This window comes from Epinephelus fuscoguttatus, linkage group LG9 (genome assembly GCF_011397635.1).
Source record: "Epinephelus fuscoguttatus linkage group LG9, E.fuscoguttatus.final_Chr_v1".
NCBI lineage: Eukaryota > Metazoa > Chordata > Actinopteri > Perciformes > Serranidae > Epinephelus > Epinephelus fuscoguttatus.
Window position 1 is genome coordinate 12,630,281 of NC_064760.1, and position 576,716 is coordinate 13,206,996.

Sequence of the window (576,716 nt, forward strand, 5' to 3'; positions counted from 1 at the left end):
CAAAGCTCAAACAGCAACTTTTACTGCAGGATTCCTCGCCGGTGACTCAAGCTTTAGCCATCTGAAGGACATGCACAAACATCTGTATTTCAAGAACAGCAAATAGGGACGCCCTCTCTTAAAAATGACCTGTGATTGGCCAAAGTCTCCCGTCACAGGCTAAATTTTCTCAAGCCTGAAAACAGAGCCAAGAGGAAGAGCAGTATTCTCTCAGAGCACTTAAATTACAATGCAGATTTTTGCCCAGTGACACCAAAATAAAACTTTCTACCCCAGCTTTAATTTTCTGCAAGGATGCAAATAAGTGTATTTCCTAAAATGTTGAACTGTTCCTTTAGCAGCATTTGTTTAAAAGGCAGTCACTTGAATTAGGACATTTTCAGTTAATTTCTTGAGTAGCACAAATCTTGTAAGATTTCCTTTGAGTTCTGTTCCTGAACTCTGTGCAGATCTTAGGAAGCAAACATATTTTTGCCCTCCTTGGCACTGACTTTCATAGTAACTGGCTACTCTTCAACCTCAGCAACGGTTTTGGAGGAACACACTGTTTTCATCTTTTTCCTTTCACATTGCTGCTCCACAAACCTTAATAATCAGCCAGTCTCTCCAGTGTTTATGTTCATAATAACAAATCAAGTGTGTTCTGATGTAATGAGGTCTGATGTTGAACCGAACTTCCTGAGTGCATTCCTAGCCGATGAGAGCAGCTGCTATATTTGAACGTGCTCATCTGACACCTGTGCTTCTTCATTTTTAGACCTTATAGCCCCTTTAACTAGTGCAGCTTAGGTGTTTTTCTCCATTTAGCCATAAACATGAAAAGTTTTTTTTTCCTGTCACACTTTCAGGTCATTGTAAACATGCAAAGTAGCTGACACAGAGTACAACCATGTCTGACGATGAAGGTTTTTCCTACATGCAAATATCATGCTAAACTAAACTAAAACCCAAACTTTTTGGTTGAAATTTTCACGTTTCCACAATCAGACTTAATATATTTTTCAAGCTGCACATCAGAGTTCTAGAAGCTTCATATTGTTTACCAATGTACAGGGTTCCTATGCAAGTATGGAAAGTATGGAAATAAATTTGATCAATTTCCAGGTATTAAAAAGTATGGAAAATGAAAAATAAAGTATGGAAAAATATTTATGTTTCCAGACTATTACCACTGTTCTAAAATACTGTTTTATAAAATAGAAAATTAGGTATTTCCAAAAATAATTTAATCAATCCAGAACATGTTTTATGCCAGGCCAAGCACAGTTTGTGTGAGAGCAAATGTCTCAGAAAACATCCTGCCCCTTTTACCTGATTGACAAGTGATATGTCCAGTCAGCTGCCCCATGACCCTCCTCCAGCCCCCCAGGTATCAAGTTTCACTCCAACACTGCACCTTCGACAAGAAGACGAGTTTCATGTGGTTCACAATGGGTAGATGCAAGTTTTTGGATGGATGGCTTGACAATACCGTATATAAATACTGGTTGGCCAAGGATTCCCAATTCACACACAGAGCTAGATGCAAGCTTTGTGTGAAATCATGTGACATCGCCAACATGGGGGAGAAGGCGATTCTGAGCCACATGAAAGGAAAAAACACTGACGTCTCGTTACTGCATCGCTTGCACCCAGAGTCCCAAACTTTTTGCCTCAGCCCAGACATTGAACTTACCTGAGTTTTTATTTGCATGCCATTATGGTACTTGGCTACAATCGCCTATTAAGAATAATTAAATATGATGTGAAATATGATGCACTGATATATTTACTCAGATGTTGCATATTCTCTGAAAAAAAAAAAAAAAAAAGCTGAGAAGTCTGGAAATTAGGGTATGGAAAAGTATGGAATTTTGAAATTCCAAATGTGTAGGGACCCTGAATGTAATGCAATGACATTCGTGGAAAATGTAAAATAATACAGTATATTCAAAGAGACTGACCCAAATTTTGTTCTTATATAAATGAAGACAGAAACGTTCTCAAGAACAATATCTGACCTTTTTATTAACTGTCATGAGTGAAGCTGACACAGCTGCTGTTTTGACGTTTCACTGTGTGACAACCACCGCCTGCTTATTACTCACAGACTCACAGAGAAAACACAAGATAATTTTTGTCTGATTTTATATGATTGAAAATTACCTTCAGCAGAATTACTTTCTCATCAGCAGCAATCACTGGGTTTTGATGAATAATGGACTCGGCACACTAGAGCAAAGACAGAAACATGTGGTTGTAATTGAAAAGGAAAAAAATAAAAGACAATTATTGATCGGAAACTTGAGATGATGATTGTGGACAGCAGTGATGAGGGCAATCGAAAATTCTCAGTGACAATCTCTTTAGTTTGAGCCACTGTATCTTCACTGTTATAAAACTGAAGGAACATTTAAGAAGTAAAGAAGGTTTATTCTTAAGGAAGAAGCTTTACTATCAACTGTAAGGTGGGTTTTGTGCATGTATTTGCATACTGGAGAGAGGAAGGCAAAAGGTTTGTGAAGTAGGTACATGCAGAGATGAGACCAAATAGACTTAATGTTAAGCAACTGGAGTAACACAAGGACATTTTGTTTTATTTTGCATTTTTCATAACATGTTGCTGAAACCATGTAGGAGGTTGTAATTCCCACTGGGTACCAGTAGAGGTTAATAATAGCTGTTAATCACTTAATGCCCCCTTTTAAAATGTGTTCATGACACCAGAACGTGAAGAGGCAAACAGGGCAGATAAAAGAAACAGATGAAAAACTGTGGTCCTGTTGGTAAGAGGACACGCTGTAGAAAAAGTTTCTGTATTTAGATTTCATCATTCAGAAGAACATTGTGTGTGTGTGTGTGTGTGTGTGTGTGTGTGTGTGTGTGTGTGTGTGTGTGTGTGTGTGTGTCTCCACAAATGAGCATTGTTAATCTTGTTGTGACACAATCTGGATTACTGCAGCTTCCGCTCTGGTTTCAGCCGTTTACATTTTTGGGTCATTTGGTTTGTCCTCTTTATTTCTACTTGCCTGTGTTTCTTCCTGACTTACTCGGGTTGTTTACCTCCTATATAAACCTCTCTCTCTGTTTAGTCTTTCTCATTATGTAGATCTTTTCCTCAGTTTACCAAAGAACAGAAACCCATTTAAATAGTCCAGCTGTTTGGGGAAACAACATCCACAGCCCACAGTCAAATCACAGACTGTATAATTAATGGCGGTAGCTACTGTGACGTCACCTATTGGTTTGTGGATTACCGTTTTCAAGCCTCGAGTTTGGCATTCAGGCTGTCACCATTTTCTGAAGATAGAAGTGATCATATTTGGGCAAGAGACTGGCACTGTGGAGGAACAAGGGTTGGATCTGACTGAGAAGCTGAGCACACGTTTGAGTGTGGCCCGCCCTTTATTATGCATAACTTTAAGCCTTGATAAAATGCAAATGGATGAGTTATATACAAATTCTCTCCCCGTACAGTTGTGATGACTGAAGAAATTAGGTATAGAGACCAAAACTGTTTCTTATACCAAGCTGTAAACATGTTTATTTCTGCTGTAAAGTTGGGCATTTTAACTTGAGGGTCTATGGGGATTGATTCGCCTCTGGAGCCAGCCTCAAGTGGCCATTCAAAGAACTGCAGTTTTTGGCTCATCTGTGTTGGCTTGTTTTTTCAGTCCTGGAGGTTGCCACTTGAGTCAGCTCTACCAAACAGTCAAAAAACACCACCTACCTATACCTCATTTAAAAAAAAAAATTCTCAAGACAAATGTGGTTATGAGTGTTTACATACTTCTTTCGGAAGTGTTTTTAATCCATCACCTGACAGCTGCTGTCTGCAGTTTCCTATTTACTGTACAGATGTGAGAGTGGTGTCTGTCTTCCTGCTAATCTTGAACAAGCAAATGAATTAGCCTATTTCCCAGTATGTCAAACTATTCCTTACATTGGCAGTAACAAAATCACAGAATAAAAGCTAATAGGTCAAAACTGTTGAATGTACGAATCTCACAACAGCTACAAAAGACACAAATGTTCTTTACAAGCAACTCTTCATACAGACCATATTCAACATGAAATGTCTTGTCCACATGCTTTGTTGAGCAACATGGTTCATGTTGGGACAGCACAGGTTTCCAAGTCAAATTGTAGGCTTTTTTTTTCTTATTGTACAGAGAACACACGGATAACATCTCTTCCTGCATCTGTTCACCGAAATCTTTCATCCGCCTTGGCAATGACAGAGAGGATCAGGAGGTGGGGAGAGATGAGGAGAAGGAACACAAAGGCAGACAAAAGAAAAAAGGTAAAGAACAATATGTGTGGATGCTGGAAAGATAAACTGATATTTCAAAATACAGTTGCATATGTTTTAAGTGTGTTTCTTTGGGTCTTTGTAGAGCTTATCATTTCATTTGTGCCCTTAACTGTGTGGTTACACAAAAATTGGCCTTATTTCTGATTTAATATAACAAACTATCAAAGAATATCCCCAAAAGCCTCTTAACTTTCATGAGCTGTGTCAGTAGAATATTTAAAGGAGGGACCCCAAAAAAACAAATTGTACATTTGTAGAAGTTACGCAAGCCAGATACATTGATCAAGTGATTTGTTATTATGTACGATTTGTAGACTGGATTGCATTTATGGCAGGTTTGATTTCCCCAGTGTGTACAGTCTGCACATAGACTGTACACAAATAATGGACATAGCCACAGTGATGCCAACCATTTGTTTGTGGATTCCCATTTTGACGCTTCAAGTCTGACATTTTGACTGTCACCATCCTGCATTTTTGAAGCCAGAAGTGACAACACGGTCTCATCCCAACTCATTAAATACAAAAGCTTTGTCAGTGGACCTACAGTACAGGCCAAAAGTTTGGACACACCTTCTCATTCAATGCGTTTTCTTTATTTTCATGACTATTTACATTGTAGATTCTCACTGAAGGCATCAAAACTATGAATGAACACATGTGGAGTTATGTACTTAACAAAAAAAGGTGAAATAACTGAAAACTTGTTTTATATTCTAGTTTCTTCAAAATAGCCACCCTTTGCTCTGATTACTGCTTTGCACACTCTTGACATTCTCTCGATGAGCTTCAAGAGGTAGTCACCTGAAATGGTTTTCCAACAGTCTTGAAGGAGTTCCCAGAGGTGTTTAGCACTTGTTGGCCCCTTTGCCTTCACTCTGCGGTCCAGCTCACCCCAAACCATCTCCATTGGGTTCAGGTCCGGTGACTGTGGAGGCCAGGTCATCTGCCGTAGCACTCCATCACTCTCCTTCTTGGTCAAATAGCCCTTACACAGCCTGGAGGTGTGTTTGGGGTCATTGTCCTGTTGAAAAATAAATGATCGTCCAACTAAACGCAAACCGGATGGGATGGCATGTCGCTGCAGGATGCTGTGGTAGCCATGCTGGTTCAGTGTGCCTTCAATTTTGAATAAATCCCCAACAGTGTCACCAGCAAAACACCCCCACACCATCACACCTCCTCCTCCATGCTTCACAGTGGGAACCAGGCATGTGGAATCCATCCGTTCACCTTTTCTGCATCTCACAAAGACATCGTGGTTGGAACCAAAGATCTCAAATTTGGACTCATCAGACCAAAGCACAGATTTCCACTGGTCTAATGTCCATTCCTTGTGTTTCTTGGCCCAAACAAATCTCTTCTGCTTGTTGCCTCTCCTTAGCAGTGGTTTCCTAGCAGCTATTTGACCATGAAGGCCTGATTCGCGCAGTCTCCTCTTAACAGTTGTTCTAGAGATGGGTCTGCTGCTAGAACTCTGTGTGGCATTCATCTGGTCTCTGATCTGAGCTGCTGTTAACTTGCGATTTCTGAGGCTGGTGACTCGGATGAACTTATCCTCAGAAGCAGAGGTGACTCTTGGTCTTCCTTTCCTGGCTCGGTCCTCATGTGTGCCAGTTTCGTTGTAGCGCTTGATGGTTTTTGCGACTCCACTTGGGGACACATTTAAAGTTTTGCAATTTTCCGGACTGACTGACCTTCATTTCTTAAAGTAATGATGGCCACTGGTTTTTCTTTAGTTAGCTGATTGGTTCTTGCCATAATATGAATTTTAACAGTTGTCCAATAGGGCTGTCGGCTGTGTATTAACCTGACTTCTGCACAACACAACTGATGGTCCCAACCCCATTGATAAAGCAAGAAATTCCACTAATTAACCCTGATAAGGCACACCTGTGAAGTGGAAACCATTTCAGGTGACTACCTGTTGAAGCTCATGGAGAGAATGCCAAGAGTGTGCAAAGCAGTAATCAGAGCAAAGGGTGGCTATTTTGAAGAAACTAGAATATAAAACATGTTTTCAGTTATTTCACCTTTTTTTGTTAAGTACATAACTCCACATGTGTTCATTCGTAGTTTTGATGCCTTCAGTGAGAATCTACAATGTAAATAGTCATGAAAATAAAGAAAATGCATTGAATGAGAAGGTGTGTCCAAACTTTTGGCCTGTACTGTACACGTCAAAATATGACGTGTTAGGTACTTTCTTGCATCAGTTTTGGATGCTCTGGGACAGCAGGTCAAAATACACCTGTTAAATGCATTGTGTCTTTTCAAAATACACTTCGGTTTACAGACAATGTACAGTTTATTTTTGTTACATGCATACAGTCTTTTTCAAAATAAAAAAATAATGCTTAAATTAGGCAACAAAAGCATGTGGTTAGGTTCAGAAAGAAACATCATGGCTAGGCTTCAAATAAGTATGGATGCTGCTAACATCATGTGACCTAAGTCAGCACGATAGCATACTACATATACTAGCACACTATGTTGTTATTTAAATAACTCCATTGACTCTTGTTTTTTCACGAGAAATGAACAGTGGGCTCTCAGGTGAAAGTCCTGAGTTTGCTTGACCCATCCACCTCCCCTCCCCACCCTCAGTATATGAACTTTCTCTCTCTTTATACTGTGGTAGTTGCCATTCAAGCCAGAAATAGCCACTGGCAGGTGTGTTTCAGACCGCCAAAAAGGTGCCTTTGTGCGTTAGTGTTTGATGCTGACATCGACTGACAAAGCGACAGCATTTGATGAGTTTGGTTGTCACCCACTGTGTCAACAACTACCGCCAGTTGGTGCATATTGTACCACTGCAAAAGGTCCCTTTGTGCGTCAGTATCTGACGCCAAGATCACTGATGGTTGTATGTGATGAGTTGGGAATGAGAACGGGCTGGAAGTGACCATATTTGGATGAGATGGTGGAGCTAGCCCTAACACCAGCTGCTAGCTTGTTTAGCATGGCACATTAAACGCTGCAGTCAATGGTTAGTTAAAAACTTAACATCTGACTGCACAGAGGTTGGTTTGTACAACCAAACACTGAACAAAACTTTTTTAGGCATTCAAAATCTTGCAATTAAATTTCATGAACTGAAAATACACTGAAATAGCGACAGCTAAGGCTATGCCTATACTATACTATGTGAATCTGGGGTTACGGTATGGTTACGTAACCTAACCAATGTTGTTGTTGTGGTAGCAACTTGTCAATGGATGGCACCCACAAGGGAAAATTAACTATAGAGAACGTTTTGTTTTGTTTTGTTTTTTAATCAGGCTGTAACATGTTTATTTCCACTATAAAGTTGGGCATTTTAACATGGAGGTCTGTGGAGATCAACTCCTCTTTGAAGCCAGCCTCAAGTGGCCATTCATTTTGGCACCTCTACGTTGGCTTCATTTGTCAGCCCCGGAGGCTGCCACTTGCTTCTGCAGCTTCATGGAGCATTGTTTAATTTGTGAAGGAATTTTATCTGAAATATGATTTAGCAAAGCTCTAAGGCTTAGTTTGATTCTATCAGCAGAGAAAATTTGCCAGAAAAAGTTTTGACACTTTTTCCCCTCCAGACCACAAACATCGTCATTTCTCAAAGCAGGAAAGCAGACAGTGAGGCGGCGTTGTCGACTCAGGTACTAGGTCAGGAAATATAACACTGTAACATTTGTATTCTCTATTCCTCAGAGGCAGACAGGGTCATCTTTTCATGTTTTCCAACTCATAAGTAACAGGAAACATAAACAAAAACAGGTTATTTTAGCTGCAGCTGTGCTTGCAGCTGAATGTAATTCAAAGCTCAGGGCAAGTTGTGACAGCTCTCGTGGGCTGCACTTTCTCACAAACCCAGATTGTGTTTCCACCTTTGGCTGCGATCCGATCTCATTCATACATCATATCATATCAGTGCATGCTGTGTGTGTTTACACTAAGCATGAACTTATTTTACCTTCTCCTGATAAGACTTTTAGATTCATATCATATTATAAAAGAAGGGCTGGGTGCTCCAAGATGAACTTGGCTAAGACTTAAAGGGGAACATATATTCATAGGTACATACCAATAAGTTTTGTAGCCATGGGGAGTACTGCTCTGCATGTGAAAACAAAAAGCAAAATGTGTGGCTCTAGAGGAGCTTAATCAATTCTGAAAAACACAAATGGATGGAGGATGTAAAGCCTGCCTTATAAAATTGGCGACCTATGTAGACTTTCAAAGATGTGGTCCTTTACCAGGCAGGGAGAGTCTAACAAGAGACCGAGACTGAAACATACTAGGCGCTAAAAGTCAGTCTACCACAGCCTCTGTTGCCTCAGTCTCATTGAACTCAGTTTTATCTGGCAGGAACATTGTGCTCTGTAGTTTAAAAAACATTTAGTGACAAAAGCAGAACCTATATTTTTATGTGATAACAGCAATTTTACAAGTTAATTGACCTTTTTGCTAAGCCCCGCCCCTTTGTGATGGTGCGACAAGCAGTAGGAGTAAGCTCACACTGTAACTAACTGCACTCCCTGAAGAAATATTATCATATTTATGGAAAAATGAAAGAGTGATTCCAGAGAGAAGCAGACAGAGGGGTCTACAGTCTGTGTTTGAAGGATATATCCAGGATGTCAAACTGACTCAGCAGCAACAACAGGTTAAAAAGACAAAGATAGTTAGAAGCTAAAGCCAAACTATAGGCTACAGATCACAGTGTAAAAGTGAACCACCACATCACTGCTGATCGCCACACAAGACAATGAATATAAAGGGAAACTTTGATGATATTGAACCAGCTGTGTGGCATCACAGTGTGTGCAGATGAACAGTGTTTGGCTGGTTGAATATCAGCAAAGTTTCCTTGTTTTCTGCATTGTTTCATGATGCATTTTAACCATCTGGGACAGTCGCTCCACAACATTGTAAGTAAACCACAAACAGAGCTCTGGTTTCCAGAGTTCTCAGGAAGTTGTGATTGTTACAATGGAAACACAGCTCTGAGGAAGCCAGGGGGCAGGGTGGATTATCTTATTTGACTTTGCTGCAACTGTCTAACTCAGCTGGTCTGAATTTATAGACCAGTCTAACATATGTACTTGAAACTAGATCCCATGGTCAGGTCACATTAGATCTATAGATTCAGCTCACTTCAGCCCACAGAGATATAGCTCTTCTGACTTAATGAAATGTCACTCAATGTTGCTCAGGATAGATAAGTTTTGATTGTATTGAGGGCAAAAGACTTTCTTAAATGTATTTAAGACACAAGTTGTGTTTTTTGGGGGGAAGTTTCTCTGGAAGTTTTACGAGTCCTGACAGAAACCTGGACCTCATCAAGGCTGAACAAATCCAGAACAGCTACAAGCCAAGAGATGAAATATGACATGCTCGGAGTTTATAAAGTAATGACTGGGATCGTGACAACAAATCGTTCTGAAAAAAATACTGCAGAGAGGTCCACTCCTCTGTATGTCCTTGTGTGTGTATATATGTGTGTGTTTGGAGGCTCTCTCTGGTTAAACATGTTACTTAACACCTGCTGACTGTGAGATATGAAAACTGACAAACACACAAAAATGCAGAAATCATCTTTCGATAAGGTTCGTGAGTGATTCATGAAACGCTCATTTCACTGATCACAGTGCAGGAGCGGTCAGGTGCTGACATCTCAGATTGGTTTCACTATTAAAATATTTCTGCTTATTGCGCAGATTGACGATTGTTTTTCCTGATTGGAGAAACCAAACTTAAGACCTTCAGAAATACCAAACCAAAAGTAGCTTCATCCATATGTCTTTAATCCTTGTGATAAATGCTAGCTTCACTGCTCCAAGTATTCGCCACCACAGCTTTTACTGGAAATGACTGGAGATGTGTCAGATGGTATTGATTAGTTAAACAAAAATAAACTTACATCAATACAATGTCAGGCTGAATGGTAATTCAGGCAATGATAATGATCTATGCATGGCAGTATTAAGATTTTTTATTTGTGTTAAGGGTTGTAATAAACACTGCAGGTCTGTTAGTGATCGGGAGAACATTGTCCTGTTTCAAAATTAGCTTAAAGATCATTTAAAGTAAATCTTAAACTATTTCATTAACAATGATTTTCAGCTTTTCCTTTTGTTTAATATTAACGTCCTTATTTAGTGCTGTTCCCACTGTACTATTTTCCATGCTCCATCGGCTCAGCCCAGCATAACCTAGATGTGAGTGGAAAGAGCAGTCCGTTTTTAGAATATGGCCTTAATATGGTGTATAAATTACATAACATCAACATAAGCCAGGATCAGTGTCATGAAATACCTCAAAATAGGACACATCCTGGGACTGAACATATGCTACCTTCATGGTGAATTTGATGATGGTGTGGTCAGTTTTTCCTGTTGACTTCACATCCCTGTCATCAGGGACCATTACACACATCAACTCACTTACAGACATGTGAGTGTGTAAAGGTGTCTTTGAGACCCGAATGGTTGCATAATGCCAGGTTCACACTACACAACCTTCAAAGTCATCAGATCACTGTACTGTTCACACAACTTGCTGGAGTCTTGAAGTCGTCGTGGTTTTCACACTACATGGCTGACCAGCAACAAGGCGTCACACACCACAAGATCTTTGACCAGGAGGAATACCTGATGACGATGTCTCGTCTACAAACTAGGTTTTGTCACAAAAACACACGAGTGATTCAGGAAATTACATAATACCATGCAAGAGACATGGGTTTTTGTTGTTGTTGGCACGTGGTTCACAAAATAGCCTTTACCTTTGATATCATCTATATCCTGTGTCCTCAAGGTGCGACAACAACTTTGGTCAGTGTTACAAATGCAACACATACAGTAAAGTTCCTTTTGTTACAGGCTACTCCTCCCCATTTTTTCTGTCTTGCACTCTGATCTGCTGTAGCTCACCAACAGGTCCAGATATTTAGCCCACTAAATTCCTGGGATGTGTCTGTGATGCATTGGTGAGACTCTCAACTTGAATCTTTGAACAGTTCACACATAGCACTCAAGTAGTGATTGCGAGCACCAAGGCTGTGCCAACTTGCCTCTGATCTGGGGCATTTGTCTGGGAGCTCCACAAACTGTTGGCAAGTAGAAAATCAGTTTGAAATTTTTGGAAATACACTTATTTTCTTCCTTGCTGAGAGTTGGATGGTGCTTCTTGTACAGACTGAACAAACAAGATGTGTTTTTTAGTGAGTTGTAGCAGCCCAGTGTTCAGAAGAAAATGTTGGCATTGTACGTTTCTGCAAACAGCAGCTACATTTGTACGTTTCACACACATCATGTCAAGGTTTGTAAAGTGAAGTACGTGAACTGACTTTTCATCAGGAGAGACGAAGGTGCTGGTGTGTGGTATGTCACATCTGCAAAGCTGCAGACAGCTGTTCAAACCAACAACTAACAGAACAGTTTGTTGTTTGCTGAGTCATTGCTGTGTTTCCAGCAGCTGTTTAGGCACCAAACTGGGGTGCTTTTTAGCTCTCTAACCTAACCACACTTTAACCACAGCATTGTTGAAACACAAAGAAATATATCCACTACATATACAAATATAACCTAACTGTGGTTTGCAGAAACCTAAAATGCCAGCATATAGACTGGCGATTGGGTTGGCTTTAGATGTGCTAGTAAGAGGATATTGGTACATTTGGAAATAGCCATTCTAGTTGTTTCCTCCTGTTTTCAGTCTTTCTGCTAAGCTATGCTAACCAGCTGCATCGAGTAGACCCATATTTACTTGACAGATATGACAGTGGAAAGTGACTGTGTGTCTTTCCAGAAATGTCAGATTATTCCTTTAACCCTTTGGGCCCTAGGCATTTTGGGGGTATTTTTCCTGCCTTCACTTTAAAGCTCATATCACAGTCATTATAAAGGCTACATACACATGCCCATCTGGGCTATCCAGATTTGCTATCATTCCATGTCCTTCTATGTGCCTGTATTTTATATTCATTTTTATATCAATGAGGGGAAAAAATCTATATGACTAAATTCCTACATTTTTACATGTAACTCACCATAGCAAGTTGGAAGTTGACATACTCTGCCATATATGAAGAGGGGAGACTCTCTGAAATCTGGCAATATAAGAACCATGATGGTGGGACATTCTGTCACTGCACAGTTGTCCAAAACATGTGGTTTGTGCCAGGCGGACATGATTGCCAGTATTTTTTCATTATTGCAAGAAATTCCATTGACTCATTCACAAGTCAAAAATGTGTTTTATCTGAAAGAAACATGCAATATTTAAAGATAATAGAAAAATAGTAATAATATTATTCCTCGCTATATGAAGTGACTGATAACAAGATCTGTATAATGGATTGTAAAGAAATTTATTTTGTTTTGTTTTCTCCCCGTGTCAGCGTGGGTTCTCTCCGGGCACTCTGGCTTCCTCCCACAGTCCAAAGACATGCAAGTAGGTAACTAGGTTAATTGATAACTCTAAATTGTCCGTAGGTGTGAATGTGAGTGTGAATGGTTGTCTGTCTCTATGTGTCAGCCCTGCGATAGTCTGGCGACCTGTCCAGGGTGTACCCTGCCTCTCGCCCGATGTCAGCTGGGATGTATGGTATCACTGCAAAGCTCTGGTCCTGCTCTTTCATGTGATATGCGTGGCATTTCTGTGCGATGCTGCGTTTGCAGTAAAGTGTGTGCAAAGCTGTATGAAAGCTCTGTTATACATAATTTTAGTGTAACTTTATCTTTTTTTTTTCTTCGTTGTGAAAACATTGGACTACCGACAAGTGCTTGGTTTTGTCGGAAAGCTCTGGTTCCGGTGTTTCACGTGATATGCATGGCTTCTCGCTATGACAAATGAAATCAATAGAGAAGAACAGGTGTGAATTTGGACGCACTATGTGTCATTCTGGCCCATGGCGTTAATTAACTGATGATTGATTACTTTTTTAGTCAAGTCCTTAATTTAGAAATCACTTTATTCTTATTTCTATTCATCCTCATGTTTTTTTTTTAAATCCAGTTTTACACACATTTTTCATCCACTGTGTTTCAGTTTAACACAAGCTACAGACTTTGCGACTCTGTTCACAGAGTATACTTTACCAGTCTTAAACCTTTTTGGTGTTTAGCTCCATTGAGTATCACTGAGCTCAAAACCCCCTGAGAGTTACAATCTTACTGTGTTTCCTCCTTTCTGTTCCACTGACTGTACACGTATACACCCTGTATATCAATGTAAGAGGTATTTTTAGTGATTCCAGTTTGTTGTAGCTCCTACCTATCCTGGCTCTGTGTCTAATGTATCTCTACAAAACACAATGTTTCTGTTGTTTCACCATGGTGAGCTCTCACGTACCTTCAGCCCTGCGGACATTATGTGCACTCACATACTTTCCTACAGAGATATATGTCACAACAGATCGACAGTGAGAGTCTCTGCTGAGCACTAATGGCCTGTCTGTTTACGTGCTAACTGACGTGGATATAAGGGATTTCAAGTAGGACTCTCTACATACACACACATACAAGCTCTTTCTGTATAACTGCTCACTGTCTAGAGACCACGTTGAATTTATGAACAGTTTGTCTTGTAGAAGACGTGCAAATCTAAACAAGCTACAACTGATGGTATGTTTGTCATCTTTGGTCTTTTCATGTCCCAGCAGGTAATTTTATGTCGCTGTGTGTAGCCTGTTTATAATATTCACTTAGACTGGAGACTGTTTAAGAAAGGATAGTCTTTTTTAGGAATGCACATTACTGGATTTTTTGCTGATATCCGATATGCTGATATATAACAACTTATTTGGCCGATAACTGATATCAATTAATATACACATTTTCTGCAGGGCTCCAGGCTGCTATTGCATTTAGCAACCATGCAGCTTCACTGCGATTTGCTCACATATACATAAGAAACGTGTCTTTGTACGTGCAGGGCTTCAAACTACGACTATCTAGTCACATTTCTTGACCATGTTGTATCAGTGCAACTTAAAAAGACTATTAATATATGAACTAGAGAGCTGTTAATGTGTTTCCAGCTCACAGTGAGTAAATCCTCATGTTGAAAGGCGCAGCAGCAACAATTTAAGTTTCTGCTAATTGACTGGAATCTTCAAGTTTACCTCAAAAACATCAACACTTCCAGTTCGAGACGAGCCAGGTGCTTCAAAGTAAAAGCACAAGTGGTTCCGCTTTGATTTTTTTCAAATATAACAACATACTTTATTTAACTTAATTACAGCAGTATTTTATTTATCTTTATCGGAACAGTATTTTTTAAACTTTATTTAACTTTATTGTAACTGTAGTTCATTCAGTAAGCCTGTATTTTAGTCATCTACATTCGTTTAGAGGATATTTCTAAATATTGAGATATATGTCATGTATCAGGATATAGGCTGAAAATATCAATAATTTTTAAGCCATATCGCCCAGCCCTAATGTCACATGACTAACTTTAACATTAACGTTAACATATACTTAACCACAAAGTTTAAAACAAGACACATACCCCAGTCTCCTGGGTCAAAGTCCTGTATTTGATTGACCCATCCAGTGCCCCTGAAAGGCCAGTACATACAAACACTCATTTAAAATGCTGACGGCTGCCGACATTTTTTCAACCCATTTTTAACCAGGTAAGTCCCTGTGATATTAAAAAGAAAAAAACATTAAAATAGATTGGTATAAAAGATATAATAAAACATGAAATATGATGGGGGTTTTTTTTTTTTACATGTTTTCTGTTTTTTATTATGTTGTTGTTTGTCTATAACTTTTTTGTATGCTGCTGTCTTGACCAGCCCTTGTAAAAGAGATTGTTAATCTCAATGGGACTTGCCTGGTTAAAAATGGTTTAAACAAAAACAAAAAAATGAAAACATTGTCAGCAGCTGTCAGCATCTCAGACACATGAGGCACCCCTCAGTGTCTATATGAAATGTACTGGTCTTTCAGCTAACTTCAGTGTAAACCCGTACAACAAGCTGCTGTATTTGACGCCCTGGGAAATGAGAACAAGCTATAAAAATATAACTCAGGGCTTTTTAATGTCAGGCCTCACAGTTCTGAGCTGGAGTCAGTTTTGACTTCCTCATGATTTTAAATGGAAATGTTAATGTCTGGTCTTTCAGATGTTTGATATGTAGTCGTGTGAGTGTATAAACTGTGTACAAAGTGAATTATAGAGGCTGCACAGTTGCATATAATGTCAGTAAATATTCAAAGTGATGGTGACTCAAATGGAAATTACCACAAGAGGCAGAGAAATTGCACCCTGGAGGAAAATAAGAAAAAGATCCAACCTCCAATCAAACCCACCCTGCCACCACTATTTATCCTGATGGCAGTACACTTATGAAAACAGCATGATGTGAACATGACAGTTCAAACAGCAATTACATCCCTGCCAGGGGGAGTTAGCCTCGCCCTCCACCCCCGACCTCAGTCACCTGAGAGGTATTATCCCCTCACACCTGCCTGTGTCTTTGCCTCTACGCACCTTTTTGCATACCTTTCTGTCTGTCTGTCCATTTTTCTGTGTGTTTACTGGCTGCTCAGCTACTCACAGACCTGCACACACTTTTAAGTATCTGCAGAATCAATGATGGTAAACTGTACATACTGGAATATTCTGGTCTCACTGGTTTAATTATTCCTTCTGGGATAATCTGATTAGGGGAAACAGCAAAACACAGCCACTGCTTAGCTTCCCATTATTACCAGCAGTTACTTCCCAGCATCTGCACACCTGTCTGTACGCAGTGTCCCTACATGCCTGCATTACCTAAACACCTAGAAACCGTCATTATTTCCTGCAATTACCTCCAGCACCTGTATGTCCGCCAGCTGACCTGTGTGCATGCAAATCTCAAAGTTGTCTTTCTCTCACTGTCTTTGGACTATTGGAGGGAACAGAGGCACCTGAGAGAACCCCAACGAACATGCAAATAAGTGAAATGCAAAGTAGAACTCTACAACAGATGCTGGGTGTTGACCTGAAGCTAATATGCAAAAAAATATGTTTGGAAAAAAGGAAAGTCTTGTAGATAAATCCAACATTTCATTTAGAACTCATGTTATATGGTTGTACATGTTTCCATGGTTTAATACGCGATTCGTTAAGATAGAGTTTCATTTATTCAAAGTCAGTTAATTAAGGGTTTTATTTTTAGGCATGGTACTAACGCTGATCTTAAAAGCCCCATAATTTATTTTAATGCTTTTCTGCCAAACAACCAGGTTTATATAATTTTACTTATGAGGAGTTCTTGTTTGCTAAAATCCCTTTCCCACACCCACGCCTCTAATCTTAACCCCCAAACTGCCCCCAGACGTGAGGATTAGCTGAAATTCCCAGACTTCAAATGACACAGTGGACAGACAGTAATAACAGGTGTCAACCCCCTGAGGTCCAAGCCTCGATGTCCAGAGGAAATCCATCTTTAATAAGAACACAGAAAAATTCATGTTTAGAGATTTAAAAGTCTTGGTTCAGTTTTACATGTGTTATTACATCTTTTTAATTCTAACAAAAGTGTTGATATTTTATCTGTAATATGTAGCTGTTGCAGGTTTGGACGATTTGGAATTTACTACTCAAGCAAAATGTAAATACAGTTTGTTTTAAATGGATCATTCGCTTAACTATATTATTTTAATATGAATTAAAAAAATATGTTATTTATTGTGGACTGTTTTGGAATGCAGATCATTACCTACAGTATGTATACATGATTGTTAATAATAACAACATCACAAAGCAGAGACGTTTTCCATCGTTCCTCAAACCAACCAATGATTTGCTTCAGTTTACGTTTTAATTTAAAGCTGCACTGTGAAACTTTTGTCTCCGCCCTCTGGCAGTGACAGTAATAGCACACTGTCGACACCTCCTTATGACGTATGTCTGCAGGTGAGCTCAATGAATCTCTCCCCACCCCCAGGAGCTCTCTTTAAGTCTTTTTTTGACTTCTAATTTTTTCTCTGAATGCAAAGTGTCTTTAATAGCTGGAGCATTTTCCACCACAGATTATTCCTCTATACTCATGGTTGACAGTAAACGTATCACTTCTGTGACGTCTTCGAAATACAGAAAGCTTTTCCTGGCAGCGATAGGCTTAGGGGCGGTACACATGGCGTGTCATTAACCGCCCGGAAAACGCAAGGTGGGGTTATGGGTGCTACTTTTGTGTTTCTTTTTGTGAGCCAGCTTTCAAGAGGTAGGTAGGTTGCGTAAATAACCAAGCATTGTATTGTTGTAAATGTGATATTGAGAGAGCATCGATTGTTTTGAACATTGTTTGGTAAGGGCTTGAATGTAATGGATGTTCATTTATATGTAAACGTCCCAAACTCCAGGTTTAACATTTTACGTTAAGATGTATCACAGTTTTCAAAAGGTAGATGTTTCATTTCAGAGTACTGTGTGCCACCAAGATTTTAAGAAATCTGTAGAAATCTGTGGATCGCGTCATGTGGCACAAAAAAAAAGGAAGCAGGTACTCTTTTTCCAAAGGTCAAGGTTTTAACAGTATCTCTAACATCATGTACAAGCTGCCTCTGTGTCTGTGATAATTAAATTATTGAAACATTTCCTTTCACACTGAACTTGTAGCCGTGTTGAGCTGTTTTGCAGCAGCTGTATTTGCATGCAGAGACAGTTTATAAACTGGTGGTTATAATCAACCTGTTTAGTTTGTGTGTGTGTTTTAGTTACAGACTACAGCCTGTACTTATATATTGAGACACTCAGTCTGGCTGCCAACACACATCACTCGTCTCACTAATATTCCCTCCCTTTTCCCTTCTCACACTTTGACCACATATCATTCCAAACTAAACAGCCCCAACACACTTCACACACCCTCTGCCATGTTTGACTTTAGGGTAAACTATTTCCCTGTGAATTAGGTCTGCACTTTCGCTGCTGCCAAGTCTACTAAAAGCCATTACATCACATTACTGTGTAGGTTAGACAAATGGAGTCCAGGTTTATGTAACCAGACGTAGTCCTTTTCTTTGCGACAAATCCAGCCAGGTTGAAAGAATTAGAGAGGAGAGGTGCCGGCAGCGTAGCCGGACTATTCTGACGTTGACTTACACAAAACAGCTGTCTTATCAGATAAAGGAAAAATCTTTTTATTCTGCAAAGTGTCCAAATACAACGTGTTTATTGACAAATGACTTTGATCTTTTCTGAAAGTCATAGTGATGTCTCAGGCTGGCAAAATGATTTGATTTGTTAGGTTTTCTGTTATTTTATTTTAGCACTAAATTAAAACAGTTTTGAATATTCTCTGTTTTTCAGGAAACAAATTGATACAGTGGATCTTTGGGATTGTTTAAATCTGTTAGATAGATCCTTTTGCTTTAATGAATTGGTTACATCTGTGACAGGTGCTGTACGGCTGACCGGCAGCATATTACAACAACACCAAAGGTTATGTCTGGCCACGAATCATACCAATTCAAAAGGTGGCTTTTGGCGTCAGGTGACTGACGCCGAAATCACTGACAAAGCGACGGTATTCGACAACTTCGGAATGAGAACGAGCTGGCTCATCAGCCTTTTGTGGGGGTCATAAGTGAGTGTTGCCTCATCTGACGAGTTTATTTCAAGTAAAACCTGAAGGCATTGATTCTCAACTAGGTGTACTTCAGCTGTTACAACAGGTACATGGAAAGAAGAGCTAAAATAGGTTGATGCTTATCGTTTACCACCAATTTGAGTCATGTGTAACACCTCAACACACAACCCAATTGCCAGAAAAAATGTTGACATTTTACGTGTCTGCACATTACAGATACGTTATATTTGTAAGTTATTATGTAGCAGGTATGTTGAAACTTTACATTTTAATATTGTGGTGATTAATGTTTGCTTAGGTTTAGGCAAAAGAAATTGGCTATGGTCAGGAAAAGATCATATTTTGGCTTAAAATACCCAGTTTTGATGGCACAATCCCAGCAGGAAACACAGCGATGTTTTGGCAAAAAACAATTGCTTTTTGTGATACAGTCCCCAGTAAAACACAGCGATGGTTCGCCTACATTGCAAAAACTCAAAATCTTACCAAGAATATTTGTCTCATTTCTAGTGAAAAAAATCTCATTACACTTAAAATAAGACTCATCACCTAAAAAGTTACTTGTTTTTAGGCAATTTTCACTTGTTTCAAGTAAATTTTCACTTGAAATAAGTAGAAAAAATCTGTCAGTGGACCAAGTTTTTTTTGCTTGTAATAAGAAAAAAACCTTGCTCCACTGGCAGATTTTTTCTTATTACAAGCAAAAAAAACTTGGTCCACTGACAGATTTTTTCTACTTATTTCAAGTGAAAATTTACTTGAAACAAGTGAAAATTGCCTAAAAACAAGTAACTTTTTAGGTGATGAGTCTTATTTTAAGTGTAATGAGATTTTTTTGACTAGAAATGAGACATTTTGACTAGAAATAAGACAAATATTCTTGGTAAGATTTTGAGTTTTTGCAGTGTAAAAAACACCACATTTGGTGGCTAAAAAGCCGCTGGAAGACGCAGGGATGACTCACTGAAAAACAACCGGTTTTGTTGTTTGTTGGTCTCAAACAGTGGTCGTCAGCCTGGCAGGCATCTTGCCTTTTTCCATTCTGGGCTACTGTTGAAATAAAATGGCACACTCCGTGAAAGACGATCTGCTCCATGTAGATATCAATGGCTCATTTTAAGGTAAGAAAAACACAACACTTCTTATTTTTAGTTGATTATTCACTAATAAAAACATATTTATGAACATTATATTTCATTTCCACCAATATATCCCCCCCAAATCCTACACACTCTACATTTAAATATCTAATGTCAAATGAACATAAATGTGTTGTGTGGATGAAGAGGTACTCGACTTCATTTGATAGACCTGTAAGAGAACATCAGATAGAAAAAAAGGTTGGAAAAGCGGCTCCAGGGCTTTCCAAATGTCATAACTGATTATTTGTTAGAGAAATTGTCTCCACCCTCCTGGTAGCATCTGTAAGAAATGTTGATACAACTATCCTTTTATGTCCTTTTATGTATAAACATATAACTAAATGCAACTGTTGAAATGTTCACAGTGTCCTCAAGTGATCATAAAATAAACCTTTCTCGAAACCAGCACCATCTTTGACTTATTAAAAATGACAAATGATGTCATTTTCATCATCATTTCAAGACAGATTCCTTTTGGCTGAAATCCTCTGTATTTAGTGTATTCAGTGTCTTTCTCTCCCGTGGTATCCAGTGAGGCTGAAGTGATCTAATGGATGAAGACAACAGACGTCCGACTGATTATCAGTCACCTCGGCTGAAGACTGGAACAGACAGCTCACCGATGTCTTTTATCCTGAGATCAAAATGGCTGGAGATGGATTCTCACAGCGCCAGTGTCCTGCAGGGGTCACACACATCTTAATCTGTCACAGTTGCTGTGAATGGTAGCTGGCGTCATGTCCTACTGTCATTCACTGTATAACCAGAGGACCAAAGGAAGGACTGGAAAGGTTTAGATTTCTTTATGTGACCCAGACTTCACATTTCTCCATCAGGCACCATTTTACAGATGTACACACTCATACTCATGTAAACGCACAAATATGGATACACAGGTATGAACATACTGTATACACACAAACACACACACACAAAGGTGCATGGTGCGGACAGACATTTCATGGCCACTGGTTTGAGTGATGACAGCAGCTGATTGCATCAGTGTTGAGGGCGGGGAGGTGAACACACACACACACACAAAGAGAGAGGACAGAGTGAACACACACAAACACACACTGATACAAATCCCTCATGATGCAGGACGGTGATGAATCCTGTTTAATCCTGTGGTCAGAGTGTCCCAGGTGGGTGGGGTCAGACCTTCTTCTCAGGGCTATCTCTTACAGGCCAATGGTTCAGCCTGATGGTGTCCCCAGCTACAATGGCAGCATTTATTCAGATCCACAAAATAAAACTGATACTGAGTTAGATTTTACTGCATTTAATTAAATTAACATAAAATATTAAACAAAGACAACGGATAGTGACACCGTCCTGAAGCGGTTGGCCACGAAAAGGAGGTTGGATACATGTTTTAGGAAGCCAGATTCATGTTTAAATAGATCAAATATGTGAGTAGTCCCCACTTTGTGTGTAAGGAAATATAAACTATGATGAAATTATGTGTGTATTTTCACAATAGCTATGACTTCTTGTCTTATACACTCGTGATGAGAAGTATTAATGGGCAGGTAGCACTAACTCCTGAAGGTACATGTACTCTAACAGAATGTCATGATGAAACTGACACCATATTTTGCAAAAAAGTATCAAAAGTCCAGTTTTCACCAAACACTTTCAGTATGGTACCTTTGGAACCAAAAGCAACCCTAGCCATGGTACCTAGACCCTAACGTTTCCACTGCAAACAGTACTCTTAAATGTGGGCGGGGTTGTTGTCACTCACTGCTCCGTCCAGCACTCACTGTATTTCCTCCTTTATCAGTCTGCACCTCGTTTATCGTCCACAGAACGAGGCTGCATGCCAACATTTTCAGAACAAAATAGTACAGGCTGCAGTGAGAGTCTCTCTCCATGGGATATTTAGAAATAGCGGGTTGGCGCATTTAGTCCTTCTCAGGCAAGCTCAGGGGTTTAGTGTTGCGGTAGCCCTCCTAGAGAGGATTGGGATATCTGCAGTTCACATAACCCGGTCAAAATTAATATTTATATAAACGCTTGAAGAACCACTCATTACTAAAAGTGTATGTCATATAAAAACTAAAGAAATGGTCAAAGTTGTCACAGTGAAATTTAAGGTGTGTTGATGGATTCATGTCGCCAACTCATACAATAAGTAACATTACAAGTTAACATTCCACCATAAAAGTCGCCGGCAGTCGGCCCAGTGATTTAACTTATTTTTCTCAGACTCCAGCTGCTGCAAGAGGCAGCAAAACATCCTTTCATTTTATAGTTACAGTCTACTAATAAGACTCTCCACAGAATGAACAGTGGTTACATGAGCCTCAAAGCCAGCCACAACTCAGCCCTGAGCAGAGTGACTGTCCTCTACTGACCAATCAACAGACTGCAGTGTTCACAGCTCCACCTTTTAGTACCAGATCTGTGTGCTAGGTACCCCAACAGAGGGGGGACCAAAAATGGGGACAGTACAGAACGGCTCCATTGGTACTATCCACAACTCTCACAGCAAACTGAACTGAACCACTGCTTGGTGGAAATGGGTCTAAAAGGTCAGATACATTTCACAAATCTCTGGAACCCAGTGGAGCTGAACCTTGATGATGAGCCAATCAGAAGCTCTTCTGTGGTCATGGCAACTGCTGATGAGCAGAAACCATGACTATTGAAGACATATTTGAAGACCTCCTTCGGTCACTGCCATGAAACTGACACATGAACTGTACAAGTTAAGTGTCTGAATCACATGGAAATATTTGTGAAATTACGTTGTAACGTTGAAACGCTTTTCAGTGAGCTGCGCAGCTGGTGCCAATCTTTTCATTGTGACGTAAGTCTACTTTAACATTTTCTTTCAGATAGGCCCTGTATAATGAGGACAAAAGCTGAGCGGTTACAGCGGGAATGTGACATAAACCGTCCAACATCAGTCGTCACTCCACCCTCGCTTTAGTGGACAAACCGTGTTTTTATTTTTCCTCTCCTCCCTCCCTTTCCATGTTCTGCACTTCTCCCTCGCAGGCCACAAGTGTTTGATTCGCTGTCTGGCCGTGCATATTAATGAGAGGGGGACAGCGGGCTGCTTTTAAAACGAGCTGCTGCCTGCCTCCACACAGCCAGCAGGAGAGAAAGAGAGAGACCTAAACGAGTGGCTGGAGGTTCATCCAAGCTCAGGACGCACACACGGAGTTGCACAATCAGCGCTCCGCTGGGACTCAGCAGCTCCCTCAGCTCTGCGATTCAAACAGGCACTGCAAGTGGATTTTATTCACACCACGAAGACTGTTGTTGATTTATTTTTTTATTTTTTTTTTTTTTTTTTGCGTGTGTTTTCGAAGACTCGGTTTTTTGGGACATTTTTTAAACTTGTGAAGACATGCATCGGTGCACAGCGGTGCTACTTTTGTTAGTGGTGGCCTTATACGTCCTGAGCGCAGAAGGTAAACTTTAAAGCTTTTTATTTGTTCGTTTTTAGTTTCAGTTTGTAATCTATGAAAGTGTAGTGTTTTGCATTGAACCTATGGTGATGTTAGCGACTTATAGGTGGGGACATGTATGATTTTTGACGCCTCATTTGCTCAGTTATGTTTGCATGAAGGGAATCAAGTGCAAAATCAGTCCTCCCCATACAAAGTTTGTTTGAAACATGAGTGACGTTGATTGCAAATGTCCCCACATCTCCTGCACAGGTTGTGAAAACAGCAGCTTAGGGAAAGTGGTGTGTTTGCATGCTCACAAATAACTTTATGTTGACCAATATGCCACCTGCTGCATGCATTTAATTCTTTCTCTCTATAGTTAGATCACATCTGAGCATGCATTACAACGTGAAAACGTATATAAACTAGAGCTGGAGGATGAATATAACTATCAATCTGCAATGACCCTTAAATTGGCATTCACAGGCATTTTACCACCCTGAACACCACTCTGGGACTCTCTCCGTTTGGCAGGGCAAGTGAGGCTCACCATATGTAACAAAATAATTCAAAGCCAATTTTCATGGTGCAGCTTGGAGGGAGGAATCTGGGGATGATGGACAGAAATGCAATTGGGGGTTTTTTTGTAAAAAAGAGATTTAATGTGGAAAACAGCAAAAAGAAATCTGCAAATCATAGATGTAGTTTAAATGGTTAGACTTGTATCTGCAAATGACAACTTTTTGGATAAAAAAACCATACATATCTGTATTTGCCAGTGATTTTATTAGTCTTTGTCAGCTCTTTGTAAAGCACGTATTATGTAAATATACTCACATAGCATCATAGTCTGGGCCAAAAATCAATAACTTTCAAACCGTTAACTTCTATTACATTTTTTAAATCATTTAAGTTTCTTAAATTCTTAGATAAATTGTTTTATTTGTCATCACCTAGATTGCAGGATACACATGAGTAAACAGATCCATGTCTTTAAGAAGGACAGGATATCCCTGAAGCCATTTACCTCCATCCAAACCCCCATTACACAGTATACACTGCTACAATTAATGCCAGTGTTGTCCCGTGTGTCTCTGCCGAGTGCTTGCTCCTCTGTGCGCCGCGTGACAGATTTAGTGGCCGGCGGTGAGGACAGAGAGCAGGTGATGGATGAAAGAGACCTTGGACTATCCAGGTCATCACCTCCCATCACAAATATTACAACCCAGCAAAACTCATTTCCTCTGCCTTTATCCTGCAGCGTAAAGTCACAGCAAGTAGAGAGCTGGACCTCGTGTAGATGTTGGACTAAAATTAGATAAATGTAAAGATGCTCAAGAAGTGTGGCTGCATGCATCTGTGCACAGTGGAACTAGTTTGATAGAAAAGCAGCATGAAAAGTAGGTTTCATGTTGAAGCCACATGTTGCCTCACAATCAGTGTGGATTCATAAATCATCTGAGCCATTTTTCCTAGCCCAAAAGTTTATTTCTGCAGGTTAATAGCAACAACTAGGAGGAAACTGTTTATCCTGAAATTATAATTCATTAATTTATATATTGAAGATGATTATATGTGACTTAATCTTTGTTTAAAACATTTACATGCACTGTGCTGTGTAAGTACATGAATTCAGGAGTCTGATAGAAGCAGTGTTTGTGCAGCATGTGATGTTTCAGCCCGACTTGAATATGAGCTCCTGTAATCCCCCCGTGTCACTGTGTGATTTAAAGATTAGCTGAATGATGGAGAGCCAATTTGCTGTCAAAATACCAAAGAATTAACTTCTCTATCACTTCAGTGTCTGCGGACGTTTGACTGAGACAAACTGTAATAATCTGTCGCACAACATCACCAGTTTCCATTATTTTTTTTTATTCCCAGCATTACAAGTTCATTATTTTACTGTCGATGATGATAGTGAGCTTTATGATATGTGTGTGTTTGTTTCTCGACAGCCTACAAGTGCAGGTGCACCAGAAAAGGACCAAAGATCAGATACAAGGATGTACAGAAGCTGGAGATCAAACCCAAACACCCGTTCTGCCAAGAGAAGATGATATTGTGAGTGAGACTTTGATTTCTCCGTCTCTGTTTGTTTTACTTATTTCTTTCCACTTTTTCTGTCTCCTACCTCTTTATCCCTTTTAACCTTTGTATGTTTCATTTCCTTGATCCCTCGACCTTTTCCTACTCATCTCTGCCTCTCCTCTTGCTTTTTCTCCTCCACCTCTTCGTCCCTTCTTCCTCTCTGAGCTGGCATGCACTACACATCATAATATTCAGTGTTTGTACCTGCCTGACACACAGATTATACAACTGTGACTGTGCCCTGACCATAAAAATATTTGGCAGCCGTACAGGCGTTATCAAAACATCCCGTCAACTGGTTCGGTGCTTAAAGCACTTTGGCTGATTTACAGTGTGTGATGATTAACTGATGATTTAATGGCACCCTGCGGTCAGGATTGTGAAATGATTTATTCTTTGGAAAGGTGGGGAAAGATAAAGAGACATCACTTTCCAGAACTTTCAAGCACTTTGTTCATGACAATCAAGGGTTCATCTTAATGTCCAGACATTTAATGGTAAAGTATGGTACAGTTAAGATTATTCTATTCATATTTAAAGTATCGTAGGCTGTGTGCCAAGTGTGCACCCTGTGCACATGCATCATTACATTATCTAAAAATAAAAAAGACAAAAATATCATCCCCTGTATTTTTCTGCCGGATTTTTGCATCCCAAACTGCAGTGTCACTTACAGTTTTGGCTCGTCTGTATGATCCATCCACCTCTTCCCTTTCTGCTGTCTGACCTTTGACCCATAAAGTCACAACTCCAGGAGACAGACAGACATTATGTTCAATTTGAGCCATCATGGAAGGCAGCATGATAACGAGGCCTCCTCCTCCTCGAGAGAGGATCCAAACACACTCACGGTATCCTGTGGCGCTCGGATAAAAAGACCACTTTAAATAAATAAACTTTAACGTACATTATGTATGTCGTATATTTTTTTTGACTGTGATCTCGGGTCAACTCCTGGGGATGGAGTCTCATACGTAGCTGGAAATGTGAGCCATGATTTCTGTGTGGAATTCATTTGATGTTTCATGTCAAAGCTACATGAGGGGACAACAGATGGGGATGTTATGTCAGCCTCCCTGGAGTCTGTTATGTGTTCCAGGCACAAACTCTGCTGCCACCTGCTGGAATATTACAATATCACACAGAGAGTCTAGTGTGGGTAACAGCAGAGAAAGACAGATGATGTGGATGTGAAATCTGGCATCAACCTGTGTCTTTTAGGTACAAACATCCAAATCTGCACAATTAGATTTTAGTATTTAGACTCATTTCAAGCTCAACATTAGAGTTAGGCAGATAGTGGATTATAGGGTTTAGATCAAATAAATGTAAATCAATTCAGTGTCCTCCTAAGAGATAAAAATATGAATGATCTTTAAAACTGGCAATGAGATGTTTTGACTGAACACTGGTGAAATGTAATTAAATTGAAGTAGTATTTATTCTACAATTAACTAAAAACCTGTGTTTTTACTCAAATTAAACATGAAAATAATTTCCTTTACCAGTATGTAAGACTGTGTACATAAGGATCATATGGATCCCATACATTTCAGTATTGTCAGTGCTGAAATGATTAATCTATAATTCAGTTAGTTAATGGATAGAAAATGTTTCTGAAACAAATTTATTCATGAATTTATAATTTATGAAAAGTTGGATATCAAGCGAAAAAGCTTTACACTTTGTTTGTTTGAACTGCTCTACTTTTCTCAGTTTTATAGCATTTTAAATAAATATTTTTGGATTTTTTTTTAGGTTGCATACAATAGGCAATTCGAAGATATCTGCTCTGGGAACTTGTAATGTGCATTTTTCAGAATTTCTGGACATTTTATTATTAATTAATTAACCAAAAAATAAAGGTAAATCAATCGAAATAGAAAACAAATCATTAGTTGGAGCTGAAGTATTGTTTTTAAGTTGATACTCTATAATCAGTAACAAAAATAACTAACTTTTCAAGGGTTCGTTCAAAATACTTGAAAACAAATTACACTGCAATTTTTGTAATTAGTACCGTAATCCATTGGATTACAAAAAAAAAGGTATCTGATCTGCATACTTGTGAATTTCGGCAAAATCTCAAAACTGTTGCACCTTGCACTAAAAAAGTTGACGCAGTCACAAAAATTGAGCTCCACAAATGCTCCTCAAAACATTTTTAATGCAAATGAATGGCTTTTGCACAGAACATTGGTTATCACTTTTTTTTTTTTCAAATAATTTTCAAATAGCCAAATATGAAAGGCGTTATAAAAAAAATGTAATCAAGTAACCATTGACAAGTTAACTGTAATCTAATTACATGTTTTATTAAATGTAATCTGGGCTATTTTGTCGTCTGATCATGTAATCACGATCACATGTAGTCCATTACTACCCATCTCTTAAAGTGACTGATAGTGGTTGAATCTTGTCACAAAAAACACTAATAAAAGAATTAAAATATATCAACAAATATTGACGATGCATGTTTATGTGTCTACAGTGTGTGTCTAAAATAATATGACGTTCTTAAGGACAATAGATATGCAGTGTTTTCGGACGCTGACATGCGTTCGAGCTGCTTCAGCTCCCAGGTCTGTTTCTGTGTGAGTGGGTGTTACCCGCCTCACAGCCGTTATTTAAGGCTGCTCTATTAGCATGAGATGGGGGCCACCAGCCGCTGGTGCCCAGTGAAAAATGAGCCTCAGCGGGCTCCGGAAAGCCACGGAAAGAAAGAGAGCAGGAGAGAAATGAGGGAGAGAGTACCCCCTCTGGCCTTTGTTGTGGCCGTCTGGCTTACGGCGCTCAGTTTGGCATTCTGAGCGACCACTCCTAAACCACACAGACAAGCTCCCAGCCACAAAATGTCCCTGTTTTCCCCCGATTCCTTTTCTTTCACTCCATTTTCTTTCTCTTTTCGATTTAGTCCTTTTTTCTACTTGATCTTCTTTTCTCCCCTCTTTTTATTCCTATCACTCAGTATTTTTTTTGTTTGTTTGTTTGTTTGTTTGTTTTTCTTGCTGCGTCTCTTCTTCTGGCCCGTGTTAAGCCTCTGGCAGTTGTATTCAGATCCTTTACTGAAGTAGAAGTGGTCATACCACTATGTAAAAACACTTCATTACATGTAAAAGTCATACATTTAAGGTTTTACCTGAGTAAAGTACACCAGTATTATCAGTAAATGTACTCAAATTAAAGTTATGCAGAATAACTCAGTGTCATATTATATTATTAGAGTAGTAATACTGATTAATTTACATGTAATAAGCATATTATTGTTGCTTTTGGAGGTGGAGCTCATTTGAGCTACTTCTGTATAATTTTTGGCACGTGTATGTTACATCCTAATCTGCAAAGTCGTAGCTGTCAAATGAATGTAACAGCGGTGAGGGTTGAAGATTGTAACCAGCTGAAACTTCTCCCGTGTACCAAGTGTGAACTCTCGGTTAAGATCAAGTGGCAACCTCTGAGGCAGGAAAATGCAGCCAAAAACTGCAGTTCCTTGAATGGCCACTTGAGGCTTCAAAACAGAGTCAGTCCCCATGGACCACCATGTTAAAATGCCCAACTTTACAGCAGAAATAAACACATTTACAGCCTGGTACAAAAACAGTTTTCGTCTTTATAGCTAATGTCCCCATTCATAACAACTGCACACAGGTAATTATTTATATAACTCAAGTGTTTACGTTTTATTAAGGCCCAAAGTTATGCCTATTTAAGGGGCGGGCTGCCTTGCGTGACACAGTCTATGAATCAGATCCACCCCTCGCTTCTCCACAGCTCCAACCTCTCATCCAGATATGGTCAGTTCTGGCTCCAACGAACCAAGATGGCAACAGCTGAAATGCCAAACTTCAGGCTTCAAAACGGCAGTCCACAAACCGTCTTGGTAGCTACGTCCTTTATTCACACAGCCTATGGTCAGGATCCTTCAGTGTTCGTGATCTTTTCCTCTCAAACGGACCAGGGGTACTGACTATACTGGATTCAATTTCTGCCAATAAATCCCCCTAAATCCTCCACACTGGACCTTTAACAAGTAGAGGCCGCATGTTGTTGTCTCTGAAGGCAAAGCTCTTTTTAGCTATGTTGTGCACTTTATGGCAACACAGTAACTCTTTGGTGTGAAATGAATGTAATACATTTAAAAGTACAAAATTTCCCCTTTAAATGTAGAAAATTTAAATAAGGAACACCACAATCTCTTTCTTTCTTTCTTTTCTCCTTTACCCTTATGCTCTTACAGTCTTCTTCTCGCAGCCTTTCTTTTCTCCCCCTGTGCTTCTGAAACATTTTGTTAACCATATTAGAGCCAGTGGCTGCGCTCCAGCCGCCCAGGTGAATGATAATGAGGAGGAACTAAAGCTCAAATTAACACAGTAATTAGGTTAAATTTCACCTCTACTGAGCAGCCACGGATAAACATTCAGGGTGTGTTTATTATCACAGCCTTGCAGATTGCACGAGTCCATTGGCATGCACGCATACAAAAGCACTCTCATGTCGTCTCTATCAAACACAAACACACACTCTCAAAGCCCAGTTCTTCCATAACAAAGCATGTACAGCTGCCTCTGAGCAGCCAAACAAAGTGACAACTGAATGAGCAGGAAAACAGATGCAAAACTCTTTAACCTAAATCCTTATAACTCCTGAATGCAGCGTCTTTATTGAGAGTCAAGTCTTTTCTCTCCCAGTCAACTTGTTTAGCATTCATGGGCTGGTGAGCCTTTGAGTGTGTCACTGGATGGAGAGGCCCCATGGCATGCTGGGTGTTTTTCCCACATTTCCCTTGTTTTGGCCTGAATATGCCACATGCAGGCAGACTGTCTCTACCGTTGCCTTAAGCAGAGGGTTACAGACAGACCAATTGATTCACTGAGCTTACATGTCACATTTTTCAGTGGCAGCTCCATAATATTAGTCCATTGCCAAGAAACTGGCCGCCCTGTGCAAGCTGCTCTTTTCAATTATGAGGGCATTTAACTGCGGAAATGTTATTGAGGGTGGTTTAGAATAGCAGCTTAAATTTGGGCAAAAACATGTCAAATGTGCTACAACTTGATCGTCTCCATTCAGATGACTCAAACTGGCTCCCAGGTGGTTGTGAATATCCTTAAATCAGTTCTTTGGAAATTCATACAAAAAGCTTTTTCTTCAAGTTGGCTCCTGTAGTTGATCTCAACCTCCTCTCAAACTGTTGAGGATAACAGGGTTGTCTGTGTCTCTGAATATATTGTGCAGCCCGATTAAACTATTTTGTAGCCAAATAATTGCACTGGGGTCTAAATGTCAAATATTTGTCTCTATTTTCTCCTCTAAGTCTCTCTATAATAGGGTTTTATCCCTGGAAACAGGATTCACAGGAAGAGACATTCAAACTATTTCATGTTTCCTGAGAAATATAACAATGGGCATGGCCACCCTGATACAATGACTGCCCCACCACGCCCCACCGACATTACTGTCTTTATGAGGCCGTGGCACGCTCATTTTTTGAGCGAGTTTCTTGTGAAACTAGACAATGTAAGGCATCCATTGGTACCAACTATGTTGCCATAACTTGTTGCCAGGGAGGCTAAATAAAGCTCCACATTTACACTAAGCTTTGGTAACGGAACAGCTGGCATGGCCATTTAAAAGGAATCCCTTGAACTCTCACCTCATTCGTATCTGAATGAAAATGGGTACTATTGGGACCAACAAGTCTCACGTAAATTTGAAAAGGCTTGTTCCCAGTATATGCTTTGTTCCTTACAATCAACGTACTCCTTCAAATTAAATCTGGATATACTGTATGTGTCTTTAAAGCCCAGTTCAGACCAAAGATTCATGACAAGACAAAACTGTCTTAGAACGTTGCGGACAAAAGATGCAGCGGTGTGAACTCAACTTAAGCCGGCTGCAACTCGGCTGGTCAAATCGCCAATGGCTGGTTTTCAAAAGTAAAGCATGTCAGCCAAGCAGCTTGTATTGAAGTCCACTGGTCAAGTCAAAGTGACCATAGACAGCATGTTCACTCGCTGCAGCAGGTGCTCCGTCCCCAACAAGCCCCCTTTTTTCATCCTCACGGTGTGCTGGTGTCGGTCAGTGATTTGCTGCTGCTCCTCGTATGTGCTTATGCCTCCCAACACACACACACATTCTCACTGACTGATTAATTGGTGCTGTTTTTTAAAAATTATTATTATTGTGGTGTATTTATTATAAATATAAAGAATATTTATTATGAACAGTTTGTGTTTGGATGCGATTCCTGGAGTCCGAAAGTCAGCAGCTCAACGATAACTTCCTCACTAACCATGTTCACCTACTGTAGGCTCTACCATCTAAATTAGGCCAACACAACACGATGTCTCCAAGGTTATTATGGGATTTTTGCCCAATGACGCCAAAATTAAACTGCCTGCCTGAGCTGTAAGACCACCACATAATACATTGAAGCTGTCAGGTTGGGAACCCATTGGTTAATGCATATTTCTCCTTGATGTGTTCAGTATTACTTCAGCTATGACCAATGTGTTTTAACCGTGGCTGAAATTTTACCTTGAAAACAAGAACATTCAAAATTTGTCATATTTTTGGAAAAATACATGTCCCTATGCTACAACAGCAAGCAGGTTGGGGTCCCAAGGTATTATGAGTTAATATTTGACATGTGACAGAACATAAGTGTTATAGTCACGTCACTTTTGGAGCTGTAAAACTTGTTAAGAAGACGGCTGACATTAAGCAACAGGAACTGTCTTGTTAACTATCATGGGACTGCACAAGATTATCAATGAATTATTATTCATATGCTTTGTGAATAACATTAAATTCTTTTACTTTCTAACATCTTTGTTTGTTTGTTTACTTGTTTTCTGTCTCAGTGTGACGATGGAGAACGTGGCTCGGTTCAAAGGGCAGGAGTATTGTCTTCATCCCAAACTTCAGAGCACCAAGAATCTGGTCAAATGGTTCCGCATCTGGAAGGACAAGCACAGGTGATCATCCTAAAACTCACTGCCAACATCTGACCGTAGATTTTTTTTAACTCAAGTTTTAATTCCTGGCATCTTTAATCATACATCCTATAATTTTTTGAGGTTGATTGCCTTTGTGGCTGAGGGGTTAAGATGCATTGTTTCCAAGGATATGTCCAAGATACTAAAAGACAGTATTGAACATTTTGTTCATTTTTGTCCTAAGCTCACAACAAAAGAGTGAATGAGGGGCATTGTTGTACAAATATTCTCATAAATATTGTTATTGCTGTTTCAATTGGCTCCAGTCAGTATGCAGTTTGCAACATAACCTAATGGGGCTGCAGATGAACAATTAATTAATTAATTAATTAATTAAACAATTTCCCCCCGGGGATTAATAAAGTATTCTGAATCTGAATCTGAAGGAGATGCTAATGGTCATTATTATTCAAAGCAGCTAAAAATCAGTAATCACAGATTGTGCAGTTCCCCTCTGCTCTACAGAGCTTTACAGTGTGTTTTTCACACAGCTGATGAATATACTGTAGTGGAGCATTTAGCAGCTGATCGACAAATATTTCTCTCAGGGCAAAGACAGAGCTGAAAGGACTGTAAAAACTGGACTTAAATTAATCGAAGGGCAAGAAACAGGACACCAGATGAATACTAACGTTGTGTCATGTCAGCTCAATGCATAACTGGATCGCTAACATGTTCACCAAACCAACCAATGTTGTGTTCACAGTTTGATTCTGCCGCCCTCATACAGCCAAAATGATGACTCTTTTATCATAAGACACAGTTAGTAAGACACAACACTAAAAGACTCATAACTTAACTGATGTTAGATTTCCGTAGCTTTTACTGCTTTGCGAACCACACACCCTGCCTCTGCTGTCACTGACTCAGAGTTGTTGACCATGTCCAGTGGCGTCTTTGTGAAGTTTCATTGATCTGTTTTGTTGAACTTTCTTCTCTCACCCTCCCTCCACCACGGGGAGGTCAGAGGTCAGGGTCAGCCAAACACTGAAAGCCCCGTGGAGGAAGCAGAGATGCAGTATTTTGTTGAGCACAAAAGAACATTTGCACCGAGACTCTGTGGGCTACAGGGTGATTAGATCTGTAACCCACAAGGCCAATAAATTAAATGCAAGAAACTGAGACCAAAGGAAAACGCCTGGTGGAGGAAGCGTATGATGCTGACAGAAAAATCTAGCTCGTAAAAAGAGAGAATCTTTAGCCCCTTTCACACATGCAGTCTATCTCTGAGATGTGCAGGAACATTTCATGAAAATGGGGTCATGTGTGAACAGGAGCAGGGATCGATATCCAGCGAAATATGTGCCACCAGTTTTGCTCCTCAAGAGCTCAGCCCAAATGTAAATGTCCAAATCAGTTCGATCAGACACTAAACACACTTTATCCTGTCGGCTCCTTTGTACAAAATCTGTCAAGTGTCTGATTGAGCCCATGTGTGAATAGAGGAGGTCATTGTCCGGAGAATTGACAGCGAGTGAATAGATGTGTTGATGATGGTATTATATGACGCTTGCACAAAACCAGAAGAAAACAAACGTTTAAGGGTGAAGAAAAAGGGCTGTTTACAAGACGGGAACTTCTGTCAGTAAGGGTGCAAGTCAAAATTGTCAGACAAATGGCAAGAGACTCGGTTGTTTATGACGCAATTACGAACCGGTTGTGTGACTGCAGGGTAATCCGTGTCATGTCGTGCCTCTTGCACGCTCTTCCAAGCGCCATCCCTCACCTAATCCAAATTAGAGTATTTCCAGTAGGTGAGAACGCTTCTGACACCGACGATCTCCCATGTATGAAAGAGAAACTCCAGACAATGTCCAGACCTGATTCTCCAGACACTGTCTGGAGTTCATATGAGAAAATGGCTCTCCTAATTGTTCAGGGAAAATGCTGGTACAGCTGTTTTTACAAGGTGCCGCCTGCTACATAGCAAAGGGAGCTTTCACACACTTCCACATCGCCATCGGGAGTAATTTGGTGTTCAGGAGCTTGCCCAAGGATACTTTGACACGTGGACTGGAGGAGCCGGGGATCGAACCGCTGATCTTCCACCGATCTTCCACCAACTACATCATCATCTTCCTCTTCTGTTGAATTTTATGGCAGTTGGCATCCACAAGTGTTGCATTATTGCCATCTGCTGGACTGTCCCTTGCGTCCAGTATTCCGGTATTGCTGTGGCATGTGTAAAAAAATGGGAATGTTCCTGAATGTAGTGCAAGTGTTCATTCATTCATTCATTTTCTCTTGGGAAGGGCTGGAGCCTATCCCAGGTGACACTGGGTGAGAGGCAGGTTACACCCTGGACAGATCACCAGACTATCACAGGGCTGACACATAGAGACAGACAACCATTCACACTCACATTCACACCTACGGGCAATTTAGAGTCATCAGTTAACCTGCATGTCTTTGGACTGTGGGAGGAAGCCGGAGTACCCGGAAAAAACCCACGCTGACACAGAGAGAACACGCAAACTCCACACAGAACCCACCCTCACCAGCAGTGCCTGAAAGTTTACTCCAGTAATTTATCAGGAACTATGTGTGAAAGAGGCTTCTGAGGGACAATTAAACAAGTGTTTGAAATCACAGACAAATTAACTCTCTTCTTGTTTCCTCCTCAGGGTGTATGAAGCCTAAAACCTCGGCTGCCCAGCACACGTGGATCAAGTGAAACAAAACAAAAAAAGACGACAATACCACCAGGACTGTTTTTTTTCTTCAAGTACAAGATGTATTCTGCAATCAAACTGTACTTCCTCCCTCTCCTGCCTGAGATCTGTCAAGCACATTAAGAGATATCTTTAGTTCGTATATATAAGAAGCCGGTGGGTTCCTTTTAGTCGGCCATCGCTCTAGTTACAGTCACTCACCACTCCAGTCTTTACAACTGTAGTTAACGCTCGTCAAATAGTGGACGAGACACCATCATCTGTGTTCAAACAGTTGTAGGTTTGTTCAGTTGTTACTTAAAGGGACTTCTCTTTTGCTTTTAGACTTCTTTCAAAGTGAAGAATGTGTAATTCTGAAGAAACGGGCAGAAACCTTCCTTTGATAAATAATGTGTGGGTGTTTGAGTTGTTAAGATTTTCACCACTCTGTATTCACTATGACAGGTAGGACATTCGTACAATGCCAACATTTTGGATGTTTCAAAGGGTTGTAGCGATGAATGAACCTGGTTCTCTGTATTCGTAGAGGAGAGGCAGTCAGTGTGGTTACATATAATACAGAAGTCGCCATTCAGTCAGATAGAGGAGATCTACCACTGTGTGTGTGTGTTTACCGTGTCCACGCTCATCATATGTGTCAAACACTCGACTCTTCAGCACCCATTTTGTAAAATATGACCTAACTAACCGGCAGGGTGTAGTTACAATAGATATTGAATATAAAATAGTTCATTTGTGCCATCGCTACATACAGAACAGTCTGCGGATCAGAGTTCATTAAACATCCTGATTGTTAAACACACTATGAAAGCCAGACTGTCTGCAGTTTACACCAACAAAGGACTATCTGTTTTATATTTTTGCTGGTTTAAATATTTTTTTAATTCCACCTCTTGAAATAAATGTGTAATGAAGCAATAATATCTCATATAAACTGCACATATAACCACTGTATTGACCCACGTATGATAGCATCCCTAAAGGATAAGGCTGGTGATACTCTATCTTCTTTTGTTAATGTGAACATCCCATGACAATATGTTAAATCTACAATGTCTGTGGCACTGAGCCCTGAGCCCATTCATTCCTACTGAAGATGTCATTTTTTATAAGCAGGTCAGGAATAAATCCTTTCATTTATATATTTTAAAAAAAGCAAAATGACTCTAACTTTTTAATAAACTTCCCTCAAACAGGAGTTCAGGAGTAGTTAACTACGTGTTCAGTTACTAGTTTAACTTGAATTTGCAGTGGCTGGTGGCAGTTTTACTCGTTAATTACAAACTATACATTCAAGGTATTCTCATGACATTTTTTTGCCGTACAATACGGCACAGTGCCACAGCTCATTGGCCACAGTTGTCACTTTATGAAAATCACCTGCTATTTGACTAAAATCACCTCTGGTTTGTAACCAAGACGTCTGCAAATGAATACTATGAGTTTCCCTTGACGTTTAGCTGTCCGACAGCTGCTCCCTGTCCTCCTATTAAAACACCCTTAAGGCCCAGGAGCTCAGTAGATAGGGGGGGCGCCCCACATACAAAGGCAGTGTCCTTCAGTTCCAGCCTGCTGCCCCCTGCTGCATGTCGTCATCGTCGTCCCTTTCTAGGTCTCCAAACTGTCCCAAACACATCCTTGAGTTCCCTAGGTAAGGACAACCCAAATGCCAGAAAAATGTAAGCATTGTATGTTTCAGCACACCACAAATATGTTACACTTGTGCATTATTATGTGGCAGATATGTTCAAAACTTACATTTCAACAGTGCTGTAGTTAATGTGGTTAAGTTTGGGCACAAAACCGCTTGGTTATGGTGAGGAAAAAAAACCATTTTTTGGCTAAAAATACACAGTTTTGGGGGCACTATCCTGGCAGGAAATTCGCTGATGTCTTGGTCAAAAAAACAAGTGCTTTGTGTTACACTACCTCCAGTGGAAAAACTGCGCTAGGTCACTACAAAACACCAACGTTTGGAGCCTAAAAAGCTGACAAACACATCAATGAGAGTAGTTAAGATGTATTTTATCTACGATTCACTGTGAAGTAGGCAGCAGTTTGGCAAACTACAGTTTTATTGTAGTTTCTACAACACTGGTAAATGGTATGTTTGTTCAGGACTGTTTTCAGCTGTGGTTGAATACACATTAGGTGGTCAATTAAGTATTTATGGCAGCAGACACTGACTCTAAACAAACTACAGTGACCATGTTGATAGTAAGAAAGAACCATCTCACCCAGTGCACCCAGTGGGCTTATTGATATGTTTGTAATTGTATTGTTTTGGCTACAGCACTACAGAGGAATAAGATAGATGACGTAATGTGTCGTGGGATCGATTCATGGGATCACAACAGGGAAAATACAGACTATTATCAAACTTATCCTTTGAAACGGGCCGTGAACAGTGTCATTAATTCATGAAAATGAGCTTTGGACCAGTACGTGAGATTTAAAAATGTTCGACTTCTCTTTAACATTGAAAGGGGAAATCTGTATGAATCATACTTACTGTCCAATCACTAAACAACACTCATAGAGCATATACTTATGCCATTTCATTTGTACCCCTGATGATCATTTCCCTGTCTCCTACACTCCTCTGTGGGTGATGATACTCTGCTCTCTTACGACCTTATCTCTCCTCCAGTAGATCTCCTGAACAATGCTGTCAAACGTGTAATTATTATTCTGTATGCTGTGGGTACACTCACTAACAATGACTGTTGGGTGTTGTTTTATTGCCACCAAACAGATCACACACAGATCTATATCTGAATATACACAGAAACACCACATTTTCTTTACCTTTTGAAGAATGTGCATTACTCTTGTTTTATATCTTATATATAAATATATATAAAGAAGCATTTTGTAAATGGAGCCAGTATAGCCTATATGTTAGTGAGGATAAATTCACCTTAAGACTTTATAGTGTCATTTATATTGTATCACTGCATTAGAGTTGTTTTTGCTATTTAAATCTTGGTTTGGTAACAGATATTTTGGAGGGTGAGTGTTTGGACCGGCCCACCGAACACACAGTTAAACATTCCATTGAGTGTAAAACAATAAACAGCAATAAAGTGTCTATAGAGCAGCTCATGTTTGACTTTCATTCATTGGATTAACTCATGTTCTAATAGGCCGAGAGCCAGGTCCAGCCCTCATCATGTTTTCTGCTACCTTTTTTCCATTATCATTTCCTGTTCGTCTAAATCATGGGCCACAAGTTGATAACAAGCACCCTCAACTCAGGGAGGTTTGGTCTCAGGGGGCCCATATCTCTGGCAAAATTATGTAAAAGCAAATATTAGAGCATATGATAAGTATGGAATTTGGCAGGGAGTATCCTGACACAAAGGGGAAAGTAGCCAAATAAGCATCTGGGGCTTGCTGCCATTTAATTTCAAAATATCATACACAACATCCTCCAAAAAACAAAAACAAGAAATGACTGTCCATTTGACAAATTCTCAAAAAAATTATTACTTTTCATATCTTTGTGTTTAATATCACTGCTTCGCTTGTACCCAAGTTAGCTTCAATAGTAAGCTTCAATTTGAGCCCAGGTTGACCTTTCTATCTTGAAAATTACACTTGCTTTGGTCTAAATTTGTTTAACACAAAGTGATAAAAGTGATATTTGGCTACTTTCCTGTTTGTGTCAGGATACACCTTGCCAAATTTCATACTTGTTTGACTATTTAAGGTACGATTTGGGATACAGACAATAGTCAAAGTAAAACAAAAATAGACAGTACAATACATAACACAGAACCCAGTCTCACACACTGCCAGGGGTAAATCATGGACAATTAGTGGTCACTGCTGATTAAGATAAGCGATAGCAGACGGAACAAAGGACGATCTGTAATGCTTAGTGCTACATTTAGGAAGCATCTGAAACTCAACATGGAGGGGATGTTGAGAGTCTGAGACAACAGACCGAGCTTTAGAGGTGACCCTCTCTTCATACAGATCCTGTATGTTATTAAAAGTAACACCAGCGATCTTACAGCACAACTTGACCACTTTATGCCATGGTAGTGCCCTGATATTTGCATTTACGTCATTTTGCCAGAAATATGTCCCAAAAAGGGGGGTTTAGGCCCCCTGAGATTGAACCACCCCATGTTGGGGGTGCTTGTTATCAGCTTGTGATGGCCTTAGGTGTATACAAGCTAACAGGAAATAATAATGAAAGGAAGGTAGCAGAAAACATCATGAGGGCTGAACCTGGCTCCCGGCCTATAGGAACTAAGCCAACACTGTTGTAGATGTGAACAGAGGAGGGAAGATGAAGCTCTTTCAAATCAAAGTGCTGTGAGACAAGCAGTCCACCAGGTGGCAGTATATACCAACTGGTTCTATCAGGCAAAGCACAGGCAATATAATGAATGTTATAGTTATCAATACAGGGATATTTTGACTCTTAATCATTCAGTGATTGGACTCATAATTTATTATGCACATTCACATATACACAAAGACACTCATTTACACACATTTTAGCTCAGACAGGCAAAAAATCTGGATTAAAATTTCCTGAGGAGCTCCATATGACGTCAGTGTCACTAAAACTGACAATAACAGGAAGCCTACAGATGATAATTGTACATTTTATAACAGTATCTTTATTTAAAGGACATTGTATTTATCCAGTCTTGAGTCATAGACACATCAGCCTCAATTGTTCGAACATGTGCACAGGAAGAAAGTAGCAGGGAACTTTTATTTGTACAAAATTAAAGACATTTCCACCTCAAATGGTGCAGAAAATTCACCAAGAGGCAGGAAATGAAGTGTCTGACATTTAAGATTTCTCTGCAGAGGTCCCCATTACCTCCCATTTCATATGAGCCCTCCCCTTGTAACGTTACAACGAAACCCACTCTCATATATGCAGACTTAACAAATTTCATCAGGTGCAACAATAAACTAAAACGACCCGATTCTTTAATGTAAAGAACTGCAAAAACATTCAAATCTAAAAGCGTTTACTGTGAAGAAGCGACACTATTAGGATAATATTGATACATCAGGCTGTAACTATCTCTTTGGTGACAGAGCAAACTCTATCCGCTGATGAAGACAGTGAGACGCAGATGAAAGCTCCTGAAAAAGCAGGTTAGTGGGGCAAACTGTAACATACACCACTGACAGTAATATCATACATGAACATGTACTGAGACTTTCAGCTGTATGGAATATGATACTCGGTGGGAATTCAGGTCAACTCTGCTGACGTATGTGAGAAGGCTGTTAATGTCAGTTTGTGTCTTACATTTCTTCAGTTAAAACAAATTTTAAAAAAAAGAAATTGTAGGGGTTCAAAAAGTGAGAGCGTATACTTACTGTGAACAGTGGTAGAAGAAATACTCTGATGTTTTGCTGAAGTAAAAATAATTGTTCTGAAGTAGCCCAGAACAGACAAGTCAAACACCAACTCTAGATGGGGCTGTTCATGTTTTTGCGTAGACTGTCGAAGTTCTCGTCCATGCTTGGCACACAGGAGAAGTTTCAGTATTGCACCCTCACCACTAGATGGCACTAAATCCTACACACTGGACCTTTAATAGAAAGAGCAATACAAATATTTGCATCATAATACACTTGAAGAACAAAGAGTAAAAGTACTCATTGTGCAGGCTGTTACATTTCAGAATAATGTATGTCATGTTAATTAGTGTGTACATCACATTAATGTTGCAGTTGGTAAAAGCTGCATAAAGGTGGAGCTTAGTTTTTCTACTATATATACTGCTAGTTAGAAAGTGAATTTCAATCAATAAAGTGTTCTCTTCATCCATAATAACACATCATAAAGTATGTGCTGATAATATTCTGTATTACTAATCTGAATCTGAAAAGTACTTAAATGCATCTAATAAATGTTATTCATTTATTCTTTCTTTCTTTCTGTAATCAGTTATCCTGATAAGCAGACCTAGGGTCTAGGTACCATGTCTAAAGGGTTACTCTTGGTTCCAAAGGTACCATACTGAAAATATTTGGTGGAAACAGGTCTCAAGTTCCAGTGTCCTCAAACGAGTACTTCTTAATTGACAGTATCTTAGCTTGTTACTATTGCTGAAATTGGACATGGTACCTAGACCCTCGCGTTTCCACTGCAAACCGTACCCTTAAATATGGGCGGGGTTGTTGTCACTCATTGTTCCGTCCAGCACTCACTGTATTTCGTCATCACCGGTGACACAGATGGAAGTCTGCACCTCGTTGATCGTCCACAGAACGAGGCTGCACGCTGACATTTTCAGAACAAAATGGGTTTGTACATTTATAGGGTGACCATATTCATTCATTCATCTTCTAACCGCTTCATCCTCTTGAGGGTCGCGGGGGGGCTGGAGCCTATCCCAGCTGACATCGGGCGAGAGGCAGGGTACACCCTGGACAGGTCGCCAGACTATCGCAGGGCTGACACATAGAGACAAACAACCATTCACGCTCACATTCACACCTATGGACAATTTAGAGTCACCAATTAACCTAGTCCCCAATCTGCATGTCTTTGGACTGTGGGAGGAAGCCGGAGTGCCCGGAGAGAACCCACGCTGACACGGGGAGAACATGCAAACTCCACACAGAAGGGCTCCCATGCCCGGGATCAAACCGGCAACCCTCTTGCTGTGAGGCGAGAGTGCTAACCACCACACCACCATGCCGCCCGGTGACCATATTTTGATTTCCAAAAAAGAGGACATTTGGCCAGCCACGACATAGCCTACTTAAATGATACTCGCAGTTTACTCAAAGATGCCTCATCATTTTAATATATTTAAAATTTATATGTATGGATAGAAAATTCAGTTATATTACAAAATAATATCTCTCAAAGACAGAAATTCAGATAGGCCCCAATAGGGGACACATACACACACTAGAGTGTGGCGATCCGAGCCCGACGGTACCCGACGGGTCAGGCCGGGTTTGGTCAGAAATGTAGCTATAAACTGTATTCGGGCTCAGGTCGGATTCAGTCAGCTTTCAGTGAAACTGTAGTGTAAAAATAAATAAAATCCTATTGTCTGTCCTGTTTATTGCTTGGGCACTGTTATTTACGTGACAACACCTGAATATAACACACACAGACACACACTGGCTATTTGTTTCTACCTCTCCCCTCTCTGGAAGTCTCGGACCTCCAGCCGCCCGCCTCCGCCTTGATTAAACGCTGAAAATAAAATAAAAGAGGGAGACAGGTTTTTCCTATTTTATCTTATTTTGTTTTATTTCTCCCTCTCCTCTCGCTGGAAGCGTCGGACCTCCCGCTGCCCGCTCCTGTCTCACGGAGGTCTCCCTCTCCACTGAGCACGCCCGGCCTGTTAAATAGCCTGTAACCACAACAACTGTGACACAAACTCAGTGCTTTGGTCATTAAATAATGTCGGGCTCAGTTCGGGTTCGGACAGAAATATGTGGCCGTGCCACACTCTAACACACACACACAAACACATGGAAAACCGGACATTATCATCAGTTTATAAAAACCCCCTGGACGCCCCGGACAGGATGTGAAAAGTGGACATGTCCGGGCAAAAGAGGACGTTTGGTCAGCCTATACATTTAGTCTTTCTCAGGCAAGCTCAGGGTTTCAGTGTTGCTGGAGCCCACAGGAACAACACTCCACAACACTTTTTTTTTTCTCCGAGTGAGAATTAAAATATATGCAGTTCACATAACCCAACAAACACTGACTTGCACCCGAGAGAGCGGTGTGCCCTTCTAAAGCCAAACCCTGTTCTTTATTTCTAAACCTAAACACGTGCTTTTATTGTTGAAGGGAAAAAGAAATGTTAATTTGCGGTGTTGTACCGATGCAGTGCATTTATTTTGAAAGAGACTGTTATGTAAATTTCCTGTGAAAACAGAAGTGTATTTTGAAAGAAAACAATGCATGTAACAGGTAGAACTTGAACTGGTGTCCCAGAACATCAACAACCACACACCCAGGGTACTTTGCATGTTGTATTAGGATGTGGAACTGAAGTGTACTGCACTACTTAGTGGAAATGGGCCTTTAATTATCGCCTCATTTGAAGACATTGGGACTTAATTATTGTTAATAGTGTTTAGTCTTTTATATTTATCAGGTCCTGCTGATCCCAAATAGCTAGGCAAAATTTAGAATGCACACCAAAGTTCAGGTCTTGGGTGGCTATTGTAGAGTTGTCAGTTCTGAAGCAGAAAATGGTCCCTTATACTCAGATCATTCCCCTGGCTGCTCTCGGTGTCACCCAGAACATCTTTCACCATCATCATCTATGGAACAGCTTCACAGTAGCTGTGTCTCAATTTAGGGGCTGCAGCCTTTGAAGGACACAGCCTTCACAATCAACGGCGGCCACGTCCTTTGAAGACCGCATCAGCCAAACTGAACGGCCTCCAGACTGGGACGATCTGGCCTGTGGAGGATTTCCTGGTTGCATCAGCAGTTGTTCTCAACCCAACCCATTGGCGTTCCTGTTACCTAGCAGCCAGCTGCGCTTGACGAAAGGAGGAGTATGCTAGTAAGTTAGTTAGTCGTAAATCATGGACCTAGAGATTATTATTATTTTAATTTAATACTTGAGGAGACGATTCACCGCTGCAGACACCGCTGTTTGATATATTTCAGACTGATGGACCGTTTTCAGATCAGCTTATTAAATTAAGATTGTTTAAGCTACGTGCTTTTAGCTAATAGTAATGTTATCAACAATTAACCGTTAGCTAGTTAACAACTGTTAGCTAACCGAATATATGATCGTCACTGGCAGGCAATGCATCTTGGGATAGCATGGGCCATTAAGGATTTATCTGTTGCATCCTCCAAATTCTGGGAGAGAAGGCTGCATTTCTCAGCTGCATTTGAAGGAGCCTTCGAAATGGGACAGCCTTGGTTGCACCGATGTGACCCTGCCGGTCTTCAAGTGCAGCCTTCGAAGGCTGCAGCCCCTGAACTGAGACACAGCTCTTGATTAATCTGAGTTAACTGAGGGAGCCCTGATAACTGAATTGCCAAGGTGCATACCGTACAAATGTCCCTGGTCTTTAAAATACCTGGAAAGAATAAATTATAATTTATGAATAAAGCGAAATATTCAATATGTTTGTTATGTCCGACTTAACAATCAACCCCAATGATACTGCATCCATATTATAAGACAAAGACAAGCGGCAAATCAGAACATATGTGAATTTAGAATTTGTGTTCCGGATTGTCTGGGCAGAGAGCCGTCCGCCATGGGAACTGCCCATTGGTTCGACAGCCCATTGGTTCGACATCCCATTGTTCCGACCATATTAAACTCATTGTTCCGAGGTCCGTTCCGAAATCATCATGATGCCCCGTGGTTAAGGTCTGGTTAGGTTTAGGCACAAAAACCACCTGGTTAGGGTCAGGAAAAGATCATGGTGTGGGTTAAAATGAAAAAGAAATTGACAAACACATAAGCCGTGAGCCTGCTCCGCCTCATGCCGGTCGCGGCGCACCATACGCCCGCCGTGAGCCGTTCAGCACCGCGGACAGTCGGACTAATGGGATGTCGAACCAATGGGCTGTCGAAACAATGACATGGACCCGTCGGCCATATCGTCCTGCAAACCTTGACTGCAAATCTGTAGAAGACTGCTTACAGAATTGCTGACAGGATGAGGAAACAGTCTTCTTGGGGCGCCCACTTCGCAGCCTGTCTCTGACATCCCCCGTTATATGGAACCTGGCCTTCAGTTTGCAAATGGTACAAGTGCTCACTCTAAATAATGCCGCAACTTGGTTTTGCGGAACACCAGGTTGAAGTTGCCCTATCGGTGACGGCACCTGATTGTCAGCACATGGGGATACCAGAAGCTCAAAACAAGAGTCAATAGCAACACCAAAAAGGTGTTTGGCATTGGCAGAGAAGATTTGGCAAATTTTTCATGGGCGCAACCCACATACTCAGCTCTGCTGCTCATCCCACAAATGCATGTTCCTTACAAATGTGGCACCATTTAAAAGGTAAATAAATGGGGCGTCGGTAGCGTAGTGGATAGTGCCAGCGCCCCATGGCGCCCCACATACCAAGGCGATTCATCGCCACTGCAGCGGTTGCAGGCTCGACTCCGGCTTGCGACCCTCTCTGCATGTCATCCCCCCAGTCTCTCTCTCTCTCCCCATTTCACCCTGCCCATTAAAAGCAAAAAGCCCTGAAAAAAAATTCTTAAAAAAATAAAAATAAAATAAAAGGGAAATAAACAGGCTTTCCAGCGGTATAAGATTTATTGCCAAGAAGCATTGTTACAACAAAGAAATAATCGACCAAACACAAGTTTCTTTACTTTTTGTACTTAAGTTTAGTTCATATTGACTATCTGTAAAGCTTTAGCTCAATGTACCTACTGGCAACTCAGTGTATTATTACTTTTGAGCTACTTTGAACACTATGACATCACATATTTGAGTTTTAGCACTCTAGTTTTTGAATTTGGATTAGAGTTCTTCTTAACTTAAATACTCTTGGACTTTCTTGGACCACAGGAGTAAAATATAGTAGTATAAAAATAGGTGAAGTGCCCCTTTAAGTACAGTACTTGGTTGCATGAGCTGTGATGAATAGCTCCAAACACAGTTAATCACAGTTACACGGAGGAAACAATCATCTGTGTTTGCATATGTTAAGTTCTCCGTCCCTGCATGTCTGCTGCGAGCAAGGCGGGGTCATTATTTGGCAGCTGTCTCCCGCTGTGTTCAGAGTGAGGGAGGCGGGGTTAGTATTTGGCAGGTTCGTCCCTTGAGGGTGTGTGTGAGAGAGACTCGCTAAGCAACGACCTGCGAACGGGCATCCGAGCCAGTCCGAGCTACAAAAAAAGAAGAAACAGGAACCACATTATTTTCGAGTGTCTTTGCAATGTTCCCGACGATATTTCTACACCGTCTGCTCTGATCCCATCGAAGTTGCCGTCTCCCCAGACGTCGGCTCCAGAAACCAAACCAGAAATTAATGCATCTTGCTGCGCGTTCCTGTTTGTTTTGACCTGGTAAGGTACCCGGAGCGACTGATTAGCTGGCTTTGCTAACAGCGCTTCTTCTGGTTCACTCAGCATCTTGGAAGCTAAGTGCTAGCTAGCTAAAGCTAACAGTGTCTGTCGCTCTCTGTTGTCTGTTTTAATGAATTAAGTCACACGGGTAGTTTGTGAATTTATCCGCCGCGGGTGTGTCAGTGTTTGGAGGCTGTCCTCGGGGTGAACGGTGCGTGTTAAACCGTTTGTGGCTCCATTTGTGTTGATTGGGAGCTAACGGCTAACGGCTAGCAGCGGAGGCAGTTCCATCACATCTGTGGCTCCTCCGCAGGCACAGCGAGCTTACTCGGAGACAGAAAAAGAAAAGCTGGTTTAAATAATTAAATATTTGAGGGTTTTATGGATGCTACTAACAGACCTGAATGAATCCACTTGTTCCCAGTTTTATAGACATCAAATATCTTAGTAATATTTGTGTCTTTTGGCTCCTGCATCAGGAATGTGAGATGCAACGGGCAGCAGAGAGTCACCTGGTTTTGACGGTTATTGTACACAGATACACAGACACATAGATCCTGTTGTTGCTGCCTCAAGTTTTTCCTTCACTTTCGTTTTCTGCTCACACTGTGTCAGGAAAAGCTTCATCATTTACACAGATGCTCTCCAGCAGCCCGGTTATATTTAAACTGTGTGCAGGAATGTTCTGGTATCTTCTGGCACACTGTGTTTGCCATCAATCTCATTTGTCTGGGCTGTTTCCCGGTGAATAGATTTTCCCGTGTCGTCGTTTGAAGGATTTGACTTTCATTTCTGGGCTCTGAAATCCTCTGCACATTGCATAATCCGGCCATTGCCCTGAATTAGGACGGATTGGGCTCTCCTTATGGTGCACTATAGGCATGAGTATGTATTGCAAAAGTGCACTGTAGCGTACAGGCTGCACTCTGGCACATCACTGTGCATGCTCTCATTCAGTTGTATCCACACCCACAGTACACACTGAGGTGGTATGGGTTAAAATAAATCACTATAACCAATTCCTGGAAAGCAGTGCTGCAAGTTAATACTGTAACATTGTTGTAGCAGTGGAAAACAGTGGATACTGGACAATCAAACATGTTGACATGATCTGAATTAGTGGTTATGTCCTTGTTTTCTCACTGCATGTTTGGTCTTAAGTGTTTTTGTGTATTACATTTTCCATAATGTGCTTTGGTTTTATGGTGATGTCACTGTCTTGCTTATGTGCTTTACTTTGTGCTTCTGTGTGTTTGTGGCTATGTGCTTTTCTCTGTGGTTACATGCTTATTCTGTGCTCGAGTGCCCTTCTATGGACACGCCATCAGTCCACTTTTATCTGCGCTTCTGTGCTTTTGCATGTTATTTGAATGTGTTTTTCCTATATACACATTTACCATCAACCTGCCAGGGACTGCAGATGAAAATCAGCCTGTGTGGCTAAATCTGGCACATTTATGTAACTATAGTAATCATGTTAATCAATGTGCACGGCCCCTTTCTAAATGAAATAAACATAAAATTGAAGCAATACTTGATTAGGGAAGTGGCTGAAATTAATCTGCAACCCTTGTGGTTGTCAAATAAAAGCTATCATAGCAGTCCCACGTTCCAGCTATTAATTTGTGAGGCTGTGCTGTTTATTATGTGATAGCAAATTCATAGTTTTGGCTGTTAATGAGACAAAACAAGCTTTAAAAAGACGTCAGCTTGAGCTTCAGGAAGTTCACTTTTTAGTTTTAGTTCACTGTCATGGGAGAGTGTGTAAAGCTGCTAATATCTGAACGTAAGAAGCTACAGTAAGAGTATTTTGGGGTACTTTTATAGTACTTTTCTATGAAAAATGACTCAAACTGATTAGGCAACTACTAAAATAGTCACCGATTATTTTAATAGTCGATTAGTCATCGATTAGTCGACTAATCATGGCAGCCCTACACTATAACCAGTTCTTGGAAAGGCATCTTGCAAGTAATGCTGGACCATTGTTGAGCTGAAGCATTAATCAATTAGTCAAGTGGCTTAAATGAATCTGCAACTCTTTTGGTCGTCAGTTAAATGTTAACATAGCAGTCCCAAGCTCCAGATATAAATTTGTGAAGTTTTGCTGTTTTGTGTGAGTGTAAATTGGTACTTTTTGGCTGTTAGTTGCACAAATCAAGCTCTGAAAAGAAGTCAACTTGAGCTTCGGGAAGTTAATTTTACTTTAATTTTACTTTATTTAGTAATGTTTGGTAGACTAAATGATTAGTACTTAAATCTGGACAATAATCAGTAATTAAAATAATTGTTACAGCAGTCAAACAGCAGCAATTAAAAGTAGGGTTGGGTACCGAACTCGGTACTTTTTGTACTTGGTACCGATTCACGTCGGTACTACCGAGTACCGATTCACTTAAAATGAATCTGTGCCAAATTTCAGTACCTGAGGTGGATGCGGAGCGAGAGCGCATGACTCGCACCTCAGACTCAGCAACAATGGCGAGCCGAAAGCGGTCCAAAGTCTGGCTGCACTTCACGCCAGTCGACAGAGACAGTGCTCGCTGCAATATTTGCGACGCAACGTGCAAGGCAGGCGGGGGAAACACTTTGAATTGGAATTGTATTGTATTTATTTCTATTTAAATCTTTTTATTGAATTTTCAAAATAAATGCATGTGCAGACAAAAGTTAACGTGCAGCACTGTTCCTAAATGTTCTCAATAAAATGTTGAAACTGAGAAGTTTAGACTTTAAAAAGTACCGAAATAAGGTACCGTTTGGTACCGGTACTGAATTCCAGATACCGGTAACGGTACCTTATCGGTTCGATTATGAATGGTACCCAACCCTAATTAAAAGTAATATGAAGGGTTAGAAAAAATAAGATATTGATTGTAGATTGAAGTGCATTTATTGATACTGAGAAAACTGTGTTGAAGCCTGTCGTAAAGGAAGTTTTTATGTACTCTTAATAAGTGTCCTGGCAGGATTTTAATGCTACAGCAGCCTCCGATGCTTCTGCACTGCATGTTTGTTAAATAATGCACCTGTGTGGTGTTTAGCTTCAACAGTTTACTAATTTGCCATATGTAAACTCCTTATTTACTTACTAACTTTCGAAAGCAGTCATACTGCAGTTACCAGAAAATATACTTAAGATTCAAAGGTAAACACACTCATTGTGATGACTGGCCTCTTTTGTTCTGTGTTTGTGTACTTTGAGTTTCCTGACTTCTCCACAACAGCAACAACTCAAACAGGTTGAGTTTAACCTGCAGCGACTTTGCAGAATACACATGATCTGTGGTCTTATCTCAGGGACTTATGCAAAGCCCGTCCTATAGCTCAGTAAAGTTGAACCAGTTAGCAAAACAACTAGGTTATTGTGTAAGCCACGGCAGCAGCAGGTATGTCCACAGACAGAGGAGAGTAAAGGTCGACTCTGCAGTGATGCTGATGTTGGAGAAATGTTAGTAAAACTCTTGTTGAGTCAGCGGCTGTAGTACACTTTGGATTGATGGTGTAGTACACTCAGTTAAACTCATCCGGTGTGATACAACAGTTCTGCGACGAATCCCACCTTCATGAAGGTTATTATGTTCAGTTTTTGTTGGGACGTTTTTAGAGAGGTGCTAATTCAATTTTATGATTGTTGTAGTTTTTGTGCTGTTGAATTGTCTCGTGTTATTCGGAGATGTATTTTTAATATTTTGTGCACTCTATATATCGATGAGATTAAGTTGGCTATAAACACCACCTCATGGTAGTTGTGTATAATTCAGCAGCATCATAAACATAAAGTCTATAAAGTATAATAATGCCCCGGGCTGGGGCATTAAACTGCATCAAGATGGTGCAGGGCCTCAACTAACAGTTAGTTTAATTATTAGCTGTGTCTCAATTCAGGGGCTGCAGCCTTTTGAAGGACGCGGCCTTTGCGGGTGACGTTGGCCACGTCCTTTTGAAGACTGCATCAACCAAACTGAACAGTCTCTGAAATGGGACCGTCTGGTCTGCGGAGAATTTCCACATCAGTTGTTTAAGCTTTAGCTAGGTGTACCTATTGTCAGCTCTTTATATTACTACGTTTTGACTGACTTCTCTTCCCAGACCAATTAAAATTAGAGCCTACTGAACACAGCATGTGTCCCAAAACCTAGTTTGAGAACATTGTTATAGAGCAGAAGTGTCAAACTCATTTTAGTTCATGGGCCTTATTCAGTCTCAAGTTGGTTGGACCAGGAAAACCATTGTAGAATAACCTAGAAATGATAACAACCTTCACATTTTTCATTTTCTTTTAGTGTGAAGAAGTACATTTTAAAAACATAAATCTATTTAATAACAGATGATGATCATTCTGAGATATCTTAAGAAAAGAATGCAGTTTCAACAATATATCTCAGTTTTTCCATTCTCAATCTACGACTCACTGTCATTGCATCTTTCCATACATTTCCACTCCTTTGCAGTAAAGGTGGCATCACCACACCAAACTAAAGTGGAAGCTGTTGAGGAAGCAGGTTAAGTTATTCGCACCTTACTAACCATTCGCATTACTAAAGTTTTCGCCATACCATAGCTGTCAGGTTCCACCACAAGTGTTTTAAAATGGAAGTCTGACGCTGATTCTTTTGTACTGGAACTGCTGGTTGACTTTATTTTACACAATCTTTAATGTCTTTAAATATGACCTCAGTAATAATTTATTGTTATTTAAAAGAACTGTATTCTGGTCAGGGTGGAGCAATTTACATGAAGTAGGATACTCATTTAACTTCTGAAAGCTGCACCTCTTAGCCTTCACAACTGCTTCAATATTAGGTGTGCTAAGTCATCTAGTGGGCTGGATTGGACCCTTTGGCGGGCTGGATCTGGCCCTTGGGCCATATGTTTAACACCCCTGTTATGGAGCTAAAGACTTTTATTAAAGCCATTCATTTAAATGCTGAGTTAACTCAGGGACAAGACTAATAAAATGCAGTGTTAGTAAAACACCCGATGCATTGTCATGATCATGTACATTCTCTTTAGGTGTACCTCGGCTGAACCTGCAGTCCTTCATGTGAAGGCTCTCACGTATGCACATGCCAACAGTGTCAAAACTCTGCAGCCCCCTGTCGTGCGAGATAAGAATGTGTACGTAAGATGACCCATAGTTTTTATATGGAAGGAAAACACACGCACACACAGCAGTCGCAGCAGTGTCATAACCACACAGCTGCCTGCAGTGTGGGATTGTTGTTGCCAGGTCAGTGAGTGGTTGTTTTAGACCCTGTGGACGGGGGCCAAGCCAAACCGAATGTGGTCCAAATCTCTCTAAAGCTGGACTCACACTGCCAGAAATTCACCAGATTTAATCCGTCTGCATGTGTTCACACCTGTATGAAAATATGTTTCATAACCTCACATTTATTGGTTGAAATATAATAATCTTTTATGAATAAGCTTTCAACTGCTGCTCTTTTGCAGAATAAGATACAAAGGGAAAAAAATAAAAAGCTGACAGTAGTTTGAAGGACTAATCAAAGCAGTGCAATTAGAAATACAGTGACGCAGACTACAAAGCAAAAGAGATAGCTAATCTAACGGGAAACCTTTGAGCATTATCTTGTGGCGTACATTAAGCCAAAATGGGCCGACGGCAGTTTCCCGCAGTGTGGCACTGACCTGGCCCAAAGACTGTGTAAATGGAGAAACTCCATTAGGCAGCTGAAATAACAAAGGCTTCTACAGGAGAAAAATCTTTTATTCATGTACTGTTATCTTTCCCCACGAGTATCAAGACCACGAGCGCATTTAACTCTCAGATCCTGGACTATACTATACTGAAAAATACTGTAATCCATCATCCAGAGCCATGCTTATTTAAATATAGACTAAAATATGTTAGATGTAATATTTGGTGCCACAGTAATGTATAAAATAAATAATTGTGTGCGTTGATGTGATTCGCTTTAACTTCTACATATTTTTTTGTCATTAATCACGTCTTTGACCTTGCATGGTGTCAACCTGGACTTTTATCATTTATGGGTTAATTAAGAAAATAATGAAAAGAATTATTAGTTTTTATTAAATTCTTTGCTCAGTAGAATCAACAGTTTTGTCCTGAGGTTGACTGTAGTCTGCCAATTCATGTTTACAGAGCATTCTAGATGTTTATAGTGTCGGTCTCAGCACAGAATTAAGTTACAAGCTATAGTAGGTCTGTGTATTTATATCAACCTATCTCACTTTAGAGGTTAGGTAGAATCAGACTTGATGTAATTGAGATTGCATAATCAGACAGCTGTGGGGCAGCTGTGGCTCAGAGGTAGAGCAGGTTTGATCCCTGGTTTATCCAGTCTGCAAGTTGAAGTATCCTTGGGCAAGATACTGAACACCAAATAGCTCCTGATGGCTGTTCCATTGGTGAGTGTGTGAATGGTTACTGAGTAGCAGGTGGCACCTTGTATGGTAGCCTTGGCCATCAGTGTGTGAATGTGTGTGAATGGGTGAATGTGACATGGTTTAAAAGTGCTTTGAGTGTTCAGAAGACTAGAAAGGTGCTACACGAGTATAGTCCATTTACTATTTGTATGATAATGTGTACAATTATCATTTTTTATTATTCATACATATTGTCATTATTTTATCATTAACTGCAATATTTGTCATACCAGTAAACCGTTATGAATTTCTGACTGTACAGGCTCATTTGCAGTTACAGTATATTGTAGATGTAGCAGTTAGCAGCTAACTATCCACCCCCAAATTATGAAAAAGTGTGGTTATTTTTGCAAATGTGTCACACAAGAATTCTTCAAACAAGAATTAAGAACCCATTAATATCCCTAAAAAACATTTGACAAACCTGAAGAACCATCCACTACATAAAATGCTTCATTAGTCAGTGATGGTTCTTCATGGAACCAAAAATGCCTGTAAAGAACGATTATTTTTCCATGTTTTGACCCAGCTCAATGTAAGAAAATATGATATATATGGAGAGATTTTTAAAGCTCTGTTAGCTGGTAAAGATGTTGCTGAGTGGTTTCTGCAGAAAAAGCTATTCCTTCGTTATCTGTGGTTGTGTAAGGTCTTTAAAGGCGATGTTGTAAATCAGTGAGCAGGACTGCTTTTGGGCAATATTGGATTTACAGGATTTGGCATCAGTTTAAGCAAATTCCTCCATTTGTCAGGTATTTAATTCCTTGGATTACCCAAAACAGACATCACCATCTGTTTATTGAATCCATAAATTGCTTTTCAATTAACATCATCTCCTCTTTGCCAAAAGGATGTCACTAGTCAGTAATGACGGGGGGATTTTGGGAGACAAGCTCTTAATTTTGCTGTAGCTATCAGACAGAAGCGCATAATCTTTATTACCTGTAAATTGCTGTATAATTTGATATTTTTTTGAGCCGTACCAAACAAAGACTTGAGAGGCAGAAGGCTCAGCTTGAGGCAGATGAAGAAACCCTGTGCTGAACGGCTGTTTGGGCTGAATTAATCTGGGGGTGAGAACATGTTCTCACTGGGTTTAAGGGCAGTGCTCGAACTGTACAGCCTCTGCTGAGTGTGTCAGGCCTCGAGAGAGACTGCACAGTGATGAGAGTCACATGACTGGAAATACAGGATGACGAACCGTCATAGTCTGTATCTGTAACCTTTGCTACAATTTTCCACACGGGTTGGTGGACTGTTGTGTCAGATTAAGTCTGTGGTTTTCCGTTTGAAGATATTTTAAAACAAAGGTGTGATTGGAAATTCCCAAGTAGGCTTTCTTAATATCTCTCTGCATGTTGGTCTTTAGATATTAAATGACATCATTCAACATTAAATGCCCAATCACAAGGCACCAGAGCTAAAAGTGATACCTTTAGATTGTTTTTAGACCAGTCAACCATTTATTTTGCACAGACTGAGCTGGGAAAGAAAGCTTGTATGTGCTCTGCTCGAAAAAGATTTGAAACTACCTGAACTGGTCTCTCTATCTAACTTTAAAGCTCTCATAAGTACAAGGATGAATGAGTCAGTTGGGTCTCGTCATTGTGTGTAGGTTTTCTAATATTTTTACGTTATGGTATATTTTCTGTGTTTTTTATTGTGTGATTGTTTGGCTGTGGCTTTTTGTGTGCTGCTGTCTTGGCCAGGTCTCCCTCATAAAAGAGATTGTTGGTCTTAACGGGACTTACCTGGTTAAATATGGGTTATGGGCTATAGTCACATGAGGATAAAACGCAACGACTGCCAGCTTACTCAGTGTAAAAGTCCGTAGTATAGGCAGGCAGTCCAAAAATGCATCTTTGATTGTTGTAATTTATTGTCTATATCAGTTTATTATCATTATTTAGTTGATTATTTTTGTGTTTTGAGCAATAGACCTAGAGGAAAAACAGATTACCTGCTTACAGTGTAGCGTGGGCAGGATACTGAAATACAGCACCTTAAAAAAATATCGATATTCAATACCACATACTATTCAATAGGAAAAAAATTGACATTGAGAGTAGGGCTACCCCGTGAAAGTCAGACATTTGAATCAGTTTGAGACTCCTCAATTGACTGAGATTACTTCAACTCAAGCAGTCAGTTTATTTTTATTTTGCTAGTCAGTGTTGCCAAAAAGTATAGTTGCACATTATTGATAGGTCGTTAGCACCACTAGCTGGGTTACTACATTACATGAATGTGCTGTCACACTGAATGTCCCGCTGAGCCCCGTTCAAACTTTAAAACTTTATATGGATGTTAGTTTGAAGAAAGGTATTCGCACATACTGGATATTTAATCTGCACACTCTATCTACCAAAGGATTAAATGATGAGATACCATGGCATGTCGTGCTATAATGGATTTGGAGATGATAAAAGACCAATTTATGAAACATGGCAGAAGAGAATACAGTGTTGAACATTTTGAATGATTTATGAAAGCTGCAAGGCCGATGTGTTCGTTCATAAGATCAACATTTTCCTGGAAAAAATCTTGTAAATAACCTTCATTGTTTGAGGGCCCTGAGTTCTTCTTGTTCCCTCGTTCTTTCATTTGTGGGATATGTGACATATGGTGCACAGGCTGTTGTCAATTATTGAGGGATGTAACTATCAGTTATTTTTTATTTACATGACAAATTGTTTAAAATGAATATTGCCAAATTGCTGTTGACTAATATGTTGTTCATTGTTTAATGACTCAGCAATACTTCTACTGAGAGATGGGTCACAGATTTGTGTCAAGATTTTTTGGTTCAATCAAAAACAAAACCTCTCATTGATTCCTCTCTATTTAAACACTACATCCTAGATTTTGAGCCTCCAAAATACCCAGAAGCCAAATTCAGGTCAATGAGCCAGACAGATATCACTGTCTAGTTCCTGAGCAATCCATGTTGACTCTGTGAGGTAGACTGATGCTCTTCAAATACACAAGCTGATAGATTAATTCGACCTTGACCTCAGAGTTGAGCTTCCCTGGCCTGGTCTTGGCAGTATAGTGCTGCTTGGCCTGGGTTGAAGAGTAAAGTCATAAAGTCTGTTTTCTGCCAGCAGACCCAGCAATCAAAACCAGCCTACACTGCGCTGGAGCCATTTAGGTCACGTTAGACCCAGTGCTGCCCTGTGAAAGTCGATGATACCAGTCATCAGCTGAGAAGACCCTTCAGTGACTCGCATTGTGTCAGTCGAATCACTGCACTTTATTGTTTAGCTGCAACACTGTACACAAAACAATGTGGGAGCAACAGGATGTTAGCTTTAAATAACCTAACCTTTAAACTAACTGTGATGAAAGTAGAGAGGGGTAATAGAACCACAAACACACGTCAAGTTAATGTACGGGAGACGCCCCCAGCCCACGCTTTTATTTCTGGAGTCAGTGCAAGGCTAGAGGTTAGAAAATCCTTACACAGGGATGGCCCTGGTTAGACAGAGTCATAAAGTAGTGCTTTTGTTGGAGCTATGCTCAATTGGACATCTCTGGCTTTTGTGTGGAACTGAATTATGATAGGATACTTGGGCACTTCATATCGAAACATTTGGGGAAAATGATCCTGAGTACATGTTGCAGCTTACGTATTACAGTTTTATCTCCAGCAAGCTTTAAATATTTTGTCTGAAAACAGAGCGATAATTGATTTAAGATGTTGTAAAGTAGCCTGAGTGTCAGACTGAAGCTCCCAGAACCTTCAGTCTGACATGGCTTCCATTGAAGGCGATTTACAAGGGGGAGGGAATTTGATTTTTCCCTAACCAATCAGTACAGATCACCGACTCACCCAGAATCTGACGTCATTAGTATCCATGCCTCGGGGGTGCCGACAACAAGCGAGCATTGCCCGTTTAAAATGTCTCCGTCGTTGTGCGCGCCCAGCTGCATCGCCGTTAAATCCAGTTTAGCAGCTTCCTTAATGTGGTCCTCCATTAACGCGAGTAGTGGCAAAATACCTCGATAGCATCGTTAATGTGGTCTGTAGGATCTGTAGCGGTCACCATTGTTGCTATCCTTACCAGTTACCCACCGGTGTACAGCTTGACATCAGCGTGGCGCTGATTGGCTAATCGTTAGACCCCCAGCGTTCATTGGTCCGTCCATCGTTTGGACAAGATAAATCGCAAATTCATTGCAGTATGCCAGACCAGAGATGCAAGCCTACTCAGTTGAGTGGGCGGGGTCTATGGTCTGGAACCAGGCTAGTTGTAAAGCTTTTTTAGCAAAAAATCAGGAATCCAAATAATGAGCTCTGTGGCTGAACTGGACGAATACGGCCCAGTACAGTCATGTCCTCTAGTAGAATTGGATGACATGGTTGAAGGCTATTTTTCTGATATCTGTATATTATCATAATATGATTCCTCTCAAACAGTCTGCAAATGATAATATTTGATTATTTTCGAGCCTTAGTATTTAGTTTCGAACCCGCAGCATTTGTGGGTTTAGTTATATAGAAAAGATAATAGGCTTGGACGGTGTCTAATTTTTCATACCTTTATAACTTCCTGACATTTCAGCAAGGTTTACTGTATATGACGGTATTTGTGGGAAAACAAACAAACAAAAATTTAAAAAAGGAGAGCTACTGGTGAAAGGAGTCATTGTAGCCTACATAACACAGTCTAGAGTTCGGCAATATGTTTAAATTTTGGAACCAGCCACAACAAATGCTGTCATTTTACATACTCGCTTAGCTTTTTTTTAGTCTAAGTAATGTAAAAAATATCAAGATAAGAAATATTCTTACATTTATTTTCCTTATTAAACAGAAAAATAAAACCGTACACCTTCTGAATTTAAGTTTTTCTCTTTCACTGGCTTGATAATTGCCTTGTTAACATATAACACACTTCATTTAAACTCAACAGAAGCAAAACAGAACTCACTATTAAAATATCTTCTTTCCATTGTTTTAACAATCACCAACTCTGGTTTGGTCAAAGTCAACCCTTAATACACTGAATTAGATGCGAAAATATGTTGCCTCTCACCCTGTTTTTCCATGTTGTGTGTGTCCACCGTTGTTGGCCGGCAGTTTACAGTCGCCATCTTTCTCAGCTCAGCTCCTTGCTCCATCAATAGAGACTCACCTCTGGTTGCACATGCTGTGCACTACAATACAGCATCGCCTTAATACAGCATCTGTGTATCAGTTTAATAGAAATACCATTTCATTGACTGTTGGGATTTCTAAACATCCTGGTGGTTTACCATTATACCACAAAACTGCCCAAGCTTGAAGGATAAGCAGACAGATGAGGCCTGTTGTTCACCACAAGTGACAGCACCAGATGAAAAAGTGGCAAGTCGTACATTTTCTGTCATTTAAAAAAAAACGTGGCTTTAACACATGTATTTGGCAGGTTTTTTCTTCCTGTAGTGTTACAGTAGTAAAACAGTGATGAAATCTAACTAGGGCAGCATGAACAGAAGAACAACTCTGCTGTGTGTCCCTCACATGACGCTGACTCAGATATTTTCTGGAGCTTCCACAGTTTAAGGTGGAAAATGAAGCATTTGACTTTTGGCCTCAGAACAACGACTGAGCAGCAAATGAGCTTATTGATCTTTTGCTCATTAGTCTGCCCTTGTTTTCAATGAACCCGGCACCGCCTCGACTCATTGGCCTAAAAAAAAATCATGTATGGCTCAAAAGGTTACAGTCAGAGTCATGAAAAGCAGTTACATACTAAAAAATATTAACAAAATAAGCCAAAGTAAACAAAGGCAGCCCACAAAACTTGAACGACCTGTTACTTTCTGTATGCTGTGTGAAACAATCCATCAAAGTGCACCATCAATCTGCTTGGTCACTGTTTGCTCCTCTGTGTGCTCCTCTCTCAGCGTACTCTCACAGCTGGTGTTTTGATCTATTGTTTACACACAGGCACAGATGGAAATGACAAGACTTTTACTGTCCTGTGTAAGCTATTTGTTCTGTTAATTGAGTCTCATTCAGTCCCTGGCACAATAGAGCAAAGACAGTTTATTCAACGATATCTAACAACAGGCTCGGGATTTCCTCACTGATTCGCTGTAGTCTCACTTCCTCATTGCGCCGTCACTGCTTTCACAGAGCTGTCAGGCATGTAGAGAATATAAAGACAACAGATGGAGAGGGATCTTTTTTTTTAATGCAGCAGAGGCAGAAGCATGCTGGCTGGTGTTGTATTGAGCAGCGGTCTGGAAATTTCCATCAGTGTGAGACAGAGCAAGAGAGAGAGGTGATTTAGATCAATACTAAATCAATAAAACTCAATGTCATCGTCTCAGATGAGGCTGGGCGCAGTGACTCCAGTAAGCTCTGCTAAAGCTGTGAATGTAGATCTCTGCTGTAAATCACAGTGAAATGCTCTGTGCACGTTTTATAGAGAAGGAGAAATAAAGAAAGATTGATTGTCGTAGTCAAACCTTAAATTACCGCAGACCCCAGATCCTCACATGACCTCAGTGTTACATCCCTCCATGTAAATGAACAAATTAAACTGACCACGTGATCACCAAGTGTAGCTTTTATTCATTTGCAAGATGTTTTCCTGAAAGAAACATCACAGTCGAATGACATTGCTTCAAGTCGAGCAGTGGGATTGTTTTTTTGTTGTGCAGTGTATCTCTGGAGACTTGGCCCGGAGATTTTACTGTCGAGTAAGTGCTCTTGACTTTCATACTACTCTTTGGTACAAACAGACATTGGTCTCTTCTGCTTGTAAATGGTGAATTTACAGCTCACAGATACTTCTTTTAAGATTATTTTTTGGGGCTTTTGTGCCTTTAATGACAGGACAGTTTTTTGGGGGGGACCCCCGGCTGCTGCGGCAAGGACACTGCCTTTGTACATTGGGCGCCACCCTACCTACTGAGCCACTGGGTGCCCCAGCTCACAGATACTTAATACGACAGTCTCTGGCTTTTGTTTGATATCTAGTTTCATTCATTTTCCGTAGCCACTTATCCTGTTAGGGGTCGTGGGAGGTCTGGAGCCTATCCCAGCTGACACTGGGTGAGAGGCAGGGTACATCCTTGACAGGTCGCCAGATTATCACAGGGCTGACACATAGAGACAGACAAACATTCACACTTACATTTACACCTACGGACAATTTAGAGTCACCAATTAACCTGCATGTCTTTGGACTGTGGGAGGAAGCTGGAGTACCTGGAGAAAACCAACGCTGACACTGGGAGAACATTCAAAACTTAATAGCGCCATTAGCTTCTTCACTATATTACATGAATGCCACTGTCACTCTGAAAGTCCTGCTGAGCTGTGGTTAAATTTTATAACTATATCGTATTAAACGGCCAAATCTGACATAATTCGGAGTGGGGTACGGCACTAGAATAATGCACTAGTGTCTTTTTTAAAATGCCAAGGTATATGATTATACAGGTTTATATGAACTTCAGTCAGTGATTTTGCGATACTGTTAACATTCTGGTAGCTGTTCCTTTTAACATCTTACAGTGTATTAGAACAATGTTATGGGCAAAGTGGCATATCAGTAGTTGAGTTTCTGTCTAAATGTGGTGCAAATTTTATTCGAATGCAAAGTAATCTGCTTTTCTATCCCCTGCTGTTATGCAAACACTAGGAGTTGGTTGATTGAGATAGGCTGTATGTGGCGCTAACTTTCCAGTCAGATGCTGCTGCAGAGGAGGGAGCAAAGAAGTTAAAAGAGTGTCAGTCATACCTCAAATGAAGGAAACAGTGGATGTATAATAATGGAGAGCTGGACAGTGAAAATAGAGAGTTTTGAACAGCTAATATTACAGCTCTGTGGAGAGTTCCAGTAACAGTTCTGTGTAGATATTAGCGTATTAAAGTCACCCAGAGATGATGAAGAGACCTTGCAGTGACCTATGCAATGACTGTACGTCATAGTTTAATCTCTAAATCTCTTTTCATTGCACTGAGTTGCATTTACCTTTTTATTGATACACCAACGTTCCCCCTTCAAGCATAAAAACTTTTGGTGATTTTTCAAAGATTTTTTTCACATTTTTTTTTATGGGCAAAATGAAAATGCTCATAAAAAGAGGTGGATGGAAACACACATAATGAGAGTAATTATTTTTGGTCATATTGGACATAAAGTACTTTGGTTTTATTTGTATTTAACCAGCTGAAATGACTAAAACAGACATTCTTGTCTGGTAATTTAATCCATAAACCATTTCTCCTTGACATTCCATAAACTGTATGTAATCATCATAATCTAAAATAAGATATGAGTTAAAGCATGTCAGTGATACAGAGGATTTTATTGATATCACCTATCCTTAATTTATGCACAGATAATGTATTCAGTGTGATCCCAGCCTGAGTGCTAAAAATGTTGATAACAGAGTTGTGTCACAACACAAAAGTGAAATGAAACTTAATTGAATAAAGGCCTTATTTATAGTATTTAATGCTCATATTCAGTCTGTTTAGATTTGTTTTTTGATAGATTACATAAAGACCAAACACTATTAAAAATAGAGCTCTTTGGCAAATTGTGAAAACTGACATTTCAAAAGGGGTTTGTGTGAGGAGTAGATGTGATCTAAAGCCTTTCTTCTTCTCTTTGGTTCTCACAGAAAAGTGTTTGTTTTGTAGGTTAAACATAAGTAGAAACACACGTGAAACAAATAACCTATATGACTCTTCACACAGATGGTAACCAAACAAACTTCATGCAAATGTCCCAAACAAAATGCTGCACTCCCACAGTCCCACAGTCCCACAGTCCCACACAACACAGAGCTGCACTTGTTTCCACTGTAGGCGTTCCGGGCTTTTTGCAGTGTCACACACGGCCCTCAGGCCAGCGAAGAATGGATCTTATTTTACTGTTTCCCTTTTAGAGCACTCGTATGACATGTCGGTCCTTCTAGGAAACGTTGCAGGGGGTGACATTAAACGATGATAACCTGGCATGTAGTGAAGCAGGCTTGAGACTAGAAGATCACCAGTTGAGAGAAACCTCCCCCTCCTTTAGCAAATGCTATTAAGCAGGACACTTAACCCTGGCGGTGGAAGTGCACAGTGGCAATTAAGCGCTCGCTGCAGAGGGCTGCGGTCGCATTGGGGTGAAACTGTATAGTATATGTAGGAAGTGTGATGTTGCTGATTAGAGCGTAGGTGTCTTTTTTGTACATTAGCACAGTATAGGTTCAAAAATAGAGAGTCATGTACAGCGAAACTGGGCTTCAACAGTTTTAAAATGAATAAATTAAAGTCCTTAGATGGCTTTTTTATCTGACTGTCTGTCCAGAAGCCAAACATATTTAATTTACATAGAAAAGCAGCAAATCTTCAACTTTGAGAACCAGGCAGCTGAGAATGTTTGACATTCATGGCATGAAACATGCCTTAAAGAGTTACTGACTCATCGGTATCATTATTAATGTGATTGCCAATTATTTTTCTGCAAATTGACCAATTATTTCAGCTGCAAGTCAAACATGGTCGGCTGGATTGTACATGAAACATGCGTTATCTCTGTTAGTCCCCTCAGGCGAGCATATTGATCAGATTCTCAGGCTTTAAAGAAAATCCAGTTAGATAATATTTGAAATAAGTGCTATCTAAGTGCAGTCCGTTTTCCATTAGCAGTATAATATAAATATAAGTCTTCAGGTTCATTATTTCTGTTTGACGATCCAACATCTTCAAAATAAATAACGGGAAGATTTGGCTAGTTTGGTCCAAGGAAGAGATAACAAGCCCTGAAAAAGCCCACGTCCCCCGAAGACATGTGCTTATTAATTTATCACTGACAGGGCTTGCCTGGGAGGAGCAGCTAAACTAGGCTAGGGTAGCAACTGCTGCTACTGATTCAAGGGCAAACACCAGCTTAACTGCCTCTATGTTTTCTCCTCTCTCTTTACCTCACTTACTCTTTTTTTTTATCCTGTCACTTCCTTTCTCCTTGCTGCTTTCTCTCCTCTCATCTTCCCCTGCCATTCTCTTTCCGATGCTCTTTTATTCTCCGTAACGCTGCCTCTCCTCCTCATTTTTCCTTTCATCCATCTGCATCCACGGCACCCAGCCTGGCATGACAAGCAACTGTAAGAAACAGGACCATGATTTCAAAACTGTAAGCAAATGCTGACCGACTGTATCCTACAAAGCCCAAAGGGTGTCAAAAGTAGAACTCTGAATAATTTCTGTGCTTAAATTAATAATTTAATGAGCACTAATTAGTAGCTTGATTCCTTGTACTAATAACTACTGACTAGTAACTACTGATTCCTTGTAGTTACCAAAATGAATACTAATCGTTCCTAAATATATTGAAATAATTTCCTAAAATAATGAGTAGCTAGAGTACCTGATTGTGTAACTGTATTTCGGTGGTTTCTTTAAAGGGTGGGACGTCACGTTAGTTAATTTCTGAAAGTCACACAATAGCACAAACTAACTAACAGACCAGCAGCAGTGGTGACAGCAGCACCTTGTGTTCTGTGAAGTGAAATTACCAGTCCTGTCAAGGTAGTCTGGTGGCTGCGGACGAGAGCGGCAGCAAAATGTACTGTGGCCTCCTAAAAAAGGACCACCAAAAAAAGAACATCAGTTTAAGTGTTCCCTTTTACCATTTCACCTTGCTGTCAGACAGACTGTTCCGACGGGGAACTGAGGTCATTATTTATGCTCTCCTCAAAGTCACCAGACTCCATCGACAGAAATGTAATTTTACCTCACACCACACTGGAGAAGCAGCTTTACTGCTGACTCTGTTGTGTAGTTTGTTTGTGTTATTGTGTGACTTTTGAACCGAATTAACAAGGCATCCAAAGCAGTACTACAGATGGGAAAATGTCTGAAGAAAGGCTTGGGAAAATAGCATCTTGAGACTTAAACATAAACACTTGGACCAAAAGTAGACTTTTCAGATTCAAATAAATCAGGAACACCACTGGAAAGCTACAGAATGATGTAAAAACCTCAAAGAAAACCCCCCAAAATAATGGAGCTGCCCTTTAATAAATCACTTCATTATTCAGTTTGACTTTGTTATGTTATTGAACTAGGCATTATCCTTCTTAGGGTGCTTTCACACCTGCCCTGTTTGGTTCGGTTCAGTCAAACTGTAGTTGCATTGCCCCAAAGTGTGGTTCATTTGGGCAGGTGTGAACACAGCAATCACACTCAGGTGTGCACCTAAACAACCAGACCAAGACCTTCTTGAAGAGGTGGTCTCAGTCTGGTTACAAATGAACTCTGGTGCGGTTCGTTTGTGGTGAGAATGTGTTCCGACCTGGATCTGAACCAACTGTAGTCACATGACACATTGTTTGGGTTAAACATGAGCATGTTACAGTCCTGGAGGATTATTAATGTGCACCTCCTCCTGTACTGCCTTAATATGCACATTCAGCACATCCAATGCATCAAAACATTGTTTTCTAGTTGGAGCCGCGCCTCGTTTTCAAACTGTATGGTTTGACTAAAATGAACAATGACAGCAATATAGTCCACGATGAGCAGCGCTAAATTCAACCTGCGTAGTTGTCCCTCCATTGTGACATTAGAAAGTGTCACATTTATCTTGCAAGTGTACTCTTCTTCGTTTGGTTTACTTCCTGGATTTTTCCCACATGGAAATTCTGACCAATCAAGAGCAGCTTTCTCACATAAGGCATTTGATCTGGTCCACTTGTAAATGCTGCCGTGAGAACACGAACCTGATTCTGACCAAAGCAAGACAACTCTAGGTTGTACAGGTGCTGATAGCACTCCAAGTTTATTGTCATTCTACATTGGATGTGTCAGTGACATACTTCAAGTTCAGGCTGTTGAGCACAGTGTTGTGGTATTTTTGGTAATCTCCCCGTGTGTTTTACGGAAAAAAAATAGTTCAAGGTTAGAAATGAATAATTTGAGGGATCAGATGACTAATTAATCAGGCAGAATATTTTAGGTTATGAATTATTACAGTTTTAACCCCTGATTCCTGCCAGGCTCACTGATACTTCTCTCTCTGCTGTTATCATTCATGCTGTTTATTCCCAGGTAGCAGTGGGTTTGTCAGATGGTGTTCATTGTGGAAGCAGCACAGGTAGACAAGCAGATAGACAGACTGCATGGAGAGCAGAAGTGTATTATAAGTCAACTGACAGAGCAGAAGGTGGACAAAGAGAATGTGTGCTTCACATATGTATCTTGCTTTTTGTTCACATGACAAAGACCTTGTTGCCCAAAGTGTTGCATCAGTCAAAACTTTAAGGGACTTGGAAGTTTGAGCGCACAACCTTTGTCTAAGTAAACTGACAGACGTATAGGTAGGAACGTAGATGGACATGTTGAGTATTGACAGGCAGACAAAGCCACAGATTAGCTCAGATTAAAACTTGGCACATGTTAAATTGTGTAACTACATGCTTTAAAAATTCATTAGAGATTCTTGAAATCTAACTCATGCCACACCCACGCTGTTGGGTTATTAGAGTTCACAATATTCAAATTACTCCTATCTTGCATCGGCTCGACTACACAGGGTTAGTATCTGAAAATTCAGTAAGCCTTAAAAAACATCAGAGATCATTTGGTCTGAAAGCTGATCTTTGTTTCCAGTTAAATAACCTTGTTTTGAAATTTTAAGCACATTGGTTGCTTTCTTTGTTCAGTGTTTTCTCACAAGCAAGCATCTCTTAGTACAGTGGTTCCCAATGGGTGGGTCACAGTCCAAAAATGGGTTGTGAGTCCATTCAGAATGGACCCAAGTGACTCGCAAACTTGTCAAGTTTGTAAAAAACGCACTTCATTTTGAAGTACAGTAACTTCCTGGCACAGGGCTATCATTTTGAAGTGCCATTTCCTGTTATGGAGTGATTGATTGAGAGATACATGACAGAAAAAGCAAACAAAGTCAACGACATGGCCAAACACAAATATGACGCTGAATTCATTTAACTGAGTGGACCTGGAGCTAATGACTAAGACGAAATCTGGACTCCATGGCTGGACCAGTTGGGAACCACTGTTTTCGTAGATAACATAAAAGACATTAGTTACCAGTCAGGATCCCAAAGTTTGGGTTTTTTTGCAGATTAATCCCTGATATGCATCCATGCATGTCAAAACAGCAAGTAAGGTTGACCCGCACCTGCAATGCAACGTGTGTCCCACCTGTCGGGCACTACTACTGAGAAGTGACTTCCTTTACTTCTGTGCACTACTCTACTCAAAATACCTCACATACCGGACATAAAAACAATATTATCGGAGAACAAAACTGTCTTTAGAGGACAAAACATGTTCGACAGTACCAAGTTTACCAAGCTTAAATCAACAACTCCTACTGGCGTACCAGAGGACTACAGAGACGAAACATTCCCGTGTTGAATAGCGGCGCCCTGCTAGCAAAAAAAAGTGAAGCACTCTAGTTTTCAAGCAAATCTGGATTGATTTAAAGTTTGATCGCAGTTCTATATCTTACCTAAATGAAAGTCACACACCACAGTCATACTGTTCAGTGTTCAGAGGTGGCTCTGGAGGTAGAGTAGGTCGTCAACTAATCGGAAGATTGGTGGTTCGATCCCTGGCTCCTCCAGTCTGCATGAAAGTATTCAAGATACTGAATGAGTATCTGCGTGAGTGCTTAAAAACTGAGTAGCAGGAAGCACCTCGTATGGTAGCCTCAGCCACCAGTGTATGAATGTGTGTGTGAATGTGACAAGTATTGTGAAAACACTTTGAGTGGTCGAAAGACTAGAAAAGTGCTACATAAGCTCAAGCCCATTCACCAGTGTTTAATCTTTAATGCTACTAGTTAATATATCAAGGTTAAAACATTGTTTTTATTATTGGCCATGATCTTTAAAGAGCAACTTAAACTTCTTCTCTTATTGACATTCATTATGTATTTACTCTCACTGCCACAAGACAAACAGGAGGGCTCACTGCTAATGGCTGACAGCTTAAAATGTGCACCAGCAGGTTTCAGGTCAACCTCAAGGCTCGTTAGCTATGTGTGTGTGTGTGTGTGTGTGTGTGTGTGTGTGTGTGTTTTAAAAGAAGTTCAGTTTCCCCCATCCATTGGTACGGTTTAAACTGGTCTTTCATTTGCGAACGTTTTATTCTTTGAACCCCCATCTGTGAGTGTTTTGTATACAGTTGGACTGTTACAGCTGTGTGTACTGTTGCTGTGCTGCTCACAACACTTGAGCCAATCAGATCAGATCAGAACATAAAACACAGGCCTCATATTAAGCAGGGTTATTAATAGACTTCCTGTTACTCAGCTTCTCGCAGTTAAGCATTTAAACATCCTGAATGGCTAACTGACCTAATTTGAGTTGAAAATTAACATCGTTCCCATGAGGTGACAGATTATGAGTACTTATGAGTGAATGAGGAAGTTTCAAATTATTTGTTACTATTTCACACACAGTATTACAATCTGCATAGAGAAGGGCATTTAAGTGTTTTATATTTAACTGAAATATATATTTACCTTTATATTTAACTAACACTTGTTTTTGGATCCTTGAATCTTATTTTGTCTCGTAAAAGTCAAACAAGAAATTCTTTAAGCAGAATGTGAGTTCCACATTTGCGTATCTTGTCTGTCAGTCACATACTCTCCATTCAAGCTCTTGGAGATGGTCAATTTTTTTTATTTTCTCCAGCAGTTAGCATTTTTCAGACTCAGACCCACTGGTGGTGGATAAACAGGAAACAGCTGATAGCAGGAATTAGCAAGCAGCTGGTAGCAAGAGGGAAGCGCAAACCTGACAGACACTGTAAAGATGAGCAACTGGGGAGACAAAGAATTGCGTGCCCTCCTTGTCCGTGCAAACGAAGAGGCCATTAACCTTCAGTTGACGGGAACAGTGAAGGACAGGCCAACTTACGAGAGAATCGCCGAAGGACTGACCAGCCACGGCTTCCCTCCCATATCACTGTTTACGTCACACGCTGAGCTACACGTTTTGTTACTTGCTCACGCCCCCCATTGCCCCGTAAAAGGCGCATTCTGTATAAACAAAAGTAGGTAGGCGGCATTTTGCCGCACTCCCCAATTTTGTTTTTATACAGCCAATGCTGAAAAAAGACTGATTGGGCTTTCCTGCAAATTTGCACAATTCCTATTTAAAAAGGCCTTTTAATTGGTCGGATTTGATTGGTATCGGTTTAACGATAAAATCATCGATTTTAGTCATATTTTAGCAAAAAAAGTCTGCTGGTTTTGTGCTTCTTAAATGTGAGAATTTAAAGCATTTTTCTGTTATACATAATTAACTTAACAGCTTTGGATTTCTGGACTGTTAGTCGGATTAAACATACTGTCTAAAGACGTCATCTTTGGCTCCATGAAATAGCACATGGCGTACATTATTCTTTGAAGACTCAAAAACAGCACGCACATCCAAAAACAATAAATACTGGGTGGGTGCTGGACAGAACAACGAATACAAAAATACAAAAACAGGTCCGCGCACCAGAAACTGCTCCTTTTGGGAGTTTTAATCGTATCACTTCATGTGATGTTTCGGGCACCAGCCCTTCATCAGAGCGCTATTCTTTGACATTTTATTGACAAATCGATTAATCAGAAAAAAAATGAATGGCATGAAAATGATTGTTAGTTGTAGCCCTATCTTAAATTCCTTTGTGGCAGCACAACAAAACCCTTCTGGGGACACTTGAAATCACACTATAAACAGACTGAAAGAAAACCTGCGAGCCAAGCAACCAAAAGGCTGCAAACAACCCATGATGCAACACTCGCTGTAGAAGCCAGCACGGCGCCAGTTCTTTTTCTGTTAAAAGAAATATCTGATGTTGTGTGTGTATGTGATAATCTTGGCCTTGAATATACTACAACCCCTTTTTCAAATGAAACTTCCAGGTGAAGTTATTTTATATTCGTGTCTTTACAATACATATGTTTATCAGGTACTTGTTTGTCTTGGCAGGTTATTTGGGACACAGTGTGATGTGCTGTTTTCATTCCATTTGTGACAAAGCAGATAATAATCTTAGTCATATGCTTCGTGTTTGATGGAAGAGATTTGTCTCTGTGCTCATGCAGATATTATCATCTCCACCTCTACACTCTGTTTTTTAAGGTGTGTGCTTGTTTGGATTGTGACAGGTCACGCCAGAGAGCAGGAGGCAGTTATGCATTGTGTGTCAGGGTCACGGAATGTATGTGTGAATAATGGACCCAATAACCCAACGCAGCAGACAGATACAGATATAACCAGGCGTTTGTTCTCTCCCTGATTGGTGGAGATTCAGGCCGGAGAGCAGAGGTCAGTGAGGTCCTGTCTGCCGCTCGGAGGTGTTTTTCTGATTGTTTTAGGATTAAATAAACAGACTCAGTGGACTCACTAGTCTAAAGATCGGTTTGTTTGTGAGCAGAGAGTATTTTCTCTGTGCAGCCGTTATAAACTTAATAAACTTTGATAGATTCTTTCAACTATTTTCTACCCCCGGGGAACTGTAGACTTTGACACAGAAATCCAATCGATCTTGACTTCTGAAGAGGATTCCTGCTGTCCGACCTTTCTCTCCGTCACTTCCCACCTCCCTGATTTTGGTTGCCCATGACAGTTTGGCCAGTGATGATAAACTATGCAGAGTTTAAACTGCTTTGATCTTTTTTATTTTAGGGGATTTCACAACATGATGCAAGTTGGAGGAAATTTGCTGATTTATTTATAACCTCTTGTGAATATTTAATCATCTTTTTTTGGTCGTGCACTTTGTTTTGATGGTACTGGGGCTATTTGGCAGATCACAGATTAATCACAACAGGGTTTTTGTTCTCATATGTGATGCATATAAAATTGCCTTTATGAAATATGAATGTACTCTTCCATTTGTTGATGCACAGTTTTGCTTACTCCTGCAATGGTTATTTCAATAATTAATGTTAAACTTATCAGGTTTTCAGTTAAAATTACATTATTCAGGACATGAGGGGCGTTTGTGGATATTTTTGGACCAGTTTTTCTGGTCAGGTCATCTTGTTGTTCCTGAGGATATGTTTTCTGCTTGTTATGTTGCTGTGTGTTTAATATTCAGCTCATATAACTCACTCACTCAAAATGTCCGAGCCAGCAGTCAGGTTAAAAGTCTTCCTAAAGCATACTTCACAGGGTCAGACAGTATTGCTGGTATTGAACCTGTGACCTTTCTGTTAAAGGACGTTTGCTTTAACTACAGCCACCCTGCAGACTGCTTCATCTGTGGGTGTGTGCAGGTGCCGCTTTTAGGAGCAAACTGAAATCTGATATACAGTAGGCTGATTTAAATTTACTGCTGCCACCACTGTGGTAAAGCTGTCGTTGAAAATATACTACGAATCAAGGTACGGATTTCCAAATAATTCTGTTTCAATATGTTGTATTTTCTTTCCTACATGTTTTTAGTTGATCTTTGTCTCTTCTGTCTCTTAAAGATTTAAAGACATGGTTTTCTAATAGTAAAATATTAACTTAATCTTTACCTTTGTTGTAGTTGACCACTACAGATGGTCCAGAATTGCGTGGACTCATCTGTGGTGCCTTTAACACTTGTCAGGGGTAGAAAATAGGCTGCATGATATGAGGAAAAGTTCGCAATAACATTCATTTGCTGGCTGTTGACTTGTGGGAGGAGCTGTTGATGACACTGCATGTGCGATCCACTGGCGATGATAAACAGGAAACAGCTGATAGCAGGAATTAGCGAGCAGCTGGTAGCAAGAGGGAAACGCAAACCTGACAGACACTGTAAAGATGAGCAACTGAGGAGACAAGGAATTGCGCGCCCTCCTTGTCCTCGCAGACGAAGAGGCCATTAACTGTCAGATGACGGGAACAGTGAGGAACGGGCCGACTTACGAAAGAATCGCCAAGGGACTGACCAGCCACGGCTTCCCTACCACATCACTGTTTACGTCACATGCTGAGCTACACATGTTGTTACCTGCTCACGCTCCCCTATTGCCCCGATAAAGGCGCATTCTGTATAAACAAAAGTAGGTAGGTGGCATTTTGCCACACTCCCCAATTTTGTTTTTATACTGCCAATGCTGAAAAAAGACTGATTGGGCTTTCCTGCAAATTTGCACAATTCCTATTTAAAAAGGGCTAATGATACTGGTTACCTGGAGAGGTTGGAAAAAGATATGCATTTCTTCCCTGTTCCAAAACCAAAATCAAACCCTGAAAAGTGTAGGGTTAGCTAGCTAGCCACTGAAGATATAGTCTACTGAATGTATACACATGCTGCTTTTGCTTTTTAATGATTATAACAATGACTTCTGTCCGGCGGTGGAGGTCCAGGTGCTGGCAGCAGCACGGGGTCAAATCCAAACACTGTTCATCTGCACACACTGTGATGCCACACAGCTGGTTCAATATCAGCAAAGTTTCCCTTTATATTCATTGTCTTGTGTGGAGATCAGCAGTGATGTGGTGGTTCACTTTTACACTGTGATCTGTAGCCTATAGTTCGGCTTTAGCATCTAACTATCTTTGTCTTTTTAACCTGTTGTTGCTGCTGAGTCAGTTTGACATCCTGGATATATCCTTCAAACACAGACTGTACACCCCTCTGTCTGCTTCTCTCTGGAATCACTCTTTCATTTTTCCTAAAATATGATAATATTTCTTCAGGGAGTGCAGTTAGTTACAGTGTGGGCTCCATGCCTACTCTTACAGTTTGTTGGGCCATCACAAAGGGGCGGGGCTTAGCAAAGGGTCACTTGGAAGTAGTTGTTAGTGCGACATGATGGAGATTTAGTCTGTTGAACAAATTGAGCGTTGAACTGAACACAAAAGCCAGTATCATACAGTAGTCTTTTGCAATGTGTTTCATTGAAGTCGACATTGCAGTGACAATTAGAAAAAAAAACTATTTATTATCCTCTGGTTGTAAAAGAACATCTTTAGACACTTTCAGCATCAGGAGTGAAGTCTTACGGAGCGTTCAGACTGAAAACATCTCTGCATTAAGAAAACATTTACAGGCTGTATTGGTGTGGGTGTATTGCTTCAGGTACCAGTGAGACAAAAAGCTTTGAGCAGTAGATCCATGACTTTGAAGGCTTACCAGATGCCAAAACAACGCATAGTGGTTTATAATACTATGAGGAAGGATTTTACTCTGGAAGTTACCATGCGACTGTTTGTTTAGTTCAGTCTTGCCATTGTTAATCACACCATGATTGCTACATACTTTACCAGAAATGAATGAGGTTTGGTAACTTTTATCCACACAGTGTTTGTCTTAACATGACTTATCTTGTTCTTTAGTCGTGTCTATCCTTAAAACCTTTTCTCTGTGTTGTTCCCACATTCTCTGTTGGCCTTTTTCCCTTTTAGCCTTTTATTTTTCTCTTACTTTCTCACTTAGGTTTCCCTCCTCTCTCTTAGAGTGCCGCCTCGACTTTCTCTGTTTCCCTTCTAACAATGTACCTCTTTGTTGAGCAGGAGGTTGTCAAGCATGATATCTGGGATTAAGACACACAGACAGACAGAAAGAAACACAGACAGAGTCATTCTAGACTGTTCCATTACTGACCAAATCCTCACTACAGAGGCCTTTTAGGGTCAGTTTTCATGGTAGACCAGGAGCTGGTTTGGGAACACTGAGTTCCCTAATCTCCAAGTGTCATTGTCCTCATCTGGTGAGCCTGGCAGTAACAGGACCACCCTCGCTTAAAAGGTGTGTGTGCCATGGTACTGTGCTATTTAGGCCCTCAGATTGTTGTCAGTAGTGATCATTATACAGTCAACAGTGTGCAGTAGTTACAGGTTTCATATCCATTCAGTCAGCTGGAAGCAGCACAGTCTGGTCTGTGGTACCTTTTTTGGTTTCAGTAGTTAGGGCTCTGACCCAAAACAAGAATCTCGCCTCCAATAGTGGGATTTTCTCTAGCTTTTAAAGAGGCTTAGGACCTAGCCAGTGCCAGTTCAGTTGTTTTTGGAAATAATAGAGGCTGAAGAATGCCTTTAGAGGACTCGGTAATCTTTATGGGCAAACATAAGACTCCTGAAACCCCCGTTTAATAGGACTAAGTCATGAGGAATCCTGAAAATGAACTTCAGCTCTTCAGCCAGCAACAAATACAAAGTTTTGAGCTTGAATGCTCTTTCTTCATTTTTTAGAATTCAGAGAGAGGCGACATCAATTCAGCTTGGGTGGTTTCTCCCTGTCATACCCTCATACCTTTCTGACATTTTACCAGGGTACACAGCAGAGTCCTGCATTGGTTAGATACCTTGGTGACCCGCAACAAACGGTGATTTGCAGGTGGTACTTTGTTATAATTTTAACACCTGGTTCGATTGGTAAAACAAAGAATGTGTGGGTCGGATCGTGAATATTGGATAATAAATATATTAAAATAAAACTAAATTGATAATTAAACATTTTAATGTTTTTACCGTCGGCAGCGCCTGTAACGTTATCCCCACCACTTGCACATTTCATACACAAAATTCAAATTGCTTTATAGTGGTCAGAGTCGGGGCCTGTTTTAGTTTAGTAGAAGGATGAGTGTCTGTATTTATGATGGTATTTAAAATCATGAATTCGGAGGTTTTTGCTGGTCCTTGAACGCAGCGCAGGCGGAACTGTACTGTTTTTTCCTTCAGCAGCAGTTTGCAGAGTCAGGTCTGATCGACAGGTAAAAGCGGCAGCAGTTTGTGAGTGAAAGCAAACTTTAGACCCAGTGCACTGAAAGTTAAGTTTCACTTTGACTGCCCGTACCGTTCTCCTGCCCTGCCTGCGCCCTCAATCTGTGGAGCAGTTCATAAGGTAGCCTAGATTTATTCCAACTGTGCACTTAATGAAAGGTCCAGCTCCAAGAATACAAAAAAGTGGTGGCAGATGTTTTAATCATGGCAACCAAATACAAATGAGTGAATGTGTGGGAGGTGCAGTTTAAAACAGAGCTCAGGTTTAGTTGAGTTTGTTTGGCAGTATCTGTTTGCTGTCTAAAACTGGGAACTACATCATGTGTACCCAGGTAGAGCTACTGAGCTAAGTAGTGTCGATAGCAGTGAGTCTCACACACTGTTTGCTAACGCCTGATGAATATGAATGGTACAAAAAGAGGCCTTGTTTACTGTCAAGCTAAAAAAATACTGTGATGCTCTGACTTGGCTTTAGTGAAAGCTTCCTCCATGTTGGCAGAATGGTCTTTCCTTCCCACTCCTGGTCTATTGTTTGTTCAGCAATGAGTTACACAAATGTACAGGTCATCCTCTCAGAGAATGCTGCAGGTGGACATAAAGTGGAGTTTACTCTCATAGTTTTGGTTTGGAGGAGGGCAGATGAGGGCCATTTAAGGCAACAGCTGATGCATCCGTCACCTCAGTGCTGCCTGAGTTGCAGAAAGGAGCTTTCCATCGCATAAATGTGTGGCTTTATAAGCAACCCTGTACATCTGCTTGGAACTATATGTAATGCATTATATTAAAAGCTTTATATGATCTTCCCTATATGATCTTCATAAGAAAATAACCAGTTTTTAAAGAGCATTTGGCACAGAGTCACATCTGCCACTGAGCTGAACACCAGAGAAAAATGGCATCCATTAAAAGCTGTAACTCTGAATCATCGCTATCCCATCAAATGCAGTAATAATATTTAGTGTACTTAAAAGGTCATGACAAGGATTTAGATTCTACATTAACCAACAATATTAAAAGCCCAAGTTAATTTTAGTATCAGGATTTAGTCATTTTCATACCAAATAGTAATGTTGGACTGAATGAATAGTAAATGATCTGTGATTTGGCTCCTTGTTTTCTTTCCTTTGCACCTAAAATGGGTAAAGTGGCTTTTTTTTTTTCTTGCGTCTGAGATGTTTGAAGCATTGCAGACTGTATTTGGAGAGTTTACTACTTTCATACCATGGCACAAGATTTTATTTCCACATGGTAGTTGCCAAAACTCTTAAAAAGGCTTGTTGTTGGCTAGAATTGTTCCTTGATTATATTAGCTGATTGAACATTTTTGAGGAGCTTTGGGCACTGGTATGTTAGTGACCAAGTCTTTCTGCAAAGATAGCTGCGTGAAAGCAAATCCTTTATCTTTTGAACTGGTTTTGGTGAAAGACAGACACCATGAGGAAGACACACACGGAAAGTTAAGGAATAAAATATCTCCTTACTCCTCCTTACTGACAGTCCCTTTTCCTGCTCACCTCCTCAGCTCCTCTTGATGTAGAGGTTATGCCAACCACCTAAGTAGGTTGAATGGGTTGTGTAACGTGCAGCACAAGGAGGAATGAAAGGAAAGAAAGAAAAAGGAGGAGTAACAGTACAGGACACAGTGTATTCTAGCAAAGCAAGACTGATTGAGTTGTTCCTGAAGGACGCTGGGCATGAACCTACCAAGCCAGGTGCAAGTGTGCATATTAAAGACCACGGTTCATTTGCAGCTCAATAAGGCAGAGTTTGTGTGGCAGAGATGGGCAATGTGGGTATAAAAAAAAAGAATTTTAATATGATTCTTCTGATTAGAAAAAACCTTTAGACTAACAGGCTTAAATAAATGTGTTCAGATTTGCATTGACCATTGAAAACAGACTCCTTACAAACTCCTGTAAACAGGGTTGGGGTTGGACAGCAATTAATAGAATTTCAATCAATACCAAATCCCATATCAAACCTCTCTATTTTAGGTTAAAAACATATTCTTTATTCTTAATTTGGATCCACATTAGCTGCCACAAAGTGGTTGCTCATGTTCCTGGGGTCAACTCACAAAATGAAATTAAAAATATATCAAATTAAAATCACACAGTATCAATGAGACAATAACATTCATTATCAGTCCAAAATTAAGACAAAAAAATGAGTAAAAAACAAAATGAAATCAACAAAAATCTTCCAGAACTGCCATAACAAAAGACTAGATTAATATATGTTGTAATTGGATCTGACAGAGTATGATGGTCCTTCCTGGGTGTCCTTGTTGAGGGTCTTCAGATGGCTGAAAAGGCCAATTCTGGAGCCACAAACTTTATTGCAGTGTGGGTATGGATGTTGGGTGCTGGCGGTGGGATGTGTGGGGGCCTGCCTGGTGGAGAGCCTCTCCTTCCTTTGCTGCTGCTTGATTCTGGCAGCCTGTTGGAGATGATCTTCATGGAGAGTGGCACCTTTATGCAGGCAGTTTCTCCATGCAGGTCTTTGACAGGCAGTAGCCTCCCAGTTTGAGCTGTTGATGTTGGATTTTTTGAGACTGGTTCTGATGTTGTCCTTGTAGCGCCTTCTCGGGCCTCCAGGTGCACGTTGACCGGTGGAGAGTTCAGAGTAGAGGACTTGTTTTGGATGGCGGGTATCAGGCATCCGTGTTACGTGGCCTGTCCATCTGAGTTGGTGCTTTGTGATGGTTGTAGTGATGTCTGTATTTGCCTCTTGTAAGATGCTGCTGTTTGTCCTCTTATCTTCCCAGCTCACAGTCCATCCATGTCCCCAAAAAGGGCAATAAGCTGACAAAAAAGTCAGAACTCAAAACTCACTCACTGACAATTTATAAATTGAATTAATTGATTCATTTTTCTTTTGTGGACAGTTCTTACTCTTCTTCTTTTAGCTTTTCACTTTTAAATAGCTTAGTTTATAAATATATTAACATTGAAGAGGTAAATTAAAAATTATTTTGTATTGCTTTCCAATGTATTTTTCATTCCTCCCTCCCTCCCTCCTCATTTTCTCTTGCCTCCTCCATCTCTTGTATTTTTCAGTAACTTTACAGCGCTCTCAAAAGTAGAGCTGTGTTTTTAATATTTTACCACGCAGCCATATTCCCATATAGACCAGCAGAGTCGACACACCAACACACATTTACTCTTTCATCCCATCATAAACTCCTAACACTTCTAAACCCTATCAGGTACACACACACACACACACGCATTCACATGTTATGGCAACCTGAAGACAAGACATGCATACACACACACACACACACACACACACACACACACTCCCAAGTGGCAGCAATTAATAGGCACACACAGATGCAAAGTGACAGTTTGCTCACGTGTACATGGGCATGCACGGACATGTAGGACATACACACACACACACACACACACTTACACAGCTTTCGAGCCTAACCAGTGTCGGTTTAATTATTGTGTTCGGTCATCGCCTCCAGCAGACTCCTGGACAACATGACATCTCAAGCCTTGAAGTAGGAAGATGAGATGAGAGAGGAAGGACGGGGGGAAATAAAAGGGGAGAGAAGAAGGGTAAGAAGGAAAGGAAGGTGTAAAGGAAACCGGGGGGAGAGGAGTGTAGACAATGGAGAGAAAGACCAGAGGGGGAGTGCAGAAAACAACAACAGGAGAGATTTACCAGAAATACTAAATAAGAAAAGAGGACCTTGTTTGGTTTCTGAGTGAAACTGGTTCTAGCTTCCTTCAACCAGACATGATTCATGATCTGATACAAATTGCAACATGCAGCTGGCATGTTATCATCATGATGTGTGTCCTTGTTATTTCTCAAGATGATGATGATGATGATGATGATGATGGGTAGTGTGTGTGTGTGATATATTAGACTCATTGTCTTTGTGCAACCGTTAGACTTCATTCTGTGTCTCATTGGTCATTCATGAAAAGGTATTTTGCATTTAGTTTATTAAACATTTGCTTGATTTATTGCATTATTTCCTGTTGTTATTGGTTCTAATTAATGCAGTAATTTGAGTTTGGGTTTTGACCTTGTGTGAACATCTGTAGCCACTCACGAGAAAGGTCATTTTGCATTGACATTTTAATATGATGCACATTAATTCTATTAGATTAGTGTGAATCACAGCAACATGAGTAACTGTATTTTTTATTATGTTTCTGGTATTCATTATTATTAAGCAGTCACTGCTGTGTTGATTTTGTTGGTAGTGCTCTTTCTGTGGCTGTTCTCCAGTCCAAGATGGAGGAAAGTTTGTGTGACTGCTGCACAGAAGAAGTGCTGGTATGCCCATATGGCATGGAAGTAATTAACTGTGGTGCCCGCATTATGTTGCAGCGAGCGTCTGTGTTGGCACGGCCCATTTTATACATCTTACATTGATTATTGTGCATTACATGATTTTAAATAAGATGTTAAGTTTGCTCAGTGTAAAGGCATGTATGACACATGGCTGATTATGGCAACTTAAACCTGCTGAAAATAAAGGTGTTTTTTGTTTCCTTATTGTAAGAATCTGTACCGGAATTTGATAAGAGCAAGCACCATCAAGAAAGAAGTAAATAAAATGCAAAACAGTGTGAAATAGGAGAGGCCTCTTCCTTTCAGTGCAGTGCTCGATTGACTTGTTGAGCTTTAGCATCGCATTGCAAAAAGCTATCCTTTTAGAGGTGGTGAAATGTTAGTGCTTTGTGATGTAAATGTGTTGCCTTTTATTTGATATTCTGTTGGTTTTGCTGACAGACAGCTGGCTAGTTGTGTTAACATGTGTAAACATAATGCCCACTGCCCACCCTCCAGTCTCCACTGGTTAGTTTATGTTAGCTTTGGCTGCTCTGCAATGAGCACCAGCTGAGTCGGGCGGGAGCTAGCTAGCAGTGTTGTTCTTAAGCCGATTACCTCTACTAACGCCTTCCCAGTGACTGCATGGCGTTGCTCAGGACATGGTAGCCACCTTCCAGTCTCCCCACAGGTAGCTACGATGAGTAAGCGGCTTCTTTTTGAGCTGCAAAGCTGCTTTAGCACTGTTAACTATGTTAGCACCACTAGTCGAGCTGACACTGCTAATGGCACCAACTGTAGCTATCAGTGCTAAAGTGCATTCACCAGGGCGATCTGAGAGGAGATTTATAAACATTGTGTACGCACAAAATAAGGCCTGAAAGAGGCTTACTCCACTTACCATGCAGAAGTTTTGATCTATAAAAACAGACGTGATGGGAGGAACTTTGATAGGCGGGAAATTGGCAACAAAGATGGTGAGGTGGAAGCCTGATTGTAGAAACTGTTGGATATTTTTTGGCACACATTTTTGGCTTTTGTCCGTATGACCTAATGTTGCCACAGCAACACTGTTTGGTTAGGACGGCGTTAATTTTTAATTTTTTAATTTTATATACTTTATTAACAAGCAGGAATTGCTGAATGAGTGGCACCGCTGGCCAATGACTACGACTGTTGCTGCTACAAACCTCTCGTTATGCACCATTATGTTGTTTATAGTAAACACCTGACAGCAGCTGTTGTGAACAGAAAATGTAAAAGCTATAGATATGTCACACCTTGAGACACTGCTGCATTATATTGCAGTAGAAAGTATGTAATCAGATGTGTGTAAACATACCAGGAATTGTTTCTTAATCGATTTTATCTTTTTCTCTCTCCCCACCTCTGTCTCCACCCTCACCTTTTCTTTTCTGACTTTTCCTCCTGCCATCACCTCCTATTCTTTCGTTCCTCCCTCCTCTCCCTTCTCTCTCTCCGTCTCTTCTCAGTGCAGCTAGAAAGGAATCCTGCAAGAGGGATTAGCGGTCCGTCAATGAGGAACTACCGGCTCATCTTCTGCCACAACCTGAAGCAGCCATAGATGGTTCGGTGGTTCACTGGCTAGGGGAGGAGAGGATAGGACACACTTTAACTGCTACACGGTGAGTTCACACACACACACACACACACACACACACACACACACACACACACACACACACGTTCAGGCACATCATTGCTGGGGGAGGGAATGGACCCACTTCACCCTGAGACAGGAAATAGATTAGACACACGTGCAAAATGTTTTATATTATAGTAATCACTTTTGTTATGTAGAGCCTGACATTTAAGGTACTTAAGCTAAGAATAACCTCACAGAATGAATCACAGGATCAGTTGTTGGTGATTTACCCTCGATAACCACCTAGATAGCTGCTCACTACCTGTCTGAAAGTGACAAGATGCAATCGGCCCAGTTGTTTTCCTAGACAGGAATTCACCACTCTGTTGTTGTTTCTTAACAGCAATAAATCACACTCATCCACTCTTGGTATATTTCTTCCTCGAGGAAAGCAACTTGACCAAACCTCAGTAGGACAGACTTAGTGTAGAGGTCTTCATGGGTCCAACATGACGAAAGACACTAAATTTGATCCATGATCTAATTGGACCTGACACCTTATAAAAATATATTTATCTGACCCAGAGCATGTCTGAGAGGAGAGTTATGTGTCTATTTTATGGGCCCAACAATTCCGGCGATTAAAGTTATTTATCTATTTCTCTATTATGAATTATTTTGTTGTTGTTGTTGTGATGTGAGCTGCCCCTTGTTTACAGTTGATCTAAGCCGCTTAGATCACACATACAATTAAGCATGTGCGTACTGACTTCTGTCAATATGGACGTGGTACACATGGTTAAATTCTCAACAAATCAATAGTTCACTTCATTCTACAAAAAGATTTACTGGCATGGTGAACAAGAGAGACAAACAAGTCTGTAACCCCCACGTCTGAAGCGGTCATAAAGTCCTTATATATATTCTTTATTTATATTCCTCTAGTCAGTGAGGGTCCACAAATCAAGTCTTTTTCTTTACTTTCTCTCTTATAAGCTGATCTGAAGTCAGTGTTATCGTCACGCAAGTTACACACACAGCGCTTTCTCTCATGATCGGCACTGATCACAGGTCTTCTTGGAAACTGTTGTTGATTACACATAATGACAAAGAGACCTGGGTTCAGTGGTCATAGAATGGGACCTGAATAAAACTTGGACGTGAACCTGTATGGACCCTGACTCAGGTCTTAGGTCCGAGGAACTTTGCTAGACCCCAAAAGCCAACTACTCTTACTTACAGAGTGCATATTGACAAAGAAACAGCCAGTAGCTGCAAAAAAACCCCCACCAAATTCAGACTGTACAAATCCCACCATTCAAAACTAAACAGTATCTTGTTATTATTAATATAAATATAATTGACATTTGCAGTTCAGTTCAGAATTGAACTATTTTAAACTGTGATTTTTATATAAACATGAAAAGTGGTTGAGCTTTACATCACATGTGTCCGAGGCTTGTTAGCTAAACTTGGCCACAAAATACCAACTGATGCAGCTCATTGGTTCTTTTAAGTGAAAATATTACGAAAACACTCAGCTTTCGGATAATGCTGAACATCAGCACATCTCTACACTGACTGTCATGTAAGAATAAACATGCTGATTTAGGTTGGGTTGCATCAATAAGGATTAATTCAATCTAAATCTAGTTGTAGTTCTGGCACAGTTTTAATTTTTCCTCCTTTCTCTGCCACGTTTGACAGTTGGTCCAGCCTTTCTGTTTGGCTCTGGAACAATTTCCTTGCTGAACTGGTATCTTGAGAGAAATTCAGCAGCACCATAAAAATCAATTGCGTCGAGTCTTTTCAAGAAACTTTATAATTCTACTCAATCCATCTTATGAAGGCAGCTGTTTTAAAAGTTAAAACTCCTTCAGTGTGTTAAGGTTTTAAGTAAATACTGGATCATGTTTTAAATTGGAGTTAAAATTAGGTACAGCAGAGTTCAATTCATTTATAAAGACAACACACATTAATCAACTGTCTGTAAATCTGCAAGTGTTAGTGAGCTGGCTGGCTAATTTTTAACTGCAGTCCTTTGGCAAGATGATTTCAAACCAATAAAATGATAACATTTACAGGACAATTCACAGGACAAAGACAGCATAAAGACATAAAGACAGCATTAACTACAGCAATTAGAAACTGAAGCCATGCAGAGCAACAAGCAGCATGTTAGAAACACGAAGCTCAACACACAGTTTAGCATTACATGCAGACATGCAGAGCAGCAATAGAAAGTAAACACAGATAAAATACAACAGTGATTATGTTTGGTCGCATGCACTAACACAAGCCATGAGACAGAAAGTTAGCGTTGCTGTTAATCTAGGTTTAGAGGGAAAACTAAACTGATGTTTAAAGAGAGGTTTAAATTCAGTCTTTCTTAATTGTACATTTGAAAGTTAAGTTCAACATGATTTAAAAAGGCAACAGATAGGATTCAGGGTTTTTTTTAGCTTGGCGTCACCTAGCGTCAGCAGTGTTGCTCGCACTGTCGCAAAGACCAAATTGACCGTGGGGATCAGAGATAATCAATAAAATGTAGGCTGTAAAGCCACCAGTATACCTCTATGTATATGTAGTTATATGTGGGGGGTAATCACTGTCCAAGGGCTGCCGTAGAATGGCAACGAGGATGTCAGCCGACCAACACTCGCTACCCGGTCCCTGGTTGCGGCGATTTGCGATGCTGGCCAGCTAGGAGCCAGTACAGTACAGTACAGTACAGTCCTCTCTCGTCTAGCTAACATTTAGCCGTGTTACTTACTGATCTATTAGAAAGAAAGCTAGCTGGACATCGGTTCTGAAGCCTCTTTGGTCACGGAGCTCCCTCCATCTCTTGAACGCCTGACTGAGGTTTACTCTTGTTTTTCTTCTTCTTTTATCACTCTCCTTTTTGTGCATCCTCGCCTCCTCAGACAGATTAGCTGAGTTTTCTTTTGGGAGGCCGTTTTTCACTTATCGTCAAACTTTGTCCGTCTGCTATTGTGCTCCTGACTCAACTATCTCATGCCCCGGCCAGTTCCTCATAAGGACCAGCTCCAGTCCCTGATTGGCTGACTGACCAGTTTGGCAATACATGACACATTTCCTGCCGTAAAGCAGATTTTTCGTCCCCGGTGGCAGAAGCTTATTGCAAAGTCACTAAGTAACCTATGTAAACGCTGATAGTCTGATTTTACTGTGTATACTACCCTGTGCAACCCACAGTATTTTCATAATGATATATAGGCAAAAATGCTGTCTGTTGCTTCTTTAAAGTTTAACGATGATTCAGTCAGGGTTTAAAATGAATCCTTGTTGGTGCAGTTCAGCCTTAGACCACTTACACACTTAAAATACAACATGAAAATAAAATAAAAATAAAAACAAAACGTCCTCTGATTCCTCTCTAGGTGTTCAGTCATGCCATCTTATATAACAAGCTGACCGCAATTGCAACAACAAACTGGTTTTCAAACTGGTTATGAGAGGAGTGAGAGGAGGAACAAACAGGTGACCACTTCACAAGTAAAACCTTGTTTTTGGTAGAAAAACCCTGTCTGACTGCCCCATTATACTCTGTGTGTGTTTATTTATGAGCAGTAACCACATGTAGTCAATGTATTCTTTGTAACTGTCAGCGCTGCTGTAAAATTCATGAATCCAGGGCTTCTGATCTGCTGTAGTTTTATGTTTTAAATCTGATTGTTTAGACAGCAAAGAGAAGGAATGTTTCAAATATCTACAGGTCAGTGTGCTTATAGGGTGTATATGTTGTTATTGCAATTAATAGCAGTGCTCTTTTATCTTTAAAATGCCACTGATAATGTAAGCTTAATTTAACTGAAGGAAAACCAGCGCACATTCTCTGATAAACATTTGGTGATGTTCCTCCTCCCCCGATGAGTAGACTGGACACCATCTGCCACTGTTTGCATTCAGATTACTCACCAACCGACCATCATCAAAGTCAAACTTTGAACAGAAATCATTGTCTTTGCATTGGTTTCCATCCCATTGTCTGACTCAGGCGTTCACAGCATCGCCTTTGTCTGGGAGCTAAAGGAGTGATGATGGCAGAGGACATGACAAATACTGTAGGGAAGGAGAACTTAATTTAAGTAATGGCCTTAAAGTGATGATTATGTAACAAACAAAGTGTAAACACAACTGACTTTCACCCACGCTGAATCGTATTTATGTAATTTAAAACACAGTTGTAAGAAGTTGATACAGTCGCACTTTATACAGGTGGAAGTCCTGGTGTGCTACTTAAGCAACCCTTTCATTTCACAAAGACTGAACACCTGCTTCATAATCCCCGTCTGTAAGCAGCACCACTCTGTTACTTTACCTAAATCTGTTTCCTTCTCTTCCTGCTCCCCAAATACTGAGATACATGGAACCTAAATTTGGTCAAATTAATCTTGTCCACCCTCACACTGGTCCTTTGAATACAAGCATGTCATTAGGGCTTGATATAAGTAGTGTTAATATTATCTGCTACCAAGACCTTCTTGAAGAGGTGGTCTCAGTCCGGTTACAAACGAACTCTGGTGCGGTTCGTTTGAGGTGAGAACGTGTTCCGACATGGATCTGAACCAACTGCAGTCACATGACACATTGTTTGGGTTAAACATAAGCATGTTACAGTCCTGGAGGATTATTAATGTGCACCTCCTCCTGTACTGCCTTAATATGCACATACAGCACATCCAATGCATCAAAACATTGTTTTCTAGTTGGAGCCGCGCCTCATTTTCAAACTTTATGGTTTGACTAAAATGAACAATGACAGCAATATAGTCCACGATGAGCAGCGCTAAAATCAACCTGCGTAGTTGTCCCTCCATTGTGACATTAGAAAGTGTCACATTTATCTTGCAAGTGTACTCTTCTTCAACGTTTGGTTTACTTCCTGGATTTTTCCCACATGGAAGTTCTGACCAATCAAGAGCAGCTTTCTCACACAAGGCATTTGATCTGGTCCACTTGTAAATGCTGCCATGAGAACATGAACCAACTCTAGGCAATTATACAACTTTTGAACAAAATTAGTCCCTGATTCAGACCAAAGCAAGACAACTCTAGGTCTGAAAGCACCCTTAGTCTCTCTGAAAAATGAAGCCAAAGCAGGAATGCAGTGAATTTCTGGGGCAGAGCTTTTATTTTGAAGTGCCATTTCCCACCGTAGAATGTGTGACTAATGGACAGCTACTTAACAGAGACAGCAAACTAGCTCGACGACATGGCCAAGCGCAAGTATGAAGTTGAATATATTACCTTGAGCTAACGACAAAGGAGAAATCTGGACCCTGTGACTGGACCAGTTGGGAATCACTGGTCTAAGTTGTGGAAAAAAGGTTGTTGCCGAACATGTGTTTATTAACAAAGGTGACACTAGTTATAAAGTAAGTTTAAATGCCTTTGCTGGCCAGAGGCCTATTGCTGCTGTCCATCCTTCCCTTCCTCCTCCTCCTCCTCCTCCTCCTCCTCTTCCTCCTCCTCCTCTGCTTTGGTTCAGTGTCAGGAGGGGAGGCTCACAAACTTGTTGCAATGTGAGAACCAGCCACTCCCTCCTGTTTGAGAGTGTTGGGCTCATTTTGTTTGTTCGTGAACAGCAAAGCAACTCTTCTTGTCATCTCCTTGCATCTCTATCAGCCCTCTGAAGTGATTTCTCTCTGCTCTTTGGCAGCGTTCGGACCACTGTGGATAAAAAGTGATGTTTCATGTCGCGTTGCATCCTTCACCAAAGCTCTTATTTCGTAAACCATTTCATCTTGCTTTTTTGGTCTAATCTCACTCCTTCTGCCTTTCTGTTCTTTTTGGTAAAGACGTTAGGTCTAGGCGGGGCTGTGGTGAGGAGGAGGAGGAGGCCATGAGGAAGAGCGTGTCTCCGTTGCCAGGCAACGAGGGCGGGAGCTCAGCCAGCACCACGCGGGTCTTTGGCGTTCCTTTGGAGGAGGTGACGCGCACTCACACAATCAGTGGCCACGAGGTTCCTGCACTGGTGAAACACATCGTCGACTACATCGAGGAGCATGGTGAGTGACACACACACACACACACACACAAATACACGAACACACGCATGCAAACCCAAAAATTTTTATGCTGCCAAAAGTTGAATTTTTTTTAAGCTTTTGGGCTGCAGATCTTTGTTTCACACCATTTCTCATCCAGTATATGATTCATATGAGAACAGCTAAAATCAAGTCAGTGTTCAGAAACCTAAAATATCAACTAAGGCTGATGATGCCAGTGCAATAGTTTCAGCGAATTTAAGAGATTGATAAACAAAAAATCAGTGATACAATAGATTCACTTGACTCATACTCAACCACACTTGTTGTGATGCTTTTTTTTTTAGAGAAATTTGACTTTTTATTGAGTGTTATAATCTTATTCTTCATTACTTCTTAATTATAACCAAACAATCAACAGTAAAGGAACTGTAAACTCTACAGAATGCTCAAACTGAAAAAAAGCATCAAACATATGCTCAGTAATTTAATAAAAACTGAATGAAGAAGGATTTACGCTTTAAAGAGGCATGTTTTTTAAAAATCCTTCTTCCTCATGAAAAATAATCACAGTGGCTACACTCAGAACTTTGGCTTTAAAAGTACAAAACAGAAGCAGAATGGTTCAACACAAATCCACATCCAAAAAGTCTAAATCTGCTCTTAAAATCTGTTGTTGCCTCAGGCCAGCACTCTGCTCTCTCTGTATGTGACTGAAGCAGATTGTCAACATTTTTCTTGTATTGCGCTGTGTTAATGTGCCGCTACGTCTCCTCCAGGTGATAAGTGCTTACTTTGTCTTGTATGTTCCTGCAGTTTAACTGTTAAGTGTTACTGTTACACTGGATTATGTTTCATTCATCTCAGCTGCTGCCTTATATGCCTGTGGCCTGCGTAGACGCAGACACAGATGCGTGTACAGCTCTGAGAGCACACAAGTATGTTGGTCCATGTGTTTGAAAAAAGCAGAGCAAGGGAGAGCCATTAATGGTCAGAGCCGCTTTTTAGTCTCATGTGCTGATCCAAACTCCATCTGTTTTCCTCTGGGTGTCTTTATAATACGTTTAACTGACTAATATTTCTGCTGCAGACTAGTGCAGGTAGCAACGTTTAATTGAAATGGAGAAATTGACAAGTACAAAATACTTCCAGAACGATATGACACAAATCCAAGTCCAAAATTTTTTAAAAAAAAAATAAAATCTGCCCTCAAAATCTGTTGTTGCCTAAGGCCCTGGTCACACACTGGGGGCCGAATTCACAAAAGAATTGCGTGGCTTTTGCGGCCGCTAAACCGGTAAAAATGGAGCAAACAGATACCGTCTCATTCACAAAGCACGCACAGAGGGTGAAATGCTCCACTAACTGCGCTGCCAAGCAGATTGCGTCTCGGTGCTCCGGTGTTATTTGCACGTATTTAAATGAGGTAATATGCATATATTTGGTGGAAAAATTGCCCCTTTCTATGCAAATGAGCCTCATTGATAAACAACGTCTAATTCACTAACACCAGCGCTAATAGCCACACGCAGTTTGAGCGAAGTAAATAATGTCTTTAGAAAGCTGGCGCAAACTGGGCGCTCCTCTGTGGAAGCCTCTTGCCCAGACTTTCCAGTGATTGTGGCAGCAGTGATCATCTGTTAAATTTGTCTGTAAATAATATTTTGACATTATTATTATAATCATTATTACTTTAATGGCATCCGAAGATACTGATGCGTTGAACAGGTGACAGTCTGCGGTCGTTTTCAAAACGCACTTCTGTCACGCACTTCAAAAGCAACTTTCAATAATTTATTTTACGAAACGGGGGAAACAAACATGAACAAAAATGGTTCCATAATTCATATTAAATTCAAAAGATAATGAAATAACAGCTACAAGTGAGAGGGAATAGTGATAAAGTGGTCAAACTGGGTCAAATCCACAGCCTCAACCCATCCGACACTGTTAGACTGACTCACCAGCAGACATCACTACATGAGGGTACACAGTATTCAGTACTTTCCCAAACAAAGTCTGCCATTGTTCTGCCACAGTGTTCTTGGTGCAAAGCCAGCATTTATACTTTGCCATGTGGCTAACTGCAATCAGGGAGAAATCAGGGGCAAACTGCACTCAGCTGCCAAACTTTGTGGGCGTGTTTGCGCTGGTATATCATTAGCGCAATATCCTTTGTGAATAGGACGTTAAGACGGAGCAAACTGCAGGTGCAAATGAAGTGCAATTCAAGGTGCTATCAGCGGCCGCAGTTCATTCTTTGTGAATTCGGCCCTGGGTGTATTGCAACCTGCAAGACGAGAGTCGCACCTCACTGCCTTTTTTTTTTTTTTTTTTTTTTTTTAAATTGAATGCCACTAGTTAAAAGAAAATTCTTGCTGCACCTTTTTATTGTTGCCAGGCAACTATGGACTCACCTTCTTATTCTAACCTTCCTGTGTAAGTGATCTACTGTTTGTTTATTTATTTATTTAATTTAGTTCACAGAAATTAGTAGCTACTAAAATGCTGAGGCAGAGGGTGCTTGCTGTAGCTCTGGTTGAGAGGCTGTCAGCAGATAAACGTAGATCTGTGTGTACATTAGACCCTAAAAAGAGGGTGGATCATGGGGAGTACCACCACTTGGTCCAGGAGCTTCGCCTCCATGATGGCTGCTTCAAGTACTGCACTTATATGCTTCCACACCTGTGGTTTTCTATTGAGATAGTAGTTACCGAGGTTTAAAAAGTTGTATAGCTCTGGGTATCCAGCAACCACTACCTCCGGTTTCTCCTCCATTGTTTACCACCAACTTGTTGGTGTGACCACCACAGAAGACCCGCCTCTCAACTCATCCGATTGGACAATGGAAAAAAAGTGGAGATGATGTCAGACGCTTTTCCGCTCTGAGTTGAAGTTTTTTCAGCTCAAGGAGTTCAGAGCACTCTGGCAACAACACCAGGCGCCTAGAGTGAAGAAGCGTGAGGCACGTAGCAATGCAATAACAGCGAGCAAAAAGCTTCATTCTCGTTAAAAACAATTACAAATATTCGCCTCCAGCTGCTAAAACACTTTCTGTGTGATCGGGGCCTTAGGCCATCAGAATTCTCTCTCTGTATGTGCCTAAAGCAGATTGTCAACATTTTTCTTGTGTTGCACTGTGTTAATGTGCACCTATATCTCCTGCAGGTGTGAAGAGCTTACATTGTCTCATATTTTCACTCAGTTTAACTAAGTGTATTACAGTAACACTTGATTATGTTTCATTCATCTCAGCTGCAGACTTGCACCAGATGCCCATGCGACTCTGAGAGCACACGTGGTTTTTCATGTGTGTGTGAGTGCAAGAGAGAGCAATGGAGAGCTGTTGATAATCACAGCTGCTGTTTCGTCTTACATGCTGATCCAAACGTCTGTTCTTCTCTGATTATCTTTATGAATTTAACCAACTAGTATTTCTTTGGTGCCAGCCATGTCAGCTAGCGATGGTAGCCACCAGACTTGTGCCGATTTCCGGTTTAACCGGTTCGGTCCGGTTTAAGAGCCCCACCCGGTTTAATTCACGTCAACTGGATAAACGGGAGGAGAGGAGGAAAAAAAAGCTTTTCACATCGGCGGCATGTCAAGGGACTATATTCAACTTATCTTGCATTGCAACATGCATTATGACAACTTAATAAGGTTTATGTTTGTTTATAAATGAAGTGGAGGAGCCTAGTAGTAGTAGGCTGGAACTACTACAGGAACGTCCTCTCGCTCGGCCCTCTCAACCGCCGTGTCTCCACTGAGCGAGCAGAGTCGGAGGAAGGTTCCTTGGTGTCCTTCTGCATCTTCTTCTTCCTGTGTAACCTTGTGTGTATTGGCCGTTAATACAGCATTACCGCCGCCTAGTGGATTGGAAGCGCATTACACCTGTAATGGGCTTTTATTGGGAAAAATAGCTCAAATGCGACCCGCAGTGGTAAAATTAGGTATATAATTCGATATATCGATTCGGTTAGATATTTGGCTTTAAATCAAACCGGTTGGAAAATTTTCAAACCGGCACAAGCCTAGTAGCCACGTAGTTTAATGGACTAGTCGACTATTTGTACACATCCTGACTGTGAACTCTGAAGAAATTGAGAAATTTACAAGTATAAAGCAGAAGCAGAATGTGACACAAATCCAAGTCCAAAAACTTTAAATCTGCTCTCAAATCTGTCGTTGCCTTAGGCCAGCAGAATTCTCTCTGTAAGTAACTAAAGCAGATCATCAACATTTTTCTCGTATTGCAAAGTGTTGACGTGCACCTGTGTCTCCTCCAGGTATTAAGCACTTACACTGTCTAACTATTTGTATTATACTAACACTGGATTATGTTTCATTCATCTCAGCTGTTGTTCAGACAAAACATGACATTTATTCTGTAGTACCTTATATTCGTCAATTAGATGGTTAATAACACCTGCCATCATAGAGCTTGTCACCTTATTGGTCTTCATTGTGTATACATTTTTCAACTTTTTAAACATTTTGACCTGACAGAGATCCAAATAGGATCAGAACATTGTCTTAATTCAACATTTGTGGCGTAGAGTAAGTGTTCACCTGTTACTTCTTTACTTCACGACCACTAAAATGATAAAATCAGCGACTTTTTCAGTCCACCAGAAACAAAAATGATTGATGTGAGATGGAACAGACTGAAAAGCTATTAGATTAAACAGATGTTGACAAAGTTTTCCTGTGGGGACATAATTTGCAGTTGGAAAAAGGAAAAACAAAATCGCAATTTTATGTTAGAAGAATACTCAGCATATCTCAAAACCTTTGAAATCACATTCATATTGTATTGTGACTTAAGTATCGTAATTATGCCATAATGTGGGACCTCTAGTGATTCCCAGTAGCTCAGTCTGTAGGGACTTGGGTTGGGAACTGGAGGGTCGCCGGCTCAAGTCCCTGTCCTGACCAAATATGGAAAGGTGCCAGTTCGCCTTCTGGGCACTGCTGAGGTGCCCATGAGCAAGGCACCCAACTTCCGACTGCTTAGGGCGCCTGTCCATGGGCCCGTTGGTCTGACATCTCTCCATTTAATGCATGTATAGTTCCTGTTTGTGCATGTGTGTGTATTACTGGCCTGTGTGTATATGACAACAGAGTGAAAACATTGAATTTCCCTTGGGGACTAATTAAGTATAAGAAAAAAATATATGAGATTTAAGGTTAAATATTGGAATTCAGCCCACTTGAATTCCAGTATTTGTGTCCTTCTTATCAGCTGTAAGTACATATCTCTGAGCTCTCAGTTACATCTGATTGTCCTCAGTAATGTTTCAGAATCACGAGCACACCCTGCTGCTGTTGACTGCTCTTGCATCATGATAAACCAAAATATGTCGTTAGCGCAGCTCCAGTTTATGTGATAAGATGAACTCTGTATGCACCGGCAGACAGATCCGCGGTCTGCTTCCTTCGTCATTATATAACAGTTCTGTCAACTCCAGCTCCGCTTGTGAAAACAGGAGAGCTTAACAGCGATGAGAGGAACCTACCAAAGTTCTGGCCTTGGGCCTTTCCCACATCCCCCCTGGAACATTTCTCTTCAAGCGTGGCAGAGTTGGAACTTCAGTCTTATGTCACTGTCTTTATAAAAGCAGGTTGGCAGTTCAAACGTCTGGCTCGGAACAATGAAAGGAATGACAAATGGTGACTTGTAGAGCCAAATTTAAGTTTTTAAACTAAAGCCACAGAGAGAATTTATCTGGTTGGTACTGATACTGGCTACACAACATCATCTGTACCAGTTTGTGTTACATAACCCATGTTGCTCTTAGTCAGACACCTAACCAGGCAGTCCTCTTTGTGCTAAGGATGTTTTGTTGGTGTGAACTCGGGATGTTCCTGATGACTAATGTCCCTGACTGTTCAGACTAGTCGACTACAATAGAAGTACGAAAACACTCAGAAAACAGTCAAAATTTAGAACAATGAAATCTAAAGGTTCGCCATTTTCCGAGAAAATCTTGCGTGTATTATGAGCCATTTGAAATTGTGTATCAAATATTTCAGTAACCAAAGTGTATTTAATATTTAACAGAACTTGCATTATGAGTATTGCACATTATCCTACACCCCATCATGCATGAGTGTGCACACATATTGACTCACAAACATACATCCAGGCTTCTCAGGATCTCATTTGCACCCAGCTAATTAAGCACCTGTCTTGTTCAGCTTAGCGAGAAGAGATCCAGCCATTGCAAGTGTGTGTGAGAGCTCATACATACTTAAGTTGTTCCAGGGCCAGCTGCAGTTCACGTATGTGTTTGTGCATGTGAAAGAAGGAGAGTGAGAGCTGCTGATGTTCAGAGCTTATGTTTTCCTCTGGATATCTTAGGGTGCTTTCACACCTGCCCTGTTGGTTCGGTTCAGTCAAACTCAGGTCCGTTTGCCCCCTAAGTGCGGTTCATTTGGGCAGGTGTGAACACAGCAACCGCACTCGGGTGGGCACCTAAACAACCGGCCCAAATTGGTGGCTGTGAAAATGGCCCCCATGAAATGAAGGAAATGCTGAATGCTAAAATTGTGTGCAGTAATAACCAGATAAAGGAAGGTATATTGAAGATGAATATTACGGGACAGATCAGCAGGACCCATAGACTGTAAAAATAATAGACGTAGCTACCGTGACTTTACCTGTTGGTTTGTGGACTCCCGTTTTGGAGCCTTGAGTTCATCACTTCAGCCGTTGCAGTCTTGGTCTGTCCTTTTTTTTTTTTTTTTGAGTCAGAAGTGACTATATTTGGGTGAGAGGCTGTCACTGTGGAGGAGTGAGGGGTGGACCTGACTGAGAAGCTGAGGACACTATCAGCAGACAGCCTATTAGTCAAAGCACAAAAAAACTCACTTCATACACAGTTGTCATGACGGGGTTAATTAGCAATAGAGACCAAAACTGTTCGTTGTACAGGCTGTAAACCTTTTTGTTTTTTTTTATTGGAGTGAAGCTTCACCTGAGTTCCCCCCGAGTGACCAGTGAAGCAGGTTGGTGGTTTGTGTGACCCGGGGGCTGCTCTACCATATGAGGTTATGTAATAAGTCTTTAATCCTCCCAGGCCTCTGCTGGCACATTAATTAGAGTGGTGCTGCCAGTCCAGAAGTTATTCAGCCAGTGAAAAGGCCTTAATCTGTCTTATTCGATTTGTGTGTGATGTCTGAGGGTTTAGTCGGTTTTAGCAGGATGTTGAAAATATGAAGTAAAAAGGTAATCTGATGTAACACTGACATTAGAAGTGGAAAACACTTGGAGGTGTGTCGTAGCAAAGCTGTGGCGTCTGTGACAGATTAAACCGCTCATACAATTTAAACAGGCACAAACTGCTTTGGTGGATATTTACCTGTTACTCAGGGCTGAGTAATGTTTTAATTGAATCATTAATCAGCAAAATGTGAGGACATTAGTGATATGCATGGCATCGTGATGTGGAAGGGTATTTGATTTATTTAGCTGCACAGATGTCACTGTCACTTAAGCTGCAGCATGCTCCAAACTAAGTGCTCCTTGGATTGTCGAAAAGCTGTTTGTCTGGCAATTCTTGGAACTTTAACGACGAGCACGTCACCGCCGTGCAGCGATTGGCCAGGTGTTTAGAGGCGAGACGGAATGCAATGAACTTCTCTCTTAAACTGTCTTTTCGTCTTTCTTCATACAGCTACTTGTGTCACTTTTGTTGCGCACCTGTGACAAAACACCATAAATTAATTGAAGGACAGACGGTCTGATATCGTGCTTCGTTATCCCCATTTGTACAATAAACAACAACAAAGTCTAAAGTTAATTGGTATGAAGAGAGGCCTGTTTTATCCACCTTGCCCTAAAACACAAACTGCGCAATACGTAGTTGGAGTTTCGCTCATATCGTCTCACATCACCTGACTAAACTGTTCCCAGGGTAATTGATGTGCTTGCTTGTGCTTCTTTGTCTTTACTTGCCGCCATTTTCTGGCAGCACTGCCAGGCTTTTTGCCTAGCTTTGAATGTGGCTGTCGGAACAGGTGTAGGTTTGAAGCGTACTTTAGGCTTCACTGGTTCACCACTTTCTTCTGGAACAAACCCCAAAACATTCTCAAACAGGCACATCAGTGGTCACCTTTGACAACCGTTATTATTACTTCACACTCTAGTAGATTTTCCCCATTGTTTCATGAAACATTTGCAGAGTATCCAAGCATTAATGGAACATCAGCTTTATTTTAATTGTGCAAAACTGACCAGTAGTTGTTTTAGTGGCTGCCAGCAGTCATTGTAGCTTCAGTTTACAAAAACATGCATTGAAGGAGATTCACGTGACAACACATTGTTTAATATCAGCATAACATCCTGAATGATGGACTGATAGTTTATTACATAACGGAGGGAAGTTTCAAGTGCAACACTTGAAACTGCGTTTTAACTTTCATTTTCTTTTTTCTGAGTTTTCTGTACATGTACAGTATATGCAAATTACTTTATTTGTCTTGACTTGACCAAACTAAAGTAGACTAAACATTTCATTCATTGCAGCACTTGAAAATGTCACATAACCACACTGGATTTACCAGGTATTTCCATTCAGGTAGTTACTGGTTGGTATTATTATGAGACTTAGATCAATGAAAAAGCCACTGTGAGATGTAAATAATTGTTTATGTTGGCATTAGGGATAGTTACTATTAACCTGTTGAATCGTTTTCTAGCTGTTCATTGTGATTTCTAATCACATGACAAAGCTCACATTGAGCACTGATAAGACATAACTCACCTCAGATCACCGCTGGTATTTATACTTTTATGAGGGCAAATTCCTGCTGATAATCCTTGAAACTTGTGTCTTAACAAGCTGATGAGAAGCAACTCAATGCACTTATAGTTTCGAACTGTTGTGAAGCTACACTTTGTCATTTGGAGAGAAAGCTGAGGTTCAATCAGGCTGTCAGGTTCTCTGAAGGACTTGTTTGTGGGTACCATCCTTCAGTGGATCTGACTCCTGCACTTGGACACAGCTATTCACTATATTTATATCCACACAGATGCGAGCAGGACAATCGCATAAATATTGCAAAGAACATAGCCTGTATTTTTTTTCTTTTCTCAATGCACTTAATGCAGATATGGAGTTCTTACAGCAGAAGATACCTACATATACAAGCTGCCCTGCCTACTCAATAAATCACTTTTACAAGACAGCTGAATTCGACAGACCTTTGGCTGGTATGAACGCCCAGCCTCAGCAACAAGCAGCCCCTCTACTTAGAGATTAAAGTATAAACGTAGGTGGCTTGTTCAAGAAGTAGGCTGTGATTAAGTTATCTTCTCAGCAATGATGTAAATCTCAAGTCATATTCTGGTTCTGTCTCAAGTATTGGCAGGCTGTGCAGAGACAGGAAGTAACTTTAAAGAAACAAATTCCATTAGTTTGAATCATTAATGTTTTCCTGGAAGAGAGACTCCAGATGTAATTTAATAAGAGTTCCAAAAATCACACTTGTTCATAGCTTTCTCTGTAATACGTCACCGCCTGTTTGTCCTGGTACTGAGGTTAGGGGGGTTTAAAAACAAGGACGCTGGCTCAAAAACCAAACCAAGCTTGGAAAATATTAAAATATAGATGTGATATTATGAAAAACACTTTGTCTTTAAGGTGAGTAATTATTGCTTCATGTGTCATCAGGTCACCTGGACCTGGAGGGGCTCTTCCTTGTGAATGGCAACGCAGAGCGTGTGGATTGGCTGCGCCAGCGTTACGACAGTGGTGAGGAGGTGGAGCTAGAGAAGGAGGCGGACCTGGCGTCAGCGGTCAGTTTGCTCCGACTCTTCCTGCAGGAGCTTCCTGAGCCGGTTATTCCAACAGCGATACAGGGACACATTCTACAGCTACACCAAGGTGTGTGACACAGACTGCTTTTGTACTTCGCATGACATTTATCCACTCACTCACTTTTGAGTTTTTGCAGACAATGTAGCTTTTTTTGCCACCATTTTGTACTTTTTTCCACCTCCTCTGAATCCTCATGTGGACTGTGATGATCCAACTGCTTAGTGCCTAATTTTGCATAATATCAAGGCACAAGAAGAGAGGCAGCCATCATTATGAAACACATGCTGTTGTCTCCAGTGTCTGGCTTTTTATTAATGTTGCCTTTGCCTTAATGTGTTATGACTGTGGCCATGTAGACTTTGGTTATCTGAGCTGCACACAGTGTGATGGTAAGATCACTAAATCAAGCAGAATGAATCCTCATCTCAACATTTTTCTATCGACTTAAGGTTAGGGTCATATTTTTCATTTTTTAACTTATAATGCACAGAATGTTTCTGGTAGCTGGAGTGAATCCTCCTGTCCATGGTAAATTGACTGCATTTATTAAGCACTGTTCTAGTCTTAGTGACCACATAAAGCAGGGGTGTTGAACTCGTTTTAGTTCACGGGCCACATGCAGTCCAATTTGATTGCTGGTGGACCGGACCAGTAAAACCATTGCATAGTGTCCTATAGATAACAAACACCTCCACATTTTTCCCTTTTTTGTCCAAAGAAGTACATTTTAAAAGTACTAATCCATTTACGAAGTAGACAACAAACAGTGTGATGTCTCCAAAAGGTTAAATGCAATTTCAATAATATTTCTCAGTTTTTTCACAGTCTACTACTCACTGTCATTGCATGTGCATTTTCCTATAAATTTCCACTCCTGTGCTGTAATCCTGACATCACCCCACCAAACTAAAGTGAAAGACAAGAACTGTATTCTGGTCGGGGTAGAAAAGCCTCTGAAGCAGCATTGCTCCTGAAACCTGGTGCCTTTTAGCCTTAACAAGTGCGTCACTTTCAGGTGTGTAAGGTCATCCAGTGGGCCGGATTGGACCCTTTGGCGGGTTAGGGTTAGGGCTAACTTAAAGGACTTTCAGGCACCATTCACACACACATTCATCTAGCTCAAGGACACTTCGCCATAGAGTCCGCAGGTGCTGGGGATGGAACCACCAATCTTCCCATTAGTAGACGACTGCTCTACCTCCTGAGCCACAGCCTTTAAAAGAACCCTTAAAATCTGAGCTAGACAGTGAATTAGGTATCAGATTTCTTTTCTTTTTTTTGGGGGGGGGGGGTGTATCTCCCATAATGTTTCCACAGACAGTGTTTCTGTGCTTCGTCGCAGCAGAGACACAAGGCAGGGATGTGATACCAAAAAGACTTAAACTTTAGATGATCCTCAATTGATTGGTCTAATTCAATCTACTGGATTTTTTTTATATTAAACTTCAATTGAACTTCACAATTGTTTTTAGCACTGAATTAGGAATGTCGATTTTGTCCCACATCACTTAAACTGAAATGTGAACCTACCCTCTCATGGCAAAGGTTGTGCTTGTGTTGCTCCTTGTTTAATAAGAACTGTGTTCTCACTCTATTTAAGTCTTTCTACTGATAGAAAAACAAGAGCATGTGAATTGGAAAAAGTTTTTTAAAGATAAAAACCCAGCTATTCTAATGTGTTGTTCATAAATGCATGCACACATGATTGTTGTTTTTAAGAATAATTTTTAAGATGCATGACCTGATAGACAGTTCGGTTTGCTCATATAATACATAATCCATGACTAATCTATTAACCAAAGTCAGACCGACCCAGGAAAAGGATGAAGAGACGTTGTATTACATGTTTAAAGAACAATCTGTTATCACCTCCATAAATCTCCAGTGTTCACATTTACCCTGTTTCTGTCCCTTGTCTTCGCCCTGGCCTCTTTTAGCTCTGTTTCTGCCGCAGATAATCTTTTCTAATCTTCTTGTCATGATGGTGGTGGTTGTTCCTGTTGCTGTCATGCAGATAAGAGCAGTGTGGGACATTGCAGTGACTCTCCGTGTCATGCCATTCATTTCTCATTCTATTATGTTCTGTAATGACACAACTGTACCGATGCATTTTCCTCACTAATGCCATCTCCTGTTTCACCTCAGCTCACCACTCCCCAGAGGATTTAACATTAATCTTATCTGTGTCTGCATATTTTCTTAAGTGAAGAATTTTTGAGGTCAGCTGTGAAGGAACACGACGGACTTGATCACCCATAACTCACTCCACAGTATCTCCAAATACAGTAATGGAAAGGAGCGTTGTAGCAACACTGACTGCAGCATGTATAAAGTGTAAACGTTCTTATGTGGATGATGATCATGAAAAGCCTTTTCTATTAAAAATAATTATAGTGAGTTAGTGATGTTGAGTTCAGCGAAGCTTATAAAAGTGGTGATATTCTCATGTGATCATCAACAGTATCCTACTCTTTAACGTCTCCAGATTACAGCAACGAAGAGGACCTGTGTAGAAACCTGAAGTACCTGCTGCAGCAGCTTCCACAGCTGAACTACGGCCTGCTGCGTTTCCTTTGCCGCTTCCTGGCCAGCGTGGCTTCACTTCAGCAAGAGAGCTGGAACATTGGGACGCTGGCCGCCGTCTTTGGACCAGACATCTTCCAGTAAGATGCCCCTACAGGGCTATTTAATCATTGTGGTTAAAGGTTAAGCTTGGCATTTTTCAACCTGGACTTTTTTGTGCCTAGGTGACTACTGGGAACAATTTCATTTTATTATAACTTGGTCCAGTATTGAGCTGGAGAGCTGCAGCCAGCAGCTGTGAAACAAGCTGCATTTTAACTACAATGGGGATGTTTGCACTGTCAGTGTACATCCAGTAAAAGTGTTTGTTTTTTGCTGACAAGCTCAGATTATTATTCTAAGTGTCACATATAGATAACATTATGGAAAGCATTCCTACAGAGATAGACGTTTTTGTTAAAGAGTAAGATACCTTTTAATGACCAAACCCACCAGACTCCATTTAAATAAAAACTAATTTTAGCGTGTACAGAGCCAGCCTATTGTCACATCTAACTGGTTGATGTAAGGGCAGAATTCAACCAAACCAGACCTGCTGATTGCTAGAACAATGGAAAGACGAACCAAGATGTTTTTCGTGAATTTAGTGCTGCTATCGACTTTAATAAAGTGTGTTCTACAATGATAAAATCACAGTTTTTTTACATGGAGTCTGGTGGGTTGGCGGATACAACCACCAGCTGCAGCCATCTCACTCAGTACTGGACCAGTTTCAAAAAATGTTGTTCCCAATAGTCACTTAGACACAAAACATCAGAAAATACAGTCCAGGTCAAAAAATACCAAGCTTACCTTTTAATAAAAATAACTTAGCTGTCAGGTACTAGAGGTTAAGGGCAACCAAAAACACGTTTTCCACCTGAGAAATATTTACTTAAAAGATTTATTAAGCTCCAGACAGGTTATACTGTTTATTTAAATAGTTAACATCCTTATTTCTGCACCTAGAGCAGTAGATGGTGTTGATCTTCCAGTGTGTGTATTTAAATGTCTGGTGTGAAAACTGTTAAGTTTAATGGCTAGAAATCTTTACTGGGATGTAAATACTGTAGTGCAAATTGGCCCATATCATCAAGTAAGAACAAGAACAGGACTCATTTGATTCTGATAAAAGAGGAGTCCACGTGTGAAAACTAATGCCGTTACAGAAATATTTTGGCGTACACATTAATGTAAATAATATCTAAATACACACAGAGGCACTGATGCATGAGTTAATTCAGCTACTGTAATTATTTAACATCCCATTGGAAGCATTGTACAACCAACCCGGCACACTTTTCTCCTGTCTTCTCTTTGCAGTCTGTCAACGGAAGGAGAGGACCTTCGAGACCAAGAGTCTGTCAGCAGAGTCCTGGCAGAGCTGTTGGACAACCAGGAGGGCCTGTTTGACTCAGAGGACGATGACGTCTCTACCACCAACGACTACAGCTCCATCAATGAACAGGTACCCCTCCATCCTTTGCTCTCTTTGTCCTTCATCCTGTGTCAGCATCTGCCTGTGTATCTGGTAATATAAAAAATAGTCAGCATAGCACACATTCACATTTTATGCACATGCTTTCCCTTTTTATTGCAAAGGATTTATTAGTGACCACAAGTGTAAATATGTGAATGATGTAAATAGAGAACCTTTGATCAGAAGTCACAGAGAGGTCGTCTTTTACTCAGCTTATTCCCTTTTTAGTCTTTGGTCTCAAGCCTACACATCTCCCATTCTGCTGTTATGATTCCTCCTCAGGGATAAATAAAGTATGTTTTATCTATTTTTGCTCACCCCACCATCCACCCAAGTTATAGTCTATCTTATGCCCCTATATAGTCAGTGTATAGATCTGCTGTTTGTGCAATAAATGCCAAGGGCCTAGTGATGTATTTTCTTACGGTTTGCAAATAAAAACATAGATGAAACATTACAACAGAGAACAAAGCATAACTACACATTGGTGTGAGGCTCTTTCCATAAAGAATAGTTATGAATCCATGAACTCCAGGTTAACTTCCATGACAAAATGGCAAAGAAGTCCAATTACAGAACCCGTCAAACTCCTCTTTGTCTTTTCCTCTTGTTCTTATTTCTTCCTCTTTAAAGACACTGAGACAGCAGAGTGTGAGATTTAACTCTGCAGGTCAGGGCTGAAATTCTTTCTGGTTGAAACACAAAGACAAACTGACTAATCCTTGTATGAAGGGTAAAAGATTCAACTCAACAGCAAATTAACAGAAGACAAGGCCATAATAGCAGATTTATCTCCGGCAGATTATCCAAACCTTCATCATAGCGTCCTCTGACATTTTGTGCCATTGTGCAGAAATGTTTCTGTCAGTTTCCTACATGACTAGTTGGGAACTTTTAAATTCTTTGCTGGCTAATTTGATAATTGATTAAATGGTTTTAGCAATTTTCATGTCAAAGATTCCTGATTCCAGCTTCTTAGATGTGAATATGTTCTGGCTTCTTTACTCCCCTGTGACAGTAAATTGAATATCTTTGGGTTGTGGACGGCAGCACGGTGGTGCAGTGGTTGGCACTGTCACCTTACAGCAAGAAAGTTCCTAGTTCGAACTCCACACAGATGGGTGGGGGAGCACTTCTGTGTGGAGTTTGCATCTTTTCTCTGTGTCAGCATGGGTTTCCCTGGGTACTCCAGCTTCCTCCCACAGTCCAAAGACATGCAGGTTAATTGGTGACTCTAAATTGTCCGTAGGTGTGAATGTGAGTGTGAATGGTTGTCTGTCTCTATGTGTCAGCCCTGTGATAGTCTGGTGACCTGTCCAGGGTGTACCCTGCCTCTCACCCAATGTCAGCTGGGATAGGCTCCAGCCCCTCTGTAACTTTCAAGAGGATAAGCAGTTTTGGAAAATGAATGAATGAATGGATGAATGGGTTGTGGACAAAACAAGACATTTGAGGACATCATTTTGAGCAGTTGGAAACATTTATTGGCATTTCTTACTATTGTCTGACATTTTACAAACCAAGCAACTTGTTAATTAATCAATAAGAAAACCAACAGGTTACAAGACAATAGAAATAATCCTTAGTTACAGCTTCATTTGTATAGTCCATAATATTAATGAATTAATTGTTTATTTTCGTGTCTGGCCATTTAAACACATTCCACACTTTATGGGATTATATAGACACATTTAAAGAAAAACATTGTTCTAGTGCCATCATGCTGACTCAAAACAAAAAAGATAACAGATATAAAATTAACAATTCAACATTAAACACCAGCATAACAAAATAAATACCTTATACAAATGGAAGGTCAACAAATTAAACAGATGGTTATTCAGAATAAAGAGTGTAGGAGGACAGACAGGAGAGACAACAAGAGTGAGAAAGAAAGAATTTAATTATATATATATAATTATACATGATATGATTTCACCTGTGCTTTTTCACTGAATGACTCATGAATTTTATAGTGATTATGAATAACTTTAGTATTTTATATATTGTATATATTGCCCATACATTGGACAATATATCCATCCATTGTCCATGTTTTAAAGCAAGTTGTGAGTACCAATAAAATAAAATAATTGGCAGTACTGTACCTGATCTGATCTCAAGAATCTTGCTTTGAGGTTTTTAGTTTATGAATCATTAATTGCAATTATTGCCACAACAAGTAAGGAATGCAAGAAACACTCAAAATATTGTAAAGAGATTACAAAAATTATTCAAGGCAGTTCTACGAGTGGCCATTGGGACTCCAAAAATACTCATTTGTAAATCCTTTAAGACCAGGCTACTTTAGAATGAACACTAGAATGAAATGACTATAATTCAATTTAACTTTATCTCAGACACATCTAGGTCACGGCTACATCTTACCTGGAAACAAAAATGTCTTCCAGTAAAACAAACCACAAGAATGAGAGTTATTACTCAGCTGCACGTCAGGCAGAACATGTGTAGGAATGTTATCATTCACTTCCTCTAGCTGTTGTTGTACAGTTCATAGTATTACTGAACATCAAGTTCTTTTGTCAACAAAATACTTCTCAGAAGAACCTAGATGAGCCCCACCCAAACACACACCCACACACACACATGTTCACACACATACTGGACACAAATAGTTGACAAAACCCTGAGGTGTGTGAGGTGTTGAAATCAGAGTCTGCGCCAGACATTTTTGTCTCAGCTGTTTGACTGTGTTGAACAACACTATAAATACATACCATTTCTTTTTCTTGAGTTAAGCACAAAGAACGTGACTGGCAGACTAAACAAACTCTAAGGTATCTCCCCTGTTGCTCGGCAACACACCGTCACGACTGTGCCAACAGCACAAAGAGTGGTATGGTTAACATTTAACTTTACAGTGGCCTGATTACATTGTGGTATTGTATGATAACATACACATGAACACAGTAATTACCTCTGATCAGTATCTCATGTTGCCTCTCTGCTCTGATTCTAACACAACAGGGACACTGTGACGATCATGTTTAAATGTTGAAGTTAAACAAAGAGTCATTGTGACGGTACAACTAGGAAAGAAGCAGCAACGACAGTTTCGACACCTATTCAACTGCCTGTGTTACATTTATGTCTCCTTCCTTCTTCCTTCAGGGATTCCCTCTGTTTTTTCTTTGTTGCAGTGTCTATCCCTCTCCTTGTGTATTTCTTAAAAGGAACTACGGCCATTTTCAAAATTCCTACATCATTCCTTTGGTCCAAGAGAGTCCAAAAATATTGGTAAAAATCAACAACTCTTTCCCAAATCCAAAAGCTAGAGTGGTAGAACTTAAATTTGTGATGTTGAATTGCAAAGTGGACTGCACTTGTACAGCACTTTTTTAGTCTTCGGACCACTCAAAGCCTGTTTACACTGCATGCCACATTTACCCATTCACACACACATTCACACACTTGTGGCCGAGGCTACCATACAAGGTGCCACCTGCTACTCAGTAACCAATCACACGCATTCACACACCGATGGAACAGCCATCAGGAGCTTTTTGGGTTGTAGTATCTTGCCCAAGGATATTTAGACATGTGGACAGGAGGAGCCAGGGATCAAACCGCTGGTCTTCCAATCAGTAGTCTCGCTCACCAGACCTTTCTCAAGAAAAGAAAGGCTGCGCCGACTCTCACTTTAAGATTGGAGAAAAAACTCCCCAGCTTTTTTTATTTCTTTCAACCAATCATAATTGTTCTTGGCGGTGCCAGCAACGGTGCGCTTGCAGAAATATTGCCGGGGGGAAACAAGTTTTGGTGTAACACGCCCACAAAAATATCGCCTACAGGACGTGAACCATGGCAGAAAAATGGCTACATCCCCGCAAGATCAAACACCGCAAAAGTTAGTAAAGGACGTGTTGAAAACTGCTACACAACTGGAGGTGGTAGGGCGGGACTTCAGCGGGTGGTTCGTTCCGCCCAATGAGAGGCTGATCTCTGCAGCAAACTTCCGCCCACTCAGACTATCCAATCAGTGGACCACCTACTCTACCTCTGAGCCACAACAGACAATGAATGATGAAAGATGTTATAGATGTTCTAGGGGACAATTTCTGTGTCAAAACTTAGAACACTGAACTAGGATAAAGTTCATTTGGGTATACAAACATTTTGTCGGTCCACAAAATCAGGCTCAAAACTGAAAGCCCAGTTCAGACCAAAGATTCATGATGCGACAAGTTGCAATGCACAGTTATGTCGGATCACACCAATGCAACTAGATGAGGCAGTGTATCATCTCTATGCAACAACTCTCTGTACCTCTGTTCTGTTTGCAGCTTTTCAGGCTTATTTTGTGGCTGAATATAATTTGTAGCTTCTTGAAATATGAATGAGGATAGTGATAGTGAGATACTGGCTATAGCTGCATTTGTAGTAGTGATGAAACAGTGGAAAATTTATACAAAACGAGCATCAGATGGACTGTGTTCATAATAAATACGCCACAACAATATAAATAACCAGCACCAATTAATCAGTCACTGAGAATGTGTGTGAGGGGGCGTAAACACATACAGTGAGGAGCAGCAGGAGCGACCCACCGTCATGAGGATGGAAACAGAGGGCTCAGTGGGGACGGAGCACCTGCAGCAGCAAGCAAACATGCTGTCTGTGGTAATTTTAACTTGACCGTTAGACTTCACTACAAGCCGATAGGCTGTTGACACAGGTGACGAGCTTTACGTTCTAAAACCAGCCGCTGGTGATTTGACCAGCTGAGTTGCAGGTGACACCATCAGTCTGCTTGAGTCGAGCTCAGACAGCCAGTTCACACCACTGCAACTTTTCTCTGCAACGTTCTAAAAAGGTTTTGTCTCGGCTTAACTCTTTGGTCTGAACTGGGCTTCACACCCTGTGACATCACAAGTTTAGACTTTCTTAAGTAGCTTGAGCTCACGTTCATTAATTGAACTCTCCTAGGCCGTGAAAACATCACTGGACTTCTTGATTTAGGTGATGTCCCCCTTTAGCTAATGTTTCTGAACTACTGCAGGAATCTCCAGCTGTGCCTGCCTTGTAATCTCCAGTTTTTAGCATCATTTTCTTTCTTATCCTTTCCTCTGTCCAGAAAAACATAATATAAGAGAAAGAAATCTTAGATTGAGATAAGATCAGCAGGAGAAGCAGAAGTAGAATTTTCTTCCATGCAACTCTTTAAATTTCATTTTTATTGTACAAATTCAGCCTCTTTAACTTTGTTATTTTTGTATAGGATGGTGCGTCAGAAGAACAGAATAAAGAATATAACATGACCAATACACAGAATGAGAGACAGAAGGAAGAGCAGCAGGGACAGCAAGATAAAAGTCTGTAAAGACAAATCATCTGTGCACTGATCCCTGTGTCTTATGTAAGAGAGAGGGCAAAAAAGTGGGTGGTTTAGAGAGGTACAGGGAGGTAAAAGCAACCAGGAAGATGGGGGAGAAATAATGAGTGTGCAGAGGGAGAAGAGCAAGAAAGAAGTGAAGGGAGGGAGTGAGGGAGAGATGGCGAGGGAGGGGAAGGATAAGAAAAGAAGCTTGTGATGATGTAACCATGCAACTCACACCTCCAGCCCCTGCACTACACTGGAGATGTCTGTGTGTGTGTGTGTGTGTGTGTGTGTGTGTGTGTGTGTGTGTGTGTGTGTGTGTGTGTGTGTGTGTGTGTGTGTGTAACAAACCCTTATGACGGGGATTATATCCCACACAGGAGACACACATGCTGTCAGTATCAGAAGTAAGAGTAAGTTTAAAATGACTCACAGAGATGAGCTACAACCATTAAATAGATGTTATAAAAGAGTGATTGATTACCCCTGATAGCATATGTATTTTTTCCCCAAGGGCAGAATTATACTTGGCCTCCATTTGGGTTTTCTACCACAGTTTGCGACACATGACCTCTTGCCTGTTTACGGTCAGCTCTGTGCGTTGTCATGGATGCATTGTACACAGTCCAACTAGCCAACAGTTTGCATGGCTGTGGGGCAGAGATGCATGCCCGAAAGAAAAGCCTTCTATTCTGGTCAGGGGGAGAAACACAGCTACTTCTAAACATTATAAAAAGGCTTGGATATCAACAGGTTCTTGAATATGCGCAAATATCACAATGCCGATGTTTTTAAGAAGGCAGTAGAAGGAATGAAAGAGGGAGGCTGTGTTTGCACAGTCAAACAAGTTCGCCACCGGTGGAAAACTTCTTGGCACAAGCGACAGCAGCTCTACTTTCCATATTTTGATGTGATAGATGGCATGTAAATTGGCATATGTGCACCTGCATGTAAACAGCTGAGTGGGAATATTGTATTTTATGGAATAAGGGCAAAAAAATGTATAGGTATACATAAAGTATTTTGTGCATGTGAACACAGTCACTGATAATTAGTCAATCAGATATATGATCCACCGACAAGTAATCAGCAACTTTATTGATAAACCGTCTTATTGTTTGTCATTTTTCAAGCAGACATGCTGCAAATTTGGTATTTCCACTTTCTCAAAGATGTGGATTTGCTTGTTTTCTTGGTCTTACATTATAGTAAATTTAATATTTTTGGATTTGGGAATGCAGGTTGGACAAAGTCTCATCTCTCTAGCTCTTGGATATTGTAAGAGACTTTCTCACAGTTTTGTACAGATTCATCAGTAATGAACATAATTGTTAGCTGCAGCCTTTGTGCATAACTATGACACTCAGTGGCCTTGATCTAACAATGAGAAGTGTTAAACTGTGCTGTGGCTTGTTTGTTGACAAAATGGGATTCAGTTGAATTACTGTTTCTGTGAGAGTGAGGCTGTGCTGAGGCAAGTTGTGATGATACAAGTGGGTATGTTTGTTTTAATTCAGTGTTTCAAGAAGCTTTGCTGTACCAGAGTATTGGACACAGTAGAAAAAAAAGACCTCAATCACTTGTTGGTTTTAAATAGGACTCTAAATTTCATCACATGTGTGGGTTCAGTACACGGATGGTCCGTGGCATTTCTGGCCTTTGCCTGTGGCAAAAACTGGACTGTGGGGAGAGGGTTTTGAATTCTCAGCACACGTTTTCTGGGGATGCACACGAGTCAGAAAACATACTAGTTATAAACCACAACCACAGTGCATCCTGTGGTATTAGAAAGTAACATGCTGTTGTGACTCATCCCTCTCAGAAATTGAGCAACAGGGCAGAACCAGTGTGAAGTGAAATATGAAAAGTAAGCAGACCGTCCCGTCTTAATAAGCTCCTCTTTCTGTGTTTTCGGGGCTACTGTTGGCTTTACTGTAGAGAAAACGTGACTTGTTGGCTTGATCTGATTGGGACCCTGAATCTTAGCTCTCAGTGTGATGCCAATTATAATGCCGGTGTCATGTCAGAATTCGACCCTTTTTGTGGAAGTCACGATGGTAATCTTACCATTAACTCCAAGAACATTTCTATGAAACTTCCCACAAGTCTGAGGTCTGATAGGCTGCAGAAACACAAGATAAAACATGCACAAAGTTAATTGCATGTTGTATAGAAAAAAAAGAGCTCATACCGTCATAATCAGGGCAGCACAACCGCCCTATATTTCGTTTGAATTCATGCCAACTGCATGGATGATTACCAGGCAAAACGCTTTACATGCAGCATGTGAGCAATTAGGAATTACACCAAAGCCCTCTTGTTATTCTTTTCTTGTGCATTTCTGGCCACTTAAAAAACAGGCAGCATGGGTCTGTAAGTCTTTAAATAAATGATAAAACTGAAATTTAATGGGGGATTTATTTGAGAACGAGGCTACTGGTTTCACTCATGCTCATGATGGTTGTTAATTAAGGCTTCTACGGCAGAACAAGTTTTAAAATCTATCAGTGATGCAGAGTGTGAGAAGACTGAACATTCTCCCTAATGACAAGCAAATTAAAATGTCCAATAATATCTTAATAAAGCCGCAAGGATCAATAATGTAACTTTAAAAGGACAGCTCACCCTTAAATTAAAAGTACATATTTTTCCTCTTACCTGTATGGCTATTTATCACATTGTTTTGGTGTGAGTTGCTGAGTGTTGGAGATATCAGCTGTAGAGATGTGAGGCCAAGCTGCAGGAAGCGGGCGAAAGCTATGACGTCACATACGCAACCGCCTCCTGTGTACTCTTGAGTCTTTCTAATTAAAAAGCTTATATCTCAACAGTTTTACCACAAAGTTTGACTTTCTTGAGCTTAAAACTTATGTTTTAAATTCATTAACAACATATTTAGATTTCATGTTGCAACTCAAATGGGAACAAAAGATAATACTGCTCTCTCCATTCACTGCCATTCATTTTTTTCCGATCTAAGGTCCCATGAGCTCTACCGGAAGGGGCGTGACTTCGGCACTCTATATAATGGAACTAGATGGCACTCAGTTTGTTGTGTTCAAAGTGCCAAAAAAAATACATTTGAAAAACTAGACAGCAATGTCTCTTTCCAGAGATCATGACGTGCTTACTCAAGATAATCCACAGACCTTGTTGTGAGCAGTTTCATGTAGGAACTGTTTTCTTTCTCCCGAACTACACTCGCCCACTGTATCACAATGCAGAAGAAAGCCGTTCTCCTCAGCTGAGCTTTAACAGTAGCTAGTTCAGTGGTGTTAGATGAACTAACAGTCGGTGCATGCTTCCTTCCACGCTGTGATATGGTTGATGGGTGTAGTTCACTAGCAAAAAAATAGTTTCTACATGAGACATGAGTGCCATCAAATTCCTTTATATTCGAGAGAACTCACACATGTCTACTGCTGTTATCTTGAATAGCACTACAGGTACAAGGAAAAACACGTATCTTTGGTTTTCTGGTAATCTTTTCATTTAACACGGGGGGCATGGTGGTGCAGTGGCTAGCAATGTTGCCTCCTGGTTCGAACACAGGGTGGGGAGTTCGAATCTTGAGATGGGAGCCCTTCTGTGTGGAGTTTGCATGTTCTCCCTGTGTCAACGTGGGTTTTCTCCAGGTACTCCAGCTTCCTCCCACAGTCCAAAGACATGCAGGTTAACTGGTGACTCTAAATTGGCTGTAGGTGTGAATGGTTGTCTGTCTCTATGTGTTAGCCCTGTGATAGTCTGGTGACCTGTCCAGGGTGTACCCCACCTCTCGCTCAATGTCAGCTGGGATAGGCCCTCTGCGACCCCATGCAAAATAGATAAATGAATGAATGAATGTCCATGTAACAGGTAAATGAAGCCAGCAAAGTTGCATACATCATGTTTGAAAAGGGCTGCTGACATGGTGTTGGACAGACTGTCTGGTGCCCCTTAATGCTAGCTGTACTTTTCCAGGTCTGTTATTGTAACCGTAGCAGATATATGTATCAGCATGTTGCCTCTGCCAACTACTCAAGAGCCTCTGGACATGAGCCATGTTTATCTTCACCCCATACTATAGACATTAATTGGAACTGGATGGATGGAGTAATGTTACAAACACCAGAGGTTGTCATAATGTTCAGCTGCATATATAGGCTGGAACATGTACACACTTATATGATCCTGTGACACAGTGATAATCTGCTGAGCAATAAACTATCTAACATGGAGTTATTAAATGAGGCGGTGATGGCCTAGTTGGACAGTAAAGGAGATGTATAATATCTCTGTAAGAGGACATGTAGTAAGAACACAACACCTACACATGAAGTGTTGAGAACTACACAGCCGCACTGAGTTATTTACTTTGACTACATTTTATGAGTAGTCGGAGAGAATATGCACGTCTGCAAATCAGTTTCTAACATATTTGGAGGTATGGATGAGAGAAGGATCACACAGCCCACTCACTGCAGGAACATTGGGCCAGAGGGCTTACCTCCAGTGGCACTGCTGGAAGTAAACAGTACAGTCGCACAGGCAGAGACGAGCGAGAACACACTGAGAGGAGAAGAAATTGAACCGTTTGGACCCTTGTACTAAGAGCTTTTTTCCGTGCTCAATTTCTGCCACTTGAAAGCTAAAATGTTTATTTCAAAAACTCCTAGTTTAGTTAGGCCTCAGTGTTTGATCTCCCCTCAAGCTTAGATATGAGACGAGTGAATATGTACAGATTATTCTCTTTCTCTGAGTGTCTCATTTATGTGATTTCAACCTTAATCATCTATTTTCAGGTGTTTATTTCATCTTAATATGTTGTTCTCACCAGCTGTTTTTAGTCATATTCTTTCATCACCCAAACATAGTGTGTTTAATAGTGCAGCAGGGCAGGTGGTGATTTAGTAACTGAAACCGTAATTATCAGATATAATTGTCAGTAATGGGCGGATGCACAGGCTGGTTGACTGAATGGCTGACAACCAATACTAGAGTAGGTCAGCTTCTCTGCATCAGCCAGCACATGTCCCAGGTCCGGTCTGTCAGTGAGCAAATAAACAGATTAATCACTGTAATTGAATTATAAAATGAGTAATGATTGCACTGCCTCTTCTGTACTTTCCCCTGGTGCTCAGAACTAGGTCACATAAAGGCCAAGGCTGGAAAATGTTTCTGATGTAAACAACAAAGGAAATAAAACAAATAAACGCTGAACTCAGACATACAGAATTCCTTAATAGTCCAGCAACACATAAATGCTTCCTTTGCAAAGTTTTCTCGAACAAACAAACAAACAACACAAGGATTTTCACATGAACTGTTGAAATAACTAAAAGAAAAAATATAAGCCCACTCATGTTCCCTAAAACAGTGATTCCCAAATGGTCCAGCCACGGGGTCCAGATTTCTCCTTAGTCTTTAGGTCAATGTCCATAAAGTTAAATATATTTAGCACTATACTTGCGTTTAGCCACGTTGTTGAGATAGTTTGCTGTCTTTGTCAAGTAGCTATTAGTCACTCACTCTACAGCAGGAAATGGCACTTCAAAATAAAAGTTCTGTGCTGGAAATTCACTGCACTCTAAAATAAAGTGTCTTTTACAAACTTGACATGTTCCTGAGTCACTTGGGGTCTATTCAGAATGGACACCAGCTGGGAACCACTGCCCTAAAACAAAGTAACAAAGTCTTCAATTCAACATCCCCTCCACTTTGACCCTATCTTCTCATGTTTGTGTGCTATTGACTAACATTTTTTGTCAATAAATTGGTCCACTATTGAGTAGAAAGGCTGCATCCGGCAACTGTGAAACAGCCTGCAACATAACGTTAGTGTGCAGTTGTGCACTGTTAATTTAAGTCCACTAAAAGTGTTTTGTTTTTTTTTAAAAGATATTTTTGGGGGCATTTTGGCCTTTAATGGATAGGACAGACAAGTGTGACAGGGGGAGAGAGAGAGGGATTGACATGCAGCAAAGGGCCACAGGCTGGAGTCGAATCCAGGCCACTGCGGCAACAGCCTTTTACATGGGGCGCCTGCTCTATCCACTAAGCCACTGACGCCCCCACTAAAAGTGGTTTTGCTACTGACAGGCTCAGAATATTGTAAGTGTTTGACAGCTTAATGGAAAGGTAAACATTTTTGTTTAACCAGAAGCAGCACTTAAATTGCTATCACCAAACCCACCAGCTTCCATTTAACTACTGTATAAACTAATTTTTGAGCAGAAGGCCTGCAGTCAGTAGCTGTGAAACTGGCTCCAATGTAACTTTAACAGGCCATTGTGCGCCATCAAATTATGTCCTCTCAAAGTTCTTATTTTTGCCACTGACAGGCTCAGATTGTTACTATAAGTGTCTGACAGCTTCATGGAAAGGACCCTACAACAACCTCACAATCACTTTCACCCAACCCACCAGACTCAATTTAAATAAAAAGTTATTTCATCATTGTAAAACACACTTCATTTAAAGTCGACAGAAACAAAATGAATGTCACAAAAAATGTCCTGGCTCCTGTTTCCACTGTTACAACAATCAGCAGCTCTGGTTCAGTAGAAATTAACCCTTAAATCACCCAGTTAGATGTGAAAATATGCTGCCTCTGTACATGCTAAAATTACTGTTTATTTAACTCAAGTCTGGTGAAATTGCCGATGGTGATTTCAGCGCAGTTTCTAGTCAAGCAAAAGGATCTTACTCTTAAACAAAGTCTATCTTTGAAGGGATCGTTTCCACAATAATGTCAGATATATAAAAATAATAATCTGAGCCTGTCAGTGGCAAAAACAAACCACTGGTTATATTACAGCCTGTTTCTCATTCAATACTCGACCAATTTCAAAAATTGTTGTCTCCATTTTTCACTGAGACACAAAAACTTGGAAAAATAGAGTCAAGGTTGGAAAAAATACCAAGTCACCCTCTAACATCAGAATGAAGGGGGCATACAAAAGAGCCTTGAAAACCTCAGTTTGAGACTTGTAATGTCAGCCACGGTCAGTTGTCATTGTTCTGTGTTCTTGGCCCACAAACAGTTCAAGTAATGATGTCAGTAAGGCTCGTTGTGTTCTCCGTTTTCCATCCCGAAACTTTGGAGCCAACCGCTAAACCGGGGCCAAGGCCGGGACCTTTTGTTCCAGGGCACTCTCTGCCCCGTCATTTCACCCACGCAGGCACACAAACACAAACTCCACACAGAGACGTACTTGTGTATCAAAAGCCTACGTAACACAGAGACTAACTTCTTTTTGTTAAAGTCAGATTTTTGAGTTAATATGATTACACATTTTCCACAGTCTTAAATATGGGGATAATATTTTCAGCTCTATGAAAGACCATTCCAGGTCGTCCTGACAGGAGATTTAACAACGCTTATCCTTTAATATTATTACATCACCTCAAAGACTCTCTGATAACTAACCCAGCAGGGCCTCGATCATATTCACACCATCTGAGTGAACGCCTATAGCTCGGGGGACAGTTACACATTCAGGTTTCACTGTTCATTATGCCACCTCCTGCATTTTAATGTAAACACGGAGGGGCTGTATATTTAAGTTGATATTCAGACTCATTTTTCCACATCACAGATAAACTGCCGTGATAGAGCAGCTCATGGAAGCTGGTGTATAATCCAAGGTTATATTCATGGCATCATCCATTCACATTGCTGGTGAAGAGCTTTGAATGAATTTTACATGATGACGTACATCAGACTTTCAGTCAAGGTCCTGAGGTCCCACAGTGCTGAGCATTTTTATTCTGGCCATGAAATCAGTAAAACAACTTCAACAGTCTGCATACACATGAGGGTATTAGCACCATTTCAGGAATAATCTCTGTCCATATTAACACGCCTGAAAATGCATTTTACAAGACTATTCACTTACACTGGGCATACATGTGCTGTAGTAAACAGGGAGAAGATAGTCTACTCTGTATTTGGTTGCTTAGTTGCAGAAAAATACTACAGGGAGGAAACAGCAATGGTAAAAAGTAAGATGAGAGAGTTTTTTGGTAAAACAGTGAGGAATTGTTACTGACAGTAGCATGAGTACGAGGCTGTCATAACGGAAGTAAACATGGATTGGGAATTGTTGCAAAGCAAATACACAAAGACTGAAAGATTCCATCAGGAAGTGAACATGAGTGTCTGCGTCACTGTTTTCAAAAGTCTCGATTTCTGTCTGCCCAGACACAAACGCAACCCCAGAGTTTTCAAACTAGTCCAGGGTCAGCAGCTTTTTAAAAAGTCTTTATTTTAGGGGTTTAATGTGTCGTAGCAGTGTGGATGCTTGGTGTAAATGTAGCGACCTGAACTGCCAGACCAGTGATGCCGTTGTAGCAGCACATAACAAAACTTTTTCGCATGATTTGCATCTGATCGGCTCTTCTGATCAGTCTTTATAGAAGTAGAAGAAATACTTAATTCATCCCCGAAGAGAAATTAAGTTTTTTCACTCTGTTGTCACATACACACAGGCCTGAAATACACACTCATGCACAAACAGGACCCATACATGCATTAAATGGAGAGATGTCAGAGCAAGTGTGCTGCCTTGGAGAGGCACCCCTAGCAGTTGGGGGTCCAGTTCCTTGCTCCAGGGCACCTTGGCAGTGGCTAGGAGGCAAACTGGCACCTTTCCAGTTGCCAGTCTATGCTCCACGTTTGGTCCACACAGGGACTTTGCATTTATTTATTTTTATTTTTATTTAATTTTTTTAATTAAGACAAGTAACACACACAGCATATGGCAACACACAGCACTGTACACATTTACATATCTGGGGTTCACACAGTCATGGCTAAGCCTCCCTCTGGCCACCAATTTAGACCTGACATTAGCATGTTAACTGATTCTCCCAAACAAATACAGTCACATATACACACCCACACACATCTCCACCAATGATGTAATACATAAAACAGGCAAACACATGCTGACACACACACAAACATATGCATACACAAAGATGTGCATTAAATAGGAATATGTCCATGCGGGGACTTGAATCAGCAACACTCCAGTTCCAAAGCCAGGTCCCTATAGACTGAGCCACTGCCACCCCACAGGCCACTGATCAGACTCTGACTGATTGATCAGATCCGTAGATATCTTAAATATCTCTTTGGACATCTCAAACTAAAATAGGAGTCAACATTAAATTGTTTTTATCTGAAGGTATAATTAGGCAAAACTAAAGTGGAGACATTTTGAATTTGAGTCAGTACTGCCTTTAACCGCCTAGTTTATGTCTGACATTCACTGACTTCCTCTGATAGTAGATGACAGATAGATCATAGGGAGAATTTTCCAAAGATAAGGTGAGAAATTTAACTGCAGTTGCAGCAATTGTAACCAAGACAAAGTCATTTGCGTAACCATAATAAGGCAACATCAGAGTGCAGGTGGAGTGAGAGGGTGTGGTGTTACAGTAAATTATGATTTCTCAGCTTTTCACACTGTGTAGTCATTTAGTTAACATTTTACAGACACCTACACATAAAGGACACACAGCACAATGCAGCAGAGCTCGTTCTGTACACACCAACACAAAGAACAGTTTCTCTGCTTGAAAGTTAAAATATGAGAAGCTCGTTAATGTGCTGCTTAAAAGGACAAGATATAAAATGGGAGTGAAACTGTCTAAAAAAAGGATTTCTTTACCTAATCACACACACACACACACACACACACACACACACACACACACACACACACACTTAGATGAGTCTTGTGAGTCATCCTCCATAATCTGCACATGTGACGATGCAAGAATTCCCTGACAGCCAATCAGGGCTCTTGGAGCAGAGGTGTTGCCGTAGCAACGGCACAGTGACAGCAGCAGATGGGGTTTGCTGTTGAGAGGAAGAAAGAGAATAAAGACGAGGACAAACAGAGTGATGCGTGCGGAGGAGAAGAAAGTCTCATGGTGTTGAGTCTGGTTCATGAACTTTTCACCCCGGTTCAGTTTCCACTGGCGCTCGCTGCGGAAAACAGCCCACGAAAAAGCTCCTGTGATCAAAGTATAGCGTTAACCACATCAAGAAATACAACGTTCATTTAGAGAAATCACATATTACATGATGTAGAATCAACAGAACAGAAAGAAGAAGCTATTTATTATTGGTAAACTGGTGCCCAAGGATTTGTGTTTGTGTCTTGTTCACATGCTGCCAGCTGTCTGTATTATGAAGAGTTATTTCTGTCTGCATATTTAATACCCTCCCCTTCTCTTTCCAGCATCTGCCTCTCCTCCCTCCTCTCCTTCCACTCTTCCCTCACTCGTTTACTGTCAGATCCATTTCATTCAGCCCTCTATCACTCTCTCCTTCTCTTCAGTCTGGCTCTCTACTGTCTTCTTCACTCCCTCTATCTATTGCATTGACCTCTGGGATAAAAACTAAAAAAACATTACAATTACTATTGTAATGTGATTTTTACTTCTGTATTTTCAGTTGTAAAGAAAGAGTTCCTGTTTAGTACCATCTTTTCAAATTATTAAATGCAGGAATGCAGTTTTTCTCACTAACAATTATTGTTTCCTTCACTGTCTTTACCCCACACAGCACAGTTACTATAGAGGCAAAAACCAAAGCTCTTGTAACATATACATATTTAAATCATGTTTCATAGTCATGAAAATGATATATTCTAGTGTTCTAATTATATGTCAGTGACATATGGCAGTAAAGTAGTTTTGATTGCTTTTTAATTAGTTTATTTTACCAGGAATATTCCCACTGAGATTCAAAGTCTGTTTTACGAGAAAGTCCTTGCTCAGACAGCAGCATAAAAAGTTTCAGATTCAAAAAAAACAAACAGTAGACTCAAATTAAAACAGCAAAAAATGTGCTTTTAAAAAAAAGCATAAAACTTTCACATAAATGATACACACTCAGTGGTCAAATTATTCTTAATCCTGTTATAAAAATCTCCCCTGACTCTATACTTTACACCAAGATGATGCGCCAAAACTGTAGGATGTGATGTTTTTTTTGTTTGTTTGTTTTTTTGTGAGCAACCTTTATATTTCATTTTATTTTATTTTATTTTATTCTATTCTATTTTAATTTAACTTATTTTATTTTGTTTTATTTTAATTTAATTTGTTTTATTTTATTATTATATTTTAATAATTATTTTATTTATTTATTTACTTGCTTAAAATATATACAAGCAGAGCGCAATCAAAACAACAATCACAGTACAGCTCAAAAACAAAACAAGAAGCAAAACCTAGTGGAGACCCCCCACCCTGACCCCAAAGTGTACCCAAAGATCTCCATATAGTAAAAGCAGGACACACGGATCAAAAATTAAGCAATAAATAGGACACAATGTGACGTTTAAAAGACAGATTGTTCGTTCTCTATGGTGTTTTATGTTACATCTAATTATTCAAAACACTTTAAATAAAGAGTTGAAAGTGAGTTGAGACTCGTTCAGTAACCTTTTTTAAAGTAACAATCTGATAAACACTCATCATGATAGTGTGTCATGGTGGGCCGACAGCTTAACCCCATTACAGTATTTGTAATGTGACATGGGAACATTGCAAAGTCATCAAGAAAGTTATATGTCGCTTAGCCCTACTTTAACACCTCCACCCCTCCATCTTGTCTTTCTGACCCCCTCCCTCCCCGTCCTTCAAGAAAATGTTTTTTAAATCTCTTTTTATCTCTCAGCTTACAGCTGTATCGGCGGTGTCGATGTTTTACTCGTTAGCTTCATCTATATTTAGATGTCGTATGGAACAAACTGTAATTTCTTGTTCCTGTCATCCACACACACACACACACACACACACACACACACACACACACACACACACACTTACACACTTACACACTTTATATATGTACACAGACTGTCAACACCTTCTGTTTATCCAGAAAGTTCTGCTCATTTCTTCACTGGACAGTTCATCTGCAGACACTAAAAGTCACAACTAAACTAGATAAGAACTGAAAAAGGAGGAGGTATTTTTAATGACGTGATCTTTAGGGACTTACATAACATGGTGAAGGGGAGATATAGTATTTAGCTCTCAGTTACATATAATCCCGACAAATCAGAAGGTCAGAGTCACTTTCCAACATGTGTTTAATCACACAGAGATGTTAAACATGTACACTCATGTTAGAAATCTTCAGGATAAGACACTTCTGGTACCAAATTAATTAAGTAAATCTTTACTATGACCTTTTATCTGTGTGAACATTATTTTTTAATTCATATAAGTCCTGGAACTGGTACTATCATCCTCTTCACTCCCCTTCCTCACCAGGCTATTAAATGTCAGTGTGAATAAAGGGCACATACCTTTCTAATATCTGATTTTAATCCAGTGCTAATCAACTGTTCTCTTCACCTTGAATATTAAGTGAAAAAAAGAAAGTAACCGTCCATACTTTTATTTTTTAACCAGCATAATCTATTTTTTTATTTTTGGCATATGAGTTATTTTTATTTTATTTTTATTTTTATTATTTTTATTTTTATGTATTATTTCATTTTATTTTATCTATATCCACTTGTGCATTTATGTCATGTAAAACCTACTCTCAAGGCAATTTTGTTCTGCAATGTTAATTGCCTCTTCATTGCTGCAAGGGCAATAAAGTTAAAAAGAAATTGTTCCACATTATTTCTTTAAATGTACATTGTGTAATATCAGCATGAAACGCATTAACCTGCAGAAACAGCTCCCAAAAATTAACACTTTCAGATTAGAGTCGCCGAAGAGAAATCCACGTGTCGTAACTGTGGCTGTCTCAGACCTTGAACCTTTTGTCTCATCATTCGTAATGTCCTCTCTGCTTTTCATCTCAATGAATGAAATCAGTTTGAGTGCTAACCTTTTGTGTCCTCTGTATTTCTGTCCTCAGATCACCGAGCTGTTAGATGATGATAAGTGTGAGGCCGAATGTGAAGAGCTGCCTCAGGACGGAGAGGAGGGTCCTGCCTCCTCTGACTCACCACAACACACACACGCTGACGACAGCCCCACAGCCAGGTGAGACATCACTGTGTTATCTTACACCGTTAGATAAAAGGGTTAATTGGATTTTTTTTATTCCTTGGGTCACTCCAGAGTGAGGATGACATATTGACAGAGGGTATGAGAGAGATCAAACTGGATTTAAAAACAGGACATTGCAGTTACGTGATACCTACCAGTATTTCATCTGGTTAATCAGGTGGGACGATTTGGTCGGTTCACTATTGGCTGCTTTCCTCACTCTTACTTACACAGATTTTGTTTGGTCTTTTATGAGTTAGGATAATGTCACATCATTGTCTCGTTACATTTATATAACTTTAAACTTGTAAGGATCTTTTCTGTATTTAGAGATTTGAGACATTTACTTAACACATTTTCAGTAGATTTGCTCAGGGCTGTAATTACAGGATATCTTTTTCCATTGTGTGTCTCACCAAAGTTAATAAAGCTTAATAATAAAATGATTAAAAGATAATTGGTTACCTTCAGGCATTCATTACCGGCCGATGAAACACAAATAAAACTGACTTAAAATTTGTGTTTCTTGGCAAAGTAGAGGTCAGGGTAGAAAGTAGGGTGACACTGCTGTCTTAGCATTTGGACAGGATTATTAGAAAGACTATAAACAAGCTTGTGGACTAGGGTCACCTTACCTGATGAAATAATTAGCTTCTGTTTGCATTTATTAGTGTATAGGGATGAGTGAGTACACCATTATCTGTATTTGTATCTGCCCCTGGGCGGAGTTTGGACCAGAGGAGGGTGGGGTTTAAATTGAAAGTCAGTGTGACCTCATCAGAAGTTGTTATTTGAAGGCTGAAATTGATATGGGTTGATCAGAAGTTGCTATATTTTTTTTATTAGAAATCTATCCACATACCACAATGTCAGAATTGAGTTTTAGGTCATTTTTGATCTTAAGAGTAAGAGATGAATCACAGGTAGGTAAATGAGGATTTCTCCTCATCAGGACTACAGATACTGACACATTTCACTTGTATAGTATTCGTATTAAGTACTTAATCTGCACGGGATACTCATTTAATCAGAGTATTCGGCTCAACCCTAGTGTACACACTGAAGGCTGAGTACGAGAGATTTTGTGGCCACCAAATTGGCACAAATATGACAAAAAGAAACTGTGAAGTTCTCAGAGCAACCACAAAAGGTCAACCACACCCCTGACTGTGCCTTCAGGTTAAAAGCGTCTCAATGCTCCTGTGCTGTTTGCATGTCTTTGAATCAGGTGATGTGAATGCATTTGCTGCAAAGTTGGCTCCCTTCTTTGCAAAATAGCCTCATTGCAAACATTTTTAGTTTTCTTCTCTCTGTCATTGTTCTGCCCACTGCGTTCTTGGTGCAAAGGCAATATTAATACTTGGATTACTGTTATTTAGAAAACGTCTCAAAAGGACGCTTAACACTTTATTGATTCACTTGTAATGATTTTGTGTGTGTGTGTGTGTGTGTGTGTGTGTGTGTGTGTGTGTGTGTGTGTGTTTTATTTTTGTAATGTATGTTTCTATTAATTTGTAACACTGCTCATCTTGATCCTTGAAACAATTAATCAATCTTTGTTTTTATCTTTTGTCAGTTTTGCTTGAACTTTTTAAACTCATTGTCTTGTCTATACACATGTATGTGCAAATAAATAAACTTAACTAGACTAAATTTATAATTGGATAACACATGGACAATTACGATCAGGAGCATCAAACTGCACTAAGGTGCAAAACTTAAAGGGCGCATTTGCCCTGTAATAATTAGCACAGTGTCGTTTGTGACTTAGTCCTTGAAACTAGGCAGATAGCAGTTTCAAGTGATGCTCAATTCATGGCGCCATTCAGTCTTTGTGAATTCGCGCATCAGTGCTCTGTGGCTTTTGTCTGGTAATCTCCAGAAGGTGCAAGAAAGTTGTGACACGTCATCTGACAACACATTACTTAGTCATTCATTCACTTTTTGTAACTGCTTATCCTGTTGTGGGTCACTGGGTGAGAGGCAGGGTTCACCCCGGACAGGTCACCAGACTATCACAGGGCTGACACATAGACACAGACAACCATTCATGCTCACATTCACACCTACGGACAATTTAGAGTCACCAGTTAACCTGCATGTCTTCAGTTGATGTGCGTTGAGCATTACCGTAACTTTGATAATAAATGTAATAATAATAATAATAATAATAATATATGACTATTTCCAAATTCATATGACAACACATCAATTGTTTCAAAAATTCCCTGTACAGACAGGGGCCTCCATACTTGAGTCACCTGCTCGGTCTTTAACGTCATCATCAGCAGACCAAAGTAATGAGAACACAATCATCCAAAATGTTTGTTAATTCAGTTTCACGGTCACAGTCACAGCGGTTTCCATTTGGGCGCACTAAAAGATGCAGAGCTTGTGTTCTGACCTGTTGATGCTCTGTAGCGACCAACCAGACGACAAAGGTCTGACGCACACATGCAGATGCTCACGTACGCAGGATAATGAGGCTCCCTCCAGACTGAGAGACCAGAGTTCAATCCCCCTGCAGGGACATGAAGATCTTGTCAGGTTCTTCCGATCTGCTGATCCCCTTTAAGTTGACCCAGACTGCTGTGTATAGACACCTACACCTTTTACCGCCTGTGCTCGTAATCTGTAGCATACCTCTGAGGGTGTATCAGTTAGAAGTGCACAGAGGAGATGATCATGCTGATGTAAATGTGTAAAGAGTCGCTTACATTTTGTTTTAGATTTATTCTGAGAGTAGACAAGCTCAAAAGGACAAACTCAAACTCTTAAACTGTGGAACAGGAAGCTTGGCTTGAGTCATTGAATCAAACTATCACTTTATTGTGTCTTCAGTTCAGAGCACAGAACAAAACAGTATTTTGACAGCAGTGTGCAGACAAACTCAGCTCACAACAGAACACAAAGGAAGTGAGTGAATAAAGATTTATTTATAGAGCGCTTTTTAAAACAAAAGTTGCAAAGTGCTTCACAGTTTAAGCATTTAACATGGAATATCAAACAGGCAGGACAGTGACAAACACAACATCAATAAAGGGAGAAACATCAGTTAAGAAAGGCGAGGCGATATTAGTGAGGTTTGAGAAGTTATTTTAAAAATGTGAATAGAGCACTCCAGGAATGAGTCCCTAAAATAAAATGAATTAGCATTTTAGCACTCCCTCTTCCCTCGTCTCACAGTCTGATTTTAGGTTTTTGGTAGGATGCCTGAAGGCCTGTATTTAACACAAGCTTAAGAGACATTCACATTTTGCTCGACAACATAAAACACATTAGTAAATACACCTCTTGTGACTTTTGAGGCTTTAATGTATCTTAAAAAAGGCATTTGCTAATAAGTGGCTAAATGAGACTACAGAACGTCATCACCACAAAGCTGCTGGAGCGACATTAAGTTATGCGACCGTGGTGTAGCGTGTTTAGAGCCTAATGTTAGCTTTTTATTTCTGGCGTTTGCATTTGGGAAGATTATCTTGCTGAACAAAACAGGTAATTATCATAAACAGTTGTTTGCTGCATAGCTTATTTTCTGCAATAACCCAAAATCCAATCGAAAAATCATAGGCTTTTTGACAAGGGAACCAGGATGACGCAAACTTCTACCCTGGAAATCCAGAGTTCTCGTGAGAGCACAATTTGAATTTGCTCAGCGAGTCACTCACACTGGCAATCAGTAATGATGCTCATTACCCATGCCGTTGGAGCCGAGCTGCACCAATCACATCGGTGTATCTGATATAGGCGGGCCAGAGGCGAGCTAAACAGATGACGACAGCGCTGCGACGATGAAGTCCGGAATCAGTCAGTAAACATTGCAAGATGGCTACTAATGAACACCAGTTGTTTGAAACGGCTTTGGCCGCTACAATGAACAAGTTAGACTTGGCTTTTTCTCTAAAAGAGGAACAGAAGACGGCGCTCGAATGTTTCCTTTGCAAGAAGGACGTTTTTGCTGTTTGCCGACCAGATACGGCAAGAGTCTAATCTACCAATTAGCTCTGCTGGTAGCTAAGCTCTGGATACGTCACCCTGTGTATTGTTCTGATTGGTCGTAGTGTTATCCAATTGCGTGCAATGATATTTTCAAATGCATGCTTGGTGCCGCCCCTCGAGTTGGGCCATTTGCATTACTCATAGCCAGACCCTAAATCTTTCTAGATTTGGGTCTGGATTTCAAGGCTAGCAAACTTCCATGTCGGCCTACAGAAAAACGTTTTCCCTGGAGCACTCTATTGAATTGGATGATCAAATACTTAGAGGTTAAATAGAAAGGATTGAGATGCAAAGAGTCAGTACACTTCAAGTCATTAAAATGAATTCACATAAGTTATCACTTATGTTGGAAAAAGGCTTGTTATCTCCAGAGTGAACGGTTCATTTTCATGTGAAACTAAATTCTCATTTCTTAAAGCCAGCTTTACTGTCGAACATTTATGGGAAATGTTCTTTTTATTGTTTAAATTAGCCTGGCTGTCTGTGTCCAGATTCCACAGTGGTTTATGCTCTGTATTACAGCCATGCTGCTGCACTTTATTATGAGGACATTATTGTCATTTGTACCTTACAGAGACTGTTTTATGTGTCCAGTTATACAGCGTGAGTCCAACTGCAGTTTGTCTCCTGTCCCACTGACCTCGGCTGCAGTGGTAGTAATACTTTTTTATCCAAAAAAAGTTAATTTTGTCTCCTCATTCACAAATGAATGTGGTTGCTGTCTTGATGTGGAGACCTCAAATCATTTCAGATCCCATCTCGTGGTTGTTTAGTGCTGTCTTGTCACTGCACTGTCCTATTTTCTCTGTAGCTTGCTACATGTCAGATAAAGACAAAGCTGTACAGCAGTGTAGAACAATAAATCAGTCTGCTGTGATTCTGTATAACGCTCAGTGGGCTCTGCTTCTGTGTGTGTGTCAGGGTCATGCTGCTAGTCTTGTCCCACTGGCCTTTAAGATGATTACAGACAGTAATCCATAATCCACACTAAGACACACCCACATGGTTTGTCACACTACACACACACACACACACACACACACACACACACACACACTTACATGACTTGGACCACACAGCACATGCAGTGTATCAATAATCTATAAGGCATACAGAAAATGTGTCTCATAGTTGAAGTGACTGGATCAAGACAACATTCTGATCGTGCTGCCAGGACGCTGTTGTCCCGTGTTAAGCCCACTGTGCCAAGTGTCAGCAATCTGTGTCATGGTACAGAAGGTCAGGGATAACAAGAGAGTTCAGAGCGCTACGGTATGAGTGTCATCTGTGCACAGGTGTCTGCATCGTTTGGTATCAAGTGGTTTAGTAGTTAATTAATCGTTTATGGGGCAACACAAACTTATCCCTGTGTGTGTTTGTATTTGTGTGTGTTTTACTGGCAGCTGGCGTCAGTTGTCACACAAAGCTTTAATGATTACTGATAAAGATGTACGAGGGGTCACATGCAGCAAATGATTTAAATTAAACGACGCTGGCCAGACTGTTTTTATCTTTAAGTCTTGTGTGATTGATTTCATTAGTATTAATTCTCTTTTAGCTGTGGCCAGCCTGCAGCCATCATCCCTGTGACCTTGTCTACCTCAGTGTCTGGTCTGGGGGATTATTGTCTGTATTTGTGGACCACCAAGTTGACGGCCACAAAGCCATTTCAGTAATTTGGGTCCAGAGCTTTAGAGAATATGTCTGCTTAAATTGCTGCAATTATCATGCACTCTGACTTTGAATAGTTAATTCTCACTGCTTGTTTAACCTGAAGCTAAAGAAAATGTATGCTTTCTGCATTTTAGGTGGAACACCACTTATTTTAGTCCAGCTCCACATGTAGCAAACCTCAGATGTGGGGCTAGGGGACTGTAATTCAAGTACAACCACAGAGATGATAAGTTGGTAAACACAACTGAAGAAAAAAGACTTGGAAGACTAGGAGCTACAGTTACGCTTCAGTTTTCATAAACAAAATGACCAACGATACTGATTCATTTTGTTGTGGTTAGCGCTGCAACTAATGCTTATTTTCAGTATTAATTAACCTGACAGTTATTTTCTTGATTAATTATTTGGTCTAATAAAGTACAGAAAATTGTGAAAAAGCCCAAATTGAAATATTCCAGGGTTCGGCAATCTTTTGGATTTTGAATCCATAACTACCCAAGTTAGGGAGACTCAAGAACAGCCACCACTGTTGAGGTGTGGTAAAATTTAGAGGGAGATGGAACAGGCTGTAGACCTATGACGCATATGTTAAACATAACATAAAATGTTAAAAAAAAATTTTAGTGTGTTGGCTACACATTTTTACAAGTGGATAAGGCAAGCATCACTTTAGGCCAGTGGTTTCCAACTGGTGGGTTGCGGTCCAAAAATAGGTTGTGTGGGTCCATTCTGAATGGAGCGCAGATGTGTTAAGTTTGTAAAAAACGCACTTTATTTTGAAGCACAGTGTATTTCTAGCACAGAGTCTTTATTTTGAAGTGCCGTTTTCTGCTGTAGAGTGAGTGACTAACGGACAGCTGCTTGACAGAGACAGCAAACTAGCTCAACTGCATGGCCAAACACAAGTATGATGCTGAATATTACAAGACCATGTGGACCTTGAACTAATGATTAAGGAGACATTTGGACCCCCCAGCTGGACGAGTTGGGAACCACTGAATTAGGCCTACAACAATTATAAATGGAAATTAAATGTTAAAAAATTAACAGGATTCCCACTGTCATGGAAAACCTGGAAAAGTCATGGAATTGGTAAAAATCATTGAACGTTTTGGAAAAGCCATTTTCTAGTGTATAATGAAGAAGTTACAGTAACCTTCCTTAGATAACCCTCCACATAATGTATCATGATGTATTCATCGTAATGTATTCAGACAGCTTCTCTGTCCGACCAACATTCCAATATCCACAGATAATCAGTTTACTATCATAGAAAACTGAGAAAACATATATTTATATTTAAGGAAATGGAGCCTGTGAATTTTGGGCATTTTTGATTTAAAAACGACTTTAATTTAAAGGAGCTGTATGTTTTTAAAATTGTTGCAGAGTCATTACCTGTTGTTGAAAAAATTTGAAAATGACTTGTGTGATGAAAATGTCACGTCCTTTGAAACATTTTCCAAACCCCCGGTTTAAAAAATGTGAAGAATGTGTGATTGTCTGTCTTAAAAACAAAGCACTTTTCATGGAAAATCAGTTTGGGGTGTTTTTGTGTGTGTGTGTGTGTGTGTGTGTGTCTGTGTGTGTGTGTCTGTGTGTGTGTTTTTGTCCTGTATCTCAGTTTGTTATTTTACTTCTAATCTATCTTCCAGTCATGTTAGGCATTTACATCGTCTAAAAACATTGCTTAAGTAGTTAAGACTTCATTATTGCCTTAAGGATTTTGCTGAGTCAGTGTACATGTGCATTTTTACTCAATAGCTCAGTGTTTCATGTGCACTTGGTTCTTCTCTGACACATAACTGGATGTGTCAGCTTTGAAATAGAGAGAAAGTTCCCGTCTACTGACTCAACATCAACTGTGGCTGAGTTGTTTGTGTAGCACTTGACAGACAGGGAAGTCTGTCCTCTGTGGCTGTTGCAGTGCTCCCTTAATAGACTCTGACAGCCAACACACACACACACACACACACACACACACACACACACACACACACACACACACACACACACACACCTTACATGCTGACAGCCTCTGCTCATTTCAAATCTATATATAATCCCCGTTATTTCTCCTCTGATCTCTCTGCGCTCCCCCCTCACTACTTCCCTCCTCCTCTGCTCTGCTTATATCCTCTCTCTGTGTGGAAAGTATTTTTCATGAGGCCACTGAAATACCCTGGCAGGCTGAGGAAGAGGACTCTTGGGATGTATTCCTGGCCCCGGTGGTGAGCAGGAGCAGGAGCAGGAGCAGGAGGGAGGGATGGATTAATGGAGGGAACGGGGAATCAGAGGGCAGAGAAGGGCAGCGGGGGGGGGGGAGCGAGGCGGAGGGGTGGAAGAATTGGAAGGTGTCCCTACTTGTGAACGATTTATTGATTTTTCAGTACGAGTGAAAACGCAATATACCCTCTGTGGAGGGAAAAGGTCAACCCAGAAGATAGCGTTTAAACACATTATAAAACACTTGTCTTCAATTTTGTCCTGGGATTAGAGCGTTCACTCTCGCTAGTCACTCCTCACAGTTACACACATCGTACCATGCTGACATGACTGACGTAGGTACTGTCTCGTGCTCCAGATACCCAGGCTTGTATTTCCCTCTCAGTGAATCCCCATATGAGATATTCTCCCTGTTATTTTTATGTAGTGGTGGAAATTATTTATATCACAGTGTGAAATTATATGGTGCTGGAGAGCTCTGTTTGTGGCAACAATGTGCACATGAACACCCACATTAATCAAACACAAACTGTATGTACACTCATCTTTTCTAGGTCAAGTGCATTTGTTTTTTGTTTGTTTTTACGGGGAGCACCTGATGATTCATGCACACACAGGGGTGGAGGCCCCTTGCCTTTGTAAAGTTGCCTTTAGACCACATAATAAAAACAATCATGTGAATATATTTCATATCACGCTCACAAGGTCTGTGTCAGACTATTGATATTGATTTGAGGTGTGTTAGATTGTGCAATGAATGCAAGGTGAAGAGAAATCTGTCCTGCCCCTCCTTCACTGTGATTGGAAGGCTGGGTATAAAGTGACAGTGACATATACATTTTATATACCTATTAACTCTCAGTGATCAGAAAAACACGATAAATGTGCAACACCAAGTTCAGAAGAGACGCTCAGCACCTCGTCATGCTGATAGGGTTTTTAGCATAGTGTAAATATAAGGTGCTCCTTTCGACAAACGAATACAGCGGATGTGGCTGTTGCTTGTCACCCCAGTTTGATAGTCAGTAGTGCAGTATGGTTATATTGCAGTTATTGCTACAGCCCCACAAACAACCCAAAGTTGTTCCTCATAAAGGGGCCTTTAGGCACTCTTAACACGGCCAGCAGAACAGTTGTGTAAGTGCAAAGCTTGCTATGGAAGGAGCAGAGACGCTCAGATTTAACACCTTGCCTCTGCACTCAGTGTTGACTCGGCTTCAGTTTTGATCTTGTTGGTGACCTTTGAAAGAGTGCAGTGACAGCTGTCCAAGATGTAAGATAAGGGCGAGTTGTGATGAACAAAAAGCAAGAAAAATCTTAAATCCACCCAAAACCATTGTTAACTGTTGTGTTCTTACTTATCTTCTTTACAAGGGCCTTCTTTGTAGAGTGAATACATATGTCACACAACAGTTTTGGGCATTCCAGCGCTCTCTTGGTACCTGGAGCACGTTGCTGCCCCTCCTTGTGTTGAGTCAACTCCTATTGTAGATCATACAGTAAAGCAGCTTTATTACTGGACAACAAACCCACTAACACCTGCTAACATCTGGCTTCTGTCTTTAGTGAGAAAGATCATAGTCGGCATTCAGGCCTGTGACAAATGGCTCTGCAGTATTCATGGGTATTTATTGGCTCCAGCTCTGATCGGCATTGATGGAAACATGAAACCTGTGTGGACGCACGAAGTTTGGCCCCTTTTCCGACACAACTGTCAGTAACTTCTGAGAGTCTTTGACATCTCAGCCATGAATGAATGAATAACATTTTCTCTGGCCCTCATGCTGCTTTCTACTTTTTGTTATCCCTGCTTTCCAGCGTGTCTTTGATTCGTCTATTGGCAATTGCCTTTATTTCCTGGGGTTTACCATGCTTAAAAGCCCTGCATATACACACTAATGTTGGTGGACAAAGGGGTTTATATGTCTCAGTGTTGACTCTCTTCTCTTTTTGGTTTTTCTTTGATGTTGTGACTTGCGTGTAGCTGAGCAGTGCCCTGTCTCATACTGTACATACATTGACTACGATGTCTGCAGACCTACACATAAACACAGTATATAGGTCAGTTCAGGACTATCAGCTGTGTGTGTTTGACCTAGTTCATTGATCACACCCGTTTCTCCTTTATGACTCTCACCATGAAATAAGACTGGTGCCCAAACTGGTAGACCTTTTTGTTTTTGTATATTCTGACCAAAATCAATGATCTATGGGTAAATCAATTGTTCGAAATATTAAAAGTTTCACAATGTCACATCACAGTAAGTGGCCAAAATACACTGTATATTCACTTAATCTGCCCAATTTAAACTTTGTTCTGTAGTTTAGGTCGTTCTTTGCACGATGGAAATGATTAATTAAAGGTAAGGCTTAAGATATAAAACATTGTCTGAAACTTAAATGATCGATAAAATAAATGATCGCCTTTTGACAGCTGATCTCATTTTGTATGGGGAGTTTTAAAACAGCCCCGATCCACTTAATAGTACATACTGTATGTTAACATTGCACACCAAGTTTCCTTCAATTGTATGGTCCATTTAAAACTCAAAGCTTCCTCTTTTATTTGCTACGATTAGAAAAATACAGAAGTCCTCTCTCTCCTCTCACTTCGTGCCCTCCTTTCCTTGCCTCCCTCACCCCTCACTTCCCGATTGTGACGAGGCCTGGGTGCCTGCACTGGGCACAATGTGTAATACGATGTACTAGCTGACCTAGATAGCACCACTCACCACACGTGCTATCAGTTCTCACCCACAGTTCTGGTCCAGCTGTCCTATCTGGCTTCCTAAGGGGCACTCACGTCCCTAAATCATCACGGAAAAAGATTTTATTATGACTGTCAGCCCACACGCTGCTGCTGAAACCTCCTCTTGTCAACACGCTGCCAGTGTGGTTGCTTTGCGTTAGTCACAGGAGATAAAGTTTAAGTTTGAGATTAGAGTTTGGCCAAAACAATACAAGCACCAGGAGGGACAAATTCAACACCAGACTTTTGCTAAATCTAGTTAATGATGCACGACATTTATTCTTTCTGTCCTTGAGGAATTTCTGGAATGTTGTAGAGTTTATTAAAGTGTGACTCAGACTGAATAGAACTTAAAATTAAACTCTTTGAGGAAGTCACGGACTGTTGGGGTGTTTTATAAGCATTCACATTCAAGCACACATTATTCCACAGTGTGTTTCACTTAGTTTTACACATAGAAATAAAATGAATGGAAAAGACACTGAACTGTTTGCTGCGGTCATTTGACTTGTACAAAAGAAAGTGGTGATTCATTAGCTGTTATGATGACAACACACATCAGTGGGGCTGTAAAATGTGTCACACCTAGCAACCTTCATTTAGAACTTTGTTTAGCCCTGTTGTTGCACCTCTATTCCTTATTAAACAAAAACTACAACCATATTGACACACCTTCTGAATTCAAGTTTCTAGTTAGTTCAAGTTAGTGGCAGTAAAATAAACAGGGACATACAATAATGTTTTAAAAGTAAATTATGGCTTATTTAGTTTAGCAGCTTGTCCATCTCTCGCCCTATTTCAGCTTGTTTCAGGTTTGTCTATACAGAAGCTTATATGTAATTTAGCCTGTTACAATGGTTGCCATGGCAACAGTACACAAAAAGACTGGCTGCCGCTCTGACCATCCTGCTATGTTGATTTGAGTGGGAATGTTGCTTCTCTCCATTTTATGTCTATGGTTTTGCTTGTTTGTTGTATTGCAGTGTAATTAATAATGTACCATGGTCATGGAGAATAGTTGTTTTTGATTGGTTGGCAGGCTTCACAAATGGCTTTACCCGGTTCCTCATGGATTCAGTCAATGGGTTTAAAAATTAGTACATTGAATTATAGGTATCTAGAGAGACAAACATTTTCTTTTATCATCAATTCTGTCGATTATTTTTCAGTTAAAAAAAGTTCAAAATAGACAAGAAAGTTTTCAGATTCCTCATTTTCTCTGATCATTGTTCAATATCCCCAAAATATTTAATTTACAAAGATATAAAATGGACAAAAGCAGCAAATCTTTATGTTAATAAATGACTCAAACAATAAATTGGTTATTGAAGTTGCTGGTAATAAATTATCTGTCAAACTCATTAATTAACCAATCATTTTAGCTGTATTAATAACAGTTATTGCTCAAATTAAAGCTAACAAATCTGACATTGGTTAACACCTCTTCAAATAAACTGTACATTATATCAGGACACTTGTTGTGTATCACTGCTTACTAAGAAACCAGGAATTATTATAATTATATAGATTGAATGGGTGTTTTCTTACTTATGCAACCTTCTGCTTTGCTATTGAAAGCCATGAAAATATCAGTGCACTGTGTGAATGTTTTAACCTGAACTACCTCTCCAGTTTCAAAGACAAAACAATCAGCTGCACGTTGTATCTGGCTCCCACTGAGGCTCCTGATCAGACAGAAGCTTCAAAGAATAAGAAACACTGTATTTATAGATTACACAAGTTTCATTTTGTAAGTGTTCATTTTTCTTTGGATGTTTGGCTCAAACAAAAGCCTCATTGTCTTGAATTGAAGTGCCACTAATCTTTCTGCGAGTAAGAGCCATTGTGCGGCTGTTTTCCTTTGTTTAATATTGATTTAATGTAATACTGACTGTTGCTCAGCAGTTTATTTCATTTCTGTTGAGGTATTTTTTTAACATAACGTGTGACTCCTGACTTCAGGTTTTGGCATTTGGTCCTGTTGGTCAGTGGGCACTGAGCCACTAAGGCTCTCGGGCAAAGATGCTTTAATTGCACTCAACAAATCTCGTCTAGTCTCCCACAGTGAGATGGCAAATGTCTCTGAAAGCCATGACTTACATCATAAAATGGCTTTCTGTTATAATTTCTTCTGATGAAATCTGAATTTCTGAATTTGCCAAGTAGGAATTTGAGTATTGGTTTAAACATATTAGGGGGAAATAAATGTAACAATAAAAGCAAGCAAAAAGCAAGAAAATATATATAAAAGAAAATTACAATAAAATATATTCAAAAATACTTTAAAATATGTACAATATATCTGAATATAAATGAAAGAGCTGTGTAGATCATCGGAGGAGTAGTTATGTGGGAAAATGTGTTTCTATTGTCAAAGGACCATGAATAAGTTTACATTAGGAAGTGAAGAATGTCTGCAATGTATAGAGATAATAGTCCAAGAATTGTTTGTTAATGCAACACAGTGAGACAGATGAAGATGTTAATGAAGCGTCAGACTTACTTACATCAGCAGACTTTTCTAAGCAATATGTTGCTGCAGTCTTAAAATGCTTTGAGCAGCTCATTTGAAGCAGCTGGTGACAGAAATGGACAAAAAGTTAATTTGGCTTGGACTGGAACAATTTCTCAAAGTACTGCATCCAATAGTTATGTTCACTGATAGTTAATTTGCTGATTATCTTCATAATTAATTGTTTTTTAAAAAAAAAAAAAAGTCAAAATATTGTTAAAAATACTCGTTAAATATCTTCGAGGCCAAAGTGACGTCTTCTTTTTTTGTCTGACAGTGTTAAACTCAGAGACTCTTCATTTATTATCATAAAAGACAAAGAAAAGCAGCTAATTCTCACATTTCAGAAGCTAAAAACAGCAAAAGTTTGTAGTCTTTGCTTTAAAAATGGCTAAATAATTAATCCATTATCAAAATAGTTGGCAATTAATATTCTTTCAATCAACTAATTAATGAATAGACTAATTGTTGCAGCTGTGTTCTCAAGTATTTTTAGGTTACCCTGTTGAAAGTAGGGCTGGGTGATATGTCCTGAAAATGATATTTTTAGGCTGTATCTCGATACACAATATATATCTCGATATTGTTAAATCTCTTTAAAAGCACTTAATTAATGCCAGGATTGGGAGACAAAGTCATTCATAACTATTTCTAACCATATACCCTCTCTGATGCAAAAAAGTTGTACAGATGAGGATGACGACTAAGTGGGTTAAGGCAAGCGTTAAAACAAATAAAAAGTCTGGTAAGTTGATAAGTTTACATCACTTTACTGTAAAGCACCATATATGTCATATCATGATACAGCAATATCCAAAATCTAAGATGATACATAGTCTTGTATCTTAGTAACAATATAATATCTTCATATTGCCCAACCCTAGTTGAAAGTCTTTGTCCTTGTCGCCCTTCTTTGTGATGTTACTTTAAAGTTAAAGTGAGACATTTTTGCGAGGCTTCCCTCTCTGGTGCTTGCTCTGGTGTGACCTCGTTTAATCTCCAGCACATTTCTTACTCTGATCTGAACAAAGTTGATCTGAAGTCTCGTCCTGTTGCAAACACACTGACTGACACGCAGAGACATTTCGAGGACAAAAGGAACTAACCCAGCTTCCTTGAGAGTGACATGTGCGTGCTTGAGTTCAGTCGTGTTTATCAGCGAGTTTACAGTCCATGATTGCCCTGGGTTATCACACATACAGTTTAGACACAGATATGGCTGAAATGCAGATTTGAGACACATGAATTATTTGGATACCTGCCTCCCCCTGCCTTGTCTGTCCCTGTTTTCCCCCCTCCACTTTTGTTTGTGTTGTTTTCTCCCTCAGAGTCTCCTAATATTCAGCTCAGCTCCTTATGAATCACTGTCACTCGTCTCTTTCTCTCTTTCTGTAATCAGTAATTTGTTAAATGTGTTGATGCTTATATTTGTCTGAGACGCTGCCGTTATATAAGGCTCAGAGGGGGTTAGACACAGGTGTGTGTTTCTGATATCATGTGCATTGTGTGTGTGTGTGTGTGTGTGTATGTGCGTGCACCATTACACAGCCCACTGGTCCGGCTGTAATAACTGCTGAGTTTATAGTCACCACTGACTGGACCAAAAAGATCAAACCTCCCTCCCCTCTCTGCATCGCGATTGGCACACAGAAGTCCTTCCCTTTTTACGATTGGCTCCAATCTTCAGCCCCTCCCATCCCATTGGTCCTCCCGAGGGTTGTTGCCTGGTTACATCAGAAGCTCATATATTTGAGCAGAGCTCTGGATGTTTACTGCAGCACTTCCACAGACAGAGTGCAGACTGAGACAACCTCACACACACACTCATTCCAGAACACACACACACCAGTTAAGAAGACGCCACAGAATGCACCCAGGCAATACCCTGACTCTGCTGCTCGACCTGCTGGTGCTGACGCTGACACCTCAAAGTGCTCAACTGGGATAACCAACCCGCTGGATGCAAGGCCGACCTACACACCGACCCGATACTGACAGAGGAGAAATCTGAAGGAGAGACTGAGAGTTCAGACAGAACAGCAGGATCCTGCTCCTGCAGGAGATGTGTCAAGCGGTTAACAGGCAAAAGGAAGAAAGGGACAGAAATCGTGCTGAGTTTGGTTAAAAGTCAAGCCGACTTCTCCGCAGGGTTTGAAAAATAAAAAACAGACTGGACTTCAATAACCTACAGAGCGTGTTAGCTCGCTGACCGAAACGAGCAGAAGAAGAAGAAGAGACGTAACAGAGAAACTGACAAACCAGACATACGACACAGCCTTCACCCTGACACACCTTCAGGCTGATATAAAAACACCCAAACAAAATAAAAGGGACAAATCACAGTGAGAGAAACAGCTGGAAACATGAGAATGGCCTGTGACATTCTGCTGCAGAGGTAAACATCTGGGTTATGTAACTCCTCTAGTCTGACTGGATTAAATGATTGCATGGATGGATGGATGGATGGATGGATGAAGAGTGCAAATATGTCATATATATTAGGATAGATAGATGAATGAATGAGCACTGGAGGGTGAAATGACATTGGCTGAATGGAGCGGATTATTAACAGCTCAATTATTAGAGGAAACCTAGAAGAATGAATCAACTTCGAATGCATTAGTCGACCCCTCCATGTTAAGTGATGTAATACCTTTTTACTATGAATGGAAGAATGGAGGGAAATGAGACTGTGTTTCCCTCGCTCATTGTTTTGTTACCATGCAGACCATGAAAGAGAATAGAAAGAATCAAGAGGAAGTCTGTGTCTTTTCTTGTGCGGGAATAGAAAGAGAGCAGAAGATGAAGAGAAAGGGGTCATGGCATTACTTAACAGCTGCTATTGTGTTATGTAATCTAAGTATACGGAAAGCAGGGTGTGTGTGGCTGAGAGTGTGTCAGCATCTTTGCATTATGGACGGACAGAAAATGGCAGTTGTCCCCTTCATAGGCAGTTGTTCAATCACAAATATCGTCTTCATACATGTGACGCATGTAAGCAGGTGCACTCATGATAGGGGGACGTCGCAGTTGTTCGCAGTTTGTGCATGTTTTAATATTCTCGGGTAGTGATGGAACAAGATGCAATTTTATTGTGTATCGCAATAAAAGGCACAATAAGTTGATCCTGGTGAATTTCAATTATGGGGATAATCATGAATATTGTGTCCAGCAGCACCTGAAGAGACATGAGGCAACCAACGATAAAAGGGATGCTGCAAAAACAGACTGCGTATACAACAACCTCTAAAAACGCAAGAAGTCTTTATCAAATATTACCACATTTCATGTAGACAGATATGTAAGCCTGGCACTTCAAGATTGTTATTCCCTGAAAAGTATATATTTTTCTCTTCCCAATATATTTTTCTCTTCCCAAAATGTTAGGTTAAAGGGATAGTGCACCCAACATGAAAATTCAGCCATTATCTACTCACCCATATGCCGAGGGAGGCTCAGGTGAAGTTTTAGAGATCCAAGGGGAGAGGGGGTAACAACACAACTCCGCCTAATGGAGGCTTACGGCGCCCCAGATTCAAACGTCCAAAAACACATCATTGAAACCACAAAATATCTCCATACTGCTTGTCCGTAGTGATCCAAGTGTCCTGAAGCCCCGACATAAGAAGTTTTTTGGAGAAACGTAATTTGCCCATGTCTCACGGTCTCACGTGAGCGCAGTGTACAGAGAGGCAATTAGAGCTACAGGCTACAATGAGGCTAAAAACAGAGTTCAAATGACGTTTTTCCAAACAACTTTTTATGTCAGGGCTTCAGGACACTTGGATCACTACGGACGAGCAGTATGGAGATATTTTGTGGTTTCAATTATGTGTTTTTGGACGTTTGAATCTGGGGTGCCGTCAGCCTGCATTAGGTGGAGTTGTGTTGCTACCCTCTCTCCCCTGGGATTGCTGCAAGGGATGTGAAGACTCTAAAACTTCATCTGAGCCTCCCTCGGCATATGGGTAAGTAGATAATGGCTGAATTTTCATTTTTGGGTGCACTATCCCTTTGAATGAGTCCAGTATATTTAAGTGCCTTTTAAAGATTTTATTTTTATGATTATAGGGATAAAAACGTAAGTTATAATTATTTTGGCCAGGAGAATTGTGACATGAAATTTCCATACTGTCCATTCCTATTCTTGAGTACCAAAGTACTTAAAGAAGCTCTTCAATCAATTTGAAAATTATTTTAAAAATATTCAAAAAATATTTGTCTATGACCTATGCAGTGATAAGTGGTGAAGGGAAAAGGGGCATACTTTACATTTTTGTGTCTGATATTTTTTTAAAATAGCAGGTCAATCAATTTAGTTTACTGATATTAAATTAGTTTAGTTTACTTGAGTTTACTTTTATTTGCACATACCTGTGTAGAAAATACACGAGAAACAAATTAAGTTAAAACATTGTGCAGGACAGTTAGACGCCAAAAACAGCTCATGAAGATACCTCTCCTATAAATGACAAACCATCATAGATAAAAAGAAAAACATAAAAACAAAAATTGTTGGCAACTAATTGATGCCAGTAATTTTAATAAATAATCATTAAAGTCATTTATCAAGGAAAAATGGCCAGTTTTAAAATTGGAAGGATTTATTTAGGGCTGCAACTAACGACTGTTTTCAGTAGTGATTACGCTGCCAGTTATTTCCTTAATTAATCGAGAGAGTCCAACGTGACGCCTTCATGTCTTATTCTGTCTGACAGTTCAGAACCTCAAAATATTGAATTTACTTTCATGTAAAAGTGAGAAAAGAAGAGGTTATCACATTGGAGAAGCTTGAACCAGAGAATATTTTGTGTTTTTGAGTGAAAAACCACTGAAATAATTGATTGATATTACTGGGTGCAGAGGAATGTGTTGCTGATTTACTGTTTCTGTGTTTTATCTTCTTGTTTTTGTAATTCACATACTTTTGAATACCTTTGGGATTTGACTGTTGGTTGAATGTGAGCTTTTTGTTTTGGAGATTGTAACATTTTTCTTGATTTTCATTTCATTCATAAGACAGAATTTTATTTGCTGCCAGAAACCATACTAACTTTTGACACACTTAAACTGCCTCCTCAGGCAACGCCAAAACATTTTAAGTGCAAGCTATCAGCTATCAATGTTGCCTCAGCTCCTCATGACTCTGCAAGTGGAATGATTAATTGAAGCATGGTTGAGGAAACAGAGAGAAGGGGCTGTGGAGGATTTGTTGAGTCAACTAAATATGATGATTCTTCTCAGATGGCCGAATATCTGCAGGATAATTAGGGGGGAAACGAATGATGGAGAGCAGCGCTGGTCATTTATAATCCCAAGTACAACGCTGCTAATGGAAACAAACAAATGAGCAGGAAACCAAACACAGATCTTAAATCTGTGACCTGGTCAGTGTTTGAGTTGTTTGAATGCAAACATTTGTAGTGAGGCTCGGTGAGAGTTTCTTGGCTCTGACATGAGGCTCTATAAATGTTTACTGATTCAGAGGCAGTGAGATGAAGAGCTGTTTATGAGATGTAAGACGATGCTTCTGTATGTGTGAACAGAAAGTTTAAAGAGACAAATTGTGTGTGTCTTTGAAGTAGGCGACCAGTCAAAGTGGAATACGTCATTTTTTGCATGCTGGTGTGTGTGTGTGGGTGGGTGGGTGTTTTCGTGTGTTTGTGCGTGGGTGGATGCGTAGACTGCAGCAGTCTGTAGTACCTCCAGCCAAAGCAGAGCAGAGCAGAGTCAGGTTTGCTGACAACTGCACCTCTTTGGAATCACAACTAACCTCAAACTCACCTTACACACACACACAGACACACACACACCCACACCCACACACTCTGCTTCCTTTATATCGAGCCACCAGAATAATGGTTGTAAATAATCTCAGGACGCCCTTCGTCAGCCCTTTTCCTTGTTACCGTCTGCGCTGACAACACAAACTTCCTCTGTTGTCATTTTATTTTGTTAATTGAATGCCGCAGACAGACAACTGTCATTCTGGGATGTTTTTGCTGTTTAGTCACTCAGTCAGCTGAGACGAGGCCACAGATACCACAGCACAGCGTTTCAGCTCTGCAGTAAATAAGTGTGAAACTGACACTCTTGCCCTACATATATATGATCCGTAGTATAGAGTACATACATTTAGGTCAGTTGCGTAACAACAACAAAAATGAACTTGGCCAAATGCGGACAGGCAGCAGAGACTGTGAGAGCTGGACTGAAGCGTGCTTTGTTAGAATACTGAGTCATAGTAAAAAGAAGAACTTCACCTTGGCGCTGAGTGTAAAAATAAGCAGGAAAGAGTTTCTACGTTTTGCTGCAGTACATCAACAGCAGGACCAAGGCTAACCACACTTCTCTGTGATTTTATCTGCAAATATATGAAGGTCACAAACCTTCTGGAGATATAAAATGAAAGATTACAATATGATATGAGGCCTAGTATTGCTCCACTGCAGAACGAAACATGATATTCCTGAGATTAGATTAGATTGGTGCAGAACAAAAACTGTTATAGCAGCCATTTTAATACAACCAAGTTGCACTCAGTCATCAAGGTGTCTCATGGTGCCTGCCCTGTTTGGTTCGGTTCAGTCAGACTCAAGTTCGTTTGCCCCTTAAGTTCGGTTCGTTTGAGCAGGTGTGAACATAACAATCACACTCAGGTGTGCACCAAAACGACCGGACCAGGAACTTCTTGAAGAGGTGGTCTCAGTCCGGTTACAAATGAACTCTGGTGCAGTTCGTTTGTGGTGAGAACGTGTTCAGACCTGGATGTGAACCAACTGCAGTCACACGACACATTGTTTGGGTTAAACATGAGCATGTTACAGTCCTGGAGGATTATTAATGTGCACCTCCTCCTGTACTGCCTTAATATGCACATTCAGCACATGCAATGCATCAAAACATTGTTTTCTAGTTGGAGCCGCGCCTCGTTTTCAAACTGTATGGTTTGACTAAAATGAACAATGACAGCAATATAGTCCACGATGAGCAGCGCTAAAATCAACCTGCGTAGTTGTCCCTCCATTGTGACATTAGAAGGTGTCACATTTATCTTGCAAGTGTACTCTTCTTCAACCTATCTTTTACTTCTTACCTGGATTTTTCCCACATGGAAGTTCTGACCAATCAAGAGCAGCTTTCTCACACAAGGCATTTGATCTGGTCCACTTGTAAATGCTGCCGTGAGAACACGAACCAACTCTAGGCAATTATGCAACTTTTGAACAAAATTAGTCCCTGATTCAGACTAAAGCAAGACAACTGTAGGTCTGAAAGCACCCTCAGTTTTGACTTGTGTTCCGATTCCTTTTGTAAAAACCCAAAGTACTAGCATGAGGCAGGGAAAATTTTGAATAAGATTTATTTGAGATTACAAAAATGGCAGGCAAAGTCCTACCAGAATCTTATCTTGATTGGTCCACTACTGACTTGATGTCCTATTCCTATATAGTCTTACAATATTAAACGTAATTACACTGCATGTCACGTTAAAAAACTTAACATGTTCCCAGACTACGCAGACTAATAGGATAATAAAAACCATGACATCACAGAAGACTAATTATTTATGTTAACATGATATCAAAATGTCTGGATCCTAATGGATAAATGTTAAAAACACAGGTTAGACAGACTGACAGATGATGGTGATGCACACCTGCCTACTGAAGCAGCAGATTTTTCCCGCTGGGATCGTGCAGAGGGATCTGATTAGCAGATGCAGATTAGCCTGATGAGATCTGATTGAATCTGGCAGTGAATTCGTTTTACTCCACAGCTCACCTCATACGCCCTCAAGGATGTAGCTGCTAAAGCAAATCAGAAAAGTAAACTGATAATGAGTGATGTGTTTTAATCTAATTTTAAATTAAACCATTGATAATGTGTAGCTCTCAGATATGAGCAGATGAAAACAGCATCAGTCAGCACCACTAAATCAAATCTGAAAACAGGTAGAGCTATTTTTTTCCTTTTGTGACGACAAAGTCACTACTTAGGTCACTTTAAACGGTTTTACAGTATCACTGCCAACGACCAGTGAGCTAAAGGTGTGACTCCTTAAGATGTTATCAAGGTCTTATCTCCGTCTTTGGCTACTACTGCGGTCGTGTCTGTGGGGCAGGAGCTGATATTATCCGACCTACATGTACTTGGAGCACTTTTGAAAGCCAAGCTGTAATTTCCCAACCAGAGCTTTATTGTGGCGCCCGCTCACGTGTGGCAGGTTTTGGCCAACATGAACTGTTAAGGTCAGTCTTAACCTTCATGAGAAACCTTGTTGTTGATAGGTTTCTTTAAAATATGTTTACTCTTAGCTGCAACACACTAACATGACCAGTTTTATTACATTTTTGTGCATTTACCCTTTAATCTTTATGTCAGTTATCTTAAATAAACAGCAAACAATCAAACAAAACTCTATGGAACCCTATTTAAGAGTCAGTTAATATCAGTGCTCTCTGATTTAAAGTGTTGAGTCTGTTGCACCTGTGATCACACCCAAAAAGTGATGTCACAGTGACCTGACACAACCTGCAGTTCACTCTTACATCACTGCAGCGGGGTGAGAGGTTGAACCCCCGGAGGTCAGCAAAAACAAGATTTTATGGGGTGTAATGTTACTTTTTAAAGCGCAACAGCAAAATTGCTGTTGTCTGAAGAAGTGTATTCAGTTTCTTGTGTATACATTTCTGTCAGTGCAGTAACCAGTGGATTATTTTTCACTTGAATTTTACATTATTGTCTTTTTTGGCCATGTATTTTTACAAAACAGGGTGTATATTGGACAAAAGTCCACATAGAGACTGATGTGTTGTCTTCAGCAATCTGTCATGTAGCTGAACCAAAATATGATTTGCAAGTTATACTGTCTCTTTATGTGTCAGTGTGACAGATAGCGCTGGACCGAATAGTTCAAAGTTTCATTTATAACTTTGACATTTGAATTCCAAATCAACATTTGAATGTTGCACAGCTTCTGTTTTTAATTACGATTAGGCTACACTGATATTATTTAGTATTCTACTCTTTGTAGAATTAGATTCCAGTGGTGGCTACGTGGGATTATTTCTGTCTCATGTGATCCAAACATTTCCATTAACTTCAGAGCATTGTAAAGTCAAAATATATTGAAAAAAATATATAATAATTTTCAAATTTCACAACATGTTTTTATCTTACAAAATAAATTGCATTCATTTATTAAATAATGTTGATCTAAAGTCCAGGTAAAGCAAAAGTAAATATGTGCAGTTTGTCAAAGCACAGAAAAATGTGTTGTAAAGCACTCAGCCAAATGTGATTGATTAAAAAGTCGCTTAGTGTATAACATTACATTTTAAAAATGGAAAAATAGCCAGTATTATCTGTTTTGAGACGCTGAGGGTGTGTCCGCTGAATGTGCTGAGGCCACGCCCACTTGCAGGGAAGCCGCTGCCTCTTTTAATTGTAGCACTACAGTGGATGCTTCATCCAGTGGCTTTATTGGACCTGTGCAGCCATACGTGTTTAAGCCACCAGAGCCACAATCAAAGTCTAAACCTGAATATTTGCCTAGTTCTTCTCAGCCTGCAACAGAATGGTCATTTTTATCTTTTTTCAAGCCGCAACAAAACTCAAAGGCTGTAGTCAGTATATAGTGTTGGGGTGGGGCTCGTGCTAATGGTTGCTCCATTTGTATCGAGCAGACTTTTAGCCCCACCCAAAAAACGCAAATACAGAAATGAAAACCATTTGATTCCACGATTCAATACAATATAGTTCCCAGTCTTTTCACATTTTCAACAAGTGTTTTCTAACATTTATAATGTGTTTAGATGTAAATCTCAGATTTTACTTCACCCTGACTTTGATAAATAAACTAAATTAAAAAAGGCTCATTTAATCTGATGAATCATTTTATTCAAATTGAAGATTTTGTTTGAGGAATTAAAACTAAAAAGTAGGGTTATAGCGTCATGAAATACACCAACTGATATTCAGAACTCAAAAACCTTTGGAGCTCTGAATGTAAAAATGACATACGGCCCTGATGACAGCCGTGCTGCTTTATTATAAAAGGAAACTTTCCACCTTGAGACACAATCAGAACCTCTTCATAACCACTCTCTCCACCATCAGGGACCTATAATACTCAATCGTCTCTGCCCTTCACGGTGTCCTCGACAGAGAAGAAATGCCCCAAAGGGCCCTATAAAGGGTGTCATGTTTGGTCCTGCAGGACTCAGCTGATGCTGATAGAAACGTTATCTCTGCTGCAGCTTATGGAGCTAAGGGAGCGCAGGAACACCCCAAAGGCTGCAGCAGTGATTTCAGTTCAAGCCTTCGGGGCCAGAATGGTGTAAGATCAGATATTATCTTTGCTACTTGGGGCACATGGAGATTACGTAATGTCCTTGAGGACCTTATCAAGGATCTATTGTTAGTGATGCAGCCACCCAGCGCGGGCCCTTTAGGGAACAGCTCAGCAGGAGAGCCTGAGCTGTCAGATGTTATCAGTGTGTCGAACCAACAGTCACTGCGGTGGGAAGCCTGCAGGGCGCATTCTGTGTAAAGGGCAGCTCTCTGTGTTGACTAACTGGAGTTTGAAATGACAAAGAATCTGATGTGAACTCTATCCAGATAATTAGGGACTCTAAAATATTTCTTGGATTTTACAGAGAGATGGCTGAAATGCATGTTGGCCTTACACAGAGTCAGAAGCTTTTCACATTTCATTACTTCACTCACACCCACAGGGTTCTTTTTTCTGGCTGTTTTGGCAGGCTCACTGTTTGATCTCCACAACACTTCTCTTTGTGTCTGTCTCTTCATCACACACACATTCATGATCAAGGTTACAGTGTTGGAAAAGGGAATGTGAGATGCTTGTTACATTCAAAGCCAGTGAGAATCGAGGGAGGAGGAAAAGACACTGTAGAGAAAGAAGAACTTGAGATAAACAAAAACAAAGTGTAAAGATTGTTAAATATTAAATAAATAAATAAATAAATATATAATAATAATAATAATAATAATAATAATAATAATAAATAAATATTGTAAAAATATTTTTGTTTATAGCATGATGGGGAGGAATTACAGGTAGGTAGGAAAAGATAAAAGTCAGGAGGAAGAGGAAAAATGAGAGTTGGATGTCAAGAATAGCAACAAAAAGCAAGTGAAGAGGGAGAAGAAAAGATGGAGATAGAATAAAGATGGAGGCATTATCGTTTCCTAACTGCCATAAATAATTCAGCCTGTATCGATCTACCTGAGGACTTGAGGTGTGTGTGTGTGTGTGTGTGTGTGTGTGTGTGTGTGTGTGTGTGTGTGTGTGTTAAAAATCCAACATACGTCCACACAAAAAGGTTGCATAATGTCAGCTGCTGTTTTTTCTAATGAGATGACTTTGACTGCCTGAGTCTCTCTCTCACACACACACACACACACACACACACACACACACACACACACACACACACACACACACGAGATGCACCCATGCACTTGGGCATAATGTGAACGACCTTGTATTGTGTGTGTAGGAGTGTTATATAAATCTGGACTCCTGGCGTGCCTCAGTGTGTGTGTCTGATAGTGTGTGTTTGTGAGGCCAGCGGCAGACTGCTGTATCAACGGACACTTCTCAGACGCCTCTCTATTTCAACACACACACACACACACACACAGTCACATGTATTTCCTGAGTAACCTGTGTTTAAAAATAAATTATCTTATTTTCACATTTATAAAGTGTCCCATAATGATCACTTAAAACATGCTGTCCAACAGAATTACTTGAGCAGTGCGTGGTTATTGTAGGATTGGTGGTTTTGGGCCGAGTAGCAGATCTTGTGTTGGCAGGCTGGGTCAGGTTTCAGAACTAATTGGTCATATGTGTGGGTGGCTAGGTGGGCACGGTATTGTTCGTTGCTTTGATTTTGGTTTTGATTTGGGAGCAGGTCTTGAAAATCAGACCCATGCAGAACTGATGGTGGAGGATAATGTAGCCCGGTTAAAAAATGTATGATGTCCCTAGAGTCATCTCCATACACTGCAGCAATCAAAAAAATGTCCTTTTACAATGAGGTTTACTAACGGACTTGTTAGCTTCTTTTATCGGTGGATGGTGATGCCAACTTTGTTCACTGTGTGGGTGCTGCTCCTTGCTAATGTTAATTAAAAGGTTTAGCATAGCACTTGTACTATTACGGTCCTTTAGTGCAGCCTAACGTATATATCAGCTGACGCTTTATCTGCTTTGGTAAAATATTTTCACACTGTTGATTGGAGTTAAGTATTGGGACACTAGGCTGCATGTCTGCTGCTTTAATGCTCCGAACTGCTCACGCATGACAACTGTGACCTGTCAACAACAACAGCAACTACCCACAGATGCCCCAGCTGCAGATCTGCTGTAAATATATTGTCTCCGCTTTATAACTGCACCGTGAACTAGTAGTCCACAACAATGCACAGCGTTGACTAGTTGTTTTGTGTGAAACCCCAAACACACACACACACACACACGCAAACAGGTACACACCTTGTTCATGGAGGAACATTGAGGAACATATATGGGTGCTTTATATTTTTACTGTTGGAAAGGTTCTGCAGCTGCCCTTGAGAGTACATACTGTTGCATGCAGTATGCACACAATCAGGACTTACTACTACTTATAACATTACGCCTTGAACTTTGACCCTCTTGCTTTTATATCAGTTACCTTGGAAATAAAATGAACAGAGATCAACCCAGAGAGCTCTGCTGTTGTTACTTTGCAGTGTATGTAGTTTTACTTTAAAGTTTTAACACCACAGATTGTAAAGTCTAACATTATATTTTTGACAGTTAGATTACATCTGCATTTTTTTGTCATTGTTATTTTTATAGTTATGTGTAATATTTATGATATATATGTCTTACTCAATTAATATTCCTATTATAACTATTCGACTGGACATCAATTACTTCAATGCTCTGTCATCCATTATTGCGACTTCTGACAGCTGTCATCTGTGTGTGCCTCAGCCGATGTGACATATCGTCGGCTGAGTAGAGGATTGTGGGTCAGAACAGCCAGGAAAGCATGCTGGTTTACATACTGCAAATAGGACCGGATGTAATAGAACATTCTGGTATTTTTGGCATACTGCAGAGGACATACTATGTACTGGGACATACTAAATCTCTTTCTATCATATTATATAGTATGGCATTGTGGGTCTTAGAACACACAGCAAGACTTGACAAACACACCCTTCTATCTGATCAGCAGGATTTAGCAGCGCTCTGTAGCCTAAATAACAATCTGCCCACCCAGAGTGGCGCCAGTGACTGAAACTGTGTGTGTGCGTTTGTGTGTGTGCATTTCTTGAGATTGTCATTTGGCACAGGGGATCTGAGGTTAGGAGACAGCTGCAGTGAGAACATGAAGTCATTTTGCTGATTTTCACACATTTTAGTCTTCTTTTTCCTACCCTCAACTGTTGTAAATGTCGTTCTTTTTCCCTGTTTTGACTTTGGCTGCCCGACACCCTCCAAGGTCACTCCGTCAGTATGGGAAGGCAGTTGAGGAGTACGTGATGTTCTAACCATGTTGTCCTTTTCCCTCTCTCTCTCTGTCTGTCTGTCTGTCTGTCTGTCTCTCTCTCTCTCTCTCTCTCTCTCTCTCTCTCTCTCTCTCTACAGCTCCCACCTCTCCCCCATATCCATCCTGCCTGCTGACTCTGCTGAGTAAGTACACACACACACACACACACACACACACACGCTCACCAGCATTTTATTCACTCACAACAATGTAGGCACTTCTTTATGTACACTCACTATAGCAACCTGCAATTACATTTCAGCCACACTAAGTCTGAGAAGTCATTTTATGTTCAACTCAATGGGAAAAATCTTAAAGCAAACAAACTGTTTATATGATGTCATTAAGTGGATAATAGGGCGGCTGTAAATGAAACATAAAAGACCAGGTTATCTGATGTTTGAAGAGGGAATAAAAGGATAAGAGGCAGGCGAAACAACAGAGATAAAGAAATAAGAAGTGCAGTCAGTGCAGAGAAGAGTCGAGTTGGGAGAAAGGTAAGAGGTCAAGAGGAAGTGATAAGGAGGAAAGAGGAAAGCTGGCCTTGTGTTTTGATTATGAAGCTAAACTAATACATTTTGCATGGCTCAGTGCTTTTAGACCTCCAGGGACATGAACTCAGCAATCACATGACTGTCAGGCCTCGGCCCTGTCATACTTCTGCACAACATGGATACAGTATAAAGTCATTTTTTATGGTGCTATACGTTAATATGAATGTACTGTCCTGAAGGCTCGAGGGCACGAAGCTCTCAGGAATAACATATTCATTCAACTTTTATTTTAACTCTGAAAAACATTTAAGTAAAGACCTTATGTGCAATATAGCTGAGGGAAAAACAAAAGATCATCTGCACCAAGGACACAATCAGGAAACTTGTAAAATATGTAATAATAATAAAGAAAAAATTTATTTGATATAGCTCCTTTCACAGAAATGAAATTCACAAAATACAATAAAGCAATCAAACAATAAAACACGCAATCAGTAAAAACAAAGGCAATATAATAAATTAAACAAAGTTAAGCATAGAGCAAATGCAGGCAACTGAGGCCTTAAACAGGAACACACCAGGGAACAAGCACCAGACGATTCAGGCTGAGTCTAAAGCCATTTTGAAAAGATGTGAGTAAAGTGATAAGTAAAATATACAGACCTTAACAACACATACAGACGTTAAAATTCAAGCAAATAAATCACTTGAAACAAGAAGTAAGACAGGGTGAAACTAAAATTTTGCATCTCCTTAAGCATAAAAATGAGGTAAGCTTTAGATTGCTCAGCATGATATTCCAAGTTGTGAGAAAAATTGGATTTTCAAGGATCAGTTGAAACAGCTGACACCTACTAATCTTATCTTTTGAGTGTGTGTGATAACCTTTAAAGACATCAATTTAAGGGGTAAAAAAACAATAAGGGCATTATAAATAAATAAAACCCAGTGTCTGTCACGTATTACAGAGAGATAGGGGCACCCAATCTGAGCATACAGCTCACAATGATGAGTATTATAGTTATCACCAGTTATAAATCTTAATGCAGAGTGATAAACTGAAAGATATAGACATCAAGCTACGGGACATTGTTGCCATAAAAGGATTAGTCTTTAGTATTTATAAACTTGTGAGAGTCAGCACAGCTCAGAGTAACTCACGAACACAGCTTTGCTGGGAGAAAGACATACGGGCCACCGTATGAATCAGTCAAAGAAAATTTTGCACAGGGTACGTACTGTATTACCCTAGTAAAATGTATGAAAATGAATAAGATGATTTGACGAATGCTGGCATGGCTGCAGTCAACAAGGTGCCCTTATACCCTGTTTGTGGAAATGACCTGTAGTCAACTCCTGGTCAGTTATAACAGATGCCCTCACAGAAATCTTTCAGGTTGTCGTTCCTGAGCTTCCTACAGTTAGAGGTTGAGTTGCTGCTGCAGGTGAAGGTGAGCCTTTGGTCCAGAGAAACATGTGCACAGTTTGTGCGGGTGTATAGCTGATATATCCTCACACAAACACACACATAAACATATATCTGACCTCAGCCCAACATCTTTATAAGTTTTAGCTTAAATGGTCGTGAATTTGAAGCCCAAACACACTTATGTAGATATATTTTATACTCCAAACACACCCAGTATGATATCACCTTGTTTTGGTTACAGAGCAGAAATGTTGATTATTATAAATGTAAATAACAGAAAAAGATTCGGGGGAACATAGATCAAACTGGATGTGACGATGGAGTATGATCCATCAGCAGCAGCAGGTGGTGTGGAGGAGTGTGAAGAGAGAGCTGGGAGTTATTTTTCCCCAGTTAATGTGTTTTTTCTTTGAGGTCTTTAACCTCTACTGCTGTCTGAGCTGAAGGAGAAAACAAAGCCTGCGAGAAGTAAACAAGGGAGGGGATGCTTTATGATCACACGAGGTCGAGCAAGTTAAATAAAAGCTGGGTAGAGCCTGTGGATCAACTGTCACATGTCAGTGTGGAAGAGGTCAGAGAGCGACTGTTGTTGTTGCCTTTTATAGGCTGTAATGTCCTCTACTCTCTGCTCCCTGGCTTTGAGCATTATTATTAATCGTCAGCACTAAACCAGGATTTTGACTTAATATGGACTGAGAAGAAACACGTTCACTGATTATTAGAGTCCCGAAATGTTTGATTCATTAGCAGATGTCTCCTATTGTATATATACATCATGCCAGTAACAGTCTTGAAGATGAACCCATCAGTTTGTGTGTTAATTGATTAGTAAAGGTCTCTCTGTTCATTGTAAGAGGCAGGTAGGATTATGTGAGGAGGCCTACGCGTGGTTCCGGAGATGAAGGCTATAACCTGCGCATCATTACTGCGTTACTGCTGAACCTTATTCTGAAAACATCGACTTTAATTAAATGGAACAATGCGCTAAGCTTATTGGAGTCAGTGTAACTGAGGAAAAGAGCACATAAGTTAATCTCATGTAGAGAGAATTCAATAATTGAACACAGTGGGGAGCATTACACACCATCGAACCCTGTTTGTACAGCAGTGGGTTGTAGCTATATAACACACACACACACATATATGTAGTAGAAGTGCAACGATTAATCAATTAGTTGTCAAGTGGCCGTCTAATTTGATAACCAAATTATCCGATTCCAGCTCCTTAAAATATGAATGTTTCCTGGTTTCTTCACTCCAGATGTGACAGTAGACTGAATATCTTTGGTTCGTGGACAAAACAAGACTTTGAGGACGTCATTTTGGGCTTTGGGAAACACTGATCAACATTTTCCACCATTTTCTGACATTTTATAGACCGAACATATATGTAATGTAACATTAAGATGATCAGTTTTTGTTGTGATCAGGAAGAGGAAGTTGGATTCTTTAAAGGATTACAAAATATTAGATATAATAGGTATATTTTTAGTTTTGGATTCTTGTCTGTGAATGTGACAGTGCAGGCTGCAGTTATAAAATGCAGAAAATACAAGTTTTATAACATGGATTATTACAGAAGGCAGTTGTTAGTTGTCATCTTTGTAAGATTTATTATAGGTGGATATAATTCATTATTTTTTCAGCACTGGACTATCAAAATAGTTTTAGACATCATTTAGTTTTACATATATCAGATACACCTCAGGTTGAAGAAGACCTGCGCCGTTGATGCTTTTATAAATCAAAACAAAGCAATAAAGTTCAACTGTTAAAATCTGCTCTGGTGTGACACATCCAGTGACGCACATGAAGGCACCCACACTGAGTCCAAAACAACAGCTGACTTTGGAGGCTTTTTTAATGTGGATTTACTTTGACATTGGCTGTGGTGAGATTTAGCCCCATCACTGCTGATTACACATGGCCACAGGATCTTATCCAAAGTAGTTCAGTAAACCCAGAGAAACCTTTGGCTTCAGTCCTGTGTAGACACAATCACTGGTAAACTGAGCTGTTACAGTTTACCCTCATTACATCTGAAGTTAACTCATTCCAGTGGAGGAAACACAGGCTGCATCATTACTCAGTGTGTAACAGGGTTTTAATTTTAAAGACTTCAGCTGATCAGTAACTAACTGCTGAACTTGAAGAGTTGGACTGACCTCAAGAGAAACTTGTCAAGCTCAGTGGACGACGTATGAAACTAACACTTTGAAAAATTATGAGGAAAATGCTTTTTTTAGCCAAATTTGAGAATGTAAATGTAGACATTCAAATTCTAAATCAACACTGGAATGCTGTGGGAAAAAAATACAGATGCAATCATTTCCAAGTTCTTATCTGATGAAATATTCTGCTTCACTCCATATTTGTAGGTGTTTAACCTTTTAAAACAACATTTTCACTGCAGTTAAAAACCTGTTTGCTTCCGTTTGTTTTCCACACACAAAGGCGGGCACGCACCTTTATTAACAAGGCATTTTAAACAGCATCATAAATCACATTTATTCATTAAAGAAAGTTTATTTAATGAAAAAAAAAAAAAAAAAAAGAACTCATTTAATTTGAGGAATGACTCAATTGAAATTAAGGATTCTTTATTGTTGTTTTGTTTTTTGTTTTTAATTTTAGGGAGATGACGTCATTAAATATGACAACAGGCATCCGAAGCTTCATTTGAACACCTCAATAGAAGTCTCAAATACCAACAGTGTGTTTTTTGTGTTTTCCCAGGATAATCCAGCGAACCATCAGGGCTGCAGTGGAGCAGCACTTCTTTGAGCTGAAAACATCCATCGATCAAGATCTCAGCAACTATGACAGCCAGGGGTGAGGGTCCACACACACACACACACACACACACACACACACACACACACACACACACACATCAACATTCACACATATAAAGTCAGGGTTCCCACGGCCCTGAAATTCCTGAAAAAGTTGTGAATTTAGAAAAGCTGTTTTATATTGTCTGGAAATGGTTTGAAATTAACAATGTTTTGGAAAAGATTTGAAAATAAGCTGTGTTTGATTGTTGTCTCTACATTTCTCAAAATACGTTCCTTGTATTTGTAATTTGAAATCTAGTGCTGCACTGCGTGGCTGTTGAAACATCCCTAGTTACACATGAGTGGCGTACGCAGCTAGTTGGCAGTGGGATAGTCTTCACGAGCGAGTAAAGTTAGGAAGCACTAGCAGTTTTCTTAGCCACAAATACCTGAATAGTGAGTGTGTGTATAATGTCACACGACAAATTTAAAACATGGCTCAAGAGAGAGACAGGCCCTGTCTGTGCTGGATGGCTCTGTACCAAAACATTTGACACTGGCAACATGGGGGAAGCGACTCAGGTCAGCCAAGCTAAAGGGCAAAAGCATCAAGACAACCAAGAGGCTGCTGAACACACCACCAGTATTTCACACCTGCTGCAGCCAGGCCAGATACCATTACCACTTCACGTCTCCTCTGCAGCCCTTTTTACACAGAGATTGTGCTATAGGGCCGCTACAAAGTCCTTTCTCTGTGTCGCCTTTGCATTTTTACAAAGAACCAAAGAACAAGGCTCCAGTATGATATTAGACTGCATGCCGGCAACTCGGAAGCAAAGGAGGCGTGACGTGTGGCACAACAGCGTCAGCCTCTAGTGTATCATATAACACACACGTCGGAGGCGCTTTATAAACAATAACAACGGCATTAACATGGTAACGACAATCATTTACCATCCCTGTTAGTATGGCGGCTGATCTGGTCTTCTGCTCAGACGATAAGGAGCTCCTGGACCTCATTTTTGCCCAATTTGCGGACATCTTCGGCTGCTGATCATCTTTGAGTTAGTTGCTGACTGCTATCAGCTGTTGTTTAAATATCCTGCTGTATAATATCCTTTTATACAGAACAGCAAGGTGGAATAATGGTGTGAAATTCCCACCTTGCAGAGGCAGTTTAAAATATGAAATGTAAGCCCTATGATCGCTACATAGGCCTTACATTTCATATTTTAAACTACTAAGTAAAGTCATGAAAATGACGTAAAATATAATGTAAAAGTTTTGAAAATTCATTAGTAAAACTGTGGGAGCGCTGTACAGTGCATACACAAACAAGAGAAGTTCTGTACAGCTTTGCCAAAAACAACCTGTTGTGTTCTGCCTTTTCCCATCATGCACCTGCTGGTAGAGACATGCGTTACACAGATTCCTCAGTGGTTGAAAGCAACATCTGAGGACTTTAAAGATCCATATTTGCCATAGTGAACATTATGTACAAAGGCACAAAGCCAGCCAGATGGTTCAGGTTACCAGTAAACACGGTGACAGCTGTGATGTTAATTATCAAACTCTACATGTTGAGGGGAGCAGCTGCTCAGTGGACAGTCACCTTTAAGATAAAACAACACGTCTAGACATTTTACACTGCATAATAAAACAGGCAGCATCATGTTTGCACCATAAAGACACAACGTCAGTGTTGTAAGTTCTTATTTATTTTATTTTCATTTTTTCTTAGGGTGAGTCCCAGTGAGCCTTCAGACCAGGGTTGCCATGGAGATGAGGAGCAACAAACTGACCCTGAGGACAGTCCCTGCGACACTGAAGCAGAGACCCCACTCACGCCGACTGAGCAGCACATACAGCAAAGTCAGAAAGATACACAGGTCTGTTGGACACACAGAAACACACACACGTCACACAAATTCGTAGCGTTCACACTGTACACACACACATCTGAGAAGTCATCTATGTATCTCACACACACTAAATGTTAGCATGAATGTAACAAAGACAGTGTTTGAATCAGATGACAACACATAAACACATTTTTATGAGGAGATTTCCATCAAAAACATAAAATCCTCAGATCCTGACCAGTTGCTGTGTGGGCTGGTGACATATTTCCCATAGCTAACCTCCTTCCTGTCTCAGTCTGTCGGTTCATTCCGAGGCCGAATGTTTGATATTATCAGCACAGTCCATCTTTGTTCTGCTCCGATTGCTACAATAGCTGGAATTCTGCCGGAGCAGCAAACAGATCCGACAACAGACCAGTTTTTACAAATATACACACAGATTAATGAATATGCTCAAACACAGAGGCAGTGTTTTGTTCTTATGGTCATGAGGGAACGACATGAGGCTGATATATACTTGAAAGGAAGTGCTGCTCGATGTGAAGTGGTGAAGAACTTATTTTTGAGATTTGATCAGAGAGGATCTGCGTTGTCCACAATCATGTCCAGTATCTACTCCCTCTGTACGCCGGCGTTGCATGGTAGGTTAAAAAATGGGTGAAGCTTTGAGTGCCAGATTCTTGACTCCACACTCTTCATGTTTTGTAAAAAAGTACAACAGAAATTGGAATCCTTTTTTTCAAATCACAGAGGCTCAACTTGTTTTTATTACATACACCTGTGTATCCGATCACTTCAATCAATCAATTTAATTTAAGAATATTTCTAATTAGAGGTCAGCAAAACTATGTTTGTAATGTGAAAATCTGGATTTAAAATTAAGCAGAGCTTGTTGAGGTAGTTGATTTAGTTTCTTTATTTCGGTCATTTTCCAACTTACACTACTATCTATATACTAGTAGACAGACAAAACATAAACATTGAGTTAATGTATTTTTTAACATTATTTTTAAAAAAAAGGACCACAAAGATGTAGGCTGAGGCTGTAGCTTATCACACCTGCCCTTTTAGCATTAATTATTTTTGTCAGCTCCCTTTAAATTATACAGAGCAATAAGATTAAATGGAGTTTAATCAATATGGAGATGCTTGTTCATCCAAATTAAAATAAATAAATAAATTACCGTGCTCACTGAATCCCTAACAAAACATTACAGTGTTTGCAAACTAGCTAAAATGTCAGTTTGAGAAGAACTTGTTCGCCAAATTTTTAATGTAGCAACATGGTCAAATAATAGAAAATAAAAAAAAAAAAACGGAAAATAGCACAGAAAATATTCGATTGCCTCAAGTCTGTTGTCCCTAAATTTTCTTCAAGGAATTTGATTATTTTGCTCAAACCATCTCATAAAGGCAGCTGTTTTAAAGGGTAAACCCCCTTAAGTGTAAGTTTAAAGTTAATTCTGGGTCACATTTAAAGTTTAAGTTTTTAACTAATAATTTAAAGTTTTGGGGGACAAGAGTTAAATTTAACCTTTAGAGTTTAGAGTAAAAACTAAACAGATGCTTTAAGAAAGGTTTAAATTCAAGCTTTCTTAATTTTAAAGTAGTTTGGTTTGTGTGCAACATGATTTAAAATTAAACGTTGCTGTTGCAGCCCAGCCTTAGAAGTTACTGGAACTTCATAAATGTAAAGACATATTTTCACATACATTTTCAGTAAGCCTTGTCTCTGTGGAAATGAAACCCCCTCACCACTACTCCCTCCACCCCACCGCCCCTTGAGCCCCCATCTTGAGCCCCAGTGGCTCTCGTCCCAAGAACCATTTTAGTGTCCAGATGGCAGAGGAGAGGTGAGGAACAGATGACACGGCAGACGGAGTGAGATGTGTGACTGACGAGGAACTTGTCACCTCTTTAAACAATCATCTTTAGTCTTTAAATAGATCAGCCAGAGAATGACAGCAGCACCTGTGTGCCAGGCTACACACACACTCACACACACCATATACTCTCTTTACATAACAGTGTGACATGTTCTTTATCCACAGCAGGTCATGTATACATAGAGTCTTCATCCTGCTCCTCACTACGACTCATTGATTCCACAGGGTCATGTGATCGCCTCCCTTACATGTCTTTACGAACACTTTTAACCTCCAGTGTAAAAGTCAAGAGCCATAAATCATCAATAGCCCCATCATAATAGTGTTCATTATAATTATGACAACGAACCCTACCAGTTTTGGTGAGGAAGTTATGAATGTTAGTTATAATGCTAAAAGCCTCTTCACCATGACTTTGGATTTTTTTTAGTTGTGAAAGAGATGACTTCATTGTTTTCTTGGTAATTGTGATGAAATGTTTATGAATGTTAACATGTAGGAGGGCGCACTTGAATATTTATTTGTCCTGGGTTTCTGTTATTCTAAAGAAAGCACAAAAGCCCACTGTTCCCTCAGACTCGAAGGAAGTGAAACATCATGACGGGTGCAGTTTTCAACAGCAGAGATGCACCTGTTTGTTTCTCCTCTTGCCCATTCATGCCTCTTGTTCTGCTTCACTAGTTTTATTTTAATATCTGGTTTCCATTCATAAAAACAGTCAGATTAATACTAAGTTCTTGCTGCTCTTCTCCCAGGATTCATTGGACTCTGGCGCCACCCTGGAGGAGAGCTCGGGAATGGACCTGGACGCAGAGGCCGTCAGAGATGCTGAGAACAATATCAACACTGCCAGGTGAGCTGGGAGGACTGTCACTTTGCTTTCAAGTCTTTATTTGGTTCAGTGTGACCTCATGTCAAGAATATACAAAGTTATCAGAGCAAGATTAAAGCATCAAGACCAGAATTTAAGGGAACATTTAAGGTTTGATTTGGACGAAGTAAATGTGATATTTAGCTCAGTGCCAGCAGAGAGAAAACTTCCTTCTTTCCTAAAGAGGAATTTGTTTTCACAAACACATGCAGCGTTGTCACAATGATCACTTGACACCTCATGTTTACTAATCACTCCGACATGCCGTCTCAGCTGGTGCTCGTTTTTACGCTGAAACAGACCTTTATTATCTCACTCACACGTATCACACATATTAATTCACACTGCCTGCTTGTGTAGTTTCACACCTCATACGTCATCCTGCATCACGTCTGCAGCTTGTGATTTTTAACAAGTGCAGTTGATCAGCCGTGGTTGATGTGGCACACAGTGTTAAACTGTAAAAAGGGTTCAAGCAGCCAGTGCTTTAATGCTGTGATACAGCTAATCAGGAAAAATAGGTTAAAGTTAATCAGTGGGGTAAAACGATCAGTAGACAGGGCATTGATTTTAGTTGTGACAAATGTGAGATTTTCTGAGAGGTGAAGCAGCAGCTTTATGAGTTTTTCCCACAGTTAATCATTCTTGATGTGGAAAGGCTTTTAGTTGTGTAACTGCTCCTCAGCTGACCTGCCACAGAGAACAACAGTGTCTCAGGAAGACTCCAAATAAGGTTACAGGATTATGACAAAAATATTTTGAGATCTACAAGTTATCATCATTAAATTGTTCTGGATGAGAGTTAGTTCAAAATGGTTTCACTCAAAGCCAGAGATTTCCCAGGTCTGTGTGGTGGCTGAAGTCTGATCGGGTACATGAACAAAATACTCTTTTATTTTTCATAGCAATAACCAACAAATCAGCTCTAGATACCTGAGGGAAAATATCTTAAAGTTATGTCCTGTAAAAATTACAATTTGGGAAAATACTGGGAGTATTTAGTCTCTTGATATCTTACGCATCTTATCTTTGTTTTCAGGCAGGACAATCAACCCTGTGACAACATGGAGCAGACTCACACTGACACCATAAGCTGTGTAAGTACCTAATGGAATATTAACAGTGTGTCTCAGTGTGTGCTGGCACTAAAATGGTTTCTTTTTTGTTTTTAAGGAGCTTTTTAAATTCAAATTTAATTGAAATACAAGCACACAAGTACAGAAGCTGAGAACAGTTGGGCATATAATTAATTTTAAATGCTGTTATTTCAAGATTGCATGGTTATTATCTTGGATAAAAAGCTCAGTCTCTCATGATAATGGGTCAATTTATGTCGAATCTCCAGAAAACAAAAGGCCAGTTTCTCAACATATAGAAATTATGTGTCACGAGAAAATTAATTTTGTTTTCTAGACAGCAGCTGTCTGGATTTTGATGTTTGTCCGTTTGTGGTGCTATAGTGCAGTAAAATCCTTGAAAGTTTATTCATTTATGAAAAGAAATCAAGGTCCTAAAAGTTGTTTTTTTTTTTAAATAGACAAAAGTAGATAAGAGTCATTGAAAATCTTGAATTTATATATTTTGTGCATAGAAATTGAAGTTCTTTGAATTTTTTTACATAATGTTATAAGTAAATTGTTGTAAAGAGCCTTTTTTTTAAATTATTGTCTTCTGTAAAGTGTGTTCCTCGTATAAAAAGGGTTGTGACAGTAATTTACGTGTCTCAAACTATGCCATGTTGTGTCCTTGAGTTTGAGGGAATTGGGCTTTGAAAGTCCTTGATAAGAAGGAGTGGGAGCCTTTGGTTAGGCTGTTTTGGGCAGTGACAAGGGACTCATATTTCAGCAATAAATTCTCACCATTCATGTACCAAGTAAAAATTATGTCACATTGCACAAAACCAGGTTTTGAGCTCAAGAAAACAAGACATTTTCTTCTGGTAAATTATTTTGTTATCTTGCAAAATCTGCCTTTTGTTTTGAACCCATTAATCAGGAGAAAACAAGCTGTGACCTCAATGTTGGCATTAAAAAAAAAATTGCAAAGCCGACCATTCTTAGCTTCCATACATAAGAGTAATTTTTTTGGTCTCTTAAAAAAAACATTTAGCAAAATATTGCCTCAAATTAGTTACAGTATCTGTCTCCCTACTGTACTTAATGTCCTTTGTTTCCTTTTAATTCATTTCTCTCTTTCTGTCCTTCTATACTCCCTCTTTTTGAATTATTTGTTTCCTTTTTCCTTTCTTCCTTGATATGTTTCTTCATTTCTCTCTTTCTCTTCCTCCAGGACTCAGATTCATGCCGCTGTGATCAGAACGCCAACACCAGTAAGACCAACATGAACCACCTGTCACCATGCCAACCAAACCCTGGGCACAACCCCCACCTCCAGCTCTTCCCTGACGACCAATGGGAAGGTAAGAGATATATATAGTCAAGTCATTGTGTTAAAGAAGGAAAAAGTCCAATGTTTCTCTGTTTTGATGTGTTTTATTTATTTATGGATCCACAAAAAAGTGAGAGGACTTATTTCTCTAATGTGGTTTCAAATTATGATTTCTCCCAGGTTATTTTGCCATATTTTTCTGTATGATTTTAAGTTAAGAGCCAGTTATATTTTTAATGATGTTGTCTTAAAAAGCTCCTGAACTGAGGTATCGAGATTTAAAGGTCCAGTGTGTAGGATTTAGGGGCGTCTGTTGGCAGAAACTGAATGTGATAAGTGTGTTTTCATAAGTGTATAATCACCTGAAAATAAGAATCATAATGTTTTCGTTAACTTAGCGTGAGTCGTTTGTCTACATACAGAGCTGGTCCTTATTCTCAGAGATCACCATGTTGCACTGTCATGTTTCTAGTGTTTTACTGGTTCAAATCACCGTGTCCGTTTGTTTTTGAGAGGAAGAGACCTCTGCAGATGATTTGGCTCCTGGTAAAAACCTCTTAAACAAGGAATCCTGACTGGGAGTTCACACTTGGCAAATGGAAGAGGTCTTAGCTGGTTAAAATCCTCACTGCTTGATGCCACTAAATCCTACACACTGCTCTTTAAGTGTATTTAATCTCAGATTATCTTTTTCAAATTTGACTTGAGGGCACCACAGCGTTAAACATTGAGAAATAAAAAATTCATGTGTGTCGAGTCAGTGATTCTCAGTCATCCATGTCATGGTAATCATAAGTGCTATATCGAAGGCAACTGGACTTGCTTGAGTTTCTTGAAGATGTTTCACCTCTGATCCAAGAAGTCTTCAGCTATAACCATTGTTTAACTAATCGTTAAATCTGAAGAAGCCTCTTGGGTGAGAGGCGAAACGTCTTTGGGAAAGTTGCCTACGATAGAGCACTTATGATCATGTGTGTGTCCCAAAAATGTATGATTTCATCACGTTGCATTGCTCAGTTTGTTAAAAGACATCTTTGTCAGAGTTGTGATCCATACTTCTGTAAAACTCCACTGACTGAATGAATGCTGTTAGGAATGATTGACCTCACTGCTCCTCGTCTCTGCTGTCCTCTCCCTGTCCCTCCTTCTTCGTCTTCCTCCTCTTCTCCTTCCTCCCTCTTGTCCTCCTTCCATCCAAACAGCGTCACCCCCCTCCCATCTCCACCTCCCTCCCATAGACTTCTCATGTATGCACCTGCAGAAAGAAGGCCATGGTGAGTAGTTTCATATCTACCCGCCCATCCACCAGTCTACCTCTCCTCTTCATCCTTCCTCGTTGGTGGTTGCCTGCTGGTTTGGACGGAAAACTTCATTAATACATTCTCACATTTTCAAATGTACTTGTGTGATACTGATCATAAACTAATCCCTGCATGTGGAACACTCATCTAACACAGCTGGGGGACTCTTGTGTTTTCTTCCTCTCATGTTCGCTCTTCCCTCGTGCTACAGGGTCACTGGGCGGATTGATCAGGACACCTTTCCTCTCTCAAAACACTTTTTCCCCTGACTCTGCTGCTCTGTTTCTCATCCCTGTCTCGTTATCGCCACAACCCCTCCCTCACCCTCTCTTTCACCCCATCCTTCCCCTTTTTTCCCCTCGACTCAGCTTATTAGCATAACGCTGACAGTCAAAACACCGTTAATCATGCAGCGAGTGACTCAGCAGGGTATTGAAGAAGAAAATGAATTTGTTGTTGAATGTATTCGCTTGACAGCCCCCTCCCAGGCTGTGTGTCTTATTGATATGTACCTCACACGTAAACTCTTGTTAGTATTACATTAATTATTAAAATGGAAATAGATGTTTGTTGCTTTAACTTAACATTATGAAGTTAATATTGATTGCACGATGTAATGGCTGTAGAATAATGACACCATCATCATTGTTTAGGTTCCCTATAAGCCTCGCTTTCATTTTGCAATTCTGTACGCCACCATATGTGATCTCAATGGGAAGTGAGGGCTTAATTAAAGGCACAAAGGAAGTGCGTCAACCATTTTGCAACTAAAACAGGAAGAGGATAGCGCTGTTGTTTTCCTCAGTAGCTAATAGTCACCAGTTTTCAAAGAGGATCAGTGTAATTTCTTTGCCATTACTATCCCCAGTAGCGGAAACAGCAAATTATCTGTGGAAAACAAAATGCAGTGTCCTGTGTGGACACTTTGTAAAAGTGGCGCCAACAACAACACCGTTGGGAAACAGATAAAAGTCTGTCTCGGCTTTAATTTGTCTTTTCTCTCCCTCCTCTTCTGACCTTTGTTAACTTTTGCTGACTCACGCCTCTCTTTCATTTCTGTCCTCCTCTCTTCAGACCCCGTCCCGGCTTTCAAATCCTGGCAGGATGACAGCGAGAGCGGAGAGGCGCAGCTCTCCCCGCTGGCCGGCCGCATGGTTCCTCTCCCGCTGCTCCCCCTGGAGGAGGATGGCGAGGAGGACGAGGGGGAGGGAGGGCAGGAAGCCTCCCCCTCCTCGTCCCGCTCTCACCATCACCTCCTGGCACGACGCTTTCTCGACTTCGGAGCGCACGGGGCCCAGCGATTCCTCCAGCAGGACCCGGACGCCACCTCACCCACCAAAGCACAGAGGTACGATGCAGCTGCTGCTCGAATCACTGTCTCATATTAGCTGTGTTCTGTGTGTGTGTTTAAAGTCTGTAATCGCACCTCCAGTCGTTTTCAGTTCACTGATGTAGATGTATCTCTGTCACTGCAGGCCGCGGCGAGCATCATTTGGATCCAAAGAGGCGATGAGAGGAGGAGGAGATTCAGTGACTCATCAACTCACCAAGAAGCTGCAGCACCTGAAGAAGAAAATCAAGCAGTTTGAAGAGCAATTTGAGAAGGAGAGGAACTATAAGGTACAAATACAGATGTAAAGTGACTCTAAAATGACTCCACTTATTTGCTATGAAACATTATGTTTATCACGTTATCATATTGCTTTTTACACATCCAATACAAGTAGTCGATGTTGATGACGTCGTGTACAGGCTACAGTTTAATTTGCCAGAGTTGTCATATTTACAAATGCTGGTTCGGCTGGTTTGAATTGAATCAAACCGGTTTAAGACCGTACACCAGACTGGACCTGCAAAACCAGTAATCAAGTCAACTCTGTTAAAACCGTCAGCCTGGTGCACAAATTAGTGTTGTAAATTCTGCAGCTCTGTCATGACCTTGAACACCAACTCTTCCTCTCCCTCCTCCTCCTCCTCCTCCTCTCTCTGCAGCCCTCTCATGGAGACAAGGCAGCTAACCCCAAAGTCCTCAAATGGATGACCGACCTCACAAAGATCCGCAGGCAGATTAAAGGTAGAACCGCTCATACTTTTTACTCTGAAGATGAATTGTGTGTGTGTGTGTATGTGTGTGTGTGCTTGTGTGTCAGGGTTAGAGTGTCTGTGTGCCATCCTGTGTAATGCTGGATGGCTTCACCCTCCCCACTCCTAACCTTTGACCTTGATAACAACATTGCATGTTTGCTGGTCTAACACACACACACACGCACACACACACACACATACTCTCATACACTCACATGCCAGGGGTTGACGTGGCTCTCACATGCGTGGCTCCCACCCTCCAGTGTGCTGGTGCGTCCTTGTGATCCCACATCCATTACTTTGAATTCAGTAAGGTGAAACAGCGGAGGAGACTTTAAGTTACACATACATGAACCTTTTGATTAGAAATTAAAACTGAGTCTGCAGAAGTTTTGTCCTTTGATTACGTGCTGGTCCTTCCCAGCAACACAGCCATAGATGTTAGAGTGTAAACTTTGACGTATCTGATGTATAGAAACACTTTTCTGCACTTTGTTGTGTCTCTTTCGCATCGTTTCACCAAACTGAACACACCCCATGAAACTCGTCCACCCTCTCATTGTGAGGTGACGGCTCTCCTTTTCCGGAGAACGCAGTGGCCGAAACATTTCTCTTTCTGTTTCAAATCAAAATTGAAAACGACAATAACTCGAGCACCCGCTCTCCACTTTCCTCCCTCCTCCTCCTATCGCCCAACCGACCGATTGATTGATTGATTGACTGATCGGCCAACCAGGACGCCAGCACCACCTTTTACCCAGAAGCACGCTGAGGCACCAGGCTTTGCTCCATTCATACAGACGCCACCATGCTCCCTCCCTCCCTTCCTCCTCCTCCTCCTCCTCCTCTATCTGCTCACCTCCCCATCACACACTCACGCCCCCGCTCCACCCCTACTCAGGCCTGAGCTCTAGACCGTATCACCTCAGTAAGTACCAACCCCTCAGTAAGTAGACATCACATACACTACTGACAGTCACAATGGGGCGGCATTGTGAGAGCATCTTGCTTCTTGTTTTGGTGTATTTCCTGTTGAAACCGCATGTTGGATGAGACATTTAACCAGAGACAACTCTCAGAAGTGTGAAGTAACAGGAGGAAGACAATGGCAGGTTTTTTTAATTACAGTTTAACTGTATAATTGGGGACGTTTAGTGATAGATAGATAGATAGATAGATAAATAAATAAATAAATAAATAAATAAATAAATAGAGCTTTATTTCATTGTGACTAAAACTTTACTCCAAAACTTTATACTGCTGGCATTATTCCAATGTAATCATATAGAGAAAAGTGCTGTGGACACATAATAAAAGATTATTGTCTGGGATTAACTTTATAATAATACCTGGGACAATGTTCCTGTGGAATTGAATTTTTTGTTTTTTTGTTTTTTTTTTTCCAAATATAAGGCCTTAATTGGTATTAAAATGCCATGGAAAATAGGCAAGGAAAAAAGGCTTCTATGAATATTTGTTTTTCAGACATTCCATTTTAAAATTAAAATAATTGTTAATATTTTATAAATAATTTACTGAATGCCTGTTGCACACAGATTGGGATAGTGGAATGAATGACACTCATATTTTGTTTCTGGTGGGGATATTCAGAGCAGAGGATCCACTGTCTGCTAGCTAGGGCTGAATCCAAATAGCCGGACCTCACTGCACTCGTAGACTTTGTAGGCACGTTCATGGGAACTCTGGAAGTGCTGAGGGCTCCAAATTTACAGTTCATCCAGTCCACAAGGGGCCTCAATTAGACTTCCTGCAGACTTCCAGAGAGTCTGCTTGGGGTGCAGACTTCAGCAGATTTCACTGATTTAAAAACCCACAATTCATTGCAATATGGACGTGACGTTGTGGTTTATTTAATTGTTGAAAAAAACAGTTAAATGTGTAAAATGGTTATTGATAGTTAGGCCTATTAAATTGCTTATGTAGGCCAAGAATAATATTCAACCACATCTAGGCTGTAGAGGGACTGAAAATGCATTTTATTATTGCAGCCTATCAGGCTGTGCAGTGAAATAGGCAAACAAAAAGAATAAAAAAAGTTTTTGTCAGTAATGCCCACTTTATTGAGTTATAGTCCTGTCTTTATTTACAAACGTTTCTGTTTTTGAACATGGTAAGCCTGTTTTTGTTCAGTCACAGAAAAAGGCTTTTCATTGGATTTATATCTTGTTATCTGCAGGGACAGATGAGTAGGCACTATTCATCAACTTATATGACATTTACATGAATATGACAGCTAGATAGTTTAACGTTTCTAGGACAAAGAGTAAAACAGTCTCGAGGGCTGTCTCTCAGTCGCTCGCAGTCTCTGCCCTCGAAGACTTTACACGATGACAGTAAATACGTCACACTACGTACGGCTGAAGTCTGTGAGGGCTCAGTCTGCAAGTGCAGAGGGTGGGTATTTGGATTCAGCTTAGGTGTCACTGTACCTTGGACGACATGTGGAAGTGCAAATTCAACAAAAAATTAGCTATTTAAGTGAGATTTGGCGACATGCCTGAAACCACTTCCAGGCCATGCATATGAGGCTCGTGTATTTTATGCAAAAAAAAATTCAGACTCGGCATGATGGGAATCAGTGTAGTGCAATCCTACATGCAGAGTGAGAAACACAAAATTGCCAAGAAAACTTGCCGACACCAGATATTTCCCAGCTCTGTTTTTACCCTCGTCTCCCCCACGTATAACTATGTTACAATATATAATCTGCCCAAATTGTCCCTGACTCTGAGTAACTGATGTTGGTTCATGTTTTCTTTTACTCAGCTTTGCTTATTGTAAAATGTGTCTTAAATTTAATTCATAGTGGCATTAAAATAGTTTTTATAAAGTCTAAAGTCTAACTTGCAGCTGTAGGAGCCCTGTGAGAATGTAATGCAGTGTAACTGTTCTTGGAAGGAACAGAGTGTAGACCTTAACAACGTATGCTTTCACACAGAGCATGTAAACACACTTGAATAGGATCATTGCAGAATAAGGTCACGCTTTATCTAGAGAAAATACCCAGCAGGCAGCAGTTGGTCTTGGTCTGTGACATCAGACTGACTCAGGCTTTTAAATGTCTTCATTGTTCATGTTTTAGAGAGACAGACGTCATTAGAGAAATGTTCAGGAAAACTGTGTTTGCTTGTTATGTTTGGGTTCTGACTGGGTGTGGTGTTTGTGTGTTCTTGTCCGGGGTGTGCCTCTTTTCTAAGCATGTTTCTCCTTGCACTGTGACTGGCTGACTTTAACCACCGCAGCTGTCTGTCAGACTCCTGCATGTCTGAGTGTCCAGTGAAACATGTTTTATGTGCCGTCTGAAAACTTAAGATTTTCTCCCCCCGTTCTCTCTCTCTGAAACCACCTGTTCTTGTCCTGGCTCCTCTCCGTACTTCACCCCCTCTGTCCCCTCCCCCTTTATCTCTCTCCTCATCACTGTTATCCTCCTCCCACAGATGCCAAACACCGCGCAGAGAGCGAGCTTGGCCCCCAGACTCGTCCTCGGAGCAACACCTTGCCCAAGAGCTTCGGCTCCACACTGGAACAAGGCACTAGCGATGCAGTAGGAGAGGTCAAGGGTCAGCGTCCCACCAGGGAGGAAACACTGGAGCTGATCCAGCGCAGGGTCAAAGGGAAGAGGCAGGAGGACGGCTGGCCGGATGACATCAAGGTTAGCAGCAGATATTTCATCAGGCACTGGATCAGGGCTCAGGTGTCGATGAGATCCTGGATTTAATTGTCAAATAACAACAATGGATTTTTGCCTCACAGCCGTGAACAGGATAGCCGGCAGCCTGTTGACAGCCGACAACCTGGGCTTTTGGCATGAAACATTACATTACCTAGGTTTTAATAGTTTGACTGGGTTGTACTGGTTGCATAAGATGTCACATAGTCAGCTTATTGATCCACAGACAGCTGTGCAACTTTACATTAGCATACGCCACTTAATTGCACAAGGTGTCACTATAAAAAGTGGAACAGTTTGACCAGAATGTGTTTAGTCAAAAGATTATATCAGTATTGCATGATTAACTGTGTCCGTCTCTGCAGAAGATGACCAAGGAGCAGTTGTCCTGTGAGAAGACGGTCCTTCAGAAGAACCTGCTGCACTATGAGGGTCTGCATGGCCGACCGGTAAGTAACCAAACATCCTATAACCCTGTGAAGCTGTGTTAAAACACACATTTAAACTTGTTTTAACCAGTTGTTCTGTCTCTCTCAGGTGACCAGAGAGGAGCGTCTGGTGGTGAAGCCTCTCTACGATCGCTACAGATTGGTCAAACAGATGCTCACCCGAGTCAGCATCACACCTATCACAGTACGTAGAAACACAACACGACATCTGTTACACTACAGCCCTGTTCCTACCAAACACTTTCGGTATGGTACCTCTGGAAGCAAAAGTAACCCTTCAGACATGGTACCTAGTCCCTCGCACATTAAAAATTAATTCACATACTCTTGTCATTCCAATTCTCCTGCATTAACCTCCCCTCCCTCCACCAGGTGTCCCCCTCCAGTAAGAGGCGCAGTCAGACCCTCCAGCCAATCATTGAGGGCGAAACAGCTCATTTCTGGGAGGAGATCAAAGAGGAGGAGGAGGACGAGCGTAAAGAAGGAGAACAAGAAGAGAGGGAGGAGGACCGGGATGAGGAGGAAGAGGAGGAGGATGAGGAGGAGGGAGAGAGCAGCGGTGGGGAGATGCAAAGCTCTGAGGTCATCATGGCCGTCGACCTTGTGACTTCATCTGAGGGATCCATGCGGAGCCAGAACCAACCCGACAGGCAGAGCGATTGTTCAATGAAAGCCAAGATGGAGGAGGGGTCTGGGAAGCTGGCACTGGACCTGCGGCTGTCCAGCTCCAACGCCTCGTCCATGTAAGAACACACACACACACACACGCACACACACACAGTTAATGCTCATCCTCTTATACTTCCACCGGCGTCACACATATCAGTGTTTGTTTACATCTTCATTTCAGTTCATATAAAATTGCACTAATTTCCTAATTTAGTCTAAATTTTTAAGTTTTTCTGTAGGAGACAGTAACATAACGTTCTTTATCACAACATGGAGACTAACTTGCAGGTTGCAGGAGGACAGACAGCCTCCTAGGTTGCTCTGGCAAATTGCCCCTGAAGCAGCTCTCTGTGCAGTCAGCTCTAACAGCTGATCCAGGAGGAGACTTCCTGTGTTTGCCTTCGTTTAGACCAGAGTTTCTCAGTGCAGACCCTCTCAAACTTTTTGTGCAGCTCCTGAACGTTACATTAAATGCACATATTATATTTTAATCACACACGGCCCTTTTCAATGCTTTCACTTTCAGTCGTCTACATTTAATTCACTACTGTGTTACTGCATCAAACTGCACCTCCCAACAAGCCTCGCCTAACATCTTGTAGAATCGTACTAGTTGCATGGCAACCAGTGACAACTTGCTAATGTGTCAGGAATTACGTTGATTTCTGGCAGCGTAATGTGGAAATGAGATGTAAAGATTTTTTTGTCTTGTCTATATTTTGTTTATTTTTTTCTGCGTATGTGTCCAGTCATACGCTGGCTCTGTAAAATGACATTCAGTCTTTCAGACTTTGAAAACCCCTGCTTAAGTGTGTTATAAAAAAAATAATAATAATAATCAAAAAAAAGTTAAATAATAATAATGCCATTGTATGGTATGTCCCCACAAAAAGCCAAATTCATAGTACAGTATGTCACAGTGTCAAAAATGTCATGGTATAATATGTCCAAAAAAAAAAAAAAAAACCAACCTGGCAAAAAATGTCTGAATATTATGTCATTAAAAATGTGAACATAAACTTTCACAATATAGTATGTCATAAATAAACATTTTAAAAAGAGGTCAAAGTTTAGTATGTCTTAAAAAATGTCAAGTGTCATAGTATACTATGTCAAACATGTAATAGGATCATATGTGGGGAAAAAATTAAATTAAAAAAAAATGTCTCAAAAACTCTCAAAGTTCATAGTATGTCATAAATTTTTTTTAATAAATGTCATAGTATAGTCTGTGTTTTAAAAAAACAATTATAGTATAGTGTGTCATAAAAATGTAAATAAAAAAAAAAGTTTCAAAAGTCACAGTAAGTCTAGTTGTGGCAGTTTTGCAGCAGGATTTTTAACCTTAATTAATTATTAGTCCTTCTTCACTAAAAGCTCTGATGATCTCCGTCTCTGCTGAGGTTGCAGACAGCAGCAGCAGCAGGAATAATGTGACACAGACAGAAAACAGATTTTATCTCCTGAGCCTGTAATCTGGTTAATGTGTCACTGAGCTCACAGCGCACTCACACACATCAGCTCAGTACGGTACATCAGGTCTCTTACCTGGACATGATCCTGATGGCTGATTCTCACGCCTCCCCAGCTCAGTTCCTGCTCAGAGCGACCTTTTACTTCCTGTCTGGCTTTTCTCTCTGGACTCTGAGTCAAGTTCCAAATGACTGCTGTTGAAAAAATATAACAAAAGTGATTCAGTCAGTGTACTTCATCTTGTTACTGATATTTACCTTTAACTGTAGTCTCTGTAAATACATCCTCATGTATCCCATCATCCTCCAGGCCAGAGCTGCTGGAACAGCTGTGGAAGGCCAGAGCAGAGAAGAAGAAGCTGAGGAAGACCATCCGGGAGTTTGAGGAAGATTTTTATCAGCATAATGGAAGGTAGGTGGAAGACAGTCGCTCACATGCACACAAACAAAATCCTGTCTGCAGATAAAATTCAGTGTTACTCATCTCCTGAAAAAATTTAAATGATGGATAGACATGCAGGATGACTTGTTACGTGTTCATGTTTTAACCCTTCTTTATCCAAGGAAGCTGAAATACAGTAGTGCTAACCAGGGAAGGCTGGACAGACACACACCAGTCAGCACAGTAAATAACTTTCCAGAGGACTGTAGTATTTCCATAGGCAATGTTAAACCCAGTCTAAAACGAGCTGGAAGTCAAAGTTCCACTAAAATATGTGCCACAATTTTGGCATTTAATAATATCGTCCTGAGACCCTTTTGTTTGCATTTATAATTTCTTCTAGCTATTTGGGATCAGTAGGACCTGATAAGTATAAAAAATTAAACATTGTCAATGATAATAAAGTCCTAATGTCCTTTAACTAGCTGATGATAAATTCCTTCAAACGAGTACTTTGTAATTAACAGTGTCTTAGCTTGTTACCTTTCATAAAATTTGTAGGGTGTATCAAACTACAAACGTTATTAATCATAAATTAGCAAGTTGCAACTATCAGATTTTGTCCATGTTTGTGTCGGCGTTGGCTGCAGACTGACTTGTAAAAACAAGATGGCAGAGACGGCTGCCATCTTGTTTTTACATGGATTAGTGTGTTGTGCTCTTTCTACCACTAGATGGCACAAAAGTGTCCACAAACAAGGACAACAGGTCTAAGTTAAGCAGAATGATGTATAAGGTCAAGTAAACTCAAAATGTGATGTCCTCATATGAGGACACGGTCTCAGGAGGAGACATATAGCTGCTCTAAGATTTGGCCTTTATTTTTATTTATGAGTCACCATAACATCCTTGTTGGAGATAATCACTGTGACAGATTAGACAACGATGGTGTCTTCGATTCCTGCTGTAATGTGGCCAGAAACATGTCAGAGTACATGTTGAACCCCAGCCAGTTATATATCATCTGTCACAGGCCGTATGAAATGAAGATGGGGGGCAAGAAACAGACATTGTATATTGGGAATGTCAATTACTGTGGTCAGAAGCATCACAGAGGATGCTGTAGTACTAGGCGAGACAAATACTTGTCCTTCCATTGGTTGTCTTCCACTATGAGACACTTTACAGGATAAATGACAATGACCTCTGTCAGATTGGGGCCATTATTCAGATATTGTGTGGTCCTGTTTGGAGAGAGCTGATAAATGTTCAGTAAAACAGCCCCATAGAGACTCATCAGTATGTGCTGGGCTGTGGAATAAAAGTATGTGTCAAAAAACATCACTGTTTCCTTCCTCTGCTGCAGAAATGTTCAGAAGGAGGACCGGGTGCCGATGCTGGAGGAGTACAGGGAGTACAAGAGGATCAAGGCCAAACTCCGCCTGCTGGAGGTTCTCATCAGCAAACAGGATTCCTCCAAATCCATCTAGGCCCGCCCCCCTCAGACACCAGCTGCCACCGCACACATCATCACTGCTGCTGCTGCTGCCCAGGACGTCCCCAGGACGTCATCACACCTGGGAGGGAGTACAGTAACCACATCACATGACTTCCCAGGAAGTGCTCTCAGTCGGACTTCATGACCTCCAGATGGCGTGCTGCGTTCAGGTCACGGAGAAAAATAAATTAGAGTTACAGTCCAACATGTCGTCATTTAATCTCTGTAAATACTGTTGTAGATAACGGCCTTCACTGGTGCATGAACATTTCCAGGAATCTTTTAAAGGGATTTTCCTGCATTTTAACGACAGTAAACAAAGGAAGTTTGGTGGATCCAAGACTGCAGCCAAACACTGAATGTTGATACTGTCAGTGTTACGACAAAAGAATTTCTGTCAGACCAGTAGAAATAAAATGCAGTTAGTAAGCAGTGATTTAATGGAACAATACGAGTTGTCTTAAAAATCATTTTTAGAATAGAATCAATCATATCTTTGTGGAGATAAAGTAAAGACGAATGTGCTAAAATAACTTTTAGCTGCTGTTTCAGTTCCTGACAGTTTTTTTTTTCTGAAAAGGCCACAAGTAAATAATATGCACTGAAAAATCTTGAAGCAAATTTTAAGTATTTTAATCACAAAATCACTTCAATCATTATTTGTTTAATAACTGTGATTATCTACATGTGACGACAGAATTCATATTAGAGATCTTCTGTCAAAACTCCCAGCCTCTGAGTTTAATTAACAACTAATGTGATGTTAGATGTTCATTTTTACAACTATTTCCCCGTGACATGAATGCAGCAGCAGCACCACCAGTTAAACTCAAAATCACTCTCGTCAGCCACACCTGATCCTCCGCTGCCTCGTCTGACTGCATCTCATCTAAAACATGGCCGCAGTTTAGAAACATGGAGAAAAAGGAACCATTATCATCATCATCATCATCATCACCATCACTGTTTGTCTTCATCACCAACGTGACTCAAGACTTTGCACTCGTCTTCTCATGTTTTGTTTCTTTGGGAGAAAAAAAAAACATTCTGACTTTTTAATTTCAGAACTTTTCTTTTCGTCGATCTTTGTGTTTTTTTCCTTCATGCTGAGGAATCTTATCGGACAGCTCGAGGACTGGCATTTTAGACGCTCTTCACTCAAGACGCTCTTTCTTTCTTTGGGATGTCGCACTGTGTGAGAAGTCCCTCTTTCGCCTCTCATCGGGGAGTCACAGTTTCTTACAGCGGCCTCCTCAGCGTGAGGAGATCGGTTATTTTATTCTGTCATGTAACATCCTGGATGCTTCACACACTCTGACTGATTTTAAAATTCATTCACGAGTTTAAAGTTTGTGCGTGTATTGTTAAAAAAAAAAAAAAAGACGCGTATACATACATGTTTGTGAGACACTGCTGTTCATGTTCTTGAATGAAAAAGAATATGTGTCGTATTCCAAGGAAAAAAATAATTGTATTAACTCCCAGTGTGATCTCAGAGCTGTTTGTGGAAGACTTTTTCTTTTTCATTTTCTATTTTTCAGCATTTTCTTCAGTTTTGTTTTACATTTCGGAGATATTTGTCAGTGAGATGTTCACATGGTCGGCACAGTGGTGTTTCTCCTTTGCAACTCTGAACTTCATTTCCCATGAGCCTCTAAGGTGAAAAAAATGCTGCTTTTAAGCTGTTGAACTCAGAAATCTAAGTTTTAAAGTCCCAAAATGCTCATCATTTTGATATTTCTGACAGCACTTAAAGGCAGCATTAGACTGAAGATGCTCGTAGGAAACAGTTGTATTCAGATTTGGATATTGTCGCAGACATCACGAATATTCTGCACACTTTTGGTGTCTGTTCTTGTTATTTTCCCACTTGTCTATTCACTCGTTCAGTTTGCTGCATGGTGTCCTGGGGGATTATGGGTGATAAATGCCGAGGAGAGGAGCCAGTATCTGGTCCACGCTGCTGCAGTTTCTTTGAAACCAAAAGCATGTTGGCTACAGGAAGTGGCAGTTTGGCAGAGAGTTTCCTGAGTATCAGTCAGCAGGTGCTGTGCAGCTGATGTGACTGAGTAACTGATGTATCTCTGATGGTCCTGGGTCGCTGTATCGTATCAATGAGGTGCCAACACTGCCAGCACTGATTATAAACACAAAGACGCAGCTCTGTCTGTGGTTCACTGACGTTTTTTCCCCAACTGGTGAGTCAGTGCCGAGGGTCTGATGTCCACAATGCTGAGGGAGGGAAGAGGTTTCAACCCTCTGCTGCGTTTCTGTTTGATTGACTCTGCAGTCGGAGTTAAATGTCCTGCTGGCAGGTAAAATGAGGGCAGGTGAGGAGGAGAAAATGTGTCCTCTTCAGTTCTCTTCCTTGTAGAGGCCATGTTGTCTTGTATCAGACAGGAGTCAAGATGTCACAGTGTGATTTAAAATGCAGGACGAAGACATTTCCAACTGTGGCTGAACTTTGTCTTTAGCTAGTGAGTCAGAAGACCGGCTGTTATGGCAGGTGGAGTTTCTATTATCAGAACCTCTTTGGCTCGTTACTTGTGAGATGTTTAAGGCCGATAAGACAAAGTAGTGCTTTTCTTGGCTGAACCGGTGTACATTTACCTGCCAGAATCAAAGTTGACTGCAGTCTTTTGTCTGTCAGTGGACGGCAGATGCGACGGTTTGGAATCAAAGTTTCGAATGAGTCTGTGTTTGTGAGTGCTTGTGAGGAATAAGAGGGAGGGTGCGGTGCGTTTGTGGGGATGGGAACGTTTGTAGGGTTGATGTAAAAAGATGTTATTTGCACAGCATTCACAGAATGCAGCCCTTTTGTGTTTTTTTCATTTGTTATTTCTAAAAATGAAGCACTACTTCTATACAAATATAAATATATACTGTACATAAAAAAAAAAGAAAAACACCCGAAGGAATGAATGTCAGAAATGTTTAAATTATTTCAAACATTACGTTTGGCCCCCTTTGGTTCATAATATTTGTGATGCCCTGAGAATGTGTTTTTTTATTATTATAAATATTGCTATTACTATCATAACCATTATTTTGTGTGAACATGACAACAATAATAATCCTTTTGTATCTACTCACGAACTGTAAAACCAGCTGTAGAAGTTAGTCTGGCACTGTGTGTGGCTAATCAAACCTGATTTATTTTTGTCGCTCTGTGTAATATAAGCTAATATAGAAGCAGTACTGTAGTGAGCTTGCATGGCAAAAGAGAACATAATAGTATGAATAACATGATGTATTGTTTATATTATTTGTGCCATGAAGAAGCAGCAATAATAAAGGTTTGCGTGGAGGTTTCACAGTATCGGGTCATGGGTAACTGATGTGTGGGATAGACTTTGTGCGTGAATATTTGAGGTACAATACTTTTTATTTTTTGTTTAAAGTCTAGTTGTTTTCAGCCTGACACCCACATCATCATACACTCTGCTTAAATGGTGTGTTTTTACTACCGTTGTCAGCATAATGTTCATGTTGGCGCTGCTGAAAAACCAAAATGAGAATAAATTTTGAAGGTGGACAGGGATTGAAAAGCCAATGACAGATGTGTCGTATCTGAAAACATTCCAGTTTTTATCATCATTCAGAAAGTGGAAACAGTCCATCGTCAATCTCTGAAGGGCTTTTATTTTAGCTTTTACTGGGGTTTTTTTTCAGTCTAACAAGGTGATTTGTTTTGGCGCCTCGGTTTTTTTTTAGTCAACTTTGTTTAACATTGTGCCTGCAGCAGAGTGGTAAAATTCACATTGTAAACTGTAAATGTATTCTGTCTCTGTCAGTGTACAGTATGTTTCATCTCACACGTACTCCTCCGACGTGCATGGTTGTTTCACACACCTGGAATTAACAGCAGAAGTTTCTGTCAAAGATGTCTCACAGGTCACAGCTCCCTCTGGAAATGTTTAAGAAATGATCAGTTTTTTTGGTCAAAAACAACAGAAGAGATAAAGGATGTATTTTACAAGTCTGTGAAATTATTTTTTAGTCAATAGTGTCTTTAAATCTTTAAAATTTAAAGGAGAAAGTCATTTTGCTTACAGATGTGTTCCACAAAGTTAGGACATCACACAACAGATACTTCCTCACATCTTGGATACTAACATTTGCTGTAAATTCCTTTGACCCAAGAGGTTTCTTGCTTCCTCCGGGTCATCTTCATGTGATACTGTGTTTTATCACATCAATATATTGTATGTGCGTATGTATCTATAAATGTTTTCTTACTTGGTGAATGCTTTTTTCTGTTTTTTCTTCATTAACAAAAAGGATGAGAAAATACAATCAGTAACAAACATTTACACATGAAAAATAAAATTTACAAGCTTGCCACATCACATCTCTTGTCTTGAGTCAAATAAACTGTTAATAGTGCAAAGTCCTCTGAAGCATGTCATAAAAATGTCGTCATAAATTAAACCAAAATAGTCATAGTATAGTATTCTGTGTATTGGACTTCCACATGATGTGTCCGTCCTCTCCGAGCTCTTTGTCACCTTTGTCTGTGAGGCTTTTTTGTCGAGTCTTAGGGTTAGCTCAGGAAGATGAAGGTTATAGGATCAGGGTTCAATGCTCAGATGAACAGTCACTCTGTTTTGCACGCCAATGTCTGAAGGAGAAAATTAAAAGTTGTAAGGAACACAGTCAAAGTGTCTCTGGCCTGTTAGCTCAGGCTGTTAGAGGACTGGTTGGAAGTCCTGAGTTCGATCCTCGTCAAGGCCCATTGAATTTAAAAGGCAGCTGTCCAGAGAAGAGAGTGAAAGGCTCCATGAAACGCAGTGGAAGTGTGAGGCACAATAGCTGAGGCTTTTAAAGAGCTGCACATGGGGGGATGTAATCATCATCCCCACAATATATACATTATTAATACACAAAATAGATAACACATAACCTACAACAATAGTACACTATAGTAATCTACATGTACACTTGCAAACAGATAAATAAAATACCCGGTCGAAATAATCCCCCTGAGCCTGCGCCATTCAGAGGAGGAGGTAGCAAAGGCAGGCAAGTAGGTCATGGTATAGTATGTCGTCTAAAATCATAAACAAAATGTCATAGTATAGTATGTTGTCCTAAACCATGAAACAAAGTTATGGTATAGTATGTCATCAAAAATCATGAAAAAACGTCATAGTATAGTATGTTGTTTAAAATCATAATAAAAATGTCATAGTAAAGCATGTCGTGAAAAATTATGAAAAGAAGTCACAGTACACTATGTTGTCTAAAATCATGAAAAAAGTCATAGTATAGAATGTCATCTAAAGTCATGAAAAAAGTCATAGTATAGTATGTCGTAAAAAAATCATGAAAAAAGTCATAGTATAGTACGTGTAGCGACTGCTATCAATAAAAAGGCCGCTGAGAGGCTTAAGTGGGCTCACATCTGTGACTCGCTCCGTCATTGAATCAGTCCACTTGACAGTTTTATTGGTTTTATTTAGCAAACGAAATAAAGACTTACAATACAGTGATCCGACGTGACGGTCAACAGAAAATATCAGAGCTCACTCAACCCTATTGTCTCCATTCCCGCCAGGCATTTAAATGCCCGGTTAAATAACTTAAACCACACCCATGTGTCAACCACCGAATGTGACATACCTGTGCATACATACAAATAAACATAAACATAAGCAAAATATATATTTTGGCTCTTACAGTATGTTCATGGTATGATTTAACAAATACTTGTAAACTTTACTAAAAAGGACATTAAAATTTCTATTTAACTTTTAGCCACTGTGTGTTTTTGGCTGTTTGTTATACATTGCAAGGGTTTTTTCAGAGGACTCCAGGTTAGGTTTTTCCCTGATGTTATTCACTCCGTTACTGTATTTAAGTGTAGCATAGCACACCGCCCTCTCGTGGACAACGGCAGTACAAGCTGTAGAGTAACGCCTGTCTTCACTGATTGATTAGCTTTATTAAATTAAATTGTATTTATAGTACTTCTCATACATCCATATAAAGAAGGCATATCCAAATTAAGTTTATTACTGTACATATCATGACTGGTCAAGCGCTTTTCACATTTACACGTCATGGTTTTAAAAGTACATGTTAATAGTAACACTTAAAGCTGCAGTCCATTTTAGGTCCTGATTGTTCCTTAGTTAAAAATAGTAAAAAGATGAAGAGCATCAACAGATCAGACATTTAATGAATGGGTCTAACACATCTGTTAGTCATTATATAATTGCACATTTGTATGTAGAATATTCCGCCCTCTCATGTAGGTAAATGATAAGGACAATACATTTAGAAATATCTCTAAATATAATATAGTCCAGTACAATACCATCTTTAACCATAATCTAAATAATAAACATATAACATATAATCTAATTTAAACATTTTTGACATTGTCACCAAAACCTAATAAATCTCTTAAGCATAGAATTTATGGCAGGGCTATTAGCTGTATTAAATTACAATTGATTCTATTAATGTGCGCCTAAAAGTTTTTAAAGGTGATTTGAACACCTGAGAAATGAGACTTATGTCATTAGCAACAAACTACTGAAACAAAACAGTCCCACAAATGACACAAAGGTGAAGACGCCGGTCTCGAGATGTGTTTAAAGTCAATTAAAAGTTCAAAGTTGACACTGTCACAGCTAGACACTCACCTGCTGCTGCTGCTGAACTCCACAGAACTCCAACAATGGAATCGCACAGTGAAGACCACGCCCAGAGCGGAGCAATATTAAAGGGTACTTCTGTATTTTTGAACCTGGACCCTATTTTCACATGGTTTTGTGTCTACGTGACTACTGGGAACAACGTATTTTAATTGGTCCAGTGCTGAAAGAGAGAGCTACAGCCAGCGTGAAACAGGCTGCAGTGTGACCACATGGGGCAAATGCGCACCGTCAGTGTATGTCCACTAACAGTGTTTGATTTGACACTGACAGGCTCAGATTGTTAGTCTAAGTTTCTGACAACATTATGTAAAGGATCCCTACAGAGATAGAGTTTTTCATTCAACCAGAAACAGCCCCAAATTTGCCATCGCAGAACCCACCAGACTCCATTTAAATAAACAGCAATTTTAGAATGTATAGAGTCCGCACATTTACACATCTAACTGGGTGAGTTCAGGGTTGATTCAAACCAGAGTTTGTGATTCTTGCAACAGTGGAAAGATGAGCAAACGTGGTATTTGTGAGTTTTATTTTGTTTCTGTTTACTTTGAATAAAGTGTGTTTTCCAATAATAAAATTGTTGTTTATTTAACTGGAGTCTGGTGGGTTTGGCAATGGCGATTTTGTGGCTGTTTCTGGTTAAACAAAAAAGATTTTAATCTTTCACAAAAAGCCTATCTCTGTAGGGATCCTTTACATAATGTTGTCAGACACTTAGAATAACAATCTGAGCCTGTCAGTGGCAAAACAAACCATCTTTGGTGGATGTAAACGGACAGTTTTAAGTGCTATATCATAGGCAACTGGACTTGCTTGAGTTTCTTGAAGACGTTTCCCCTCTCATCCAAGAGGCTTCTTCAGCTCCAACGGACTGGTGTAGAGTCACAACCTCTCAACTTGTGTGTGCATGTGAACCCTTACAGAGTCGTTGAGGTCACAAGGGAACTCTGAGTTTCAGTCATTAAGGTCTGAACTCAAACTCTGAAACTCAAAGCTCATGTGTGCCTCTTGGATGAGAGTTGAAACATCTTCAAGAAACTCAAGCAAGTCCAGTTGTCTACAATAAAGCACTTATGATTACCATGACTGAAATATAACTTTATTGTCAGTTTACACTCAAATTCATTTTACATTGCAGCTTGTTTCTTGCTGTCGGCTGTGGCGTTTTCTCTCGGTACTGTACCAATTTCAAACATGACTGTTCATATTAGTTACAGAAAGACAGGGTCCAGGTAGAAAAATACCAAAGTTACCCTTTAACAGCCCGTTAAATCTCTTAGAAAAACATTAAAAATGTATTTTTAAACCTATAATGTGACATAGGAAATATGAATTATTACATTTAAGAACATGGGCGCAGTCATTACAAGACCAGCTATAAAATAAACACAGTTTTAGTGTTAACTAAAACATAAAACATTAGTGGTTTTAAGAAACTGTCTTGAGCGCTGCTGAGTAAAGTGTGATGAATTTTCAGCTTCTTAGTGAAGAAGGAAGTATTTTCTTATGACTTTCTTACCAAATACTGAGCATCACCTGAAGGTATTCATAATTATATTTCACAATAATAAAATTCAATATTACTTATATTATAGGGTATGTTTGGGTGTACGGGTAAGAGTAAGAGACCTAGAAATGAAGTTTTCCCACTGTCCTTAAAATATATATTTTATTGTATTTTGTGCTGTCGTTAGCTTGACACATCAGCTGTACTTTTACTTCAGCTCAGGTGTTATTGTATGTAACCAAACTCTATTGTTAATGGACATTTTCCATCAAAGCAACATCTTCTTCACTTGAATTATAATCTGCAGACTCTTCAAAGTAAACCATCGCCTGCTCACTCCACACTGACTGAACAATGTCCATCAGCTCCAATGTGCTCTAAAGGGAAACTCCCTGTGTTCATGTTCAACACAAAGGAAACTTTCGAGTGACAAAAAATGCATCATTTTACAATTTCAGACAAAAGAAGCACAGAAGTCAGTTTTGATTTTTTTCTTCTTTTTTGCAAAGTAAGCCTGCTTAGTATCTGTTGTTAATTCAAATCATTTCAAGTTTGAAGGTTTACAGATCACCTGTAAGTTCAGTGCACAAGCTTCAACTATTAATGTATAAAAGTTCAACCGTCACAAACCGCACCGTCTCTCAAACACACAACAGTTAATGAACTCACAATATCAGCTGTTTAGTTCACAACATCCACAGTTTATATTAAAAAATATAACATCTGCACTTAGTAAGAACATTATTCATCTGAAAACTTCCACACCATACTCCTCGACCCAAAAATAATCTACTCTGAGGTCCATTTAGTAGCTGCTCTGGAGCTTTCAACTGAGTCTTTGCCGACTGAGGTTAGATTTAAAGTCAACCTGGAAGAGAAATCCTACGAAGGTGCTCTGGATCACTGAGCCTGAGCCTGAGCATCTATCTTCTAATGAAGGTCGTGTGATGGTGAAAAGCTCCAGAACAGCCACTAAATGGACTCTGAAGTGAAATTGTTTTGTCAACTTGTGTTTCTTTCTGTCAAGAATGAACTATGAACTTCAGCCATACTGGTGTTTGTTTGCATGTTTATCCAGTCTATATCAGATTGCATATAGTCATGACTTCCTGTTGATTATAGTCTACAGTAAAACAGTGCTTTTAGACTGAAAATGTATTTTTCCTGCAGCCCAGGCAGCTGCTGACTTCCATTTGATCAACTGATTCAGACTTGAATAGTGAAGTATGAGTGCTTTTTATTTTAGGGAGCAGGGGTGCAGTAAAGAAACTATATATATAGAAAAATGTTTTCACTCTGGTGGCTTCAGGTGCTGACAGAAAGCTTTAACGTGCTCGGCTATGCTTGAAATCACTCTACTTATTTCAGCTCAGTCATGAGAGGAAAATGTTGGTATACTATGTTTCTGCAAATGATGGATACGTTACATTTGTATGTTTCATACGTATCATATCTACGTGTATAAGCTGACTCTTTCTTTGGGAGATGGAGGGGATGGAGGACGGTGTGACACCTAGACAGAGATGGAGATGTGTCAGGGGTTAGAGTTAAGAGGTCAGGGTTAGCAAGATGGCAAGACGTGAGAGGTGGGACATGTGCCAAGCTGCAGACCTCTGTTCCAGACCAACAAAAGTGGTTGTCTTTTGTGAATCGTTGCTATGTTTCAAGCTTTTTATTTGCTACCATACGTGGGTGTTTTCTGGTGACCAGTCGCTGTGTTTCCACCTGGGATAGAACCTCAAAAAGCGTTTCGTTTTTTGGTACCTGAGCCATTGCTGCATTTTCTGGGACAGGATAGTGCAACAAAACTGGGGATTTTAAGCCAGAACATGATCTTTTACTAAGCATTACGAAGTGTTTTTGTGCCTAAAAATATCCACACCTTCAACACAGCGTTGTTGTCACATAAAGAAATGTAAAGTTTCGACATTATCTGCTACAAAATAACGTACAATTGTAACATATCTGTGATTTGCATAAACATACGATACCAACATTTATTCTGGCGTTTGGATTGTTTTTTTGTACGATCCACCATTTTGTTTAAGTGTCAGATTCTCAGAGTGGAATTAATGCTCCATTTAGTGCCTCAAAAATTGCCACAAGAGAACAAAAAAGTAGTGTTTATGGTGTGATAAATAAATACCACATTTCACCTTTGATACAGGGCATCATCATCATCATCATCATCATGAATGACGATGATTCTTAATTCTGATTCTTTATTCGAATGTGTTATTAGTTTAATTAACTTTCAAGTGTCTCTAATGTGGGAAATGGTGAATGAATGGATGCTGCAGTGCTTGACTTTAAATTTTGCCTCCAAATTTGTAAAATAAAGGTTGCTAATCTCACTCCATGCTTAACTTTCGTTTTTAGATTTTTCCTAAATTGCGATTACATGCACATCCCACCTGCAGACACATGAACGCACCAAACAATCAGTACTGTTCATCTGCATTACTGCACAGTAACTGTCAATAATTCGTAGTGGGATCTGGAGAACGTGTCTGGGCACACAGTAAGGAGCTTTTTAGTAAATAATGTTTCAAGATAAAAACCTGTCTTCATCATGAAACATGCCAAAATGTTAGAACTACAATTGTGAGTGTGTAAACTTCAAATTCACAGTGATCAGCAGAAGCATGTCGAGTGAATTTCAAGACATTTTAAACTGTGATCATAAGAGCTGGAGGTGGATGACATGAAAAACACATTCATCAGTCTAAATGAGGCGGGGCTAATGTCGTAAACATGACCTGTAAATCTGACTTAACATACAAAAACAACAGTATGGTCTTTTTTTGAGTATTTTACTTTCTGTCAGAGGGCTTTGAGACGACAGTTGACCCCGTCCATGATTCCCGGAAGATTGCAGGCAGAAATGAAAAGTCCAGCTGAGAACTTGGTTCATGAAGCAGCTCCTATAAATCTCTTCTCTTTCAAAAGCTATGGCACCGGCTAAATAACTACATCTAAAACACACCCACTGTCATCGTCTGGATGAGTGTGAGTGGAACACAGAGTGTTAACACAACGAGGCAGAGAAAATTAAATGAGAACCTCACTTTGATGTGAATAAATGCTGTGATCAAATATCCCAAAACAATAAATAGAAAATCTTAAACCTGCATCTTTTACATTAGAATTTTACAATTGGGTTTCTACAGTGCATTTTGACACGCTCCCTTAGACAACAGGCAGTTATGATTCGTCATTTCAGTTTGTTACTAAGAGATAAAAACACCATGTGACTCCAGCATTATTCTGATCAGCGTAACTGGCACTTTTTTTTTTTTTTTTTTTTTTTTTTTTTTTACAATTTCTGATGAAATTATTGGCCTTAAAGTGGTGAGTTCAAATGCTCCTATGAGACAGACAGACAGCAGGTCAGTCATCCAGTTGGTCAGTCAGAGAGACGGGCAGACGTCCGGCCCCGCTGCATCGGTGAGTCAGACAGACAGCCTGCCGCTCTGTATCAGTCAGTGCAAGCGATCAGTGCATCAGTAGTGTGTCGACAACAGACTCAAGTCCTGCTGCGTCCAATCAGATCAACTGGTCTAAAGCCACAGCAAGTGGTTCTCCACCTCTTTAAAAACAATCTGAAAAATATTAAATATGATTTGCATATAAGATGTTTTCTACATTCTTCGAATTGTCTCGCAGCTCTGTAGATCCAGGCATCCACGTTCAGAGCAAACGCACTCTGGCAGCTGGCAGCTTTTTGCTAACCACTCAACAGTTGGCGCAGGAATCCAACGACTTCGGTCTCAAAAATAGTTGCCGTAAGCTGATTTGTATTCAAGGAACTCTGGCAAATGTTTCATGATTTAAAAAAAATCTCCCACAGCATGCCCAGGTTTCCAGGAAATTGGATAATGCTCCTGCAACAGCCAATCACAAGCCAATATTGCAAAGTCCTCATAACTGCAGCAACACTGTTAACACTGACGTCGGCCAGAAAACAGCAAGCCAGTAATTTAAAGTATTCAGTTTTCCAGGTTTGATTTAGTCCATCACATGAACGCTGCCATGACCCACTGAGCATCTAAATGTTGCTGCGTTTGGCTCATCAAAGTCCCTCCGACATCAGTGTCTGAGTCTTACGTCAGCTGATACAGCCTCTCTTTATGTGCTTGGCATTTGTAAAACTCACCAAGACAAAGTTCTCAGAAGCCTCAGACTCTCCTGTGGCTACTGTTTCGTATCCAGTGCAACAGTGTCCTTTAAAAGTCAGGATCTCAGTGACAGAAATGGGCAAAGCAACAAAATCAGTTTGTGGTTTAGCGCCAAAAAAGGTCCTCCTCCTCCTCCTCCTCTTCCTCCTTGATTAAGTCAGCTGAGGATTGAGGGCGTCCCATCCATTTGGACTGATTCAGACGTCAGTGTGAGTCTCTGTGGAACTGGCTGATGACACCGAGCTGATGCTGTGGGAGGCCTCTGGTCATAACGGCTTGTCAATCACTGCGACTCCTGTAGGAGTGAGAAGAGTGAGTGAGAGGAAGCTACATGAACAGGTAAGATGTATGATATTCTCTCTGTGATGTAGAAATGTTGCCTGTTGTGTGTGGTGTGATGATCGAACTAACCTGCGTAGCTGCGTCCGTTGCTCATGTTTGTGGGGATGAGGCTCCACTTGTCTGTGGCCGGGTTGTAAAACTCTACAGAGGAGAGGTTACAGGAGCCGTCGTCTCCTCCGATCACGTACAGCAGCCCGTTGATGGCACAGACGCCTTGAGGAGAGAGATGCACACGTTAAACAAATTCTCATACACTTTTCTGCCCATTTAACATCTTCCTACTTCGACTCATTATTTTGATAATTCAGGATTGAGTGTAAAATAAATGTACGCTGGTAGATACCTGGACTTAAAAATCTCTATTATACATGTTGCAGGGTTGCACAGAGTGTGAAACAAAGTGCAAATGTGCATAGAGTGCAAAAAGAGCAAACGTTTTAGTCCATGTTGGAATTTTCCTCTGTGCAAAACGAGGCATGCGTACTAGTTCACCTCATACATAGGTCACTCTTACTGGTGGACTGACCAGGTGCACCGTTAGCTATGCACATTTGTGCATTTATTTCACTGTCCATGCAGCCCTGCAACATGTAAAAAATTCAAAATATTGTTACTAGCGTTTAATCATTTAATGATTTTGGCCCAAAGTACATCTCTGACTGGCTTTCACACTATGAACCCTCTCAGGTCTTCAGAGAACAGCCTGCTCAGTGTTCCTATGATTACAACAAAACAGGGTGAAGCTGCATTCATATATAATGTTATACATACCTGGAATAAACTTTCAGAGGATCTTGATGTTCCCCAGTGCTGGCTACTTAAAAAAAAGAGCCTCAAGAATTTTATATTCACCTCTACTTTTAATCCCTGCTAATAAGTGAACTCTGTCTCTTACTGTGTTTTTGTATAATTTATTGTTTGTATTCATTTCATGCATTTAAAACTTCTCAGTCGTTTTGTTTTCTATATTCAGTTTTTCTGTCTTTTTTAATGTAAAGCACTTTAAATTGCCTCTGTGTATGATGTGCTATATTATTAAACATGCCTTGCCTTAAAGTCAATTGTCAGTGCAGCCGATCAAGTCTAGAGTTTGGTATTTTTTAAATTTGAGCTGTCGCTCTAGACACCAAGGTCAGCTGCTATTTACATACTTGTGCCCTCAACGTAAACTTAAAAATATATCTGCTTTAATCAATGAGCTTTTGTATCCTAAATAATTGTTGCTGACTGGATAATTGCCAGTGATCATATAAATAACTGTTGGAAAAGTCTTGAATCCACGGGTTAAAAATTCAAGCAGTAACTGACATCTGAGTTAGATTAACAGCGGTGGCCACCATGCATCATTTGACGTCTCTTAAACGGACAGCATTGACAGTAACTAACAATGTGCAACATCTGGTTGAAGGTTGCCATATGTGTCTGTGATTGTTATCTGACCTGCGTTTCGTCGGCACATGTTCATGTCAGAAACCAGTCGCCACGTGTTGCTCTGTGGGTCGTACACCTCGACGCTCTTCCTCACGAGAGGACCGTCATGTCCTCCTGCTGCGTACAGCAGACCGTTCAACACACCCACCCCTGGAAAGAAACATTAAAAAAACAATGCCAGAATTTAGATTTTAATATGTGAGTCAAAACACTGGATAAATATATTGTTATGATTACTATTATTAGTTTTTACAAGCAGGATGGTGTAACTTTTCTTCATGTTGTCAGGGTGAGCACTGTGATAAATGTTAATAGTTGTGTTCTTTCTAGGAATATTTCTTATACAGCTGCAGACCACCAGGTGGTGCAGTTGCTCCATTAAACATACACTGAAGCTGGTACAGTTGAACAAATGTAACAGAAAAGTAATATTAAAAAACTGTATTTAATTAAAAGTGACTTACCTCCAGTATGTGATCACGTGAATACCTCTTTTGGAAAACCATAGTCAGAGCAAAGCTGTATTGTTTTACTGCTCCCTTTGTGTATCATGTATGTAGAGTAGAATATAGTGTGTGTGTGTACCTGCTCCACTGCGGCGTGTGCTCATGTCAGCTACGTAGCACCACTGATCGCTGACAGGGTCGTACTCTTCCACTGTACTGAGACACTGACGAGATGCTCCATCGTATCCTCCCACTGCATAGAGCTTACCTACAGATGCACACACACCTTAAAGGGACAGTTCAGCCCAAAATCAAAAATAATATTTTTTTCCTCTTACCTGTCGGGCTACTTATCAGTCTAGATTGTCTTGGTGTGAGTTCCTGAGTGCTGGAGATATCGGCTGTAGAGATTTCTGCCATCTTTTAAACATAATATAACTAGATGGCACTCTGCTTGTGGTGCTCAAAATGCCAAAAAAATAAATAAATAAAATAAAATACATTTGAAAATTCACCAGTAACGTCTCTAAACTCAGTATACACTGTGCAATTTGGGCTGTCCCACATGAAAGATGACCAACGTGAATGAAATGTGGCAGTATCTTTGATTGTGGCACTTAAATGGTGGTCCTATGTTGCACAATAAGAGAGGGTAAAGGATAGCCGTTGTTTGGGTCTTGTGATCAAAGACAGCCTGGGATAAAATTCAGAAATTTAGGATGAACAACCTGGCCCCAGATAAGCAGATGAAAATGGATGGATGGGTAGATGGCATTTCACTGTGACTGCTGTTATGACGTACGTCTACTAACCAACCAATAGAAATGCAGCATGAAATGACACACTGATCAGCACGACACTGCTAAATGCTAGTAGATGGCGATGCTGATAAATACACTTCGAGCTCTCGTTGCAAAATTGGCATGCCAAGTTGGCTTCTCTTCCCCAGCCACAACCTCGTCCATATTCTCCTCCTCCTCTTCCTCAGATTTCAACACACATAAATGCCACTATAGCAAGGGCTTGATTCATGTTTCATTTTTCTCTTATCACTACAGCAGTGTAGATGGTTGACACACGCTGATGATGTTTTGTGCATGCGATTTAGTAGCCATTGTCATCGTACAGTCTGCATACATCAAACTGCATACATCAAACTTGCTGTCTTCACTCAAGTTTATTAGATCCATGCTGCAAAGTGTAGCTTACACTACATTTAGAAGATGCAGAAAAATTGGTCCACGCTTTTGTTACCTCAAGGCTGGATTATTGTAACTCTCTATTATCAGGTAGCTCTAGTAAGTCCTTAAAAACTCTCCAGCTAATTCAGAATGCAGCAGCACGTGTACTAACAGGAACTAATAAACGCGATCATATCTCTCCTGTTTTAGCTTCTCTGCACTGGCTCCCTGTAAAATCCAGAATTGAATTTAAAATCCTACTGTTAACTTATAAAGCTCTAAATGGTCAAGCTCCATCATATCTTAGAGAGCTCATAGTGCCATATTATCCCACCAGAACACTGCGCTCTGAGAACGCAGGGTTACTCGTGGTCCCTAAAGTCTCCAAAAGTAGATCAGGAGCCAGAGCCTTCAGCTATCAGGCTCCTCTCCTGTGGAATCATCTTCCTGTTACGGTCCGGGAGGCAGACACCGTCTCCACATTTAAGACTAGACTTAAGACTTTCCTCTTTGATAAAGCTTATAGTTAGGCCGGCTCAGGCTTGTCCTGTACCAGCCCTTAGTTAGGCTGACTTAGGCCTAGTCTGCCGGAGGACCCCTCTATAATACACCGGGCCCCTTCTCTCCTTCTCTCTCTCTCTCTCGTATCCTATTACTGCATCTTGCTAACTCGGCCATTCTGGATGTCACTAACTCGGCTTCTTCTCCGGAGCCTTTGTGCTCCACTGTCTCTCAGATTAACTCATATCACAGCGGTGCCTGGACAGCGTGACGTGTGTGGTTGTGCTGCTGCCGTGGTCCTGCCAGATGCCTCCTGCTGCTGCTGCTGCCATCATTAGTCATTAGTCATACTTCTTCTGTTATTATACACATATGATTATTGTCACACATGTATACTGCCAGGTATTAATACATACTTTCAACATATTGTACCGCAGTAACCAGAACTATAACTATAATATTATTACTTCCATTAATGTTGTTGTAAGATACTGTCATTACCTGCATATCTCTCTCTCTCTCTCTCTCTCTCTCTCTCTCTCTCTCTCTCTCCCTGTGTCATATGGATTACTGTTAATTTATCATGTTGATCTGTTCTGTACGACATCTATTGCACGTCTGTCCGTCCTGGAAGAGAGATCCCTCCTCAGTTGCTCTTCCTGAGGTTTCTACCGTTTTTTTTCCCCCGTTAAAGGGGTTTTTTTGGGGAGTTTTTCCTTATCCGCTGTGAGGGTCTTAAGGACAGAGGGATGTCGTATGCTGTAAAGCCCTGTGAGGCAAATTGTGATTTGTGATATTGGGCTTTATAAATAAAATTGATTGATTGATTGATTGATTACTAAAATCGGAAACCTCTGTCGGAGGCTTTACAGATATCATGACCTAGTAATCAAGTCAATCCACAGACCTTGTTGTGAGCAGTTTCATGTAGGTACTATTTTCTTTCTACCACACTACATCCACCAACTGTATCACCACGCATAAGGAAGCATGCATATACTGCTAGCTCACCTAACACCATTGAGGTAACATTACAGCTCAACTGAGAAGGACGCCATTAATGTTTACATCTCGCCCTGTCATGAGCCTCTCATTCATGAGTAGATGCACAAATCCTTCTGTGATATGTTTGGAGGGTGTCGTTCAGTAGAAAGAAAATAATTCCTACATAAAACTGCTCACAACAAAGTCTGTAGATTATGTTGAGTCACCAGGTCATGATTCCTGGAAAGAGACAATGATATTAAGTTTTTCAAATGTGGTTTTGTCTCTTTGAGCACCACAAGGTGAGTGCCATCTAGCCTGACAATATTCAAGAGAAGGCAGATATCTCCAACACTCTGCAACTCACACCAGAACAATCTAGACTGATACATAACACTATAGGTAGGACGAAAAATATGTGTTTTTGATTTTGGGGTGAACTGTCCCTTTAAAATATGTGACATTTAAATTTTGTCTTTTCATTCAAACCACACATGATGTAATCTGGATCTCACACACACGTCTGACTTACCATCGACCACCCCTACACCCACACTGCTGCGCCTGGTGTTCATGGAGGCGACATATATCCACTCGTTGGTTTTATAATTGTGGGCTTCTACTGTGGACAAACCTGAGGGAGAGAAGAAAACAGGAAGGCAAACAGATTAAATTAAATAACATTAACAGGTTAGACTGCGTGTGTGTTTATCCGTCTGTAGGTGTAAACATTTTGCATCCAGCTGGTAGACGTGCTAAGAAAAGAGAAGAAAATGGCTCCCATGTCTCCTGTGTTTACTGTTAACACTGCGGCTGTGCTACTGCAAGCAATTATATTCTGCTCAACAGAGAATGATGCAGAGCCAGCTGGGAAAAATAGGTTTGAAACAACTGGACAGGGAAACTAAATCAGCATTTAACTCTCTCACAACCAAGACCAGAGCAAGCTCCAACCTCACACATTAACTTATTTTATCCAGACATTTCTTAACTGCAGTGATGCGGGCACTGCGCCGGATCATCGTGGTAAAGAGAGAGCTGAGCTGGAAAGCGAAGCTTTCGATTCAGTCCATCTACATCCTAACCCTCACGTATGGTCATGAGCTCTGGGTAGTGACCGAAAGAATAAGATCACGGATACAAGTGGCCGAAATGAGGTTTCTCCGTGGGGTGGCTGGGCTCAGCCTTAGAGACAGAGTAAGGAGCTCGGACATCCAGAGGGAGCTCGAAGTAGAGCTGCTGCTCCTTCATGTCAATAGGGGTCAGTTGAGGTGGTTCGGGCATCTGATCAGGATGCCTCCTGGGTGCCTCCCGTTTGAGGTGTTCTGGGCACATCCCACTGGTAGGAGTTCCCGGCGCAGACCCAGAACACGCTGGAGGGATTACGCATCTCATCTGACCTGGGAACACCTTGAGGTCCCCCAGGAGGAGCTGGAAAGCGTTGCTGGGGAGAGGGTCGTCTGGGGTGCTTTGCTTGGCCTGCTGCCCGACAACCCAGCCCCCGATAAGAGAATGAAAATGGATGGATGGATGGATGGATGGAAGTATCTCAGCTGCCTAAATAATTCACCTCATCACTCAAGGCCTCAAAATCAGCAATTACTGCAGGACTACAAATAGTAGATTGTAAAACTACAAGTTCCACGTTTCAGAGTCTTTAGTTTTCCCGGTTTCAGTCTCACACAAAATGGCAAATATATACGGGATCAAAAGGAAGGAAATCCAGGCACAAATAACTACTTTAGTTGTAATTGCACAGCCCTTAAGTGTGTGATCAAGTGTGTGTGTGTGTTTTTGTGTACCTATGCTGCCGTTGAAGCCCCCGACAGCGTACAGTAAATCCCCCAACACAGCAGCTCCCAGAGTGCTGCGTCTCTCCTGCATGCTCGCCACTGCACTCCACTGGTCTCTCACTCCGTCGTACACGTCCACCGTTCGTTCCCGCAGTGAACTGTTGAACCCCCCGACTGCGTACACACGACCTCCCATGGACACCACACCTGGTCACACAGACAGAAGGAAATGGGACAAGGTTATAACATGAAGATGTAAGGACAACTTACATTATAGAGCATAGGACAAGTTCTTAGATTAGTTTAAAACCTTTCAGACAGTTTCAACTTATTTCAGTCTAATTTTATCTACTTTTACATTTGTCAAAGTTGTTTTGACATGGGTCACACACAGTCCTACAAACCAAAGACCGACCTGCCCGGCAGCGTCTTGAAGGCAGGTCGGCTACCTGGTACCATCGATCTTCCTGGAAGTCGTAACACTCCACACTGCGGATCGCCTTCGGAGCTTGACCGCCCACCACAATCATCACCTGCACATGCACACAGTCACCATCAGTTATTTGAAATACAGTAGTGTGTGTGATCTCAAATGCTATATAGTAGGTAACTGGACTTGCTTGAGCTTCTTGAAGACGTGTCACCTCTCAGCCAAGAGGCTTCTTCAGTTCTGATCTGATCAGCCTCTTGGATGAGAGGTGAAACGTCTTCAAGACACCATGACGTGGATGACTGACAATCTTCACCAATAGTGTGTGTTTACAAAAGAAAACACGTGGTTTCTACATGGTAAATACACATCTTGTATTAGGGTTAGTTACATGTTCCTGTTGAGCTGTGTGTGTAACAGTGTTTGTGTACCTTTGGGATGCTGATAGGAGTTCGTGGTCGTGTCCTGTCTGTCTTGATGAGGTGCCGCTGGTCAGCTGGCAGCAGGTGATACTTCATTGCTTCTATGAGGAAATCTTTGCAGGTGTTGTTGTTCTTTATCAAAGCCTCTTCCTCAACGATCTGAAACAGGGATCACACCTGAGGTAAATTTCACCTTCATTTAACAAACAAATTAACGACACAGGACTCTGCATTTAAATGTTCTTGAGTAACCAGGTTACAGCAGGTCAGTGATCTGATTTCCCCCCAGTCCTCAACCTTACCTGGGAACCACTGTGACTTATTCTCACTGCAGAGGTGAGAGAGGACATGACTTCCTGCCTTTTTTGTTGCTTGTTAGCAGTCTGTGTCTGTGCAGGAGCAGACTGATGAGCTCTTCCTCACAGCAGCGCGAATGTGTCTGAATTTAAAGTGGACCTATAATGCTCATTTCCAGGTTCAAACCTGTTCTAGTAGAAACCCAAAATGCAGGCAATGTACCATCACTGCAGCCAAGGAATGACTGTGACAGAGAATAGCTTTCCCTCGTTAAAAATCACCAATTAAAGCTTCAGATTTATTTTTAGGTTAAGATTTTAAGAAGGTGTCCTTGAAAAAAGATGAGTTGCACAAAACATCCTAGTCTTTAAGGTTTCCTTAAATGTTTACTTAAAGGGCCAGTGTGTAAAATGGGATGAAAACCGTTGAAAACAGTCACATCAGTGGTCAAATTCTAGATTGCAGGGCTCACTCCCTCAACCCTCCCGTCGGGTAAATGACGGCAGCCTCGTAGGGACAAAAAGCCTTGAGCAGACATGAGTTTTTCAGGAGTAGGTCTATCTAGTGACGAGGTGAATGTTTATTTAGAAATCTAAACCATGTTACGATATTGTAATGAATCCCTCACGAGCAGGAGACCAGAGGAGCGTTCAGGAAAAAGGCCAGTTTATTTGAGCACTCCAAAAACTCCAGTAACACTCCAGGGTGTAAAAGACTCCGTCCCAAACTCTGAGTCTTCTAGCGTAACAGACACACTTCATACACACATACTCGTTTACGATACATAGCGTATCCCCTCTCTGCTCCGCCAATCTCCAGCCCGCACACTGACTGACAGCGTAGCCTGTAAACAGAGCTCAGCTGTTTATTTAGCCTAGCAATATCTCCGGACTATAGTAGCTGCAAAGGACGACTTTGAACGCGATTTTGAAGAGTTTCTTGTAGTGGACACAGACCCAGAGCCATACCTGTTTGAGCCAGAGCGTACAGATGACGAACTCCATGTGTTTGATGCTGAGCGGGCAAGAAGAGAGGCTGAATGCACAGAATGGGATTCGGTGCTACTGCTACCATCGCTGGGGAGATATATCATCAGGAGGAAAAGCGCCGCAGAGAGTGCATCACAAGGAGTGAAGTTGCGTCTTCTTTTCCTCGCAGATGACGGTTCGGGTTCATTCTCTCCTGTTGCGTGGTAAGTGTGGTCCATTCGCAAACTTTATAACTAAAAAAACCTTTCACTACTCTCTATCGACGAACTACTAACACTCTCTGCTGTTTCCTCCTCCTCCTTCCTTCCTCCTGCTGTCTTCATTGGTTTATTTATACACGCGAAACGCGTTCTCTGGCTGGCTGGATTGTCCGCTCGGTCTGCCATACATACATGGTGGCGCAAGATGGCGACCTCTCTAAAGCAAGGCCCTTGCTATACATATATATATATATAAAAGCATAATTATAAGGCTACGAAAACCAAACAAATTTTATTTTATGGCGATTATACACTTATATAAACATATTAATGGGTAGAATATTCAGATTCAGATTCAGATTTGACAGTAAACCATGCCAAATATTACACACTGGCCCTTTAAGGATTTAAGTTTTTTGTCCTGATCTTGACCTTATACTTAAGGAATTGCTTAAAGTTTGTTAAACCGCTGCACAAAGAACCTTAGTAACCAAAGTAACGACAAAAACATTAAGTACCTCTGACTCCATCTTAACTGCAACATGGTCAAGTTTATGGAGATAAATTAGAAAGATTAAAGCATCGTGAGAAGAGTGTTTGACGACCAGGAGAACACGCTTAATGATGAGCAACTTATTTTGCACTTTAAATTTCACCACAAGTCAGTTTATGATTGTGACCGTCTAAAGTTGGATCACTCAACTTTCCAAAGCAGCGCTCTTCCAGCCCCTTTACAATTCATTTCTGAGGTTTTATGCAACAGGATCTTTCCAGTCAGTTATTAGCAAGGTATTTCATGTAAGCCTTAAGAGTCATAATTAAGGAGCAAACTTAACGTGCTTTGTGCAACTGGCCCCTGAGTTTTAGTCTGACTATAGTTGTTACTTTCCCTATTTGCAAACTCTTATCATGCACATGCATATTTGTAAAATGATGTTTAGAAACCACAAACCGTTTCCTGTTCATTGGTTTCTACAGTCCCCTACCCCAGTGACTAGAGCTTACTGAAGAAAGCCGACTTGACACCTATTTACTTGGTTTGGTAACACATTGAGTAATGTACAGTATGTACAAAAACAAAGAGTGAATCATGCCATACCAGATCTACCAAACTCAAACAGAAAAATTAGCTACACTCAGTTTGAGTTTTGGTTCAGTCACTGCAGTTCTTGACCTTGTATTTCTTCTTAACATTCTTTTCGCGACTGACGTTCACATCTGGATGCAGCAGGTAGAGAACTGAACTTGGAGTTAGATGGATTTGTTTTCACTCCCAAGAGGGTTCTTAAAAACTCTGGACTAGCAGAAAATCTTCAGGCCTTCACTTACTGTGGTTTTACTGGATATCATATGTTCTGGATGACTGAGAATCTTGACTGACACACACACAAGTGTTACTTACAGCCTACACAACATTTAGGGGCCAATCGTTCTGTATGACTGTAAACATGTACAACAATGCAGAGAGCATAGAAGGATGACAAAGAAAAAACAGTGAAGAATGTAGAGGAAGTGGAGCAGAGCAGAATTTCTTTTACCTGTACCAGGTAATCCCTGGACAGGAGTGGAAGTCTGACATGCTCCATCAGTTTGGGCATGTACTCCAGACGAGCTGGCTTATCATTCTTGATCCAAGATATCATCGCCTCAAACACCTACAAAAGAGAGAGAGATGGAGCAGAGTCAGACAGCAGCATGAACAGGTTAGGCAGAAACATTGATTATATGCATACAGGGTCAAATGTTAAAACAGATTTAGATTTCTTCTACAACGTCATTTTTAATTTTTCCTATTTTAACTTAATAATAAAATGACCTGTCAGAGTCAGTAATGTGTGAAAAATGTTGGAGATACTGATTGTGTCATTGGAAAGGTTTGAAAACAGAGGTTTTCAGACGCTGTTCAATGAAGTGACACACCCGACAATTTAGATGATTTAACTCACTGATGGTGTGAAGTGTCCACCCTGTAGATACTGAGTTCTTTCATAGTTAAATACTGATATCGACTGCTCACAGTTGCTCCCAGCAGGACGTCAGTATAACAGAGGTGGCAGACCTTTGTTCTGCTCAGTTCCAACTAAAATCTACAGCTTCATATTCATTGATTTACACACATTGATACTTGATCGTCTCCTGTTGGCCTGTGGAGCAGCTCCACTAGAGGCAAACGAGGGACTGAGTGCCCATCCTGTGGTGCACAAAGGGACAACAACGACGGTAGTTGAGGGACAGAGGGTCGTTAATTGACCACTCCCAAGACTTTGTTCTCTTCCATGGTTCAAACTAGTTGACCGAACTTACTCGATTAACGTACTGTGTGAACTACTTTTACTTGAGATGAACACAGGCCACAAACATAAACACACGTGTAACATAATATAATGCAGACTGCATTATTTTTTATCAGTGTGTGTGTGTTGTACAAAATACAGTTAGTATTTCTTCTTCGACTACACCACAGCCTGCTGAGCATACATAACACCATACAGACTGTAACTTGGAGCACCTGAGTGGGAAAGACTCATTCACTTCAATCTCTGTAATTATGAGTCAGAGATATCAGGGCATCGTCAACTATATTGTGTGTCTACAATCTAGTGGCAAAACAGCTGCAATGCCACCATCTCTGGCAATTACAATGAAATAAAAGGTAATATAAACATGAAAGGAATACTTAACGCCCAACACTGATGATTTCATTATCAGTTTCTCACCCCCATGGTATATTGAATTTGTGAAGTAAAATTTGTTTTTTTTCTTGCATGCCTTTCAGGAGCTAAGAATCCAAAAATGGAGAAAATTCTTGATGATTTTTAGTCAGAGGCATCAGTGTTTAACAACAGCAAAACTATATAAAAAAGAAATACATTTTCAAACTCTCACAAACTCGTGCAGTATAATTCAAGTCTAATTTAATCAGTTGTATCAGTTTACCTCTGAACAGGGAAGCTGCTGGTGTACCGTTGCCTCAATGTGTAGTTAGAGTTGTTTGTGTTATTTTGTGGCTTTGGTGAATCTTAACTAACCCTTGAAGGGGCCATACACATGCCGCGTTTTGTGCCCTCAAATTCATTGTTCTCAATGAAGACAGCCAGAAGGACCACTCAAATGCCAGAGCGACACCATCAGGGCGTGCACACAATCCCAAGTGCCTATTTTCAGAGTTCAACTTTTGTAAGGCAACAGCACATACCACATGTCATGTAACAAGGAACAACCAATCATAGCCAACAGATATTTTTCCTTTCTTTTTAAATATCTGTCTGTGATAAATATGAAAAGTTGATCATGTCAGTGCAGGGCTACCCAGAGCTTTACATCTGTCCCACAGACGATAGGTCTACACATTTATAAACAGCACCTGGAAGAAGACCAGCTCTGCACTCGGGATCTCAGGTAAATAGGCTATGATATGGTGCTTCTTAAGGTTGCTTAGCAACCCCTGATGCAACCTAGTGCCATGCTCTTGAAAACGGGCTCAAAAAAGGCACACAAGTAGTGCCCAGCGTCCGACCTCATGGTTTCCTGTCAGTTAAAACACGTGACATGAGTACGGCCCCTGAAACACCAAATTCATTAAGTAACCAAACTAAACGATTGAGGCAGTAGTAGACCAGCATCTCCCGTGTTTAGCGAGGTAAAATTACTGTTTTGGTCTGTGGAGTGTGGCTTTGAAGAGAGCATAGATATGTTTCACTTTTAGTTCAGGTCCCCTTCGGAAACAGCTGTCTGTCTGGGAAGTACTGAGCTTACGACTGAATAAATGAGACTTAGAATTATACCGCACGAGTTGTGTGAGAGTGTGTAAATACAAGTTTTCCTGCTGTTAAACGCTTTCGCCTATGACTTCAATTCATCAAGAATTTTCTGACTTTTTGGATTCTTTGTGTACCATGAAAGCATGTGAGAAAAACAAAGTTTCCTTCAATGCAACATGGAGTAAGTAACTGAAATACAAATGGTCATCTGAGGGTGAAGTGTTCCTTTAATACAGTCACTTTAGCTAATTAGATAAGGACCTATAAACTGTTTGATGTTGCATGGTTTCAGCATCCACTATATGTATGTAATGCAATGAAAATAAAAATTAGGGTCCTTTTTTTTTTAACATCTTAACAGTCTCAAAATGTGTCACAGAATTGTGTCAACCAAAGCAAAAAATGTCTGTCCCACTCCTGTTAAAAAGTAAAGTAAAAGCAAATGAACTTAGTGTCTACACTTTTCTATCGATCCAGCTGGAATAAATGCAGCAGATGGTGACTGACTGTGGCGTCCAGTTTGACAGTGAACAGTATGACAGTGTCCCTCTGTGTCTCAGTCACGGTGACTGCTGCTGCTGACAGCAGGATGACACACAGATGCTCCTTCAAACCCGTCTTGTTGACTGGCTAACAGTGACAGAATGGAATACGTCTGCTGCCAAGCTGAGCTCATGAGACGTATGATGAGGACGCATGTCTTTAAATACAACTACAGATCCTTCTCAGCTCCCTCTGTAAGTATAATTTCTTGATCTGGTTATATTTATCTCTGTTGTTTTGTGTCCCTTATGTAACATATTTCTCACATATCTGTTCACCCACATGGAGAGAGGCAAACTTTTGTTTGTTTAAAGGGCTGAATTTTGTGTGTGTGCATCATGCTGTCTGACCTTCTCCTCCGTGGAAACAGTGAGTTTGTCGCTGGCGATGAGGCTGCACACCTGCTGCAGAGAAAGGCTCAGAAACTCCTCTCCCTGCACCACCTCACAGAAATGCTGCTCTGAGAGACACAAACATGCAGGGTTACACACAACGCAAACTAATCAGTCAAAGCTCAAACATGTTTAAAGATGTCTAAGGTGTTATTTTCAACATCTAAAACTCACTTACAACATGACGTAGCATTTTTACAAGGAGGCATTTTAATGGCTGGAGAAAGTGTTTCATAAAGTCCCACCACAGAACACACCACACATACAGAAACACACACACAGTGACAAATATGACTCAAGATCTGTGGTGTGAACATCGAGAAGCTTACCGGCGTATGCGTGGGCCTGGTTGAGAAGCTGCGTGCATGTGTGCAGGTCAGCGAAGGCTCTGATGCCCAGACAGTTGGAAGGGTGAAGTTGAGACTGCAGGAACTCGCAACAAACCTGACGAACATCCATCAGCTGGAGGAGGCTGGCTGCTGGCAGCAGAACCTGCAGTGAGAACACACATATAAAGTCAGTTTAAAACTTTACTGGAAGGAAGTGACGGGTCATCTTACTGAGTCGAACACGCCAAAAGTGTTCTAAAATAACGTGAGAGAGCACAATTATTAATAACCCACAGCCAAAGATTTAAGAACTAGCGGTGCACGATAATAACGGTGTGTGATCAGTATAGGCGGACGTTAGCTTTGTTTTGCACAATTAATAATTACATACATTGAAAAGTATTGTATTTCATGTCTCCATCTGCTGGTGGGCCATCAGCCGTCAGTAAGCTGCTGGTTTACCCAAATATCTATGCTTCATGCAAACAAGTTATTACTTCAACAATGTAGACACTGGGCAGCTAGGCAGAGCACAGGATTGGAAGCTGCTGGCACACTTGGGCCAGAAGCTCTGCTTTCCAGCTGAGATCACGTCCACCAACCTGCAACCAGACCTTGTGCTATGGTCAGCCTTGCTCAGGTACGTGTACATTATCGAGCTGACAGCACCCTGGGAGAGTGCAGTGGAGGAGGCCTACGAGCGCAAGAAGCTGAGGTACGCTGAGCTTGCAGCCGATGCACAACAACAAGGCTGGACAGTGAAGGTACGACCAGTGGAAGTCGGCTGCAAAGGGTTTGTAGCCACCTCAACATCCAGGCTACTCCAGGAGATGGGTGTGCGAGGGAAGGCCCACCGGCAGGCGGTCAAGGACCTCTCCAGAGCTGCTGAAAAGAGGAGTCAGTGGCTTTGGATAAAGAGGAAGGACTCCACCTGGGCCCTCAAATGAGTAGATGGCATCTGGGGGGTGAACCTGGAACGCTGGAATTCACTGCTGAACCCTCTGGAGGTGTCGTGGGCCAATTAGCGAAACACCAAGGAAGGAGGGCGCCCACTTGATAACCCAGAGGATGCCACCTCTCACTTGACCATCCCACAGAGTCTCTAGCAGTGTCTCAAGTGTGCAATAAGGGATATTAACATCTAGTCCCACACAACAGATGCACCTGGTCAGTCAGTTAGTTTTTTCATTAACTAACCAGCAACTCAACCAACGTGCCAAGCTGTTACCATTCAGTCCGGCAAGCCTCGCATTACCACAGAGATATATGACTTTAGTAATTTGTCCATAAATCAAGCAGACACTTCTAAATGAATCCAATTATGGATCATCTGCACAAGGAAAATACTGAGTTTGCAACTTCAACAAAGCCCTGATTTAGCTTTGATCTGTGCAGTGTATACTGGCTGAACAACAACTTTTCATGCAGACTTAATCATTAAAACACCTAAATCACCCTCAACTGCAACATGTCAATAGTGTTATTGAGCTAATAGCGTTTCTTTAAGTGCACTCTTTGGCCACAGCTCTCCAGCCTCACCATGACATCTCCATGCAAGCTCCTCCAACTGGTCTTTACACTATTAAATGGATGCTGGTGGTGTGTTTGCTGCAGAACAAAAACCCTGAGAACACATCACATTTGAATTGCATGTGCCAGCAAGAGTGAAGCAAAAATAATCATCTTGACAATGTGATGTGAGATCAAATATTGTGTGAGATATGCTCAGCCATAATCCAGCTCTGTCGTCATTGGAGATTTTTTTATTCTGAACTGTGTGATGCTTTGTTTAGTAGGGCGAAAATAGATATTGATTTTGTGAGTATGAAGGATTCACAAAGACTGAGACGGCTGTTCACATCTGAAGCACACAAATTAGCTGGTTAACTCGAGAAAAGACAGAAAGATCTTTATCATGATAATCTATGAATGTTTGCTGGTTTCTCATGTGAACAGTTAATGTGAGATGTTTTGGGTTTTGATTTTGTTGTTTCTCTTCTTTTCCTTTATCACATTACAAGACCGGAAAATAATAACTAAAAACAGTAATAACAGTGTCTTGTAATCCAATGTGGGATGGGCCAAAACAGGCACGACACTGATCCTTGAGTTTGAGGGTTTCTCAGCTACAAAAACACTGGACAGCACTAGTACTCATAGACAGGATTTTAGAAGTATAGAAAGTCACAGCTATCATTTAATCGCAGCGATCATGAGGGAAATAACAGAAAGTAAAGTACAGCATTCACTTTACAAAGTAACAGACCAGGAATGGATGTCTGCTTGGCTTTTCACGCTGCAATGCACGCTCTGAGCTAAGTGTTAACCCTGGGCTAATTTGTCCCCTTTTCACACACATTGTTAACACGGGGTTAACCTCAGCCCACAGCTACATGATTCACACTGCACTTCCACTAACCCTGGGTTAACTGTCAGCTGTCTATTCATGTTAACATGTTAAAATCTTGTTTACTGAGCTCTCTTTCACACTAACAACTTTTACCCTTGGGTCAAGTCCATTTTCAGATATAACCCTGCTCTGGAGCAGGTTCAGCAAGGCCCAGGGCTAAAGCTGGGGTCAGCTCACTTGGAATTTGTCAGGAATGAGCCAGTGTGAATGCTTTTTTATCCCTGGGCTAACAGCTGCTTTAACCTGGGGCTGAGAGCGGTGTTAAAGCCTGTGTGTGTGTGTATCTGCAGCACCTCACTGGAGGACATCAGAAGAGCACATCCTGAAAGTCTGTTAGTCGGCAAAGCAGGCAGTCAGTGTACTGTTAAAGGCATGATGCTACCAGACAAAGACGTCCTTTGCTACATCCTGACACGTAAACTTAACTAGGTCAGTGACACAGTCTCTGCTGACACACTCACTCATCCTCTGAGTGTGTATTGTCACTGTCTCCTCTGCTGTCTGTGCACAGCTGCCCTGAAGCCTTATGTCTCCTAAAAGGGAGCATCAGGCCCACTAAACCTCTGCTTACAGCAGCTGTGACACACACACACACACACACACACACACACACACACACACACAGAGGACTGAGGCAGCACAAACACATTCATTGTACAGTGAAAACACACTTAGAAGAAACGAAGAGTAAAAACAGTCTTTCACTGAAAACGAGCCACTAGTCAAAACACACACTCACGAATGAGCCAATCAGGCAGGCACGCTGCTAACAGTGGGAGGATTTCCTGCTTCTCTCCATGCACACTTCCTGTGCTAATAATCAGAGGAAGTATCCTGCCTGCAGCTTGATCCTGCTGCATTTATTCGAGCCTGCGTCAGAGCCATGCAGCTACCCCGAGTTAATACCACTGACACAAACAAGGCCTCAAATCCAGTGCTTTCACAGCAACACAGCTCACAACCATTACCAGCTCCAACATCTCTTGTGATTAACACCTGCTCCTCACGCAGGGTTATTTCAGCCGGTCTGAAATTTAACAGAAAAACCAAAACTGTTAAAGAGATCAGGCCTCTGCGTCCACATGAAATGAAATACATTGTTCCTGTTGTTATCCTGTGTCCCTGAGTTTACTGATTATTTATCTTGTTATATGCCAAATACATGCTAAAAAAATCCCTATCAGAGTGTTTGTACATGTTCTTTTTCTGTAAAACCAGGTAAAAAGGTTTCAAATGTTTGATGACTCATCGTGCATTCAGGAGCGTTTACAAAAGTTCATCCAGTCAAATGAGACTCAGGGCAACAAGCTGCCCACACCGGTCATATAAAACCACACTTCACCATTTGTGGGATGCAGCAGCTAACAGATTTAAATAGAGAGAGATGTGTGTTTGGATATCAGTGGGCTAACACTTTGTTTTCATTTCCAAAATCATGTGGCAGAGGTGTAATTAATTCATCTATCCTTCTCTCTTGATCTAACGATGAGGAACGTGTGTGTGGAGTCACCAGTCTGCTGTAGCTCCATATCGCGGCAAACTCTAAGCCCACCCTCTTTTTAGTGGTCCAATAAAACGCAAAGGATTTGATCTAAATCCTTCTTGTAACTGTACACCGCTCAAATATTCCGTTTCACTGAAAAATATGTCACAGTAAAGAAGCTATAGACGCTTTAACTTAAGTTTTAAGGTGGATTTTAAAGGGAACAATTTCCCTTATGATGAGACAAAACTCAGACGACTTTAAAATCGATCCGCCAAAACATTAAAACCACTGGAGGGTGAAGTGAACAACATCGATCATCTTGCAATAGTGCAATGTTTTGCTGGGAAACCTTGGGTCCTGGCATTCATGTGGATGCTACTTAACGTGCTCCACCCATCCGAACACAGTTGCAGACAAAATAAACCCCCTCATGGCAGCATCACTTATCAATGGCAGTGTCTGCCCTGCAGGAAAATGCACCATGCCACATCACAAGAACTGCTCAAGCATGACCCAAGGAAAGGGACAAAGAGCTCAAGGCGTCGATCTGACCTCCAAATACCCCAGATCCCAACCTGACCCTCAAACATGTGCTGGTACCCCAGAGGTACCCCCGATCCACAGTGGGTGCTCCTTGGACTGGACTTGGCTCTGACCTGTTAAGGCATGGACACGGGACCTCTGGAGGGTGTCCCTTGGTGTCTGGCACCAGGGTGTTAGCTTCAGATCTTTTGAGTCCTGTGGGTTGTGAGGTGGGGTACCAGCATGTCCCACAGATAGTGGTCCAGATTGGGATCTGGGGAATTTGCAGGCCAGGTCGATGCCTTGAGCACTTTGTCACATTCCTCGCACCATTCCTGAGCAGGTCAGAAAGCAGCCAGTGTCTTGTGATGGTTTCCTTACCAGTGGATATCAAAACACTGACTAAGTATTCATTTAAATGTCCAGGTTGAAAGTCAGCTTTTCCCAAAATAAAAGTATAAAATAGAGAAGGTATTTTTATGTTAAAATGCCTTCCAGTATTTTGTGCATCTCAGAACTGTCTTAGTACAGGGCACTCTCAAAAGACATGCCAGTGATTTGCATCCTGGCTCCCACACACTCTCCAGCACTTGGGAGCTTCTCCTGTAGCGTGTGCTTTCTGCTTTTGGGTAATGAAGAATCTAATTTGACATTTCCAACCAAAGTCTCTCCATGTATATGAATTAATTTGAAAGCTGCAATAGCTGTATCATTCCTCCCTTGAAATCTCAAAATGACCCTGATGTAGAAGTCTGTTTTGAAAGCAAAAGTAAAGGAGAGGCTCATTCAGAAACTAGATTTTAATCTTATCTTGGTTGTATTCTTTTGTCTTATCCACTTTCATAACTACTAAACATTAGGTTAGAAACAGCTACAATCACTGTATTCACTGCACACAGGAAACCTCTCTGAAATTCTTCAAGTTAACAATTGTTGGCAGTTTCACTCTTATGAAACCTGGAGGGGTTGTTAGTGTTAAACACCAGCCTGTTATGTTGTTACTATGACTTTTCCTCTGTACCCAAGACAGCTGCTATAAGACAAGTTTCCTTCTCAAAAACAAGAAAACTTTACAACTGTGTGACTTAAGTTCTGAGCCCAGGGGTGTCATTTCAAAACACTGCATACACACAAAAAGAGGCCTGAAAGAGGCGTACGCCAAACTTGACGGCAGAGTGTACACACCTGTAGGGAAACTCTGACCCATGTGTATGAATATTTTGGAGACAGGAAACTGGCGACGCAGATGGTGAGGTGGTGGATTGAAGCCAGATTGTAGAAATTAAATGTGAGCGCAATCATTATACCTCCACACATTTAATTTCGCCTCACATGCCTCGTTACTTACGGATCCACGTTATCATTAACATTCAGTCCAGATGTTTTATTTGTGCTACTGAGCCATAAATTTTCCATAAGCACATTTTAACTGTAAAAATGATGAGCCAACTCGAATCTCACACTGAATTACACTCATTATTTCGTCAGCACTGTCTCACCATCACATTCACACCCCTGGAGCGCAGGAGAGGTCCAGACTGCTGCTGACACTCAGCTGTGGAGCACGTCACAGCTGCTGACGTGCACATCAAGGCCCACTAGCTCACCTGGTAGAGCAGGTGCCCCATATACAAAGGCTGTGTCCTTGCTGCAGCGTCCATTGGTTTGAATCAAACCCGTACTGCATGTCTTTCCCCTGTTCTCTCTCCTCTTTTCACACTATAGCTGTCCTATCAAATAAAGGCAAAAGGCCACAAAAATATCTTTAAAAAATATATATACCCTCCGATACTGTAAATATATATCACCAAGTTTTCATATAGTTTTGGGGCGGAAAATCGCTGCAGTGAACATGGCTTTTTTGTGCACGGAGCACACTGGAGACACCGCCGTGGCTGCCACACACTTTTCATTCTCCAGTCCACTTACGTACATCTTCACACTCTTATTAAACTCCATATCTTAATTTCTGAGTCCTAATCATCACACAGGCCAAGATCGCCGCAACAAACTTAAATAAATAAATGAAGAAATTGTGTTCGCCTGTCAAACTTTCATCCTTAAATTATATCCCAGCGTGACGGATACAACCGATTGTCTGGATTATTTTGGCACAGTATGAAACAATGCATCTAAATGAAGCTCAGCGTAAGTTCAATCAGGAAGACTTTCTTTGTGCTCATCCATTCACAATTCTCTCCGTCCCACTCCCACTGCTTCCTTTAATCAACTGACTATCGTACTCTTCTAGTTATCCAATCAAACTTCGCCACGATCTCTATCAGCCAATCAGTATGCTACTGCAAAATTTTAAATCTACTCTCTCCTCTGCTGCTGTCAGCTTTCATTTTAGGCAGAATTGTCGCACCTCCAGCCATCGTATCCAGAGTTCAGGAGGATCTCAATGAAGGCTCATTCCTCTACTCATCCAGATCATCAGCACTTCTCCATCTTCTTCTCATTTCATCTTCACCACCTCTACCACCACCACCAGCTAGACCTCAATGGGCTTCCCTATTCGACTATGGATTCATTACCCTCCTTAAAGCATACCATATCTACAGGGTCTTTTACTACAAAAAAAAACCCGACTCTCCTGATTGAAATGCTGGAAAATGCTGGACCCGTCAAGTCTGAATGATCAGCAGGCTCATTTCTGTGCACCAGTGTTCCTGAGGTGCTTTGCAGTGACCATTTAAGGTTGAATGTGGGCGTGTAGAGGGCGGGAGGCTGATGAGGCTGATCCACGTGCAGACATGTTGATTTGGGATTTATAAAACAAAACTGTGTATTGGCAGGTGTACGCAGAATACTTTTTGCTGCACACCATTTTCTGCTTTTGTCCGCACATACACTTTTAGTATGAGTCCTACACGCTGTTTCATTAATGAGAACCCAGATTTTTTTGGCTGGGAGCTGCAGCACTACTTCATTTAATTATCCAAATTGCAAAATGGTGAACTAAATGCTTGTTCCCTGGTAGGAACAGCTGAAGCCTCCAACAGAGGAGAGGAAAAGCTGAGAGGGATACAACTCACAAAAAGCCTACACAATGAGAATTGTGTCAACGTCCCGCTAATTCTGTTACTGCTGCTGATATATGGCATCAGTGTTGGAAACAAGGTCGAAGTCGCCGTGACACAAGAAAAAAGAACTGTATAAAGACAGGGAAATGCTTTTTCACTCACTCCCTTCCTTGTCATCAATTCACTCTAACACACACACTCACCTGGACGTTGTCCTCCGTGACCTCTATCTCAGCCGTGTAGATGTAGTCCACCAGCTTCCTCAGAGTCTGTCCGTCCACCTCTCTGATCTCCACCTGATGGGCTTTGCTCTCACTCATATCACCTACAAAAACACACAGTTAGACACACGCCAGCCCACACACACATCAGACATAACACAAACAACAGCGTGTGTGTGTATACCTGTGAACATGGCACAGAAGTAGGGGCTACAGGACGCCAGGACCACCCTGTGAGCCGGCACCTCAACACTCCCCGCCACCAGCTGGACGTCGCACAGCATCTTTTTACTGCAGCCCGAGGAGAGGCAGAAAGTGAGAGTGAAAAAATGTTTGTGATAACTGCTTCTGTAAAAATAAATACGCAGACATGAGCCAGGGAAAAGAGAGCATCTCTAAAGCCAAGTATGAACAGGACGGCTGCCAGAAAATGTGCCAAATAAAGTGATAATCTACAGAGCTGTACTTTAAAACTCCTCTAGACTGTGTGGATGTAATGCAGTTGAAGGTTTTCATAAAATGGCCATATCAGAATCAGAAATAAAACATCAGAAACAGTTTTATTTTAATGGGGTCTGTGCACACAACACATCTGTCTTGGTGTTTTGGTGCGTAATGATAAACAGACACTAGAGAACAAGAAAAAATGTACACCGGCTACAGTCTTTCTGTAAGGACAAACTACACACCTCCTCAGTTCGTTCATCAGCTGGAATGCCTTCCTCATGTGGGTCTGGTTGAAGGTGTGCATCCCTCCATTCACCGTGTCCTCCTCTGAGTCTGTGTTACAGTGTGGACGCGGCGAGGCCGGTGTGGCCACCAGACTGGTGAGACAAGAGAAGCAGAGTCTGGATCAGTGGAGATAAATGGTGACCCAACAGTTAGACTACTCCCTGGTTGATCTCTGGGGTTTTGAGAAGACGATAGGACGGGGACTAGATACTGTATAACAGTGGTAATAGTAGTCAGTGTTTTGATCATACTTGTTTTGTCGCTGTCTTCAATATGGTGTTCTACCACTGAAAAGACAGTAACTAAAAACGACCGTAACCGGACTATGTAGATAAAATTGGCTTGAAATTTAAGGCAACATTGGATCAGATTTTTGTTGCAAGACAGTGATTAAAAGCCTTAATCTGTCAGGTGACCTCACAGGATTAGAGCAAAAAAAAGATACTGGTATCGTGTCTATTTATTGTGTCTCAACTGACTTTTACGAAAATGTATTATATCACATTTTCACGATATATATTGTTATTAGAGATGCACCAATCAAATACACTGGATTGATACTGGTATCAGCTCTGATACCGATTTGATCAGGCAAATTATAATCAAATATAGCTTCTTTTTCATTGTACAATAAAGTCCTTCCTCAGTCACTTACATTTCAGTCACAGGAAACTGTTTTATTGCCTCCGCACTGCAGAGAAAAAGTTGGATAAGTGCATCCCTGACATGAACTAAAATCACACCTATAGTCGTATAATAAGATTTAATCCATATTGCCCACCTCTAGACCCATTATTTGTAAAGCTAATGTATTAAACTGATGCAAGTTATCTTACCGACATCCTCACTGCACTGAATAATCACTGAAGCCTGCCTGTTGAACTGAGGATCCCTGTCGTATTCAAGATAATTGTGTGACACTATTTCTCGACCCACATTCTTTAATCATATTTTTAAAATCACAGGGACTTTAAGGACACCATGAAACATCATGACAAGACCAAAACCAACAATGCGTTAGTCCATCTCTCAGGACTCTCTGACCTCCCTGCCCCATCTGGGCCTCTCAGCACTAAAACCAATTGTTTCTACTGAATTTTATATTTAAAATCCACTCACATGTATATGGTTTCTCTTATTAAAAAGGTCAAATAAGGTCCTACAACAGCTGGTCACTGTAGTTTTTTTTTGCTAATGTTAAGCAGCAGTACATAGTGCATTTGTTAGACTATTTTCAGCCTTGGATTAACGCACATTTGGTACAGTGGTGAGTGTTCACAGCAACAGGACGGTGTATGTGGGACTGAGTGAGAATAACAGAAGTTGGGGTCATGTCGGGTTGCAGCGGTATGAGATTTTCACTGTACAATAAGTGTCTCACAATATCACAGGATTTATATTATTATCGGTCAGACTGACCCTTACAGAACCATTTTGTTAATGGAAGTTTGTTGAAAAAATCTCTCCTTTGAAATAACAGAAATAAAGGGGAGATTCAACGTCCAGATGCATATTTTTTTTTCAGTATCGTAGATAAGCAAATGTACTCGGTATGATAACCATCAACTTTTATATCACGGTATACCTTGAAACTGGTATATCGCTGCAACCCTACTTCTCACGTCAGCCTTCAAGTTCAAGTTTGGGCTGGACAAGCCTGGAGTTTCTGACTGCGACAATATCCAAACGCAAAACACAATCACAGTAGCTAATTGAGACTATTTCAATTACGTGACAACAAAGCAGTGATGTAGTCAAGACCACGTAAAACGAGACCCCTTTAATGGAAGTATGTGTAAAAAGTCCACCCTTTGATAACAACTAAAACTAAGGAAAGATTCTCCGCCCAATAAGTTGAAATTTGTGGCTCACTCAGGGTCCACGGGTATCAGACAGTTAAATTTAATGCTTTTTAAGACCTGTTCAAGACACTTTAAACCAAATTTATGTCAGATTTTTTGGACACATCATGTTATATATCAATAACATATATGTGGTCTTGTGCAGAGGTAGGTGTTATGTAGGAATATGGTTATTAGAGTGAGTTAAATCAAACTATATTTTGACAACAGGTAAGTGCAGGTATGAAGTAAAATGACAGTATTATAGTTTGTTAAAGGTTTGTAACATGAGAAATGTGGACTATTAAATGACTAATTAATGACTTTCAAGGCCTTAAAGCTGTAACACTGAATTTAAGACATTTTAAGACTTTTTAATGACCTGTCACTGATGTGTTTTTGGACAAGTATGATGTCCACATCACGGAGGTGACACAGAAATATTTAGGCTAACGACAGGTACGAACTTATTGTTGGTTTTCTTGACAATACAGGATGTTGCCAGGCTGATCCTTTAAGCCTTCCTCACACAGGCACACAAAGAAAAGAGTAAAAGCAAAAACATTTCCTGTTGTTGCTCAATGTTTCATGAAACAGCAGGAAAATATGCTGCTTTTCCCCCACGCCATTTTGAATCCTAACACTGACAACATGTAAATTAAGATTTAAGTGTAACAGTTAACCTGATGTGACCTGAGCTCACCTGAGACAGGTGGCAGGGAGGAAACAAAGTGTGTCATTACTCAGACTTGATTTAAGGGGACATTAACAGGATTTAATACCATTGTCAGTAAGAAACCAGAAGGCTGTTTCCACTGTGAGTGAACATATATGTATTTTATCTTGACACTTCTGTCTTTTGTCCACACAGTTTGAAGACATACAGCTTTAACCACAAAAAATAACATGTTAATTCACAACAGCACAAGCCAGTAAACTAACCAGTGTGTACTCGTGACTCTGAAGGTTTTACACAAAACTTCTTTATGTCCAAATATTAAAAAGTTGAATAGAAAATGTTTTGAATTCGTTGAGCGTCAAGTTAACATGCAGGCTAGCTGTTAGCATTGCTAATCATTTAACTTCACTGCTAACATATGATAGCTGCCGTTAACTGCCATTAATCACCGCTCAGCTCGTGGTAATACATAATTTTGGGAGGCGGACTACATTCAGGTCACTGTCTGTAAGCAAAGACGTCTCAACTGTCTACATGTTAACTTGGAGTTTGGTTAGCAACTTAACTGCATCAGCTGGGCAGCAGACGATGCTAGCTAACTCGCCGAGGCTAACTAGTCAACAACGCTAGCTTCAGTTGGTGTGCTGGGAGAAAGCTCTCGTGCTGTCTGCGTTGGGTTTATGACCGGTGGATCATGTGGGGTGAAATGTTACCCAACAGATGTAGAAGCAGCGTGAATCACAGCTTTACTAAATAATCCCTAGCGCTGAGCCAACTCACCCCAACGACACACCGTCCATCCTCCCGGAGTCAGATACAACAGCAGGCATGAGAGCTGTGCAGCCGCGCACAGATCGTGTATGAGCCAGAGGTGTCACTTCGTGGGTAGAAAATGGAGCTGAACTGGAACCAGCAAAGACCCCCAACATTCAAACGAATCAATCAAACAAATATTGAATGATAAACTACAACTGGAACATTGTACTTACATATTAAAAAATAAGGAGAAGTCTCCCGGAGAAAATGGGAACCTCTTATGGATCTCTGACCATCCACGAAACCTGCTTAAATGTGCTCCGACTGTACGAAGGCATGAACCATTTCCACTGACCATTATCCCTTTTTTTACTGAATAATAAAAAAAAAAAAACATTTTATTTTATTTTACTTTATTTTAATTATTTCATTTTTATTCATTATTATTATCATTATTGATTGTATTATTATATTATGTTATTTCATTTTATTCTATTTTATTTTATTTCATTTTTATTTACTATTATTATTATTATTGATATTATTGTTATATTATTATGTTATTTATTTTATCTTATTTTAATTATTTAATTTTTATTTATCATTATTATTATTATTATTATTGATATTATTGTTATATTATTATGTTATTTATTTTATCTTATTTTTATTTTCTCCCCATTAGTTATTACTGTAATAATTTTATCTTGTCTTTACTGTCTGTGTACTTGTTACACAAATAAATAAATAATTGAAAAAAATGCGTGTGTGTGTGTGTGTGTATACAGTATATATATATATATATATATATATATATATATATGTGTGTGTGTGTGTGTGTTTTTGTTTGTTTGTTTATTTTGATAATTATCTTTATTGAATGTTCCCAGTTATACAGACGACAACTATGTAGTTAAAATGTAAAATATTAAATAATGGGAAATGCAATGCAAAAACAAATGAATTATTTACACGCATAGATATCAATCAGTTTTACTTATATCTTGGAGAGAGAAATATCTTGATTCAGATTATTCACGAGAAATCCTGCACATAAGGGACAGTGTTAGTCACTCATTAGTCTTTTTTTTTTTTAAGACTCACAATAATAAAATAAGAAACAAAGGAGTTCCTTTTTCCTCCAGATTAGAAGTTTTTATTTTATCATGAATTTAATTTACAGAGAAAATACTAACAACTTCAATTAATGATTGTTTTAATGATCAATCATTTGGCTTTGGATCATTTATTTACCGTATCCATTGTCCATCTAGAAGCAGAAGATTTACTTTATTAATCCCGCAGGGAAATCCGAATTTTTTTCACTCTGTTGTCATATAAAAACAATCAATTTTATTTATAAAGCCCAATATCACAAATCACAATTTGCCTCACAGGGCTTTACAGCATATGACATCCCTCTGTCCTTTGGACCCTCGCAGCAGATAAGGAAAAACTCCCCAAAAAACCCTTTCACGGGCGAAAAATGGCAGAAACCTCAGGAAGAGCAACTGAGTAGGGATCCCTCTTCCAGGACGGATAGACGTGCAATAGATGTCGTACAGAACAGATCAGCATAATAAATTAACAGTAATCCATATACAAAAAACAAACAGGCCCGAAATACACACACACGTGCACAAACAGAACCTATGTATGCATTAAATGGAGAGATGTCAGAGCGAGGGGGCTGCCCAGCAGATGTGAGTTTGGTGCCTTGCTAAAGGGCACCTCAGCAGTGCCTCTCCAGCTACCAGTCCATGCTCCCTATGTGGTCTGGATGGCGACTAGGGCCAGCAACCCTCCAGTTCCCAACTCAGGCCCCTATGGCCTGAGCTACTGCCGCCCCTTCTACACAACTTGTCAATAACGTGTGTGAAATTGTGAAAAAACACTGTCTTGAATTCCTTAAGCCTGCCATGATTTCTTCAAATGCCTTTTGATACTCAGTTTACAATACTTAAAGACAAAAAAATGCAGTAAATCCATGCATTTCGACAGCTGGAAACAATGAATATTGGGTATATTTTGCTTGGTACAGTGACTTCATCAGTAAACTGGTTATCAAAATAGTTGCTGATTAATATTCTATCAATGGAAAATGAAAAATCTATTCATTGTCTCAGCTCTTAAATGAAATTTTTAAACGTTTATAGTCCAGACAACATTCTCTGCTTTTAGACTGAAAATGACTGTTAGATCATGTGATTCAATTTGTATGTTTCAGGCATCACTCAAAGATTGTAAGCGTCAGCCCCAGAAGTTATGCAGCTGAAGGTTTGACACCAATCTGTGTCTCAAGGTATCTGGAGACAATTTACATCTGTCACAAATGAAGTTTAAATGTAGCCATATGGGATAATTTGTCTTTTGATAAATAAAAATGCAAAAGCAGCAGGTTTTATCCAGCGTAGGTGTTCTGGTTGCTTTGGTTCAATGGAAACTTGAAGGTGACAGAGAACACATGTTGCACAGAGGGCGGTAGATGACAGGTCAGTTGGGCACAAACAGCAAACTTCCACCTCCCAGACCTCCAAGCAGCGACTGCTAACTGATATCAGTTACATCAACAGGGTCTGATTATGGTGCTGCAAAGAGAAATCAAAGATACACACGTGCTATGCTGAACGTGTTCATTGGTTTGTTATGGGTAATTTGCCTGTATATGTTAAAAGGATGAAGAAAGTGGATCATATTAGATCTGTCCTTACGTTGACTTCCTGTGTGTCAATGATTTGTTTTAAAAATGCTGCTGTTGGTTCATAAAGTGCTACATGCTTTAAGGTTCAGTACTTCACTGATCTGCTGCTGTTATGAACCATCCAGACCTCTCAGGTGGTCTAGGACATGAACGCTTTCTAGTCAAAACTAGTTAAAATTAGACAAAGCAGCATACAGGTTTTTTTTTTTGCACCACATCTAATACTCCAGTCCCTTAAATCAGGGCTTATTATTGTGGTTTTTAAAGCTAATTTTAGCCTCTACTTCTTTAAAAACAATAATTTTTATGTTGTAAACATCCCTCTTTACTTGTTTCATGTTATCTTGCTTTGCTTTTAAAGAGTGTGTTATATCGTTTTTACAGCAGACATTGAAAAGTTCCATACACATCTCACAATCTCACATAAATGTCTGAGACAGCGTGATGCCATTCTGCAGTCTAAGTCTTTAGACTGATTAAAAAACAAAGCCATTACCTTAATAACTGATCAGAATATGTGGTAACATGTACTTCACTTTCCATTTGATGCTCCAGACAACAGCCATGTTTTTGTACCCAGAAACAGGGTCAGAGTGAGAGCTCATACCCTTTTCTTTATCTCTGCTGCCAGTGCTTTTAGTGTTATCCACAAAAAGTCAGTTTTGTAAATGTAGATTACTCATTAAAATAAATCTCTAAAGATCTTAATTTCATTCATGGACTGCAGCTAGACATCCAAATTGTGTCCAACAAAATCTATTAGTTAATATTTGGAAAGATGAGACATATTTGGGAGCCCAGAGGCAGCTATTAATTGTATTTTTCTTAAGATCCTGACCACCTCCCATGCATGTGTGTGGGTTTATAAAGGTTAACAAAACCCTTTTTCCAAGGAAAATCCTGTTGCTAATGTTAAACTCAAGATCTGCTCCATTCATTTTGCCTTAACTGATATCAGCCCTCAAAATTAAACATTTAAGATTGAAAAAAAAAATGAGAAATTACCAAAAAATGAGATTAAACTCACAAGAAACAAAATTCTAATACTTCACACTACATCCATGTGGGCACAGGTGAATTTAGTTGGTTATAATCCTTGAGTATTGTCTTATTTACTAATTAAATTGAAAGTTCCCATATAAATTATTCCTTAAAAAGAACAGCAATCTGAGGAGCACATCAGATAATAGTGACTACTCTGGTGATAAAGACAATCAGCTTCTTCTACCTACTTAATCTGTGCTGGTATAAAATGGCCGATGAACTGAAAATGCATGGATGTGCAGCCAATACTCCCTCCTGCTGGTAGCTTTATGAACTCATGAGGTTACAAAAAGCAGATTATCAAAGTAAAGCTGATAATGTGTGTGCACTCCAGCTCATGCATTACCTACTGAAATGTAACCCACACGATTTTAATTAAGACTACGAGATTGGATAGATTTTCAAAACATTAAAAACTTTAATAAAAGCAGAATCAAACATAGGGGTGAACTGAACACATGAATTTCAAAACAGTTTTTAATCTAAACATAAGCCTGAAATGGGACGGGAAAGGTGAACAAAAAAAGTAAATTTACAGATAACAAAACAGTTCGCGACATTTCTCAAAAAATACTTTGTCACGAGAGTGTTTTAAGATCAAGAAACTCAAGCAATCGAGTCCCATGCTGCCCGACACTGCCATCAACATTACTTATAACCCTGAGTTCATGATGCAAAAAATAACAGACACATGTGGCTGGTTTGCAAGACGAAACAAACTCAATTTTTAGAGTTGAGAAGCAGTGACTGACATTAATTACGGCTTTACAAATGGTTCAAAGCAAGTCTTCCCCCGACATAACAAAAGTACAGTTCAATAATTCACAATTCTTAGTAGTAAAGTCCATAAGGTGTGGAATAAGAGGACAGATGGGGTCTGGGTGGGGGGAGCTTGGATCCAGGGGACAGTCTCATTCATTCCGTGTGGGTGATGGGCACTGCTCCCTTAAACTGAGCTCAACAAAGACCCCTCACCCGGGCATGTGTGATGTGTGTGCGTGTGTGTGAATTCAAGTCCGCTGTAATTTTCCCCAATGAACAAAACAAAACTTGGAGGGAGCCCCTAGTAGCCACCGCCGTATCCACCACCACCGCCGCCACCCCCCCGGCTGTAGCCACCGCCGCCGCCGCCTCTGTTGTAGGGACCCCCGCTCCTGTAGGTGGAATAGCCGCCCCCCTTCACTGCACCATAGTTAGAGTGCTGCTGTCCGTAGCCATCCCCAAAGTCACCATTACTGTACCCACCCATCTGGTTGTCGTATCCCCCCTCATCATATCCCCCATACCCGCCGTATCCTCCGCCGCCACCGCCGTTGTATCCCCCGCCATAGCCTCCTCCGTAATTGTTGCCGTAGCCGCCTCCGTAGCCGCCGCCACCTCCTCTTCCGCCGCCATAGTTTTGCATCCCCCTTCCTCGACCTCGTCCGCGGCCGCCGGTGGACATCTCCTGCTTCGTCAGAGCTTTCTTTACCTCCACCTTGTTCCCGTTGATAGTGTGGTACTTGCTTAGCACCGCTTTGGTGGCGGAGTCGGTGTCCTCGAAGAAGACAAAGCCGAAGCCTCTCTTCCTGCCGGTCTGCTTGTCAGAGATGATCTCGGCCTTCTCCACCACGCCGAACTGCGAGAAGTACTCGGACAAGTTGTCCGCCTCGATGTGGTCTTTCACACCGCCGACGAAGATTTTCTTCACGTTGGCGACGATGTCCGGGTTGTTAGCATCCTCGCGTGCTATGGCCCTCTTCAGCTCCACTTCTTGGCCTTCAACGACATGTGGCTTGGCCGCCATTGCTGCGCTGGCCTCGTCCGGTGTCGAGTAGGTGATGAAGCCGAAACAGCGAGACCGGCCGAGCTGCTGGTTCATCACCACGACGCAGTCGCTTAACGTGCCGAACTGTTCGAAGTGCTTGCGGACGCCATCTTCTGTGGTTTCCACGTTCAGTCCTCCGACAAAGAGCTTACACAATTTGGCCGTCATGATTGAATTTCTTGTGAGGATGAAACAGTCCCTCTTCTTCTTCTTCAATGAGCAACGTCAGGGCGGGGCGGACTCGCTTGCCTTCGTAAGACGTAGCGGTCGCTGATTGGTCAGCTTTAAATGAGTCAGCGCTCTCATTGGCTCGCAAGCGGTTACGTAGCTGCCGCCTTCAAGTGCTGTCGGAAAACTTAGGTTCAATTTCTGAGGAGGGGGGGAAGCGTGGATATCAACCTTTGTGCCCGTTCGCTGTTCCTGTACAACATATAGCACATTAACCCTCTGAGACACGCTGGGCCACCGGCCGACATCTTTGAGAAGCTGTAGAGGGAAGAGTTGTAAAGTTAGATGACACTAGTATCACGTGAACTAAAGAATCCAGCGGTACCAAACATGTTATACTAGCTTATCAGGAAGGGGGCGAAATGACTCTCCTTATTGAGCCTAAGTTTTGGCGAGGGAAAAACAGCATGGTCATGTTCACAGAGGTCCCCTGGCCTCTCACCCCACGCTGTCTGAATGGAAGTTGTTTCTGTGGTTACCCACGTGCTTCCCCTTTACAGACAGGCCCAGTCTATGCTAGTCCCACAGTTTTGAGCACATGTGCACCTACTGCATGTCATATACACATTACACATTATTTTCACCTATTGTATTTGAATATTTCTACACTCTGTGGTCCATAAACAGTGTTAGAGTTGTATAAAGTGGATCTGACTGGAAAGCTGAGATTGTTGTGAATTAAATGAGCCCAGTTTTATTCATGTGTGATGGTTATTCCCCTTAGTAGCCATCTCACTGCAATGAGACAATTTCACTATAGTAGTTTCCAGAATAGAAAAGTGTGAAAAGTTTTTGATACTAAATCAACAGCACATATTTTTCTGTGGTGTTCCTCAGGGTCTTGGTGTCTTAATTTGGTATTCTAGAGGGATATATGACCATTTTATCAACTCTCAAGTGGTAACGTACTTCAACTGAGCACCAAAATAGTGTAACAAATTACATATACACTAAATTGCTGCAACAGCTTATGAGACAAATGCACATGGGAATAGCCGTCATATACTTCTATTATAATGTTCAAAGCTCCCTTAACACTCTAAACCTTTAAAATTTGAACAGGCATCTAACCAAACATGTTTATTATATTTATGACTAGAAAAACTTGACCCACAGTGTTGAGCTGCAGCTCAAATTAATCTTCAGGTTCCCAGTTTTAAGGTGATGGATGCTGCTTCTGTGTGGCTTTTACTGTTCACCTGTCTTCTTGCCCAAAGTGTACAGTGTTCCCCCCCAAAAAAGACAAAAGTTAGTCTACGTGGGTCTCTTAATAAAGGCACACAAGGTACACAGCATACATGATACCTCCTTAAAAACAACAGCAATCATGCTTTCATCATGATAAAGCCCTAATGTCCTTTAAATACACCAGAAATTTTACTAGATTACTGATTTAATAACTTATGTAAAATAAAACTTGAGGGGTATTCACACAGAATTTGTAATATAAAGGTGTGACATAAAAAGTGTATAATCTGACTTTTCCTGTTTTTGAAAAAATGCCAATTTTCTACATTTTCAAAGAAAAAAAAATCCCCAGTGCTTAAAGGTTAACATAATGTCCTCTAGCTGCTTATTTACTAGGGACAGAGACATCTTGAGGCCACAGCTAAAAAACAATAAGAACAAATGTACTGAGCCACAAAATTATGCATGACACAGTTCACCTTACTTGGACCAACAGTGTTGACCCACTTCGGTGACTTGTGCTATTTTCTCTACAAAATTTAGATTATTCATACGACTGCATGTGTTTCGTATGTGAAACTCTGTAGCCAACAGCTCTCTCTTTATATTTGCCTTCATTGTGAACAGATTGATCAGTGTTTGACATCTCAGATTCGTACTTAAAAATTGTGAAATGCAGCTATTTCACTGTTTAAACTACAGTTACATTATCAGGATCATATCTGTTCTGAGAGATCAAGTCAGTCTTATTTATGTCATTCAGTATTATTTATCAGCCTCACAGTGTTTTACAACTTGTACAACACACAACATCCTTTGCCTCTGGGCTCTTCAGTCAGATAAGTGAACACTTCCTTAAAAAAACAACCCTGTAACATGGACAAAATGGAGAACACCCTTCAGAAGAGTAATAAAGGAGGGATCCATCTTTCCGAACAGACAAACAAAATGTTAACTGACAGGAAGAGAACTGGTCACAGGCCTTCAACACATAGCGAGAATATAAAAAGACAGGAACTTCCAACACACTGTCTGTTCACAGTAAGTGAAACTTATCTCCGCTCTGCTCCCAGGCTGCTGGGAAAACTCACAGTGCTTCTACAACTGAGGTCAAAAGAAACTACAGGAAAGTGAATTCATGTTGCAACGTGCCCATGTTCAGTCTGCACCTGCTGCAGTTCTCTGACAGACTTGTCACCATGAAAGCTGCCGTATCGGTTTTGGGAGACAGTCCAACTTTAAAACCAGATCATCAAGTTCTGTCTTGTTAGTTTCGAACTGATGCAACACTCAGCTGCTTATCTGCGATGAGTCTGACTCCCAATTGAAATTTTACAAACTTATAGTATCCTGTAAAGTTTCTGACATCTTGTGAAGCTGTTACTGTGTGTTTTGTTTAGTTTGTCTTGTGTACATGCACGATACCCACTCCTGACAATGACTTCACACTATTCCACTGACCTACAGGTGAGCCAAAATGGCTGCTAGTAAACATGAATATAAACTGAGCAGGATTTGAAGATATAATATGCAGGATTTTCCTGGGAAAAAAATACAGAGGGCAATCTCTGCAGACAAACACACCAGCAGTGGTTCATAGGTGATTATTAAGGGATTACGTCCGTATCACACGCTCTTATTTTCTGTGCTCGGCATGTGTAATGTCATGTATCCCCACAGCGCTCCAGTGAGGTCAGGACTTTATAAAAGGGTAGAAACCAGATCCCAGACCGTAAGCTGGAGGCATCCAAGTCACACGGTGCCAGAAACACATTCACAGCGAGGCCAAATGCATCGGCTGAATCTCGGTTTGGCTTTCACTTTTGACTCCAAGCATGTTTACAAACAGTAACCACCAATCCTGCATAGTATACCTTTATAAATTATACTTTTAAAGGCTCTAAAGGACACACACAATGTTTTTTTTTGGTGACTAACTGAATGTTACGATAACTTATGTTACCATGAAACCTCCACAGGGCTCCTTTAGATCCCCTAAACAGTAATTTAGGCTGTGAATGTTAAGACAAATCCTTTGGTTTCACCTGAAGTGCCAAAACAACCTCACCACAGGCCAGTCAAGCCCACTGAAAATTTTAAGCACTGATTTAGACCATGGTTATAGAACTAAGCATGACACAAAAATGTAATCAGATTGGAAGATGTTATATGTATGTGTTTGAATGAAACATGAATACATCCACCAATGTCAGACCTTTGGTGTCAACACCTCTGCAAACCTTAACCATCCAACACAAACCAGATCACAACCTTATTTTGACCCCTTCATTGAAGGTATCACCGTTGGCAGACATGCAACCAACTACTCTCAATATAAATAAGCAACATAACAAAGTGTCTTGGTGTATAAAAATATATAATTTATTGTAGATTCATAAAAAGCACAGCCAACGTAACAGTTGTTTCCTGTTCTTATGGGATGATCAGAAATCGTCAAGCCCCATTATCCTATAAAAAGGTAAGAGAACAGAGGGAAAATTTACACTCCAATCGCCACGTCAAGCATCACTTTAACAGTATTTCTGACACATGTAACCAAAGTTATGTGTCACAGCATGTCAGACAGGACCACACTACAAGAATGCCCTTCCCTCCAATTTTTCAAAACCCAAATTGTCTCTTGTTGCAGTGGTTTTGGTTTTAATAAAGACACCGCTGCTAAATTAAGGAGGAAGACTGTTATTCTGTCAAATATATTGTTTAATTTTGAGCTCTCTTATGATCACTTTAGCTCATTGTTTAAACAGAGATGAAGACCATGTCCATCTTTATCAGAGAGGGCTCTTCAAGTAATGATCCTTCCTGCTCAATTATCAGAATCAGTTTAATTTACCAACACAATGAAAACCCAACAGAATTCACCTACAGGAATACATATCCTTTTAGGTATTGATCAACAGTTTGGCCGGCAGACTACAGAGAAAAATTACATGGGCTGCACCTGTCTTCTGAATGTTTATCAGGAGAAAACAATGCAACTCTCTTTCTCATTTCTAATTAAAATGTTTCCTAAAAGGTGCTGAACCACAAAAATGTACTCAGTTGCCAGAAACATTAGCCCATGGTCTTTATTAACACCTCCCAGGCCTGTTCAACATTAAGTTATATGCTCATTACAAGACTGGTATGAAAGAAAAAATGCCTCAACTTCTGATCAGTATGACCAACCTCTTGTTTACCTAGCAACACTCCCTATCACTAAATGCTGCAGTGCATTGTAATAAAGTCAAATGCAACCGTAGTTATGTAACTGGCAGCTCATTTTGCAGCCTTTAACCTGTTTACACTTCATCAGGCTGCACAGAGATGAACAACTGCAATATCTTGGTTCTTCAGGAAACGCCTTATTGTAATACATTTATTTGATAGCTGTTTCAATGTTTTGATGGCAGAGCAGATAAGAGGTTGACATGAGGTCTACGTACAGCATCCTGCACATGGAAGCCTCTACTTCCTGATTAAGTAACTGCAAGATGCACGTGGGGCCGTGCAACCATGTCATTTTTCATCACTTGTCTGCAGGAAAATGATCAGTACAGGTGTGTGTTAAGCCTCCAAGCTCTACTGCATTGGATTTTTGGACCACTACAGTGACCACTGAAGCTATTCACATTTCATTAACACTTACCACAGGTGAAATAAAGAATGTACCTGCAAATATCAAATCTGTATCTACGCTTATGTGTTCAACCAAGTATCGCAGGCCATTTATTTTTAAATATTCCTCACTGGGAAAAACCAAGTCACATTGTGGCCAAGCTCACACATGGCCTGTTTTGGAGTTTATACTAAACTGCTCCTTGAGAAGTTATTTTAAAATTTTCTTGCTTACTTTTAACTGCAACAACTGCCTCTTATTTTATGCCTGCTCATTCTTGACCTATGCTCTGTTATTTGTAGTCATTGTTTTTTTTAACTAGTGCTTTGTTGCTTATTGTATCTTATTGACATTTTGTGATGTTAGCAGCCCTTGAGTGTCATAAAAGTTGCCATTAATTAAAAATTGATTTTATAAAGCCATGAAGACTTATTAAAAACACAAGACAAGCATAATCATAAACATTTATTGTATTTTGAAACCCACAGTGCCCAAAGTGCAAGCTCTGACTCCCAGGTCATCATCAGCAAGTGGTCCTAAATAAAACTGAAAGAAAGGTAATTAAAAAGGAATAAAACAGAACACTTAAAAAAAAAAAAAAAAAAAAAGAGATCGCACCAGGGCACTGTGTTATCAAAATTCTCCCAGACTTTATAATCCACCAAGTCTTCATTAAAACCTTTCAGGGGGGAAAAAACCCATGTTAGACCACACTGGGGAATCCTTTGTGAAAACTGACTTCACCTGAGGGGGAGAAGGCACAACCACTCTCCGGTACCCTCGTCGGCGTGCAGACACACACCCCATCGTTTTCGGGGTGATGTCCTCGTGCCCAGGTTACCGTAGCAACCTGGAGGAGACGGGAGAGAAACAGAGTAAGAAACTGGGCCGTGCAAAGTTTCCTGGAAGAGACACCAATGTACTCGTTCCATTATTTCATATAAATGGTGGAACAAAATTTGGGTCCCCTTCCACCCACTTTAAAGTTCATTAAAGGCCAAATCAAGTAACCCCCCCATTTTTGTTCTTATTTTAAGATTAGCTATATAAGACGCATTGAGCTATGATTAAAGTGTCAGATACTTTAAGATTAAATAATGGCGCACTTGTGCACCATCTCACAAAAGATATGCCATACATGGTTGACCAACACAGAGTGAAGACAGGTTGATTTACATACCTAGTTTGCTGGATGTGGATATCCTAAAGAGATATTTCAGACTCCTATCACAATCGACCCCAGGTAATCAACAGGGTCCTGATGTAGCCTACAAACAAACTGCTACGGCTATTATGGCTGGGATAGCATACTGGAATACGAGTAAGAACACCTAATAGGAAGTAGGAATAATCAAAGATAAATATCAGAGCCCTCATGTCCACATATTGATATGTATTCAAATATGTAAAAAGGAAAGAAATATGTAAATCATTAGCATGTCTAAAAACCACATAATTTTAAAAACACAAAGGTCAAACCCTACAAAGCCTACATGCATTGGCTGTGGGTAGACTACAACCATTCTGTAACCATTTCACCCACCTGAGAGTAAGGGAATAAACTGTGGGAAAGATGCCATGTAACTAAAGATCAAGATGAGGTCACTTATAAAACCTGTGGATGAACTTGAGGAAGCCTGGTTAAATAAGTAAAATAACTAAGCTAAGTGGTATAACGTTTTATTTAAAATGAACATACATAAGCATACCAAAAATGTTTTAAACAGTAGGTTTTGTTCTCCAGACATGAAAGTATACAATATACATTAGATATTGCTACAGGTAATGAAAAATGAACAATATTTAGACTGGAACTATTACTATGCGTGAGGAGAGTTTGGTAGAGTACAGTATGGGGGAGAAAACAAGGAAACTGGATCCTGCAGTATCACGTTCCCACCTTGGCTGAATAACCCAAGTATATAATCATACAAGTTGATGTAATGACAAGCTATGAAATCCAACACGACAAAAAAAACATGCTTTCTCATCCTCATACATTGAAATCACACTAAAGTTTACTCCAGAAAAACAAAATCTAATTGCTTAAAATGCAAATATTAGGATAATCATCAAAACAATCCTACATCGAAATTTGCAAAACAACGAGTGAACGCAAATAAAAAATAATATTCAACTCTAAACGACAACTACACGCGTAGGCGTGGGTACATAATAAAAAAAGGGGGATTCACTGTATGGTTTTATTCTTCATTTTAACGTGTCCTAGTTGAACGGCAACAACAGCTGCTCGTTATTATCAGGCTTTCTGGGAAGTGACCTTCCTACCTGTTTGGGTTTTGAGGTCTGATGATTAGGGGGGGGTCTTTGTCCGTATCTCTGCCATTGTTGGATTTCACGGCAGACGCCCCGTTACTGAATTTGATTTTGTCGTCCAAATCCTGGCTGGAGGTAATTTATGGCAGGGGGGTGGGGTGGTTGATTAGTGCGGACTCATCTAGTAGCCGCCGCCGTAGCCCCCCCTCGGGTAGCCGCCGCCACCGCCGCCTCTGGTGTAGGGAGCACCGCTCCTCTGGCCGCCGAAGGGCGTCTTCATGGGGCCGTAACCAGATGAGTGCTGACCATAGCCGCTGCCGAACTCGTTGTAGCCGTTTCCGCCACCATAGCCACCTCCCTGGTCTCCATAACCACCATAACCTGGTCCGCCATACCCTCCGTAGCCGCCGCCACAGTTGTAGCCTCCGCCATTTCCGTAGTTGTAGTTTCCGCCGTACTCCCTGCTGCCGTAGCCATTTTGATTTCCCCTCATGCCTCTTGTTGGTCTGCCTCTAGGCCCCATGCCGGTTCTGTTGGCCGCCTGCATCTCCTGCTTTGTCAGGGCTTTCTTCACCTCAACTTTGTGTCCATTAACGGTGTGAAACTTCACCACAACCGCTTTGTCGGCTGCGTCGTGGTCGGTGAAGTAAACAAAGCCGAATCCCCTCTTCTTTCCGGTCTCCTTCTCCGAGATGACTTCGGCCTTCTCGATCTGGCCGTACTGAGAGAAGTAATCGCTCAGATGCTCTTCTTCAATGTCGTCTTTCAGGCCACCGACGAAGATTTTCTTCACCTTTGCGAGGGCCTCTGGCTTGTTGGCGTCTTCTCTCGCCACGGCCCGCTTCACCTCGACCGCGTTGCCGTCGACGGTGTGAGGCCTAGCCGCCATGGCAGCGTCGGCCTCCTCCGGTGTGGAGTAGGTCACAAAGCCGAAACAGCGGGACCGCTGCAGCTGCTTGTTCACGACGACGACGCAGTCGGTGAGCATACCGTACTGCTCGAAGTGCTTGCGCAGGCCATCGTCGTCGGTGTCGACGTTGAGGCCACCGACGAAAAGTTTGCAAAGCTGGTCAGTCATCTTTAGATAACGAAAGACTGGCTGGTACTCAACTGAGCGCTGATCTCAAAATGGCGGAGGGAGAAGAGCGCAGCTGAATTTATAACGAACGCGCTGTGTGACGACAGACTGGCTCGAATAACTGTTGACACCTCTTCCGGTCCGATACTGTTTCTTTGTGTAACAAAAGACAACAGCTGTTTGGTTTAAAACGTAGAAAACGACCCTATAAAATCTACAAAAAACACCATATAATTATAAAACATAATAAATATTTCTACGTTTACATATTATGACGCTCATATTGTCGCGTGCTACATTTGGCAGGATGGTTTCTGTGTCACATGGTTACAGAACGCATCGACTAAATGCTTGTTGTCGTGATATTTACACATTTTGCATCCCAAAAATACAAAAACAAATCTACATTTTGTCTTTCTTTCGACATAAATGTAATCTAATTCCTCCAGACATGAAGCTCACACACCATTAGGCCGAGTTAACAGGAAGCTTTTGAAGGTCATCGTGAGTACATGGGTTTCAACTAAAACCACATCCTCAACCAAGAATACAATGAAATGTGGCATCCTGTGTGAATTATATTTAAAAGCTGAGCCAGTCCATTTATGATTTTATACAAGACAATGGACACTCATATCAGTATATGGGGCAAAAAGCAGGATTCATCACAGTAAGCAGCAGCAGCTTGGTTAGTGAGAGAGAAGCTGAAAACAATAGAGGCTATTGGTGGACTGGGCAAAAAATCTGTAGCTGTAACAGCTGAGTAGCCAATCAGTGAGTGGGCAATTAATCATTTAATTCTTTGATAATAAACCAGTGGTTGAAGCAAGTAAAGTTAACTGGTTCCAGCTTCCCAAATTTGAGGATATGCTGCTTTTCTCAGTTTTATATCACCGTAATTTAAATATTGTGGCCTTTCAGGTGGAATGAAACAATTTTCAATCACCATTTTCACCATTATCTGACATTTTATAACTGGACAATCAATCCTTTATTGGACAAAGTGCTAAATAACTAAAGTATTTGTTGCTTGCAGCCCCCTAAAACTGAATTTCCATGTAAGAGCACACAAAAAACCCTTGGTGGAGGCCGATTCATTGTCTTTGGAACAAAACCTGATTTGCAACTTGGTGACATCAGCAAATCAAGGTTTTGGTTTACAGATTTTGGCATCAAAGACCACAAAGTCAATTTTCCTGCTAAGTCTCGCCATGTCTGCTTAGTTCTTTTATCCTGCTCATGTATTTCCATGAAATCCATGCCACAGATACAGTTTATCACCATTTGTAAGCATGCTTTTCACTGCCAGACCAAAAACACGCCCTCACAGACCGTCAGCCTCCATGGAGATGTAGTTTCAGGTGAAAGACACAACACTTGGTCGTATTTCCATGTCAACAGAGATGTAGTGAATTGTTAATCTCGTCACACCTACCGCAGCTTATGGTAATACTGGTGTCAATGCAAAGTATACACAAATAATGAAACACTGAAATCAAAGTTCACTGAAATCTTTATGAGGCATATTGCTCATGAAACAATCCCTTTATCTAATTCTACCAACACAAATACACAGGACAGTCTGTGTCTTTACAGATACAATTCCAAATCATGTATGGACACAAATGAGGCAACTTTTGGTTTGTCAATAAACAACAAAGCGGAAGAAATGATCGACCACAAGACTGATCATGGTTAACATAAAACTGCATTTTTTTTGGATTGCTTGGTGTGGGTGTTCAAGGGTGAATGTTTGTGGATTCGTTGTCACTGAAGTCTAGATCTGTGTGCATCTTGTTTCGATCACATTCCTAGTCCATCCAACATCTACAGTAGGTTTTCAAAGTCATAAAAGATGAGTGATGTTTTCAGCTGACCAAAATCTCCCCTTGTGAGTTTGCAAGAAAAGGCAGGATTGTTTAACATTTAGATCCTGCCTCTTTATGTGTTTGTAACTACATGTAGTGTTGATGCAGTTAGTGTACCTTTATGCTACGTTAACGCTGTGGAGTGTTGGTGCTGCTTTGACATAAGCAGAGCACAAGACTGAGAAAATATCAGCACAGTCTTTCTCTTTATTATCTTGTTCACTGTTGGAAAAATAGTTATGAAATAAAACTATATGGGCAACGTTGAGTTAACTAAAACCACCATGGGTTTCTTCTTTAAACAGAATAAATGTCACTAAAATGTTCTCCTCCTTTAACCTGAAGTAAAAAAAGAGAAATCAGTTGAAGAAAAACAAAAACGGCCACACAAGAAAGGAAGACAGTTTGTTCAATATCAAAAAAAAAAAAAAAAAAAAAAAAAATCACATCATAGATGGTTGTCTTGTTTGAATATTGCGTCATTTTCATTATGGTGGTAAATACACCATCATTAATATTGACCGAGTTTGTGAAACTAACAGCGCCCTCAATGATGACCAGCTTGAGGATACCGTGGGCTATATCAGGTTTACAACACCCAAGAAAACACTTGTTCAGGTCACACAGCAATCTTCGTAGAAGGGTAATCTTCCTTGTCGTTACTTGCCCCCCCCCCCCCCGAATTTATACATGAGGATGATCAATTCCTATCTAATATTTACATTTGAAAAGGAGCCAGCTGCAGCCCAAATCAGGCTCCGGTTTCACAAACATAGGGGGGATGAAATGCGAAAAGGTGGGCAGCTTAAAAAGGTGGCATTTAACATATATCCCCCCCCAAACAACCCACCAAAAAACATGGCTAGAAGACAAAGGATGTTGACAGCATGCATCACAGAATGAGATGCTACCACATGACCAGGAGGCCGGCCATGTTTGTTCTGAAAAAGGCCCAAATTGTACGTGTTAATCTTGTTAATGGAGCGAGTTAACAAAGTCCTGCCACATGTTATTTTAGTAACAAAGGAACACCACTAGTGAAAAGTCAAAGTAACCTCAACAAGTTTTTATTCGTTGTAATAAAATCAAATAACTACCTAGCAGTTTTTCACCCCCTCACTCCTTCTCTGTAGTCTCTACACTTCCGAGTGAGGGCCTGTACGATAATGACAATGTTGATAGTCCATGTGCTTGAATGGATCAGATCAATCAACTTCTTGTTCTCTAGCCACATCTAAACCAGTCTGAAAGGAGAGGATCCCAGTTTCTGTGTGATAAAATGATAGGGGAAGGGAACTGGCAGACTTGATCTGATCATGTACTGGGAGAGGGGGGTTGTGGAAAACGTCGGGTGTGTCTGTGGTGGGGGAGAAGGGCACTGGATCACAGCTCCACAGGTGGCTCTCGAGTAGGCCGGGTCACAGGTGATGAATGACGGCCGTATTCGATCATGTTGATACTCAGACGGGCTATCTGAGTGATCACATGATGTAGACTTTCTCAGCCTGAGAGAAGTTGAAGACTTCTTTGGTTCTGGGACACACCACTTTGTCATCTTGGCGGATGGACAGAAGGGACTGGAGGAGAACATGAGCAGAGGAGGATCAATTAGAAAAACTACCATTTATTTGACAAACATCTTAAGCTCATAATCCCTGCAACAGTGTACTCACATTGTAGCCGTACACATATCCATTAGGCAGCATCATTGGAGGGTTGTTTTCATTCATGACCTCTCCAGAGATCTTACAAACTAGTCTGGAGTTGGCGCAGTGGGCCATGGGTAGCGGCTGGGCCAACTTGTTAAGGGATTTACTGCACACTGGGCAGTCTGGGTTCTTAGAGGTACCATCCTCCTTGTAGCACTGACTGGAACGGGTGAGGAAGTTAAGGAAAATGAGTGAAATCATTTTTTTAATGTACAACGTGGTTATGAGTCTCACAGCTGACAGCATCAGTGGAAAGAATAATACACTCACTCTAAGCTTTTTTCCCCACTTACATGAGACAGACGAAGCGAAAAGAAGAGAGGGGAAAGATACGTACGATCAAGGCCTCTTTTGGTAGACTAAGCTAACTGCAGCCACGTATACAGACAAGTGAGATACAAGAGCACTCCCTTATTTGTTTTGTTGTTTCAATCTTATGTCAGTATAATGGCTGCTGGTGTCCAGATTGTGCAGCGAAGCCCAAGTTTAAAAAAAAAAAAAAAAAAAAAAAGTTTAAAAATATGACACATTTTGTTGCATTCTGGCCATGGTTTCTAGCTCTGGCAAAAGCAAATATTTAATTAAGGAGTGCTATCTGTCCTTAGTTGTTTAAACTATCCAACTATATTAGAAGTAAAATAACAACTATCTGCACTTATCTTCATCAACTTTAATGCCAACCGCAATCTACATCAGTCAGTAAAGAAAAAAGCTAAAATTCTTGTCGGTTTCCCATTAACATCTTTTATTCGCAAAGGTTTTATGGCACTTAAAATGACGATTATAGTTTGAGGAGCTCAACCCTAAAACAGAGAGTTGAGGAAAGGCCACAGTCTAATAATAAATTACACAAAGACGTTAAAAAGTACTTACAAAACAACTGGTAACATCAAGCTTTAAATACTACAATCTTCGATTATTTAGCCCCCCAGCCCAGTTAATACTGAGTTTCGGTAGCCGTCCCTACAGAGAAATGAGTGTATGTTAAATAAATTGGTGCATATACAAGTGCCAGAGGCTGGAACAAGTGTTAATGTCTGAACAATGAGCATCTCTCTCCCTTGCAATTTAGTTACATACAAAGCAGAAAGCAGAAATGCAGTGGCAGAGTCTACAGAAACTGACCAACTGCAAGTCATGTAGCTTGATGCATTGTGGTGGCCTTCATGAGGATCTGATTCTTTGCCTTTTTTTTTTTTTACTCGCACTATTTGAAGCTAATAATCCATGTAAAATACTTTTTTTCCTTTGCAGTACAAACAAACAGACTTTGATGAAACAAATAACTCACTTTTGACCGAAATACATCTGTAGACAAACCCCTGCAGTTTCCTCCAACTAGTTTTATTCACAATTTAAAAAATTCTACAAAAACTTAGAAAGTCTGGCTGTGGAGATAAAAACAAAGGTCAGGAGCAACTCATAATTGTAAACACAGTATGGTAGGATACGGTGTCTTGATGGCAGACAGACCAGCCTGTAGAGTGATAGTGAAGACAGAGTTGTTCCCCAGCTGATGCAGTCTGTAATTGTCATATCGAAACTGCTGGATCAGCATCTTCCAGCGGGCTGGATCCAACAGATCCTGGTGGTTTAGGAAAAAACAAGAGACAGAGCAGAGTGTTTTACAGTTACAGTCTCCTCAACACCCACTAATTTCTGGTTCTGAGAATGCACATACAGCGAGGAGCAGACCACAGTCACCCAACTTGCCCTACAACGTGCTATTTTGTTTCCTACACAAACCATGTTTACTCCACAAACATATTTGACTACATTACAGTCACTGGGGTGATGTAAACTGCAACACACAGCAGGCAGTAGCCAAGTAATCAATGTCATGTCGCCAGGATGTTCCAATCCCAGGGGCAAATTGTAACACGCACGCTCTGCCGTTGTGTTGCCCTTGAGAGGTTGTTTCACCAGTCCTCCGGAAATGACACCATCAGGGTATTGTGTCATTTCCCTCTGAGACTTGTGTGTAATGTTTGAAAACATCATAATGAAGTGATAAAAACAATGAAGGTGAGGATGTTTTGACAACAAATATGGTGCACTTGAGGACAGCTGGGCAACCTGATTTTAACAACCTCAATAACTCCAGATCTCAAGTCCATATATGGACAGATGTTTGTTTGAGCAAATGATGATCCCCTTTCCTTCCCAATGTGTTTTCATCACAGAGACATTCGACAATCTGAGTGCATTTTCTAAATTAAGTTACAGTTGCAGTTAAATCATTTTTGTTGGGCTGTAAGCTGTGGTGGTAATGTAATCAAGTAGGCTGACTTTATTAATATAGTGGAAACAGCAAATAGTCAATCAATCTCTAAGGGTGTTTGCAGACCTAGAGTTGTCTTGCTTTTGTTTGCTTTTTTGTTACAAAGCTGCATAATTGCCTAGAGTTGGTTTGTGTTCTCACAGCAGCATTCACAAGTGGACCAGATCAAATGCCTTGCAGGAGAAAGCTGCTCTTGATTGGTCAGAATTTCCATGTGGCATTTATTAAAAGCCGAAACAGCGGGACCGCTGCAGCTGCTTGTTCACGACGACGACGCAGTCGGTGAGCATACCGTACTGCTCGAAGTGCTTGCGCAGGCCATCGTCGTCGGTGTCGACGTTGAGGCCACCGACGAAAAGTTTGCAAAGCTGGTCAGTCATCTTTAGATAACGAAAGACTGGCTGGTACTCAACTGAGCGCTGATCTCAAAATGGCGGAGGGAGAAGAGCGCAGCTGAATTTATAACGAACGCGCTGTGTGACGACAGACTGGCTCGAATAACTGTTGACACCTCTTCCGGTCCGATACTGTTTCTTTGTGTAACAAAAGACAACAGCTGTTTGGTTTAAAACGTAGAAAACGACCCTATAAAATCTACAAAAAACACCATATAATTATAAAACATAATAAATATTTCTACGTTTACATATTATGACGCTCATATTGTCGCGTGCTACATTTGGCAGGATGGTTTCTGTGTCACATGGTTACAGAACGCATCGACTAAATGCTTGTTGTCGTGATATTTACACATTTTGCATCCCAAAAATACAAAAACAAATCTACATTTTGTCTTTCTTTCGACATAAATGTAATCTAATTCCTCCAGACATGAAGCTCACACACCATTAGGCCGAGTTAACAGGAAGCTTTTGAAGGTCATCGTGAGTACATGGGTTTCAACTAAAACCACATCCTCAACCAAGAATACAATGAAATGTGGCATCCTGTGTGAATTATATTTAAAAGCTGAGCCAGTCCATTTATGATTTTATACAAGACAATGGACACTCATATCAGTATATGGGGCAAAAAGCAGGATTCATCACAGTAAGCAGCAGCAGCTTGGTTAGTGAGAGAGCTGAAAACAATAGAGGCTATTGGTGGACTGAAAAATCTATAGCTGTAACAGCTGAGTAGCCAATCAATGAGTGGGCAATTAATCATTTAATTCTTTGATAATAAACCAGTGGTTGAAGCAAGTAAAGTTAACTGGTTCCAGCTTCCCAAATTTGAGGATATGCTGCTTTTCTCAGTTTTATATCACCGTAATTTAAATATTGTGGCCTTTCAGGTGGAATGAAACAATTTTCAATCACCATTTTCACCATTATCTGACATTTTATAACTGGACAATCAATCCTTTATTGGACAAAGTGCTAAATAACTAAAGTATTTGTTGCTTGCAGCCCCCTAAAAACTGAATTTCCATGTAAGAGCACACAAAAAACCCTTGGTGGAGGCCGATTCATTGTCTTTGGAACAAAACCTGATTTGCAACTTGGTGACATCAGCAAATCAAGGTTTTGGTTTACAGATTTTGGCATCAAAGACCACAAAGTCAATTTTCCTGCTAAGTCTCGCCATGTCTGCTTAGTTCTTTTATCCTGCTCATGTATTTCCATGAAATCCATGCCACAGATACAGTTTATCACCATTTGTAAGCATGCTTTTCACTGCCAGACCAAAAACACGCCCTCACAGACCGTCAGCCTCCATGGAGATGTAGTTTCAGGTGAAAGACACAACACTTGGTCGTATTTCCATGTCAACAGAGATGTAGTGAATTGTTAATCTCGTCACACCTACCGCAGCTTATGGTAATACTGGTGTCAATGCAAAGTATACACCGCAAATAATGAAACACTGAAATCAAAGTTCACTGAAATCTTTATGAGGCATATTGCTCATGAAACAATCCCTTTATCTAATTCTACCAACACAAATACACAGGACAGTCTGTGTCTTTACAGATACAATTCCAAATCATGTATGGACACAAATGAGGCAACTTTTGGTTTGTCAATAAACAACAAACGGAAGAAATGATCGACCACAAGACTGATCATGGTTAACATAAAACTGCATTTTTTTTGGATTGCTTGGTGTGGGTGTTCAAGGGTGAATGTTTGTGGATTCGTTGTCACTGAAGTCTAGATCTGTGTGCATCTTGTTTCGATCACATTCCTAGTCCATCCAACATCTACAGTAGGTTTTCAAAGTCATAAAAGATGAGTGATGTTTTCAGCTGACCAAAATCTCCTTGTGAGTTTGCAAGAAAAGGCAGGATTGTTTAACATTTAGATCCTGCCTCTTTATGTGTTTGTAACTACATGTAGTGTTGATGCAGTTAGTGTACCTTTATGCTACGTTAACGCTGTGGAGTGTTGGTGCTGCTTTGACATAAGCAGAGCACAAGACTGAGAAAATATCAGCACAGTCTTTCTCTTTATTATCTTGTTCACTGTTGGAAAAATAGTTATGAAATAAAACTATATGGGCAACGTTGAGTTAACTAAAACCACCATGGGTTTCTTCTTTAAACAGAATAAATGTCACTAAAATGTTCTCCTCCTTTAACCTGAAGTAAAAAAAGAGAAATCAGTTGAAGAAAAACAAAAACGGCCACACAAGAAAGGAAGACAGTTTGTTCAATATCAAAAAAAAAAAAAAAAAAATCACATCATAGATGGTTGTCTTGTTTGAATATTGCGTCATTTTCATTATGGTGGTAAATACACCATCATTAATATTGACCGAGTTTGTGAAACTAACAGCGCCCTCAATGATGACCAGCTTGAGGATACCGTGGGCTATATCAGGTTTACAACACCCAAGAAAACACTTGTTCAGGTCACACAGCAATCTTCGTAGAAGGGGTAATCTTCCTTGTCGTTACTTGCCCCCGAATTTATACATGAGGATGATCAATTCCTATCTAATATTTACATTTGAAAAGGAGCCAGCTGCAGCCCAAATCAGGCTCCGGTTTCACAAACATAGGGGGGATGAAATGCGAAAAGGTGGGCAGCTTAAAAAGGTGGCATTTAACATATATCCCCAAACAACCCACCAAAAACATGGCTAGAAGACAAAGGATGTTGACAGCATGCATCACAGAATGAGATGCTACCACATGACCAGGAGGCCGCCATGTTTGTTCTGAAAAGGCCCAAATGTTAATCTTGTTAATGGAGCGAGTTAACAAAGTCCTGCCACATGTTATTTTAGTAACAAAGGAACACCACTAGTGAAAAGTCAAAGTAACCTCAACAAGTTTTTATTCGTAATAAAATCAAATAACTACCTAGCAGTTTTCACCCCTCACTCCTTCTCTGTAGTCTCTACACTTCCGAGTGAGGGCCTGTACGATAATGACAATGTTGATAGTCCATGTGCTTGAATGGATCAGATCAATCAACTTCTTGTTCTCTAGCCACATCTAAACCAGTCTGAAAGGAGAGGATCCCAGTTTCTGTGTGATAAAATGATAGGGGAAGGGAACTGGCAGACTTGATCTGATCATGTACTGGGAGAGGGGGGTTGTGGAAAACGTCGGGTGTGTCTGTGGTGGGGGAGAAGGGCACTGGATCACAGCTCCACAGGTGGCTCTCCGAGTAGGCCGGGTCACAGGTGATGAATGACGGCCGTATTCGATCATGTTGATACTCAGACGGGCTATCTGAGTGATCACATGATGTAGACTTTCTCAGCCTGAGAGAAGTTGAAGACTTCTTTGGTTCTGGGACACACCACTTTGTCATCTTGGCGGATGGACAGAAGGGACTGGAGGAGAACATGAGCAGAGGAGGATCAATTAGAAAAACTACCATTTATTTGACAAACATCTTAAGCTCATAATCCCTGCAACAGTGTACTCACATTGTAGCCGTACATATCCATTAGGCAGCATCATTGGAGGGTTGTTTTCATTCATGACCTCTCCAGAGATCTTACAAACTAGTCTGGAGTTGGCGCAGTGGGCCATGGGTAGCGGCTGGGCCAACTTGTTAAGGGATTTACTGCACACTGGGCAGTCTGGGTTCTTAGAGGTACCATCCTCCTTGTAGCACTGACTGGAACGGGTGAGGAAGTTAAGGAAAATGAGTGAAATCATTTTTTTAATGTACAACGTGGTTATGAGTCTCACAGCTGACAGCATCAGTGGAAAGAATAATACACTCACTCTAAGCTTTTTTCCCCACTTACATGAGACAGACGAAGCGAAAAGAAGAGAGGGGAAAGATACGTACGATCAAGGCCTCTTTTGGTAGACTAAGCTAACTGCAGCCACGTATACAGACAAGTGAGATACAAGAGCACTCCCTTATTTGTTTTGTTGTTTCAATCTTATGTCAGTATAATGGCTGCTGGTGTCCAGATTGTGCAGCGAAGCCCAAGTTTAAAAAAAAAAAAAAAAAAAAAAAGTTTAAAAATATGACACATTTTGTTGCATTCTGGCCATGGTTTCTAGCTCTGGCAAAAGCAAATATTTAATTAAGGAGTGCTATCTGTCCTTAGTTGTTTAAACTATCCAACTATATTAGAAGTAAAATAACAACTATCTGCACTTATCTTCATCAACTTTAATGCCAACCGCAATCTACATCAGTCAGTAAAGAAAAAAGCTAAAATTCTTGTCGGTTTCCCATTAACATCTTTTATTCGCAAAGGTTTTATGGCACTTAAATTGAGTATTATAGTTTGAGGAGCTCAACCCTAAAACAGAGAGTTGAGGAAAGGCCACAGTCTAATAATAAATTACACAAAGACGTTAAAAAGTACTTACAAAACAACTGGTAACATCAAGCTTTAAATACTACAATCTTCGATTATTTAGCCCCCCAGCCCAGTTAATACTGAGTTTCGGTAGCCGTCCCTACAGAGAAATGAGTGTATGTTAAATAAATTGGTGCATATACAAGTGCCAGAGGCTGGAACAAGTGTTAATGTCTGAACAATGAGCATCTCTCTCCCTTGCAATTTAGTTACATACAAAGCAGAAAGCAGAAATGCAGTGGCAGAGTCTACAGAAACTGACCAACTGCAAGTCATGTAGCTTGATGCATTGTGGTGGCCTTCATGAGGATCTGATTCTTTGCCTTTTTTTTTTTTTACTCGCACTATTTGAAGCTAATAATCCATGTAAAATACTTTTTTTCCTTTGCAGTACAAACAAACAGACTTTGATGAAACAAATAACTCACTTTTGACGAAATACATCTGTAGACAAACCCCTGCAGTTTCCTCCAACTAGTTTTATTCACAATTTAAAAAATTCTACAAAAACTTAGAAAGTCTGGCTGTGGAGATAAAAACAAAGGTCAGGAGCAACTCATAATTGTAAACACAGTATGGTAGGATACGGTGTCTTGATGGCAGACAGACCAGCCTGTAGAGTGATAGTGAAGACAGAGTTGTTCCCCAGCTGATGCAGTCTGTAATTGTCATATCGAAACTGCTGGATCAGCATCTTCCAGCGGGCTGGATCCAACAGATCCTGGTGGTTTAGGAAAAAACAAGAGACAGAGCAGAGTGTTTTACAGTTACAGTCTCCTCAACACCCACTAATTTCTGGTTCTGAGAATGCACATACAGCGAGGAGCAGACCACAGTCACCCAACTTGCCCTACAACGTGCTATTTTGTTTCCTACACAAACCATGTTTACTCCACAAACATATTTGACTACATTACAGTCACTGGGGTGATGTAAACTGCAACACACAGCAGGCAGTAGCCAAGTAATCAATGTCATGTCGCCAGGATGTTCCAATCCCAGGGGCAAATTGTAACACGCACGCTCTGCCGTTGTGTGTTGCCCTTGAGAGGTTGTTTCACCAGTCCTCCGGAAATGACACCATCAGGGTATTGTGTCATTTCCCTCTGAGACTTGTGTGTAATGTTTGAAAACATCATAATGAAGTGATAAAAACAATGAAGGTGAGGATGTTTTGACAACAAATATGGTGCACTTGAGGACAGCTGGGCAACCTGATTTTAACAACCTCAATAACTCCAGATCTCAAGTCCATATATGGACAGATGTTTGTTTGAGCAAATGATGATCCCCTTTCCTTCCCAATGTGTTTTCATCACAGAGACATTCGACAATCTGAGTGCATTTTCTAAATTAAGTTACAGTTGCAGTTAAATCATTTTTGTTGGGCTGTAAGCTGTGGTGGTAATGTAATCAAGTAGGCTGACTTTATTAATATAGTGGAAACAGCAAATAGTCAATCAATCTCTAAGGGTGTTTGCAGACCTAGAGTTGTCTTGCTTTTGTTTGCTTTTTTGTTACAAAGCTGCATAATTGCCTAGAGTTGGTTTGTGTTCTCACAGCAGCATTCACAAGTGGACCAGATCAAATGCCTTGCAGGAGAAAGCTGCTCTTGATTGGTCAGAATTTCCATGTGGGAATAATCCAGGAAGTAAACAAAACGTTGAAGAAGAGTACACTTGCAAGATAAATGTGACACTTTCTAATGTCACAATGGAGGGACAACTACGCAGGTTGATTTTAGCGCTGCTCATCGTGGACTATATTGCTGTCATTGTTCATTTTAGTCAAACTATACAGTTTGAAAACGAGGCGCGGCTCCAACTAGAAAACAATGTTTTGATGCATTGGATGTGCTGAATGTGCATATTAAGGCAGTACAGGAGGAGGTGCACATTAATAATCCTCCAGGACTGTAACATGCTCATGTTTAACCCAAACAATGTGTCATGTGACTGCAGTTGGTTCAGATCCAGGTCGGAAGGGGGCAAAGGAACTTTAGTTCGACTGAACCAAAACAAACAGGGTAGGTGTGAAAGCACCCTTACATGGATCAAAAAGCTTGGGACAGAATTGTTCCTATACAAATGCTGTTTTAATAATTCACTTACAGTAATCAACCAGTCCACTTACAGTATTTTATATATGCGAACATATGGAAAAACAATTTAAAGCTACAGCAATTCTATTCTTTTTTTATACTCCCATTACCCTTTGTGTCGTAATAACCCATCTGTTTCCAGCTAGCCACCTAAGACTGGTGCTGCGTGCACAATGAAATCATGACGCGAGAAAGTAATTTTCTCTCAATAAAAAATAAAGTGTCCTCGAAGTTTATGGCTGCTAGTGATGGAAACAGCACCTGTCATTGAAGCAACCCTCATTATGTGTTTTGATAATGCCCAGTTATGTAATAAAACAGCTTTACTGCATTTTGAAATACTCAATAAAAAAATCAATAAATACTGAGCTGTCTGTTTCATTACTTTAGATTCATGGAGCAAAAACGCATGTACTGTTGTCAAATAAGACCAAAAAAAAAAAAAAAAAAAATCAATGAAAAGAATCCATTTCTAGTGATCAATTTGACCCTGACGTGATCACTGTAAGAGGTATAGAGATATAACTATGTTTTCCCACTGGTGTAATGTAAGGGGAAGGGAGGGCATTTGTTACAAAGATGTACCGATTACTGATCATGACTTTAACATTGAAAAAAGTAACTGTGATGATAATTTAGCCATAAAATGAGCAGACGTACAAACATTGGCAGTGATCAGACACTCTCAGTTCTGGCACAAGAAGCTGGCAAAAATGTGGCCACACTGGTTTGGCTCCGTCCATCTTCTCTGCTTGCAGAAATGCTTTTTGGAGCAAAGCACTGTTATTGTGGTGCCATGATACAACTCTGTTAGTCAAAGGAGTTTTAAATGGAAGTTTAAAAATAACAACACTGCTACTGAGAGCAACTACTCCAGGACGAGTTTCAAGCAGCTCAGGAGGGAACTAAATTTATTTTACAGAAGGTGACAAACGCCCTCTAGTGGCTGGTCTGTTGCTCTACAACTGTCTTTGCTTTACATCTCTATTTCAGTGGTTATTCTCATTAATAACAAGCATGTTATGTTCATGATTTATTCACACATAATATTCTGTGTTCATCATGATGAGTGTATATCTTGGTTTTGGCATTGCCATGTGAAGTTTTGTGTGAATTGCTTACAAAATATTGGAAACCCAGATGAGTATACCATAATATACATGTGTTTGAAACGAGTCTGATCAAATAAAATGCCATTAATATACACATCTGTACCCAGAAATTCTTTAGGTTTACCTTGTATGGGGAGATATGTGTATCTGATGGGAAGGCCAGCATGCCCATCACCTGCCGGACCTCATCCAGCTGTCCACCCTCCGCTTGGCTGAAGTGCTTCCTTGCATGTCTGAGAAACACAGAGACACATGAACAAGATCAGTAGGTGATACGATGTTAGCGGCTTCTGTAATGGTTAAAACGCAGAAGCTGCAGTTAGTGTGTACATTTGTGCACGTGTTACCTGACTGCATCCATGCGTTTGTTTTGTCTGATGAGTTCAATGAACTCCTGGATTCTCAGACTGAACTCCAGACAGCTCTGCCACAGAAACAGACAAAAGAAGTCAGTAACTTTAAACCACTGAAGAGCTGCAAAATCCTCACAGTCTCCATTTGCCCTTCAAGGACCTTGAGAACAGACAGGAAACAGATCTCTTTCATACTACTCCTGCAGTGCTGGTAGATTCTCAAGATGCCTTTCAATATTTTATCACCCAAATGGATTTTTGGAACAGAAAAAAACACACATATCCCACCACTTTGGCTAGTAGAGTTTATTAATAACAGTTGGAACTAAAATTTACCTGCATTCAGCAGTGAGCTGGAGCTACAACAGACCAAAGTGCTCTCATGAGAATTAGATCATAGACATTTTGCCTAGCGCTAGCATCCCAAATTTTAACTAACACTATGAATATTCTGCCATCTATGGAGTACAAGGTTGACTTACAGTAAATAGTAACAGCTAACTGGGAAGCTTATTATGCCTTGGTGGAGGTCTACGCTCTACTGAGTACTTGTCTGGTTTAATAGGATAATCTCAGGATTAACTTGTAACTTGCTGCCACTGCCAAAAGGGCAAAACACACAGGAAGAGTAATTAAATCTTAACAGGGCAGTTTCAGAGCACAGACAGTGTTACACTGTGGACACTTGGTTAGAAAGAGTAGATATATGCTACACAGAAAACCAATAAGCCTTTGGCCACTTCTGCCTGCCTGATATGCTTCAGCTCAACTGGTGAAGTTATTGTTACTATTATTATTATTTTGTATATTTGTTATGAACATGGCTTTTGTCATTTGTCAGGCCTTTAAGGGACAGTTCCCTCAAAATCAAAAATACACATTTGTCCTCTTACCTTTGGTGCCATTTATTTATCTAGACTGATTTGGTGTGAGTTGCTGAGTGTTGAAGATATCAGCCAAAAACACGCATATGAAAAACTCAACAGCAATGTAGAAACGATTTTCTTTCTACCAAACTAAACCCGCCAACTGTATCACCGTGCAGAAGGAAGCCTGCATCTACTCCGAGCTCACCTAGCACCACTGAGCTTGCACACGTTATAGCTCAGCCAAGGAGGATGACTTTAATGTTTACACCTCAGGCTGTCATGAGAATGAGCCTCTCGTCCATGAGTAGTTGCATGCTTGCTCATGCGCAGTGACACAGTTGGTGAATATAGTTTCTATGAAAGTGCTCACAACGACTGTAGATCATCTTGAGTAACCAGGTCATGATTTCTGGAAAGAGACACTGCTGTTGAGTTTTACAAATGTATGTTTTGACACTTTGAGCACCACAAGCTGAGTGACTTCTAGTTCCTTTATGTTTGAGAGAAAGTGCACATCTCTACTGCAGATATCTCCAACAACTTCGCAACTCAGCCCTAACAATCTGATTGAAAACCGCACAACAGGTAAGAGGATTTGGAGGTGAACTGTCCCTTTAACTTGGATTTGTGAGGTCAAATCTGACTCTTGTAAATGACCTACCTTCATCTTGCGGAGGCGGGACTTATTGTCATGGCACCAGGCTAGGCAAGTGGCTGTCTCCTGCCTCTCCAGAGACTCCTCCACCTCCTTAGCTGTGAGGAACATCTCAATGTTGACCAGATCCTAAACACACAGGTGAGTGGATGTGTTAATAATGTAGAAGAAGGGCATCCGAAAAAAACCAAAAGGTAAGCACAGTGATGAACAAAAGATCAGATTCAGAAACAATAAAATGAATTCACTTATTAAAATCCTGTTACAGTTGTCAGGGTGACTGAGGTCACAACACACACATACATAATAAATGTGTCTTAAGTTACACTGACAGTATGAATGACCTTGAATGACACAACGGAGCATTCACACACAGACAGTTACCTCTATACCGCTCTGTCTGGCCAGTTTAACAGCTGTGTTGTAGTAGCCGCAGCGCAGCAGATGCTCCACCATCATTCGGTCCATGCGTTTCTTCTTCCACAGGTTGACCGAGGCCGGCTGGTCGCTGCTGTGCTCCTTCAAGTGCTCAATGCGACGCTTACACAGCTTGGCACTCTCATCTTCTGCTTGGATGGACTCGGCAGCCTGTGGGATGTAAAAACACATAAGATATTTACAAAAAGCTCAATATGCATCATGTAAAACAGAAACACAAGTTCAAATTCATGGCCATTCAATTGTTAGATTTCCTAAAAGAAGGAGCAAGTTTGTTTTTTGAACAGGAAACACTGAACTTATTATAAACCTGTTGTGCTACTGATTACCGCAAACTGATATTTTAGTCTGAGCCTCACACTGAAGCCAAACCATAAGGACTTTCAAACCTTGAACACTGTTCAAAACAGGCCAGCTGCTTCCTGTTCTGTAGATAAACTCTTATGTGATGGAGGTCAGTTGAAGCCAAGGGATCACACAAATCTAAAAATGTATTCCCACAGCTGCATGTTACATTTATATCAGAAAATTTTGTTTGAAGTGACAGCAGTGAACAGTGAAGAGTCTTTCATCCTACAACACATGTTTACATTCCTCTGTGCACTATTGCGCGAAATTTCCAAATAAAATTGAATTACTTTGTTTTTATTTAATACAACATCTCTGGCTTATGATCCTTTTTAAGCCTTGAAATAAACTCTCACTTTAAGATTTCATTCTTGACTTTTGTGCCACTTTTCTTCTACACCAGCTGGACCGGATTTGGCTCAACATATCTGGGAGGGAAATGACTCCCACAGCCCGAGCACAGCAGTGTAGTGTCTAGTGTAACCTTGCCTTCAACTCAGTGAGTACTGAGTTCTTATGTACCTGCTGAACAACAGGTTGGCGCAGAGGGAAAAACAAACTGCAGAATGTGTTTTGATCACTTGTTTTCTGTCGCTTTTCAAAGGTCTGATAGAAGAACGGGCCAGGCAGCATTCCACCGCCGACAAACACAATCCACCAAGGCCACAGTTATACCAGTAGAAAGAAACCACGGCCACAAAAGGTGCTTTTGTTAACAGGGGTGAGTAATGTGGCTTTTAACAGTTGGCTCTAGCTGAAGGGAGATCTTGTTCATAGATGAAAAACTGCTGGTACCAGGGTCAATACCAGTGCTTGTATTTTTTTTTTTAAACTACTAGGGACTTAGTGAACGTAGAGTTTTCCCTTTTTAAAGAGAAAGTATATGTACAGTATTTGTGTTTTTCCAAGCTTCTAAATGGGTCGCCATGTAAGATGATTTCTTGGTCTTATGCACACTAACAGAACAGAAATAATACATTTCTTTTCTGCTATATCTCCATCCATCCAAGGCCAGATTTAGAAAATAACCTCCAAAGTGGTTACAATTAAAAAACCTGTCCCTGAGGTGTAGTATCAACAGAGACAACAGTACAAACACAGACATAATAATGGCGATAAACCTTCCACAAACATAGCTGGCATAGCTGCACTTGCCACCAATTTTGGGCATATTCTCTGTTGAGTCTGATCCTCTCTGTAATCAATATTTCGTACAAGAGCAGCCCTCTGAAAACTGAAATAATCGAGGTAACACCTTTATTGTAGAGTGAGCTAATTAGTTAGAAATTAAAACCCCAAAACAAGCGATCACACTTAAAGAGTAAGAGGCAAAATACCTGTGATTAAGCTCATCAGCACACAGAGGGTAACTACCTGTATTATTCTCAAGTGTCAGTCATCCAACTGTCAACCATAATTAACTTAGTGAAATGATCAGACTGATCTGAAAACACTGCTAATGACATCAAACTTTCAAGCCTTTGGTGTGCAGGTGGCCCTTTGGAAGTTTTACATCCCAGTCCTTGTGCAAAATTGACCATCATGGCAGCGCCTTAGCCAGTCTGGAGGGACATTAACTAATCAGAGAGTGCATGTTGTCGTACATACATTAGATGTTTTCATGTGCGTACCCAAATATCTTGGGAAAGAAGAGGAAAGGGGAGTGAGACGTGTCTGGATACAGGCGAGAGCAGATTATCATAGTTTCTAAATGTGCAGTGCAGAGATGATACAGATGTATATAACATGGACCTGCCCTACAGAGAAAAATCCACATCATCACAGCCTTGTGTACAACAAAAATCTATACATACAAAACACTCCTTAATGACAACAGAAAGGAAACTGCTGCCTTAAAGTGTGCGTTTGTGTATATCATCTGTATCCCTCACCTTCCTCTTCAGGGCGCTGAGCTTCTCCACCACACCATCCAGCAGTGACACCACGGAGTCGACCACTGGGAAGCTGCTCAGCGTCTTCTCCAGCTCTGCGACAACCATCGTCACGTGACTCGTCTCCCGGTCGATGTTCTTCTGAGCCGCCCTGAAGCGTTTGTTCAGAGTCTCGTACGGCACCTGCAACGGCAATGCCACGGGTTGTTTACCTCAGAGTATCAGACATTCAGACATGCAGCTCAGTACAATATCTCAAAGCATCATTAGTGAACAAACACATATGAAAATGACCTCTAACTCATTAACGTTTGGATTGTGGGTTTTTTAGATAGCTGAGCTGTAATGGAACTTGTACAAAACAAAACAGTACTGTTGTGCTATACTTATTGTTTGGGTTACTCTGTAGAAACAGAATGTTTTGCATAAATATCCTGTCTTGTAGGGACAACAGAGACTGCCGTACACACAAACAATCATATATAAACTAGGAATGAACAATCTATGCGAATAAATACTGAGAAACTTCTCTTCATTACGACAAAATTTCTTTTCCAATATGTAAAATAACCTTTTCTCCTGCTGTTAATGTTTCTTTCAAAACTGTCACCAGCAGCTGGAATGAGGTTAGCACTATCAGCACTGTGAAGTGTCGTCTCGCAGCCTAATTTCACGACATTTCTGCAGTAAGAACTCCTCAACAGAAACAAATTAAAGCAGGAAGCAGATAACTGGCCCCTACTTCTACAGACTGCAAAAAACTCTTTCTTGCTACTGCTATGTACAGATTATTTGATCATTCCTACATTTAATTTCACATGCATTCTTATTTGTACTGTACCAACTAGAATCAACAAGATCCACTTATTTCCTACAAAGTTCCTGTTTTAAGTTTTCCTAATACTTTATGTAACAATATCTTAATAATGAGGCTTTTGATGTGTTTACTATCATTTCATCGTTGGCCTTACAACTGACTTTAAAATGGAAGAATTTGTTTTCCACAGCCTTTTACAGTTTATGGCCAAAACTAGGGCTGAACGATATGGAAAAAATTAAATACCACAGTATTCGTGACCAAATATCTCTACATCAATATTGCTGCAATATTGTGGGGTTGACTGTTGTTGCTTTCATAAAATATTTACACAATGTTCGATAAATAATAATCAGTAATATGGATAAAAGGACAAAGTGGGAAAGGGCAAAGAATAGACCAGCTAGAAGAGGCTGCTGAGTTCAGAAAATGACATCACTCTACTGTAATGCAGCTTTTAAAGCCAGGAAAAGACAACACTTATGATTTTACAATATCCAAAATCTCAGGCGATATCTAGTCTATATCAATATAGTATCGCTCTACTACCCAGCCCTAAACAAAACTACAATATTATATAAAGAAGCTTCTCTTTTGTGTCACCATTACAAGCCAACATGGTTATCTTCTCCACATGAACTGTGCAAAGTCAATTTAAATAAAGCTAATAATATAATATAAAACTTTATTTATCTCAAGGGAAATTTCTGTACAGCAGTTGCAATACAAAAAGAGAGGAGGGTAGATACAAATGGTGCAAATGTACAAAAAACTGAATAACAGTATGGGTGATAAATATGGTAGGGTTGCGTATACTATATGTATTTTATATATATGTTTGTACACAATTTAGACTGAGGTAGTGTAGCGTAAAGAGTTCAAGAGTGCATGATGGCACAGACAGACTGTTCATGATTAGGTCTATAATATTTCTTTTAATGTCCCATTACTGCACATTACATCCCTACATGCTGAATGCTATGCTGAATATTAATCTATCACAACAGATAAATCTCACCTTGACCACAGTGAGGGAAGAAAAGCTCTGTATTCAACGAGATCTAAAGACTATTATCCCTGATCAAAGCAAACAGCGCAGTGTTCCCCCCCTTGTACTACAATGCAAGATGTCTCCGCAGATACCTGTGAACCAGATTCATTTGACCGTTGTGGTTCCTTCTCTAAGATACTGCATATAAAACAAGATGAGAGCTTTGATCCATTACGAGGATTTTCTTCTCCTCAGTTAGAGCCAAGTTAATTTCACAGGTCACTAACATTGGACAGGAAGAGGATACAATAAAGAATGTTGCTGCTCTGCAGGAATTATTATTGTTATTAATCGAATCTATCAGCTCTAATTTTGCCAAATTAAAGGCCAGAAGGAGAGCCTTTAATTCAGATATTTAATTGCACCACAGAGCAGTTTTGTATGCACTAGTAAATATTCATTAGTGTCCTGCTGACAGAAACAGAGAGCTTATTCTGCTTAGGCATGTGTATGGCCACTGTATGTGAGGGAAGAGGTGGAGAAGGCATTGGCTTTACATCAGTCTCCACCATGTATTTTCCCCGAGGTCTACATCAAGATCAGGGTTGGCTACTGATACATTCTACTGGTCAGTGTTTGTCCAGCAAATATTGATTTTTAGTGACACACTTGGCCACGGATCAACACATAACTTGAGGGGGTCGTGAAATGGAGGCTTCAGTAGCCAGATCCAGCAGATGGTGATGATTACACTAAGATGCAGAGAAAGACAAATCGATTCATAAAATATGCATAAAGCTTCCAGTGTATACAAACAAGCAAGGTTGAGCAGAATAATGCAGCAGAACTAAAGACCATAGAGATTATGTCAATAATTTTATCAAAAAGTCGTTTCTCAAATAGATTCTGAAGAATATGTACAACATCTCCACAACATAAAACATTGATGTGTATAATATAACATTCTGGGGCTTTAGCCTTTACAAGAAAGTTTAACAGGAGACAGAAAACACAAATAAGTGAACATGATTTCTTTCTATTATGATTCTCCTGTATAGTTTGATAAAATACAACTATTCTCTCTTTAATATGACTGGCTACTCTTTTACAGGGTGTCTACAGGTTTCAGACAAGGCTGCACAATTATTCAAAATATTATCAAAACTGCAATATGGCCGAGTGCAATATCCAGATACAGAGAAACCCCTGCCTACAAATCATATTCTAGACACAAGGGGACATTCTTCTTCGGTTCAAACCACAGCAAATATCCCATCCGGGTCATTTTTTAAAATATTTTTCTCAGGGAAAATGAAATGCATAAATTACCATTTTCACTAAAAGCACAACGCATATCGCAGTGACATTATCTGTTAAAGCAATATCTTTTTTTTTTTTTGACATATAGTGCAGACCTGTTATCAGACACTTAAACCAAAGAATCAATTAAATTTAAGTCAGATTTTTCTGACAAATCATGTCTTATTCAATCATTGCAGGTAAGTATAAATCTAAGTAGAAGTGAGTTAGGTTAATCTACATTTTGCCAACAGGTAAGCGTGAATATAAAGTAAAAAAAAAAAACAGTGTTAGGTTAAATAGATTTGTAAAATCAGAAATGTGAACTTTCACACAGAGGAGCCTGATTCATTTTGACAAAAAGAAATTACAGCCTAATATCTATCAAACTGAATCTAATTCATTTTAATACTTTTAAAGGACCAGCAGATGCCCTATTTTACACACAACCTTGATTTACTTGACAGCTTACATGTAAATCAGTCATGAACACACTTCAGACAGCCATTATATACACCAGACAGACACTGTGTGAGTGGGTGTCTGTCATGATTTGTTGGGAGGCGGCTCATTGTGAGAGACATCCACCAGCACACGCCAAGCAGCGCACATTAATCATTAATGATAATCAGGATCACTATAATCATTAAATGGCTTGAGCAGGCTAATTTTAGTGAGGCTGAATGATGATTTTGTCTTACCTTGAACACAGACACATTCTCTCAAATATGCAGCATTACAATGTCATTTCACTGTGATGGGCCTGCATCTACAGCACACAGATTAACAAACCACTGGTCACAAAGTCTAGCCATTTATGCATGTTAATATATACATTAGGTTAACCATTTTCTTTTGAGAGTGCTTGTGGCAAACCTTAAACTGCTCTGGATGAAAATATTCATAAACATTAACAAGGACATAATATCCACCACATAGTATATTTTGTTGGTAATGCAGATCCCTCTGTGCCACATTAATTCTGCTTAATATAGCTCCAAATGTATTCAACACAGCTCCCCCCCAGCAGTAGACTCCCATTTGATGCCAATTATAACCATCACTCCTGTCTTAAAATGGTGCCCATCATCCTTACTGCAGCATCCAAGCAAAGACAGACATATCCCTACACCACAGCCATGCTCTCCTGAACACACAGACGACTTAACATCGCCAACCACACGTTACATCCATCATGACAACGCCATGCCATTAGTTACCACACAAAAGCTGTCATTACATTGCTACTCACAAACGTGCTTTAATACGACGACGCCTTCTGTCTTGCTGTGTGAAGGCGGCTGAACACAGGAGCAGCCCGGGCTTGTTTCAGCTCGTCTTTTAGCAGTGGTGTCGCAGTAACGTTATGTGGAATGGAGGAACAGTGCGTGTGTGCGGCAGCAGGCTGTGATTTCTCTCGCTGGCCATTTTGAAGTGCAGAGAGGCAGCAGCAATCTGATGACACTGCGCTAACTCGCAGGGCTGATTCTCTGCTTGACAGCGTTGCGTTACGGGCTCTCCCCCTGTGATTTCAACCGATCCATCTTGCAGCCTGCTACAATTTGCATGCCCGACGTTACGTTATCCGGTAGGCTACCCATCTTTTGTGACGATTAAAGTGGCTAATGCTGGTTTCACCACAGCAAACTGGCTAGCAGGCCAATCACGCCTGTAAGCCATTTCTTTGACGCCGTGGCTAGTTGTTAAACGGATGAGCAGCCACGTTGTGAAATGTCTGCCTGTGGTGATGTTTATTAAACGCCTATATCATCCTTTAACTGAATTAAACCAACAAACGGTTAGGTATCCAGGTTAGCACGGCCGTTAAAGTCGTTCACACACGTTAACCACACAGCTAGCGACCGTTAAATTAACGTTACGTTAGCTAACATATGCAGCATTAACTGACAGGTCATAACTCACGTCAAAGGATCGTATTGTGAAAAACAACATGGTTAAAGTGAAGCTAACAGCTCTGAGGCCCTCGACACACTTGACGTCAATAATATGGACTCATAAAAGGCAGCAGACACCCAGCTAGCTAGCCAACTGCTAATGTTACATATCGAAGTACTTCATCGTTGCCGTCGCTTTTAAAACACAGGTAGTTAGTGGACGCTGCTACCTGGCTAAGCTAGTCCAGCTAACGTTAGCCTCCCTGTCAAGTTCGCTGCTCTCGCTATCAAATGGACTAAAAATCCACATTTTCCAAACAGCGTCAAACACGTCGTGTATTTTACACGCACCAGAATCGCGAGACTATTGATATATGGCAGTTTGAGCTTTTGTTTACCTTCAGGGTGGGATATTCTTGGACTTTGAGAGCCATGGACAGTTGAGATGCTGTCTCTTGCACCGCCATCTTGGTTTTGTGGTTTTCTTGTGGTTGTTTGTGTTTTTTTTCCGACCAGCTCAGAATGGCCTCGGTGCTCACTACCGCCATCTGCTGGGACGGTGTCACACCTGCCTCTGTCAGGAGCTCTGTGTGGTGGCTGCAAACACAAAGTCATATACAGCATATTATTTACATACAGTCACTATGAGGCTATTGCAGACAAAATAATATCACCACAAGATACTATAGGCCACTGTCACTTTACCTTTATATAGGCTATTTTACAAACTGTTTACTCCTCTGTGTATTTATTACTCATAAAGCTTAAACATTTGTTTCATTCCTGTTTAGTTTTATTCATTTGCAAACCACAAAATTTGTATTTATCATATTTTATTTATGTTTTTACTTTAACTTTCACTGTTTTACGATAGATAGATGGATATACTTTGTTGTCATTCAAATCCACACAGTCAACAGTGCACATAAGAATGAAATTTCATTGCATTTGTCTCACTGAATAAAGTATGGATAAAACTATACTTCAGCAGCAAAAGTGCTAGTGCAAATAATAAATATAAAAATGTACATATGCTTCAACTAATACAAGTCCATCAAGCTCAGACCAGAGATCAGTGAGAGTGTGAGAAGGGGGTTATCGACTGAGTTTTGAGTTGCAAAACCTGGCTGTTGTGCTCCTGATGGTGCAGTACCTCTTGCCAGAGGCCAGCAGGGAGAACAGTCCATGGTGACCATTCTCTCCAAGAGCCAAGAAGGGTGCCGCCATCTTGTATTTATGTCGTAGTGTTGGGAAGGTTACTTTTGATATGCGGTAGAGATTATTTGTAGCCCTGTTAAAAATCTAAAAAGTAATGTAACTATTTTAATAACTTCATTTTAGTTATGTAACATCTTACATTTGATTACCTTTTGATTACTGTGATGTCCAGAAGTAGGCAATGCCAAAATAAGCCATTTCTACACTGCGAAAAGATGCAAAGAACAGAATGAATGTTATATTCTACATATTAACTTTTTACTGAAAAGAATATATTCAGCTGCAACCCATTTGTAATCACCATCGTTTTGACTATTTAATGTGATTTAATTGTTCATTTTTTTCCCCCGGTAAGTGTGGCTGATTACATTTATTTTGTAATTTAATTACACGTAACTAGATACATGCAACTAGTTACTCCCCAACACGTGTAATTTACTTTCTTATCTTACTATGTCATGACGAAAACTGTCTGTCTGTGTGTCTGTTCCACGTTTTTCTCCTCACTGACTTGATCAATCCATGTGAAATTTGGCACAGTGGTAGAGGGTCATGGGAGGATGTGAATGAAGCAATATTACATCAATTGGCCAAAAGGGGGCGCTATACCAACCGATTGAAATTGCAAACTTTGAATATCTCATACATATCTCATGCCCCGTATGTCATAGAGACATGAAACTTTGCACAGAGATGTCTCTCCTCATGAGGAACAAATCTGCCTCAGGAACCCATAACTTCCAGTTATATAGATTTTCTGCCATTTTGAATTTTTTGAAAAACACTTAAAATCGATCTCTTTCTAGGAAGTTTGAGCGATCTGCATGAAATTCGGTGAACATAATCTAGGGACCAATATCTAAAGTTCCCTCTCGGCAAAAGTTGGAAAACTTACTAAAACTGAGCTTCTGTGAGGCAATGAATATTGCAGAGGGCGTGGCTCATCGCATAAAGGTGTATAACATCTCAAGGGTTTCACCGATCACCACGCAACTTTGTAGGCATATGACCACACATAATCTGAGGGGACCACTCCATTATTGACCCCATCAAACAAAATGAGGGCGCTAGAGAGCTAGTTTCTTATGTAGACCTAACCGCCATATCGATTTTTACTAAACTTGGTAGATATGTAGAACAGGACGCCTCAAGGTGACTGGAGAAATTTAACTCTAATTGGCAACTGGGTGGCACTATAACAACAGAAAAATGCTTAAACATGGCTAAAATGCGACCGATCGCTGTGGCTCCCCCTGTGGCCAAATGTTTGTTGACTTAATTTTTGGTATGACTAAGTCATGGTATGGTATGCTGTACATTATCATGGAAACTGTCAGTGTGTCAGTCAGTCATTCTGTCTGTCCCACGTTTTTCTACTCACTGACGTGGTCAATCTACTGTACTTTCAATAAAGCAATCGTACTATCAATATCACAAAAACTCTGTCTGAATACACTGCTCTTCTTAATGGGATCACGTGACTATTTAATCTGCAATTTCCAATGACCTGTATCCCAAACACACACCATGTGAAACTGTACGTGGGCAACTGTGCACTCAGTGGGTATGGAATAGTAGATATTTAATGAGGACTTTTGGGGGATGCCTAAGGGCTAAGGTTTTCATTAAAACAACTGCTTATCTGTAATTGTTACACATATGAAAATAAAGAACGTGGGCATTTCAGCTTTAGGCAATTCACCTACACACTATGAACACTGCGGTCCAGAGTGGGGGCGCCTGTAAATGTTTCTGTGATTAAATAATGAACACATTGTCAGTCAGCATCATTAATCATGTGTTCTTGTACTCCTCAGGGCGGCTGTTTGGAAAAACCACCTAAAGCAGAGGTGAGTTTAAACCTTATCAATCATTACATTTACATATAACTTCATCTTACAGGGGCAGTTCATCTCCAATCTAAACATATGTATTTTTCCTGTTACTCATAGAGCTAGATTGTTTTGGTGTGTGTTGCAGAGTGTTGGAGATATCTACTGTAGAGATGTCTGCCTTCTCTCAAATATAATGAAACCAGATAGCACTGGGCTTGAGGTGCTCAAAGTCCCAAAAGTATATTTGAAAAACTCAACAGTGTCTCTTATCAGATATCATGACCCAGTTCCTCAAGATAATCCACAGACCTTGTTGTGAGCAGTTTCATGTAGGATCAACTGTCTTTCTACTGAACTACACTTGTCAACTGTATCACCTCACAGAGGGAAGCATGTTGAGTTGTTCAAATGTATTTTTTGGCACCTTGAGCACCACAAGCTGAGTGCCACAGACATCTCTACGGCCGATATCTCCAACACTCTGCAATTCACACCAAAACAATCCAGACTAATAAATAGCCCTACAGGTAAGAGAAAAAATATGGATGTTGGGGTGAACTGTCCCTTTAAGAGATCAGTGTCCTGGTATCTAATAAAGCAAATCACTGCCAATACCAGACATAATGGATGACAGGTGTAGGGAGTGCACTGCTGACACAATGACTTTTTAAAATGAGCAACATTAAATGAATCAGCAACAATTTCGGTGACTAATAATCACAATAACTGATTTAAGTTGTTGATAAATAAAGCATAAATAGAAATAAGTAATATAAGATGTCACCTTGTCCTCTAAGATATTGTTATCAGTGATTTTGTTTTATTTTCTGATATTTTATGGACATTCTTAAATAGCAATAAACTAAATTAATCAATTAGCAACTGATAATGAAAATAACTGTTGGCTGCTGTCCTGGTGTCATCCACAGGTCCAGTTATTCACATTCAAACATCTTCAAATAAGCACAGAATACAGTCAATAAAATCTCATGTGTATGTAAAGTTGCACGGCAAGAGTTGCTTTCAAAAAAAGTAGGAAAAACATGAAATATGTACAATAAAAAAGCAACAAAAGTTAGGAGATACAAATGTCAGAAATCAAATATCTGGGAGGAAAAAGCCTGACACTAATGGGGATGACGAGATCTATTATTAGTTGAAGGAAATCCTGAATTATTTGTCCATGTGGAGACAAATCTGGGGTAAAGTTCAGGACACACAACTGAAATTAAGTGATAAAACTATGATGGGAATAATAGGGCTTTTGGTAATTATCACAATATTTCATTCCCCTAAGAGTGACTGCCATTTCTCAGTCTACCTTCAGGTATCTTTTTCACTACATTGAAATTAGGACATATATTATAGAATTTATTTAAGCACAGGTTACAGTCCGTAAGTACAAACAGTGCACCCCCCTGCACCTGCTCCCTATCACTGCCACATGTCTTTTCCTGTGTGAGTGAGAGCATACTCTCCCCAGCCGCGGTGAACATATTGCCATTGGCCGCTCTCCAGCACTGGGCTGTGCTGATTGGCTGGCACGAGCTCTAATCGCTTACAATTGGCCCATTATCTGCTGCATGCCCCACCCCCACCCAGCTTAGGAACAAAGTGGAACAGTGGACACACAGAGAGGAAGGTGATGCAAGGTTTGTGATGCATTTTTGGCCCCCGTATCGAGTGCTTCCTGTGTGTAGCATGTGTGTGTAGCGTGTGAGGATGCGTGTCAGTGTCTACGTGTGCAGAAATGTGCGAGTTTGTGTGACAGCAGCGGCTGTGCATGCAGCTTGGCTCTGCACTGTGTTCAGGTTTTTGAAGAGATATAACTCTGTGCCAATCCAAATAACGGGGGAATAACTCTGTGCATGTGTGTGTGTTTACAGTATGAAGGCTTGTTTATGTGTGACTGTGAATATCAGTGTGGACAGTACGTGTGACAGGAGGATTATTATTTATTGATGAATAAATTGGCAGAGGAATGGGTATTTCTGCATCTTTAATGATGGGTTTTACACAGAGCGGCTGTTGACTGTTGGTGCAATTTATTGAATCTGAAAAGAAACTATTTGTCTTTAGTTCAGTTTATCTATAAATTGGTCTTACCATCAATTTACATCTTATGTAACACTTTACCCTGATGCTGATATCCAGTATCTCATCACGCATTTTAAAATTTCAGTTCCCTGCTGTTTGTACTGGGTTATGTAGGCATTGAAGTGAATATCCTCTGAACTAAAGGTGGCTGTACTCTTCTTTCATGACCATGTTCATCAGCATACAGTATCAGTTATGAGGAATTAAGAGCCAAATGCACTGTAAAACTGAACTCAACCATGTTTTCTCTTTCCTTAATGGAAGACTCAAGATTTCAGACAAGATTACTTTTTAATGCTAATGACGAGCAGCTTTAAATGCAGTATATATCACAGGTGTGTAAGATTCAGTGGTTCCTTTTTGAAGGGGACCTTCTTTATTTTCTGTCACAAAAAAAATGTCACAGTGTCAGATGTTCATATGAAATGTGGCCAAAGTTTTATATGATGAGGTAAATGTGTAAAAGTAATCTATGTGTGCAAAAAACTCAGGCTTCAGACTGTTCTGAATACTCTGTTTCCAACATTTTTAAAACTTTGGCTACAAGCTTATGTCAGAGTTTGGAGACTAATATCTTAATATCTTCATCTGCTCCAGGCACGCTACTGCAAGTGTTTACATTACTTACACTGCTACATGTAGCTACATGCTAACATCAGGGGAACATGTTATGTTTTCAATTCATTCATTCATTTCATTTATTATACATGATTTATTTATACATGAAAGGAATTAAAAGTAACATTGTGTGTTACAGTTTAAACCGGGGATGTGCGCAATTAGTTGTCTAAACGATTAACCGTCCGCCCCCTCGCTAGTGAGCACCAGAAATGTTAGTCGGTTAAACCTAGTAGTCTTTTATTCATGTCCAAGGCCGCCTAACTGTCATGCAGCCGCCCACCACTAGTGGGGGCTACAGAGCCATCAGACAGCAGTCCCCCTTCCTGCGGTAATGCTCGAGTAGACTTGAGTTTTAAAACAGTACAGTGGGAAAGAAGTCCTCTCACAAAACCAGCAGCACTTTGTCTTTTTTGAGATGTTATATTATTTGTTAGATTTAAGTGAGTTGTTGTCAGATAATGTGCAGGGTTTACATCCATACTGCACAGAGCAAAATGGCTCTCATTTCAGCTGAAATTTAATTATAAATTAGATGTTGTTTTATTAAGTTTAAAGAGAATTGCTATCATTTTTGTCGGATAATCTGCAAGGTTCAATGTTCAATGCCATTATGCCATTAAACTCTATTTTCATTGTGGGATACTTTGAGTCCACTATACAGGGTATAGTCATTCTCACTATACATTCGGACAGCACTACAAAATGGCGAACTCACTAGTGGATTATATTGTGAGTAGTGAGTGATTTCGGACACAGCCTTGTTTGCCATGTTGTTAACTTAACCCTGATTGTGGATCATATTCTTGCTGGAGCATGCCTGGTTTTGTTTAGAAGCTTTTATTGTTGGTTTTCGCTATACACAGTTATTCCCTGGTTGCAAGTACACTGCTACATGTAGTTACACGCTAACGCCAGGGAAACGTGTAATCTTGGTTGCTGATTTTGTTTACTTAGCCCCGATTTGGGATCACACTCTTGCTAGAGCATATCCGGTTGTGAAGATTTTGGTTTAAAAGCTTCTTTTTTTGTGTGTTTTTTCATGGTAGTAAGAGCTGCTATAATCTGCCACGGTCATTCCCAAACTGCATGATGATGCAGAGACCCCAAAAGCCCAGATGCAGAAGACCCAGAAATGCTGACCAATCAGGGCCTTTGTCCACATAGTGATTTTTTTTTTCAAAGAGTATATTTATGGCTTTTTTGCCTTCATTAAATTTGACAGGATAAGCGTGAAAAGGGAAGAGAAAGGTGGAGGACATGCAGCAAAGGGCCACAAGTTGGAACTGAGCTCACAGCTGCTGCCACAGGGACATAGCCTATGTACATGGGGCAATGGCTCTACCAGGTGAGCTACTGAGTGCCCCAGTCCTTATAGCGTTTTTCTTCAGCAGAAAAGCGGTGGCGGTGGAGAGCGCTTCATCCAAGTGCTTCATAAAGAAACGTTTGCGGCACATTTTTAATGACATGCTGTGCGTGGGTTTTGCTCATATGACATCAGTACCCTGACATTAATGTTAGCTAGGAGGCTAAAGCAAAGCTGCGTTAACAGAGGGTTAACTACACACTTAACAACAAGCACGGTGATAAAAGAACAACATTCACAAGCAACATCCAGTGTCTGCAGGCCGATCTGCTCCCAAAAATTGACGTTCCAGTCTTTGCTGTGACAGTAGACCAACTAAAGGAGAAGTAGTGACATCACCAGCAGCTTTCTGAAAACTTCAAAGATTTTATACAAGAAGAATTCAGAGTGGACGCACAAAAAGAGCGGAGTGCTCAGAAAAAAAGAGGCTGAGTGCAGTGTTTTATCTCTGCAGCTACATACACTCTGCTCAATGGGTTCAACGGGAAAAAGACAGCGGTGCTGAGAAGAAAATGCTTTGTGGACACAGGCCCTCAGAGCAGACTGGGCTTTTTCGGGAGGGGAGGCTTAAAGAGACAGGTGCTGTAATGGAGCGTTTCAGAGTGAGAGTGAATACAGGTGTACCAGCGCAGAAGGTATGAAGAAAATAAGTGTTTTTTGAACAGAGCTTGAGCTTTAAACAAGCTTACACAATTTCTTAAAGATCAATAGATAAGTATACCATAGCTGAAACGATTGATTATACCTTAATCTGTCCATCTATAGATATATACATACATTGCGCTTTACAGACTTGTAAGTGTTCGTCATACTTTTCTAAAATGCAGTTTACCCATTAATTGATGCTTTGCTAAGTCCCATCCCTGGACGCGGACTGGCCAATCATAACGTAGCATCGGGCTGGCTCAGACCAGGGTCCGACAACAACACAGCTGTGCTCCATTGACTCTAATGCAGTCATTTCAGATTCCCTTCATTTTCAGACTGGTGTTGTGGATTTGGAGCTAAATGTTGTGCCTGGGGCACGTCGTGTATTAATGATATGTTTCTTCCCTCTTCCAAAACCAAAATCAGACCCTGAAAAGTGTAGGGTTAGCTAGCTAGCTACTGAAGATATAGCCTACTGAATGTATACACATGCTGCTTTTGCTTTTTAATGATTATAACAGTGAAAAAAAGACCGACCCTGCTGTACAGGAACCAGTGAAGGGAAGCAGGGAAACTTTGCTGATATTCAACCAGCTGTGTGGCATCACAGTGTGTGCAGATGAACGTTGTTTGACTTCCCCTGGAGATTCCTGAAACACTGTTCATCTGCACACACTGTGATGCCACACAGCTGGTTCAATATCAGCAAAGTTTCCCTTTATATTCATTGTCTTGTGTGGCGATCAGCAGTGATGTGGTGGTTCACTTTTACACTGTGATCTGTAGCCTATAGTTTGGCTTTAGCTTCTAACTATCTTTGTCTTTTTAACCTGTTGTTGCTGCTGAGTCAGTTTGACATCCTGGATATATCCTTCACAGACTGTAGACCTTTCTCCAAAACTATGATAATATTTCATCAGTGAGTGCAGTTAGCTACAGTATACCTCTGACCTTAAGTTCTTAAGTTCTCTGCATTGAACTTTCTGTAAGATTAATGATTCCTCATCCTTTTTTGCCACCCTTTCTCTTCTCTCATCCTCCTCCTCATCCTCCACATCCTCACGCTACCTTCATTACTTCTGCTTTTTTATTGCATTCCTTTTCCAATCCATCTTTCACCTCTGCTTTTCCTCCTCACCTTCATTCTTCTCTCCTGACAACCTGCTCCATTCATCTCTTCTGTTTCTGTCCTGCTCCTACCTATACCACCTCTGTCCCTCTCCCCTTTCCTCCCTCCCCTCCTTCTCCTCTACACATGGATTAGATTCTTCATGCCTGTGCTACCCATCTTCTGCTGTAGTCGATTAGATTGCTAGTTTCTCCAGTATCTGCTCTCTCCCCTGTAGTGGCATCCACATTGTTCTGCAGCTCACTGTCAGTATCCATAAATCCAATTTGCTGTGTGTATGTGTGTGTGTTTCTGTGTGCCTGCATCTGCACATTTGCAGCAAGTCTGATAGTCACTGCGTGTTTCTTTGAAGCTACATTCAGAGCTGTGGTGCAAGTGTGCACCGTGTAGCTCTGTGTGTGTTTACATTCACATTTCTTGTCATGCATGTGTGTGTATGTGTGTGTGTACACGCTTGGTTGCAGCTGCGTGTTTTGCAGCTGCGTTTGAACCTGTACCACCGTGAGACAGTGCTTTATTTTCCCATGCATCTGCTTATGTGTGTGTGTGTACATTTATTTCTCTTGTATCATTGTACACGTGCAGGTGTGTATCTTTGTAATTAAGTGTGTTTTGCATGTGTGTGTGTGTGTGTGTGTGTGTGTGTGTGTGTTAGTGATAGCTCTGGGTCTAGCTGGCTGTCAGTCTTGATAAGGCCAGTGGTTGGGAGGCGTTAGTTGGGGCTGCTGCTCGCCTGGCCTCCGCTTGGTGGATCTGCTGAGAGGGAGCTGAACCATTAGACACGCTGCAGTGACTACAGAGAGAGAGGAGGTGGGAGGTGGCGGGGGTGTGGAGATGTATGGTGAGGAAGGCGGGGATGGAAAAAGAGAGTGAAAGATGCGGGAATGAGGAGTGGGGGGTGTGGTGGGGGGTGATGGAGAGCGAATGAGATCGGGGGAGGTATTGAAGACAGAAAACAAGATGGGCAGATGGAAGAGCAGGAGGTAAAGAGATGGGAGGGGAGCAGCCGACAGAGGGTGAGGTGAGGAGCAAGAGGTGGAGGGAAAGGAGGAGGAGAGAAATTAAAAAAGAGGAAGAAAGAACAGCGAGTGTGGAGTGATAAGGAGAGGAAAGGGTGTAACTGTTAACGTCCACCCTCGCACAGTATATGTGTGAATATCTGCTCAGTTTGCACACATGAAACACCGAGGTGTAAATAAACAAAATGTAATCTATCCTCCCCTCACTTCTTCTCTTTTATTCCTCCTTTTTCTCTCATGAGCAGCATTAAATATTCTGCCCATCATCACTTGTTCCTTTATTCCCCCATCTACCTCTTTATCTTTTTTCCCCCGTGTAGCTCGAGGAGTCCAGATATTGTCCCCCTGCACTGTCTTCTCCTCTCACCATCCTTATTTAGAGGCACCGAATATGTTTCATGTTTCCTCTATCTCCCGAGGAACATTTGTCTCTTGCGTGTAAGAGGTGGTCGCAGTGAATTTGCCGTCGGCCCTGTCAACCCAATAAATGTGTCTGTAGCTTCTCACATTCTTGACTCCAGGTTGTCAGTTTGAATTTGGTAAAAGGACTGAAGCTGGACCTGCACACTTTACCCATTCCTTGTTGAACAATGATCTTATAGCGATGCCATCCCCAGATGTGGCCTGATAACAAGTATAGAGATATTTTTCAATTACGAATTAATAGGGCTGGACTTGAATATTTGTTCACTGAGTAGATACTTATTTTTTGATTTTGGGATATAGATATTTTTATGTATTTATTTTCTGCTAAGTGTAGGCTATCAGTGGAGGCGTACTGCAAAATACATTTTGTCAGCACATTCTTGCACTGTTAAAATGTGAAAATATATACCATGTCAGCTTGGGCACCTGACGTGTCAGTGTATGCCAATACTAAAAATGACAATAAAGGAATTATAAATAAATCTAAATCTTCTAAATATAAATCTCAAATCTTAGGCCCTGTCTGCATATACAGTATGCAGAAATTCTTGAAACTATTTTTTTCTCTACGTTTTGGTTACTAGTTCAATCGAGCTCAAGTACGTTTGCCCCCTAAGTGCGGTTCATTTGGGCAGGTGTGAACACAGCAATCGCACTCAGGTGCACACCAAAACAAACCAGACTGAGACCTTCTTGAAGAGGTGGTCTCAGTCTGGTTACAAATGAACTCTGGTGCGGTTCGTTTGTGGTGAGAATGTGTTCCGACCTGGATCTGAACCAACTGTAGTCACATGACACATTGTTTGGGTTAAACATGAGCATGTTACAGTCCTGGAGGATTATTAATGTGCACCTCCTCCTGTACTGCCTTAATATGCACATTCAGCACATGCAATGCATCAAAACATTGTTTTCTAGTTGGAGCCGCGTTTGCCTCGTTTTCAAACTGTATGGTTTGACTAAAATGAACAATGACAGCAATATAGTCCACGATGAGCAGCGCTAAAATCAACCTGCGTAGTTGTCCCTCCATTGTGACATTAGAAAGTGTCACATTTATCTTGCAAGTGTACTCTTCTTCAACGTTTGGTTTACTTCCTGGATTTTTCCCACATGGAAATTCTGACCAATCAAGAGCAGCTTTCTCACGCAAGGCATTTGATCTGGTCCACTTGTAAATGCTGCCGTGAGAACATGAACCAACTCTAGGCAATTATACAACTTTGTAACAAAATTAGTCCCTGATTCAGACCAAAGCAAGACAACTCTAGATCTGAAAGCACCCTTGACAGAGATTTTTGAAAACATCTTCAAAAGGTGCGGGGTTTTTTTTTACAACTCATGTTACTTTGTGTCTGTGTGGATGTGTAAAACAGAGCGTTTGAGAAACGATAACATTATCTCCTCAATTTGTGCTTTGTGTTATGAGTATGTGCCAGAAACAATAACTTTTTGTGAGCCCTGATTGGTCCACTACCTCCTTACAATTTAAAACTTAATACTGTTACGCCCATTCTTATCTGGTCTGCCATAAACAATGGCTTTTGATCAGGCCAGGTTGAACCAGCAGGTGGTGGATCAATTTCGAGAGTGGGATTGTTGTCGATGAGGAGTGAAAGGAAAATGTTCACATGTCTAGAGCATCTGTGAGTTAGTGCCTCTGCTCTCATATGAAAGGGTAATCGATGATGATGAAATCTTGAGTTGTCGATCTGAAAATAACATTTACCTGTGCTCTTTACTATCTATGCAACAAGAGATGATTGCAGATGACGGCCAATGCTGACAAACATTTGGTGCTGTTTTTGTGTTGTAATGTGTATGGAAAGATCTGTAAGACAAAGGTCATGTGGATGAAATCATTTTTAGAAAGCAGAGGTGGAAAATATCAGTTTATAAAAATATCTGTATACATCTAGACAGGACTTAAAAGTTGTTGGAGCTAGGATGTTGTTTTTGTGCTTGTGTCTTACAGCGCTTTGTCAGGCGTTGTCTCTCATTCACAGCCTATTATTACGAGCATTTATGTAGGTCTATAATTTATTCATGAAAAGAAAAATTGTCACAAGCTGTTATTATGTCACAAACAGTGCACTGATAGATACCAGCCAAGCCTTTTGGATTTTTTTTTCACAAATTACAAGACAAACAACGATACTGTGGAATAACGGAATCCTTCAGAATTAATGCCTTTAATTTAAACTTAAAGACATGTTACAGTGCTGTGTCGCAAACAGAGAAATGTCTGGCCAAGTCCTCCCCGAGCCATGTTCAGTTCTGAATATTTGCTGTTGATTACCACAGAAGCTCCTGAGCTCAAAAAACAGAAATGAATCAGTTTAGCCATTGAACTTGAATAATTTGTGAAGTGTAGTACATCATGCTTATTTTAGAGAGATGTTAGGTAGCTGAAGTGCTCTTCTTCAAAAAGCAAGTGGCTGATACTTTCTGCAACATGCAGAAAATTTTGGTGTAGTGCCCCGTCACAAAGCTCCTAAATCCCATAGCAAACTATGGAAGTAGCTGTTGTGATTGGAACATTATTCACGCTCCACTACATGGGATTATCCTTGCCTTAAATATGATCAGAAACAGATTTTGTTGGACAGCTTATTGAGTTGAGGTTGAAAAAGAAAAAAGAGGAACAAGTCTGAAACTCAGAGACAGCTTCAGGTCTGTTTAGGGTGGCTGCCACTCTTAGCTGCCATTCAGAAGGTAACTTCAAGTCAACTTCTGCATATCAAACACGAGGGGTTTTTACCACTTCCCCCTTTGCAGCACTGCTACAGACACAGATTTAAGACTTCCCCCTTTGCTACTCTTCAGGGCTGCTGTGTGAAACAGGCATTAAGGAGGGCATCTAAAGATGATGTCATGGATCAGGCAAGCAGAAAACCGCATACACAACTCAATTTGCTATATTACTGCACACAAAATGAAGAATCACAGCCTCTGGCTGGGATCTTAAAATCAAGTTTTAACCTTGTTAACGTGTCCATATGGTGTTTTTAAATGCTACAAGACATATCATGAGCAAAATAAGCAGTGAATGCCTGCCTATGGCTGAACTGCAGTGTACCAATGACAGATTCATACGTTATTAACCTTAAGAAACTGATCCCTCAAGCATCATTGACATGCTACGGTGAAACAGGGACTTCAGAGGAGAAAGCTATGTATCAGTAAGCTAAATTTCACTTTAACTTCAACTTGTCAGAACTTGTCAACTGACGATTGGGAAGCGAATTTGTTTTTCCTAGATGGCGAATATATGACCCGACCTACTCTCCCTCTGACTGGCAAGTGCTTGTTGCCTTCATTGGTTGGGTTGGGTTTAGGCTCGAAGAGAATATCAGGGTAAGTGGGTCGTACTGTAACCATCCTTGGAAAAACAAACTTGTGATCAGGAACAAAATGTATCTAACATTAGCAACGCATTATTAGCTGTTTGATAATGTAGTCAAGCTGAAGGCTCATGTTATCTATTATGTTCACACGCAGAGGTTTGTGTGTTCCATGAGCAGAGAGGCTGTGCTTGAACTGCGGCAGAGTGGCTGAGGTGTGGGTGGAGATAGAGACAGTGACCAATTTGTGTATTTATAGGCATTTTTGGACCAGAGGATTTTTTTGTTTTGTCTGCACCATAAGGACTAGCAACTATTGTAATTTTAGAACGCTACTTTGAGAGACTTTTTAAGCTCCGATGTATGTACGTTTTCAACACAAGAGGAGCTCAAGTTGACATAAGTGTACACTGACTGGTCTAACACAGCCAATGTAGCACCAGCAACTGCCATTTTTAAAAACTTGCTAGCCATGTAAACAACAGACACAAACAACAACTTCTAATAAAAAAATTTAAAAAAATGTAAGAAATGCGCAACAGCATGATTTTAAATTGTCTTCCGACTTACAGTACATGACCTAAGTGCTGTTACTGGCGAAACAGAAAATAGCCCTTGATAGTCTGTAGTTCTTGGAGGAGCTCCGCAGTGGGCAGATTTTTTTAAGGAGTCCCCAGAACTGTTTGGTCCAAAAAAGCCTACATTTGTACATAGTAAATGAGGCAAAGGTGTAGAATCACATCTTAGACATTTTTAAGGCACGAAAATATTTTTTTTAATGGAAAAAACTTCTTAAGCTGAAATTTTGATGAAAAGAGATGAGTCTTTAGGGTTTAATCAATGCCTAAGGTGTCATTTCTAAACATTATGTACACACAAAATGAAGCCTGATAGAGGCAAATGCCACTTCCCACGCAAAAGTTGTGATCTATAAAAACAGACTTGATGGGAAAAACCCACGGTTAAAAACATTTTGGAGACGGAAAACTGGTGATGCAGATGATGAGGTGGAAGCATGATGGTAGAAATTGTCAAATATTTTTGGGTGCAAGCCATTTTTGGCTTTTGTCCGTATGAAAGAGAAACTATCAGTGTGTTACTGTTATTTAACATTCACTATCTCCTAATATGGTGTCACTTGCAGCTGGGCTATGTCATGTGAGTGGTTTTTTTTGACACATGTTTTGCTTTAGCTCCAGAGTTATATGGGTTTCAGTGTTTACTTTTTGTTATGAGGAATAACTGAGTCATGTCTCCCCCACCTGGTATGGATATGATTAAATGAACACACCTAGAGTCACAGTGGCTGCTGGTGCTGGTGGTATTTGCCTGCAGCACTTCACTACTGTAAGCAGCAGCCATAAAAACAGGCCAACTTTGAGCCTCGCACTACATATACCCATGCTGACTTCTCATTAGGTATAATTCCCATCAGATTTCTCTGCTCTCTGACTCAGTGCCATCGTGGGTGAGGTAGGAGATGGTGACGAACCTAACAGCTGCAGATTCCAGTTGGATTATTTTATCAAAGAAAAAGCCAGAGGCTCAGAGCTATCTACTCTTTAAAGGGAGCCAGAAATCCTACGTACAGCCCCGCTTTAGTGTCTAAATAAAGCAAAAAAACAAGGAGGAGCACCATGCTCATTTTCCTTTGAACATGAAAAGTGATATTCAAACTAAATATGCTGCCAGCCTCTGACTGCAAAGGTTGAAGATAAATGGTGGGGGTGATAACATACGAGTAAGGTCATGAGTCAGCCTATTGACAGTGTTGAAAACGACTGCTTCTCTGACCCTGCGCCTCTTTTTGGATTTGAACAGTTCTCCCACTGGCTGTGTGTGACATTTACCAATAGTGAGGATGTGATGTAACCATCATTGCTGTTAAACTAGGTTAGGCCCTGGCAGTTAGAGGGGAGTCTGAGGCTGCTTATATCACTGTGGTTACCAAGTGTAGATGAGAGCAACTGTAACATCAGCACTGCAGGAGTAGAGAGAGGCTGAGAGGGTGTATAGGTGCCAACCAGACCAGAGCAAAGACATGGAGAGGTGAGGATTTCATGATTAAAAACACTGCCTGCCATATTTACATGCATAATGGGAGCAGACAAAGCACATGTCACATAAGAAGGGTTAGTACTCCAGTGTTAAAGGGATAGTTTGAATTTTTTTAAGTGGGGTTACTAACTTATCCGGTCATTGTATTACCTATAGTAGATGTCGGAACGCCATGCACCCAGTTTGGAGAAGGAAGTAGGAACAAGGAAATTAAGCAATCTACTGCTGTGGATGTGGGCAGCAACAAAGAGACAAAATTTTATCCACCTAAAAACTTCAATATCAGTTTAAATGTACACCATATCTAGAATATTTTCATAGCTTTACCTTACTGTCTACGGGGAACTGAAACTCTTTTCAAAACCAGACTCCATTAAGAAAAACAGTAATTTAATATTGCTGAACACATGAACTGTTGGTCTATTGTGTTAATTTGGTGTTTTTAATAGTATGATTGGATTCACAAAGTTCACACAATAACACAAACAAACTAACTGATTAAGGCAACAGTAAACCAGCAGCTCTTGTGTTTAGCTAAAAGTGTCAATAGTCAACCAAACACTCGATCAGACAGGTCATTAGTCATTAGGGCTGGTACCTGCGGTTATTCCACAGGCTAGTTAATAACATGTCGGGCAGGAAATCCAAAGTGTGGGATCATTTTGAGAAGGTGAAGGATGAACCCAAGGTGATATGTAAACTCATCTTCATTGATCGACTACAAACATGACGTATCGTCTGAAACATGGAAGTAGCTACATGTCCATTAGCCCACAGCGTCATTAACAGGCAGCTCGCTCAGTGTGTGACGTGCACTTGTAGATAAAATATAGGCCTATATTAATGAAGATTCATTAGTACAGTTTTGTATTTCTCTGTAATGTAGCACAGTGTTGTAGCACTAATACTGACTATGGATAAGTAACTTATATAAGCCCACTTCAAAATATTCGAACTATCCCTTTAACATCACCCTTTGACATCATCAAATGGCATAGTGTTATATCTGATGTGTCATGTGCTTTGTCTGCTCCCATTATGCATGTAAATATGGCAGGCGGTGTTTTTAATCATGAAATCACTTTAATCTCCTAACCTCTCCGTATCTGTGGATAAGTTCCTCATACAACCCACTTCAAAAGATCCAAACTGTCCCTTTAGTACTAGGTGTGTAAGAGTGCTACACAACCCCCCAAAATTCATTTACAGAATCATAAACAATGATTAACAGTTTCTAATTCATTCGATTTATGGGGGCAAAGTAACTTCCTAAACAATTTCAGAACTTCAATGATTTGTAACAGGCTAAAGTTTAAAAGTTAGCTTCCTGTCCCTACTTAGAATTCAAAATATATTTAAATATTTAATAACAACAGTATTCTGAATATTCTGAATTGCCCGAGGAGTTTGTCCATTGGTCTAAACTTCCCTGAAAGCTGACATGTTCTTTTACAAGATGAGGCGTATCAAGAACTCCATACGTTGCTTGTCACACAGAATAATAGTCAGTATAGCTAGCAACAATTTTGTCCAATTCTGGCACAATAACATTATAGTTTTTTTTATTTAAATTTATGACCCATGTAGCAAGAGTTTTGCAGGGTTTTTACTGTAATACAGAATAATGAAGAATATCACAAAATACAAAGAGTTACATTACATCAAGTACATCGAATTAGAATATGATCAGAGGCAGATTTTACCTGATAACTTGAGTGGTGGAATAATATATAAAAAAGAACACTTGCATTTCATTTCTTTGACTCACAACCATATCACATGGTATTACATTAACAAAACAATGGCACACAGTGTGGCTAAAGTACAACCAATGTTACTAAAACAAAGGAAGGATTCATTCTTCAAAAAAGTACTTAGTTTACAAATTACTTTTGGGTTGTCTGGTCGTAATATCAAAATGGATCTAAATATAGATGGACGGTTTAAATAATACTTTGGCAAATAAATTATCTGTAAGTCATTAAGCTCACATTTGGACATTCAACCAAAATATGATGCTCATCTCCCACATGATTATCATCACAGAGACTGCAGATCCTCTATTTTCTGTTCAGCTCTTTATATCTTCCAGTGACTTTAAGAATTCTGGTGTTATTCACTCTAAAATTACAAATACCCTGTCTGTACTTTTGGTTTTAATGCATCAGATACCTCTCCAGTTTAAACTCTTGTTTAATTTCCACATTTGTATCACATGATGTCATACTTCTGACTGATCTTTTAGCCTCTTTTCAACAGTTTTAACCAGTTGATGTTGTTACACATTTGTGTGAGTCAGATGTGAGACAAGCCACATTCATCCAGTATCTGCTTAAACTGCAAGACCCATGGTGACACATACACACACGTATTATGCAGGCTGAGGAAACAGTTTACATTATTTGACTGAGTTAAGTTTCTATACCCTCTATCAGCCTCCCCCAGTAGCGTTTTAACTGCAATACAGAGTGGATATCTTCCTAACTCCCCATTGACCAGATTACTGCAGGTTGTCAGGATATATTTTAGAAATTTGAGATGTAGTAACCAGCTTGTCCAAAAGATCATGTGTGATATCTGCAGGTAAATCAAGTTTTCTACACTTACAAAGAATGGCTAACATTTCATGAGAAGCTTGCTTATGCAGCTCCTCGATGGTGGTCTTAAATGAACCATTATAATTCACGATGACCCTGAGATATTTAAAGCTATGAACAATCTCAAATTTTTCTCCATTACACACAAATTATGCGTGGCTGTATGTGTTTGCATGAATACTAGTGCAAATGCAGCACCTTTAACCTCATAGAAATTCTCTAAGTGCAGTGTATTATTTAATACTAGCTTAATGAAGTTTGAATTGTTTACTGGTTTTTGGTAATTGAAATAACTTTTTTATTTTTAGGTTTAAATGTCCTGAAAGTATGCCAGCACACTTGGATCTCAGATCTGAATTTGTACAACTGCAGAAGTAAAAGAAGTAAACTTGTAAAGTAAAATCGGAAGCAATTAAGTTTGGTTTGGAAAACACACTGATTAAAGTGTCAAAACATGTTCCCGCTCATTACAATTAAGTTTTATGAGCTTTTTAATTGTTTTCCTGGTGTCACACAGAACAAGTTTTTCCTCTCTTGCTCCAGACTTGTAATTGCATAACTCTTCTTTCTTTTCTTTTTTTTCCCCTCCCTGTCGTCTTTCAGGAAACAAAAGATGAATTTTGGCCAGCATTGGCTCCTCCCCATTCCTGCTCTCTCAAACACACACACTCACACTCTCCCTCCCCACCATCTCTTTTACACTCTCTTGCCCTCCTATAAATGCAGCAGTGCATTCGGTGTGTGTGTGTGCACGTGTTTTTTTTCTCTTCAGTGACAGAGACAGAGGGAGAGACGGAAAGACAGAGAGATTTGCTGTAATAGAAAGTGAGAAAGGGAGGGGAGGGAGGTAGCTAGAGACGGCAGGGAGGGAGGGAGGGGTAAGACAGATAGAGAGAGCGGGCGGAAGGGAGGGGAGAGAGAGCGAGAGAGAGAAAAGAGGGGGAGCACATGTGTATGCTTGTCACTAAGGGGCTGGGAGAAGGACTAAGGGAAGCGAGGTAGCTGGCCACAGCCGCCATATGCTGACTGGATTCCTGTTCATGTCTGCTGTGTGAAGACTGTAGGTTTGTGTTGTGTGCTGGCCGGCCGGGGAACACACCATGGGAAGCTCACATCTCCTCAACAAAGGCATGCCTCTAGGTAAACAACTAGCACTCTGCTTTTATGTGGGAACTGTCTGAGAGTGTGTGTGTGTGTGTGTGTGTGTATGTGTATGTGTGTCTAATGTGTGTGTGCCAATATTTATGAACTCAGTGTACATTATTCTGCCTTCCTCTTCCCCTCCCCCTTCTCTCTCTTCCTCTCCCTTTTTCCATCTCCTCCTCCTCCTCCTCCTCTTCTTAATTCTTTCTCACTCTATTATCTTTTTTATCGCTCAGCCTTGCTCTGAATGGTTAGCCTTTTCTCTAGCTTCCCTGTGTGTGTGTGTGTGTGTGTGTGCGTGTGTGTGTGTGTGTGTGTGTGTGTGTGTGTGTGTGTGTGTTTGTGTGTGAAGCGGCAAATCTCAGCTATTGAAGGGCTGCTTGAACACCTCCATTTGTGGCGACAGAAATAGATCTCGCTCTCCTTCGAGGGCTAGCAAGGACATGACACATATTTCCCTTTTCATTGTGCTTCTTTTTACGGAGAGTGGTTGCCTTGACACACACACACACACACACAAATCACATGCACACACACACACACACACACACACACACACACGCAAGAACTCAACTGACACACATATTCAAGTATACACATGCATGCACGCAGCCAAATTCACACGCAGGTGACAGATGCTACTTCTGATAGAGGCTGGAAAAGACTGTTCTAGAAAATGGGATCAAGGTAGGGCTGCTGAGGAATAAGAAGGGGGGAGTTTGGGTGTGGAGCAGGAGGAGGAGGAAGAGGAGGAGGGTGTGAGGATAAATGATCATCCACCCTAAAGCTGAATCACATCTGTGGTTACCTAAATCTGGATTCGCAGATCCGTTCCTCCCAAAAGAAAACTGTAGAGATTGTAATCTGTGATGTCATCAAAAGGCTGCGGGCAGTGTCTCTTGATGACATCAAAGATTAAAGTTGCAGCTCTGATCTTTTTCCTCCAACCCCCCCCCCCCCCCTTTTTTTTTCTTTGGGGGTGATCTCCATATCCACCCTAACTAATGCCCCAACAGCTCGAAGAATCCAAGGTCACAGGGGATAACGACTACGAATTATGTCCCAGGGATGATTGCCCTTTTTAAGACGCCCATGCACAAATCACTGCCAATCAATAATCGTCAAACTCATCAGGTCATTGGATGTGTTTCGGCGCACAGCAGTGATCAGTGAACCTTTCAGAGCTGATTTAAAATCAGTTTGTCGTCCCCGGGTGATTGATGGATGTGTTGATTCGTGTTTCGGAAAGGCAGGGGTGCTCTGATCCACGAGTGTCGAGTCACGTCTGATCTGATTAGAAAGGCCTCCATCACTGACACAGACACACACCAGTCACTCTCCCCTCCTGATGAACAACAGATCAGCTGGACAAAATACGACAATGTGGTCTTATTGCTCAGCTGGAGACTTGTCTGCATTATTCGACCCGTGTTATTTGAATTTATAGAGCAAGCTCACACGCTGATTAACAGGTAAAGTGTACCGGGGTTGTGCCTAATAGCTGCAGGCAGTTTCCCACCAGGAGGCTCCATATAGACACTACATTATGTCAAAGAACACACTCAAGGAAGCTGCTCATGTTGTGACACGCTGCCGACTACAAGTCATGAAACACATCTGCACGATGTGGACTAAATATACACTGTAACAGCAATGAACCTGTTTCACTGGATCAAATGAAAAAATAAAACTTTCCATTAGCTTTACATGTCTAAAACACTACAGATCTGTTTTAAGAATGTTAATGAAACAGCGTGTAGGGTTTAGTGGCATTTAGCAGTGAGGATTGCAGATTGCAACCAGCTGAAACTTCTCCCAGTTAGAATTCCTTCAGTGTTCACAAGGTTTTCACTGGGAGCCGAATTGTTCTCGTCTTCTCAGAAACAATCAGACCAGGGGCCTCTTTCTCAAACAGTGCGTAGGATCCATACTAAAAATGGCGTGCGCCTAAAAGCATTCGACAATTTCTACAATCAGGTCTCAACCTCACTATCTGTGTCGCAGATTTCCTGTCTCCAAAATGTCCGTAAGCGTGGGTCAAAGTTTCTCCCATCAAGTCTGGTTTTATAGATCACATCTTTTGCGTGACAAGTGACGAACGCCTCTTTCAGGCCTCGTTTTGTGTGTACGCAATGTTTATTCACGAGACCCCGGTGTTTAAGGCTGGTGAAAACACTGGCTGAAGCAGTTTCACATTAGAAATCTGTTTTTCTCCAGTTATGTTTGGCTTGCCACCAAGGGGCTGCTAACTACAGTGGCTGATGCTAAAAGGTGAATGACCCTAACTAGAGTCAGGGTTTGGTTTGTCTGTTCTGGGCTACTGTAGAAACATGGTGCAACATGGCTGACTCTGTATCTAGATTGAAACGGCTCATTTTGAGGTAACGAAAACACTGTGATTCTTATTTTCAGGTGACCACTCACTAAAGAAAACCCTCTAAATCCTTCACACTGGACCTTTAAATAGAGCTCCCAGGTTTTTTAATACATCTGTACCTTCCATTATACACTGGTAAAAACAGATTTTTTATATAGCACTGCTCCCATTTTAATTTCAGCTACCTTCTCTATGAATGAGCATGTTGAGTTGAGCATTTTGATTGAAGCAGGGACTCATAAGCCTGACTATTGTATAAAAGAAAAAGACACCTAAGCAGGTATAATTGACAGCGCTTGGAAATCTATAAAGCATTAAGTGCTCTCTAAGAGACTGTGTGTGCTGACAACCATTGAAAGGGTTACTCTATTATATCTAATGCACACAAGAAAAAGCCTGAGCTTTGAGGGAAGCTGTAGTCAGAGATCTAGCAGCCGCCATTGAAAGGCCGGGCATTAAAAGGCATGACACGTGCGATGACTGTAAGCTAATATAATTAGTTATATTTAACTACCTGGAAACAACTTGTGCATTTTTATTGAGGAACATAATTCAAAAAGGGACTGTAACTGAGAAGCATGGCAGTCTAGACAGGTGTCATCGTGTACTGGAAAACTGGTCTACAAGGTAACATCCCAAAACAACAATTAGTAGGAAGGCTGTAATTCAACTTTGTGAACGTGAAAGCATTGTTGTTACTAATTTAGATTTCAGCAGAGTCAGGTGAGAATGTTTAGAGACAGCTGTAGCAGATACTCTGCAAGCTGTCACAGTTTGCTATGATGTCACATACAAATTAATATCCATTGTCTGCATTTAAAGGGCTTTTACTGTAATGCTTAATTCATTATTATATCATAAACAGTGATTATTTAAAATCAACGGCTTGTTTATCACTAGAGATCTGAAAAAAAGGTGGTAAACTACATGTTGTACATTTTGTACATCTGCTACTGACTGACTGACTGTGGATCAAAGGTGTGTGTGTGTGGGGGGGGGACGATACAGCATAGTATCGTGATATTTTTGTGCGCCAACATCGTATCGCCACACAGCTCCAAGTATCGATTTTTTCATGATATAAATTATCAATATGACAAATACAAATTAAACTTTAGGAAAAAAAATGGCTAAAGTGAGATGAACAGACAGAAAACTTTATCTTATTAGATAAAACAGATGCTGTGATATTTTATCACAATACTCAGCATGTCGCAACATGTTTAAAATCACAATAATATTGTATCATGATATCATATCATGGATCCTTAATTGAGAAATCTGTTTAAGTAATTTTTAAAGAAAAAACAAACTAAAACTAAAAAGTATTATTATTATTATCATTATTATTATTATTATTATTATTATTATTACTCCTCTATGACAATAAACTGAATATCTTTGGGTTGTGGACAAAACAAGACATGTGAGGACGTCATCTTGGCCTTTGGGAAACACTGATCGCCATTGTAATCCATTAGAAATCAATCGACATTCAAAATAATCATCAGTTGCAGCCCTATTACACAAAGATGAGTAAGTATCAAATAAATCCCATTTAGGCACACTGAATATTCTCAACCAGACACTCTCTTCACTCAGTAACAATAACAAACATTCATATTGACTAATAAATTAAATAAGTGCGTGAAACAAAACACATTTACCCACTCAAAGACCCCCTGTGGCTCCTTGGACGCCAGTTTGGGAACCCTTAATCTACACACAATAAATGCCTCAGAGCCTTAATAATCCATTGATGAGGCACATTTGTTCCAGAGCATCCAAACTGACCCCAATCCAATTGAACCTTCAAAGTGATTGTGACTTTCTTCTGCATATTAACAGTTAATCCAATATAGCAGGCCGACGGCCATACAATAATCCAGTTAAGGCTCGTATTTAAATGCAGTGGTTCCTGCAGTGCGAGCATTGTTTAAGACTGTGCTTCTTAACCTCGTTGGTTCACGACAGCTTGCACATCTGCAGTGCCTATTGGTGACACCCATCACACAGGATATGCAGAGCAGCAAAGAGGTATTTTCCACTTTTCAGGTTGTTAAATTTGCATCAACATCAGAAGCATGAGAAGTATTATTTTTCCACAGTAAAAAACTGCTACAAAATCGAATGGAATAATGATTTCCGATAAAAATTATTTGTTTAATCACATGGAAAGGCTGCAGAGTTTTTTTCCTGTGACCCTCATGGACTGTGAGTCAGTGCAGGATTGTGTGGGCGGCTGCTACCTGCACAGCTTTATCGATCTGTTACTATAAAGCTAAAAATTATGCTTTCAAAACCATAACTGTCTCTGTTCGCCCTCCGTCTGATAAAAAAGCAAGTGCAACAGCTTTAAAACTGGAGAGATCAGTAAATATGCACAGAGGTGAATTAACAGAGCAACTGGAACTATAATCTGCATATTTAAACTCTGACTCTGAATTAGTCGCCACGGCTAATCTGCTGCCAAACATCGTTGTTGGCATTTCCTCAGTGTTTATCTCCTTGTCTGTTTTGCTGCTGGTGTCTTTAGTGCTGGGAGCAAAAAGCTGACAAACCGGAACTGGCTTGCTGATACAGTACCTGGAAATTAAGGCCTTGTATGTGTGTGTGTTTGTGTGTGTAAACCAGTCTGTGTGTGTATGTGTGTGTGTGTGAGAGATAGAGAGAGAGACAGGGAGAAAAAGGGGACCTGCATGGTGATCACTTCTATGTGTAAGCACTTGTATGTGTCATATATCACTGCATATTAGTTGTGTCAACCTGCATGGATTGGTTTGCTGAGTATGCACCTGTATTTCTGGGTATGTGGGTGGGGCAGTGTGTGAGTGTGTGTGTGTGTGTGTGTGTGTGAGCATATAAAGGACGATAGAGACGATAAAGAATAAGAGGCTGCCTAACACTTTGTACCTGGACATTTAGGCGTTTTTTAAACATATTAAAACAGTGCTGATATAAAAACGCGGTATTTCTCATTGCTGGAGAGACGGACAAGACAGGGGAAAAAAATGGGAGATAGAGAAAGCCTGGGGACACCAGCCTGAAATGAGAGATGGAGATCTGAAAATGAATCAACAAGAGATGAAGGGATGGCGAGATCAACACTGAGGGGGTGACAGACGAGGATACGGGGGGCTTTTTCACCACGCCATGTTGCTGCATGCCAGAAGAGCCAGTGACATTATAAATCAGCCGTGCAGTGGTTGGTTGCTACAGTTGCAGGCTGCTGACTGATCACAGGTGCCGACAGCAGTGCTCTCCTCTCTGCTCTCTCGCACCGTGAAAAACACAAACGCCATATCTGAAACGTGAGTGCATCACGGTGCCGAGGTTCACTTTCAGTTCACTCGAGAAAAGAGGTTTAATTCAGGAAGCTTTGATCGTAATACATGTGAAAGGCCTCTGTGTTGAACTGAGAAGTGTTTATGGATGTCATGCTCAACAAAAATACATAAAGACGGTGTAAGGCAATTTAGTAATACTTTTATTATCGAATAATTTGCTTCTTGAAATTAAATTATTGAAAAACTGTGTGGTCTAAATGTCAGAAAATAGTCAAATAAAAAACACAACAACAATTTAAAATGAGTTCTTAGTCACACACTATAAGATTATACAAAGACTGGGGATCTTGCAGGGTCAGTATTAGCAAAACTACAGCTAGATTTCTTTAGAGATAATTTCCTATCCAGCTCCGGACGGAAAATTTTACACCAAACTCCCTTTAAGAAACATGACAAATTAACTATTCTTAATGTGTCCACAAAAACACACAACTCTATACAGACAAGACAAAAGGCGTCATATGTCGATGGTACTGTTGTCAATTCGGCATCAAAACCGAAAAATTACGATAACTCCAAGCTTTAAGAAATGACTTTGACTCAACTTATTGTTTCAGCTCAACAGTTTTTACATTCCAGTGTTTGTTAACCAAACTAGACCCACAGATGTTCTGGAAATTAAGCCCTTGCTCTCAGAGTGTGTGGTGTGACACTCTGATGTTGTGGTTCTGTAGCGTTGGGCCTTGCAGCTTGTTTTTGGCAGATCCGTCTCTATCGAGGCTGGCAGACTTCCCAGTGACCTGCACATTTAAAACACATGAAAATCGACGATCTCTGACATCGTCTCTGCTGACTGACAGTCTGAAAGCATTGTCTTGTTCCTCTGGGATGTAAAATCCAGCTGTTCTCGTATGCCGGTCAATGACAGCTGGATGCAGGCAGGCTGCAGGGCTTTCCCACTGGCTCGCCTGATTCAGTCCCAGCAGTCACTGGCAGATGCTTTTTTCCATCTCTAAATGTCAGTCAAACGGCTTTGGCACCATTTTGGTCTGATTGCACATTTTCCGAGGGACGCAGTTCTTATATGGGGGGATGTGATTTAGCCTTAAGCACATATTGCAAAAGCAGAGTTGTTCCCATGCAGATGGTTATTGATTTTAGCAAACAATTATCATCAACAAAACTTCCTGTTTTTCAATTTTTGATGTTGCCTTGGCCGCAGATCACTACCTCTGTACTGCCTCCAAATGTTTACCAAATACAGAAGTGAATCTGAATCAAAGCGCAGCTGAAGAGAAACCCTGGATAGATGGCAAGAGTAGAGCTAGAGCTGAGGCCCCGTTGGCTGTCGAGAGGCCTGTTTGCACTGTGAAAGCTCCTAGCAGTCACCCAACCCCGGGGCAATGGAGGGGGGAGAGGGAGCGAGCGGAGTGGAGTATTGAATAGAATGAGAGCGGGAGAGCAGAGATGGAAGACGTTTCAGAGTTTGGGAACTGAGCAGAGTGAAGCAAATTATTTAATATAATGAAGAATTTAATGAGTGTTTAATGTGTCTAGAAAGCGAGAAAATACATTAAATAAAAGAGACGGGGAGATAACGGCCATTTGAATTTGTTTGATTTCGGAATAGTGAGAGTGCATTAATACTTACAGTGTTGTGCTGAGCTCTGTGTGTGTGAATGGATGTGTGTTTTATCATATACAGTACTACTCAGCAGTCAGTAGTGCTGGTCCTCCCAAGGTCATACTCGGTGCTGGAATGAGAGCTATTTCCTCCCTCGCTCTGACCGAGTGTGAGCAACAGAAATGTCTGGAATCTGTGTTACTCTCCAAAATCGCCACTCTGCTGCACAACTGATTAGATTTACCAGATTCCCTCATTTTGTGCGCGCGAACATCGTGGCTATCTAATTACAAATGCCATCTCTGACTCACGCTTTATTCTCAAGTGTTTCTCCTCAAATGGAAGCTTAGAAAAGTCTGCAGGCTAAAATACTGTAGAGTGCAGCAGCTACAGGCGAGTGTGCTGCTTATGATTACATCTGAGTTACAATGACGGTTGTGTTGAAAGCCAGCGAGTACTTTTTGCTTGTTGCTGAATTTCAATTTCTCAGCTATGCACCATTGATTTTGTATTGATGTGTAAGTGCAATGGCCTCCAGGCAGATCCTATTATGGAAAGCTAATGTTTTACCAGCTCACAGAAGGCATTGTGAACAGGATTTGAGTTTCACCTTATTGGTCTTACTGCGCTGTGGGGGCTGCTCCATCAGATCAGGTTTCATGCTATAATTTGCCGATGTAGATAAGAAGACGATGCAGAGATTGAGCGATGGATTGCTGGCTACCAGAGAGCTGTAAAAAACAATTGATGTTTATCATCCTTTGATTTTGTTTTAATAGTGAAAGCACACAGCGAGTGCTTTAATCTTCATACATTAAGGTTCAAGTTGTCAGTACTACAAAATGCTTTAAGGCAGAAACCAGGAGAGAAAGACTAGGGATTTTGCAGGGTCACCATTTGCAAGACTACAACTAGATTCCTTTTGAGATTATTTCCCATACTGCTCCTGCTGAAAACATTACTCCAAACAAGAAGACATGTCTCTTGAGACACAAGATAAAAGGTAGTCTTGTCAATAAGGGATCAATATAATCAATTACCAGCCTCTGTTGGTTTGCCGCATTATTTTAGTGGCAGGAGACCATAGGAATGAGAAGCGAACTGCTTCAAAAACTGAGATTTCTCACGAAAATAAGTGCTGGTTGGTGGATTAGATACACGCTGAATGAAACACAGACTACTGTTCACTCCACAATGATTTTACCGGAACACCAAGATGAGAAAAAGACTGACTTAAGACAGCTTGGACTGAGTTTTATGACCACCTTACATCAAACGATCTAGATCACAGGAATGTGCACCAACTGAGGTAAAACTCATGATTGTATTCCAACATTGGAAATTTGTCTGTCGCCAAAATCGCTCGGTGTAAGGCCACCATTAGTTGCTAATATGAGGATCAAATCTGTAACAAAAACTATAACAATAAAGCCCCGTTTCCACCAAACACTTTCAGTATGGTACCTTTGGAACTAAAAGTAACCCTTCAGACATGGTACCTAGAACCTAGTGTTTCCACTGCAATCAATACCCTTAAATGTGGGCGGGGTTGTTGTCACTCACTGCTCCGTCTAGCACTCACTGTATTTCCTCATTATCGGTGACACAGATGGAAGTCTGCACCTTGTTTATCGTCCACAGAATGAGGCTGAACGCCAACATTTTCAGAACAAAATAAAACAGGCTGCAGTGAGAGTCTCTCTCCATGGGATATTTAAAAATAGTGGGTTTGTACATTTAGTCCTTCTCAGGTAAGCTCAGGGGTTTGGTGTTGCCAGAGCCCACAGGAACGGCACTCCACAATGCTTTCTTTTCTCAGAGTGAGGACTGAGATATATGTCATTCACATAACAAAATTATTATATATGAACACTTGAAGATCCACTCATTACTAAAAGTGTATGTCATATAAAAACTAAAGTGATGGTCAAACTTGTCACCATGAAATTTAAGGTGTGCTGATTGATTCATGTCAACTCATGCATTGAGTAACATTACAAGTTAACGTTCCACCTTAAAAGTTGCCGGCAGTCGGCCCAGTGAATTAAGTTATTTTTTCTCAGACTCCAGCTGATGTGAGAGGCAACAAAACATCCTTTCATTTTATAGTCACAGTCTACTAATAAAACTCTCCACAGTATGAACAGTGGTTACATGAGCCTCAAAACCAGCCATGACTCAGCCCTGAGCAGAGTGACCATCCTCTACTGACCAATCAGACTGCAGTGTTCACAGCTCCACCTTTTAGTACCAGATCTGTGTGCTAGGTACCCCAACAGAGGGGGGACCAAAAATGGGGACAGTACAGAACGGCTCCATTGGTACCATCCACAACTTTTCATAGTGGAAACGGGAAAAAAGCGTACCGACCTGAACTGAACTGAACCCTACTGTACTGCTTGGTGGAAACAGGCCTTAAGCAACCACCACATCCAGCCACAAATACTACAGGAAGCGCAAATATCAGCGTTGAATTCCTGCTCTTACACGTATGCATTAACAACATACTCCATGGTTACAGTAACATGGCTGTCTACTCTCCCACACTCTCCTCTACTGCTGTGTGAAACATGCAGGAGGAAGTATGTGCACACTGGTTTAAAAATAGCTCATAAGTATGTTATTTATGAAAATCTTTTTATAAAATTATTGGTGGGGTATCCTAAAAATATTCTCCTTAACAATCAACTGACCTTTCAAAATAAATAATAAAATGAATACAGATACGTCATTTCTTTTCTGAACGCAGACTCTGAATACCTCTATTACAGCCAAACCCTGAGCACACTGCAGCACACTGGAGCATGAAACAGATATGCATGTAAGCACTGTATACATTATTTCCTCATGCATGCACACTGGCTCACTTAACAACAAGAGAAAACCACTGAGAGTCAGTTCTTAAAAATACACCCCATTTTCAAGCCTGAACTAAATCTGTTTAGATAAGAGTTTAGTTTCGAAGAGAAAGAGGAAGATCATCCATCTACATTTGACCTGGGGAAGTTTATAGCACATTTTTTTTCTCAGTACCTCCCCGGCTTCTTCTTCGTGTTATTCATGCAGTTATACTTTAACATCCCCCAGGGAGGTGCCACACAGTCCTCACCTTCTGGTCAGTGAGCTGCACCACTGGAGCAGATATAAGGAAAAATACCCCCCAAAAATAGCAGCTAGTAACTGGCCAGATGTAGATGATTTGACATAATGTCCATACAACAACAATGATTTTTTTTATTCGTAAAAAAAATAGTGATATTTTAAACACTGATGCAAAACATGCGGCCTACAACATCAGAAAAAAAAAGTGGTGTCTCCATTTAAAGTTTTGCACCAATGGTTTACATACAAGAAGAAATCAATCGAGTACAGAGGGGACAGAGATGCAAATGTTTTTTCACTGCACCTATTTTGAATATTATCACTCAGTTAAATGGGTGTTATCATCAGTGGTTATCAGCCTAGAAGGAACCTGCTACATCCACCAGTAGGTTCAGAAACACCGTTACAGCCCATTAATCAGCCTGTTATCAGCTGCCATCTGGAGCAGTTTTGTTAGGTTTCACTTTCACTTTTGTTGAGGCATTTATAGGCTTGCAAATGTTCTTTTTCTTGGATTGCGAAGGACTGACTACTACTCTCTACCCTACTCTCCCTCTATCTGGCAAGTACACGTTGCCTTCGTTGGTTGGGTTGGTTAGGTTTAGGCAAGAGGAGTAACATTGGTTAGGGCTGGGGTGAGAATGTCAGCGTAAGCCAATCAGAGGCAGGTCATGCCTTCCTAGAGACAAAATACATGTGCTTTAGGTTTAGGCGCTAACACAACAAGGTTAGTTTTAGAAAAACATCATGGTTTGGGTTAAAATAAGGATGTTTGTTACGTAAAGTAACGTGACAATTAAAAGACAAGTGGCTCGCCCACAACATGCCATTGTATGCCCATTCCTTTTCTTTCATAAGTTAAAGCCTACTCACCTTTTTCTGAACCTGACGATCAGGAGGTTTTTACCGTGAACTTAACTATCGCAGAGGTCTCTTCCTTTCCAAAACAAATAAATCCAGTAATTATACTACTAAAAACACAGAATAACATAGTTTCACTTTATAAATCCATGTATTTCTGACACAGTTTGTCACTGTAGGCGGCTAGACCGCAGCTAGGCCAACATTTGCTGATGTGTGGTCACCTTTTTTCTTAGACAAGGTATGATCCAGAAGTTCAGGAGGTTTTCATCAGAAGCCGAATTATCCATAGAGGTCTCGTCCTCTTTAAAACAAACGGACCCGATGATTTAAACCACTAGAAACACTAAATAAAGTAGTTTTATGTTACAAATCAGTGCAACTTCGGCGCTGCTCATTGCAGTTAGACTTCTTACTACGATGGCTGACGCGAAAACACGAAAACGCTAATGGCCCTATGTGGAGCCAGTGTTTGGTTTGTCTGTTCTGGGCTGCTGTAGAAACATGGCAGTGCAACATTACAATCTCTATAAACAAAGACCCGCTCCCTATGTCAACATAAACAGCTCATTTTAAGGTGAGGAGGACACAACAGTTATAATTTTCAGGTCATTATACACCAAAGAAAACAAGCTTATTATATAATATTCTACTTCTTCCGGTAGATTCCCCTAAACCCCACACATTGGACCATTAGGGTGATATACAGATGGTACTACACTGAAGGATCCGGGATTTAAACACAACACAAAAGGAATCACTGCCACAAGTCATTGCATTTAAACTACTAATAAAATAATTGAGTGTTTAGTATCACAAAAGGCCTTATTGGAAAAATATGAACTCCCTAACTGAAGTAGAAATATTCAGTGGATAAAGGATGAGAAAACAGGTAAATTACAACACTTCATTACAAAAAAATCGAGTGTAAAACACTAAAAACCAGAGATAAATGAAACATGCTGGTAGTCTGAGTGTGACTCCTGCAGGGACTTGTCCCATTATTTATTTGGCTCATAGACCATTTAATGAAAGCTGTTGAGAGTAGAGTGTTTCTCAGTTTCCCTGCCCAGGTTTTCCAATCTAATTTGAGGGTCTGGAGCTGCCAAGCTTCTGTCCACAAGTCTGATTCTCGGGGATCGTTGGCATTCAGACTGCAGAATGCAGATCCTGAAATGACTGGTTTAATGATTCAGCTACTTTCTCATGTTAGCCCATGCAACTGGAAAACAGTCTCAAACTGAGGGAATGGCAATATTGTATTCATCTGAGTCGCAAAAAAAGTTTTAGGGGGATTTTCTTTTTTGAGTGAAATGACGGAGGTGGTTGCTTATATGAGATGTCAGCCTCCACGTCTCAGATGGAGAAGAGTCAGGAATGAGTGATGGGTACAGTCGGCATCAGCAATAACAGCCCAACTCTGCACTTATTCCATCTACAGTGTTTTAGAGAGCTGTCAAAACTTTGCAATGTCAAAGGGACCCAATTACACACACTGCCTCAGATTTCCCTCTGAATCTACATCTGTCTGTCTTTTAGATGTCTTCGTTCTCTGTTGGTGTGTCTGTCAGTGATCTGGAATGATTAACCCTTCAGTTACCTGAAAGGAGAGACAAACCAAGAGATCCGAGCAGACTGCAGAGGGAGGAAATAGTCAAGGAGAACTAATGAATGCAACTCCCATCGACCACTGCTCTTGTTAAACCCTGAACAATGGCCCAGTAGTGAGGTCGTCAGGCTTATCTGCTTTTTAAATGCCACTTATCCTCCTGTAAGGCCTGGCAGCACTCTCAGGGTAATGGCTTCATCTGAGGAGATGATTTAATAAAACATCCTTCAGAATGGTTGAAAGGGTTCACTCTGACTCACTTAATGACAGATTTCAAGTCCTGGCTGTCTCTCGTGACACAGATCTTACTACTTCTTATGAAATACTCTCCCTCCTTACCCACCTGTCCCTGTCTTTTATCATTTTCAGTTTCATTTTGAGGGATTTTAAGCTAGGAAATCCCTCTTTTCTTTTTCTTTTTTTTTTTTTGCATGGTTGTAAATTTTTAGGTTCCCACACATTTTCATAGACACATTTCCAAACGGAACTGTATAGTACTCTTCACTTCAATAGGCAGTCCACAGACACATAGCAGTATGTCAGGCACCAAATCAGCTCTGGTGCTTGAATAGGTTCCTTTCAGGATTCTTAAAACCTTGGTGCTATCTAGCAAACCGGCCTGCATTTCCACCAGTTTTGAGTTGAACCATTGTTATCAAGGATGTGTCATCAACAGAGGCCGTTGCACAATGCACAACGGAAGTAAACAGTGGGAGCAAGGCAAGGTCATTTATACAGCACATTTCTGCAACAAGGCAATTCAAAGCGCTTACATAAAACATCAAGAGCATGAAAACATGTGCAAAAGAAACACACTATACTGCCATTAAAGCACTAAATAAAATTCTAAACAAGACTAAGATGGGTATACAATACAAAAATAAAGGTTGCAGTAGTAGCAAAATTGTGGATCACATTGATTACATTTGTTCTTGTAATACTATCGACCAACTATTAATGAAACCACTGCATGCTCTTTCATTTCTGATGATCCTTCATGTGACTGCTCCACTGTTGCCTTTTCCATCCTCCCTTTCTAACCTGTAGAATATGACTACTGTCGTCACGGTTCGCAATTCAAGTCAAGGAAAATCTGCTATTTTTTGGTTCCAGCTAAAGACCAACTTTTCAGGTTCTGAATCGGGATTAAAAATTAGGTGTGGCAACCAAAGTGGAACCGGTTATGTGTTGGATGAACCTTTGACTAGCATGCTTTACTGTCAGAGCAGTTAAAAACAACACCAAAGTGCACACTTGCACTCACAGTGACTATTCAACGTCCAAACATTTTGATTAGCACTGGAGCACTTTTATCGTTTTATCTTTTATTCTCTGGTCATGTTTTATTTGGTATGTTGTCGGTGGTGTCTGAAACTGTGTCAATGGATGCCTTTTACTTTCAACTGCAAACCAAATCTGCCTATGGGTACAAATAATGTAACCTGAACCTGAACCTGAAGGCTGCCAATGTCAATCGCTCAATCTCAGAAATGTGGTACAATTTAAAAATAGTATGTGGGACGTAGGTATGGAAACTTTGGGATTCATGACGCTACATGTTGACTCACATTATTTTTCTTGCCCCACTTGCCCGGCGTTATTCAAATGTATCAGATTCAAACTCTATTCAAACATAATTCAATCTGGCTGAGGCACAGAGGGAGAGACAAACACAGGGAGAAAATAAAGAAAAGTATGTGATGGTAAAGAAAACGTCAAGCTTTTTTGCATCGATAATGGAACAACATTACGTCAACAATAAATTTGCAGTTCTGTTTAATTACATTGAAGGTTGTCCATGGAGATTACTGTAACAATTAATTTCATTACACACAACAAAAATTCTACGACTTTTCCAAAACGTTCAAGAATTTTACCTGTCCTATGACTTTCCCAGTCCTTGAAAACTAGATTGTGGGATGCCATGACTTTTTCAGGTTTTCCATGACTGTGGGAACTCTGAAATTAAGTCTCACTGTCAACCGAGATTTGCTACATGAGAAAAGGTTGAGACATAATTTTCACCTTGCTATATTGTAGGCAACTGGACTTGCTTGAGTCTCTTGAAGACGTTCCGCCTCTCATCCAAGAGTCTTCTACAGTTCTAATGGACTGGTGCGAAGTCACAGGTCGTAGGCCACCTCCTCTGTTACAACACCACTTATCACCCACCTACAACGCAGTCTTGAGATCCCTCCCCAAACGACTTAACACCCATTCTCACCTGGACCCATCTAACCCTAACGACACACTAGGTGGTGGGTCAATGACTCACATGTGACCTCAACGATTTTGTAAAGGTTCACACCCACACAGAGTTTAAATCCTGTGACTCCACAGCAGTCTGTTAGAACTGAAGAAGCTCCTTGGATGAGAGGTGAAACGTCTTCAAGAAACTCAAGCAAGTCCAGTTGCCTATGATATAGCACTTAAGATCACCATGACCTGGATGACTGAGAATCTCAACCGACAATTTTCAGCTTCAGACTGCATGGTCAGTTGTTTTCTGATCAAGATTGCCAGTTTTCTTCCAAGCAACTGGCTCCCAAGAGTCACTCTCAGTGCTCCACAGGAATAAGCACTTAAAGTCTCCATCAATATATCAGAGCATAATTAAATATATAAATAATTAAATAATCATGGTGTTTTTTGCCTCCTGATTTTCAATTCTGTGGGGATATTCTGATTGTCTGAGGGCACTTTCATGTGCATGTGCAGCCACCTAATCACCTTATCCATTTTCCCGATTACTGCCTGTTTCAAAAAGTCTGCAAACTTAATCAAAATGTCAGTATTAATTAAACCGAAACAGAAACATCTTTAAGAGTAATGGGGAGAAAAACAGCTGTGAAACACGACTACTTCAGACAGCTGCTTTCTCCACGCTTACTGTCACTGTTGTCATAGCAGCTGCATTAGTCTGGAGCAGAGACATTATGGGATGCAGATAAAGCAGGACCCCATCTGTACCCAGGAGCAGCAGCGTATCTTTAGTTCAAGATTTCATAACAGTAAACAAATGGTGGAAGATTTGACCCTGTGAATTAACATATGCCTGAAGGGTCTAATAATAATAAATTACATTTCTTCCCGGTACAAGACTTCTAAGTTCTCTGACTGAGATTGTTGTGGTGCAGGTGTTTCATCCCAGCAATAACAACTTACACTGGTAAAATGTAATTCTACACTGCCTCTGACAATGACGACTATTTTCTGTCCATGTTACTCCTATTCTTGTGCGTTCTGCTTATCTGACGCTTTCCTGTCTTTTCTTCTGTGTAGGCATCAGGCCACCCATTATGAACGGGCCCATGCACCCGCGCCCCCTGGTGGCGCTGTTGGATGGGCGCGACTGCACTGTGGAGATGCCCATCCTGAAAGACGTAGCAACTGTGGCTTTCTGTGACGCCCAGTCCACACAGGAGATCCACGAGAAGGTAACAGGCTTAACTGGATCACCCACACAAACACACACACACACTGTCAGTAAGATCATATCCTACCCTGGGAGTATTTTCATTTGATGTAATCTAACTGCAGCCTGTAATCTAACTGAAACGATTATATAAACTAAGGTAAGAGATTCAGCAAGCAGTTCAATGAAGCTTTTTTGCTGTAATAGATAATTTTATGGAGAGATAGATGGTCTTTATTAAACTAAAGGAAGGAATTGAGTATGTTTTACATTTTTCGAGTGCAGCAGCATCAGTTTGCATGAAACAAACAAAGGTACAAGTGGGTGTTCAACATGAGCAGCAGTGCTCATCACAGCTGAATAGACAGAGAAAAGAGCACTACCTCCAAATATCCAAGGCTGACACAAAAAAACAGCAACCACTAGAGCTGCAGCCTGCTCATTTAAATTATTAGATTTAAATCATTTGTAGTTTTCCATTAGAAATACATCATTAACATATTGGAAGTGTAATAAGTCTCCCATGCTCCACTCTGGGGACATTTGGGATGTGTGTATCTTGGTTTACAAGTCAGCATAGAACACACGGTTGTGTTTGCTCTATCAATAACAGCTTAATCCAAGCTCAACTTCAGTGCACAAATTTAGATTTGGAATCAAGCCAAAAGTTTTACAGAAGCCTTTAAACCATCTCCTCAGAAATCTTTGATGCCACAGATGTTACGGTCTTGTTTTTACTAAGAATATTTAACCATCAACCAAACAAACATCAGTCTGATTACACTATTATTTAAATTAAAGGCTGCAAATCTATCAGTGTTCACCAGTCCCTTCTTTCCTCTTAAACAGTATATTCAACCAACATTTTGAGAAACTAGTCAAGTCTGATCAGGAAAAAATGACTATTTACTGTGTTCAAATCACTGAGTTGGAAAATCTGTTCCCATCAGCCTCCCAGTTTAAGTCTAAGCTGGACATGTCAGGCATTTCTGACTGGAATAATATCTAAATGCAAAACAACTGAAATTACAATAGCTAACTGAGAGTAATTAAATGATGTTGCTATGAGGCAGTGTTGTAGTCGAGACCACCCAAACCAAGACCATAGCGTGTAGAGATCAAGACTTTGAGAGGTTGAGATCAAGTCAAGACCAGACCAGTGCAAGTCACACACTGCATGACACTCTTATGATAAAATGTGAAATATGCACACCACAGGCACTCCTCAAATTAATCTCCTCTTCATTCACCTCCTTTATTGCCATTCTCTGTGTGTGTGTGTGTGTGTGTGTGTGTGTGTGTGTGTGTGTGTGTGTGTGTGTGTGTGTAAGTGCACCATGAGAAATGTCTTGATGAAATAATGAAAAGGCATTGTGGAGGTGAATTTTATGTGTGGGAATTTTACTGTTCTCTATGAGCAAACCAAAACAAACTGATCTGAAATCAACATAACCATCTTATTTAACGCTGCTTTTTTGGCCAGGCAATTTAATATCTGTACAGGTGTGGAAATAGAATCCCACATCCTCTTTGTCAGAGACTGAGAAAAGACTGAGTAAAAATGCAGTTGAGCCTGAGACAAAACTAAGACCTTCAAAAGTGATCTTGAGACCAAGACTGATCTCAATTACTACAACCCTGATACAAAGAGAGCTGTGGGTTTAACCATGGGCCCTTTTTACACAGAGATCACACGATAGAGCCACTACAAAGTCCCTTCCTTATGCCGCCTTTGCATTTTTACACAGCACCAAACGACTGCAGCATTGCTACACTCCAGTGTGTGATTTTAGACAGCATGCTGGCATTGCACAATCAAAAGAGGCGTGATTGGCCTGACATGTAACACGACAGTGTCCACCTCTAGTGTGACATAATACATGCGAGTCGACAGGGCTTTATAAACAATAACAATGGCAAAACATGGCAATAACAATCATTTACTTTCGCTTTTATATGGTGGCTGATCTCATCCTCTGATTGGAGGGTAAGGAGCTCCTGAATCTCATTGTTTTAACAATTTACAGCCACTGTTCTTCTCCTTTGAGTTAGCCACTAACTGCTAACAGCTACTTTGTAAATCTTATGCTGTGGGTCGCATGCATGCGTCACCAAAACGTCACACCTGTCCTGCCCATGTTCTCATCCCGCCGGCTGTCCTGTTTATACAGACACAATTTCGGCACTGTTACTACAGGCGAAACCTCTTCCTGCATCTGTCCTTTCAAATTAAAGCACTGTACTATAGTGCAGTGCTTTAATTTGAAAGCACTGTACTATAGCCTGTTTACCTGAAATCCTGAGTGCAAAGCTGATCTTCTTCCTGGTGCTGTTTATAAGTGTGTAGGCCTATCGTCCATGGGACAGATGTGAAGCTCTGGGTAGCCCGGCACCAAAATGATCAACTTTTCCGTATTTACCACAGACTGATATTTATGAGAAGGAAGAGAAGGGAAAGATATCTGTCGGCTGTGATTGATTGGTCCTTGTTAAATGACATGGTGCGCGCTGCTGCATTCTCAAAGTTGAACTCGGTTTATCTCGGAGTGTAGCTGTCATGCCCTGAAAAATAGGCACCTTTGAGCGCGCCTAACGTGTCTGCACTGAAAACAATAATTTAGAGGGCACAAAAAACGCGTCATGTGTACAGCCCCTAACACTGCAATATCTCTGCCTTGAACAGGCAGTGTAGAGTGGGCTTCAGTCTAATGACATAACGTGAGTGCAATATTAGCACCTCAACATTCATCATAAAGAAATTCCCTGAGGTTGACACATTAGGGCAACACTGGCTGTGCATTGAGGATGTGCAAAACTTTAATACTAGTTGCAAAAATGCAAATCACAAATCAAAAACATCAAAAGAACGAAAAAGAAGTTAAGAAAATTAAAGAAGAGAGCAAACTTCAAATGTGGGTCAAGCTCGGATCTTGCCACAGCCACTATGGATTGTAAATGGGTTTGTATGTCTGGCAGGGTTACGTCTCATTCTGGGTGTCTGCCAGGCACACTCTCTCTGTGAGCGAGCTCAGTAGGCCACAGCGTGGGAGAAACAGATGGCTCTCCCTCACTCACTATCTATCTCTTGCTCTCTCTGTCTCTGGCTCTCTAGTAAGCAGCCACCTCATTGTGTAATTAAAAGGGCTTCTTTATTGTAATTGAACCGCATGTCATTTTCATCCTCTCTCACACATGAGGGGGACGGCTGCCAACGTCGGGAAAAAGATTGTGAGATTAACTGAGAACCAATTAAAAGGTGACTGAACCGGTCTCCACACACAGCCGCATACACACATCCGTCCTATTAGAGATTCAGTTTATCTGCTTTTCAGTCAAAATATTTCATTTTTCAATTAAAACAATGAGCCGTGGTCCTGATTAGGAGCTGGTGAGAATCCCACGTGAGTCAGATTCCTGCTGATATCAGGCAGTTTCCTTCGATGCAGAGACACCTTATCTTGATTCCTGTGGTTGTAAAAGCTTAGTTTCCATGGTAATACTCAGGAAAACCAGACATTCCACGCTGGCAGGGATATTAAAAAAACAGGATGTGAGAATGAAATAAACAGCATAACCTGGACAAAAACCCCGACTGAGACACTGAGTTTATGGAAAAACTGTGACTGTGAACTCAGTGAACTCTGGTGGTTGACACTGAAAGTAATTCCTACAGAGTCACGCTTGACTTGTGCTCACACCTACACAAACACACACTGATGACTTGACCTTTACATTTTGTCCATATGTACTGTATGTACTCAAAGCACTATCCTGATATTCTGCCGACACTTTAATGTGTTTTGTTCCTGAGTGTGTAACCACAGACGTTAAGTAAGGCTGCACACAGATATTTAACATACACACAAACACATATTGTTATATATCTATGAGTTAAATAACTCAAACTGTGCGTCTACAGGTGCTGAACGAAGCTGTAGGAGCTCTGATGTACCACACCATCACCCTGATGCGAGAAGACCTGGAAAAGTTTAAAGCTCTGCGCATCATCGTCCGCATCGGCAGTGGCTATGACAACATTGACATCAAGTCTGCCGGGGAACTAGGTGAGAATAGACACAGACACAGGAAGTGAGAGTTTGTACTGGTCATGTGCTGCTGTTAAAATGTCAATAACATTAACACTCTTTACATGTTAAGGCCATAAACACCATCCATTATCACCACCGTTCATCCGTCTATCTGTGGTAGATCATTTGCTCCCAGGCATGTTTAGCCACATATGACTTTCAATTACTCCCTGTTTAACTCCAGAGCTACTGATAGCCCCTTTTCACAGCGAGCTGCCAGCTATTTATTTGTTCCAGAGCCAAGCTGAGAGTGCACGCTGGGCTGGTTAACTGGCACACCTAAATAGAAAAGAGCCATTGTTGATGTCACTGGTTGAACCGCTTCCTTCATTAACAAACAAAAATGTCTGCTGTGGAAAAAAGGCCTTAATTCTAACTGTTGTGATCGCACTGATTGCCTGTTTTGATCTGCATGAACAAGCTAAAAGAAACAAATACACAGGTTTGTTGTGTTGTTGTTGTTGTTGTTTGTTGTTGACTGAATTTACTCATTAATGAACAGTCATGGTGGAAGAATCTTTCAATTAAGTGAAAGTAGTCACTCCACTACCTCAGTGTAAAAATACTCTGTCATAAGTAAAAGTCCTGCAATTAAAATCAATGTACTGCTTTTAAAATAAAGGGAAACATTAGAGGTGAATTTTGCTTCCAGACCATGTTTTCTTTCAGACTAGTGCAAAGACAGCCTGTGCCACATGTTTATTTTAGTTCATGTTTCTGTTCTGGAAATGGATGCAAATAGTGCGTACTTAATTAGATCATGTGTCATTTGCATATTTAACCTCCTGACATTCTCGGAACCCATCGGCTATATTCGGCGTCTGACTTGCAGCAGACGGCGATACAGCCTCTGAGGGGAGACCCCCGATTTTTTAGCATTCCGGCTTGATTTGGGCGGAGGAGGCGAATTTCCGTTTCCAACTTCCGTTTATATATAAGTAAATATGCTGAACCATTGCAATGGATTCAGAGTTTGCAGTGACGCCAATTATGTTCCGCCTCGTTAGTTCACCGCACAGACCGTTTAACCTGGCAACAACTGCAGCCGGCTCAAACTTGATTGGTCAATATCACACAGAATACAAACAGCCTACAACCGGAAACCAGGGCTCTTCCGCTCTTCTTCCGGAGGCAAGATCTCCGGGGTTTGCCTACAGACTCTGCATTCACTGAATGTAGAGTCTGTGTATAGAGACTAACCTCCTGAGACCTGAACTTCTGTTTGGTATGCAGTTTTAATTTCTCCTTGCTACTTGGCCAAAAAGTATAAAAAGCTACAAGTAGATGTATATTGAAGGTGCAACGCTGCCCCAGAGGATTACATAGTAGCCTGTTTCCACGGCTGCTGTCTGTAGCGCTCTCACTCAGTACTGGACACATTTCAAAACTTGTTGTTCCCATTAGCCACTTAAGCCCTGTCTCCACCAAACACTTTCAATATGATACCTTTGGAACCAAAAGTAACCCTTCAGAAATGGTACCTAGACCCTAGTGTTTCCACTGCAAACAGTACCTTTAAATGTAGGCGGGGTTGTTGTTACTCACTGCTCCGTCCAGCACTCACTGTATTTCCTCCTTTATCAGTCTACACCTCGTTTATCTTCCACAGAACGAGGCTGCCTGCCGACATTTTCAGAACAAAATAAAACAGGCTGCAGTGAGAGTCTCTCTCCATGGGATATTTAAAAATAGCGGGTTTGTGCATTTAGTGCTTCTCAGGCAAGCTCAGGGGTTTAGTGTTGCCAGAGCCCACAGGAACTACTGTATGCTCCACTATGCTTTTTTTTCTCTGAGTGAGGATTAGAGGATCTGCTCATTACTAAAAGTGTATGCCATATAAAAACTAATGGAATGGTCAAAGTTGTCACAGTGAAATTTAAGGTGTGTTGATTGATTCACGTCGTCAACTCATGCATTGAATAACAATACAAGTAAATGCTCCATCTTAAAAGTCGCTGGCAGTCACAGCTCCACCTTTTAGTACCAGATCTGTGTGCTAAGTACCCCAACAGATGGGGGGACCAAAAATGGCGACATTACGGAACAGGCACAGTGGAAACAGGAAAAAAAGTGTACCGAACTGGACCGCACTACTTGGTGGAAACAGGGCTTTAGACACAAAAACATGGGAAATAGAGTCCAGGTTAAAAAATACCAAAGTACAGTACTTGACTGAATGTATTTAGTTACATTCCACCACTGCTCAACAGCTTATCTGACCACAGTGCAAATCTCCCCCCAAAAGTTTTCTTCTGGGTATTGCCATGTTTGCAACAAGTCAGTAATATTTGTATTAAAAAAGTGAAGTGAGTAAATCTTTCTATTAAAATTGCAACAGCGGGAGCTTTACTAACGCTCCCTATCTTCTCCCACCAAGAGGCTCTGCAATTTGAAAGTTGCCGGTAGTGTTTGTAGAGAAAATTGCTGACACCGTACCTTAAGTCTGCACTTCTCCACCAAAATAGCTTTTTACCAAACTTCATCAAATGGCCCCCAAAAAGCTATTACTAATCCTTATCTGCTTTCTGGTCCAACAGGCATAGCTGTGTGTAATATGCCGGCAGCCTCAGTGGAGGAGACGGCAGACTCCACGCTGTGTCACATCCTCACCTTGTACCGACGCACCACCTGGCTGCACCAGGTTTGTGTCCTCATGTGGCTGATAAAGGGACTGAGATGAATTGGATTTAATGAACTATTTCTGAATGTGTTGGCTAGAGGTGTACATTCAGTTATCACAATTTTAGCTTCGACAGTTACTGATAATTATCTACTGACAAAACAGCCAAATTAAAACATTTCATTTTCTTTAGAATGTTGCTGTATTTGAAAGACGTTGATGTAAGATGTAGAAGGTACAGTAAAATGATTTGTTCCTCAAATCAGTTATAAGTAACTAGTTAGACTATTTTATAATCGTGATGTCTGATATCTAAAACGATTTAGACGTTGGTCATTAAGTGCCTGGATTGTGTAGACCTGTAATGTTTCTGCTGTCTGTGTGATAACTGCATGTAATAACTAACTGTTGTTCATGCCAGGCTCTCCGGGAGGGCACACGGGTTCAGAGCGTGGAGCAGATTCGAGAGGTGGCATCAGGAGCCGCAAGGATCAGAGGAGAGACATTGGGACTTATAGGGCTCGGTGAGTAACAACCAATGACTGTATATTAAGATGGACAACATATCTCGAGTCCTCATCCTCTCACTGTACAAATATAAAGCCAAAACATCCTGGATACAGCGGTGCCATTTTGCTCTGGTGACATCATTTGGAGCCAGAGTAGAGATCAGGAAGTGGAGCCACTGTATTCAGTTACCACCAATACAGCGTCTGATCAATCACTAGCAGCGCCATTGATCACAAGCACACTGACTGATACTCGCAGCTGTGAACCTCAGACCTCCTTTTCAGAGCATCAAATAACAATCAAAAGCAAACCAATCAGAAAAACATCAGTGTGTTAACTACCTTAGATGACAGAAACTATCTTTGGGAAAACTATGTACCTTTATAGTTTGACCCACATCTGCTTACATGGAGGGGGTGGGGTTTATGACCTCTCCTGCAGCCAGCCACCAGGGGTCAATGGAGATGTTTTGGCTGGAGATGTTTTGGCTTCACTTTTGGGCAACTGTCTTGCCATCCATCTTTATAAAACAATCTATGGTAACAACACGAGGGGGTGGGTGATTAGGATTAACTTGGGCTGGAGCCTATCCCAGCTGACATTGGGTGAGAGGCGGGTTACACCCAGATCTATCACAGGGCTGACACATAGAGACAGACAACCATTCACACTCACATTCACACCTACGGACAATTTAGAGTCACCAATTAACCTGCATGTCTTTGGACTGTGGGAGGAAGCTGGAGTACCTAGAGAAAACCCACAACCACACAACCACACAGGGGAAACATGCAGACTCTGCACAGAAGGGCTCCCCCCAACCTGGGTTCAAACCTGCTTGCTATGGGGCGACAATGCTAACCACTGCACCACTGTGCCGTCATTTAAAACATATGACAAGCTTATAAAATACAATGCATCATTAAAGTGACCAAACTCAGACTCTTAGGCTGGGAACCACTGAGAACTTTAACTTTTGATGCTTTAAGTACATCTTACAGCTATGACTAATGTACTTTTACTTAAGTGTGATTTTGAATGTATGACTTTTACTTGTACAGAGAATTTTCACATTGTTGTATTGGTACTTTAGTTCAGTAAAAGTGCTGAATACTTCTTTAACCACGGATTAGCACTAAACTGAGCACATATCTGAGGCTGATGGAAAAGTCTTTAGTTTGACAGATATTTGGTCATTAAAAAAAGGTAAAAATAGAAACTTGACCTTTATGGTGACGCCACAAGGGACTTTAGTGATCAAGGTAGGATCAAGGGATCACTGCAGATATTAAAGTCTCCTTTAGAGACGTGAATGTCTGTACCAAATTTCATTGTTGAGATATTTCACCAAATGAACCAGTTTGTGGCGTTAGAGTAAAAGACAGAGGATCTCTTAAGTCATTAGGATTCATCTTTTGGGGAACATGAATGTCTGTGCCATATTTCAAAGAAATCTATTTAATAGTTAAGAAATTTCAGTCTGGACTAAGGTGGTGGACTGACCGACCGGCACTGCTGTTGCACGGTTAATAACGGTGATTCTGCTCATTTTGTCTGATAGAGGGTGGTCAGACTGAAGTTTTTAATCAAAGGATTTTTCTCTCCTTTCCATTTTCATTTTTGTCCTTAGCTCAGCTAAATTGGCTTCCTATGGAGTTAATGCCAATAAAATATAAGCGGATTAACCAGGAGCAGAATGCAAATCTCTTCCCTGTACAGTCTGGAGGCTTTTTCAGTAATAATAAGCAGACGTGAGCAGCCGGTGAATTATGTAATTTGTGCAAGGCAAACGTCAAAAAGGGAAAATCAGACACCACCGAAATTTAGTTTTTTTAAGTCCCATTTGAATGTGTATTCAGGTGTATAAAATTTGTCTAAATGCCCCTTTGTGTGTATTAATATGTGTTCCTCTGTGTGTGTGTGTGTGTGTGTGTGTTCATGTGTTTCTAGGTCGGGTGGGCCAGGCTGTAGCTCTGCGAGCCAAGGCCTTCGGCTTTAATGTGATCTTCTATGACCCTTATTTGGCTGACGGTGTAGAAAGATCCCTGGGACTACAAAGGGTCACCACACTACAGGTAGCACCACACACACACACAGATATGAGTTGGGATATTTTGGGAGAAAACAGCAGCCCTCCAACGGCGTCCAGTGCTTGTGCATTTTATTCTTGTAAAGTAAAAAGATAGTGGTGGCACCATAAAACAACTGAAAGGTAATTTTTTTTGACAGATTTATAAAGCCATGCATACGCCTGGTTCTGTTTTAAACATCTCAAATCACTGTGGAACTAGGCGCACCTGCACAAGCCTCATTTCCACTCCCACATGTGGCTATAAATAGATGAAACGCCTAAAACACATCCGCTTGCATATTGACACTTCTGCCCGCTCCACCATTCATTAGACTGCTCTTCAATGAAGACACAGTACAGAAAGTGCAATGTCACCAACTGTCGCATCTGCGAGATTCTCCAGCGCTGTCAGAGCAGCTGTCATTATGCACAGCTGTGGCTATCTGTAGCATCTCTAGCATTAAATCATCACATGTAGACCTGTAAACATCCATCCAATTTCAACTGCTGATCCAAAGCCAGGTCGCGTCGGCAGCAGGCTTAACAAAGTATTCCAGACGTTCCTCTCCCCAGCAACGCTTTCCCGCTCCTCCTGGGGGATACCGAGGTGTTCCCAGGCCAGATGAGATATGTAATCCCTGTGGCGTGTTCTGGGTCTGCCCTGGGGCCTCCTACCAGTGGGACATGCCTGGAACACCTCTAATGGGAGGCGCCCAGGAGGCATCTTGATCAGATGCCCGAACCACCTCAACTGACCCCTTTCAACGCGAAGGAGCAGCAGCTCTACTCTGAGCTCCCTCCAGATGTCCGAGCTCCTTACCCTATCTGTAGCCCTGCCACCCAACAGAGGAAACTCATTTCTGCCACTTGTTTCCATGACCTCATTCTTTCGGTCACTACCCAGAGCTTGTGACCATAGGTGAGGATTGGGATATAGATGGATGGGTAAATCGAAAGCTTCGCCTTCTGGCTATGCTCCCTCTTCACCACAACGGCCCGGCAGAGCGTCTGAATCTGAGATGTTAAAACTAACTTTACAAAGTGCTTCACAAAAATGAAATGAAACAGCCATTTTAACAGGGACATGATGGCTCATATGTACATAAAGAGATCTCTCATAAATAACTTTAATTAATTTCATAAAAGCACCTTTCATTGTCATTTTGCAGGACACTGTGCAGCCTGTCACAATAACAACACCATCAGTAAAACTGGCAAACAACCAAAAAACAATGTTATCAGTCTCTCAACTTATATTCAGTCTCCTCCTCGTCATCACCCGCAGCTTTCCCAGCTAAAATCATTCATACATCAGGCCCCTCCTGACTCGGATGCCAACATGCAAGTATCAGCAAAGTATCTCCACCATGACAGCAGTATCTATCTGCCATATAAGTAGGGTCTACCAGAGACCGATTAGGATTTTAGCCAATGTAAACTGAGCATGGAATCAGTCAAATTCAGACTAAATCTTCTTTTTACTGGATAAATAAAATCCATTGTCTCCTTTTCTCTTTGCAGTCTAACACTGCTTTCTCTACCATCCACTATGACAAATGTGTTTTTACCCTCATGCTGCTGTGTCTTGTGTATGTGGAGAAGGAGTGACGCCCTCTTGTGTACATGCACAGAAAATGTGATGATGTCAGTAATCAAAAAAATGAAAAAATATACTTCAGCACTTCTGTTATAAAGATAGACAGTCAAACTGGTTAGTGAGCGACAAAAATGCAGAATAGATTTTAAATATGGAATATATGAAAACTCAATCAGTCGACAAGAGCACAGTTTTCATTTCAGTGAATCTGCTGTATAATAATATGATTACTGAGAAGCTCCTGCAGTGATCAGCTGAAGTGTAAATACAGGATTAATCTATATGTTTCTGTATCTCTCCTCAGGACCTGCTGTTCCACTCCGACTGTGTCTCTCTGCACTGCAGCCTCAACGAACACAACCACCACCTGATCAACGACTTCACCATCAAACAGGTGGAGGGATGGCAACACACACATACTCACACTTATGAATGAGCACATACACGCACACAGTTGAATGATTTATTTATCCCCACAACTACTACAACCCGTGGCCATAAATATTAAAGCCGTGGATATCCAGGGAGGCCCGCTGCCTCCTGCACACAGATGAACGAGGTTCTCTGCTGTGTGCTCTGCATATGACGACAAACACACTCGGAAAATGTATCTGTTTGTCCTTCATCTCCAGGGCTCAGCCCAGGGACTTTTCAACTCAAGACACAGGCTATACTTTAAAGTGGTTCTGACCTTGCTGAAGGAGGCAGGGAAAAGAAAACATCTCTGTGTGGATCAATAAAAAAAAAATCACATATTTATTAATATGATTCATTTTCACAGGGGATTTCTGCACTGAGAGCAGAAAACAAGATTTATAGAAAAAGAGCTTTCTAGGCTTTAATGTGTAAATCTGTTTGCATATTTCAAAACAATTAACTAATGGGACAAACAATTTATATATTAATAATTATGTCGATCAAACTGACAAACCATTCACGTTTAATGTCCTTAAACCACCTCATATTCATATAAAATTTTAATCAGCTTTATCCTATTAGATGAAAGACAGACTGAATATGTTTTCATGTGTGTTAAAGATGCGTCAGGGGGCGTTCCTGGTGAACACAGCCAGGGGGGGTCTGGTGGACGAGAAGGCCCTGGCTCAGGCCCTGAAGGAGGGGAGGATACGTGGAGCTGCTCTGGATGTTCACGAGACAGAGCCTTTCAGGTAACGCACTCACTCATTTATTATTTTATTTTCAGATTAATGGTGTTATCTGTTATCTATCTGTCTGTATATCTATCAGCCGAAGCAGAGCATACCGTACCACTGACTACATGTTATAGAACATACAATACATAGAATTTAATTCCAGTTTTAGGAAATACAAAATAAAGTGTTTTTTTTCCCCCACTAATATATTAGTGTATACAATTATTTTTCTAATTTCAGATAGAGAAATTTACCAGATTCCTGACCAGGAACCCATCGTCACTGTATTCTTTAGCAGCTTAAGCAAATATGAATTATTCTGCATTCATATGGAATCAGGCAGAGGGTACACATCAAATTGGATATCATTTAATGGACCAGAGCGTGATGGTAAAATTAGGTGATGGTGGCAGAGAATGCCAACAGGCATTGCTGTTCATTCAGTCATTCATTTTCTGTAACCACTTATCCTGTTAGAGGTCAAAGGGGGCTGAAGCCTATCCCAGCTGACATTGGGTGAGAGGCAGGGTACACCCAGGACAGGTCACCAGACTATCACAGGACTGACACATAGAGAGAGGATGAGGATAAGGATGAGATGAATGAGGAAGGATTTTTTGTTTCATAGTTAATTGAACATTTCTGGGTTTGAGACTGTCGACTACACAAATCAATCTAAAGACATTTACATCTGAAAAACTGTGCATTTTTTCAGGGTTTTTTCCTTACATTTTGAAGACTAAGCAATTAAAAACTTACTTGAAAAAACAATAGACATTAGTTGACCCTAAATAAAACCATGTGTTGCAGCTGTGACTGACTGCACCATGTTTGTGTCAGTTTCAGTCAGGGCCCGCTGAAGGACGCTCCCAATCTGATCTGCACCCCGCACGCTGCCTGGTACAGTGAACAGGCATCACTGGAGATGAGAGAGGAGGCAGCCAGGGAGATCCGAAGGGCTATCACAGGTAACACACACAAACACACGCATTAACTATCCTCTCTCTTCTTTCACCACAGAGACATTTAAACGCCTGTCACACTCTGCCTATTTCCTTCTTTTCATCCTCTTTTTTGTCTCACTTCTTCCCCCATGTTCTCCTCTTGTGGTTCCCCCAGTGGCCGAGTCTTTTACCATTGGCCTGTTTAATCTTGTCTTGTTCTTGTCTTATTTGTGTCTCTGTAGAAACTGGGTTAATGAAATCACACCTGCTTTGAAATGTAGCGCAGTAACACTAACAAGATCCCCAGTGTGAATCGCATAACAATAGACTATTCATTTGAATTCTGTTTTAACACTTCAAGTTTCTCACATTCTCTCTCTTTTGTTTCTCTGATTTTCAGGTCGTATCCCAGACAGTCTGAAGAACTGTGTGAATAAGGAGTTCCTCTCACAGAACAACCACTGGGCAGGAGTTGACCCAGCTACCGTCCACCCCGAGCTTAACGGGGCTTATAGGTAATAATCGTCAGGATAAAGAAACCTGTTGTGGTCAGTGAAGTTTGGTTATTTCCCCCCAAAGCCAGTAAAGTGATTGATTGATACAGTGTACTGCAAATGCAGAATGTGATGGTTAGAAATGCACTAACAACAGCAGATTGTTCATTACTGATATACAGAGCATGTTACTGCTGTGTTACTGCCATCATACCCACACAGCATAACAGGGCACATCAGTCAGAGTTTCTGATCTCAGCCAGGTTATAATTTATTCATCAGATTAGTGTCATCAGAAACAACCAACTACAGAGATCAACAGAGCTGCTACACATTGATGTCAGTGAGTCAGGCCACAGCTGAGTTGTAGGGCCATTATGAGGGCTGCTCAAGGCATTTTATTTGATGGATCCTTATTGGAATTATCAAGCTTGACTCACTATTGATCATTTGTTTGTTGTAACCACTGAAGCTGTATTTAAATGTCAGTACAGCTGAAACAATTAGTCGATTTAATGGTTATTCTGCAGCTATAAAGTGCAGCAGGGAGGACGTGTTTTTGTAGGCCGATGCAGAAGTTAGTGTCGCACTGGTTCCCTCAGCAAAAAGCCAAAGGGGTTTTTTACATTGGGTTTTGGAATATTGCAGAAATTAAATTCTGTGGAAACAAAAGTTCATGATGCTTAGACATTTTATTAAGCATGATAATCTTCACAAATTAACACTTTTTGAAGCATAAATGCAGTCACCAGAAGTAAGGCTATACACAAACTACACCGTGGTCACATAACACATGAAAGTCGTGGTCAGCGTCATTTAGACTCTTCTTAGCAACTGCCTTTTTAAGAAAAACCTTCAAAATTTAGGAGCGGGGTATTTACTGGCGCATTTTACGTTGTAGTACAAAACAAAGCAGTCGTCCCCAACTGGTGTGTTGCAGGTCCATTCTGAATGGATCGCAAGTGACTCGCAAACGTGTCAATTTTGTAAAAAAGTACAGTGAATTTCTGGCACAAAGCTTTTACTGTGAAGTGCTGTTTCCTGCTGTAGAGTGAGTGACTAACAGACAGATACCTGACAGAGACAGCAAACTAGCTCAACAATATGGTCAAATGCAAGCAGGACACTGACTATATTAACCTGTGTGGACCTTGAACTAATGACTTAAGAGAAATCTGGACCCTGTGGCTGGACCAGTTGGGAACCACTGTCTTAAAGCTTGTGTTAACCACAGACCTTATTTCAAATATCTAACCAAAAACCAAAGCATTAAAAGAAGCCTTTGACTTTGAAACGAGGGAACTGGAAGTGCAAAAATGCTGACTCATTTCCATGTTTTAAGACTCATTCCTGCAGCACTCTACTGTGCTAACTGATAATTTGTCATTTCTTTCCAAGCTGATTATACTTTCTCCACTGTTTCATATGTTTTCCATGATGGCAAACTGTCAATCTGATGATGTCACCTTGAGCTCTGAGACTTTAAGAGATGTATTTATTCAAACATTTAATTGATTGATTGAGAAACTAACCATTAGATCAATCAACAGTGGAAAGAATAATTATCTGCAGTCCTAAACTTGTTGATGCTGGGAATGAAATGAGGCTGCCCAAATCCAATCACATCTTTCCTACCGTGCATCTCTTTCCATCACTATTAAACAAAGTACAACAGGGCACTGTACAGAATTTTATGGAAAAGTACCTCTCTATATTGGCTTGGATACTACAATTTCTCTAATAAAAACCCTGTCTTGCAAACAGAGAGCTTAAAGTGTTCAATACATTGACATTTTTCAGTAGTACCAGTCTTAAAGAAAAGACTCTATTGTGCTGCAATATGGAAAGTGTAGAATGGAGTATTCATGAAGTTTGACCTATATTTGGGATTAAAAGTCAGAATTTATTAGCCTCTGCTGCTTTAATTTACCCAATTATTCTGTAAATGTAGCTTTGTTTAGTTAGAAATGTCAAAAAATTAATTGGTTAGTCTAACTTTAACGGGGGTCTACACCTCAAAGGAGGTCAAAACCACGTCACATATTTGTAATTGTAGTTTCAGCTGTACTCCGATGACTCAGTTTTGCTGTTCTCTCTCTGTCTCCTCTCCAGATATCCTCCAGGAGTGGTGAGCTTGCCAGCTGGCGGCCTCCCGCCCCCCGTCGAAGGCATCGTGCCCAGCGCCGTGCCCATTACGCATACCCTCCCGCCTGCTGTCACACACCCTCCTCATGCCCCGTCCCCTGGACAAAATACAGTCAAGCCACCAGAGGGCGACAGAGAGCAGCATCCGAATGACCAACTGTAGCCGCGCACACTCACACACACACACGCTTGCCTGTGTTGTCTGGCGACCGGAGGAGGAGGTTGGCACAGCAACCGGGATCATAGCGCTAAGTTCCCTAGTGACAAGTTGTTATCAGAGAGGTTCACAGAGTGTCAGATGGACAGGTTGAGGTCCCAATAACAATCGATTCACAACTCTCTGGCCAATTGGTTCCCAGCAGCCAGTTCACACTCCAAAGAAGAAGATGATGATAAAGAGGATGATGAAGAGGAGTGGATAGCTGCCAGATGCTCTAATCAAGAGCAAGACAGTTGTCCTCTGCTCCAACCACAAGTCCTGAGAAAGAGTGTTAAGATCCACAGGTTGATCTTCACATAACAACTACAGTAGAGCCAGAAGAAGAAGAAAAAAAAACAATAACTATCTGCTGATTTGGGAAGAAAAAAATACTGAAACAAATTCTGCTGTCTTAGACTGTAGTGTGTCCAAAGTTAGTGGGGCGGGTTTCATGTCTTTCTCTCTTTTTCTGTGTCCTTTCCTTAGTTTGATGTACAAGCAAAAGTAGTAGGTTATGAAATGAATGTAACCTGTCTGTGTACAGTTTTTAGACTTACGGCAAGAAGATACTGATATTTGTATTCCAGTCTTAAACAAGGTGATCTCTCCATGTAGCCAAACTGGTTTGAGAATACAATATCTGTTTTTGTTTCATGTGTCCCCAAATTAACAAGCCCCTCACCCTTCCCAAAAAAAAGAGGCAGCTTTTTGCACACCATCTCAGGAAATTAAGTTTCCGCAGTTGGTATATTATTTTTTAAATTTGTTTTAAACAAAATTCCTTTTTATGCCACTTAGTGCTTTTGTTTTTCTACCTGCTTGCCTTTTCGTGTCCTGCTACATTAGATAAGAAGAACTTTAACGAGAGCTAAAGTTGATCTAATGTTTGCTTTTGTTTGTTTCTGTTTAAGGGGCATGTGATTTTGCTCTTGGGACTTGTGTAAATGTTTGACCCAAATCGAGGGGGTTGCGGGAGGAAAGGCTGTAGGGTGGTGGCATAATGGTATGCTTGGCTGGGACGACTTCATCCCTGGTCGCCATTCTGAATTTACAGAGTAGATTGATAGTAGGTTGGTTTAATTAGTTTAGAGGACAAAGCAGGTTGTGGAGAAGGCAATGCACTGAGAGTTTGTAGCAGCTCACAGTTTGAGAGACAGGTTGGTCTCCTTTATGTCTAATGATCCAGTACTTCCACTATGACACACATTAACTGTCCAAGTCATGGAGCATGAAGAGTTCACCACAAAGAGGTTTACAAATGATGCACAACGTTGGTGAATCAGTGTGATGCTTCATGCTATGGATCTGTCAAATCCAGCAATATATAAAACTGCATCACTTGTAGAGACGTCACATCCAGTTAAGGACAGTTAATGGTGACTGACTGATGAGGAACAGAGGAACAGTTGTGTTCTTGAGGTCAGGTCAAACCACATCTTCATGTTTTTGATCCGCTCCCAAATCTCAATGGCTTGTCAGTTTGATTAACTTTCAACAAAGATGTTTGATGATAGCATGTCAGAGCATACGGATTTCTTCGGTCTAGTATCCCTTTAACATTTCATGCCGGGTCCTTCCTGAGTATACCGTTCAGCCACCCTCTGTGGCCTCTGTGTCTATGTGTACATATGGTGTTCTGCCTGCCTGTGTCAATGTGACTTGGTTGTATCTGTGTCCAAAAAAGCAGCACTGGGAGGAGGGGTGGTGGCAAGTACTCTCCACAAGGCATCATTACAAAGACTGCCATCTAAATACGCAACTAAACACTATGTTAAAAAAAATGCTTAGAAACTTTGAATCTAAGCTGGCAAACTGGCCCAGTAATTCACACTTTTACTGGTTACATTCCCACCATGTAAGCAAGATGCTAATGGTGTTACATCAGCATTCAAATATCTGAAACTCTTCTTTCTGGAATATTTCTAACTGATTCCAATTCACGTGTTGTTGATGTTAGCAGGTCAGCTACGTGACGGTGCTTTTTGGATCCCCCTTCTACCAGCAGCTGAGTAGTTAAAACAGTTCACTGTTGCCTACCTGGTCTTCTTCATGGTGAGGTAGTAAGAGTAGCAATCAGGGATGGAAATTTCACTAGCCACTGGTGAGTATTTCTGAGCTCTCAGAATCTGAAGGGTACTGAGGCTGACATTTAAATATCACTGTCAGACAAGATCTCCAAAATGCTGTAATAGTGTGAATTTTACTCCTAATCTTTCCTCGCCAGAAACCCTTGATGTCGTTAGGTGAGGGAGAAACTCTTTGCTAATACTTCCTGATATAAACTGTAAGCATTCCTCACTCAAACTGATGGGTGCCACAATTTAAAAACAACAGAGCTTTTTAAAGTGTCGAGGTGCTCCTTGAAATTCCATCCCTGGTAGTAACACACAGTCCACTGTTGCCTACCTTGGTCCCCTTTATGGTAAAGTAGTAGGCGTAGCAATATACAGTATACATATTCTATATTCTACAGTAAATATCATTATTTTTGGTCAAAACTGACAACCTCACAAAGATATGTTTGTGACTGTATGCATTTGTATGAATTATTTTAAAAGGAAATAAACTGTGGAAAGGTGAAGATCATGTCTCATCCATGTCTAACCTCCATTTGTTTGTTTGGGGAGTTTTCTTTCCAACAATACGGCCTCACTGACATCTTATTGTTGGCAAAGCCAGTGTATGTTTAAAAAGAAACACTCAACCTTCTTTTGAAAGCTACTTTTATAGTTGCTGCTGAAGTATCAGTGGCGACTGCTCTAAGGCTGCAAGGGAAGCTCAGCTTCCCCTAAAATGTCAAAAAATAAGTGGTCAGATATGTACTGTTGTGTTTACATTTCATTGACTAAATATGCTCTAGAACGCATTCAACTTTTGTTCAGAATCAGCTACTTATCACAGGTCACTGACGTGACCTTCTTCTCATTCATTCCTGTAGTGCCACAGTGCATTAAACAGTGGAAGCTCAGCGTCCAAAGACTTCAGTGGGGAAGCATAGAGTGGGTTGTTCCACTCTAGCGAAACTAGACAGTCATTGGATAAATGCTCGGTTTTGTCCCGTCCATCGGATGCTCAGCGTCTCTGGGGGTCTATGGGGCAGTGGGCTGGCCTCGGCTGGCCTGGACGCTGGGCTTCTCCATGATGATTGGATGATCTGTCTGAGGCTGAATCCCTTTTTGATTGACAGCGAAATGAGCGAATCAGCGATCTTGAAATATAAACCACCACCGGAGCATTTCATTTCAGCGTTTCATTCCATTGTTCCAAGTTAATCTGGAGACTTTTCCAATCCTCTTAGTGACTTTTTATTTGTTAAAAATGACCAGCGACAAATCTAGCATCTTTTTCTGGTGTTACTGGAGACTGTACTCGTGTTCGGAGACTCTGACTTCTGTCGCTCTGCAGTTACTGTCCCCAACGAGCAGCGGGTGCTGCTGTGAGCCCCTCCACCGTCCCAAAGCACTCACAGGCGGTAACACTAGCCTCGCGCAGCAGCCCCAGAGGGTAGAATTTACGTATTAAATAAACGGACACATTTTATGATGTAGGCCAAAAATGAGCTTCCCCTCCTTGAAAGACCAGCAGCCGCCACTGAGAAGTATGATGAGGCAAAAAATAAAAAACAATGATAACACAGAGCCAGGGATGGGAGGCTATGTTCTGATAAAAAACTCAGAATTTCTGACATTAAAGTCTTAAATTTACAAGATAAAAACTCAAATGCGTTTTGGATTAGGTATGTGATTTTCGCATAAATTGACCACTTTAATCTCAGGGAATATCCAAATTTTTCCTCTGAGCACCTTGGTCTATGGACTGTTGGTCGGACAAAATAAGGCAAATGAAGAAGTCACATTAGACTCTAGGAAGTTGTAATAGGAATTGTCACTATTTTGTGACGTTTTATCAATCAAATAAATTAAGTGGTGACTCTAAATTGGCCGTAGGTGTGAATGTGAACATGAATGGTTGTCTGTCTCTATGTGTCAGCCCTGTGATAGTCTGGCAACCTGTCCAGGGTGTACCCTGCCTCTCGCCCAATGTCAGCTGGGATAGGCTCCAGGCCCCCCGTGACCCTCAAGAGGATAAGTGGTTACGGAAATGAATGAATGAATGAATGAAATGATACGTAGGTTACTCAAAAATGAAAATGATTGTGAGTAATAATCCCTCGTGGATTGCATTGTGAGACAACAGTGTCCATCAACATACGTGTCAAAAATCAGGCAATTTTAGCACATCATGCTTGATTTTGCCACCTTTGCCAACACAGTATATACTGAAAACACAGATTTATATTTAGTATATTAAAGTACACAGCAACAGTCTAGTATCATGATAAGAATTTAAAACTGGCACATTTCTAACTCTTACTTTGCTCAAATGTGGCCAGTTAGACAAACTTCAAAAATCAAAGACATGATTTTAAATCATTTCCACCTTTATACATGTAAAATCAACAAATTGTGATCTTTATAATGAATAACTTTGGAGTTAACATCCATCACCTCTGAATATAAAGTTACTGGTTGATTCCAACAGATGTCACTAGTAGAGCTGAAACAGTCAAAGTGAGGAGACAGACATACAAACCAGCTGTAACAACTGAATCTGCAGCGGCTCTGCTGTTTGCATCTGTTTTCCAGTTTATTTATTTTTGCAATAAATCTATGTTGATCTTTGTGTGTTCTTCAGACATATACAGTGACATATACAGTGCACCTGTGCCACATTAATGCAGCGGATGTCAACACGTCTAGCAACAGCTTCCAGCCTGCACTGAGTTATTGACAGCTCATAAATGAAGCCTAGAGACAAATCGGAGATCACACGGTATGCACTAGGGCTGGGTACTGATTAAAAACTTACAATAACAGTACCAATAGCAGTGCCTTTAGTACATCATATGATACCCAGAATGTGAATGGGCTGGTAGCGTAGTACAGACATACTTTAACGTTTTGGTGGCATCTCTGCATGCTGAACTGCAAACTGCGACTTTACCACACCACAGACCGTATGGGTTGTAGCTGCTGGGTGAATGTGAGAGCTGCACACACACACAGTGACAGGGCTAACTGTTAGCATCACATGGCCAACAGTACTGGTTATTAATGAGTTTAATGGCTGAGTCGAGCCATTTGATGTTGGTGTGTGTTTGTCTGGATCTTTTAACGTCTCGCTGCTGGATGCCAGCTGCTGCTGTGTTAACTGGGAAAATGCTGAACTGACCAGCACTGGAGACGGCAGCAACAGAAAGTTTTCTGATGCAGTGGGGAGTTGTGACGGTCCAGGATCAGACCCCCAGCCCTTAAAACGATCTAATGCAGGCATTGTTTGACTCGAGACGTTTTAATACCACTTGGCACTGGGCTATTTCAGTCAATACCTTAAAAGGTAATGAGTACAGATACACAGCCCTAATAAGCACCACATCATTAATATGAAATATCATTAACAAAGCATGAAATGGAATTATGATATATTAAATGTGTCTATACCGTTTTTGTTTGTGCTGTGGACTATCCATAAGGGCAACGTCCCCAGCATTGACTCTTGTCAATGATTTAAAGGCCTCAAGATGAATCTAACACTGGACTGAGAAAACGAGAAGTCAGGTTTTCGTCCAATCTACGTAGGTAGGTTTTTTCTGTAGAAATAGGATACAGTATAAATATTCAAGAATCTATTCAACAGTTTAAAGTTCAAATTATGAGTGGCCAAGTCTATTCTTCTGCTTCCTTTGTCTATTGGAGAAACAGAAATGGTTGTTAGCTGGTGGCTGCCAATTATGTGAGACCTCATCTTGAACCGACTGCAGCTGACTCCTGACATGCAACATGGAAAGACCTCTGCTTCATTTCTTTGTCTTTTCTCTTTATCTAGCTCTCTTTTGCTCACTACATGACCCCAGATCTCTCCATCACACTCTCTTTTTCTCTTTGTCGCTTCCTCTCTCCCTCTCTGGTTCATCCATTCAAAGTTACAGCCACTGGAACAGGCTCCCCAGCAGCTGGAAACTCATGATGGTTTAATCTAAACCTCAGGAAGCAGGATGGGAACCAGATGCAGTAAGAAAGAGAGAAAACAGGCAGAGGGCACGTTTTATTCAGCCGGCATGGGGACCTCCAAAGGGCACTGTGTAAGGGGTAAAAGAAACCTTCATGAGGCTGCTGGGACTTTTAGGGAGGAAATTAGTGTCTGCTTAAATCTCAAGACCAGAAGTGTAAGAGCCGACCACCATCAAACTTAAAGGTTACAGTCACATCTTTCTTTCTGAACACCCACTCAGCTTTCAGAGATGCTGGCTTGTTAGGATCAGAGGAAAATTCTGGGAAAGGACAGGTGAGTGACTAACGCTCTCCACTCCTTCAGGAAATACCTTCGAGCTGCCCTTAGGCAAGACACTTAACACTAATCTATGTTATAGCACGGTCCTGTTTTACAGGGTTCAAGTGGGAGAGTGAGGCTTTTTTCCTTGTTAAAGCTTTGGCTGCTGGACAAGACAGTATGAGGTAGGAAGGGAACAAAACCCTGTAAGTTTAAATGAAACAGCTCTTTGCAAGAGAGGCATTTTCCAAACAGTAAACTTATGAGAAGCTGATGGATGGTGGAAAAAATGGTTGATGGTAAAACTTGTGATTTTTGTCACGTCAACACACTGGCTTTGTTTCTATAAATTGTTCCAGTTTGTTTTGTCGCTCTAGTGACATAGAAGATGCTGATGCAGATGAAGAACAAAAATACTCAAAAACAGTTTCTTATTGTTTAGTTTGTCCGACCCAGTCTCATTCTGAAGTCGTAAAGTACCACTGCTTGGACATAAATTGCTGCACCCCAGCCTCCCTACCCACTGCATTACGCTTTAAAAAAATAAAGAATGAATGAATTTAAACTCAATTTGTCCGACTTACATTTATCTCTTTCATATCATTAATGCATAGATCTATGCTTTTGATGTGATATGCAGCCTGCCTGACTACATACAGTAGCCTTGGCATCCAGGATGTTGTGTTCATCCTGCAAACCTTGCAGGTGGAGAAGCTCATTAAGCTCTGTCTGGCCCTGCCCATATATGTCGCGGCATCCGAGCGCTCTTTCTCAGCCTTGCACAGGCTGAAAACCTGGCTGCGCAATACCATGACACAGGAGAGATTAACACATTTGGCCATTATGAACACTCTCAGTAGGGCTGTCAACGAATATTCTAAATTTGAATTTAAATTCAAATTTGAAAAAAAAAATGGACCTTCGAATGTGAAAACTGATATTCGATTGTGGAGGAAAAAAAAAAAACACCACCGCAGCTGTCCTCTTTGCGAGTGGGCGTTGGCATCAGACGCGCATTTCTCCAGCCTGGTCGACAAGCGGTCCTGCTCCCAGCTGTTGTCTCTGTCACCCGGCTTGACACATTGACACGGCTCGCGCAGAAAATAGACCAGACGCCGAAATGATCGCTGCAGGGCGCGAGCCAGTCACGGTCCGGTGCTTCTAGGCTATTCGCAGCGCTTCCGCAGGCAGTGTGGCCACGGGTCAGAGAGGGGTGGCGAGGGAGAGGTCTGCGGTCGTTTATAACGTAATGTTATAGATAACTGTTTTATGTGTTTTAATGTGTAGGTATGTAAATATTTTCAAAGACGTTTATGTGGAAATAAAAATACCTACAAGTAGTTATGTTTCCTGGTATTAATACCTATACAAGTATGTTTCTTTGTATTAGTGTGCCCTCTTGTGGACATAATGCGGAAAAAAAATATTCGAATGGTTCGAACCTATGAGTTATTTTTAGAAGGAATATTCGAACGTCATTTTTGAGCAATTTTGACAGCCCTAGCTCACAGTGACCTTATGGATGAAAGCGATGTCTCGACCCTGCTTAAAATCTTCATCAGTAGGTCAGCAGAGAGAAGGTCCGCTTTTGGAAATGCATGAAAGCCCTGAGTCAGGAGCGCAGACTTTTCTTTTTTTTTCATTCAAAGTTACAAATAATGCTGTTATGTTCCTTAAATGGCTTGATTTAGTTATCAAGTTTAATTCTCTTAACAATATAGATGCCGTGTTCATCCATTCTAGTTCTCTTATAACTGCATGTTATTATAAAATAACTTCAAATCAAATCCTTAATCACTGATAAGTGTGCGTGCTTCCCCCGCCCCTCCCAACAAAAATCCCGCCCCCCCTCTCAGAAAATAGTTCAGACGTCCATGCCTTTGCGGTGGTATAATCAGGCGGTGTCAATTAATAATGCCACCCAACAGTACAAGTTGGAAATACCATCAGACAACAACGTAATCTCAGGAGCTAGAAAGTCCATATAGGGCGGATGGGAGGGGTGGTGTATGGGTCCTACAACATCAGGCCATTGTTGCGTCCCATATAAATGCAGAGCCAAACCATGATGTTTTTTTCTTAACCTGACCACATGCTTTTTTTGCACGATGAAACAGATGCACGCAGTGTTTTACCAACACTGTAAGTGGATTTTGAAAAAGACTGTAAGCATCTAACGAGCAGAAACTGTAGTTGGACACAAAGAAAAGACACAATGCATTTAACAAGTAGCCTGAGTGTCAGACTGAAGCTCCCAGAACCTTCAGTCTGACATCGCCTCCACTGAAGGCGATTTACAAGGGGGAGGAAATTTAATTTTTCCCTAACCAATCAGTAGAGATCAACGACTCACCCAGAATCTTAGTATCTCATTAGTATCCATGCCTTGGGGGTGCAGTATGCCAGACCAGAGATGCAAGCCTACTCAGTTGAGTGGGCGGGGTCTATGGTCTGGAACCAGGCTATTTAACAAGCATAAACTGACACGGCGTCTGACTGCGTCAATGACAGATGCACCCAGAATAACTACTGCATAGTATATAGTTGCGAAAGTCCACTGACCAAACAGCGATATGTGATGACGGGTGTGAAAATGTGTTTGTATGTCACTCAAGCATGCACATTTATGTTAAACAGTCAAGTTCAGAACAAATGTCCGTACACTTAACTGTGTCAAAATGTGTAATTTACCTGGAAAATATTACTCGTTGAGTAAATAACTCTGCTGGTACTTTGAAACAGAGGAGGAAACTAGACAGAGAGAAAAGAAGCCTGCTTTGTTGAAAAGGATGATTTCTAACCATCTTTGTATTATTAGTAAGCCTTTAATACACAGGCAATTGGCCATTAGCACATTCATGAGCAGTCCAACAACAGTCTTTTACTGCAGATGTCAGTGACGCAGACTGGGATTAAAAGCTATTTTGGAGAGGAGACAGAAACACAACAATTTACAGATCCTCCTTTTATTGTTTACAGGCGAGAACCCAACGATAGCAACAAACTGGTATGAGCTCATTTTGCTCCCGACCCCACACAGATACGGCTGACTGTACTAAAGGCTGGCATCATTTTCTTATTTTATTCTTGTCAACAAATCCCAAGAGGGACCAAAGTCCTGTCACAGACAATTCTAAAACACAGAGGCTTCACACACATCTTCAACCCAACAGCACAGAAGACCTACACAATCAGTGCAGTTTCTAGGTGGACACCCAAGATAAGTGACACCAATTCAGTATCTGACGAAGTGCTTCCCCTTCTGTTTGAGTTATAGTGTGGAATAATGGCCAGAAAAGTGTTTTTGCAGAACATCATGAGGTCACACAAAAGTTGACCTTTGACCTTTTGGCTATAAAATGTCATCACTTCATCCCATAAGACATTTATGTGAAACTTTGTCATAATAATAGTGTGTGAATTCTTCAGTTGTGGCAAAAAAACATGTTCAATGAGGTCACAATGACCTTTAACCTTCTACCACCAAATTCTAATCACTTCGTTCTTCAAAGTTCACGTGGACGTTTGTGCCAAATTTGAGGAGACTCCCTTAGCCCTCGTAAGATACTGCTCTCACGAGAATGAGACGGATGCAAGGTCACAGTGACCTTGTCCTTTGACCACCAAAATCTATTCAGTCCAAGTGCTTTTTTATGCCTCTGGCCACGGCTATTGCCAGCACGGAGGATTAACAAAAGCCCAGTCTGCTCTGATTGGTCAGAGTTTCCAGGTCTTCTGCATCTCAGCGACTGTACGCTGTCACTGCAGCCGGGGAATTGCAGCTGGGGACAGCCTTATCCACTGTGAGGGTCAGGACAGAGGGATGTCGTATGCTGCGAAGTCCACGTTTAATATGAACATCCATTATTGTTATTTATACATTGTGTGTAGGGCTGGGCGGTATGACCTAAAATTCATATCACGGTATAAATTGAATCCCTTCACGGTAACAGTATCTATCGCGGTATAAATTTAAGTGTAAAAGTTATAATAGAAGTGTTTCTGAATGGGTTTTGTAGTCCCTTAGCAAAGCTAAATTGATAAAAAACAACAACAACAACAACAACAACAAAAGCAAAGATATAATGTATTTTTTAGAGCATTTATTGTGCAGAATGCAGATCTCAAAACTCAAAATTAAAACCCAGTACTCTATGGTGCAAAATGTCCCGAGATCTATATCAAAAGGTAATTTCCTTCTTTTAGCAAAATCCTAAATGACTGAGTTGTGTGTTTCCCACCTGGACCTTTATGCTCTGTCATTTCTCCTCTAATCATCACGCTGTAACCTGTGACAGGCTGTTTTGATACCACAACTATCACACATTCACATATGGAGTTTTTTGTGGAGCCCCTAGCATCACATAGGTTTACATTACCAAAGGTTTATGACAAACTCTCTTGCCAAAAACCAACTCCCATGTGCGCACGGCGAGAGAGGAGAGGGAGAGACGCTGTGCTGCTGCCAGAGGAGACACTGAATGAGTTCCCTCTGAGCGGTAAGTCGCTAAAAGAGTCTAAAAAGTCCGGGGCTGTTCATAAAACATTAACTCACTCACTCACAAGTTCTCCAGCAACACATGTTGCACGTGCTACGCTAAATCACGGACGTGAACCAGCTCCTCTTGCTCCGCTGTCTCTGTGCTCGCAGCCATTTTCACACTGAGGTAGGTGCGATTATGTCATCGACGATAGGACGGTAGAGCAAAAATCTCTACCGCGGGCCAAATTTATATCATTTCTACCGTCTACTGCATATACCGTGCAGCCCTAATTGTGCATTTTTTTTATATTGTATGTTTTTCATACTTTATTATTATTATTATATATCTATTATTTGTACAAGCACGTTTGCTGCTAATGTGAAATTTTATCCATATTTTATTCCGAGTCAATGCAACGAAATTTCTTTCTTATGTGCACTATTGAGTGTGAATTTGAATGAAGAAAAGTCTTTCTATCTATCTATCTATCTATCTATCTATCTATCTACATGACAAAAATAAAAAGGCATGACAGGATAAAATACAGAAAAATGACAGTTTGAAATTTACCTTTCAACCTGTCAACCTCTGAATACAGCTTCTATCAGTTCAGTGAGTTTTATACAAAGTCATGCAATGACAAAGGAGCTTCAACTTTTTAGACCACACACTTGGATCACTTGTGATATGTTAACTCCTTGTTGTGTCAGATTCATGCACTCTGTGTTGAAAGCAGTGAGAAAGACATACATGTGTGTGTAATGCATGAGGTGGGTCAAGGCTGTAACAGAAGAAGTAATCGATGGTGGACACAAAGGAAATGGGTGGATTTTCACACTTCCTCTTTGCATCTCCCCTTCCTCTCCCTCTGCTCTTCTCACCTCTCCTCCTGTCACATCTCCTCTCACCTCTCTGTGGTTTCTCTTCCTGACATTTTCTCTCCTCTGTTTTATATACTGCTCTGCTCTCCCCCTCGACTATGCACAGTCCAAATAAAACCATACAGAGGAACATTCTCCACAAAAATGTAGTGGAATACAGTGGCCGCCCTAACATTCAGAAGGTGAGGCACCCTACTGAGATGAGTTCCTCGTCGAATGCAGGATTTCCATTAGCGTTTGTTTCAGTGGCAAGTTTCAGTTTCCAGTGGGTCCACATAGTGTTTCATAGGGCCTTTCGACACTGCCAAGAAAAATGTCTGGTGGTTAATAAACACCAGACACGTGCTTGTAAATGCTAGCTGCTGTCTGAAAGGTGCCAACTCCATTTGGCTGCTTTGCCAGGTCACTGGTATTTAGTTGACGGCAGACAAAACTGGTGCACTTCCAATTTGCCTGCTATACTGTCTCAATTGATCCATTTTACAATAGTTACTGGCCACCACTGTGTCACACATGTAGAAAATGTGTTGTGACATTACAGCCAAGCTACGTCATTTACAAGGATTGTAAAATGTCAACGGGGATGGAAGTTACTGGCTAGCTTTTGCAGCGACTGTTACCAAGATGATGATATGGGAATACAAAAAGCTGCTGCGAGAGATTTAAACTCTTTGACTGCAGCTGTCGGTCACAATGTCAAACATGCAGGGTTTTTTGGACTTTATGCCTCTGAATGCCTCTTTCAATATTTGTGGTTTGAACAAGTCAAAAAGACTGGCTGTAACTCCTAAACTGGGTCTGTTAAAGTGGATTATAATATTATCTCTGGCCTAACAGGTTTAGTTAGACCCATACGATGCTGGAAGACGCAGTGCAATAGTTTATATGAAAAATAAATAGAGTGCTGGATGGAGCCCGTGCTGCTGGGGAAACCGCAAAGGAATCGAATGAGAGGAGAAAGATTATGAGAAAGACAGCTAAAGATACAAACTGAAAGGAGGGAGAACAATTTAAATGAGAAAAAGATGGAGAATGACGGAGATGATGAATCAAAGGCCTCTCCGCTGAAACAAAGTCTGCTCTGTTTTAATTTAACAGAAAACCACAATTTATCAATTGCATTTTTGACTCATTCTGTTTACATTTTTTTCAGCAGGAGTCCTGGTCACGTTTTCACATTTTCCCTCAACGTGTTGTGTGTTTGTGTGTGTTTGCCAAAGTTGTGAAGTTGGTGACCCAGTTTCTGCTGCCAGGTTTCTGGGGTTTTTTGTGGTTTTGTTTTCTGTCCACACGTGCCTGAGGTGGGAGGAGTTGACACTTGACAGATGCCGTGTGGTTCACATAAACACACACATGTAGAAAACACAGACAGTTGTTGGTTCTGGTATTTTGAATTGTACACTTCCTATTTATTCATGACCTAAAATGTATATCGTGTATATATATTTTCAATAATTGTTTGTAACATCAGGGTTTCATGCTAAAATTAACACACGTGCATGCTAAGATGTTTAGTATTCGTCACACTGTATCACTGCAAGGACCATCCCAAATCAGTACGTAGCTGCCAACACCAGAGCTACATCTGAACGACACTCGGCACAGGCTTCAACACTCAAACCAAGGCTTGGTTACAGCTGCCACTTCAATTTACAATACAAAGCTGCATATATCAATTTGTACTGCAGCGAATGTGATAGACAAAATCCCCAGGTTGGATCCCAAACTGGGACGAAAGGGATAAAATCACCATAAGCACACAACATCTCTTCCAATCCTGTCTGAAGGGAAAGGGTTTATAGCTGGTCAGAACTGACACGCTCAAACAAGGCGTGAAAGGCCCTCAATCATAGAGAAGGCAGAGACACAATAATTGTTCAAATAGAGAAAACAGCACACACTTTCAGTTGCACTCTCTCCTCAAAGGCATTCATAAAGACATGATAAAGGCCCTGTTTAAAGCTAGTATTAACATACATCTTGGGTGATCAGATCACAAGTTGACAGCTCTAAGTACAGGTGTGATGAACCAAATGCATCCTCAACGCATCTTGAGATCTGATCACTCAGACCTCAAATGGCAAATGGACACATTCTTTGAGTAGTGTGTACGTCATTGACTGTGTGTGCGGACAGACCAACTGTGCCTGGTGCAGAGCTCACACTCCCGCAGCGGTAGTCTTCTAGCACAGGGACCATGGGGGTTTGTTTGATGAACAGGAAAAGAGAGGGGTGGAGTTGGGGAGCAAGGAAAAGCTGAGTGTGTCAATGCGCTGCATGCAGCTCTACAATGAAATAAGACTTCACCCAGACTGTAAGCGTGCTTATAGCATGACAAGCCTCCCACTGGTTTAAGAACAACATATTTGGTCTTTGAAAAACAGAAATGATTCATGTGGTCATTTGCAGATAGAGCAGGTAAGTGAGATCTGATCACAAGTGGACATTCAAGACGCAAATGGAGACACATTCTAATGCCAGGTGTGAATAAACATTGAGCTGCCCACTTGAGACCCGATCACCCAAGACTCAGGTCTGAACAAGCTCAAAGAGACGGAGTTGCGTGAGGAATGACAAGAGATCCTTTCTCAGCACACCTGGTCAGTTGCTGCATAAAGTGGGCTTTCTTGTAGGACTATTGGTTTTGGAAAGTTACCATAAGTGTCCAATACCACCCCCGAAATCCGACAGTGGAAATATATGGGTGAATAATTGCTCATTCAAACACTCTGATGAAACACACTGACTGCTCTGTGGCCCTCTCACATCTGCTATTATCACGGTTTTGTCAGAGATTTTCAGTTCTGTTTGTTGAATAAACAAAACTTCAACCTAAAACTCTGAAACTCTGGAGCAGAGTTCTTGCTTCATATGTTGACTGGAGTCGGACCATTAGCTCATCCCCTCATAACAGCAAACATTCTGCCAGTGACTGGGATGTATTATAACTTTACATGAGCTTCAAAGACATTTTACTTACTTGCAGCTTAACCCACGCCACAAAACAAGAGCCTGTTTTCACAGACGTTCTTTGTCTTTTCAAAGTAAAACAACACAAGCCTTGTTCAACTGAATCCCAACCGGGATATTTCCAAGAAACATTTAACCATCTGCAGAAGCGTCCAGTATTGTGTTTGAACAAATCAAGAGTAGATCTAAGGAATAAGTGGAGAATAAATTCACATCACATGGCAGCGCTTCATCCCGTCATTGATTAATAACAGCCTGTTTTCCGATCCCTGATCCAGAAAGCTTTTTGAGAGACGACTCCTTCACATGGCTGAGAGCGTTACGACCAACACAGATGATCTTACATATTATGCATACAGGGATATACAAAACAGACAGACAGGCATTCAGCCAGCATGAATGGTAACATGGCAGTAATTGTACAGATCTAAGATTATGCAACTGTCCTGCAACTGCACTGCAATGACCTCTACACAGGGGCTTTGACGCATGCAGGGTGAATACAATTTTAAAATCAAATAACTGATTTTTGACCTTCTTATTTCTTTTCAGGGTCACAAAAGGGGCCTGGGAGCTGCAGTTTGGTTGCAAGTATAAATGTTGAGTCAACGCCAAGTGCTACATTTGAATTTTTCTTGCAGTGTAACTTTACAACCTCTTGCAGTTACACCTGCTGCATTAGTTTGTGATCCACCTGATATATGATACAACATGTCTGTTACCTCTATAACAATAACAATTCAGTGGTTGTTAAGACAGATGTGACTCATTCTGTCCCTAATACTTAAGATGCATTTTTTGTGGTGTTTGCAAAGTGTGCCTCTCTCCTCACTGCATACCTAAAAGATGACTATTAGAATAAAATGAAGCAATTCAGCTGTTACTAATAAACACAACATCTGATTACTGTAACACAAGCAAATAGTGGACGTGGAGTTTCATCAAACTTGAATCTAAAGTTGACCATCACTGAACTGTAATCAGTTCTGCATCCCTACATGCTGCAACTCAACTTTTCTTTCCTTCGTTAAAATATTTCTGCAACTTCAGTGAATCAGGTACCAAATACACAAAGATTATGACCGCCAACTTTATGAATACAGCAGCATTTGTAATGCCATGTAGTCGTCCTCAGTCGTCTTGTCTGTTATTAACAAAGATGAAAATGCAGTCTTTGGCCCATATCAGACAAAGCGTTTTAGCAGCTGGAGGTGCCTTTTTGTAATGGCTTTTAATGAGAATGAAGCTTTTTGCTCGTGGTTTTTGCATTGCGACGCACTTTGCGTTTCTGCGCTCTAGGTGCCTGCCATTTTCACCAGAGCGCTCTGAATTCTTCAAGTTGAAAAAACTTCAACTCAGAGCAGAAAAGCTCCCCACGTCATCTCTTTTTTTTGTCATGCGAGTTCCAACTGTCCAATCAGATGATTTGAGACGCGGGCCTTCTATGGTGGTCATGACAACAAGTTTATAGTTGGTAAACAATGCAGGTGAAACTGGTGGTAGTGGTTGCTGGATACCCAGAGCTATATGGCCCGACAATAGACAGCAGGTTGTCAAACTGCCCCTGAGTCATCCTGAAATATGCCTGGAAACAGCCATCATGGAGGAGAAGCTCCTGGACCAACTGGTGGTACTCCCTGTGATCCACCCTCTTTTTTAGGGTCTCATGTACCCACACAGATCTGTTTCCCTGTGCCCAACAAACTATTTGCTGACAGCCTCTCACCCTCAACCAGAGCTACAGCAAGTACCCTCTGCCTCAACATTTTAGGAACTGGATACTTAATACTGTGGAAAAAAACAGTAGATTGATTACACCAAAAGGTTAGTGTAAGGACGTGATGTGGTGGTTGCCTGGCAACAATAAAAAGGCGCAGCAAGCTTCTTTTTTTTTCTAGTGGCATTCAACTTTGTTTGCAACCTGCGAAACGCATTCTGTGTGATCATGGCCTTTTATGGCCAAAGCCAACAATAGCTTCATATGTCTAACCAACAGACTGTATGAAATAATGGATGTAGCAACACTGATGTCATCCACTGGTTTGTGGACTGCCATTCTGAAGCCTCCAGCTTGGCATTTAAGCCGTTACCATGCTGGTATTTCTAGCCAGAAGTGACCACATGTGGCTGAGAGCTTGAAGTTGTAGAAGACTGAGGGGTGGATCTGACTCATAGACTGTAATAACACCTCGTATAAGAGCTGTCAGTCAAAATGTAAACAGGTGATTTATATAAAAATTCACCCCCTATACAGTTGTCATGAATGTTGAAATTAGCTACAGAGACCATAACTGTTTTTGTACCAGCCTGTAAACACGTTTATTTCTGCTGTAAAGTTGGGCATTTTAACATGGGGGTCTATGGGGATTGACTCACTTCTGGAGCCAGCATCAAGTACCCATTTAGGGATTTTTCTGCACTTCCTGGTTGCCTTCATTTTCCCAACCCCAGAGGTTGGCGCTTGGTTTGACCCTCCTTGTAGTTTTGACATGTATGTTGAGTAGGATGTGTGGTCCCTTGCATCTGCATCTTGGCTCCACCTGCTGAAGCGTTGCCCTTCCCCTGTCTGTCAAGCTGGGCATCCTGATTGGAGAAGCCCCTGATCCTGCTCTCTTATTCAGAGGTTAGCAGTTTGGGACTAAGAAGCTACAAATGCCTGGCCATCTTGACAGTCAGGGCTGCTAGAACCTTTCCACTTGCCACTGTGCCTCCCATTGTTGTTGTTTAAAGCTGATATGTTATCTGTTGATTAACTTTTGTGAAACTAGTATTGAGGTACTTGCTATCTACCTGTGGACTGGGCCAGTTATAGTTTTAAAAACTCGTAACACCACATGCAGAGAAATTCTTTGTTGGGAAACACTAGGTGCAGGGGTGCTACTTTGTTTTTTGGTTTTCCGTCAAAAGAAGTAGTGTGTTTTCATTCTCACTTTTGGTTTCACTTAGATAAGGTTAGCAGCTCTTATTTTAAGAGTTGGTTATATTTCTTTTTTATATTAATTTCTGTCATCTATTTATGATTCTAACCACACCCATCAAGCCCTTTTCCCCTGTAGTCTGCTTCAACTTTTTTTGTTTCTATTCATTATCTAAACTCCTTGTAAGTAAATTACTTTATTTTTTACAAAAACACCTGTTTTTTTGTTGCTTTCCTTTCCCTTAACGAGCTGCGTCATGACAGGATCAGAGAAAAAAGGGCTGGTTCTGTGGTTTGGTTTCATACTTTGGACGAAACTTCAGAGACATCATTGTGAGTTCTTGACTTTGAGTGGTATCCTCAACTTTAAGGTTAAAATCACATCCATGACTTCAATTTCCATCCCACAAAGGCCAAGTTAGAGCAAGTCAACAAGTTGTCTGAGGACTTTGCTCATCATCCTCTCCGTTTTTACTCCTACTGGTTGGTGCCTACTTCTGTTGAACGTCAAATACACAGGCTTCAAATTATTGTGACAGGGACAGTCCAGACAGCGACGCTATAACAGCAATGCCATATGTGTTATTTCAGTCCTAATGGAAAAGATCTATATCCATAGCAAACCGCATGGCATTTTCTAAGAAAATGTCATGCAAGTTGAAAGTTGAAATTCATCAAGTGAATTAAAGTATGATTCTTACATTTAGTTGAAGCTCTATCGAAGAAAATCTTCTAGTGAGAGAAAAAGGAAGGGGTTAAATGTCATATTGATGCAATCTGTAACAAAATACTGCAGCAGACTTGTGGTAGGGAATAAAACTAATGAAACAACTTCTGGGTAATGATACAGTTTCCAACTAATAGGCTGCTCTGCAGGCCAGATGTATACATCCTATTGTCTTACAGTTACGATGTTATATTAAAGGAATCTTTCTTTCAGTTCCTATGCAAGTTACTGTTTTGGTTTTCATGACTGTCAAATGGAAAAAAAAATCAGATTTTCTTCAACATGGAGATGCTGTCATGTCCACGAATGCTATTGTGCAGCAAATACCTTGAGTATGTTGTTTGAGGGCAAATTTGCTCTGAAATTTTGCACTTTTACCTGAAAGTATGTAGATGTATATATAATGTCCATTTTTTGAGGTTGTGTTCGGAGTATAAACTGGGTATCTATTCTATTTAACCATGTTATCATGTGCAGGATTTTGGACTGAGAAAATCTGTTAAGATCCGACATATTTAAATCTCTCTGTTCATAATGATCGGTTAAGAGATTATCTCTGAGAATATGTAAGCCTAACACTGTGCCCTAACAGCAAGTGAGCATCACTCTCTGTGTATACTCATTTATTTTCCATAACCACTTATCCTGTTAGGGGTTGCAGGGGTGGGGAGTTGATATTGGGTGAGAGGCAGGGTACACCCTGGACAGGTCACCAGACTATTACAGGGCTGACACATAGAAACAGACAACCATTAACACTCACACCTACAGGTAATTTAGAGTCACCAATTAAACTCGTCTGCATGTCTTTGGACTGGGGGAGTTAGGACAAGTTAAGCTGAAGAAAATTCTTTGTGTTTACTTGTATAAATAGAATTATTCTGGACGTGAGTCTTTTCAATAAACACAGATGATTTTTGACCCAAACATCTCCCATTTGTCCTCGACACTGAAATCTTCCAGGACACGTGGACTGGTACCAACCCTAATCATGTCTGTGAGTGTGTGTTTGTCATGAGACTTAGATTTAGTATGTTTTTCTGTCGCCATAACTGTGAAATTAAAAACATCTCAGCTAATGTTGAACAGTGAGGAGTGCAGTTGTCCTTGACAAGGTTATTTGCAGCATTAAGTCATGTGCAGATAATTAGGTACTTTGAAGGGAGAGACAGGAGTGATTAATTTGGCCTCCTATCATAGAGATAATGAACACCTCATGGGGAGAAATTTAAATGAGTGTTTGCAAATGCTGCTGCCAGACACACACACACACACACACACACACACACTAACATGCATCAGATACGTAAAATCCAAGCTAAGTCCTTCAGCAAAATTTGTATCAGAGCAAAGGATAGCAGCACAGTCTGTGCATATAAACCTAAATGTGAGCACACAGTTGCAGTTTTAACGTCACTGTCATGTGTGGTGCTACAGTATCTTTTATTTCTGCATTCATTAACCTCCCAGCATGTCTCAGGGAGACAAAGAGGCAGACAGGTACAGAAACAGAGGTGGTAAGTCTTCCCCTCAGTCGCCCCCCTCAGCTGTCAGATTTCTGGTTCTCACATCCGTCATCATTACTTCATTATAAGAGAAACTTGAGAGACACGCCGGCTGGCAAGACCATTTACACATAATATTGTGCAGTAACTGCTCACACCTATGAAAACAAAAGTGTGGACCTTATTACTCTGTCAAGACGTCACAGGAAACCAGGGGTAGGAAGAAATGGATTATGGTGTTACCGTAATCTCATTAAAAAATAATAACTCTTATCTTTCTGTCATCTTTCGCACATACAAGTGAAAAAGGACAGATTCCAGCAACAGTTGTTGAGCCTTGGATTAAGGGAATTTGGGAAAAAATATATATTACTAAAGCTACTCTTCTTTTGTCACTGAGAAAGACTAAAAATGTCATAAGTGTGCCTGTTAGTGCTGATAAAGGCTGTGCAGTGTTGAACACACAGCCTTTTTTACTCCATTTTCCCTTGAACTTTCCTCAAATGTCAACATGAAACAAGGCTAATGCTTTTTTTTGGCACAAAAATGTCTCAGTAACATATAAAAAGGTTACAAAAGAAATTGGCCAGAACCAACTTTGGCAACACTTCACCAACTAAAATGAGAAAGTAAATTTACCTCAATTGTCAGGGGCTTTTCTGGAGTTAAGAGGGGAAACTTGCAAAAAGGTCATGTACTCAAATCTGTGATCAAACATTTGACACCTAAACACACTCCAGCCACGAGGAACAATAATTGCATACACAAACACACACACACAAACATACTGCAACTAAAGTGTAAGGCATTATATGTGCTTTTTAAGGTCATTCACTGGCTATTTTGGGCTTAGATTGTACAAATGTCAAGGCTTAAATTAGGGATATCAAATGTTAACCATTCACTGGTTATATACTTAAAATATTTCTGACTGGTATATTTCTGGTTAATTCTGCTACTCTTCAATTTACTGCACTGTGCACCACCTGGATCTGGAGGGAGAAAGACAGCCGGCTAGCTGCGATAGCATGCAGAAACATAGTCCCCACTGCTCGCCCTCCAGTCACCGCTGGTTGGCTAACCTTGGCCACTCTGCACTGTGCGCCAGCCAGGACGGGTGTGAGCTAGCTAGTGGCACCACTCATTTGATGATTACTGCTAGTAATGCTGTCTAAACTCAAAAGTGGTGCTGTAGAAATATTCTGCCCAGCCTCCAGTCTCCCCCCAGGCTGCGCTATTGAGTGAGTGGCTGCAAATTACCTTTAGCATCCCTGTTAGCTCTGCTAGCATCATTAGCAGTATCAGTACAGCTAGTGGTGCTAACATGAGCCCTTTTTTAGATAGGAGTTGTGCAAATTTGCAGGAAAGCCCAATCAGTCTTTTTTCAGCATTGGCAGTATAAAAACAAAATCGAGGAGTGCGGCAAAATGCCGCATGCCTACTTTTGTTTATACAGAATACACCTTCCTGCTATCAGCTGTTTCCTGTTAGTCCACCGCCAGTGGGTCGCACGTACAGTGTCATCAACAGCTCCTCCCACAAGTCTTCAACAGCTCCTCCCATTGCGGAAGGCCGCCTCCATCTGTTTAAACCTAAAGGGTTCCGCTAATATGATTACCCTATGAGGCGCAAAATTGGGCACCTCAGATCAGCTCGCCAATCCGGCTCTGTGGGTCTAAATGCTTGCAGCTTGCTGGCAAAACGGCCCAACATTCGCGGAAAATCAGGCAGTGTAAAAGGGGCTAGAGTTTTACGGCTCAAAATGAAACTGTTTACCCACCAGGGCTACCTGGGGGGAGACCGGAGGGTGGCGACCATGTCTCGCAGCAGCGTCTTGAGCGTCACCACTAGTTAGCTCCCATCCAACCCAGTAGGTGTGCAGTGCAGAACAGCCATGGCTAGCTAACCATTGGAGACTGGGCAGTGGGCACATGTCTGTCCACAAAGCCAACAAAAAAATAGATTAAAAGGCTAAATATTTACAACACAAAACATTAAAATCTCACCACCTCTTAATGGATACAGCTTTAAAATGTGGTGCTAAAGCTCTTTGAGTCAGTGGAGCACTGGCCCACAAAGAAAGTCCTCTTTTAGTTCACGTCATTTTGCGCTTTCTTTCTTTCTTTTTTTTTTTTTTTTTTTTAAGAAATTAACTGGTTTGTTACCTGTCAATGGGTGTCGGGCTATCAAAAGTAAAATAAACCAAAATGACATCCCTAGCTCAAATATCTGAATGTTTGTTTGAACGTTTGTGCAGATGTGGAGCCCCATAGTAGGCTTCCTGGCTTCGGGGCATTCTCAACACTTCCATCCTCTTGTCTAAACCCCATGTTCTCACCCAGATGTGCTCTCAGTGTCAAAATTTGGCAGCGGTGGATTTAACATGAATCGGCACTCAGTAGTACTGAGGTAATTCAGTTTGTATCCCTAAAAGTACAGAGTTCGAGACACTATACACAGTCCGATTTAGCCACAGGCTTGCCATGTTGAAGCACACAGTGACAAGTATGGTTACCATCTCTCTCTTGTACCTCCACGTCTTGGGAAGCAACATTAACACAAATGCCCTTATATATATTGCACCTGGGAGCTTTGGTAACAGTGATATTGAGTTGCACCTACTTTGACACAATCCATTTACGAATGCAAATTATCCCAAGGCTCAAAAAGTCCTCCCTCAACCTGTCCAAATGCTTAATGGCAGAAGGTGATTTATTGGGTGATCTGAATGAAGGATCAGAGGTTTCACCTGGAATCACCTGGTCAACCAGGTTCATGGAGCAGCAGGTGCTCCTGCTGTTTCTTCCTGTGTTGGGTGCACGGTAGTGTTCTCAAGAAGGGTTTCTGGGCAGCAGAGCAGCATTACCTAACAGTTCCTGGGAGAGGGACGGTAAATCCCTGAACAGAGAGGGACACCAGAAACACAAGATGAGCTTCATTGCTGACTTAATGAAAGCCGATAAGGTGTGTGAGTGTGTGTGAGAGCTTCTTTCGATGTGGGTGCACATATGCATCATGTGTACTAAAGTCTATTGTTCTACAATAATGCCATAAAGATATGTCTGTTTTATATATATGATTTTATACGATTGTGTGTGAATGTACCTACACTTTTTCTGCAGTGCAGTTCTCCCTTCACATAATAACAAAAACAGAAAGTCTATAAATTCTTTCTCGTGCAGACATCTGGTCGAATATCAAACCACATCTTTGCTGAAGGTTTCTGTATGTGTTCTTGCATTTTTATTCATTCTGCTCTTTATTCATAAGTGCAGTCATGTCACTGCGAGTGCATGAAAAGTGTGTGATATCCTCTGCTTTGCATGCATGGCACTTTGCTCAATGTCAACTGAGTGTGTGTGTGTGTATGTGTGTGTCCGACTTGCTTCAACAGCCCGTCAATCAGGCTTTGATTTGCAGAACTAACTGGCCAGAGTTTCATATGCCACCAGGGGATTTACGACAAAGCATTACTGTCCAGTGTTGTTATATAACGCCTCACTCTGTTGGAAATTTAGCATTTTCACTTTTGGCTTTTGCTTTATTTTCATCTTCACTTTAAAGCTGACATCATCCTCCAACATGCTGAGGGAGTGATATAACCTTTATGTCTGTGGAAACCATTCAAAGCCTATTGTAGAATTAAGAAAAAAAAAACTGTTGGCGTCACCTGGAAAATGAAACGGTTTTCTCTTTCTCCTGCGCTGCAAAAACTATCCATCCCGACAGGTCATTCAGTGTAATATTGAGTCTTCAAATCGTATTTCTCCGAACGTAAGGGAGGCCCAATCTGCCAGAGGGGTGAGGTAATCTTAACTAAAGCAAACTGCTTGTTTAAGCAATTTCCAAGTGATGTTAATCTCGGTACCTCTGGAGTGATATTATTCCTATTTCACCATGTCATCACTTTTTTAAAGAAAATTCTCAACAGCGCATTGGGAACCAGCGAAATAATCTCACACATTTTCACCTTTTTTCAGGGAAGACACGAGTTTAAGATGGATGTTTTTTGTGGGGTGAAAAGTATACGTCTTCAGAGATTCAAGGTTTTCTTTTGACTGCAGTGATAATTTAATATCCTCCCCTGTCCCTTCATTTCCAAACTATTAGTAACTCATCTGTATCGAAGCCTGGAAGCTGGACATACTTCTGTCCAACTCATTTTCTCTTCCAACAATCACAACATACAGACAACCTCACACTGGCCTGTTTTTCAGCTGCGGGTATCCTCAGTATCAAGTATTTCATTTAATTCTATAATGTGGAGAAGGATTAAGGAGCAATGGTTTATAGCACATCTCTGGCTATCTGTTAGATGTCTTGTATCTCAAAATACACATGTAACATTAATTTCATCTTCATCTGAGAAAATGTGTTGAGACTGAACATGAGTTGTTTAGTTGTTTAGCTGATGAGACTCCATTCATGATTATCACAGATGTTACATTATAAATCTGTCTCCTTTATTCTTGACGTGGATTTGACAATTTTAAAAGTAGTAACTTCTGTTATCAAAGCAAAGATTTTATGTTAACAGGATACAAAAAATGAAGGATTTTGGTAGATTAACAGGGTCAGTCAATTTACATACTGTGTAGGGTCCTTTTTTTTCTTCCAGTGCACCATAAATTGTCATTGTAAAGATTTGATCTTGGCTGACAGATTTACTTCAAACTGACATATTATTGATACAACACATGGTTAAAGTTACACAGTCCTGGGGGTTGATCGTCATCTGTTGTCTGTGAAATAATCATAGGAACAGCATGTTTTATATTCTTCTTGGATGATCCGCGTTGTTACTATGTAGATATCAGTTAAATAACAGTCCCCTGTGAGTTCCCTGACCCTGGGTCCATTTTAGTTGACAGATTAATCTTGATCAATCTGTTTTATTATCGCTGTTGACTCTCAGTCCTCAAGCCTCTTGCAATTGTTCCATTATCAGAAACAGAGGGTAAGGAAATGGTAATACTTGTAACCCCTGATGGTTTTACAATCCAGGTACATGAGAACATGACAGGAATAACAACCATGCATCCATCTATAGCATGAGTGGAAAAATAAAGTGATCCACCATCACTGTGTGTGTGTGTGTGTGTGTGTGTGTGTATCCTATACAAAGGTTTTTCCTATGTCTTGTCAGAAATGATGTTACACATAAGAGATGTATTATGTAATACAGTTTGTAATTTGCATTAATTTCACTGACATACATTAGAAAGTAAAACATATGAACTGCACCTGTTTTAAATATTAGACACTGTAGGTCAGGCGGCTTTGAGAGTGATGCTGTTGAACGGTGGTAGGGCTGTTGAAATGAATTTTGAACGGTTAAAAAAATGGAAATACTAATTGTATGCTGGAATTACAATTCAAATACATTTTTTGTTTTGTTTTTTAAGTGTCTCCACTGTGTCTTTACAGCAAGTCAGTGTCAGACTATCTGATTGCATCAGATTGGATTTTATGCCTAAGCTTAATTGTTACTTGGCATGAAAGCTATCACCTGATGGTAATTTCCATAGACTGCAAAAATAATGCATATAACAACCACAACATCACTTACTGACTCCTGTTTTTGTTTTTTTTTAATAGCACCAGAAGTGACCATATTTGAAGGAGAGGGTGGAGCTGTGGAGAGGTGAGGGGTTGATCCTGACTACGAAGCCAAGGATGCTATCAACAGGAAGCTGATCACTCTGTAAATCATTTTCATTTTTTTTAAAATAATTTTGGATTTGGATTCTTGGTTGGACAAAACAGACATCTTCAGGGTGTCACTTTGGGCTCTGGGCAATTGTCACAACATTTTCTAGTATTTTCAGAACTGTCAGAGCAAGATTTGAGTATTCCTATAGTGTAGTATTAGTATGTTCACTGAGGAAAGGATCTAAATACTTCTTCCACCACTGTCCGAATACAACTAACTGACAGGCATGTTTTCAACTAACGTCATATACTTGTCAGAATCAAAATGTTATTGACTCCGACATTTATTAGTATGTTCGTAGCAGTGACATCTGTAATAGCTCATACTAGAAACAACAAAATGATGATATAACTGAGATACTTAATGAGAATCTTTAAATATATGAAACAGAGGTCTCTGTGTGGAGACTGGATGTTTAACTCATTAGCTTTCCTGTTTAGCACCACAAACCTCTGCATTATAGTTTTGTTCAGACCTTGATGTTAATAATTAGCCTCAATCCTCAAACCAGCATTTAATCATCATGTAGAGACAAACTCCGGTCAAGGCCTCTGTGTACAGTACACACCTGTACAAACCCTGATCGTTTTACCACATCATGTTCAGGAGAAGAAAGGCCATCAGTTTCTTCCTACTGTAAAATTTTGATTACATAATCAGAAAAAAAACAGGAATTACCCAGAATATGATGTGAAATTATCGAAATTGCAGATTTATGATTTGTTCAGAGCTTTGGATTTGTTCTGGTCTGTGCACTGCCAGCTGTGAGCTTATTTATGTGACCTGCACACTCAGTAAACTGACTTTTACTCTCCAAGTTTTGTTTTATTGTTTCCTATAAATTAACTATTACACTAAGCAGCAATAACACAAGATTTGGGGGATAGGTGTGAGTTATATAACATAACTAAACAAAGCTTATAAACAGACAATATATGAGTCAATTCCAGAAAGTAGGCTTTTGGTAGCTTTACGCTTAGTTGTGGTTATGCAAGTGTAATAACCTTTATTTACGGGTGTTTGGGGTTTGTTTTGACACTGAAGCACAGATGTACTGGTGTGCATCCAGCGGTGAAATTTATGGGCCTATCCTGTCACTGTCTGACAGTGTTTTGGTTCAGGAGAAGTGCCTGTCTGTTGGGGCATTGCTGTTTTCTACTAACAGGAGCGGTAAGACGTTAACCAGGACTCAATGTGTCTCTGATTACAGTGCAGCATGATAACCTGTCCGGCAGATAGAGTCAACTTGTACCCAGCTGACTGCATGTTTGATTACCCCCAAAAAAATGTGATTCTGCATTTACAACACTGCTTTAAGTGCCTAAATGACTGCTGGCTTGTAATTATTGCAATAAATAAAATGTGGTCTTGCTGTTTTGTTTACTTTGAAACACATTTCATGGTAGTGTCAGGGTACATTGTGTTACTGGAAAAAAACAACAGTGCCATTTTAATTGTAAGTACAGGTTCCTCTTTATGTTTCCACGGCCCCACGTCTCACCCACAAACTTGAGGGCGTAGGTTTCAAAGAGTATAACATGAGTAGGCTACAAGCAGTAGGTGGGTGATTTTAATCTACTGACTCATGAAAACATAACTTGAACATTTGAACTTGGGGAAAAAAAATCACTGCTGAGAACATACAAATTTTGATAGGTCCTTCATTTTAGCCAGGGTCTGAAATTAACACCCCCCATCCACCAAATGTAAATTGGTGTCAGTGGCGTAAAATCGCGAGGCCATGTGCCACTTTGGCAGACAGAGAAAAGGCACAACAGAGAGACATGTTGTAACAGCTGTATAAAAGAAACGCTATTGGCCGTAGAACCTTTTCCGGTGTCACTGACAATGGAAGTACACCAAATGAAGCTCAGCGTAAGTTCAATCAGGAAGACTTTCTTTATGCTATCCATTCACAATTCCCTCTCTGTCCCACTTCCACCAGTTCCCCCAATCAGCTGGCTATAGGTGTTCCCTCTCCCAGTTAGCCAATCAAACTTTGCCATGATCTCCTTCAGTCATTCATGTTGCTGCTGCCAAACCTTAAACCTGTTCTCCTCTCTGCTCCTGTCAGCTGTCATTTTAGGCAGTCGTTGTGCCCTCCGCCACCCCATTTGCCTCCAGTCATCTTATCCAGAGCCCAGGACAAGCTCAAGCTCCCTCTTCATCTCATCTCATCAACACCATCACCAGCGTCTAGACTCCATAGGGTGGATCCCTAATCTACTACGTCTTTACCATCCTCCTGGAATTGATGACATCATGATTGGGTGTAATCGCCAAAGAATTTTCACAATTCTCATACTTATGTGCACATGTAAATAAATATTCTGGGATTTACCAGTGGTGGAGGATGTACTCAAATCATTTACTTCAGTGAAAGCAGAAATACCACAGGGTAAAAAAAATTGTTACAACTTGCAAGTAGCAGTGCTGCATTCAAATCTTACTCATTACTCACAATTGAGAATAATATAAAGAGAATAATGATGAATAATATACTTAATACTGAATGACATCATTCTTTATTTTAAATGATGTCTAAATGATCTAAGTGTTATTCCTTCATTTAGCTCATAGATTTCAAAACAGCAGATGAAATTTCTGAGAGGCAGATAAAAAAAAATACTTGCCTGCCACAGCGGCAGGTAGTGTATAAAGTTAAATTAAGACGCTGAGGGTAACAGTCACCACTGCAGCTGCTGCCTGAGCATGACAGGTGTTCAGTTTTGTTTAAGCAAATTTGATATGGAACATTTGTAAAAAGCCAAAATGCAGTGCAGCCACCATTTTGTGGCAGGAGGCGAAATATCAGAACTTAATAAATTCAGCGTTTAGAGGTTAGATTCTCACTCCATTCATTCACTTCATTAGCCAGTTATATCAGCCTGGGGAAGGTCTAAATTTTCAGACACAACCACCTGGGAGTTTTCCAGTGTAAACAGAGTCTTCTCCTATTGACTATGGAGCTGCTCCACCAGACCAGTTGGGAATAAAACGTCTCGGTTGCTCAGGGAATGGAAACTTTTGTTCATTTTTCTTCTCAACTCTGTCCAGGATGTCAATTAGTAACTTTCCAGCCACAAGCCTGATGCTCTAACTTCCAGAATACCTCATTTGTAACACTTCATAGAATCAGACATCGGCTTAATTAAACTCTTAACTGACTCTTTAATGCAACATTTGTAGTTTAATATTCCAATTAGAGGTTTTGTATGTTTAATTTTATCTGATCTGTTGGCCACAGTCAAGAGCAGAAGACTGTTTATGCTGGAAAAGTACTGGGTGAAAATTTGTGAAAGGTTGTTTTTGATTAAAGCAGACATGTTTTCAGCTTTTCTCGGTAAATATAGTGGTTAAAGAAGTATGATTTTAGAGTTCTAAAAAAAATATATATATAATTGCCAGTGTCTTGCTCCAGTGACTCAAAGTATTTTCGATTGGAAAAACTCTTGTGCAACGGTTCAAAATACCCATCTGTGTGGCAGCGTATCAAGAATCCAGTCCTGGTACCTGGTACTGGCTTTTTGAGAAATGTTGATATGCACTTGTTCACTCTGACAGTGCCAGTAATGTCTGATCCAATCCAAAATGTTTTGATTTCCTCACTTTTAATTCAACAACAGCCCAGCAGCATCACACTCTGCTAACTGATAACTCTTTCAAGTTTTGCAAGGGCTAATTTAAAACAACAGGATTCTTGATGACAGCTTTCCACAACACCACCATCTCTCTGTAGTTCAGACATCACTGCAGCAACGTGCGGAGGGCTGCACGTTCCAGTGTTTAACTGTATGAACAACTGGCTGACAAGATGAAAAAGCCCGACTGGGTTTAATTGGGACTTTACATCCCATGCTTTCAATTAAAACAGAGAATTACAATGTGTCAATACCGCAGCCTTGGGCCTTGATGCTTAACTGTTGCTCCCACTTCCTCCCTCATTTGGATCTCCCTGTCGCTCCATCCAGACGTCAACAGAACACACAGAGAAAACTGAAACCGGCTTTATCACAGTTTTCTTCTCCCGTGGAATTACATCTTGGCACTTTTGCAACCTCACAAAGTTGGACCACACCGTGTCGGGGCCGGAACGCCATATTTCAAGTCAAAACGTTGAAGGGTGAAACCTGCACTGAAGCATAAGACTACTGTGCTGGAAAACTGATCTCTCATTTAATGTTTTTTTCTTTCGCTTTTCTTTTTTCTGTTTGCGAAGGGGCCCTGTAAATCATGTCCTTTATACCTCCGGCCGGGGGTTCACCGCCTCACCGCAGGGTGGGAGGACAGCATGATGGGAAAAACATGATGGGATCTCACTTTAGTGGGTCAGAGAGAAGAAAAAGGGCAAAAGAGAATGAGGGGCTGTGAAGGAGGTGGGAGGAGCTGTCTCCGCTGGATGAGAGTGGGAGACAGAGACAGCAGGGGGTGAAATATTGAAATATAGTAAGACAGAGGGAAAGAAATAAAGACAGAAGAATATGAAGACATAAAACTGAACTAACAGTAATAAAAATCAGACTCTGTATTTCAAAACATTTTTAAGCAACCGACAAGGTCAAAGCCCAATTCCATAAAGCGAACAAAAACAGAGTTAAAAAATAATAAAAATATCTTAATACAGGATAGCTATAACCAGCCAGTTCAGTTATCCATGTAAGAAAAGAGAAAACCTGCAATTGCAGACACTTTGCAGATTTTTGGGAGATAATCCAATACACTTTCTTTAAAGGGCCAGTGTGTAATATTTGGCATGGTTTATTGTCAATCTGAATCTGAATATTCTACCCATTAATATGTTTATACAAGTGTATAATCACTATAAAATAAAATTCATTTGGTTTTCGTAGCCTAATTATGCTTTTAAATATATATATATATAGCAAGGGCCTTGATTTAGAGAGGTCGCCATCTTGCGCTGCCATGTAGGTATGGCAGACCGAGCGGACAATCCAGCCAGCCAGAGAACGCGTTTCGCATGTATAAATAAACCAACGAAGACAGCGGAAGGAAGGAAGGAGGAGGAAACAGCAGAGAGTGTTAGTAGTTCGTCGATAGAGAGCAGTGAAAATTTTTTTAGTTATAAAGTTTGCGAATGGACCACACTTACCACGCAACAGGAGAGAATGAACCCGAACCGTCATCTGCGAGGAAAAGAAGACGCAACTTCACTCCTTGTGATGCACTCTCTGCAGCGCTTTTCCTCCTGATGATATATCTCCCCAATGATGGTAGCACCAAATCCCATTCTGTGCATTCAGCCTCTCTTCTCGCCCGCTCAGCATCAAACACATGGAGTTCCTCATCTGTATGCTCCGGCTCAAACAGGTATGGCTCTGGTCTGTGTCCGCTACAAGAAACTCTTCAAAATCGCGTTCAAAGTCGTCCATTGCAGCTACTATAGTCCAGAGATATTGCTAGGCTAAATAAACAGCTGAGCTCTGTTTACAGGCTACGCTGTCAGTCAGTGTGTGGGCTGGAGGTTGGCAGAGCAGAGAGGGGAGGGGGGTCCCCACTCAATACGGTAAACGAGTACGTGTGTATGAAGTGTGTGTGTTACGCCAGAAGAGTCAGAGTTTGGGACGGAGTCTTTTACCCCCTGGAGTGTTACCGGAGCTTTTGGAGTGCTCAAATAAACTGGCCTTTTTCCCGAACGCTCCTCTGGTCTCCTGCTCATGAGGGATTCATTACAATATCGTAACATGGTTTAGATTTCTAAATAAACATTCACCTCGTAACTAGATAGACCTACTCCTGAAAAACTCGTGCGCAAGGCTTTTTGTCCCCACGAGGCCACCGTCATTTAACCAACGGGAGGGGTGAGCGAGTGAGCCCTGCAATCTAGAATTTGACCACTGATGTCACTGTTTTCAACCCATTTTACACACTGGCCCTTTAACACGCCTTTTTAATGAATTCATCCTTTATACAATATTTTGTCATTAGCCCTCCTGGAAGTTTAAGCATCCTGACACATACTGACGGTCGGCTGTAAGTGAATGTTGGGGTGATATCTCACCCTAGCACCACTGGCACTAGTCAAACCTTGTCTGCCTTTCCTCTATCAGCATGTTGAACTGGCAACGTAGTGGAGCCCGTCGAAATCACTCTGATTGGTAATTCAGCTCAGTGCACAAGAAGAGAAATGGACATGAAGAAAACAAACAACTAAAGCATTGGTTCCCAACTGGTGGGTCGCGGTCCAAAAGTGGGTCACAGGTCCATTCTGATTGGACTGAAAGTGACTTGCAAACACATTTTAAGTGTTTAAGTACACTGAATTTCTGACAGAGAGCTTTTATTTTGAAGTGCCATTTCCTGCTGTAGAGTCAGTGACTAATGGACAGGTACTGAACAGACACAGCAAACTAGCTTGATGACATGGCCAAACGCAAGTATGACACTGAATATATTAAACTGTGTGGACCTTGAATTAATGACTAAGGAGAAGTCCAGCCACGGGGTCCAAAACTGCTGTACGGGTGCTGAAGATAAAGAAATCTCTCACTAAGTAATCCACTCTCACCCACAGGAAACCATACTTAGGGATCATGTCCCTTAAATACCAAGACTTAAAGTAAATGTTGCCTCTTAACCTGTGACCATGCCTCATTAAAACCAAATGAGGGCTCCTTTTTAAAGGGGTCCATCACAAAAACAACCATGACTTATTTGGGGGCCCAGCAACTTTTGAAAGCTGCACCAAACAAGGGTTTCATGCAAAGTATACCAGTCCTAAAAAATTTAGACAATAACAGAGAACAATTACGGTATGAGGCTTTTAAACCTTGAGGTGTGTCTCCCTTGGGGCACATAACAGAGTTAAAGAGGGGTACTTCAATTAAGTTACTTCAAAATAATTAGCGCTGACTGCTGCAACAATCACACACAAATTTGGTACAAATTTGGCCATTGGTACACTAAAAGCAGGACCTGCTAATAGCTGATTTAGCGTACTTTTAATGGTGCCAATATGCAAAAAATGTAAACAATGTTTCCTTAAAATGTGGCTCAAGTTGTAGCCCACAGCATAACTCACTGAATCATGTCAATATTAAAGCCAGGTTGGTACTTATTACATCTGCATGGCCATAAGGGTACACTAGGTCAGTATGTAAATGTCATCATCAGCCCAAGTCTGCGAGGGAACCCTATGTGGGCGACCGTGTGCAGCCCAAAATTTGTGACCATCCAGACTGTAGGCATTGCAATCACACCTAATGCACATGCTCTGGTTACAAGATATAATTTCTCCTTCCACACTCCAGTCCAGCTGATGGCACATGCACCTCAAGCTGGTTTGCAAAGAAGAATATGTTTTTAGACTTTGAAAACTCTAGACTAACTTTACTTTATCAATATATCATATGATGTCTCAGTGGGTCCCACACTAGCTCAGTTCCTGGCCCAGCTGAAGCTCTCTGAAGACAAAGAAAAACCAAAAAGTCTTAAAGCATAAGGAGAAATGGGCTAACTTGTAGCCTTTCTGCTCCAGTAGCCTATTTCCCAAAGTGAAATCTGGCAGAGATTATGACCACTCAAAGCTAAACGACAGTGATGGCTCACTCACCACCATCAGATCTTGCGCCTGTCTCCCCCATATGACCCCTCACTGCCATTTGGAGTTGCCCATGTGCAAATGTGCTTTGTGCAGCTTTTAAAGGCCTTTCTTCTGAAACTTAACAATGCAATCCAGGTGCCAACTGCTCAGCAAATCCTAATGACAGACGCAAGAACGACTGAGAGGGAGTGAGAACAGCGGCCTCAGCAGCTGTGATTTCCTAAAGCTGAATTTATATGCACTGTGTTTTAATACTCTGCGGTCATCTAATACCCTGGACCAGGGCTGTTCATCCATAATTCTCAGATATAAACCACTTTGGTCTCGACATCTAATATTTGCGTGTCTGACTGTGGTGGGTTTGATGATTGATGGCACAAAAATTCGGCAAAGTCAGTTACAATACCAGCAGTCTGCTTCTGTGGAGTCGAACGGTAGGACACAGATAATGTATCGTCACAGGGTTCAGGCAGGTCAGACAGTTTACGTGATCTAATTCCTGGACAATCAACATTAAAATAAGCCAATATCAAGCCCTAAATGTGTGAAACCGTCCGTATCTTTACAGTGGAAGTGCAAACTATTCATTCAACACTGACCAAAGAAGCAAAACAGTGACCACAGAAACATTAAACTAGCATAAACATGAGCAAAGCTCCAGCCAGAGTGAACCATGTGCTGCATAGATATACAACATCACCATCGGCCTGCTTTCTGCTCTGACCTGCACCTTCCATTAGAGGACATACACACACACAAATACACACACAATTTTGAAATGTGCAAATGAATACACATGCACACAGATTGCTCCCACGCAGTGGAGGAAATTATTCCCGGAAATCAGGGGTGATTATTGCTCCAACAAGGCCCCTGGGACATGCTGAGTGGAGGTTAGGGGAGAGAACAGTGTGAAAAAGATTGAATGCTAAGACCAGGTGTGTGTGTGTGTGTGTGTGTGTGTGTGTGTGTGTGTGTGTGTGTGTGTGTGTGTGTGTGTTTTTGTATGAGAAAATAAGAGGGACAGGGAGAAAGTGGCTGATGACTCATAACGGATGACATGTGACTGATGTGTTCTTTGTTTTATTTACTGTGTGAGCTTTTATGTGACTCACTGCGTGTGTGTGTGTGTGTGTGTGTGTGTGTGTGTGTGTTTTTAATGCACATGACTCAACCTCTTTTTGTGTCCACATGTGCGTGTCTGTTTATTAGTATTCCCAGATCCACTGTGGATAGTTGTGCTAAACCTCTTAAATGAAGCCAGTAAGTCAAACCCACAGCCTCACAGGCCCAATCCCTTTCCATATTTTTACCCCTACGCCTCATTTTGAGTGTCACCTTGCCCCTCATAACACAGTAATAAAATATAAAATGGCCGTGGTTAAACAAATATCCCCTTTGAAATGGAACAAACCCTCAAGACGGTTGATGACCCTGATACGTCACTGGTATGCTAGCATTTATACAAACAGATGCAATGAGTGTTGCTGGACATTGCGAATAGGTTTTCTTCTGCAGTGGTGATTTCTCTTACGTGGGCTACAGGTAGCCTTCTGTGATTTTCAGGTCGCTCACAATTTGTTCACAACTTAAGTTTCATGCTATCAATAGATCAAACAAGTCATCAAATTAAAAAAAAAGCACTGCTTTATCACTATCATCATGCTACTACCCTGCCAGTCTGCACTGATATTAGAGAAGCGTGAACAAGTGCAGCAACTTTGCTGCTGGACTTTTTTGGACTAAATTTCGGGTATTAGATGCTATCAAATAGGGGGAATGCAATATGGAAATATGTCAAAATGCATTACTGTCATGCACAAATCAGCAATGATGATGTAACGTTAGCTAGCTAGTATTTTTGCATTGCCTGCCACCCATGCTGCCACCACAGACCCAAGTATTTAAGGAGGTCAAGAGACAGACCCACTTCTCTCAATCTCTCTCTTGAACTCAGACCAAAATCTGATCAAATGGTAAAACTACATGGTACTGATCGAATATGAATCAAGATTATGTTACTGCACTGCCTATTTCAAGCCTGAAATGTTTTCAGAAGCATATCTTAGTGCCCTGTTTAGCTGTAATAGGGAGTTTGCAAACAGGAAGTAGGCACCATGTTGTTTCCTGCATAGTGGAAACGGAGTCCGTCTGCGATCGAACAATAAAACTAACCAGCTGATCAAATATAAACGAAGAGTCTGTTACTGTGTTGTCTATTTACCTCCTCATATGTTTTCAGAAACCTATTTTAACTGACTGTTAAACTCTAATATGAGATCATTTGTTACAAGCGGTCCGCCATGGTGTCAAATAGACACTACCACTGGGAGCATTTGCAGTTGTAGATTTTCTGTTTTCTCTGGTCATAAAGAGCCACCGACGCCCCATAAAGTATCAATTTCAAAAGCATTTGCTTCTTTCTACTGCATGAACAGCCTAGTTATGAAACGACCATCTTTCCAGCAGTGAAATACTTCTTTAAGGTTCATAAATTAGTTAAAATAATGTCTTTAAACTCCTCACAAAAAGTGTATCCCATCAGGACGCTGCCAGTAGGTGGTCCTCACAGCGTGTTAAAAATGGGTATGCGTGTGTGTGTCATGCACACCATTTGACCTCTTTCGTGTCCACGCATTTGATTATCAGCATTTCCAGATTCACTGTGGTCAGATGTGCTAAACCTCTTAAATGAGGCCACAGAGTCAAAACAATGACCTCATTCTGTCACCATAGCAACGCTGGCCATGGCCCCAACAACAACATACGAAGGTATTTTGTTTACAGGCTTTGCGGTCCATTGGGTTGACATATGCTGGCCCCTCTGCGGCCTTCAGCATCTTGACATTCATCCGGTCACTGAAATCAATGTGTTCAGTCTTACCTCCAGTTTCTGTTAGAAAGTTCAATGATGTTACTTGGCAACAAGGTCAATTCCAGCTTGAAAATCAGTTTTTGGATAATTCTTAGCAATGAAAGTTTGTGCCTGCATATAAAAAGGATTGCATCTGTTTCACAACCTTTATTGATATGAAACACTGGTGAGGTTAGTGGGTGCAGCCAAGGGCAAGTATTGTACTGGCTGATTCAACTCTTCAATTATGTAAGACGGACCATGTGCAGCACTCTACGAAACCAACATTTGCACAGACTTTCCTTCTGCTAAAGGTCATGTCCAATACAGACACTTGGATCAGATTGTACTGGCTCTGAACGTTCCAGTGACAGCATACAACAAACCGCAGGAAATGGAGGTTACTCAGGACACTTCACAATGTTTCACCAAATCAGCTCGCTAACAATGATCAGACGTTCCTTAACATTTAACTGATGAAGGCACAATCTGTGACCCAAATGTAAACTAAATCTCAACTCATCACCAAAGTTGAAAACACAGGACTGGAAGCTGCTCCCCAGACTCACAGAGCTTTCAATAAACTGACAATATCCAGACAGATTTGTTTTGTAAACTCCACAGTAATCTTGTGACAAAAAGCATTAAGAATGGGATTTGATATAATACAAATCTTCAAAATTACAGGTTATAATGGAAGAAGGAAGCACTGTTTAGCTCTAATGGTTGATCGGATGGGAGAAAAACAAGCCATTCTATCAGGTGAAATTATCTCAAAGGTGTTATCGACTCTAGCTCTTCAGCTAGAGTCGATACATGTTGGTCTGTTAGATAACCTGTGCATGAAATATAAATATATGAGATCATTTCAGTTGAAGACATGATGTCTCGTTTTTCTTACCATGGTTGTCTGCACCATTTTAAGACCTCCTGGATCTTGTTTTTTTGTTTTTGTCTTAAGAATTAAAATTCTAACACACAAAATTGTTGTTTTATTATAATCAATTGTCTTGTTTGTACTTATTGTTTATTAAAGTAAATGTGTAATTTATTTGTTCAAAAATATTATAGCTATGGACTACAGCATCATGGCATCATTGCCTAAAATTTGTTTTTTGTGTGTCTTATCATGCTGTATGTACTGATATTTTGTAAATTCTATTTTTATCTCATCCTTTACAGATTTAATCTTTCCACACAACATCACTATTACCTGTGAAACATATAGTGTGCCTACAGTACTCCCACCGTCCCAGCTCAATATGTACCCACATCCTCAACTCCCACTGCAGCTGTAGCAGACACGTGCCAGGCTCACCTCTTTGGCCAGAGGCCCTCGTGGTGTTTCCTGACCTATATTCTCTTGGACTCTCCTCTCCCCGGAGTTTTACAGCTTCCTCCTAAACAGCATATACGACTGGTCGTTTTCCTACACAAACATACTGCCGTCTCAGACTGGTTCAAACGTGTTGCTTGGTTACGTACGTTTTGAGTCATATGCTGAAAACATAAAGCATAAATAGGCCATCTTTTGTTCTTTGTTCACCTGTTTATTGGCACAGACACAGAAGAGGCGATAGTTACGGTATTGTTTACAAAGGATTACACTGCTACCATTATCGTTATCATTGCCAACAGAGTACTTAATTTATATCTTTTTTTTTTTCTATCTCACTCAATACACATCAAGTGAATGGAAGCATTCAGTTGTGTAAAATGCCATCAGCATGTAGTGTAGCAAAACTTTCTAACATCACCGCACACAATTTCACCACAGACTGTATGGGCTGCTGCGGTAGTAGTCCAATCACACATTGCATTAAATCGAAGAACACTTTTTTTTTAGATCTGGGTATAAATATTATTGTTTTGACTGGTTGGACTGTTTCAATACTACTTTGTGCTGGGTTATTTTCTGTCAATACCTTCAAAGTATTGAGTACTGATACCTAACCCTGGCATTAATGCAATGACACAAGCTATCAGTGAATGTGTTTGAGAGAGTCTGTCACATCTGTTTCTGGATCAACAACAATTCTAAAACAATGACAGGTAAAAAAAAAAAAAGGCAGAAAACTGTATTTAAGTGTGACTTCAGTGTATAGATTCAATATTCTCACACATTCAGGCAGTAAGCTATCAAATATTTCTATATTCAGGCTGCAGAATGGAAAGAAGTTACGCTGTGAGGGAAATTAGATAAAATAAATATGGACTTGCAGATGAAGTAGCGCTGGACGATATGGCAAAAGATATCATTACTGTAATTTCCCCCCACTGATCAATCAATATTTATCACAATGTATAATTTGATAATGCTGCGAGTTTGAAAAGTATCCTGATAATGTCTGACACCTGAAGAAACCAATAATTTTCCAGCTTCCCAAGACACTCGTCGTAAAGTTGGGGCAGAGCAATTTGAGAAAAATATTTCCTGCCTGGGAGCTTGTATCTGCAGTCTCACACTTTAATATCTTGAACCCGTCTTTCTCCACGGTGCTCATGGGCATCATGTCTTTTGCTAGAAAGTATGACACTGCATTTGTTATGCCTTTGCTCCTTTTCGTTCACTTCTCATACGGGGTTACGGCAGCAAGAGAAAACATTATTGATTGCTGTTTTGATGCAGCCCTGCTAGCACTGCCCACAGCAGCAGAAGTGCTTGGCCGCTGAACACTTGTTGGTGGACTTAATGCAGTATGTATTTATATGTTTTGTTTCCCGTCTTTGTCTGTGCATTGTCAGGTTTCATGTAGCCAAACCACTTCCAAATTATTGACGTTGTGTAGCCTTTTTATCCACAATTTCGTCAGTTTTTGAGGATAACGCGAGCTCTTCTTCAGCTTCACTGATGCTTTGCTGTTCACTTCCACTCATTTTCCCCTCTTCTCATTATGTTCACGCTACTTTCAATTCCTCCTCACCTTAGTACACTCACTTCAGCAAAAACTTTGCCGTGAAAAATGGACGTGAACAATGACACGCAGCTGTCTGTTAACTTCTGCTGCATGACACACTGATGAATCGATCAAGGTCTATCCAGATTGAGTAAAAACTGCTATAGTTTATCATCGTCATCGACATACATTTTATTGCAATCCCGTTTTGAGATTTTATCGCCCAGCCTTAAGATGTTAAGTTTCTGTGATAAAGACAACAGCTCCAGTACATGTGAGTAAGTAGACGTTGAGCGGATATTCTTCTGCCATTCAATGTTTAAAAGGTCAAGACTGAACTGTGAAGATCAACTTTTAAGTCAACATGGCAGAAAACTCCTTAAATTTGCTCAAAATAATGTAAAGTTAAAATATAACCACTGTAAACGTCAGCGTATAACTGGACCTTGAGTGGAGACTGTTGTGTCTACTGCCAGGTCTACCTATCTAAACATCATTAAGATACCTAATACTATTACAACTACTCAGGATAACTTAATTGATCCCTATGGGACAATTCAGCAAGTCAAAGGTCGAGGGTCAACAGAGCAATAAACGAGAAGTTGGCTGGAATTCAAGGTCTTGATTCAGGACATTGCAGCAGTGTGGATGTCTGCAGGAAAATAAAGGGTAGATTTTCTACTGAATATGGCACCTTGCTGCCTTTAAAGGTGTGATAATATAATTATGCATGTTGGAATTCAGTGATAATGCAATGTGCTAAAGCACACAACATGTACATGTTGTACCTGTGAATGCTCCTCATGAATGAAGCCAGCAGTAAAGCAGCAAAGCCACCCACTCATAGCTCATGCCTCTTCTCTCATTTTGCTCTACTACCCTCGATGAAACCAAATACAGTACAGCACTGTTCATTGTGCACAAGGTATGAGGGCAGTGATGAGTTAACTTTCCCTTTTCAAATGCCACTGACTGAAAGCAGACTGGACTCTGAAGTCTGACGAATCAACCCTGGAAATTGAGAGGGGTTGATTGAGCTCAACGGGTCTGTCTGTGTGTGTCTGTCTTAGTTTGTGTTTGTAAGAAACGTGACCATGTGGAAATCATTAGATGTGGGCTTATTCAGCATGCTGGCACATATTTGTTTTTGCACGTGAGTGTGTGGACTGTTGCCTGCCACCTCCAGGTTCAGTAAGTCAAGCACCGCACCCCCGACCTCGACACACATCACAAACCCAATATAACCTGGCTGAGAGATTAAAGGCACAGAACACAGCATCCGGGAGGAAACAGCAGCTGTTATCATGGCTGCCTGTAGGTGTGGTAGTCACACATCACACACTGTAAAACGTTCTGAGAGACACTGCATCGTCTGTTCATGTCCAGTCTGAACCAGAGTTTTCCACCACAAACACTTCATGTTTGTAGCGATGTTTGTTTACAGTCCTTCTTGTGTTTATTTGTAGAAACTTTGTGAGGACTGCTGGAAATTACAACTCAAAAGATGATAACTTGTTGATTATGCATCACTGTGGCTACAATTTGATTATATAAAAGTGAGGTCTTTAAATTTTGTTGTGGTTATAGCTGTACAAGGTAAGGACTTTTTTGTAGAGACACACCTGCCTCGACATCCTAAAGCTTCAGTGTCATACTTTAGTCAGCAGCTGAATCAAAGCCTTTGTGATGCAAGAAATGATCAAAGTCTCATTCATGTTCTCATGATATCCAACTTAACTCATTATCCAACTTTTGATTTTCCCAATTCAGTTTATGAGTGCAGCACTATTTGGGAACTAAGTGTCGAATTTCTAATGTAGTTAGAGAGGAGGTTTTCAAATAATGTGTTCCTGCGGCTGCGTTTAGATGTAAAGCAATTAGTTGAGTAATTTATCAACAGAACATGTACTGGCAACTAGATTTGCTTGTTCCAGCTTGCCCAATCTGAGTTTTTTGCAGCTTTTCTCTGTTTTATGTAATGTAAGTTGAGAATCTTGGGATTTGGACTATTGGTTGGACATAATAAGCAATTTTGAGATGTTACTTCAGGCCCTGGGAGACTTTAAAAGGCATCTTTTGTTATTTTGGTTAATCAGAAACATAACCAGCACATCAATCAATGAGAAAAATAATATATAATCAGAGCTGTAACTGCATCACAGTGTGAAGCTGTGTAATTCTACGAGCTTGACTAAATGAAGTGAATTACTGACGGGATGGTGGGAAATCTAAAATTCTGTGGTGCAGTTTGGAAAATGCTTAAGTGCACACAACTTGCAAGTCAGTGGAATAAATCACTTATTAGGTACTACAAGAATCCAAGTTCACTACACACCTGGAAAAAAAGCAACTTGCCATACTCCGGCAAAGTGCCATCAAACACATTGTATCTTTGTGTCTTAACGCCTCTCATTCCTCGATATTTTTTTAGATGACGCTTTGCCTCGTCTGACTTTATGAGGCTCTGAAAAACACATCAAAGGAGTTATGCAAATTGACTGTGACACAGGCAATATAACCTCCTACATGAGTTAAAAAGCAGTACTGGGATTGGATTCAGCAGCTCAGCTGCAATTCAAAAACCTGACCAGCAGACATTTAGAGAATTCTAGAAATACATTATTAGCCTCATTAGTCACATTTGTAGATACAGAGACCTACAGCATCACACTGCGAAATGACACTCGACCCGCAGAGCAGCACAGGACCCCTGGCAGTGCATACAGAACTGCTGAACACATTAGTCGGTTAATAGGCTACTTAAAACGAATAGGAGAGAGAGGAGGAGGAGGAGAGTGGAGGAGGAAGAGCCAAAGTCAAAGGGCATGAGGGGGGCAGGGAAGTCACTGACAAGCAGATAGAAAGTATTGAAAGAGAAGTTGAAGAGGGGAGTGGAGCGGGAGGGGGAAGGAGGGGGAAGTGGGAGAGGAGGGAGAGGGGTGAACCTCCTGGAAGACATAAATAGGCGAAAGAGAACTTGGAGGCTTGCAGTCACTCCTCTCGACAGCCACATCCATCGCTCTCCTCTCCTCTTCTCCTCACCTGCAGCCCTCCTCTCCACTCATCTGCTGCAGCCCTCCATTCATCTGGAACCCTGAGCTACACCAGTGAGTAGTTTCTGCACCACATCCTCATCCTGTCGCCACAGCACAGAGATCCTTAAGTTAATGTCAGCTGTACTATAGAGGGAAACTAAGCATGCATGTATAATTACTAGCAATTATTTCTGCAACTGGGGAATTTTTATGCAATCTTATTTAAGTGAAAACAAATGCAGACAGAGCAAGCCAACAAATGACAAGCAAGTGTGGATGTTACTGATTTTATATGCATGCAATGTGTTACATTTTGGAGCAATCAGTGTTGCAATGAAATGCCCAAAATTAAAATGACTACTAGATTAAGAGCAAAACTTCTTGTGGATAGTAAGTCTACAGATTTAAGTACTTGCGCTGAGCAAAATTTATACATTAAGTGCTCTGCTTGATTGAGCAATAAACTAAAACTGCATATCACTCCATGTGTATGCTGTTCATGTGTTTACCTCTTAGAAGCAAAATGTGCTTCATTTAAAATGAATGCATGACACACAGGGGAACACTTAGCTCAATGACTCTTCATTAATCACTCATATTCACAGAGGAGTTTTTAAAATGCACTGTTAAAAGGAAAGGACTTGAGAGAGAACACCCAAACTAGTCAGGAGTCACTGAAAGAGTTCAGTGAGGTTGCAGGATGAGTCCCATGTAGCTGCTGAGGATGATATGATGAAAGCTCGGAAAAGTCAGCTGGCACATCTGTATTCTTTGAGGCAGGAATGCGGAGCTCACCAGGCTGTAACTATGGAAATGACACAAACCAAACTTTCACCATTTGCATCTAAAGTAATGCAAGATCTCCCCCTGCCAAGCCGACACAGCTTAATTTGGTTTACAAGTCTAAACAGTGGAAAAACAGCAGAGATGGTTTAAGTGAGAAATCTTTCCCTCTGACTCACATGGCCCACTTGTTAAACTCGACGCTGATGCTGCAGCCAGACGCTTTGCCCTTTCACCAATTGTCCTTGTCAAAATCAGTGAGACAAATGATAACTAACTGTAAATCAGGCTGTTGTAAAGCCTTTAAGGTGCACAGGAACAGAGAAAATGTGTGCAAAAAGAGTGACGAAATCCTTTTTGGCAAAACAAAATTAGTTGAATCCTTAGAAAAAAGACTTTCGCGGTAACAGCTGATAAAAGGGCGGTGTTGCAACAGCAAAGCAGAGAGCATTAAAAGGTTTGTAGTATCTGGCAATCACACTTGTGCACATTTGCAGGTGGATGACTCAGCTTGACAGAAATATAACCACTGACTTTTCTCCTGTCTTTGTCCACCCTCGCCTCCTTCAGGTTCTTCATCCAACCTGACATCAGCCCTCACTATCATGGACACCACAAGGAAAATGCTCTCCATCTGTGAGGCACTCTACCACCTTATCGTCATGATGCTGACACTGGGCCAAGGAGTTCATTGCATGCCTGTTCCTACTGACGTCCCCATGTGCACAGCCCCAGACACTGCCCAGTACAGGCTAACGTTCTCCGGCAAGTGGACCCAGGCAGCTTTCCCTAAACAGTATCCTGTCTACCGCCCCCCTGCACAGTGGTCAAACCTCATTGGTAAGCGCACAGCAAGCCAGTGTCCAACTGGTGGTCACAGTATTGGCAGCAGATGTGTGAAAGTAAACTGACTGCATGAGTAACAGTAGCAAAACTACATACAGAGAGATATATCATAAATACAAAGTTTGTTTGAAAGAAGAAAATATACTGACAGATGTTTCTTCCCATTAAATGTCACTGATCCTCTCAACACTTCACTTAATATACTGCAAAATATTAAGTTATACAACTTGATTAATATCGACAAACAAGAAACGACAACCTTCTTTCTACATCCTTTTGCAAAGCGGTATATATAAACTGACTAATACAGTTAATCTGATGACTGCAGGCTATTACCTGTTCCAACAGCTGACTTCCTTTTCCTCTACTCCCTGCTCGTAGGGGTGACCCACAGCTCTGACTACCACATGTGGCAGCGTAATGAGTTTGCCAGCAATGGAGTGAGGGAGTTTGCAGAGAAAGGCGAGGCCTGGACGCTCATGAAGGAAGTCGAGGCGGCCGGCGAACGCATCCAGAGCGTTTATGGGGTCCTCTCTGCTCCCGCTGTTATGGGAGGCACAGGCCAGACGAACACTGAGTTCGAGGTCTTTGCCAGGCACTCCTATGTAAGTCTCTCAACACCTGGTTCCCTTCAATCTGGGTCAGCACATTAAGTGTGTTAAAGGTCTTTTTCTGATGGGTGAACATGGGTAACAATGTGGTGAGATGCTTCCCTTGCCTAGGTCAGACAGATTATTTCTAAAAAATGTTGGCAATCATAGCACTCCCAAGACCAAGGATAGTTTTTATCTTATCTTCGTAAGTAGTTTTAGCCATCATTCTTATCAAGTTTAATGATATTTTACTGCCCCTACACAGAGCTCTACAATTGAGTGCACAGATTATGCAGATTTCCAGTTTGACTGTGTTATAAACAGATTATTTAGAAGTGAAATTCAAAGTCTTTGTAAGAATTATGCCCCAACTATCTACTGTAAACATCTATTGCACTTTACAGAATTCCAAATTGGTACAACTTTGACCTCCACAAACCAATATAATGGACATTTTGGGTGCATTCACTCCTGCTAAACACCCAAATCAGTGTTTTACATAGCTCAGCAGTGTGCCTACCCCTGTGAACTCTGTTGTTAAGTTATTTCCACTGAGGTTGTTACATAATCCCAACATAACAATGTGACTAACAATCACCAGAACCATAAAACTAAGACCACGTTGTAAACTCACCAAAATTACCTAATATTTTCAAGGAAAACATTTAACACCACAATAAAACCAGCTCCAGACTGTTTTCCATAATGCTTCACCCTAAAGAGCGGTTCCCAAATTTACCAAGCCTAATTTATGCCTCTTCAAATTATGTAAAAACTTGCAGGAGTTTGCCATTAAACTTCCATCTGATGAGTCTCTGGGTAGGTCATAAAGTTCGAGGACACATCTCCCCAAACACAATGTTAGGCTTGGACACAAGACGAGACAGAAAGAGGGAGCCCAAAGTGTGGTTTGGAGGTGAGAGAAAAGGAAAACAGGCCAGTTGGAGACAGAAGATGCTCACCAATACGAAACGAACTGTACTCTTGTACTTATGTAACACCACATGTGTAGGGAGGCGGGTGAGTTATTGGATTACGTATGGTGCTGAAGTCTACAAGTTTGAAAATGAAAAAGAATCTGGACATGTGGAGTTAGAAAGAAGTGAGTTTACCAGACCTCTGTAGCATTTTGGCTTCAGGCTAACGGCTCCAGGCTACATTAGCAGTTACTAGCGTAACACACATAAATCTTTATCTGAGGTTTTAGCTGTTGATTTGCATTGTGGGTAATGTAAGCAGCAGGAATGAATGGAATAGAAAAAGACTGTAGAGAGGCAAAGTCCCTACCCTTACGATGTCCCCAGTTGGACCTCATTTTCATATGTGTGGTACTAAATGTTGAGAGACAAATCATTTTTTGATCCCATTTGAATTGAGCCATACACATATGATTTAAAAGATCATTTTGCAAAACAAAAAAGTCACAGATTATTGTAGTATAATCTGGCATTGTGAGAAACTGCTCAGTGAACTACATCTCTCTCTGTACGATATCCGTCACTAATAGCAGCTAGCTAAGTAACTTACCTATGTTCCACACACAAATGTGACATTATCTTATGACATCACTTGTGCAATTTTTGTAGTCTTTCTAATTAGGTATTTTCATAGTCTTATACTTTAACGGTATTACAACAAACTTTCTCTGACCGCTACCCTCAGCTTTATTTTGAGCCACACAACCCCTTTGCAACTAGCATTAGCCCTGCTATCGGTGCTAACTGAGGTCACAGTGATAACAGAGTTAACAATGGGGTTTTGCAGCTCAAAACTGGGTTGCTTACTCACCGGAGCAACCTGGGGGGAGACAGGACGGTGGGCACAATGTTTCCACAATAACGCTGATAGGACGGCATTACTAGGAATAATCGCCAAATGAGTGGCGGCGCTACCTAGTTCCCACCAGACCCAGGTGGTGCACACTGCAGTAAACTGAAGGGAGTCCAAATCAACCAAACATATTCTCTGCAGTTAACCAATTATTAGCCATATTAACCACTGACATCCCTAATTTCAACTCAGAGCAGAATAACCCACTTCTATCATTGTGGCTTTAACCCACTGCTCATCTGACACAACCTTAGGTTAAAGAGTTATCAACTGACAACCACTGAGACCAAATGATATATATAGTGTCCTAAAACAACCCTTTTCCATCCTCTTTCCCACTCATGCCTCTCTCCTTATCTCCAACTCTCACTCTGGCCCACCTCCTTCTCTCCCTCCATGCTCTATCTCCCACCCCACACTCTGCTTCCTTCTCTCTATCTGCAGCTGTCGTTTATCGTGCGTCTCGTTCCAAGCCCAGACTGGTTTGTGGGTGTGGAGAGCATTGACCTGTGTGACGGGGACCACTGGAAAGAGAATGTGTCGCTTGACCTTTTCCCATATGATGCAGGAACTGACAGCGGGTTCACCTTCTCTTCACCAAACTTTGAGACCATCCCACAGGATAAAATCACACAGGTGGGTCGGACTGAGCCAAGTGCAGCATCCATCAATCCAAAGCCAAAAACCACTGATCGTGAAAACAGGGACATGAACCCAACATTGCTTGATAAGACCAGCACATTGTTTTATACCACTTTTTGTGTGTAAAGAAGCCGCCATATTGTTGACATTTTGTCAACTGTGTTGTTCCTTCCTAGATGAGCTTTTAGTACCCTAAATACTGAACACAAGATTATCTTATTTGCCAAAAATCCTGTATTCCTTTAGCATTAACAACAGGACGTTGCTATAAACTTTTATTCCTTGTCCATTTCCCCTCCATAGATCACTTCTTCCTCACCTAGCCACCCCGCTAACTCCTTTTACTACCCCCGCCTGAAGCATTTGCCACCCATCGCCAAGGTAATGCTGACCAAAGTAAAGAAGACCAATCAGATCATCAGCCTGCCTGTCGAACCCACCCAATCCAACCAACTGCCAACAGGGAACGAGATCGAGGACACGCTCATAAGTAAGTCTGAAGATCGTAATTACTCAAAGATCATAAATACAAATTTTGCACTAGCTGAATCTTGGTATGTTGAAGAGTAAGTCTACACAAGGTACCTTTGAAAGGATGGTTCGGATCTTTTGAAGTGGGGCTGTATAAGGTACTTATTCATTGTCAGCATCTTACCTACGGTAGATGGCGGTCAGAAGCAGGCAGGAAGACGTACATGGAAACTAAGCAATGTACGGCTGTGGAGAGATCAGCAACAAGATTTATTTTAGTCACCTAAAAAAATCTATATTAGTTTAAGTTTATGCTATATCTAGACTATTTTCGCCACTTAACTTTGCTGTCATACAGTGAATTCCAATGGGGAAGACTCCAGACTCCATTGGCAAAAAAAGCAATTGTAGCTTGCAGAACACAGGAGTTGCTGGTCTACCACTGCCTCGATCAGTTAGTTTGCTCGCATTGATGTGTGACTTTGGTGTTTAAAAGAGTTGGTCTGGATTCACTTAAGTCACACAACTACACAAAATTACAAACTAATCAAGGTATGGGTAGACCAGCAACTCCGGTGTTCATTGAGCTAAAATGACCCTTTTTGTCAATGGATCTGGTGGCTTTGACAAGAGCATAAATGGGGAACTGAAGCCGTTAGCAGCTTCCCCCGTCAGAAAGAGCTGTCTGCATCGAGGTCAAGTGGTCAAAATATTCTCAGTATAGCATACACTTAAACTGATATTGATTATCTTTAGGTAACACTTTTTTTAGGATGGATAAAATGCGTTTTGCTGCTGCCCCCATCTGTAGGTGTACATTACTTGGCTTCTGTGGTAGTATTCCTGCCTGCTTCTCCATAATGGGGGTGTGCAGACTGCCATTTAAAGTCGGTACTACACAGACAAAAGACTTCATACAACCCTACTTTAAAAGATCTGAGCTTTCCACATGAGTTCCAGGCCAGAACGTCCAATAGCAAAATATGATTATTTTACAGGTTTGAGATAAAATCAGATATCTAATACTTGCATATATACATAGCCAGCACAATATAATCAACAAGGTTATACAATCAACGGGACTGCATCACCATTCCTGTCCTTATCTGCCTCTCTCCAGTGCAATCCCACTGATCAAACAATATATACATTTAAAAGAAAATAAAGTGTACAGGCTCTAAATTGTGTCAGACCAGATGAAGGATTTCACACAATGCTAGGAGCTTGGGTCTCAAGACTTCTGCTGACTCAAATGAAAGCATTTGGGAACCATTACAGGCCACACACAAGCTCAATTACTTTCAACCTGAAACAAGAGAAGCCAAGTGAATGCAGGGAATCAGAAAATGCCAGGGGCACATCTGGCATCCAGTGGAAAACTCTAAAGGCAAGAAACTGAGAAAGTTAAACAGCATTTTAAGAAAACTATACATAGAAACTGTACAGCAACGCTTGGGTCGTGACCCAAAATAGGATGCAGACATGTATATTTTAAGAAGTCCTAGATCCATAGGGTGAGGCTGGATTTACTTACGCTGGTTCCCAGACTGTTAAAATTTAGGACACCCTGTTGTAGAGATTAGTGGTAACAGTAAAAAAGAAAAACAAAAAGGCCCAACTGCAAGTAAGAACAGGAAGGCAGCTTGGAAAAATATAGATGAAGAGTGTGTCAAACTAGAAGTAAAGCCAACAATGCAGTACTCAAACAACCTGCCTGTGTGACTGATGCTCTCCAAGGAGGGGGAAAATAACCTCTTATAAAAACACAATTTACCACAGAAAGTCTTAACAGATGACTTGACCAGGGAAGGGTTTTGGGGGCAGGAATAAAGAAACAGATAGTGTGTCAGCCTGGCAATAGAGCTGACAGCGCAGCCGTCAAATTCAGTGTTCAGGGTGACTGTAAATGTTTGACTCAGCATCATAGACTACAAGTCCGTTCCCCTGACTACACAATAACAAACAACAGAGAAGGGCCAGGAATCTGTTGGGGTTTCCTGCCTTGATCCCAATGCTCCATCCCACCCCTGGCTGTTCATCCTTACCTCCCTCCATCTTTTTAATGCCTGGAGACACAACCGTCATTACAGATTAGAAATCACCTGCTCTGGATTGTATGTGAAATACAAAAAAAGATAAATCACATTTGCCTCTTACAGCACTGTACCACCTCATCCTTCCCTCTGTCCTTAATGGACACACAAGGTGAAGGCAGATATGACTTTCTTGTTCCATCCCTCCATCTGACCGTCCATCCATGTAGCTTCCGTGCCGCTTGCCATCCTTCTGCTTTACTCCTTAACCGACAAATAAGTCTGTGATACGAATCAGCTGTACGCAAGGTTGGCTGAGGTAGCCCGACAAGTTCACCATGTTGAAGACGGGGATAGGCCTGTCACTGTAATTACATTATTGACTTATTGAAGTCAGCAAAAATGATCAAGGTCATGTCTGTATATCGAATGACACTACGAATCTGTTTACATCAGAATGTTGCCAACATGATGCTGGAATAAACAGCAGTGTTTTCACGACCATTAAGACTTGGATGCAGCCCCTGCGCTGACAGACAGCTGAGAGATATATAGCTAGTCATTTCTGGTTAAATTGGTTAAGTTCATCCTCTCTTTGCAAGGGTGTACTTGCATTATTATGGTATTATCGTTCTACGAATGGCATAAAATGCTCTCAAAATGACAGTATTATTTCTGGGATGATATAACATCCAATAAAACTATTTATCCAGAAAAGTCAAGGACAATGAAAGCAAGCAATAAATAAGATGAGATGACAGATGACCTCCCTTTCCCTGTATTACTGTACAGCTGAGGTGCCTTTTAGCAAGGCTCTAAATCTCTTTCTGCTGCAGCTGACTCATTAGGTGGTAGCACTGTTTACTGTGAGGCTAAACTGATGTAAAGCAAGCACAGTCAGCACAAACTCACTCAATAAATGAAGGTTAAAAAAAATTCAATTATAATTATACTCCAGCAGCGCGACCACTGCCAAGAATTTATAACGAGAAGCTATGGGTTCATAAAGAGCTGCACACACAGCATGCCACCATTGCTTCTAGTTCCTATTCATTATTTTATTCACTTTTTTTTTTTTTTACAGTTTTAAAAGGGTTAAAGAGCAGTCATGTCTCCTATTATGACTCATCCCTCCCCTTTCCATTCAAACCTATAAAAGGAAACTCACAAATTATAACCATTTGCCAATTACAAACAGACAAGCAACAACTGTGCAAATTTACAAACTAACCCTTAATGTCAATGTGATTATAATGCTCTCCTCTCACTGCAGATACCCCTCTGGACTGTGAGGTGTCAGTGTGGTCTCCTTGGGGCTTGTGCAAAGGCAAATGCGGAGACTCAGGCGTGCAGCACCGCACACGCTACATCATAATGCACTCAGCCAACAATGGATTAGCCTGCCCCCTGCTGGAGGAAGAGAGGAAGTGCTTCCCCGACAACTGTTTATGACTAGGCCAGGAGAGGAGGGAGAAGAAAGAGCGCAAGGAGAGGAGGGAGAAGAAAGAGAGGAAGTCCAGGAAAGGGAGGAAAGGACGAAGGCGGAGAAACAACAACAAGAGGTCTGCGGTGTATTCACATGAGGCATAAATATGATGACTCCCTTATTTCCTCCCTGACTACGCCATCCAAGGAGATGACTGATGTACTGTTTGATTATCTGAGTGTTTAACTGCAGAGGAAATCTCATCCTCAAGTCACATTGATAAATCTGACAGCACGAGTGAGGTGTAGTTTGGCAAACCGCTATTAGACACCGACTCAGTTTTGGCAGATTATCAAAATTGTCTGGGGAACAGAACAATGCTGTTCTAAACACAGCCTTTAACTGAAATAAAACTGAAATATAAACATTTGTTTGCTCACAGTGGATTAAAACTCCTCGCAGCTTTCGTCAAGCAGAGTTACAAAGAAATCCAAATAAATGATACTGAAGATCTGAAGTCCCTACATCCAAAAAATACTTAACAGAAGATCAAAATAATGTAAGCTGTAGCACAGGGGAAAACATGATGCCTCAATTGTTCCATCGGCAGAAGTTAAGTAGTGCATGCAAAAAAGCAAGTCAGACAGAAATGAATAAAAGGTCCTCCCTGCATTTAAGACATAATGTGTACACATTGTGTTTGCCCTCCTAAAGACAAAGAATATATTTATTGACAGGATTTTAACCTGTAGTGTACAGTATATCAAATCTGAAAGTAATAAGTTGTATGCCTTTATGTTATTGAGATATTAGTTCTTTTTTTTTTGTAAAAAATGCTAAAAATGTACAAAAAATGTATGTTTTCTTATGGTCAATAAAGTGTAAATACATCTTATGATCATGTGACCTTACTGATAAGTGTTTATTTAAAAAAAAGAGAGACTGAAGGAAGGTACTACATCAACAATTGTGAGTTAAATTGTTTTCCATGATATTGATTCAAATCTGTCTTCAGTGCCTGTGCTAAGTGCAATTTCACCTTCAAATCTGAACCACACATCTGGGCTCCCGAGGTCGTATTACTGAGGCCGGGGCTTGAGGATCAAATTGAGTGTAGAGAGAATTGTTTATTTGAACTGGATGACCTGAGTTCAAGCCCCGGTGTTGGCTAAGATTCACGCTGATGAAGTGTCAGTGATAAAACTGATGAATGTGCTCACCAACTATTTAAAACAGTTCACCAAATGTTGATTTAGTTCACAAGGCCTAGAAGTTCGCAGAGCGCACTTCACGCTGTGATGTCCAGTGCAGCGCATCCCACTATAAAGCAGGGGTACCATTTAATAGGCAGAACAGACACCAGTTACACATAAAGTGACCTCTTTTTCTTGAAAGGATGATGACAACACAATTTGAAACAGAACGAAAAAAAAAAAAAAAACAGTGAACGATATTGGCGTAAATATGTAAAACAGATAAAATGACCCCCCCCTCCCTTTCCACCAAGCAACATAGAAAGCATACTGCGGATGACAGACTGAACAGCAATAAGAACTGAACATCTGGTGAATGAGGGAGCTCCCTGGAAAATTACTGTGACAGAGAAACAGGAGCAGATCCAGTTTCTGGCTTTCCTTAGTAGTTTCATCCGCTAACTCAGACAGAGAAGTGTGAAGTACACGCCAAGTATACAGTGCTAAATGATGAAGAGTGCATTACGCTATGTATGCATGACCAGGGATTTTACTGCTATGCCAACTAGGTTTCTAGGATTTTGTTTTGGTATGCTCAGGATACATGAAAAAGTGAAAATGAGCATATTTTCTGCTACTCAGCAATGTTTAAAATACACAAACAACAAGATCAAAACTCTTGTCACAGGAAAACACGACTTAAAATGTTTTGAAAATGGCAGAAGAAAATATTGTATGAATTGACTCAGTGGTAAGAAGCACTATTTGGTTCACAGTGAATTGCAGACTCTTAAATGATAGTACAAAATGTTTCAAATAAACTACAGAGAGACATGATATAAATCCACTGCAGTTTAAGACTGAATCTACCATTCTTAAGCCAGCTGTATCAAACGTATTGATTTAGTATTCACACTTTCTGTAAAACTACTGACGTGTGGGAGAAGGAAATCTGATTCTTTGCTTACTTGAGGAATAACAACTTTTGCAGATGCTGAACATGAGAAGGCTTGATTCTGTGCGTGGAGGCGGGGGGGGGGTTACTTTATAAGTGACTTCATCTAAGGTTAGCACATGGCAGCTATTGTATGTAATGGTCTGGAGTACAATTTCCACTCAATTTCCAAAGACGTTTGAACTCTTTCATACTGTAGTAACAGACACGGTGACACTGGTAATCATTACTGCCTAAGAGGTTAAAAGGTGAACACCGTATTTTACTATAAAGAAATAAGAAATAAGTCAGCAAACCAGATGAGAAGTGCATTAATCTAATTTATCAAGATTAACCATCGATCATTACACTACAGTCTGGTATGCTCGTACATATTCTCACCCAGGAGGGACAACCAAAGCGGATAAACACTTTTGTCGATATGTTCTTCTTGCATCTTGTTGATAGCTAGTGATCTGTCTCTCAGAGCACAGTTCTGCATCTATCACTTTAGATTCAGTGTGGTAAATGGAGAGTAGACACTGGGCCCCATAGTGAAAATAAGTCTACTGCAGCATCAAAATTGAAGATAGCATTAGTTCAAGCAGGACATGATGTCAAGCTCAGCTCACATCCCAGCTACATCAGCTGATCTCAAACACCCAATCAACTGATGGAGCAGCTGATTGATGGAAGGGAGTCAGCTGATAGATCACATGATTTCTTTCTATGCAACCAATTTGCAAATCTCAATCTTGGCGCCCTATTGAAACTGCTTCCTCTGCAAGCCACTCTGCAACCTGACTCCACCCCAGCTCCTCCTTTTCATGCTGTGTCTGACTTATCAATGTCATTTCTGTTTGTCATTGATGCTACTCTGTTCTGTTACTGGAGGGTCTTTGCTGCTACTTTCCCTGCCTTAGGCTTTCCATGTAGGCGCATGGAAGGGCAGGCGGGTTTACTTTCTCTGCCTCAAGCTTTCCTTGCTTGCACGTGGAAGGGCAGGGAGGTTTGCTCTCTGCCCTTATGCTTTCCACATAGGCGCAGGAGAGAGGCTTTCTGCATAGACCCGAGTAGTCTCGCGTGACCAGCCTCCCTTACTTCGGAATGGGAGTCTGGGAACATTTGTCTTTTGTTTTGTAATAGAAACGGGCGGGGGTATCCAGACCACATGACGGCATTGCCATAGGTGCGGCACGTGTGTTACATGTAACAGTGACATTGCAGCTCTGCAATATAGCTGAATCAAATGGAATCATAGCCACTTTAAACTCTTCTTGCAATGCACTGAACACTTCCTTTTCTGTTGTACTATGGACAACAATTCGGGGAACAGCAATTCCGGTGTAGGCGGGTGTAAGGCAAAGCTAATCAGCTGTTGGTCGAGGAAGTATGGAAGTACACAGATTTGGATCCAATCACATCACTGGTGAGGCCATCACTGTCACTAAGGCCCGAGAGGCCCCAGAACAAAGCCATACCTCCAAATAAATACTGCAAATGGAAATTAAGTTTTCTTTGACTAAAGTGTTCCTGACTGAACTGGAATTACGTTCTCACAGCTATACTCCTCCACCAACTAGTCAAGTTATAGTTTACATCCATGTCAGTCCAGACTCATATGTAGCAATCACAGTAAACAATGCTTCCAATATGGATGTTGCTGCAAAGAAGCTACAAACTCTAACACATGGATGCACCACACACATCTTCAACACACCAGCACAGAAGATCAATACAGTCATCACAGTTTCAAGGTAAGTGTTACCAATACAATTCCTAACCAAATGTCTCCCCTTCTGTTCCGGAGTTGTTGAATGATGTCCAGAAAAGTGTTTTTGCAGAACATTATGATGTCACAGTCAAGTTGACCTTGACTTTTTGGATATAAAATGTCATTATTTCATCCTACTAGACATTTATGTCAAATTCTGTCATTATTTATGTATGAATTCTTAAGTTAATGCCAAAAATGTGTTTTGTGAGGTTACAGTGACCTTGGCCTTGACCACTAAATTCTAACTAAATCAGTTCATCTTTTGGACCAACTAGAGGTTTGTGCTAAATTTGAGCAAATTCCCTCAATGTGTTCTCCAGATATTGCTTTCACAAGAATGGAATGGACAGGCGGACAGACAAATGGAAAACATGGTGCCTCGAGCCACAGCTGTCGCCAGCTCACAGTCATAAGAAGTCTACCACAATATTATCATCAACATGTTTAATTCCATGTCCCAAAGCACTTACATTATTATCCTAACTGGTAAATATTTTCTGTATAATTGCAAAAGAAAGTATCTTCCAAGCACCCTGTTGGATTATCTGTGTCTGCAGCAAGTGGTCAGTCTTAGTCAATCATTATTCTTAGCAACTTTGCTATTGGCTCCCAGTTCAACCAGTCACAAAATGACCAGAATGTCTTGTCACACAAAGCAGCACCTGTTAGTTTCTCACACCCAAACTGTCTCCCTCACAGCCATCTACTTTAAATATAGGCTACAGAGCATGGGTGTACAGCTATAGTTGATGAAAAAATACCACAATCTTGCGTCAGAATTTGCAGATCTACAAAAAAAAAAAAAAAAAATCAACTGGAATTTCAGGCCAAAACTTTGGTCACTGTCAATTGTATTGAAATTAATAACTCATTGTTAACAGAAAATGGGTTTGCGAGGCACTGCCTTTCTGCTCCAGTGTTACCTGATGTTGGCAGCAGCCATGTATTTTGATCTTGGAGAACAGGAGGAAAAATGCATCATAGAGGAGATTCCTGAAGACATGCTGGTCAACGGTGAGTCCTGGAGAGGGGAATATTCCTCCTGAGTGTCGTTTACAATCTCAACAGAGGTAATGAATGTGGAATTAGATTTGGAAAACTGTATCATAAATTGCCACGTGATTGCTGAATTACACAGTAATATGTACCTCCAGGATAGTGTGTCTCTTAGTTCAGCAAGTGCAAAAGCCATTTATGACTTCCAAACTGCCCATTAAGTTAAAGTGTTTGTGAATATCGATTTGCTCCGTGCCTCAACAACCACATACAGCCATGAAAACAGAAAACATTGTGCACTTGGCTGACATTTGTTTGAAGTAAAATACTATATTATGTATACACACTAAATATTATTAATTTTAATAAATCCCAATATAAAATGCAGAGCTTGTGCTTAATTTAACTCTTATCAAAAATGTTACAAGCTTGATGATGACCTTGAATGCTACTACCAGTGAATCTGTATGTGAATGCACTCATGTGAGACTTACGTTCAGGTTACTTCTTGTTGGAGCCTTGGGATTTGAAGGCGCTCTCCCACTCCCCTCACCTCGGCGTCACTGTGACAGTCAGAGACCCAAACCATGAGGTACTGCACTCACAGGAGAGGTTTATCACCAAGCCAGGTTCACTAAAACATATGCTCACTGGTTTCCCCATTCAAACCAAACCCAAACAAAGATGAAATGCATTTAACACAGCATCACTTAAGATCAGTGCGGCATGGTTTGATCCATGAGATCGGATCTCTGTTATTGTACAAGAACATCAGTCTCACATCTCAAGCGTAGCTTTTTGCCTCAGTGGTGGTGGAAGTAGGCTATTCAAATCATTCACTTTAGTAAAAGATTGCTACCACAGAGTAGAAATACATGATTACAAGTTAACGTCCTGGATTCAAAATCTAACTTTAATAAAAGTATATAAGTCAGGCTGCTATAGTATTATATTACTGGACTATTTTTTATTGATGCATTAACATAGAAACAGTACTTAATTGTTATAGCTGGTTGAGGTGGAGCTAATTTTAAATGTTTTATACACTTTTGGGTAGTTAAAGCTACAACATCATCATATTTTAAATGCTGATCATGTTTTGTTTGTAAAATCATAACCTGAAGATTGTACAGTTGTCAAATAAATGAAGTGGGGTAAAAAGTACAAAATTCCCTCAGAAATGTAGTAAAATATAAAGAAGCACAAAATGAAAATGCTGAAGTGAAGTACAAGAATGTCAAAATTGCGTTTGTAAGTATTGAGTAAATGTAATTAGAGTAGCGACTTTCCACGACTGCTTTTTCCCAGCTGATGTGGTCCCAATATAAAACACAATCCTTCAGTTTCATTTCAAATTTTTCTTGGAATTTTCTACAATGGCTAGAATTTCTGGAGTTTAGTGAGAGAATCTATCAGTTACACCTGATTCATTTTCACATAATAACCCATCACTTCCTGGTTCTTGGCATTCAACTGACCAAAAAGAGCTACAAGTAACGGAATCACTTTTTCATTTTGTTGACCAAGAACTGGAGAAATGTTGGCCTAACAGTGTCTTTCTTGTCCTCTAGGTTTTGATGTCCAAACGCTATGGTAAATTTGCCAAATTCACCTTCACAGCTCATACCTCTGGTCAGCACTTCCTCTGCTTCCAAACCAACTCCACAAGGTTTTCTGTCTTTGCTGGACAGAAGCTGGTGAGACCTATGGACACAAACAGAAAGCTAATTTTGAGAAAGAAGGGAAAATGCAGAAACACATACAGTATTAAAATATTATACTGAACACTCAGTCAAATCTGTAAATTGTATTATTTTTAAATGACCCTCAACTGCTGTAATGTGTTGTACAGAAGCTACATTTGGATGTTCAGATGGGAGAGCATGCCATTGACCCTAGCAAAGACAAGGCCAAAGAAAACTTGGAGACTCTGGAGAACAGCCTCAGCCACCTCATAGATCAAATGATGTACATCACCAGGCAGCAGGAGTACCAGAGGGTAAATAAGGATCTTATTGTCCTGTCTGCTAACATAACATGATATGACAGTACATGTGAGTCAAACACACAACAGGGAGCTCAGAGGAAAAGGCAGGAGCGGTGTGCTACCTGATGTATACGGGAATGATACAAAGCTAGTTTACACAGAGTGTGAGTCACCACTATTTACTGCTGTTACTGCTAGTGAGGATAATCATGCAAGCCTGCACTGAATTCAACCATACTGTATGGCATGTTGTCTTCCTTTGTTACAAAATATAAAGATTTTTCCAGATTTTTTTCTTCAACTTTTACATTTTCCTCTCATTCAGGAGAAAGAGGAAGTGTTTCGTCAGATCAGTGAGGACACCAACAGTAAAGTGCTCTGGTGGGCTGTGGTGCAGACCTCTGTGCTGCTGTCCGTTGGTTTCTGGCAGATTAAACGACTCAAAGACTTCTTCATCGCCAAGAAGCTGGTCTGAGGATGACCTCCGACCTGTCAGCTCTGAGCCTGATGACCTTGAACCATGTCCCACCTATACTTGTGTATATACTACAACAAGTATATGTGATGCATGAAAACACTTAAAACCTAAAAGCTTTCTTCTCCTATTGCAGCTGGTGACATGGATTTAGCTTTTAAGGTTAAAAACTATGTATGGATAAAATGATTAAATTGTGTGGGTCGGAGATGATGACCATGTCAAAACTACAGTAATTTTCTTTTTCTTGTCCTCCTCATTGTTGTTTTTCACCTCTGCTGCCCTTAAAACTGGACTACATGGCTAAAGCAAATACGTACAACATATAAAAATGTCTCTCAGGACTGAACACAAAACAACACAGAATATTCAATAATAAAAGCCATATAAAGAAGAATTATTTTGTGATTATTTCCCTTTTTTAAACAATAAGCAAAATGAAATAAATTGATAATTTTATGCATACTTTACCTCATGTTCACGTATTAAGCTAACACTACTTGTGAAAAAGCTTTGGTAGAGGTCTCAGTACTTAATCTCAACAGACAGGTATGTATTATAGCTAGCTATGTAACCGCAACATAGCTAACGTTGGCTTTAAAAAACTGACGTCAAGATGCTAGTAACGATAAATATGAAGGAAATAATTAATATAGCAAAACTGACAGTTACTTTAGACGATTAGTCAACAGACAAACGCCTGTGTTTCTGTAACGTTGCCCTTAGTTTTAACATAAATTAAGGTAACTTACATTACTAGGTCTTAACGTTACTTTCAGCACTCGTTTCTCCCAGATCCGTTATGTACAGGTATGTAGATTAGCTAGCTAGCTAGCTAGCTACCGAAGTATCGGTAACATAGCTAGCATTGGCGTTACCAAACTGACGTCCTTAGATGCTAGTAACGATAAATATGGAAGAAATAATTAATAAAGTTAGGGAGGCAGTTACTTTACATTATTAGTCAACAGAAAAATGCTTGGATTTTTTTGGTAACTTAGTTTTGACACTGATTAAAAATAATTTACAAGACCAGCTCTGAACGTTACTCTTAAGCACTCGGTTCTCACAGAGCCGTTATTTATGCTAGCTAGCTAAAAGTTAGCATCTAGCCTCCCTTGCAGCGGGATGACTCAGGTAACGTAATCCAACGTTACATTTACTTAACGTTACTGTAAGAAGGTGTAAGCTGTTGTATGAACTTGACATAAACTTAACAAAATAACAATGTTACAGAAAGTGGCTTAAACCCCCAATTAATGTGACAATTGTAGTAACTTAACACTTAGCTCAATTCGTTTATGCTAACTCCTAATTTAGCAACAACGGGTTAGCAAAGACAGTTAACGTTAGCTTATTTCCTCGCAGGTCTTTAGATGTCTTACTGGATCTGCTGCAACTCCTGCTTCCTTTCGCCCAGCGCTGACAGAAAACTAGCTGTCACCACCTGTGGCCATGTCATCTGCAGTGTCTGTTTTCAGAAAGGTAGACACAGATTTGTGTTGCTAACTGACAGTCCAGTCAATCACTGTTGGGTTTGTTTGCATGTGTTTAAAACAGTGCAGCACCATACAGTAGCTTCACTTCAGTTGTACCATGCAGGTGAAAGTGTGATTAAACAGGGACATCTGTTGGATTGAAAGTGTTATTGCAGAGCTTATGACCCAGTTTTACACCAAGTGTGTTCAAGCCAGGAGCTCCTAACTAAACTTTTCCATGCATAAGACACAAAACCACCATTACATAAGCTATTCCTGAGAAAGACACATTTGAGACCGTGTTTATTATCACACTTGGTCTGATATTGGCCGTTATGTAACAGCAGGAGGAATGAAATCTCTGATCCAGTCATGCTCTGTTAGTGTGTGCTTCTCCTCATATCCTCCAATGAAATAAGAGTGAAATTACACCATTCAACATTGGCTATGTGATTTCTTGAAGTACTCCTGCAGGTCCCTTTGCCCCACTTTGGGAGCCTCTTATCATATTCACAAGCCACAGGCCTGTTCCTGATGGGTCTAATCTCAACCTCAAGAGTTTGATCATGTTTTAATTTGCTCTGGCTTCTAGGGTTAGACCAAGGGATTAAACTTAATTAATTTTGGGTCTCGGGCGAAAGCACTTTTGAGACCCCCTTTTGTTCAGCTCTTGTATTGGATTTAGATTCTACATGCCCTCTGTTCAATTTGAGCCTCGCTGCAACTTAACTGCAACTTTTCTTTCAGGCAAACCAGGCAAGTGTTTAATATGCAGTGCCAAATGCCAAGTATCACCACTCTCCGACCAAGTAAGCACATTACTCCTCAATAAATGGCATCCTCAGGTGACTGTGGGGGATAACACCAGACTTTGTAATTGTAGAAACAGACTGATGTGATTTAAGAGTTCTATTGTCATTACAGTCACGTCAAACATCTTTGTTTCAGAGCAGCTCAGAGGTGAAGGCCCTGTTTTCGGACATCAACGTTGTTGCAACCAAACACTTCACGGAAATCAGCAAAGTTTGGTCATTTTCTATCTCATCATAAAATATTTTGTTACTTGTTCTTATATCCGTTCAGAATTTAAGTCTGCCTCAGTCAGTGCAAGATGGTTTGAGTTATTTGTTAGTGCAGACATCGCATAGCACTGAGTCCCTTCTTTTTTCAGGTTATAATGTTCCAGGCAAGACATCAAAAGAGACTGCTGACTTACTACCAGCAAAGGGTGAGAGACATCTGTGTTGCTGCTGTGGATGTTTGTTGTTACGTGTGTTTTTCTTTGAGAGTTTGCTTTTCTTCATTTGGCAGCCAATGGACATTATTTTTTAAATTTTACTATGTCGAAAATCTGTGACATCTTTTAAACCCCCAGCCATGTGGAAAATTTGATTTAATTTGCATACTGTTTTATTTGCTGCTTGCTAAAATAGATTTAAAAAAAAAAAAAAAAAAAAAAAAAAAAAACACTACTTGCAGCAAAATATAGTCACACCTGCATCACCAATCATTTTATCAATTACAGAATGGGAAACTCGAGGAGGCATTTGTCAAGATGAAGCAAGAAATGCAGCAGATGGCAAAGTAAGTTAAACAGTAATGCTTTTCATACATATTTTTAATATTCTTAAATGCAGTTTATGAAAAGTTAGGTGCCTTTCTTATGCATTATTTTGTATTTGTTTCCCCTTAAAGGAAGCTGAATGAACAGAGCAACTACATCACTAAGCTGGAAAACTCTCTACAGCATCAGAGGTACAGCATAGAGTAGATTCTTACTAAAGATAATCATGTTAGATACATGCTGATATTCTGATAATGGCTTTTAAAAGATGAGAAACCCATCTGAAAAACCGTTTGTTGGATCACTTGTGTTGCAATTTTATCCTTAAAATATATAACTCTATTCAAAATGTTTGTTAATGCTTGTAGTTTTGATCTATAGCTGGCAAGTTCTCCTACTTTAACAGCCACTTTGCTCCATAATTCATCTTCAACTGTTTAAATATGTTTTATTTTCCAAAATATTTTGCTGATGTGCATGGTGGTGTGGTGGTTAGCACTCTCGCCTCACAGCAAGAGGGTTGCCGGTTCGATCCTGGGCGTGGGAGCCCTTCTGTGCGGGCACTCCGGCTTCCTCCCACAGTCCAAAGACATGCAGATTGGGGACTAGGTTAATTGATAACTCTAAATTGTCCATAGGTGTGAATGTGAGCGTGAATGGTTGTTTGTCTCTATGTGTCAGCCCTGCGATAGTCTGGCGACCTGTCCAGGGTGTACCCCGCCTCTCGCCCGATGTCAGCTGGGATAGGCTCCAGCCCCCCCGCGACCCTCAAGAGGATGAAGCGGTTAGAAGATGAATGAATGAATTTTGCTGATGTTTCATAGTAATTTCTCATCTTCTTAGATTCCTTTTTTAAATACAGAATCTAAACATTAAACATCACATGTCGTTCTGGATCAGTGATCATAATGCTCATGAAATAAAAGACTTAAAATCAGGCTAAATGTGGATCTATGGAGTAAAACTTTGAGTTTGGCAGCAGCATAGTATGTGGAGTTATTCCCAACCAGGTGGCTGTTATTCCTCACCTCTCACTAGGTGTCACTCCTGGCACATCTACTCCTGGAAAGTTAGAACTACAACCAACACTGAATTTAAGAGGGACAGTTTTTAGTTTGGTTGTTTGTAAAGGCCTGAAAAGATTTAAAACACATTTTTAAAATTGTATTTCAGTGTGAGTTCTGCATTAAACATTGGCCACTATCTGAAGAATAATTTCAACAAATATTAACAGCCCTCAGTTTTAGAAAATATTATCCCCATAGAGCTACACATAATTTACCTGTAATTGAAGTAGTTTTAAAGATTATTTACATTAAATTATTTATAGATATTTGAACTATTTGTAGTTTCTATTTTTTTACTACTTCTCTATACTGGTTGTATATACCTCTTGTGTCATTTATTCTTTTTTGTTTTGCTATTATTTTACTTTGACTTCTCTATCTGTACTTTCTGCTGTCTTTGTGTTGCTGCAACACCCGAATTTCCCCCTTGGAGACTGATAAGGGCTTATCTTATCTTGTCTGGGTTGAGTGCAGTTTGAAAGAGGAGTCCTCACCCATTCTCTCATTGTAGGATTCACTCTGACACCTATGTTAGAAGCAGCTGTGTCTGTTTATTTTAAACTCATTAACTTTCTTTATGACTTTTTTGTCTCAGTGCCAAAGTTTCATCAGTGCCTCAGATGAGCCACAGTTCCCATACTCCACATGGGCATAAATCAGGTAAACTGTAATCTCATAATTTTATTTCACTATTGTAGTGGTCATTGTAGACACTGTTAAATTATACACTGATCAAAGCAGGGCTGTAGTCAAAAACATTAAATTGGAGTCGAAGACAAGTCCGAGTCTGACTGTCTGTCTGTTCATAGTAAGAGTCAAATGTGCTATAACTTCAGTCAGTCAGTATAGTCCTTTGGATTGAGAAAAAAAATGAAATGTGATAGGACAAGGACGCAAAGTAATTGTGACAAAATGTTGCACTATTTCCTAAAATTCTAACTCTAACCAAAGACTGTGGAAGGCGACATAAGGGGGCCAAGACAGAGACAAATGTGAGATAGTAGAAAAAGTATTGTGACAACTGAGTACTAGTAATACAAAAAGATTACATCCCCAAAATAGTATAAATTTAACATTCAAGATGGTTCCGTTTCATACGGCTGACCAATAAAGACTACTCTTTGTTGCATAACACATTTTATACTAAAGTTTTTTCAGAAACATTAGTAAGAAATCACACAGCCAAGCAGGATGGGCTAGTGGCTGGAAAAAAACTGAACAAAATAACTGACTGACCATAAAACTGGCTCATGTCTTGTCTCTGTGGTTAAATCACTGAACCATGTATTTTATACATTCCCTGCATGACCGCTAATGTCTCATCATCATAAATAGTGTACTGTGGTTGTTAATGTTGTGTTTCCTGTTTGGTGTCAGTCCTACAGATCCCCTATAACTCCCCCGTGTCCCTCTCCAGACGCTCCTCAACCACTAATATGTGAGTATCCCTAACTGTTCCCAGTGTCTCTGAACATCTTTACCTTCCTTTTATGTTCATCTTTGATTTGCACTCTTTTTACCTCATCTCCATCTATGTTTCTTTTCACTCTGTCCTTCATTACGTCTCACCATATGAACGAGAGAGAGGGGGAATGTCGAAGGTATTTCACAGTGCAAACAAGCTATATCCTGGGTTCAGCCCCCATGTCTTATGTTAGCTTTAGCTGCTGTATAGCTTTGCCCTGCCCTGCGGTTATCTACACACACACACCTGAATAAGCTAAGCTTTGCTTGGGTTTAGTCAGGATTCCCTATTGGGTTTCTGAGACACCGCTGACACAGGATTGATTGTCTGCTTGAGTTTTAATAGCACAAATGTTGTCTTATCCACTGAGACTTTTGGTTCTTCTACTGTGCGAGTCGATGATGGACAGCGGATATTAACCCCAGTGCTGTGTTACCGCCTCGTCTGCAAGGTCAAAAAGTAAACGGATGATTTGAAAGGAATTGTAATAATAAAAAGTCATTTTAATTAAGAGAGCTTTTCAAAATATTTAGACTTTAGTGACTGGATTGAATTAAAAATCTGACGAAGTCTTGCAAAAAAGCACCAAGCCTTTCAGTATTTCTCACGTTTTGGACAAATACATATGCTTTTAGTAAAATAATCTTTAAAACAAACATGTAATAATATTGAATAAACAACTATGTTAAATGAGTATTTTTCCCTTGAAACCAATGAATATATAAGATAATTTGACTTTTTCTGTTTAGAAGATTTTTTTGAATAATTGTTTTAAAGAAACTACCATTGACATGAGGTACATTATAAAGAATCTGTAAAGTAAAAATCAATGTAAAAGCATGGAATTATCTCACTCTAATGTAATAATATTTCAATCAACAACTTATTTTACATTAACTTAATTATTCACTGTGAAGTCTGCGGGGAATATGGTTTTGCATCCTTCTTAAAAACCAGTATTTCACAAAGTGAACATCTGCCTTTGTGATGAAACGATTAATGTTGCTGTTACATAGACGTATGGCTTCTTATAAAGAAGTTTGTGCAGCGCTGTGGTGCTCAGCCAACTGAACCCAACCCGACTAATGAAGCGTGCCCTCATGTCTTGCAGCGCTGAAAACATGGACGTGGATGAAAGGAGTCTGTTCAGGAAAGTAAGTGTCATAACGTTACCTGCAGTAAACTTCCCTTTCTGCTATACAGTTTGTGTACTGAAACGTATGAGCTCTGTCAAGATCATACAGCATCCTGACATTTGCTTTAAGACTTTAGTGCATGAAGAATAAAAGTATCGAAAAACAAGCAAATAAAAAGGGATGATTTATGATGTTCCTCTCTGTGTGTATCTGTGTTCCAGCCCAACACTGTCCCCAGAATGTCATTAATCAGTCCTCCACAAGATGGACGGATGGGTATGTGCTCTGCAGAGGAACTGAAGAACTGTTGTCCGTGTAGAATTTAGCTCTTAAACTAGGATCTGCTTTGGTGATTTCTCTGTGGCGTTAAAGGGACAGTTCACCCTTAAATCAAAAATATATATTTCACCTCTTACCTGTAGTGCTGTCTATCTAGATCATTTTTGTTTGAGTCGCAGATTAATGGAGATATTATCCATATAGATGTCTGTCTTCTCTCCAGTATAATGAAACTAGACGGCACAGACAGACCTTGTTGTGAGCAGTTTCATGTAGGAGCTATTTTCTTTCTACTGAACTACACCTGCCAACCCTGTAACTCTGCAAAAGGAGGCATACTGCTAGCTCACCTAGCACCACTGAGCTAGCTAATGTTACAACTCAGCTGAGGAGGACATTAATGTTTATATCTCGCGCGAAGAGTAGATGCACACTTCTCTCTGCAGGGCGATACAGTTGGCGGATTTACTTCAGTAGAAAAAAATTGTTCTTACATTAAACTGTTCACAAAAGTTTCTGTGGATTATCTTGAGTAACCAGGTCATGATTTCCGCAAAGGGACATTGCTGTTGAGTTTTTCAAATGTGGTTTTTTTTTTTTGGCGCTTTGAGCACCACAAGCCGAGTGCCATCTAGTTCTATTAGATTGGAGCGAAGGCAGACATCTCCACGGCCGATTTCTCCAACACTCGGCAACTCACACCAAAACTATCTACACTGATAAGTAGCACTACAGGTAAGAGGAAAATATGTATGTTTGATTTTGGGGTGAACTGTCCCTTTAAGGCATTAAGACACTCTTCCTCTCTCACTTTGTATAAGCATGGTACTAAAGACACTTCACACATGTTACGCTACATGGGTTTGACACAATAAGTCTCTCTGCCAAACATCAACATCTAAAGTTGCATATTCAGAAACACTGATACAGAAATAACTGCACTATAATCATCTGCCATCATGTAGCCTTGTTTGTGGGTTATAGACTCCATGGTTGAACACCCACAGTGATTAAACCCATACAGATGTTGGCTGTTGTTATGTTTAGGATAACACCTACTGAGTCTGTCTGTCATTAAGTCCTTTAAAGGATTTGACCTCCATCGTGGCAGATAAATTAGGTGACTGTCAGGATTGTCTTGATCCTCACTAAACCTGTGTGAGTGTTTGGTTAAGTAAATATTGTATCGAAGGAAATCACAATATTTGCCTGGCAGCAGCAGATTTATTGGGCTATTCAAAATGCTTAACTGACTATTAAATTAATTGTTAGTCCTAGATAAGGATGACACGTGCCATTTATAACAGAGCTCTCTGTAGCAGAGGGTTGTGTTGATGCTGTCGGTGTTTTGCTCTGTTGGGTAGCAACATCTAAGTCTGTGTGTGTGTAAACTGTGAGGTACTAATCACTCCTGAAGATGAATCACCCATTTATCTTGTCGTCCTGGAGAATTCTCTAAATGAAACTCGCAGCGTGTGATGGAAGAGGAGACACATAAGCCCATAATGAGCCACAAGTATCTCAAGCATTTTAAAAATCATTAGGAGCCATTACATCTGTACAGTATGACCTGTGTTTGGGATTAACATTTCTTCTCTCTGGTGTTGTGTTCAGGCACCGTCCTTAACAGATCGTCCAAACAGAACATGATGGCCAACCATTCAGCTCGCTCAGCTACTGTCAGGTGACTCATTTCAGTCTTTAAATGCATCATGATGAAATCTGAAAAGTACAGATTAATGATTTTACATATCTTTACTTTGACAAGCTAAACTATTTCATCTTTGTGTTTATACTGTAAGTGAAGTGTTTAACTGGTTATGATTATTTAAATTTAAACATGAAGTGTACATTAACTCCTCTCATCTTGTCTCCTCTCCTCGTTTCATCTGTTCCTCCTTGTTTCCTGTCATTTTCTAATTTCTCCTCCTTTCCTCTCCTCTTCTTGTGTCATCTCTTCTCCTCTCTTCTCCTTGTTTCGTCTCCTTTCCTCTCCTCTCCTTGTCTTCTGCGGTCCCTCTCTTAATTCCTCATCCTTTCCTCTGCTCTCCTTGTCTCCTCTCCTCGCCTTGTTTCGTCTCCTTTCCTCTCCTCTCCTTGTCTTCTGCGGTCCCTCTCTTAATTCCTCATCCTTTCCTCTGCTCTCCTTGTCTCCTCTCCTCTCCTTGTTTCGTCTCCTTTCCTCTCCTCTCCTTGTCTTCTGCGGTCCCTCTCTTAATTCCTCATCCTTTACTCTGCTCTCTTTGTCTCCTCTCCTCTTCTCTTCTCTCCTTGTTTCCTCTGCTTATCTCCTTTCTATCCCTCTCCTTGTTATGGCTCATTTTCTAATTTATCCTCCTTTCCTCTCCCCGCCTTGCTTCCTCTCCTTGTTTCATCCCTTCTCCTCTCCTTTTCTTGTTTCATCTCCTTTCCTCTGCTGTCCTTGTCTCATCTCTTCTCCTTGTGTCCTCTCCTATCCTCTTGTTTCCTCTGCTTATCTCTTTTCCATTCCTCTCCTTGTTATGTCTCCTTTTCTAATGTCTCATCCTTTCCTCTCCTCTCCTTGCTTCCTCTCCTTGAGTCATCTCTTCTCCTCTCCTCGTTTCTTCTCCTCTCCTCTCCTTGTTTTGTCTCCTTTCCTCTCCTCTCCTCCCTCTCCTAATTTCTCATCCTTTCCTTTGCTCTCCTTGCTTCCTCTCCTTGAGTCATCTCTTCTCCTCTCCTCGTTTCTTCTCCTCTCCTCTCCTCTCCTCGTTTTGTCTCCTTTCCTTTCCTCTCCTTCCTCTACTAATTTCTCATCCTTTCCTTTGCTCTCCTCTCCTTTCCTTGTTCATCTCTTTTCCATTCCTCTTGTTGTTTTGTCTCCTTTTCTAATCTCTTCCTCTCCTCTCCTTGTCTTCTCTCCTCCCTCTCCCAATTTCTCAACCTTTCCTGTCCTGTCCTGTCCTTGTGTTATCTCCTAACTCTTCTCTCCTCATTTCTCATGTTTCCTCTCCTCTCCTTGTCTCCTCCCTTCTTCTTGTCTCTGTCTCTGTCCTCTCCTACACGCTCTTATCATCTTCTCCCTTCCCATCTCATCTCCTCTCCTCAGTCGTTTCCAAGGATCCCCGCTGACCCCTGATGTGTCATACAGCCAGATGTCTGCATGGAAGTCTCCCATCTTCAAACCCTCCTTCAGACACTCCATGTCCTCCCTGGTCTGCCCTCCTCCTTAGCAAACACACATTCATAAACTGTCATGAAGCTTTTAGAGAAACCTGGCCACTGATGTGTAGCTACACACAGGTATTTATGTCTCTCACAGCCTATGAAGAGTCACCAAAGAGTTAGTGTGTTGTGTTTTAATGTCCCCTTAAAGTTATGTGACCTGTTTCGTACAGTAGATTGATGACTGAACTCAGATTCTGTCTTAGGATCAATTAAAGTGATGAAATAATGACCTGATTTTCGTTGCTTTACGTGGCTTTATGAGGTCACAGGTCAGGTTATCCCGTAGAGTTAGAGCTGTTTAGCCGTGTTGTTCTGTAAAGTGAATTACTTTCCCTAATCCAGCACAGAGACCTACAGGCCTCAACCCACAGAGCCTCTCGCCAAAGGCACAATTTGACGTCACACTCACTCTGCCGCACCAGCACCTGTTCAATTTACAAAGATAAAATGGGATTATGTTCACAAAAAAATCGCACGTACAAGACGAGACTTCAAGGTTGACAGACAAATGCTGCAGTGACATCAGGAGAGCCCTTGAGACAGCGATGTAGCTAACTGCCCTCGACAATAGCCTCCGCACTCCCAGCCTGCTGCGTGTAACTTCAGTAACATGACTCGTGATTTCACCCTCCAAGTCTTGTTACAAAACAGCTGCAAGTGAAGGCAAAGCAAAGTGTAGCCATATAGGAACATGATATCACCTGAAGTCATCACTGCAAGGAAAAGCTGATGTGGTGGAGCGGGCGGCGAGGACGGCCAGATGTGTTCAGGCAGGTCGAGTCTCTCTTTGTCGACCTGCGTTTTGCCTCCATTGTCCCCGCTTGTCAGGGTGTTGAATGGTGTCTATTGAAGAGGGCTCAGGTGTGACTGTGTGTGTGTGTGTGTGTGTGTGTGTGTGTATGTGTGTGTGTGTGTGTGTGTGTTCAGGGTCTGTACACGCTATATTCAGGCACTTACTAGCGTGTGTGTGTGTGTGTGTGCGTGTGTGTGTGTGAGTGTGAAGTTAAAGGGTATTGTACAGAGTCAGTAGGCCTGATCCTCCTCTGCGCTCCAGCGGGATTTGAAGTCGTTTCCTGTTTTTTAAGGTCCACTTAAGAGAGAAATGGCTCCCCGGGGCAGACTGAGCTGTCATGGTGTCACACTCTGACAGGGTGAAGACTAAATCAGAATAATCTCTCCCTTATGCCCACACACACACACACACACACACACACACACACAGACTCACAGGCTCATCTCTCATGCTGCACCTCTCATAATTTCAGTAATATTGTGTTTCTTTTAAAATAAAGTCACATCATTCTCTTCCCCCCTTTTTATGTCTCTTCCCTCTTTTACTTTCCCCTCTGCACACACACTCTCACACACACCTCTGCGTGCCTCCAGGCTGTACAAATGAGCCCTGCCACTTCAGAGAGCTAAAGAAAACTATTCTGATGTCAGTGGTAATTATTCAGCAGCGTGTTCCCACAGCTTTGCCACCCCTCCCTCCCTCCTTCTCTCCTTCTCTCCTTCACTCTCCTGGTCTCTCCATCTCCATCTTTCTGTGTGTGTGTGTGTGTGTGTGTGTGTGTGTGTGTGAAAGAGAAGCTTCTCTCTTAATCTGATCCAGATTTCACACTTTGTCACTCAGTATTTCAGTCTTGTACCTTTTGGTGCTGTAAGTGTAATCCCCTCTAGGCAAGACACGACATGAACTAAATGATTTCACACCGGAGCTATTTGTCTTTTCAGAGGTGCATAGAAAGTGTTCCTGTTTAGGCCCACGGTGTATAATCACCTTTACTCTTCAACCTTTACAAAGAGGGATAATGAAGATGTTCTTGTGTGAAATACAACCAACCAAAAAGAAACACAGAGAGGATTTATTTAGGAACCATTTAACTTATTTGTATACTCTGAATCCAAACCTTTATTATTATTATTAGTATTATTACTTCCATTTTTTTCCCTGTTAAAGCTTTTTGAGAGGAGTTTGTCTTTATCCATTGAAAGAGCCAAAGGTCAGAGGATGTTGAATACTGTACAGATTGTAAGACACCCTGAGGCAAATTTTGATCTTGGCTGGGATTTTTTAATGCTTTTACAGTGGAGCATGCTACAAAGTGTTTCTCTTTCTTTTGCCAATATAATATATATAATCAAAATGGGAAATAATTCCCTCCAAAAATGCTCCATATCTCACCGATTGACCCAAAAAAGGAATGTTGCTTTCTCTGGTTGTAGCTGAATTATTTTGGCTGGTTTCATGTAGCCCTGTATAATATATATTGATAGAATTATCTGTTAGCTTTCAGATGAATTGTATTAATCATGTGATTGTGTCATCATTTTACAAAATACCATCATCATGAATGAATATATTAATTTTCTTATTTTAAACAAACAAACTAGGTTGTTTAATGAATTATTTCTGATTTAATGCACAACAGTGGAACTGGGTTTATTGCACTGAACTCTTAATATTTATATACACCTGATGAGTTTCATAATGGTGTAGTGTAAATTGTCTTATTTATATGCTGATAGTGATTTCAGGAATATCACTTGGGATACTGAAGCCCCCCTGGTCGTTGCCTGCAATATATCTATCGAAGAGACAAATATTAACCTGGGAGAGTCTCAAAAGGACCACAAAGAGATGCAAAGGAACCAGAAGGACATAAAATGACTACATGGTGACAGAAACAACAGCAAGGACGCACAAAATGACTACAAAACAACCAAAAAGACACAAAATTACCTCAAAGACATACAACAACCAGAAGGAGACACAAAATTATTATAAAATGACACAATGACCAAAAAAATACACAAAATTACCTCAAAAAGACACCAAATTACTACAAAGGGACACAAAACAATAACAAGGAGACACAAAATACCTTCCAAATGAACAAGTCACACAATTATGTCAAAGAGACATAAAATGACCATTAAAAAAAAACAAAAAAAAACACAAAAAGATTCCTTATGACTACAAAGAGATGCAAAACCTCAACAAAGTTTGTGTGTCTTGCTCCCAAGTAGGAGAGGTGGTGGGGTCCTCTGGATATCTGTGCCCTCGGGCCCAATGTCTCAAAATCCACTCATAAGTTTAAGGTGATATTCGAATTAATAAATACAAATCATTCTTTTTGCAGATAGCAGACTGGTTGAAGCACTGACTTGACACTAAAGTGATCAGCCTGTAGGTGGAGCTATAGTCTATCGCAGCCCTGTATATATCAGGATAGCTCTAGTGTGCATTCCTCTGCTGTGTGTGGAGGCCTGTGGACCACAGCTGCCTCTGATAGGGATCTACAGGATGAGGAAGGGACGCTCAGGAGGGCACACACACACACACACACACACACACGCACATTCACATCTGCTGCTTTTGAAGAGGGTGAAAAGGATGACATCGAGGAATTGTTGGACACAGGGCAGGGCAGGGTTGTTTCATTTTAGCGGAAGAGAGTTGAATAGGGGCGGTTTATGAGTCAAAGAGGGACAGGTGAGGATGGGTGACCTGGACCACTCGTACAATACACATACACACACATACACACAGGCATCCCACATGTGAAGGCAGGCAGACTGTTGCCTTTGAAGGGGCCCGGCCTCCTCCAACTGTCCCATGCATGCTTGAGTGATGTCAGCACGACTGTGGAAAGATTCCTTTCCTGTCACACGCACGCACGCACACACACACACCCCAAACGTCCTTATCACACACAATCTCTTTTTACACACCAACTTGCCTTTTTTACTACGTCCTTAAACAAATACACACACACACACACACACACACACACTGGTGCTTGCGTAACACACACTGACTTTCTTCCCCTCTTTTTCTGTCTTACACACACCGACACTCACACACTTGGCAGGATGTGCGGGGAGAAAAAGGGGCCGAAAGACAACACCGAGATTAGGAGGCTTTTGTCACGGCTCTGTGGCAGACTTTAAAGGCCTTGGCTCCCTTCCCCTCTGCCAGATTTCTTTCTTTTCTCACCCTGTCTGTCCACATCCCTCTCTTTTCACGGGGGGAAGGTAAACATTTGGTACAGAGATACGGAGAAAGGGAGGAAGGGTAGAAGGGAGGGATGGGTGGAAGAAGGATGGAAGCCGCCTGTTGCCCCCTTTTAGCCTCTTTTTTGTGTGTTTTTGTTTTCTTAGTTTTAATGGCGGCTTTGTGGCTGTGTGGAGGATGAGTGCAGGGAGGGAGAGGTATGCAAACAGAGCAGCGCTTCAATGCCAGCCAGGTGTCTGTGTTGTTCACATGTGTGTGTGTGTGTTGCATGCATCTGCGCTATTGTGCCTGTGTGCATCTCTGTGCAAACCTCCATGTGTAGCTGTGTGCACATGCTGTCAGTCCTTTTTCCAGAGTGTGTGTATAGGTATCTGTCTGGTTTCAATGAGAAGATGTGTGTGTGTTTTCTTCCCCAGGTGTGTGTCTGTGTGTGAGCCCTTCATGGTCACTGACTCCATTCACCTGAGTCGTCCTTTCACAGTGAAAAGGCAGTTGCCGGTAAAAAAAAAAAGCTCTTTGGACAGCTTCTCTTCATCACCAACCACAGCTGCTGTTGACTCAAGCACCCAGGAATCTCCTCCACGGGTTCACACCCTTTCAACCAGCCAGTCACACACCAGGACCCTCTGAGAGCCAGCAAAAGGTCCTGTAAGACCTCAGGGTCTCAGGGACTGAACATTTGCTCCGCAGTGCAGGGGCGGAAATCCCGGGGGGGACAGGGGGGACATGACTCCCCCTTCAGTAAAGCTGTCCCCCCCCAAAATAATTTGAGACACAATTAATAATTTTTGAACAATGCAGTAGTATTTATTAAAAGCACAAAGTAAGCGGTGCTCATTATAATCGCGCAATAATGTGCTATTTAAATCTTAAAAGATTTAGTCCCCCCCTCCCATTCCTAGTAGTAGTATATCCCACACTCTTTCCAACGGGTGGGGCTGCTTGGCAGCAGTAGCCGTGTGGCTGGAACCGCTGCCCACATTGCACATCGCATGTTCACTCACACAGACACAGTTTAACTTACACAAGTTATACAGTCTATGGTTACAACACATCCCATTTACTGTTACAACAAGCCCCAGGCCCAGGCTGATAATATAAACTGTCTGCAACATTTCTCCTGCATTGTTCAAAAGCCTACTTAATTACAAGTGCTGCTAAGCTAAAAGCTAATGATTAAGCTCAGATTTTAGTGATAAAGAGGACAGGAGGGAAAGAAGAGGGAGAGGACAGGACAAGAGCAGTCAGTGGTGGAGCAATGGGTACCTGTCTGTAGGCTCTCCACCTGTCAGTGAGACAGACATGAATGACGTGCAGTCTAACTGACAAGGAGCGGTCATTACACGCGACTATTACGCACGGTTGTGGCGGAGCGGCTCGTATGGGTACCTGTCTATAGGCTCTCCACCTGTCAGTGAGACAAACATCAAAGACGTGCAGACGAGGAGCGGTCATTACGCGCGACTATTACGCACAGTTGTGTGGTGGGCAGCGGCAGATCTCACAGCACACTGTTTATAAACCAGTTTACCAGTTTAATTGCAGGAAATGTTTAGTTTTAGTTTTAGTTTAGTTAGTATAGACATTCACTCTGCCTGTTGGAGAGACAGAGAGAAGATTAAAGCGTCAAACTGCGGTAAAAGATGCTGTATAAAAGACAGACTACAACTTTTTTTCCTTGCCCCCCAAGTTCTGATTACGTGTATATGAGCTGGCTTTGTCATTAGGAGGTGGAGGGCATGACACTGAGGCAAGATGACTGCCAAGCAGCAGACCACCACTCCATCCATCGATCCATCTGGAGGACCCCAAGGTGTTCCCAGGCCAGATGAGATACATAATCCCTCCAGTGTGTTCTGGGTCTGCCCCGGGGCCTCCTGCCAGTGGGATGTGCCCAGAACACCTCTAACAGGAGGCGCCCAGGAGGCATCCTGATCAGATGCGCGAACCACCTCAACCAACCCCTTTCGACGCGAAGGAGCAGCGGCTCTACTCCGAGCTCCCTCCAGATATTCGAGCTCCTTACCCTATCTCTAAGGCTGAGCCCAGCCACCCCACTGAGGAAACTCATTTCGGCCGCTTGTATCCGCGATCTCATTCTTTCACTCACTACCCACAGCTCTTGACCTATAGTAATGGCACCACCACTCAAAACCAACAAATGCTGGTTCATTTAATGAGATTTCTGCAAATTTCCTTTTTTTTATTTAAACCAGTGTGAATATGACTTGTTTAAAATTTTTATTTCGAATAATAATAATAATAATAATAATAATAATAATAATAATTTGAAGGAGTCACCGCTTTTTTTTTTTTGCATCTCTCTTGTTTACCAGGCCGGTAAATCTGAAGCAATTTCGGTATTCTCTGGTGCTCATGGTTTCAGTAAAATGAACTGAATGATTATATTGTGGAGAATCTTGCCAAGCTAACAATATGTGAAGCATGCTCATGTTGACAAAAGTTTAAACATTTATATTTGTAATTGCAATCCAAGCAGCTAATTAACATTAGCTCCAGCAGGAGGCAAACAATCTACAAATCAAGCCAGAAATCTTGGTGTAGTTCTGGACTCAGACCTAAATTTCAATAGTTACATTAAGACAATTACTAAATCAGCCTACTACCACCTTAAAAACATAGCAAGAATAAAAGAATTTCTGTCTAAACAAGATACAGAAAAACTTGTTCATGCTTTCATTTTCAGCAGGCTGGACTATTGTAACGGTGTCTTCACAGGCCTGAGTAAAAAATCAATCAGACAACTACAGCTCGTCCAGAATGCTGCTGCCAGAGTCCTCACCAACACCAAGAGAGTGGAGCACATTACACCAGTGCTTAAATCACTGCACTGGCTTCCTGTGTATCAAAGGATAGACTTTAAAATCTTGTTACTTGTCTATAAAGCACTAAATGGTCTCGGGCCTAAATACATCTCTGATATACTTGTACGTTATGAAGCATCCAGACCCCTCAGATCATCTGAAACAGGTTTACTCAGTGTTCCCAGGTTCAAAACCAAACAAGGTGAAGCAGCCTTTAGTTTCTATGCTCCCCGCCTGTGGAACAAACTTCCAGAATATCTGAGGTCGGCTGAAACTGTCAGCTCATTTAAATCAGGGCTTAAAACATTACTATTTACTGCAGCTTACCAGTGAACTAGATATGTAACTTATTGTTAGGATAATCTGAAGCTATTGTTTTTATATTTGTCTGCTGTTGCTTTTGCTTTATGTTTGTTTTTTAAATGCATTTTCTGCACGGTTTTTCTTGCTTTTAGCTTTTGTTTTTAATGATCTATTGTTCCTTTAATGTTTTATCTTAACATATTTCCCTTGTAAAGCACATTGAATTGCCTTGTGTATGAATGGTGCTATATAAATAAAATTGCCTTGCCTTGCCTTGCCTTGCCTTGGTTTTACACATCCAAAGAAGTTTTATAAAAATGAACTACAAGGCAACCAGACCAGGCGTCTAATTGAGACAGGCATTTATATGCCAAAATGTGTAGCCACAACAGGCTAGTAAAAGGGACGGGACCCTAAATCGGGATCAGGCTTTTAATTGAAGTTTTACAGTGCGCAAGATTTTCCTCTGTAGCAATGTATAGAGTAATACAGAACGTATCCCTCTCAGTTGTCTCTTATGGCCCACTAGAAGTGTAAGGCAGTAGACTGCCTGTATTTTCTATTTAATTCTTATTTTCTGTGTTTGGGACGTTTACAGGCGTGTGCCTGTAGTACCAAAAAAGAGGCGCCTCTAATAGTTTTTTATGTAATATGACAGCCTTTACAGCCTGAGTCCTTCTGGGAACGTAAAATTCTGTTTATGTATGTATTTATGTGTATTTTTGCTATTACTATTTTTGAAATGTCTCATTAATTTGTATATACTGATGAAAATGCACTACTGGTGTGCCAGATCACATGACCAGGGTTTGGGACCTTTAAAAATGGCGTCTCCCTGCATATTCATTCATATAAGCATCTGAGGAAGAGCTGACATGGCTCGAAATGTCATGCTTTAAATAAATTGCACTTGACTGGAGCTGTTTTGGTTTGCGGACTTTACTTGTTTTTACATACCTTTAAGCCAAAGCATAATCTTTTCCAAATCTGAACCAAGTAGGTTTTTTTATGTCTTGACTTAACCACACGTTAACCACAACATGAGAATGAAAATTAAAATGTGACGAAATGTAAAGTTTCAACATGTTTGCTTCATGTGAAACGTACAAATGTAACATGTCTGTGGTTTGCAGAATGCCAGCATTGATGTAGGTGATTGTGATGAGAAAAACTGGACTTGCAAAACCTAAATTTAAAAACTTTAAGTTATTGTCTGGGCGGCACGGTGGTGTGGTGGTTAGCACTGTCACCTCACAGCAAGAGGGTTCCCGGTTCGATCCCAGGTGTGGGAGCCCTTCTGTGTGGAGTTTGCATGTTGTCAGCGTGGGTTCTCTCCAGGTACTCTGGCTTCCTCCCACAGTCCAAAGACATGCAGGTTAACTGGTGACTCTAAATGTCCGTAGGTGTGAATGGTTGTTTGTCTCTATGTGTCAGCCCTGTGATAGTCTGGCGACCTGTCCAGGGTGTACCCTGCCTCTCGCCCAATGTCAGCCCCCCCGCCACCCTCAAGAGGATGAAGCGGTTAGAAGATGAATGGATGGATGAAGTTATTGTCTCTTTGGTATCCATGGTTACAAGACAACTACACACACATCACACTATTCCTGATAATTTAAGTTAAAGTATTTAAATAGTTGTGTCAACATGCAATATTTGTTTATAAAAACTGCATCAAACAAGCACAAAATCATAGTAAAAAAAAATATACAGTACAGGCCAAAAGTTTGGACACACCTTCTCATTCAATGCATTTTCTTTATTTTCATGACTATTTACATTGTAGATTCTCACTGAAGGCATCAAAACTATGAATGAACACATGTGGAGTTATGTACTTAACAAAAAAAGGTGAAATAACTGAAAACATGTTTTATATTCTAGTTTCTTCAAAATAGCCACCCTTTGCTCTGATTACTGCTTTGCACACTCTTGGCATTCTCTCCATGAGCTTCAAGAGGTAGTCACCTGAAATGGTTTCCACTTCACAGGTGTGCCTTATCAGGGTTAATTAGTGGAATTTCTTGCTTTATCAATGGGGTTGGGACCATCAGTTGTGTTGTGCAGAAGTCAGGTTAATACACAGCCGACAGCCCTATTGGACAACTGTTAAAATTCATATTATGGCAAGAACCAATCAGCTAACTAAAGAAAAACGAGTGGCCATCATTACTTTAAGAAATGAAGGTCAGTCAGTCCGGAAAATTGCAAAAACTTTAAATGTGTCCCCAAGTGGAGTCGCAAAAACCATCAAGCGCTACAACGAAACTGGCACACATGAGGACCGACCCAGGAAAGGAAGACCAAGAGTCACCTCTGCTTCTGAGGATAAGTTCATCCCAGTCACCAGCCTCAGAAATCGCAAGTTAACAGCAGCTCAGATCAGAGACCAGATGAATGCCACACAGAGTTCTAGCAGCAGACCCATCTCTAGAACAACTGTTAAGAGGAGACTGCGCGAATCAGGCCTTCATGGTCAAATGGCTGCTAGGAAACCACTGCTAAGGAGAGGCAACAAGCAGAAGAGATTTGTTTGGGCCAAGAAACACAAGGAATGGACATTAGACCAGTGGAAATCTGTGCTTTGGTCTGATGAGTCCAAATTTGAGATCTTTGGTTCCAACCGCCGTGTCTTTGTGAGACGCAGAAAAGGTGAACGGATGGATTTCACATGCCTGGTTCCCACTGTGAAGCATGGAGGAGGAGGTGTGATGGTGTGGGGGTGTTTTGCTGGTGACACTGTTGGGGATTTATTCAAAATTGAAGGCACACTGAACCAGCATGGCTACCACAGCATCCTGCAGCGACATGCCATCCCATCCGGTTTGCGTTTAGTTGGACGATCATTTATTTTTCAACAGGACAGTGACCCCAAACACACCTCCAGGCTGTGTAAGGGCTATTTGACCAAGAAGGAGAGTGATGGAGTGCTGCGGCAGATGACCTGGCCTCCACAGTCACCGGACTTGAACCCAATGGAGATGGTTTGGGGTGAGCTGGACCGCAGAGTGAAGGCAAAGGGGCCAACAAGTGCTAAACACCTCTGGGAACTCCTTCAAGACTGTTGGAAAACCATTTCAGGTGACTACCTCTTGAAGCTCATGGAGAGAATGCCAAGAGTGTGCAAAGCAGTAATCAGAGCAAAGGGTGGCTATTTTGAAGAAACTAGAATATAAAACATGTTTTCAGTTATTTCACCTTTTTTTGTTAAGTACATAACTCCACATGTGTTCATTCATAGTTTTGATGCCTTCAGTGAGAATCTACAATGTAAATAGTTATGAAAATAAAGAAAACGCATTGAATGAGAAGGTGTGTCCAAACTTTTGGCCTGTACTGTATGTATATAAAATAAAAAATTGACATTTCTATGTGACACTAATTCTGTTGACTGAAGGTTCATGTGAGAAGAAATCCAAAACGTAACAGTGACTTAAACCCAACAAAGGATTCATCCTTCATCTCAGCAGCTCAGGAATGTCTCCAGTGGATTCACACTGTTCTGCTCAGTCAGCCTCACAGTCGAACACACTGAGGCACAAGGACCTGAAAAACCACAAGCACTGAGAGGTCAAAGGTCACATTCAGAGAAAGCTTCAGCCACAAATGTACAACTCTGACAAAGACTTTTCTCTTCATTTGTTACTGTACAGAAATATTCGTAGGATCCTTTTTGAGTGAAGAAATCTTTCTGCAAAACAACAATAAACATTTCTCTGTGTGAGGCATGTTCAGATTATGACAGGCAGCGAGCAACTAATCATTATTACAACATTTTAGAATAATGTCATAGAATTAATATAATTTTTAACCACTCTACAGGTCAGTTACTTGTCACTTCTTTCCTTCCTTCCTTCCCTCTTTACTTTCTTTCTTCTTCCTTTTTTCTTTCTTCCTTCCTTCCCTCCTTCCTTCCTTCCCTCCTCACTTTCTTCCTTGCTTCCCTCCTTTCTTCCTTCCTTGCCTCCTTTCTTCCTTCCTTGCCTCCTTACTTTCTACCTTCCCTCATTACTTTCTTTCTTCTTTCTTTCTTTCCTCCTTACTTTCTTTCTTCCTTCCTTCCCTCCTTACTTTCTTCCTTCTTCCTTGCTTCCCTCCTTACTTTCTACCTTCCCTCATTACTTTCTTCCTTCCCTCCTTACTTGCTTCCTTCCTTCCTTCCTTCTTCCTTCCCTCCTTACTTTCTTCCTTCTTCCTTTTTTCTTTCTTCCTTCCTTCCCTCCCTCCTTCCTTCCTTCCCTCCTTACTTTCTTCCTTCTTTCTTGCTCCCCTCCTTCCTTTCTTCCTTCCTTGCCTCCTTACTTTCTACTTTCCCTCATTACTTTCTTCCTTTTTCTTTCCTTCCCTTCTTCTTTCTTTCTTCCTTTTTCCCTCCCTCCTTACTTTCTCCCTTCTTTCTTCTCTCCTTCCTTCCTTTCTTATTTATTTCCTTCTTTACTCCCTTCTTTCTGCCTTTCTTTCTTCCTTCCCTCCTTCTTTCTTTCACTATTTTCTTGCCTTCTTTTATTGTCCATTACCATCTTCCCATGTTTTAAAATAAATCAAGCTCAGGTTGCTCGGGTTTTAAAGGGTTAAAAGTTATTGATGCCTTGAAAACAAATAAAAGAAAAGAAAACAATATTTGCCTTGTTAATTTGAACATTAGTAAACACTACACTTGACTGAGGGCTGCAGAGGGGACAGGAGGTGTCAGTCCTCTGTGACACTGTCCTCCCTTCCTGCTCTGCACATTTCTTGCCCGCCTCACTCGACACCTCCACTCTCTCCGCTCATCTCCTCTCCATTTTCTCATCTCCTCTGGTCGGTGCAGAGCAACAGTGAGCTCAACACATCTGTCAGCAGCTCAGCTCTGTGTCATCCTCCTCCTCCCTGCTTCTCTTCATCTTCTCCTCCTCTGTCTGTCCTCCCTCCTGACTCTTCAAGTCAATCAAATTCACAGGAGGAACAGTAAAATGCAGGAGAGGCTATAATCTCTGCGATAAGAGAAGAGTGAATGTCAAGGAGGGAAAAAACCTTGAACAGTCACATATTTGTCTCGTAAGGTTTCTTTTATCAGGCCAGTTTTTCCTTCTCTTATCTCGCAGTTAGAAAAATGAAGCATGTAAAACGTCTGTCAGAGCTTTAAATCTCACGAATCACCGCCTCCACTGTTTCTTTAACTCCAGTGAAGCTTCCCAGACGCAGCGAGACCCCGCAGATCCAGGGTCTGTAAATCCCTGCGTTAGGTCACACACTCATGAGTAACTGTTGAACTTGCAACAGTTTCAAAACCGCAGATTCCTGTGAGGGATTTTCCTCCTCTGTGTATTCTCACTGTTTCTTTCCCCCAGTTCAGTCTTCAACATCACAATCCAAAAAGTTATGAAACAGTATATGCATATTAATGATCCTAGGTTATGTCCTTTTATATGTGTGATGTCTGATCCAATTGAAATGGAATCTGAGCAGATCATTTACAGTCATGGTTAGACTCTGGGAACGTTTTATGAAGTGGTTTTTAATCTACCTGGCTTTTATTTATTGTTTCATCTTTAGTTTCATCGTTCTCAAAAGTGATGTTTGAATGAAACTATAAAGTCCCGCAGAGTAATAACGGCTTAGTCATATAAATAAACGTCTGTTAGCCTCCCATCATGTAACTGATAAACCACAATAACTCAACTTACCGGACTTAAAACCTGTCGACTGAGCCTTTAAAGTTGTCAACACGTGGTAACCAGTGGGTCTTTCCCTCGTAAAGTCTGTTGCCATATTATTTACAATCGGAAAAAATCTGTTGTTTGTTGTTGGATCAACTTTTGTGGCAAATATGGGGACTGAAAAATCTTTTGGATTCCCTTTGACTAGTCTGTCTTTGTTTGTGCTTGTGTAGATGGGTAGGTGGGCTCATTTATTTTCATATATACAGTACAGGCCAAAAGTTTGGACACACCTTCTCATTCAATGCGTTTTCTTTATTTTCATGACTATTTACATTGTAGATTCTCACTGAAGGCATCAAAACTATGAATGAACACATGTGGAGTTATGTACTTAAAAAAAGGTGAAATAACTGAAAACATGTTTTATATTCTAGTTTCTTCAAAATAGCCACCCTTTGCTCTGATTACTGCTTTGCACACTCTTGGCATTCTCTCCATGAGCTTCAAGAGGTAGTCACCTGAAATGGTTTCCACTTCACAGGTGTGCCTTATCAGGGTTAATTAGTGGAATTTCTTGCTTTATCAATGGGGTTGGGACCATCAGTTGTGTTGTGCAGAAGTCAGGTTAATACACAGCCGACAGCCCTATTGGACAACTGTTAAAATTCATATTATGGCAAGAACCAATCAGCTAACTAAAGAAAAACGAGTGGCCATCATTACTTTAAGAAATGAAGGTCAGTCAGTCCAGAAAATTGCAAAAACTTTAAATGTGTCCCCAAGTGGAGTCGCAAAAACCATCAAGCGCTACAACGAAACTGGCACACATGAGGACCGACCCAGGAAAGGAAGACCAAGAGTCACCTCTGCTTCTGAGGATAAGTTCATCCCAGTCACCAGCCTCAGAAATCGCAAGTTAACAGCAGCTCAGATCAGAGACCAGATGAATGCCACACAGAGTTCTAGCAGCAGGCCCATCTCTAGAACAACTGTTAAGAGGAGACTGCGCGAATCAGGCCTTCATGGTCAAATAGCTGCTAGGAAACCACTGCTAAGGAGAGGCAACAAGCAGAAGAGATTTGTTTGGGCCAAGAAACACAAGGAATGGACATTAGACCAGTGGAAATCTGTGCTTTGGTCTGATGAGTCCAAATTTGAGATCTTTGGTTCCAACCGCCGTGTCTTTGTGAGACGCAGAAAAGGTGAACGGATGGATTCCACATGCCTGGTTCCCACTGTGAAGCATGGAGGAGGAGGTGTGATGGTGTGGGGGTGTTTTGCTGGTGGCACTGTTGGGGATTTATTCAAAATTGAAGGCACACTGAACCAGCATGGCTACCACAGCATCCTGCAGCGACATGCCATCCCATCCGGTTTGCGTTTAGTTGGACGATCATTTATTTTTCAACAGGACAATGACCCCAAACACACCTCCAGGCTGTGTAAGGGCTATTTGACCAAGAAGGAGAGTGATGGAGTGCTGCGGCAGATGACCTGGCCTCCACAGTCACCGGACCTGAACCCAATGGAGATGATTTGGGGTGAGCTGGACCGCAGAGTGAAGGCAAAGGGGCCAACAAGTGCTAAACACCTCTGGGAACTCCTTCAAGACTGTTGGAAAACCATTTCAGGTGACTACCTCTTGAAGCTCATGGAGAGAATGCCAAGAGTGTGCAAAGCAGTAATCAGAGCAAAGGGTGGCTATTTTGAAGAAACTAGAATATAAAACATGTTTTCAGTTATTTCACCTTTTTTTGTTAAGTACATAACTCCACGTGTTCATTCATAGTTTTGATGCCTTCAGTGAGAATCTACAATGTAAATAGTTATGAAAATAAAGAAAACACATTGAATGAGAAGGTGTGTCCAAACTTTTGGCCTGTACTGTATATACATAATTTTACTCGTTACACAGCTTTTTGCGAATTACCCATCAGGTACCTGACTCTGGTCTTTAACACAGCTGTCAATCACTGTGGTCAAACTGATCAAATATGAATCAAAACTGTTACTGCATTGCTTATTTCTCACCTCAAATGTTTTCAGAGACATATTGTAGTGGACTCTTTAGCTGAATGGTAAGTAAACTGCATTTATATGGTGTTTTCTAGCAACCGCCCAAAGAAGAGCCATTCACCCATTCGTAGACTGGTGGCCGAGGCTATCATATAAGGTGCCACCTGCTCTTGAGATAAACACTCACATGCATTCACACACTGATGGTACAGCCACTGTGGACAATTTGGCGTTCAATATCTTACCCATTGCAACTTTGACATGTAGACTACAGGTCTGGGGACCGAACCACGGACCTTTTGATTGGTATCACTGGACTACTGTACATTTATTTTGTTAATCTGTTCTGTGCACACGACGTCTATTGCACGTCTGTCCATCCTGGAAGAGGGATCCCTCCTCAGTTGCTCTTCCTGAGGTTTCTGCCATTTTTCCCCTGTTAAAGGGAGTTTTTCCTTATCCGCTGTGAGGGTCCAAAGGACAGAGGGATGTCGTATGCTGTAAAGCCCTGTGAGGCAAGTTGTGATTTGTGATATTGGGCTTTATAAATACAATGGAATTGAATTTAACTGAACAGATGAACTTGCCCCCCAGGCTGTCTCCTTGGCTCTGATTGGTTGTTTTCATTCATGTGTGGTGGTTTCTTGCAAATGCCATTAAAAGCACGAGGACGTAGGCAAACAGTATTGTCATGGATGATCTGACTCGTGTACCACTGTCAGGATAGTTTCAGAAAACATGATAAAAAGTTATTTTTATAAGTCACCAATTGTGGCTATGATTATGTGTTTACAGCTTGTCCTGCTGCCCCAAAGTGGGCAAAAAATGAGTGTGGCTGCTTTAAATGTGCAGAGTTCGAGAGCGCCACCTACAGATACTCAACTTCCAAGTCTAAGGATGTTTCACAGTCAAGCTGTCTCTAAGACTGGGTCACCACACATTTTCATGGACGAAATTTAAAACCTTTCCATGACTTTTTAAGGGCCCATAATAATTTTTTCTTATCCCACTTGCCCAGCATTTCTCAAACATCAGATTCAAACTCTGTTCAGACATAATGTCTGCTAGCTGGCATACATGAAGGGAGAAAAGGAGTGCATGTGAGGGTAAACAAAACTTTGTCACACATCAACACATAATAGAGCTTCTCCACTGAAAATTACTGTAACAACTTCATCACACACACAAAAAATGTCATGACTTTTCCAAAACTTTGAATGATTTTCACTAATTCCAGGAGTTGAGGCTGTGATTGTGAAACTGCATGACTTTTCCAGGTTTTCCATGACTGAGGGAACCCAGCTGAAAGGTGCAGAACAAAAACACCGAATTAGAAAACCCCCCTTCAGAATGTGCACAGCACTGTTTAAAGTCGCCTATTATCATCTGGTTCTGTTCCCATGTCCTGCCCTGTTGCCACCTCCGCCCTGCTGCAGTGCCCCGTCCTTTCAACAGTGTTTTCTTTCACCGTCTCCTTTCCCTAAATGAGTCAGAGACGGAGAGACGCTGAGCCTTCACACCCTCCATCTGCACGCACCGCTTGTCCATCTCTCATCTTTCCAGACGGACATGTTGACAGACAAAACGCCGGCTGCAGCTCTCACAATCGGAGGGCTGCAACTATTTAGAGGACGTTCACTTAAAGACAGTCCCGTGGCACCGTGAGGTATTGTACTCCACTGGAATCTCTCTTTGTGATGTAACACACAGAGGCAGAAACTGACAGATCCTCACAGCAATAAATATCTTGTCTTACAGAAACCGTCTCACTTGGACTCGATCTTTAAGAACAAAGACATATAAGTAGATTTAACTTTTTTAATGGCACAGATAACATGATTACAATGGAAGAAAACAAAATTTTAACCTAAATGACTAGACTGTACAGGATTGTCGATACAAAGATTATCGATAAAATTTCGTATATTCTGTCAGCATGTATAAATACGGTATCTTACAATGACATGAACATGGTATTTGCTACATAGCTTACATTACTATTATAACACAAAATCCACTCATGCAGTATAATGCCCAATTATATGAAAAATAAAACGTTTAAAATAAATTAGAAACACTTTCTGTTTGAATCTCAAGACATTTTTTCAATGTTTCCTGGGCCAATGTGTTGCTAGAGCTACTGTATGGTCCAAAGCATTCTCACTACATTATCTAACACTATCATTTCAACACTAGTGTCAGTCCATGTACGTGCTCGTGCACATATACAGTCTGTCTACTGGCAGTCCGTTAGCTTTGACACAATGAAACTTACATGCGTTTAACTGAAAAACACGGCACTGACCGAGGGAAAGTTTTACGGTTTGGAAACGTTTCCACACTCCGACATTAGAGGAAAACTTTAAAATGAAGGAACACGCTCCAGCTGTTCAGGGTGACTCTGTCCACAGAAGTTTTAAAACAGAAAAGATGGGAGGACAAGAGGAACATGTCACAGGGAGAGCAGCTAATGCAATATTTCAAGTCCTATTTTTAGTTTGAGCTAGTGAGATAAATATGTGTATCATTTGCTGTTCTTGTGTATTTCAATTTTAATTTGTTCTTTGCAATATAGATGTATTTTAATGATTTTACAGAAAAAAGGGACCCCAATTTGGTTGGAAAATTAACAAGACAGACGGTGGGTCACAGGCTGTCTCTGTTGGAAGTATGAGATGCACATTTTGTTGATTCATAGGACTTATTACAGATATACAGTGAGACTGCATGCCAGGATGGTAGATATATATCACTCTGATAAATTATCGGCCGATAATGAGTCATTTATATTATGCATAATTCTGATAATGAAGGAAATAGCCAATAAATATAGCTGATAATACAACACAATACAAACATGCTGTTGCTGGTTTGGAAAACACGCTTGCAATGAGGGTTCAATCCCAGTTTGCCTGACTCCCCCCTGAAACAGCGAACTTTCTGTTGCTGCTGTTACACAGGTTAGACCCAGCACTGAAGGAGCTGCTGTTGTCTCACTGAATGGTCAGTTCAACGTCTGCCCGGTTAGCACGCGCTAACATAGCAGCAGTGGCTAACACTGGACACTGTACTGTTAAATGGTCCCAACAAAGTCACTAGAAAAAATAAATGAACATTGTAAGAGTCAGAACTGTTGTTGTTTTTGTTGTGTTAACGATAGCGATGTCATTTAGGTTTGGTTAGGTCAGAGCTACAGAATATTAAATCATCCATATTTGCTCACTACATTTTAAGCTCTCTCACACTTGGGTGTGCATAAACTATAGGTTATGAACTTCTTTTTTATCGGTTATTGGTATCAGCTGAAAACAAAACATATTGTGCATCCCTAACTGCATGGTTTACAGGCTACACCATCTTAAAAGTCTAATTATTCAGAAAGTGAAATAATACACAGAACTACACAGGTTGAAAACAAATCTCAGAAAGGGCTTCAACATGTACAAAACAAAAAAGGAGGCTTGACAAGTTGCTGGGTTCAAAGCTTCTCAGGACAAAGACAACACACCAAATGAGTATTATGATAAATGGGCATCTGTGAAGTATCCGTGTGTATGTTTGTATGTTTCTACTTGAGTTTTAAGATTTATGTGCAAAGATACACACTGTGGAACGACCACATGTGTAACTAAAGTTACCAGGTGATTTCAATATTCCACTTCCTGTCACATGGTTGTTTAAACACGTCCCTGTAAAGTTCTCACTGCTGTATTTCGTCCTGAAGAAGGCCTGCAGAGAGAAACACTCACTCGTGCAATCAACTATGTGACAGAACCTACAATTTCCTCCATATTTCACATGGACATTTTTCTTTGTTTAAACATCTCTGGACAGAGTCACCCCACTGCTCCAACCGTACACATGGCGTGAGCGTGCCTTTCAGAGAGAGCTGTAATGTAAAACAGCTGAAACCTAAATCTTATCTTAGTATATCGTTTTACACAGTTTTTATACAGTGGTCAGATTCATGAGCACAGGAACAACAAGATGGACACCTGAGAGTGAGTCAGAGTCAACTGTAACTGACTGGACTGAGGAGGGTTGTTGGAGCTGGTTTCCAATGAGATCTGGGCTCATTTAAATTGTTTTTTTTTTATGGTATGGTGTGAGAAAACTTCGAAAAACCCATCAGGAGCAGTGAAAGTAAAAATACAATGATGCAGTGAGAGTAAAAGAACAACGTACAGTCATTCAAATACATGAACAAACCAAGTAACAAAAGAAGGTGGGATCAGTTTGTCTCTAAAACACCGCTCAGACACTCTGATGCTTTAGTGGTTGCAGTTTTCTGCAAGTCATAATTAGATCTTGGATTTTAGTGCCTGCAAATGACATTTAATGAACTTAAAACATTTATTTAATTTTGATCACTGGGATTTTGTCGATCCCTGACAATGAGTTTGCTCCATGGGGGTTTTATAATCACTAACAATGACACCACCTAACACATCTGACCTTAATTCTACTCTCTCCACCTTGAGCTTACACTGGCTTTGAAAACAGCTTATTCTGGGATCATTTATATAGTGAACTAATTGCTTTACTCACAACATCTGCTGGTGACCTCCTGTTTACAAATTATAGGCTCTGAACGCCCACACAGGTGTTTTCAGTTTATCCTGCTGATTGGACCTCAGCTCAGGATGAAGCCAGGAGGAGCAGCGCTGGGAATTACCAAAGTTAACCAAACTCACTGACTGCGTTTACATGCACAAAATATTCTGGGTTTTGCCCTACAGGCGCAGTACAGGCGGTATTCCCACTGAGCTGTTAATATGGATAAAGAAAATGAATGCCTACTTTGACTAACGAGCTCTACAGGCTGTTCTTATGCAGTGTTCGTATGTATGATACCAACAAGAAGTAATGAAGAAGTAAGAGCCAGTAGTTCTTGTATAACAACCAAAAAGAGCGAAAGTTCATGTAAGAAGGCAGGTTGAGGTGGATGGGTCAATGAACACAGGACTTTACCCCAGGAGGCCGGTGTTTGTGTCCCATGAAAAACCAAGTGAACTTTGAGTTATTTTCAGACACCGTGTTTCTTTTCCTTGAAATTGAACTTATGTAAGTTAACATTAAGTATGTAATGTCATTTGTGGGGTGCTAATAAATTTGTTAGATATCATACAAACCATTGTATGAGGATACGCTGAGCCCTGACATGTTGTTTATCACATCAAAAATATGTAAAAGTGGAACAGCTAGAGCCACTCGCACCATTTTTGCTTGTTAGAAACAAATTAGGAAATTTAAAAATTTTCCACCTGTGACAGACTTGTGGGATTGACCTTCTTGAAAAGGTCGGCACTGCGATATTTGCACGTATACAAAAACCTGCTGAATTCTTTTATAATGTTTAAAAGTAGCTGTGTTTTTTTTTTTTTTTTACAACAAGAAACGTGGGCTTTTCTTTTGTTGGGCATGCATCTGTAGCCGGCCTTGCAAACTGTTGGCTGGTTGGTTGGTTTGTGTACACCACAAAGAGCTGCAAACTGCAGTAAAGCAAAAATAAAATTGAGATACATATTCCAAATGAGCTGTGTACATGCCAGAAATGCTCCTAACACCTGAATATTATTGGCACATCTTAGATCAAAGCCTAATTCGAAATATCCAAGTGGCATAGCCTGTTTACATGACCTGTGTGTGATCATGAAATATTAGTGTGCATGTAAACGTAGTCACTGTATTAATGAGAATGATAAAGGTTTGTCCCAACCCTGATGGTGCGATAAAACTACATGGAGGGAGGGAAATATTAATCAAACACACAACACACAGGTTAGAGGAGGTCTCATCAGCCAAAAGGAGTAAAAACAAGTGTGGAGGTGAACCATGGTTGTGTGTGTCTGTGTGTGGGCTTTATAAGACTGAACTGTAATCAAATAGTGTGAAAATGCGTAAACCCCACCAGTAAATGCATTTCAAACACATTTGTAGATCTCTGGTCAATAAAACTAGTGGTAAATTTGCAGATGAATCAAAACACAGAATCAGATATGTAACTATTATAATTAATTGCCACTGTACAGCACTAAGAGCAGTTAATGTACCTGTAGCTCGGCAGTGGGCGCTGCTGTAGTGATCAACATAACATTCTGCTGAATATATGGCTCTAAATCTGTTTTACTTTAAAGCTGCATCCCATCATTTTACCTTCGTAGCATCTGGAAGGTTTTGACTGCAACATCGTGCATCTTCCAGATCATACTGACAGACAGCTCTGCAGGTGAGACGGCAGCACTTGATCCAAACATTTCCTCTTTAGATAAAAACAACAGATGCTCCTTAACAAGCCGTGTGAGGAGAGCAGAGCACATGCAAACCCTGCTCCATCACTCATGAGGTCATACTGCAAGGCGCTTTAGGAAGAAGAGTCGAGGACTTTAAGTTAAAGAGTTTAAGATGAAGCTCCTCTGTTTTGAGCCCTCTAAATCTCATCACAGATTAACAAGAGTCTGTGACATATCCGCTGATCCGACAGCGATCCGCGAAATCTGGAAACAATTCTCAGAAGGCACCGTTTTACACCGAGGCATTGTCGATGATCCCTTTGCACTGGTGGCTGAAGAGGTTGAACGTATGACACGAGGAGAACTGATATCCTTCATCCACTCTCTTTTAAAGTCAGCGAGCGTCAAGCAAAGCTGAAATGGCGATGACGTGAAACAGAAAATGCTGCTTTCCTCCAGGAAGTAAAGAGGCAGAACTGTCAGTAGATGTAGTTATTGGAGTTGGGAGATGATTGCTTCTGGAGGAGCTGCTAAAATCGACCTACTAAGAGAGATCCATGTTGCCTGAACCAGTTTGACATCAGCTCTTTCTCCACTCAGTACCCAGATAGCAGCTGGACATTTATCAGAACGCCTGGCAGCCCTCTTTCTTGCCCAGGGAGTGGATACATCAGGAGTTCGCCTTAATTTGTGTGTCCTATGGCTCAGTTGGAGATATACTCTGACATTAAGCTATTACATTACATACATGCTATATTATTCTTTATAGATAACCCAGGATGAAGTAGCGTGCTAAATGCCATATAATCGTATTCCACTATATACATGAGTAGCGTAGGCAGGCTGTTTCTACTGTCACTGAGGAAGTTGTGGTTGTGTCCAGAGAACTAAAAGGAGAGATAAACTGTTGGGTTGTGACGTTACCTTGAAGCTGCAGAGTTCATTGTTTCTTCAGATAAAGCCTTTGAGCAAAAAAGAGAGATTTATAATCTACAGAAAATATTTCATATAAAAAAAGCTTTGAATAAAATATGTTTTGGGATTTTTCTCTCATAGATTTCTGGACAGGCTACAAATAACGATCTTTCTTTACATTCTTCATAGTTTGTGTGTTGAATAAGTCTGTGTTCACACGTTAACGAGGCTGCAGCAGAATGAGGAAGAGTTGCGTGGTCTCTTGTTCTTTGCTGTGTGTCAGCAGCTAGTATGGACCGATGTGGAGGCATGCACTGGGACATGTTCATGTAAGAGTGTGAGACACCAGAAGCGTGCTAACACTGGTAGTGAATGTGCTGATGCTGGTGCACTTTCCCGTCCACGTGTGAATGCGTGTGCGTGTGTATATCCGTGTAGATCTTCGGGTAGACTTTGGGAGCCAATCCAGTGCCGCCCTGAGCCAGGAGCAGCTGCTGATGGGCGATGTAGTCCTCGTATGAGAGACAATCTTTATCGCTGTTGGCTGGTTGAGGAGGCAGCGTCGGGCAGGCTCGGTCACGGTTGGCCGCAGGTAGACGCTGAGCAGCGGGAAGAGCAGAGGAGGATGAAGAAGAAGAAGAGGAGCAGGTGCGTTTTGATTGGCAGAACCAGAGAAGGGCGGTGCCTAAGATGAAGGCGACACCTGCGGGTATTCCGATGATGACAGGCCAGGGGAGGCTCGGGGATGTCGCTGCGGGAATAGCGTTGCTTTGGGGCTTCAGATCTGCAAAGGAGTGAGAGATGAGGAAATTAGTGATGGAAAATATGACATCATCTAATGTTCAAACTTGCTTTAATGAACAACTCTCAGCTTATCAATAATATATGTTGTCACAACTCTAACATGGAAACAACCCCATCTGTAAGGAGTCTAGGAAATGTATCTAATAAAGCATAGTTAACTTTTTAGGTTAACTTCCTCTAATGAAACCTGCTGATCAAGTGTTGTCCTCTCTGGTATTGTAAACCAAAAATCACAGACAGGTCTCTATGTGTGAATGTTAGTTTCTCTTTCTGTCTTCCTCTGACCTGGTAGCACAGTCAGGTAGGCGCTCCTGAAGCTGTAGCCCATCGTGTTGGCTCCCAGGCAGATGTACATGCCGGCATCCTCCTCCTTGGCTCTGGTTATCAGCAGCTTGTTGAGGTAGGATCCGTCAGGACGCGACCAAACCTCCCCTGTAGGCAGGACTACAAAGCGGTGGTCTCCAACCTTTGAAAAAATTACACAAAGTTTACGAACCAGTTCAGTCAAGTTGCCTCAGAGTGTTGTGTTTGCCTGCAGCACTGTGTGTGTTTGTACCTCGATGGTGGAGTTAAATTTATTCTCATCTCCAGGTTCGACTCTTTTGAGCCACTGAATAACCGGCTTGACGTCACTGCGGACTTTACACTGGAAAGATGTAGTTCCTCCGTAGTCCACGGTGGTGTTGACGGGGTGAGTGCCAGTCAGAATGGGTTTAGAGTTGGTACGCTCTGAAGGAAGACACCAACACATGAACAAAAAGAGAAGTATGTTTAATATGAAATAATCTTTCAGTTGACAAAGTGTGCAAACTTGTAACATTCAGCTGTAATCTCATTACAATCAGAAAGAAAACACAGTGAGGAGAGGATATGGAGTCTCTTTCTTCAATTTATTTGAACTGAAACTTAAAGAAAACTTAAAGAGCGCAGCAGCCCTGAGAGAATATAATATGGTTTGCAGGCATTATTTGAACAGTACCTGCTGTATTCTCCCCCTGCTGACGATACACAAACAGATCCCTTATCTGTAGCTCCTGCCTTTTCTCTCTCAGTTTATTCAGCAGAATAAACACACCTGCCACAGACATTCAATAGTCCCTCTTTTAGTGTCTGTAAATACGATCTCATGAGAGCGTAACCCGAGAAAATTAAGTTGCAGGTGTATGTTTTTACTTTAGAAAAAGGGTTAAGACTCAAAGTACACACTGCAGTGCTGGCTTCCTTTTCTTTGTTGTTCCTAGTGCGTGTGTAGTGTTACAAACAGTCTGCACAGGTTGTTCTAATGTCTCAGGCTGCTCAAAGTTACAATTATTTAAACCTTGAACATGTTCATGTATGTCCCAAAGACATCTGGTACAAAATGATACAATACTAAATTAAAGCAAGAGGACACGACGCATGCAAACACTGCCAGAGCTCACGTGTAAAAAAAAGACCTTCTGTGTGAAATCTTTGGGCATTCATTTTTCTTTTAGATGATCAAGTAATGCTCAGCAGGGATGCAAAATGGTGCAGGGGTAAAATGCATTTAATGTATACCAAAATTATTTTAATTCCATGTCTGATTACTAGGGCTGCCTCCTGAAAGTCAGAGATTTGAAAGTCAGAGAGGTTACTTCAAGTCGAGCACTCTTGTTTTTTGTTATCTGAGGTTACAAATAGGTGTGATCCTTGATTCAAATCTAAGCATTTCCAGTCCCACATTAACAAGATGACGACAACATCATTATTCTACGTCAGAAACAAAGCTATGGTACGACCATTTCTAAATGAAAAAGATGCTGAGAAACTGATTCATGTCTATATTTCAAACCGGCTCGACTGTACTGTAATACACTTTTTACTGGCCTCCTGAAAAACACCACTGGGAGACTTCAGCTCATTCAAAACTCTGCAGCTCGGCTATGAAACAGAGCAAAGAGGAGAGAGCACATCAGATCAGTCTGAGCTGCTCTGCACTGACTTCCTGTTACATTTAGAATTGATTTTAAGCTCCTCCTCCTTGTATACAAAGCCTTACATGGGCTGGGACCAAGCTACATTGCTAAATTTGCCTCCAAGAACATCATCTGCTGCTGGTTTATTGGAGGTTCCCAGTAACAGCCGGAAGAAGATCGGGGATGCAGCCTTTGTCGCGCCCCAAAGATATGGAGCATACTGCCTATAGATATCAGGGAAGCTAGCTCGCTAAATATTTTGAAAAGAAAGCTAAAAACTGACTTCTTGATACAGGTCTTTTTATGCTTTTACTTTCTAATTACGCATCACGCTGCTGCAACTCTTTTAAAATCTTACTTGATTTTATGATTCGTAGTTTAACAACTCTTTGATTTTATGAATCAGTTCTGTTTTATGTTCATTCTGTCTGTTTTCATGTGAAGCACTCAATGCTTATACTGCTGTTTTTGTAAAGCGCTTTGTGTTGTATTCTTGTATGAAAGGTGCTCTATAAATAGAGTTTTTTATTATTATAATTATTATCAAAAATAATACGACACAGTCTCTGGCTTTTGTTTGATGTCTAGTGTCAAAAAATATTGTTGCAAACTGCCATTAATGTCGCTGTCACACTGAACGTCCTGCTCAGCGCCGCTCAAAGAAACTAATCATCATTTATTCATTATAAACAGCTTAATCTGATTTGACTGACATAAGTCCGGTACACCTGCACTCAGGTAACTCGACTTTTAGATATGTTTGTGGGAGCTTTACTGGTTTTCTGTCCTTTATTCTGGTTTTCTTTCTACCAGCTGCGAATGACTGACAGCCGAGTGAATCTCTACTGATAGAGAAAATGTCACATTTGACATAAACGAGCAGCCGTTTGATTTACTTCCTCTATGTGTGTGTGTGTGTGTGTGTGTGTGTGTGTGTCAGGAAAGACTACAGCTGTACTTTAATGTACAACAGATGTGGTGAGTAAAGCAAGAAGAGCTGGTCTGAGCCTCTCAACAGAGCTATCATGTTCAGTAACATACAGTTCAGTGCGCACACACATGCACACACACACACACACACACACACACACACACACAAATTCGACCCTACCAAAACAGCTTCACATTAAATCATCCAGTGTCAAAACAGCTTTCGCAGCTCTCCAACACGACCTACTACATCAGAAAACACTCGCAAATCATCAGAACACACATTCTGCTCTCGGCAGTAAAACTAGACCTTTTTTAGACTCAAACTGCAGCTGGTTCACTTTTCACACTGAAAAACCCCCTCGCTTGTGTGACTGGTGTTTGCTGACATGCCTGATGATCAATAAATGCCACTGAAGTGGAAGGAAGCTCTTAAAAGCTATTTTAAACTTCTATACTTGGTGCAACTCATTAGCCGGCACACTGGTGCATGTGGGCACTGCGGCTTTATGTTGCAAACGACCACATAAAAGACTTCCTTTAATTTAATTTATAGCATTGAAAGTAGTTGATACTCACTCTGTGGCTCAGATTCATGAATCCATAATCTCCTGTAATGACTACATTAAATGTTGAAAGAGAAACCAGCAGATAACTGAGCATCTTAACGTCTTTCTCTCCTAAAACAGGGTGTAAATCTGAAAGCAAAGACCGATCACTGGCATCAGACTCTCCTTTAAAGAGCTGAAAAGTTAATTATGGTGTTGCTGATCATACGAACGTAGGCATTCTCCATAATCACTGTATTGTGAGTCAGAATGGAAACCTGTTTCAAACCCTGCTATTTACTCTGACAGGCCTCTCAGTCAAACAATAACACACACACTGTGTACACCATAATGTATGTTATTGTTTGGGTCAGACACATTCCTGCTGCTGTATCATATACCCACACCACAATTCCAAAAATGTGCTTTCTGATGTGTCACAATGTGAGATGACCACACGCAGACATATCTTTTACATACATTTAAATGTTTTACAGGCGAGTTTTATGGCGGTTGCATCTCTTGAAAGTAGTGCTGGAACAATTAATTGATGAACAGACAGGTTTTCTTTTCTGCCGTCACTTCAGGTTTATTCATATGAAGCTCTGGCAAAACTTCAGTCAGGAAGAAAATACTTTTTCATGCTCAGGCTGTACTTTTCTTCCTCACCCTGGCTGATTGGCCTAACACTGACTGACAGTGTTCGGGGGTGTCAATCGAGTCATTAGCTGTTCTGCACTGATCTACAATCAACCAATAGCACAGCGACACACCTTCGATGTCAGCCTATCATCTCACTGCTCCTCATCCTCTTCTTCTCCACCTCCCCATCACCACCTAGTCTTCTCAGATGCAGCCTCTATTCACCTCAGCAGTTATCGACCAAAGTCAGCAGCCACCACCACCACCAGTGTCTGGACTCCACGGGGGGACTGGATATTTATACAACTGCTGCTCAGATGTCTCACGATCACAAATAATCCTCTGGTGTCCAAAAAACACACCTCTTCAAAACTGCCAAACTGTGTTCTCCTCCCTCTCTGCATTGTTTCCCTTCCTATGGATTATTTCACCTTTTCTTTTTGTTGCACATTCTTCCTAACATTATACTTCAACCAATCTTAACCAAAGACAAAAACTTTAATAACTAATTCATATCTCTAAATCATCCAGTTACTTAGTGACTCACGTATGACTTCCACTTTGTAGGTGGCGTTGATCTCTCCGGCTCTGTTGGACACGTGGCAGGTGTACTTCCCGCTGTGCTCTGGCGTCAGGTTCTTCAGACTCAGAGTCCACTTCTTCTTCTTCCCTTCTCCTTCTCCTCCTGCCCCAGCGTCGTCGTCCACCAGCGGCCGACTGTCCTTCAGCCACACGATGTCAGGACGAGGGTTACCGCTCGCTGTACACTTCAGGCGTACTGAGCTGCCCACCGGGCGAGCAATGACGCGCTTCCTCATTTTTGACGGCTGAGTGAAGCGTGGACGCACTGTGAGAGGAGAGAAGGTGGAAGGAGAAATAAAACTGTGAAGAGATGTAGTTTTGGAAAATGTGTGCTGCTATTATCTGCCTGTAGAATATGGGAGCTTAATGTAAAGTTTCTTTAAACTCAAAACGTGAAGACACAGAAACTTTCCTTCCTCACTCACTCTCAGTCAGCAACAGATGGGAAAAAGTTAAGGAGAGAACAGAAGAAGTTATTAGTGGAGATAAATGGTTTATGGAGCAGTTTTATATTTACAAGCAGTGTTCTGCTCTTCAGACCAGAGGAAACCAGATTGGGAAAGATGGTGGAATTCTTCAGAGAGTCGTATATGAGACTTTTATGAGACGCTCAAAGCCACGTTATCTGAAGAGGCCACCGCACAGAGAAAAGCTTTCACAAATGTTTCAAGCCCTCTGAGCTACAGTGTCTGTTAGCTCACTATTTCTGCTATATAGAAACCTAAACCCTACTAGCATTTTGAAGACATGTTGCTTTCACAGATTTTATTTCTTAACATTTTACTGTATTTTTCTTGGTATCTTGTTCTCAAAATCTGGAGCTAAGCTACAGCACTGTCCACCTTTATTCTTCTTCCTCTGTGGCAATGCAGTAGTAGCTTAGGTTGCTGAAGAAAAGACCAACTTTCCTTTTAACCCTTTGAAACCTGGAGTGACATCACTTTTCTTGTGCTGCTTTCAGATGCCTTTTGTAAGTATTTAAACCTTTGAAACCAATTGGTACAATTTCTTACAAAAAAAATAAAAAATAAAAAATAAAAATAAAAAATAAAAAAAATGCAATGAGCAACTTGGTAAGAAATGCCCCACAAATTGCAAAAAAATAAAAATAAAATAATAAATAAAAGAGGAAAATTAAAAAAGCTAGGGAAAAACTAGATTTATAATTCTTATTTTTATAACGTTCTAAAATTATGTTACAGAATTAAAATAATTTTTAAGCACCCTTTCCAGATCGTTTTCTTTTGTGGTTGTTTTTAACTTCCCTTCTTTCTTTTCTTTTTTTTTATTTATTTACTTATTTTCTTGTTTTTTATTTTCTCTCTCTCTGTTTTTGTTTTAACTAATTTCTTGCTTTTTGATGCTCATTTTCTTCAGGTGTTTTTAAAAGAGATCAAGCCAGTTTCCTCAGGTTTTAAAGGGTTAAATGAAACTAACTCTCAAACAGTGCTCCCATTACTCGCATGTTGACGTGTGTGTGTGAGCAACATATCCTCATACAACTCTTTAGTAACGCAGGATTTGACTCTCTGTTGTGTCTTCACACTGTTTGTGTTCTCTTTGTGTCACCCATTCAGAGCCAGGCCAACATTATTGTTACTTTGACTAGACACTGACGGAAAGAAGCAGGCAGGTGAGAATGGGAACAGTCAGGTAAGTGTAACACAGTGCCCCCTGGGTAATGCAGTTTATTCAGGGCCATTGTAATCGCCAAGAAAACCTGATGTGAAAAGGGAGGCCAAGAATACAGGCAGTTTGTGAGAAGTGCCGTGTGAAATCACCAGAGACTAAAATGTAAAAGCGCCAGCTGCGTATCAGTGAATACCAGCTCACTTCCATCACTGCTTCTGAAGGACAAAACAGGAAAATCCAAACTACTGTCTGTTAATTATATAAATACATTTCCTCCAGATGTCACGATGGAGCACATTCTCCAAGGGGCTCTCTGAAACTCTCTATAATCACACAGATATTGTCTGCACGTCTGTTTGGCTTCATGAACTGAGCCTGGTTGTTTCCTCGTTGCTTATTCTGAAGTTTTATTGGTTGAACCCTTGTTTATGTACGCAGACATTTGCAGCAACTAATGTGATTACAAATTCATTTTCTGCCCAACGAATATTCTGCACTGATGCGTAACCTTTGAGTGCACACCATGAAATCAATTTCTTTGAAGTTAATAATAATAATAATCTGCATCCACACACAAGCGCTCAGGCTCTGTGTGAAAAGACGACCTTGTTATACTGACATGTGTTCCCACAGACTTTGTAAACAAGAAAAATGGAATTACTGTGGGAACAAATTGAATCATCTCAGTCTGCAGAGAATTTTTAGACGTGGTTGCTTGTTGAGATGGACATTTTTTACAGTGTAAGGAGCCTCAGACAGGCTGAGGTCATCGCCACAGGCGGTGCCAGGAATTCCATGTTGTGCTTTAACAACATATGGCAGTGTGCCTCTTGGTATATACAACCTAATTTGCTGTAATAAACCTAATTGTTTGTTTAAGAAAAATGTTTGAATCACTTCCTCTTCTCCCTGACACAAAGGACTTACTCACATGACGGGGAACCTACATGCACAAACACATGCATGTACACACAACAGACGTACACACCAGATTCCCTATTTTCCGAGATCCAGCACCTCTGGCCCCGGGGCTGTACGTGTCTGCTGCTCTTAAAAAAGCCACATATTTTACCTCAAATCATGCTTCCATGAGACCTCGCTGTAAAACCAGCTGTGTGACATCACTGTAAATGTCCGGTCATGGATGCGTATCTGTGCACAAGTCGTAAAAAGCCAGACAGTGACTTAGCATCACACTAAACATCCATTCATTCATGCAAATCCTTTCTAACTAAACATAAAATGGCCAGTTAACCCCACACGCCTACTCAAACATCCACATCCCTCTGTGCAGTTGCATGATGGGCCGCTCAAAGATATGACAGTCACACAACCAAACTGAAACCTGTTCATCTTTTCATACACACATATCCCTCCTTGAAAACCACAATAATCAGCGAGCAGTGAGAGCAGATCAAAGAGGAAACAAACTATCCAGTAGGGAGGGAGGAGAGGAAATCATTCACAGGAGCGCTTGATTTTACAGCCCTCATGTTCCAGCCGCAGCAGATAGCCATCAGCCGGGGCGATAAATCAGCCTCAAACTACTGCAGTTGCGCCTCTTTCTTTGGACACAGTTATTATTCTAGCTCTGGGTAAACAAACAAGGAGGAGAGTTATGTGACGGCTTTGCGCGCTCAAATGTGGAGATTTCACTACAGCTACATTACTCAGCGGAATATAGTTCTCTGCTGACCGGCAGGAAGCTGGGCAGGATGACAGAACAAACATACTCCAAAGGCTTTTAAGTCTTGCCTCTGCCCCCCCCCGGGTCTGAGAAAAGCTACTGGACTACAGCTGAACTGTGACCAGACTGAGTCAGTAGATCTAACAAAGAGAGCAGAGGATAAATACAAGATCATGATTAACAGTTTAACGTTCTGGCAGTGTCCTACTTTGATGATTAAATAAATTCAACTGCACCGGCCGGGGCTGAAATTAATTAAAGGTGAGGAGGGGAGAGCCAAAGCAAAGTGCAGCTGAACTGGAGAGTGAGCGAAATACGGCAAAGTGCAACTGAAATAAACGGATTTATACTGTCTAAGCTGAACCAAATCAAACAGAAGTTGAGGAGAAAACAGATGGAATGAGACAGAGTGAAGTTCAAATTAGGGTTAGCACATACAGAGGACTGACAGATTACTGAAAACAGACGAATAAAACTGGAGTGACGGCAGAGAAATGGAGAACAAAGAGAAGGAGAGATGGAGTTAAAACAATAAAAAGACAAAGGTAAGAGAGAGGGCACACGAGGAGGTGGAGAGAAAGAAAAACAGAGCGAGAGGGGAGCTGAGAGAGCGGCGAGGTGGAGAGGGGAGAAGGGGAGAAGGTGAGAGCCAGGACGGGCGAAAGGGCAGGCTTGTTCTGGGTCTCAGGGGCCACTTCAACGCCACACTTCACAGTGTAAAAATACTGCTGACCCTCCAACTGACCGCCTTTGATCAGACAGTGTGTCAGAAACAGACAGAGTGTGTGTGAGTGTGAGAGGGAGCGCCTTCTGATTCCCAACTTGGATTCAGAGACTGAGGAGATTTTTGCTCACTGAGGTCATTTTGGCTTATTTTGACAGAAGCAGTTTAGGTGATGATTTGGTTCGGATTAGAATGAGGATTAGATTTATCTCAATGCAGTTTAATTTTTTTCCTGTGAGATGTGAAAATTGACACCACTGTGATGTCTGTACATTAAGTTCGGCTAAGACTGGACTGGAAGCGGGTGTAAGAACGATCCTGGATCTCCCCAGAGCTAAAAAAATAAGCCTGACTGCACCTCTTATGTTTACCACATATATTGTTTGTTTAATCCATAGACAAACAGAGGAGTTAAAAAATGACAATTTGTAGTTTTATTAGGAGTTACAGCTATGTCTTGGTCGACAAAAGCCAAGAGGAGCAGTCATATTGTTACCATAAAATTCAGCACAGAGGTAGTGTGAGTAAAGAAATAGTTAGAGCACATAACTTCCCATAAAACCACAAAATGTTATTTCTTTATTTTTGTATGTGTATGGATTAAATAAACAAAATACTAGGGATGTCAAGAGAATCAATACTTTGGTAACAAGGCAATGCCAAAATTCTAGAAATGCAGCTGTACTCTTTTTTTCTCCAGTAGCTTAGGTACCAGGGATGTGACTGTTCCAGACTCAAAGGGGCAGCATTTATACCTACAAGTTTTCTATTCTGCAGACGAAGAAGGATGGCCCATCAGCACTGAAGAACAACACCGCGTGAAAGATGGTGACAAGTACAGCTGCTGAGACAGCTCCGCTTCAACTTGTCAAAAAGAAAAGTATTGTTGCAATCTGCAGTGAGCTCTGCACATTTTTTGAGCTTCAGCGTTAGGTAAAACGCTGTGCTTGTTACCTGCGCTCCCAGCCCAGATGAGATATTTAATCCCTCCAGCATGTTCTGGGTCTGCCCTGGAGCCTCCTACCAGTGAGACATGCCCAGAACACCTCTAACAGGAGGCACCCAGGAGGCATCCTGATCAGATGCCCGAACCACCTCAACTGACCCCTTTGGATGCAAAGGAGCTGTGGCTCTACTCCGAGCTCCCTCTGGATGTCCGAGCTCCTCACCCTATCTTTAAGGCTGAGCCCAGACACCCTTCGAAGGAAACTCATTTCGGCCGCTTGTATCTGTGACCTCATTCTGTCCATCATTACCCAGAGCTCATGACCATAGGTCAGGGTTAGAATGTAGATGGACCAGTAAATCAAAAGCTTTGCCTTCCAGCTAAGCTCTCTCTTCATCACGACGGTCCAGCAAAGTGCCCGCATCACTGCCAATGCTGCGCCAAACCGACAATCCATCTCACGTTCTAGTCTACCCTCACTTGTGAACAAGACCCCGAGATACTTAAATTCCCTCGCTTGGGTGAACAACAACAATGGAGGAGATATGATAGTATACTGTGCTACATGTTACATATGTTCGCACAAAATCTCATGAACCCACACCCACTAGTACTCATCAGGAATTGTTAATTTTATGAAGGAGTGTGCAGGATTCATTGTGTTGTTTTTGTTTTTTATTGTGGTACTGAACTGGGTGTGGAACACTGTGGAATTTCACTGGTATTGGTATCAATTTCTACATGTCTGGTATCTTGACATGCCTAGAAGATACAATTTGTGGACAATTTGGCCTGAGCCACGCTACCTTTTTACCCCTGCCTCCTGTTTTTTGCTGCTAACTGCCTGCCAGTTCACATATGCAGCTGTTGAAAGATTTATCATTAAATTTATCAATGAAATACGACCCAGGAAGTCCAGTCAGAGTAACCGATTCATGTGTTTAAAGGCTTATCAAACACCAAAACACAGCACAATGTCTTGTAACAATCTGTTGTCTCAGTGATCACAAGGTAAACAGCGGATACCGTGTTCATGTGAGATTATCTATGTGATTGGCTGTTTAGCTTTGATGCTGTGTTATGACGCTGCGTCGCCAGACTGGCCTCATTCAAATAAATATGGGGGCTGTGTTTTCATATAGGGCTGAGGTTGGTTTGAACGCAGCCAGAGCATTGAGTGTGAATGTTTGGCTGTGTGTGAGCAGACAGAGGCAAATACATACAGAGAAAGAATGTGTGTGAGAAAACAAAGCGAGGGTAAATGTTTGTTGACATTTAAGTGTGAGTATGCACGGACGTTTATGATGCAGAGATCCACAGGGAGAAGGCGAAGGAGAAAGAGTGGTGGATAAAAGGATAACAAAAAGCAAAGAAGGGTTGAGTTACATGCAGGGGGACCGGAGAGACTTGAGAGGGGGGGAGGAAGGAATGTGTCTCACCAAATCACACCTCACACAAATAGACTGCCCTCCACTCTGTCAGAGCCAATTATCTGAGCAAACAACCACCCTGATGTGTGTGCTTTGTGTATGTGTGTGTCTGTGTGTGGGCCTCACCTCTGACAGTGTGCAAGGGTGTTTATTGCACAATCTGCTACTGTACTTTTTAAAATGCTACACACTCTCAGCTATCTAAAGTGTCACTTCTAGGCTTCCCTCTCATCTTCAAATGTTTGAATGCCTGCAGTGATGCAATCAGAGGAGTTGTGAGTGGTTACCCAGTTTCCCAGCCAGATCCGGGGTGTGTTCAGAGTCACCATTGGTCGTCGCTGCTCCGCCTCTTGAACTGGTGTCATCTGGTGACGGACAGAGAAAGACAAGATGCATCATTAGCTAATAATCGATCATGAATAATAAAGCAAATCCCAACCATCAGACAAATAAATATTCACTTGTTCTTTCATCGCCGTGCTGAACTCTCTTGATGAAGCCATGATTCCTACACCCACATTTCGCTCCAGTTATAGAAAAATAAACATTTATCATGTGCACACAACTCAGCTGGGTCTCAAACAAAAAAAGTCACGAAGCTTCACAAGTGTTTGGGAATTAGGAGGGATTATTTAGGGAGGAGAGTTTTTTCTGTTTCCTATCAGCATCTGACAGTTGTTTTATAAGACGCAGCTGTTTCAGCATGAGGTCGTGATGTATGATGGTTTGTCCAACATAAATTCAAGATATCAATGATACATTGGTCTGCTCTCACAAATTGGATGCAGACTGTTACAAGTTCAGGGAGGTGGAATGCAGAAGCACCGCTGTTATCACTGCAACATCTGATAATATTTAGAGCACACAGGCTTTTTAGGTGAAAGCAGGCCGGTGACGCTGCTGAAGTGTGGCAGGTAAAATCTGGACCAAAGGTGAGACGGAGGTGTTAAAACTCAGAGGAAAGACGACACGTACAGAGACTTCTGGTGTTCAAAACCTTACTTTACATCCAGCAGTCTGCCCTCAACACTAATGTTAATTTTGTCATCTATTTTTTAAAATGTAATTTTAGTCCTTTGTCAACAGTTCTGGATAACTTTTATTATATTTAGTCAAGTTTTAGTTGACTAAAAGCCTGGGCATTGATGTCTTTTCTTGGTCAAAAAAACAAACTTTAGTATACCAGACTTAGACTTAGTCTAGTCCAGACAAAATCAAAAATGTCATTTTAGTCAAACTTATTTCACATATGATTTTATGTTATCATTATCAGATGAAAAAGTTGAATGCAGCTTTGCAGAAAATGTCTGGTCTAGTTGTCCGATGGTATCAGTGGAATAAATACATCCAATATGGGCCCAAAGTCCTGTTCTTGTCACTGTTTACTTTAACTTGAGTAACTAACTCAGAGTCTATTTTTAGCGGAGCAGAGCAGGGAGCTACTTTTAGGATGCTTCTGTAATGCCCTGTGGTGCGTTCTGGTGAAATCACAAGCATTGTCTAGAGTGGCTGTGGTCAGCTCTGGCGGCCGTGGTGTAGCCGAAACATGACACAGATGCTCCCTGTGGAGTCCAGTGGTGACTGTGCTTATTGTGGGTGTGGTCTGGCGCAGCACAGGACATGAAACTAGTGCAAGTAGCTGAGGAAACAGAACTGCTGCATTATAAAAAGGTGCCCCATGTGCAGGGGCCGTGGGCTTGATTCTGGCTACGGCCCTTTTCTACATGTTGTCCCCCCTCTCTCTCTTCCTGTTTCATGCTGGACCTTTCCTATGGGGCCATTATGGTAGCAAAATAGCTGCAAATGTGTATTTAGAATCTGTGTGTGCGTAATAAGATATGTTAATGTGTAAAAAAAATCTACAATTCTGTATTCAGATTTGCAAGTGTATTGCGATCTGTAAATCTGTACACAGATCTGCAAATGCGTACACAGATCCGTAAATATGTGGGCAGATTTGTAAATACCTATGTCTTCAGTTTTAACTCAGTCGGGCCTCTCAGTTGGCTCTCTTTGTACACGTGATTTTTGCTACTCTTCTGCCTTGTGAGATCCGCAAATGCGTGAGAAGATTTGTGTCTATGCCTCAAAGTGTGCGTCACCCTGAGCACAGGCTCACAGGCGCTACTTTGCCGCGCTGTTTTGTTGTATGGACAGGCTGCAGCCTTGGAGGCCTATGGATTCTCGTTTGCTCTCTGTAAGTACATGTTCAGGTTTTCTGCAGTAGTTGTCATGAGTAACTTAGTACTGCCAAGCTTTGTTAAAATAAAATCATTTTATTATGAGTTATTATGAGTTATTTTAACAAAGTGCTACCATAATGGCCCCATACTTTCCTATCTAGTGGTAGCAAAAGCACCCAAAAAAATAAGCTTAAAAAAAAACCAAAACTGTGCTTAGTCTTGTCTTTTTTGTCAACAATATTCCAAGATGACATAGTCAGAGTGTTAAATGATGTCAGTGACATCTCTTCTTTATCTCATCCCTGAGGCCCTGTCTACATGTATACAGACATTTTTGTGAATGGATGTTTTCCTCTACGTTTTGGTCTCATGTTTATGCACAAACAGATTTTTAAAACACCTTAGAAGGTGCAGATTTTCAAAACTGTTGAGCTTTGGGGAAAGGATGATATCATCTCCTTAATTTGCACATGCCCATTTTTGCTTTATATAATAGGCGGGCGCCAGGCACAATGACAAAGGTGGACATTCTTACCAGTTTGTTTCCATTTCATCAGCACTGCTCAGTCTAATGACTAATAACTACTTCACACTTAACCTAAGTACTGCTGCAGCACTTCACGGACAAACAGCGGCATTCGCTGTACCCGTTTGATACACCTCAGCATCAGCAGCTTTGGATTAGGCCCAGTCAAATGGTAGCAGATGGGACAATTAGACAGTGAGATTGCTGTCAATGAGGAGAGAAAGGAAAGCTTTCAAGTGTCTACAGCATCACTTGTGTGTTTGAGTGAGCTCCTTTATCCTACTTACGAAGGGGAATCAACAGTGATTGGTGGACATCAAACAAAGGGGAAAATATCTACATAAAAAAAATTCTGTTTGCGTGCAGACAGGGCCTAAGTCATGGAAAAAACATTGATGTTGACCATATTTAGTCTTATTTTATGTCAACATTATCACTGCTCAACACCCTGCCATGCATTTAAAACTGCTCAGCAATGGACCAGCTTCACATTTCTTTTTCTTTCTTCACATTTCTTCAAACCAGGAAACCAAATGACAAATAACATGATATGTCTGTCCTTTGATGTGACGGCGCCACAGACTTGCTGCTACTACAAATCACTGGTGATGAAAGCTGTGAAATTAATGCTACAAGTCCACTAACATGCCTCTACCCTTAACCTTTCAAATGACTGCTTCCTAACTTCTGCTGAGAGGCATGATCATAAATTTGTTCACTAAATATCTGAAATAAGCTGGGAAAAAAAATTCCCCAAGAGTCCCTTTCAGGGAAAAAATGGCATGCTACAAAGATCAAACTCTTCCTTGAATACCTTCATACTGTATGTGCCTGTATCATACCCCACAGTGTCATGTTGCTTCTACTCTCACGCTGGTGTATCAGTTTCCCTCGCTCAGTGTGTCTTCCCACATTGATTATCAAGTAGATACAAACATCTGTCCAGACCTTCACGCTAAGAACCGCTTCAAGATGGAACCAATGTATCCGAGGGGCCCTTTAACAGGGAGGAGGGGAGGGCTGATACGATGCAATATCAGGTCTGTCAAAATACATGAGGGGGGTGTGCAGTTAACTCAGCTTGAACCTGAAACTTCAACCAAAACCTGATGGTCGTTATGGAGAAGAAGAGAACTAAACAGCCTCGGACCACCTGCAGTAAATACGTGAGAGTGCCTGCATAATTGTAAATGGATATGTTTATCGTGCATGTTCGTTCATATACAGATCTGTGCGTAGGTTTGAGAAGACCACCTGAAAGCTCAGAGCGTTTAAAGCAGCGCCAAATGTCTTTAAAGCATCACTATTTGGATGATGGAGTGAAAGACGCATTTGAAATGCAAATATGAGGCATGACCTGCATCCTCGGGGCTGGTATTAATAGCATACAGGCAGGCTGCATGGTGTGTTTGTGATATGAATTCCTGCATGGGTGTGTCAGTGCATGTGTGGGTGCGTGCGTTCTGGCGTTATTTAACTAAGTGGTAACTTGAGGTGGCGGTATTCCCGTTGCACCTCTCTCTTTCTTCCCTCCCTCCGACTCCCCCTTTATCCCTCCCCCCTGCCACATGCACGGCGTGTTCTGAGAAAGGGCAGCGCGTTTGAAGCCGAGCGGCACGGGGGTCTGATCTGAAGGGGGGAACATGGTTTAGCACTCTTAACAGCTACAGCAAACCCTCCTCCAGGCCTGGTGCGAGCCTGTAAACCTCGCTTGGCAGACGTCCTACAGACGCACTCACAGAGGGGGGCTGGACTGCTTCCACTGTCCATACAGTGCAGCCATACATCCACAGTATGAGAGCAGCTCCAACATTTAAAACACATACACGTATAGCAGCTGTATATTGTGATAGTGACGCACATCAGCAACAGGCAACAGAAAATCTGTTTGACTATAAACACATGATGTTGCACAGACAACCAGCTGACTCCTCCATTATCACTTCACTCATGACTTGAAGAGGAAGCTTTCATCCAAAGATGTTCAGAGAGCAAACTGTATGTGTGAGGCCTCACTAACTAAAGTGTTATTAACACCACCCTTGAACACAACTTAGTAACAGAAGTCTCCTGCTAAAAAAGCCGTTCTCTCACATTTATGTTCTTTTTATAACCGTCTAGTCCTCCACTGAGTTAAACTGTAACAGTATCTTTCAGTGTGAAACCTGCAAATCACATTTCTGTCAGCGTGTTAGACATCCAAGCTTCAGAAACCGATTCTTCCAGCAGAGTGAGTTTTACACCTTTCTTCAGTTCTGTTATACGAGAGCAAAGTTGGGGAGGTTTGATTTAATGTTTCACTGTTTGGTTCAAGCTGAACACACGCAGAGTAGAAAACATATTCCCTCCCTGCTTCAGCTGTTTTCAATAAACAAAATGTTTTCTTCTGATCCCGTTCCACCTTCTAATGCTCAGCCAGATACTTTGGCTGGTGATTACAACAACTAATCCACACAGAGACACACTTAAATGGCCACACACACACACACACACACACACACACACACACAGACGTGCATACTTGAAGGCAAGTTGTAAAAGCAAGCGTATGCACAGTGTCAGTAACTCTGATAAGCTTGAGGCAGCTATATACTCAAAGAGTCCCAAGCTGATCCTAAGAATCAGTCTCAGGCCAGTCCAGGTATACTTTAATAGTATCAGCTAAAGTAAAGCCAATCACTATTCCACGTTTTGTCAACCTTAGCCAGCTAGTGTTGCAGTGAGATATTCTGGCTTCATTTTCGTACAGTGGAAGAAGTAGAGATGCATTGTCCATCATTATATACAGTCTATGATTTTAACATTTTGGTTATTAGAAGTATCACACCAAACTCAGGATCGGCAGATATCAGTATTTAATGATCGAGATCAGGGGTGAAAAAACCTTTATTGGGACATTACCAATAAACAAATTTAAGAAAGGTGCATAAACTTCCAACCCCCTACTCAATCCCCTTTGCCTGGACCACACCCATCTTCAAACTCTACCCTCATTTTGATCTCACCTGCAGACCTGTGAAGTTTCGTGACTGCATCTTGCACAATTGCAACGTTTTTTTTGTGATCCATTTTTTATTATTTGTATAACAGGACGGTGAGCCTCTCTGCAGTCCTACAAGTGACAAAAGGCAAAGTATGATACCATATACCCCACATCCACCCTCCATCTACCCTGCTTCCCAGGAAACCCATAACCACTATAGTCATAAACCAACAACATTAAGACACAAATCGATTAGATAATTGAGCCTATTTCCTCTGTCATACATGATGAATTTATCACCCTGACAGACAGAAACATTAACACCTGGCAAAATACTCTCTGTATTCTGTGGAAGTTTCGGCTATAAATGGTGTCACCAAGACCACATTCTGCCATGATGACACACACAAACTCACAACAAACAATGGAACTGAACAGCTCTTGTGAAGACCACCAGCAACGCAACCAACACCCGAACTGTCCATCAAGCATTGTGAAGTTCATGTCCCAGATGTATCACTTTGAAATTATACTTGCGATAGATGTGAGAAGACATTTTTCCTTATGTGACCATGCAAGCATCGACTATAAAGACACCAAACTTCCCCTAAAGTCCACAGTTTGCAATTCTGTGACCTGGTGTCATTTAAGTATATTCACTCTATAAGGTATAAAACATATCTGCCGGTCCAGGTCATGGTGATCTTTAGTGCTATATCCTAGGAACTTGGACTTGCTTGAGTTTCTTGAAGACATTTCACCTCTCATGCAAGAAGCCTCTTCAGTTCTCACTGACCGGTGCGGAGTTGCGGGCTTTAAACTCTGTGGCCGTGAACCCTTTCAGAGTCGTTGAGGCTTTAAGAAGCCTCTTGGATGAGAGGTGAAACGTCTTCAGGAAACTCAAGCAAGTCTAGCTGCCTACAATGTACCACTTAGGCATATCTGCCATACTCCTTTTAGCACTTGTGAGTTTTGAGGGTGTTTTTTTAAGTCTCTTAGTTTCTCTTATTCCAACCTTCTTTTTTGTTTCTTTTCAATACCCCCTCTTTTCATCTGCAGGGGGGAAATGGTCCAACAGTGTGCTACATTTCACACTTTCACTGGCGGGGTACCCCTGTGTGAGTGTGAGTGTGTGTGTTTGTATAACCCCTTCTTGTATTTACATTAAGGTCTGTAGAGAAAAGGCAGCAACTGGACATGAGCAGGCTCAGAAATATAAGTCCCAACAGTCCAGTGTGAATGTGTGTATGAGTGTTTGTATGTGTGAGTGTGTCCAGGGGGCCAGTGTTTTCCTAAAGGGTCATGTCCTTCCAGGTTTTAATATAGAGTCACTGGATATGTGGACAGAACCTCTGTGTGTGCATGAGTGAAGGCCGGTTGTTTCAACATCGGGGCCAAAACCAGCCTGATGAGAGTTTGTGTTTCTGACAAACCAAGTAAACCGCCGTTAGTCCTCTAAAACTGACCACGCTCACAGTTTCAGGCTCTCCACAGGCACAGCTTGCCTCACACTTCATCCAGACTTGGTTATTCACTTCATAATTTAGACGGGAGCTACCACAAGTGTACCAGTTTTACATAACTCTGGAACAAGAGGCATTGTTCAGTTAAACCTGGGTCCTCGGAGGGTTTATTTTTGCTTCTGCAACAACAGCTCGCTTAAAATATGGCAGAGGATTGCAGTTTTGACCAAAGTTGAAGTTTAACCCAACTGTATGATTTGTAACTGATCAGAAACCAAAAAATAACCTTCAAACTTCACATGGACTGCAATTTGGCTCTAATTTTAACTCAATACATAGGCTGCCTAGATGAGGCACGTTTCAAGAAAGTTATCTTTATCCTTTTTAGGAGGTTCAAAGTTCAATCTTGACCCAAGAAACATCAGTTTAGAAAACAATCTCACCACTAAGTCCATTTAGTAGCAAAGTCTTTCTATCATATCTGTGGCTTATGACCATAGTACATGATCTTTATCAGCAGAAAAAGTTTGCTCTTTTGTGACAGAATTGTAGATGTTATCCTTTTTTGCTGAACAATTCAAGAACTTAATTCTTTTGGCGCTTAGAGCAGGAATTGAAAGGTTGTGGTCTCGCTCCTTCTCCAATCTAAACCGCTGTACAATCAGTCAAGTACCATGTATCATATGAGACTAGAAGACCTAAGGAATCCTTTGGGTACCAACAATGTTACACTAGCTTGTCGGGTTTAAATGATGCTCCAAATTTAAGCTAAACTTTGGTGATGTCAAAATCTGGCATGTACATTTTCACAAGGGTCCCTTGACCTCTCACCTCAAAATGGGTGCTATGGGTACTCACAGGTCTCCCCTTTACAGACACACCAACTGTTTTGGGCAAAAACCAAGCCATTTTCCTTATATTTTGCCAATTGTATTTCAGTATTTCTGCACACCGGGGTCCATAAACAGTGTTAGAATTGGGTCTGACTGGAAAGCTGAGACTCTTGTGGATTCAATAAACCCAATTTTACTCATGAGTGATGATGCCATTTCATTGTAGACTTGACACCACTGTATAAAATGACCTATAGTGACCTCTAAGATAATCACAGCCTCATGAAAGTTCACAACGACAAACAAGAGACCTTGTGCATTCAGATAGGCATACTGACAATAAGTTGTTGTTTTTTCAGCAGTTTCCTGAACAGAGACGCTTCGACTGAATCACCTAAAAAGCAGTTCTTGTAGAAATCTCTAAATGTCACAAGTTTCTGATACCAAATCACATCACAAGCATGGATCTTTCAAGCTCTTGGTGTCTTGATTTAGTATTTTGGAGGGATTTTTGACCAATTTTCTAAATTCTTGAGTGGTGAAAAATGCTTTAAATTAACACCAAATCTGAGTTACAAATGGTATCAACCCAAAAATTGCTGCAACAACTTATGAGACGTGATTGAACATGGGAATGTCCATCATATACTTCCATCATAGCATTCTAAGCCCTATACACTCTAAACGTTTAAAGCTTGAATTAACCCCTAACCAAAACACAATGTTAATTACAGATTATGACAAGAAGAACTGAACACACAGTGCTGGGCTGGATCTAAAGTAAATCTTCAGGTTCCCAGATTACAGTTAATAGACACCTCTTCATTTGGTATAAACTGTTGACCTGCTACCTGAACTAAAGATCCCATTGCCTCTAAAAAAGACATGATGGAGTGATGATGGAAAAATAGATCTAACAAGGAAAATACGTTTTTAATTTCAATAATTAGTTGTTTTATTGTTGCAGGTATTTTCTCTTCATTTTCGGAAAAAATGAATGCCTGTCTCTATTTAATCTTTCTAAAAACAACGGTTATTCGGCCTATTAGCGGGACATCAAAGGTTTTACAAAGCATCTGTTGCTGCGTAACTACTTCCCCCAAAACACAGTTTCATTGAGCCTGCAGGAAATGATGCACAAAATATTTTCTGTTACTCTGAAGCAGTGCACTTTGACTTAAACAAAAAAAGAAAATGCCTGAAAAACTGAGACATGAGCAGAAAGTTCAAAATCGAAACGTTCGAAGACCTTTTAATATGTTTGACAAGTAACCCTCTGTACCACAGAGATACTCTGATTACTATTTAAAAGAGCCGAGGCAGCAGGATAGGATGATAAATGTTGTATTTGGGCGTCAGACAGATGAACTTTAGAACCCCATTCTTCAGTACAGTTTTGTAACGATGGATCCTCCCCCAAACCGTCTACTGTAACAACCAGCAGGATAAACACCATTCGTCCTTCAGCAGTACGTTGGCCTGTCAGTGCACCGACCCCCTACTAAAACACACACTGTCATTATAACTCCATCAGTTCAATGATACTCTGGAAACAATGAAACCACATGTATCTTATGTTATAAGGCCATTACTGCTGCTGCTGCAGTAACACAAGAGAGTTAACGTGTTCTACAGTGGAGGGGTTTTGTTGTTTGTGGGTGAAGAGAAAACATCGAAAATCTCTCTCTTTGTTTGTCTGACACACATGCTGCATTTAGACCCGACGTTCCAAACATACTTCTCTCTTCAGCCGCAGTCATTTTGGGAACATTTATTTGCCTTCAGTTGCCGCAAGTTGCAACATTACACAGTGTCATGGTAATAAATGGTTAGATTTACATGCCGTGGCTCCAGATCTAAAATGTAATCCTGTGGAGATGTTCTGTGGAAACTTTCTGTCTGCAGCACAGGTCGTGTTTCATATGTCATTAGCAGCTCATGTAATCCTCTGTGGACAGTAGGTGTTTAATGTATTTGGGGACAAGCCAAACCATCTGGGTGTACACTGCCCTACAAAGGCAAAGTGCAGGAACTATACAAACAGAGAAAACAGAGAAAAGGCCTTTAAAGGTTTCAGACTGTCCACCAAAAAATACTGTAGGTAGATTAGTGGTAATATATTCATGCAGTGTCTTCTCAGGAAGAAGTTTTCATGGATAAAAGCCATGACCACTGATCTGATCTATGACTCCAAAGTGCAGATACAGCACTCTGCCTTGGGTTGACATTTAACAACTATACAGGTACTGCAAAGCAAAGTGCAGTATTTAAAATCTACATGTGGGAAACAAGAGAAGAAATATGCTTATTAGTGATCAAATCACCTATTTCATATGTTCTAATTTTATTATGGACATTGAAGGCGGCAGTAGCTCAGTCCATAGGGACTTCGCTTAGGAACCAAAGGGTCGCTGGTTCAAGTCGCCATACAGACCATGTATGCTCTGACATGTCTTTATTTAATGCATGTATAGGTCCTGTTTGTGCATGTGTGTGTATTTCAGGCCTGTGTGTATATGATTGGAAAAAAAAACCTGAATTTTCCTTCTAGGATTAATAAAGTACATATTTTTCTTAGAACAGAGGGTAGAATGGAGCATGAGATGGATCGGTGGTTTGGTGCGGCTTCTGCAGTGATGCAGGTGCTATGCCGGTCTGACGTGGTGAAGAGAGAGCCGAGCCAAAAGGCCAAGCTTTTGATTAACTGGTCCATCTACGTCCCAACCCTTGCCTATATTCATAAGCTCTGGGTAGTGACTGAAAGAATGAGGTTGCGGATACAAGCGGCTGAAATGAGTTTCCTCAGAAGGGTGGCTGGGCTCAGCCTTAGAGATAGGTTAAGGAGCTTGAACATCCACTTCAGGTTGAATTTATGAATTCTGCCCTTACATGTAAAATACTTGTTGCACTTGTGGTGACGGGCGCTGTCAGCATCGCCTTCAGTGAAGTTTAACTATACTTTTGAGTGTTTAGTTCTCTTCACTATTGTCAGTAAGAGAATGCTCTAGATGTGTGTGTGTGTGTGTGTGTGTGAAAAAGGCAGAGAGAGCTGGCCCTCCCGCCCCTCGCACATACAATAAGCTCAGAGAAAGATCTCTCTTCTGGATTGAGAATAATGAAAATGAATCTTAGATGAACGTCTTAACCTTATCACAAATTAGAAACAGAGCTGGTAAGAAAAAAAGGAGAAGATAAGATACCATTCATGCAGCCTAAATAATGAAGAGAAGCTTAGAGAGGAGCTTATCAACGCCACAGTCTTTAATAATTCAGCTGCAGGACCTGTTTAATAACTTAGTTTGGTAACTGTCCCTTGTCATATCCTCAAGAGAAAAAGTTGATATGTGTGTAAGTGCACACAAACGTCCACGTGTGCACATGTGTACTACAGATCTGTCGTCCACACACACACAAACTCACACACACACACGTCACCGTGATTTACACTCTGGCCTGCGGAGAGGCTGTGTAGCCTTATGGAAATCATTATAAGTTGGGCTGCTACACAGTCCTCCATTAACGGCATGAGAGAGAGACATTCAAAGGAGCTGCGACAGAGAAAGAGAGGGAACAAGACGGGAACTGACTGAGTTTTAGAGGAGGTCAAGAGGCGGCAGGACAGAGATGAAAAGACAGAGAGGGAGAGAAAAAGGCGACAATGTAGAGCGAGATTTATTAACTGTAACTGCAGAACAGACAATCGTACACTGCAGTTAACTGCTACTCTCCGTGAGTGACAACACTGGCTTACATGACAGATTAACAGCTCGTGTGTGTGTGTGTGTAAACCCAGAGCATTTAGTGGGCCGTGATCACATCGGTGACATGTGTTTGAGGTGATGACATCTCCCAACGTTCATTAAATCCCTAAATCACTCACGCATACACACACAGAGCCAATTTCTAAGTTTAAGGTAAACATTTTTGCAATTAAATGTTTCTGGAACATTTGATCTCATCCTCATCATCATCATCATCATCATCATACACATGTAGGCACACACATGCACACACTGACACCTGACAGAGTTTTTAGCTCCAGATATTCAAACCTCCCCCCGCCTTCCCTCTGCCCCCCTGGACCGAGCCAAGACAACAAAAGTTTTAATGAGCCCAACTTTACGATGCTATTTACAAATGTGATTACGTGTCGTGCCATTCTGGGCTCGGGCTCTCTGAAATATGATGAACACACGTCAACGTTCAGCCAGGAATTGCTTCCAGCTTTATGACCTATTTGGTACAAACCTGTGTGTGTGTGTGTGTGTGTGTGTGTGTGTGTGTGTGTGTGTGAGTCAATCTCACACACACACCAGAAACTATTTCATATAGTGATCTTGGTATGTGGTTGATTACCAAGGTTTTTTGCTGGCAAGAGTTTCAGAGTGAAGGCAGGTTTACCGTCAGGAGGCTAGGGAGGCCTGTGTGTGTGTGTGTGTGTGTGTGTGTGTGTGTGTGTGTGTGTGTGTGTGTGTTACTATGAGGGTCTCATTCCTCCCTTTGCAGATTTAGGTAAAGAACTTCTATCAAAAAAAGACAGAAATAAAGAGGTTGTGGAGGTTCTGCTACATGCTTTACATATGGGAGAAGTTTCAGCTCTGCAACCTCGCAGCTAGATGCCACTACATCCTACACACACACACCTTCAGGAGTAATAATGCACAATAATCCCTTCAGAGAGCCCTGACTAAAATGTGCCTTTCAACAGATATCTTAAGAGAGACCTGTAACTATGACAAATGAGTTTGATCGGTCGTGCACTTGATGCGAAGTCTTGGAACTTCAGAGTTGCCTGTTTCAGTTTTTCCGAAGTCACTGGATCCAGAAAAGCTTTCCTCATCGATTTATATCGGATCCTTAAACTTCTTTTAAGTGGAATAAAATGTGCAGTGTTTAAGTTCAATTGAGTTAGGCTGCAAGTAGAGTAACTGTGAAGCTCTCTAATGGTCAGACAGAGCAGGAGTTTGTTCCAAGCCCTAACAGCCGAGGAAGGATTGCATAAGAAGCACTAAAGGTCTGAAGTCATATTACAATTCCCCGCAGCTTAGCTGCGATGCAAAAATGCTTTGGACCGCTGACAAGAGTGGATGGAAGTCCTTCAATTCGAACCCAGTTCTTCTTCAACCCATGGCCAAAAAAATCCACCACACAAGGGCGTAGGTTTTGTTCCAACACTGGGGCCAGACACATATGAAACGGGGGGGAGGGTTGGGGTCCTCCGCCAGAAAATTCTGAGCGGCAAACATTTAATTTCCTGCATTTTGGTGAATTGTTATGCATCATTATATTTCATTTATGTGCTTTCCTATTTTCAAGAGGACAAATGCACAACTTCTAAATATTGTGGAAATCTCCCCTCGCACATTGGTTAACCACACAAATAAAACATAACTTCTAAAACAAAGGCTAAAATACACAGCTGATCAATTACATTTAATTAAATCAATAAAACTAACAGATCAATCACAAACCTACAGCACTCCCCAAGATTTTTGTTAAAGGACGTAACTTTAACAGCAGCAGAAAATGAGTTAGTTGCTTTTCCAGTGTAACTTCAATGACACCCAAAGTGACTGTTTTTTTCCAATATATACTGGTCACATGGTAAAACTAATACAAAAGTGGCAGATGGTGTGCACATCCAACCCCAGATGGGTTAAAGTGGAGCACCACAGCAGCATACAATGAAGAGGAAGGATGCAACCTCTCAAGTATTTAGTAAATCAATATTTGGACCATCGAGGGGTGAAAAACCTCACCACCGTCTCCCAATTGTATTAAAATATGTAACATTAATGATAAACATATATCCATTCTTTTGTCTTAAAGACTTCCCGGCTTGTCTAAAAAGGGCGGCACACAGAGAAACATGCCTGGTCATCAATATGAAGAGCTGACCACTCAGAGCTACAAGCTTTTCCTCCAGCAGCATTATTACTGCTTTTATAACCTTGTGCCCAGCCGCTCCGCCTGTGTAAGTTCTGCTTACTGCTGCAGCAAAAACCAACTGTGTATATTCTTAAATCAGATTGGAAATGTTGAGCATTTCAAGCTTATCTGACCCATAATCCCGCGCTCTCCACCTTCTCCGTCTGTCGTGCTGCTGCAGAGGTAAACACTGAGTGTGTAAGTTTCTACAGCGAAGTCAAACAGAGCTCAGTTTCACTTACAGACTAAACAAAAACAGTTTTAGGGGGAAACCTTTTGTACGCCAGCATCACGTTAGAGAGAACAAGAGAAATAAAGAGTGAAGGTGCATGAATATGTAGCTGTGTGTGTGTGTACAAGTGTGTGTGTCTAACTCTAAGCAGAGCTCTGTACAGTATTTCCTGAAGCCGTGTGGACCGCAGTTTGATCTTGTGCCATGAATGGGCTCAACGCACTAATTACAGCCACCTGTGTTTGTGTGTGTGTGCGTGTGTGTGTGTGAGGTATGAGTGGCTACATGAGGGAGAAGGGTGACTGTATGGTCATGTTTCCACTCACACATACACTCATTTAGGGGAAAAAATAATGTAGCGTCATACTTTGTGGAGGCAGAGGTGCTGTTTTCCACTTTAGGTTAACCTTCTCTGTGTGTGTGTGTGTGTGTGTGTGTGTGTGTGTGTGTGTGTGTGTGTGTCAGGCCTGTTATATTCATTTTGGCCTTGGCCATGTCTCACAACCAGGCAGCGGCATGTCTGAGTCCGTCAGTCCAGCTGTCAGTCACTCAGTAAAAACGTTTTGAGTCTAAACATACATGAAAACTCAAATCTATTGGGCTCAGTTCCCATTTTGAAGCAGGACAAAGACAGAGAGAGAGACAGATTGGACCAATTGCTTCATCGGTCCACTGACGTGCCACTAAAGATTCTATCCCGACGCTCGCAGCGGCTTCCTTTGAAGCTGCGTTTTCCATGTGTGCAACAAAGCCTCGTGATGCACATTTTCGCCTTTAAATAACGTGTGACCAATTGACTCATTTCAGAAAGTATTAAATCAAATGAACAAAATGATCTTAAAGTCCCGGTTGTTAAATTGGAAGAATGTGACATTGGGGTAAACATCTCACTTCTAATGCTGTTTTTAAATCTAATCAAATCAAGTTTATCTATATATCACATTTAAAAACAGCCGCAGTTGACCAAAGTGCTGTACAAATTAAAAGAATGACACACACATAAGAATGACACATATATAGCAATGTAACATGTACACAAATATAAAACAGAATACCACCAGTAAAAGATTGTAAAATACTAAAATATTAAAACCAATTAGAGCAACCAAAAGCCATTGAAAACATGTATGTTTGTCTTAAAAGTGTCAATGGAGGGGGGAATTTGATTTAGAGTGGAAGGATATTCCAAAGCTACCATAAAGGCACGATCTCCCTTACCCACTAGCCTCGATCGTGGGACAGTTAAAAGACATTGTTCTGAGGATCTAAGAGGTCGGAAGTTGGAGTAGGAGCAGAGAAGTTCAGCAGTATACTGGGATATCAGCCAACGTATGGCTTTAAAAACAATTAAAAGTACCATGGCCCCCATACTAAAAAAAATGTCTTAGGCACAATCATAAGGTTTCTGGAAGGCGAACAAAACTGGATCACAACCGGACCACAAACACCTGCAGACGGTGGAATAATCCCTCCTGGCTACCTTACAGTCAAGACTGTGGTAAGGATGACAAAAAAATTGGCATTTATTCATCTTGTAACATGTCTACGTTTAGAGGATCATATCAGGTATGCAATCAACCAAATGCTCCTGCTCAAAATAAGAACAAACAATTCTATGAATGTAAGTTTTTGAGCTGCAACAAGGGCCAACATGTTGCCTAGAACAGATGGTACGGCTTGTTGTTTTCAGCCAGGCTTATTTTTCAGAAAGCAGCAGGTAATGAGAGTATAAAACAGTCGGTAATACAGGTTTTTAAACTTCTGTGAACTGAGGCAACCATGAGATGTCCTTGAGCATACGGTCATAAATGTGGCGCACAAAATATTAGGCGGACTGGTCCAGTAGTTTGTGAGATTAGCTGTTGACAGACAGACAAAATACACGATAGAAAGCCAAACAGTCCTGATCAAGTCAAAAGGGGAAAAAAAACTACATCAAAACATTTGTTTACAAACTCTCACACAACTTGTGCAGTTTAATCCAAGTTTGCTCAGTACATCCCAAACACATGCATTTACTCGTCGTTTATGCAAAAGTGTTTTTAACAGTAACATTTTTGTGTAAATGCATGTGTTTGGGAAGTACTGAGCAGACCTGGATTAAATTGCACCAGCTGTGTGAGAGTTTGTAAACAGATGATTTGATATAGTTTTGCTGCTGTCAAACACAGACCCCTATGACCTCAATTCATCAAGAAAGTTTGTTTTTTGGCTTCTTCATTCACCATGGGGGCACGTGAAGAAAAACAAAACTTTTCTCCACCCATTCAATGTTAGATGGGGTGACTGAATGTCGTAGAAATGGTCATGCGGTGATGTATTCCTTTAAAGCTTTCACTTTAAAATGAACCCCAAACAGGTAGGCTCACTACTGTCTTACCCTTCAAGTATTATTCTTTAAATTACCAGTGTCTTTCTTTGTCTTTTCCTTGTGTGTTTGTACTTAAGTGTAGCTGATTATTAACAGCAGGCGACTACTTGTGTTGCAGGCTACGAAGCACGAGCACACATTGTCCTTACAGATAAAACAACTGGTTTTATGGCAAAGTAGTAAATATTAATATGATCACAGCTCAAAACATCTGGTGCTCTTGTGTTTCACTCCTCAACAATGTAACTGTTAAGTTTTTTTGGGTGAGTACAATTGGCCTCAGATGAAGGTCAGGCAGTAGTCTAAGTGTTGAATATTAAATTTAAAAAAAAAAAAAAACTGTCGTTGAGAACAGCAAAGCCTCCAAAGTTCCCAGTTCCTCTTGACAAAATCCTCAATAAGCTAAGGCTTCCAGGTAACTAATTTAAGCCAGGGAGCAGAGTTTTGGCTAAAACTGCGGGCAATAAAATCCTGTTCCAGGAAGTAAAATCTACCACCCCTACAGGCTGAAAATAGTTCCAGACCCCTCGGCACGGCAACTTTTATAGATGCACTGTACAGCTGTATTATATTGCAGCGCTTTTCCCCCTCTCGCACTGTCCTTCTCTACGTTAATTCACATTAAACTCTGCAGTGCCTTGTTAGCGCTCTTGTTCACACTGACTCAGGATGAACAGTAAATAACATCACACTTTTGTGGTTTCTAGGAGCAGTCAACTTCACAGTTGTCACGTCAAATGAAAAATTGGTCAATCAGACACTTTTAAGCCTGTCTGCAAGCCTCTGAGTTGCACAGTTGTTTCTCCAGCCAGGAAAGAAAATGCATCACTTTACACTTACAATACTGAAAACGCACACTTACTACTGGGTGGTGGAACGTCTTACTTGGATTATGGTGTCTGATCAGTAAAGATTTGTATACATTTATACAGACACTGAGCGAATACACACTTCTATATTTTTTTTATTGTATTTCTTGTTTTTTTATACTCCTTTAAAGATAAATTGAAAGTTGTGGATAGTGGTAGATCTTGTATGGCCTCTGTTCAAAATAAGCATCAGTTTTGCTTTTCTAACACATGCACAGTCAGCACTCTTGTGGTGCATACAGTCCACAATGACACATTTGCTAGTACTTGGGCAGATGACGTAATGTGTGTCTTTAAGCAGCAAACACTATAAACTGTAGTCAGAAACCTGACAGAGGAAACAGAACTAAACTTTTAGCTTCTGATAAAATCAGAATAAGTTGTGCGTAAATGCGCACAGTGTCTCTCTTAATGAGGAGTCCGACAGCAGCCCTGCTCTGCTCTCTGCTATGTTTACATTTTAGAGAATGTAATTAATATTTTCCTCATTGTTTTATCCCATTCACTGGTCCCTGTATGTGTAACAAGCAGAGTGTAGAAGCATTGTGAACCTGACTATGTAGGTGCCTCTAACTATCTGAATAATGCGCACTTTAAACTGCAGTGTGCTTGACTTTAGACCAGGTTTTTGTTGGTCAATGGTCAATGGCACTGCCTCAAAATAGCAATCCCCCAACAATGTGTGTGACCACATCTTATTTTAAGACCTAGATGGCCATGGGCACACACATGGGCATGTTCATACATTTGTTACTTACATAATGTCGGCGCTGGCCGTGAGAATGTCAACTGCCTTGGTCTGGCTACTTTATGTTGGGTGTAAGATAGGGGCCAAAATAATGCAGATGTTACTAACTAACCTTTATACTTCAGACAGCAAACAGATTATTTGCAATCAAACTCTACTGTAGTAACTAAAAACATCCAGCCAGTCATCCACTAGTGAAAAGATTTTAGCACCATCAACCAAAATGCAACAAGAAATGTACCATACATCGCCAGTAGCCTTTGTTTTTTAGCTCTGTGAATGTGTTTCAGGGTGGATTTTCCTTCGGGTATCCTAAAGTAAGAAACTAAATCTCTCTACTTTCCTACTGCTGACCCTGGCCCCTGACCTCCCTGCGAGGAGGCATAAGAAAGGAAATTTTCCCACTCGGGATCAATAAAGTATCACATTATGTACTGATTGTGACTCCAAGAATTTCACTGAATCTTTCTGCAACCACTGCCTCGCTGCAGCCGTGAGGGGAAGGAAAAGAGAGTTCAACTGTGTCGCTTCCAGCTGACAAAGCACAAATCCTGCCCCGTTCAATCTCCATCTGATATTATCCAAATACACAATATGTGATTAACATGCCACATTTTTATGGGGCGTTAATAAGTCCAGATCCATTTTCCGGCAGAGTTACTCCTAGATTCAGCGCTGGTATATTTTCAGACGCTGCGGCCAGGCACGGGCCATTTACCCTTGGCGGTCAGGTTTAGGTTAACAACAAGGCCTGGGTTTGGTTATGACATGAAAAATGTTGAGAAAACCAACAGTGAGAAAATAGATGAAACACCCTGGCCTCCTCAAATGCTGAACATGGACTGTGTCAGAGCGTAAAATCTCAACAGAGCGATGAAATAACATACAGGCATGAGGCGCAAGTGGTTCCACACACTTGCTCATAAACGTCACACAGTGATGGGGTTTATGAGTTCTGAAAACATACAGTTAGGGATCAAGTTTTCGGTTTCTGTGTTTGTGTTAATATAAACGCTTGTGCATCTGGATAAGTTCATTTAGTTTTTCTAAGCCACAGAATAAAATGGCCTCCTTGTCTTCCTCCTCTTTTTTGTTTCATCCTTCCTCCTGTCTTTCCATGTCCGTGTGTGTGATCCTGCATTAATCCTTGTATGTACGGTGTGTATATGCGTGTGTGCTTAGTCATGTAGCTGTTTTAAATCACTGTTCACACTTCACTGACGGAGCAGCAGGGTCAAGTGCGGAACACAGACTGAGATTTCCCTAAAATGGAGACGCCACACAGAAATCTGGCAAACATACAGCCGCAGCCTAAAGCCTTGACCCTCCACCTCAGCAGATGAAGGTGACGGAGGAGATCCAGTCAAGGACAGAGATGATTCAGTGGAATTACTGAATTACTTCATGTCCGCTGCTCACAGGGGGGCTCTGAGATCACAGAAGTGGAAACAGAGTATGTGCGTCAATGTACAGTACACACACGTTACGCATATTACACATAAAGTCAGACTCACAGAAGGTGAGGTGTAATAATATAATAGAAGTAATGCTAATATGATGAAGGTCTCTGACCAAAAGCTTGGTTTTGTTAACACACTCAGTGCTGACAGTGTGCAGAAGTTCACTACCGTCTTTTGCATGACTTCATTCTCCATTAGACACCTGTGCACCAGGACAATGCATCAGACAATGTTCCCATTAACAATGTTAAAAGATGCTCTCACTGATTTACTTTGCATTTTAAGGCTGATCTAACCCTGTGGCCACTGTCTTCGGTACGAGGAGAGTTAAATCTTAAGATTAAAGGGATAGTGCACCCAAAAATGAAAATTCACCCATATGCCGAGGGAGGCTCAGGTGAAGTTTTAGAGTCCTCACAACGAGATCCAAGGGGAGAGGGGGTAGCAACACAACTCCACCTAATGGAGGCTGACGGCACCCCAGATTCAAACGTCCAAAAACACATAATTGAAACCACAAAATATCTCCATACTGCTCGTCCGTAGTGATCCAAGTGTCCTGAAGCCCTGACATAAAAAGTTGTTTGGAAAAACGTCATTTGAACTCTGTTTTTAGCCTCATTGTAGCCTGTAGCTCTGACTGCTTCTCTGTACACCACGCTCATGTGTGTGCGCTTGTGCGAGACCGTGAGACATGGGCACCGCATTCATGTGTGTTCACGTGCTTTTGCTACATGTGAATTCATCAATTATGTGTTTTTAGACGTTTGAATCTGGGGCGCCGTCAGCCTCCATTATGTGGAGTTGTGTTGCTACCCCCTCTCCCCTTGGATCTCCGCAAGGGATGTGAGGACTCTCAAACTTCACCTGAGCCTCCCTCGGTATGAGGGTGAGTAGATAATGGCTGAATTTTCACTTTTGGGTGCACTATCCCTTTAAGAACTAAGAAATCTTGATTTATTCTTCAATTGCACAAGATGAAAAATAAAAAAACATTTTGCGATTATTTTGACACCATTTTAATTGGGATATGAGTCACGGTTTTAGTATGAATATTGCATTTGGCCATATTGTGATTTTGATAATATTAAACTAAAGCCCAGTTTACACCCTAAAGGCTTGATGCAATTCCCTGCCAGTTGTCTCAAAGTTTTTGAAAGGAATTCTGGAAAATGTAGAATAACTCTAGAGCAGTGGTTGCCTATCTGAGGGCTGAATTACACAAAAATATGTGAGATAACTCAGAGTCTGCAAGATGACAAGAGAAGAATAAAGACTTAACTGAAAAACACAAAATTCTGACTATTTTTAAAACTTTTTTCTTCCAAGACATTGGATAGATTCACTTTTTAAGGGCCTCTAAATTTAATTTTCGACACATGAAACCTGTTCCAAAGGGTCACATGTACTCCTTGCTGTAAAGGTATACTATATCATGGTTCCCAACTGGTGGGTCACGGTCTAAAGTGGGTCATGGGTCCATTCTGAATGGACAGCAAGTGACCACAAACATGTCAAGTTTGTGTAACTCAAATTTTATTTTTAAGCACAGTGAATTCCCAGCACAGAGGTGCCATTTCCAACCCAACCCCAGATTCACTTTTGTTTGACGTTTCACCTTGCTATAATCATGTTTTTTCTGCATAGTGCTGCTTATGGTCTGGCACCTTTTTATAAAGCCCTGACCTCATCTGAGCGCTGCAGGGGTACACACCCATAAACATCCCTAACACAGAAAACAAGAGGAAAATAAGAAAATACAGGCAGAGGAAAGAGTGTCTGCAGAAAAATACATCGCCACACACTTCTAGTGGATCCTAAGTGATCATTTAGAGGAATTATTTTTGTATGAGTCTATACATTTGTGTAAATCCTGCATGGTTTCTTTAAGAGTTTATAACACGAAAGTTTAGGAAGTGCTCCTCCAGAGTGTAACCAAGAATTTCAACCGCCGCCGTGTGTATTGTTTCCTGACAGGATGCAGGAGGTGCACAGTCTGTTCAAGAGGCATCAGGTCAGATATATTTAGCAATTTGCTCCGACCTCAAACCATCCTGGCTTATAAAAACTACTGTCATAGCCCAAAAATAGATGATGTCCCCATCCGTAAAGAGAAGCCTCAGTCCTGTGTGAAGGTCTGCTGCACAACAGGAGCCAGAAACATTACAGTGATTCCTTACAGGATGATTTACTTATGTGGTCCACGTATTTCATTGTTTATGTGCCCTGCTGTATTAAGAAGGAATGATGTTCGGTCAAAAAGCGAGACAACAAAATGTCCTGAGTGCGAGTGAATGTATTTGTGAATATGGTGTGTGTGCGTGTGAATCATGTTTGTGGGTTTGACTTGACTTTAATTAATTTCTATGTGCATGTATCTGCCTGTAGTTCTGTTGTTAGACAGTGTGTGTGTCATTAAAGTGTGTGTATGTGAATGAGCATGTGAACATGTGTATGCAATGTGTATTTATTATTGAGTGCTTAAGTGTGTATTAGTGCATCTGCCTGCATTTATGTGTGTATCTGCCTGAAAGCGAAGACATGTGCGCTATCTTTTGCATCCAAGTGCATTTGTGTGCGTGTGTGTGTGTTGTGTTGGTGCCTGTGTGCGTGCGCTCGTCCAGCTGCTGCCTGTGTAACTCTAGTAAACATCAAGGCAGCGCTTTACTTTGCTGAATTAACGAATCTCTCACATCCATCGCCACGCGCCGCCTTTGAAACACACACCGCCAGCCTCGGCTCAGGACTTTGAACTCTCAATCACTCTCTCCCTCGCCCACCCTGCTCTTCCCTGTATCAAATTATACTCCAGTTAAATATCTACTCATTAGTACTTTAGTAGTTTTCTCCCCATTTGACCTCTTTCTCATCTTACATCCCTGAATTCATTTTCACAACTCGGGCTGGAGGTGTGATCGCAGCTGTGGGGCGACAAGAGGAGGAGACAACTGAAGAGAATATTTCTACTTTTGGTTTTCGACAAACTTCACAAGCTCTTCGTCTTAAATCTCACCTACTTCACTGTTCCCACAAGACTCATCTACTCTGACTGTTCATCCATGATTCCTGATGTTCTTTCAGTTAACAGCTTGTACAGTCGGATTCATTTATCTGATGTGTCAGATAAAAAGCTTTCGACAGGCAAACTATTCAAGTTCTGTAGAGCACATTAGCAACTACAAGAAGACAGTCCAACTGAGCTAAGTTCATACTACACATCTTTTGAAGTCGTCAGATGGCTGTACTGTTCACACTACACAACATGCTGTCTTGTAATCAGAAATCTTGAAGTTGTTGTGGTTTTCACACCACATTACTGACCGGCGACAAGCGGTCACACACTACAAGATCTTGAGTATGTTATTTGATTTGTGGATCACACACAATCCAGGGTCAGGGAGTGTTTACGAGAAAAAAAATCAAGTGGCAACCTCCGGGGCTGAAAAATGAACCCAACACTGAAGTGCCAAGAAGTGCAGTTCCTCGAATGGCCACTTGAGGCTGGCTCCAGAAGGGAGTCAATCTCCACAGACCCCCATGTAACAATGCCCAACATTATAGCAGAAATAAACATGTTTACAGCCTGGTACAAAAACCTGCTTTGGTCTGTATAGTTCATGTGTACGAGGCGTGAATTTTTATTTAACTCACCCATTCTCATTAAGGCTTAAAGTTAAACATAATTAAGGACAGGGTAATTGGAGTGACTGGCTGTCTGCCGATAGTGTCTTCAGCTTCTCAGTCAGATCCACCCCTCGCTTCTCCACAGCTCCAACCTCTAGCCCAAATATCTTCACTTCTAGCTCCAAAAGACTAAGATGGATTCGGCCGAAATGCTGAACCCGAGGCTTCTAAATAGGGGTCCAAAAACCAACGGGTGACATCACAGTGTCTATGTCTATTATTTTATAAAGTCTATGGAAAATATCGAGGTCAAAAATGTGACAAAGCAGCGTTCAGATGAAGTTATTAGGCTAATAACTAACAGAGACATAGTGTGCAAGAGTTCACTTTTCATCATCTGTTCACATCTCTCCATCACACACACACACACACACACACACACACACACACACACACACACACACACCCCTTGGAAAGCATAGGCATGCCGTTTCTCCGTCTTCACAGCTTGTCTCAGCGACTGTAGATTTGTGAGCACTGAGTCAACACTGATTTGCCTCTGATCTGGGGCTTTTGTCGGCAACTTGTACACGTGCATACTGGTGATTCAGCAAAGGTGAAATGTAACTCAGTACATTTACTCAATCATTATACTTACACTACACTATACAGAATCTGAATCTCACTCTGAGTTACTTTTGTCGTTCACAAACTAAAGAAATGAGAGATAATTTTTGTTCAGTTTTTACGGAATAAACAAAGGCAAATTGTTCGGTTGACATACAAAACTTGAATTTATAACAATACTAATATTGCCAAGAATATCATTATCGCAAAAATATCCTGAAGTATTGTGATATTATTTTAGGACCATATTTCCCACCGCTACCACCCAGTATTCCAAAGAAAATAAATAATCTACACTTTCTAAATTATAAGTAGCTTTTATGTGACCCATGTCTGCCTACCGCTGCTTTAAACCGTGCTCCCTGCTGGAATGTCAGACAGGCCTTAAAACAAGTCACACTTCAAAGCAACGACTGGACCTCTTAAGTGTGTATCTGTCATATGCACGTGCACAAGTGTGTGCGTGAGCTTGTTTGCCTTGCAGGTACTTGCATGTGTGGTTGTTCCTGCATACATCTGCATGCATGCTTACTAATGTGCCAACGAGTGTTTGCACGCCCTTGGGTGCGTGTTTCAGTGTATGTGTCGAGAATATGCTGCCGTCTTGTTGAACTTCAAAGATGCTGGCACACTCTGCAGTATGAGGCTACATGCTGACAGGCTGTCTTTGATGAACAACTATTTACAACAATGTAAAACTAACCCCGCTCATCATGATGCGCCGCTGGGCGACGTTTCAACATGACTCACCCCGATGCCTGCTTTGTTCGTCTCTCATTTGCGTTACACGGAGCTGTTTGTGGATTAATAATAATGCAACTTTTCATCTGCGCTCAGTTGGATGCTCACTTGCTGCTTACTCACCTCCAACAGAGTGTTTTTCTGGAGAATATTCATCAGGACAGATGCTTGCAAATGTTTGGTCTTGTATGTGTACATGCCTGCTCCAAGTTTTCGACCTGGGTGAAACTGAGTAACGATGCATCAGACAGTCAGTCGTCTCCAGTATGTCCATGTAGTCAGAGGTGTCCTTGTATAAATAAGCAACATACTGCTGCTGTCATGTAAAGTCCTCTTAACCCTTAGGGTCAGCCAGGTTGAGGGAATTTCACACCCTTTAGGCTCAGAAAATTCTTTGAAATCCCTGTTGATTTACATCCATTAACAAAGACACTTTAAACAGTAAAAACAACACCATATTTCTTCACAGTGGCATTTAGGGTCCCACATGTTCAGAGTCTAAAACAGATAGAAGCAGAAAACCAGCAGTAGTAAAGCAGGAGGAAAAGGGCCTGCGTGGGCTGACAGCGGCTTAACTCTGCAGCCTGTTCTCATCGTTTAACGACATGTCTGACAGCATCTACACATCCTCTCCTCTCCTCTCCTCTCCCTTCCTTTCTTCTCACTTCTGTTTCCACTTGTTGTGAGAGCTTTGGTCTCTGGGCCAAACAGAGTTACAGCCGGGAACCGAAAAGGACACACTCTGCTCGTCACGGCGGCTTAAATCCGACCAATGTTGGCATGAAGCGCTCCGAACCCTCATAAAAACAAGGCTCGTGTACAGAGAAATTGTCTGAGGATGTTAGCCATGAATGGAAGCGTGGACAATCTTGTAGTAGCTCAAAACCTCTGGGAGTTTAAAAGGAATTTAAAAGGCGTAAAATGTAGTGTGCTTGACAGAGAATGAGCCACTGAGGGATGTGCACAGATTTAAATCAATATTTGGGAAAGAAACAACTCTAAAGGAGCAGTGTGTAAGATTTAGAGGGATTTAGTGGCATCTAGCAGTGAGGATTGCAGATTGTAATCAGCTGAAACTTCTCCAAGTTAGAATTCTTTCAGTGTTCATTGCTTAGGAGGTTTAAACCAGGAGCCAAATTATCCGCAGAGGTCTCCTCCTTTTCAAAACATTAAAAACCAGGTGATTCAAACAGGTAAAAACACTGCGTAAATTAGTTTCACGGTGCAAATCAGCGTTTCTCCCGAGCTGTTTGGTTCGTTGGAAATGGGCTGCTAGCCCAGCAGCATTACAGTACGGTTCAGTTCCGTTCAGTTTCCACTGTGAACAGTTGTGGATGGTACCAATGGAGCCGTTCTGTATCCTCCCCATTTTTGGTCCCCCCTCTGTTGGGGTACCTAGCACACAGATCTGGTACTAAAAGGTGGAGCTGTGAACACTGCAGTCTGATTGGTCAATAGAGGACAGTCACTCTGCTCAGGGCTGAGTTGTGGCTGGCTGTGAGGCTCATGTAACCACTGTTCATACCGTGGAGAGTTTTATTAGTAGACTGTAAGTCTTGTCGGAGAAAAAATAATTTAATTCACTGGGCCGACAGCTGGCGACTTTTATTGTGAAGCGTTAACTTGTAATGTTACTCAGTGCATGAGGTGATGACATGAATCCAACAGCACACCTTAAATTTCAATGTGACGACTTTGACCATCACTTTAAGTTTTTAAATGACATATACTTTTCGTAATGGGTGGATCTTCAAGCGTTAATATGTATTCATTTCAACCTAATTATGTGAACTGAATATATTCTTATCCTCTGTTGGGGAAAAAAAAAGCATCGTGGAGTATAGTTCCTGTGGGCTATGGCAACACTAAACCCCTGAGCTTGCCTGAGAAGGACTAAATGCACAAACCTGCTATTTCTAAATATCCCATGGAGAGAGACTCTCACTGCAGCCTGTTCTGTTTTGCTCTGGAAATGTCGGCGTGCAGCCTTGTTCTGTGGACGATAAACGAGGTGCAGACTTCAATCTGTGTCACCGATAATGAGGAAATACAGTGAGTGCTGGACGGAGCAGTGAGTGACAACAACCCCGCCCACACTTAAAGGTATAGCTTGCAGTGGAAACGCTGGAAATGCATGTCTGCAGGGTTACTTTCGGTTCCAAAGGTACCACACCAAAAGTGTTTGGTGGAAACGGGGCGTATGGGTGGTGTTTGGTTTGTCTGTTCTGGCTACTGTATCAACACAGCAGTGCAACATGTCAGACTCCATGGACAAGGACCTGCACCCGATGTACAAAGGGCTCATTCTAATGTCACGAAAACACAACAACTCTCATTTTCAGGTGATTATATACACTAAGGAAAACGTACTTATCATATTATATTCCATTTTTCCCAATATATCCATCTAAATCCTACACACTGGACTTTTAAATCTAAAAATGTAGTTTACATGCATATACACTAAAACAAAATCGAGTCACAATAGAGGAATGTAGAATAGAGATTATACTCATGGCCGCAGAGTGTGTGCGTGTGTTTGTGTGTGTATCAGTTTTCAGCATGCTGTCACACTGATCAAACTCCAGGCTGATAGCAGAGGCGCCGCAGAGCCATCGCTGTGTTTGCCTAAGAACCATGGGGAAAAACTGCACACGCACACACACGCACAGACACACACACACACATCCAGAGAACACAGGGAAAACATATTGTGCATGCTTTTATGTGAAATATAATGCAGTGGAATGCAGCAACATTATGCAAGTAAGCACATGCTGACACGCACACCTGATGGCTCCAAACAAAACCTGTCTGTTAGAGCTCATTTCTTGTTTTACTGTGACATTGTCTGTTTCGAATTACACATCATTTCATTTGATATTTCAGTCAGCAGTCATTTTCTGTAATCAGTATTTTTTTGTCTGCATTTTTTCACCACAGCTATGTTAAATGTTTAAAAATACAAGCGATAAAAGCATTTTATCAGACTTCCTGGAGCTGAGATATGGCACGGTGGCTGCTTAAAAAAAAAAACACAGTTTAGTCTACCCGCCTTCTACGACCACATACAGGAAAACACTGAATAGGCAACAAGGCTCTATCGAATCCAGATAAAACACTGGCATTGGGATACATAGCTGAAACTGTGATAAACCTTTTGATATGTGGAACAAGTTTTTCCATGCCTGCTGCTTTGTTTGGTCAAATACAAGCATTTTTTTCCACTGCATCCCGCCTGCTTGTTGTCAGTGAGGTGAGATTGGAAAAGCCAGATGCAACTGCTGGAATCTGAAGAGTGACAAAATCAGAGTGAAGGGGGGGAATCTCTGAGCATAATTCGCTCTTCACGTTGTCATTAAGACATCAAAGCGGCTGCAGACGATACAGAGCTTTTCAGCGCTGACACAAATGCATTCTCGGGGAGAAGAGTAACGAATGAGAGAGAAGAACGGCAGAGAAAAGAAAGGAGGGAGAGGGAGGAGGAGGAGGAGGAGGGACATTGCGTGTTGAAGAACCAGTCTTTGGCTTTGATGATGGCGCAAGAGCGAAGCAGCAAAAAGCAGACAAAAGTTTCTAAAACTTCAAAAGAAGCCTTTTTGTAGCGCAGGTCCGCTCTCTCTTTCTCCTTGATTCTCCCATTCTTCCCTCTCCCTCCTCTCTTCAAACATGTCTTTGCTAATTGCCAGACCCTGTCCTGCCCTTCGCAGGCTCTCCACTCCTCTCAGGTCTATTCAGCAGGGGGGTTGTTACAGCGGGAAGGCCTAATAACCCGCTCTGAGTGGGACAATGGAGCCTGCAGGGCCAGCGACAAAATCCCAGCCCTAATGAGAAAAGACTCCTTCAGCGAACAAGCAGGTCTGTCAATAGACTGGCCTATTATTGAGTTACGGGGTGGGGGGAGGGCTGAGGGCACAGCGTGTGTATGTGTGTGTTTTTAGCCTCCAAATTGTGGGCGCATCACTTTTTATATGTGATAGAGACATAAAGTAATAAAGTAAAACTAGTTTATGAAATGAAAAAAATCTAAATCAAAGAAACAGGACGAGAGTGTGCGTTTATGTGCATGTGTCTGCATGAGTGTGTGTGTGTGTGTGTGTGTGTGTGTGTGTGCTGCTACCTCCTGAGGGGAACAATAGTGAACAGGACAAATCCCCCAGACCGCATAATGGCCACTAAGCTGTCTATTCACAAGTACACAGCTCCCCTGCTAACTGCTCTGATCAGACACGAATACCCGCCCTCGCCCATTCAAACTCCCTCCCTCCTTCTAATATTTTCTGAAACTTTCCTGTTCTTCTTCTCCTTGTTCATGTATCTCTCTGCATGGCATTATCACCCAATTTTAGTTTGAAAATTTTATCTTGGCATAAATGTCAGCGAATAACAAAGAACTTTCAGTATTTTCCTGAAGTAAAATATCCTGCTTAGTATCCTTCTTGCTGACAATTCTCTACAATAATATCCAAATTTAATGAATCCCTATAAATTTTTTTGTTAGTGTTTACTTATTCATTTTAAAAATCTATTAATGACCCCCAATATACTGTATATCAGAATTACCAACAATCAGGGTTCCTACAGCTCGACTAACGTTGGGACAACTGTTATAGGGCAGCCCTAAAATAACCATTGCATGGAATAAGTGATGCTCATGCAGTACCTCAACTTTCTGCTTAGGTGTACACCCGAATGTTGATCAGGGATCTTTTGCTGCTGATGTTGGATATGGGGGTGGGGGCGTTGTGGAGAAAAGGGTAGAATAGAACTGGGAAACGTCTGGTGTTTCTTAGTGATTTTCTTTTTCACTCTGCAAGTTATTCCCATCATGCTGAATTTAAAAACTCATATGCGCTGCCTTGCTTGTACAAGTTTCAGCCAGGCAGCAAAATCCTAGTTGAAGAGCCAATGATCAATTTTCACTTCTCCATGTTGTCTACAGCAGTGGTTCCCAACTGGTCCAGCCACAGGGTCCAGATCTCTGCTTAGTCATTAACGTCCACAAAGCTTAATCTGTTCATTGTCATATTTGTGTTTGGCCATGTCGCCAAGTTAGTTTACTGTCTCTGTTAAATAGCTGTCTGTTTGTGAGTCACTCTACAGCAGGAAACAGCACTCCACAATTCAAGCTCTGTGCTGCAAATTCACTGTACTTCAAAATAAAAGGTGTTTTTACAAACTCAATACATTCATGAGTCACTTGCGGTCCGTTCAGATTTGACCTGTGACCCACTTTTGGACTGCAACCCACCAGTTGGGAACCACTGGTCTCAGGTACAGTGACAGCCAGCTAGCGGACAGTGGATACTCTGCTCTGAGCATCCAACCCAGAAACAAAATATAAGTGCTGTTGGTTCCCCTGTCCTGATCTGTGTGATGTTACTGTGAGAGGCATTTGGTTTTAGTAACTATTTCTAAAAGGAAAAAAAAACAAACAAAAAAAACCTTTGGAGATTGTACAATGCAACGTCAGAAAAACACAAATCAAAAAATCCTTCTTTGCATTTCTCAACATTTTTAAGACTTTTGAAAGATTGATTTCATATATTTAAATACCAATTAATACCTTAATTTTAAATGACTGATTTTAAAGCCTTTTAAGAACCCTGATTTTTCAGTTTTGATATGTACCTAAACATTGTTTGATTGATTTATGTCTTTTTTCCTCTTGGTCAAAACTTCATCAAATACCTCATCCCTGTGTTCCTTCATCTGTCGTGCTCCCTGCCTCTCCCTCTTCTTTCTTAATCCCTCTTCTCCTCTCGTCTTTGCTCCCGTCTCCACCTCCTCGTCCTCCCAATCAATTCTGAAGTGCTTGTGTGTGTGTTTGCACTGATGAGACTTTGGAGAGGTTAACCCCTCTGCCGTGAGAATGCAGACTTGCTGTAATTGCGTGTGAGGGACTGAGAGCTATGCAGAGAAGGATGCTGAAGCATCTTGTTTCCTTTCAGCTGTAGGTGGGGTGGGGTTTTGGGCTGGCTGTGGGTGGTTGTTAAGTGAGGGGGGAGTGCAGGACACATTTCCAACAAGCACCACTCTGAGAGCAGAAATGGCCGACGCCCCTCAATAGATTAATTTAAATACACATCCACACTCAGCTAATGACTTTGCTAGGTAGCTAGGCACAAAATTAAGCACACTAAACAAAGCTTGTTGTGGGTATATTTCCTCCAGAAAGGCAACAAAGTCAAATGTAAATTGTGGTATGCTACTCTTCAGTATAGTAGTATAAGCTGCATTATGTTGAACCACATTAAGAATAAAGCTAATAAGCTAATAATAAATTCAGGCTACACTTGCTCGCTAGCCACCGCTGCTCACTTGCTGATAACAGCTGGTTACACCGCCCTGAGCCATGGTGGCAGGACAGTGTTACTGTAGGAAAATGGTGCCCAACCTTCAACCTCTCCTCCCTTTTATGATGTTTTAAACTGTATATTTTTAATACCATTTTAGGTCTACATCTAAAAGCCCAACTAGGGACAAGAGTTGAAAATTAGCAATGGCTATAAACTCTCTGTGCAACACATCAGTCCCATACTCATTGGAACTACGTTAAATTGCATTGTCCCTATCAAAGAAAATCTAATCTAAGAGCTGCAGCAGAGGCTACCTAACCAATACAGACCGGATAGTGCGCTCTGTGCTTCCACATTTTAACGCCGTCATTTTTCTGTCAGCAAATCCATCATAAAATAAAATAAAAGGCAGAACATTTATAACACAACACATTAAAATGTCACCACCTCTGCATGGATAGTGCTTTGAAATGTGGTGCTGGAGCTCACTGAGTCAATGAAGCACTGGACTATGAGGAAAGCGAGTTGTGTATTTTACGGCAGGGTTTAGTATTTTTGAACGAATCCACAAAAGTGCCAATAGTAGTGTGACCATCTGACTTTTCCTTTTCTTTACTTAAAAAAAGAAACCAAAGTTCTCAAATGTTAAATGTCGTCTGAAATTTTGATTTCAATCAGGAACAGTTTCAGATCAGTTTTTGATACTGGATGTTACTGACACTTTTCAGTCTCTACCAAAAAGTATTGAGGTTCAATAACCAGTGCAGCTAGTACCTGCATTTGTCATTAATGTGTTAATATATCTATACACTTCATTTTAACAGTTTGCTTTTGAAATAATTATGTGTCTGAGGTGCAGTGAAACGTCTCCTCTCCCTCTCCCTCTCCCTCACCCACTCTTGCCTGCACACTTCTCCTTATTATCACCAGTGCTTCTACCATCTACCATTTTCTCCCTGCTCCCTCCTGCTCCTGCCGCCCCCTCTCTTTCCCTCCCTCCTTCTCCCATCTTTTGTTACTGTTGGACTCACACTGAGGAGTTTGGTCTTAATTACATTAAACACACTGAGGAACTGCAACACTTACAAGCAGCCCACATCCTCATATATTCAGTTTCACATACTTTCACTCATTCTTGGGGACAGAGTGTACTTCATGACATGAGTAATAGTGCACCAAATGACCCGTGTTAAATTCTGCTACATTTGTTACTTATCATACTTACATTTTGTACTCAGAGGATGCCCGCTATGCCAAAACACACACCGGGAAGTAAAGTTACACCTCATATTAGCTATGGGAGAGTTGCTGTGGAAACCCAGAGTGAAAACGTTTGCTGTAGAGTTTCAGAACAGCTGGCAGAAGAAGTTAAAGGCAAATTCCACCCAAAAACAGAATTTATAAGGGGAAGACAGTGTCAGAGGGCAGAGGGCAGGTATCAGGACAAAGGGGACATGTGGAGCAGTGGTTCCCAACTGGTCTAGGCACAGGGTCCAGATTTCTCCTTAGTCATAAGTTCAAGGTCCACACTGGTAATACATTTAGTGTCATACTTGTTTTTGGCCATGTCGTTGAGCTAGTTTGCTGTCTCTTTTAAGAAGCTGTTTGCTAGTCACTGACTCTACAGCAGGAAACAGCACTTCAAAATAAAAGCTGTGCGCCAGATATTCACTGTACTTAAAAATAAAGCGTGTTTTTTACAAACATGACACGTTTCAGAGTCACTTGAGGTCTATTCAGAACGGACTTGCAACCCGCTTTTGGACCGCGACCCACCAGTTGGGAACCACTGATGTAGAGGACAAAGGAAGTGCTGCATGGCGCCTTAATGTTACGACCAAGAATCAATTTTATTTGTTAATGCTTCCATGTCTGTTTTTTTAATGAATGCAAAAAATATATATATAAATAAATAAACACAGGTGGCAACACAGGTTGCGTTCACAGTAAATCTAACTCAGCTTCTATGTACAGGGGCGTAGCTTTTGTTATAACATTTGGACGGATTCGGGGACTGCACTTGAAATGTAATGGGGGCTTTCGAAGTCCTTTGACGGAATATGTTGATAATCAAACACTTAATTTTCTGCGCTCGATAGAGAATATGAGAATATATGTCTTTAATTTTGTCCAAAAAAGTCCTCTGCTACTTTCATGTTTTTATTGGTGGGGACTAATGCACATGCTCCAAATATTGAGAGGGATGTGTCCCCTACGTCCCCCCTGAAATCTACAGCTATGCCTATGTAGCACCAAAGCTGGAGGATTTAAGAGAAGGAATGTAATTCGGGAAGCTGAACTGAAATGATTTCAAACCTCAGGGAGAGACAATACCATTTAAACTCGCCAAAATCACAGAAAACCTGGCACTGCTTCTGTTTTAGGGTGGATTTCTCCTTCAGAATGACTCACTGCTCGGGTCCTCGAGAAACAGGCCCGCTGACTGACAGATGGCATCTCGTATGGAGAATTGAAGTTAAAGCTAGCAGAGGGTATTTAAGACCCATTAGGGGTCTAGGGGAGCTTGACTTGGCATACAATCAGTAGATTCAAGCCATACTCACACACTCACACACACACATGCACACAAATGCACATACACAAATGTAAATGGAGCATGAAGCCAAACAGAAGGGGGAAGAATGAGGAGCTGAAAGACACTTGAGAGAAAGACATCTTCTTCTGGCTGGTGAAGCGGGGGGAATAAGACCATGGGGGGTTTGTGTGAGAGGGGAGAAGACGACAGAGAGATGAAGCAGATAAAGTTAGGATAAAGACAGACAGATCTGAGACAAGGACAAAGAAATGAGATGCAGTTTTGGTGAGGAGGCAGTGAAACATTAAACAAATAACTTCCTGTAAAAAAAATTTTCATTCACATCATTTTTTCAGCTCTTTCTCCAGGCTTGGGATGTTAAATGCTTAAGTGTTCAGGTGTTTTTACAGTGCACCACTATATCAATCTATCAGTGCAGCAATACTCTCAAGTGTTTCCTTTCTTTCCTCTCTTTATGAAGTTTGAGTTTCTATAGTTACACCAGATACACATCTCTTGATCTCCACAGTGTTTTCAATTTAAGCTCATCTCAGCCTGTTAGGACACGAGATTTCCAAAACTTTTTTTGTTCTTCAAACTCGTTGACGTCTTCAGACTGAAGCCAGGAAAAAACAGAAGCTTTATTATTTTCTCTCTGTGTGTGTGTATCTCCGTCCTGTCCATCGTCTTTCCGTCTCTTTGCTGGAAGTGAAACGAGGCAGAACGAGAGGATGTGGGACAGACAGCCGTGAAATGGAGGCCAGGGCCTCTGAGGAGTGTGTGATTTTGTTCACATCTGTCTGTGATGTGTGTGAGCACATGGAAAAATAACCTGGTGTTTTCCTTTCCTGTGTTGCTGGTATGTGCGTGCACTGAAACACAGGACATACATCTCTGTGAGTATGTTTGTCTCAAGTGGACTCAACAACAAAGCAACAAGACAACTGCTTTTGAAACATGACTCTAATCTTTCTCCCCCTGTCTCTAACTCCACAATCCCCACATGCTCTTTCATACGAGCACAAACACACACACACACCAGCATGTTTACATCTCTGTGTGCCACCCTGATTTCCGGAGGAACAGCTTTGTCTATCTCAGTGTAAGGGCGGCATGTTGTTACAACAGGACCAACATGGACTGAACGGATTTGATTCAAAGCAGCATGAAATGACTGTGATGGGGAAACAGAAAAATTGAAGCATTTGCACTCACTTACTCAAGTCTGTTTAAACTTTATGCAATTGTTAACAAATCATTCACCAAGTTTTGTTAAACTCCGAGCAGTGGTACAACTGTTCCTAAGATGCATATCAGGTAATCGCAATGTCCCTGGTTCGTCTCTGGCAGGGACCTTTGCTGCTACGCCCCTCAATCTCTCCCTATGTTTCCTGTCTGTTTATACCAGAGGTTCTCAACGATGCTGCAAGAATTGGTCATTTCCTTTGTTACTGTACATTTATAACAATGACTAAAATAAGAATTATATAAAGAAAAAATAAATTAACTACATTTTAAGCATATAAAATGAGAGAAATGTGTGATTAATATTGAAATCACTGCGTTATACCTCATTTCCTCTGAAGGGACTCAACTCGACTTAACTCACTTTACCAGGTCCTTTTCTCTATTTCGTTTTCCACTGCAGGTAGCACCCCCTCAGTGTAGTCAGGATTCTCATTTGATCACCATAAAGACGCTGCATGAAACTTCTCTGACATCGTCTTCAGTGTAACACTTGCCGATTCCTTTCATTGGCACTAAGAGAAGAACGTCTGCACTATGTCAGTTTTACCGCGTAGTGTATGCAGTGCATCATGGGTTTTTGTGGTCGTGACTAACAGTAGCTTGATGATTTAAAAATAGCAGGTTTGTGCAGGATAACGCATTCAGCGTTTTTAGCTCGCTTGGAAGCCAAAAAAGTACCAGATACTATAAACAACTTTAGATAATGGAAAAACACAGCAGAGCGAGTCAAGTTGAGAAGAGCCATGCCGTACCATGCAGTGGAAATGCAGCATTTAGAACAGGGTGTCTACAGGTATTAGACACCTAAATTAACGGTTTTAAGACTAGCTTTAAGATAAATTTTCACCAAATTGTAGACTGATTTTTTGACGTATCACTTTATTCTTCTTCAAGCATTTCAGGTATGTATAAAGGTAAGTAGTAGATCCATGCAGAGGTAGATTTTATGCAGGAATATGGTGATTAGAGTGGCATCTGTTGATCTACAACAGGTAGGTTAAGTATTAAGTTCAGTGGAAGGTTTAAAGATCTGCAATTTCAGAACAGGTGAAATCGACTCACTTTCACAGAGGGAAGTTTAAAGATGGATAAATTAAATAAGATCAAATGTTTGTGGCAATAAAGACGTCACAAATTCAAATTTAAGACCATTTAATGACTTTTAAGGCCTAATATATATAAAGTTGAATTAAAAACATTTGAAGACTTCTGACGGGCGTGCAGACACCCTGTAGAAAACCTGCAGCAGTCAGACATAGTAGCTATTGGAGCAGTAGAAGAGTCTGGGAACTATTGGTCTATACCGTCAGCTGTTAAATAAAGGAAAAACTCAACAAGAGACGCTTTTGGATTTACTGACTTATCGGCATTATTAACATTTGTTTGTTTCCTACCAAGTACAAATAATTCATTTAAGAATTCAAAGAAACAAAGCTAGTCTCCTACCCTTTGGTTTCTTTTATTCAGGCAGCAACAAAGAAGCAAAAGGAGAAAAACTGGAGAGAAACTTCTACTGGGATCAGATTCAAGGCCAGTAAATGCAACAATATAGTTCAAAAGGAGGGGGGCAAAACCACTCGATGATTTCTTTTTCATGTTCTGTAAATCATGATTGAGACCCCCCAAAAAATTCCCCTATGAGGCCTCAAACCCTCAAAACCCTCAACAGAACACCAACTGAGCGGTTCCTGCAACCCAGCGAGCTGCAGCTCCACGTCCACCCCGTGCATATTTCTGCCATTAGTGAGAAAGTGCTGTGTGTGTAACCTGAGCAGCAGAATCTGGCGGTAAAAACACTAAATCCAAAACACACACACACACACACACACACATTCAGAAAAATACAGCAAGACAGGCACAGCTGCTCTGGTGTGTTTGTAAGAAGGTGGGTGAGGGTGTGTGTGTGTGTGAAAGAGATTGGGTTATTTGAGATTGTTTTAAGGCACTGTGCAATTACACACACACTCATAGATTTATCTGTGTGTGTGTGTATGACTCATACCAATTAGGCTGCAAACCTTGGCCACCTCTACATCCTCTCCAGACGAGGCTCCAGATATCTAAATTAAAAACTACGTAATGTGAGAACACAAAAACAGAGGAGGTATCAGGATGGAGGAACTGAGGGATATAGAGATGATGTTGGTCCGCAACCTGATCTGATGTGTTAGTTTTTGGCCGGAAGACAGCTGCAGTCTCACACAGGCAGCACGGCTAAACTGGAGAGAGAATAAACCTGAATGGAGCGTGATTTGTTTTCAATGAACTGGATGTAAAAGCAGACCAAAGCAACAATTTGAAACAATTTACTTTGCATGCAACATCACAGTGAATTGTCATGATAATCAGGACTGAGCCGCATGACGTCAGAATGTCAGTCTGCATTAAGTGATAATTGATTTTACCCTGAGTTCAGCAGCATTAGTGAACTAATCCTGGCATAAAACTGCAGAGCTTTATTTGAGAAAATGTAGAACAGAATCATTTTTCCTGAACGATCCTCCACCAAGTCCTGTTTTGTGTATATTTTCCATTTGTCACATTTCATCTGACACTTCCATTTTTCTCATTTCAACACTCATTACGCATCTGCTGCATGACGAACATAAATCACGTAAAAGCTAATTTATTCAAACATACAGTATGTCTACGTTTGATATCTTCTCTGCCTGTCTTTTCCTCTTTGTTCTCCAATTACGACCAGATGTCAGCTGCGATGGCTGAGCTCTTAAATCACCACAAATCATCACACCAGTCACTTGGACCTGCATGCACACACACACACACACACACTCTCAGACAAAAGTGTGTTGATGAAAATTTTCATTAAAAGTTAAAACTGCATTTTCACATTCACACACACACACACACACACACACACACGACTCCAGACCGCTTACTTCCTTCTTTCTTACGCACAGCCTCCCATCTCTGCTCCAGACACGCTCCCATTGTCATCACATCTGGTTTGAACTATAAATTTTCTATCATTCACTCTTCTGCGAGGAGGGGAACAATTTCGGAATTTCATACAAGTGACTACGAGAGACAGACAGCAGAGACAAAGAGAAGAGAGATCAAGAGAAGGAGTGGGAGGAAGAAACAAGAGCTCTCCTGGCGCTCCGTTTTTTGAAGGACGCTGAGGTTTGTTGAGCAGAAAAATATCTTTCTCAGTTTCACTTTACTGGTGGTCCCATAAATCTGGGCACACCAACGCATACATACACAGCCCCTCTGATAAACATGCACGTATACACACACGCACACACTATTTACTCACGCAAACATTTGCCAACCTACACACAATAAAAGAACAAACACTCAAAGGAATCTTCTAATTTCCTCCGCCAACAAAAGCCTGCCTTCACAAAAACGCCTCTCCATCACTCCCAACCACTGGGCAGTGGTACAGTGGATGTTTTACGGCAATGCTATTACGTCCGGGAAAAATGGGAAACTGTGAAAATATTGATACAAATTAAAGCGTGGTTGGAGAAAAAATGAGCCAGGCCGGCTGAGGAAGGAGGAATGAGGGCTGAGATTGAGTGTTAATAGGAAAAAGGTGTTAAAGATACTTTGGGTTAGAAATTGAGAGGGTAGGGACAATAAGACGCAGGTGTGGGCTCATTACTGTGAAGCGGAGCGGTCATAGAATAATTACCGCGGGACCACACAGGAGAGGAGATGAGATGAAAGCAGGGAGGAGGAGGAGGAGAGCTGGGAGGAGGCAGAGCAAAGCAGCAGCAGGAGGAACACTGAGAAGAGAAGCAGAAAACAACACTACTAGCTGATGAACACAAGCCATCACTTCTTAGATGGAGACAACTGCACCCCTGTATCCGCCCTCATCACCCCCACGCTCTGAACGTCATTGCCTATGCAGATTGTTCCAGCTATGAAAACACTGCAATCCATGCTAACTGCCTCTCTGAGGAGATGCTGTGGCATGATTCCTGGCTTGAATTACAGGGAGGGGTCATCTTTGAAGGTTAACCTGGTGGAGCATAAATTATCTCTGGGTACTATCTGTATGATCTGCAAACATGTAGTGATGTAGCCTCGTATTCTTGTACAGCACGTGAACGTTTGGTGGCAAATTTCCTGATCCAAGTTTGCTCGTAATATGATGCAGTAAGGTGTAGACGTTTTGTTACCTTCTCACCTTCATGTGTGAGTTTTTTGGGGCAATTTTAACCAGAATACATGTCCGTTTTTTTAAGACTTTTAAGCCTCGTTTCCACAAAGCAGTCCAGTTCAGTTTAATTTAGTTCGTCACACATGCAAATGATTATTTTTGCATTTGCCAGAAATTGTGGATGGTGCCAACAGAACTGCGCCATACCTTCCCATTGTTTTCTTACCCCTCTGTTGAGGTACTTAGCACACCGATCAGATGCTAAAAGGTGGAGCGCATTGTCAGCCTTGCTCTACAAAGACTTTTTAAACATCCAATCAACAACAACAAAGACTTGAAACACTTCAGCCTGTTCTTTTGACGTTCCTGTGTTTTGCTGATGAAAAAGAAATACAGTGAGAGCTATAGCTGTGACGTCTACATTTAAGAGTACCGTCCACAGTAAGACGCAAAAGAGATCTAGAGTTTAGGTTCATGTCTGTACAGGCTACCTACTGGTTTCAATTTATTTTCATGTTTATTTGATAGGGACAGATACATATACATAGAAAATTGCACAGCAATTAACCATTGCAATGTATCACAGCATTTATAGCTACTGCTAATTTCCAATGCCCGTCCCTAGAAGGGCCTTTAAAGGAGCTATATGTAAGAAATCTAAAGCAAATAGTCGGAAAATCCTCCTAATATGTCAGAGAGACTATGGAATAATGTTCATATAACATACTGATCTCACCGACAACAATAGTACAGCCAGAATATTCGCATTTAAAAAAAAAATTTACGGTCCGCAACTCATGTTTATGTTTTGAATTTGTGTTTTGGCCTGTTGCGCCACCCACTGCTATCTACCAGTCACGCAGTCAGTAGAGTCTCAGCATCAGTTACAGTTACGACTGAGCTACAGCAGCACGGCAAGCAGCATTAGCAGTGTCCCAGTACATAGCATTAGCAGCCGGCTCCTCCTCAGCTGTATCCCGGCAGCAGTGTTAGCAGCAGAGAAGCCGGACTTGCTCGAATGGTCCGCTGGAAAACCGAAGATCAAGGATGCAGCGACGCAGTCCTGCCATGGCAGCTGCCTGTGGGCAAACAAATCAGTCTCCAGCGTGCCGCTGTCCAGCAACCTCGAATCTGTGGGGGGGGGGGTTCCTGATTGAGAATTACGGAGGCTGCATTGGCAATTATAGATTAAAGTTTTGACAGCATGTTGGGTGCAAAGTCGGAAGGCTTATCTCACTACACAGAATGGATTGATCATGAAACCAAGCCTTGACATCATATTCAGGGAACAATGGTGCACGGGTTGACCAACAACCCACAAGTTACTAAAAAATATCAGGTGGGCAGGTCAAAAAAATTACAAGGCAGCGTTCAGTTACTGATAACTCATAGGAACATGGTGTGCAATAGTCCACCTTCCACCTTCTCTTCCCTCCTCTCTCTCAAACATATGTTGTGGCTCTCAGTCCTCATCCCAGTCCTCAGTTCTGACAACAGTGTGACTACAGTGCAGTTAGCAGGTTGTGGATAAGGTTCAGGTGGTTGATTAACGCATATTTTTTGCAGGTTGGGTGCTGCGGACTGGCTCTCATGACAGGTCAGGTGGGTGCAGGTATTAAAAAACAGCCTGACCTGCACATTGCTACCGGGGAATAGTGTCAGTAAATCTGAGTACAATACAGATGTCACTTGCAAATGCAGTGCACGAAACACAGATGTGTGTGGGGGTAATGTATAAATAACGAGGTCCCCTGGTAACACTAGTCTGGTGTGAATATGTCTTTAGTGTCCAGTGACACTAAATTAAATGACACAATCCAACTCCGCTCATGTGGGTTCACCCAATCCATTGTTTCTGCAGGATACAGTATGTGTGTGCACACATATATGAAAGTGAATGAAAGGGACAATGAATGAGCCTGAGCGAATGAGGAAGCTAGGGAGTGAGAGAAGGAGAGAGAGAGAGGCAGCAGCTGTCTGCCTGGATGACCTCAGCGGCAGCTGCTGCCCCCCCAACACCCCGCTGCCCTCTGTATGCCAGCTTGCCTTTGAAGTTCAGGTCAAGACCGATACAGCTTTGGATCACATACCGATAATGATTAGTGCAGAATAAAAGACCTACTATTTACTGTCAATATGCCAGTTTATTGTGCCAACAAGAGGGGCTGGGCAATATATTGTTATTATATTGATATGAGACCAGATATCGTCTTAGATTTTGGATATTTTAATACTGTAAGTGCTGTTTTTTACTAGTTTTAAAGACTGCATTACAGTAAAGTGATGTAATTTTCTAAATTTCTTCGGCAGTTCGAGCTGGTTTGCTTTTACCCACTTGGTCATCATATTCACATTACTGATGACTATTTATCAAAAATCTTGTGTAAATATAATGTGAAAGTACCATCAGTCGACCCCACAATATTGTCATTGTATCAAATGTATTTGGTAAAAACATTGTGATGTTTGATTTCCTCCATATCACCTGGCTTTTTCATCGAGGATAAAAATGTATTCATGCAACTACAACTGGAATGCAAACTTGACAGAAACAGAAAAGTACCTTCAGGGAAAGTGACAATACTGCTGCATCTATAAGAAGAAAACTAATCTAGACTGTCTTTTAAGAATGTATGTTTGTTAATCAGTCTATTGTCCCAAACCATTAATTATCAAACAGTGTTATGAACATAAGGTGCAAGAAAGTTTTCTGCCAGCAGGACTTCACTAAAGATTCCCACTTTGGGTACGAAAAACTTAATCGCACTCATTAAAATACAGAAAATATCAGCTGGTAATATCTGTATCATTTTACTCGAGCTGTCTTTGAAGTGCCGACAGTGGGCAGAGGGAGATGCTTTAGTCAGACTCTCTGGAACGCTGGAACCTGACACACACACACACACACACACACACACACACACACTGGCATGTAGACAAGCACATGGAATGATGGGCACACACACACACACACACACACACAAACACACACACACACAGGGATGTAGAAACAGTGCAGCACATAGACACACACTGACATGCATTTGTGAATGTGCACTGGCACACTGTTTTCCCTCCAGGTATTTTGTTTACATGAATGGGGGGGAGGGCAGCTATCTGAGTCCCCGTATAGAAAGACACCCACCTGTATTTAAGCAGGAAGGTTTTCAGAATCCACACGGTCACAGACTACAGTCACCACATGACAACTCACAGTCTGTACGACTGAGACAAACACATAAAAATATACACATCCAGACATGCTGACAACTGGCTCAGCTTTCTGGATGTAAAATTGGAAAATGATTATGTTGAGAAAAAAAAGAAAAAACGAGGGAGAACAAGGCACAACAATGTGTCTTTTATAGAATCATCAAAATTGAGACACACACGCACACACACACACAGACTTGACATTTCATACTACACTGACGCAAGTCCTACACACACACACAAAAGCATCTTCTTAAACAAATGCCTCGTTCATAATCATACAGGAACACACAAACACAACAATTGTTGTCTCACACACACACACACACACACACACACACACACAAACACAAACTCAGACAAAAGCAGTGCTTCATTGTCTGGGGAACTACACAGACTTGATTACTGTATAATGGCGCCACCAACCTATCCTGGCTAATTATATCCTGGATACTCACACAACAGACAGAAAAAGGAACAAAACAAAGACTGAAAAATCACGTGTGATGAAGAAGAGAAGATGTGAGTACGGTAGACCAAAAGCAAACTTAAATTAATGGGAAGAAACAAGACAGGATTAAAGAAATAAAAGAGCAAGATCTTGTGCTTTGCTCATGGATGGCTGGTTTTTATCAGTCTGTCATCATGTGAACACACACGCAAACACTCGCCCAAAAAAATATACACCCCCACACTGCTTCAGCAAGACTTCTCCTGTACAATCACGTCGTCTTCCAAATCGTTTTATGTGCAACTGCTGACAGTGGTAGATTTATGCCAAGTTTGTCTGAAAAATGCTGTATAGCACATAACTCTGGGTTGTTGTTTAATAGTACTTAAGTAATATATCAAGTCTGTAGACGTGTGTTTCAGTACTGGTGTCTCATGTCATAGCTAAATTGTTTTTACAGACTTACCGATAACGATGAGTGTGTAGTTGATGTTCACGCTGCCAAACCCGTTGGTAGCCTTGCAGATGTAAGTCCCTGCGTCGTCAGTCTCCACCTCTTTGATGCGCAGAGCGTGCTGTAACACCCTGAACCGTGTCCAGCCACTGTGGATGTTGCGGCCGTCTTTGGTCCACATGATGAGCGGCGGCGGGTCACCCTCCACGGGGCAGGGCAGCTTCATGGTGCGACCCAGGCGGATGCTCTGCCGGTGGGCCACCCGCTCTGACACCCTAGGTGGACCTTAAAGAGTGGAAAGGGAAAAGGGGAGTTATTAAGATTATGAAGTTAATTTAATGAAGTCATATTTTCAGATATATATACAATTTTTTTTCATGACCGCTCCACCGAGAAACTCCCTCTTCAGACTAGTAACATAAAGTTTAATAAATCAGATTACAGAGAGTGTAAACAACCAGGTGACCTGAGTGCATTTTTGTTAGCAGCGGAAGCAAAGTCCAGTTGTTTGCACTGGACATCACTGGGCCATGGCTACTGTAGTCTAATTAGTCTTTACACTGTTTAATTGCACACAGATCTTTTCCTAAATAGGTCTTCTGACACACTTTGGCAGAGATACAACGTCTCTAGTAGGGAATATGATCCACTGATAACAGCCTGTAATCAGGTTTGGCTTGTATATATGCAACCAATGAATATTTTCATTATCAACTGCTTTTTTGACTATTTCTTTTGTCAATGAAAAGTCAAAAGACAGTGAAAAAGTGCTCTAGAAATTTCCAGAGCCCAAAGTGACCTCTTTAAATATTTTGTGTTGTGTGACCAGCTGTCTAAAACCCAACAAGACTCGGTCAAAACGTAGTATATGGCTGGACTGTGTATGAAACCTCAAAGAGCTTTTAATTTGAACAGGAAGTGGTGGCATTCCTTCAGTCATGGACTCAGTCCTGTTGTTGTGGTCCAGCCCAAAATTCATGTAAATACGTATCATTTAACACAACCCTCCCCTCTTCAGCTCCAATTGGAGAAGTACGTCCCTGTGTGACAGGTGGAGGCCTGGCAGCAATCAGCCACTATCAAAGCCAAGTTCTACCTTTAACGACAGTTTGTAAAACATCCTATGGACACAGATAAATCCACAAAACTGATTGATTGGTCAACCTCTAATTAGCTGTTACTAAGGTGGTAGCACCCGTTCTGACATCTTATTTCCACTTCTCCTCATAACGAACAGAACCCGTTCTGACATTGTAACACGTAAAGTTTAAGGCTTGTTTGCCATATAGAAATGTCTTTCTTCAAACTAACTGATGAGGTTAGCCTGTCTTTCTCTGTCTAAAACTGGCATTTTGACTGCAGTTAGCTAGTTCATTCCACCATGCTTATAAAAAATAAGACCAAGATGTCACTTATCTGACGACAGCAATGTGCTTTCATTTTCTGTGTCAAGAGTATGTGGGAAAAGCTAGCAGCTTTCTGTTATCTAGTTGGCTCGCTAATTCCACTGTGCAATCATGCTACAGTGGTTACAGAAAATTAGGATTAGGCTACAGTTATACAGGAGTGTCAGCGCCCACTGCTCTGTCATCTCGAATGAGCAACAACCAATGGGGAAATGCCAACACTTCCATCACCACTCACTCAAGCCAGTTCATCCCTCACTCACTCAATTAATCACGGACAAACGTTTGTGTTCATAAGGCTGGCGTCGCACGCTGCAGTCCAGCCAAATACGTGCAGTTTACAATCATTTATGTCAAAGAAAGGAGGAAATCTACAATCTGGAGAAGCTGCAGCTAGATATGTTTGGAGTATTTCACAATTTGTGCTTGAAAAATGACTGCCATGACTGATTAAATATCAGAATAGTTAAGATGTTCTATTATTATTATTGACAGTGCTTTGAGGGATACCCTGGACGTGCCCATTACCAGATTAATGCACTGTGCAAAGAGTGGTTTCACCAAGTATGTGTGGCTGCATCCACACAGTAAGGGACGCGTGAGGGATGGAGACATTTTGAGTGAAGTAGGTGTGTCGACAGCTTCAGCATCAAGGTTAAGATGACCTCTCGAAATGTGTTTTCATCATCTTCATGTTTGCAGCGCCACACCTCTCATTTTCACCACCATTCTCAGAACTAAAGACGCCTCAAGATATGGTATTTAACACACACAGGAATTATCCTCTGACCTTTAAGAAGTTCATTATGGCTTAGCTTAAACACTGACATTTTATCACAGACAACAATGGAGACCCCAGGGAGCAAACACAAAGCTAAGCTAATATGGACTGAGATGTCGTGTCGAGACATAAAATCAGGCGTGACCTTGACCGCTCAGTAGCTGCTCTACTGTGAAACTGCACACTAGATAAACAGAGGGAGGTGAAGGAGCAGGCTGACTGACTGGGGAAGGTGGGAGGAAACTGTGTGGAGAAGTGGGGGTGATGGAGAGAACAAATAGGGGGGAGGACGAGGAAAAAGAGAGGAAGGAAGGTGTTAGGGAAGAAAGAAAAGGGAATGAGGGAGGATGGAATTTAAGGGAGTAAGTCTGAGGAGAGACAGGGAATGAAATATGGCCGAAAAGGAGAGCAGTACAAACAAAGGCAAACAGGAGGATAGAGATATGGAAGCATACTGTACATGTCTTCTCATTACTCCTTTTGGCTTAAAACAATACGCTCCAAATATAGCAGTAAAACACATAATAGGTAACCATGTAGCAGACAAAGTGCCCTAACTAACTACAAAAGGCAATTGTATGGAAAAACCATAAGAAAACAACCCACTGCAGGCCGTGTCCTGTAGTTCAAGAAAGATTTAAAGGAAGGACAAAGGGTGGCTTAATTTTAACAACGTGCCTTATCTAGAAGAATACATTTAGTCTGATAAAGAAACATATCACCTCGAATATAAACATTTAAGGTGTGTTTAATTTATGGCCCCCTTGTCTGATTCTTTCTTATCACAAGGGAATTAACACAGCCTGATACCTTTAATTTGCCCTTGTGAAATAGGGATTTAATACACATGTTTTTAGTCAGCTTTTTTTGATTTGTGCAGAAGTAAGGGAACAGGAAGTTGGGATGTGGTCACAGGGGAATTATACGGGGTCCCACAAGTGGACTAGAAGAAAGTTAGAAGTGGATGGAAGGTAAAAACAGGAGGAGATGGGGTTTGAGCTATCAACTCTGCCGTTACTGAGCGACCTACTCTACCTCCTGAACAACTTTTAGCTTTTTCCCATGTGCTGGCTTGGCTTGGTTTGGTTTGACTTTGTAAGTTTGATTTGCTTCTCCACTACAACTGTTGCTTGAAGGTGTGTCTTTAACTGATGACGGCTTGTCTTGAGTGATGACGTTTTAATGCAGCAGGCAGCTCCACAACTCCCCATTATGATTTTGCTGCAAGTTTTTTTTTCCCATCACACACGAGGGCAGATCAGAGAAGTTTACCTGTTGGAGATGAGCTGTTTGCAGAAGTGCAGTAACCTCCAATGTCCACATACAGCAACGCGCACTGCACAGCATATACACTCCCATTCTAGTGAATAGCTTCATTTCCACAGCGCACCGCGGTGCTCCGCTTCGTCTGAGAAACGCGCCAGGTCTATTTTTCAGTGACTGCGCGTCCATAGCACGTCAAGCCATGTAGCTCAGATCGCACCAAACTGGAAACGGAACGCACACAGCATCTGGAAAATTTCAAAATACAACACAATGCACGGACTACGGATTGTAAACTCTTTTTTAAAAATCACGTCACATCCTGTCGCACAAGTTGTCAGTCAGTGCGAGGGTCCGAGGAAAGATGGACGAGGAGAAACTCATAGTTGAAGTGGAAAACCATAGTATTTTGTATGACACCACACATCCTTTCAACAAGGATACAAGCTGAAAGGAGAAGACGTGGTGTGAAATTGCAGCAGTTTTGGGAGTGAATGGTGCTTTTTATCGCGTGATTTCGCAGTTCCCACGTGTGAGCTTGCGGCTTCGCTATGCGGCATGGTGCTCCAGAAATGCATCCAGTAGGTGAGGGTACGTGCCGTCGGTTGCTCCAGATCTACGGCGCAGACAGAGTATGTGGAAATTGGGGGTAAGAGCCTGTTGTCTGCAACACTTCTTCAACATCTCACTGTGGCTGCTCCTGCTTTTACTCTTCCTCCCTGTGGTATGAGTAGACTTGTTTTTATAAAAGAAAAGCTGCTGACCAAGTTTCTCTACTTTGGTGCTAATTTCCTACAAATTTATACAATAAAAGTCCCCCATTATTTTGTTATGTAGAAGCTTTTATTGTGAAGCTGCATTGTAAGGAAATGTTGAGTTTTCATCAGCAGTACATTAACAGACTCCTGTACCGCTAAGAGCAAACATGAAACAGTATATCAAAGCAGATATCTAAACTAAGTGACACTATGAGGCCCTCCATGAGCAATGGCCCACTTGTTGAGAATCACTGTTCCACTGGTTGTAATGTTTTACTCATTAAAGTAAGTTCTGGAAACACGGTTGCATCACTAGATTCAAGTGGTACGATGAAGTAAACAAGCCATAAGTTTGTCTACCTTACTTAAAACACCTAATTTGAAGGTAAAACCAAAAGTGAGTGCCCCCAAAATGTCAGAAATGATTAATTGCAAGGAAAAACTACCACAGCAATAACAGTTGGTCTGTAAATGTGACAGATGTGTAATTTTACTTATCACGTAATTTATGGATTTAATTTTCTTCCACATAAGTTCGGCTTGTTTTAAAAGTTTGTTTAAAACCTGTCTGATGGTGTTTTTAGCCCTGTCAGAGTTCATTTTAATGATGCTGCCACATTTGCGTATCTGTAGGGTTTAAATGTTATAATTAGTTATCTGGAGAAAGTCTGGGAGAAAAGAAAGAGGGCTCTTTATGGAGATAATCTGTAAAGTTTGTTTTCATGTTTTGTTTTGTACATGCGAGACCAGAGGATGGTTGTCCAGTAAGTGTGTTGTAATCCCATGTGGGATGAGCCTAAAAAGGCAAGACACTGAACTAAAAATAAATGAATGAATGAATTACTGATGTTTTTCTTTGACATTTGCAATTTTAAGTACGACTGAAAGACTTTCCCATGAAAAATCTTTAGTTGCAGACCATCAGCTGCATTCATCTATATTCGTACATTGTTTTGCATTTCTTTATGAAGAGTTTAGCATGAGCAACAGCAGCCATCATGGCTTCACATCCTTCCTACAGGGTCCCAGACTTCAGAACATTCAAAAAAAAAAAAGACGTCACATCATTGACTAGCAGTGGCCAGCTGTCAACTGTCACCTAAACCAAACAAAACAAGGATCTTGATTTATTCCTCCAATGAGCAGCTGTAGATGTCAGAGATGAATAAGGTGAAGCAGAGTCGTACACATCGAGCTGATTATAAAAAAGGAGAACAGTAGTCTTGTAGCATTTGCTGTCACGCCGGACTGTTGTTTTAACAGGGGAGCAGGAGGTGGACACAATGATGGATGGATTGAGGTGCAATGTGTGAAAAAGACATTAGTCACACAGAGGTATTCATGGGAGCCTCTCCTCCCTCCGTCCTCCTCGCTCCTGGACGGGGAATGTGGTCGTTGAGCTGTATGGCTTTCTCATCAAGGGCTGGACAGCTCACTCATTCCCCTTTTCCTACTTTTTAGCCTGATTTCCTTCTCTTCTCTCAATTTCTGTTTTGCTTTTTCTTTTTACATATTGTATATCTCCCTCTGCCATTCTTCTTTTCTTTCTTTAATACCTGCTTCTTTCTGTCTTTTGCATATTTGTCTCACTTTCACTCTTCTTTCTGCATTTTCCCCACTGTCTTTACACACCGTGTCCCTTTAATGTTCCTACGTTTTCTTCCTCTCTATTCATTTCTTCTTCTCTTTTCTTCCTCCAACAGATTGAAATCTCATTCCACTGAACTCTCACTACTCCCCTGCTACCTCTCTATTTGCCCTCAACCCCTCGCTACCCATTACTACCTCCTCCTGTCCTCTCTTTTCCCCTGTCATCACTCTTTACCTCTCTCTTTATTTTGCTCTCTTACTCCCTGCTCTCTCTTTTCTCTTTCATCACACTCATTCACACCATCCTCTTCGTCCACTGCAGTATCTCTCCTTTCTCTCCTGTGTGATTTACTGGTCTCCTGCCTTTTTCGGATCCGCACACACATAACTTCCCCAGTTTCTTCCCCAGAGAATCACAGACCCAGGACCTCTAACTGAACCTCTCAACTTTCGGCAGTTAACCTCTCCTAAATCTACCTCCACTGCCTCCCCTCTTCTTCTTCTTCTCCTCCCTTTCTCTCTCCCCGATGAGGGGAACACAGACCAGCGGCCTGCTTTCCTCCCTTCCTTGCCCTCCTCATCGCGGTCCTCCTCCTCCTCCTCTTCCACGGTGCATGACCGAAGTAAAGTCTTTTTAAATCTGTCTCTAGGGGTGAAACTGGAGCGAGTTAAAAATCTATTCTTCTCTTTCATGACACGCACGGTCAATGTGTGCGTGTGTGTGCGTCTCTGCACATGTGTGGGTCATTTTTAACATATATGTGGTGCTGAATGTAAAAAAAGGAGTTACACATGCAGTATGTATCATATAAGGCTAATTACAGTCTCTGTCTCTTTGTGCTTGAGCATCTTTGTCTGTTTATATGCTGTTTAGGAAGCCTGTGTCTGCGTGTGTGTGTGTGTGTGTGTGTGTGTGTGTGTGTGTGTGTGGTGGAGGAAAGAAAATTGCAGGCCTTTAAATCTTTGGTCTGTTTAGTCCATCTGGGACTTTATGGTGCTCCCTAGCCTGCAACTGCCTCCCCATGACAATCTAAAGTACCTTGAAGATTGTTTGTCGGCCTCCAGACACACACAAGCGCACACACAATGTGCACACCCTCCCTTTCTTTCCCCTTATACGCAGGGAGTGTGTAGGTAGATTAGGCGTGCACGTCTGGTATTCTGTAGCCTAATGACAGGAAAACACAGCCCACGTCAGACACACACTACTCCCACAGAGGCAGAACCTTCCAGCTCGGAGCTGCACATCCTCTGCATGGATGGGAGTTGAAGGCCAAATAAAGCAGAGCAGAAATCAGTTCATACACTTTGTTCTCTTACTAGTTACTCCCAAAATAAATACACTGCTTAAATCCCATTTATGGAAAAGCTTGACTTTTTGGGAAATATGCTTTTTCATGAGAGTTAGATGACAGGAATGATACCGTTTTCACATCTGTCTGTTCCGTATGAAGCTGGAGCCTGAAGACGCAACCACAAATATTGATCAGCCCCTCCAGGATTTCGAATCGTATCAACTGATGCAAATTCGGCCAATACCTGGGAATTCTGTGCAACCTTTCAATTCTGTCCATTCATAGCAACTTCAAATTTGATTATTTAAAACAGGTCAAATTTCAAGTCACTGTAGAGCTGCGCGCAGTGTATTGAGTTTCCCATGCCCCTCCTTGTCACTCTCTTGCTCTCTGTTTATCAGTCACCTACTGCTGCTGGAATTTAAGCATCACGTCTGGGACAGTCACAAACACAGTGACAGAGCCAACTTTTAGCATCTTAAGCCCTATTTTTACCAAGTAGTATGGTACAGTTTGGTACCCATTTTTCCTGTTTCCACTGTGAAAAGTTGTGGATAATAGCGCTGGAACTGTTCCGTACCATCCCCCTTTTTGGTCACCCAACTTTGAGCATTACTTTAGTTTTTAGTGTCTCTCTTGGATGACATAAACTTTTAGGAATGAGTGGATCTTCATATATTTCTCAATCCTCACAAAAAAACCCGCAGAGCGTCATTCCTGTGGGCTCCAGCAACACTACACCCCCGAGCTTGCCTGAGAAGGACTAAAGGCACAAACCACTATTTTTAAATATCCCATGGAGAGAGACTCTCACTGCAGCCTGTTTTATTTTGTTCTGAAAATGTCGGCGTGCAACTCCGTTCTGTGGATGATAAAAAAGGTGCAGACTGATAAAGGAGGAAATACAGTGCATGCTGGACAGAGCAGTGAGTGACAACAACCCCGCCCACATTAAAAAGGAGTAGTGTTTGTGGTGGAAACGCTAGAGTCTAGGTACCATGTCTGAAGGGTTACTTTTGGTTCCAAAGGTACCATACCAAAATTGTTTGGTGGAAACAGGGCTTTATAGCTAACATTACACAACAGTAATATTAGCTAATATTGTACAACAGTATATTAAAGGGCCAGTGTGTAATATTTGGCATGGTTTATTGTCAATCTGAATCTGAATATTCTACCCAAGTGTATAATCGCTATAAAATAAAATTCGTTTGGTTTTTGTAGCCTTCTAATTATGCTTTTTATATATATATATATATATATATATATATATATATATATAGCAAGGGCCTTGCTTTAGAGAGGTCGTCATCTTGCGCCACCATGTATGTGCGGCAGACTGAGCGGACAATCCAGCCAGCCAGAGAACGCGTTTCGCGTGTATAAATAAACCAACGAAGACAGCGGGAGGAAGGAAGGAGGAGGAGGAAACAGCAGAGAGTGTTAGTAGTTCGTTGATAGAGAGTAGTGAAAGGTTTTTTTAGTTATAAAGTTTGCGAATGGACCACACTTACCACACAATAGGAGAGAATGAACCCGAACCGTCATCTGCGAGGAAAAGAAGACGCAACTTCACTCCTTGTGATGCACTCTCTGCGGCGCTTTTCCTCCTGATGATATATCTCCCCAATGATGGTAGCAGTAGCGAATCCCATTCTGTGCATTCAGCCTCTCTTCTCGCCCGCTCAGCATCAAACACATGGAGTTCCTCATCTGTATGCTCCGGCTCAAACAGGTATGGCTCTGGTCTGTGTCCGCTACAAGAAACTCTTCAAAATCGCGTTCAAAGTCGTCCATTGCAGCTACTATAGTCCGGAGATATCGCTAGGCTAAATAAACAGCTGAGCTCTGTTTACAGGCTACGCTGTCAGTCAGTGTGCGGGCTGGAGGTTGGCGGAGCAGAGAGGGGAGGGGGGTCCCCACTCAGTATGGTAAACGAGTATGTGTGTATGAAATGTGTCTGTTACGCCAGAAGAGTCAGAGTTTGGGACGGAGTCTTTTACACCCTGGAGTGTTACTGGAGTTTCTGGAGTGCTCAAATAAACTGGCCTTTTTCCTGAACGCTCCTCTGGTCTCCTGCTCGTGAGTGATTCATTACAATATCGTAACATGGTTTAGATTTCTAAATAAATATTCACCTCATCGCTAGATAGACCTACTCCTGAAAAACTCGTGCGCAAGGTTTTTTGTCCCCACGAGGCCACCGTCATTTACCCGACGGGAGGGGTGAGCGAGTGAGCCCTGCAATCTAGAATTTGACCACAGATGTCACTGTTTTCAACCCATTTTACACACTGGCCCTTTAACCGGCTGAGTTGAGCCATTGCAGTGTCGGCGTGAGATTGCTGGTGTCAGATGTTAGCCGCTGCTGCTGCATTAGCTTGTGCTAACCAGGTGGAGAGAGTGTGAGGAGAGCAGCTCACAGGGATGGTCCTTCAGCACTTCGCTGAAAACAGCAAAAGCTGATCATCAAAACTACAATTTACATTTTGGCATACTGTTACCATTAAAAGGGTGCCGAATAAACTATTGGCAGCTCTTGTTTGCAGCGTACCCATGGCTATGTGGACAACTATCACTGGACTACATTGATACTGATGAAAACTTGAAAATGTGATCATTCTCAGACAGGTTCTGGAGTCATACAGATCATCTTTTTTCCTGTTATTTCTATGCAGATTTATAGACATTAGGGAAAATGACCTAAGAAGTGTAAGTATCTGGAAATATGCGTACCATATATGTTTTTTTTTTTTTATTTAAGTGAGTTACGAATCCAAGAATTTCGACTCAATTTCCCCTCTTCAGTGTCTGTCTCTCACATTTGTCTGGCTCTGTCTCTTCTTGATTGATCTACAGACATCAATTCTGGTGCTGGTCGTCACACTCAAGTGCAGACAGACTGTTTTTGCTGCTTTGGCCAACACGTACTTCAAGTATACCTTTGCATTTTCACACGCTAACATTAGCAGATAAAACACAGTAGAGTTAAAGTCATTCTTAGTATGTTTTCTTTGGTTCTCAGCTCTACATACTTCTTTGAAATTCAACGATCATTGCCAGTTAATGTCTGAGCACAGTGCTGTTTGTTTAAATCAGACTCACTAATACCTTTCACAGACATTTCCATGAGTGAAATTTTCTTAGATGAAAAGTGATCAGTGCCATAACTGGCCGACAAAGTAGGATTTGTAACACATTTTACTTTTGAATAAGAACTATAAACACCTTCTCTCCATTCACCACAAAGGTAAAGTCGAAGAACAGTTCTAGCATCCAAATACTTTGTCATTTTTCTGAAGTGCTGAAAAAATACCTGCTAATTTAGTCAATTTTTGTAGTGCATATTTTGGCAGAGTGTGACGGCCGGGACTGCCCTTTATGTTTTGGTTTTGGATCGAGAGTTGGCTTTTTAATGCCCTTAACGTTCCACTGGACTTAGAGTCAGATGGGTCTGCAGAGTCCAACACAACGTTGTTGTTGGCAGGGAAGTGAGACTGGAGCGAGAGGGGAGAGCTGAGGAATGCTTTTGATGGAGAGCACTTAACAGCGGGACACAGCGTTGATGTACTGCGCAAGGTAGAGGTGTGTGCGTATGTATGTGTGTGTGAATGCATGCTGAGATATAAAAGACCGGAGCACTGAAAGACAACTGGGTCCTCAAGAGGTCATCATTATAATCAGATCAGTTATACAAGTAACTTTCTTTCTTTCCTGTACTTTTAAATAAGCCTTGAGTTAATAAAATAGGCACAAGGATTATCCTCCCGCAATGTGGTTCAATGAAAATTTGTGTGTGCACAACTCAAATTACCCCAATACCCGTAAGTCGGCTATTTACGCAACGCTTTCGGTCAAACCCTGTAATCCCCTGCTGCTATGTTTTTGTATCCAAATTCTCTTTACAAGCCTGAATCCTGTTATCACATCAATACTTTCTAAATTGATTATGACCACTGGGAATGCTTGCTGCGTGACGCTGCATTAGCTGAACCAAACTGATGTTTAATTTTTTAGTCAGGCTGCTTACACTGTCAGATTTATCCCAACAAAAGCCGTCTGACATCTGCTGATTGTCTCTCCTTCTCGTCCTGTAGTTCACGCTCACACTCTCTAACACACTTCAGGCCTGTCTTTGGCCCGAGGCAACAGGCGGACTGATGGGTACACATTAAGTTGTCGTTTTCTTCAGGTACACATACTCACACTTTGTCGTTCTGACCCAGTCACTTCCATCCCAACAATAGGTCAACTGCTGCTTGTTACTCTGTCCTGACAGTTAACACTAGGCCTGAGGCCAGGGAGGATACACAGACATCACTGAAGGGCTACACACACACAGACACACACACTTATACACATAAAACCCAGGGCTTACACTTGTCTCACACACCCACACACAAAAGAAAAACACACAGCGGCCAGAAAAACTTTGAGGAATCTGCTGAGTGGTTGGTACGGCAACCTGATCCCCTGAGCGACTCACAGCATTGGCTTTCTGGAAGCACACACACACACACACACACACACACACACACACACACACATAAAGGTATAAAACCTACTGTAATCCTTGTTTTATTTGTCTTCATTAGACATTTTATGGCCTGATGATAATCTCACACCTTTCCAAGAAATGTGATTTGTTCCCTTACTTTCCCTCTCTTGTGACTATCTCCATCATCACCTCTCTTCTCATCTTCTTCTCCTCTCTTCTCCTTTAACTGCAGTGTTTTTAATAGCTGGTTATACTGTTCCACCTTTTTTCTCCTCTGGTGGCTGCACCTGTCTGCTTTTCACTGGAGGAAAGGTTTTCCACAATCAGGACTTTACTCTAACTCCTGGAGGAACACGTTAAAGCTCAAAGATTTTCCTCAACCTGCTTTAGAAATAACACCTCAACTCCCACACATACACGGCACCTACACTGGCACCAAAACTATGTTGCAAAGTTACCATATAGTCACACTGTACAAAGACCAATGTTTGAATGTCATGTTAATGTTCAGAAACCAGCGGGGTAAGGTGCAAACTCTGCCACAGACCTTTTCCTGTTGGCTTTATATTCGGCAAGAGCAATAAATTTGCTCAGTTTAAGCCCCAAAAAGAACTTAAAAAAAAGGGCAATGAATCATTTTAACGACACACTCCACCCAAATGAACACAAGAGAAATGATTCATGAAGACGATTAATTTAACTAACCGAGGGGAAAGGAAATTATGGGAACAATCTGAACAATTTTTCAACTTTGAAATCTCGTCTTGTGTTTGTAACTGTGGGAAAAAATTCAACATTTGCTATTAAAACATTTACAGAGACTGGTTGCCTTCTTTGTTTAATTTATTGCAGCAGCTGTGTAAAAACTACAGCTAGCTTGTGGCTAACGCCCCCATGCATTTTAATTAAAACTGTTATGTCACTGTGAAATTAAGATTTATTTTTGTGGCATTACAGAAGAATGGTTTTCATTTGTTACTGAATGTCTGGTTTGGTAGTATTAGAACAGCTTTACGTATGACTCAGTGTCTCTCATGGGAAAAACTGTAATCGCACTAAAATGCCATTTGCAATGCAAAGGACACGTTCACCAGGCAGACACTTATGGAAAGAAATATCTTTGCCAGGCTCCACTCTGGAACATGCATCTGTACTATACACTCACTGGCCACTTTATTAGGTACACCTGTTCATCTCCTCCTCTGCAAATAGCTAATTAGCCAACCATATGGCAGCAACTCAATGCATTTAGGCATGTAGACATGGTCAAGACGACCTGCTGAAGTTCAAACCAAGCATCAGAATGGGGAAGACAGACGGCCCTATCTACAGTCAGCGTTTGATTTGTCCGTTGGGGGCTACAGTAGAACAACATGGCAGACCCTGTGGGAGAGGACCCGCTCTGTATGTAGATATAAACGGCTCCTTTTAAGGTACCGAAAACACTACAATTCTTATTTTCAGGTGATTATAAACTAATCAAAACATAGTTATGAATTATATATATAATTTCTGCCAATAGATGCCCCAAAATCCTAAACACTGGACCTTTAACCGCAAATGTTTTCAGTTACTTAAGTCAGATGTCAACCTTTGAAACCTGCAGTCCAAATTCCCAAAACAGACGCTGCGGTGGTTTAATCTCATTAAGGCAAGACAGAGGATATTCAAACACGGGAAAGGTGGAAGCAAGGCTTTTAAGGAAACCGAGAACATAAAGTTCTGCAAACCACCAAGAACCTGAGGGCGGTTTGAACCTAGAACATTCTTTAAAAGCTTATAAAGGGCTTTACTGAAACCACATCATGCACAGTGTGTGTGTGTGTGTGTGTGTGTGTGTGTGTGTGTGTGTGTGTGTAACAACAACTTGGGCCCATTATATAAATGCAGATCAAGGGAAGTGAAGAAAGTACAGTAAGGGAAGAAAAGGAGGGAACATAATTTGTGAGAGATAAAGTCACACACACCCACTGAAGCAGAGAGTTAAGAGATTCAGGAGTCAGGAGGAATAAAGAGGGAGGAATTAATCCTCACCAACAACTACCTGCTAACATTTAAAGACTTACAAGTAAACTTTAGACTGGACAGGAACTGACAATTTAATGAGTACCTTGGATTAAAAACCGTAACAGAATGTACTTTGCTTTCTATAGCCTTGTATAACGTGTACATCCGGTGAGACAGTAAGAAAAAAAAAAAGACTGACAGAGCTAGAGATGTCCTCAACGGTCCATTAAGCACTCGCAGTCACGACTTGTTGAAAACTGATCCGGCAGTTGCTCACAAAGAAGACACAAAATGATGTTTTCTCTGTTACGTCTGTCTTTCACGGACCGAGGCAAAAGGTAAATTAGATTTTACACAGTTTGACAGTGAGTGTATTAAAACACCACACCTGTCTCCTGTGATCACAGAGGCTCTACAAACAGCCATGTGACCTGACGTGGTTTGTTTTACATTAGGGAGAGTATACTCAACTGTCTGAGGCATACAGCATATTTCATCAACAGAAATAAGGAAAGGACGACCTGACTACCTTATTCTTTATATCACAAAAGGGAATCATTAATGCAAGCTTATTTTGGAAGTCAGCTAATGTGATTAAAAACAAACAAACAAAAAGATCCTGTAAGTCATAATAATGAGAAATAATGACTTAGTATCTCAAATTAATAGCATAATATATTACAATATATTAAGACACACACAAAATAATGAGTTAGTATGTCAAAATAATAACAAACTTTCTCAAAATGTTGACTTCAGAACTCAAAAGTCAAAATACTATGTCATGGGATACTTATTGTGAGCTACCAAGTCATTATTTTAAGAAAATGTTGATATTATTCCATTATTGTGAGCTATAAAGTAATTTGTTCAAGATACTGTTATTATTTTGAGATACCAAGTAATTATTGTGAGCTCCTAAGTCATAATTTGTTATTCATTATGTTGTGTTACTGAGTCAATTATTCAAGATGAGTCATTACTTCTGAGAAAGCTTCTCATTATTTTGAGAAACCAAGACATTATTGCATGGAAGTTTTGCATTATGTTGCAATACTGAGTCAATATTTTGAGATATGTCATAATTTTTGAGAAAGCTTCTTGTTATCTTGTGAAGCCAAGTCATTAGTGTGAGCTACCAAGTTATAATTGTGGGCTTTCAGGTCATTATTCTGGGAAAGTTACTCAATATGTTGCACTAGTGAGTCAATAATTCCAGATAAGTCGTTACTATTGAGAAAGCGTCTCACTATTTTGAGAAACCAAATCATTATTTTGTGAAAGTTTCTCATTACATTGTGATACTGAGTCAATAATTCCAGAAAAATAAGTCACTTCTTGATAAAGTTTCTAATTATTTTAAGTTATTATTTTGAGATATTACGTCACTATTTCGAAAAAGTTTCTCACTGTAATGACTTACTAGATCTTTTCATTCACCATCACACTGGTGGAAAATGGGCTTCCATATTTTGATGCCATATGCAGATGGTCATATCATAAATTATAACTGGCAACAAAGAAATCAGAGCATCCAGGGAAATTTAGCCCATTACCTTATAGCTCGTTAACTAAAGGCACAAAGACAGAAGGAAAGAATGTGAAAGGTAAGCAGGAAAAAGACTGAATAAACGGGGTAAGCAGGCCCGCTTCGGACTGAAAGTAGGTCAAAGGCCAAAAATACTATTCCAGTTCAGTGTGTGTGTGTGTGTGTGTGTGTGTGTGTGTGTGTGTGTGTGCGTGTGTGGCTGGTCAGTGTATGGAGGCTGGGGACTGGGTTACATTTTAGGGCAAAATAAGACCTGAGACAGACAGGGAGCAGACGCTCTGATCCACAGCCAGCCACCAAGGACTGTGACAGTATACTCAACTTACCTCCTGTCTGAATCACCAACATGTAAGCATAAGTATTTCTCATAAATGAGTATAAATGTGTAAGTGTTTATCAAGCAACCGCATGAGATAAACTACCAGCTGCAGATCTGTATATGTCAGACAGCTAAATTAAGGTTTAAGAAAACAAATTTCTAGTTATGCACAGACATTAAAATACAAGACAAATGATGTCAGGGAACTAGTGAGCAACATGATGTGTGTTTGTGATTCCTAGAGCAGAAACAGATTTATCATTTAAGGTCTTATAGTTACATACTTTGTTTTAAAAAGCAACCGTTTAAATGTTGAGAAAATTCAGACATGCAGACATGAAAACCATTTCGCTCACGCCAACCTTCACCAGTGACTACAAAGTCAGACTGAGTCTTTACCCAGCAGTGCAGCAGTGGCAGGTGTTGTGGTTGTATGTGAGGAATCCGAGGTCGGGGTCAATTTACTTATTCAGTCAATGTCAGGTTTCAGTCAACAGCAGTGGGCACATCAGCGAGCACTGACCCTCTGAACCAAAGCACAATTAAACACACCCTCTGTGGTAAACAACTACATTTAGCTGCACTGATCTCAACAAAGCAGCCGTCGTAAATACGTCCGTTTGTAAAGTGTGTGTGTGTGTGTGTGTGAGTGTGTCTGCAGATTGCCTCGTGCCTTAAAGATAAGGGGAGACATAGTTGGCTCAAGATAAGAAATAGTTAACACTCGTGAGTGTGGGTGATTGTTTGTATGCGTGTGTGTGTGTGTGTGTAGTAAACCGGTGTCCTCGACCTGACTTTTATCAGCATTTTGGAGGCAGACGCTGTTACTTATTAACAGCAGTGATAACACACACACACACACACACACACACACACACACACACACACACACAGCACCACCAACTGCTGTGGTCCACTTTAATGATAAAGAGGTGCATATTTGCTGTAAGGGAGCCTTTCATATTGACATAACACATATAAAGAAGGAGACGGAGTACGATGGCGAGGGAGAGACTGTTTCATATAAACATCTCAACAGGTGGGCGTGGCTTCCTGCAAGTTAAATAATTAAAAATAAGATACAAAGGGGTTGAATTCAAATGGGTGACCCTGGAAGGCTAAAACACCACCACACTTTTTGTGTTTTGTTTACTCAAACTAACAAGGTCCTTGAAATACTCTGACAAGTAATTAGTTACTTTATAAATATACGTGAGTGCTAAAAATAGACATCAATATGATTTCAATTACTATATTTAAATAAATAATAAAAGACCTGTCTCACTTTTAAATGTGGCCATGTTAAAGGCGAACTAATGTTTTTTTCAACCTGGGCCCTATTTTCTGATCTACTTTTGTCTAATTGAGTGATAGGATGTTCAATATTTGACATTTCTCCAGTACGAAGTTTGGGCTGACCTGCCTGCAGCCCGTGAGCGCGCGCTATATTAAATAATAGGGCACTCAGACAGCGTCAAACAACGTCAAAATACGTCCACTAAAAGTGCATTTTTTTCACAAAGATAGGTTCGGACTGTTAGTATAATTATCTGACAACATAACGGAAAGGAGAAATGAACGTCTGCATTTACCTTTAGCTGGATTCGGACATGTTCCTCTGCCTGTTGCAATTTTAGTATATGTGCTACCGGAGTAACACTGCTCCTTCTCTCTCCTCGTCCGCTCTTCAGTTTCAATGAGCTCTGCATCCGTGTACGTCTGTGTACTGGTTGGTTACGCTTTGGAAAGATTAAGTTTTGGCTTAAAATACCTGTTTTTCCTGGCACAACCCAGCAGGAAATGTAGTAATGTCTACCTCTCCTTAGCTTTTATTTCTGCTGCTGACTTTGTTTTCCTATATTTGATATTTGATAACAGAAGTTTAACTTGTTGTTTTTTCCCCACACATTACATCCCAGTTTATAGATACACAAGGTCAACCTTATTTATATGGCACGCATTAATTCAGGCCATAATTTCAAATGAAACAGAAATAAACACAGACTCAATCTGCATCTTCTACCTTCTTCTTCTTCTTATTCCTGTATTTCCTCCATTTTCCTGTTTCACATTTCCTTCACCTGTGTGTTTTCTGCTTCACTGGGTGGAGAGTCAGACATTCCAAGCATGCACATAACACGTAAAACACACACACACACACACACACACACACACACACACACACACACACACATTCCACACTAATCCTCAGCCGTGACTAAGTCCATTTGTTCAGCTCAGGTCACTGTCTCATTTTAGGCTACTGTGTGTGTATGTGTGATTGCATGTGCTTAACATGTATCTCTTTTTTCTGATCTCTCCATCCACAGACACCTTAATGTCTCCCAAAGGCTTAAAAGGAAATAAAACAACAAAATGCAGAAGGGAAATACCCTGATGAAAACGTAACAATCTGACCTCATATACGAACCTCAAAGTTGTGGCCTATAAAGCAGCAGAGGTTGCCTCGGCTCTGAGTGACCTGTTTTACGTACATCTCTGCTCCACACTGACATTATCTCAGGTAACGTGGGATCGAACCGTCACGCTTACATCATGCACACACCTGTGACAGAGGTGGAATCTACGCAACGTTTATCTTGGTGTCAGCTGATGGCAGGTGAGGGTAAGGAGTTATGTTATCAGGAAAACTCAGTTTCACCCCTGTGACGCAAAAATCGTCTCCAATGTGTGGCATTACTAGAATACTGAAATATATGAAACACTTATACCCTGAGCATTTTGATAAACACGTCTGAGCTCAAAAGGCAAGTAGTGCAATCAAGTTTGATGTCAGAGACTAACTCAATGCTTTACTAAAGTGCAAGTGTCGGTTTTCACTTTACTTTCACAGCGCCAATTTTCCAAAAGTACTATCAGACTACGGTCAGGTTCTGCTCAAATAGAGAAGTGCTTTCTATTTAATATAAGCAAAAAACCTTCAACCTCTCAGAAAATCTGGGGTCCCTTCATTAACATTGATGGATTTAACCAATCACAGGGATGTGACTCTTCCTGGACTAACCTTAACTTAAACTTTTATATTGATTTTGTTATTTAGTCTGTCATATTCATATAAATGACAAAAAAATGAGAAAATGGAGAATGGAGACAACTTCTTATTTTTCTTTACCAACTTTGATCAGTTCTGCTCCACTCATGACTTTATTAATACATGTTTGTACATCAAAATGTCCTTGAATTTAGTTTTAGTACATCCTCTCTACATCCTTAAAATAATATTTTCAAATGCATGAATGGAAAGCTGACACATTTTTGGAACTGCTCCTGCACTATTATTTGAACATCTGCTCATAAAAACAAATCTTTACAAATAAAAATAAAGAAGTACTTTCTAACTTTTGCACACGTGGCCAGTCGCTGCATAAAGTGGGCATGCTCGTTGTGTTGTCGCTTTCAGGAAAGCTACAAAAATCGAAGTCCACCTAATTTCAGCATCAAACAGGTGAAAGGAGGAGACACATACTGACCCCTCGACTTACAGTAACACTAATCATGACTTCACAATGCTTTTGGGAAACAATGCCCAGTTGAGAAGAAAATGTTTGTCTAGAGCTTTACAGTTACTCATCAGTATATCTGAACAAGTAAGAACACTGGTTGAATCATTCCTTTTACAAACTAAATGTGCGTGCGTGTGTGTGTGTTCCCGACACATACAGTATTTGCCATGACGCACAGGGTGAGCCAGGAACAGAGCATGAGAAGTGTTGACTGATAGTGGACACTCTCCACCAAACACACACACACACACACACACATACACACACATAGAGACAATCCAAGAATACCACCTGAAATAAATCAGTCATCATGTCACTTGAAGCTGTCAGTGTGGACTAATCTCTCAGTCTGCCTCTCTGGTGTTTTCTTCATCTCTTGTTCTTGTGTTCCTCTCATTGTCCTGTGTATATGTGAGTGTGTCATAATTACAGCCTGAAACTGGAAGAAACACAGAACCCACCACATTATACTCCTGTCTTCTACCTTTATACTCCAGTGGTAAGCTATTTATGAGGAGGTCTAATCAAGGACATTAAGTGAAAACACCTGCGCAGCTGAGGCATGGGAGAGTAGAGGCTTCAAGTGCTACAAGTCAAAGTATTCATTATGCAGAAAGGACACTTTAAATGTGTGTTTATTAGTGTATTGTTTTTTTTAAATGCAGCCTTTGTTGGTGGAGCTAATTTTAACTACTGACCATCCTGATCATGTGCACACACGGGCAAACGTACCATAGCATTAAGTGGCTCAAGCAAATGCTTTTTTTTTTTTTTTTTTTTTTTTTTTAAACAAGCAATGTTTTTAGGAGTTCTAATAATTGACACTACACTGTATAAGAGTGAAGTTATTGAATATTATTTCCCACAAAAAAATCCCCGAAAATTATGCAAAAGCACATTTTAAATAAAGTGTTGTAACCAAAAGGAGACTATTGATGTGTGAAGTGATTTTGGGGAACCTTCACTGTATAAGAGAAAAGTTACTGAAAGTGTTTTTAGTTGGCTCTGTCTTTTTGGTGTTGCACGTCGTTGACGGTCCCCACACACTCGTCTCACACGCTCGTTATTTGTCCAGCTTGGAGGACAGTTTGTTTTGATGAAAATTAAGGTTATGCCTTATTCTCTACCTTATTACAGTTTGAGAGAGACAGTTCGAAGTTCAAATCTGCTAATATCTTTTCAGCTTAACCGAACTGCCCTGAGTTGCATTCACAAAGGCCAACAGTTGGTTGCAACAGTGTTTGAAAGTGCCAGTTGGCGAAATAAAACTGTATACAGAATACAGAACCACCACATTGGTGTAATGCTACAGGTGCAGTTACAAATGACAGAAATACACCAAGTGCATTGTTTGTAAGCAAGAAGACACCTGACAGAGTTTGCTGACAGCTGGAGGCGAGACAAAATTTGATGGAGGCGGCCACCTTGTACTTGTAATGCTCTGCGCAGGAAAACCATGTGATTACTCTGCGTGATTTTTATGGAAAATCAAAATCTGTAAAGTAAGCCTAACTAAAAACTACAGCCGTCAACAACATGTAGAGTGGAGTAATAAGTCTGATATGTCTTTCTAAAATGGACCAATCTAGTGAAAAACACATATTTGGCAATCTTACTTTTTTGACAAACTGAAGGAGTACATATTCCTTTACTGCTGCTTCTTCAGCCAATTAAATCACTGGATTATCTAAAAGACGTACAGTCACAAAGTTGAAAAAAGGCCTGTTATTCTCAGCTCATGAAAAGTTGACATTCTGGAGAACAGTAATGCTAACATGACAATATACACATAAACTAAAAGTGCTTCAGACACAACTTAAGAAAACAGTTTGACTCTCAACCACTGAGAGCAACAGAAATTCTCTCAACTAAAATGTCTGATCCAGTGTGGTTAAAGCTATATGTCCAAACTCCTCAGCCTCCACTACAACACTGATCTGAGAGCTTTCTTTTCCCCACGTTCTCCATTTTCCACCAGATCTTGCTGCCTCCCCTAAAGCTGCGACAACACAACCGTTAAATCCCAGAAAGCAGCCCATAAGTACCTTTGTTAATTACATGTGGAAGAATAGGCCTGTTGTGTCCCTGTGTGATAATGGTGCCAGCACAACAGAGGGATTACCTCTGGATAATACGTACGCTGAGCTGACCAATGTGATGAAGGACCATGTAGTGGGAAATAATTAACACAGTTAACTGGTCTGCAGGCCTTTTAGCTAGACGTCAGCGCTGTGTGGTTACTGGCAGGGGATTAATGTCCGGGGTTACTTCACTGCAGCTGTAACCAATATCTGGAGATACTCTGTTGTATTTAAGTTTCACAGATCTGCTCAATGTTTTGCTTGTTACTTTGGGAAAAATGCAAGAAAAGCCACTCATGCTATTCTCTGCTGCTTTTCAAATTATGAACAATAATCAACACAGGATGCACTGTCTACTTTGGCTGCATGTGCAGTCCTGAAATAGTTGTGTCAGAAGTTCACACTGCAAGTCTTGAGGTTATTGACTTTTGGCTTTTATGAGCTGGAGTTCTGGCTCAGTGTAGACATTTGTTATGCATTTATTGATTTTTTAATATCAAGTTATCAATTTTCTCTACATCACCAAAACCCAAATCACAAATTTGAGTCAAAGGGCTTTACTAGTTGTACAACACTTGGAGTACTTGGGCCTCCGATTTAGATGAGTAATAACTCCCAAAATAAACCTTTTACAGGAAGAGTAAGAGAGGGGGGGTCCCTCTTCCAGTATAAGCAGACGTGAAAAAAGATGTCATGCGTACAAAACAGTAACAAAACCCAATTTACACTTTCAAAGCTTGGGTCACTGAGCCTTTACAGACTGATTTAACAACTTGAAGTCCAAGAAACACATGCAAAGCCAGATTAACAAGTGAAATCACTGGATGCAAAAACAAGGGTGTGGCATATCATCTCTTTCACGATAGTGCTGGTATAATTTCATGATTGTGATACTTGTTGACATATTGACGTCATACCGTTTACCCACAACAACAACGAGCATGGCTGAAAGCGAAATTATGCCTGCAGACTGCAGTGGTTCCAAAAAGAGGAGCAGCTTCCTGAATGGCGTCCTGAATGTTTTATGAACAGCCCCGGACTCTTTTAGCGACTTACTGCTCAGAGGGAACTCATTCAGCGGCTCCTCCAGCAGTAGCACAGCGTCTCTCCCTCTCCTCTCTCGCTGTGCACACACAGGAGTCAGTGTCGTCAAGTGATTTTGTCATAAACCTTTGGTAATGTAAATCTACGTGACGTTTATAGCTTCACAAAAACCTCCATATATGTGAATGTGTGATAGTTCTGGTACCATAACAGCCTGTCACAGGTTACAGCGTGATGGTTATAGGAGAAATGACAGAGCATAAAGGTCCAGGTGGAAAAAAAAACTCCAACTCAATCATTTAGGATTTTACTAAAAGAAGGAAATCACCTGTTGAGATATATATATGTAGATCCCAGGGGACATTTTTTGTATTTGGGAGCTGTTTAAATGTGTAATTTGTGGTAGATTTTATTTTGTTAAACTATTAATATTGTATACAGAATCTGAATCTTACTCTGAGTTACTGTTGTTGTTCACAAACTAAAGAAATGAGAGATCATTTTTCTTTAGTTTTTACTGAATATTTGAGGGCAAACTGAAAATTAAATCACTTATTTTGCTGCAATAGTATTTTCTTAAATCATTAATACAAATTTTTTTTTTTTTTTTTTTTTTTTTTTACTAATTTCTCATATCATCATCGCAAAAATAGCTACATACACAAATTTTAAGGACCGACTGAAGGCTCAAGTTTATTTTATCAGAACTGTTTGTCAGATGATCGAATAGTTTCAGAGACCTTTCAAATGTTGGAATTCATCGAGCTGGGTCCAACAATTTCTGTAACTATCTGAAATTCAACATTCACACTCATTTCACGCAGATATTGGTGGCCTATGTTGAGGTGAAAAAGTAATCAGGGTCTTAACAAGCTCTTTTTTCATTCTTTAAACAAACATTTCTGTCACTTTTTCTGTGCTCAAACAATTTCAAGACTATGAACGCCTTCAAGGAGAGACTGTCTGCAAGTGTGCACCGTTATCCCCATTTTAAACAATCAACAGTTGCCTCTTCCCCCCTCCATGACGACTGGCTTTTCACTCCACCTTTGAGTTTGGATGTTCAGAAGAGCTAGAAACACTTTTGCCTTCTTAAGTTGTCGGACAACACATCACGACAACACAAACTACCTATTTTCTAGCATAGCTCAGCCCTTACAATTTTCTACAATTTTTGCAAACCTTGTAAATCTTGGACAGACCATACTAATTTTGTGACTTTAAAAATGTATATGTGTGGCCACACAGTCACAGTCACCAGTGTATATGTCCCCCCCAGAGTTCCCGTCTTGCTGAACCCACCCCCACATCTCTCACAGTCCTCTCACATTCCCCCTGCAGTATGGATTCCACATCGACAGCTGGCACTGCAGAGAAAGACGAGTGCGTTTGTGTCCCCTCATGTGTGGTGGTTTTCAACTTAGTGCCGTGTTTTAGTTTTAGTCTTTTGGACTTGCCACAACAAGGGAAACCATCTCTGAACTGTTTCTGCTGCCATCTGTGAGCCTATAAATAAAGAACACTACAGCATTTCCTGCTTTTATAGACAGCGATGAAAAACAAGGAACAGGCATTGATCTTTCCTTGAGAATCCTGTACTTTTATATTAAATAATGCTATGTTTATATGTGTGTTTATGTGATGTGATTATACATCTACAACCAAAACACTGGGTACAACATGAGTAAGAGCTCAACAGAACGAGCACAATACATCACAGCTATAATCTACAGCAACAGCTTACAAAAAGTATTTCCTAAAGCCGTCCGCCTTAACATCCTGCCCCTGATCAGCCTCCACTTCCTGGGGTCAAATGTCATCTGTACGTCTGATAAACAGCCGAGGAGAGAGAGGGTGGCTGACTGTCCACAACATGTCAATCATACCTGTGACTGAGGTCATAATGGTGGTATTTTGGGTTTAGGGTCGTCTTTGTGTTTCTGTCCATCTGTCTATCACAGGTAATAACATACACACACACACACACACACACACACACACACAGACACATACACACAGCTGCCCTGAGTGCTGCATGCCACACCAGACCCAATCCGACAGACTGAAGCCTTAAGAAAACAAGAGTCTGTGTCTCCTGTCCCAGCGATCACCTTTCAACATCTCATTTGTAATGCCATCAGGAATAACAGCTGGAGACTGTGTGTGTTTACGTGTGTGTGTGTGGTAGATGGGGGTTAAAGGAGTTTGGAAGGGTCTGATTGAAGGGTAGACAAGGGAGAGAGAAACCAGCAGAGACAAAGAAAGTGGCAGAGGAATTAAAATGTCAGAGAGCGAGATAAAAAGTGACAGAGAGAACAGACAGATCAGAGAGAGACGATGTGAAGGCAGTGGAGTACAGACAATTAGCTGAGTGACACTCATGGAGACCTCCCTGTGGACAATTTTTACTTCTTTGCTTTACCTTTAAAAGAAAATAGTTCCTGATGAAACATGGAACATTGCGTAACTGGAAAACACGATCCAATCTGTCTGCATGGTTTGATACCACCAGAGGTACAGAGGAAATGTGTTTTCTGTAGGGATGCACCCATTGTGAAAGTCTCATTGCAATCACTAAAAATTACATTCACAGCATACTTGGTGTGTGATCACATAGTGTATCACTGACAGATGACAGCTATTCCTTTTATCGTGCCTCCACTGCCCAGACTCAATCTTATTTGGGTTTATTAGGTGTGTCTATGTCAATTTAAACATTGTATTAATGTTAACGACTGAAACTCCCACGTCCAATAAAATGCATGCGGTGAACCATAAAAAGCATTCTGCCACAGATGGTGCTTAACGTACCGTAAACATATGTAAAAACGCTTTTGTGCTTTGCATTTGTGAACTTTATCTGCATTTTCTTGTATAAATAAGCCATGTTTCACCACAGCAGATACAGAAAACTCTTCTGATATCGTAGTTGTCCATGATTGCTGATGTGAAGACTTCAGGAAATCAAAACTATATTTTAAACAAATTAATCTCTCATAAATAAACCACTGGATTCACAGACATTGAAAAATCAGCGTTAAAAATGTGCAACAACTGCACATTTAACCATCAAAACAAAGATTTTCACTCCAGGCGACACTTCAACTCTATGCTCCATTTGGATCTCAACACAAAAATAGAGAAAAAACATAAATCAGCGTCTTCAGTTTGACTGAATGGATTCATGTTCAGTAATTCAGTTTCTAACAAACATGTCAATGAGGTTACTGACCAGAGACAGAGAGGAGATAAAGGAGTGAAAGCAGAGTGTGTGTGTTGTCCTGTGGGGTTCCTGGTGTGTTATTACAGTCTCCTCTGGTGCTGGCATGTGCTTTCTCTGACCCTACCTCACACACACACATACACACACACACACACACACACGAACACACACGCACACAGACCCACGCACACACTCTCCCTGACCCCTCTCCCTGATCCACTGGCTGACCTTCGACCTGCAGTGCTGTAGCGTTGACCAAACATACCCCAACCCCACTGAGACCACAATACAGCACTGTGGCGCCACGACCCACACAATACTGCACTATGTAGGAGAGAGACAGAGAAGCTGGGAGAAGAAAGGGAGTAAGAGACAGAACAGAGAGAGAAACTTCTACGTATGTAAAACGTCACATTACGACAAGAGATGTCCATAAATACAACTACAACACCATGTTTCTGATCTTTGTAACAACAAAGAATCAGGTTAACTGTCATGTTTAATCATTATTTAAGTAAATGAATTAGACCAAGGACACAGTGTGTCATAGATGTGAAGTAACAAACAGTTCTTGTTATGGCGACATTTTTCAGAAAAGTAATGTGCTGTTGAAAAATGTCTCAATTTTATCAGCATTGCTCTTAAACTTACAGCAAACAGTGCAACACATAGTTGGAGTTTCGCCACATCTTCAGCTTTGCTTGAGCTCAGTGACTTTGTCTTTACCTGCTGTCATTTTCTCATGAGTGCCCAGTGGGTACAGCGCATGTGCAACTCTCAACAGAGACGAGAATGAAGCAAGATGGCTCACTCTTTAGTTACTTAAGCTTCAGAAAATGTGTGTAATTCATTTTTACCACTTGCCAACCTGAGTTGCTAGATTTACTTCCCTGTGTGGCGGTTTACTTGCCCAGTGTTGCAAATGTTGAGCCCTGTACTGTATGCTGTGTTTGCAGTATAACAGTTTCTCTAAATCTTGTGTCAATTTTCCACTTCTCCCAGATTTCCTTTAACTTATTAAAAGTCTTCTACAACAATCAAACTTGTGCTGTGCAGTCAAACACAGTTCAAACACAAAGAATGACTTATTTATTCTAATGGAGGTCCCAAAGATTCCAAACGTACCAACTACATTAGGCTAAATCCTGGGGAAATACGCATAAAATGATGTTCAAATTGATGTTCTTATTTGCATGAATGGGGCAGCTCTGAGTTTCAATATTTCGCTCATTGTATTATCATAAAGCTTTTTAAGGGGACAAAGGGTATAGCTGTACGTCAAAGGCCCATTGTTCCTTAACATCTCTTTCTTTGTCTCTCACTATTCTCTCCTGCTACGTTATCTCCTCCTGTTGCTCCTCTCTCTGCTGCACCCCCTCCACAAACACACATCACATCTTCACATCACTGTGAGACACCATCAACCCCCACAGAGAGCGTCCAGACAGCCCCATTACCACCCACCATTAGCAAAGTCAAAGCAAACATTGACTTTATCTAAATGTGGGCTAATAGCCTCTAACATTAACAAGCCCTGTAAAAGTCTGAGAGGGAGAACAGTGGTTGCAGAGACGGGGTGTTGGGGAGAGGCCGCCCCTAAGATCCACATTCAGTCCCCTGCAAATGGGTTCATGACAGTGCTGGCTCATTTCTTTCAGAGTACAAAACACAGACAGTGATACAACTTAATTCCGAACTAGAATACTGGCTGAAGATCCCACAGAGACACCTCACTCTAGACTATCCATAAAGGACAAATATCTCCTCTAAACTTCCAAAATCAAAATTTACTATTTAAAAAATGCCTTTTTTAAAAGGGACAATCTTTGTTTTCTCTTTTCTCTGAGCTCTACTTGTCCAAACAGCCAACAAGACAACATTTGGCTCTGACATTAGGATTTAACAAGAGGAACTGAAAGAGTCATTTGTGCCCTTTGAAGCTTCCCTTTGTCTCTTAATCACCACGTAATTAACACACACACATGCACTGAATGTTTCTGCTCTTCTCTTATTTGAGAGACAAAGTGATTGCAGTCAGCGATTACAAATAACAAAATGAGTGGCATAATATAGTCACCTAAAACACACTTACGTTTTTCTTAATTCTGTCTTAAACATTGTCGTTTCCAGATCTAAAACTAGGTCACATTAAATACTTAAGAATATTTACTTATTTCTTTGTCTAATGTTCGAGGAAATGCATTTTTCAAAAACCCTTACATGTGAATGCTGATGGAAATTTCACCCATGTTTACTAGTGTGGATGCAGCTCTCCCACTGCACACACTGAGGCTGGAAGGCAGATGCCGCCACCACCGCAAGGCCATATAACGGTTATCAGCATGTCAAATGGTATTTACGATACTGAGCTGTGATTTGGGACGCATTGCATGTTTAAAAAACAGGACTTGGGGATTTATTGATGTGAGTCTATAGAGTGTGTGTGTTTACAATGAGGTAAAGTTGTGTGTTTGAAGCATCTGTTTGAGGTTGTTTGCTCTGCGAGGAGTCAAGATGTTCTCCTCCACTCCTCACATCAACAGACAGGGCAGGTTCTTACTAAAACTAACATAATATATTTCACCATGTAATGTAATAACATGGTTAATCAGTGCTTACTTTAGTTAGCTTTCATTCAGAGTTCAGTATGTGGGAAAATACACAACAGTGTGGGTGTAGTTTAAACATAAAACAGTGTGATTCATTAAATATTAACCCTTTTTATTTATTGGTGACACATAACTCCTTGTTTGATGGAGGCCTGTGTAACTGAAGCCTGTGCTTTCCATACTGAAATACTCAGGTAGTATACATTTAACATCAGATCTTAATATTCAGTGATTTAGAAATGCATTCTCAGCCCTGCAAGTTGGACACTACTCAGGCTGTGACCATTTAACTTCAAGTTGATCCAGCACGTAAATGATACCAGAGCTTAAATTATTAAATTATTATAGCTGTTGATTACTCATTTGACAGAAAATTAACCTGAAACTATTTTCATAAATGATTAAACACACAATTTTCAGGCAAAAACTCCAAACACTCTCTGGTTTAAGCTTCTCAAATATGAGGTGCTGCTTTTATGTTTTATATGATTGTTAACGGGATATTTCTGCGTATTGGTCAGAAAGAAAGAGACATTTTAAAACGTCAACTCAGACTACATTTTAAACACTTTTCTGACATTTTATCGATCAATTAACAGAGGAAATAACTGACTGATTAATTGACAATGAAACTCATAAGTTGTAGCCCTAAATCATTTACACAATACCCATGATTCTCACACATTTCCATGGACAAAATTTCAAAACCTTTCCATGACTTTTTAAGGACCCATAATGAAATTTGTTCTTTTTTTTGCCCCTCTTGCCTGACGTTTTCAAACATATAAGATTCAAAATCTATTCAAACATAATTTCGGCTAGCTGGCATACACAAACAAAGAGACAGCACAGGGAAAAATGAAGTCACATACATGATGGTAATGGAATGTCAAACATCAACGCATATTAGAACTACGTTACGCAGACAGCTACAGAAAATAAAATTGCCATTATGCTACATTACATGGAAGGTTATCCGTGTAAGTTTACTGTAACAACTTTATTACACACACCAAAATACCATGACTTTTCCAAAACATTCAATGATTTTTACTAATTCCATGACATAACCAGGTCTGGAAAATGTGATTGAGGAATTTCATGACTTTTCCAGATTTTCCATTACCATGAGAATCTCTGATTCCAAAGAAGCTCTAATTCTGTCCAAAGACAAGGATTTTTGACCACAAAAGATGGACAAGTCTACTTTTGAGCATAGGGGGAGAATAGTGCTTGTTTTTGCATCTGCCTGTGGCCTTTAAAGGCCCACACACCAAACCGTTATCATAGAATCAGTGGCAAGGAAGGCCAACTGCTGCGCTGCCTCATGTCGCCTGTGTCTTGGCCAAAAAGTTGCACTTGAACACAACGAAAAACTACTGCAAGATTGACAGGACGGATACAAGAAGGAAGAACAATGAACCGTTTCTGCTCAAGAGCTCAATGGCTAATAAAGATCTTACCCAATATAACAAGTTTGTTTCAATTTCACACCCTCTTGACTTACTCACTTGTTTACCTTCCTCACTTGTTTTTTCTTTTTTGTGCATTGAACTACCAAGAGTGATTTCACTCACCAACAGGCTCATCCGTTTCTGACACCAACTCAGGCTGAAACTGCTAAAAAAAGCCAATAAGGGCCGATAAGGGCCGCCTAGTGCCAACAGCCAGTATGTTTACATTCACAATTAAGTCAAGCTATGGTTATAGGTCGACTATGCCATTTAATTGGACTACTGCACGGGAGGGGAATCAATTTATTGACCGAAGTATGTCAGACTCTGATACTATAGGTGGTGATGTCACTTTTATGTCACGGACCAAACAATTGACAAACAAGTTAGCTACAGTTAGCTAGTGGCAAACAGGTACCATGGTGGACAGCTTTATAGCTCTGTACATTGCATACGTGCCGTGCACTTAACTTTGTGTACAGATGAGATGCACGCTGGATGTATGTCATTACCTGCGTCTTCTTCTGTTACACATTTAATGCTATTCGACATCCAGGTCAAAGCCCGAAGTGGAAACTGTGGAGCATGCGCAGAGTTCCTTGGGTAGTTTGGATCCGACTGACTGTATACATGCAGGAGTAATTCGACTCCCAATCACATTATCTTAGTGTGTTAGTCGGACTTTGAGAAACTCAGTTTAGTACGTTTTCAGTAGGACTAACATGTTACCATGTATTTTAATGCCTGGTTTAAGTCGTACTAATACAATAAATCAATTTTCTCTATCATCATATAAATGTACTGAGTGCGGGACACAAACTAGGGTGACAGACTCTCACCAATGGCCGACACTGACCAGCGGCTGACTGGTGGCTTGGTATGTCAGGGCCCTCAAAGGCACCTTTACTTTCCTCCGTCATGTTCATGTGGCTCCCCCCATTCACCTTCCATTACTTCATGTGATTTGAAGTAAAGACAAATATTTTTTTAAGAGTCTGACAGGTCCAATAGATGGCAGAAATGCATCACATTTGTCTAGTGTTTTAAATCTCATGCACTACAATCTCAATAGGGAAAACTACATCCAGTACTGCGACTGGCACCTCTATTCTGTCTGTTCATCTTTCTATGTAGTTGTCTCTTGTCTACGAAAGTTTAAAGCTCTGCTAGTTATCCATTGCTCGCTCCTCTGATGACTGTGTGCCTCCTCTTCCAGCCCTTTTTACCTCACCGCAATTCTCTCCTACCCATCATTGTTAGTGTTAGCATGCTAATTACATTCCTCAGTAATGAGTGTGTGGGACAGGAGGTTGTTAAGTGATTGTGGGCTGTGTGTGTGTGTGTGTGTGTGTGTGTGTGTGTGCCTACATGCGTTAAGTCATTTTTATGGGTAGGGTCTCCTAGTTGTATACGTTTTCAGCATCTGTGTATGCGGTTGTTTACACTCCACACTGTCTACAACGATGATGCTCTCTTGTCTTTCTCTGCTGCTGCATGTGCATCTCTGTGTTTGGCAGCTCCAGTACAGTGAAGATGCATTTTTAATGTGTGTGTGGCTCTTTACACTTAGTATAACAACAAATGAACCCTCTCATCTCTGTGTCTGTTTCCTCTCCCACCCTCTGAGAGATGGGTGGTCTATATGGCGCGGTCACCCGGAAAACATTAAATTGTTTAGACAAAACTTTGCATCAGGAAACGATGTACATAACCCACAGTCATCATCTAATTTCTTGGTGTATCTTTTCTTTCTTTGAATCTGCTTCAAAAGGTCTGGGGTAGAAGATGTAGACAAGACAAGACTGTAATGTGGTGATGCACAGTGTAGTCATTTCAACACAAAATATCGCAGGTTTAAGCAAAGACAAAAATGAAAATCCGTGCTGGAGTAACTTCAATAATCATATTATCATTATCCTCTCTGCCCTGCTCCAGTTGTTTGACCGTGAAGCGTTTAACAGCTGGCTTACGTAAATACCATCTGACGTGCTGATAACCATCTGACATACACGTGGCAATTCACATCACATGCACTGTTAATGTGTGTGTCTGTGCGTGCACGCAGAGGCAAGCAGAAGCACAGACATGCACTCACCATTAAACAAACGCTTGATCTGTTCAGCGCATTCCAAATGTCTAACGTTTTTTGGTATTCTCCTCCTCACCTGCCACCTGCCTCATCATCAGCCCCGAGAGAGCTACAGAGCTGACAGTTTACAGAAGATTTTCCATTGAAGATAAAGTCCCCTTTTCAAAGTGCAACATCTGCTCTTCTTAAACGGGTCTCTCTTTAAGACTGATAAATGCTGGAGAAGAATGGTCTCAAAGGAAGCTCTAACTCTTGTACTTGTGGCCGCAGTGGAAGTATTACAGTGGAATAATTTTATCTACATTTGATCAGGAGGAAAAATACATTACCACCCAACAAAATGGACTTTTGCTTTTAAAGAGAAACTCTGGTATTTTTCAACTTGACCCCTATTTTCCTATGTTTGTGTGTCCAAATGACCTGTGGGAACAATTTGAGATTGGTCCAGTTTTGAGAGAGAGTGCTGCAGCCAACAGCGGTGAAACAGGCTGCAATGTCACCACTCAGGGCAGGTGCACTCTGTCAATTCACGTCAACTGGAAGTGCTTGTTTTTGCCACTGACAGGCTCAGAATGTTATTATGAGTGTCTTATAACATTGCAGAAAGGACCCTACAGAAATATGAAATGTTTTCCTACCTTTAAATTTGTACTAATGGGAAGTCTCGTTCTGAAAATCTCACAAGAGGTGAGAGAGGAGTGCTGGCAATAGTTTGTTGTGTTGGAGTACAGAAAGGGTATGTCACTTTTAGCAGAAGGCTTTCAATGTAATGGTGCAATATTAAACTGATTTTGACAATGGGAACCATTGTACCAGACCTTCCTGCCTGGTACAGTCACCTTAACTGTACATCCAAGAATAAGCTTTCTAGGATTGTGACAATGGCAAGTAAAATAGTTGGCAAGCCACAAAAGCCCTTGACCCAACTCTTTACAGACCGGGCGGGAAAGAACGCAAGGAGTATCTTAGTTCTCACGTTCTCTTTAGTCAGTCTGAACTCTGGAGGTCCGGGAGGCGCTATAGAGTCCCTCTGGCAACCAAAAATGTATTTAGAAGTCCTTCATCCCAAGTGGCATCATTATCCTTAACTAAATAACATGACTGATGAGCATTTCACAATGTTGTCCTTTGTGTTTGGTGCGTCAAAGACAAATTTCCACCCGTGGTGGACAATAAAGATATATTCCATTCTATTCTAAAAAAAAAAAAAAAAAAGAGTCTGTGAGATTTCGGAACGAGGCTTCTTCTTTGGCAAGACTTTGGCATAAAGCGGAATGAAACAAGCAAAAATTACAGAAGAACGTTTAATCTCTCTGTAGAGTCCTTTCATAAGACACTCACAAGAACAATCTGAGCCTGTTAGTGGCAAATTACACTTGCCTGCTTATACATGGTATTACCATGTGCTTGGGTGACCCAATCACAAGTGGACAACGCTGCATAAAATAAATACATATCTTTTGTAGTATAAATGCTAATGCATCCCAATGCATCCCCAACAAGGACTACATCATTAAGGACATGGAGGTTTTTGGTGAGAGCACACTAACACTTTATAACCTGCCCATTTCACGGCGAATTAAATGAAGTATTTCATGACCATCCATCAGTATGCCATATCTCCAAATGTACCGACACAACCACTAATGTGACTAGCAAACATGCTAGCAAGCAGCTAACAAGCGTGTGGACATAATGACTGTATGTGGGGCCCTTTTCCCTTTTGACCTTCTGGTGTAAGAGATGTAGGCAGTAACAAAAATCTGAGCACGTGGTCAGCAATGGATGCATAACAGACACAGGTTTGAATGGCAATGTGTCTCGGCTGTCCACCTGTGTTCCGATGACCGCAACATATGTTAATACCAGGTATAAAAAGGCTCTTAGGCCTCATAAACTGACAGGGCACACCTGGCCCAAGTGGCTACACTACAGCCTGTTTCGCTGTTGGCTGCAGCCCTCTAAATCAACACTGGACCAATTTCAAAAATTTTTGTTTGAGTCACTTCAGCACAAAAAAATGGGAAAATAGGGTCTGAAAAATACTGCAATTCCCCCTCAAAGGAACAGTTCAACATTTTGGGAAATACGCCTTTTCACTTTCTCAACACAGAGTTAGATGAGAAGATTGAGAAGAAAGTGAAAAAGCCTATTTCCTAAGATGTGAGACAATTCTTTTAACAGTGTATAAAGTATTTTATGAAGGATCTTTCCTTTCCACTGTTCACACTTGAGCTTAACTCTGTCTGGCGCTGCAGGTAGCTCAGAATGCACTGGCCTCCTACTCCTAGTCTTTGACCCCTGTATTCAACCTCAGTGTTGTTCAGCTAACACGGGAGAATGCTAATCTCTCAGCTGCTCAGTCTCATGCTCAGCTACACAAACACACACACACACACACATGCACACAGTGGCCCAGACACTGGTTCAAACAGCGTGGTTGTGTAAGCCTCTGGAGTGCAGTTTATGTGACTCTACATCTGCTGTAATAAGAGGCATAAATATTGTGTCTTTATCTCTCTCTGTCTCTATCTCTTGGCTTATCTTTGTCTGCCTCCTGCTCTCTCTTTGACTACTTTCCTTTTCTCTTCTCTCTTCACCTGTATCTGTATCTCTTCCACTCTTTCTTTCTTGTTCCAGCCCTCCATCTCCTAATTTCTCTCTTTATCTCTGCGTGTTGCAGCAGTCCAGCAAAGCTCTTAGCTGTTTCACTGCTTCTGCTTCCATTTGCCAATCTGTGATCACAGTGGAAAACAGCCTTCAGTGCCATCTGATGCTCAGCCCTGACCAACTCCAAGGACACCCAGGAAAAAGTAACTACCAGAAACAGTCTTTAAAACTATTTGGCCTTGCTAGTATCTATTCATTTATCATTAAATGAATCATTTTGTTCTCTTTTTTTCAATACATACAGCCATTTCTTTAACACAATAAGCCATACTGTATTTTGCAGAGTGGTTATAAGACACAACTTCCTGGGTTTGTACAATAGCAGCCTCACATTTACTGTAACTGAACCTTGTGTGCAAAGGGGACTGCCCAGAAAGATGAGCCCACAAAAGAGTTAATGTTTTCAATTTTAAATCATGTCACAATGTGTCTTATGATATCTTGCTTTTTATTGTTCATTGTTTAGACAGTTGCCCTGAGTAACCCACCTCTGGTATGCATATCTCTCTGGAACGTCTCAGTAGTCACCAAGTCACTAATAAAAATGCTTCTTTACGTCATTTGAGTGCAGCGAGGGCGGACTGTGAAAAAAAAGAAGCTTTTCCACAAATATTTCTATTAAATTAGTCAGCTGTTTTATATAATTTTGTACTTCAGCTCTTACTTTTCATTACCTATTTAATGTACTGAATTGCTCTGAATTAATTCTATATTTTGCAGCATGGTTGCAAATGGTCAAATACAGTTAGAGTAAGTGATCCAGTGAGTGCCTGAACTGCCACTATGACATTTTCTGCCTTAGTTTTGATTTATTTAAGTAGTAAAGTGTCCTCTGTCTGCACAGTCCCACCTGGCCCAAACCCTGCTGAAGGACTGGGACAGTTACTTCCCATATATCCATATAAGGCTGTCTTATATGGATCCTTAATGTAAAGAATTTAAGATATGCTCATTTTTCAGCTATGGTGGAATACTGCAAACTCAATATGGAAAGATTCTGTTTGGTTCCTCAACACCCATTGTCCAGATGCCACTGGTCAAAGCCCTTTGAACAAATGTGTTCTGAGTTTGTCACACCACAGAAAAATGTGTAATTAACTACCCAGCCAAATCTGAATTTTTAAAAAAAAAAAAAATCACCAAGGATATAAAAATAGGTTTCAAAATCATGAAAAAAAGCAGTGCTCTCTGCCGTGAGACATTGGCAGCATGTCCACTGAAGGCCCTTAAATGAAGAACAAGCCACTGCAAAGCAACAGATAGTTAGCAGCTGGCTTACTCAGTCGCACACACAGTCTAAGGTAGCACAGCATACATACTCTGTGCCGAATAATGTGTCATCCCACAGTAACAGACTCTCGTTCAGCAGCTAGCATCAGCTAACGTTAGCACAAAGCAAACACCCACAGCAGTGAGCAGTAACTGCCTGTGTGCCAGATAGCTGATTCCAGCTGAAAGGTATGTTCATGACGGCTATTTTGTTTGTGTTCATATGATTGCGGTATTTAACAAAGATGTCCATTCATGTATTTATTAGACTGAAAGCGCAAAGAGAGCTTGTGGAACGTCGCGAACTCACCGCTAACACAGAGGATGAACAAAACAACACCGATGCTATGTGCTCTAACGTTAGCTTTAACATAGTGGGCGAGGAGTTATGTTACGGATGGCTCCAGTGCGTCATCAAGCCTAGATTTCAGGCCGCCCCAAAAAAATCACAGGCACACAACCTGGAAAATCAGTGTTTTCTAACATGTATAATGTGTTTAGAAAGAAATCACTGATTTTGCTTTACCCAGATCTTAAAGGCCACATGAAACTGCATTTTGAGAATATCTAGCTTCAATATTGTAACATATTCCTGAGTGAAAATTGAAAGGCAGGTTGGATTTAAAAAGGAATTTGATTTTATCTTTAAAAAGTGGAACTGCAATCTGGAACCGTCACAGATACCACTCTCCTCAAGTGAATAAATTCTATCCAGCAGCGCGTAACTACGGTAGGAGAACGTAAGTTTTGAAATGGCGAACACCAAAAGACAGACCGATGTAGCATGCTGTCGCTAGCTAACTGCTTAATCTTTGCTCTGTGCAGATAAAAGTTGCAGATGGATTGATGAGTTGATGCCATGATATTATTGCTTGAAACTGGTCGGTACTATCTTGCACAAGCACGCCATATTTTGTTTTACAGGGAGAAAACATGATTGGATTTTGATATAAGATGATCTTTTTTTGGTATACATTGTTAAATGGGTGCACAATGTGACTGGGGACGTGATCTAAGGGAGTTGAAAAGGCATTTTAAATTTAATCTTTACCCCTTTTCTGAACAGGAAAACAACAAAGTGGCCAATGATGGCTCAATGGTTGTACTTGGCAACCTACACTACAACTGTTTCACCAGGATCTCACACGTCTTTGTGTAACTATTGTGGCCAAAAGTGACTGTATCAGGCCTTCGATTTTCTAAACAACTGCAATATAATGTCTCTCATTTTGTGTGAGATTTTTCAAGAAACAGTTACAACGTTTAAAAAGTGCAAGGCCATGAGTAACTTGCAGCAGTTTGGTGGAGGTCATGGTGGAAAATTAAAGGCCTAGGTGTGAGCTGACTGAGAAGACAATTTCACGACAAATCAAGTTATGTTGGCAAAAACGTACCTACAAGCACATTGGACTACAGAAATCAAAAACAGATTTGGCTTGACCTTGGCACTTAACATTATCCTAATCTAATGTTGTTTTTTTGTGGAAAATTATCCAGGAATTAGACAGGACTGTGAGTAAATCTTGGGAAACATTCAAAGATCGTAAATTAAAACAATTTGTTCCTGCTTTTTTGTCCATGCTCCAGACAATTCTTCTGTTGTGGTAAACACTACCTTAAGATGAGATACAGACAGAGGCCAGATGACATGCTTGATTACTCAAGCTCAAAACCACAAATTCACAATTATATGGTATGAACCTCAGACCACAAGGCCACCAGAACCCAGCATCCCTCTCATCACACACTCTACAGTACTGTGTAGATGTCTTTCAGCTGCCTCTTCAGAATTCTTTTGTCAGTGTTAACAAAATAAATAACAAAAAATGACAGTAATTACTTTCTTTAAAAAATGGGTTGCATATAAATAAACTTCCTGCCTACTTCTGACCTAAAATGAAACCTAACACTTTACCATTTTTCTTGTTTAATCAAGAAAGATTTGTCAGGCAACTCAAGTCTCATCCATCACAAGATAAGGGAGAGGTTCAGCTTCTAATAGGTTCCTATAATAGCATTTTGTCCCCTCTGTCCTCTTCATGCTCTCCTGCCCTCTCCCTCACATCCCCTCCTGTAATCTGTTTCCTTCCCTCGTCCATTATTCTGTATATCTTCCTCACTCCTTCCCCCAGTTCCTTTTCTCCTTTCCCTTCTTTCCTTCTTTCTCTTTTATCATCCAGTCTTCCTATGTCCTGAGGCCCTCCTTTTCTCTCCTTCACCCTCTTCTCTCTCCTCTTCCCTGCCTTCTGTCCCTCTCTGCTGCCTGCCCTGGTTTCATTGACAGACTGCAGGCGGTAAAGGGGGGAGGAAATGCTGTAGCATTGCACAGCAAACATCCCTAATAGGCTAATCTAATCTCATCTCTTTGCGGTCTATGGGCCTGTGTTTACTTTCGGCCCCGTGTCTGCACGCTGGCTCGGCTTCGCCTCGCTGAATGCAGCTTTGTTCCCGCTGAAAACTCATCATCGGTGTGATCTCTGGAACGGGCGCCAACTCCGCGACCGTCTGCCCATAATGCCTGCAGGCAGGGGATCGTTCTCATCTATGACCAGCGTCTGTGGCTGTTGTTGTTTGGTTTTGATTTTGTTTAATTTCATTGGAAGAAACAAGGTGGCGTGCCAAGTACTGAGGGTGCTACTCCGTGTCTGACCCTGACCACCAATCTCCCTGTGGGGCTGTTCAACTTGGATTTTGAGCTGAAATACTACATGTTACACGACAGCCAAGAAGGTAGTATCTTTGTTAAACAACCAGCAGGTAAAAAAACCCACACACTACAAGTCTGGAACTCCAGGGCGAGTGCAAGTATACCTGACGGTAACTGAATAACCAGTCAAAGTCAAAGGTTCACTGACTATCTACACAGCGAAAGCACTCTTTAAGTAAAGTTCACACAAGGACAAGTGTCTGCAGATATCCCAGAAACGGAGCAAATGTATCAGTGCAGAATGAGCCAATGAGGGACAACAAACATGTTTGCAGAGCACACAACTTAAGTACTTCCAGGAACAGCAGATAGAAAAGGCGAAAAAGATGGAGGATTGGGTTCATTCCTGCAACTACTACTGTCTTACCATCATATTTTTGACTTGAATAAGATTGTCTGACACCAAAGTCAAAGCAATTGTACCACCATGGGAGTGCTGCACTGGGTCGAGACACTGGATGCATGTGAGTGTAAAAAAGCAGGTGCTCTTCAAGGACAAATAGTCACATAAAATTAAAGACAATGACTGTCCAGGTTACTTAATATCGAAGTCTATGGTATAGGCTTGAAAATCATCCGAGGCACTCTGATTGTAAGTAACAATACTTCATTAATACAAAGGATTTTTTGCCTTAGATGCTTTTTAGACTGCCAACCTATACCCATGGACTTCCACATTAAATAAGGTAGACAGTCATTGTTTTTGTCATGCAAATCCTACTGAGGTTGGAGCAGCAGCATGACAGCAAGAATGCAGAAACAAAAATTTCACTACAATAGGTGAACCATTGGAAAGCACTGCCACATATGTAGTGATGTCAGCTGCAGTGATTAATCTTACTGCTGGTACTGATGACTGTAACACTCCAACCTTCCAGTGCTTCTCAGAATATATTACTCACCCCTGGCAGCAGTGGACATCAGGAACACCTCCAGCAACAGACAGACCCACAGAAGCTCCATTTCGGTTTAATTTTCAGGAAGAATTTCAGCCTGTTTGATCTGAAACAAAATGAAAGGGGAAAAAATGAAGTTGCTTGTTGAAGGATAAGGTGTTATATGTATATCTAGGAGACAATGACAACTTTTTTTCCCCCGCTTGAAGGTGCATTTTAATCTTTCAGATGCCATCTCTGAATATAAATCATCAATTTATCAAAACTGCTGTAACGTCCACCAACAGGCTCTGATTTATTCCACAAAATCCACCAGCCACATCAGTATTTCACCATCTGACGGGCCGTTTTTGATTAACTGCAGCCAAAATAGCTGCTAGCGCAAAGGAATTAAGACGTAATTTACTACCAATTGGCTGACAGCTGGTGAGGATCTGTGAAAACCTGACCTCGGATTTCACACGAGGAATAACTTGATAGAAAACAATGAAGTTGTTCCTTAATAAAATAAAGTATGAATGTAAGTCTCTAGTTTCTCTGAATCTGAGAGACCCTTTAATTCCTTTGCAGATGTTTAAAAGCCTACAAGGCAGACGTTAGATAGATACATGCACTCACTTCCAAAATGTTCTTCTATTCAGTGTACTCTGCCTGCTTTACCATATTTGGCTCTACAAAAGTCAGAATAAAGTAAGGTGTTCATCACCGGCTGGACACCGCAATAAATCTGTCCTAATGCTATCGCACGGGAGCAGAGATTTTCCGGGAGTCAGACTATTTTCCTCGCAGATTTATTCCGTCCACCTGTCCATATGTCTCTCCTTACAGTGGTTTTAATCTTTCCGCCACATAAATTCTGCCCTGAACCCTCTGAGATCTTATTTCAATACTTCACATGCTGTATCTTTGATCAGCATCTGTCAAACCTCAGCGTCTCACCAGAAACTTCTTAAAAGTGCATTGTAATTGATTTGATTTGTGGTGAGCGAGAGTAGATTTTCAACCTTCGAAAGTCACATTTGTTATATGAGTGAGTGTCTTACTGAGAGAACAATCTTTATTCCCTAAAGTTACGATAAATATCCTACAAAGCAGCTGGACGTGGCTATAAATTTAAGGAGTAAAAGTTTCTTTATGGAGGAGGACAGCATCCAAACTGTCATTGTTTGCATTATGATGATCCCAAACTGGATGTCTGATGAATTTATGTTTAATCACCTGTTTTAAAATCAATCATTTACATGCCGATTAAGTAAAAAAACTAAATTATAAACCCTGTTTTCTTGCTTTCATGCAGCATGGCACGTTCACCCTCCCATAATAAACAATATCTAACTATGTGAATGTGTTGTCTATAGTTGTAACCACTTTATGCATTTGGTTTAAGTGAACCTTGCAAGAGCTGAAACATGCTATAACTGTTTCACACAGATGTGGCAAAACTTAACTTACAATTTCTGTACATCTATGTCGTTGGAAATTGTATAAGAACATGACATAAATTTGACTCTAAATCAAACAATCTAAACTTAATCAGGGCAAAACAAACTCAGTACACTGATAGGAAAAGAAACATAATGAAAAGGGATAAAGGAGGTGATGCAAGTTCACATTAAACTCACTCTAAGTGTGTCAGACATGCATTAAGACCCTGTGGATGCATTATATAAATAATACACTGACTTTAGGGTTATTAATAAAGTTGGACTTACTGTAAAAAGTGATGAGATATCCACAGTCTGTTACCCTCTGATGACCTGCAGGTATACCATGCCTTTCTCCCAGAAAGAGTCCTTAAATGATTTTAAGATTACGATAACTTAATCCGTGATTCAAGCAGAGAATAATTCACAAACGCAAAAGGACGCGTCTGTCACCGGGACTCCAACTCGCTGTGAAGACTTTACCAAAGTGCACAAAGTCTTCTGTGACTAAACGAGCAAAAAATATGAGAGTAAAAGCATATAAAAAATCTCCAATGCACAGTCTAAGGTCAAACACGTGAGGCTGTAGTATTTCTGAATGACAGTCCGCATGTAAAACGCTCGAGGCAGACCGCTCACACAACCGGGAGAAGAAAGACAGTAAAAAAGAGGAGAAACTTTTATCTACATTTTCCGCCTGTTTGCGTTTCTAGTCACACACTTATCTGCAGAATGAAAACCTGAGTGCTGTATCCACATTGCCTCCAGCAGCGGCACAGGCACACCGTCCAGATTTCAGCCGCAGGCGAGAAAACAAACTGCGTCGACTGACTGTCCGAGTACGGAACTTTCAGCCAATCAGAAGGCAGGCCAATCAGAGAGCGGGCCAATCAGGGAGCAGGAACGTGCGGGACAAATTTGGAGCGGTTTGGGGGGAAACGGAGGGGACATTAATTTCATTTAATTTATAGCATTAATTATTAACAGATATGGTGCACAAAGTGGGATTTCCATTCTTAATTAGCTGCTATATTATTATCATCATTATTATTAGTAATAGTAGTATTTGTAGAAGAAGAGGAAGAAGTGGTAGTAGTAATAGTAAATAAGTAACTATATATTTGTTTTATTTATATGTAAGACTTTTTAGAATAGCGATTGCTCTCTCTGTTTTCTATTGTATTGTATTCTATTCTATTGTATTCATGAAGTCCTCTGCATGTACAGTATTTGCACTGCTTTGCTCTGTGCTCCCTGAGAACTCACTCCAAGTCACATTACGGACCAATGCCGCCACCTCATGGCACTTGGACGTTATTACAGCAATATGCTTAAAGAAGATGAAGCTGGCACATTGGCTGAATCCAAATGTCCACCCTCTAAACTTGCGGACTGAGCCGTCGAGGACTTTAGTTATACTTAATATGATGTATTTACTGGCATCACATCAGAGACTGCAAGCAACTGATGGACAGCCCTCAATACTGTTTTACTTGGTGCTGCTGTCATATTTATGTCATATAAGTTGATAATTACTGCTCACTCATCCATCCCTGCGGATAACAATCCCAAAAATAACCTCTCTTATGACTGAACTAAAATGTAGTAATACATCTCTATATCACAGGCTAAATATTCAAAACCAGAAATGTTTATAACCAAGGACAGGACTATAGGCCTACGTCAATAAATTTGGGTATTACTTACATAAGAAGACCTTATTTTTGTTGTTTTTTGGTCAACTTTTTTTTAACCTATTAAATTAGAAAAGTCAGAAAAGTCTGCTGAAGTCTGCACCCCAAGTAGACTTTCTGGAAATCTGTAGAAACTCTACTTGAGGCCCTTTGTGGACTGGTTGAACTGTGGATTTGGAGCCCTCAGCACTTCCAGACTTCCTGGGAATGTGCCCGCAAAGTCTGCGAGTCTGCAAGTGCAGTGAAGTCCAGACATTTGGATTTAGCCATTGTATGTGACACACATAGCAGCAGAAATGGTATATGGAGATGTCCTGCAGCATTAATGGCCAGGGAAAGTCAGCAGATAAATATATGTTGAGGATTAGTTTCTCTCTTTCTGTTTCAGCTGATAAATCACACATGCACAAAAAGAAAAAGAGCAGTGTGGGGTTATCAGTGATTGACGGTGGTTGGCAAGTTGATCTCTGATCTGTCCTGTTACAAACAAGTCCCTCAGGAATATGTTTTGGTTGTCCAGAAGTCCTGTAATTATGCAGAGCAATGAATTGTCGTTGGTAGAAGCTAACTAAGTACATTTACTCAAGTACTGTACTTATCAATTTGGAGATACTAGAACATTACTTGAATATTTTTGTTTTATGCTACTTTATACTTCTACTTGACTACAATTCAGGGAGCAATATTGTATGTTTTACTCCATTACATTAATCAGATTTTGTTGATTACTAATCATCATAGTTCAGATGATACTGCAGATTCAGATTAATAATACAAAATATGATCAGTAAATAATAATGTATTATTAGAGGCTGAGTTCTCTTACTGAAATTCACAGGCTACAGTGGTATATATAGTAATAAATAAGCCTTCCTTTTACCAGCTGCATCAAAGGTATGCACATATTAATGGAGCAATAATTATAATTCAGTAATATAATAACCATCACTCTGAAATGGGCCATTCTGCCTAATGAGTACTTCCATCTTCTGTGTTTTAAGTGTATTTTGATACAAAATCGTTTGGACTTTTACTTTGGTAAAATATGGACTCCAGGACTTTTACTTTTAAAGAGTATTTTTACACTGAGGTATTGATGCTTTTACTTACGTAGATGATCTGAGTACTTCTTCCATCACTGTGCATTGTCCTGCAGACTTTGTTTTCAACCCTTTTTGAGCTTCTGTCTCCTTCTCAGCAGAGCTTCAGTCTCTCTCCCCATCTGAAAAGTATTTCCCAGATGTCAACCCATGCTCTGAAATCATAAATCTACTTTATATCTTTGTTTTGGACTAATACTGTACCTCAATGTACTATGATAGCTTGATACAAACTTTGATAAACATTCTCAGTGGCACTTTGGATGATCTTAAATCCTTGTATGCCATACTCATTCAATAACAGTAACAATAATAATCTTTTCAAGTCTGTAGTATAATCTTATCAAAACATTATAGCAATATTATAAACCTTTTGTTTTAATATGGAAACAATGTTTACCTTGATCATTCTATTCCCTTTCCACCCTGTAGAAGAGTAGTGCCATCTCCTGTTGGTGATAAGAGGAACAGCACACTAGCATCGCCGTCCTGCGGAGGTGGATCAATCACGGGACAAATTATTTAACATCCTGTAATTAGTCCCAGCTCATTTATAAGATAATATTTTTTTTCCTCCTATACCGGAAGCATAGTTCTTGCTTGGTCCATAGGGAAACAAAGTCTTGCACAACTGAAACAGGACTAATTTGTTGTCCTGAAATCAATCTGATTATGTTTAATATGCTCACAGTGACAAACCCACAGAAAATTATTAGGCTACATAACTCCTGTTCTGATGGGTCAGAGCTTCTAGAGTTATTCTGACCCCAAGAGGCCGATAAATAGGCAACAACTGCTTCGGACAGATGCAAAATCATACAGATAACGTTACACTATTTCACATTTTCCACACAGTTTAACGCGAGATATAATCCCAGTTAGCACATACGTATTCAACTAAACTCCTTTGTATATCTGACATTCGGGTAAAGTTCATCTTAATCAGGTGTCTCCAACCCTGCTCCTGCAAAACAACCTTAATCAGTCACACCTGATGCTAATAATCAGAGGTACTAGAGAGGTGTCTTTTTTCAGCACTCAAAATAAGCATGGGCAGTTGATTGGGCATAATTAGTGACTTATCTTGTTCAGTTTAAAGATGGGGATGTGGAATCTGGAATCTGAAAGGAACTTTAAACTTTACACACAGAATGCCCACACACATTTTAACACAATTTTTTGCCATTTTGGCATCTCAAAATGTCAATAAATCACAATCTTGGCTTGCCATATTTAGGATTCTGATGACGTTAGAGCCATTGAAATTGGGTACAACATTGATTAAAAACAATATCTTTTAGCAGGAATTATGGAAACGTCCATATCTATGTACTCTGGGACAGTGGTGTAGTGGTAGTTGATGATGTTACTGAGGAGGAAGTTGATACTCTTCTTTATATTCTGATGGCTATTTGGCTGACAGTTGATTGTACCCTGTATACCTGCATATACCCTCAACTACATCACTGCTTCATGGGGACTGCTTGGCACCCCCATATCACCCATTTTCATTTTTTTCTATTTTTAAGGACCAGTAGTTAAAAATATGACATCTGCTTATGCTTTTTAATCAATTGGATCTGTTGAACAGATGTACAGTTGTACAGTTCCACCGTATCTGTGCCCATATCAGATTTCATGGCTATAGGAGTTATATGTCTAAGACATTAACCCCCCAAAATGACCTCCTGCAAGAATTTTTAGGGGCTGAAAATAATAATAATTTTATATAATGAAATAATAACAACTAATAACTAAATGAGGGCAAATCCAAAGTTGTCCTTTTTGGCCCCCCTGTCTCCATCAAAGGGATTTCTGACCAGCAGCCCCTCTAAAACCCCATGTCAAAAATCTTGGCGTGATATTTGACTCAGCCTTTAAGTTTGACAAACAAATTAATGCAGTAGTGAAAGCCAGCTTTTTCCAATTCAGCACCATTTCCAAAATCAAGCCATTTCTCTCCCTCAAAGACCTGGAGACAGATAGTCATCCACACTCTCATTTCCTCCCATTTGGACTACTGTAACTTTCTGTACACCAGTATCCACACCAGTCAGTCCTCTCCTCACAGGTACCCGGAGAAGAGACTATATCACACCTGTTTTGGCCTCTCTTCGCTGGCTGCCTGTAAAATTCAGAATTGACTTTAAAGTCCTCCCAGTCTGGCCCTCTCCTACATCGCAGACCTCCTAACCCCTTATTCTACGTCCAGGTCCCACCTCCAAACTGTGAAACAGCATCCCCTTCCCAATCAGATCAGCCTCCTCCATTGACTTGTTTAAGTCCAGACTCAAATCATACTTCTATCTATTAGCATTTGAGTCCGCCTGATGTGGCTTTCTCTGGCGTGTGCCTGTGTGTGTGTAGTGTCTCTGAATATGAGCTGCACCTGACAGTTATGTTGCCTCTTGTGTGTGTGTTTTTAGCGACTTACTCCTTTTGTACAGCACTTTGGTCAGCGCGAGTTGTTTTTAAATGTGCTTTATAAATACATGTGAGTTGAGCTGATGTGATTTGACACAGAATGACTCAGAAACAGCCAGTGGAGATCCTAACAATGTAATCTAAAGCATAATCTTTTTCATTTACCTCCAAGTTATCAAATCCACTGGACACACAAAGAAGAACTTAAAATGTTTAAAATGCTAACAACTGCTAGTTATAGGATATAATAAAAATATGTGTTTTAAATTGTCGTTTAAAACTGTCAGTGTTTTAGGGACAAAAGCAAATGATTTCAGGATTGTCTGAAATGAGCTGAAGGATATTTTAGGACACCCAGACACCAGATCAGTTAAACAGTCATTTAATACAGCCATCTCTACTGCAATGATTTTTTTAAAACTCTGAAACACAGCAGAGTATTGTCTGTGGCTGTGCTCCAGTTCCATGGCTTTAACCACTGTGTTTTATTTCAGTGTCAGGAGACGGCAGACCAAACTCCCTGGAGTCTAACAGAGTGTCTGAGCAGCTGGGAAAAAGGCGATCTGAGAGAACTTTTAATGCTACCTGGAGATAAATGAGAGAAATTCAGAAACCAGAGAAAAGAACCAAAGTCAAACCATCACATCCTAGTTGAATAGACTAAAAGTATTAAAAGATGAAACGACAAAGAACAACAGAATTTTTGGGAGTCATAAAATGCAGTCTTGTTCTATAAAAGGTAATATTAAAAACAGCCTGGACTGAGGTCAATAAGTCAAAATCTCTCGCTTAAAGTCTGTCCTCTGCACTTTGTACTGCTGCGTCTGCATGCGGCTATTGATCGATGTGTGCTATTTATTATAGGCCTCTGGTATATTTGATTGTTTATTATAGGTCTATCTGAAACTATGAAAGTTTGTCAGTGGCCAATAGAGGAAGAAGTGTCTCTGTCAGTAACTGAGTGAGACTACAAGCTCGTTAATGTCTCCATTCTGGAAAAAAAAACAACCCATAACATTTTAAACACCTTTTCCTTCTTTCAGCACTTTAAATCTTGCAATATATTGTTAGTCAAGACGCCCAGTAAAGTTATAAAGAAATCTTTGGAAGCCAATCAGATGATTTTTCATTTATGGAACTTTTTTTCTTCTTTTGAACACAAGAAATTGTATCCAGAAGATTTTACCCTAACACTCCCCCTGAGAGTGAAGTGATCATTAGATCATAGGTCGCCATCGTATTTGAAATGTGCATTTTTCTTCTTCTCCAGACTTTTATTTTGACAAAGTCAAAGACATTTACACCTTAAATTAATACAGAAAAGGTACAAATTGGGGCAAAGAAATGTATCCAAATGCAGGAAATTAAGTGTTTGATGATCAAAAGTTTCTATCAGAGGACCCTCGAGTCCCCCAAATTAACATTAACACAATGTTAGAAGGAAACCTTCGCCTTTGCATGAGATGGAAGATCATTATTACTAGGTTTGTTATTATTATTAACACTCCAACAGCTCATAAATGTAACTTAAGTTGACTGAATTCCTACTTGATTGGACTAGATGTAGCATAATGCAATTATTAACCAATGCATTAAATCTGAATAAATCTTGTCAATACTAAATATTATAGAGGATAAAATAATATAATTCAATATATGAATAAATACTAATGATTTAATCCAGTTGATAATCCAGTGCATTATTTTAAGGGGTTTTATTACAGTTTAATTCCATGTTTTCCCCAGTAGATGGTAGCAGAGGGCTTTATCAATGGAGCAAAGTGACACACACGTACACACACCTGCATACACACATTCAGTATTTTATGTTTTCATTCAGCTATAGTTGTAAAAAAAACCCTGCTTTTCTTCTCAAATCATCATGACAGATGGTGGGAATATGGTTAAGTATGCTCCATTGAAATCCATGCACTGTGACAGGCAGTAGGCTAGAACTATTTCGGGTGAATACTGGCGCGCATGTGTGTGTGTGTGTGTGTGTGTGTGTGTGTGTGTGTAGAGAGAGAGAGAGACAGAGAGACCATGTGTCCTTTCTCAGTCCTGTCTGAATCTCTGCAGTCATGTCTTTTCTCTATCTGAAGAGACGTCATGTGCGTAATAATGTATCCCATGTAATTACTGCAGAGTGTGATGGTTTTCACCTCTTGTAACAGCTGCCTAACATATCATCATCTGATGAATACCACTTTTGTGAGAGGCAGATTTCTGCTCTCAGCTCCTTTTATTATATCATTACCCTCTGCTACACTTCCTGCTCCTCTCTGCCCCAAAGAAACTGCTCAGCAGCAGCCAGGAGTCCATTTGTTTTCTACAAGCAGAGAGACTAAGTGAGAGAAGTGGTCAGCCAGCGGTGATGGTCGCTGCCAGTTTGTCGAGAGGAGAACATGATCATGACTCATCCAGTGCAGAACATCCCCTGTCAGCAGTGGATTACTGACTTTCCTACATGTCGTGCTATCACTGCAACCTTTGTCCTTCTGCAGCTGGAAAGTCATTTTGAATAAGCCAGACAATAACAATTGGCTATGACAGATGTTTTTTTCCTACATGGGTGAGGGGTGTGTATTTGTACTGTACTTTTATTTCAGGATTGAACACTTCTCAAAGGGACAGTTCACCGCCAAATCAAAAATACACATTTTTACTCTTACCTGCAGTGCTGTTTATCAGTCTAGATTGTTTTGGTGTGAGTTGCAGACTGTTGGAGACATCAGTCGTAGAGATGTTTGCCTTCTCTCAAATATAATGAAACTACTATACCCAAGATGATCTTACTCAAGATAATCCACAGACCTTGTTTATCAGTCTAGATTGTTTTGGTGTGAGTTGCAGACTGTTGGAGACATCAGTCGTAGAGATGTTTGCCTTCTCTCAAATATAATGAAACTACTATACCCAAGATGATCTTTCTCAAGATAATCCACAGACCTTGTTGTGAGCAGTGGGGACCTGGGGCCAGATGGCACCATTGAAAATCTTGGGGTGGCGCACCAAACCATAAGCCACAACTGAATTTCAAGAATTCAGTTATACTGTTGAAGCATGTAGGCTAGTTTAAAACCATGTCAGTACCAGTAGTCAACATTTTGAGTTACCTTGAATACCATTTCATCATCTTGTGTATCTGTATATACATGAGTTAGATGATTCATTGGTCTTTAAATAGGCTGGTTGTCCTTTTCCTTACAAAGACAAACATACAGCTTTAATTTAAAAAAGTACATTTAGTGTAAGAAAGAAAACATTTACTGTAAACAAGGATTCTGAAGTTGAGAGGAGACTTGTGGGTAGGCAATCCCATTGAACCCATTTTCATTTATGTATCTTGAGGTGAGAGTTCAAGGGACCCCTTTAAAAATGGCCATGCCAGTTGCTCCATTGCCAGAATTTAGCGTAAGCATTTAGAGTGTTTTTTTAGCCCTGTAGGTGGAAGAAGCACCTACAGGATGGATGGGATATGTTGTGGATTGGTCAAACAAGCACAGGACATTCACCCAGGAGCCCAGTGTTCGTGCCCTGAAGTTGACTTCTTTTAATAACTATATAGAGTGGTAAGCTAGAATGTGGAGCGTACTACACTAGTGACATGTGTGATGTGACATCTGTGATGTCTGTCATGTGACATACGTGACGTTATGTTAGTAACAAAAGTCCTTATAAGGCAAACCATGATGTTTTTTCTAAACTTAACCACCTTGTTTTGTTGCCTAAGCGCAACCACAAAGTTTTATCAGACTGAATATGCCAGCTTAAAAAGGTGTGATTTTAAGATGGAAAATGTGCAGTTTGCATACAGTTTCTTTCGAAACGCACTACGTCAGTACAACACCACAAATTTATGTTTTTTTTTTCTTCAACAACAAATGTACATGTTACATTTAGCCAGCACAGGCACGTATTTCTGTTTAGGCAACAAAAGCACATGTTTGGGTGTAGGAAAAAAGAACAAGGCTTGGCTTTACATTTATACAGGAAGCGAACACGGCCTCACCGGTGAAAGTTAATGACTGTCGTACCCATCCATACTCTGACTTCGGCATTCTTTCGTTGTTGTCCCGCTGTATTTCCCCCTGACACTGCCAGGCGCCATTGGTAACAGTGACTGGCCGCATATCATGCCAACGTGAAAGGATGGCTATTTTCAGAAGTGTCCAACGCTGGAAGTCACTGACCAAGTGCGGTGTTCGATGACTTCTGAGTGAGACTGGACTGGTAAAGTTGACAAAACAGTTTGGACCCAAGGTCCACTTACTTATTTCTTTATAAGCTTTCAACTGTATCACACGGTCTTCATCAGCAGATAGACCTCACTCACTTGTGGAACTACAGATGTTCAGTATTTCCATTATTCTGAGCCCCATGTTGACTTGATAAACATCGTGGTATAGTAAGTATATGAGTTTGATTTATTGCATGAGACTTTAAATCTGCCTCTGCTGATGATTACGATGAATCTTTGATTGCAGCAGACCAGTTTATTAATCTAAAGCATGTATGACTGTTGAGTTAAGGCTGACTATGATGTGGTTTATCCTGTAATCACTTCACCATGGTGGCACTATGACAACATCAGAAACAATCCTTAATAAAAGTCTTGCACACTGTGCCACAGTGCAAGTAATATTTTGTCCTGGGGGGTCAGTGGGCAGAAACCTGTGAATACAGCCTCCCAGTTCAGTTAGTTAGGACATGGTTGTTTTCATTATTAGGTTTTACTGGGCTTCAGCCAGTGCAAGAGGGCGTTTATATTCTGCAGGCGCAGCAAAATGTCACATTCAATCTGTACACTTTGTTTTCAAAAGGTCATAATTAGCTAGCAGTTTTGAAACAATTATGGCCAAAGTGCACCAATTTCCCTTGAAGCAAAACATAGAATTACTCATGGAGAGTAAAACTGAATGGTGTGTATGTGTGAAACACTTGTGGTTTGGTATTATTCCATTCTTACTTCTTCATCCGGTATCAAATGCTTTGTCTCCGTATCAGCTGCAAAAGTTAAATGTAACGTGGAGAGACAAGCTGTCCGACTCTACATTTTAAATCTTTTCTACAGGGGCATGAAAGCTGTTAGATTTAAGCAGTTTAACACTTTTAGATGTAGCAGCAGCTGAGAATCATTACAATTTATTAGCCAGGTTGGAGAAGGTTTGGTGATAGGAGGTCACACACACACACACACACACACACACACACACACACACACACACACACACACACACACACACACGGGGGGAAATTAAACAGCAGCTGCAGAGACACAGGAAGCTGTAATTTATTCAGCATCACCATACCTGCTCCAATTTACCTGCCAGTTCAAAGATTTGGAAAAGCAATCTGCTGAGTAGCCAGGTGTGCTGCTGGCAAAAACATTTTTAGATTTGGCAACAATTTTTAATAGAAAATCTGTTTGTTATTCTTGAACATTACTTTAGTTTAGGAACAGTGTGTAGGATTTAGCGGCATCTAGCAGGATTATGATTCCTTCAGTGTTCATTGTTCAGGAGGTTTTCACTGGGAGCCAAATAATCCGTAGAGATCTCCTCCTCTCAAAAAACCCCCAAAACAAACAAGTTCTCATTCCAATTAGTCAAATATGGCTGCTTTGTCAGTGGGCCTACACTTGAAAATATGATGCACTACGTACCCTCTTGCGTCAGTTTTGGATGTTCAGAGATTGTCTGTCAATGTCACCTCATTACATTTATACAGTCTGTCTCAAAACAAACTTGCAACATAGGAAAAACACTTTGTTTACACATTGTTACTAACATAATGTCAATTATGTATGTCACTAGCTAACCATGATACACATACTAGCACAATATGTCGTTATGAAATTGATGCCATTGAACCACGGCTCCTCGGTAAGAGTCTGGAGTTTGTTTGACCCATCCACCTCACCGTGTACAGACTTTGTTGCTCTTAATACCAGGGTAGTTGCTGTCTGCGTCACAAATTGCTGTGAACGGTATTTGATAAGTGGGGTTGTTGCCCACTTCATCAGAAACAGCTGTGCGAAGGGTGCCTCTGTGTGTCGGTGTTCTTCACCAACACCCACTGACATAGTGGCAGTATTTGATGAGTTGTGGTGGAGAACGGGCTGAAATAACAGACCAGGTGAATAAAACTGGTAAAAAACAATGAATAAAGCAGTTTCATGTTAGAAATCAGTGTTTGTCCAACAATGTTCAGCTTGTTGCAGAGGGGCCGCTACCCTAGCTCCTGCACATGTGTGCTGACCTTTTTTCCCTGACAGTTTAAGGTGCAGACACTCAAGAGGTTTTAATCAGGAGCTGAATTATCCACAGAAGTCTCTTTCCCGATGAATAAAGCAGTTTCATGTTAAAAATCAGTGTTTTTCCAATGCTCTTTGGCTCATCGCAGGGCTGCTAACTACCGTGGCCAGTGTAAAAACGTAAGAATGCGAATGGTCCTATCAAGAGCCAGTGTTTGGTTTGTCTGTTTAGGGCTACAGTAGAAAGATGGTGGTGCAACATGGCGATCTCCATGGACAAGGACCCACTCTATATGTAAACATAAATGGCACTTTGTAAGGTAACGAAAACTGAATCTTAATTTCAGGTGATTATACACCAAAGAAAACATACTTATTATATTATACTTATTGTATTCCATATCTGTCAACATATCCCCCCAAATCCCACACGCTGGACCTTTAAAGCAGCAGTACAGCTAACTCTAAACTACTTAACATGATAACAGTGCTGCAGAGCAAAGTTTAGAAAGAGCAGAGCAGAGTTTAAAAACTCTCCAACCAAACCCAAAATGTATAAAATAAGAAATGTTTCATTTTTACTTTGCCGTCCTAAAGAGGTCAAATGAGTGATCATGTTGTTGTTGCTAGGGCGGCCTGACCAGTTGCTATGCTGCAGCCTCAGCTGTTGTAGGAAATGGCTCTGGTTAATGTTTGAAAGGAGGGAGGGAGAGAGGGCGATGCAGCCACAAGGCTATTACTGTGCACTTGTGTGTATTTCTGTTTAAGCATGTATTGGTGTATTATCGATCTATTGTGTCAGCCTGTGACTCTCTGAAGGTAAATGTGTACATGTGCTCAAAGCATGTGTAGATTGACACTGTGCAGCACTTGGTTGTGTCCTTATACCTTGAGCTGTTTCTGCATATTATATACATCTAATGTGTGTGTGCATGTTGTAGTATGGCGGTCTCACCTCAAGCCTGAACCCAGCGTAGCCATGGGGAGGGCCGGGCATTTATGAAGGAATTCTGTAATTTTCAAAACTGTGGTTTGAGTTTCACTCTTTTTAACAAGCTGGTTTGGGCACTGATAATGGAAAACGGCTGCAGAGAGAACGAGAGCAAGAGAGACGGGGAGTGGGAGACTGTGAGAGGGAATTTGGCAACCTTTGGATTCACTTCCCATTTCTCAAAATATGTTTTTTTTGCCATGTGCTCCTCTGGGGCTTTTTGCATTATCATTTCCGTTCTAGTTAGACGGCAAACTCTGGACAACAACGGGAAAAGTCGGAATAACGGATGTAAAGAGGGCATGAGATAATTTCAAGTTAATAGGCAGAACCCACCGAGTGCCATGAACACAGAGTCTTGACCCCAGAAGCAGAACCAGAAAATTTAAAAAACTTGACTGCTGTATTACTTTTTATTTTGTTATTGCACTGGGATCTGTACCTGAAAAAAGGATTCAAGTGTGTGTTGTTTTTTTCCCACCTTGGAGGCTTGATCATTTCTGCCTCGCTGTTGTGGTCCCGTCAAAATTGACCAATTTTCAAATGTGCTGTTTTGCAAATGTGTTTTATTCTGTCTGCCTGCCATGAGGTTTTTATGACATGCTTCAAACTAAATATCCATAAAAACTGAACTGAGAACCGAACTTGGCTCGTACTCACGTTTAAAAGACCCGATTCATGCAGCCAAGCTTGAGACCCACTCGACCACACTTTGTTATACTTCACCTCCAAATGACAAATAACTGATCTGGATAACCTACATGTAGACAGAACAAAACACAGCAGCCCACTTGTTCTTTTACTTTTAATTCAAGTCAAAATAATAATATATAATAATTGTAACTGAAAATGTTTAAATATGAACTCTATTAAAGTTCTTACACGTGTATTTCAATCTACACTTTAATGACATGCAAGTAACTGCAGTGTTGGAAGGCAACAATGAATCAAATGCTGCACTTTTGAGGTACTTGTAACTTATCTGTGTATTTCCATTTTATGCTTCTAATCCAGTACATGTCAGAGACAAATATTATACGTTTTACTCTACTACATTTATTTGATATCTGTAATTACTCAGCTTATATTATTATTATAAATAATAATAATAATAATAATGAAGAAAGTACACCTTCACACTCTAAAACTACTGTTATGGTAACAAATACATAAATAACATAAATAATTAATTTAATTTTTATATATTTTGCTTCTACTATTAAAATCACTACTGTTACTGCAGGGTACTACTGCTGCTGCTGATCCTACAACTACTACAACTATAATCCTTCAGCTACTGTAACTAACGCCACGGCTACCTGATGCATTCTGGAAGTGGCATTGCTGCTGCTGCTGCTGCAGGACAATGATACCTGTGCTCCTGCAGCTGCTGTTTCAGCTTGTGTTACAAAACCTGTACAGTCTGTAGGAAACAATAGGCGTGTTTCAAGAAGAACTTCTTGTTCCACATCTGGATGCCAGGTAGTCTGACCCCCTGCCGCACCTACACACACACACACAGACACACACACACACACACACACATATGCATCAGTCCAAGCGACCATGGGGGCCTGTTAAGCTAACGGGAGATATTTAGCCCCCAGACTGGGGAAATAAAAAGTGTAATGTAATGGAGCAGCTGTAAAAGCACAGAATGCTACAGAACCAAATACAACAGGACGTTCCCTAACCTAGAGTGACTTGGTGTAACCAAACCTGAGACTGGACTGATTCAGGGTCAGCGCTGGCCTCAGTTTGCCCAGTGATGATGTCAGATGCAGAGTGAAAGCAGGTTGTAACAGGAGTGTGTGAGACTCCCTGATGACAGTGACACAATCAAATGTTTCAGTTGTTTGTTTTTCTGGTTGTAAAATGAAAATGTTTCATGTTATTTTATGCCTTTTTATCCATTTAAGTATAATGTGTTTTTTTTTTTCCATTTCTTATACAGTACAATAAAATCAACTTGTTTTAAATAATTGCACCTGTTAATTATGTAATGCTCTCTAAAATATTTAATCTCTTCAACCTTTTGAGAAAACTTTTTTTTTTTTTAAATAAAATGATAATGATTTGGTGTGTGTAAATATTTTGATATATCCACATTAAACCATAATTTTTTTTCAGTCCGTCTTTTGAAGCTAAAGGTGTTGCTATTTCTACGGCAGTCCATCCATTATCTATACCTGCCTTTCACAAGGGGAGGGAATGAAGCCTATCCCAGCATTCTTTAAACAAGGACATTTAGGCAATTTGAGCATATTGTAAATAAAGTGGACTGAGAGAGAACTAGACTGCACCTTCCCTTGACTCTATTTTCAGGCTTTAGAAAATCTAGCCCTTAACAGGAGACTTTTGCCAATCACAGGTCATTTAAGAGAGAGGGTGTTCCGACAGGCTGTTCTACAAATGCAGATGTGCGTGCATGTGCCTTTGGTATAGCAGAGAATCCTGCAGGGAAAGTTGCTACTCTAGCACTCGCAACAACTGTTTACACTGCAAAGCAACCCCCAAAAAAGAAAGACAGACTTATCAAAAGGAGAGTCTAAAGGACAGTTGGACAATACATAAAACAAATCACATGTAACTATCGGCAAAGAAGTTCAGAGATGGGGAGAAAATGTTGCTCACTTCTGCTTCAAATTCAAGTTTATATAGCTGACGTTAGGTTGAGCCTCGAATCACAGCATGTCCCTTCGCTTCACTCCCCGCTGCCACAGACCAGCTCTCTGGGAATAGAGTGAGTAACAGCTCCGAAGATGGAACCCCAGGAAACTGCTGCAGCAACCCAACGTGTTCTCATCCCAACTTGTCAAATATCGCCACCTTGTCAGTGGACCTAACATCAAATTATGGCATGCTTTGTACCCTTCTGTGTCAGTTTTGGACGTTCTGGGACAGTGTGTCAGTTTAGTTTAAAAGATGCCATTGCAACAAGTTGAAAACATTTAATTCTCTGCCTCAGCACTGTTGGGAACAAACAGCAGCAAATCCTGTTCATTGTAAGTGATGAGAAAGAGAAAGCAACACTGTGAGGAAAAGCTTCCTGGCGAGCATTCAGCATTAAACTTCTCTTAAACTAACTCACAGAAGTGATTTTGTCACATTTATGATCATCTGGGGGCTGCAAAACACAATATGTAGAGAGAGAGGAGAAGCTCTGACTGCATGTACAGTTGAATATTTACATGTTAGCTGAGCCTGTGTGGACCGAGTCTTTAGTGTTGCTGTAAACAGTGTGTGTATACGTATATGTGAGTGTGAGTGTGAGTGTGAGCTGGTGGCTTTGTGAGGTGTTGTTTCGTACAGTTCCCTCCACTCTGCTCTGAGACGTTTCATTAAAAACATTAAAAATAAAAAATTTTCATAACAGCGGTATTATTAACTTCATTTCTCGCTCCCCCACACTCTGAGGTAATGCAGAGCAAAGAGGGATTTTATGAGCACTTAACACTAATGTTACACTAATGCTGCAGTCATGAGCTCATGTTCTGAGCCCCCCCACCTTTCACACTCAGTCCATATATATCTCACTTTCTCTCACTCCCTCTGCACTCTTAAAGGTGTTGAACTTTGTTACAACCTTGGGTTGTACAGTTTCCTGGCTATGATATACTGTAAGACCAAATATCACTGATTGTTTTACTGTTTTTTAAATGGCAAGATTTTTTCCCTTTAACCTCGTCTATGTCAAATGTAAAAGTTTCATCTGCATTTATTTTTTAAAGGTTTAACTGCGTCTATATGCTTCTCAGGCTGTTTAAGTTTCTGACATGTTATGTCTTTATTTCTTGACATTTGCGTTCCATTCCATTTGGTCATTTTTCTTCCTCACCCACTTTTCGTCTCGCCTCCTATCCCATCCTATCCCATTCTATCCTATCCCATCCCGTCCTATCCCATTCTATCCTATCCCATCCCATCCTATCCCATCCCATCCCATCCCATCCCATCCCATCCCATCCCATCAAATTCTATCCCATCCCATCCCATTCCATCCCATTCTATCCCATCCCATCCCATCCCATCCCATCAAATTCTATCCCATCCCATCCCATCCCATCCCATCCCATTCTATCCCATCCCATCCCATCAAATTCTATCCCATCCCATCCCATCCCATCCCATCCCATCCCATCCCATCCCATTCTATCCCATCCCATCAAATTCTATCCCATCCCATCCCATCCCATCCCATTCTATCCCATCCCATCCCATCAAATTCTATCCCATCCCATCCTATCCCATCCCATCCCATTCTATTCTATCCCATCCCATCCTATCCCATCCCATCCCATTCTATTCTATCCCATCCCATTCCATCCCATTCCATCCCATCCCATTCTATCCTATCCCATCCCGTCCCGTTCCATCCCATCCCATCCTATCCTACCTTATTCTATGCTTTCCTATCCTATCCTATCCTATCCTATCCCATCCCGTCCTGTCCCGTTCTGTCCCGTTCCATCCCATCCCATCCCATTCTATCCTATCCCATCCCGTCCCGTTCCATCCCATCCCATCCTATCCTACCTTATCCTATGCTTTCCTGTCCTATGCTTTCCTATCCTATCCTATCCTATCCTATCCTATCCCATCCCGTCCTGTCCCGTTCCATTCCATTCCGTCCTATGTTATCCTATCCTATCCTGTCCTGTCCTACTCTCCCCATATTTGTCTCTGCCTCTGCCTCTATTTTTCTGCATACTCAGACCTGGGCAGTGCACTTAGTGGTCCAATATTTCCAGACACTCCCCTTTGTCACACTCGTAGAATTTTATGAACCAAAATGACCAGCTTCCTTCCTTTTACTAATTAAAAACTTGTTTTATGTGGATGGAGTACGTCATCATTCTGTACTGAATCCAAAGGTTACAGCGGGCACACGAGCCAAAAGCCCCTCGTTGTTATTTTCTGCTCTGTGCTCACCATTATTTTCAAACCAAACCTGTATCCTGAGCCTCCTACCTGAGGAACTGTTGGAAAGTTAAAAAAAATCTGGGAAAGAAAGTAAAAAATTAAATGAACTCAACAAAACAAAGAAACCACAACACCCATACGTAGAAATGCTTTCAGAATTTCTGTTGGAATGTAACTAAGTACATTTACTCAAGTACACCTATCTTGTACTTGAACTTTTACTTGAGTATTTTCTTCTCATGCCACTTTATACTTTTACTCCACAACAATGCAGAGGGAAATATTAGTTACTAGTTATAGCTAGAGCCAGAGAGATCGAGTTTGTCAAGGAAGGAGAGCAGTCGAAGAGCAGACCCAGGACCTGGTCTGCTGGTCTGCTTTCCATGGCACGACACTGGGGGAAGACAGTTGACCTGGAGAGGCAGCTGAAAATCCCATCTCACATCACCCAGGCCTCGTTGAGACCAGACGAAAAAGAAGAGAAGATGGAGGAGGCAGAAGAGAGGAAGAGAGCGAAGTACCAGGATTTGGTAGAGGACTGCTGCAGGAACAGGTGGAGGACCAGGTGCATGCCAATGGAGGTGGGCAGTTGGGAGTTTGCAAGTCATTCCCTCAGCAAGGCCTATGGAACCCTGGGCATTATGGGCCAAAGAAGGAGAAGAGCAATCAACAGCAATGTGGAGGCAGCAGAGAAGGCATCTAGATGGCTTTGGCTGAAAAGGGGTCACCAGTGGGGTCAGTAGAACAGCATGCCACTTGGACACAGGCCGAGGCTTGATCAATCTCAGTGGGGTCGCCTGAAGGGGGGCGTCTGTTGCAAGACCCGAAACACCCAATGAGGCCAGGATACAGCACTGATGATGTGTCCAAGTATGAGCATCAGAGGATGTATGAAGAGCAGATGTCATCTACTAATTCTTTAAAATAATTTTCAGTTTGCTGGAGTGTGTTTTTGTTTGTTTGTTTGTTTTTCAGATTTTTCTGCCTTGGGTTCTTTTAATCTTAATACTTTAGGAACATTTTCCTAGCGGTTACTTTTACGTAAGTAACATTTTCAATGAGTATTTTCACAGTGTGGTATTAGTACTTTTACTTAAGTAAAGTAACTAAATACTTCATCCACCACTGGTCTTCTTGTATTTAAAAAAAAATCAACAAAAAAAAGACCCGCAGGCTGACACATTGTTCAGAGTTCATCCAGTAAAGTACTATCAGGTCTGCATGTCTGTAATTACCTCACCGCCTCCTTCCTCTGACAAACATGTCCGAATTGACAGACTGTTTGTTAAGCAGTTAATTTCTCTTTATCTCATTCCGCCTTTTTTTCCACACTAACACAAAAGTCACACACCCACACCGAGAGCCGGAGTCACCTCGTGTTTGTCCACCTGTAAATCAGAGTCCTGAGCCGAAGTTATCAGCCTGGCTTAACAGGCTGTATTTACTGGCTGCGAGCGCTGCTACAGGTCCACAGGAATTCCACTGAATTACTACAAGTATGACTTACTGCCTATTACTCTCTCCACACACACACACACACACACACACACACACGCACACACACACACACACACTCCATAGTTCACACATGGAAGTATATGAACGTAGGTGAAGTCACACATGAGCCCATGCAGAGAGCCATTAATTTTTATACTGTTTACCATTCCTGCAAAGACCTAATCAGTTGATTTACAGGCTCCTTCAGCCTGTATGTATTTCAGCATTCTGCTTTTATATTAGATTCAGGTTTCTGTTACGTTTTACTTTGTCTTTATGGGCCAATTTAGAAGCATTGAGCTGCCCCCCATTAATGCCTCGACATGCGTTGTACCTCTGCTCCATAAAGCTTGTTTTAATAAAACCTTTTCTTTGCGTGCTGATGACAGAAACACTTGACAGTCTGTGTTCAGAGGAACTGCTGCTGCTGCTGTGTGAGTCACCACATCACTTTAACACTTGAATGTTGCAGCACAAGTGTGTACATATATATAAGTGGACTAATCATTCAATTAATAAATCAATATATGAAGGAAGGGAGGCATAAGGGAATTCTGAATTGAATTTGAACCAGGTAAATTAAATGAACTCATTCTGCTTGAGTTACAGTAGTTAATGTGAGAATGTGGTTGCTTGCTTGTTAGTGTGAGTGTGTCTAATACATTTTTTTTGATTGATATATAACAAAATACAGTTTGAGATACTGTGAACAAAAGACATAAACTCAACTTAAATATTCTGACTGTTGAAAGACCAATGAAGCTTGAACATATGGCATTTAATTTAACGTTAAAATTGGTTTTTGTTATTTGAAAACTTTAACTTATTCAGTTACTAAAGGCGGGGCTCGCTGTGCTGGGGAATGTTCGTGCAATCAAAGCTACTTTAATGATTTGATTTAATAATGTTTCATTTTCATAACAGTCTTATGAATTTCATTTTAAAGATGACGGATGTAAATGTCATTCGCATGTATGTGTGGGCCCCTCGCACTGAAACGTTTAGTGATGTCAGGTGTCCTTGTGCTAAAAACAGATCTGACTGCTGTAAATATGCAAACATGTGTTCTCTCTAAATAAAGCCAGTCCTGGAAAAAAAAAACCCGAACCAACACACTACATTATTTCTTTTTACTGCTTTATTACATATTCGAGGTGCAATACTTCAGCTGGATGTGTTGGCTGCATCCTCATTTTCTCACCCTCATGAAAAGCTTTTTATGAAGTTCAGCAACTTACTTCCTTCGTTTTATTAAAACCTTCTTTCATAATCAGCTGCAAGGGTGTTTTGTAGGAACTCACACCCAAAAACATTAAAAGTCTGTGATGTCGTAAAATGTGAAAATGTTACCATGATGATGAAACTGTTAATAAACTCGATACTGTTGTCTTTGTTTTGCATTCAATATTTCTTCAGTGCGTTTAAATAGAATATAATTTTAAATGATGTTTTGACACCGCTGTTTATGTACTTGTGATCTTAGACTGTTGTTCACAGTTTGGCGCTCTTCTCATTTCTATGGTTTGAGCCTCCTTGTCTCCTCTGTCCTCCTGCCACCATACCAGGATGTCTCACTGTGTGTTCCAGTACTCATAAGACCATACAATTTAGTATGTCCCAAAACATAATGTGTCAGATGCAATATGCCAAAAATACCAAGATGTCGTTTTGCATCCGGCCACATTTTGCAATATGCAAGCCAGCCTGCTTTGCTGGCTATTCTGAATCACAATCCTGCAGCGGAAGATACCTCACACTGACTGAGCTGCAAACAGCTGACAGCTTGACAGCCCAGTGACAGCTGTCAGAAGCCACAGTGACACATGACAGCACTTTCAACTGACTGATGATCAGCAGAATAGTATTATAAGGAACATTAATTATTTGAGTGAACAAAATAATCATGAAGATAACCAACAACAGAAAATAAAAAACACAATGACAGAGAAATGCATCTGTCATTTTACTGTTAGAAATGAAATACTGCATGTAAGAATCTACAATGTATGCAGGAGCGCTCTGGTTACCTCCGTTTCTGGTGAGCTTGGCAAATTGTGAAAGTTATGAAGAATTAGTGTGTCCTGACTGTGTACGTAATGCATGCACCTTATATTTGTAAGGGCAGCTGCATTACATACTAAAAGTAAAAAGGAATAAGTATGTGATTCAGAACGCAGCATCAATTCCTAAAATGCATCTTGAGGAGTGAGGAGGCTTGCTGGAGGAGCTATGAGCAAGGATGCACAGATGTGTCCTTTGCGGGAGTTTTATTTTGGCACCCATGACATATAAAAGACGTGCGACACACAGCTGATGATGCAGTTGTGTGTCACATGTCAGATTTAACTGACATATTTCATTGATTAAAATGACAGCTCTGAAGCACGGATGTCTCATTTTGTTAGATGCCTTTTGCCTCAACTCCTCATGACACTTCTTTACCTACTCCACTCGCATCTCAGTTTGGAGGGACTAAAGGCAGAATTTATATTTGTGCATCAGCTCCATGCAGAGCTAACACTGTAGTCTACGGCGTTGTTAGCATTTATACTTGTGCAGTGGTGTGTTTGTGTCAACTTTGCAGTTACACCTCAAAAACACTAGTCAGTGATGGGGTTTCTGTGAAGTGCTGTAAAGTTTAGCTGATTCAAAACACACATTTAACACACATTAAACATGGCTTAACAGTTTCAAACACAACTACACAAATCAGCTTCACTATAGCTCGCAGCATTCACAGACAAAGCACTTGTCTTTATCTGGACACATTTTCCTCACAAATACATCATGGTAATGTTATTAGCACAAGCCTATGGCAGTTTACATTCCATTAATTAGCCTAGCGACTAGCGGTCATTTCCTCCACTCATACGAAGCCAGAGACAACAGCAACATTTAACAAAGGTAACTTACAAATTACAAATTTAAACTCCATTATGACTCACAAGGTTCACTGACAAAACAACTGTATTATACTAAACATGGTTTCCAAGGAAATACAACATGCTAAAGCCACAGTATTAGCACAAGCCTATGACATTTTAGGTTGTATAAATTAGCCTAGCTTAGGCTTTATTGACTTCACAATTTTTTGTTTCTTATCTGTGAAATTAAAGTAAATAAAAGCTTTGTTTCCACTGAGGGAAATGGTTTCAGCTCACAAAAAACAGACAGGAGGTCTGCATCGCCCCGTTGTGTAGTTATATTTCTGGGGAGGTGCATGTCAGGCTACGGCGTTAGTTCAAAGCAGAAGTATAAATCTCGTTTAAGACGATAGGTGAGAAAGCACGAAAGGAATCGAGGATGTACAAACTGAGAAATGAGTGGAGGGGAATAATGTGCTTACAACTTTTTGGCAACCATTTGCTCATGCACACAGTGAAGCCTGTTAAGAAAGAGGTCTCTGAGTTCGTTATGGAGGATCCTGACAGGCCTGAACCTTGACCTCAACTCACTCAACACTATTTAGATGAACTGGAGCACCAACTGCTCTCCAGACTTTATCATTGAACATCAGCGTCCAAACTCAGCAATGCTCTTGAGTCTGAATGGGAGCAAATCCCTGCAGCCAGGTTCCAAAATTTTGTTGAATGCCTAAAACCAGAAAACTGGAAGCTGTTAAAGCCACGTATTAATACATATAAGGCCTAATGTAGCAGCATATGGATGTAATGTAGTGTACAGTTAGTTCCTGGCATTTCATACTGAATTTAGCATCATGGAGGGAAGTGTAGTTTCTGTCTGTGTTTGTTTACTTCTTATCTATATGAAAGCCTCCTTTGTACTGGTGACTCAGGAAACAACAGGATACCCGTGAACGATACGCCGCTGCACGGCCCTGATCGCCTTTTCCACCTCTGCTCCTCATCTTTGCACACAATCACTTACACAAACAAGTACACAAACACAATACCCCTGCCATTCATACTCACACTGAAACACACAGTCAACAAAGACTTTCTCACTTTCTCCCCTCGGTTTGCTTGTAAACACCCACACACAGACCCTGTGCTGCAGCCAGATGAACATCTCTCATCTGATATTATCCTTATATTCCCACAGATCAGCTTCCTTAACGCCACACCTCTAACAATAGAGCGCCTGTCTGTGCCCCCAATTGGCCGTCTCTACGGTGATAGTTGCCGAGCAACGGCAGTGAAAACATCCTTTCTCTGATGCCAAAGTGCAGTGACCCCTGAGATACAGTAACATGCATGTGCACAAACACATATCGTGGATGCATAAAGAAAAGAACAGCGACTGACAGATGCTTTGAAGATGGATGCAGTCAGAATCAGATGTCAGGGAGAGGTGAGACCTACCAGCAGCTGGTTGTGGTGAACTTTAGTCAAAAGAACAGTTAAAGTTGTATAAAAAGATAATCATGTAATATTAATAAATTTTTTTTTGATTATTGCTCAATTTTGGATAAATCAGGCCACTATGGCAACACATCTTACTCCCAACTCGTCAAATACAGCAGCTTGGTCAGTGGCCCTAAACTTCAAATTCTGTCGCTCTAGGTAACTCTCTAACCACAGTTCTGGACACTCAGGAACGGTGTGTCAATTTCCACTTGTTACAGGCACAGTGTTGTGTCAGCATAAACTTTAGTAGGTTGACGCAATGAAATTACGTGGTTAGGCTTAGGAAAAAGTTTGAGTTAACATAGCTATGTTTGTTATGTAATTTAAAAGTGCTGTATGTAACTCTTGAGAAAGACAGTTGATTGTTGAAGATCATTTCCAGGTCTTCAAATACCGACGCGTTGGGTCGGTGACAAACCATGACAAAGATTTTTCGTGGCCATCGCTTTTTCCATGACAGAAACAAGACGATGACGAGCTGAAAATAGATCTTGATAATAAGAATGAAGATGAAATCTATGTTTAACACTCGCTGAAGAGATGTGACGAAAACGTTAGTGGTGGGCTATCGGACATTAAAATCCGAGAATGGCTGTGCTTGTGATTATCTACAAATGCTGCATGAGTGAAAGGCTGGTAAACTCCAGTAAAGAGTGGGTGCCGGGATGTTTCACTAGCTAGCAAAAACTCTCACACTGGAGCAGCGTCAGCCATTGGTGCAAGTTGTAGATTCAGCAGTAGATAATCAACCGTGTTGTCTGACTGTGGATGGTGGAACTGCTAAATGAGTTTGTGAAGTTTGTTAGTTGACTGTGGCTGTTTGCAGCTAGCTCCACTTGTTAGCTGCTAAACGGCAGTGGAGCAAGCAGCCACCAGCCACTGGACTTCACATCTGTTGATTCCCGGCAGACGAAAAATCAGACTGTCTTGAGATGGTTTCTGGGTTGATGCTGTTTGACAGGCAGGTAGGAGCCTCTGTCATCTGTGAGTGTAGCTGCGCTGTAAGTAAACAGTCTGAACTCTGATCAGTTTTCTCTGATTCAGATGAAAGTTTAGTTTTAATCACCAACTCTGTGAGAGGACACAAATTTAAACTTCCAGACTAACATGTTGCACATTAAGAAAGAATTCGGGCTTTAATTAAGGTAATTTTTTGCTTCTTAACATTGAAATAAATGAGTCAGAGTTTACAGTGAACCTGGGTACAAATCCTAGTTGTCTCAGATTAGTTATTTGGGTATCAAACTTTTTGAGAGCATAAATAAAGAGATTCTGAGTTCAAATGATGATCAGTAAGTGAGTGCTCATAAATCAGCCCTTAAACCTGTCAAACACTGCTGGAGAAAAGACAGAAACACAAACTGTGGTCTCCTGGTTGGAAGTCTGGAGTTTGTTTAACTCTTCCACCGTATGCGAACCTTTTCACTCTTTATACAACATCTTTGCAACAGATTTATAATATTTCATATTAGAGTTAGTTGAAGGCCTGGTGCATCTCATACTAATACTCAGCGGTGCCTTGTGGGGTCAGATACCAGTGGCCGCTGACCAAGCTGTTGCATTTGACGCCCTGGGAATGAGAACGGGCTGCAGAGTGTTTTGCTCCCAGTCGCAACAACAAACCATTCTGAATTTGTTACAGCTCTCATTCATGCCTCTGACTGGTTTCATCTCCGCAGCTTTGGCTCAAGGGTACCGCAGTATTTACAACAATTTACTGTCTCAAACTGACGTAAAAACATGATTTCTCAGAAACAAAATTGAAATAATAAAAACTGATAGCCTTAACATAAACCTGTACCACAGGAACCGGGGCCTCCTCCCAGTTTGCAACACAATTACATCACCGCTCAGAGAAAACAAGTCAACACACCAAAGAACAGTCTCATTCTTCTGAGGGTCGTAAAATGGCCTTTTACGCCTTTCCAAAAGAATAACTGATCAGGTAAGTGGAGCGCAGCACAACTGTGTGAATGTTGGAGCACGGCACACTGCTGAACAGCTGTTTAAAGGGCAAACAGCTTCCCCACCAACATCAACACACACACACACTCATACACACACAAATAACCCAGACAGATGTATGCGACAGACAGATGGAGACAAAGGAACCTGCATAGGTACTGATAACTCACACATGAAAGCTGGAAACACTGACACGCACACCGTGGTGTGTTTGTTGCCGTTTCCATGGTCACTGCTCTTTGATCCTGAATGCAGCATCTTTGTTTACACCTGCGACTGAAGATGATTAGATTAGTGTTACAGAGACACTGTTGCATATTTTTTTTCACCATTTTGTTCAGTGTGACTGAGCAGTATGGTCACAGTGTCTATCTGAATATTTTACCAGGTGTTGCTGTTTTTTCTCATGAGATAATTCAGGTTCCACATACAAAGCATCATTGTAAACAGCCTGTAAATTAACACACACCTCACAGTCACCCTCCACCCTCCTAAAAACTCACAACATCAAACCTGAAACCTTAAATGATACAAAAATGTCTCTTTTTTTCTTTGCTTTTGGCTGCTCTTGATGATTTACATGCTGTTTCAAAGGTGCTCCCCACCTGCCAAGGATAAACTTCTGCAGTAAACACCCAGTGTCACATTTCTCATTATTTGACACTGCAGGATGTAACACACACACGCACACACACACACACACACACACACACACACACACACACACAGTGGGAGAACATGAACTAACCTGTATGTGTGCTGTAGGTAAGACCATGTGCCCACTAGACAACTGGTGCCAACAGTTTTCAGAATCCAAACTCTGGCATGGCTGTCATGGAGCTTTATCGACCTCCGACAGTGAGACAGTCGGCACATCCCTGCTCACTGTAAATTCTGCCTTTACTGTAATTTCAGTCCGACACTTCAGACCAGTCACACCTCCAAGTCTGAGGCCATGCCTCTCTGCTGGAAAATGGTGGACTGCCCCCTTGGTTGGGAGTGAGTTGCTGTCTCAGGTGAGGGAATTCAGGAATTCATCTGCAGTGATGTGGGGGCAGTGCTGGACCGTCGTGGTGAAGAGGGAGCTGAGCCAGAAGGCAAAGCTTTCGATTTACTGGTCCATCCATGTCCCAACCCTCACCTATGGTCATGAGGTAAGGTCTGGGTAGTGACCAAAAGAATGAGATCGCGGATGCAAGCGTAGAGCTTCCTCCGTGGGGTGTCTGGGCTCAGTTTTAGAGATAGGGTAAGGAGCTTGGACATCTGGAGGGAGCTCTGAGTAGAGCCGCTGCTCCTTCGTGTCGAAAGGAGTCAGTTGAGGTGGCTCGGGCATCTGATCAGGATGCCTCCTAGGTGCCTTCTGTTAGAGAGGTTCTGGGCACGTCTCACTGGTAGGAGGCCCCGGGGCAGACCCAGAACCCACTGGAGGGATTACATATCTCATCTGGCCTGGGAACACCTTGGGGTCCCCCAGGAGGAGCTGGAAAGTGTTGCTGGGGAGAGGAATGTCTGGGGTGCTTTGCTAAACCTGCTGTCCACACGACCTGACTTCAGATAAGCGGTTCGGGATGTCCTGAATTTTAATCATGCTTTTTATTTTTGTCGACACTCTTCTGGTGTGAGGACTCAAAAGAGGCAAATTATTAGTCATGTTCATGGTGTAAATTACAACAGATAGTTTTATATATCTTCTGATGAAACAAAGTCTACTGGGTGTGTGACCTTAAATTTCACAGAAAGAAAAAATATTATAAACCACCAAGAATATGAACCAGCATGACACCTGTTGGAAAAACAACTGGAGTGCACCCAACTACACAGAGGAACTATAGGAACGTATATACAGTACAGTATGCATACAACCTCTGACAAAAAAGTGATGCTATCTGCTTCAGTCTTCTCCTCATCTCTCCAGCTAAAGTGGAAGTAACAATCCAGATTTACTCTTGTCACTGTAACAGGCTTTTGTGTAGGCCACTTGAACTTTTTTTAAATCAAAAATTTTACTTTTATTTGAGCTTTTTTTTTTAAAATCATAAGTACTGCACTTTACTACAATTCAAGTCTCATCCTTTGCAGGGCAGCCTAAAAACAAATGTGACATAAAAAAGTCATGATAAATAATGAGAGAATGGATCAAAAGAAAGGACATAAATCAGCAGCTGTGGAACAGAAGAAACTCTTTTGTGTTTGTTCACCTGTTGATCTGAAGCATCTGGAGTGTCGCAGGAGGGCAGAGCTCCAGAGAGGTGACTGCACTCAACTGAGGCTCTGGAAGAGATACGTGCTGTAAATTATTCCCTCTGGAGTTTTAATTTTCTAGTAACAAAAAAAACAAAAAACCCACGTCACTAGTCGCCCTGCTGCACTGGTCCAAATTTGTTGATAACTTGAATGGGAACAATATTTAATTTCTTCCATACAAATATCTCCTTACCAATAAATGAGAGTTCCTTTTTAAAATCATTCCTGCAAGTCATCATGTTCTCAGGTGTAATAAAGACATTTGTGTTAACTGTTCTTCATGTGAAATATATCCAGAAGCAATACTGCATCTGTTCACAACACTAATACATTTTTAATTTTCTCTTTGCCAGGAAAATGTGCTGTTTGGTATCTGCAATAACAACAATAGAAAACTAAGAGAATTATATATAATCAATTTGCTGATCATTTTAGCAAAGTATCATATTCATATATCCAATTTCAGCCATTCTAAACCTTTTGCTGTTCACAGTTTTATTGTTACTTCTTTCTTTTACACTCAACACACATTTAACGAGGCAGGTGGCACGTTCCATGTTTAGTAAGTCCAGGTATTCCTTCCGCCAAGAGTCCCTTGTGAAGCAGGCTCCTTCCAGTTTAGAGGAATAAGTCTCTTAGTAGATAAGCAACCCAGTGTCCATAGGAGATTCATAGTGATTCCAACATTATTGTCCAATTTCAGGCCCATTTTGGGGCACATTGGGAAACGGACATGAAAAATTCTGATATAAGAGATGTCAATTATAACCAGAGGAGCAAGTGGAATAATAGATCCTTAGTTGCCACATTCATGCCAGCATAAATCTTGATTCATTAATTCAAACCTTTATTTATAGTATATGAAAATTAAGCTTAACAGTAGCCCACATTTCCACATTAGGACCATTTAAATTACAAAAAAAAGAAAGAAATCTGCAAAGAACATATACTTGTGCTCCTTGTTTGATGTGTTTTAGTTTCCCCCTGGCTCTGACCTTTAGCCTGTATTAATAACTTCCTTGTTTGTATGTGACTTTTATTGTCAATAAAGGTTTGATAAAAACATGTTGACATCCACCACCGAGTGTCGGGATGTAGGAGAGGTGCGGAGCAGCGGAGGCTTGCATTAAACAGTATAGAATAAATGCAAAACAATGCTATCAAATTAAGGCTCATGTGCTTATAGGTTACCGCGTCACAGTTAAAACAAGGTTGTTTGCATCTACCTGAGTTATTCACTGATGTAAGCACACCCTGTGCAGCACCTTCAGTGACCCGAATCAAACACACCTCACCTGAACAGATGCATTCTGGGGAGGAAGGCTCACCTGCTAAAGGCTAAACACTCAGGGTGGCTCCTTTGGGTGAGCTTTGTGTTTACTGAGGAACTTTTACCTTGAGTGAGGAGTGTGAGGCCTTCCTGCTGGTGAGACAGCAGAGTCTCATTCAGCTCCAAACCGTTTGGATTTGAGGAGCGCAGTGGGACTGGTTATACTGGGACACTGAGGCTGTGTGGACTGGTTATACTGGGACACTGAGCCTGTGTGGACTGGTTATATGTTGCACTCAGCAGGGAAGTCGGACCTGGGGCAGAATAAGGAGGATTTTGCGGTGTTCAAAACTCGAAGGAGGCCATTCAGACAGGTGAGTACAACACGCTCACTGACATCAACAACCACTTGGTTGCCTAGCAACGTGGCGTTGTGTATGTATAGTGTGTTTGAGGCTGCTGCCGCTGCATCTCTGTGTTTTCTGTCTTGCTGATGTTTTATAGAAGGAGTTGATTCTATATTTAATGTAGGCCTGCTGTGTGGCGCTCTGCATCACTTGTTGCTCCACGTTATAGTTTAACTGTCTGAGTTTGGTCATATTTTGGTCATGTCTATCGAAGCTGCAGTGAGGAGGGCAGTTGTATGTTTATGTTTGATAATCAGTTGTATGCACAGCCTGCAAAGTGCAGCCAAGAATGAATTTATTGTTGGTTTGGATATAAGCTGTCATGTTGCTGCTGTTGCTCCATGATGTTTATGTTAACATTTAATGCAATGTATATGGCGGCCTAAAGATGTTATTTACTCAGAACACTTTTTAACTGACCTGCTTTTTATTTTTAAATACATTTTTACACAAGTACTTAAGTCTTACTTGTGTAAAATGACGCATCCATAGGTGTAGATTTCAGGGGGGGCACAGGGGGCACGTCCCTGCTAATTTTTAGGCTATACCATGTGCATAAAGCCCCTCCAATGAAAACTTGAATGTAGCAGAGGACTTGAAAGACACTTACACCATACATCGATACTGAAAATGAACAAGTTGGTGCCTAAAATTTCTCCAGAATGCAGGAAATTAAGGGTTAGATGCTCAAAGTTTTTTTATGTGTCCCCCACAACAGTGTTTAAATGAAACCTGTGCCCTTGGTCGTAGCAGTACTTTTACTCTCCTGCCATCCCCAGTTTCCACATAATTATCTTTAAAGAGAATATGTGATTCTGAAATGTAACTTTGATGTGAACATTAGTCAGAAAATGGAATGATTCATTTTTAATATTTTTTCATATTTTTGTCTAAATATTTATCTGCAGTGGTTACAGACAGCAGCAAACTGTTTATATTGATCTGTTTTAGTTCTTTGTTATTTTAGATTACTGGGTTGTTTCATGATTTTCCTGATTGACTGTAGGGCTGGGTGATACAAACAAAAATTCATATCTCAGTATTTTCAGGCTGAATGGCCATACACGATATATATCTCTGTATTTTCTACGAAACGGGCTCCATGTTCAGCTGCAAGTCAAAGCCACATTGAGATGTCACAAGCACTTTTATAAAAAGAGTCTGTGATCAAATAAAATACAAAGACAGGGATTTTTTTTCCCTGTTTGGAAATATACAGCTGCACAACATGTAATTGAGAAAATTAAATAAAATAAATAGCAGGGTTTTACGTTAACTTTTTGCAAATCGCACTGGAGCTACAGAGGTTGAGAGGTTTGCAGCACAGGACCGCTAGGATCCATCTGAGTGAGTGAGTGAGTGAGTGGGGAGGAGCTGTGCGGAGAGTGTGAGAGAGGAGAGATGCACACTGGTATGCGTCATGCAACACAACTTGACCCTCTATCGATATAAATGGTGTTGTCTAAACGTATATCTTGCTTGAAAATATATCGACATATTGTACATAGTTGTTTTATCGCCCAGCCCTAACTGACTGATTCTGTTTCTTCTGCGAACTTCACTCTTCTCTGCTCATTGTTTTTTCTCCTCTCCCTCTTTATCTCACCTTCTCTCTCTTGTCACATTGTTCACCTCACTGCACTGTTGCTGTTTTTGTGATTGACCTTGCTGCCTCTCATTCAGTCACTCTGTCGAGCCCACTCTTCCTCTCATTATATCATGTATTTTCTTGCATTCCCGTACTTCATATTTCACCCAGTCACGTCACCAGTTTGGCTGCTTTGATCGTGTTTTCTTGATAGTTTGTGCGCTTTAATAAATTCATTCTCTTTCACCCACTTGTTTACTGCCGCAGCTTCATTAGACTTCAGAGTAACTGTCGTTGTGGCGGCGCTGGCAGCCGCGCAATTAAACCAGTTCATAATGTTAATTTTAATGGAGAGATACTTCACGAGCCATTTGTTTATATTACCTCAACGCTGACAAAGCATGAACTCGGCCTACGAGATTTCCCTAACTAATCAGACGAAATGTTCCCCTTGGCGATACATTTTTGGATTAGGAGAGCCTCCAAGGGAAAACTGTGACATACGCTTGGATTTTTGTTATTTGTGTTTCTCTAATTGGGAGTAAATCTGGTCAGAATCTGTTAACGTGCGTTTACCCTGCCTCTTGAACTTGGAGTGCTTACATCTGGGTGTAATCTGTTATTTTTTCTTTGATGGCGATAATCAGCGAAAAGCAATAAAAGCAGAGAGAACGAGCGAGAGAGAGCAGAACAAAACAGAGAAGGAGAGAAAATGAGGGAGAGCAACAGTTCAAAAGAAACCGAGATAAATAGCACGTAGGCGAGGAAATAAACTGTGAGGGAGAGGATTTCAAAACAGCTCAGATGTACCTGTTGAACTTGGCTTTTAGGTAAAGTGGTCTGACTTTTATTCCTTAAGTCTGAGTTGTATTTTTGACAAACAGAAATATGACAAAGCCTAAAACAGCACACATTTACAACGAGACAAAGAGTTACATGAATTCTCGTCCCTCTACGTAGGTTAAAAACACAACACCTGGATTCTTTCTTTAACAGCAGCGATCAGTCAGACATGATGAAAACACAAATAAGAAGTAAATGAAACAGGAAACCAGGTCAAACATGTAAAATGAACTCCTGCATGATTATAGATGTCAACTGAATATACAGCTGGGGGGAGGAGCAGGTCTTCTTTTATGCACCAGCAGCTGCTCATACATTTAATCATTTAATGTTTCACCTGATTTGTGTTTAATATATGCATGTCATTTACATGTCATCCATTTGCGTGCTTCTCACCCACAAACGCAAACAAAATTCTCTGACCTCTCCTCTCTGTATTTAATCATTGCGTTTATCCTCTCTGCTTGTTTCCCTCTGTCCTCCTCATGTACGTTTACACTTATGTCTTTGTCTTATTTCATAACATTAAAGTTCAGGTCTAGGGTTTTGATCACACAGAAATTGTATTGTTTTTTAATGAGAATGAAGCTTTTTGTTTGCTTTTTGTGTGTTGCAACATGCCTCGTGTTTCTGCGGTCTAGGTGCCGGGTGTTTTTTTTCCAGAGCGCTCTGAACTCAAGTTGAAAATACTTCAACTCAGAGTGGAAGAGCGGCCAACATCATGTCTTTTTTCGTCGTCTTTTTTCCAAATCAGATGATTTGAGAGGCGGGCCCTCTGTGGTGGTCACAACAACAAGTTTACAGTCTGTTAACAATGGAGGAGAAACTGGTGGTAGCGGTTGCTGGATACCCAGAGCTATATGGCCTCAAGATAGACAGCAGGTTGTCAAACTGCCCCCGAGTCATCCTAAAATATGCCTGGAAACAACTATCATGGAGGCGAAGCTCCTGGACCAACTGGTGGTACTCCCTGTGATCCACCCTCTTTTTTAGGACCTCATGTACCCACACAGATCTCTGTTTCCCTGTGCCCAACAAACTATTCACTGACAGCCTCTCACCCTCAACCAGAGCTACAGCAAGTACCCTCTGCCTCAACATTTTAGGAACTAGGTATTCGTAACTGTAAAAAAATGGGGGAGGTTAGTGTGAGGACGTGATGAGGTGCTTGCCTGGCAACAGTAAATGGCGCAGCAAGCGTTTCTTTTTTGCTAGTGGCATTCAATTTTAAAAAAGGCAGTGCAGCGTGCCTCACATTTTGCAACCTGCAAAAGGGTTTTTTTTGTGAGTGGGGCCTGGGAGTGTTTTCTTTATGTTAATTTTACTACTCTGCCTCGCCCCCCTTCATTTTTCTTGTAGAATTTGTTAGTGAAGAACAGGCCACCAGAAAGTGCGTTGCGCTTTGAAGCCAGTATTTGTAGTGGCCAAAAAGTGGAATTACGTCTGTCACTTGATGCCCCGCAGCCCCCGAAAAACATTTTCTCTTAGACTAACATGGCGAAAAGGTGTCCATAAATCAGTGGATGCATTTTTTGTACATTTCTGCAAACCACGGATATGTTACATTTGTGCATTTAATATGTAGTGGATATGTTCAGTTTCTTTACACTTCAGTTTTTTAAATTTTATTTTGTGACAACCCTGTGGCGAAAATGTGACTGTGTTTAGGCACAAAACCCACTTTTTAATTGTTGGGAAAAGATCATGTTTTGGCTTGAAATACTAGTTTGGCACGTTACACACTGCTGGGGATGTCCCGAAGTGTTATTAAAAAATACCTGCATTTGTTGATTGTTGGTCTCAAACAGTGATCAGCTGCTGTCTGCAGCTTGGCAGGCATCTCATCCAGGGGTCACGCCATCCACTATCCCTCCCCTTCCTCCTGAGGGATTAATAAAGTACCTACCTACTATACATGTAATGTGAAGTATGTAAAATATCTGAAATGTATAAATGTAATACATCAGTGGTTGCAGAAATGCAGAATGCCAACATTATATTCTGGTGTCTGGGGTGCAGTTTACCAACCTGGATAGTCAGAACTAATTTCTAACAAAGTGTTGATAGACAATGGAAATATCTCCTGAACTTGATTTCCTGCATTTCAGTTATCATCATCTGAGATTGATAAGCCCTGCTTTTGTTTTTAGGCAAGATGGGTGTATTTCTAGATATTTACTGGTCTGTTTTCTACTTCCCTTACCATTTGTGGAAGTGTATTAGCAATCTTCCAACCAACACTGTATTTGGCCTCTCAACCAGACCTACCACAAACAAATTGAGCAATCACGACCTGATTCCAAGTGATAAGTGAAGTTACTGGAAGTTTGAATGTCAACATTTTCCCCACCACCTGATCCAGAGAGGCAGCTGTAACGTCTCCAAATATGCTGGTTGCTGTGTCAAGAACATGATCAGTCCTTTGATACACCAGATAGTTTCAGAGATAGTGGTGTAAATTAACCTCTCTAGTATCAGTGAGTCATACTTTAAAACCCTTTGGCTGGGTGGTCAGGGAACTCCCTAAAGGAGATATCAGATATTGGATAAATGGAGCAGAAATCCTGTTACTTGTCTGGTTATTTTGTCTCATTGCCTCCTTATTGAAATTATAACACACAATCTCCTTTGTATCCTTTTCCTCCATGGGTCTCTCCTTCTCTTTCATGTGATGTATGCGCCCCAAAGTCTCTAATAATACTATTTTCACTCTGATTTATTTCGTTGGCTCGCTGTCTTGCTTTGTTACGTTTATCTCTGCCGATCAGACTGCAGACTGCAGATCAAGATACCAGTTTTAATGATTCCAGTAATGTTTCGCACAGTTTCTGGAAGTTTCTGGTGAAATGTGCTGAGCAGCCTGATTCTACTGAAGGGACTGACAGTTATTGAGCATATAATACTTAACGTCCATGACAGGAGCTGGAAGAACATTGTCTGCATTGACAACCCCTCATCAGTGCTACGCTGTACATTCAGATTCTGACCCTATCGTCTACAATAAACTTTATGAAAACATTTTTATGAGCTCAGTATGATATTGAAATAAATAAGCTGAGTCTCAGTAGAGTCATATGGTTTTACAACTCTTGGATCAGGCCGTGGTTCGTGGCAACTTCAGTTCCTTTAGAGATTGTTGACATGAAGGCTCCTTCATGTTGGTTTTGTCCAAGTGCCATGTTCAGTTTTACACAGTATCTTTGGATTGATAGGATTCTCTCTTAGAGAAGGAAAAAGCCACATGATTTACTGATGCTGTTTATCGCGTCTTACATGAGCAAGTCAGTCATTCATTCATTCATTTTCTGTAACTTATCCTGTTAGGGGTCACGGGGGTTGGAGCCTATCATGAAAGGCAGGGTACACCCCGGACAGGTCACCAGACTATCACAGGGCTGACACATAGAGACAGACAACCATTCACATTCACACCTACGGACAATTTAGAGTCAGTAGTCTTTGGACTGTGGGAGGAAGCCGGAGTTCCTGGAGTAAACCCACACTGACACAGGGAGAACATGCAAACTCCACACAAAAGAGCTCCTGAACCCAGAACCTTCTTGCTGTGAGGCGACAATGCAAACAACTGTACCACCGTGCTGGCTATGTTATGGTTCTGCTAGCAGTAAAATGGTCCTTCACCCACTCACTGATCAGCACAGTTGTTGGCATTGAACATTTCTGCAAACCACCAATATATTACATTTGTACGTTAATACGTGTTGTGTCAATCCAAAGTAACATATTATATGAGCTGATTTTGTCATCAGGAGGTGGATGGTATAACACCCAGGTGAAAAGCTGCAGGCTGCAGACCACTGTTCAAGACTAAAAAACCCAACAACACTGGCTGTTTTTTTTTTTTTTATTGTGCTGTACATTTCCAATGGCTTTTTAGCCTCCAAATTTGGGTACATTTTAAGGACCTGTTGCTATTTTTCTAGTGGGTATAGTGTCTCTAAATGCAATTGTTTTTTTTTAACAAGACATCCCTGCATTTTCTGTCAGGATATGACCACAAAAAGGGGTTGTTTTTTTATCAAGACAGCTACATTTCAAGGCGGGATAGTGCCACAATAAGAGATTGTTTTTTTTTACAGAGACATCGACGGCTTCTCGAGCCATGATAGTGCCGCCAAAACTGTGTTTTGAAGCCCAAACATGAAGTTTTCCTACCCATACCCAAGTGGTTTTTGTGCTTAACTTAACCACTCATTAAACATGGTGTTGCTAAAATGTAAAGAAACAAAGTTTCAGTGGATTCGCAACATCATAATGTGCAAATGTAACATAACTGATTTACAGAAACGTACACTGCCAACATTTATTTCGGCGATTCGGTTGCATTGACCATTTGTGTAATTTTCCATCGGACAAAAGGGTTTAGAGTTCTGAGTAGTACTTCCACTGCCTGTGTCTGAATGGATAACTATACTGTCTCATCTACAGATTTGTAATCATTGCGTCCACATGGCCTAAATACATTTATTTATCAGGAATTTTAGCCAAATTCAAGGCCTCTGGAAGTTGTCATTTTCGTTTATTGTTTCATAATGTGGACCTCGAGAAACCCTTTGAGAATTTAAGTGTGATTAAGGGCAATAAAAATAAACTCGACTGATGGACCTTGGTTCTCCAGTTAGAGAGAGACAGGTTACAGCCTCTTTGACGTCATGATGACGTTGAATATAATGTCATAATACACACAGAGCAGTCACTAGCAAAACTATTAATGTTTGTAGTTACTAAATGTAGGACTTTTTTAGTGACTTCAACACTGACCTCTTTAATGTGCTTCATTTGTTCCTTAGCTATAGTCAGAGACCATATCTACCGTCATGTCGCTCTCAGTCTTTTGGCTGTGATAGTGCTGCTTTATTTAGTTTTTTACTTCATCCTCCACTAGTTGGATTGCACGTCTGCTCACACACAGCACAATCTTCACAGCATGCAAGGAAATTAAGACGCCAGGATCACATTCTTTGGGCGGCTTCTTTTATGTTTTTGTTCCACAATATAAAAAGAGATGAAAATCTAAGACATGATTGGTCCAGTATTGATCCAAATTACATTAGCTCATGTCCTGCACCAACATCTGAAGGAGCAGATGCAGTTGAGTCATGCTGCACCTGTAAGCAATGAAAAAGGCTTATTCTGCAAATGCGGTCTTATATTTGAACTTGTCCGACCAGAACAAGAAAAGAGACATTTGGAAAATGTTGTAGTTTGTTTTTCAAATCAACCCAAAGAACATTTCAGTAGTGTCCACTGTTATTATTAGTCGTTAAACACTAAATGACATTAAATATGACCTGTGAATGAAATTAGCCGAACAACAGGATTATAAAGTTTAGAGTTTGGTGAAGTTCTGGCTGCTTGTGGTCCTCACCACTGCCAATATGTTACACCACATCTGACCACTGAGTATTTCTGTTTGCTTAATCAAAACTAGTCACAGCGATTTTTGTGGTTCTCTCGAGTGTTTTATGGTAGTGTGCTTGACACATTTGATGAGTTTGGCTAGACAAAAATTAAAGAGCTTACAACCTTTTCCAAGATGTGCATCGGCAAAGGTTTCAGTCTTCATGGTAACCAGATGCTGTCCTCCAGCCAGCTTGTTTAGTTACATTATAAGAGCCCCATCGGTACAAATATCCTTTTGGCAGCTGTTTGTTTTGCATCTATATTTGTTCTACTTTGTATTCTTTTGCATTTTGATAATGGACAGACTATATGACATCAGTGAGTTATTTAAAGTTATTTGTTCTGAGAAGGGAACAGGAGTGCAAGAAACTCGCACTTTTGATATTTTTGGATGTCTGCCAACTGTTTTGATGCTCTAGTTGACCAGATCTGGCCCTATGCTGCTCACGCCAGGACACACAAAACTCTAGTAGAGTTTGTCAGAGAGGCTCACTGTAATGGGGACTGCCCATTATTGTGGTGGCCAAAACCTCTGAAGCCAAAGTCAGTCCAAAAATAGTCCCACTGAAAGCGAAAGCCTGGTTCTCCAAAGTCCTGTTTCACGGAAAATATACACTCCCTGCAGTTGGACGACCCAGTTGCTAGAAAACATGTTTGTACATTTCTGTGTACCCTGGATAAATTAAATTTGTACATTATTTTGCGGCAGATACATTGAAACTTCTCAACAATGCTGTGGTGATGGTGTGGTTAGGGTTAGGCACAAAAGCTGTTTGGGTTAGGAAAAGGCCATGTTTTAGCCTAAAACAGCTGTGTTTTGTGGTACAACAGTGCCTTGAAGAGCAGGGATGGGTCAGTGGAAAATAAAATGGTACTGGTTGCTCAAATCCCATTGGGAAATGCCACAAAGGGTTGGTAAAAACACTTGGGATTGGAGGCTCAGATGTCCCTGGGAAATGCTGTAAAGGGTCAGTAAAAATCAGTAAAAACACTTACAACTGGTCACTCAAATACTGCTGGGAAACACTGCAAAAGGTTGGTACAAACACCCAAGATTGGTGGCTCGAATGCCACTGAGAAATGTCGTGAAGGGTCAGTAAAAACACTTGGGACTGGTGGCTCTACTGCCACTAAAACGCTGTGAAGGGTCAGTAAAACACCTTGAATTGGTTGCTCAAACACTGCTAGGAAACGCTGCAAAGGGTTGATTAAAAACACCTGGCACTGGTGGCTCAAATGAAACTAAGAAGCGCCATGAAGGGTTGATAAAAACACGCGGGATTGGGGGCTCGAATGCCCCTGGGAAACTGAAACTACCTGCAGGGAGTGTATATTTTTAGTTTGTTTTGGGGATAACAGGCTGTCGGAGAATTGGGCTTTTGGTCCAGTGGGACAGTTTTCTGACCAATGGGGCTTTGGAAATCTGTGCTGTCGGAACAATGGCATGGCACCTCTGTAACTACCCGATCACACTGCACAACAAAATCTGATAATGTCAGCAACATGACAAAGTTCTCTAGGTGTCACTTTTTGTGTTGAAAATGCATCATTTCTGTTGACACTCATCAAAAGTGTCGAGTCCCGTACTGAAAATAAGACAGTAGTCAAGAAAATGTACTGAATGCTCTTGACTTTGGGGACTCCTAGTGGTAGAGTCAAAAATGGCACTGTCACAGAGGGATGGCAACATCAGTGCCTACACCAGGAGCAATAATGAAATCCAGAAAACATACTGAATCATAAACGATTTGTACTGCACGTAAACGACAAAATATAGAACAGAACAGAGTTGAAGTAAACATAAAATCAGAAAACACATCAGATAGGAGTGTAGGGGAGAAATGTGTGTTTGTATGTATGAGTACATGTACAGAAAAGAGTGGAGTGTGTATGTGAATGTGTGTGTCAGCAGGTGGTGTGTGTTGGCTTTCAGTTTGACTTTTCATCATTAAAAATGGATGTAAAGCAGAAACATTCCCTTCCTATGTGGTCTGTATCAATCAACACACAGAGAATTAGACACAACTTCATGTCCGCACACAGTGGGACCATGTGTGCGTACGATGACGTGTGTGTTTGTATATATTAAACGTGTGTGAATGTGTATGTCGGCATTGTGAGGGTCTTAGCATCAATTGTATGTGTGTGAGAGAGTGAGAGCCTCCCTTTTCTACCATCAGAGAGATACAGCATGTTGATAAAGCTTTGAAACTGAGCCACAAAAAAAATGAAGTGATGCTGCTTTGGGGAAAAAAAAAAAAAAAAAAATTCAGCTGCGATGGAAACATCATTATTCATCCAGACATCAGTGCGCATTAAATCTTGCTTTGGGAGAGGCGGGCAGAGAAGCCATCATTCTTAAAAACATTTTGCTGTACAAATGTTATGACAACCGTGTCATTTTTCACATTTTTTAATACCACAAAAAAGTCTTAAAGATTCTGTCTTGGGAAAGATAATCTGTTGGTCCGAGTTTTTGACAAAGTGCCAACAGTTACAATAGATTTCACCTTTTTCGCTGTAATGTCTACCTCCACTTTTCCTACTCATAATCTTTTTACTTCCCCCATTCTTCACCTCTACCTAGGGCTGCCCCTGACGAAGAATTTTCCTAGTCGACCAATAGTCGTCATTTAGGGCCATTAGTTAACTAGTCGCCTGCATGTTTACGATATTAATTTAATTATTAAAGAGCCAATGTGTAATATTTGGCATGGTTTATTGTCAATCTGAATCTGAATCTGAATATTCTACCCATTAATATGTTTATACAAGCGTATAATCGCTATAAAATAAAATTCGTTTGGTTTTCGTAGCCTTATAATTATGCTTTCATATATATATATATATGTAGCAAGGACCTTGCTTTAGAGAGGTCGCCATCTTGCGCCGCCATGTATGTACGGCAGACCGAGTGGACAATCCAGCCAGCCAGAGAACGCATTTCGCATGTATAAATAAACCAACAAAGACAGCGGAAGGAAGGAGGAGGAGGAAACAGCAGAGAGTGTTAGTAGTTCGTTGATAGAGAGTAGTGAAAAGTTTTTTTAGTTATAAAGTTTGCGAATGGACCACACTTACCACGCAACAGGAGAGAATGAACCCGAACCGTCATCTGCGAGGAAAAGAAGACGTAACTTCACTCCTTGTGTTGCACTCTCTGCGGCGCTTTTCCTCCTGATGATATATCTCCCCAACGATGGCAGCACCGAATCCCATTCTGTGCATTCAGCCTCTCTTCTCGCCCGCTCAGCATCAAACACATGGAATTCCTCATCTGTATGCTCCGGCTCAAACAGGTATGGCTCTGGATCTGTGTCCGCCACAAGAAACTCTTCAAAATCGTGTTCAAAGTTGTCCATTGCAGCTACTATAGAGGTATTGCTAGGCTAAATAAACAGCTGAGCTCTGTTTACAGGCTACGCTGTCAGTCAGTGTGCGGGCTGGAGATTGGCGGAGCAGAGAGGGGAGGGGGTCCCCACTCAGTATGGTAAATGAGTATGTGTGTATGAAGTGTGTGTGTTACGCCAGAAGAGTCAGAGTTTGGGACGGAGTCTTTTACCCCCTGGAGTGTTACCGGAGTTTTTGGAGTGCTCAAATAAACTGGCCTTTTTCCCGAACGCTCCTCTGGTCTCCTGCTCGTGAGGGATTCATTACAATATCGTAACATGGTTTAGATTTCTAAATAAATATTCACCTCCTCACTAGATAGACCTACTCCTGAAAAACTCATGCGCAAGGCTTTTTGTCCCTACAAGGCCCTGCGATCTAGAATTTGACCACTCATGTCACTGTTTTCAACCCATTTTACACACTGGCCCTTTAAATGATATATTTTGGGCGGGGCAACACAATGGTTTGAGTTGAAGGTGTGAGACAGAATAGTATCAGTAACATTGTTAACACTGTGCTACATTACAGAGAAATACAAAACCGTACTAATGAACCTTCATTAATGTAGGACTATATTTTATCTACAAGTGCACGTCACACACTGAGCGAGCCGCCTGTTAATGACGCTGTGGGCTAATGGGCATGTAGCTACTTCCATGTTTCAGATGATACGTCATGTTTGTAGTCGACCAATGAAGATGAGTTTACATATCACCTTGGGTTCGTCCTTCACCTTCTCAAAATGATCCCACACTTTGGATTTCCTGCCCGACATGTTATTAACTAGCCTGTGGAATAACTGCAGGTACCAGCCCTGGAAATTAGAGGTCGTACACATGCTGCGTCTTTAACCGCCTGGAAACCATAAGGTCAGGCGCTGGGCGCTACTTTTGTGCCTTTTTTGTGCCAACTGTCAAGAGCATGGCAGCAGGTTGCTTCCGTAGATTCTAAGAATAAATTATAAGGTTGCGTCTGAGGTTGCTAAGCAAGTGCAGAACTGATCTTCTTCCAGGAGCTGTTTATAAGTGTGTAGGCCTGTCGTCTGTGGGACAGATGTAAAGCTCTGGGTAGCCCTGCACTAACATGATCAACTTTTTCGTATTTATCAGACTGAATATTTACAGAAGGGAAAGATATCTGTCAGCTGTGATTGGTTTGTAACGTGACTCCTGTCTGACTGCTGAGCGTGGCCACTTCCTGTGTCTGTCCTTTCAAATTAAATTCCCACATGGTCCAGTCATGTAGGTTTTGATTTATTTTGATGAGGCGCAGCTCCTAATAGAGTTCTTCTTATGCTGTTTTTTTTTCTTTTGACCAATTAAATTTTGCCAACTAATGACCTTTCTGGTCGACTACAGTTGGTTGACTATCGGGGGCAGCCCTACCTCTACCTCCCTGATGACTTTCTCCTTCACTTCGTTCATCCTCCAGGTTGTTTTCCACTTTTTTCCTCATGCTCTCCCTTTCATCTTCCACCTCTTATCCTTTTCTGCTTCCTTGCTTCCTCTCCAAACTCTCCTTCTTCCATCCTCCCTCCCTCCAACTTGTCTCTTCCCTCCCCCCTCTACACACATTTCTCTTTAAAAATCATAAAACTGCAATCATTTGTTTTTTACTGACGGCCTCAGGCAGCTTAAATCAAGGAGACAAACACAGAAAGAGAGGGTGGAGGGACAAAGGGGGAAGGATGCAGGGAGAAAGTCAGAGGAAGAAACTTAGAGAGAGATAAACGAGGAGTTGAAACATAGAGGAAGGAGAGGATAAGCAGTGGACATGAAGATGAAGTTGAAATTGAAGACACAGAGAGACAGAGGGAGAAATGAACATTTTTTAGAGAAGACAGATGTGAAGATGATTTCTCCGGGGACAGAGGAAGGGAAATCACACAGAGGGAAGGTAGTAAAGACGTCTTACTCAGAGCGACAGCAGCTTTAACAGATACAGAAACAGAGATGCTTGAGCAAAGACAAAAACAAAGAAAAAGAAAGGAAAAATTTAAACCTCTTTTTGATCCTTCCCAGGCTGTGGCAACATGCCCGGTAATCTGAGGACTTGATTGAGAACACTTCATGTGATTGGTGTAACGTTAGCCTCTGCGACCTCCCTAAGCACTTAACGAGGAAATGACCGCCACACTCTGGGTAATTTGTGCCAATTAGCTGCCATGGCAACCACTGATGTAAGGATATCAGCTGTCCTTTAATCAGGGTGCAGGCATTATCTCAGGTAATGCCGAGAAACGTGAGAATTTATGGACACACACTGACCCATAAAAACAGACACACACACAGAAATATAGTCGACATTCCAATGATGACCTCATTGAAGCAAAAATAAATCAAAAAATTAGGTTTTCAAAAGCACATGCATTTATTTTATGAACAAAAGAAGGTTTTTCTGGCTTTTCCAGGGTGACACAACTAACCTCAGACTTTAGACAAAATTTCAGGTTTATTACAATTTGTGCTGAACTCCAGACAGCTCCAAAATTTCTGACCTCCTACTCCTACTACTTTAAAAAATGTGAAGTTTTTGCGAGTCCGCAAACTTTTAGATTTGTTGCAATTAATTGTTAAGTTTCACTTTCACTGCGCCTGACGTTTGGCTGCTCCATCTCTACCCAGATTATGCTCTGCGCTCCGATAATGTGGTGCGATGACTAACTAAACGGTACATATATTCCAACAGTGCACTCAGTGAGCGGTCCAGCTCCAAAAATAGAAAATAAAAACGTGGCGGTAGATGTTTTAATCGTGGTGAGCCACCACAAATAAATGAATGTGTGGGAAACCCTTGAACCCCACTCAAAATCCAAGATCAGCAAATCTACCCCGACTTCATAAAGAAGCAGGGGGAAGACTGTATTTGTAGACTACAGTATTTGTGTTGGGCAAGTGAATGAAATATAGAGACACTCGCAAGTGTAAAAGTGCTGTAGAAAAAAATGTATAATGGTGTCCATTAACTCATGTGTCATATTCCTCCTTAGTTTCTGGTAAATATATATATACAGGGAAGCTGCACCGCTTAAACTTCAATAGTGTGCGTTTGCCAGAGAAACATCAGTTTGTCGATATAAGCCCTGCTCTGTGTTTACATTTGGCACTCTGCACCTGGAACATGTTGGAGGTCGACAGTTGGATATTTTAACGGGGAAATTCTGGCCTCCAACTTTGACTGGAACGCAACATTAGGTCTCATTTACTCATCTATATTTATTCATTTATTTAGTGTCGGACATTATTTCTTTCTTTAATGATAATGCCTATTTCCCTAAAGTAACTGCGAAAATCTGGGAACATGACCACCACGCTGCAAGAGACATGAGCAGTCACACTATCACGTGGGTCATAACCAAGCTGTGAAACTGTGTCTTTTCAAAATACACTTCCATTTTCACAGGACATGTCCAGTTTGCTTATTGTCTCTTTCAAAATAATCCTACTATCTTGGTACAACACCACAAATTGACATTTTTTTCCTTCAATAACAAACGTACGTGGTTACGTTTAGCCGACACATGCACGTGGTTGGGTTAAGATAAAATATCAGGGTTTGGCTTTACATTCATTTGGAAAACGAACATCAGTCTCCTAAGGTTGGTGATTGTTGGACCCATCCACTTCCCCTCCCTCCTGCCCTACTCTAACTTTTCGCTCCCTTAATTTACATCGTTGTCCAAATTACACACTGGTGGTGCCAGGCCACGTATCATGCTGAGGTGAAAGGATGGCTTTTTTCATCTGCGTCTGACGTGGAAGTCGCTGCCCAAGCACTAGTATTTGATGACATTCATGACAACTGTGTGGGGGGTGAATTTTTATATCGCTCACCTATTGAGTTTTTTAGTAGCTGATTGAGCTCAATCCCTTGCTCATTCAAACCTCTAACCTCTTATCTAAATATGGTCACTTCTGGATCCCCAAAAAAACATGGCGACAGCCAAAATGCCGAACTCAAGGCTTCAAAATGGAAGTTCACAGGCCAATGGATGACATCATAGTAGCCATTATTTTATACAGTCTATGGTAGGGTTGTGCCGATGGGCGATCCGATCACCCATCAGCGATAGAAGGGTTGTTACGTGATGTCTTTTTTAAATGACAATGCAATTGCGAGGTGTGTGTGGGTGGGGTGGAGGACAGCGCGTGTGTGGTGCATGCTGATGAGATCGAGGCTGAACAAGGCTAAGTGAGAGGTGACAGAGGGAGGCTGCTTAGTGAGAGAGCGGAGGGTCGACACTAACGCGCATGTTGCGGAGCAGTGAACAAACCAAACAACACAATGTCAGGAGAAATTGAAAAGATATGCCGTCTATGTAAAGTCAACTTGCTAATTAAGGAGCCATTACATGTTCAAGAGTTTTATAAAGCTTCTTTGACACCAGCGGCATCTTCTCTTCTTGTCTTCTCTCCTTGCCACGGCGATGACATCATTCATCGGCGATTTCACTAGATGGCGATAGGACGATAGGATATAGACAAGATCGCCCAACTCTAGTCTATGGTCACAACATCACCAAAATCAGTGGATATTTTTAACCAAGCTGTTTGAGCATGTCCCCAAAATGTTTTCGCCATTGACCAACAGGGGGCGACAGTGTTGCCTGGAACAGATTTAGTCGAAATTGAATGAGCTTTTGTTCAATGGCCATAAAACCTGTTTGTTATCTGTAATGTAGGTGTTGGAAAGATCTTGATCCTTCACAGCTTCCAACTTCTCACGGTCTGTGTTGGCTTGAAACCCATAATCGTTGTTGTGGCTGTGTTTTATAGTATTCTTAGAAAAACATACCTGATACGGTATTTCCATTAAAAAATGGTGTCATCTTGGTCATGGTTGTCAGCCTGTATCACCTTCTCTCTGCACTGTTTCACAAGGTCTGCCTTTAAGTTGAATTTTGGTGTGAAGCTGCTTGGTTTCTTCACACCCGAAGGGAAATAGCTGTAAGACATAAAGTAGAAGCTGTTTCACTGTGAACAAATCACACCTCGATCATTATTCAAGATGACAGTTAAAACCTCTTGGAGCAGGTTTCTGCTGTTATCGAGCGTTGTTACTGGCTCTTGTCCTTCTTCTTACTTTTCAAAACATGTTCACATGCCACAGGAAGCAACAGGGTTTATGGGAAACGTGGTCTTAATTTTAGGGGAAAAAAAGTTACAAGTAGCACCTTTTAATATACTTTATGAGAATCAACTTAACACCATTGTTCTTACACAGTAAAGCCTACCCATGTGGTTTGTGGCTGGACGAACGCCGGCTTGAATCTCAAACTCGCTGTGGAAATCTGGTTCAGGAAAGAATGAGTCACTTATTTCAGCAGTATGATATTGAGATGAGCGAGGCAGGTAACCCCCAGCAGCTGCACTGGAGCTGAGTCGTTGCTGGAAGAAGAGGACTCTGGTTGTGGTTGTGTGATACGGAGTTTGAAAAGAGGTTGCGTGTTCAGCAAGCTTTCCCTGAATAAATAAACGTTGAAAAGAAAGTCAACATCCCGATGTTTCCACCCCAGCACTGACTCATCTCTGCTGGGGTTGGTCGTCTTGTCAGCTCGTCTGGTGTCTGGTGGCATGAAGCGAGGGCAGACCGATGACAATTCAGCATTTTTCGGCTGCTACATGCCTCCTCTCTTCCTCCTCATCCTCAGCTCCACATGGTTTTGATTTTCTGTGCAGGCCGCAATGTCAAAAATCGCTACATCTTTGGAAGTAGACAATCGCAAAATTATGCTTTTTTTTTCATCTGTATTTAGGCTGCTTTTCAGTTTTCAATCCACTACTGACAGATATTTAACAGATAGAAAAAGGGGGGAAGAAACAGAGACCCTGAAGGTATTTCCAGTCCGTTTTTATCTCCTCTGTGCTTCTGTCCATTGTGGCAGAGGGGAAGTGGTTTCTGCAGTGTGGGCCATGTTGGCTACAAACACCAGAGACAGACAGATAATTACACTGTCAGACTGGGGGAGATCCTGCTATTGTGCAATGTATGTGTGCGTGCAGACACATCCACGCTAATCTGTGATTTGTTTTTTTTTATGATACAATTTGTCTCTGTTTTATTTTATCAGAAACAACCCTTTTCACACTGAAAATCGGCCTGGGCCAACAACGTTCAGAAACCATTTCAACCCGCTTCTGACTCCGGCCTTTGTAGTGCTCCACACAGACATGTTCTTTGGCCGAATCCCAAAAGTCTGGACTTCCCTGGGAGAGCTCCGGCTCTGAACCGCACGCTTTGTAAACCAAGGCGTGCTGGGAGATGTCCCTGAGAAGAAACGAACGACTCCAAGACGTCTCCCGTGAGAATTTCTGCAGCTCCACATAAATTATGTGGCTTTTCAGCACGTGACAGTCAGCGTTCGACCACACTGGGTGGCACTATAACTTTTAGGAGACAGTTGGGAGGAACATCGTGGATGCTTCAGTGCAGAGTTTGGAGAACACTTTGTTCACACAGACTCCAGCGGTTGCACGTTTTGTTGGTTTTAAACCTGAGTAGTAACCTGGCCTAAATGAATAATGTGATAAAATACAGTGAATTTGATATTATATTGATAGTTTATTGTTTTTTATCACACTGTATGCAGTGGCACATTAAATATATTGTTGAGACAGGCTTTTTATTCTAATCCAGAGAGTCTGGGTGTGAAAATGTGAAAGAGTCTTTCCTTAACAACTGCACTGAGGTGCCTTCGAGCTCCAAGCTGATGTTTTGTGACTCTTCAGTGGTCAAGAAAAGCCATAAACTTAAACATGTAAACATCTTAGATTGTTCAGGTAAGGAATGTAGAAAGTCTGAAAATCCGCCCCCCATTTTGTGATTGCGGAAAAGAGATTTTTTTTCCTATTCCCCATAAAGATTCTCTGCTAGCAAAACACTACCAGCCTGTTACTGATGGTTACTTCCTACTTAATGTTTGATTTATTAGTCTTTGATATTGACCTTGAAGACATACTGTACAGTATAAATAAGACTGAGGTCAGACTAGACTCACAAGTCAGTCTTTAGATGCTTTGCTTAACTAAAGACTGATGACTTTCTCCCTGATTTTGTGTTTAGATGGGCGGATACAATTTCGGAGTTTAAAAAAACTCCCTACGTTGCAGAACCAATAGTAAATCTGCAGGGCGGTTCTTCGGGGCTTGCTGAACTCTTGTGCTTGTAAACATGGTCCCACTAGAAACACGTGTAGCGGTACGAAATGGCTCAGCCGCGCTCGCAGGAAACGCCATCAAAGTTAGTGGATGTTTGTCGCATTTGCGGCGACACATTCTCGCCAACTAAAAGAAACAAACATAATCTTTTACAAGGCCATGACTCATCCGTCCGGCCGGACTATAGAGGGAATCGCCTTGTTGTTTACAAATACTTCCGGGTAGAAAACCAGCAGAGCTTGTTTGTAAAGTCTATAAACACAATGATTGAACAAACATTACTATTTCTGTGTGCACGTTTAGCTGGGCTAACCGTTAGCTGTTTGCCCTGTTAGCCGTTAGCAGTGTCTGTAATAGGTAATAACTCATTAAACGGTCCGTGAAAAAAATATCTTTTCCAGCGGATATCTTAGTTACAACATGATTGACCTAGCAAAGCAGTTTTGTGTTGCTATGTGTGGTATTTATTCAGTTCTGGGAAATCACGATGTCTAGAAAGCATCAGTCGCTGCAGCTGACAGGGACAGCTAACAGCAGCAGCAAAGCTAACATCAGGACGTCATCTGATAAAAGCCTCCCGTTGTTGGATACGACATGAAACTACTCCAGTTAGCTCAATCATGTTGTAACTAAGACATCCGCTGGAAAAAATATTTTCTTCACGGATGAGCACACGTTTGATAAAATGCAGTTAAATCTCTCTGCATCCATTTTCAAGCTCTCTGTGTGTTTGTTTCCTTGCGGACGAGAAAAGGGGGAGCGCACATTTCCGAGAAGGCGTGTCCTTTTCAAAAATGCAAGAGGCGTTGCTTTGTTGCCGGCCGTTTTCGCCGGTGTGTTAAACACACTTTAGAAAGGAGTGTCCCCAGACTATCAGAAGGCGGAGATCTCTGATTGTCTGGTGGCGAGACTAGAGGTCAACCTAAAATTAGACCAGTAAAGAACTCTTTCAAGCTACAGTTTGTGAATTGTTTGACATGTATTGCCCCCAATCATTAGGAGAACTTACACTCAATAAAGTCACAACCATAGACTGTATAAAAAATGGACCTAACCACCATGACATCACCCATTGGTTTGTGGATTCCTGTTTGGAAGCATTTACTTTAGCATCTTGGTCGTTGCCATTTTGATCATTTGGAGGCAAAAGTGACCATGTTTAGACAAGAGAGTGGGGATAACCCACACACTAACTGCTAGCTTAGTTAGCATGGTGTGTTTACAGTAATGGTTAACTGTGACAATGCTAATGCTGTTGGTGAAGATTCTCAGTCATCCAGGTCATGGTCATCTTAAGTGCTATGTCATAGGCAACTGGACTTGCGTGAGTTTCTTGAAGACGTTTCACCTCTCATCCAAGAGGCTTCTTCAGTTCTGAATTGACTGGTGTGGAGTCACAGGCTTTAAACTCTGTGTGGGTGTGAACCCTTACAGAGTCGTTGAGGTCACGTGAGCTCTGAGTTTCAGAGTCATTAAAGTCACATGTGAGTCATTGACCCACACGGCCAATGACACTAATGACGGCCTCTTGGATGAGAAGTGAAACGTCTTCAAGAAACTCAAGGAAGTCCAGTTGCCCACAGTATAGCATGTAAGAATGCTAAAGCTAACTTTTGTGAGCGGAAAAAAAACCCACCCTCAATCCCTTTAAGCAATTTTTTCCCTGGAAATACTGAATATTACACTCCTTAGAGGATCTGTTAGTACAACCAAACACTAACTGAGACTTTTTTAGGCGACCCAAATTGTTACATTTAACTTTCATGAGATGACAGCGCACTGAAACAGCGACAGCTATGGCTATAATCTGGGGTTATGCCATGGTTACATTACCAAACCAACATATTGCTGTGGTAGGGACTCGTCAAAAGACAGCACCTACCTTTCACTCAGATTGGTCAATACCCTTAATTATGCTTCATTTTAAGCCTTGATAACATTTAAACAGGTGTGTTATATAAAGGTTCCCTCCCCGTACAGTTGTCATGAATGTTGAATTTACCCATAGTGGCCAAAACTGTTTTTATACCAGGCTGTAAAGATGTTTATTTCTGCTGTAAAGTTGGGTATTTGAAATGGGGGTCTATGGGGATTGACTCAATCTTGGAGCCAGCCTCAGGTGGCCGTTAGAGGAGGTGCAGTTTTTGGCACTTCCATGTTGCTTAATTTTTCAGCCCCAGAGGTTGTTTCTTAGTCGCAACCTATAAATAGACAAGCATTTGTGCTTTCTTGGTTTCTTAAATTATTCCTTAAAGCCTAAAATATGTCGTAGACAGCAGCAGAACTGCTTTGGTGTAGGTCCCTGAATAACAGCAGCAGTGCTATTATTGTTATCCTGGCTAACGGGGTCAGTGATTTGTCTTGCTCAGGTCGTGGAATAAAAAATGTTGAAAGACCTGATCTAAGCCATCATTTGTGTATCTAACTCTCAGAAATGCAATTTTTCTGCCAAGCAGCACTCGGTCACAAAGATTTAACCAGCCAGCTCTAAACAATGGTCTCCTGTCAGCTTGATCAAACACTGGTAGGAAAACACAGAGTGGGTGCTTTCAGGCCTTACAGCCAGGCTCAGAGCAGGCACAGTTAGTGGGCACACACACACACAAATATGCAACCACAAAGATACACACAGGCAGACACACAGACACATGATCACAATTGCATACACATTCCCATATCAGGTTTGCGTCACACATGTATGCATGCTTTCAATTCAGAACACAGCAGGCATGTGTGCTCACATGCATGGATGCACACACATACTCCAGTGGCCCCGGCTGCTGTTTCCCCTCTAATCCTTGTTTCACTGGTGTAGAAATGACTTCACAAGTTTGCCCGACCCCTGAATGAGGCACTCTGGGTTGTTTGGAGAGCTTTAGAGCAGCACAGAGCACATAGTTCACTTTAGGGTTAGGCAAATCTGGGTCATAGGACAAACAGAAAGCTGCAAAGTCCAGACTGAACCACAAGTTTTTGACTAAGAAGACTTATTTTACACCCTGGACTGGATTATGGATCTTGGCCAGGACTACATTCAGTTCTTTTGTTTCAAATATTGAACATAGTCGATTGATATAATGGGACTCATTCAGTCTCAATACGTGCAAATATATTTTACTTAATGATCGTAACAGAAACAGTACTGATCACATTTATGAGAGGTACCACCGAGCCTTTTGGCTGAATAGAAGCCATAACATGATTTGAAATCCTTATTTTCCATCAACAAGAAAGGATTACCTGAACCCTGATGAGCTGAACTCACTTTCTAAGGTCGCTCTACTCATATCCCCACAAGGTCCCTCGACTGGGTGGTTGGGTCCAGGCCTGGCATTTTCTTCTCATGTTGCCAACAGTATATTGAGCTTCTTTTCGTTTCATTTCAGTGATCAAATAGACGCAGACAGAAGTTAAACCGAAATACTTTATGGTCTCAACAAAAAGTTGCTCTTTGTCATCATCTGCAGCACATCACTCCCGTGTTTCTCCTCCTGTCACATGTTCTGCCTTCAGATTTTAAACTAGAAGGGCACTTGGAGAACGCAGACCTCAACCAAGGCCAATGACTCAGTTTTCTATGATATGCAAAACTGCAAGTGCAACTACTATACGCCTGGATATATTTCCTAATTCAGAATTTTGTCAAATTGCTTTCTGTATAAAGTTTGAGCAACTCAATGTGAAGGCTACCCCAGAGGATCACTGGTACTCACAAATATAGATTGGGATACCGAGTCATAATGTTTCTACAATTGTTTGCCATTATTGAACAATTCTATTCCGCCAAGGTCAAATGTCCAATCTCGCACTATCTCTTATCCTGTCGGGTCGCAGGGGGCTGCAGCCTATCCCAGCTGACAATGGGCGAGAGGCAGGGTACACCCTGGACAGGTCGCCAGACTATCACAGGGCTGACACATAGAGACAGACAACCATTCACACTCACATTCACACCTACGGTCAATTTAGAGTCACCAATTAACCTGCATGTCTTTGGACTGTGGGAGGAAGCTGGAGTACCCAGAGAAAACCCTGACACAAGGAGAACATGCAAACTTCGCACAGAAGTGCTCCCCCACTCCTGGTTCAAACCAGGAACCCTCTTGAGACAATGCTAACCACTGCACCACCATGCCAGTGTTAATGAAGGTGAAAAATAATATGTGTCCTGTGATTCGTATCTGCTCCAAAATTTAATGGGTTCTTCCTTCGCTCATGTTTCATCCCTCCACCAAATTACATGTAATTCCTTATCCTGCTGACAAACAAACCACATCGAAAACATCCTCCGCGGAGATAATAAGGCCGGCCATCTTCATGTTTGGCAACTAATCAAAGGTGACAAATGACAACTTACTGTGACATATGACTTTCAAAAGCTTTCATAGTGACACAGTTTTATCCTGAATCCTCCTGAGTGACAGTGTGACAGACGATAACACCTGTGCTGTGTGCATTCAGTGTGAAAGACATGTTATGAAGCACTATGCTGAAGTAAACCAGGCTCCTAAAATTGCTTAGTGTGTCAGTTACCCATGCTGCCTTGCGGCACTCGGAGCAGTAGATACACCACAAATATAATAGTCTGGTGAACTTATAACAAGGACTAATTTAATAAAGCATAATGGCTAACCAAAGCAGGGCTGAAAATAAATACTTTGTTGAACAATGTTTGTGTCCACGTCAAGCAGTAAACGACAAAGACACCTACTGTTGACGTTATTGCAGAGAAAACACTGAGGCCATATTTTCTTACAAAAAACACTGCAAAGTCGATGCACTTTCACAACATGTGTGGCCCACAGGATAAATAATCGGCCAGCATGACATCGTATATGTATGTCATATAATATTTGTCAGGTTAGCATAGTTTAGCAAATTGAAGGGATTTACTTGTTAGTCAGCAGCCTCCTCGCTCCAGCTGGCTTCGCTCTCTCTCACCACTTCATCTCGCTGGTTGCTGAGCACAAAGTGAGCACTGAAACTTTGATACTGAGTGACACACTGATCCCTGCTCTCCAGCGTCTGCCAACAATCTGAGCAGCAAACTGTGGCTGTCTAATTCATTGTAATATAAACTCTCACACTCTGTGAAAATGCTTAGGCCGTAACTTACAAGTGATTTTGGTCTCCGCTGCTGTGGTTAATACAAGAGAGTGGCTAAAGCGTGAAAAATGAAATATGATTTGAAATGTTGCGATCAATCATATTAGACAGTGCTCTCCTGTGCAGCCACAGCTATTTCACAACTGTTTCAGCTTTTAAAAATGATGCCTGGCCTAGTTTGGCACGAAAAAACCAAAAATATGTTTTCTGTACTGTTATTTTGCTTTGAAGTTGAATTTATAGACAATAAAATACTGTGTAAACCCATCTACAGCCTTACTTGGCCTGCTTTGACCAGTAGCTTATGGTGGCTAATTGCAGCTGATGTGCAAATGGCATTAAGTTTTAGTCTTGCTTCAAGGCAGCATGACACATTCTCATGAAACAATAGCTCCACTTCAAGTTGCCCATCCTCTGTGAGATGAAGCATCCCGCCCGTGCATTATCATCTGAGGTCTCTGCCTAACTCGTGTGCTATGCACGGCTCTGGCGCAGCTTATCTCGTGTATTTATCCAGCGCTGATCCACTGTAGCTCTGCCTGGAAGCTGTAGCCTAGTCAGGAATTCAGAGTTGTGACAAGGTTTACGTTGGCCGAACCGCCTGAAACTGGAGCTGAGCGCTGCAATGCAGTCAAATAAATCATCTAAAGAGAGAGATGGCGCAGAGAAAGACAAACAAACAGCTTTTTTTTTTTTTTTTTACCAAACAGTGTTTCCAGCAATGGGTTTTTTGGCAAGAGACAGCGAGAGACAGAGTGAAAGAGAGAAGGGCAGATGAAGGCACGGACACAGACATGCAGGAAGAGATAGGGTCCACCAACGCTAAATACATGTCAGGTACTCTTTAAGTGAATTTATAGTGAAGACTTTAGTTGAAGATTACATTCCTGTGTGTCATTATGTGGTAAGCGGTTTCATTCATACCCCCAAGCTGTGTAGCACCAGTTAGACAGCCAATCTTATACTGTGTTTAAACAATGGATGATTTTCTAGGAATCGTCAGCTGAATGTGGCCCATGGAGAGAAAAAGAGAGACAAACTCGCAGACGGAGAAACAGAGTCATGACGAGAGAGTAAATCAGAAAGCTGAGAGAGATGCTGTTTTTTTATCCATCAGACAGAAAGAGACAGAGGAAAGGGAAAAGGAAACATGAAGAGAGACAGAAGTGGAGAGAAAGTAAAGGATTATGAATGATGGAGCAGAACCCAGGAGGCTGCTGTAACAACACCAGCTCTGATTGGAGCAAATTACTACTCTCTTTTCTAATCAGTTTCAGCATGAATGACTCTGTTCCCTCTGGACACCGGCCATCAAAGGCTAATACATAATTTAGAAATGCTCCCTCTCCTCAGCAGTTCTTGTCAACATGTTGATGTGCAGAACTCACTAATTGTTTTCCTGAAGTTGCTCAATGGAAAATAGCAGGACTGTGTTTGCACTACAGCGGTTGCGGGAGTATTTACAGTACACCAACCATGTCTTCTACAAAGGACAGTTACTTACTGTTTATTTGCTTTGCCAAATATGTTCTAAAGGAAGTATAACTGCTTCCTACAACCCTTTTTTCAGTTTAGGGAAATGTAACATGATTATATTGCTCTGAAGTCAAAAGGAGAAGGGAGTTCAAGGGTTTACAAAACTCAGGGCGCCAGGGACCTGGAATACGTGTTGGTCCTCTCATCTTAGGTTTAGGTTACTAAATAAATTTGTTAAAGTTTGTTTTTGGTTTCATAATAAAAAAGTGCTTTGAGTGGCCAAAACATAAATATAAAATTAAACTGTAGTTGTACTGTAGGGAGAAAAAGAACATTTTGCAGAATTTCCAGAATAAACATTTTTAACTTGGCAGTTTGCAGCATAAATGTTTCCTGTCATGTTGATTAAAAACGAGCACATTCTCACTCCCAACTCATCAAATACTGATGCTTGGTCAGTGGACCTACGAATCAAACAATGATGCTCTTGGTAGCCTAGCCTTCTATCATCAATTTTGCATGGTCAGGGACGGCATGCCAGTTTCTGCTCATTAAGTGCACAGTGTCTTTTCAAAATAAACTGCAGTTCACAGAAATGAACATTTTCCGCTCTGAACATGCATGCGGTCTCATTTTAAAATAAACTTAAACCAACAATTTTACATAATATACGTCACGTGACATACATCAAGTGACATACAGTGTTATGTAGTTAAAAATAATTCAACACTGACTTTTGGTTTCACACAGGAAATGAACAGTGGTCTCCTCGGTGAAAGTCTTGTGTTTGTTTGACCCATCCACCACCTCTACCTTCCACCCTACGTGGTGTATTTTGCTCTTTATATTACACCAGTTGCTCATAGCCTCAGATAGTGACACGTCCCCATGCGTCACATTACAGATTGTAAAGGGTGGCTCAGTGCGTTGGCGTCAGATGCCGAGAGCCACTGACCAAGCATTGGTATTTAACAAGTTGAGAGTAAGAATGATCTGTAAAAAACATAGACACAGGGTTGTGTAAATGTGTCATCAAACAATTGTACTCAACCTAAAATTACAGTACCTAACGTGAAGTTATGTTGGTTAAATGTAGGAAAAGAAACATGATGACGACATATCCCAAAATGACTCAAAGGTTCACACAGCTCCGAACACAGCTTTCATGGGTGAAAGTCCTGTGTTTTGTGACTCACCTTCACCCCAACCTGCCTCCTTATGTGGACTACTTCTTTACACCCGTCAGTATGTTAGTCATAGGTTTTAAACTTAATTCATTCCACTTGTTTACATCCATCCATTTTCTAACCACTTATCCTCGGGTCGTGGGGGGCTGGAGCCTATCCCAGCTGACATTGGGCGGGAGGCAGGGTACATCCTGGACAGGTCGCCAGACTATCGCAGAGCTGACACGCAGTCACATTCACACCTACAGACAATGTAGAGTCACCAATTAACCTATCCCCAATCTGCATGTCTTTGGACTGTGGGAGGAAGCTGGAGAACATGCAAACTCCGCACAGAGGGGCTCCCACACCCGGGATTGAACCAGGAGCCCTCTTACTGTGAGGCGACAGTGCTAACCACCACACCACCGTGCCGCCCACTTGTTTCCAAGTAGGTAAATTATGAAATGAACTTACAGAGACTTGAAACTTTGTTGAGATAGGTAACATTTCAAAGTCAACCCTACTTTGACAAAGAACCTTATTTTCTACACAGTAAAGTAACTGTAGGCAGTGACTCTGTCCATTTAAAAAAAGCCTTTAGAAAGGAAAGATTTAAGAGTTAAAAGCTGTGAACCAAGCAGCTGTGATCTTTACAGAAAACACACAATAATAAAAAAAGATTTTTAGTAATTTCTTCCATTACAAAGTCAAAGTTTGGCAGCTGAATGACTCCGAAATCTTCAGTGTTGGAGCCTCTTTGAGTGTTATCAAATTACTCCCTGTTAGTAACTGTCAGGGTGCACAATAAATTGCCAACAAAGACTCTGTGAATGTACAATTTAGTGTCAGTACATCCTGAGCAGTTTCATTCATGCCTCGAGGCTGTAGAGCATCGTCCAGTTCCTCCTCAGTGTTTAAACAAAGGCTGATTTTTTTAGGAAACGTCCACTGATGAGGGTCCAGAGAGACACAGATAGATAGCCTAACGTTTCCCCAAACATAGTTCACTCCACACTCAATTAAGGAGTTTCTCGTACTGATATAATCCAGCCACAATGTGCACTGACCCATTCTAAATAAAGCTAGAGCCGGAAAGAGTGATGTGGTCATATATTTAAATAAATACAGCCAAAGGAAACAGTGAGCAGGTGTTCTCAGGCCACGAGTGGATGCGTAGTGATGTGACCTTTCTGCTCATATCTTGAGTCTTAAACGACAAGGTAGAACAGTTTTTTTTGTTTTAATTTCACAATATATCTGAACTGGGCTTTGAAAATGTGGGTTTAAGATTGTGTTTCCTCCGTGCAGCCGGTAATCTACAGTTACTGCAGAGACCAAACATGTGTTTGTGTCCTGGATAATGTGAATGTATGAGTGTTATGATTGAGACTAATTTCCCAGTTACACACTCACTCATATTATACTTCCTCTCCCCGTTTCTGTTTTGTTTTTGCCTCCTCATTAATCTTTCCTTTAACCTTAAAAGATTTGTTTCCCTCATTCTCCTCCTCCTGTTCTTTTTCTCCTGCACTTGAACTGAAGGACAACCTTGGTACTCATGTCTTTGATCCTTGATTGGCGCATTTCTTTCCTCTGATCAATAGGATAGTGTATAACAATCCAAGATAAAGTATCACGGCACGGTCACATATGAACTAATGCAGGCGAGTGAGGTGATATTCCAACACGTTGTCAGTCCCACCTTGTAAAATTCCAACTCATGGTCAGTGGAGGCAACACTTCAAACTATGACGATATACGTACTCCTCCAGTGTCAGAGGCTCAGGGACAGCGTGGCAATTCACACTTGTTACATGCATTATCTTTGTAAAATAAACACAGAAAATTTTCACAGAAAATGCAGTTTTTCCTTGGTAAATACGTACAGTCTCTTTTAATCTTAATAAACGTATACTGTAGCCCTTTTTAGATAGGAATTGTGCAAATTTGCAGGAAAGCCCAATCAGCCTTTTTTCAGCATTGGCAGTATAAAAACAAAATCGGGGAGTGCAGCAAAATGCCGCCTGCCTACTTTTGTTTATACAGATTTTTTCGGGGCAATGGGGGGCGTGAGCAAGTAACAAAACGTGTAGCTCAACGTGTGACGTAAACAGTGACGTGGGAGGGAAGCCGTGGCTGGTCAGTCCTTCAGCGATTCTCTCATAAGTCAGCCCGTTCTTCACCGTTCCCGTCATCTGATGGTTAACGGCCTCGTCGTTTGCGAGGGCAAGGAGGGCGCGCAATTCTTTGTCTCCCAAGTTGCTCATCTTTACAGTGTCTGTCAGGTTTGCGTTTCCCTCTTGCTACTAGCTGCTCGCTAATTCCTGCTATCAGCTGTTTCCTGTTAGTCCACCACCAGTGGGTCGCACGTGCGGCGTCATCAACAGCTCCTCCCACAAGTCTTCAACAGCCCCTCCCATTGCTGAAGGCCGCCTCAGTCTCTTTAACCTAAAAGGGTTCCACCAATATGACTACCCTACGAGGCGGAAAATTGGGCACCTCGGATCAACTCGCCAATCCGGCTCTGTGTGTCTAAATGCTCGCAGCTTGCTGGCAAAACGGCCCAACACTGGCGGAAAATCTGGCAGTGTAAAAGGGGCTTGTGAAAACTTTGATTTTAGGTTTACGTCCTCAGCTTTTGACAACAAAAGAACATGGTTAGGTTAAGAAAAAACATCACTTATTTTTTAGCCATCAATAGGTACATTTGTTGCTAACGTATTGTAACTTCAGGTGACATACATGACACACATCATTAGCGCAGTATGCTACAATTACTCTCAGTGGCAAGGTAACTACAGAGAACAGATTCATCCACGGCTGAAACTAAACAATACTGGGAGAGCATATGGGAGAATGGGAGAAGGAGGCATCACGTAACGCAAGTGCTCAGTGGCTGGTGAATCTGAGAGCAGACCACAGCAATCTCCCAGAACAAGAGCCAGTTACCATATAATGGTAGTCTTCCAAGAAAGAGTGTCAGGTATGAGGAGCCGGACACACCTACTGGCTAAAGACACTAACTGCACTCCATGAACGCCTGAACCAACTGCTGATGGATGGGACCCATCCAGAGTGGTTAACACAAGGATGGACATTCCTGGTCATGAAGGATCCCCAGAAGGGCGCAGACCCATCCAACTGCCGGCCAGTAACCTGCCTCTGTACAACATGGAAGCTCAAGTCAGGTGTCTTAGCGGCTAAGGTGAATAGGCACATGGCACAATGCAAGAGGGCAGCATAAACATTGTTACACCAGTTAACACAAGCAGACAAGTACAGCTGTCACACACAACAAATGAGCAGGTACAGCATCCAGTTAAAATGCAATACAAAAAACAGTTCAATACATAAACATTTACAACTTTCCCAAACAATTTAAGTGTTAATTTGAAGAGCAATCACATTGACCAAGAGTGCTTAGTTGACTTTAACTCACCAATCAGCTAAGACAATTTCAGGGCCCTCTGTAAATTATTCCAAAAAGAACTTGCAGTATATTTAAAAGCTTTTCCTTATTGTCCTGTCTGAACCTTGGGGACCAGCATCTGTAGAATATTGTGAGAGTGCAGGCCATATTGGTTTTTGTCTTTACATATATATCTAAACAAATAAGACGGAACCAGTGTCCGAAAACACCACCGCCTCGTGCATCCCACCCTGTTGCTTAAGTGTGCTCTAGTGTGCCGGTGTCTGACGCAGGGAGGTGATGACCAGGTGTCTGTCTTTGACATGTTGGGAGCAAGACGGGACTGGATATTGGTGCTGAATTTGGTGATTTGGTGCAGATGTGACTCACATAAAAGCTAGTTTGCTAGCTGACAAATGAGTGTTAGGAAGCTTGCTAATTAACACAGCAAAATATGATGTTACTGATACACTTTCTGTTTCCATGCCTGTCTCCTGTCTCACTGGCAGCATCTCTCATATGGGCCAGTTTTTGATTTCATTGGCAGTATTGTACAATATTGGTGGTTAAACATGGCAACAATCACTGTTTCCTCCGGGGTCAACCACCCATACTTCTTTGCTATTGGTTGAGGCTGTGACTTTGCTGGTCAGAGTTCACCAGAGATGAATTCCACACGATGTGAAGCTGGGAATTTGCTTTGCCCCTGGAAATGAATGTTTAATTTGCCCCTCTGCTCGCATTGAATGGATGTAAACAGATGGGAAATATTCGCCTTTGTTAATTTCGTGCATGTGTGACGGCGCCCTCAGGCTCCTGAGTTTATAGGTTAATCTTATGCTTTTACTGGATTTATCAGAGAGCCCACCACCTTCTGTCCATATATCTTTCCATATTAGCGCTGTAGCAGTTAGAGTACAATGCATGAAATTGCTTTTACAAAGTAATATTAATTTTCCTTGTAGGGAGTGGTTAATTTCAGCCTTAGTGGCAATATATGCATTTTCTTATGAGGAAAAAAGGGATAATTGGCTGGAATTAAAGTAATAAGAAATGAGTAAATCCCCTGTCTCGAGTAATGATTGTGTGTGTGAGTGTGTGAGTGTGTAGCTCCATTCATGTTCTTTTCCACCGCATTGTTCTGACATTGGTACCAGCCCACACTGGACACACTCCAATGCTAAGAAAAATAGCCTTAAACTTTGTACATTCTACTCAATTAAATGTCATTACATGTGTGTAACCAATAAAAGTTAATAGAAAGTGTGATTAACTCGGTGTGCAGCAGCACACTGACTGTGGTTGGAGTCTGACTGTGCTCCCACTGCAGTAAACTCCATTCAAGGTCACGGTTTGCAGGCGGCGTTTGGAGGAATCTGGATGTGGGTTAAGAGTCTGAGCAGCAACTGAAAACAAGATTTATTTGGAATAGCTGATGTCTTTCTCTCAGGAATTGATTGATACCTAATATATCATACAAATTACTTTTTCTGGATGATAGGTTGCTTTGCTCCTTGGCTGACACGATAATCACACAGTCCCAAACCTTTCTTCCCCTTACTGCCCCAACACTTTTCTTTACTAAGTCTGACATTCCTGTTTCTACCTCACCCCACTGACCACTATGTTTTCGCCATTATGGACATACAGTAGAGTACAGAGGTGGGACAAGTCATTGTTTTGCAAGTCACAAATAAGTCTCAAGTCTTGACCCAAGTCCTGAACTTGAGGGTCCCAAACAAGTCATAATGCACTTCTCACCAAATGTCATTCAGTCATTCACTCATTTTCTGTAACCGCTTATCCTGTTCGGGGTGACAGGGGGGCTGGAGCCTATCCCAGCTGACACTGGGTGAGAGGCAGGGTACACCCTGGACAGGTCGCCAGACTATCACAGGGCTGACACATAGAGACAAACAACCATTCACACTCACATTCACACCTATGGACAATTTAGAGTCACAAATTAACCTGCATGTCTTTGGACTGTGGGAGGAAGCTGGAGTACCTGGAGAAAACCCACGCTGACACAGGGAGAACATGCAAACTCCACACAGAATTTACAAAACTCATGATTGCTTTTTAAAATTTGTATTTATTTGTCAAAAAAAGTTTGTTAAAAAGTTACTTAGCTAATAAGCTAATGTTAGCTAAGCTTTAGTTTGCTAACTATGCTAATATTATTCTCGAGTTATCGTTCTTTGTGGAACTTCAACTGTCGAAGAAGTTGTGTCTTCGTCTTTAATATTTGACTTGCACGTTTGCATGCTGCGGTCAGTTTTTTCTTGATCACTACGTACGTTTTGCAAATGAATGAAATTATCTTTGGTCATTTTTCCAAAATAATGCTCGGTAGTGTGAAGTTGGTTCTTCAGAGTGGTGTAGTGGCGGGTATACGCAGGTATATGGGATATACTCATCTCTTTTACCAGCTGTTTACAGCAGTGGTTCCCAACTGGTGGGTCGCGGTCCAAAAGTGGGTCACAGGTCCATTCTGACTGGACCACAAGTGGCTCGCAAACCTGTCGTTTGTGAAAAAAACAAAACAACAAACACGTGCAGTGTACTTCCGACATAGAGCTTTTATTTTGAAATGTGCTACAGCACTGTAGTACAGAAGAATACTACAGCAGGAAACGGCAGAGACAGCAAACTAGCTCAAAGACATGGCCAAACACAAGCATGACGCTGAATGTATTTAACTGTGTGGACCTTGACGTAATTACTAAGGATAAATCTGGACCCTGTGGCTGGACCAGTTGGGAACTGGTTTGCAGTATATCCATCTATCAGCCATAAAGCTATTGGAATATTGGAATATATTTGAGAGTATACCCACATCCTCCTCAGTAACCTCCCTATCTGCCTGGCAGTACACCCACTTCATCAACTACCGCTACACTGCAGGTTCCTCATGGTTCTGTCCTACAACTTGATTGAATGCTGTTGGATTGGTTCAAACAAAGTGCATCTGGAGAATTAAGTGTCAACTTGCTGTGATTGAATGGTGTTAATGTTAGTTGATTCAGGAAATGACAGGAAATGAATTGATTTGTAGCACTATTTTAAAATAACATACTTTTTAATCTTTGGGCTTTGGGGAAGGTATCAAGTATTTTCAAGTCAAAAGGCTCAAGTCCAAGTTCAGGCATAAATCATTGGTGTTAAAGTCCAAGTGGAGTTGCAAGCCTTTTTTGATTTTGTCAAGTCGAGAAGTCATCAAATTTGTGACTCGAGTCCAAGTCATACACCTTGATACCACACCTCTGGTAAAATACAGTATATAAATTCTATGCTGTGCTTCACACAAGAGAGCTTCATCAATATTAAAGCTGTAAAGGTTTCAGGGCTTCCTCTTGTGTCAAAATACTGTAGGTTGAGCGAAGTTCAAATAGGAGAGGCAAAAAAAACTACTTTATTCCACAAGTGTTGCATTAAATTCAGTGAGTAAGCCGGGTGGAAATGAGGCTTACAAGAGCTTCAGCCTCCGCTGTCACAGGAGACGGCCGTGGAGCCAGAGTGCATTTAGTGTTTCTTTTTTTTCCCCTTCTTTAGCTTTCTTTTCACGCCATTTCTCCTCCTAACTCGAACCATTCCACCTTGGCTGCCGGCTACCAGAGAACAGAGGTCGTTAATTGTGCTCTAGACTCATATGGACTGATGGAGGGCCAGCGCATGCACACACACACACACACACACACACACACACACACAGAAAAATGCACACACATATGCACACACACACAGACACGCCAGAATGATAGTAATTGAAATCCTAAGTGTTGGGTATCCAGGAGTGAAAGCAGGAAGAAAGTCTTAAAACTCTGCTCTCCTGAGCATCCTAAAACACTTTTATTGACTTTTATTGTGTGTTTGTCTTTGTGTGCACGTGTGAGAGTGTGTGTGTGCGTGTACACAGGCATATATATATTTTTATTTTTTCCTGCACAATGTGTTCTGGCATTGTTGCGTGCCCATGACACCATTTGGTTGTAAAATATGTACCAGAAGGGCTTGGTATTGTTTGAGGGCTAAAGAGAATGTTTCCCTGAGGATCATGGGATTGACTGAGGAGGCTGGCAGAGCGGCTAAATTACAGAGAACACTACACAGACCTCATCCCGGGGTGTAAAATCACTCTGAAAACAAATGATGTAGCAACATTTCGCATTTTATGAACCCACAAGCTTATGGCTGCAGCCTTAAGGAAGTGGCCTCCAGTTCATTTATTAAATATGAAGAATGTTTTTTCCCGCACGATGCCATCTCTTTTCATTTTCCACCAGGAAAAAAAACAGCAATTTGTTTCTCCAAAACAACGACAGCTCATATGGATTTCTGAGCAGCACTTCAGATGATATCTACACTTAATTTCCACACACACACACGCAGTACACCATGCTGCACTTTTCACAGACCTGCAGTGTCACACTCACAAACCCAGCCGGCTCAAAACACCGTAGTTCGACCAATCACAGCGCAGAGGTTTTAGCTCTCACAGGGGAGCCAGCCAATTAGAGGGACCGGTAATGCGGCCCATATGAGCGGGGGCTTATGGGTAGTCCCAGCAGGTGTCGCGTTGATTATGATCTGACACTCTTGTCGGCTGCTAACTAGAAGCATACCTGACACAGAAGAGAGAGTTCAACAGCAAACTCTTGATGTGATTCATTTAGAGTTACACTTGTCTTTTCATCGACGTCCGATCACAAAGACTGTAGACTGTAGGACCACACAAGGCTTTGAAACAGCAGCTCAGTAATTTAAGTCCAACTATTATGTATTTGACCTTTAAAGGTCCAGAGTGTAGGATTTAGAGGGACATATAATAGGTGTGTTTTCTTTAGTGTGTAATTACCTGAAAATAAGAATCGTTTTGTTCTTGTGACCTTAGAATTTATATCTATACTTATATCTACGTGTGGTTCTTCAGTAGCCCAGAAACGACAAACCAAACAATGGCTCTAGAAAGGGCCATTCGTGTTTTCACATAGATACCACCATAGATAGCACCCCATCCAGGACGAGCCAAACAACATCGGGAGAACACTAATATTTAATGTAACACTGCTTTACTCAGTTTTTTTACCGGTTTAATTACCGGGCCCATTTGCTTTCAGTAGAATGCTCTGCAGATAACTTGGCTCCCAGTAAAAACCTGAACGTCTGGACCTTAGATCAGAGAAAAAAGGTGAGCACCAATTGACCTTTCGCTAAGCCCCACCCCTTTGTGATGGTCCAACAAGCTGTCAGAGTAAGCATGGAGCCCACACTGTAACTAACTGCACTCCCTGAAGAAATATTATCATATTTTAGGAAAAATGAAAGAGTGATTCCAGAGAGAAGCAGACAGAGGGGTCTACAGTCTGTGTTTGAAGGATATATCCAGGATGTCAAACTGACTCAGCAGCAACAACAGGTTAAAAAGACAAAGATAGTTAGACGCTAAAGCCAAACTATAGGCTACAGATCACAGTGTAAAAGTGAACCACCACATCACTGCTGATCGCCACACAAGACAATGAATATAAAGGGAAACTTGCTGATATTGAACCAGCTGTGTGGCATCACAGTGTGTGCAGATGAACAGTGTTTGGCTTTGACCCCGTGCTGCTGCCAGCAGTCGGACCTCTGCTGCGGGACTTCCCTGCTTCCCTTCACTGGTTCCTGTACAGCAGGGTTGGCCTTTTTTTCACTGTTATAATCATTAAAAAGCAAAAGCAGCATGTGTATACATTCAGTAGGCTATATCTTCAGTAGCTAGCTAGCTAACCCTACACTTTCCAGGGTTTGATTTTGATTTTGGAACAGGGAGGAAACGTATATCTTTTTCCAACCTCTCCAGGTAACGAGTATCATTAAAACACGACGTGCCCCAGGCACAACATTTAGCTCCAAATTCCAAAAACCAGCCTGAAAATGAAGGAAATCTGAAACAATTTAGCACAACTATGTTGTTATCGGACCCTGGTCTGAGCTGGCCCAATGCTACGTTATGACTAAGGTAAGGTCAGGTAACTTTATTTGTACCTGAAGTTAGATTTGGTTCACAGTTTAAGTGATGATTTGGCTTCATCCACACAAATCCACACAAAACAGACAAACAGGTCAAGATGCAGTAACATAGTAACAATGAAATAAAAAGGTAAAGTGTCATCAGTGCGTCAATTCAAAGTGCAGGATTAAAAAGGGCATGTAAAACCATTATAATACCCAAAATATGAATTTAAAAACAATGCCAAAGAAATAAATAATAATAATAAAAAAACTGTACAGTCATTCATTCAGTTTTTTTTTTCCTTTCCCCCTTTTTTCCCTTCTTTTCCAGTCTGCGTCCAGGGGTGGAAATTATCGAAAGGTAAAAACCTCCTGAACAATGAACACTGAAGGAATCCTAACTGGCACTTCACGCTTGCCACATGGGAGAAGTTTCAGTTGGTTGCAGTCTGCTAACCTCACTGCAAGATGCCACTAAATCCCACATACTGTTCCTTTAATATTTGTTTTTACACATTAAAATCACAAAATAAAACCTGATTAAGATCAAGAAATACTAAAAGGTTTTATGCATCTCCGTCCTTTATAACATATTTAAATGCATCCATATATGGTTAACCAAGGGTTAAAGCATCTTGTCCTACTATCCCACTGTCAATAAGACTTGATCTGAGATCTGATCTGATCATAAAGACATGTTAAGACTCCGACTCCATCTCGTGATGTCTTATGTTCATCTCCCATGGCTGTATTTAATTAAATGTGCCGCCACATCGCTTCTTCCTGCGCTGTCTCCCTGTTTACATTTTGTGTCCTACATGGTGTCTGTAAACATTGCTCTCTCTGTTTTTCATGGAGGAGAAAACAAATGTCTGCTATCAGTTCCATGCAGCCGCAGTGATAACACGCATTGCTCTGGAGTTTATTTGCAAGAATATGAATTGTGCGTTTTTTTCCCCACACATGGGTTTCTACATGCGCTTTCCATTATACACAAAGCAAAATAATATGTTCCTACCCGGTGGTTTTTTCCACACGAGACAAGAACATAATGAGTTTTTGTTTAGATACAGTTTTTCCATCCTTTCCCACACTATTGCAAGCCTGTGTAAAACGATTTCACCTTATATGTCCTTATCTTTCATCTTCAGCTCATTTAAATGTGTTCACCCACACCATGGAGGCTTTGTCATTAAAATAAAATATGCTTTTTTTGTTCTACTTTTTAAACATATACAAAACAAATACATGTAAGACTCATGTTTAGCAATCTGATGTTTTCAGTCCTTGTGTGAGAAGGTCAAACGAAACATTTCAGAGTGAAAAATGATCATCAAGTCATCAAACAAAACCAGTGTCACATCAACAGTGTTTCAACAGAGGGTGCCAAAATCTTGTCCTAAACTGGACTTTAACCTGATCTGTAAAGACAGATATACGCAGCCCACTCACCAGAAGAAAATGTTGGCATTGTACATTTAGGTAAACCCTGCATACGTTACATTTGCATTGTTCATACAGTACGTAACATGTCAAAGTTTCTAAAGTGACGTAGTACTTGAGCTGACTGAGCAGGAGGTGGAAGGGATGGTGGATGATGTGATAACTGGGTGAGATGCCTGTAAAGCTGCAGACGACTGTTTGACACCAACAAACAACAAAACCATCAGTTTTTTAGTGAGTCATTGCTACATTGCAAGTGTCTTTTAATCCACCAAACATGGGTGTTTTTTAGCAACCTGTGGCTGTTTTTCCAGCGAGGATACTGCCACGAAAAGTTGTTGTCTTACCAGCACATCACTGTGTTTCTTGTCAGGACTGTGGCAAGAAAAGCAGTTGGTTTTTACCAAGTAATAGCTAGGGCTGTACCCAAATATTCGGATATTCGTTATGAAAATTTGGTATTCGATGTTCGTTTTTTTATTTACTTATTTATTTATATATTTATTTTACATATTTTTTTGGTACTAAATGTAGTCTTTTTGTTGTTGGTAAATGTAGGTTATCAATAAAAATCAAAACTTTTAAATTGCATTGTTAAAAATGTGAAAATATAGTATCGCCTACCAACTGAGCTTGTGCGCACGGCACGCTTGAGCGCATCCGTCTGAGGCTGTGGATCAAGTTTTACCACTTTATCACTATTCCCTCTAACTTGTAGCTGTTTTTCCGTTATCTTTTGAATTAAATATGAATTATGGAACTGTTTTTGTCAACGTTTGTTTCCCCCGTTTTGTACAATAAATTATTGTTTAAAGTTTCAGCAAGTTTCTTTTGGAGTGCGTGACACAAGTGTGTTTTGAAAACGACCGCGGACTGTCACCTGCTCAACGCATCAGTACCTTTGGATGCCATGACAGTAATAGCCAATAATATCAAAATATCATTTACAGACCGGTTTAACAGACGATCACTGCTGCCCGACCCGCAGGTCCATTTGCGGGTCCCGCGGGTTACGGGTCGACCCGTGCATCACTACTCAGCTCAGTCTATAAATGCTGTACACAACAGTAGGCTATAGACATTATATTCTATTCAGGCCGGCAGAACCAGCAGCGCATCGGCTCTACAGTGCACGGCACTGCTGATTAACCATTCATTCCATCCATTCATTCATTTTTTCTGAAAGTGTCACTATATTCACACAGCGCTAAAAGAGACAGATAATATGTGTTATCTATTTCAAAAACAAAAACAACCAATCAGAGACAACTGCAGCTGTCAATCATGTCAGTCATGGGTCAAACTAGGCAGCGCTGATCAAATATGAATCAAGATTCTGTAACTACATTGGGCACATTGTGCCTGGGGCACGTCGTGTATTAATGATACTCGTTACCTGGAGAGGTTGGAAAAAGATATACGTTTCCTCCCTGTTCCAAAACCAAAATCAAACCCTGGAAAGTGTAGGGTTAGCTAGCTAGCTACTGAAGATATAGCCTACTGAATGTATACACATGCTGCTTTTGCTTTTTAATGATTATAACACTTTATAAAGATCAACCCTGCTGTACAGGAACCAGTGAAGGGAAGCAGGGAAGTCCCGCAGCAGAGGTCCGACTGCTGGCAGCAGCACGGGGTCAAATCCAAACACTGTTCATCTGCACACACTGTGATGCCACACAGCTGGTTCAATATCAGCAAAGTTTCCCTTTATATTCATTGTCTTGTGTGGCGATCAGCAGTGATGTGGTGGTTCACTTTTACACTGTGATCTGTAGCCTATAGTTCGGCTTTAGCTTCTAACTATCTTTGTCTTTTTAACCTGTTGTTGCTGCTGAGTCAGTTTGACATCCTGGATATATCCTTCAAACACAGACTGTACACCCCTCTGTCTGCTTCTCTCTGGAATCACTCTTTCATTTTTCCTAAAATATGATAATATTGCTTCAGAGAGTGGAGTTAGTTACAGTGTGGGCACCATGGGAGTATGTTGGCTGTGTGCTTGCTAAACTTTTGCGGTTTTCGGCTTCTGTCTTTAACTGGACTTTTCTAGCCATCTGAATTTCTCAGGGTCGGTCAAGTTTGGAGGAGACACCACACAGTCAAAAAAATTTCCTTCTGCTGTAAAGCATGATGAAGATTTGTTCTTCAAGTTCTTCTTCTATGGTTACCAATTTACACATTATCAGAAATTTCTATCTTGCTGAGATATATGTAAGCAGTATTTTACACACATAAACACTATTACTTTCCCTGCGCTTCTCCGATATATGTTTGGATATAGAGATGCCATCACTTACACTGTGTTCCTGCAAACATCAACAGTAAAGATGTTATCCTGTGGCTGCTCTCCCAAGGCACAGATAACTAAACAATAACACGCTGCATTGCAAAAGGTATTTTTAGCAGTTTAGAACGGAAAAACACCTTTTAAAAAGTCTTTAACAAGGACCATATGATGCCAAATGTATGTGAGCATGCACTGAATGTGAGTGCATGTGTTGGTGGTGTTTTATTCACTGAGAAAGATTTCATTACCTGTTTCTTTTGACCTTGTCTGTGGCTAGAAAGCTTCTGAAAACTTGTTCAGTCTTAGAAATAAAATCTGTGATATGAAAAAATTACCATTATAATTTTAAGAGACTATATACTGTTTCAGTGAAGGATCAAAAACTGCAGTTACATGTTATTTTCCCTCAACAGCAGCCCTTTAAGATCCATCTATAGACAACTCCACAATACATTTAAAACGGCCCTTATCTCTAACCAAGGCCATATGATCCCACAGGGGGAGGTAAAGTTTTCATCTGAGGGAAGTTTGTTAAAGTCATCTATCCATGACATGACAGTCAGACCTCTAGCTGTGGTTGAAATCAAACACCCCCATCTTATCTCCACTTAAAGACCCCCTCCCCTTAACCTCTTTACTTTGATCCTGTTAGATGTAAAGGGAAAGTAAAGGGGGAAGTTGAGGTGAATAAGTGGATGAGGGGACTTAAAGTTAACAGACTTAGTACAACTGTTTGATTAGCTGAAATAAAATGGATTGAAAGAGTTATTTGTTGTTATTTATTTTTTACTTGGTGTTTATCTGTTACAGCTGTGTGGTACATTTTTAGAGGTATGACGACACTTGAGGAGGACACTAAACCCGATACCACCCACTTATTAGAAATCACTCTTCTTTTGACCAACAGTTAAATTCCTGGAGTGTAAAGGTTAATGTCCAAGGCTCAGTATTCACAGCATTGCAGTTTTTGTTTTTTTTTTCTGTTTCTCCATGTGCCGCAGATTATTGAAACAGAAAAATGTCACTGCTGCAGGCTAGGGACTCGCAGAACCCAACTGTGTTCCAAACACATAAAAACATATTGTAGTGGTGGGTTTCTACTCTAAATTCACATAAATCATGAGCAATTAAAGAAGAAGATTAAAGCACTTCATTGTGTTTTTTTCTGTCCATTCTAAAGGATGTAGAATCTGAACACAAGCACCAATCGTTAAAATGAAGATAAATAGTCTTAAAGGTCCAGTGTGTAGGATATAGGGGCAGATATTGGCAGATATATCCATCTCCATGGGTTCTGCCATGTTTCTACAGTAGCCAAGAACAGACAAACCCAACACTGGCTCTAGATAGAGCCATTCACGTTTATGCATTGGCCACCGTAGTTTTCCTACATACTTGGCCAACCTGGTCTCACTCCAAAGTTGTCGAAATCTGGCGCTTGTTTAACAGCGCCCAACTGAGTCGGGGAAATCCGTTTCGACAAAAACTAAAGTTAGGCAGCAGAAGTCTGAGTAGGGCGGGTTGGAAAGGTGGTGGATGGACCCAACAACCACTGACTTTCACCTTGGAGGCCAGTGTTTGCTTCCTGTGAGATTGCAAAGCCAAACTCTTTTTCCCCTGAACCTCCACCATGTGTGTGTGTGTGTGTGTGTGTGTGTGTGTGTGTGTTGGCTAAACAAAACCACATGCTTTTGTTGCTGAGGGGGGGAAAAAAGTCAATTTGTGGTGTTGTACTGACGTAGTAAATGTATTTTGAAAGAGACTGTATGCAAACTGTACATGTGTACCTGTGAAAACAGAAGAGTATCTTGAAAGAATACAATGCATGTAACAGGCAGAACTTGACACGGCATCCCAGAACATCAACAACCAATGCATCCAAGTCCATGACCAAGCATTGATATGTGACGAGGTCGGAGTGAGAATGTGTTGGCTTGGCACATGGGAGTAGTTTCAGTTGGTTGCAATTTGCAACTTTACCACTAGGTGTCACTAAATCCTATATACTAGACCTAAGGGACCTTTTTTCACCAAAAAAAACCCACGAGTTTATTCATTTTGTTATGAAAGGTTAACTCATATTAGTGAATAGAAAAAATAAAATGCTTTAAAACATATTGCATATATATTTTGTATTATTTTAACAAAATTATTGATAAGAAAACAAGGAGTCAATCCAGAGTGCTTCATTGAGTTAAGTGGCATCAGTAAGGCTCTTGAAAATCAAATATTTACACATTACTGCAGATTAAATCAGTAGAAAATCAAATCGTAACAGTCAGAATATATCAAAACAGTACTCCTCATTCAGACCACCATTCCCCAACTACTGAAAGCTATAAGTCTTATATATACGTATATAAAAAAAAATCTATTTACTTTATTTCAAACATAAAAAAACTCTATAAATGTAAAACCCAAACAAAAGTAACCGATAAATAACAGTGAACATATACAACAGATGTTCAATAAGCAACATAAATTAACATTTCATGTCCAAAATGGAGCTTACAGAGTCCTACCCCTGTTCTATTAATCCATCAATACACAATCAATCTCATAAAAAAAACTCTCCACCCCGCATCCATCCCCCTTTTTAAAAATAAATACATCAAAATATCTTGCTTTACTTTTTACACAGTTTAAACACAAATTATGCACTTAAACAATATGATTAATAGATGTTTCGACCACTGTAGGTCGTCATCAGGGTTCGTTAAAGCCTTACAGTGGTCAGAACATGCTGGCTCCTTTAATGATTGAACCCTAAAGGCTCAATATTTCCTTCCTCATTGATACATTTCTCCCCACCTGCTGAACACTCACATTTTTCAAACCCCTTGCCCCCGTGTGTGACAGAGGTTTTTTAAAAATATATAGAACACTGTAAACTCCAAGCCCAAAGTGAGATAACCCTGCTGACATCATTAGAGTTGGTTATTTTCCGACATTATTAAGTTTCTCGAGAGCCACAGAAATGGTTTCACAGGCTGGGTAGCTGTCCTCCTGATGAGTAAACTGAACTTCATGAGTAAAATCAGTGAAGCGCCCTTTTAAAATCACTCCTGGCTTGCTTGTAATATCACATACTGAGGATATCTAACATATAAAGAGTATCCAGGGGAGTGGGAGGTCTGTAAATTTTAAATGAAGTGGCACTGTGGACAGGATAGGTCTACAGTACATGTGTAAGTGCATGGCACTGTAAGTGCACTCTCTGATTTAACTAACTGGTAGCTGAAATAATACAGAAATGAAGCTATTCTTCATTTTTATTGGGGAACCGCAGGGTTTCCTTCAAGGACCTCTGATGGGTCCCCAGCCTCCACTCTGACAGTCACTCCAGCAGAGGGATGAAACACATCCACCAGATGTGGCAGGAACGCTCTGACTCCACGGGCAGCTTTATCCATGCAGACGAACGTAACAGCCATAAAGGGGTCAGTGCTTTGTGTTAGGTTATCAACACACAGAGCGGGACCGAAAGGTTTAGATCTACCAGAACCCTGCATTAGACTGTAACTGAATACAGGTGGGTTTCAGCACATGTGACAGCAAGATAAACACACGTTTAAATACTAAAATGAGGAGCTGCACACACAGGCTGCAGAGGGTGAGGTGGCATTTTAAGCACACACCTACCTTTTCTTTCACCCCACATCTGAAAGTAATTGTGGGTCCGTGTGTGTGTGTGTGTGTGTGTGTGTGTGTGTGAGGCCTGCTGGATTCCAGGGCGACCCCCCTCACCAGGATGGCGGAGGAAAGGGGAAGGAATGGAAGGCGGGTGGTGGTGGTGGTGGTGGTGGTAGGGAGGGCAGAGGTAGGTAAGCGTTTTGGGAAACATGGAGGGAACAGCAATTAAAATCCCCTTTTCTCCATCCGTTTGATGGAATTCCCGACGGAGTCGACTCAAAGCGGGATTAATCACCCGCCCTCATCCCCCTGAAACCTTCATCCCTCACTCCCTCTTTTTCTCCTTCTTCCCTCTCTTTCTTTCTTTCTTTACAAGTGTGTGTCATTTCCTCATTAATATCCTGGGAAAGGAAATTGAGGGCCCGGACAAGGCAATGTAAACTTTTTTTTTTCCTCCTTCTTCTCTGCTCTAAGCTTAAATAATTCTCACAAATGTTTAGTTGAAACTGTAAAGACCTGAGCGCTCTGTGCTCGCTTCAGTAAACTAATCCAAAGATTATCACTAGATCTGGCCTTAATAGACCTTCACAGCAAAGTTTACAGTCTCATCTTAAACTTGACAATGATTTGTGTGTGTGAGGGTGTGTGTATACGTGATAATGACTTGTGTGCTTGCACATGGGCATGGGCCCAGCCCTCTGACTCTTTCCCTTGTAGCCGAATGGCCTTGTTATCAATGTAAGCCATGCATTGTATTACAACCCGTAATTTAGTTTACATTGTGCTTGGGAAAGCACTAAATTACATGGGTCTCTGCTCAAAATGAATAGCCGGCCGCTCCACATTTGAGACAAATGTCTTTGCTTTTGCTACTCGAGGCAGAATTTTTTGCTAACAGTGCTCTCAAACATATAATTTTGTCCCAAACTCCTGGCTTTTAAAAGCAAAGTACAGTGAAATCTAATAAGCCACTTTCAAAAGGGGTTTTCTCCTGCTCTGTCAAATGAATGCTGGTTATTTGGCTTTTCCCACTCACACTTGGATAACTTCTCTACTTGCTGCCCCTTTCACACTCATTCCTCTCCATCTCCATCTGTCTTTCACTCTCTTTCTCTAAAACAAACATCCCAACAACCCTCAGGAAAACACCGTTTGGATGTGCAGGCATTTCGTCACTTCCATTAATTGAGTCGGTGACTCACAGACTTCTATTGATGTTTAATGGTATCAGTCATCTAGTTTTGGCACGAGAAGAAGAGACTCTGTTATTACGCAGCTTTAGTTTCTTAATAACTTGCACATTGGGAAACAACATTTTCATTCCGGGAACACAAAGGAGTGTGTAAACATTTCTGAAATAATCCAAACTGTTTAACTCCTGCGATATTCATTAGTGATGTACGATTAAACTCAAATCATACACGACACATTTTGACTGTTGCCAGCAAAGACTTACACAAATGTTAAGAGTTTTCTAGTAGTGTGTGAATCATTTAGGGATTAAACTGATCATCTTCTGGGAAGTGAGACTCAAAGATCAGACCGTTAACACCACCCAATAAAAACCTTTCCTTCCTGTGACCTCTTGTAAAAAGGGTAAAATCCAAGTGCGTGACTGTGTGTCTCCCCACTCTGGTGTTAATTTGATAGATTGTCGAAGGGAAGTGCAAAGATCATCTATTTTTAAATCAATAAGAAGCGACCGATTTCAAATAGTGCTTTTTAGTATAGTGGCAGAAAAAGGTTTTGGTTATAACCTCTGTAATGTGTAGTTGATTGTCATAAAGCTTAGATCCATGATTAAAGAAGGCAGGACATGTTGAGTCTGTAAGTTAGTGGTGGTGGAGTAAAGACAGCAGGTAGAGAGTTTAACCTTTCATACTCTCCAAACAATCTGAAAATCACGGATTAGATAAGGAAGGGTGAGTTGTGCAAAAGTAAGTTTAAAGACAGAATCACATTTTATTTTTATAAGAGAAACAACTGAGTGGAGATCTGACATTTTGGAAAAGTGGAAATAAAGGAGAAGCTAGAAGTTATGAATCTGTCTATTCTGAATTGTTGATCCATATTGGTTTTATATATGTAAAACTTACCTCAACTTTACAAAGCGATTAAAACATCTGTGACGTCATCATAATGTAATGTCTATGAGCTAAGTATGAACTCGCTGGGAGAAACACCACTGCACATATTCAATGAGTTGCGTTCTGTAGAAGTAAACCCAGAAGCTAGAAGACTTTTTCCAGCTCCATTGGAATGAATAGGCGCCATCTTGGTGTCCAGTGTCTAGTTATTATTAAAATCTGTGGTTACAGTGCTGGCCCTGCTGCTCTGGCTCAGTCCAAAAAATTCATGTAAATCCATGTTAAATGAAGAACAGTACATTTAGACACAGCAGAGGGGACCTGCTTTCTCTGGAGCTGTACCCACTGATCATTTAACACTACTCTCCCCTCTTCAGCTTCCTTTTTGACTGGTGGAGGCCTCACTGCCATCAGCCACTATCGGAGGCAAGTTCAACCAATAACAATAGTTTATAAAAGGTCCTATTAGTGCTGATTACCAAAAACAGACTTAAAGGGACATTGTGTAGCGTTTCCAATTGTTTACTGGCAAAAATCGATGTCTGCATTCATAAATATGTTATCATTGGTGTACTATTACCTCCAACATTAATCTGACTTATTCTTGTAAAAGGAGAATTTCGGATTTGTTTGTACATTGTGCGGGTAAGTCGTCTGGGGGGGGTTCCATAACATTTCGCCATCTTGAGAGTACATCTGCCAGCAAGGGACATACAACACCGCCTACAGTGTTTTCGTTGGGAGCCAGGCCAGCACTGTGTGGTTGAGAAGCCGAAGGAAAGGAGCAAGAGGCGCTTCGCTACTACCCTGACAAATTTGAAACAAAGTCCCACTCTTTGAGCATAATGCAGGATCATGCATATGCAGCATCACGGGAGACGGAATCCTCGTCGCCAAGAAAGTGCAAAAGGGAATCAAAAAGGCAACGTGACCAGCGAATTCAAAGACAAGGATTACATCGGGGTAGCCTTTCCCAGGTGGAAGGAGCTGCTGAAGGAGAAAGGTAATGCAATCACAAGCCAGCGGCCGCTGTTAGCGTAACAGCTGTTATCGGCGCTATGATGCGAGGAGAGGGATGAGGTGTGTGAGGTTGAGCCACTTGTCAGTTGTCAAAGGACAAGACGTCATTGGTTTGTTTTGATTTACACCCGCCCCAACAGTCCTACGTTGTAAACACAGCCAGCATGGTGAGGAGGGGGTTTGTCAACTTGCGTCCCGTGTGTCTGTGTAGGAGCCTGAATGAATACTTCATGAAGTATCGGATGACATGGTTTCATCTATGTTATCATAGCTTTTTGGTACACAGCGGCTACCGTTGTTGCAATACACGTTTGAAACAGTGAGGCGTTAGAGTGCGCTATCCGTTTGAATGCAATATATGATTTCAAAGTTAGATGGGAGAAATTCCTACACACTGTGGCTTTAGGTCATTGTGGCGGCACCCGTTCTGACACTTAAGCACGTAGTATTCACTTCAGTTTTGATCAAGACTTATTTTTGCTTTTTCCTCAAAATGGTGGCGGCCCTCCTTCTGATATTGTAACATGCAGTAGTCAATGACGTTTAAATAAATCAAAGGCTTGCTTCATACAGATGCGGCTGGTCCTCAAACAAATTGATGAGGTGATCCTCTCTTTCTCCGTCCAAAACTGCCATTTTGACTGCAACTTACTAGTTAGCTAACTATCTTGCAAATTCCAACATGTCTTTATGCTAGTGTTACAGTGGTGACTGAAAATGAGTCAGACATAAGTGATAGCAATATGCTTTTCTACACTGTGACAAGAGTATGTCGCGAGTTATTTGAAGCGAGTCAACACAAAATATTCCAGTGATTAAACTTGTGCGAGTAACGCGATGCAAAAATTCACGTTGTATTTTTTGTGAGCCCAACATAAGACAGGACTGTCAGTGCCTTTTCATTTCGAAAGAGCAACGGCCAATGGGGAAACACCACCACTTACATCATCACACATTTCACATATATGGGGCTGACCTCACATGCTGTAGTCCAGCCAAAAAAGAGAGAGCCTGTAGATGCTGTCTAACAACCATGCAGAGTTAAGTGTCTGTCGAGGCTCACCGTGTTTTGGTGCATCCATATGTGGGCTTGACCTTTGACACAAGACTAACTCTCTCTGCCCCCCATATTTCCTGTCTGTATCCACTGTGAAATAAAGTTAAATCTCTCAATAAAGAATAACAAATGAGTATGAAAGAAAGCTGCTGTATCCATTCTCCTCAAACTCTTTAAAATTGCTCCAAAACCCCTCAAATCTCCAGTCATGAGAACTTACTCCAGCTGAAATCTGCCTCACCCGCTGTCTCAATTGTCTCATTTACTTTCTCAACCGTGCTCTATCCTCCTCATCCTCACATCCATCCCGTCAGGCTTGTGTGTGTATGATCCCTTCAGAGGCTTGAAATCCTCTCTTCGTTATTCTTTCCTGGTGCATTCTGTATTTTCATCTTTATTTTGCTTTATCTGATCACTGCTATCCCTCTCTCAGTCCCCTTTATCCCCTCCTCCTCACTCTTTCCATCACTCCATCCAGGTTTCCAATCCTACCTTAGCCTTTCTACCTCTTGCATTCAATCCAATTCATCTTGTTGTTTCATCCCCAGGCAGCCCACCGATCTGGACGCTCTGTCTCTTTTATATCCATCTATTCGTCTTCTCTATCCAGTCAGGTCTAATGTCATTTATTCCTGAAGCTTCACCAACAAAACTGCTTTGTGAAAATTGTTTTACAGATGAAACAAATTACATATTTTCATTCCTTCAAACTCGCCATCCGTCCATTCATCCATCCACGTCTCCTCATTGTTTCACACAAAATATTTCCTCAACGAGTGCAGGTGCTTTCCATTACATCCACACACACATGCATGCACATACAGTACGTGCACACACACAAACACAAACTTTGAAGTACAAGGCTTCATCAGATCCAAACCGCAGGAAGGGAGATGGCGGATCAGAGATAAGCTAGCAGCGTGGAGCCAAGCTTGTTCACTTGTGTGTGTGTGTGTGTGTCCTGCCATGGGAGCTTGACTCCTGGTGAGTCGGTGTTGCCTGTTACCAGCAGGCTGGTGGCTTTGATGTTATGACTCCAGTGTCTCGGGCTTGCTTGAGTGAAAAACAGTGGAAATTGCAGTGCAGCTAGATTTATTTCATTAGAGCTCAGTCAGTTTCATATTTTTAACAGCAAATGAAATAAAGCTGAGTTTTAGGAGGCCTGATAACCCAGATAAAATGTAAACCTTGTGCGATTTGATTCATGCTCTCAGTGACGGCTGCACCAATTGTGGCTCCAATCAAACTCTAAATCCTGGAGATATTAGTTTCTCTAGTGGAAGGAGATTTTTTTGCCCTCACAGACTGGATGATTGCACCAAAATGGGGTATCATATTTAACAATGTCACAACCTCCAGTCTTAGAAGAGCCTGTACTCTGAAGGCATTTGGGACAAATCCAAGTCTTGTAATAACAAGTCTCAAGTCCTTGAGGACAAGTAACTGGTCAAGTGTTTTTTACATACTCTGTTCAGTGTATTGGTCCAATAATTCAATATTAATTCTCTTTGATCCAGCAAGGCCTGCAAGTCGCTGTCTTAAGTCAGCATGTTCTCATGCACTGTTCGTACATATACCGACAAATAGTAACGCATGTAAGAAGATAGGTTGAGTAGTGGATGAGTCAAACAAAGACAGGATTTTCCCCCAGGAGACCAGTGTTTGTGGTCCATGTTCATCATCACCATGTTTCTTTTCCTAAACCTAACCTAAATAACTTAAGTACGTATCTTCAGAGTAAGTACGTAACGTGACGACGCCAAACCATGTTTCTTCTCCTAAACCTGATCTAGGTAACGTAACTTTTCTAAAAGCAACCTACATAACATAATTTTCATAAAAGTGACCCACATAATATTACTTTCCTTAACCTATATGTAACGTTTCCTTCCTAAACCTAACCTACATAATGTACGTAATATCAATATGTAACTTTATGATAAGTACATAATGTGATGAAGCCAAACCATGTTTCTTTTCCTAAACCTAATCTACGTAACGTTACTGTCCTAAATCTAACCAGCGCAATATTACTTTCCTAAAAGTGACCTACATAACTTTGCTTTAAGCACATAACTTTACCTTAAACACATAACGTGACGAAGCCGAAAAATGTTTCTTTTCCTAAACTTGACCTACGTAGCTTTACGTTAAGTATGTAACCTGACAATGTCACTCATGGGATGCTAATTTGTTAGACATCATACAAACTGTTGTATAAAGATATGTTGTTAGAGGCCTTTACACACTGGAGGTGTGACAAATAAACAACACAAAGTTGCAAAAATAGTTGCAACAAGGTTTTGTTATGAGTAGACTGCCCGCAGCATGGCGAAATTTCAACAGCTATTGGGATCCCGCTGACCCAGAGCGGAGTCTGGCAGTCTGTCGAAGGTAAGATTTTGTATAGCCTAAGCTACTGTAAGCTTTTTTACTGAGTTTCCTTGTAGCAAAATTCTCTGAGTGAATTCCTCTGGTAAACAGTTATGCAGTATAACAGCTTTTGTTGTGAAAGGTAAGAACAGAAGGACTGGACTTTCTTGAAGTTGAAAGGAGGACCCAAGTTTGCTGTTTTGGTTTGGACTAGGAAGCCTCCGTGTTTTTGTTTTATAATCCTTAAAACTAGAGTCGCAACGTGATTGGTTCATATTGACCCTGTTCCGGAAAAAAGATGATGTCACTTTTTTCCTGCATATTATTTGCATTTTGTGCAAAGTACTGATGACATAAAGAAAAGTTTTAAAATATATTGATGTGTGAGTCAATCGCATGGAAAAAAACCCCACCTCTGGTGTGTAAAGGCCTTCACTGTAATTATTTTTTAAAATTTTGGGGGATTTTATCAGGACTAAACTTAACACTTGAATGGTTAAGCTTTCCAGTTTTGTTTCAAGTCAGATCGTCTTTAGGGCTCAGGTACTGTGTGTCAGATCTCATGGCAAATCCTAATTTTTGTCATACCAGTCTGACTCGTATCAGATATTTATCATAAAGTTGGTGTTTCAATTCCTAGATCTCCCTGTCCAGATGTTGAGTTATCACTGGACAATATACTCGGAGGCTCTTTATGACTGGGTATGTGTGTTCATGAGTAAATGAGGGTGCATTTCGCAGCCATTTGGTGTAAAAACACTATATAAATGTCCATTTACCAAGTGTACAGCTCTGTTGGAGAGCCATGTAGAAAGTGTTCTGTACACTTTGCCACAAAAGTTTAGAAATAACTGAGTTTGAATAAATTTATGAAAGCTTTCAATAGTTTTAAATGTAAAGAACAGCAGTTATGTGGACATTATTGTCAATAGAATTTTTTTTTTTTTAAATATGTTTTTGGGAATTTTTGCCTTTAATGGATAGGACAGCTAAGTGTGAAAGGGGGAGAGAGAGGGGGATGACATCACAGCATCGGGGCCGGGCCGCTGCGGCAACAGCCTTGTGTATGGGGCGCCTGCTCTACCACTAAGCCACCGACGCCCCCATTATTGTCAATAGAATTTCTTTAAATCGATTCTTTTGGTAAGTTCTGGTTTTAGAATAAAGCTATGATCACCATATGCCTCTGGTTCTCCGATTGTCCTGCTGGATTTACACAAATGTGTTATAAATCTGCCTGATAAATGTTGGGTGTAGCAGAAACTGACCCTGGAACTGCCCTTGCTCTCTTCTACAGGAGTTGCTGCAGGGATATTCACAGAGGGACAAGGGTCACACATCAAACAGATACGCACAAACACACACGCCTGGGAGCTGCCCGGTTCAAGTGTAATCTTGTAGTGTTGACCACGGAGCAGCTCCTCTGGAGCAGCTGGGGGTGCAGTGTTGTGCTTTAGGGCAATGAGTTTTTGTTGAGGGAGAGGAGAAGAGAAGGGAGGTGCTCGATATGAAGGAGAAGAGAGTCTGACCTTCTTCACTTCCTTTTCCTGGATCTCTGTCCCTCACCTGACGGTTTCTGCTTAGAGTTTAGTTAGCTGGTTATGGGATTCAAAATGATAATTTTACAACCTTTACTCTGTCTACAGGGCAGCTCTGAGTTTTTCAGAGGTATTTTATTTTTTCGTCTTAGCTCTGTTTACCATGTGACAACTGCAGTAACGTGTTTATTGTCAGTACTAAATTCAGTATTGTTATGCATATTTAAAGAGCTGCTTTGACTGACAGGCTGTCAGTCGCTACAATCTATGAGCCAGATCCACCCCTCACTCCCCCACAGCTCCAACCTCATGTCCAAATACAGTAAATTCTGGCTCCAAAAATCCAACATGGCAACAGCCAAAATGCTGAACTTGAGGCTTCTAAATGGCCGTCGTCAAACCAGTGGGAGACGTCACGGTAGCTAAGGCCATTATTTTATACAGTCTTTGCAGATTCAGATTACAAAATATAGTCAACAAATAAATTGTGGTGCATTATTATCAGTTAAGACTTTATTGATCCTGGGGGTAAATTCTCAAGTAGTCCAGCAGTATATACAGTCATTGAAATTAGCCCCACCTTTACCAGTTGCAACATTAAAGTGCACATAAACACGATAATTATAAGGCAGATACTGCAAGCACCAAAGTGCCTAAAGTTGTGAGATAACTTATCGAAATCTGGCACTTAGGCGGTGACTCGCGGTGCGATGAAAAAAGCTGTCTCTTAATGCCAGCATGATATGCAGCTGGCCCGGCAGTGCAGGGTAAACACGGTGGGACAAGTATAATAGTTAAGGTGGCGAAAGTCTGAGTAGGGCGGGTGGGAGTGGTGGTGGATGGGTCCAAAAAAAACACAGACTTTCACCCAGGAGAGCAGTGTTTGTGTCCTGTATAATTACAAAGCCAAATCCTGTTCTATTTTTACGAAATCTAACCACGTGTTTTTGTTGTTGGAGGGAAAAAAATGCCAATTTGCAGTGTTGTACTGACATGGTGTGGTCTTTTTTTAGAGACTATATGCAAACAGTAAACTTCATGTGAAAACAGAAGTGTATTTTGAAAGAAGATACTGTCCCAGAACGTCAACCCCCCACTCACCCATGTTACCTTGCAAGTCATACCTGACAGGAAAGTCCATGACCAAACGTTAATGTATGACAAGGTTGGAGTGAGAATGTGTTGGAGATAAATGTAGTGCAGAGATGTAGAAGACCAGAAGTATGAAGTTGCTTAAATGGAAATACTCAAGTAAAGTACAATACCTAAAAACTTTACTAAAGTCCAGTACTTGAGAAAAATGTACTTAGTTACTTTGCACCACTGGCTCTTAAGTACTGACATGCACATAACAAAAATTTGACAGAAAACACACACACGCATGTGTTGAGGTATGCACGTCTCATACCAAGTTGAAAAGCTGCACGTTTGTAATCATATCTTCATAAATGGAGCAGATAGCATCACAGAGACAGAACTGGGGGTGGAAATGAGATGCTGATAGGGTAATAGCATTACCATAGATCCTGTAACACACACACACACACACACACACACACACACACACACACACCTGTGATGGTATTCCCTCGGTGGATCAGGTAACATGCTGTAAATTAGCCAGTGATCCATGCTGGCAGTTAAACAGGCCAAAGTCAGCTCACATTTGTGTCAAAACGTTTCACAAGTGCCCAGTTTCATTTAAGTTTTATCCGCAGCAAAACCTTTTCCTCTATCGTGATACAATTCTGATACTGATCTTTAACTTAAAAATGAAATGTACATTGTGCAACATGTTCTGCCCTTGACCATGATGGAATTTGAACCATACACAATTACTTTTGTTATTGTCAATTATTAAGATCCTTCGATAACAATCTGATATTTTTGAAACTATGAGATTGATATTAATGCCAAACTAAATGCCTTGGCAAAGCTTTTATAATGTAAATACCCTAATTTTAGTTTTTGCTGCTAAATTAAGCTTGAACAGAAGAATAATTTTCCTTGTAACACACCCACATATGTGTGCATAAACACGCACAAAACATGCACACACAAAGACACAGTCCTTTACTTTGGCTCGGCTTTTATATCCGGCCACGATTTACGTCTGTTTTGATTGGCCTTCAGAGCAGAGCCAGCCGGGTTTGGAGGTGGCGAAGAGGAATGTGTCCACACCATACACATACACACACACACACACACACACACACACACACACCAATTTATTTTCGCATCACTCTCATATCTCTAAAAACACACACCCGCACCTCGAAAAAACAGACTCTGTCTTTTTCTTTCCCTGCAACACACTCACGCAGACACATCCGTTAACTTTACTTTCATATCTTGAACTAAAACACACACACATACACACACACACACATACGCTGACACACACAGACACATAGCAGGCAGGAATGTGTTGTTGTTACGGTGGAGCTGTGGAGCTGCTCAGCACTCAGCACCTCCACACCGATAAGACCTGAGCTATCTGATAGAGAAGAATGTAGACAGACAGACAGACGGAAAAGAAAGTGCAAAGATGGATGGAGGGAGGACAGACAGGGAGAAAGTGGAGGAAGAGAGAGAGAGACAGGGAGTTAAAACACGGGACATAGGGATAAAAGGGCAGATACGTTTATTCTGATTTCACACTTTGACCTCACGAACCAACTCTTCCAGGAAAGTCAGTCATTTTGTCCAACATTCAGATGTTTTTGAAAACAAATGTATACTTTTTTATTTCCCAGATATTTTCAAAGTCTCAGCTTTCCCACTGTGAACCCACTCTCTTTCCACACTCCTGTCAGAGGCCATAAGTTACAGGATGAAATGAAGCAGTGAATCACAGTAAACTGGTAAACACAGAGGGGCAAATTCACAGAAGGATTGCGTGACATTTGCGGCTCCTCAACCTGCACAAATAAGAAAAACAGAAACCATGAAATTCTCAAACAATCGACAAAGGGTGAAAGAGAGCTGGAGGTGTTTTTTTTAGCAGCAGGAGGCGGCTTTTTCTAATTGTTTATAATGAGAATTAAACTTTTTGCTCGCTGGCACGCAGGCACTTGGCATATTTTCCTGAAGCGTTCTGAACTCCTCCAGTTGAAGAAACTTGAACTCAGAGCAGAGCGACCCACGTCATCTCCACTTTTTTCCCCATTGTCAAATCGGATGATTTGAGAGGCGGGCCTTTTGTGGTGGTCAGGACAACAAGTTTACATTTGTTAAACAATGGAGGAGAAACTGGTGGTACTCTCCATGATCCACCCTCTTTTTTAGGGCCTCATGTACCCACACAGATCTCTGTTTCCTTGTGCCCAACAAACTATTAGCTGACAGCCTCTCACCCTCAACCAGAGCTACAGCAAGTACCCTCTGCCTCAACATTTTAGGAACTAGATACTAATTATTGCGAAATATATAAAACGTAGAAAATAATAATAAATGGTCGATTGATTACACAGGAAGGTTAAGCTAAGGAGGAGATGGGGTGGTTGCCTGGAAACAGTGAAAAAAAACAAAAAAACAACCTGCAACCTGCAAAACTCTTTCTGTGTGATCAGGGCCTAACCAAGGTCAGTGCTAAGAGCCACATGCAGTTGCAGTGAAATTATTAAGCTTAATTATTAAGCTGCAGGACACTGTTTGAGACCAACAGACCGCAAAACTGGTTGTTGTTTAAAGAGGCATCCCTGTTTTTCCAGCGTCTTCTAGGTGCCAAATATGGGTGTTTTTAGGTACCTGTTACTATGTTTGCAGTAGCTTTGGTTTTTTGTGCCGAGACATTACTGCTTTTACTCCGGGATGTTTTTGTTTAGACCTGGCTGCTTTTCCCGCTAGGATCATGCCCCCCACACAGAATATTTTAAGCCAAAACACAATCTTTTCATAACCACAATCAACTGGTAAAAACGTTTATACAGTTTGTCTTTGTCATGTTTAAATTCCCTGCCTGAAGTTTTAAGGAATGCCTCTGCACCTTGTCGTTCAGGATCTGTAGCTCGTGGTCAGAGAATTCCAGTTTTCTTTTTAGTTCTGCCATGATTCTGCCTACTGCACAAAGTAAACATTTATACTTTTACACATGGATAATTTCAACCAGAAACAAAAAAAAGAGCAAACTGCACTCAGCTGCAAAACTTTATGAGCATGTTTGCGCTGTAATATCATTAGCACAATATCGTTCGTAAGTCTGACCTTGAGACGGGGCAGATAGCGGTTGCAAGTGATGTACAATCAGCCCATGAGTCTCTTGTGCTCAACACATTTTTTATGGCAAAAACACACATTTTAAAAATTATATCTGACACAAAAAGTGACAGCGCCATTTTTAAAACACTGGTGCATTCACACATCTGTCAAATTTTGTACTTGCCGTGACATTTTTTGTGTCAGTTTTGGAGAAGTCAAAAGTGTTTTCTACAACTCCTCATGCACACATAAATCATTTCTTTTTGTATAAATAAAGGCAAAGTGCCTATTAAATCAGATTCTATTTGTACAAATATGGAAATTTGGGACTTTTACTCATTCTTATGTTGCAAAAGAATGTACTTGGAAATTTCACAGTGTCATGCGGGGGGAGAATTACCAAATCATTTTTGCTGAAATATCGATTCTGGCTGCTTTCAACACCCAGAGACAGAAATTATACTTGAGGCTCCATGTGTGAGATCTGTCTAATGACACAAAAATAAACATTACAAAACTAAGAGAAAAAGAAGACAAAGACAGGAGACAAAGAGTTGTGAAATCCTGTATTAAGACTTTGTTTTGGAAGCTGGCAGCTCGGTGGTTCTCTGTCAGCCGTCACCTGGTTATTTATAGACCTTATTAGACATCTGGCTTCCAATCAGTCTCCAGTCTCCTTCCCTGCCTCCTTACAATTTATCCTTTCATCCCTCTTTCCTCCTCTCCCTCCATTTGTATCGCGACTTTTGACCTTTCCTTGTTAGGGAGGAAAAGGAAGAGGTTAACCTCTGCACTGAATACACACACACACACACACACACTCACTCACACACACACACTCACTAACACACACGCATGCAATTTTGGTGTCCTACAGCCTTCACCAAGGTTCCCTGTGGAGTGTTGGTCTACAAATCTAGATCCAGATAATTAGCTTTCACTTCAAATTAACAGAAGACGACACAGATTTATACAAATGGACTTTTTCCTAATTGAACTATGTTGGGTTAATAGAGGGCAGTGGACAATGATATCAAATTTATTTTATTTTATATACATAGAAGAATCATCGACTATAACAGAAGTTTGCTCAGCTTCCATTAAGGTATTGCTGATGTGTTTTATTCTAGTTATTATCACACTATCATTACATTAATTTCAGATCATTACATTTTTGAGCATATTCAGTTCAGTGATTTCTTTAGAGGAAGACTACGCTGTCAGGGCAAGGTGACACACACATACACACACTATTGTCTTGAACAGAGTGTAATTTTAGTGTATTCTCAGTCTTTCTCGACGTCTTGGACACACACTGTTTCGTTTACTGAGCTCTGTTTTTTTCCCTGTCAGACAAAAGGTTGTAAAAGCAGTTATCAGGAACCTCGTGTGTGTGTGTGTGTCTGTGTGTGTGTGTCTGTGTGTGTGTGTGTGTGTTTTTAGTAGGTTTTTCTGGAGATTGAGGTTTCCAGTCTCAGTGTGACAGAGATATTTTACTTGGCCATTGAGAACAACTTTTAGATATCTCTCTTTCTTACTTTGTCTTTGTGTGTCTGAGCCACTCACTGAGGTTTAAATGGAACCTATTAAGCTCATTTTTAGGTCCATTCTTGTATTCTGGGACATGTTTACAAGATAAAACACTTTATTTTCCTCACACTGTCTGTGCTGGAACACCTCAGTTCACACTGAAATGCTTCATTTTAGTGCCGCGGTTTTTGAGTTGTCCAGATCTTGGCGTCTCTGCACTGTCATTTCAGCATGGGAATGACTGTAACAGAGTACGGCTGTGAAAAATCACTGTTTAAAAGCTTCTGAACCAAACTCTTCACAACTGGACATGATCTGAGCAAAAGAATTTAAAAACATCAGCCACCAAGTTCACATGTTTCCCTGATGTTAGCATGTAGCTTCATGTAGCAATGTACTTGGAGCTGGGTAAAGAATGTAACCCTATGGTGGCATTTTCTACAATGAGCCTCCAAACCAATTTTTTTTTACACCGGGATTCACACTGAAACACTCCATTTTAGTACCACAGTTTTTGGGTCTTCCACATCTCTGCGTTTCTGCACTGTCATTGCAGCTCGGGAACAACTGTGACAGAGTACAGCAGCACTGTAAAAAAAATGCCAGTAAAAGCTTCAGATCTAAAATCTTCACAACTGGACATGTTCTAGGAGGAATATGATCTGAAGTAGGGGAAAAATTAAAAACCTCAGCCACAAAGTTTACATGTTTCTTTGGTGTTAGCATGCAGCCTCATGTAGCAGTGTACTTGGAGCCAGGTAAAGAGTGTAACCCTATAGGGGCATTTTCTACCATGAGCTTCTAAACCAATTTTATTTTTTACAACTGGACATTAGGGCTGTCAAAATTGCTCAAAAATGACGTTCGAATATTCCTTCTAAAAATAACTCATAGGTTCGAACCATTCGAATATTTTTTTTCCGCATTATGTCCACAAGAGGGCAAACTAATACAAGGAAACATACTTGTATATGTATTAATACAAGGAAACATAATTACTTGTAGGTATTTTTATTTCAACATAAACATCATTGAAAACATTTACATACCTACACATTAAAACATATAAAACATTTATCTATAACATTACGACCGCGGACCTCTCGCTCGCCCCCCCCTCTGACCCGTGGCCACACCGCCCGCGGAAGCGCTGCGAATAGCCTCGAAGCACCGGACCGTGACTGGCTCGCGCCCTGCAGTGTTCGTTTCAGCGTCTGGTCTATTTTCTGTGTGAGCCGCGAGCGAATGTGTCAGCAGAACCGCTTGTCAACCAGGCTGGAGAAATGCGCGTCTGATGCCAACGCCCACTCGCAAAGAGGACAGCTGCGGTGGTGTTTTTTTTTTTTTCTCCACAATCAAATATCAATTTTCACATTCGAAGGTCCAGTTTTTTTTCAAATTCGAATTTAAATTTGAATTTAGAATATTCGTTGACAGCCCTACTGGACATGTTACAGCTGGCACATGATCTGAAATCATGGAGAACTGAACAATAAAGAATTACATGTACCCCTGATATTAGCATGTAGCCACATGTAGCCACATGTAGCGGTGTACTTGCAGCGAGGTAATGACTGAAAAAGAGAATAGCAGCACTTTTGACAGTGAAAAACCAATATAAGCTACTTAACTAAAATCTTTAAAAGCAGATATGTTTCAGCAGTAATATGAACCAAAATTGGGTAAAATTTAAGAATATTATGTCACAGTGTGCACTTCCAACCTGCCATACATGCCACTCTCTCAGTTAATCCAATAAATCTCCACTAAACCAGCCTCTCCACCACACCTACCTGCCACCCTATCACCTGTCCACACATCTCCCTCTCCTGCCAGTCCACCACACCCACCTTATCACACCAACTGCTCTCACCTGTGCTTCATTAATCCCTGCCGCTATAAATACTCCAGCTTCACAGAAACTCGTCGCCAGATTGTCCTTTGTCACACCCATGGAAGACTTTCCAGCGTTTATTCCAGACTGCTTCCTTGTCCCTGACTCTCCTGCTTCATCTGCTCCCTGGTAAATCACACAGCCAGGAGATGCTATTGGGTTCAGAGTACACCCATGACACATTAGCAACCAAGATTACATGTTTCTCTGATGTTAGCATGAAGCTACATGTAGCAGCGTAGGGGAACACTTGAAGTGGCGTGCCTGGAGCTTGTGACCATATAAAGAAATCTGTCATGAGCTGACCTTGTCTTAAAAGTTAAAAAAAAAAAGAAAAAAAAGTTGGAAACAGATTATCCAGAACGCTCTGAAGCCTGAGGTTTTTGATCCCAGGGATTACTTTTATATATGTTTACCTCATTATTTGAAACTTTGGCAGCATTTAATATGAACATCCATCACTGTAAAATTGTGTATGAGAAAAAACAACTAAGGCAAATCATAATGGGTTCCCTTTAAAGATATTCTATTGATGCAACTGTCGAAACATTAACAAGACTGCCAAAAAGAACAATAAATAACTTTTATTTCGTCCTTGGGCAACATTTTGTTTCTCTGTTCATGCCAACAATGATGTGAGGAAATAAAAGAAAGACAGTATCCAGAAAATGACTGGTAATAGTCCGTAATATTCATGTTTTAAACAGGCTGTACATACACACACTCACAGAGACCTGTTTCCTGTCTTACTGTTTCTAGATAAATGCCGTTGTGTCTGACAGTAAATAGCTTAGAGCTGGGGTACAACACACACATACACACTCACACAAAGGGTCAGCCATGCAGATGTGCTGCTGCTCAATCAGTAGTTTAATCACAGAGGTTAGAGTTTAATGAGTTATTATTACTGAACCCTAAATCACACAAACACACGGCTGCCCAGCCATTAATACACAGTGTATACTGTATATGTGTCAAGACCTGCAGCAAGTAACAAATAGCCTTACAGAACCGTATTGTACAGGGTTTCTGTACAGTGTTTCTGAATTGTTTCCAGGTTTTCAGTGTTTGAGGAGATGGACAAGGGAGAGATCTTAAAGGGTCAGTACACCCAAATCAATCATGCCATATGCAAGTATTTTTAGTTTTTTATTTATCAAGGTTTTCAGATCTGTCTCTGCCACCATCGCAATACAGTGAGGGTGACTGGATTTTAATTTGTTACGTTCGAAATTACATGTAGAATAAAAGAAGAGCGGAAATTGTCCACAATAAGATCAAAAGATTGTCCAGACTAACAGAGAAAGAAAGAAGAGAAAGAAAGCTCTCTCCATGTGCATCTTTGTAACTCATATCACACTGTAACAGACGATCTCAGCAGATTTTCTTTCAGTATTTTTAAGAGAGTGAAACGCACTTTAAGAGTATCACTAACTGAGCCTGTCCATTTACATCTGCCTGTGCAAAATCAGCCCACTAACACACCACCAGGCTGTCGGTTTGGTGGTATGTGTGTGTGTGTATCTTTGTGTGTGCGTGCGTCAGTGTGATATTCTAGTAAATTAGACCATCAATCAAACACAACATGGGAAGCAGCAAGAGAAAAAAAAATCCTCGCAACGAAACAAAGGCGCTGGAGCAACATGTGGCATTATTTAACTGCCCATTCAGAAACACAAGTCTGTGTGTGTGTGTGTGTGTGTGTGTCGTGTACATGTATTAGTCTGCTTGAGAAACGTGCTGTGTATTCTCTAACTCAGAGTTGTGGACTTTCAGGGATTTATTAGTGACTTGAGGACTTTTTTGACCTGTCATGATAGTGTAAAGAGTCCATTCAGTAAAATGATTAGAGCGACTACTAACTGAAATTGGGCTCATTGAACCAGAGAGTTTAGATTAGCACTAAAGTTGATATATCAGGATTAAGGTTAAAATTATGACTGCAGTTAGACTAACAGGTCCTGTGGTACAGCATGCCTCCTGTTTTTTTATCAGGTAAATCAAGTGTACTGAGCAGGTTTGGTTGATGCAGTTTGCCGAGGATAGGTTGAAAGTGAATACGTCTCTGGTAAGTTAACACAGTATGAGCGCCTACTGAGGTTAAGCATCGAGAACTGGCTCCAAATTAAACCAATTTCCAAAGGAATCATTAGAAAATGTAAATTACGATACTGACTCATTTTTTAATGCCTGTAATTGACGCATAGTTGTCTCCTAATGTGAAACATGTGGTTAATATTCAGTGTAGGCAACAAAACTGCTTGGTTTGGTTTTGAAAAGATATTGGTGTAGATTTTAATTAATTAATATTGATGAATGCCAAAATACACCTAAATGTCCTTCTGCGAACAGTTTGCACACAAAATGTTCTGCTCACGTTTCATGAACGAGACCCATCATGTATTGGGTTAAAATAAGTACAAAATGTGACGTAAATATGTCACATGACTGACGTAAGTTAGGCAACGCTATGTTAAGCGCAACATCAACTTTTGGTTTCACATGAGACACAAACAGCGGTCTCCTGGGTGAAAATCTTGTTTGACCCGTCCTTCACCCCTCCTACCCAGTATATGTGTTTCTCACTCTTACGCTAGGGCCACACCGCCCGCGGAAGCGCCGCGAATAGCCTCGAAGCGCCGAGAAGAGAAGGCAGTTTCCTTTCGGCGCCCATGTTAACCGACTGTGTCGTCCACACTGGCCGTGCCGCGCCGGGAAGCTCCGCGGCAGGCTCACAATTTGCAGCGATCAGTTCGGCGTCTGGTCTATTTTCTGCGCGAGCCGCGAGGGAATCTGACAAGCCAGGCAGTGAAAAACAAGAGCTGGGAGCAGAATCGCTTGTCGACGGCGTGGAGAAATGCGCGTCTGATGTGAACGGAGGTGCTCCGGCGCACGCGAGAATTTCGGTGCGCTGCGCTTCCGCGGGCAGTGTGGCCCTGGCGTTACTCTACACCCATTGCTTTCAGCATCAAATATTGCTGCAGATGGGATTACGCTAGAGTAAGTTTAATGCTCAGTGCTTCTTAATTTAATTCAGTTCAATTCAATTCAAATAAAATCAAATCAAATAAAATCACATCAATAGAACTTTATTTATCCACAAGGAAATTCTTACGCCAGAGAATGCTTCACTTTACAGTAACCACAATTTAATGTTCATAACCGGTAACAACCAGAACAACCAGTAGTTTACCCGGTTCAGCGTTACTCACTGGGCCCAGTTTTAGAAACAGTATATCTGGCAAAATAAACAAATATACAGAGATGCTAAATGGTGCTTTTAGTGTCAGTGACAAACCATGGCTGTATGACAACCTCGGAATGAGAACAGGCTGGAGTTGCGAGCACAAGTAAGGCCATGGGCAGTTTTCTTCTCTGCTAAAATCGCCAACACCTGTTTCTGTCAGTGCAGCCACGGTCTCTCCCTCTTGCTTAACCACACACTTGCTACACACACACTACGCACAAAGCTATACTGTCATAACACCAGTCATTTATCTCAACGCAGTCATGTGTTTTTCTCCAAGACACTATGAATATTTTTTTGCATTTTAACTCGTATGTTGTTTGGATTGATTGTCATTCCTCTATGAAATAAACAAGCCGGCCTGTCTGTCACCGTGCGGCCCGCTCAACTCTTATTCTTGGGACTGTGAATAGAAACAAACAAAATCTTGGAGAGTAAAGCAGATTTAGTGAAGTTGCTTGTGAAAAAATGTCTGAAAGTGGTCGGGCCACTGGCTGATTCTATTTAGCGACTTGAAATAAGTTGGACCAGGTGTTATTTCAGCAGGATTCAGTGTTACACTTACAGAAAAGTGTATTAACGTAATTTATATTGAGTACCTAGTTCAAAACTGAACTCAAACCTAAGAGTTACACCTGTTGGACTACAATGACAGCTGAATTCAGGTCGACAGTTAGACTAACTGGACGTCAATATGCACTATAGTAGTTCAAGAGTTGAAAAATGGACTTGTGGCCAACAATGAGAGTTTAAGAACTAAGGTTTGTGTAGTTAGATGAGGAGGAGGATAAAGAATAGGATGTACTGGTCAGGATTTTCCCCTAAAAAATACTCCAAATGTGGCACTGTGTCATTATATATAAGCATAATTATGTGTGTGTGTGTGAGTGTGTGTGTTCAAAGTGACATGGGGATGTTATGATAGCCCCCTTTAAAAGTTGGCTTTCTCTTCTCTCACTCTGTCTCTGTCTCTTACACACACACACACACACACACACACACACACACACACACACACACGGAGGAAGTGTGTACACAGTGTATGGGGAGATAATAGCTTTGCAGGGGCCGCATTCGAGCTTAGCCAAAGATCTGTCTGGCTAAAGGATCCATTAAACCACACACACACATGAGGACATACTTCATCACTGCCATGCAAAAAATAGAAAATTAGGCGAATGGACACCTACACTAATACCAGCACAAAGCCTCAAGAACACACACACACACACATAGTTGCCAGCATTCGCACACACAGCTGTGTAGCGTGGACCATTAATGTGCCATCAGATATCAAACCATTTAAATGCATGAGGCCCAGTGTGAAGAGAAGTCCAAACTTTCCACCAATTATTCTCTAATCTGTCCATTGTTGGGTTGGAGGGAGAGAGGAGAAGTGGAGGAGGAGGAGGAGGGACAGAGAGAAGAGTGGAATAGAATATGTGAGAGGAAGAGGGGGATGAGAGGCAGAAACTAGGAGGGTTAAGGGAGGAAAACCAAGACAAAGGCCCCCAGAAGACCAAAATTATTACAGTGAATTTTTACACCATATTTAATTAATCTTTTAATATAATTACCACAATTGAATTTGATCTCAGAGTCAGTGGTGTATAGTTAAAATTGAGAAAGCCAAAAGGCTATCATTCTTTGAAAACGTTTAAGTTTAAACTGGTAGAAAAGATTTCTGCCCACTTGCAGTGTTTCAGTGTTTTCCTGCATCAAAAAAAAAAAAAGTTTGAGAGAAGTATAATTCATCTGTAATTTGTTCAAAAGAAACTCGACCCATGTAGCCTAATCATAATCAAACATATTGTGGAATTCCTCAGTTAAGCCAGCATCATCACTATAAGGCCCTTGTATTTTACAAGGTGGACAAACAGCCTCACCTTTTTATCCACGATTTTTTATTCTTGAGTGTTGAGGCCAAATTGCTTCTCTACTTTATCTCTGTGGTTGTTTAGTGTTGAGATTTTCGGTTTAGCATGGCTCACTAGTTTTCTACATTTTGCTATAGTAAAGAGAACAGCAGCAGAGTAGTTTACTGAAAGACATTTTAAATTTGGGCATAAATAGAGCTGAATGGAAACAGAAAATTTTCAGGGGGAAAAAAGCACCCAACACAAAACAAAAACAAAACATTTATATCCTTTTACTCCAAAAGTTTGTAGTCCATGGTGTCCTACGGCTGTATTTACTAATGTTATGTGGAAGTATCTTTTTTTTTTTTTTTTTTTTTTGTTATTTGTGCATTATATACATGACCATGGACAATAGATGAAAATCAGCATTGCGCTGTATCTGGTGCAATACATTTATTGTACACTGTCCCTGTTCTAAATAAACCAATAAACAAAATGAAATTATTAAAGCAAAATGCAGCCAAGTAAAATGGAAACAAGCAAATTAATCATGATTACGTTTACATGATATGTGACTTAAATGATCACTCAAGCTTCAGCTTCACTGAAGAGACTAAGGCCCAGTTCAGACCAAAGATTTGCAACGAGAAGAGCTGAAACTTGTAGCTACTTGCAGTTCGCTGGTCTGCAATGTTCTGAACATTGTTTACACCAATGCAACTAGATGAGACGGTGTATCGTCTATGCAGCAACTCTCTGTACTTCTGTTCTAACTTCCAGCATTTCAGGCTTATTTTATAGCTGAATATAATTTGTAGCTTCTTAAAATACAAATGAGGATAGTGAAAGTGAGACATATGTTACATTTGTATTTCTAGTAGTGGTTAAATGGCGAAAAACATAAAGAAAACCTGAGCTTCAGATGGATCATATGCATAATAGATACACCACAATTAATCTGTCAGTGAGTATAAAGTACATGAAGCGAGCAGCAGTAGCGATGCTCTGTCTGACACTGACACATCGAGAGGAAAAAGAGCGACATACATGTCAACAGCTGCAGCACTGAAAATAAGATGCATAAGGACGGAGGGCTGTTGTCAGAGAATGCAACTGCAAGCTAACACGCTGTCTGCTGACAGTTTATAACTGGCCAGCATATTTGTAGTGGATAAAACAAGCATTAATTTGCATTTTCTTAAGCAGATTTTCTGTGTATTCGGTATAAATCTGCAGTGTATTTGGATGAAAATGTGGCTCAAAGGAGCACGTGACATCGTACATTGGCAGGGCTGGAATATGTCATTGTCTTATGCATGTGTGAGAGACTTGGTCATTGGAGAGGAAATTCTGCGTGACAGCGTGATATTAATGTGTGCCTTGTTGCCTCTGTGTGTGAGAGAGAGTGTGAGCAGTGAAGCGTGAAGCTGTTACTCCGGTCACTAGCCCGGTCCTGCACCACAGAAAGATGCTAATTATCACACTGTCTGGCGGCTCATAAAAACACAGAGACTGGGACAACAGTAGCAGGGAGATGGTTCCACAGAGGAAAAAGATGATGGGATAATGGGAAGGAAGAGAGAAATAAAAGGAGAGTGTGTCAATAAGTGGCAGAATGACAGGAAGGGAAAGAGAGGAAGTCTGAGAGACGAAAAGCAAAGGGGAATAAGATGGAGGGTTGAAAAGGCACCCGAGGGATGGCAGGAGAGGGAGTGAGGAAAGAAAGAAAAAGAGTGGCAGTAGTTATGTGGTGTGAGAAGTTCAGCATTAGCCAACTCTGTTCACTTCACAATGCTTAATGTCTCATTTTGTAAAGCGCTCTGCCTGTTTGGGGGTTTTTCCACTTAATTCACCAAAATACAGTGGAGACTTTGGGAGAAAATGCTCAGGAAGGATCATGAATCAAAGGTTCGGAGCAAAATTTCAAACCCGAAACCTCAAGAGTTAATGACATGCATCTTAACCCAATGAGCCCAAACAAAGCCGTCAGAGAGCGGTTACATACACTCATAAGCAGCGGTTTGTGTAAGGAAAAGGACCATCACTCCTTCATTTTGAGTGTTTCAATGTGTTGTTTTGTGGTGGTGCAATTTTTTTTCATTATTTGTTTGCCCCAAACTCCCATTGCTTTCAGAGACGGGACTTTTCCCAATTGACCACTTATTTTTTTTGTGTCCTAACCTCATGGAGGGAATAGTTAGTCACTATTTAATTTTCTCTAGTTTAGCCAATTTGCAGATCTTGTTTGCTACATTCAGAATCACCCAGTACGTTACTGTTTTGTTTAGATTTTCAGATAAGACTTTCCTATGAGCAAAATTATCCCACTGAATCATCAACAGGACTGGCATGGAGTTATTTGTGTGGAAGTGACTGACAGACTCCGCCAATGTAAATATGACAATTCGGGTTAAAATCTATAGACAAATTTCCATGTCAAGTCCTCCAGGAACAGCGCTGCACTGTAAGGTGAATTTGGTGAAGTACTCACATGACACACTGGCTCAAACAACAACAGCAATAAAACAGTGAGTAAATTTTGTGAGCACCCAAAACACCCCCAATTTACTCATTGTATTATTAGAATTTGATCCTGATGGTTTAATAAAACTTAAAAAGTCTAGACGACAAATCATGACTATGAGCCAGCAGGAAGTCAGCCGCCTCAACCAGAGGAAGTCTCTAACACGCAGTATATACCCCACACAGTGCTGTGTCAGTGCTAGTGAAAGGTCTGGAATTACTGATAATCTTTCTACTATAAGGAAAAAAAACGCCATGGTTTGTTTTTGTTTCATGAAAACAATCATAGTTGTCTTGGACGGTGCTAAGCCCAGACAACTCGGTCTCCGACTAACTCAGTCTGAGTAGAGTGGGCGGGAGGGCCAGTGTTAACTTCCTTGTAAGATTGTAGAGCCAAAACGTGTTCTTTCTTCCTTCACCCAACCATGCATTTCTCTTGCCTTAACCCAACCACGTGCATTTGTTGTTGATGGAAAAAAAAACATCAATTCCTGGTGTTTTTTAAAGAGACTGTATGCAAACTGTACATTTCCTGTGAAAATGTAAGTGTATTTTGAAAGAAGACAATGCATGTAACAGACAGAAGTTGACACAGCATCCCAGAGCGCCAGCAACCAACACACCCAGGGTACCTTGCACGTCGTATGTGGACGTGGAAAGTCCATGACCGAAAGTCTATGTGTGACGAGGTCGGAGTGAGAATGTGTTGACCCAGAATGCAGTAGCAAGCTGTTGCACAACAGTGTTGGTTGTGGGGGGACTTGTTTTGGTGGAACATTTGTACATGGGGAGGCGAGCAAAAAACTTAACAGTTGTTTTCAAAGGTGTTTTATGATTCAACTTTTGGTGATTTAAGAGACGATTCAATAATTGGTGCCCTGGAGGTGAAACCTGACTAAAATTTAGCTTTGGAGAAACTCCCTTGACTTGTTAAAACGACAGACAATTTGCTGGCTGTATGTGGCTGTAGCAGAACATTATTACAATATCACAGAAGAAGTTCATGTCTAGTGGGATGGAATGGTACATTTGTGAAGTCACTTTCATTTGAGCATTCTGCTGCCAGAGTTAAAAGATGTGGCAAATCAACTCCAACTGGCTGCCTCGGAATATTGATCAACATAGCACACAAGTGCATTGAGACAGAGTCTGGGCTTTTCTGAGGTGTAAAACAAGTTGTTTTATTCATAATAGATCTTTACAACAATTTACTGCAACAACAAAGTAGGCACGCCTTAATGCACGATCTAAATCTTCATCAAAACTTAACATCTTCATCTTGTAGTTTGTTAGCTTGGAGATGGGTGTTGTTGTGTCCTGTAGCGAAGGGGATTTGGAAACAGTAACACGCAGATAGCAGAGGGAAGGGAAGGGAGAATGCTGGCCGAAATCAGTGCCCTAATGTCAGCCTTAGAGCCACAGTCCAAACTCGGTGAGTCAGACGAAGACGTCCATGGTCTATGTGCCAGGCAGAGTTACTGATACACACAAAGTTTCTGGTACATTGATTTTCTGGTTAAATAACCTGATGAGTGATGAAATATAGATCTATAATCATCCGTGTTTACCAGTAGACATTTTGTGAAACCATTGAACCACTACCAACAATAAGAGGGACAGTAAAGGGCACAACAATAAAACTTACCACATTGTTTGTAGAGTGCTGAAAATCGGATCAGTCTGA

The 576,716-nt window shown here is 40.9% G+C and overlaps 11 protein-coding genes across 21 annotated transcripts; 6 read left to right on the forward strand and 5 right to left on the reverse strand.

The window, feature by feature from the left end:
* Positions 1–23,015: 23,015 nt before the first annotated feature.
* On the forward strand, positions 23,016–38,273 carry cxcl14 (chemokine (C-X-C motif) ligand 14). Its single transcript, XM_049585164.1, has 4 exons — positions 23,016–23,433; positions 25,371–25,476; positions 32,367–32,480; positions 35,126–38,273. The coding sequence occupies exons 1-4, from the start codon at positions 23,370–23,372 to the stop codon at positions 35,139–35,141; spliced, it is 300 nt and encodes a 99-aa protein (XP_049441121.1). The 5' UTR covers positions 23,016–23,369; the 3' UTR covers positions 35,142–38,273.
* A 7,632-nt stretch (positions 38,274–45,905) lies between these two features.
* fam13b (family with sequence similarity 13 member B) lies at positions 45,906–171,750 on the forward strand. 4 transcript variants are annotated; one of them, XM_049585847.1, is made up of 24 exons: positions 45,906–46,198; positions 79,072–79,224; positions 85,007–85,216; positions 94,870–95,082; positions 97,502–97,679; positions 98,902–99,046; positions 117,277–117,404; positions 144,246–144,290; positions 148,807–148,902; positions 150,589–150,736; positions 153,351–153,448; positions 154,506–154,563; positions 155,756–155,885; positions 157,057–157,128; positions 158,230–158,503; positions 158,631–158,775; positions 159,148–159,229; positions 159,977–160,168; positions 162,699–162,913; positions 163,297–163,380; positions 163,469–163,564; positions 163,753–164,123; positions 165,832–165,933; positions 167,270–171,750. In XM_049585847.1, exons 3-24 carry the CDS (start codon positions 85,051–85,053, stop codon positions 167,391–167,393), a joined length of 3,162 nt encoding a protein of 1,053 aa, XP_049441804.1. In that variant the 5' UTR covers positions 45,906–46,198; positions 79,072–79,224; positions 85,007–85,050; the 3' UTR covers positions 167,394–171,750. The 4 variants fall into 4 exon arrangements, with proteins under 4 accessions (XP_049441804.1, XP_049441803.1, XP_049441805.1 ...); XM_049585846.1 differs by having other exon boundaries at positions 79,077–79,224; XM_049585848.1 differs by lacking the exon at positions 157,057–157,128 and having other exon boundaries at positions 45,908–46,198; positions 79,077–79,224.
* A 3,460-nt stretch (positions 171,751–175,210) lies between these two features.
* On the reverse strand, positions 175,211–205,579 carry klhl3 (kelch-like family member 3). Of its 2 annotated transcripts, none has more exons than XM_049585852.1 (15): positions 205,490–205,579; positions 202,147–202,281; positions 201,642–201,748; positions 201,440–201,561; positions 193,793–193,955; positions 193,422–193,531; positions 190,306–190,422; positions 187,291–187,440; positions 186,845–186,962; positions 186,439–186,636; positions 185,169–185,270; positions 182,110–182,238; positions 181,534–181,674; positions 180,163–180,306; positions 175,211–180,046 (listed from the first exon to the last, which is right to left on the reverse strand). In XM_049585852.1, the coding sequence occupies exons 1-15, from the start codon at positions 205,537–205,539 to the stop codon at positions 180,018–180,020; spliced, it is 1,815 nt and encodes a 604-aa protein (XP_049441809.1). In that variant the 5' UTR covers positions 205,540–205,579; the 3' UTR covers positions 175,211–180,017. The 2 variants fall into 2 exon arrangements, with proteins under 2 accessions (XP_049441809.1, XP_049441808.1); XM_049585851.1 differs by having other exon boundaries at positions 182,110–182,256.
* A 4,025-nt stretch (positions 205,580–209,604) lies between these two features.
* LOC125894463 (heterogeneous nuclear ribonucleoprotein A0-like) lies at positions 209,605–216,928 on the reverse strand. Its single transcript, XM_049585860.1, has 2 exons — positions 216,797–216,928; positions 209,605–211,503 (listed from the first exon to the last, which is right to left on the reverse strand). The coding sequence occupies exon 2, from the start codon at positions 211,183–211,185 to the stop codon at positions 210,274–210,276; it is 912 nt and encodes a 303-aa protein (XP_049441817.1). The 5' UTR covers positions 211,186–211,503; positions 216,797–216,928; the 3' UTR covers positions 209,605–210,273.
* On the reverse strand, positions 214,794–219,478 carry LOC125894464 (heterogeneous nuclear ribonucleoprotein A0-like). The gene is made up of 2 exons (XM_049585861.1): positions 216,797–219,478; positions 214,794–214,902 (listed from the first exon to the last, which is right to left on the reverse strand). Exon 1 carries the CDS (start codon positions 219,405–219,407, stop codon positions 218,511–218,513), a length of 897 nt encoding a protein of 298 aa, XP_049441818.1. The 5' UTR covers positions 219,408–219,478; the 3' UTR covers positions 214,794–214,902; positions 216,797–218,510.
* A 2,218-nt stretch (positions 219,479–221,696) lies between these two features.
* maea (macrophage erythroblast attacher, E3 ubiquitin ligase) lies at positions 221,697–353,802 on the reverse strand. 4 transcript variants are annotated; one of them, XM_049585856.1, is made up of 14 exons: positions 353,655–353,802; positions 351,435–351,511; positions 350,302–350,370; positions 349,735–349,832; positions 244,182–244,237; positions 243,213–243,411; positions 237,813–237,995; positions 235,519–235,722; positions 235,141–235,263; positions 233,605–233,681; positions 233,382–233,490; positions 230,632–230,765; positions 222,949–223,144; positions 221,697–222,852 (listed from the first exon to the last, which is right to left on the reverse strand). In XM_049585856.1, exons 6-14 carry the CDS (start codon positions 243,360–243,362, stop codon positions 222,757–222,759), a joined length of 1,272 nt encoding a protein of 423 aa, XP_049441813.1. In that variant the 5' UTR covers positions 243,363–243,411; positions 244,182–244,237; positions 349,735–349,832; positions 350,302–350,370; positions 351,435–351,511; positions 353,655–353,802; the 3' UTR covers positions 221,697–222,756. The 4 variants fall into 4 exon arrangements, with proteins under 4 accessions (XP_049441813.1, XP_049441811.1, XP_049441810.1 ...); XM_049585854.1 differs by lacking the exons at positions 230,632–230,765; positions 244,182–244,237 and adding an exon at positions 224,436–224,569; XM_049585853.1 differs by lacking the exon at positions 244,182–244,237.
* On the forward strand, positions 262,061–296,984 carry LOC125894461 (C-terminal-binding protein 1). Its single transcript, XM_049585857.1, has 11 exons — positions 262,061–262,309; positions 278,455–278,609; positions 282,507–282,651; positions 285,213–285,316; positions 285,717–285,819; positions 287,756–287,880; positions 289,778–289,867; positions 290,512–290,642; positions 291,468–291,595; positions 291,972–292,086; positions 294,178–296,984. The coding sequence occupies exons 1-11, from the start codon at positions 262,270–262,272 to the stop codon at positions 294,371–294,373; spliced, it is 1,332 nt and encodes a 443-aa protein (XP_049441814.1). The 5' UTR covers positions 262,061–262,269; the 3' UTR covers positions 294,374–296,984.
* spon2b (spondin 2b, extracellular matrix protein) lies at positions 336,178–345,332 on the forward strand. The gene is made up of 6 exons (XM_049585859.1): positions 336,178–336,355; positions 337,637–337,906; positions 338,294–338,517; positions 340,780–340,971; positions 341,281–341,467; positions 344,755–345,332. Exons 2-6 carry the CDS (start codon positions 337,672–337,674, stop codon positions 344,931–344,933), a joined length of 1,017 nt encoding a protein of 338 aa, XP_049441816.1. The 5' UTR covers positions 336,178–336,355; positions 337,637–337,671; the 3' UTR covers positions 344,934–345,332.
* Positions 349,813–352,269, forward strand: si:ch211-255i20.3 (transmembrane emp24 domain-containing protein 11). Its single transcript, XM_049586785.1, has 5 exons — positions 349,813–349,825; positions 350,308–350,399; positions 351,379–351,504; positions 351,660–351,806; positions 352,120–352,269. Exons 1-5 carry the CDS (start codon positions 349,813–349,815, stop codon positions 352,267–352,269), a joined length of 528 nt encoding a protein of 175 aa, XP_049442742.1.
* On the forward strand, positions 352,696–362,604 carry LOC125894465 (probable E3 SUMO-protein ligase RNF212). 3 transcript variants are annotated; one of them, XM_049585862.1, is made up of 13 exons: positions 352,696–352,818; positions 353,638–353,754; positions 354,495–354,556; positions 354,696–354,770; positions 354,919–354,975; positions 355,273–355,331; positions 355,443–355,502; positions 356,974–357,038; positions 357,756–357,816; positions 358,955–358,997; positions 359,201–359,255; positions 360,873–360,942; positions 362,329–362,604. In XM_049585862.1, the coding sequence occupies exons 2-13, from the start codon at positions 353,646–353,648 to the stop codon at positions 362,450–362,452; spliced, it is 840 nt and encodes a 279-aa protein (XP_049441819.1). In that variant the 5' UTR covers positions 352,696–352,818; positions 353,638–353,645; the 3' UTR covers positions 362,453–362,604. The 3 variants fall into 3 exon arrangements, with proteins under 3 accessions (XP_049441819.1, XP_049441821.1, XP_049441820.1); XM_049585864.1 differs by lacking the exon at positions 352,696–352,818 and adding an exon at positions 352,956–353,079; XM_049585863.1 differs by lacking the exon at positions 352,696–352,818 and adding an exon at positions 353,209–353,406.
* A 16,448-nt stretch (positions 362,605–379,052) lies between these two features.
* Positions 379,053–480,451, reverse strand: fgfrl1a (fibroblast growth factor receptor like 1a). 2 transcript variants are annotated; one of them, XM_049585890.1, is made up of 8 exons: positions 479,927–480,451; positions 478,221–478,320; positions 439,195–439,467; positions 396,546–396,623; positions 389,805–390,104; positions 385,757–385,929; positions 385,486–385,666; positions 379,053–385,180 (listed from the first exon to the last, which is right to left on the reverse strand). In XM_049585890.1, exons 2-8 carry the CDS (start codon positions 478,279–478,281, stop codon positions 384,753–384,755), a joined length of 1,494 nt encoding a protein of 497 aa, XP_049441847.1. In that variant the 5' UTR covers positions 478,282–478,320; positions 479,927–480,451; the 3' UTR covers positions 379,053–384,752. The 2 variants fall into 2 exon arrangements, with proteins under 2 accessions (XP_049441847.1, XP_049441848.1); XM_049585891.1 differs by lacking the exon at positions 439,195–439,467.
* Positions 480,452–576,716: the final 96,265 nt, after the last annotated feature.

Excerpts from the sequence above, each read along its gene's own strand:
- spon2b (XM_049585859.1), top strand. The coding sequence starts at position 337,672 with ATGGACACCACAAGGAAAATGCTCTCCATCTGTGAGGCACTCTACCAC. Across the intron at positions 338,518-340,779 it reads TCTTTGCCAGGCACTCCTAT|CTGTCGTTTATCGTGCGTCT; the intron begins GTAAGTCTCTCA and ends CTCTATCTGCAG. Across the intron at positions 340,972-341,280 it reads CACAGGATAAAATCACACAG|ATCACTTCTTCCTCACCTAG; the intron begins GTGGGTCGGACT and ends TCCCCTCCATAG.
- cxcl14 (XM_049585164.1), top strand. The coding sequence starts at position 23,370 with ATGCATCGGTGCACAGCGGTGCTACTTTTGTTAGTGGTGGCCTTATAC. Across the intron at positions 23,434-25,370 it reads ATACGTCCTGAGCGCAGAAG|CCTACAAGTGCAGGTGCACC; the intron begins GTAAACTTTAAA and ends GTTTCTCGACAG. Across the intron at positions 25,477-32,366 it reads TGCCAAGAGAAGATGATATT|TGTGACGATGGAGAACGTGG; the intron begins GTGAGTGAGACT and ends TTTCTGTCTCAG.
- maea (XM_049585854.1), bottom strand. The coding sequence starts at position 349,814 with ATGTCTTCAGGAATCTCCTCTATGATGCATTTTTCCTCCTGTTCTCCA. Across the intron at positions 243,412-349,734 it reads ATGGCTGCTGCCAACATCAG|CCACCACACAGAGCTCCTGA; the intron begins GTAACACTGGAG and ends TTGTGTTTGCAG. Across the intron at positions 235,264-235,518 it reads CCAGACAGAGCGGTATAGAG|GATCTGGTCAACATTGAGAT; the intron begins GTAACTGTCTGT and ends CTGTGTGTTTAG.
- LOC125894464 (XM_049585861.1), bottom strand. The coding sequence starts at position 219,407 with ATGACTGACCAGCTTTGCAAACTTTTCGTCGGTGGCCTCAACGTCGAC.
- si:ch211-255i20.3 (XM_049586785.1), top strand. Across the intron at positions 350,400-351,378 it reads TCAGAGACCCAAACCATGAG|GTTTTGATGTCCAAACGCTA; the intron begins GTACTGCACTCA and ends CTTGTCCTCTAG. Across the intron at positions 351,807-352,119 it reads GGCAGCAGGAGTACCAGAGG|GAGAAAGAGGAAGTGTTTCG; the intron begins GTAAATAAGGAT and ends CCTCTCATTCAG.
- klhl3 (XM_049585851.1), bottom strand. The coding sequence starts at position 205,539 with ATGCCTGCTGTTGTATCTGACTCCGGGAGGATGGACGGTGTGTCGTTG. Across the intron at positions 190,423-193,421 it reads CTGTTTCCACGGAGGAGAAG|GTGTTTGAGGCGATGATATC; the intron begins GTCAGACAGCAT and ends TCTCTTTTGTAG. Across the intron at positions 182,257-185,168 it reads GGGTGTAGGGGTGGTCGATG|GTGTGTGTGCATCTGTAGGT; the intron begins GTAAGTCAGACG and ends TGTCCCTTTAAG.
- fam13b (XM_049585847.1), top strand. The coding sequence starts at position 85,051 with ATGAGGAAGAGCGTGTCTCCGTTGCCAGGCAACGAGGGCGGGAGCTCA. Across the intron at positions 85,217-94,869 it reads CGACTACATCGAGGAGCATG|GTCACCTGGACCTGGAGGGG; the intron begins GTGAGTGACACA and ends ATGTGTCATCAG. Across the intron at positions 163,381-163,468 it reads AGGGTCTGCATGGCCGACCG|GTGACCAGAGAGGAGCGTCT; the intron begins GTAAGTAACCAA and ends TGTCTCTCTCAG.
- LOC125894461 (XM_049585857.1), top strand. The coding sequence starts at position 262,270 with ATGGGAAGCTCACATCTCCTCAACAAAGGCATGCCTCTAG. Across the intron at positions 262,310-278,454 it reads CAACAAAGGCATGCCTCTAG|GCATCAGGCCACCCATTATG; the intron begins GTAAACAACTAG and ends TCTTCTGTGTAG. Across the intron at positions 289,868-290,511 it reads ACGACTTCACCATCAAACAG|ATGCGTCAGGGGGCGTTCCT; the intron begins GTGGAGGGATGG and ends TGTGTGTTAAAG.
- fgfrl1a (XM_049585890.1), bottom strand. The coding sequence starts at position 478,281 with ATGGAGCTTCTGTGGGTCTGTCTGTTGCTGGAGGTGTTCCTGATGTCC. Across the intron at positions 385,930-389,804 it reads CTACAAAGTGGAAGTCATAC|AGCGTACCAACTCTAAACCC; the intron begins GTGAGTCACTAA and ends GTCTTCCTTCAG. Across the intron at positions 385,181-385,485 it reads CTACCTGACTGTGCTACCAG|ATCTGAAGCCCCAAAGCAAC; the intron begins GTCAGAGGAAGA and ends ACTCCTTTGCAG.
- LOC125894465 (XM_049585862.1), top strand. The coding sequence starts at position 353,646 with ATGTCTTACTGGATCTGCTGCAACTCCTGCTTCCTTTCGCCCAGCGCT. Across the intron at positions 353,755-354,494 it reads CAGTGTCTGTTTTCAGAAAG|GCAAACCAGGCAAGTGTTTA; the intron begins GTAGACACAGAT and ends CTTTTCTTTCAG. Across the intron at positions 358,998-359,200 it reads AAAGGAGTCTGTTCAGGAAA|CCCAACACTGTCCCCAGAAT; the intron begins GTAAGTGTCATA and ends TCTGTGTTCCAG.
- LOC125894463 (XM_049585860.1), bottom strand. The coding sequence starts at position 211,185 with ATGACGGCCAAATTGTGTAAGCTCTTTGTCGGAGGACTGAACGTGGAA.